The sequence below is a fragment of the Taudactylus pleione genome, unplaced genomic scaffold (assembly GCF_031769625.1).
Source record: "Taudactylus pleione unplaced genomic scaffold, aTauple2 ptg000360l, whole genome shotgun sequence".
Classification (NCBI taxonomy): domain Eukaryota; kingdom Metazoa; phylum Chordata; class Amphibia; order Anura; family Myobatrachidae; genus Taudactylus; species Taudactylus pleione.
Genome location: NW_028284761.1, coordinates 6673268 through 7202234, shown reverse-complemented (window position 1 = coordinate 7202234; position 528967 = coordinate 6673268). Strand labels below are relative to the sequence as shown.

Genomic DNA, 528967 nt, shown 5'->3' with positions numbered 1-528967 from the left:
TGAGGGAGTTGGAAGATGTATGTAGTTGAAGGCAGGGACAGGAAGGTAGTAAATGTAATTTAATTTTTTGATTCCGAAGCAAATTTATGAGGGAGGAGGGGAGAGCATGGGTGAACAATATGTCCCATGTTTTGCCCACATAATCAACTTGGTGGTTCAGAATATTTTTTTAAATTCACGGGGCATGCAGGAGATGCGGTCTGCCATAAACATTTCTGGACATTTTTGGCATTCAGCAACTGCATGTCAAAGCTTCCAGCAGCTGTAGCAGTTCAACTTCCACCATGGAAACCTTACAGTTTCACATGTCCCATTAAGGCTTCTTAGACATGATCTGAAATTTCACAAAACTTACTGAATTTCCGCCACTCAAACTTAAAAAAGCAGTGAAATTCCGATCATTAAGGCTGACGCCTTAATGGACGTGTTCCTTGCGCAATACAGATATGGTACGCCATCACACCCTGTTGTTAACTGCAGATTCAGCACTCTCACAGTGTGGGATTGCTGTCACTCACAAAATGGTGGAGCTGCTAATTCACAGAATTGTGTGCTAATTGGAATACACACAGCTGCAGGGAGCTCACATAGCAACTGAGCAGCAATCTCTGACTGTAGGTGATCCTAAGAGGAACACCGATCACAGCTTGGGTGGAGAGCGGTGCGGGCAGCCGTAGCTGCATTGAGCCCTGTGACGTCAGGTTGCGGCTCCATCACTGTGGCCGGTGCGGAAGGAGGAGGAGGATGGGAGGGATCTGTAATCTGTCGGCATTACCTCCTGAGCTCGGCAGCTGCTGAAAAAGTAGCAGTGCCCATTTCTGACACAGTTCCTGTTTCAGCAAGGATTGCAAGTGCTAAGACGCACGCAGTCTGACGATTATCATGATCAACGTATGCATCTCAGTGTGTGCGCGCGAACTAGCCAATGTGATCGGGAATGAGATCGCAGTGTGTACACAGACCCATGAGAGAGTGATTGACAGGAAGTGCCGTTTGTGGGTGGTGATGGGGAGGGGTGATTGGGTGAACGCAGGCCTGCCAGTGCGTTGGACGGCATTGCATGGGCATGCACAAATTAGCCACTGCGATACCATACGCAGCCTGTGGCCTCATAGCGTGCACTGAAGTTAGCCATTCCTGAGTGAGGTATGACCTGCCTTAACTGCGTATGGGTCCGATGTTACCGATTGTTTCGCTACGTTGCCAAAGTATACGGATGTGAGTAAGGGGAAGTGTGGGCGTCCTAATGTTAGGCTGCGATCGCAATGCAAATGCAAACATTTACATATCACCGCTGATATTAGCAACTGCATGGCGTGCTTATTAGCAGAATAGCTTGTGTCGCATGTGTCAGGGAAAGCCCGGTTGGGCGCTGTTGCATCATATGCGACCACGCAAGGCAAGGGGTTTAATTAATAACTACTGTGACGCAAATAAGAAACTTGGACATGCAATAATAGCGACAAACGAACGCAGCAATCTTGGACAAGTACGATGAATGAGCTGGAAAGGAAGCATAGACCTCAAGATAGACCTTAGATTCAACTGTCTGTGTAGAAATAGTCATACCATTATAGTGAATATTGCAATTATGTGCAGTACAGGGAAATAACCTTAATGATTGTAGAGTAAAACCATCCTGTAAATGAGAAAGTGTCTCAGAGAAACAATACCATGCTCCAGCAATTACAGAGAAGGTTTCTGCTGATGATGCCAGATTACATCGGACACATTGTTCTTGCAGCCTGTGTAGATGCTGACTAGCCTTCATAATTATACATTGCTTTGTTTTATTACCCCACCTATGGGTTGGCCTCCCATAGCAACTTTTGTTTATTATCAGTAAGTATCTTGTGCGGCCCAGTCTATGGATCTGAGTAAACAATGGAAAGTCTATATACTCAATATCCTTGACGCTGTTTGAATACCCAAGCAGCTCAGGGCCTCATACAGAGATGGACGCAGTGCAGATATATTTACACCGTTAAACGATGATTTGCTACTGCGCATGCGCGAGATGTCTCAAAAGCCCCATGCTGCGCACACGCGAACCAATGCGAGTGATGCCATTTGCAATTGCTTACAGTATTACTAACTCCTGAGAAGGGGTTTGCGATCCCTGGGCATATCAGGGTGGAGATTGGGAGGTGACCTGTAGTGATGGCAAATAGGGACCGTTTCATGGGCGTGCTATGGAAGTGTCCCTGGCATGTATGGGAACCAGGGGTGTATTTATAATGGGTGCAGGGTGTGCGGTGCACACGGGCCCTTGAGGTCCAGGGGCGCCCACACCGCACACCCTGCACCCATATTTTACTCTGGAGTCCAACGTCACCACCGCCGGTGTCAGCGCTGCATGCGCAGTAGGGAAAACACTGGGAAAATGGCTGCCAGCCATTTTCCCGGTGATCTGCACATTCGCTGTAGACTGGCACAGACTAGTGGCCAAATTCTACCACTGCAGCGCTGCACTCAGTGCACTGCCGGCTGCCCCCCGCCGGAGAGAGAGGAGGGGGCCCCGGAAGGAGACTGCACACGAGCCCCCTCCTCTCTTAAAACATCCCTGATGGGAAAGCTGATGTGTTCCTAATTCCAAAACCATTGATTCAGAGGCCATGTTCAGTTGGATTTGTGGACAGTAGCTAGGGAAGTCCCCAGGCTATTGCAAATGATGATGGTATGACCGATGTTGCATCGATGTTGGAAGGTTTACAGTCGCCATCGCCAATGCACAGACCACATAGCCTGAATTTGGGTGATCACAACGATCCAGGGGTGGATTGGGCCACCGGGAGCTCATGACAGTTCCCGCTGGGCCAGGCCCCTAGCTCCCCTCAGCTGCATGCCAGGCCCACAGCTCTTGGCTTTCCCCCGTGCCGGGCCAATTCACAGGCCCAGCAACAGGGGCATGTACAGTTTTTTTTCTTTATTGCGGTGCAACGCGTGTGACGTCACGCCACACCACTAAAAGGAGCCACAAGATGAAGAGGAGCAGTTACCATCTGGAAGACAGAATAAAATAAGTGAGTGACGTTGGGGCTGGAGAGACAAACACTGGGGCTGGAGAGACAAACACTGAGGCTGGAGAGACACTGCGGGGGATGGAGCTGGGAAGACAAATGGGAGGTGGAGAGACAGAAGGGAGATGGAGAGACACTTAGGAGCTGGTAAGACAGAAGGGGCTGGAGAGACACTCGGGCTGAAGAGACATGCTGGGGCTGGAGAGAAACATGCACTTGGGCTGGAGAGACACTGGAGGACTGGGGAGATACAAGGAGGCTGGGACTGGAGAGACAGAAGGGAGATGGAAAAAAGGGACTGGAGCTAGAGAAATACAATTAATAGTGACAGTAAAAATTATATAAACTAGTATAAATACATAATATTATATTCATCTCATAGACAAAAAGAAATAGGGGGCGCTGTTAGGTTAGTATGTAGAAAGCACAATGGTTTACTAAGAAAAATCCCGTACAACATAAACATTGATGTTGTGCACAAAGAGAAGGCTGAGATTATCATTTGCATATTCTCTCCACCGCTATTACGAGAGCCGCTGCGAACTCGACTGCATTACTAGCCATCTTTGAATTAGGCCCTCAATTCGTTCATTTGCAATTTGCTTATGTCATGGTATCTTCTTTCTTAAAATGGTCATACATGTTAAGATTATCGGTTCAACTATATTACCAGATGTTCATTCCTACCAGACAACTAGTTGGATGGTTGGACAGATAATCTCAAGGTGCATGGCCAGCTTCAGATAGCTCATTCCACATCCCGAATCACCGACTTGAATTGATCAGTTCCCCTGGTAACGGCAGCAATGTATGTTACAGCAAAGAGTCTTGCATCACACTTAAGGGGCCTTTCCATTAGCAGATAATATGGATTGAACGATATATCGTTCAATCATTCATTATAGCTGCTAATGGATAGGCCCTGAACGATGACAGATGCGCACTCCCGCGGCCGATAAATCGCATCTATCATCTCCAACATGTTGGTCAATTATCACATATAGCTGTACGATATTAGCAATACCGCGCAGTTTATATGCGGTAAACGACGAAACATATTAGCAGCAGCTACAGAGCGCTGCAGAGAAAAAAAATCCACTCCCTGAATGATGTCATACGATATCGTTCATCGTTTGCCAAAATCTGTCATGTACATGACGGATGTCGTTCAGCGCAGCCACCGGAATTTTCAAGGGATATCGTTTGTCTTTCATCGCTCGGAAATACATCTGCTAATGGATAGGCCCCTTTAGAAAGTAAACAGAGCAAAGCTTGATCATTGCACTGCCTACTCCCAGAGAGATTGTCATGGCAGCTTCCAACCAGCAATTTCTAGGACAAAGGGCCTGATTCTGAACCGGTCGCAAGCGCTGAGCGCTCGCAACCGGGTCGATGGTGGCCCACTGGGCATGCGCACGATAGAGCCGGCTCCGTCGTGCGCATGCGCGAGACCCGGATAGCGACGGGCACTCCGTCGCTCCGGGTCTCGCAACAAAGGGGGCGAGCTGTCGATAGTGAGTGACAGCTTGCCCCCTTTGGTAGGCGGGCCGGGGGCGTGGACGGCCAAACGGAGGCGTTCCCAAAGGAACGCCTACTGTTTGGGGGCGGCCCAACTGACATCACCAGTGATGTCAGTGGGAGAGCTTCCGGCTCAATTTGAGCCGAAAGTTCTCTGGGGCTTGCGGCCACGAGACCCTACCACAAGGGTCTCGTCGCAAGCCTGATGGTCGCGATGGTTTTGACCATCGCTACCATCATCATGGCCGCTCGCTATAGCTGTGGGTGGTCACCCACAGCTATGCGAGCGGCCAGGAGGCCGCTCCAAATAAGAAAAAAAAAAATGCCCTGATTCAGAGCAAGTGCTCTGTCAAAGCGTCCGGCTCTGAATCAGGGCCAAAGATCACTAGAGACGGTGAGCAGATAGTATATTAATTTTGAGAGACTGCAGCCAGATTAGCATATGTAGTGGTTCTTATCCATCTACTGGCACAAACAGTTAATCAAGTATACTAAATATAATGTGCTAACAATTTGGTTAATTTTATTTGATTTAACCAACTTGGTAGCAAATGGCCAGTTATTGTTTGCTCCCAGACATTAACAGATTTTCGTTCCAACCAGCCAATGAGTTGGCTAGTTGGAAAGATAATCTTTAGAAGTGTGGCCGGCTTACTAATAAAAGTCTGTGCCCTTTACTCTAGTATTAATAATATTGTCCCCTTTAGTCGAATAATATGTGCCCCCTTTAGTATATTATTATTATATTATTATTATTAATAATAATAATCTGTGACACTCCCCCAGAATGTCTGTCTTTGCTCCTGTTTGTATAACAACACATTACCATAGTATAACTACAGACTACCACCTAGCTAAAAATATATATTTAGAATTTTTTTTCCAGAGGATTGCCAAATTATAGAAAACTTGCCAACATTTGCAAAACCTCTCCTGGGACATATCAGAGGTGTGCGTACGTGTGGGGATGGCACCAAGAAGACACTCTCCCTCTGCTGTTCAAAGCTGCAATTCAATCCCCTGTGCTCAAGGCCGGCCTCAGGTCTCCAGGTGTCCCTCCCCCCGAACTATATCCATAATTAATACTTTTATTATTATCATTTATATTATTTAAAAAAACACATTGGCCCCTCTACAGGGAAAAAAACACACACATTGCCTACCATAGGGAAAAAACACACACATTGCCTCCCATAGGGAAAAAAAACACACACATTGGCCCCCACAGGGTAAAAAACACACACGTTAGCCCCTAGAGGGGAAAAAACACACACTGTCTCCCACAGGGAAAAAAACACACACATTGGCCCCCACAGGAAAAAAAACACATTGGCCCCCACAGGGGAAAAAACACACATTGGCCCCCACAAGGAAAAAAAAACCTCTCGCCCTGGTTTGAGAAAATAAAACACATTAGCCTTGAAAGGAAAAAAATAAAACACATTAGCCTCCAAAAGGAGAAAATAAAATACGAATGGATAAAATGTATTAACTGCGCTTGTGTAAGCTAGCAACTACTGGAATAACTAAAATCTGAACATAAGATAATAAAGATATATTGTATTTAATTTAAAATTTCAAATATATTATAAATGAAACACATGAACAATTAATAGAAATTACATCCACTTAGTATCCAAATGGCATGTCTCCATGAAAACGGAATCATGTGTGTACTATTATCATAGTATACAATGAGTATCCAGAAAATAACAAGCAAATAGAGGCCCTCATTCAGAGCCGTACGCTCTGAGCAGAGCGCACGCTCTGAATGAGGGCCGGGCTCCATTTTCATGGAGCGTCCTCCTGGACGCTCGTATAGCTGTGGGTCACCACCCACAGGCTATACGAGCGTGCTTTGTGATGGCCGCGATGGTTGAGACCATCGCGACCATCGAAATTGCGAGCCGGAGCCTGCGGTTGAGGTTTTCAACCGCAAGCTCCGGAGTGATTTTGGCTCACTAGTGATGTCAGTGGGCCGGCTTCTGACGGGAGGCGTTCCCGTGGGAACGCCCCCGTCAGGGAGGCACGCCCACCAAAGGGGGCGTGCTGTCAATCAACATTGACAGCACACCCCCTTTGATCGGACACAACGAGCGAAGGACTTTCCTTCGCTCGTCGCGTCTGGCGCATGCGCACGACGGAGCTCCCTCCGTCGTGCGCATGCTCAGTGCATAACATCGACCCACTTGCGAGCGGACAGCCGCTCGCGAGTGGGTCTGAATCAGGCCCAGAATCTCTTATTGCATCAAATGAAACAAAAAAAAACAACACACAAAATGAAATAAAATGTAGCATATGCAATAATTAACACCTAATTAACACCTATGCATTCAATAAACAAATCCTTCAATTGGTAAACATCAGAAAGGGATCGTAAAGAGCGAAAAAAACATGTTTTTGAGACCAGTTTGTGTCAGCATATGACTAAGCACCAATAAAAATGCAAAATAATGTCTCTTTATGGTGGATGTAACAACTTAAATAGAAACCATGTTACAATTGTCCAAAACGCTGTATCCGCTGGTCAGTTTCTCCGGCTGGAGCTGATAGGTCTCAGTGTATCATCGATATGCATTTGAGAGACCGAACAGTTTATGTCTTGACCCCCACAGGAAAAAAAAAAACATCGGCCCTGATAGGAAAAAAAACACATTGTCCGCGATAGGTTAAAAAAAAAACACATTGGCCACAGTAGAAAAAACAAACACATTGGCCCCCACAAGAAAAAACAATAAACACATTGGCCCCCACAAGAAAAAACAATAAACACATTGGCCAAGATAGGAAGAAATAAAACACATTGGTGCTATCATGAGGAATCAAAATGGCTACTGGAAGCCATGTTCCATTTCAGTGCTTTTATGAGTGTATCAGACATTAGATGGTATAAGGAATGTGTAAACAAGACAAGTCATATATCCCCAGGACATTGTCTTTCAGTATCTGCGCATGTACTAGATTGTTTTAGGTTTTCTTATCAATATTATACCAATTGTATAGTTGGAAACAGGTTTATAACCTAATTTGTAAGTTGTTTCCGCAGCCTGAAGGCTAGAAAGTATAAAAGTTACAACATGTCAGTACATTATATTGGGAGCCTGGCGAGGAGACTGCCTGCAGTGATGCTCCCACACCTTCATATTCCAGCTCTAGGCAGAGAATGGGGCTCCTGGAATAAACAAGCTCAGACATTTTTATGTAATCCCGAAGCTACAGTAAGTGCATTGTTTATGTTTGTTTTCTTACACTCTTTGATACTTTTTACACTAACACATAACATTAACACACAACCATGCATACATAAATACATACATACATACAGCATAAACACACATACATACATACATACATACATATAGCATACACACATAGCATTAACACACAACCATGCATACATACATACATACAGCATACACACACACATACATACATACATACATACATACATAGCATTAGCACACAACAATACATACATAAATAAATACATACAGCATACATACACACACATACATACATATAGCATACACACATAGCATTAGCACACAACCATACATACATAAATACATACACATACATACCTACATACATGTAGCATACACACATAGCATAAATACACACGCATAGCATACATACATACACACACATACGTAGCATAAACACGCATACACAGCATAAACACACACATAGCATAAATACACACATACATACATACATCATACTTGATCTACTTTCCCGGGACAGTCAGGAGCCTCCCTAAAGCCACCCGCCAGCACCCCTCCTCCATTTCCTGCTCCCCCCCCCCCCTCGCCAGTGTTCGCTCTCCCTTGTAAATGGGCGGTAGTCTTTTTCAAACACAGCCTATAAAATGACAGGTAGGAGTTGATTGGTTGGTACTTTATCTCTCTCCACTTTATATCTCTCCAAAGCTTAGTACATCTCCCCCATTTTCAGTAATGTGAGCAGCGCATTAGTTCTAAAGTAAGTTTCCTTGTCTGAGACATGTCCACGTAGTGCTGCGAGAACTCACATTTACTGTATTGTGTTGAAATAGCTGCTACAACATAATTCAGTAAAAGCATCTTACCAGCAAATACATCAATCACAGAGGAGAAATGAGAAACATGTAAATATAGTCATCTGCTTATTGTGCATGCCTTCCTGATTGCTGTAACACATTGTGGTTCTACATGCTGGCTGTATATACTCATTTCTGCCTCTCGTATATACTGTAGTTTAGTAGCAAAAAAGAAATAAAGTGATTGGAAAATAACAAGTAAAAACAGATAAAAAATAAATAAATAAAAGGAAAACAGAACCAAAATTCAGATGCCGTCAGAACTTCAGCTAGTAAAGTAAGAACGTATCTAAGGCTGTGTATGGTAAGTAGTAATCGTGTAGCAACTGCCGGTATAATACAATAAATATCCGGTATATATAGTGGCAATGTGATTATACACAAAGCAGTCAACGAGTCAGTCTAATAGTGTCCATATAACATCGATACACTTATAAACAGAAGTAAAATACAAATATCATTGTCACGATTCCGGGAAAGGTTCCCAGAACCAGGCCCTATGTCTTACCTATTGGGGCGCTGGTCAGACGCCGGCGTGCTCAGGTGGTCAGGGGGCACAAGACTCGCGCAGCAATGGTAGTCTCTGCTGTGGATTGCATGAGTGCTGTGAGCGCCGCACATGTGTGCACTGAGAAGGATTCGGGGTACAGTACTGGCATCCCTCATAGCATTGTTCTCACCGGGTAAGAAACATGGACGGCGCCATCTTGTCCTGCGTCATGTGATCAGATCCAGACCAATACTATCCCATCTGGCACTCAGCTGACTCTTACAGCCAATCCAGATCTACCCATGGGTATAAAGCTTCCAGGTCAGCAGGGCCTGGGTTGCCAGTGCCATAAGTCACACAGCTCTGCGTGTGAGCTTTGTATCTGTGCTCCCCTGTATTCCCAGATGGTTCTTGCGGATCCTGACTGATGCTCTGTATCTGTTAGCGATTCATCAGGTGTCTACTCTAACGTAGGAGTCTATTTATCAAGCAGTGGAGAAGTGGACCAGTGGAGAAGTTGCCCATAGCAACCAATCAGCTCCTACCTATCATTTTATAGACTGTACTTGATAAATGCTACTTGAAAGCTGATTGGTTGCTATGGGCAACTTCTCCACACTTTTCACTGCTTGATAAATTGACCCCTTAGTTCCCTAGCTACAGCCATCGGTGCAAGTCCGATATTCCACAGTCATTGGTGCACGTCCAATATTCCACAGTTATCGGTGCAAGTCCGATATTCCACAGTCATTGGTGCAAGTCCGATATTCCACAGTTATCGGTGCAAGTCCGATATTCCACAGTTATCGGTGCAAGTCCGAGATTCCACAGTCATTGGTGCAAGTCCGTTATTCCGCAGCCTTTAGGTGTCTGTATAGTGATAGCCCAGGTGACCCTGTCAGGGGGCCGCGACCGGCCTGTCAGGCGCAGCTGAGCTTAATTTCCCTGGTGGGTTTCCATGGTGAAGACCACCAGCGGGGTCTTTGCCAACACCTTGGTGCTAGTTTCAATACACGCCATCGTATCTTGTCATTCTCCTTTGTGTTCCAGCTGAGTGTATATTATTTGACGTGAAGGAACTACAGATGTGTTCACATACACCTTTCCTAAAATCTAGCCATATGGTCAAATTTGCCATGCCTTGAATCTGCAAATTAGCCACGCCCTGTGATTATTCTTAAAATTTGCTACTTTATTTGAATATCTTTACAGGAAAAAAAATTTGGATCCATCCTGTTGCTACTCAATGTGGAGCATCTTAGCCGTGCTGGCATCTCGTGCCAAATGAACCTGGTGTAAAAGGACACATCTGTATATTAAACCATCCAGCTTCTCACACTCCTCTAGTCCAAACCCACAGGACCCAGGCACAGGGTTGAAGACACACTCATATCAAATCCTGACAATATTCACAACAAATACCGAGTAATACCAGAATGATCTGATAATGCACTTTACCAGTGTCAGGACTGCGACTATTTCAGTACCTAAAGATAGACTACTTTTGCCAAAGTTCCATTGTGGTCGTTGGAGGAGCTATCCTGCTTGCTGGCATGCTTCTCATTCAGGGGATAGAGTGTTAAAGTGATCATCTGTTTCCCAGGTGTCGTCAGGTTGTGGGATTCCTAGATTGCTCATTATTTCAAACCTGATTCCATTTGGGTCACATGTTCTGAAACTTCCTATAGATCACAGACCTCTAATATAAAGCCTGTTACTGTGTCTCAGTGTCTGTGCAATGTTGCTTTCAGGTCTTTTCTTGGACTCCTGCCAGATCCCCGCTGTGCCTGTGGATTGCTGTGGACTTTGTTGTATTCCAGATGAACTTCTGATGTCAGTCATCTGCTGCACTACAGGGCCCAGCATTCCTATTGCCTAAGTATTGCTTATTACTCCATCACTGCAGTTTCACCATTTTGCTGCACTATTTACTTTGACTGTTGTTTTTCCATGCCTGTGGATATTGAACTCATCCTTGTTACAGTTGTCAACTGCACCGTTACAGTGTCATCTCTGCATCACGGGGCTCAACCCCGCTCCGAACCCTAGCCACACTACAGGGCCCAACCTTGTTACAATCTTCTCCAAATCACGGGGCTCAACCCCGCTACAATCTTCTCTGCATCACGGGGCTCAACCCCACTCCGAACCCTAGCCGCACCATGGGGCTCAACCCCACTCCGAGCCCTAGCTACGTTACAGGGCTCAACCCTGCTACAATCTTCTCCGCATCACGGGGCTCAACCCCCGCTCCGAACCCTAGCCGCACCACAGGGCTCAACCCTGCTATATAATCTTCTCCGCATCACAGGGCAAAAACCCGCTCTGTACTCTAGCCATGTTACAGGGCTCAACCCTGTTCTGGAATTTCATCGCCTAACAGGGTTTAACCCTGCTCAGTCTTTATTATACCACAAGGCTCAAGTTTGCTTCATATCTCACTGCACCGCAGGTCTCGGCCCTGTCCCGGAACTATATTATTCTGCAGGGCTCACTCTGCACCGGATTTCCATTACTACAGGGTTCTACCCTGGAAAGGTCCTTAATGTCATCCTGAGGCGTTAGCCTCATACTGGACTCTGGGTTCTCTACCATGTTAGTTCTTATATGTTAAAGACTGCTTATATATTTGGGGATTCTCTCCTATACGTATTATTGCATATATGAATCTCTTTGCTGTTTGAGACTTTATATGAGACCTTGCTGATTATAATTCTTTTGTGAATAAATTCTATTTTACTTTTATCCTGTGCTACTGAGTTTCATGGAAAGGTCATTTCTAAGACCACCCCAGTTTATTGTGCCTAGTAGGCCTGCCTCCCTCCAGGAGTCTCAAGTGTCGGCAGCCGTGACAACCAGTATGCAAAATATCAGAGAAACAGTTAGGAATAATCATCTAACAAATCACAAAAAGGCATGAGGCAAAAAACATAGACCAACAGATCTGAGGTCAGGGCAGGCAGCAAACAACTATTAAAAACAAAAACATGCAGAAGTGAAAACACAAGAGCAGATAAATACAACCGTATCCTGGTGCATGGAAGTGCAAATGAGGTTGATGCTGTCACTGGCAATAAGTCCTTATTGCCCTGGTAAACCACAAAAACCCAATAGGAGACTCCCCGCACAGAAATTTGTAATGGGAATCAATGTACGGCCATTGCAGCTGCAGTGAGTGCAGTACTGATAAGTGGTGGATGACTATTCACAAGTCATCACCTTCTAACAGGGTATCTGGTCGACTTGTTGACATTCTGAAGAACAGTCTTGCCCCAGAAAAATCCTTGAGCACTATGCCTGCTGCTGCTGGGAGAGGATTTTCATCCCAGAAGGGCACCAGGAACACTACTAGTAGTACTTTAAAAAAATTGACTGTTAAATATCCTTTACAAAGCTTCCACATGAAAAGCATTTCCCAACATGTACATGGACTTTAAAAAAAAACATAGTTAGTGGCCTCATTTAACCAGCACAGATATGTGGACAAGCACAAGATTTAAGATTTAAGGTCTTACGTTGTGTCTTTCTTGAGAATTCTTGAGCACCATGCCTGGTGCTGGGGGTGGATTTTCATCCCAGAAGGGATGAAGACATTGTTTCGTCTTCCCAACGTACACAGATCTGAAGAGATGTAAAGAACTGTTGATAAGCAAATTGTCAGCTCAAGTGACACGTGATGCAGCGATGGCTTCTTCTTCAGTTTCTCCAGCAAGTACATCTGGTGAGAAAAAATAAACTTTAAAAACACCCACTGGTGATGTAGTTGAGCCAACACAACCAAGTTTAGACATCTGGTCGGGTCAGGAAAAAAAGGTAATTTGGAGGCCCTTGCACAAACTTGCTTTGCTTTACTTGAACTGCCCACCCTCCAGTGTGTACTCACAAAGAGTTTTCAGCACAGCTGGGAACCTTGTCAATGATCGGCTTGAGACTACTTCCCCAAAATGTGGAACAGATGATGTCCATCAAAATCAATTATTGGTAAGCCTTGGCTTGTTGTGGCCTCTGTTAGACTTGTGCCGCCGGGTTGCGTACTTAGGATGCTGGGTTGCGGTCTGTGCCGCCGTGTTGACACAAGCAGCCGGACGCTGGAGTGCGGCCTGTGCCGCTGGGTTGACACAAGCAGCCAGAAGCTGGAGTGCGGCCTGTGCCGATGGGTTGACACAAGCAGCTGGACGCTGGAGTGCGGCCTGTACCGCCGGGTTGACACAAGCAGCCGGACGCTGGAGTGCGCACTCTGGACACTGAGTGCACTCTGTGCCACCTGGCTGACACAAACGGCAGGTAGATGTTATGCGGACCGTGCCGCTTAGATGACACAAACGGCAGATGAAACAAAGCTGACAGGAGAACTGGGTACTCGACTGGAAAACAGGAGACTAAGCCAGAACCGGAAACACGTGAAACGCTATCACCGGCATCGGAGCAGCGTTCGCACCAGCAGGAAATAGCCACAGGAGCCAATCCAGGACAGACGAAGGATGATGGACAACTGATGGGGAGGAGTTCTCAGTGCGGCGGCTTGTGACAGGTGCATATGGGGTGGTCTGATGGTACAGTATGTGAAGGGGTCTGTTGGGCTTGTGGGCAGATGAAAGGGGCATGAAAGGCGCATTTGGTTAGTTTTGAGGGACGTGATGGCTATCAGCAACTTATTTTTCCCCCAGCTCCCTCAACAGAGATCAAAGACAATTTGAACTGAGGACACAGCAGTTAGGCAAGAGCTGTGCTGAAGATTTTCATGAACATTAATGGTATGTGGAGAGGTCTGATCGCACATGAGGAGAGGTCTGTGGGACATTTGGCAGGGTCTGGTGGCAGGTGGAGACATATACCCTTTAAGAACAAATATGTTTATGTGTGTGGGGTGGGGTGCCAAACTGAGTCTTTGACCTGGTGATAAAATCCTAGCTTCGCCCCTGCCACACAGTATTTTTTAATCATGGGGAACACATACCCCACAGATGAATTATAAGCAAATGTAACAAAAGCTACAATGTAACAATTAGTCATTAAACAGTATAGCTAGGTAAAAAAACAAAAAAGTTTAGGGCCTGATTCAGACCCGCTTGTGAGCGCATATCGCTCGCAAGTGGGTTGATGGTCGGGCAGTGCGCACGCGTGACGTGCGCACTGCGCGTGCGCGAGCCCCGGAGCGAGTGAGAAATCACTCGCTCCGGGGCTCGCTACAAGACAGGGCGGCTCTCTTCAGCACTGCAACAGGATTAGTAGCTGGGGGGGGGGGGTTTCTCAAAGACAAATCAGATGAGGAAAATGAAAAATAAAATTAGCGTCAGTTTAAAAAAAACATTTATTCACAAAACATTTGCTTGGAAGCAAAGTAAATTCATGCAGGATTGCACTATCTTTCCTCTTTTAATTTATGAAAAGCTATAGTATATCAATTAATACACAAGTGTAAAGCTAAAGAATCCTGTGAATTTGTATGTATGGTATTTGTACAGAAGTTCGCATATATATATATATATATATATATATACAGAAATATTTGCATGGCTATCTTGCAAACATATCACATGCAGGTATATGCTGGTAGTTACATGAGAATAAAGGTGTTTTTAGAGCAGTGTGCAATAGGGCAAGTACAGTATGTCATCATTAATACAATAGCAGGAACACCCTCAGCTGCAGTGATGCACTGAATACATTGCAACATAAACAAAAAACATTATTTTAGTACGGGCAAAAGTCAGTGGAACAGCAGCAGCAGCAGGTCAAGCTGATGTGTGTTGTGCATTGTGCATTGTATGGGTTATTTCTGGTGGTGTTATCGACGGAGGGTCACGGCTGATAGAGGGCACTTAGGGGCCTATTCATCAACACTAAAATAAAGTTTTTAAGGACATTTTCTTTAATTAACGTAGTTTTAGTATTCATGATGACACTGATATCTCCTTGCTAAGGGGGTCATTCAGACCCGCTCGCGAGCGAAGGTCGCTCGCTAGCAGGTCGATGTTGTGCGAATGCGCATGCGCACGACGGAGGGAGCTCCGTCGTGCGCATGCGCGAGACCCGGTGAGCGACGAGAAATACGTCCCTCGGGGTCTCGCACCAAAGGGGGCGTGCTGTCGATGGTGACTGACAGCACGCCCCCTTTGGTGGGCGTGCCGGGGGTGTGGCTGCCAGACGGAGGCGGTCCCATGGGAACGCCTACCGTCTGAGTCCGGCCCCATTGACATCAGTAATGATGTCAGTGGGAGGGATTTTGGCTCTGATAGAGCCAAAATCACTCCTGGGCTTGCGGAAGCGAGACCCTACCGCAGGGTCTCGTCGCAAGCCCGATGGAGTGGTAACCCACAGCTATGCGAGTGTCCATGAGGCCGCTCCAAAAACAGGTAGGAGGGCCCTGATTCAGAGCGAGCGCTCTGGTCAGCTCTAAATCAGGCCCTAAGTCCCCATGTGTTAATTTCCACACTCCCCATACATTAGTACATTAGTATGGGGATATGGAAATTATGGTATTCATCAAATTCCAAAAATTATGTATTTTCGGAATTTGATGTAGTTACTATTCACCACTGTGAGGTGGCGAATAGCAGGTAACACTTATCTGCTTACAGCTGGACAGGTCCCCCGAACGTCTCCCCCCTGGCGCCCTGGTGCGTCCTCTGGCTCCGTCTGCTATGCGGTCATCTGTTCTACCAGCAGAACACAATAAAGTTTAGAAAAAATAAATAATATATATTTTTTTTCTAAACAGTACTGTGTGCTGTTGGGAGACCACATGACCGCATAGCAGACGGCTTCGGAGGCTGCTGCATGAGCAGGTAAGTGCTGAAAGAGGGGGGAGGTGAGCGGGGGTGGGTGGGGAGGGGATCAGGTGAGCGGAGGGGGGGACACAAACTTACTGCATCTGTAGGCAATGCTGCGCATGCGCTGGTTTTACAGATGTAACAGCACATGCGCAGCACTGCTTCCAGCTGCGGTAAGTTAGTGTAGATAGAGATAACTATCTATTTCCCGAAAAGCTGTCATTGCAAAAATGACAGCTTTTCGGAATAGATAGTTATAGGGAGGAGGAATGATGAATTCCTCCGGTAATTAGGTAGAACTCCATGCGAGTTCTAAACCTAATTACCTCCTGGGAAACTTTAGTTATAATGAATAGGCCCCTTAAGCTGGCCATACACGGGACGATTTTTAACACGATTTTGGCAGTTTCTACAGGTTGGACAGACTAATCGTCTGCAAATAGTTGTATTTTGAGTCTTCTGCGAACCCGATGCGCGTCCCCGCCGTCGTCTGAGTTGGATCGCAGATCAGATGGTTTTGCAGAGAGATCTCAACTGATCGTGTACGATGTGATACACTTCTATGCATCTTATCCTATGATCTTAATGACCAATCGTACACCATTTGACAACATCTAATGAAGAATTTAAAGGGAAATCGAACAACTGATCTTATTAACCGTGTATGGGGCCTTTAAGGCAACCATTGACTATACCACTTAAAAAAACCTCAGGTTATCAGTTTATTTTGCTGCTGTGAATAAAGCATTTCTTATATCTTAGGTAAGCTTGTCCGAAGAGGTGAGTTTTCAGAGAACGTTTGAATGTTTGGAGACTAGTGGAAAGTCTTATTGTGCATGGGAGGGCATTCCACAGGGTGGGTGCAGCCCGAAAAAAGTCCTGTAACCGTGCATGGGAACAAGTAATGTGTAAGGAGAGACGCAGATCTTGTGCAGAGCGGAGATGTCGGGTTGGAACATATTTTGAGATAAGTGAAGAGATGTATGTTGGTGTGGTTTGGTTAATAGCCTTATGCGTAAGTGTACTGTAGGGGCAGCACAGACGGTGTAATGGTTAGCATTACTGCCTCACAGCACTGAGGTATTGGGTTTGATTCCCACCCCAGCCCTACCTGTGTGGAGTTTGTATATTCTCCCTGTGCTTGCGTGGGCTTCCTCTGGGTGCTCCGGTTCCTCCCACTCCAAAAACTATACTGGTAGGTTAATTGGCTCCCAACACAAATTAACCCTAGTGTGTATGTGTGTGCGAATGTGATAGGGAATATAGATTGTAAGCTCCACTATGGCAGGGACTGATGTGAGTGGCCAAATATTCTCTGTAAAGCGCTGCGGAATATGTGTGCGCTGTATACATTTAAATAACTGATAATAAATGAATAAATAATACTGTAAGTATTTTATATTGAATACGGTAGAAGACTGGCAGCCAATGGAGGGACTGACAGAGTGGATCAGCAGACACTGTTTTTGGGAAGACCAATAAGGAGACTATTGCAATAGTCAATACGGGAAATAATAAGTGCATGCATTAGAGTTTTTGCAGTGTCTTGTGTAAGATATGGTCGAATTTTGCCTATGTTTTTTAGATGTATGTAACAGGATTTAGAGGCAGATTATATGTGGGGAACAAAAGACAGTTCAGAGTCAAGGATGACACCTAGGCAGCGAGCTTGTGGGGTGGGGTTGATTGTCGAGTTGTAATAGAGATATCAGGTTGATAACTACTATTGGCCGGTGGAAATATAATTAATTCTGTTTTGGATATATTAAGTTTGAGGTGGTGAGATGACATCCAAGATGAAATGACAGAGAGACAGTCAGTGACATGGACCAGCACAGATGGTGACATATCTGAGGAGGATGGGTAGATTTGAGTATCGTTCACATACAGATGATACTGAAAACCAAAAGAGCTGATGAGTTTCCCAAGAGAGGTGGTATAGATTGAGAATAGCAGAGGACCTAAGACAGAGCCTTCTGGCACTCCAACTGATAGAGGTAGTGAAGTAGAGGTAGAAAGCGAACAGTGAAAGGGCGATTAGATAGGTAGGATGAGAACCAAGAAGGGCTGTGTCTTGAAGACCTAGGGATTGTAGTGTTTGTATGAGAAGAGAGTGGTCAACGGTGTCAAAGGCAGCAGAAAGATCTAGAAGAATTAGGAGTGAGTAATGGCCTTTAACCTTGACAGTGACCAGATAATTTGCTACCTTAGTCAGTGCTGTCTCAGTGGAGTGTTGGGAATGAAAGCCGGACTGAAGTGGGTCCAAGAAAGTGTGTGCGGCGAGTGTAGACAAGTCTCTCCAGTAGCTTGGAGGGGCATGGGAGCTGGAATATAGAACGGTAATTTGAGAGAGTGTTAAGATCAGAATTTTGTTTTTTTCAATATTTATTTATTTATTATTGCCAGTTATTTATATAGGGCACACATATTCCGCAGTGCTTTCCAGAGAATATCTTACCATTCATATCTGTATATGGCAGTGATCACTGCATGCTTGAACAGTGATGGAAAGATACCAGTAGAGAAGGAGAGATTACAGATTTTAGTTACGTGTGGGATGAGCACAGGAGACAGAGCTTTACTGATTTGTGAGGGTATAGGATCAAGAGGAGAGGTAGTGGAGTAGGAGGATGAGAAGAGTGTAGATACTTCATCTTCATTAGTAGAGTCAAATGATGAGAACATGCCACCGGGCTCAGGCAGGGAATTGAGCAGATCACTAGCTGAGGAAGAGCATACCATTTCATTTTGGATATTATCAATCTAGTCCTTGAAATAGGAAGCAAGATCTTGTGCACTGATTTACCCCTCTGTCTGGGTGACAGAGGGGTAAGAAGTGATTTAAATGTATTAAACAGTCGCTTGGGGTTAGAGGCTTGGGCAGAGATGACAGATTGGAAATATGTTTGTTTGGCAGTATCCAGTGCATTACGATAAGAGTGGTAGATCGTCTTATATGTGAGGAAGTCACTTGGAGTACGAGATTTACGCCACTGGCATTCTACTTTACGTGAGAGTTTTTGTAGGTGTCTTGTCAATTTGGAATGCCACAGTTGACGTCTAAGGGCCGTATTCAATTCGATGCAAAAAGTCAGTTTCGGAGATACTTTTTCGCCGAAGACGTCATCTTCGCCAATTTCATTTATCCCCGTATTCAATTAGTCCGACTTTTCGCCGGTGTGAAAAGTCAATGCATCAGAGTTGGTGGAAAAGTATCACCTATGAATAGGTGGCGAGAAAAAGTGCAGAATTGGGGTTTTGGGGTGCAGACTTCCCAAAACCACCCTGCACCCCTTGGACAGTTCCCTAAAGGTAATCTGTGTCAAAAAAATTTTTAAAAGTACCTTAGGACACCCCAAAAAAGTACTTTTTCATGTTTCCCAAATTTGATGGGACTAGTTATTTTCCCCCAAAAAACACCCAAAATGCTATTCTTCACCATTTCTTTAAAAACGCTATGTATCTCCGATTGAGACCATTTGAAAACCCCAAATACCTTCAGCTGGGCTATTCGGGGGTATCTCCCCCATGTCAGAGAATCTTTTGGGGGGTGTCAGGCTGATTTCCCCAAAACTGACAGAACTTTTCGCCGATTTCAGTTTTGCCGGGTCCCATTTTCACCAATTTGAAATTGAATACGAGGATAAGCCGGGACGAGTGCGATTCTTTTTCGCACCCCAAACCAGCGATGATGGCAAAAAGTCTGGCAACGGACTTTTCGCTTCTAATTGGATACGGGCCTAAGCCTACGTGGAGTGTGATGGGTAGCTGGAGCTACTTCATCAAGGGCTAGTTCTAGGGTCTGTGTCAGGTGTGATACAGCAGTCTCAGGAGAAGTGAACTTAGAAAATGGTAAGAGTAATTGTTGCAGAGATGTGGCTAGTTGTTGATAATTAATAGCATTAGTATCTCTGCGGGTTTGAGGAGGCTTGGTTGATTTGATTGGCATTGAGGTTGACGTAATGGAAGAGAGGCCCTGATTCAGAGCCGGACGCTTTGACAGAGCGCTCGCTCTGAATCAGGGCCATCCCTCTGTTATTTTTTTGCGGCCTCCTGGCCGCTCGCATAGCTGTGGGTGACCACCCACAGCTATAGCGAGTGGCCAAAAAGATGGTCGCGATGGTCAAGACCATCACGACCATCGGGCTTGCGACGAGACCCTTGTGGTAGGATCTCGTTGACGCAAGCCCTGGAGTGCTTTCGGCTCTATCAGAGCCAAGAGCACTCCCACTGACATCACTTGTGATGTCAGTGGGGCTGGCCCCAGACGGTAGGCGTTCCCATGGGAATGCCTCTGTCTGGGCAGACACGCCCCTGGCCTGCCCACCAAAGGGGGCGTGCTGTCACTCAACATCGACAGCACGCCACCTTTGTAGCGGGACCCGGAGCGACGGCTTCCCCGTCGCTATCCGGGTCTCGCGCATGCGCATGACGGAGACGGCTCCCTCGTGCGCATGCGCACATGGCCAACATCGACCCGCTTGCGAGCACTCAGCGCTTGTGAGCGGGTCTGAATTAGGCCCAGAGTTTGCAGGTAATGAGATTTTGATCTGAGAGACGGAAAAGAGAATTAGTAAAATCAGAAACTGAACATAGGGTCTCATTCAGACCCGCTGACAAGCGCCGATGCGCTCGCAAGTGGGTCGATGTAGAGGTCCCGCGCAAGCGCAGTGGCCGCACTGCGTGTGCTTACTACAAAAGGGGTGGCTGTCGATGGTGATCGACAGCTCGCACCGTTTTGTAGGTGGGCCGGGGGGTGGCTGGCCAAATGGAGGCGTTCCCGATGGAACTCGTGATGTCAGTGGTGAGCTTCCGGCTCTAATAGAGCTGAAAGCTCACTGGGGCTTGCGGCAGATGAGACCCTACCACAAGGGTCTCGTCGCAAGCCCCGATGGTCGTGATGGACTTGACCATCGCGACCATCAACCTGGCCGCTCGCTAAAGCTGTGGGTGGTCACCCACAGCCTAGCGAGCGGCCAGGAGGCCGTCTCTTTTCAGAGATACGGCAGCCCTCATTCAGAGCTAGCGGTCGCATTTTGCGAGCGGCTATGAATGAGGTCCATAGTCTGGTAAATACAAGATCAAGGCAGTGGCCCTCCTGATGAGTAGAGGAGTCAGGACCTCGTTCAGAGTCTCTCACTAGTGCTGTGCGCTCGCAAGCGGCCCAATGGTTTGCGTACGCGCATGCACATGCTTCGTTCTGCACGTGAGCGAACTACTCTGTGTGATCGCAGGCCGCTCACTTGCCCAGCAAAGACAGCCCAGTGAAATGAGTGACAGGAGAGGCCGTTTGTGGGTGGTAACAGGGGGCAGGACACTAATAACGGGGGAGTGGAGGTGCGAACACAGGCGTGCCTGAGTGTTTCAACGCCGTTTTAGAGGCATGCATAATTAACACGCAGCGTCATAGTACATGTCACATGCCTGTTTTTTACACTGAAGTCCTCGCAGTGCTTGCGGTAGGGTAAGGCAACCACAAGCGCTGCGATCACTTCCGATTGTCCTCGATGTACCAATGTTTTAATACACTTCCTGGAGATGACGTGCGCTAGTGGGTGGCTCTGCCTGTGCGATTGGGCGTATGCTGGCCGCTCGCTAAGACATGGTGGGCGTGCTTATGCCGTGGTGAGCGATCGCTTCCCGGGCGTCACTTTGACAAAATTGCATACGCTGGGTGCGAGCGATCGCATCTAGCGAGAGACTCTAAATGAGGTCCTCAGTCCATTGGGAGAGGCCAAGAGAGGATGTTAAAGAGAGAAGTTTGGAGGCATGAGGAGATTGTGGACTGTCAATCGGGATATTGAAATCACCCATAATGATGGTGGAGATGTCAGAGGATAGGAAGTGAGGGAGCCAGGCAGAAAAATGTCCCAGAAATTGATTGGGTGGTCCAGGTGGGCGATAGCAGCAATGCGCAGAGAGAAAGGGGTGAAAGTCCTAATAGTATGTACTTCAAATGATGTAAATGTGAGTGATGGTACCTGTGTGATAACTGTGTATGTGATAGATTGGGACAGTAATATTCCTACTCCACCTCCTTTACTATTACCAGGCCTGGAGGTGTGTGAGAAGTGTAGACCACCATGTGAGAGCACTGCAGGGGAGGCAGTGTCTGATTGTGTGAGCCATGTTTCGTTTATTGCTAGAAGTTTGAGGTTATTTGAAATAAAGAGGTCATGGATGGATGTTAGATTGTTGCAGACAGAGCGTGCATTCCATAAGGCACATTTCAGTGTTTTGGAGGGTGATGGGAGACATGTGATGTGTCTGAGGTTCGCTGGATTTATATTGCGTTGTGAGTGGGGAATGTAGGTAGGGCCTGGATTTGGTGATATGTCACCAGCTAAATTAAGGAGAAGGAGAGAGATATAAATATAGTTGTGGGTTTTGTAAGAAAGATTTTTATGGCGACAGGTTGTGGATGTTATTGTCAATGTTTATAGATAAGTAAAAAGCTCATGTGTGTTCACAAGAGGGGAGCAGATTATTGAGGATGCAATGTGCATGGAGGGGTGAGCTGCAGGGAGAGTGAAGGATGTAATAGCCTTAGAGAAGATGCCATGGACTGAAATAAGAAAGAATCATTTTTGGTACATGGTAGTTTAAAATAAAAAGTGTAAATCTTAGATTATTACATAAATATATTTTTCTTTTTTAAATTACCTGCTTTTAGATGTTTTTCAATATTTGTTCAACTGTTTTTTTAACTGTTCATTTTGGATACTTTGTGAACAGGATACTTTGTGAAAGGGATACACATCTCTTTCGAGCACAGCTCTCATAGAACTGTCTAGTAAGATATACTCTGGTCAATCTTACTAGCGACTTCACACGTGAGCAATTTTGAATTTACAGAGATCGTCTCTTTTAACAGAGGTCTTATAAGATTGCCTTGTAGATGATATTAGTCATTTTTCCTCCTGACCTAAACACGAAAAGATTTAGATTTGACGTGACACGCAAAAGGGCCACGTAAAGTTGCTTATGAGAAAAACAGTTTCCACTAAGGTCAACTCCGGCCATGTTAAGTGTCTGTCCCTCTGCTGTATTTATTGTTATTCCAAAGCAGACTCTTACCGGGAATTGGACTTGTATGAAATTGAAGAATCGTTTTTTACATACTGTAAATGAAATAGGAACGGTAAAAAAAGAGGAAAAACTGAAATGGTACTAAGTAAAGTCCATCGTTGTGATATATCTAACGGTAAGCCAAGAAAGCGCTTGGATTGCTCGGGATGCTTTTAATTGGGTTTAATGTATCTACTCCATGTAGTTATAATCTTGCAAAAAAGTACAATTCTGTAACAATTAGTGGTAGGACCAGTGTACCCTTAGGAGACGTACCGACTGGTACTGTAGCTGTCAGCGAATGTTTTGTCATGAAGAAAGATCTTTAGGAGAGCCCCATTCATTTCCATGAAGATAGTTTGGAGCTCAGAGATACAAGTATCAACAGCAGTAACCCCACAAGGAGGGGAGACTGATATAATGGGAGTTTTGGATGGGTGCCAGAAACAATTAAATATTAAGATGTCTATTTATTAAGTCAAAATTATGCAGAAACAGCTGTCTCCGCATCAATGAGGCACATTTGTGCGATCTGGGATGATGGAAATAATAGTGATTTCAGCGGATAATAGTTAGATATACTGCTTGTATCTAATAGTTGTCGCTATGAGTTTCAAGGCCTGTGCCATAGAGAGACACAGGGGATTTATTTTGTGTGCTAGTAGATATAACAACTTTGGATAAAAGACACTGGTAACAAAATATTGGGTGTTATTGTGGTTCAGTCTTAAATGTAAATTGAGGCAGTTTGCAGGTTCAAAATTGTTAATTTCTTAACTGCGCCTGCACGTCTTTTTGGCGTCCGCACTTTTTTTCTTTTTTGTTGTCTCCAGCCTGACTTGGCACATGCTAAACTAGGGGGCTGAGACCTAGGCCGGAAGGGGCGAGGACTCATTGAAAGCGGGCGTCAATGTGACTGCAGTGGGCGTGCAGTCACAAGTACAGTCAGGGCATTGTGTGGTTGTGTCATCACGAACTGAGACAAACATGGCAGCTGGAACGTCTCAATCAGAGCCAGCCCTAGGCATATGCAAACTAGGCAAATGCCTAGGGGCATGCAGTCCAAGTCTAGGGCCAGCTCAGCTTGACAGCGGGCAATGGCAAGACCGGGACAGGCGGACGGCGCCTCTGCTCCTGCTGTCTGACCGCGATCAGAGCTCTCAGCTCAGCCCTGATCGGGCGTCAGTTCATACAGCCTGCCTGCAGGGAGACACACAGGGGGTGGGGGCGCCAATGCTGTTGCTGGCACAAGGCACCAAAATATCTAGTTACAGCTCTGTGGATGACGATTGCAATGGGTGAGGGGTGATGGATGTTGCTGGCTGCTGCTCTGATCTGTACTGCTGGTTGATCCTGTGCTGGGAAAGGGGTGCTGGGTCAGATATGGAACTAGCGACGTTGCTAGGGGGCACCACCTAAAATCTTGCCTAGGGCATCAAACTGGTTAGGGCCGGCTCTGGTCTCAATCTCAGTCTCCTGAAGGGGTCTGACTTGTGCTGGGACACAACCTGGTGTAGGTGTAAGAGTTGATAGTTATGACTGCGAATGTGGTTGCAACTGTGAAAACACTCACCCATTGGTTCAAATACAGGAACACAGCAGTGCTTAAAATGTCATTGTTCACTGCAGGGAACTTTGAGTTTTTTCAGAAGTAAAGACAAATATGTGTACAACTGGGGAAGAGGAATCCTGCACATATATCTGTGTTATGATCTCCTGATAATCACTCAGTAGGGTCAGTCCCAGGAGACCAGGATTAGCGACAGTGGCATAAAGTTGAGAATCCGGGATAAGATTCACCTCTGACTAAAGCAATAGTGCTGAGGATTATATGAAGCAATGGGGTCAAGTGAAAAGGAAGTCCTTGTCTGAGGTCAGGCCAAGTGGCCAAGCTGCAGCCTTGTGGGCTGATATGAACTTGGCTGGTTGCAGCCTTGTGGGCTGATATGAACTTGACTGGTTGCAGCCTTGTGGGCTGATATGAACGTACCTGGTTGCAGCCTTGTGGGCTGATATGAACTTGACTGGTTGAAGCCTTGTGGGTTGATATGAACTTGACTGGTTGCAGCCTTGTGGACTGATATGAACTTGGCTGGTTGCAGCCTAGTGGGCTGATATGAATTTGGCTGGTTGCAGCCTTGTGGGCTGATATGAACTTGAGTGGTGGCAGCCTTGTGGGCTGATATGAACTTGACTGGTTGCAGCCTTGTGGGCTGATATGAATGTACCTGGTTGCAGCCTTGTGGGCTGATATGAACTTGACTGGTTGAAGCCTTGCGGGCTGATATGAACTTGACTGGTTGCAGCCTTGTGGACTGATATGAACTTGGCTGGTTGCAGCCTAGTGGGCTGATATGAATTTGGCTGGTTGCAGCCTTGTGGGCTGATATGAACTTGAGTGGTTGCAGCCTTGTGGGCTGATATGAACTTGGCTGGTTGCAGCCTTGTGGGCTGATATGAACTTGGCTGGTTGCAGCCTTGTGGGCTGATATGAACTTGGCTGGTTGCAGCCTTGTGGGCTGATATTAACTTGGCTGGTTGCAGCCTTGTGGGCTGATATGAACTTGAATGGTTGCAGCCTTGTGGGCTGATATGAACTTGGCTGGTTGCAGCCTAGTGGGCTGAAGTGCAGCAGAGACTGCTGTGATGTTATTAACAGATAGTCCACACAGATGCTGAAATGCAGTAAAGACCGCCATGGTGTTACAAGCAGGTTGTCCACACAGGTGCTGAAATGCAGCAGAGATAGTTGACATACACGCTGGACACTAAGTGGCTGGAATACACAGGAGCATGAACTCACTCACAGGAAACCGGAAGCTACGTACTGAACGCTAAAGGCGGCACCACAGCAGCGAACCAGCAGGAGTAAATAAGAGAAGAATCCAATAGGAGCGAGGCGGAGGTGACGGAGCAGTCAGGTGGGAGATCTCACGGAGAAGCATCCCGGCGTCCTTGTCTCCTAGCAACAGATGGACGAGGACCGCTTGGAGCACAGGTGTTCAACAAGACGCTGCGGTGACTTGTAACAATGTGTAAGTGTTGAAATGAAAAAACAAAACCAAAATTAGAGCAGTTTTGATGCTCTAAGCCCATACCACCCAATATGACCCTCTCCAGTAGGGACTAAGGGCCTGATTCAGACCCGGACGCTATTTGCGGCCGCTCGCTGGCTAAAAGGTGCCGGCTATTTAAATCATGTGCTCACACTGCGTCACGTAAAGCCGCCCACTAAGCAATAGCAAGCGGCCGCACTATGCGCTCGCACCTGTATGAAGACGCCCCTTTGCCACTCGCAACACACGTCATCTCCGGCAGTTGTAGGATTAATCGGGAACATCGATAGCCATCGGAGCTGCTCGCAGTGCTTGTGGAAGCCTTTTCCCACCACAACATTGCGAGCAGTTCTGGCTAAAATACAACCCAGTCACGTGTGTAATGATGCAACTTTGGTAATTATGCACACCCATTAAACGCCGTTCTGACGGTCGGGCATGCCTGCGTTCGCACACAACCACACCCCCGTTTTCAAGCACCTTCCCCTGTTACCACCCACAAATGGCAATATCTGTCACTCAAAATAGCGGCCCGACTGCGGGCTACGGGCGAGCACTTTCCCATCACAATGACTGGTTCACGCACGTGCATTGCGACACATACGCATGCGCAGATTGCGAAAAATCTCTCAAAGCGAGCGAGTGCAGCATAGCGTCCGGGTCTGAATCAGGCCCTAAATGCTCTATTCCTGAACTTCCCAATCCCTGGTAATTTATGATTGCCGTCACCTGTGGTGAAATACCTTTCTTATAAATCACCTAGTCTAACACAGGTGATAGCAATTTATCACAAGGGGGGGCGGCTTAATGATGCAAAACATCAGGGCCCGCCCCCATCACCGCCCACCTGCTTCTCTGGTAGTTTCACTTTCAATTTTATCGCTCTCCAAAGCTTAGTACATCTGCCCCTATAGTATGATAGTGGCTAGAGACGTCCTTACTGATGTTATATGGAAATCAGCAAAAACATTGGCTATTTTAGTGGGATTAGGGAAATCCGATAATTGATAAATATGCCCCTAATGGCCCATACACACGGGACGATCAGACAATGATCAGATATCATTGTCTGATCGATATCGAACATCCAGCACATGCACCAACCACCAAACTATTATAACGATCGCGGGTCCCTATAGTAAACAGGCTAACCTGGTCGATATCGACCACGTGGCCTGCATGCACGGGCGATGGTCAATATCGATATCGACCATCCGTGCCCGCGTATCGATGGTCGTTTGGTCGTTGGAGGGGGCTAAAAATAAGGACGATAGAAACGATTAAACGATAAACTATATCGTTATTGTTTATATGGTCCTTTTTTTCTGACCATGTGTATGCACCATTAGTCACTATAACTCCTGATTTCTTGTAGATAACAGAGGCCAGTGGCACGGCCTGAACATGTCTAAGCTTGTTGGCAGCATTTTGGCAGCTTTATTGTCTCTTCTGTAGTATTTCTGCTTCATAGCAACAATATTAATGCAGTGTATTACTAAGCAAATGAAGTGGTTTAATTAGGGCCTTTGTATTAGTTTCAATTGCGAAACATCCAGCGCCGTGTATATGTGACAGTGACAGGAAGGTCTGACCACCGGTCACTCGTACTCTGACACATCAGGCAGCTTGTAGATGAAATAAATGAGGACATTTCTGCTGGTGCCCAGGACCTCATGCTGCTCACAGGTGAAATGTCACTGCTGGTCATTCATCAATCACTGTCACAAATGACCAACTGGTAACAGTGTTGTCCAGATAGATAGTCTTCATATCTGCGGTTTAAGTGATACAGAATTATTAAATATAGAAATAAATATATATATAATATATATATATATATATATATATATATATGTAACAGTAATGTTGACATTGTTGAAATCAAAATCGGACATGTCCATATTCTGTAGATACTAGAGGGTTAGAGTCAGGTTGTACAATGGAAGGGTTAGGCATTGCCAGCCTGCTTCAGGCCAGGGTGAGATCTTCGTCTGTCCACTTGGCAGGCACACACGGTAGTTACTGACCCTGCTGGCAGGTGATTCTAAAAATCCATTCCTGATTACCTTCAGGGATGGCGTTCTGGTGCGATCCACCTGAAAAATAGCCATATATATATATAATTATATATTATATATATATATATATATAATATATATACACAGTATATGTCACTGTGTATATTTTTTCTGTAAAAAAAATTCTAAAGATGGCAAGAACGATGCAGTGAATACCTAGAGCATCCCATAACCCCCTTAGCGAGGGCTAAAGGGGTTATGTATCGTTATGTATCGTTATGTATCGTTATGTATCGGGCTCTCAATCTTTCTCTATTTCCTTTTTTATGGAAAACTAATTTTTGAGAAATTCAAAAGAAACGTGCGCTGGAAAAAAATGTATATATCAATTAACAAAATGCAAAGAGAAATCTAACTCAAATATACATATATGAGTTTGTGTGCATATCTATCTATCTATCTATCTATCTATCTATCTATCTATCTATCTATCTATATATCTCATATCTATCTATCTATCTATCTATCTATCTCATATCTATCTATCTATCTATCTATCTATCTATCTATCTATCTCATATCTATCTATCTATCTCATATCTATCTATCTATCTATCTATCGTCATATCTATCTATCTATCTATCTATCTATCTATCTATCTATCTATCTATCTATCTATCTATCTCATATCTATCTATCTATCTCATATCTATCTATCTATCTATCTATCTATATATCTATCTATCTCATATCTATCTATCTCATATATATCTATCTATCTATCTATCTCATATCTATCTATCTATCTATCTATCTATCTCTCTGTCTATCTCATATCTATCTATCTATCTCATATCTATCTATCTATCTATCTATCTATCTATCTATCTATATATCTCATATCTATCTATCTATCTATCTATCTATCTATCTATCTCATATCTATCTATCTATCTATCTATCTATCTATCTCATATCTATCTATCTATCTATCTATCTATCTATCTATCTATCTCATATCTATCTATCTATCTATCTATCTATCTATCTATCTATCGTCATGTCTATCTATCTATCTATCTATCTATCTATCTATCTATCTATCTATCTATCTCATATCTATCTATCTATCTCATATCTATCTATCTATCTATCTATCTATATATCTATCTATCTCATATCTATCTATCTCATATCTATCTATCTATCTATCTATCTATCTATCTCATATCTATCTATCTATCTATCTATCTATCTATCTATCTATCTATCTCTCTGTCTATCTCATATCTATCTGTCTATCTCATATCTATCTATCTATCTATCTATCTATCTATCTCATACAGTATCTATCTATCTATCTATCTATCTATCTATCTATCTTATACAGTATCTATCTATCTATCTATCTATCCATCTATCTCATATATATCTATCCATCTCATATCTACAGTATCTATCTATCTATCTATCTATCTATCTATCTATCTATCTATCTATCTATCTATCTATCGTATGTATATACTAGCTGTTGCCTGCGGCTTCACCCAGGATGACATTGCTTCTGCCAACATTATTGTATTGTCACTGTGTGCCCTGTGCACAGACTGTTATGTAACCTCTCCTATTCATGCACCTCTTCCCCAGCCCTTACCGGCCACGCGCATGGTGCAGCACCTATCTCTTGCATTGATGATGGCAATACATTTAGTTTTTGTTATTGCTCAGCTTTATCTAGACGGATGGAGATGAAACAAAGTGCCGGTTATTTCTAGGAATTTCCACTACACAATGATGCAGTTTTCATGGAAATCAGTTCAATAGTTATTGCACCAACTTGGAACAAACAGGAATTTTTTTTTCCATTTTATTCACCTTAATGTCCCCAGTACTAATGCCCCTCTTGCAATGCCCACTGTAGTAGTGCCCCTTATGCAATGTCCCCAGTAGCAGTGCCCCTTATGCAGTGCCCCTGTAATGGTCCCCCCTATGCAGTGCCCACTGTAGTAGTCCCCCCTATGCAGTGCCCCCTGTAGTAATGCCCCTTATGCAGTGCCCCCAGTAGTGGTCCCCCTATGTAGTGCCCCTTATATAATGCCCCCAGTAGTGGTCATTATATAGTGCCCCAGACCCAGTAGTGGTCCCCCCTTATGCAGTGCCCCTAATATAATGCCCCCAGTAGTTGTGCCCCTATACAGTGCCCCCAGTAGTGCCCCTATATAGTGCCCCCAGACCCAGTAGTGGTCCCCCCCTATGCATTGCCCCCAGTAGTAGTCCCCCCTATACAGTGCCCCCAGTAGTTGTCCCCCCTATGCACTGACCCTAGCAGTGCCCCCCCAGTGCCCCCATGAAGTGGTCCCCTATACAGGGACCCATGTAGTGGCCCCCTCTATGCAGTGCCCCCTGTAGCGGCCCCCCATGCAGTGCCCCTTACAAATACACACACACAAAAAAAAATCACAACTTATCTGAATCCCCAATCCTGACGCGACTGCCGCTGTCCGCTCCGTGTCCCGGGCCCCCGACTCTTCTCCTGCACTATGGGAGAGACGTCAGCGTCATGGCGTCTCTCCCATCATCACCCGCTGCGGGGGGAGCCGGAAGGTGGAGCTCATGAGTGTGCTCCAGCCGGCTCCCTCCGTTGTGCAGGAGCCAATGAGAGTCTATCTGACTCTCATTGGCTGCTATAACAAACACACAGCTGCCGCCGGCGGCTGTGTGTTTGTCACTGTGTAGTGTGGACCACGCTCACTGCGGTCTACACTACACTAGCGGCGGGGACACTAGCGGTGGGAGCAGACAGCGGACCCCGGTGCAAGCCACCGGCTGTACCGCTGCTAGTGGGGGCCCCTCCGTGTGTAGGGGCCCAGGGACGACCACCCCTGTCGCTCCCCTTCCCCCCTTAATCCGGCCCAGTATATTCTATTAAACGTGGACTACTGTATATTAAGTCATGGACACACACTGTTAAGAATATTGAACAAACTACTATTGGTGAGCCCACCACAATAAAGCCATAAGGGATATTATCAATCTTTTTTCAGTCTTGCATAAACAATATAATGCAGCTAAATGGTAGACTAGATATTTAAAAGAAAGTGCTTTGGGGTAATATTGTAAGCTTTATGTTTTGTAACAAGTTTGGTGAAATAAGAACACACGACAAGCAAGTTCCCAGTATGCCAAGGTATTTTAATGGAAGCAGACACAGACCCTCATTCAGAGCCGTACGCTCTGAGCAGAGCGCACGCTCTGAATGAGGGCCGTCCTCCATAAATATGGAGCATCCTCCTGGACGCTCGTATAGCTGTGGGTCACCACCCACAGCCTATACGAGCGTGCAGTTTGACGACCATCGAAACTGGGAGCCGGAGCCTGCGGTTGAGGTTTTCAACCGCAAGCTCCGGAGTGATTTTGGCTCTATCAGAGCCAAAATCACTCCCACTGACATCACTAGTGATGTCAGTGGGCCGGCTTCTGACGGGAGGCGTTCCCGTGGGAACGCCCCCGTCAGGGAGGCATGCCCCCGGCACGCCCACCAAAGGGGGCGTGCTGTCAATCAACATCAACAGCACGCCCCCTTTGATCAGACACAACGAGCATGCCCCCGGCACGCCCACCAAAGGGGGCGTGCTGTCAATCAACATCAACAGCACGCCCCCTTTGATCAGACACAACGAGCTCCCTCCGTCGTGCGCATGCTCAGTGCAGAACATCGACCCACTTGCGAGCGGACAGCCGCTCGCGAGTGGGTCTGAATCAGGGCCTCTGTTCTTTAGCAAATACACACAGTAGCCTGGAATAGCAGGCCTAGAAATTAAATAAACAGGTCTACTAGAATAACCCAGCACCAAAGTCTCTAGAGTTCAGTCTTCTGCCATGGAATGCAACCACCTTCTACCATGCTTCCCAGCACAGCTATTCTGTCCGTCCCGGGCACTAATCACACTTGGGCCTACTTGCTGGCCGCTATTCGGCATCAGTGCCCAGAGTACTGAGTGAATGAAAGTTTTAAACTCTTCCTGTCTCCAGTAATGATTTGCAGCTGGGCTTGTGCAACCTTGAAAACCCAAGTTCCAAATCTCCATTGCTGCTGAAAACTGCACAGACTTTGCAGGAGCTGATCCCACCAGAATGTGGGTATTAATTCAGGTGAGAGACAACCCCTCTCACCACAGTTTATATGGGGTACTCAGCCTTGGAGAACGATCAAGTGGAGAGAGGTAAACTACCAACCAATCAGCTCCTAATTGTAATTTTTCAAACACAGCCTATAACATAACAGTTAGGAGCTGATTGGTTGGTACTTTATCTCTTTCCACTTTATTACTGTCTAAGGTTTAAGGCTTAGTACATCTCCCCAATATTATGTGTCACAATAATACACTATACCCAAATGTTCACACCCATTTTATTTGGTGTACAGCCAATGGTATTAATTCACTGAGATTATGTGCATTAATGTTTGATAACCTTGTGGTTCACGATATCAGAATCTAATATTTAAAGGGAAGACATCTCACGTCAGTGCAATAAAGCATAAAAACCTGAATGATTTGTATGAACGATAACTCATTGTGATCCAGGACTTTACGAGATCATAAAATACACTCACGATATATAGTGACCATTGATCTTAACAACATCATTATAATCACATGCTGGTACTTTTGTGAAAGTGTTCTGCTTAGAATTTTGCTGAATGTTAAACAGAGAGACAATTGTGGTGGCAATAACTATTTCATATATCCCCTTCAATTCTGGGTAAGTGCACTCGTCAATAATAAGGAACACATTTTTACCCCAGAACATAACATATTGGTCCTGATTCGGAGGCGCTCGCTCTGAATCAGGGCGGATTTTTTTTTTTCTTAAATCCACCTCCAGGCCGCTTGCATAGCTATGGATGACCACCCACAGCTTGTGCGGGCGGCCTGGCGATGGTCGCGGTTATCGCGACCATCGGGCTTGCGACGAGGTCCTTGTGGTAAGGTCTTGTCCACCGCAAGCCCCAGTGAACTTCCACACGTGTGATGTCAGTAGGGCCCGCCCACAAACGGCAGGAGTTCCTTCGGGAACGCCTCCATTTGTGCAGCCACCCTCCCCGACCCGCCTACAAAACGAGGCGAGCTGTCGATCAACATCGACAGCCGCCCCCTTTTGCTGTGAGCCCCGAGCGAGTGAAGTTCTCACTTGCTCCGGGGCTCGCTCACGCGCAGTGCGCATGCCGCGCGTGCGCACTGCCCGACCATCGACCCGCTTGCGAGCACTATGCGCTTGCGAGCGGGTCTGAATCAGGCCCGTTGTTCATTAACAACATTGTAAACATTTTAAACAGGGAGCGAGACAACAATGAAAAAGATACAATAGAATTTTTTACTCATATTTTATTTATTTTATTTTTTTCATATGATTTCTAGTTTTTAATATATCACTGGCACGGTACACAATTTTAGATGAACATAATAAAAGTAATATTTTGTAACGTTTTTTTCACAGTGCGCCAGGAAAAAAGACAATTCTTTTCCGTTTTCCCTTCTTTTCCTCAATTACATGTATTGTCTGGCAGCACCTCCCATACAAATAAGACATATTATATGTCAGAAATAACAATTTGGGGTTTAATATCAACTTTTTAAATATACCTACTAGTGCAGAGGTATTTCCCCTGCCCCCTTTCCATCATTTGTAAGATATATTTAAACCTACAGGGGGAAAGTTAGATGCATTCTGGGAAACTGATCCCTCCTGATCCCAATCAAAATAAAGAGGGAGGGGTGGCGGTCCTGGAGAGAACGCTACCAGCAACCAGCCTGACAGCGGGAAGAGCCATCAAGTGACCGTGTGACCGGTATTAGCAACAGCCGCGAGTGAAGCGCCACCTACAAGTGCTGTTGTTTTCATGGATGTGGAATAAAGTTGAATGACCTTTTTTTGTATTGCCTCTGCTTTGGGTTTTACATGTATATTTGGACATGTTTCTATGTTTTTACATTTTATTTGTTTTTTAATAACCCTAATCACTCAGTTATGGGATGTCATGCAGAGGAGAGGATGGCTGTGTTATGGTTCCAGGCGCGGGACAGAAGCCGGTTCCAGGCATTACGCCTACTATAGGCATTTATATTGGTGCATGCAATTTGGGAGCACATGCTGATGATTTTAACTCATATCTGCATTAGTCCCCGAATAACAGACATAGGGGTCTATGTACTAAGCAGTGATAAGAGACAGAGTGAAAAGTGATAAGTCTGTGATAAGGTGCCAGCCAATCAGCTCCCAACTGTCATCTCACAGGCTGTGTTTGAAAAATGACAGTTGGGAGCTGATTGGCTGGCACCTTATCACAGACTTATCACTTTTCACTCTGTCTCTTATCACTGCTTAGTAAATAGACCCCTTAGAAATTCTCGTACACGTGAACAGTTTTGAAAGAAAATGGCGGCTAGAGAATTCAGATCTCCGATGTTACGCACTTTTGTCATTACCAAGTCTTGAAGGCTAAAATGTGACACTGGAGAGTTGTTAAGAGCTAGACAAACATTTTGCAATGTGAGTATAACTTGTTTTCTTAGTGCAATGCTAAACTACAGACCCTGACGACAGGGAAATACAACAATTTAAAGAGAAGCTCTTGACACCAAAGTACAGACAATGACACAGTGATTTTTTCCAAAGTGTTTTAAGTGTTTATCAGATGAGTTGAGATAACAAACAATACTAAGGTTAGTAAAAGAGGTTGAGTATCCCATATCCAAAATGCTTGGGACCAGGGGTATTTTGGATAGGGATGTGTGCTAACAACTGAGCTGACCCCCGTGTTTTGGTTTTGGATCTGTATCTCCTTCAAGGTTTTGGATCTGGGTTTGGTTTTGCAAACCCCCCTCAAGTGTGTTGGTTTTAGTTTCGGATCTGGATTTTTAAAATACAAAATAGATAAAAAGCTTTAAAAACAGCTAAAATCATGTAATTTATGCAATCCAAAACCCGAAATTCGGATTTAAAATCCAAATACGAACCACAAAAAGATCAGAAGCACGACTTACCCAGATCTCCTCAGGAGATTAGAACCGCAACTCGGATTTACCCGGATTCATGAAATTCAGGTGGATTCGGATTTCTGGCGAACCGAACTGCACATCTGTAATTTTGGATATCGGAATATTATGTATTTTGGAATAATTGCATACCATAATGACATATCATGGGAATGGGACCCAAATCTAAACACAGAATGCATTTATGTTTTATATACACCTACACACGCCTGCAGGTTATCCGAGTCGGCTCGGGTTTTCCCGCCTGACTCGGATCTGAAAACGAGGCAAAACGTCATCATCCCGCTGTCGGATTCTCGTGGGTTTTGGATTCTATAAAGGTCCCGCGATTGCCGCCATTTTTCATTCTGGCTGTGGGGAGTGAAGAGGGAGGGAGCTGGGAGCTGTGCTGCTGTGCATAGGGGCTGGCTACAGTTGTGTTGCTTAATGTCCATAGGGGCTGGCTGGCTGTTGTTGTGACTGAGTTTGTCCTGTCCATCCATAGGGGCTGGCTGTTGTCTATAGAGGGGCTGGCTGTTGTCCATATATAGGGGCTTGCTAGCTTATCCTGTCCATAGGGGCTGGCTGGCTGTAGTGCTGTGTTGTCCAGGGGGTGCTCTGTAGTTCAGGGGTGCTTTTCACCCACCCCCAGTGTGGGAAAAAATAAAATAGTGTTAGCCACACTTGTCATCAGTGCAGGGGTGCTGTGCTGCTGTCTGTTAAGGGCCTGCTGCCTCTTTCAGGGGTTCAACCCACTGTTGAAAAAATAAAATATTTTTTTTTTTTGTGTGCGTGTTAGCCACACCTGTCATCGGCGTAGCTGCGAAGGGGTGCTGTGCTGCTGCCCAAAAAATAAATATATATATTTTTTGTATGCATGTTAGCCACACCTGAAATGGGAGGGGCCGGGCTGCACATACTAATATTAAACATGATAATAGGTGCTACCATGCTGAGACCAGTAGTTCTACAGCAAAAAGGAGAGGGGGGGGAGGAGCAGGTGCACACTATAAGCACTAAGAATACAAATGATCAAAATATCTATAATAGACTGCAATAATTAACCTTACATTTAAAACCATGTTAATTATTGCAGTCTATTATAGATATTTTGATCATTTGTATTCTTAGTGCTTATAGTGTGCACCTGCTCCTCCCCCCCTCTCCTTTTTGCTGTAGAACTACTGGTCTCAGCATGGTAGCACCTATTATCATGTTTAATATTAGGATGTGCAGCCCAGCCCCTCCCATTTCCTGTGTGTGTGTATTTAAGGTACATTCTGAAGGTGAGACCCCTTCTTTGGGCTAGCACTCTTCCTGCCTGCCCCAGGTGATTTTAACTGGTATGGGTCCTTGCATTGCAGTACACACATCTAATGGGCTCTATGATAGGTAAGTCCTAGATAAATTAATTAGTGTGTCAGTATTAGAGATGATAGGGACCCACCTGTTTAAGGTTCACCGTGACGTGGTAGGTGGGCAAATATCTTTGGCCAAACATGTACTAAGAAACCTTACATTTAAAACCATGTTAATTATTGCAGTCTATTATAGATATTTTGATCATTTGTATTCTTAGTGCTTATAGTGTGCACCTGCTCCTCCCCCCCTCTCCTTTTTGTGTTAGCCACACCTGTCATCAGCGTAGGTTCGCAGAGGTGTTGTGCTGCTTTCTATCAAGGGGCTGCTGCCTCTTTCGGGGGTTCACCCCCAGTGTGAAAAAAGCAAATAATTTTTTTCTGTGTGCGTGTTAACCATCAGTGAATAAATTTTTTTTTTTTTTAATTTTGATAAATATTTTTATTGCATTTTGTAAACAAAACCAGTAATAAAAAAATAAAAATCTTTTTTTAAAAAAAAACAAAGATGAATATTACAATGAAAACTTTTTTTTTTTAATAAGTTATTGGGTTACAAAAAGTAGGTTTTTTTAAATCTTAAACATAGCAGAAATGTTATCCTAACAGCGTATAAAGTTATATGCTCTAAAAAACTAAAGCCTATATTTACAAACCTATATAGAGTGGACATCCTAAATTCTAAAACTGTTCTGTTCAAAAACGTAAACAAAAGCAAAGATTATGTCTAGTGTGTTATAGTATGTTATTATGATGTTAGAATGTAGAAGGCCAAAAATTGGGTGGACCACACATGGCTGAATGATCAACCATGGCGACTGGATTAGTGACATAAGGAAGAGGAGGCTGCAAACTAGAGATGTGTGCTGACTTTTGTGTATTGGTTTTGGATCTGGATCTCCCCTGGGTTTGGATCTGAATCTGGTTTTGGATTTTTTTCTTTGGTGTTTTGTTTTTCAGTTTTGCTTTTTCTTCTGGAATTTTCTTAAAATATCATAAAAACAGCTAAAATCACATAAAATTGGTCTGTTTTTGTTCTAAACGTGGCCATACATGGTGAGATTCAAAAGTTGGTAAGATCAGTTGTACGATTTCCCTTCAGATACAGGACGATTTGTATTTAAAATGCAACTATTTCACATAAGACCATACGATTTGATCAATCACATCACATAATGTGTATCAATTCGTACATGATCAGTTGAGATCTCTCTGCAAAACCATCTGATCGATGATCCAACTAGACGATGGCTGGGACACGCATCGGGGACGCAGAAGACTCAAAGTACAACTATTTTCAAATGATTGGTCTGTCCAACCTGTAAAAACTACCCAAATCGTGTGATCAGTCATCCCGTGTATGGCCAGCATTACAGCATTATTAACCTCAATAACATTTATTTCCAGTCATTTCCAATCAATTTTGACTGCCTCACAATATTATTTTTTTCATCTAGTTAAGGCCAAAAGGTTGCATCCAGCTAGCTGGCTGACTAAGCTACGTGACACATTGGGCGGCACTAACATGTGGCAGTTCAGCTTCCAATTTCCAACACGAATACAGTGTGTTATACAGTGTGGGTTGGATACACCAATGGTGCATATACTGTGACAGCAGTGTCGGCAGAGCGGGGTTGCTGAAGGTGTCCTCAGTACATGGAATGGCAGTGCTGCTGTGCTGGCAGTGTCCTCAGTGAAGGATACCAGCAAAGTCGGCAGTGCCAGCTGTGTCTTCAGTGCAGGTTTTCTGGCTGTGTTGGCAGTGTGGGGTTTGCTGATGGTGTCCTTAGTACATGGGATGGCAGTACTGTGGTGCTGGCAGTGTCCTAAGTGAAGCGTACTGGCAGTGTCGGCAGTGTGTGGGTGCCAATGGTGTCTTTAGTGCAGGTTTGCTGGCTGTGTCAGTAGGGCGGGGGGTTGCTGATGGTGTCCTGAGTACATGGAATGGCAGTGCTGCGGTGCTGGCAGTGTCCTCAGTGCAGGGTACCGGTGGTGTCAACAGAGCGGGGGTGCCAGTGGTGTCTTCAGTGCAGGTTTGATGGCTGTGTCAGCAGTGTGGGGGTTGCTGACAGTGTCTTCAGTAAATGGAATGGCAGTGCTGCGGTGCTGGCAGTGTCCTCAGTGCAGGGTATCGGCGGTGTCGACAGAATGGGGGTGCCAGCGGTGTCCTCAGTGCAGGTTTGCTGACTGTGTCAGCAGTGCAGGGGTGTTCTCAATGCAGGGTGCGGCAGTGTCAGCAGCATGGAGGAGCCAGTGGTGTCAGCAGCGTGGCTGCCGGCAGTGTCAGCAGTGGGGGTGCCGACAGCTGGTGTGTCGGCAGCTATCTTCTTTTTTCCCTGCATTCAATGGGCTTAACGCTGATTGGCTGAGAGCCATGACAGATGGCTCTGTCAGCCAATCAGCGCTTTGCCCATTGAAGGCAAAGGGATTTTCAAAAATGGCCACTCGAGGCAAAACCTAGAGATCTGACAGCAGATCACAAGGTTTTGCCTCAGGAGAGGGGTCCGGGGCAGGCAGCGAGATCCGAGCTGAGCTCGGATCACCCCGGATCCCCAAAATTCGTGTGGGTTCGGTTCTCTGAGAACTGAACCCGCTCATCCCTACTGCAAACTGGGTGTTATGAGTTGGCCATATGGGGTATGTTGCTGTTAAGGGATCAGGCTGGTTATCAGTGGACACATTATTATAGTTGTTGTTATTCTGGGTTGCCATCTCCTGAAGGGTGTTTACCAACAGACAGAGACTACCTACTTATCAGCTCAGGCATAGCACTTCCTGAGGAACAGGATGGAAGCCAAATAGGTGGGAGCCCCTTTTCCAACATCTGAAGCTCTACTCTCTCCACATCATCTATTATAGATGAAAAAAAAATGTCATCGGGGACATTTAGCTCCTCTTTCTGTACCCTGCTCACCCTTTTTTGGACAGGAAGTCCAGGATGGATGGTTTGGAAGAAGAAGACCTAGCAACAGATGGGGATGGTCATTATCAAGACCTGGTCCCCCCAGTAGGTGTAGTCTTAGAGGTACTGGTTGGCATGCAGGCAGCAGAATAGCAAAGGCCTCCATGTTGTCTGTGCTCACTATTCCGTATTTCAGTTTGCGATTCAGGTAGTAATAAAGTCGGCTACAGAACACAGAATCACTGGATGTCATAGTGCATTCAGGCCAGATACAATCCATTAATTCCCAGACAGATTCCGGACAGATGAATCCTTTGCTTGTGATAATCTTTGGTAATTCCTGGCAAAGGTGGGTGTTATAGCCAGACACTTTGAAGGCTGTAACTTTGAACTGCTTTACAGAAAACATGAGAATGAACCTTTCCACACTGCAGAAAATGATGGAGAAATCCCTTGAAGTTCGGCACCTAGAGCATTTTTTTCATGTTCTCTGAGGCCTCTCCTGAACGTGAAGAAAGATTCTCCACACTGTAGTCTTCCATTGTGACTTTTAATGGTGATTTCAATGTTGTCCACTGGCTGAGATCCTTCTCATCTGAAGGTTGGGTTTTCCCCATGCAATGAGACAATTCACATCCAGAAGGTGACTCTTATGTTTAGCCGTGGTGTCAGTCTCTCTGTTGGCAGAATTTGCACAATCTTGGGTGCACCATGATGAATCAGACAGATCCTCCAGAGTAAACATCTGATCTGGTGTTGTATCTATTTCTATTAAACCTTTGTGTGTGAGTTTAGTCATCTACCACTAGTGGTGGAGCTCTTTTTCTGCTTTCTCAATGATCTCCAGACACAATGTAAAATTTAAACCTTAATCTGAAATGTTGCATTTAATGCTCTATTCTGCTTGTTCACATATCTAAGTAATATGGTTAAGTGGACAGTGGGAACAACGGCAATTTGAAGGCCACTAACTAACTGTTTTTTTTAATGTCCCTGTACAGGTTGGGAAATGCCTTTACGGAAGATAATCCAAAGGATTATTTAAATCAATTGTTTTGGAAGCACTCTTCCTGGTCCCCTTCTGGGATGAGAATCCACTCCTAGCCACAGAAGCAGGCGCAGGATTCTCAAGAAAGACACAACGTAAGGCCTTAAATCAGGGGTAGCCAACCTCGGCCCTCAAGGGCTCACGTTTTCCAGATGACCTAGCTGGTGCACAGGTGTATTCATTACTCACCAACACATTTAGAAAGATCCACAGGTGGAGTTAATTATTATAGTTGTGATTCTGTGAGGAGACTTGGAAAACATGCACTGTTGGTAGCTCTCAAGTACCAGGGTTGACTACCCTTGCCTTAAATCATAGATCTTATGCTTGAGGCCACTAACTAACTTGTTTTTTTTTTAATGTCCCTGTACAGGTTGGGAAATGCTTTTTCATTCTGGAATGAGAAAATCAACTCCCAGCAGCAGCCATGCTCAAGGATTCTTCTGTGACAAGGACTGATGTGAATGTATCACTTTGTTTTTGTAAATGCCTCCTCCCCTCCCCTTCTCCCTCGAAAATTTTCTTTGGAATCAAAAAATTAAATTAAATTTACTACCAATCAAATCAACCCTTCCTGTCCCTGCCCTGCCTTCATCTACATACATACTCCAACTCCCTCAGGCCTCTCTTGAGTAATAAAAGTGTTTCCTGATGTGTCATTTTGGAAGTTGAACTGCCACGTGTTTGTGCCGCCCACTGCTGCCACTTAGCTTAGTTAGCCAGCTAGCTTGGTGCAAATCTTGAGCCTAAACTGGATGAAAACAATATAGTGAGCTGTGAGGTGGTCAAAATTGACTGGAAACAAGTGGAAATAAATGTTATTGAGGTTAATAATACTGTAGGAACAAAAAAAAGGCTCATTTTATGTGATTTTAGCTGTTTTTATGATTTTTTTAAAGGAAAAATCTAGATCCAAAAACAAAAAACGGAGGTCAGGTTTTGGCAAAACCAATCCAGATCCAAATCCAGAGGAGATCCAGATCCAAAACCAAAACATGGGGGTCAGTGCACATCTCTAGTAATTTTATACAATATTTTCAACAATATTGTGGTTCAAACAAAGTTTGTGTACATACATGAAATTCATTTAAGTTTCATATACTGTACACCTTATACACACAGTTAGAAATGGGTTAATCCTGCGCACTGAGCTCTGTCTTGATGACCAGCTGTTAAACAATCATATAGACACCCTTACCTGAATATACATACACATAATCTGAATACAAACTGATTGTAGCGCTCAGCCTGTTCCTACAGTGGTGTGTTAATGGTAAGTGATAAATCCTTCAGGGAATAATTTTGTGTTGAAGAGGAAGAGAGGGTCTATCTGTATAACACCCCAAACGAAACTTAATAGAATGCATGCAGTACTGGAATAAAAGTAAATTTACTTATCATAAGTGAAAAATAAAAATAAACACAATGCAATACTGTTACAGTGAAAATGAGCCAACAAACTTCTTAGATTCTGGTAATGTCCACTCTATTCACACTACTGAGCTTTAAATAGGCTCATGAGTGTGCAAGGTATTTGGCAATAAGGTATGAATGGAAACTCTCAAGGTAATATGAACGATGAGAAGTCTGACCAGACCACAGCGTCCCGCTCGTCTGCTTGTGAAATGTCAAATGGGAAAAAAAGTTACCGTTGTTTAAAAAGCCTTTAAATGCTGCCCGGGGTAAACTTCTTAGGAATAAGGAGCTGGGGTACTGGTACAGTCAAGAGGGCCTCCTGGCTTGACGTCCTTCCCTTCGGATGGGACACCCGGTGATGTATCTTGTCTTGTTGTCAGACACACACTGGGTCCCGTAACTCGGAGGGGACTGGTCAGTGCCTTGGGAGGGGATGTTCCGGCTAAAGGCTTGAATGAACCGGTGACCAGGCACCCCCTCCAATATGGAGACTCACCTCTGTGCTGTAGTCCAGACATCTGCTCCTCTTCCTTGCCGGCTCGTTGTCAAAGTCCCATCCTCCATTATTCCTGCTGCTTCCGGGTTGCTTCGTCACATGACCGCGGCTCAGTGGGAGATACGAGCGTGGTTGTTTTACCTCTGAGTCAGATTACTTAAAGTGTTCTTTAAACTTGGAGGTTCGTGGTGTATTGCCCCACAGCCTGACGGTAATTTTATACAATGTTCTTAATCATTTTGTGCCTTAAACAAAGTTTGTGTACATTGAACCATCAAAAAGCAAAAGTTTCACCATCTCAGTCATGCTAAAAAAAAAATCCGTATTTTGGAATATTTCGTTTTTCCGAATATTTGGATATGGGAGACTCAATCTGTAGTGCGTATCGCTATGTTATGATGTCCTCTAGTAACTCAGGACCTCATTCAGAGTCGGTCGTTGCGGCCGCACGGTCGTACGCCACCGATGTTCGCTAAACTGCGCATGCGTAAAATTTGCAATGCGCGTGCGCAAACTAGCTGTTGCGATCAGAAATTTCTCTTTCCTTCAACTTTGTCAGGTCGTTAGTTTGAGTGACAGGATGAGGCGTTTGTGGGTGGTAACAGGGGGAGGTGCTTGTGAACGGGGGAGTGGAGATCCGAACGCAGGCGTGCCTTACTATGCAAACGGCGTTTTATTGGAGTGAATAATTAACAAAGTAGTGTCATGGCACATGTGACATGGGAGGTTTTTACACTGACTTGACCGTAGTGCTTAAGAGAGGGTATGGTCAACCTTAAACTCTACGACCAGCTCCGATGGTTTCCGATGGTCTCGATTAATCCTTATATGCCCAGAGATGACGTGTAATGCGAACGAGAAGGGGGTGTTTTTTTATTCTTACTGCCGCATCCTCCCCTTGCACGTCCAGATAACGATCCCATCTTAACGACGCAACTTGCGAGTGCATAATTTGCATATCCGGCCCCTTTTACCTTACGACCGTGCGGCCGCAACGACCGACTCTGGATGAGGTCCTCAGTGACTTCAAGTGTGTTACTGTGATAGGAAGCGTGGTACTGTGATAGGAAGCGTGGTATTGTGATAGGAAGCGTGGTATTGGGATAGGAAGCGTGGTACTGGGATAGGAAGTGTGGTACTGTGATAGGAAGCGTGGTACTGGGATAGGAAGCGTGGTACTGTGATAGGAAGCATGGTACTGGGATAGGGAGCGTGGTACTGGGATAGGAAGTGTGGTACTGTGATAGGAAGCATGGTACTGTGATAGAAAGCATGGTACTGGGATAGGATGCCACCTTTGCAATAAGACGGTTTGTGAGATTTCATCCCTGTTGCATATTCCACGGTCAATTGTAAGTGATATTATTAGAAAGTGGAAGCGTTTAGGCACAACAGCAATTCAGCCACGAAGCGGAAGTCCACGCAAAATAACAAAGTGGGGTCAACGACTGCTAAGGTTCATCGTGTGTAAAAGTCGCCAAAATGCTCTGCTGATTCCATAACTGAAAAGTTCCAAACATCCACTGGGATTAATGTAAGCACAAAAACTGTGCAGCAGGAGCTTAATGGAATGGGTTTCCATGGCCGAGCAGCTGCATGCAGGCCTCACATCACCAAGTCCAATGTCAAGCGTCGGATGGAGTGGTGTAAAGCACACTGGACTGTGGAGCAGTGGAAACGTGTTCTGTGGAGTGACCAATCACACTTCCTGTTTGGCAGTCAGATGGGTTAGTCTGGGTTTGGCAGATGCCGGGAGAACGTTACCTGCCTGACTGCATTGTGCCAACTGTGAAGTTTGGTGGAGGAGGTATAATGGTATGGGGCTGTTTTTCAGGGTTTGTCCCAGGCCCCTTATCTCCAGTGAAGGACAATCTTAATGCTTCAGCATACCAAGACATTCTGGACAATGCTATGCTTCCAACTTTATGGCAACAGTTTGGGGAAGGCCCTTTTCTATTCCAACATGACTGTGCCCCAGTGTACAAAGCAAGGACTATAAAGACATGGTTTGAGGAGTTTGGTGTGGAAGAAGAAGGTGACTGGCCCGCACAGAGCTCTGACCTCAACCCCATCGAGCACCTTTGGGATGAATGGGAACGGAGATTGTGAGCCAGGCCTTCTCATCAAACATCAGTGCCTGGCCTCATAAATTCTCATCAGAATGAATGGACACAAATTCCCACAGAAACCCTGCAACATCTTGTGGAAAGCCTTACAAGAAGAGTGGAAGCTGCTATAGCTGCAACAGGGGGACCAGCTCCATATTACAGTATTTGTATTTGAATACAATGTCATTACAGTCCCTGTTGGTATAATGGTCAGGCCTCCTAATACATTGTCCATATAGTGTGTATACAATGTTAAAAACAAAATCAGAATTGCATCTGTTTTTGCCTTTTAAGTGTTAAGTTGCCATTTTTTTCACATCCACTGGACTCCGGTATTTCCAACCTGGCCTTTTGGTACTTTGCTGCACCCGGCCAATTGGCCTGTCTGTGCCTTGCTTCACCCATCGGGTGCAGGGTCCAGCAATTCCCTCATGGTTCCCACATCTCTGGTCCACTCCAGCAGTGCCTCTCACCTCGCTGCCCCTGCAACGCCTCAGCAGGGGTTCACACCTCACTGACCCTGCAGCACCAAATCAGTGCCTCTTACCTTGCTGCCCCTGCAGCTCCTCAGGTGTGCCTCTGACCTTGCTCCTCCTGCAGCTCTTCAGCGGTGCCTCTCAACTCGCTACCCCAGCAGCATCTCTGCCATGCCTCATACCTCTCTGCCTTACAGCATTACAGTCTACATCTACAGTATGCTGATTTGTCTTGTGAATATACCTCTACGTATTCTCAGCCTCTGCAGTGTCCCTCTTCAGTCACTGAGCACTAACCCCGAGAGCCATGACCTTTGGACTCCCAGCAGCTAAGCCCATCTCAGTTCTTGGGATCTGTGATCCATTAAGGCGCCTCTGTTCTAACCTTTCTAAGAAATTACTCCTGTGTTTGGCAATGATCTTATTTTTCTGAGGATCGTCACTGGCAATTGTGGCCCCTTTCAGCTCACAGTCACTGTGATATCAGGGCAGTTGCCCTAATTTGGCTGAGATTTAGGGATCACCTTGGTAAAGCTTCTCCTCTTTCAGGGCAACTCACTCGGGCCCCTACCAATAAAATTTCCAATGTGATGATATGCTGGCAATTTTTTTAAAAAGAACAATATGTAAATACTCCCAGCACTGCAAATGTGATAAACTATAGTGCCTCCAGTTCACAAGGCACTGCACAGAGACCCCAGTTCACATAAGCCATAAATCCCCCCACCCACTGCTGATGTAGCTAAGAGTGTGGGCCCTCCAGTGTCTGGGGGGCTCTTGGTGCCTGCCCTGCCCGCCTTTTTTTTTTTTTTTAATCCGCCACAGCTCTCTTTAAAGAAAAGAAGATAGTTATTCTCCCTCCTTTAATAAATGTTGGGCACACTGTTTTTACTGTTCTTGGTGGCTTAAAGCAAAGAACCTTTTTGCCTCTTTTTTCTTAAAATGGCCCTGCAGCTAGCAATGGTAAAGATGCCGATTATTCTGCCTAAAAGGCTATGGCTAGTTTATAGCGCCAGACTTCGGGCCCCTAACGTTGTGTGCCTCTCGGATCAAGACATATCATCCCAGCCATTGTTTACATTTTTTTGATTGGTTGGGACCACACAGCATTTGAAGTATATGAATGCATCTATGTATTAATGAAGCCTAATACAAATATGGGCATTTCAGTGTATATTTTTATTTATTTTGCACTTTATGTACTAGTAAAGTCATTAGTTTTAAATAGTGAAATCAGGTAAAGGGGGTTATTGACACGCCGGAGGTATTCAATTAGTGGGGATTACCCCGTGCGCAAATCTTATGCAGCTGCGAGGTAAAATCCACAGAAAAAAACGCCAAATCAGGTTTGTGCGCGGGGGAAAAAATCCATTGATTCTGCAGTTTACATGGAATCAGTGGGTTCCCGCGCCTGAATACTGATTTTGCGGCGCCGGAAAAAGGCTATTTAATTGAATAGCTTTTCTCAATGTTGCGAGGATTTCTGCCAGCAATTAGTTGCGGCAGCTAAATGAATAACTCCCATATTGTATCCCAGGGCCCTATCTACGGTGATGCAACCAGTGCCATGGCACAGGGCACAGCAGGGCAGGGGGCGCTGTTTGGGCCTGTCACTTTTCATGTTTATTATCATTCTCACTTGTAGCTTCCTCTTCTTTTATCCCCAGCATCTCCTGGCCTCCCCTATCTCTTCCCTGGCCCTTCCCCATGAGGCCATGGCCCTCTCTCAGGTGCACTATATTATGTCCCTATTTATCCCCAGCATCTCCTGACCTCCCCTATCTCTTCCCTGGCCCTTCCCCATGAGGCCATGGCCCTCTCTCAGGTGCACTATATTATGTCCCTATTTATCCCCAGCATCTCCTGGCCTCTCCTATCTCTTCCCTGGCCCTTCCCCATGAGGCCATGGCCCTCTCTCAGGTGCACTATATTATGTCCCTATTTATCCCCAGCATCTCCTGGCCTCCCCTATCTCTTCCCTGGCCCTTCCCCATGAGGCCATGGCCCTCTCTCAGGTGCACTATATTATGTCCCTATTTTTCCCCAGCAACTCCTATCCTCCCCTATCTCTTCCCTGGCCTTTTCCCATGAGTCCATGGCCCTTTTTCAGGTGCACTATCTTATGTCCCTATTTAAAAAATGGAGGCGGGGGGGGTACCAATGCTTTCTCTGGCACAGGGCACCAAAAAGTCTAGTTACGGCTCTGTTGTATCCTTCAAAGTTTCCATTAGCTGTAGAGTACTTATGGCATAATGGACATTAAGGGTCTCATTCCAAGTTGGATGCAAATGCAAAACTGGACACATCTCCCAATTTTCGCAAACCGTGCATGCCTCAAAAACAGCAAATGCGGTCTACACATGCATTGCACAAAGTGTTCGCAGCAGCAAGGAGCTCCATAAGAGCCGGATCTCAAGTGGACTCAGAGTTCCGTGAAACGGATATTTCTGGCCGACAATTGGATGGATACCGTGCCATAGGAGTGCCGTGTAACAGCTTGTTTGAGGCATGCGGACAGAGAGGGGACGCCTGTCTCAGGCTGATCTGGGTGCAAGTGTGGGTGACGTTTGCTGGACCGTAGAGAGCCTGGTCTCTACGCCGGGTAAAGGAGGGAGCGTGGCCTAACCACGGGAGGCGTGGCCACGGCCCCTTGAAAAAAATATATCACTTTTGCAGCTGTAAGCTCCTCAGCCCGGTGCTAAGCAGGGGGGGGCGCGATCAGTGTGATTGCTCCCCCCCACAGCCATAGGAGACTGCCCTGGCTGCTGCAGCAGCTGCGGGCAGTCTCACACTGCAGCCCAGCACAAGCTGTGCGCTGAGCTGCTGTGTGCAACACCGGACCTGGGCCCCGCCGGGCCCCTCTAGCAAGCCCGGGCCTGAGTAAACTGTACCCGCTCCCCCCCCTCTCGGTGCCCATAGACGTTTGTGCAGGAGCATCACAAGAGAGGAAGGGGCCTATGTGCAGTCTCCATCCAGGGCCCCCTCCTCTCCTCCCGCACTGAGCACTAGGAGCACTAATAGACTCCAGTGCTGTGCCAGAGCTTACTGCGCATATGCAGGCCTCTGAGGAAATCGCGCGGCAGCCATTTTCCTGATACGCATGCTTCCTTTTCCCGGGGAATTGTGCAGCACTGCTGCTGCCAACGCAGGACTCCGAAGATGTAAGTACTAAAGCACCCATTATAGAAACGCCACTGCGTTTGTGGTCGGTAAAAAAAAACAAAAGCCTACTTGCTTAGTTGGACGCATAATCTCATTAGCATAAAGTAGTATATGTGGCTGCCGCTTTGTGACGATCATCGGTGGCTTTGACCAATACTTTTAAAACGGCAATGCGCATAAAAGCTAAGCCAGGCTTATTAAGCATTTATTCCTTCTGCCATTTTATAACTATTGATGAAAGTCGTCATTGGCTGCTTTCACTACCCATGTGACTGTCTTAGTAAATCTACCCCTAAGGGCCGAATTCAATTAGGTGCGAAAAGTCGCGATCGGTGAAAAGCGTTCGCTGTTGCAAAGTTTTCGCCTCATTTGCCAGTTTTGATGCGATTTTTCCACGTACTTTCTCAATGCGCGCTATCGCTTTTCGCCCTGTTCAATTGCAAAACACGAGAAAACGCATATGTGCAAAAACTGCGAATTACGAAACTAGCGAAAAGTACATTTATTGCGGTAGTGAAAAACCACCACACTTCCCGGTGCTGTTGTGAGATAATTAATATAATTAGATATCAGGTATGCAGTCGGGAAGCCGGCGGACCTAATCCCGACAGCCGGCTTCCCGACTGCTTTATCCCGGCGTGGGTTAAATGACAGGCGTCTAAATCTAGACGCCTGTCATTTTACCGACGCCGGTAGACCCGCGCCTGGTATCCCGATCGAAGTGTGATGCCGGGCGCCGAGCGCGGACTGCTGCGTGGGGGGGAGGGATGAGGGTTAGGTTTAGGGCTCCCAGGGGGGACTTAGGGTTAGGCACCCCCCCGGGAGGTTAGGGTTAGGCTAGGGGAAGGGAGGGTTAGGGTTAGGCTCCTCCGGGGGGGACTTAGGGTTAGGCGGCAGGGAAGGTGGGGTTTGGTTTAAGCACTTAGAGGGGGGATTAGGGTTAGGCATTAGGGGGAAGGTTAGGGTTAGGCACCCCTAAGGAGGGTTAGGGAAAGGAATTAGGTTAGTGAATACTTATCTTAGGGATGACCGGGATTTTCACATATGTCAGGCAGCCGCTAACGAGATTCCAACCACCGGACTTGCGTCCAGCAGTAAGTCATACCGATTCCAAATATCACCAGCTGCAAGTAAGAGGTCTAGTTAGGACCTGAGGGTGTGCATAATAACTAAGAACAAACTTTAAATACTGCGCAGTTATATAAGTAATCACAATCAAATTTATAACATATATCCGTGTTTGCTTTCTGTTGAAATACAGGAGGCTTGTGTATAATAAACAAAAAATGGTTTATTCACATAAATACCTAAACAATATAAAGTGAATACATAAAATCACAATTGATAAAATAGCATATATTATAAAAGGACAATATTGATCTTAATATGCCAATGTCCATACGGAATTGAGAGTAGATAAATAATTTAAAGTGCATGCAGAGCCGTTAAATCACCACTCCCGTGTGGAAATAATCAGTGTTCCCAGCTTATTAAATGTTAATAGTAGCAAGAGAATTTTTGTATCTTATAATTGAAAGCAAGTAGCCATACTGTTGTAATAATAAATAGTCTCAAAGAACAAGCCTGAAACATACATTCACAGCGGTGAGTGATATACTGGCGTCCCAGTTAAGAGTATAAGTACTGTTACCTCAGTCCGAATGGGCAGGTGTAATGCCACCTTTGATGTTCCAGAGCTGAGTGTCCTCCTCCGTACAGAGCAGTGGGTCTCTGTTAGTGGATGCTGTGTGCGGGGATAGACAGCCGCCGTAGTCTGTGTTCCTGCGGACCACAGGACGGCGTCAGCACAGAGACAAGTGTCCGGCCACAGCAGGGGGTCAACGCGTTTCGTCCCGCAGAATACCGGGACTTTCTCAAGACCCTCCAACCACGCCTGTTGCTCCTGACAAGCCTTACAAGCATAACCAGCTATTTACTTCCAGGAGTCCGTTTATCCGGGGCTGAGAGTTGCTGCTACAGCGGACACCATTGCCTTATCCACCGTTTTCCCCCTGCTGTGGCCGTACACTTGTCTCTGTGCGGACGCCGTCATCTGGTCCGCAGGAACACAAACAGCTGCGGCTGTCTATCCCCGCACACAGCATCCACCGCTGCTCACTAACAGAGACCCACTGCTCTGTACGGAGGAGGACACTCAGCTCTGGACAGCTCCATAAGACTGCATATATCAGTGAGCTGGAGACATTCAAAGGTGGCATTACACCTGCCCATTCGGACTGAGGTAACAGTACTTATACTCTTAACTGGGACGCCAGTATATCACTCACCGCTGTGAGTGTATGTTTCAGGTTTGTTCTTTGAGACTATTTATTATTGCAACAGTATGGCTACTTGCTTTCAATTATAAGCTACAAAAATTCTCTTGCTACTATTAACATTTAATGAGCTGGGAACACTGATTATTTCCACACAGGAACGGTGATTTAACGGCTCTGCATGCACTATAAATTATTTATCTACTCTCAATTCCATATGGCCATTAGCATATTAAGATCAATATTGTCCTTTTATGATATATGCTATTTTATCAATTGTGATTTTATTTATTGACTTTATATTGTTTAGGTATTTATGTGAATAAAACCATTTTTTGTTTATTATACACAAGCCTCCTGTATTTCAACAGAAAGCAAACACCGATATATGTTATAAATTTGATTGTGATTACTTATATCACTATGAGCAGTATTTAAAGTTTCTTCTTAGTTTTTAGCGAAAAGTACAGCATATTTTGGGGAAATCATAAAAAGCCTAACAGACACTGGAAATCAATATAGAAGTGTGCTGATAGCCCTAATAAAAGTATTTTGGGTTCTTAAATTGAGTCAAATGGGTGTTATATGCATATTGGCATAAGTGTTGAAAAATTACATAAAGCTATTTATTTTGGAAAAAATAATAGATGTAGTTAAATTGAGGGTACATTAAAATGGGGGTTAGTATATTTTAGTGGCTATAAAGTACAGTTATAAAAGTGTTTTAAAATACACCTGCTGCAGCCACCTAAAAACACCTGTCCCATCTATATAACCCCCCAAAATACCTGACTCAATACTTTAAACCCATCTTCCTACACTTTTTACCTGTTCACCCCAAAAATTCCAAGTCACTATTAGGGGAAAATAAGCTTAGTTTCCTTTTTTCCCCGCCTAATTAGTCATTAGTGGGGGTGTCCAAAGGGTTCTAAACCAAGGGCCCTATTCAGACCCGCTCGCTAAGAAGCGTTCGCTCGTAGCTGCCGATGTTTGCATTCTGCGCATGCATATGCATCGCAGAGCGCATGCACGAACCAGTCCAAGCGATCGGGAAGCGATCGCTCGCTGTGCATAGCCAGACTGGCTGAATGAGTGACAGGAGAAGCCGTTTGTGGGTGGTGATAGCGGCTGGCCTCCAGAAACGGAGGTATGGTGGTGTGAACGCAGGCGTGCCTGGGAGTCTTATCGCCGTTTCAGAGGCGTGCAGAATTAAGAGGCAGCGTCATAGTACACGTCACATGGTTGAATTATGCACTGAAGCACTCGGCGTGCTTGCGGTAGGGTATGGTCAGCCACAAGTGCTGCGTATGCATCCGATGGTACTCGATGTTACCGATGATTGCATACATGACGTGCGCAAGTGGGCTTCTTAAGACAGGCTGGTGGGCGTCTGCATACACAGAGCGTGCCAAGACATAGTGGGCGTGCTAATGCCTTGCCATGCGATCGCCTGCCTTGCCAAATTTGCATCTAGCGAGCAAACGCATCTAGCGAGCGGGTCCGAATCCGGGCCTAGGTCCCCACATTTTAAGGCAACAATAGGGATTTTGCTAATTTTTTCACCTGCCCGTGAGGTGGTAAAAACTTTTCGCGAGTTTCTGTCTATGGAGTTTTCGCACGTGCAAAAACTCCAGGAATTGGATAGTATTCGTGAAAAAGTTCGCATCGGCTTTTTGCCAAACACGACTTTTCACACTTAATTGATTTCGGCCCTAAGTCTTAACAAGAACTTTTAGAAATGGTGAATTAGCTACGAGGATTATTTGCTAAATATTAAGAGTTTCCTGTTTCAGCGATCATTGTCTTCACCGGGAGTCAGCCTGATGCTTGAAAGTTAATTGTAAGTTTCAGACAACAACATGATGGGTACTCGTCACTTGTCCATGACAATGGCACATTCCTCAGGTGACATGTAGCGGTCACAGTCTGCTAGTTGCTACGGGGAATTATACAGTATAAATACAGAGAGGGAAGTGACACATTGTCACACTTGTCAGCCTCACTAACCTCAAAGTCTGACTCCCATCAGCGGCTCACGGCCAGGTAAGTGGATTACAACACCCAATATTGTTACTATTATGGAGGCAGCAAATGAATCAATTCTGTGCGCAAAAAAAAGAATATATCAGTATTACATCATTCAGTTGTCTCCTGCATAGTGCACACAGAACTGAGGGGCTTTTACTGAGTTGGGAGCAAATCAAAAAGAGTCGGTAACTTTGGCACATGGACAAACTTAGTTGTACAGCAAAGGGGTAAACTGCAAAGACATTTTTTTTTTTTTTTTTTTAAACACAGGGCAAATGCTCCTTAATCATAGGGGGAGATGTATCAAGCCTTGGAGAGAGATAAAGTGGAGAGAGATAAAGTACCAACCAATCAGCTCCTAACTGTCATTTTTCAAACCCAGAAGCCTGTAAACTGAAAGTTATGAGCTGATTATCTCTGTCCACTTTATCTCTCTCCAAGGATTGATACACCTCCCCCTAAATCTCTCTGCACATTTCACATCTTCCCCCTCCTGCAGTGTAACTCAGTTATCCAGATACAATGTTACGTTTTATTTTGCTTTGATCCTGTCTGCTATGTTGTTAGCGCTCTGTGGTTGGAGTTTTCCTGTCGGTTTTATAGCCGACATCATTCTCAGGGCACGTTAGCACAAGACCTGTCCCTGGTTACCATGAAGAAAGTTGTAATTATCTGTACACACAACTCGGCATACAGATGTGTCCTCATACACTTTTCCTTTAATGCGTTATTTTGCGAGAGACGCCTGGCACAACCTAGATGCTCCTCCACGGGTATGGGTTCCTGGGCTTTCAGACTTTTTACTTACAGTTTTGTGCCATACGGCGACAGAGAGACCTGGTGTTACTTAGACATCCCGCCAGAGGTAGCAATTCCCGGACATTCAAACTTTTTCCTGAATCTAGTGTCTCATTCGCCGTGTAACCACATACAAAGTTGCTCGGGCACCTAGGACTAGTGTTTTTGTCCTAGAGGAATTGGTATAGAGTTGCAGATTAAGCACCACGGTGCGTGGCACGATGCGTGGCCTTATTACCCAGGTTACCATTCAAGGCGTGCAGAGCATCTGCATGCAATGCCAGCTCCAGGGTACCCATTCACTGTAGTTTTGCCACATTAGTGATGCGAATAAGATGTATGTTTCTAAAAGAGTCTGTGGCCTAGCGTTGTCTAAAAATCTGTGGCATAGCGTCATCACATAGTCTGTGGCGTAGCGCCAAAATGATTAGGCGCTCCGCGCAGCTGTAAATATGGCAGGGTGTCTGCATGTAGCATCCAAGGACAATATGGGCAGCACTGTCGCAGCGTTACTGGTTGCAAGGTGCTGTTCCAGGCACCCTGCTAGCCAGAAGAAAGGGTTGTGGGTCAGTGACAGTGATGCCCACAGAGCCCCTACACTCTGAGTGGGGGCACCGTTGGCACACTACTACTTACGGCCCTGTAACAAATATATTATATTACCACCAGTGCGCTTTGTTCCTAATTAGTTACTAGCTGAAGTACCTGGCATTGCCCAGGTTTAAATCTTCAAGTTACTAAGTTATCAATGAGTTGGATGTAAATGTCAGCATTTACTTTGAAGACTGAGGGGTCTATTCATCATCACTTACTGTATTTTTCACAAAAGCAACATTGTCACATACTTTTGTAAAAAATAAGTGTCAGGGCCATTCATCACGTTCCGAAAAAACACTTTTTACGCAACTTGATGGTGTTACAGAGCGCCATCCTGAGTTTACACGGCAGCCTGTGAATATTTACATGGCAGCCACTGCAGAGGGCTCTATTAAGATCCCTCATGCTGTGTCTGCACTGCAGAGCCCCGGACCTCTCACTGAAACATGTGACCCGGACTCACCGAGAGGTAAGCCCAGGTGAGAAGATGCGGCAACGGCGGGGGGAAAGGTGGGGGCAAGGATCGGACACGATATGGAAATAGTGTAATTCATCAAGTTCCGAAAAACTATTTTTATCGGAACTTGTGAGTGATACTGTATGCCATCCTGAGATGGCGTACAGCATCCGATAAATTGCACAAGCTGCCATTTAAATGGCAGCTTGTGCAGCAGAGGGATCTTATCAGATCCCCCCTGCTTTCTCTACTTACCTCCCGGCATATCTGGCTGTCAATGGCTCCCTACTGTGCTCTTCTGCCGGCGGGAGCTTGTGTTGCAGGGGCCCCCGGGGGAATGCTATGAGCAGAGGCGATTGTGGGGTTGGGTCGGGGGGTCGGCTACAGACACCGGTCTGGCGCTGACACTGGTGGCCGCAGGGAGAGGGGGGAGCTGCACTGACACTGGCGGCCGGGGGGGGGCGGAGGATGCACAGACATCTACACTGCACAGCCACAAGGACCCTGGGCTGACACCAGCAGCCACGGGGGTAGAGGGGGCCAGCGCTGACAGTGCTGGCCTTCGTCAGCTGCGTGGAGCCGGGACTGATACCGGCAGCCACGGGGGGAGAGGGGGCCAGCGCTGACAGTGCTGGCCTTCGTCAGCTGCGTGGAGCTGGGACTGACACCGGCAGCCATGGGGGGTGTAGGTTAATGACAGGGATGGGGTGAGCACCAGGGACACAATAGAGAGGAGCAGGCAGCGGGGGTGGGGAGGACGCTGGAGAGAGAAGTGGGGGAGACTCTGTGTGGAGAGGATGCAGGCAGAGGGGGGACACTGACAGGGGAAAAGTATCACATTTCTGAAGAGATGTCTTCGCAGAAATAGAATCTTTTTGGAAGTGATACTTTTATAACAGAGGAATGATGAATAGCATCAAATTTGACAATGAACTCGTGGCGTGATTTTTTTGATCATGATGAATAGACCCCTAAAAGACCAAAGCCAAACAACCAGGCGCTAAACCTCCTAGACAGATCTATCCAACCAATTAGGCTTAATTATCACAACTCTACTGACAGCTTGCCCTTCACAGATGGGGGAATACTGGATATCCCCCCCCCAAAAAAACAGTCATACCGAAAAAAATGTGTAAGGCGCTAGTCATTCATGGGATGTATTTTTTTATTAAATGACAATTAATAATATAATAAAAAATGAAAAATAAAAAATAAAAATGTTGAAAAAAATAAAAAATATATAATATATTATAATGAGGAAATAAAATTAAAAATTAAAAATCATGTTATATGAGTGCCAACCTGTGGAGAGGCGTGAGGACATACCTGATGCTGATGGAGGTGATTCCCTGCTTTGTCTATACAACACTGTGACCAGCGATTTATTGCTGCCGGATTAAGAGCACACATACCGGGTAACGCACGTGTTTTTCCAAGCTAAAAAGACTTGTTCTAAACTATAAGGGACACCAGCGGGGATAGAGATTTTTCTGAGACGTAAAGATGTTATCTATGCATGCTGTATAAACACTCTCCCTGCAACCCGCGCCTCGCAAAAACCACAGTTTAATCATCTCCTAACTGGAATTAGTTTTTTCATATTCACTTATTGGGACAGATGTCCAAAAGCAGCATATCAATTATATATCTCATCTGAGGACCTTTGTTACAAATATACCAAAATACTGCTATATGCACTTTTTTCAACAGAAAAGGATATAAACTCCAAAAAAATGTCTTCAAATGGAAGTACACTAGATCACTTTGCTTTAACTATCTGGTAATTCCTTTGTGTACATCAGACCCCTAAAAGACCTATTCATCATCACTTAGGGCCTGATTCAGACCCGCTCGCAAGCGGGTCCATGGTGGTCCAGTGCGCACGCGCAGTGTGCTTAACGCACGTGCGCGAGCCCCGTACTGAGTGAGACCTTCACTCGCTCCGGAGCTCGCAGCAAAACGGGCGGCTGATGATGCTGATTGACAGCTCGCCCCGTTTTGTAGGTGGGTAGGGGTGGCGGCTGAACAAACGGAGGCGTTCCTGCCGTTTGTAGGCGTGCCTACTGACATCACTCGCTCTGGAGCTCGCAGCAAAACGGGGCGGCTGACGATGCTGACTGACAGCTCGCCCCGTTTTGTAGGCGGGTAGGGGGGTGGCTGAACAAACGGAGGCGTTCCCGAAGGAACGCCTGCCGTTTGTGGGCGTGCCTACTGACATCACTCGCGATGTCAGTAGTGGACTTCCGGCTCTATTAGAGCTTGAAGTCCACTCAGCATTGCGAGTGCTGAGACCCTACCTTAGGGTCTCCTCGCAATGCCGACGGTCGCGACCATCTCCTGCCCACTCGCACCAGCTGTGGGTGGGCACCCACAGCTTAGCGAACGGGCAGGGAAAAAAAAATAAAAAAATATTCCCCGCCCTGATTCAGAGCGTGCGCTCGCAAATAGCGAGCGCCTCTGAATCAGGCACTTAATATTTAAAAAAGCAGGTGAAACTTAACATTTTCACCTGCAATTGTAAAAATTAAGTTATCAGGCCATTCATTGAAGAGGTAAAGCAGGAGATATCACAGATATCGGATATCTCCACCCCTATCCAGCTCCTTCCACCAGACATCGGGGCTCTTGTGTCACTGCTCTGAAAGGATCAAGGAAAAGATTCACTGCTCAAAAAGGAGCAGTGACAGTGTTGGGGGAGACAGGTGATTTTCAGATCAGCTGTCTCTACGCCCGCGCAATGATGAATTGCTCTGGCGCTCATGTCGAGAAGAAACGTTAATTATCGGGGTCTGTTCGGAACCCGATAATTAACATGTTAAAAAGACCCCTAAGTGTTTGATTATTTTGTAGAAAGTTTTGTTGTTAAGAATGTTTAGTGTATTTGAGAATACAACAGAAGTTACAATAACTGGAAAAAAAAATATTTGCACCCATAGAATGTCTTACCTCTCAGGAGACCCACGTTGGCGCGGGGGTCCGGCGCTGTAAAAACGACTGGAAAGTGGCCACCACATCCATTCTCCTGTCGTTTGCGCGTGCGCAGTACAGGGAAAATGGCCGCCGCAATTTTCCCGGTGATCTGTGCATACTTAATAGACTCTGGGCACACTCTAGTGCCCAGAGTCAATAACTTCGGCGCTGGCCACGCACAGCTCAGTGCGCTGCTGGCTTGCGGACAGAGAGGAGGTGGCCCGTGTCGGAGACTGCACACAGGCTCCCTCCTCTCTAGAAACGCCCCTGATTACTGTAATATATTTTGTTTTAAGATTATTATGTGATGTCGTTCAAATCCATCCAGTGGGAGGCTCAGAGCAGGCTCCCTGGGTCAAAGTTATGCCCGGTGCACCTCGCTGTGAGGTCCGACCGGGACACCAACCACTACATTAGGCATCCCAGACCAATTGCCACCCCTATGTGAAGTTTTCATCCAAATCCATCCAGTGGAATGCCCAGAACAGGCTCCTCGGGTCAAAGTTCTGCTTAGTGTACACCAACTGGAGGTCTTGACCGGGACCCTAACCCCTCTAAAACCTGGCCAGGAACCAACTGGATGACCTCGTGTTTTTTTCATCCCAATCGGTGCAGGGTTGTCCGAAAGCATAACTGGACAGACAAACAAACAGACCAATGAATTTGATATATAAGATTTCCCTTTATTTTAGAGACTAGTAATTCCCTATACAGTAGCAGCTGTTACACTAACTCTATAAGGTGCGTACACACTGGGCGATAAAGTGGACGACTGAACGATAACGATATCGTTATCGTTCAGTCGTCCACTTTATCGTCCATTTTTAAGCCCAAAAAGATGAACGATAACGACGACGCGCGTTCCCGCGGGTCGTTCGTCATCATCGTTCATCGGGCTGACATGCAGGCCAACCTGACGATCTTGTCAGGTTGCTGCATGTCAGGGAATGGGGGAGAGAGCCCGGAGCTGAACGATATCGTTAATGATATCGTTCAGCGGCTGTGCTCAGTGTCATAAACGACATTGAGCACAGCCTGCCAGGGACACACTACACGATATCGCTCAGGGAGCATATTGTGTAGTGTGTACCCACCTTTAGCCTTTATTGTTGCTGTGTGACTAAACTGCTTTGAATATAAGAACAGTTCAGTGTTCATTTAACTTGACAGAAGTGTTAACCGGAATTTTTGCTATCTAATCAACAGGATGAATAACATATAACAGTTAGCATTACTTCCTTAGAGCCCTGAGGTCATGAGTTTACTTCTTGGTCATGGTCCATCTGTGTGTAGCTTGCACGTTCTCCCCGGGTTTGCATGGGTTTACTCCGGGTGCTCCAGTTTCCTTCCACAATTGAAAAATATATACTGGTAGGTTAATTAGCTTCTGCCCCCCCCTCAAAATAGACCCTAGCCTCTATGTCTGTCCATGTGATAGGAAATATAGATTGTAAGCTCCCCTGACGTGATTGACTGAAACTGTAAAGTGCTGCAGAGTACAGTATGTGAGCACTATATAAATAACTGCTAATAAGTGAATAATTAGGGCTGCATAACTCAACTCACCTGATATCTAGTACAGTAGTTTAGTGCTATGAAATACATGCAGGGATGGAGCAAGAACAAAATAACAGGAGTGGACCCATATTTTATTGCTGCCTTATGTCTTCCTAAAAATGCTGTCCTTTGTGACTAATAAATATCTGATAAGAGTAAGTTTTTTCTTCCGCTCGTCTTTTAACCATAACCGTAAATTAATGATGAAAATATATATATATAATAATTTCAGAAGGTCTGTCCTGTCTCCTCAATGCACCTGCAGCGGAAGCCTGAACTCGCCCCCTAACAGCTCCCACTGCAAGTGACTCGGGGCAGACTTTGGAGAGGAGGACTGACTGCCGGGGTAATGTATGGGAGCGAGGGGGCGGGACAAAGCGACAGGTAATGGAACAGATGGGAAGGAGCAGATGGGACGGAGCCACGGGACAGATACAGTATATATATAAATATATATATATATATACATACATACAGGGGCATATCTATAATGGTTGCAGGGTGTGCGGGTACACGGGCCCCTGGGTCCAGGGGGGCCCCGCACCACACACCCTGCACCCATAGAATTACTTACCTCTCCAGAGTTCCACGTTGGTGTGGGGTTCTGGCGCTGTAAAAATGACTGGAAAATGCGCAGTACAGGGAAAATGACCGCGGCCATTTTCCCGGTGACCAGTGCATCGTCTATAGACTCTGGGCACACTCTAGTGCCCAGAGTCTATAACTCCGGCGCTGGCCGCGCACAGCTCAGTGCGCTGCCGGCCGCCGAACAGAGAGGAGGGGGCCCATGTCGGAGACAGCACACGGGCCCCTTCCTCTCTAGAAACGCCTCTGTATATATATATATATATATATATATATATATATATTAGGGATGTGCAGGCTCGGATAGGTTCGAGTTTGCACGTGGAGTTCAGATTTTTCCCTCCGAAAAAACGGAACTCAGAAAGAGGCAAAACGTCATCTTGCACGGACGAACATCATCATTCCTGGACTTTTGTCCAGGAATGATGATGTTCGTCCATGCAAGATGACGTTTTGCCTCTTTCTGAGTTCCATATTTTTGCAGGGAAAAATTCAAACTCCACGTGCAAACTCGAACCTATCCGAGCCTGCACATCCCTAATATATATATATATATATATTATATATATATATATGTATATATAAAGTCACTTGGCACTCAGCAATATATTGCCCTCCACACAGGTAACAAAGACTCCAAAGATAACTGGCACGCGCACGCCATAGACGCGGGCACACTAGCCACATCATCCATGAATCGCGGCATAGATTAGCATGGCTACATCTGTATATATATACTGTTTATATTTATAGAGAGAGAAAGGGGAAATCAAGTGCCTACAAGATCCTACAGCTTCAGTTGAAAATATCTTTGTACCTAAATTGAATTAAAAAAATTGGTGCATATTCTTCCGAAAAATGATGAGGGTAGGGTTCCACGCCTGAGTACACAGTTACAGACAAACTGCTACAGTCCCTCCTGTGACATCTGCATTACTCTCCGCAGAATGGACCTGAGTCTGCTGTACATGTCACTGAACTGAACGGTGAATGAGACTCTGCATTTTCTCAGCCATATAACCAGGCATTAAGGGGTCAATCCAATTAGCCTCAAAGGGGACGAGTTGCGGTGCCGTTGCCGACATTCTCACCCCGTATTCGCAGATTTTGGAATGCAGCCCTGTGGGGCTACGACAAAATCGGTGAGTCCGGAGGTAACGGAATGTGCGGCATACACCTGCACTTACTCGCGTCACAGCTAATCGGATGGACCCATAAATCATTTTAAATGTACTCATCGCCAAAATAGTAATATGTACGTTTGTTTATCTCATCTTTTAATTAAAAAAGATCCACAAATAGTTATGCATTCAACTTTACATAAGTTACCAACATCGCCACAAATTAAGCTGCTATTGTCAATATATTGATTTATTACATTTGTGTAGAAGATCAGTCGATTATCAGTTTGCTGAGTAACCATATGGTGGCACAGAATGGCCCACGGGACTAAGGGCCTGATTCAGAGCCGGACGCTCTGACAGAGCGTCCGGCTCTGAATCAGGGCGTTTTTTTATTTATTTTTGGAGCGGCCTCCAGGCCGCTCGCATAGCTGTGGGTGACCACCCACAGCTATAGCGAGCGGCCATGATGATGGTCGCGATGGTCAAGACCATCGCGACCATCGGGCTTGCGAAGACCCTTGTGGTAGGGTCTTGTTCATCGCAAGCCCCAGAGAAGTTTCGGCTCTAACAGAGCTGGAAGCTCTCCACTGACATCACTTGTGATGTCAGTGGGGCCGCCCCCAAACGGTAGGCGTTCTCATGGGAACGCCTCCATTTGGGTAGCCACCCCCCTGGCCCGCCCACCAAAAGGGGCGAGCTGTCACTCAACATCGACAGCTCGCCCCCTTTGGTGCGAGACCCGGAGCGACGGAGTACCCATTGCTAGCCGGGTCTCACGCATACGCACGACGGAGCCGGCTCCATTGTGCGCATGCGCTGTGGGCCACCATCGACCCGGTTGCGAGCGCTCAGCTCAGGCCCTAAGACATTGGGTCGCAGGCAGAGACACACGCCCCATAAATTTCTGCGACACTTCTGCATTTGGGTCGCTACCCCTCCCCCCCATTGGCGACCACAAACGGTCCCTTCCTGACGATCACTTTTGCTATTAAATCCGATCTGATGCATTGTGATTCAGACGCATGCGCAGACCACCGATAATCGCTCAACTGCGCAAGTGTCGGCATTGCGTCCGTTTCTGAATCAGGCCCATGGTGCGATGGTTCTTCTCCAATTAGTTCCTTCTTTGTACATTTCATTTAGTCTCAACATGGAGAGCTTGAATGAACGGAACTTTGGGGGAGATGTATCAAGCCATCTAAAGGGGACAGGTGGGAAGTTACCCAAAACAACCAATCAGCTTCTAGCTGTCATTTTATGGAATGTACTGGATAAATGGCAGCTAGGATCTGATTGGTTGCTATGAGTAACAACTCCATTTGTCCTCTTTTGGGGGTTTGACCCGAGTCTGGATTATGCTCACTGCCAGGTTTTGTGAATTGTGGACAAATTAAAATATATATAACAATTTATGTTGATGCCACTAGTCACTACCATACTGTATGTTGTTATTAGATAATAACTTATTGATCACATGTAAATAACAGGTCACTTTGCTAATCAGATAGAGAGATGGAGTTCTGTGCACTGCACCGATTATTTCCCACCACTAGAGGGAGTGTTTAGGAAATGTTAGTATGGCCTCAGTAATATTAATTCTGGCAACATGCAGGTAACCTCTCACATAGAGGAAAGTCCCAGGGGAGCACCTGCTGCAGCCTTGTGTCTGTCAACCATGGGAACGGGGACTTTGGGGATACTATCTGCAAGAAGAAAGCCATTGAAGATATTGTAAATGCATTTGCTGGATTACATCTGATGTTGTCAATAGATTCCTCTTATTAGAGAGAATTACGCTCAGACAATTTTCTAAAAAAAGAAAAACTGGAGCATTATATAAATAAATACAATTATTATTATTATAATTTATTTATTACCAGTCATTTATATAGTGCCCACATATTCCCGCAGCGCTTTACAGAGAATATTTGGCCATTCAGAGCAGTCGCTGGTTTCCTGATAAACAGTTTATGTTTTCTATGCAATATTGATTATCTACCTCTAATTGCTGTTTGGGGGGCAATGACTTTTAAAAGTATCCGTTATTTTGAAACTACAAAGCTGGAGAAGTGAATTCTGGATTTTTTGCATCATGAATAAAAGAACAAACAAACAAACAGCGCCGCTTGTGTGATCATTGGGAAGGAGGGAATGGAAACACAACAAAAAGAAGCGATAAATCTATTATATCTACTATAATTGTACTGTACTGATTCGTATATGCTGCTGCATAGTTTTGTTGATGCTTTAAAAACACCAAACCCCATGTTTTGGTTTTGGATCCGGATTCATCATCGTGTTTTGGTTTTGCATAACCACCCTCATGTGTTTTGGTTTTGGATTTGTATTTAAAAAAATAAATGAATTAAAAAAAAAAGCTAATATTTTGTAATTTTGATAGCATGCAATCTAAAACCTGAGTTCGGCTTTAAAATCCGATTTCAGAACCGCGGGAAGATCCGAACCAGGACTGGTTTGACCTGGTACCCCAAAGTGATTCAGAACTGAGACACGGTTCGACTCCTAACCCCTAAATTTGTTTTTTGACGGCTCTCTGGTACCTGGACCCGCACATCTCTAATACAACTACAGTAGTCTTGTGGTGGTGAAATGATATAAGATTTGCATTGTAGCTAAATATGCTAATACTGTACTTTGTTTTGGTCTGTACATTGCTCAGTTGTTATTGGGATCTGTGTATTCTGCGCATAGTCTGCGATGTGAGTACAGCAGACTAAATACTGTATATTTAGAGGTAATAAAAGCACATTTTGATAAAACCGCAAATAACGGCAATATGGCCGCCATCATCAGACAAATTATATTGCTAATATTCTACGATGAGTTGGGACGATGTGAAGAAAACATTCTATTATGTTACTACTGTATTGTACATTGCTCATAATATCTGTACACTCGCAGCTCAACAGCGATAACATGGTGCAGTAACATATGGGACAGTTTGAGCTTTAAGGGCCATAGGTGCAGCCAGATCATGTAGACACATTGTACATGTAGAACATCTGTGAAATATACAGTATATCATCAATAGTTTACTGTATTAGATGAAGGGCCTGATTGTGAATTGCACGCAATGCAGATACACGCGCAAATGGTCGATGCATTTCAACTGCTCATGCGTCTCTGTAGGTAAAAAGTCGCACAACGCATTTGTCCCAAAGTCCCATAGTCGCAGTCAAGATTGAGAAGCAAGGTATCAGAAACGTATCGGAAATGTATTGGGCGAACCTGGGCAAGGGCTATTCAGACGCAGGGAAATGTACCATCTTATGGGCGCGTTATGGGAGTGTCGCAGGGTGCTGCATAACTGGTTGTGAACTCAGCCGCTTACACTGATCGCTTACACTGTAGGCCATTCTCTGACGGAGAATCTGCACCTGGAATGGGGCAGTTGCAAGTTTCGATGGTGCGTCCGATGTTTGCGTCTTGAGAGGCACAAAGTGGGCGTCCCAGTCCTTTCACATTCAGGCGCACACTTGTACACCCGGGGAAAGGCTGTTACCAGCATTTATTTGGTCTAAGTGGACTGAGCCAACGCCGGCTTCCTAGTCCCTGGGGAACCTGTTTCAGGGCCAGTGATTTGTTGTCATATCCTGAACTATTTTATTTTTGTCATGTTTTGCTTGTTCTCCATCGTTTTACCTGTTGCCTAAAAGGGGGCTTCTAGTTTGCCGTTCTTCGTTTTCTTCTTTGGCGTCTTTGGGGCCTCATTTATCAACAGGTTTTAACATTCACAACGAGTGATAAAACTTGTTGCGTATGATAAATGGTGCTCCAGCCAATCAGATCCCAACTGTCATTTTTCAAACAGATGGCAGTTGGGAGCTGATTGGCTGGAGCACCATTATCCTACACAACGGGTTTTATCAATCGTTGTGAATGATAAAACTCGTTGATAAATGAGGCTCTTTGTTAAATGCTGACTGCTTTCCATTTCAATCCAGACCACCAGAAGATCCCTTCAATATGTTGATTTCTATCTTTTTCTTTTTCATGTAATTCCCCACTGTGTGTTATATTCCCACTAATTCTGCATGTTTCACTTCTATGGGACGCCCATCCTGCCCAATGTAACCTATGTACAGTAGTTCGCCCTAGATGGCTGCTTCACCTGGTACTTTCACAGGCAGGGTGGGCGACCCATGGATATCCAGGCAGGGAGTGTTTTGTTAATCTACTATTCATTTTAGGCCTGATTCAAGAGATTGCACATACCTGGCCGCTGCGAGAATATGCTAATGAATGCATGCGCACGGCAATCGCAACACAAGATGCAGACGCCCAGCACTACATAAAGCCAGCCCAACTTCCTTTAGTCTATGCTTGATCAGTGCGCAGGCTTGTGAAAACATCGGTAACATCGAGAACTATGAAACTCAAATGCACAACTGTGGTAGCCCTGACCTGCCCCAGGAAGGTGGCAACTTTCTGTGTACATCGAGATTTATGGCTGCTTATGCCTCCGCACGAGCTTAATTATGCACGCCCCTGTAACGCCGATCAAACACACAGTCACGCCTGCGTTCACACCACCACCCCCCCGCCACCACCCACAAACGGCACTTCCTGTCAATCAACACCAGAGGCCCCTCCGTGCTAACTGCGTATGCCGTGCGATCCTTTACTCGATCGCAATGACTGCGCATTGAGACTCACGCGCATGCACAGAGACGCAACATTGACCAACTGCGAGCGAATTCATGCTTGCGATCCTTGCTGAATCAGGCCCTCAGTACGGATTGCAAGTACGATCGCCGCTGCGATTATGCACGCAGTCTCACCGCGAAGATATGCTAATCCTCTACGATCGCTATGCCGTCGCAGCACAACATGTGGATGCCCACTTTACCTTACACATATCCGTAATACTTAGCAAGACTTTGAAACCATCGGTAACATCAAACACAATTGGAGCCTCAGGCACTCTTGCCCAAGGTCAGATCCTACTCAGATATTGCTAACCTTCCGGTACGCAGTGAGAGCTCAGGCTGCGTATTTATGCACGCCCCTATAGCCACGTTGAAACGCACTGGTATGCCTGCATTTTGCCGACCACCCCCCCGTCACCACCCCCAAATGGTACTTCTTGTCAATCACTCTGAGATGGGTCTGCATAGTCACTGCGATCGCAATACCGATCGCAGTGGAGTCTTCACGTACTGCGTTGCATACACCTGCGCAAAACGCAACAATCGGTATGTCCTATTTTCCATGCAATGCTTATTTGCACATTGTAACCGATGTAGTGCTCCCAACATGGCTGCCTCGCCTGGTGCTCTGTGTAGAATGACAGCTGCATGGGTCTGATGTACGTACATGGATATCCACAGTTCTTTTATCTCTCCCATTATGTGTCATCAGTTCCTGGCATTCCCTATCCTGCCCAGTGTAATCCTATGTAGTGCATCTAAAATGGCTGCCTCACCTGGACCCTGCCTGGGTAGGATGAATAATCCTGCAGCCGATTACCCAAAATGGCTTCCAAACCCCTTGCAGTATCACCATGCTCTCTGGATTTCATGAAGCTTTTCTGTATTTCATTGTTCCTGTACTGTATAATGTCTCATTTTATCTGTTATGTGCCTTAAGTCCTAATGGAGAAAGAGCATTATATAAATAAATACAATTATTATTATTATAATTTATTATTTATCACCAGTCATTTATATAGCGTGCACATATTCCGCAGCGCTTTACAGAGAATATTTGGCCATTCACATCAGTCCCTGCCCCAGTGGAGCTTACAGTCTAGGGGCCTGATTTAGAGATATACACAAACCGATGGTTTGCATACAACTATGATGTATATATATATATATATATATATATATATATACACACACAGTATATACACACAGACACACATAAATAGTATTTAGAAAAGAAGGCACCACTCAAAAGGAAACTTATATTACAGAAAATACATTTTGGCCCAGGACATTACGTTATAGATAATGAGAGGTTCAGGAAGGAGCTCCTGCTTGTTCCTAATGACAATACCATATAGAAATATAACAAAATACCTTGCGCTAAATTAGGCACCTGGTTTTGACTAAGGGCCTGATTCAGACCCGCTCACGAGCGGCGTGCGCAAGCCCCTTAGCGAGTGAGAATTCGCTCACTCTGGGGCTTACAACAAAACGGGGCGGGTGTCGATGCTGATCGACAGCTCACCCCGTTTTGTAGGTGGGGGGGAGTGGCTGCACAAACGGTGGCGTTCCCGAAGTAACACTTGCCGTTTGTGGGTGGCCCTACTGACATCACTCGTGATGTCAGTAGTGGACTTCCGGCTCTATTAGAGCACGAAGTCCACTTGGCATTGCGAGTGCTGAGACACTACCACAAGGGTCTCCTCGCAACGCTAATGGTTGCGATAATCCCGACCATCGCCAGGCCGCACGCACAAGCTGTGGGTGGTCACCCACAGCTCTGCGAGCGGCCTGGAGGCCAGAATTTAAAAACAAATTGACGCCCTGATTCAGAGCGAGCGCACGCAAATAGCGTGCGTCTCTGAATCAGGCCCTAAATTCAAGTATCTCTAGCAGCCAACCAGCACAAAACACGTGGAGAATGCCAATCTCCACACACAAAAAAATGGAAACAAGAAATATGTGCAGTGCTTAGTGGCGCTCAAAAATACAAGAAATACATATTTCAAAGAAAAATATTTAATATAAATAAATTCATCCACAATATAGATAACTCCCAGGAGTATATGTATAAATAAAAATTAAATGACAATAAACATATCAAAATAAAAATAAAAACATGAATATAAGAAGCAATGAAATCCTTCACAAACACAGAAGGTTGCACTGTTAGCAATAATTGTAATGATACTTTGTAAAGGAGCTCAAGATGAACAAAGTATCAAACTCACTAAAATCAGTGCAGGAACACAGATCTAAAAAGTCAGCCTTTACGCAGTGTTCCATAAGTGCTGAACACGCTTGTGAAAGACACAATGAGCCATATTCAATTAGAGGCGACGTTTTCGCCTGTCCGACTGTTCGCTCCATTCGCCTGTTTCAGAGGCGAATTTATTCCGTGCTCGTCCCCGCTTTTCGCCTAATTCAATTGCAAAACAGGCGAACAAGGAAATAGGCGAATGCGGAACAGGTGAAAAGTACTGAAAGAATTGGGGAAATCAGTCTGTACCCCAGAAAAAGATGCTCTAACATAGGGAATCAATATAGATGTGTACTAATAGCCCTAATAACATAGGGAATCAATGTAGATGTGTACTAATAGCCCTAATAACATAGGGAATCAATATAGATGTGTACTAATAGCCCTAATAACATAGGGAATCAATGTAGATGTGTACTAATAGTCCTAATAACATAGGGAATCATTGTAGATGTGTACTAATAGTCCTAATAACATAGGGAATCATTGTAGATGTGTACTAATAGCCCTAATAACATAGGGAATCACTATAGATGTGTACTAATAGCCCTAATAACATAGGGAATCACTATAGATGTGTACTAATAGCCCTAATAACATAGGGAATCACTATAGATGTGTACTAATAGCCCTAATAACATAGGGAATCACTATAGATGTGTACTAATAGCCCTAATAACATAGGGAATCACTATAGATGTGTACTAATAGCCCTAATAACATAGGGAATCACTATAGATGTGTACTAATAGCCCTAATAACATAGGGAATCACTATAGATGTGTACTAATAGCCCTAATAACATAGGGAATCACTATAGATGTGTACTAATAGCCCTAATAACATAGGGAATCACTATAGATGTGTACTAATAGCCCTAATAACATAGGGAATCACTATAGATGTGTACTAATAGCCCTAATAACATAGGGAATCACTATAGATGTGTACTAATAGCCCTAATAACATAGGGAATCACTATAGATGTGTACTAATAGCCCTAATAACATAGGGAATCACTATAGATGTGTACTAATAGCCCTAATAACATAGGGAATCACTATAGATGTGTACTAATAGCCCTAATAAAACTATTTTGGGTACTTAGGCTGTGTAAATTGCTGGCTATTAGCGTTTTTGTAAAAGTGGTGAAGAATTGCATAAAGCTGTATTTTTTGGTGAAAATAAGTAGTCCTGTCAAATTTGGGGTGCTTGAAAATGGGTGCTAGCATGTTTTTATGTCTCTAAAGTGAACTTTTAAAAAATGTGAAAAATCCACCTGCTGCATGCACCTGCAATCCCAAAAACACCTGACCCATACTTGTGGACCCCGAAGAAGTATTTTTCGCTTCTTTTAAAGTTTATCCCCCCACTTTTTAAATTTACACCCCAAAAATGACTTTTTCGAGGTGTTCTTAGGTTTTAGTTCTGTTTTTTTTGCGTATTTGTCCTTTGGGGGGGGGGGCTGTCCCAAGGGGTCTGAGTTGTTTCCCCACGTTTGCACCCCAAAATAAAGATTTTGCATTTCTTTTCACCAGCTATTGATTGGAGAATCATTTTTGGAGAATTGTTTCCACTTAGGCGAAATTGTCCTGGAATTGAATTTGGCGAATTTTTTTTTAGGCGAATTTTTCACAAAAAAACTGGCGAATATGGCTTTTCACCTCTAATTGAATTCCCCTCAATGTTGCTAGTGTTAATACACTCTATTAAGTTGCTGGACTCTTGTCCGCTTGGATTAAATGCTGAGATAATATACTCACAAGTGTGGGATAAATGGATATCCAATGTCCCTACTTGGTCACTATCCTTGGGTGCCAAGATGTGGAGTGTGTTAGCCGGCGGCGAGCAGGAGCTTCTCCAGATAACTCGTGCTGCCAGAAAAGTATCGCTGGAGAGATATGAACTCACACCCAGTAGTTTGGGCAAATGACCGTGCCACTCCAATATATTATATCCACACATATTCCGCAGCGCTTTACAGAGAATATTTGGCCATTCACATCAGTCCCTGCCCCAGTGGAGCTTACAGTCTAGGGGCCTGATTTGGTTTGCATACAACTCCGATATCTTTATATTTTATATATATATATATATATATACACATACACACACAGACACATATAAATAGTATTTAGAAAAGAAGGCACCTCTCAAAAGGAAACTTATTTTATGGAAAATACATTTTGGCCCAGGACATTACGTTATAGATAATGAGAGGTTCAGGAAGGAGTTCCTGCTTGTTCCTACTGATAATACCGTATAGTGATATATCAGTGAGCTCATTGCAAGGCTCTGTATATTTCCTTCTATTCTGCAGACAGACACATGTAAGTGGATCTCAGCTTTGTACACAGTATACATCTATATATATACATTTATCCTTACTGCTGGATCTCTGTCTGTACTGATTGTGACTGATGGCGTTGCGTCTTTCCCCTGCAGGCTGCGGTGGCCGGCGGCGTGCACTGACCGCCAACACCATGACTCTGGCTGTACTGCTGCCGCTTTTACTCACCATACACCTGACACGTAAGTTATTGTAATTAGTATTTGCTTAGAAGGCATCAAAGTGGTGATAGCCTATGGTGGTGACAAGTTTATAATATGTAACTGAAGTTAATAAATGTATAAGGCCTGTGAATTATATCTGTATAAACAGTGAGGTGTTCAAGGAGAACTTGGGCGTTACAGGTCAGGGTCTTTGCTTTTTAAATGTTTATTTGGGGGGGGGGGATTTGGTCATTATTATTCCTGATTTTTTTTCCCCCACATATAAAAACATATCAGTATGTTTAGACTTCAAATGAAATGAAATGCTCCATTTATTCTGGTATTTTTATTGTTTTAATTTTTTACAAAGCTTGTTACTAATCTAAATAAGACGTCATTTATCATCACCCTAGGAGGGGAGAGGGGAGCGTATTACAGGACAGGAGATGGTCTTAGGGGAGAGGGAAGGGTGCTAAGACAGAGGGAAGGGGTGACAAGGGAGAGTGGCAGGGGATAGGAAGAGAGGGCCTGATTCAGAGCCGCTCGTAAGCTGCCGCTCGTTCTTTCCGAGCGATGTTCGCACATCTGCGCATGCATATGGGTTGTAATGTGCATGCGCGAACCAGTCAGTGCGGTCGGAAATCGTGTGCTCGCAAAATAGCGAGTGCCTGCTAATTTGAGTGACAGGATGAGGCGTTTGTGGGTGGTAACAGGGGAAAGTGCTTGAAAAGGGTGAGTGGAGATCCAAACGCAGGCGTGCCAAACGGTCAAAACGGGCGTTTAATGGGTGTGCATAATTAACAAAACAGCGTCATTGACCACGTCACTTGGTTGTCTTTTAGCCTGAACTGCTCGCATGATTGCGGTAGGAAAATGCTACCACAAGAATAGCGAGCAGTTCATACGCCGTTTGATGTACTCGATTAATCTAATAAATAGCGGAGATGACGTATGATGCGAGCGGCCAGGGGGCGTTTTTTCAAAATAGCGAGCGCATGTTTCGTTCGCTCGTTCAGACATAGAGGCGTCAACAGACCGCAAAGAGCAAGCGCTTAATTTAAATATCGGCCCCTTTTTCAGAACGACCGTCCCCAAATAGCGTCCGGCTTTGAATCAGGCCCAGAGTTCCAATGGGAGGATGTCATGGGACAGAGAGACAAGGAGGAGTGTCAGGGGATAGGGAGAGAGTTCCAATGGGAAGCTGTCAGGGGAAAGAGAGACAAGGAGGAGTGTCAGGGGATAGGGAGAGAGTCCAGTGGGAGGATGTCATGGGACAGAGTGGCATAGGAGAGGTAGTGTCGCAATAGCGAGAGAGTTACAATGGGAGAATGTCATGGGACAGAGTGGTATAGGAGAGGGTGTGTTGGGATAGGGAGAGAGTTCCAGTGGGAGGATGTCAGGGAAAAGAGAGACAAGGAGGAGTGTCAGGGGATAGGGAGAGAGTCCAGTGGAAGGATGTCATGGGACCAGGGCTGAAACTAGGTTTTCTGTCACCTGGTGCAAGGCATCAATTTTGCGCCCCCTCCCTTCCCGTACCTGGAATTTGTCCTTTATCCTCCATAAGGCAGTGCACTAGTCAAACGCCCCTGGTATATAGACTTACATTTTTCCACACACAATAATGCCCATTACACATTATGCCACACACTGTAATGCATACCTCCCAACATGACCCTCTCCAGGAGGGACACAATGTTCTGGTCCTGGACTTCCCTGGTAATTTATGTTTGGTTGCGGCTCCAGAGGTGGGGCTGCAGTACAGTCCAAAATTAAAATAGGGGAGTCACACCAACTGCCAGTGTGTCCCAGCCAGTGATGTTTGGCAGTGTGTGAAATGACAGTTGGTGTAGCTCCCCTATTTGAATTTTGAACTGTGCTGCAGCCTCACCTCTTACCAGGGAAGTCCAGGACCAGAGCATTGTGTCCCTCCTGGAGAGGGTCATGTTGGGAGGTATGGTAATGCCTATTACCAAAGTGGCACTTACATATTTGCCCGACACCATTTTATGCCCCACAGTAAGGCTTCTAATTACTTTAGAATTACCTGCTCATTGTCAGGGGTTCCATGCTCATTGCCAGGGGGTTTCATGCTCGTTGTTATGGGGTTTATGCTCGTTGCCAGGGGTTACTTGCTCATTGCCATGGGGTTACATGCTTGTTGCCAGGGGATTACATGCTCGTTGCCAGGGGGTTCATGCTCATTCCCAGGGGGTTTCATGCTTGTTGCTATTGGGTTTATTGCTCATTGCCAGGGGATTCACAGGAGAAGATGCAGCTTTCAGCATCTTCTCCCGGCACTTGCGCTGGCCTAACAGACACTAGAGGTCCAGTAAGACCTCTAGTGTCTGTCTCCTCCTTGGCGGCGGCCATTTTTGGATGGCCGTTTTCTGAATCTGCAGCCCCCAAGTCACCGTGAGTCAGCCCTTTTTCACCCCCTGCATTCCGGCACCCGGTGCACGTGCACCTCTAGCCCCCCCTAGTTACAGCCCTGCATGGGACAGAGTGGTATAGGAGAGGGAGTGTTGGGATAGGAAGAGAGTTCCAGTGGGAGGATGTCATGGGACAGAGTGGTATAGGAGAGGGAGTGTCGAGATAGGGAGAGAGTTCCAATGGGAGGATGTCATGGGACAGAGTGGTATAGGAGAGGGTGTGTTGGGATAGGTAGAAAGTTCCAGTGGGAGGATGTCATGGGACAGAGTGGCATAGGAAAGGGAGTGTCGAGATAGGGAGAGAGTTCCAATGGGAGGATGTCAGGGGAAAGAGAGACAAGGAGGAGTGTCAGGGGATAGGGAGAGAGTTCCAGTGGGAGGATGTCATGGGACAGAGTGGCATAGGAGAGGGAAAAACAGAGGTGAGTAATGGAGGCTAATGGCCACTTATTAGAGGTTTTGAATGCTTCATGATTCACTCCAGGAGAGGTACCGTACAGCATTTGCTGGGGGAAGGTTGGAGGAACCGGCTAAGGCTCGATCAGCTCCACTTACTGTAGTAATCTGACTTACTGTAGGTAATTTCGGTTTTTAACCAGAAACTGTAGGACAGCCCTCAATGGGAGTGTGGGGCATTAAAACAAAAAAACTGGAATCTCGAATTGATAGGAATAGCGCTCATCTGCTGCAACTGTTATGGATGTTATATGTCGCTTTGAATGTTTGGTACTGTAAAAAAAACAAACCTTGACCTAATGTCTTACCTTTTATATGGTCACAGAACTATTCAATGACGTCTAATATCCCTATGGTGTAAAATAGAGGATCCATTATCGAACTCAGTTGACTTTGATGTAAAATAACGTCCTGTAAATATTATCTGCATGACAGCTCTTAACATTTATAATTAGTCACTGACCAGGCAGTGGATAATTTATGCATGCCCCTACAATGGCATTGAAATGCAATGGCACGCTTGCGTTCGCCTGACCACCCCACCTGTCACCACCCACAAACGGCACTTCCTGTCAATCACTTTGCTCTGGGTCTGCGTAGCCTCTGCAAATGCAGTTCCTATCACGATTGCTAGTTCGCGCACGCGCACTGTGATGCATACGCATGCGTATTAGCAACGACGTTCCTAGCTGATTGAGGCCCTCTGCGCACTGGGAGGATGCGTGTCTGTGTTTGGCTACAAAGTTTGCCCATTCACCTATCTCTCATGTCTGCAAGGAGCATAACTCCCTAACCGATTTATTAGTGATTCATAGCCTTCTTATATGTCACATTATATCAAACACAATTAAGATTAGGGATACTTTTTATTTATTATTTTCATTTATAATACTTACTATATGCTAATCGCCATTTAACCTTGTATGTCAACTAAGCAGACAGATAGTGCAAGCAATAGATAATTTATAAATATATATATACTCTCCCTAATCCTAATGCTTAATTGGTGTCATTTATACACCTCTGGCCATTCTTCCTCCTAGCATTAGTGAGGAGACATGGAGCTGATTGCAGCACATCATAATGCAGATTAGGAAGCCCTATATATATATATATATATATATATATACAGTCAGGTGCATAAATATTGGGACATTGACAGAATTTTCATATTTTGGCCTCTATTCACCACCACAATGACTTTGAAATGAAACAAACAAGATGTGCTTTAACTGCAGACTTTCAGATTTAATTTGAGGGTAATTACATCCAAATCAGGTGAACGGTGTAGGAATTACAACGGTTTCTATATGTGCCTCCCACTTTTTAAGGGGCCAAAAGTAATGGGACAAACTAAACAATCCTAAATCTAACTTTCACTTTTTAATACTTTGTTGCAAATCCTTTGCAGGCAATTACAGCCTGAAGTCTGGAATGCATAGACATCACCAGATGCTGGGTTTCATCCCTGGTGATGCTCTGCCAGGCCTCTACTGCAAATGTCTTCAGTTCCTGCTTGTTCTTGGGGCATTTTCCCTTCAGTTTTGTCTTCATCAAGTGAAATGCATGCTCAATCGGATTCAGGTCAGGGGATTGACTTGGCCATTGCATAACATTCCACTTTTTAGCCTTAAAAAACTATTTGGTTGCTTTTGCAGTATGCTTCGGGTCATTGTCCATCTGCACTGTGAAGCGCCATCCAATGAGTTCTGAAGCATTTGACTGAATATGAGCATATAATATTGCCCGAAACACTTCAGAATGTATTCTGCTGCTTTTGTCAGCAGTCACATCATCAATAAATACAAGGGAACCAGTTCCATTGGCAGCCATACATGCCCACGCCATAATACTACCACCACCATGCTTCACTGATGAGGTGGTATGTTTTGGATCATGAGCAGTTCCTTTCCTTCTCCATACTCTTCTCTTCCCATCACTCTGGTACAAGTTGATCTTTGTCTCATCTGTCCATAGGATGTTGTTCCAGAACTGTAATGGCTTTTTTTTTAGTTTGGCAAACTCTAATCTGGTCTTCCTGTTTTTGAGGCTCACCAATGGTTTACATCTTGTTGTGAACCCTCTATATCCACTCTTGTGAAGTCTTCTCTTGATTGTTGACTTTGACACATATACACCTACCTCCTGGAGTGTGTTCTTGATTTGGCCAACTGTTGTGAAGGGGTTTTTCTTCACCAGGGAAGTAATTCTTCTGTCATCCACCACAGTTGTTTTCCGTGGTCTTCCGGGTCTTTTGGTGTTGCTGAGCTCTCCGGTGCATTCTTTCTTTTTAAGAATGTTCCAAACAGTTGATTTGGCCACACCTAATGTTTTTGCTATCTCTCTGACGGGTTTGTTTTGATTTTTCAGCCTAATGATGGCTTGCTTCACTGATAGTGACAGCTCTTTGGATCTTATATTGAGAGTCGACAGCAACTGATTCCAAATGCAAATGTCACACCTAGAATCAACTTCAGACCTTTTACCTGCTTAATTGATAATGAAATAACGAGGGAATAGCCCACACCTGTCCATGAAATAGCTTTTAAGTTGATAGTTCCATTACTTTTGGCGCCTTAAAAAGTGGGAGGCACATATAGAAACCGTTGTAATTCCTACACCGTTCACCTGATTTGGATGTAATTACCCTCAAATTAAATCTGAAAGTCTGCAGTTAAAGCACATCTTGTTTGCTGTATTTCAAAGCCATTGTGGTGGAGAATAGAGGCCAAACTATGAAAATGCTGTCAATGTCCCAATATTTATGCACCTGACTGTATATATATATATATATATATATATATATATATATATATAAATCACAAACCCTCAATGCGCTAACAATGACACAGACACTTGTACATAAATCAATACATTAAAAGAAAAGCTGCTCCTCTTGTATGATCCTTGCCAAGAAATGGATCTATAGATAAAATATAGAGAACAGAACAAGAAGGCGCTAATAGTGTAGCATTTTTGATACCATTAGATTATCAAAATAAATAATGTGCGTACATTTAATTTAATATAGTTACACTTATCTCAATTCCACCCAGTGAAACGATGAATCAGAACACAGTATTTAGCTGGCAGAAAAAAGCTCCAAGGGCCAGATCAAATTATTCGGCACCCGGGCCTGAGGTTCCCCATCCCTGGTTTAAATCTTCAAGTTATTAAGTTTTATTATGTACTGTCACCCAAAAATCCAAATCATCCAGTGGAATGCCCACAACAGGCTCCCCGGGTCAAAGTTCTGCCCAACAGGAGGTCCAACCGGAACCTCAAACCCCTAGTATGTCTTCTGGGATCCCACTCTGTGAAGTTTTCATACAAATCCATCCAGTGAAAGGCTCAGAAGAGATTCCCCGGGTCAAAGTTCTGCCAGGATCCAACTAGACCACTTTGCTTTGGTTTCATCCCAATTGGTGCAGGGGGTGTCCGAATGCAAACAAACAGACCGCTGAATTTTAGGCTACTTGGGTTAAAGTTGTGCTCAGCGCACTCCGCTGTGAGGTCTGACCGGGTCCCCAACCACTCCATTAGGCCCAGACCAATTGCCACCCTTCTGTGAAGTTTTCTTCCAAATCCATTAAGTGGAAGGCCCAGAACAGGCTCCCCGGGTCAAAGTTCTGCCCAGCATAAACCAACGGGAGGTCCAACCGGGACCTCAACCCCCCTAGTATGTCTTCTGGGATCTAATGTTACCACTCTGTGAAGTGGTAACTGTCATTTTACAGGCTTTGCTTGAAATTGACAGTTAGGAGCTGATTGGTTGGTACTTTATCTGTCTCCACTTTATCTCTCTCCAAGCTTTGATAAATCCTCCCCCTAAGTTCCGTACATAACTCATATTTAATTTCCTACATTCATTGGTTTTGTAGGAGCATTGGGCTTGATTCAGCTTGTATCGCTATTGTGATCGCAGCTGCGATTACGCACGCAGTTCAACTGCTATAGTATGCTAATTCATTGCAATCACTATGCCATGGTAGCACTACATAAGGACGCCCACCTTACCTTACACACATCCGTAATGTTTAGCAAAACTGCAAAACCATCGGTACAATGGAGTACCATCGAAGCCTCATGCACACTTGCACAAGCTCTGACCTTACTCAGGATTTGCTAACTTCAGCGTACGCTATGGGGCCTCAGGCTGCATAGGGCATCGCAGTGTATCATTTATGCACGCCCCTGCAACGGCGTTCAAATGCACTGGCACGCCTGCGTTTCCCCGAACACCCCCACATCCGTTACCACCCGCAGTACGCAATAATCGGCTGATTGCGTGCATATTAGCAGCTGCAATCCAAGCTGGATGAAGCCCATTGTACTTCATTATAGTGTTTATTCTGCTTCTACGTTAGTAAATCACCCAGGGCATGAAATGTCCCCTAATACTTTTTGTAAAACAATACACAGGGAATTTTGTTTGCGTCTTTGCCGGATTAAGATAATTATAGACTCCTCTGTAAAGAAATGTGGTGACCTTGGATATCGCACAACCGTGACTTCCCCGCACTCCCATATACAATCTCGACGACAGTTGAAAAGACAAAGTTTAGGTTTTGGTTTCTTCAGACCATAGAGAGACATTGAAAAGAACGAGTATAACAAGTTAGGCCTGTTTTATTTCCCAAAAAGACCTTTATCGCTGTTGACTGACTCCACCGCCGCACAACGCACTAATTTCCGTCTCCCCTGTCTTACTGCAGATGGACAAGTGATCGTTTCCCAGATTATACCGACAGCGGGAAGTGTGAACGGAGCAACAAGAATCACAATCAAAGGACAAGGTGGGTGTTAGAGAAGATTTAAATATTTGAGATATATGATTTATGTGCATTTTGCATGACCTGACTTTAAGATACAGCAACTTTTCAAGTATTCCCCACACTTATTAAATAATTAAACAAATCCAAAAAATAATTGTTAACATTTTTGTAAAATGAGTTTGCTTGCATACTACTGTGTTGTGCACACAAATTAGGAAATGTCCCCCATAAATCCTTAGTGGACCCCAGAATAGGGAAATAGAATAACATATAGAAATATTGAAAAAAGTGTTCTTTCAGCATTTAATGTGAGGCTGAAGATCATCAGTATCCATACGGTGTGACTGTAATTGTACGGTATGCATAACTCCCAAGTTGGGACGGCCATAACAGGCCGCTGCCCCACTGGTTACACTATACGGGTCCACATCATATTGGGGGCATGACATGTCTACTGGTCCTTTGTAAACCCCATGCCATCCCCAGAGGTGGCCAGGCGTATGGAGCGGCGGTGTCACTCCCCCATGCCACCAGCAATTGACTTTCAGGGTGAGTTTCCCAGAGCATCCTTAGAATGTTCCGGCACACAGATCCTTTCTGTTCCTAGCGGACCTGCCCCCTCATCGGGATCGGTAATAAATATAGCTGCCGGTTCAAATCCTGACGTCGGATCCCCGAAGACTGACAACTATACCTACCTAGTATACTATACCTACCCTCCCCCCCCCCAACCCTCCCTCTGGTGCCTAACCCTAACCTCCCCCCGGTGGTGCCTAACCCTACCCGCCCTTCCCGCACCCTAAACATAACCCTCCCTGGGGGGTGCCTAACCTTTATCTCCCCATGGGGGTGCCTCCCCCCCATCCACAGGGACAGTGCGCTACTTATCCGGCTCGGTATGGTGGGGACCGGGAGATACACGTCTACATTATGGTGTGTGATACATTTAAATAATACTTATTGTGATCAGATACATTTGTATAAAGGATGCACATTTATTCTGTTGGAGGTATCATGCCAACCAGCTGGTGGTGATTTGATAGTGTTATCCTAAATTGTAATGGAAACAGGAACTGTGATTGTATTACTGGAACCAGCAGCCAATTGCTGTAACAAATTTGAACATAAACACAGTATTACCTAGATGATGTGTTATTAAGAGACAGACACTCAGGGCCTGATTCAGACCCGCTCGCAAGCACATAACACTTGCAAGCAGGTCGATGGTGGCCCAGTGTGAACGTGTAGCTTGCTCGAGCCCCGGAGCAAGCGCGAAAAGCACTCGCTCTGTGGCACACTACAAAAGGGATGGCTGTCGATGTTGATCGACAGCTCGCCCCGTTTTGTAGTCGTGGCGGGGGGGTGGCTTCACAAACGGAGGCGTTCCCAAGCGAACGCCTGCCGTTTGTGGGCGGCCCCACTGACATCACCAGTGATGTCAGTGGGAGAACTTCCGGCTCTATTAGATCAGGAAGCTCTCTGGGGCTTGCGGCCATGAGACCCTAACACAAGGGTCTCATCGCAAGCCCGATGGTTGCGATGGTCTTGACCATCGCGACCATCATCCTGGCCGCTTGCAATAGCACCCAGATTCAGAGGGAGCGCTCTTTTAGAGCGTCTGGCTCTGAATCAGGGCCTCAGGGCCTGATTCAGTGCCGGACGCTCTGACCAGAGCGCTCGCTCTGAATCAGGGCCCTCCTACCTAAAAATGGAGCGGCCTCTTGGACGCTCGAATAGCTGTGGGTTACCACCCACAGCTTATGCGAGCGTCCATGATGATGGTCGCGATGGTGAAGACCATCGCGACCATCGGGCTTGCGATGAGACCCTGCGGTAGGGTCTCGCTGCCGCAAGCCCTGGAGTGATTTTGGCTCTATCAGAGCGTCCTATGCTCGCGAGCGGGTCTGAATTAGGCCCTCAGTCATTTAAAGAATTCATATTCTTTTATTTTAATCACTTCTTTCACATTATTTGTACACAATTCTTGCTTTATTTTAACCAAGATATATCGCCTTGCTTTGTGTATTGTCCGAATATTATAAGTAAAATAATAAAGGTTACATTTTAAAATAGTGACCAGATACAGATTCCTTTCTATCTCTTTCCAGTTTGCAATTCCTTGAATCTGTGGTAGCACCCCCATTACCAATACTAACTAAGGATTATTAACATTTGGGGAATTTCTATGATATCAAATTGTGATTGATTTAACTGTGCAAGAGTTCTCTCTCTTTCTGGCATGCAACTCCTAGACATAACCTGCACTTTGTTTCATCTCCATCCGTCAAGTTAAAGATGAGCAATAACAAAAACAAAATTTATTAACATCATCAATACAAGAGATAGGTGTGGCACCATGTGTGCGGCCGTAAGGGGTGGAGGGAGAGGTGCTTTCGACCCATGGGCACTTGAATAGGATAAGCCACAGAGCAGTCTGTGCACAGGGCACACAGTGACATTGCTGATATAGGTGTGGCATCAGGCACGCGGCCGGTAAAGGGTTTAGGAGAGAAATGCATTGGGCCGACAGTCACATGAATATGATAGGCTACATAGCAGTCTGTGCACAGGGCACACAGTGACATTGGTGTGAGAGGTGGGTGAATAGGAGAGGCTACATAGCAGTCTGTGCACAGGGCACACAGTGACATTGGTGTGAGTGGTGGGTGAATAGGATAGGCTACATAGCAGTCTGTGCACAGGGCACACAGTGACATTGGTGTGAGTGGTGGGTGAATAGGAGAGGTTACATAGCAGTCTGTGCACAGGGCACACAGTGACATTGGTGTGAGTGGTGGGTGAATAGGAGAGGTTACATAGCAGTCTGTACACAGGGCACACAGTGACATTGGTGTGAGTGGTAGGTGAATAGGAGAGGCTACATAGCAGTCTGTGCACTGGGCACACAGTGACATAGGTGTGAGAGGTGGGTGAATAGGAGAGGTTACATAGCAGTCTGTGCACAGGGCACGCAGTGACATTGGTGTGAGAGGTGGGTGAATAGGAGCGGTTACATAGCAGTCTGTGCACAGGGCACACAGTGACATTGGTGTGAGTGGTGGGTGAATAGGAGAGGTTACATAGCAGTCTGCACAGGGTACACAGTGACATTGGTGTGAGTGGTGGGTGCAGGGTTGCCATCAGAAATGGTGGGGCCCGGTACTGACAAATTAGGCAGGGTCCCCCTCCCCCGTGATATGAGGCAGAGGTGGGCGGAGCTGTGGATGTGGGTGGAGCTACTTTGGGGGTGAGAGACAGGGAGGGCTGGACCTATTGGGGGCACAGATTTATCGTTCGTAAATTCTGTTATATTATTTGCTGTGCTGACATTTTTATTTGCGTGTTTTTAATTTAATATATCTAAGCACAAGGGACCTCATTCAGAGGCGGACAGAGGATGCAAGCGGTCGCTCAGAAACTGGGCGGCCACTTGCATCCTGACCGCCCGCCTCTGTTGCGGTCGTTAGGCTGTGGGTTTACACCCACAGCTCTCACGACCGCTCGGGTGATGGTCGCGATGGTAAGAGACCATCGCGACCGTCGGGGCTTACGATGAGACCCTAGGGTAGGGTCTCCCTTGTCGTAAGCCTCGGAGAGCTTCTGGCTCTGTCTGAGCCGGAAGCTCTCCACTGACATCACTAGTGATGTCAGTGGGGCCTCCCCCAAACGGTAGGCGTTCCCATGGGAACGCCTCCGTTTGGGCTGCCACTCCCCCGGCCCTCCTTCCAAACGGGGCGAGCTGTCAATCAACATCGGCAGCTCGCCCCCTTTGGATCGAGACCCGCTACGACCGGCGCTGTCGGTTGTAGTGGGTCTCAGGCATCCGCATGCTCTGTGGGGGGCCATTGACCTGGTCCGAGCGCATCGGCGCTAACGACCGGGTCTGAATGACCCCCAAGATGTATTGTATGTGTGTATGTGTGTATATATTAGGGGTGTGCACCGGCCACTTTTCGTGTTTTGTGTTTTGGTTTTGGATCTGGATCTTTCTTTGTGTTTTGGATCTGGATTGGTTTTGCCAAAACCACCCTTCCGTGTTTTGGGTTCTGGGTTTTGTGTTTTAGATCTGTATTTTTTTTGAAAAAAAGCATAAAAACAGCTAAAATCACAGAATTTGTAGGTTTTTCTGCTCCTATGCAATTATTAACCTCAATGACCTTAATTTCCACTCATTTCCAGTCTATACTGAACACCTCACACCTCACAATAGTGTTTTTATGTCCAAAAGGTTGCACCGAGGTAGCTGGATGACCATGCTAAGCGACACGAGTGGGCGGCACAAACTCGTGGCCTATCTAGGTGTGACACTGCAGTGGCAAACAGGATGGCAGTTTGAAAAACTAGGCCCCAAACAGTACATAATGCAAAGAAAAAAAAGAGGTGCAAGATGGAATTGTCCTTGGGCCCTCTCACCCACCCTTATGTTGTATAAACAGGACATGCACACTTTAACAAACCAATCATTTCAGTGCCAGGGTCTGCCACACAACTGTGGCTGAAATGATTGGTTCGATTGGGCCCCCACAAAACAAGCTGGCAATTAATCTGTTCCTGCACAAACTGGCTCTACGGAGGCAAGATGTCGTCCTCATCCTCATCCACCGATTCCTCACCCTCTTCAGTGTTGTGTACATCCTCATCCTCACAGAGTATTAATTCGTCCCCACTGGAATCCACCACCACAGGTCCCTCTGTACGTTCTGGAGGCTGGTCTCCCTGGAAGAGTTGATAATTAATTTTTATGAACATCATCTTCTCCACATTTTGTGGAAGCAACCTCCTACGCCTTTCGCTGACAAGGTTCCCGGCTGCACTAAACACTCTTTCGGAGTACACACTGGAGGGGGGGCAACTCAGGGTGTGAGAGGTAGGTGACGGCGCTGCTGCCACCAGTCTGTATAGCGCTGCTGGTCACATGGGCAACTACCGCAACAGGGGCCCTATGGGAAGCAATACAACTAGAACACCTCATATTAAAACAAATGTTGGCAGAAGTGATTTTATGGTAGACGAAGCTGTGGGCAACAACTGTTGTAATATAAGAATGATTATAGGGTACCTATAATCTTGGATAGCTAAAGATTTAGGGCAGGATGTACTATGCATCGCATTAGCGATGCAGTACATCCCCCCCTGACTTCGGGTACATACCATCTTTCTTTAGAGCTGTCTTTTGTGACGCTGCCGGGCAGGGGGACTTCCGGGTTTAACACCCAGAAATCTCTCTGGCTGCTCAGAAGGCGGCGGGCCGCGGGGGGCTCATGAGAGGGATCCGATCAGATCCCTCCCAAGGGGGAGTGTCCTGATAAGAAGCCCATAGGCTTCTATTGGGTAATGGCACCTGAAGGTGGCGTTACCCATCGAGGTGAAGCATCAGAATGCATCGCATTCCAGGCACTTAGGACCTCATTCACAAAATGGTTTTCTTTTGAAAGGTGGCCTCCTGGCCGCTCGCTAAGCTGTGGGTGACCACCCACAGCTTTAGCGAGTGACTAGATGATGGTCGAGACCATCACGACCATCGGGGATTGCGACGAGACCCTTGGGGTCGGGTCTCGTTTACCGCAAGCCCCAGGCAGCTCCCTGCTCTAACAGAGCAGGAAGCTCCCTACTGACATCACTGGTTATGTCAGTAGGGCCGCTACAAACGGCAGGCATTCCTTCAGGAACGCCTCCGTTTGTCTGGCCACCCCCCACCACGCCTACAAAACGGGGCGAGCTGTTGATCGACAGCCGCACCTTTTGTAGCGAGCCACGGAGCGAGTGAATATGTCACTCGCTCCGGAGCTAGCGCACACGCACTGCGGCCTCTGCGTGTGCGCATGGCCTCACCATCGACCCACTTGTGAGCGCATAGGCGCTTGCGAGCGGGTCTGAATTAAGTCCTTAGTACATACGGGAAATGCAGTAAAACCCCTGAAAACTGCATTTTCGGGGGTTTTACTGCATTTTTACCTTTAGTACATCCCGCCCTTATTATGAACCAACTGAAGATTATAAGTTAAGAGCTACAGTCTCTGAGCAACAGCTACACTTCTATGATATCAGGCAGAATAATATTATTGTTACATGTGATATTGGACAATAGGAAATTCAATATTACAGCTCGAGAAAACTATGCTCTGCGGCACAATACTGTGAATGATGAATTATTGGTCTATAGAAGCTCTGTATGGGAGTAATTGTCAGTGCTATCACATTACCCCCTACACTTAGGGACTACATTACGTAAGATGACAATGAGGCTTATGTACGTGATCTCTCTGTAATTATACGAATGTAAAGAGTAAATTACTCAGAATGAATACAGGGTCTCAGGTGGCCTTGGTAAGAAGTACACAAATATTCTCCCCTTGCACTTCTAGTGATCAATAGGGATCAATGATATCTACAAATCTCTCATATGTAAAGCATTGGTTGGACAGTGCACGTTATCATACATCCAGGTTATTTATTGACATTTAATTATATTTATACTACTCTTCTCACTCCGCAGGCTTTGCAGAGGCCAATCAGTTTAATTACGGAGATGGCAACACCAACCTGGGGAACAGCGTCCAGCTGGTTTCCTCCTCCCTTTCAATCCCGTGTGATGTGGAGAAAGATTCCAGCCATGCGACACAGATCACCTGCTACACAAGGTATTGACCTGATTAGAGGGGACTGCCCTCTATGAGGTTGGCATGTTTGTCCCGACTTGCAGGAAGTTAGGAGGTCAGGAAGTTAGGAGGTATGTCCATGGTGAGCGGGTACAGTGGGAACCAAAATCAGGTGTATCTGGTGTTAGGAGCAGTTCCAGGGTGTTTTTAGGGGAGGAGAGGTTGTTGAGGGTGACCTAGCACTTTGGAAGTCACACCCACTCTGATGTGGACACGCCCACTTTAATGTGGGTATGCCCCCTAATGGGGCACCACCATGCCTTTTGTCACATCAAAATCCAACCCATTACCGTTTTAGGACCTTCCCCCTATTCTCTTTTGGTCATTTATATTAACAATTTTCAGTGAACTACTAGACTACTTGTCTCATATGAGACTGGATGTAAAGGGTCCCATACATCAGGCAGCAAAATGTCTACTGTCCGCCATCAATGATAGCCAATCAATCGGGGGAATCATTGAAAAAAGTCCCTGATTTGCTGAGCTGATTATATTTTGGTCAGGATCGGCAAACCAGAGAAATCCAACATGTTGGGTTACACCGATGCTCTGACCCCGGTGTCTGGAGATTGGGGATTTGGCTCAATACATCGCAGATGTATCGGACCCTTAACTTGGGCCAGGGTGACTCAATTGCCAAGGTTTTAAGGAGGATTTTGTAATAGCCTGCGAAATATAGGCGAGTCTGCCCATTATTTTTTAATGCAGCAATAATTTAAAAGGCAAAACCAGTTTGACAAAACCACAATGTGTTGGTTCAGTGGTTGGCAGGTAAGTTTTGGTATACAGCACCTAATAGGTGTTGGGTGTCAAGCCCTGGGCAATAATATACTGTTGTCCATCGGTGACAGCTTCCTGCAGTGTTGCAAAAGAAGGTCCTTTGAAGAAGATATCGATTGATGTGGACAGTGCTCACGGAAGGATTAGAAGAGGAGCATCATAGTATGTGCCGTGACTAGGGTATTTGAAGCCTAGGGCAAGTTAAAAAATGGAGCCCTCCCAAAGTATGTGCTCACGTCAAAGGTGCAGGCTGAAATAGTGGGTGTGGCCAAATGTCGCAAGAGGCGTGGTCACTGAAAAATAGGGGCATATCAACATGACACACCACCGTTTCTCCTCACTCTGGGAACATTCCTTTCCATTCCATATGCACCTTAATGCCCCCAGTAGTAGTGCCTCTCTTTCAATGCCCACTGTAGTAGTGCCCCCTGAAGTAGTGCCCCTTATACAGTGCCCCCAGTAGTGCACCCTTATCCAGTGCCCACAGTAGTGTCAGTTATACAGTGCCCTTAATACAGTGCCCCCAGTAGTGCTCCTTATACAGTGCCCCCAGTAGTGGTCCCCCTATGCAGTACCCCCTGTAGTGCCCTTTACACAAATTCCCCAGTAGTGGTCCCCCCTATGCAGTGCCCCCAGTAGTGCCCCTTATACAGTGCCCCCAGTAGTGGTCCCCCCTATGCAGTGCCCCTTACAAAGTGTCCCCAGTAGTGCCCCTTATACAGTGCCCCCAGTAGTGGTCCCCCCTATGCAGTGCCCCCAGTAGTGGTGCCCCCCTATGCAGTGCCCCAGTAGTGGTGCCCCCCTATGCAGTGCCCCCAGTAGTGGTGCCCCCCTATGCAGTGCCCCCAGTAGTGGTCCCCCCTATGCAGTGCCCCCAGTAGTGGTGCCCCCCTATGCAGTGCCCCCACTAGTGGTCCCCTCCCTATGCAGTGCCCCAAGTAGTGGTGCCCCTCTTTCCAGTGCCCCCAGTAGTGGTCCCACCCTATGCAGTGCCCCCAGTAGTGGTGCCCCCCTATGCAGTGCCCCCAGTAGTGGTGCCCCCCTATGTATTGCCCCTTACATATATAGAGCAAAGACACACACAATAAAAAAACACAACACTTACCTGAATCCCTGCTCCTGCACCCGCCGTCGCCCGCTCCTCCGTCCTCCTGCTTGTCACTATGGGAGAGACGTCATGATGTCTCTCCTTTCACCCACTGCGGGAGTCGGAAGGCGGATTGAGCTCCAGCCCGGCTCCAGCTGTGGGTGCAGCAGCCATTAAGAGTCTGTCTGACTCTCAATGAGTGTACTACACAGTGCCGGCGGCGATGTGTTTGTTACTGTGTAGTGCGCACTACACTGACTTTAAACCACTGTCCTGGACCGCGGCCTATGGCGAACCCACCCCCCAGTGCCAGTGCCCGGTATGGTGGCGCCAGGGCATGTGCCCTGCTCGACTCCCCCTAGTTGGCAGCTACGTGTATGGGGGCAGGACAAAGCTTTGCATGCTACACTGAGTGCACAGCACAAATGACTTCCACTAGACAGAGGCAGGCATTTTGTGACCACAACCAATATTCATGAGAACAGAGGGCCTGATTCAGAGCCGGACGCTATTTGCGGATGCTCGATCTGAAAAAGGGTCCGGATATTTAAATTGAGCGCTCGCTCTTTGCGGTCTGTTGACGCCTCTATGTCTGAGCGAGCGTCCTAAACATGCGCTCGCTATTTTGTAAAGACGCCCCTTGGCCGCTCGCATCATACGTCATCTCCGCTATTTATTAGATTAATCGAGTACATCGAAAGGCGTCTGAACTGCTCGCAATTCTTGTGGTAGGATTTTCCTGCCGCAATCATGCGAGCAGTTCAGGCTAAGAAACAACCAAGTGACGTGGCCGATGACGCTGCTTTGTTAATTATGGACACCCATTAAACGCCCGTTTTGACCGTTTGGCACGCCTGCGTTCGGATCTCCACTCCCCGTTTTCAAGCACCTTCCCCTGTTAGCACCCACAAACGCCTCATTCTGTCACTCAAATTAGCAGGCCCTCGCTGTTTTACGAGCGCACGATTTCTGACCGCAATGACTGGTTGGCGCATGCGCATTACGACCCATACGCATGCGCAGATGTGCGAACATCGCTCGGAGTGAACGAGCGGCCGCTTACGAGCGGCTCTGAATCAGGCCCAGAGTCTATGAACTCACTAGGAACCATTGGAACCAAGCCTTTGTGCTACAATGATGATTTGATAGTCTATATTCTCAGGAACAATGTTCAGACCACAAAATGATTGCCCTCACTGTGTGTATCATATTTATTATGCTTTATTTATATGGCCCCACAAGAGGCCTTAAAATGTACATAAACAGGAACAGTAGGAAGACACACACACACACACACACACACACACACACACACACACACACACACAAAAACGTGCCTAACAGTACAAAACAATGCAGTGAGTTAGGACGAGAGCGTACAGTCTATAGAGGAGGGCCAGATAGATAGGGGTGACACACAGGGGTGAGACAGAGAGCCAGGAGCATGGAGCAGTGGGTTAGGATGAGAGCTGGGCAGATTTGATAAAGAAGTGGGTCTTGAAAGTCTGTTTGGAGTATAGGAAGAGGGAGAGAGTTGCAGAGGTAAGGACCAGCACAGGCAAAATCTTGTAGACTGGGTTGAGAGTAAGTAATCGGTTGGGAGGAGAGACGGTGTTACTTTGTGAAAGTGGGCGGGTGGGAGTGTGAAGAGTGAGGAGTGGGTGAGAGCTTTGTAATACCTCTTTTCCACCAAAAACCCAGGTCCGACCTGGGTTTTTGGACATGGTTCCAACCCTGGTCAGACCCAGGTCAGACCCATTTACACTGCACCTTCGATCTGGGTCACTCCCAGGTCAGCCCTGATGACACTGAACTCAGGTCTGCCCTGCTAAACCTGTGAGGTCATAAAAAGTGGGAGGTGAATGCCCCACATCCACCAATCAGCCCATTTTAGGCATGACCCAGGTCAGATAACCCGGGTTGCACCGTTTACACTGCACCATTACCCGGGTCCATCCTGGGTCCAACCCTGGTAGCTACCTGGGTTGGATTGCTGGGTCACTTGACCTGGGTTATTTTTCAGGGACCCTTTTACACTGAGCTGTGACCCGGGTAGACCCAGTAAAAACCCAGGTTTTTGCTCTGGTGTAAAAGGGGTATAAGTGAGTGTGAGGAGACTGAATTGGGTTCTGTAGGGGGAGAGGTGTGTGTAGGTGACAGATACACTGTAGTTCTAGAAGATAAATATGGGTATGGTATACTGTGGAGAAAACAGTGATGGTAACTTTCCGCCTTTGCAGGCCTATGCCAGCAGATTACTACGCGGTGCGTGTCAGCGTAGATGGAGTGCCCGTCGACACCAAAAACATTTGCAGTGGATATTTCCAGACTTGGTGGTGTATGTTCCAGGTACGCAGACATCAATTGTTTTTACTTGTTTTTTTTCCCTAAAGATTGATGATACTTTGGGTCTCATTCAGACCCGCTCGCAAGCGCTTGAGCGCTCAGAAGCAGGTCAATGTTTGGCTCTGCACATGCGCAGTGGCCGCACTGTGCGAGCGCAAGCCCCAGAGCGAGAGAGAAATTCTCTCGCTCCGGGGCTCACTACAAAAGGGGCGGCTGTCGATGTTGATCGACAGCTCGCCCCATTTTGTAGGCGTGGCGGGGGGGGGTGGTTTCACAAACGGATGCATTCCCAAGCGAACGCGAACCAGTGATGTCAGTGGGAGACCTTCGGAAGCTCTCTGGGGCTTGCAGCAGACGAGACCCTACCACAAGGGTCTCGTCGCAAGCCCCGATGGTCGTGGTGGTCTTGACCATCACAACCATCATCCTGGTCGCTCGTTAAAGCTGTGGGTGGTAACTCACAGCCTAGCGAGCGGCCAGGAGGCCGGCTCAGAAAATGGAAGCGGCCGTCCTCATTCAGGGCGGGCGATGATAGATGTCGGAAACGACCAGCGGGCGCGTGCAATGCTGGTCGTTTCCGACATAAATGTGCCTGATGCATGCACGATTTGCATGCGATTGAACGATAACGACGTCGTTATCGTTCAATCGCCTGCAAATCTCGCTTATTGGATACGCACCTTAAGATCCAGGAACTTTCCTTAGGTACGTTGGCAGCCATTTTGGAAACTAATTTAATGTTTATAAGAATGCAGGCTATCAATAGAGTAGGATCCAGGAACACCCCTTAGGTTATTAGGCAGCACCCAGCTTCACTCGCTCTCTGCACATGTTGAAGAGCTTATAACGGCTTCTGAGGCTGGCGATATCAGCACTGCCAGCCACGGAGAAAGGGTATATGGGTTTGTTTTTATTTTGTTTTTAAAATAGCTGCAGCTCATACTGTATAACGGTTATAACCCTTATATTAGCCTATCGCAGTGGTTCTCAACTCCAGTCCTCAAGTCCCCACAGCAGGTCATATATTCAGGATTTCTACCTGTGGAAACAGGTGGGATAATTACTGACCCAACAAAATAAATGAACTCACCTATGCATGATTAAGAAATCCAGAAAACATGACCTGTTTGGAGCACTTGAGGACTGATGTTGCGAGCCACTGGCCTATTGCATTGCCGATATTTCACTGTTATCGTTGCGTGCGTATAGCCTCTGGGGCGCTTGTAGTAACATCATTTTTATGTGTTAAGCAGAATGATTAATAGACTATTTTTCTTATCAATTTTCAGACAAATATATACTACACCCCAGTGATTAACAGTATAGCACCGCGAAGTGGATCTCCAGGTATTTATGGCGTGAAATTGGGTTTTAATATATTTTATTTTCATTATGTAAAGGATATGCTTTTACTATATATGTATATATATATATATATATATATATATATAATATATATATATATAATATATATATATATATATACATATACATATATGTTCAATATATCAGTAATTGCATTCTCTCTTGCTTCCTTCTTCTGTTTTATTTATGGTTTAGGACAGTGGTTCTCAAACTCGGTCCTCAGGACCCCTCACAGGTCATGTTTTCCAGGTCACCCAGCAGGTGCACAGGTGTATTCACTGACACATTTTTTTATATCCACAGGTGGAGATAATTTTTTTGCTTGTGATTCTGTGAGGAGACCTGGAAAACATGCACTGCTTGGGTTCCACAGGACCGAGTTTGAGAACCTGCGGTGTAGGGGGATTATGCATTATCACTGCGGCATGCAAAGCTTTTGTTAACTATATAATATTAATTGTATTATTTTAATGAAACGTGGTTCTAGCGACACAAATTATCAATTGCTTCCCAGTGTTACCTCAAGGCACCCCAATACAAGTGAAAAAGCTGATAGTGTTACAGATTTGTGTTACAATTTAAATGGTGTTGCAACAAAGTGATAGGTGTCACGTAATGTCACACCTGAGCGTTATAGAGTTAAATTGTTTGCTTTTAAACGCCGTAATGGCTTATGTCTCATTATACCCCTTATCCTATTAAATTTGACATAATAATGAAATAACGACAGACAACAGTGTTGGAATTAAAAGATGTCAAATATTTACTGACCAATTATAGGAGGAGGAAGGGATAAGAAGATATGGTGGCGTAAAAAGGACGGAACAACCATGGGTGTAACTACTTTAGGTACAAGAGGTGCATCTGCCTTGTCAAAGTTACATGTGTTATATATATTTTTCATCATTGGGTGGTACATAGAGGCCCTTATAAACTTTTGCTAATGGGCCTCTAAATACCTAGTTACACCCCTGGCAACAACTCAAACTCACTTCCACACCGAACCATTTGCTGATGTCCAACTCTCCCTTAACTTTAAACGTGGACTCATCCAGTAAGTGGTGTCGCCGTAGGGCGGGCAACTGAAACCATTATGACAACAAAAACACTTCATAACAGCAAATGCCGCACTTTTACGCTACCGAAGCCAAAACCAAACATCACTCTAACAAATCTCAATAACTAGGGAGGGAGGTTGGGCAATTTTTCTGGAACAAGAGACTCAATTGTAAGTAACCTCATCTGTCCTTATATAAGCATGCAAGCGACGCCCCATACCAAACTACCAACACTACTGGTCACCCATAAAGCCCCCAAAAATATCTTAAAGAAACTTAAAGGAGCCTGAAAATAAACATATAAAAGCCTCGGGGTGTAAAGGCCATTAGCCTTACAGAAACTATTCTGTTACTCTTCAGCCTCTCCAACCATACATGGGGGGGTCATTTGCAAAATGTCAAACAGCAATAGACATTGAAATACAGATGTGTTATCGTACACCTAGCATTTTTGCGCCATATGGCGAGAGACGCTTAGCGCGACTTAAACGTCCGCCATGGGTAGCGATTCCCGTCATTTGGTACTTTTTCCTGAATTATGTGATTACTCCCTCAGTATAATCTACAGTAGTCTGGGCTTTCACTGCTTCATTCCACTGGAAACAATAGCCCTAACCGTACATTATGATAAACGTTAGACTTTCATGGGGCGCTATCAGTACCCCTCAGGGTGTGTCACCACTATTTCCCAGGACAAAGCCTCAAACGCTGCAATATTTTGAGCAAGAAATCAGATTCTGGGAGGGGGGGTATATTTACTAAAGTGCAGGTTTTTAGAAGTGGAGGTGTTGCCCATAATAACCAATCAGATTATAGCTATTATCTTGTAGAAAGTGCTAGTTAAATGTTAAGTAGAATCTGATTGGTGGCTATGGGTGATACCTCCACTTCAAAAATCAGCACTTTAGTAAATATACCTATAGCTAACAATTGTGTAGCACATTCTATAAAATGATAGGTAGAATATTATTGGCTGCTCTTTAGAAGGTTTTGCTTGGACATGGTATAGGGCCTGAGGACCTCATTCAGAGTCGATCTGAATGAGGGCGGACACTTACTTTTTAAAGTGCCACTTTCTGGTCGATCGCTAGGCTGTGGGTTACCACCCAAAGCTTTAGCGACCGACCAGGGTGATGGTCGCGATGGTCATCACCATCGCGACCATCGGGGCTTACGACCAGACCCTAAGGTTGGGTCTGGGCTCTCGTAAGCCCCAGGGAACTTCCTGCTCTGTTTGAGCAGGAAGTTCCCCACTGACATCATCAATGATGTCAGTGGGGCCGCCCCCAAATGGCAAGCGTTCCGACTGGAACGCCTCCGTTTGGCCGGGCACGCCCCCGGCCCACCCAGCAAACGGGGCGAGCTGTCACTCAACATCGACGGAGTGCCCGTCGCTAGCCGGGTCTCGCGCATGCGCATGACGGAGCCGGCTCCGTCATGCGCATGCTCTGTGGGGACCATCGACCCGGTTGCGAGCGCATGGGCGCTAGCGACCGGGTCTGAATGGGACCCTGATTCCCTACGTATCACTATTGCGATCTCAGCTGCGATTACGCACACAGGTCTACTGCAAAAATGTGCTAATGACTGCAATTGCAAATCTATTATAGAGACGCCCAAAGCCAGCAAAGAGACGCCCACTACCGCTTTCACACATCCGTAATACCGTACAGTCCTGCATATACATCGGGAACATCGAGTAACATCGGTCCCTCATGCACAATTACAACAGGTCTGACCTTACTCAGATATTGCTAACCTCATAGTACGCAGTGAGTACAAAACCTGCGTATGCCCTTGCAGTGGCTAATTTACGCACGGCCATGCAACGGCGCTCAAGCTGACAGACACACCTGCGTTTCTCTGACCACCCCACCATCACCACCCCCAAACGTTGACATCCCGTCACTCTGCCTGTGATGGCTTTGTATCTGCGTGAGTGAATGCAGAGTGATCGCAATGCTAACTCGCGGACACACACTGCGATGCATACACGCATGCACAGTATGCAACAATTGGCCGTCTGCGTACGCTATTGCAACAGTGATCTATGCTGAATCAAGCCCATAGCTCCTGTCTAGTAGATGACTCGATCTTTATAGGACTCTCCAGATGTAGCTGCCTTAAACATGCTGACTTTTGGTAAGTAATGGGGGGACAGCAGTGCTGTCGGGACCCTATTGTTTGTGCCCTGCATCTTATTATGTTAGCTCGGTTTAGCTTACAATTAGTCTGTGTTTATTAAATAACCATTTTGTTTGCTTAATCCCTGCAGGATCACTGATCACCATCACAGGCAAAATCTTCACCGACGTCTATGGCAGTAACACGGCTTTAAGTTCCAATGGGAAAAATGTCCGAGTTCTAAGGCAAGACATCTTGAGCAAAGAAAAAAACTTTTCCCGTCAAATTATTTTTTTTAATAATGCACCCGGAAGCTACCTAAGGACGCCACCTAGCACACAGAGGACCTGATTCAGACCCGCTTGCTAAGGCGCGATCGCTCACTCTGAGCGATTTTCGCCCATCTGCACATGCGTATAATTCGTAGTGCGCGTGCGCAAGCCATTCGTTGCGATCTGCTTTTGGTAGCTCGGAAGCAACTATCAGGTCGCTGCTTTGAGTGACAGATAGTGCCCTTTGTGGGTGGTAACAGGGGAAGGTGCATGTGAACGGGGGAGTGGTGTTGCAAACGCAGGCGTGTCTGCCCGCCAAAACGGCGTTTAAAGGGCGTGCATAATTAGCAAAGTAGCGTCATTGTACACGTCACCTGCATGTATTTCAGCCCGCGCTGATCGCACTGCTTGCGGCGGGGAAAGGCAACCCCAAGGGCTGCGAGCAGCTCCGATGGCTCACGATGGTCCCGATTAATCATACATTTCCCGGAGATTACGTGTGTTGCGAATGGCAAGGGGGCGTCTTCATACACTTGCCAGCGCTCTTTGCCGTAGCTCGCTAACACACAGTGGGCGTCCTTACGCGACGCAGTGCAAGCGCTTAATTTACATATCCGGCCCCTCTCTGCAAGCGAGCGATCGCATCTTGCGAGCGGGTCTGAATCAGGTCCTGAGCCTAAATTATTGTCCGGTGGCTTTCCGAAATGACAGATTTTTGCCAATTTTTCCAGTTTGAGTTAAATTGCCCATTTTGTGATACTGTAGGCACAGCCCGGAGTGTTAAGTTGTGAAGTTATATATTTACCCAGTTAACAGGCCGGGTTTTGCCTTTATCCTTTTAAATATCACCCAAAAATGTGCGATTTTAAAAAGTGTCTGTTAAAAAATAATCCGTCTCATAGAGTTGACCAAAGAAAGTGTTAAGGTTTCTCTGTGTACAAACGAATGGAAATTACCTTGTTGAAATCACAGGAATTGTCATGACGGACGCAGAACAAAGTAAATTCATTGACCTACTGGGACGCTAAGATACAATATAAATAGGACTTAATTAGACAGCCAAACACAAATGTGGCGCTTTGGATAAGCTAGGTACCAAGGGCCCGATTCAGACCCGCTCGCTAGGCTGCATTCGCGCGTAGCTGCCGATGGTTCACACTGTGCGCATGCGTATGCATTGCAGCGTGCGAACTAGTCCATGCGATTGGGAAGCTTTCGCTCGCTGCACACAGATAGCTCGCTCGAGTGACAGGACAAGCCGTTTGTGGGTGGTAACAGGGGTTGGTCGATGGAAACGGGTAGTGGTGGTGCGAACGCAGGCGTGTCTGAGTGTCTTAATGCCGTTACAGAGGTGTGTATAATTATTACAGAGCGTCATAGTACACGTCACTTGGTTCTATTTCACTTGCGGTAGGGTATAGTCAACCACAAGTGCTGCGATCGCATCTGATGGTACTCGATGTTACCGATGGCTGCATACACTTCCTGGAGATGACGTGCATAAGTGGGCGTCTTAAGACAGGCCAGTGGGCGTTTAAATACACACACGATCACACGCCAAGACATAGTGGGCATGCTAATACATTGCCGTGCGATCACTTTTCTGGGTTTGCATACGCTGGGTGCGTGCGAACGGGTCTGAAACGAGCCCCAAGTACACTAAGAGCTGTATTTATAGCTTAAAACATTATTTGACATCAGAAATGATCCCTTGTTGTTGTTTTTTTTGTGTTAATCAGAGTTTTGAATATTGATTTCATTTTCTCACAGGGTTTATGCAGGAGGAATGCCGTGTAATCTGCTTGTACCTAATTCTGACACACTGTGAGTAATCCACAACAAATCAACTAAAAGCACTAAAGAGCTAAGGGCCTGATTCAGAGCAGCTTGCGAGCGCACAGCGCTTGCAAGCGGCTCAATGTTTCCCCACTGCGCATGCGCCAAGTCCGGCTTGCGCATGCGCGAGCTCCGTCCAGCGACTGAAGATCATTCGCTACGGGGCTCGCTACAAGACGGGGTGGCTGTCGATGGTGAGTGACAGCTCGCCCTGTTTTGTAGGCGGGTAGGGGGTGTGGCTGCACAAACGCAGGCGTTCCCTTAGGAACGCCTGGCGTTTGTGGGAGGCCCTACTGACTTCACAACTGATGTCAGTAGTGGACTTCCTGCTCTATTAGAGCAGGAAGTCCACTCGACCTTGCGGTAGCCGAGACCCTACCACAGGGTCTCGTCGCAAGGCCGATGGTCGCGGTTATCGCGACGGCTGCCTGGCCACTCGCACAAGCCGTGGGAGGTCTCCCACAGCTTTGCGAGCGGCCACAGGAAAAAAAAAAACAATAGGAGTGTCAGATATCGAATGTACTAATTGCCCTGCACCCCGGGGCGTAACTAGAACTTTGTGAGCCACATAGCATCATTTTGATGGGGCCTGCAATGCTTCTAGAGCAGTGGTTCTCAAACTCGGCCCCCAGGACCCCACACAGGTCACAATTTCCAGGTCTTCCTGGCAGGTGAACAGGTGTATTCATCACTCACTGACACATTTAAAAAAATCCACAGGTGGAGCCAATTATTTCACTTGTGATTCTGTGAGGAGATCTGGCAAACATGCACTGTTTGGGGTTTTGAGGAACGAGTTTGAGAATCTGTGTTCTAGAGAGACACCTTGCTACGCAGTAGTTGTTCATTTTATGCCTCATATTAGTGCCCCCAGCTCATATTAAGCCCTATTGAAGTGCCCCCAGTTCATATTAAGCCCCATTGTAGTGGGTTCACATTATACCACACAGTGCCCCGAGTTTACATTAAGCCACACAATGCCCCGAGTTCACATTATGCAACACAGTGATGCCAATGTGGGCTGGGTGCAAGGAAGGGAGGCAGGCCCTCTAAGCCTCCGGGAACCATAGCAACTGCACTATGGAACTCACTCTAGTTACACCTCTGCCTGCTTCTTATTTCCATGCGTGGTGGCATATATCCGTATGATTGTCAGCTGCAATATTGATTGCTTCGCTGTCACCAATTTAGCTTTATAGTACCAGTAGAGTTCAACTTTTTGTGAAAAAAAAAATGGCATACATCTCCACGCAAACAGGGCAGGTGCAAGTTTCAATGGAGCGATTGATGGTGACGTCTAAAGTCGCACCGAGCGGTATTTCAGTGCCTACGGGCAGTGACAGTGGGAATCACAGTCCCTGCGCATTTGGATGTCCGGATGTACAACAGGGAAGGTCTTTGTAGCAGAATTGGAATAAAGTCGCGAATGCGGAAAAAGGTGCATCTGCATCCAACTGAGCCCCGTAGTAGTTGTGTGCACGTCATTGGTGGGACTTAGCGCTTTTTAAATGCTAGTCCCGCCCACTCCACACTGGCTGGGGCAATTCTTTTTGTGCAGAAATGAATCAGTGGGTGTGAGAATACTGCACCATTATGTTACTCTGGGGATAGCGCTGCACTCTAATCTCTTAATGTTGTTGTGTAGCATCCAATTGAAAAAACAAACAAAACAATAAACAATAGTATTTACCGAACTTAAATGTTAATTTTAATGTAAAACAATGTAAGTATCACTTTCTGTGTGCAATACACTTATCATATCCTGTGTATCTATGTAGGTATGGATTGCAGCTTGACAGTGCCTTCAGTGATACAGGCTCAATGATCTGCTATACTACTGGGACGTATGTCGGTAAGATGCGCGTTACCGTGTGCGGACCTCTCCAGGGAGCCTAATAGTTTATGGGACTAACAATATTTTTTGTCTATTCTTTCCTAATAGGGCATCATAATATCAGCTTTATTCTAGACAGCTATTATGGAAGGTATGTTATACGGCACATATATTTACCATCCTTTACAAGTCAGGGGCGAGGTCAGGGCCAGGTTATCAATGAGGCGGATGGAGCTACATGTCCAGGCCTTCACGTAAAAATAGGCCCATCACCATAGCAGCATGATGGTGACCAGATGCCTAGCTGGACACACAGTCAGTCATAAACAGGGCTGGCTTGAGGGATGTTCGACCAGTGCGGTCGAACAAGGGCGCCACCCCATAGAGGGTGCACCCCTCCCAGCCATTCCCGATTTCAGCGGGACAGTCCTGTTTTTCGGGCACTGTCCCACCCGTGGCACGAAGTGTCCCGCGGGTGGTAAGGATGTTGGGCACCTCAGTGCCGCAGCTGTGCGGCGGTGCCGGCCCCTGGGAACAAGAATAGATGCTGCACGCATGTGCGCGACATCCATTCAGTGCAGGGAGAGAGCTGGGGTCAGCCCAGCTACTGACGTAGTGCTTATGTATTAAGGAAAACATTCGGGCTGATAGTGTAGGGGTGTACACGCCCACATGCCTTCTGGTCACACCCACACAGCACTGGCCACACCCACACAGCACGGGCCACACCCACACATCACTGGCCACACCCACACAGCACTGGCCACACCCACACAGCACTGGCCACACCCACACAGCAGTTTTCCGGGTGTTTTAACGCTTACCCCATATGTACTAAGCACCGGAATGGGATGCATTCTGGTGCTTTGTTCCGATGGGTAACATCTTTAGGTGGCGTTGCCCAATAGTGTTTAATTCAGCCCTGTGACGTGTATGTTGACGATGCATCTTAATTATGCACGCCCCTGAAATGGCGTTCCAACGCACAGACACGCCTGTGTTCGCACCACCAAACCCCCCTATTACCATTGACCACCTCCTGTCACCACCCACATACGGCACGTCCTGTCACTCATGCTTGCGGAGCGTCTGTATACTGGGTGCGATTGCTTCCCGACCGCAGTTACTGGATCGCGCACGTGCACTGCGTCTTGTACGCATGCGCAGTTGGCAAACATCGGCAGGCTACGTGTGAGGCCTTAAGATTGAAGATGGAAAGCAGCAATTGATCGATTGTATTGAACATCGATAGCACCCACAGCTGATACAACCTGATGATAATTGATATCAGTCATTATGGCTTAAAATAAGTAATATATTCCTATTGATGATTGATTTCCATCTATCAATCACTTTTATAGGTCTGTCGTCGATAATTGATGTTATGAAACACAGAGCTTAACACATAGAAAAGTCTATTGATAATCAAACAAAATCGATCATCGAGGGTCTGTCCTGCTATTTTCAATCATCAATGTGATTTTTTAAGACCTACAATGTTTTATTGATAAAACAATGGATGGGTTTTTAAACGATGGCTCATCGATGATGATTGATTGTATAGTCATGGTCGATGGTAGACAATTGATGTTTAGTAAGGGGACTGCTGACATGTCGGCATATTTATATATATCTGCCGACATTATGACCTGTCTGTATTTTGGATGTTGACATTTTAAACTTTCTAAGTTTTGTAATGTGTGAATGTTTTGACCATGTTGACTTTTCGACTGTCTAATATATGACCTGTCGACTTTATGTCCATGTCAACGTTTTGGTTGCCGACCTTTTGACTATCCGTTTTGACTGTCTATGCTTTGTCTGCAGGTGTTTTCACTACATCCCTGTAACTCTCAACCATTTTCCTGTTATAGGAGTTTACCAAACCTGGCCACATACTTTGTGTCTTCGCTCAATAAAATTGCCATGTACCAGACGTATGCAGGTAAGTAAGGCTATTTATATTATCCCTTCATTACTGGTGGCTTTGTATTCATACCCTGCATGTTGTGGTTATTTTGTAGTGATTACAGGAGTCTACCCCTCTGCCGGAAGCATAGAGGGAGGGACAATTATCACAATAACCGGACAGTTCTTCGATCAAACTGATGCTCCAGCCAAAGTCCTTGTAGGAGGTTAGTATATATCATTGAGGTTGGATGAGAAAGGATGCGTCTATACCTGCATTTAACGCTGTTCCAGCATACCTGCACCGCTACCCATTTGCAGCATGCACTCACCAACTGTGAGCTGTATAGAACCCTGCTCCGCTCTATTACCAGTGTACATGTAACAGTGAGTACGGCTGTAGCTACTATATAAACCAACACCACTGGTTAAGTAACTGGGCTGTTCATAGTGTGAGCTATTGCTGGTGTATGCCTATATATCTCTGCAATATCAACACCTGTACACTCATCATTTCCAACAGCCCACAGTCACATGAGGCCAACACTGGTGCTTCAAATAGGAGTGTTCTGCCAGTTAATGTAACCCCTAAGCCAGCTCCTTTAAACTTCACACTGAGAAATACTAGGGTACTAGAGGGAGATGTATTAATAAGTGTAAAGTGTGGGGAAGTGGACAAATGGAGACGTTGCGCAAATCAACCAATCAGCTTCTACCTATCATTTTATTAAACGTACTTGATAAATGCTACCTCAAAACTTATTAGTCGCTTTAAGGCAACTTCTCCACTTGTCTATTATTTGCACTACTTGATGCATCTTTTGCTGTACGCATTTATTAAATAGGGTTTATGGCATTTATGATCAAGAAAAATGGCATCTGTATTTATCACGTTCGGATGGGGCACAGTGGGGATGGGCATACGGGATGATCGACAGATGTGCAATCGCGCTTTTTAAATAGAATGTGTTTCATTTGGTTGTACACTATATAATAATATACAGTATAGTGTATAATATATAATGTATTGCGTAGGTACAAATAATCTTAGCATGAAATGACAATCTCCTATTCCTGAATGTGCATTGTACTGGGTTTTACAGGTCAGGAATGCCTTGTACTTGGATTAACAGACACAACAATAACTTGTAGGACGCCGCCAAGGCCGGACGTTCTACCTGCTCTCTTCCCAGGTATTTCATTACAGGACTTTGTTTTATGTGTCAAAGGTTTATATAATCTCCTAATGTAGTCTGTGCCAATACAGTATAGTTAGTAATAGCAAGTTGTTTTCTATTATCTATCGAACATTAAGGGCGGGATGTATCGAGCATAACGATACATCTTGCCATTTACCGCATGCATAGCGCCATTTATTATGCATGTATAATGATTAAAACCGCAAAGGATAGCTTTTCAGATAAGAGCCGTCCCTTGCGTTGTGAGGCTTTCCGGGTTTATAACCTGGGAGTCCTACGGTGAGCCGGTGATGACTCTGTGAGGGATATTATTGGATCACTTTTGGGGAATGATGCAAAAAGAAACCCACAGGCTTCTATTAGGCAAAAGAATACCGGGAGGGTGTCCTGCCATAACAACGTCACATGGAGATGGCGTTAAGCAGGGTTCCCCAGTATCACCTACTCTAACACAGCCTTCCATACCTGCTGGGAAAGCTGGGTCCCTAGTAGGCTTCGGTGATCAGCCTGCGTGTCTGAGAAAAAAAAAACACACTTACCTCCATGTAGGCGATCGTGACTCTGTCATCTGATTGGTTACCTGAGATGCTGTGAAGTCCCGGCAGCGTCCTCAGTTTACTGCAGGGATCAGAAGACCGGGGCACAGCCATCAAATCACCGGATCACAAAGGAGCTCACTGATCACCTAAACGGAGGTAAGTATAAGCTAGCTCAGCGGGGAGTGAGGTCACAGGAGGGGTGGTCGCAGGTAGGAGGTGATCACGAGGTGGGGGGGTACGTGAGAACCAGCAGCGCATGCACGGTTACACTGTCAGAGTATTTTATGGGGAAAATACCCTGAAAAGTGTATAAAGATGATTTGCAGGGTCAGAGCTTTCTAACATCCTTGTGATGTATTTAAGTATCTCATTGCAATATTGGGCAATTTTTCACATCCCACCAACATCTGAGATGCGGATTGTGATAAATAGACCCCCAACACTGCTACCCTATTAGTAGCTGTTTCATTAAATTAGTTTTCTTTGTAGGATGGGTAAAGTAACATTTAGTACCTATTGCTCAGGTTTATTCTGCTACATGGCACTAACTTCAATTTAATATTATGTGACTATGACACAGGCTAAGTTATCTATTCATCGTAACTTAATTTCTACAAAAGCAGGTGAAAATGACAATTTTCACCTGCAATTGTAGAAATTACGTTTTTGGGCCATTCATCAAGAAGGTAAAACAGGAGATATCACAGATATCTCCTACTTACCTTCCTCTCCCGGAATGTCCCGCTGTCCCCATACACTAGTATCACAGATATCTCCTACTTACCTTCCTCTCCCGGAATGTCCCGCTGTCCCCATACACTAATATCACAGATATCTCTTACTTACCTTCCCCTCCCGGAATGTCCCGCTGTCCCCATACACTAGTATCACAGATATCTCCTACTTACCTTCCTCTCCCGGAATGGCCCGCTATCCCCATACACTAGTATCACTGATATCTCCTACTTACCTTCCTCTCCCGGAATGTCCCGCTGTCCCCATACACTAGTATCACAGATATCTCTTACTTACCTTCCTCTCCCGGAATGTCCCGCTGTCCCCATACACTAGTATCACAGATATCTCTTACTTACCTTCCTCTCCCGGAATGGCCCGCTATCCCCATACACTAGTATCACTGATATCTCCTACTTACCTTCCTCTCCCGGAATGGCCCGCTGTCCCCATACACTATTATCACAGATATCTCCTACTTACCTTCCTCTCCCGGAATGGCCCGCTGTCCCCATACACTAGTATCACAGATATCTCCTACTTACCTTCCTCTCCCGGAATGGCTCGCTATCCCATACAATAGTATCACAGATATCTCCTACTTACCTTCCTCTCCCGGAATGGCTCGCTATCCCATACAATAGTATCACAGATATCTCCTACTTACCTTCCTCTCCCGGAATGGCCCGCTGTCCCCATACACTAGTATCACAGATATCTCCTACTTACCTTCCTCTCCTGGAATGGCCTGCTGTCCCCATACACTAGTATCACAGATATCTCCTACTTACCTTCCTCTCCCGGAATGGCCCTCTGTCCCCATACACTAGTATCACAGATATCTCCTACTTACCGTCCTCTCCCGGAATGGCCCGCTGTCCCCATACACTAGTATCACAGATATCTCCTACTTACCTTCCTCTCCCGGAATGGCCCGCTGTCCCCATATACTAGTATCACAGATATCTCCTACTTACCTTCCTCTCCCGAAATGGCCCGCTGTCCCCATACACTAGTATCACAAATATCTCCTGCTTACCTTCCTCTCCCGGAATGGCCCGCTGTACCCATACACTAGTATCACAGATATCTCCTGCTTACCTTCCTCTCCCGGAATGGGCCGCTGTCCCCACACACTAGTATCACAGATATCTCCTGCTTACCATCCTCTCCCGGAATGGCCCGCTGTCCCCATACACTAGTATCACAGATATCTCCTGCTTACCTTTCTCTCCCGGAATGGCCTGCTGTCCCCATACACTAGTATCACAGATATCTCCTGCTTACCTTCCTCTCCCGGAATGGCCCGCTGTCCCCATACACTAGTATCACAGATATCTCCTACTTACCTTCCTCTCCCGGAATGGCCCGCTGTCCCCATACACTAGTATATAATTGATAAATCCCTGCATCCTCAAATAATATGATTCATATTCATTAAGTCCCGCATTACCTTCCTCAGTCCACTCAAAATAACACCTTCTCCTTAATTAACTCTAATAAAGTATTAACCCCTTCACCTCATAAGAAAGCCTCTAAAAGCATACCTCCTTATACTTAATACCTTTACACAACTAAACCTATTAGCTTCCCCACCCCAATCCTCAAGCCCCTCTCTCTACACACACACTCACCTGATACTGTGACCCTGTGCTGCTGCCACTTGAGCCCAGGAAAGTGTGGAAGGTCTATGAAGCAGTTCTTCAACTCCAGTCCTGAGACATCCAAATCAGCGTTCAATTTTGCTGAAAACTGAACACACCTGAACTTTGGGGTTCAGAGTTGAACTGAGTCCAGGCTCGGGTCTCTCGCCAAGTACGGAGTTTCGATCTGAAAACTTGATCTTGCGTGTTTTGGATTGCATCTAAGCCCTTCCTTCGTGAATTCAGGTGCTGTGAGGTGGTCAAAATTGACTGAAAATGACTGTTAGTGATGTTAATAATAGCATAGTCACAAAACAGGTCAAAGTTAAATAATTTTAGCTGTTTAATAGATTTTTAAAGTTCCAAAACTGCACCAAAACACGAGGGTGGTTTTGCCGTAACCAAAACATGATGATGCTTTAGAACTAAAACCAAGCCATGAGGGTCTACGCACATCTCTATTAATAACAGGTCCCGCCACGGACTGTAAGGAGGTTGTCAGGGAGGAGGCAGGGGCCGTGCATTGTAGCACTAGGTTGCAGTTCCCTTACAACGGGAGGCATAGGGTGCTATATCTGGTCCACCTCCTCCGCTGCCTATCCGCCTGCCCGCTGCCTATCGGCCTTCCCCTCCTCTGATTAGTCAGATACAGTCTTCCCAGCAAGGAGGTCATTTTGATCACTTTCTCAAGCAATTTCTGGTGTCCTTCTCAAATATTTAGGAGGAGCGAGCTGCCCCCCTAATTCTTCCTGTTCCGATGCCTCTGGCCAGAAGTTAAAGTACTGTATTAGCAAAAGTTTTATTTAAAATATTTTCCTTTTAACTGCCTACAGGAAGCCGAGGACTAAAGATGGAGAGGTGGAATGCCACTTTCCAAATGAATAACGTAGTAAAGTTAAATGAAAACTCAACAGGCTACGCTGGTGCTTCTTGGTTTGATGGATCATCGAGATCTTGGCCATTGGAGAATAATGCTTTTAGTGCGCGTTTCAGTGGTTTCTTTGTGCCCCCAGAGACAGATTACTACACTTTCTATATCAGGGGAGATGACGAATATGCTCTGTATTTCAATGAAACCGGTGACCCAGCAGGCAAGGTAATGAGAATCTACTCATCATCATCACTATACGTTATTGCAAAAATGACTTTGTCCACACAACTAACGTCTACAGAGAAATAACTTTTGGCATTTTACATCTCAGTCTCTAGCCACACTCTTGTTACAGCGTCTAAGTCATACCAAAAAACTCTTTACGCAAGGCTGTCATTGTGGACGTATCTATCACTCTACTTAGTGTCCTCACACATGACATGCCTGCAGTGTCCTTGTACATGACGTGTCGGCCCACGATTTCCGGGAGTGGCAAGGTCAGGGGCTGCGTCCACGGACGCGGTTTACTTGCCTCGCAAGCCGGCCAGCCTGCCTAAGGTGAGGTTTACTCAGCTGGCCGGCGATGGTGATCCCAGCCTGGGACCTCGGTCACAGTGCTGGGATCGTAAATACACCTCCTGCTGCATTTGCATATTAGTAAGGATGGAATTGCGTGCAGCTTTGCAATTCTGCCCTAAACTGAATCAGCCAATTATTCTAACACAATCCTTAGTAAATTTGAGAGCTTCTTTGAAAAAAACTCACTTGTGTCTATGCGATGTCAAGGGTGTTTAATAGCCGGCCAGACACGATTCTTTGTAAATTTACCCCAAAGAGAGAGAAGTTGGAGAAAGATTATTTGGAGAAGTTACTCAAAGCCACCAATCCGTTTCTAACTGTCATTTTTAAAGACTGTGCTAGATAACTGACAGAAGCTGATTGATAGCCGGGGGCAACGTCTCGCCTTTATCTCAAAGGCTTGATACATCTCCCCCTCATTCTGCTCTATGAAGTCAAAACAAGGAAATGGCCATAGCATTGGATGGATGAGAAACCTCTACAGTAGACCAGTGGTTCTCAAACTCCGTCCTCAGGACCCCACACAGTTCACGTTTTCCAGGTCACGACCCAGTTGCACAGGTGTATTCATTACTTACTGACACATTTAAATATATCTACAGATGGAGTTAATTATTTCACTTGTGAGTCTGTGAGGAAACATGGAAAACATGCACTGTATGGGGTCTTGAGCACCGATTTTGAGAACCTGTGCTCTAGACAGTGCACTCATCAGGGTATATTTAATGAAGTGCGGGTTTTTAGAAGTGGAGATGTTGCCCATAGCATCCAATCAGATTCTAGCTATTGTCTTCTGGAAGGTGCTATATAAATATTAAGTAGAATCTGATTGGGTGCTATGGGCACAATCACTACTTCTAAAAACCTGCACTTTAGTAAGTATTCCTCATCATGTGAGCGTTGTAGGCAGAAATGAATGACACAGCTTATTAGGTCATATATGATAACATCTAATGTTTTAGTTGCGTCCTCTTGTCATATAGTTGGGTTTGGGCACATTAGGGAACATATAGGGCCTTATTTATCAACAAGTTTTATTATACGCAAAGAGTTATCATACGCAAAGAGTATGATAAATGGTGCTCCAGCCAATCAGCTCCTAACTGTCATATGTTTGAAAAATGTCAGTTGGAAGCCGAGCTGATTGGCTGGAGAACCATTTATCATACATAACCAGTTTTAGCACTTGTTACGTTTGATAAAACCCACTGATAAATGGGCCCATAGTTCCTTGGGACCACAGATAAAATACATTCTAGTTGGTAATCTGAGACCGCAGAGAAACCGCCAGAGACTGCCTCGATGATAACCCAACATTCCCACAATTATGGCTACTTCCAGTATTTAAATGAAACCCATGTATTCAAGCCTTTTGTAATCTGCGTAAAGCAGCACAATGAAATTAGAAGTGATCACCCGACAGATAAGTCATCACTAGCAGAGTTCTCATCTTACACAAACACCACAAAATACTGATCCGCTAAGCCCAGAATACAATAGGCATCCCTGTCATTAGTGCTTTTTTTCTATGAATATAGGGTTCCAGTACTCAGAATAAAGTGAGTACTCACCTAAAGCTGACTCAAGATATATATATATATATTTTTTTATTATTATTATTTTTTTTTCTTATATATATATATATATTTCTACAGTTTGAGGGGTCAGATGTCTACTTTTTTTTTATTATTTCACTGATTACTTGTTGTTTCTGGAACATTATAAGAATTATAATTGCAGACATAACTGTGCCAGTCAGTGCTGCATTCTGCTGAGTACCATCAGGAGAAAAGCCCAGCCTGTCACAGAGCGTTATACAGCAATACAGTACAGAGACAGCTATTGTTCCATCGCCTTAAACATCCCCATCCCAGCAACATTTATCTGTTTGTCTAATCTAATAAGCATGTGAATGATTTGCAGACTAATGCAGGGACCTCTGCTGGGACTGTCACTAATACTGTGTCTCTTATTATCAGGTACAAATAGCTTCTGGTTACTACACAGCTTCCTACTTCACGTATTCATCTCAGAAGTCAAAGACTTTTCTCCTCCAGAAGGGAAACCCGTAAGTGTGTGTGTGTGCTTGTGTGTGTGTGATGTGTGTGTGTGTGTGCTTGTGTGTGTGTGTGTGTGTGTGTGTGTTGACCGGACCAACAATATTTATACCCCCAGGGGCAGATGCAGCGAGAGTACACCGAAATGGAGAACACACACAGAATGGGACAAAGATGAATATATACGCCTGAGAAAGACATATTATTTGTGTTTGGTTGGGAACAGATTCTAGATAGTGATTGGCTGATTGCAAATGCCCCACTAACGCTGATGGGTGATAATATAGTTGTACGATTGTTGATTAAACTTTTGTGAGCGTGTTCCAGCTAACTGTTTTCCCATACACAAGGCGGGACGATGTTACTGCTGTACCACAGAGTTTCATTGATGTCTATTAGCAAAAGCTTGGGCGTAAGTGTCTGTGACATCTGCCTGGCGTAAACCAGGCCCGTGCACTACTGGTGCCAGCCGTCATGCATCTTAAGATAGTTGTCACTTTGCCTATATTTGCACATGTGGATTTTTTAGTGAACGCAATTCACAACTGCGACTGGGGGGCGCAATTGCGGCCATCTCTGCGTCAGGGCCTCAGGGGTCTATTTACTAAGCAGTGTTAGGAGACAGAGTGAAAAGTGATAAGGTGCCAGCCAATCAGCTCCCAACTGTCATTTTTCAAACACAGCCTGTGAGATGACAGTTGGGAGCTGATTGGCTGGTACCTTATCACTTTTCACTCTGTCTCCTAACACAGCTTAGTAAATAGACCCCTCAGTCTCTATCTGCGGCCATCTTCTTCTGTTCATACTCACTTCCCAGTGGTACCTTCCTCTTCCACAGTGCATAATAACCAACTTATTTAAAAATAATGACACACAGACATATTGGACGGGAAAGAGAGTTAGCTTTATTTATAAATTGATTTTAGTGGTAAGGGTAGAAGAAGACAGATACAAGTATGGTGGCGAAGACCCCACTAAGTAATATCGCCATCTGCTCACCAACTCCACTCAGGCCTAGAAGGAGGCCAACCGTCAGCCCATCACCACAACTCAAGGGATACAACTCCCCTCCCAATGACACACAAGAAGCCCACCGATACCGGTGGTACCACTGACCCCAGTGGGGTAAAATCAACCTAACCTCTGTATTTGCGGGGACAGCACCTCAAGACCTAAAGGCAGATAGCAACTGCTACCATTCTTTCCCAACGCAAATAAAGCCGACAACAACAACTAAAACGGATGGGAGGGTGGGAAAATCCTCAGAGGAAAGAAACCAACCCAAAGTGACCAGATAGGAATCGGTATGATTTACCGCCGGACCCATGCCCGGCGGTTGGAATCCCGACAGCGGCATCTCGGCAGAGGAGGAAATCCTGATTGTCCTAAGGTAAGTATTGACTAACCTATTTCTAACCCCTAACCCTCCCTTAGGGGTGCCTAACCCTAACCTCCCCCCCCCCCAGTGCCTAACCCTAATCCCCCTCTAAGTGCCTAAACCTAACCCCCCTTCCCCGCTTCCCCGCCGCCTAAACCTAAGTCCCCCGGGGGGTGCCTAACTCTAAGTCCCCCCCGGGGGTGCCTAACGCTAACCCCCCTTCCCCTAGCCTAAACCTAATCTCCCGGGGGGGTGCCTAACCCTAAGTCCCCCCCGGGAACCCTAAACCTAGCCCTCCCCCCCACGCAGCGATCCGCGCTCGGCGCCCGGCGTCCCTTCAATCGGGATGCCGGGCGCCGGGCTCCCGGCGTATGTCTAATGACAGGCGTCGGCATATCGACCCCTGCCTTTAGACAGTTGCTGGGATATGACAGTCGGGAAGCCGGCTGTCGGGATTAGGTCCGCCGGCTTACCGACTGCATACCGACCAGATAATATAACACTAAAATGACTTTAATAAACACACCCTACTAAACAGCCATAGGTTAACTCAGTGGTTCTCAAACTCGGTCCTCAGGACCCCACACAGTTCACGTTTTGCAGGTCACCCAGCAGGTGCACAGGTGTATTCATTACTCACTGACACATTTTAAGAGATCCACAGGTGGAGCTAATTATTTCACTTGTGATTCTGTAAGGAGACCTGGAAAACATGCACTGTTTGGGGTCCCGAGGACCGAGTTTGAGAACCTGTGGGTTAACTGATAATCTGGCCATAACTAGAACACACCTCTTAAACTAGTTGACCCTTGTAAAACCAACATTTAATCTGAACTTCCTGCCGCATGTTTTCCAGGTGTTACTTTGAGGCGTACTTCCAGAATTACTACGGGCCTGCGGGAATCGACGTTGGATTGTACAAGCAAAAGAGTTCATACACTGACCAGCAAACGCCAGACGCAGTGAATGAAGTGCAGGCCATACAGTCCCGGAGTGATGCTGTTCTAGAACGGCAGGTATGTGGCGGCACTCACTGTGCAGGTGGGAAATACTGAGCTTCCACCTGGACCCAGCAATAGTGTCACTGTACAGAGCAAGATATACACATATATAGGGCCAGAATTGTGCCTCTGCATCTCTGCTGAAACTCCACAGGGGAACAAGATAGGGATCAGTGCTCCAAAGAGCCCTCTCTTACATGTTACTGATGTCACTGTGCTTACATTGGTTATAAGAGTAAATAAATATATTGATGGGATAAATTATTGTGTGTGCTCCTCTAATGGTGGGAAAATGAACTTAATTTTTTTTTTTAAAAAAGTTAAACTAAAAAGTAAAGAAAATAAACAATAAAATAAAAGCGACACAAGAATTTAATCAAGTGCAGCCATTTGGCATTGATGTAATATTAGAATCCGGGGGAAGAATAATTTAAGTGTTATATTTGTGGGTTACCACTAACTATCTTACAAGGAGAGAGTCGCAGTGATACTCAGGGGTTAAAGCGGGCAGGAACGGGGTGGAACTGAGGGCCTGATTCAGAGCCACTTGTAAGCGGCAGCTCGTTCGCTCCGAGCGATGTTTGCCCAACTGCGCATGCGTACGGATCGTTATACGCATGCGCAAACCAGTCAGTGCGGTCAAAATTCATGTGCTCGCAAAATAGCGAATGCCTGATAATTTGAGTGACAGAAGGAGGCGTATGTGGGTGGTAACAGGGGAAGGTGCTTGAAAACGGGGTGTGGAAATCAGAACGCAGGCGTGCTTAAAGGTCAAAACGGGCGTTTTATGGGTGTGCATAATTAAAACAGCAGCGTCATTGACCACGTCACTGGGTTATTTTATAGCCAGAACTGCTCGCAAAATTGTGGTAGCAAAAACCGACCACAAGAATAGCGAGCAGTTCATACCCTGTTTGATGTACTCGATTAATCTAATAAATAGCGGACATGACGTAGAATGCGAGCGGCCAGGGGGCGTGGTTTCCCAAAAAACGACCGCAAGTTTTGTACGCTCGTTCAGACCTAGAGGCGTGAACAGACCGCAAACAGCGAACGGTTCATTTGAATATCCACCCCTATTTTCTGGACTAGCGAGCGCTAATTGCATCCGGCTCTGAATCAGGCCCTGAGTTCCGTCACCTCTAATGGTAGGTGGAACTAGGTCCACCTCCACCAAGTCCCTGCACAGAAGTCCCACAGACAGAGAGCCACTCACTGTCTGCCTAGGGATTCTCAATTTCTTCAGAGGTCCCTAATTTCAGAGAAACCAGCATATAGGTAAGGAAAGAATCAAGTGACGGCAATACATAGGGGTTGCAAAAAAACATTAGGCATCCAAGTGACATAGACTAGTTTGTGGGGACCCCATGAAAAAAAACCTCAAATGGTGATATAGAACTTTTAATTCTTTTTAAGTGATCTAACATTGTAGTCTCAGCTGATGTCAGGAGTGCTAAAAAAAACCATCTAAAATGTATTTCACACTGTCATACCCCCAAACCCCACCCCGCCATTCACTTTACCGTTTCCTATACACAATAGTGTGTGTGTAAAGAACAGTTTTCACACTTGTTTCGGCCTGTCAGACTAGCATGGTGGGGGGTGGGGTGGGGAGTAGACGGCGGGGGAGATGAGTTCCACCACCTCTCCAGGACCACTTTAAGCCCTGGTGATAATGATATAATATGGCAGCAATATTTCTCCTGGTGAAAAAATTCACTCTGTGAACATTATGGGCAGCAAGTGCTAAGCATTGCATCCCACCTCTCATCGGGTACATCCCACCTCTCATCGGGTACATCCCACCTCTCATCGGGTACATCCGCCTCTCATCGGGTACATCCGCCTCTCATCGGGTACATCCGCCACTCATCGGGTACATCTGCCTCTCATCGGGTACATCCTGCCTCTCATCCGGTACATCTGCCTCTCATCGGGTACATCCTGCGTCTCATCGGGTACATCCGCCTCTCATCGGGTACATCTGCCTCTCATCGGGTACATCTGCCTCTCATCGGGTACATCTGCCTCTCATCGGGTACATCCGCCTCTCATCGGGTACATCCTGCCTCTCATCGGGTACATTCCGCCTCTCATCGGGACCACATCCCGCCTCTCATCGGGTACATCCCGCCTCTCATCGGGTACATCCTGCCTCTCATCGGGTACATCCTGCCTCTCATCGGGTACATTCCGCCTCTCATCGGGACCACATCCCGCCTCTCATCGGGTACATCCCGTCTCTCATCGGGTACATACCGCCTCTCATCAGGTACATCCTGTCTCTGATCGGGTACATCCTGTCTCTCATCGGGTACATCCCGCCTCTCATCGGGTACATCCCACCTCTCATCGGGTACATCTGCCTCTCATCGGGACCACATCCCGCCTCTCATCGGGTACATCCCGTCTCTCATCGGGTACATACCGCCTCTCATTAGGTACATCCTGTCTCTCATCGGGTACATCCTGTCTCTCATCGGGTACATCCCGCCTCTCATCGGGTACATCCCACCTCTCATCGGGTACATCTGCCTCTCATCGGGTACATCCTGTCTCTCATCGGGTACATCCCGCCTCTCATCGGGTACATCCCGCCTCTCATCGGGTACATCCTGTCTCTCATCGGGTACATCCCGCCTCTCATCGGGTACATCCCACCTCTCATCGGGTACATCCCGCCTCTCATCGGGTACATCCTGTCTCTCATCGGGTACATCCCGCCTCTCATCGGGTACATCCCACCTCTCATCGGGTACATCTGTCTCTCATCGGGTACATCCGCGTCTCATCGGGTACATCCGCCTCTCATCGGGGACATCCTGCCTCTCATCGGGTACATCCTGCCTCTCATCGGGTACATCTGCCTCTCATCGGGTACATCCTGCCTCTCATCGGGTACATCCGCCTCTCATCGGGTCCATCTGCCTCTCATCGGGTACATCTGCCTCTCATCGGGTACATCCCACCTCTCATCGGGTACATCTGCCTCTCATCGGGTACATCCTGCCTCTCATCGGGTACATCCCACCTCTCATCGGGTACATCTGCCTCTCATCGGGTACATCCCACCTCTCATCGGGTACATCTGCCTCTCATCGGGTACATCCTGCCTCTCATCGGGTACATCCCACCTCTCATCGGGTACATCTGCCTCTCATCGGGTACATCCGCCTCTCATCGGGTACATCCCGCCTCTCATCGGGATCACATCCCGCCTCTCATCGGGACCACATCCCGCCTCTCATCGGGACCACATCCCGCCTCTCATCGGGACCACATCCCGCCTCTCATCGGGTACATCCTGCCTCTCATCGGGTACATCCGCCTCTCATCGCAAAGGACAGCTCTGCCGATAAGAGATGTGTATTTTGCGATGCCCCTGGATAGAGGGACTTCCAGGGGAGATGGTAGGGATCTGACTGGATCCCTCTCAGGGGGCGTCCCTATAAGAAGCCTATAGGCTGCTATTGGGGGATGAAGCACCGGAATGCATCGCATTTCAGGGCTTAGTATATCTTAGAAATATGGTAAAACCCCCAAAAATGGCGCTTTTGGGTTTTACCACTTTTTCACTTTAGTACATCCCGCACTATAGGAGAGTAATCAAGTGTGTTGCAACACTGCTATTCTAGTGTTATCCTTTCTCCGACATAGGGCAGTATTCAATTAGCAGCGAAAACGCAAAACGGCGATATTTTCACCAAAAAACAGGCGAAAAACGCAATTGGCGAAAGAAAACTGGAGAAAAGTTTTCTCCATTCCAGATCAGGCGATAAATAAATGCACCCAAAATTGCGCGGTCGTTTTTCGCCAAAGTGCGCAACTTACAAATTTTTTGGGGGTAGTTTGTCATTAGGGGGGGTGTCCAAAGGGTTCTCAAAAGAAATCCCCACATTTTTAGCAAAAATTAAGGATTGCATTTTTTTTCGCCTGGTCTGGGATGGAGAAAATTTATCTCCAGTTTTTTTTCACCAATTGCGTTTGCGCCTGTTTTTTGGCGAAAATATCCCTGTTTTTTTGGTCGAAAAACTGCCGTTTTCGCCTATAGCGAAAAAAACATCAGCTTTCGCCGCTAATTGAATACGGCCCATGGTATTGTTTGCTGTACAACCAGACAATGCCCCAGTGGAGCTTACAATCTAATTTCGATCTCATAACACACATCAGCGCCAATTTTGTCAAAAACCCATGAACCTTACCAGTATGTTTTTGGACCATGGCTGGAAAGAGAATATCCTCAGGAACATTTTGAGAACATATAAACTCCACACATATATTAACCTAGTCAGAATCAAAGCCAAGGCTATAGAAGCAATGCTAACCACTATGCCGCCATGATGTCTCAGTACAATTTTCTTGTTGTATATTTTAACCATGTGCTCTTTAAATAACAGATGTTAGTGGACAGTACTGTACCTATGCTATGCTAACATTAATGATTTTCTCTCTCCCCAAGATTATAACTTTACAAAACTGGAGCACAACTCAACAGGCAGTAAATGAAGTACAAACAGTTACAGTTACCAAATATTGTATTTCTCCTTGTGCACCCATGTATTATACACTGGCCTATGGGACTGAGGAAACAGGTACGGCATTAAAACAGGGGGATGTCCCTTCTCTTATCTACTGTATACAATATTATTAATGTCATGTACTTGGTTGTGTATCCACATGCTGTGCTCGCATCCATGAAGTGTATGTGCATGTGAAAAAAAATATAACTAGGGATCATGTAACCTCCAATTGTCCACAAAAACACACATTAAAAACAGTGTAGAGTAACCCAGAGGACCCCCCCATCACCACACTTTGCCAATTGAGTCTTAGGTTGATCAATGGATAATCCAACTCTAACTACACTAAATACATATCTTATTTATCTTAATATGGAAGGAAGTCAGAAGAGATTTTATATGCCTGGTGGAATTTAAACTACTAGGCTGTATCAGGATACATTTGGGAGCAAGAGGGAAAAATTTGAGAAGTGTTCCCTTTTTATGTTCTGATTTGTGTAGTCCTGTTACAGTTAAGGGGTGGAGATTTGGGGCTGAGTTGCTGGTTTATAATTACAATTTCCTCTTTGGAAGTTCCTGCCCCTTCCACACGGTTATTGTGATTGTTGGCTTTAATGTTTTGCAGGAAAGAGTGGTAACAGTGACTGACTTGCTGTAGGCCTTGAGGTGCTCTCCCTGCCAAGGATTTAGGCTGATTCTATCCTACTGGGGTCAGCAATAACACCTGCCTTTTTGTGTATCATTTGCAGGGGAGTTTGGATACCTTGAGCTGTTGGTTTTAAGCTGGCAGCTGGCCCTCATCTAGGCATTACGTTGTTGGCGATAGGCTGGCAGTTGGCCTCCCTCTAAACCTCGAGTTGCTGGTGATGGGCTGGCAGTTATCCCCTTGTCTCAGCATTGCGTTGCTGGCAATGGGCTGGCAGTTAGCACTCCATCTAAGCCTTGAGTTGTTGGCTATAGGTTGGCAGTTCACCCCCATCTTAGCCTTGAGCTGTTGATGATGGGTTGGTAGTTGGCCCCATCTAAGCATTGAGTTATTAGTAATGGACTGGCAGTTGGCCCCCATCTAAGCCTTGAGCTATTGGTGATTACCTAACAGTTGGCCCCCATCTAAGCCTTGAGCTGTTGGCGATGGGCTGGCAGTTGGCCTCCATCTAAGCCTTGAGCTGCTGGCAATGGGCTGGCAGTTGCCCCCCTACTAAGCCTTTAATTTTTGGCAATAGGTTGGCCGTTGTCCCCCCAATCTAAGCCTCCAGTTGCTGGCAATGAGCTGGCAGTTTTTGGGAACAGGCTGGCAGTTATCCCCCCATCTAAGCCTTGAGTTGCTGACGGTGGACTGGCAGCTGGCCCCATCTACACCTATCATTGGATTATTTGGGCAAGAAAGCAATATTGTGTGTAGGGCCGTTTCCTTTTTTCGTCACCATACCTTTTCCCTCCTTTCACTAAATAATTAAATAAAGCTGCCCCTCACCCCCCAATATGTCTCTGTGTCTTTATTGTAGATATAGTTTTTCACTATTCACCTGGTGTAGAATATATAGGCTGACATCAGCTGATGGGAAGAGCAAACCAATTCCAAATATTAATTTACATTTTAAAAATAACATACAGGTGACCTAAATTAATTTTTTTCCCCCATATTTAGCAAAAACATAAAACTATTGAAAACTGGGGTGCAAGCAGGGGGTAACCACACATTACAAACAACAGGTGACTTATCCCTTACATGCAACTACAGAAATTGGTTCTTCCCCCTTTTTTTTATCCCAACTAATAGGTCCGTTGTCAGCTGATGCGAGTGCTGCTGACATCCAATCAGCATTAAACCAATTATGGTCCATACAACCCGACACGGTGATCGTAAACCAGGAAACGTCAGATGCAGAAAATGCCTACAACGTAACCTTCGTTTCACAAAGAGGTACACAGACATTGAGAACATAATTTAAGGGATGAGGCTACGTACATGTTGGTCTTCAAATTCTGCATTTAAGTCCTGAGCTAAGAATATGTAAATAGAATTGAAATTAAAATCCATAGTGCTGAGTGGCCTATTTAACAATTAAAATTTGCAGGAGTTCCCCCTAAAACATCAGTTTTCGCAGACTAACTGCAAATATTAAGTATCCCCCGAATGTTTGTACAGGGGACCGCAGCAGATTTCGGAGCAACAGCAGCCCCTTCCATGGGGGCTGATTTTTTGCCAAATTTATCAAGCTCTGGAATGTGATGCATTAGTGCGCACGGATCACGAAGTAGAAGTGAATCACATTAGCGATCCCTACACTTCTTCGACAACGCTGGAATGGCCTACTTTCAGAGCCCTTATCCCTGTGGGTGATTATTAGCAGTGCCGTAGCAGGGTGGCAGTGTGCCTTGTGCTGCCCCCATCCCTTAAACCTGTGAAGTCATGACATCACGCCTAGGGGGCGGGGCTGCCAGCTCTAGGACACTCAGGACAGCTCCACAGGCTGCAGGGCATCTGCCTGGATTGTCTCTTGGACACTCTGTGCGGCTCTGCAGTATAATATGTGGAAATGTTTCATTTGTTCACTTTCTACCCGCAGGGGATTTCCAGCTTCTTACATATCGCATTCTGTCTGAAAGCAACATTACAGTGGATATTGAGGAGAAGACTCAAGGGGTCTCGGATATGAAGACCTTCACGCTAGTATGGGACAATGTCTACTCCAAACCAGTGGCAGCCAATGCGTCATCTGCAGAGGTCAGTGATGAAAAGGGATCTGCTGGGAACGGTGATCACAGTCCGGTTACGGCATGGATCACTGTACATGCGGCCAGTAGATTTGTACAGTTACAGATGTGCCCACATACACCTTTACTCAAAATGCTCCAAATAGCCCCCGTTTGGCGTGCCACGGACTTTGCGCCTTAGCCACGCCAAGCATCTTTTTCTTTAAATATGCGTCTGTTTTGTATCTCTAATGCGACAAAAGTACAATGCAAGGGTGCACCGGCTACTGAGGCTGGCAGTACATGCAGCTTCTGTGTGTGGCTATGTCACAAATCTGGGTAAAAAAAACGGCAAAAGAGAGATTTCCCATGCCTCTGTATGCTTAATCTGAGATACACTGGTGTGTGGTATATCGACTGTCATTCGGTCAACATGAGCATGTCGACATGGCCGAATTGTCAACATACAGCATGTCAACATGACGAACTGTCGACAAACCATCCCTGGTGGCCCAGTGGTCTCTTACCTTCTCGCGGCGGCTCCAGCGTCTTCTTCCGGATCAAGGCGACCATGTGACAGTCTCCTCCGGCGGGGACCTCCGATGATCGAGTGTTCTGGTGAATATTTCTCTCCTTATCCCTAACCCTCCCCCTAGTTCCTAACCCAAACCCTCCCGACGGTGCCTAGCCAACTGTCGGCATCCTCAGACTGTCGACATTTCACATGGAGATAGTTATTTTGTCTACATTGTGAACATGTTGATATTCTGAGGATGTGGATATGTTGCCTGTCGACAGTTTGACCCATGTCAACATTCTAAAGTTGACATTGTGATGTGAATGTCGACATGGTACCTGTATCCATCCTCCTGACAGGATACCGGTACACGGTGAGTGACCTCTGTATGCAGCTGCGATGCGAATTCAGGAAATTTAGGACACCATATGAATCGCTAGCCGTGGCGGCGCGCCTAAGTCACAACGAGCGTCTCGCGCCATGTGGCACAGAAACACTAGGTGAATGAGGACGCATCTGTACCACTTGTCAGTTGTTATGTGAAACACAAACCCCACCCACTTGGCTGAAATAATGGAAATAGGTGGAGTTAAACCCAATTATACTGTGCAGATTAACATAACTCAAGGCCTATGGGAGGGAGGGTTAATGGTAGGGTTAGGATATTTACCGACAGGTGTCTGTATCCTAACCCTGTCGGGATGCCGGCGTCTGGATTCTGACCGCCGATATCCCGAGCGCCGGCATTCTGTACACAACCCGGATAAACCTATGACCTATGACTTAGTTAAATTTCAGACCTGGTAATTGTACAGTGCACTGTACATACATCATCAGCTTTAGTACTTTATCTAAAAATGTAAACTGCATTTGTATGGAACATGGTATTATTGAATTGTATTTTTCTTTTTTTTTAATAAAGTTATTCACTTCTTCTAGGTACAAAGCGCTATACTAGATATGGTTGGTGCACAATGCCCGGAAGTCATAGCCAAACGAACGGAAAGTTTATCAGTCAAATACTTCAGGAATTACGAAACTGATTTCACTACGGTATGATGGTCTACAGTAATATTATATTTCTTTCATGATTGGTCATTTCATTTCATATAAATTCTGTTTATTTCACTGTTTTTTATGTTACTTTGCAGTCTAGCTACAGGGGCTTTGCAACAAATGAGGCTGAAGCATTTTGTGGACGATATTCCTTGAAAAATCCGTCTGCATTATATGATTCAACGGAAACCAAGTTATCAAGCCAGACACCGTATGGTTCTATATCGCTAACTTTGTACAGCAAGGTATGATTGTACAATTCTGCATTCAAATTAAGATTTACCTTTTTAAATGTATGGTGGCCTCACACCCTGAACACTCCATTCCATTAGTAATGAATATTATTAAGGATTTTGGCTCTTTTTCAGGCTATAAAATTAATTTAGGAAAATCTGAGATTTTACCACTGAGCGGTAACACATCTTCAAGGGTTCGGAGAAAACCCATTCAGTATGATTAAAATTGTGGACAAACAATTCAAATATTTAGGAATCTATCCCCTCAAAAATTTCTGCAATATATGACATTAACTACACCCCAATAATCAAAGAAACATCTGAAATGCTGGATAACTGGAGCAATCTGCCTCTGTCCCTTATGGGAAGAGTGACAGTTGTTAAAACAATAATATTTCCCAAAATCTCTTATGTTATGCAAATGATTCCATTAAGAATCTCCAACACAGATATCAAAAACCTTCACAAAACTTTTCAAAAATTAATTTGGAAAAACGGTAGATCCAGAATAGCACGTAATAAACTACAATTACCACGTGATAAAGGTGGATTAGGATTACCTGACCTATTGAAATACTCCCACTCAGTAATGTTCCGATACATTTTAGACTGGCTACTTGAAAGAAGTACATATACTGTATGTGATGTAGACTGTGCCCTTATGAATCCTTATTCCCCAGGAGCTCTGCTACATACTCCTCGCTCCCAAATACCGCCACACTTGTTTGTTAATGGGCTTTTTAGAGACACCTATAATACTTGGGCCCGTATTCAATTTGAAGCGTTAAGTCCGGATCCGCATTAAGTTACCGCCTATGACGTCATTATCGCCTGTTTTGGTTCCGCCTAGGCGGAAAGTCATTGCAATGTAATAGGCAGTAAAGTTGTGCCTATGAATGGGAGGTGGAAGAATGTGCAGAATTGGGGTTTTGGGGTGCAACATTTCGGAAACCCCCCTGCAGCCTTCAGACAGCCCCCCAAAGGTAATCTGTGTAAAAAAAAAACTTAAGGACACCCCAAAAATTATTTTGAAAAAGGGGGCAAAAAAAAAATGTTGGGATACAAAGTTAAAAACTAGCGAACTTGACTCTGGGGGGGTCCCCAAGTATGCCCCAAGTGTTTTTTTTATTGCAGGTGTTTGCAGCAGGTGGATTTTTCATGATTTTTCAACTTCACTTTAGCAACTTTTAAATATGCTGACCCCCATTTTCAAGTACCTCAAATTTGCTGGGATAAGTTATTTTCTGGAAAAAATACTCCTAAAAACTATTCTGCATCAGGTATAGAAAAACGCTATTTATCAGCTATTGAGCCCATTTAAAAACACCAAATACCTTCAGCAAGCCAAATCGGGGGGTACCATAGTGAACCCCCATGTCAGAGCATCATTTGGGGGGTGACAGGCTGATTTCCCCAAAAATGACAGTATTTTCCGCTTGTTGCAGTATCGCCGGGTCCCGTTTACACGTACTTTGAAATTGAATACGGGGTAAAGCGTGCATACGCGCGATACTTTAACGCCTACAAAACAGGCGAAGTCGGCGTTAAGTCCGGGCTGCGTCAAGTTAACGCAGCTCGGCTCAAATTGCATACGGGCCTTGGTGGGCTATTAACAAGAAATTCAAAAGGAATGCTAGGATGTCCAATTTCATCCCGTTTTGGGGAAACTTACTATTTACACCTGGTTTGGAAAATGCAATTTTCATACGAATGAAAAATAAAGGTATAAGAAACACTGCAGATGTGTTTGATCCAGGTGGTCTGATAAACTCTTTTCATACTTTTCAGGAACGATTTAACTTATCATCCCAATACTTTTATGCATACTTACAATTGAGAAATTATGTAATTCACTACTTGAAGCAATTTCTCCTCAAGAAGATAAACAGACTCTCTTATGTCTCTAATTTCCCTAATGAAGAAGATACCGTATAAATTAAGATACTTCTATAATGATCTACAATGTGTAGAAGAGGAAACATTTTGGTCGCATAATGTAGCCGTTTGGTGTAATGATATTCCAAAAATAACACAAAGTAATTTTTTATTCACACATTATAATACGACTCTGAGAATATTGCAGTCAAGCAATTTACAAGAAGTTCATATTAAATCCATTCACAGAGCTTACATATCACAATCACAACGAAAACATTTTGTCTCAGACGAAACAGGTCTTTGGGCCTGATTCAGACCCGCTCGCGACCGCTATGCGCTCGCAAGTGGGTCGATGGTGGCCCAGTGCGCATGCGCACGACGGAGCCGGCTCCGTCGTGCACATGCACGAGACCCCGGATAGCCACGGGCAAACCGTCGCTCCTGGTCTCGTACCAAAGGGGGCGTGCTGTCGATGTTGAGTGACAGCACGCCCCCTTTGGTGGGCGGGCCGTGGGAGTGGCTGCCCAAACGGAGGCGTTCCCATGTGAACGCCTCCGTTTGGGGGCGGCCCCACTGACATCACGAGTGACGTCAGTGGGAGAAATTTTGGCTCTGTTAGAGACTAAATCTCTCTGGGGCTTGCGGAAACGAGACCCTACCACAAGGGTCTCGTCGCAAGCCTGATGGTCGTGATGGTCTTGACCATCGCGACCATCTTCCTGGCCGCTCACTATAGCTGTGGGTGGTCACCCACAGCTATGCGAGCAGCCAGGAGGCCGTTCTAAAAAAAAAAGACCGGCCCTGATTCAGAGCGGCCCTGATTCACAATTTCTGGGATTGTAGATATATAATTTCTGGAATAAATTACTTACATATATATATGTAAACAAAATATTCTCAGTCAAATTTGTATTAGACCCTTTGGCCTTTTTGTGTGCAAACTGTATACATTGGGAAATGGAGAATGGAAAACGGCATCTATGGGCCTGATTCAGAGGCGCACACTGTTTGCGTGCGCTCGCTCTGAATCAGGGCATTTTTTTTTCCCAGGCCTCCAGGCCGCTCGCACAGCTGTGGGTGACCACCAACAGCTTGTGCGAGCAGCCTGGCGATGGTCACGATTATCGCGACCATCGGGCTTGCGGCGAGACCCTGCAATCAACATCGACAGCTGTACCGTCTTGTAGTGAGCCCCAGAGCGACGGAGCTGCCGTCGCTTGCTGGGGTTCGCTCATGCATGCGCCGGAGGCGGCGCATGCGCAGGGGCCAAACATCGACCCGCTTACGAGCGCCTTGCGCTTGCGAGCGGGTCTGAATCAGACCCTATATCCCTTCTTAGTAGTTTTGGTTACAGTGGAAAAAAAAAATCATTTTAAACCACTGGATATATCGCTCCCCTCCATCGCTCACAGAGGTCAAACAATTACTGTTGAATATAATGTATCTAGATAGACAAACTACTACTCCTGACTTGGAAAGAGGTATTGTAAAATTCTACCACAAATGGGGACCATATATTGAAACGCTAGATGAAAATACCCCAACCAATATCTTTAAAATCTTTGAGTCAACAGACTGGTTATTATTATATAGAAGATTGTCAGCATCATCATGACATTAAAAAAACTCTGAACTTAGGGGGTCATTCAGAGCCGCTCGTTAACAGCAGTACGCACGTTGCCTTCCGATGTTGAGAAAGCGCGCATGCGTCGGTATAACACTGCGCATGTGCGTATGGCATATTGCAAGCTTTTTTGTCTCGTTCGTCAAATTGCGTACAGGAAGTGACATGTCAAATGTGATTGACAGAACAGGGCGTTTTTGGGCGTTGACGGGGGTGGAGATGGAAAAACGCAGGCGTGGCGAGGCGTTTTTTGGGCGTACATACATTATCTCATGCGAACGTCAAATGTGTTCGTACCAAGTCATACGTCACTGGATGATCCTCTTTCCGTTCAAACTGCTCGCACAGCTTGGGGTCTGGATTACTCGACCACATTGGTGATGGCCTTCTCCTCCGTCCCGGCCCTCCACGATGTTTCATCGATTAATCACGGCTTGTCAGTTAAACAATCATTTGTGTATTGAAAACCAGCTTGTAATGTGTTTTGAAATCAGTTTTTTTAGTTAGCACAAAACCGTACGCAGGTGGAAATCATAGCTGCTAATTTCAGGTTTACACAATCAATTCGCGTACATTTGTTGGTGTTTTTTTAGTTTTGATATTTGGTTTTTGTGCTATTCTAACAATAATGTCATCATGTTTGTGTGTATTATTCCAATTTGAATTTGTCTGCCGAATTTGCATCCTTATGTAAATTTTAAAGTGTTCCTTAAAGTGCTTTTTTTTTTAAATTCTACTTTTAATTTTTTGCTTGCTCGTTTTTGCCTTGTGGGCCCGGATTAAATGTAAACCATTTCTAAAATAATGTCAGAATACAATGTCAAACATTTTTTGAAAAATTATTGGAAAAATAAAACAATTTCTGGCACATTTTTGGCCCAAACATTTTTGCCAGTGTTATTCCTACAAAAATTATAATTTGTGCAAACATAAAAGGTATGGAAACTGAAATAAAAAAATTAAAAACAATTCACAAGAAAGGAGAGGGAAGTTTTGGCCAGAAAGGAATATGGGGAGTGTGGGAAAAGTAGCCAGTGCTGTCAACGTTTTTTCCCCCGTTTGGCTGGGGGAGGGAGGGCGCCAGACCGGGTCCGGGATGTCATCGGGCTGGCCCGTCCAGAGGCAGATGTTGTGGCCTCTGGACTAGGCACAGGGCTAGGCACATTTGGAGGATTGGCTGATGTTGTGCCAGAGGTGGAGGATCCTGATGTTCCGGCAGGAAGGGAGGTCGGCTCCACCATGTGCTGGCGATGGAGCTGCTCCAGGGCATTGGCGATGCGGATGTTGGCCCTGGTATTTTCCGCCAGGGCCTGACCAATGGTCACGTTGGCCGCAGCATTTTGCTCCAGGGCCTCAGCCACCCGTACCAGACTGGCGTCCATCCTCTGCAGAATCTCCGTATGGAAATCCGATTTAAAATTGAGTTCTGTGAGGAGGGACACTGCCTGCGAGGGGGATTGCCCTGGACTGGCTTCTGCAGGGTCCTCAGCCGGATGTACTGGTTCCTCCCCTGCCGAGCCAGCAGAAATTCTGTGGCCAAGGCTCCCCTCTGGAGCAGACTCATCTGCCTGTGTCTCTGTTTGAAAAATGAGAAAAGACTCACATTAGAATCTACATATTGGCACAATAACATTTCAGAGTTGGTGACATCACAATATTTACCTGGGACAACATGAGGAGCCGCAAAGTCTGGCATGTCCGTATCCATGTTGGACATGCCAAACACCTCCACAGCCTGCACACACCCCTGTGCCAGCTCTTCTAAATCATTAAACTCCAATGACACAGGGGTGGGACCCCCACCTGTCTCCCTTGCATGCCTAGCCCTGTCTGCCATTTTTTGTTACAGGCGATATTTGAAGTCTTGCCATCTGTGGGTGAAAAAGGAACCATTAATCTGGGTTTTTTTTGGGTTTGGGTTTTAGGGGGGTCAAGTTTTTACTTACCGCCGTTTGACATCCCGGGCTAGACGGACATAATCATCCACCCTATTGACAGCACTGGCTATCTCCTCCCACATTTTCCACTTCTGGCTTACGCCCATATTCCTGTCTGCCTGTGGCAGGATGTCCACACACTTCTGTACCAAAACCTCCATCTCCTTTCTTGTGAATTGTGGCTGCCTTTTTTTTTTCCCTGCTTTGGCCGGAATACTGGGCCCAGCAGCCTCTTCCATGTCATCCTCCTCACCTATTTGTTTAAACGTTTAGAAATTTAAGCTTGACAACTTTCACTATATTATGTTTCTAAATAATCCTTGTTTGGAAATGCATGAAATACTTACCGGCAGACTCTTGGCCATTGTTTCCCTGGTCTGTAGCCATTTCTTATCTCCCAGCAAGAAATACACCAGAATTTTTTTTGGGGGTCGTGACGTATTTATACATGCGCCCTTATTTTTCGTCCGCATCATTAATTGTGCGTTCCAATGATCCCTCCTTAATTTGTGCGGGAAATTAAACACTATTTATGGCTTGGGGCGTCTCGAGTCGAGGTGGCGGTTGTTGGTTGTTGGAGGTTACGTTGGTCGGAGTGGATTGTTGGCGGGATTTGGATTTGGCGTTGTTTGGAGTGGTTTTTGGTTTGTCTTGTTGGAGTTTTATTTTCCGTTCGCTTTTTTTGCTGTGGTTGTTTTCTTTGTCGTGGTTTTTTTGGGTAAGTTTTTGGCTGTCTTACTTTTGTCCACTTTGTGTCTCTTTCTTTTTGTGAAGTTTGGCTCGTTAATTTTTTTTCAAATCTCCTTTGTTAGGTTTCTTTTGGCTCTGCCCCAACGACCTTTTTATCCGGTGACTTATATATCCTCTATTGGTAAGTTTATATTTTCCCTTGTTTATTAAATGGTCATGTTTTTTCTAACGTAACTTTCTTTGACCTTACACTTGTAAACTTTGGTTTTGTTTTTCCGAAATGTATGAACGAATTTCTTCATTTTTATCTGCGTATTTTTTGCCTTGTATTTGCGAATTAATTAGCGCATTTTTATCTGCGTATGTGTTGCCTTGTATTTGCGAACTAATTAGCGCATTTTTAGCTGCGTATGTGTTGCCTTGTATTTGCGAACTAATTAGCGCATTTTTAGCTGCTTATGTGTTGCCTTGTATTTGCAAACTAATTAGAGCATTTTAGCTGCTTATGTGTAGCCTTGTATTTGCAAACTAATTAGCACATTTTTAGCTGCTTATGTGTAGCCTTGTATTTGCGAACTAATTAGTGCATTTTTAGCTGCTTATTTTGTACCGTGAAATTGGTTGAGATTTCCCTTTAGCAATTTTTCAAAACATTTGGGCCCAAATTGAGGTAGTCTGCGCACTGTCGTTTTGCTCTTTGCCCAAATGTGTGTTTCTCTCCTTTTCTGTTTTGTCTTGCACCCATTTTAGATTACTAAATGCCCACCCTAAATTGTTGCATTGTTTTTTTGTTATTATTTATAGGTTGGTAAAATCATGACAATACCCCAGCATGTAAGCATCATTGGATTGTATCGTCAAGCTAAGTAATTTTTCAATTATTTTTGGGCACAAAAACCTTACATTCAATCCTTGCAATTTCAGGTTGATCTTGGTCAGATTGTTCTGGCCATGCTCCCGGAATCCGACCAACCTCAATCTCGTCCCAGGCGTAGACATCGTAGGCGTGCAAGGTCCCAGATATATCGAACACGTGTCACCCTTTTTGGAATGCCCGATGATGAGGTGTTAAGACGCTACCGTCTTCCGCCCCAAATCATCATAGACACTCTCTCATTAATAGAGAGTGATCTTGAGTGGCAAATTGACAGTCCAACAGCAATACCACCACTTACGCAATTTATGGCGGTGTTACATTTCTGTGCCTCAGGATCGTTTCAAACAACGGTGGGAATAGTGGCTGGAATCTCACAATCCTCCTTTTCCCGGATCCTGAGGGCAGTGATGGAGGCCCTTTTCAAGCACCTCCATCATTTTATTCAAATGCCTTTGGATATGGGTGCCCTTAGTGTGGCCAAGGCCAATTTTTACCAAATAGCTGGCTTCCCACACATCATAGGGGTTGTGGATGGTACTCACATACCACTTCAGCCTCCAGCATGGCTGGAGGCCATATTTCGCAACCGGAAACACTATCACTCCCTGAATGTAATGGTGGTATGTGATGCCTCCCTCCAGATCCTGTCCCTGAATGCAAAATTACCCGGAAGTGCACATGACTCATTCGTCATCCGGCAATCAGGAATATGGCACAAATTAAACAACCTACAAGCTGGTGATGCGTGGCTTCTGGGTAAGTGGAGACCTTTAGTACATAACAATGTTAAGCTTGATACACAGTGATCCTGATGTTGTCACTTCTTTTTCACAGGAGACAGTGGCTACCCTTGCACGCCCTGGTTGCTCACTCCTTATTTGGCTCCCACACCAGGACCACAAAGTAATTTTAATGCAGCACTTACAGCCACCAGGCAAGTGGTGGAGCGCTGTATCGGCCTTTTAAAAGGCCGATTCAGATGCCTCCACCGCTCTGGTGGCGAGCTCATGTATTTGCCGGATATGGTTTCGAAAATTGTGGTCCTGTGTGGGATATTTCACAACATCGCCGTAAGGAGTGGTGTCCCAATGCAGCCAGAGGATGCCTTGCCTGAGGATGGCCCCCCCGAGGTTGGTCAGAGGTCAGTATGTGGGGGGGCCATACGCAATGATGTGGTGGCCAGATATTTTAGGTAATTATTGGCAACACAAAAGTGTTTCGACACAATGTGGTAAGGATTTTTGGAGAACATCTAATTCATTTGTTTTTTGTTTCCCATCTTCTGTTTGATTTCATAATCTTTGGCACTCAAACGATGACTACTTCCTGCTACCCAAAAAAAACCTTCATGGGGACACATTGGATATATATTCTGGAACCCATATTGCAACGCAACATTTGTGGAATCATGTTGGCATGCTCCTTCGTCAACCAGTTCTTGATTTTTCATTTCTTTTTTCATATGGTGTTTGATGGGTTGTATTTTTGGGGTTCACTGTGTGTATTGTTTGTGAGTCAACACTTTGTTTTATTTAGTTCTGTTGTGAATAAATGTTTTGAGAGTGTAATTTTGGAAATTTTATTGCCCATTACAAGCAAGTGTAACCAGGTTCACCCACGTTAAAATTTATTAAGGGTTAATCCTGTAATGACGCAATTTCATCAAAATTTAAATATGCTTTCTGGGTCAAAACCAACACCCAAAGGAATCCTGTACAATCAGTAGGCTTTGTAATCTCGGCCTAAGCAGGTTGCCCCCCAAATTGGAACATGTAACATGTAGTAATATATAAATTGTCACACACAAAAAAAGGCCAAGCAGATTGTTACTGTTAGGTGTTTCATGTGCCTGTTTCCCTAAAAAATACAACACACAATCTTAGTGACATTAATTGCAAACACTTGCTGGAAGAGTCTACTTATGTCAGTGTAAACAATCTAAGATTTGGAGACAAGGAATGAGACAGAACGTTAAGTTTAAAATTTTAATGAATACAACAATTTTTGTAAAAAAAAAAAAAATTATGGACGCAGGATGACAGACATATGGTCAAGGACCACCAGCAGCCCGATGACGTAGCCCCGCATCCTTTCTACGCATCCGGCTAAGTCCGCCAAACGCCTCTGTTCCTCTGTTGGTTAGAAAAATGTGGGGCTTAATACATAATTAATGAAACCCCATGAAAAAACAAGCCAAACAAAGCTATCCAAAAATGACAAGATTGTGACCAAAAGCACATTTAACCCAAAAAATCCAAGGACCCAAAAATGGACACCCCAAAAATTGCACCAAAAAACATCAGATTCTGACAGGTGGGATATGTGTATGGGGAAATCATCAGTAAAAGCTAAATAAAAACAGAAATCTACACCAAATTCTGACAAACCAAAAAAAGTCAAAGGCACAGACAAAGGATTACATACAAACATTTTTAAAACAAAAAAAAATAAAAAAAATGCAAACATACCGTTCAATATCACGCCCGGGCCAGAAGCAACTCCCTCGTCCTCCTTGGAGGTGCCAACATTCCCCAACGAGGTGGGAGGGGTAATTTGGGATTCAGGGGAGGGGGTAGTTACGAGAGGGGTGGTTGGAGGGGAGGGGGAATTGGGATGGAGGGGAAGGAGCCCCGACACATTTTCCACAGGGTCTGTGCAGGCTGGGGAGGAGGGGGAAATAATGGAATTTTGGGGTGTGGAGGTTTGGCTGGGGGTTGGGGAGAGGGGCCGAGAGCGCCGTCTTTGACGGCGATGATGCCGTAGTCTTCGCTCTGCCCCTAAACGATGGGAAACAAATTGTGGTTATTTTCAAACCTGACCTAGTTAAACGCTAATTTTTGACAACACAAATATGTAAACATGCCCATGCAGATATGAGTACAAAGAATAAATAGGACATACATGAAAACATGCCCATGCAGATATGAGTACAAAGAATAAATAGGACATACATGAAAACATGCCCATGCAGATATGAGTACAAAGAATAAATAGGACATACATGAAAACATGCCCATGCAGATATGAGTACAAAGAATAAATAGGACATACATGAAAACATGCCCATGCAGATATGAGTACAAAGAATAAATATCGCATGCACATGCAGATAGGGCCACAAAGAAAAACAGGAAAACCACAGTCACAAAAACTTACTTTCCGCGATCTGCATGCGAAAGCATGCCAGCAAGCGGAGTGTCCGCCGTTGCAGGTCGGACCACCTGCACTCCAGCTGGCCGATCTGGCGGCGTGAGCCGAAGGAACGCAGGCGGCCACGTACCTCCGCATATGCGGAACGCTTTTCCCTATTGGTGATGGGGGGAGGCTGGCTGGTGATCCGCCTGTCCATGACCTCGGTTAACACCATCAGCTCGCGCCTGGTGAATGCCGAGGCTCTCATGATGGAAATGGTGTATTTTATAAAAATCAATTTTAATAAAGACCCGAAAAAAAATTTGATTGGCTAATGTATTTGGGAAATTAACAGGACCAATTCTATTGGTTAGTGTATGAGTCATGTGTTCGACAGGGCCACAAATCTCTTGAGAGTTATGATAGGCTTGATGCAGTGACATGTGTAAGCAAATTTAAATAAAGAAATGAACCCAGTAAAATATGCGTGGGGAAAAACACAGAAAACAAATGTTTAATTGTCTCAAACATGTATTTTGACAAATAAAAGCGAATGTTTAAGCCGTACGTATTCTGCGGGTAAACACAAACACGGACAAGAGTAAAGTTTATTGCATTGCCAAAAAAAAACAAAAAAACGAGCAATTAAGATAATTGATATATTGATTGGCATGATACGATTGAGGGAGGTAGGCAGAATAAAGGAGCAGGTAATCGGAATCTGACAGGCCCACTTCCGGTTTGTACTTGTGCGTGCGTTCCCTGCAAGCCACATTGGGGATGTACGCTCGCTATTTGGCACGCTCGTTAGTTAGAGGAGGGGTTGGTAGAGTTTGGGGAGGATGTTTAGATGCGTTCGAAATTACGAGCGACTGCTTGAATTAACATATGTCTGTACGTACGCCGAACGTACGAACGGCCACTTGTGTCCGGGTCTGAATGAGGGCCTTAATTAGTAAATGTTTATCTTATCAGATAAGTGCATAATATACTATAAATATCTTTTTGTGATATCTGCAAATTTTATTTTAACCGTATTTTATTTATCTTGCTTTTCTTTATTCTTATTCTTTAATTTAATTTAATTTAATTGATTTTTAATTTGCCTGTTATAATAATTATATATGTTATTCATATGTAATATTTTCTCTCAGAATACGCTTACTCAAATTTATGTATATTTGTTTATATTACATTTCTGTGATCTTTTCCTTCTGAAAAATCAAATAAAAATATTTAAAAGGTCCATGATAAATAAAATAATACTTTGTGACAGGGGTGTTTTAAGACTGGAGGCGGTCCGTGTGCAGATGTCCGTGGGCCCCCTCCTCCTGAAAAACAAAAATGTAGGTGGCACGTGCACATCACATCTGGTATGGCATGTGCAATAATCCAGCGTTGTCTTCGGTAATATGGTCGCGGCGCCCTATTTATGGTGATATGGGGAGTTTGCGCCATATTTCCAAATGTATCAACAGAATAATGGTGCAGGTGGCAGAAGGACGGGGCGCAGGTAGTGGATTATAGGGGTGACACTGATTTACAGGGATAAATGCAGTTCTAATGGACGCCTTAATCTTCTGCTCATCCCTATGTGCCAAAATTTGAAGTGGGTGGAAATAAAACTGCAGCACATGAGCTTATTAGAATGTTCACAGCAGCACAGAGGATACAGGAGAGGAGCGTAATGAGAAGCTGTGATCTGTAAAACTATATTTGGTCTTTAAATGCTTGTGTTCCTGTCCGATTTCAGCTCTGCTTTGCCTACAAAGGACTAGCCACAAATTCCATTGGGCTCTCTTTTCAATATGAAGACAGCAGCAGCCTTGGCAAAGTTACCAGCATAAACACCAATTTCAACTACAACTTTGTACAAGGGAACAGGTACGATTATCCCCTGTGTTTTTGATTAAGTTTGCAGCTGAATTAAATACAGCAAGGTGGAAAAGGTAAGAAGCACATGGGTTTTATATTGCACACAAAATTTTTCCCAAAGCAATGGTACCAGGGGCGCAGAGGGGGAAGAGGGTGGTCTGCTTCATAGTGCCATGCATATTATTTTTACAGTGTGTGTTTTAGGGGGCGTGGCCATGCCTCCTGCATTTGGCCACGCCCCCACTCCAGTACCGGGGCTCCAATAATCTCTCAACGGCCCTGCCTGGTACCTCTGGGAGCAATGAGGGACAAAATTGTAACGGGCCCCAGTGCATAAACTATAAATGGGACAGTGGGCCTGATTCAGAGCCGGACGCTCTGACCAGAGTGCTCGCTCTGAATCAGGGCCCTCCTACCTAACATTGGAGCGGCCTCTTGGACGCTCGCATAGCTGTGGGTTACCACCCACAGCTTATGCGAGCGTCCATGATGATGGCCGCGATGCTCAAGAGCATCGCGACCATCGGGCTTGCGACAAGACACTGCGGTAGGGTCTCGGTGACCGCAAGCCCTGGAGTGACTTTGGCTCTATCAGAGCCAAAATCACTCCCACTGACATCACTAGTGATGTCAGTGGGGCCGGACCCAGACGGTAGGCGTTCCCATGGGAACGCCTCAGTCTGGCAGCCACGCCTCCGGCATGCCCACCAAAGGGGGCGTGCTGTCACTCACCATCGACAGCACGCCCCCTTTGGTGCGAGTCCCATAACGACGGCTACCCCGTCGTTATTTTGGTCTCGCGCATGCGCACAACAGAGCTCCCTCCATTGTGCGCATGCGTGCTAGGGCACCATCGACCCGCTTGCGAGCGTACAGCGCTCACGAGCGGGTCTGAATGAGACCCAGTGATTGTTGGGCCATCACTAGAGGGGCCCATTCACCATCTAGGCCCCAGTCTTGGTACACTGACTGCGCTGTGACAAACTGCACCCTCAGCCCATTCTATGACCCTAAGCAAAGGGGGAGATGTATCAATCTAAAGTGTGGCGAAGTTGCCCATAGCAACTAATCAGCTACTATAGCTCCAGTACTGTACCTATCATTTTATAGACTGCCCTTGACAAAAGCTAGCTAGTAGCTGATTGCTTGCTTTGGACAACGCCTACACTTCCCCGCTCTTTTGCAGGGTTAATGCATTTCCCCCATAATTCCCCCCCCCCAGTACATTTAAACTGTTTCATATCACCTGGTTTTGGGTATCTGTTAATATTTAACTGTTAGACTGGTAGTACTGATACAGTCTCTGCTTTGTACATAGCTTTAGACGTTAATGAATTTAAGAACTGGGTAAAGAGGTATAATAGACTCCTAAATAATTTCCTAATGTGTCTATGCAGCCCCATAAGTCTTTGCAGCCGGGGGGGTCTGAATAATACAGACAGAGGGGTCTATTTACTAAGCACTGTTAGGAGACAGAGGGCCTGATTCAGACCCGCTCGCGAACGATATGCGCTCGCAAGCGGGTCAATGTTGGCCCAGTGCGCATGCGCACGACAGAGCCGGCTCCGTCGTGCGCATGCGCGAGATCCGGATAGCGACGGGCAAGCCGTCGCTCCGGGTCTCGCTACAAAGGGGGCGTGCTGTCGATGTTGAGTGACAGCACGTCCCCTTTGGTGGGCGGGCCGGGGGCGTTTCTGCCCAGACGGAGGCGTTCCCATGGCAACACCTACCGTCTAGGGCTGGCCCCACTGACATCACAAGTGATGTCAGTGGGAGTGCTTTCGGGCCCTGTTAGAGCCAAAAGCACTCTTGGGCTTGCGGCAACGAGACCCTACCACAAGGGTCTCGTCGCAAGCCCGATGGTTGCGATGGTCTTGACCACCGCGACTATCTTCCTGGCCACTTGCTATAGCTGTGGGTGGTCACCCACAGCTATGCGAATGACCAGGAGGCCGCTCTAAAAAAAAGAGAAGGACGGCCCTGATTCAGAGCGAGCGCTCTGTCAGAGCGTCCGGCTCTGAATCAGGGCCAGAGTGAAAAGTGATAAGGTGCCAGCCAATCAGCTCCCAACTGTCATTTTTCAAACACAGCCTGTGAGATGACAGTTGGGAGCTGATTGGCTGTCACCTTATCACTTTTCTCTCTGTCTCCTAACACTGCTTAGTAAATAGACCCCATAGATCGAGGAGTAGACCAGCAATACACAGTTCATCAGCATTAGTATATTGATCGCATTATGGAAAACCGTAGTGACTGACAATGCCAATTACTTGCTGACAGAAGCCCCAATCTGCATCCCTGAATGACCACCATAGAGGCCACGTCGGTTAATGCCCACTCCGGAAAGAGTAGCAGACACATAACACTTCGAGCACAGGTGCCTTTAGCGTGGTGGGAGGCTGAATTCTCCTCACCCTCCAAAGTCATGGGTAGGGCGGTTATCTCTGCCTGTGCTTTCAGGAAGTGTGGTTAATGCAGGGCCGGCTCGTGGCATGTTCGACCAGTGCGGTCGAACAGGGGCGCCACCCCATAGAGGGCGCACCCCTCCCAACCGTCCTGATTTTCCACCCGCGTGAGGCATCCTTTCAGTGCAGTGAGAGGGCTGGGGGCAGCCCAGCTACTGAAGGAGTGCTGGGCTCTCCCCCAGCCTGACGTTAAATGGGAGGCGTGCCGTATGGGTACAGCCCCAATTAGCATCACATAGGGGGTGCAGCCTATGGTAAGTCCCTCTCCGCACAGGGTGCGGCCACACCTGGAGCCGGCCTTGGGTTATTGAGCCCACTCTTTTCAGACAAACGCAGGGGTAGGGCTGGCCAATCAGCTGCTTCGTATTGATCTTTTTGGATTCTGTATTGATCTTTTGGATGGATACGTGACCGGTATGTCTGTATTTAATATAGAGAAGGAACATTGCAATAATAATGATATCATTTTGGGGCAAGTGCTGTTGGGGAGTTAGGAAAAGGATTGCGCACGCGCAGTAGTTACCATTGATGGCTCTGACATTGCTGGTCGATGGTTTTTCAACCATCGGAAATAAATCATCAACGGGTAAGCCATCCATAGCCTGATATTGCGCATTTGCAGACATCAACCGCACTTTCCACAGCTGGCACCAGCCTTCCAGGGGATCCTGACCAAGCTTCCCCGTTGGTGGGTCACCATTAGACCACTGATGGTTCCTAATATGCAGTAAATAAAAAGGAATAAATGTAAAGGCAACACATATTCAGTGGAAGAGATGCAGACAAAACGCTGCGATTTTAATTTCTATCTATACATCCAATGTCCACAGAATCGATCAAATAATCAAGATGCACCGGGTCATTGAAAATCGATATTATCTAAAGATCGGAGGTGGATGCCCATCCCATCGCATGAATGCTGCTCATTCTCCTATAAGACAAAGCCACTGTATTTTCTTCCTTGCATAGTTGGGGATCTCATGCTTGGCTTGGAATCTGGGCATTGCTCTCAGACTTTTCCTACAGCCCCTCTGGCCAATGCGGCAGAGCTCAGTGCCCGGCTGCTACGCAACCATGAAACTCAACTGAGGAAGAGGCAGCTCAACAGGAGCTAAACTCCAACTTCTATAGATTAGCCCCCCACGGTCATCAGTCACATATACATACCCTAACAGGATGGTTTTCTTAGTATTAGTTTAATCAATTGTATTATTTTTTTCCATAAAACAGCTGAATGTGCAATAAGAAATAATGTGTTTTTCAGCTGGACGTACACTTGTATAGATTTGCTGAGTCTTCTGAAAACCAAATACTCCGGGAGGAACTTCAATGTGCTCACGATCAGCTTAGCCTCCCTGCAAAACTACTATGTGGACGTCCTGTACATTGGACAGACTGTAACAACAAGCGACTTAAATGGTAAATCGTCCTGGTTTGGAGGGCATGTATCCTCTTATGTATTTCCTATATTCAGGAAGGCCGGGGGGACATTGCAGTCTGATTTGCTGACATATAATGGAGCCTTCTTATACACAAACCATATTTTATGTATTAAGGTAACATTATAACACAAGATTATCAGGCAAAGGAAAGGTAACATTATAACACAAGATTATCAGGCACAGGAAAGGTAACATTATAACACAAGATTATCAGGCACAGGAAAGGTAACATTATAACACAAGATTATAAGGCACAGGAAAGGTAAAATTATAACACAACATTATCAGGCACAGGAAAGGTAACATTATAACACAACATTATCAGGCACAGGAAATGTAACATTATAACACAACATTATAAGGCACAGGAAAGGTAACATTATAACACAACATTATAAGGCACAGGAATGGTAACATTATAGCACAACATTATAAGGCACAGGAAAGGTAACATTATAACACAACATTATCAGGCACAGGAAATGTAACATTATAACACAACATTATAAGGCACAGGAAAGGTAACATTATAGCACAACATTATCAGGCACAGGAAAGGTAACATTATAACACAACATTATAAGGCACAGGAAAGGTAACATTATAGCACAACATTATCAGGCACAGGAAAGGTAACATTATAGCACAACATTATAAGGCACAGGAAAGGTAACATTATAGCACAACATTATCAGGCACAGGAAAGGTAACATTATAGCACAACATTATCAGGCACAGGAAAGGTAACATTATAACACAACATTATCAGGCACAGGAAAGGTAACATTATAACACAACATTATCAGGCACAGGAAAGGTAACATAATAACACAACATTATAAGGCACAGGAAAGGTAACATTATAACACAACATTATCAGGCACAGGAAAGGTAACATTATAACACAACATTATAAGGCACAGGAAAGGTAACATTATAACACAACATTATGAGGCACAGGAAAGGTAACATTATTACACAACATTATAAGGCACAGGAAAGGTAACATTATAACACAACATTATAAGGCACATAAAAGGTAACATTATAACACAACATTATAAGGCACAGGAAAGGTAACATTATAACACAACATTATAAGGCACAGGAAATGTAACATTATAACACAACATTATAAGGCACAGGAAAGGTAACATTATAACACAACATTATAAGGCACAGGAATGGTAACATTATAGCACAACATTATAAGGCACAGGAAAGGTAACATTATAATACAACATTATCAGGCACAGGAAAGGTAACATTACACCAGCGGTAATTATACTATCTATATACTCTATATGTAGAGTTAATAGTGAGGAACAACTTTCAAATCTGCAGCTTTCATGTAAAATCCTCCATTTTGGAAATATCTAAATACTTAGAGAAAAATGAAAATATCTCTGATTTTTTTTTTTTATTGATTTACAATCCTCTAAGAGTTTGCATTATGCTGCCACTTCCATTTATACACATAGGGCCTGAGTCTGAGCTGCACGCAATTCGCACGCAATGGTGATCTTTGCATAGTTGATCGATAATTTGCAACTGCGCATGCGCAACAATTTCTGAAAACCCTCATGGTACATAAGTTGCACAGCGTGTATGTCATACTTGCCGACATTCCCACCCCCGCTACACAATGACAAGATCACTGGCATCGTAAGCAGGGGGTGGGGCCATGATGATGTGATTCAGCGTGAAACGCATCATCACCCCCTCCCCCTCCCCGCGCGCTGTAGGAGTGTGTATGGGGGGATTCGGGGGTACGTGGCTGGCTGGGAGACTTACCCACTTCTCCGGGGAGCCAGGAGCTCCATCCGATATTTGGGAGCCTCCTGGCCATTCCGGGAGCGTAGGCAAGTCTGGTGTATGTACAAAGGTACTGAGTCGTGTGGTATAAGAAATGTGGTGGCAAAGGCATGGGCGTTCCTGGGCGATGACTGGGAGGTGGTTATTGGTGCACGCAAAAATAGTTGGTCCAGTGGGCGTGTTTTGGGAGTGTTGCGGCTGAGTCAATGTGAGCGGTTGCATCCCCAGATGCACATCCGCAGGCATAGGAGGCAGTGGTCAGATGGGAAAACTTCACCTACCATAGGACTGGTGCCCGCTTCCATGGTGCGACTGATGGTGGCGTGTAAGGATGCACCAATCGGTATTACAGCGTGCACGAATACTAAAAGCAGGGCGCCTCAGTCCTTGCACATTCAACCGCACATATGTACACAAGCAAAGGAGTTTGTAGTGACATTTGCATAAAGTGGCAGACGGGTGACCACCAATAGACGCCGCTGCGTGCGTTTCTGCGTGAGACTCAGAATCAGGCCCTTAGTGCCCTATTATCTTGTTCTCCACCGCTGACTATTTCTCGTCTGTCATTTGTGTGCGGTGCAGTTGTCAGACGCCGGCCAGCTTTGTCAAACAATGGAATTGTTCTCAGCAATGTCAATGTGGACAGCACAGTGTATGGCGCGTCTGGAAGCCAGTATACCATTACCATTACCCCGTACAACTGCGGCTACAACTTCCCATTGTTTGCTGTTGGATTTGCAAAGGTACAGTATGTGCAAAGGGTTGGAAATATACAGTCAGGGTAAAGTATAAATGATTAAAAAGGAATAGCTTATAGTAATAGGTAACTGGAATAAGATCACTAGGCAAACATTCATAGTATCACAGGCCAATGACAGTGGTAACACAAAACACACTGTCATTTTGAAACAGAGTTAAGCTTATGATGAAAGTATAATGTCAATATACTTAAAAGATGCACATTGTGTTTATTCATTCTGGGCAGCAGAGTGGCACAGTGGTTTGCATGGTCAACCTGTGCTTGTGTGGGTTTCCTCTAGCTGCTACAGTTTCCTTTGACACGCCAAAAAAAACTGGTAGGTTAACTGGATAATATTGGCGCTTGTAATTAGTGGTACTATATAAACAGGACTGCCGTGACTTTAGTGGATCTTTGTGCTGAGGGCATGGCCACTGGAGGGGCGTGGCTACACCTCACTTGCTGTATACAGGGCTGCCATCAGAAATTGTGGTGCCTGGGATTGACAAAATTGGCAGGGCCCTGCTTCCCCCACTACCTGATTCCTTAAAAAAAAAATTGGCCAGAAAATATCAAGCCTGCCCTCTTTTGTGCGTCCAGCCATACCCCTCTTGTGTACATACAGCCAGCCCCCCTTATGTGTGTCCAGCCAGCCCTCCTTATCTGTCCAGCCAGCCCCCCTTATGTGTGTCCAGCCAACCCCCCTTATGTGTTCAGCCAGGGCCCCCCTTTTCTGTCCAGCCAGGATCCCCCTTATGTGTCCAGCCAGCCCCCTTATCTGTCCAGTCAGGACCCCACTTATCTGTCCAGCCAGGACCCCTTATGTGTCCAGCCAGGACCCCCCTTTATGTGTCCACCCAGTCCCCCTCTCCTCCGCTTTCACAACCACAGCACAGCACTTTTAAACTTACCGTCTGCTGCTGTGCTGTCTCCTCTGCTGAGTCCCGGCCCCCGAACTCAGACGCGCCTGCACGTGTTCCCGGGCTGTTAGAGCCGCGGCGGGTCCTAGTGCCCGCTGGCTCAACTGAATCTGACGGAGAGAGCAGCAGTGCTGCTGCTGCTCTCCGTAAAAAAAAAAAATGCTTAAAACGACAGGGGGGTGCAGCGGGCCCCCCCTTTCTGCCAGGTGCCGGGCCCGGGACTCCAGTCCCGGCAGTCCCCCCCCTGATGGCGGCCCTGGCTGTATATTCTACTATGATGTACAGCGTGCGCTACCACAAAGGGGCATTGCATGCACCGAGTGTTATGGTTACGGCATCACTGGTGGTGTGGTCACTGGTGGATTCCAAATCATCGATGGTTTATTGCCGATGTCAAGTATTTTTTACCATTGATGGCAGAGAGCCAATGGTTGTTTGCCATCGATCGAAGAGTGAAAGACGATTTTTGTATTCCTAGATGGAGCAGAGCTTATACTTGCCCCCTAGTGCTGGCTAAGCCCCACCCCTGTTTTTGATTGGCTTGCGGCCCACCATTCCCCTCTGCAGCGGGGGCCATCAAGGGGTGCAAACCATTGATGGTTTTTGTGCCGTCGATGGTTATTACCGATGGACCCCACTCTTGGGCCAATACAGTGGCCCCAGCTTGGTAATCTGTACTGCCCCCACCCCTCCCCCCTCTGCTTACCATGCTATACCATGGGTCTGCACATTTGGGTGGACAGTGTATCTCAGTGGCAAGAGTATAAATCAGTGGGCATCCTTTGGTTTTATTTGAACTTCAATTTACTGTACTTATGGAAAGTCGTGGAGAATCTGATCAAACCCAAAATGTAGGGGTCAGAGGGATATTGGTATTTAGCTCCGAAAGTGATGTATAGATCACACAGGGCTGGCACTAGGCTTTGCTGTGCCCAGCACCGTCCTGTGTTGCCACCCTTCCCTCCTCCACTCCCTCCCCCTGAGGTTACATAATCAGACTAGCGCCGGGGGGGAGGGGGGCGTTTCCTGCTTCCGTCGGATACAATGGTGCTCCGGGAGATGGACCATCTTGCCCGTGCGTGGAGCTGCCACTGGTCTCACAGTATGTAATAAAATGAAAGAGTGGCAGCTCATATACCATGACTGATAATTATAGTAATGTAGTAAATAATGAAAATAATGGCATTAAATAATAATAATCTCTTTTTGTGGTTTTATATTCTTTCCCCCTTTAAATAGAAAATGCAAAACAGCTCCGGTATGGCCATCTATGGTACATCCTCATGGACACTGGGATCCTCTATCCAAATAAATCGCACCCAGACAGCCTCTCCTCCCATTGGGGGGACATTTAGTATTCAAGCTTACGGGAAAGAAATAAAAGGTAAGGTTACGCGATTATTTTGTACCCCGACAGCCTTATTACACCCGAGCTTTATTTTGCTAAATTCTGCTCGGCCTATTTATATTATGGTGTCGTAGTTCCTTTGTCATAGTTTAAGTTTCTTACATAGCACTTTTATTGCAGAATCAGTGGCGTCATACAGTAATAACAGCCGCAATCCTCATATTGCTTGTTACATTGCAGGTCTCGCTGTCGACATATCAGCAGTTGATCTAAAATACGCCCTAGAAACCATCCCAGATATGGGACAAGTCTCTATATTATCCAGCAGCGGAAGCTGTAGGGGATACACATCGCAGATAAAGTTCCTCACAGTTACTGGATACCAGCCTCTTTTACAGGTACAAATATTTATAATTGCGCGCATTGTTGGTCGTTCACTGCATACACACTGAACGATATGAACGATATATCGCTGATTGATATCGTTATCATCCATATCATTGATAAAAATCGTCCAGTGTGTATGCGGCTTAAGAGGTGTGGGTAACACTAAGGGGCACGTTTAGCAACGAGTTTTCTCATACTTAACGAGTGATAAAACTTGTTGCGTATGATAATGGCGCTCCAGCCAATCAGCTCCCAACTGTCATCTGTTTGAAAAATGACAGTTGGTAGCTGATTGGCCTACGCACCATTTATCATACGCAAGGAGTTTTAAAACTTTTTGATAAATGGGCCCTTTAATGCATAAGTTAATAGTAGTAGTTGGTGATGGGAAAGTTTGTGTGGATACTGCGAGGCAGAAGTATTATCAGACACCAGTGACAGAGCAGCCATTGGTGGGTGGCGTTACTGTACTGAACAGCTCGTGGCGGTGCGGTACGGGTGAGATGAGAATAGACAGGTGAAGGTGGAAGCATAACTACCCTTTCCCATTTATATTAGCTGAACTTCCGTCTTCTCATGGCTCTTTTACTTATCAGATATTTATTTATTTAGTACTTGGGTGTGTGAATTGCATATGTAATGTTATGTATACCGGACGCTGCAGATTATCATTGCACCTCTTATAGTTTACCTTTTACTGTAGCATTTCCAAATGATCATCTCTAATTACTTTGCCTTAGTATAATAACATTTACACCTATACAAATTTAATTCCTCTCTGCTATAATGCCTTTTGTGCTTTGGCCCTGATTCACAGCCGGACGCTCTGACAGAGTCAGAATCACATGGGAACGCCTCCGTTTGGGCAGCCACCAAAGGGGGCCTGCTGGGGGCCAGCCGGCTCCGTCGTGTGCATGCGCTCTGGGCCACCTTCGACCCGGTTGCGAGCCCTCAGCGCTTGCGACCGGGTCTTAATCAGGCCCTTTGTGCATTCTTTTTTTAACTTATTAAAGTTTTTGTATTCCTGAGTGAGCAGCTGCATGCGGTCAATAAACCGATTACCGAGAGCATTACAATATTCTGAATACATGTTATTTATCCATCTATTGCGACCAGGTAAACGACTCCACTGTCACCGGCTTCAATGCCGCAGTATCCGCAGTGAAAATAAGCAGCGGAGGCCTGTTTCGCCAGCACCTGCTCGGGGATCTGTTGAGAACGGTGCACGATACACCGCAGGTAGAGTGAATCCGTTAAATACAGGTTAAACCATCACAATGGATTCTTTTTTACAGATTGAACAACAAATATGGAATCTCAGTCAATCAAATCAAATCAATTTATTGTCACATCCACAATAATGCGTCACAGTCAATAAATGACATAAACAATTTAAAGGTTTAAACTAATAATTACAGCAGGGAAAAAACTATTTCGTATCCTGCTAGTGCGACACTTAAGACATCTAAAACGCTTACCAGAAGGCAAAAGAGAGAACGGAGAATGACATGGGTGGCTGTGATCGGCAACAATCTTATTACCTTTGGAAGCGCACCTTTTAGTATAAAGATCTTCTAGTCTAGGTAAATCATGACCAATAATTATTTCAGCTGATTTAATCACCCTAGCCAATGATCTACGATCCAAGCACTTGGAATTCCCATACCAAATAGTGATAGAATAAGTAAAAAGGCTCTCGATTATACCGCAATAAAAATTTACCAATAATGGCCTAGATATTCCACTTGCCTTAGTAATTCAGCAGAGACGGGGGGTAATGTGATATTTGGGGGATAATGCCACTTTTTGTGTATTTAGGGTCCTGCAACATATTATTATTACCTTTATATCCTAACAATTTCCAGGATTCCCAAAACTATCCAATCAGAATATGTTATTTCTGTGTTTGAGCCTCATGTACAAGAGTGCAGCAGAAATGCATTTCTGTTGATACATTTGTGCAAAAGCAGCAACTATATGGGTAAGACCCTGGGCTTGTGGGCCAAGATAGCATCATCAATAAGGTAGTGGGGTAGGTATGTGGTTAGGGGGGCAGGCAATTCTGAACGGAAATTAGGAGTATGATTGCACCTGCTGATACACCCACACACAAAAATAAATTTGATTTTCCATTCCTAGGACTGTTCTTTTTTTTTCTAAACAAGGAGTATTTAGGGGCGTTCCCTGGTTTTCAGAAGAGCGTGCAGTATTTTCCTCTATGTCTGTTGAGGTGGCAGAGACAAACATTTTGATGTTTCCTGTTCAACTTAATATATATATATACAGTATATCTATCAAATGCTGTGTATTACTGACCTGTTTTATATACAGAATATATCTGGAATGATTATGCTTAATTGAATAACGTTACCATGTTTTCTTTATTACTCCTCTGTCCCAGGCTGCCATATTAGGAGGGAGGGGCTTCTGTAACACAGCAGACATAGGGCCTGATTCAGAGCCGCTCGTAAGCGGCCGCTCGTTCGTTCTGACCGATGTTCGCCCAACTGCGCATGCGTACGGATGTTAATATGCATGCGCGAACCAGTCATTGCGGCCGAAATTCGTGTGTTCGCTAAATAGCGAATGCCTACTATTTTGAGTGACAGATTGAGGCGTTTGTGGGTGGTAACAGGGGAAGGTGCTTGAAAACGGGGAGTCGAGATACGAACGCAGGCGTGCCAAACGGTCAAAATGGCCGTTTTATGGGTGTGCATAATTAACAAAGCAGCGTCATCGACCGCGTCACTTGGTTGTTTTATAGTCAGAACTGCTCGCATGATTGTGGTAGGAAAAACCAACCACAAGCACTGCGAGCAGTTCAGACGCCTTTCGATGTACTCGACTAATCTAATAAATAGCGGACATGACGTATGATGCGAGCGGCCAGGGGGCATTTTTTTCAAAATTTTGTTCGCATGTTTTGTTCGCACGTTCAGACATAGAGGCGTGAACAGACCGCAAAGAGCGAACGGTTCATTTAAATAGCCAGACCCTTTTTAGGAACGACCGTCTGCAAATTGCGTCCGGGTCTGAATCAGGCCCATAGAGTGACTGACAGCTAGGCAGGCTTGCATCACAGACAGAAGGCCTGATTCAGCAAGGAACGTACGCTAGCAGACGCACGCACCCAGCCGCTGCGAGAATATGCTAATCAATGCATACGCACGGAGACCGCAGCACAAGAAGCAGACGTCTAGCAAGACATAAAGCCGTTCACCTATGCCGTGATTGACAGCGCAATCATCGGGAACATCGAGTGCCATCAAAGCTGCGTGTAAGCAAAGGGTAGACCTGATCCTGCCGCAGGACTTGAGAGATTCCTGCATGCAGAGAGGCGCCCGGCTGCGTGCGGCGCCGCTGAGTTTAATTTATGCATGCCCCTGTAACGACGTGTGAACGCACAGGCACGCCTGCGTTCGGCCGACCACCCCCCTGTCACCACCCACAACCCTGTCAATCAACATCGAAGGTCTCTGCGGGCTCCCTGCGCACTCTGAGAGAGCCCTTACCGTACGCAGCAACCTGTTCGCGCACGCACAATGCGGGGCATACGCATGTGCAGATCGCAAACATCGGCTCGCACCGTGCGTTCTCTCACTTGCGATGCTTGCTGAATCAGGTCCTGAGTTCCTTGAAGATTAGTGAAACTAAGGCACGTGGCTGGGACACACAGTAGCTAAAATTACTTTGTTCTCAGATTGATGATCGCCCCATTAGGACACACCGTCGCAATGAGTTGGGAGGAGCTTCAGCTGTCTGTTTTGGAGTGGGGTAGTAATAGGTTTCTTTACGGAGCTGTAGTTGAATGTCAGGCACTAAGCAGGGTGTTTTACATTCATGGTTTTATAGTATTTGATGCTTTATTTTTATTTTGTGACTTATCATTCTATCGCACACCATCCCGCTTTCTGTATGTCGTTTACACTGTCTTAATTCTGAATAAAGCCCTCCACCACCTACGCTGAGTCATGACTTGTTTCATCCATAGGTTGAAGTCTACATAAATGGGCTCCCTTCAAACTGCTCGGGGAACTGTGGATACAGCTGGAGGGCAGAACAAACACCAGTTATTACTTCCATGAATACAGGTATTTTCTCACCTGTGCAGTGACACGGAACGTCTTTTTACACTGCACATGCACGGTACCAGAGTAATAGGTAGCTGGGTTGTAATAAGGCATTCTCGAATAGGCATAGCTGAGTGAGGAGGTGTCGACGGAATTGTGGGCTATGCAAAATTGTCCTTTCAGTAGTGATGGCCATCGATAGTTCCAAACCATCCATGGTTAACTACCGATGGTCGATGGTTTTGCCATCGATGGCAGAGATCCAGTGGTTCTCTGCCATTGTCTTCAATGGCATTGTCATCAATGGCAGACTGGGAACCGATGGAATTTTTTGGTTCCCAATGTCATGGGGCTTAGGGCCTAATTCAGACCCGCTCGCGAGCGCTGAGCGCTCGCAAGCGGGTCGATGTTGCCCAAATGCGCATGCGCAGGATGGAGGCCCCTCCGTCGTGCTCATGCGCGAGACCCGAAATAACGACGGGGTAGCCGTCGTTATGGGTCTCGCACCAAAGGGGGCGTGCTGTCGATGGTAAGTGACAGCACGCCCCCTTTGGTGGGCATGCCAGGGGCGTGGCTGCCCAGACGGAGGCGTTCCCATGGGAACGCCTACCGTCTGGGTCCGGCCCCACTGACATCACTAGTGATGTCAGTGGGAGTGATTTTCGCTCTGATAGAGCCAAAATCACTCCAGGGCTTGCAGTCAACGAGACCCTACCGCAAGGGTCTCGTCGCAAGCCCGATGGTCGCGATGGTCTTGACCATCGCAACCATCATCATGGACGCTCGCATAAGCTGTGGGTGGTAACCCACAGCTATGCGAGCGTCCAAGGGGCCGCTTCGCAAATAAAAAAAACACGCCCTGATTCAGAGCGGGCGCTCGTTCAGAGCGTCCGGCTCTGAATCAGGCCCTTAGTCCCACCCCCAGTGATGATTGGCCCTCCGTCCCTTCTGGCTAGAGATGGCCATCGCATCGACCATCGATGGTTAACAATCACAGATGGTTGATGGTTTTGCCAAGCAATTTATTCTTCTCAAGTGCCGGGATATGGAGCATAGCTCTGCCCCCAACATGACCCACAAAGCTCCACACCCACTTTCTGATTAGCCCATTACCTGGCAATTATTAAAGCAGGGATGGCCATCGGTGGATGAAACCATCGATGGTTGCCCGCTGATGGTTTCATACCATCGAGGTCAACTATCAATGGTTAAACCACCGATGGCCATCCCTACCCCTGCCAGCAGTGGCTATCAAGGGATGAAAACCATCAGTGATTCACCATAGAGGGTTTTGTGCCATTGACCGTAATCACTGACAGAAATCCCTACTTTTCAGATGCTTTGTTTGCACCAAGGAAAGAGCTGGTGCAAGCAGCGGCATATCAAGACCTACAGGGGACTCATAGCAAAATTTTCACAGGAACCCCCTCCGGGCAAGGGATGGCCATTGACCATCGATAGTTATCAAACATCAATGGTTAACTATGGTTAATGATTTTGCCATCAATGTCAGAGATCCAATGGCTCAGTTGGACCTGATGCTTTTTTTTCATCAGCTAGCAGCTTAGCCCCTCCCTCCCAGCAGCAGCGGCCATTGATTGGTACAAATCATCAGTGGTTTAGTGTCATTAATGGCAATCACCAATAGAAGCATCAATGGACAGCCCACTGATAGCCATCCCTACCCCGGGATGTTCAGTGCCCACCTTCCTGTGCCCTGTGTGTTACTGTACAATAACACATCTCCATCTCTCCCCATTGATGCAGACAGGCAGAAAGAGCATCCATAGCATCACTTATACATTATTAGCAATATTGTATTATGGCCATTTCATACCCATTAGAATAAGGGAGACTTTTGAAATTTTTTTTTTATAATAATTACTATTAATGTTAATATTACCATTCATTTAATCCTGCAAATTAGTGCAAGTATTAGATCATTTACAATCATTAAGTCTAAGCTACCAAATAATTTGCATATATTCAAATTATTTAGCAGCTTGTCCATTTTGTTTGTAAATGATCTAATATTTCCACTATCCATCTACTTAGCTGGTATGCAGTAATAAATGAATGGTGATTAGCATATGGGGCGCAATTTACAAATGAAGTATAACCCCTTTAGCGCTCGCTAAAGGGGTTATACCTTCTTGCTGTATTTAGTAAACAGCGGTAATCTAAGATTACCGCTGTTTGTACAGCATCGCTCTCGTCATCTAAAAGATGGCGAGAGCGATGCGGGCCCCATTGCTGGCAATGGAGACCCGGCGGTGCCTTTCCGGCTTCAACGAAGCCTTCCAGGCACTGCCGGGTATCCATGTCATGCACATGACACTAGAGCCCGTCGGTGGCAGCGTTAGGCTGCCAGCAACCCAGCTGAGGACCTCGCTGAGGACTTCGACTTCTCGGGACCTCGCCGGAGGGGTAAGTATTGCTAAATACCAGTGGAATTTTCGTTTGTATCACTGTGATACTAAACGAAAATTGCCGCTGGTATTTCACTTAGTTTGTAAATGGGGCCCATAGCAAATATTATAAATGAAAAAAATAAAATAAATTATACAGGATCCCTAATACTAGCTGTCTATGATATAATGTGTTATATAAGAAGGCTATGATTCGGTAATAAACCAGTCAGTCAGGAGAGATGCAGGCAGAGCTGTCTGGTAAAAATAGAAGAACTGGGGTTAATGAGATGGCAGTGTAGTTCAGTTCAGGGCCTTGTAGCGGCTGTACGCACTGTAGCTAGTACTTGATGATCAATAAAGATGGGCGTCATACTGAGCCCATACATTAGTAATCAGAAAAACATTATTCTGTGCTATTTCACGATTCCCCAATCCACCAATCTGCGCCCATACATACATAGCAGATAGTTTTCAGTGATTTGCAGATCATTTTCAGCAGATAACAGATCTGCCAATGGTGAAAGACCCATCATTTTACTAGTCGGTCGGCAACTCAGCTTAGTGTTACCGTACACTAGCAATCTGCTGCCCCGATTGGTCAGTGAAATCCAACATGTCGGACAACCTGATTTACTGATTCCGATCACTTTTTGGTTGCAGTCGGCAATCAGTGAACCCCATAGATTGCAGATATTTCTTCACAGTCTTCTGCACATTGGGGAATTGCCCCAATTGATTGCTGATGTATAGACCCCATAAGGATTAGCGGTATATGTGACCAGCTCTGTATACTGGATAATGTGCGCCAGTCTTAAGCGTATGCAAAGCACGAGGATCCGGGGCCAAGTTGTGTAAATCTCTGCATCAGGACCAAAGTTTCAGGATCAGGGGGAGATGTCTCAAATCTTCTAAAGAGGACGAAGTTGCTTAAAGCAAGCAATGAGATTCTAGATATCACTTTATAGAATGTACTAGATATATGATAGGTAGAATCTGATTGGTTGCTATAGATAACTTCTCGACTTGTCCTTTTTAAAAGGTTTGATACATCTCCCCCTCGGTCTCAACAATACAGGCGCTTGAACAAAGGTTAATGCACGGTTGTAATTTGTAGACGTTCTCATGGACAACTCTTTAATATCCAGTCCCTAAAAACAGGTTTCAATCAGCTATGCTAAAGGGCAGAATTCACTAAAGCTGCACTTAATGTCTATAATAATGTTTTTCAGATCTGAGCTGGGATAACGAGTTGCTGATAATAAACGGCACCGGCTTCTCTAACAGTACGGCCAATGACACAACCTCAGTCACCATCGGCAATATTTCCTGCACCATTCTTAGCCTCACGGGTAAGTCAGATACTGCAAAATACAAGAAATGCTAAAATGATTGCCATTTTCATTTAGCCTATTTTGAGCCTTATGCCGCAATATTATTATCTACTAAATAGTTGCCTGAGATGCCACGTTACCGATTGCAGGAGTGCTCGCTATGACCTATTACAGTAACCTGCTGCTGCCGGCATAGAGTCCAGGACAGGTTTTGGTTCCCAAATTTTGGACTTGCTGAAATTCACATAAATGTTTTCAATTTAGGAACTAGAAATATTTTGAAAAGAAAACCGGAAAAGGCATTTGGCAGCGTACACATATCCCAATATTAAAATATGGAAAACATTTTGTACCAGATGTGACTGGGATTCTGAAATTGTTTTCTTTTGTGCATAAGCTAACGATATCAGCTGCCTGGTACAGAAGGCGAGCGCAGGAATGTTCCCGGTCACAGTATACATTGCCGAGGTTGGATTTGCAGTATCCAGTGGTGTAAACCTGACCTTCACCCATCAGATCACTGTCTCTTCCATTGAGCCCTCGTCAGGAAGCCTTGCAGGTAATGACAGACCTATACATCTCTCTACAGCAGTCAACTGTCTATGGAGCGATAAGACTAAACACGGTTAATACTTTTAATCACAATATACCCAAATGTTGATCATTTCTAATCCAGCATGCTGTAAGCCTTCAATAGAATCCTAGGAAATTGTCCCTGTATTCAAATAAGTTGTTGCTGTATTTTGTCAAACATGAAATTGTTGCAGAGTAGATGGTCTCCCCATCCGGGGTGTATATCATGTGCACCCAACAAATGCTGCATGAGCATGAACACTAAAATAACTACATTATACTGACTTCTGTAGACCTGGGATCCGCCATGTACAGCTATGGACTAATATAACCAGGGGCAGAACTATATTCCCGTCTCCCAGAGACAAAATATCATATAAAGGCCCCAAATAATAACACTCATCTCCCCTGACTTCTTCTTTGCAATGTTCTTCATGATGTACAGTAGGTCCAGATGAAGCACACTTACATGAAGAATAGCTCTAGATGAAGCACACCAACATGAGCAATAGGTCCAGATGAAGCACACCAACATGAGCAATAGATCCAGATGAAGCACACCAACATGAGCAATAGGTCCAGATGAAGCACACCTACATGAGCAATAGGTCCAGATGAAGCACACCAATATGAGCAATAGGTCCAGATGAAGCACACCAACATGAGCAATAGGTCCAGATGAAGCACACCAACATGAACAATAGGTCCAGATGAAGCACACCAACATGAGCAATAGCTCCAGATGAAGCACACCAACATAAGCAATAGGTCCAGATGAAGCACACCAACATGAGCAATAGGTACAGATGAAGCACACCAACATGAGCAAAGGTCCAGATGAAGCACAGCAACATGAGCAATAGGTCCAGATGAAGCACACCAACATGAGCAATAGGTCCAGATGAAGCACACCAACATGAACAATAGGTCCAGATGAAGCACACCAACATGTACAATAGGTCCAGATAAAGCAATCCAACATGAGCAATGGGTCCAGATGAAGCACACCAACATGAACAATAGGTCCAGATGAAGCACACCAACATGTACAATAGGTCCAGATAAAGCAATCCAACATGAACAATAGGTCCAGATGAAGCACACCAACATGTACAATAGGTCCAGATAAAGCAATCCAACATGAGCAATAGGTCCAGATGAAGCACACCAACATGAGCAATATGTCCAGATGAAGCACACCAACATGTATAATAGGTCCAGATGAAGCACACCAACATGAGCAATAGGTCCAGATGAAGCACACCAACATGAGCAATAGGTCCAGATGAAGCACACCAACATGAGCAATAGGTCCAGATGAAGCACACCAACATGAGCAATATGTCCAGATGAAGCACACCAACATGAGCAATAGGTCCAGATGAAGCACACCAACATGAGCAATAGGTCCAGATGAAGCACACCAATATAAGCAATAGGTCCAGGTGAAGCACACCAACATGAACAATAGATCCAGATGAAGCACACCAACATGAACAATAGGTCCAGATGAAGCACACCAACATGAACAATAGGTCCAGGTGAAGCACACCAACATGAGCAATAGGTCCAGATGAAGCACAGCAACATGACTAATAGGTCCAGATGAAGCACACCAACATGAGCAATAGGTCAGGTGAAGCACACCAACATAAACAATAGGTCCAGGTGAGGCACACCAACATGAACAATAGGTCCAGGTGAAGCACACCAACATGAACAATAGGTCCAGATGAAGCACACCAACATGAGCAATAAGTCCAGATGAAGTACACCAACATGAGCAATAGGTCCAGATGAAGCACACCAACATGAGTAATAGGTCCAAATGAAGCACACCAACATGAGTAATAGGTCCAAATGAAGCACACCAACATAAGTAACAGGTCCAAGTGAAGCACACCAACATGAACAATAGGTCCAGATGAAGCACACCAACATGAGCAATAAGTCCAGATGAAGCACACCAACATGAACAATAGATCCAGATGAAGCACACCAACATGAGCAATAGGTCCAGATGAAGCACACCAACATGAGCAATAGGTCCAGATGAAGCACACCAACATGAGCAATAGGTCCAGATGAAGCACATCAACATGAGCAATAGGTCCAGATGAAGCACACCAACATGAGCAATAGGTCCAGTTGAAGCACACCAACATGAGCAATAGGTCAGGTGAAGCACACCAACATGAACAATAGGTCCAGGTGAGGCACACCAACATGAACAATAGGTCCAGGTGAAGCACACCAACATGAACAATAGGTCCAGATGAAGCACACCAACATGAGCAATAAGTCCAGATGAAGTACACCAACATGAGCAATAGGTCCAGATGAAGCACACCAACATGAGTAATAGGTCCAAATGAAGCACACCAACATAAGTAATAGGTCCAAGTGAAGCACACCAACATGAACAATAGGTCCAGATGAAGCACACCAACATGAGCAATAAGTCCAGATGAAGCACACCAACATGAACAATAGATCCAGATGAAGCACACCAACATGAGCAATAGGTACAGATGAAGCACACCAACATGAGCAATAGGTCCAGATGAAGCACACCAACATGAGCAATAGATCCAGATGAAGCACACCAACATGAGCAATAGGTCCAGATGAAGCACACCTACATGAGCAATAGGTCCAGATGAAGCACACCAATATGAGCAATAGGTCCAAATGAAGCACATCAACATGTACAATAGGTCCAGATGAAGCACACCAACATGTACAATAGGTCCAGATGAAGCACACTAACTTGTACAATAGGTCCACATGAAGCACACCAACATGTACAATAGGTCCAGATGAAGCACACCAACATGTACAATAGGTCCAGATGAAGCACACCAACATGAGCAATAGGTCCAGATGAAGCACACCAACATGAACAATAGGTCCAGATGAAGCACACCAACATGAGCAATAGGTCCAGATGAAGCACACCAACATAAGCAATAGGTCCAGATGAAGCACACCAACATGAGCAATAGGTACAGATGAAGCACACCAACATGAGCAATAGGTCCAGATGAAGCACAGCAACATGAGCAATAGGTCCAGATGAAGCACACCAACATGAGCAATAGGTCCAGATGAAGCACACCAACATGAACAATAGGTCCAGATGAAGCACACCAACATGTAGAATAGGTCCAGATAAAGCAATCCAACATGAGCAATAGGTCCAGATGAAGCACACCAACATGTACAATAGGTCCAGATAAAGCAATCCAACATGAGCAATAGGTCCAGATGAAGCACACCAACATGAGCAATAGGTCCAGATGAAGCACACCAACATGTACAATAGGTCCAGATGAAGCACACCAACATGAGCAATAGGTCCAGATGAAGCACACCAACATGAGCAATAGGTCCAGATGAAGCACACCAACATGAGCAATAGGTCCAGATGAAGCACACCAACATGAGCAATAGGTCCAGATGAAGCACACCAACATGAGCAATATGTCCAGGTGAAGCACACCAACATGAGCAATAGGTCCAGATGAAGCACAGCAACATGAGCAATAGGTCCAGATGAAGCACACCAACATGAGCAATAGGTCAGGTGAAGCACACCAACATGAACAATAGGTCCAGGTGAGGCACACCAACATGAACAATAGGTCCAGGTGAAGCACACCAACATGAACAATAGGTCCAGATGAAGCACACCAACATGAGCAATAAGTCCAGATGAAGTACACCAACATGAGCAATAGGTCCAGATGAAGCACACCAACATGAGTAATAGGTCCAAATGAAGCACACCAACATGAGTAATAGGTCCAAATGAAGCACACCAACATAAGTAACAGGTCCAAGTGAAGCACACCAACATGAACAATAGGTCCAGATGAAGCACACCAACATGAGCAATAAGTCCAGATGAAGCACACCAACATGAACAATAGATCCAGATGAAGCACACCAACATGAGCAATAGGTACAGATGAAGCACACCAACATGAGCAATAGGTCCAGATGAAGCACACCAACATGAGCAATAGGTCCAGATGAAGCACATCAACATGAGCAATAGGTCCAGATGAAGCACACCAACATGAGCAATAGGTCCAGTTGAAGCACACCAACATGAGCAATAGGTCCAGGTGAAGCACACCAACATGAGCAATAGTCCAGATGAAGCACACCAACATGAGCAATAGGTCCAGATGAAGCACACCAACATGAGCAATAGGTCAGGTGAAGCACACCAACATGAACAATAGGTCCAGGTGAGGCACACCAACATGAACAATAGGTCCAGGTGAAGCACACCAACATGAACAATAGGTCCAGATGAAGCACACCAACATGAGCAATAAGTCCAGATGAAGTACACCAACATGAGCAATAGGTCCAGATGAAGCACACCAACATGAGTAATAGGTCCAAATGAAGCACACCAACATAAGTAATAGGTCCAAGTGAAGCACACCAACATGAACAATAGGTCCAGATGAAGCACACCAACATGAACAATAAGTCCAGATGAAGCACACCAACATGAACAAAAATCCAGATGAAGCACACCAACATGAGCAATAGGTACAGATGAAGCACACCAACATGAGCAATAGGTCCAGATGAAGCACACCAACATGAGCAATAGGTCCAGATGAAGCACACCAACATGAGCAATAGGTCCAGATGAAGCACATCAACATGAGCAATAGGTCCAGTTGAAGCACACCAACATGAGCAATAGGTCCAGGTGAAGCACACCAACATGAGCAATAGGTCCAGGTGAAGCACACCAACATGAGCAATAGGTCCAGGTGAAGCACACCAACATGAGCAATAGGTCCAGGTGAAGCACACCAACATGAGCAATAGGTCCAGATGAAGCACACCAATATGTACAATAGGTCCAGATGAAGCACACCAACATGTACAATAGGTCCAGATGAAGCACAGCAACATGAGCAATAGGTCCAGATGAAGCACAGCAACATGAGCAATAGGTCCAGATGAAGTACACCAACATGAGCAATAGGTCCAGATGAAGCACACCAACATGAGCAATAGGTCCAGATGAAGCACACCAACATGAGCAATAGGTCCAGATGAAGCACACCAGCAGGACAGTAGATGCAGATGAAGCAAAATGTAATTATGAAGACAGAACAATGTTATAATATTTGCTGTATGACACTAGGACCCTATCTCCATCACGTAATAAAATAACAGTAGCTGGATTTGTTTTGTGCCTAAAGCTGCACTATCATCTCTCTCCAGGGGGCACATTGGTAACAATTTTTGGCATGGGATTTAGCAATGACTCAACAGTGGAGTTCGGCAGCAGTCCCTGTAATATTATATTTGTCAACCTGAGCACGATTCAGTGCCGTGCCACTGCGGTAAGTGATTCGCTTACACAGATGACAGCGGCAGGTGTACATACACTAACCATGTACTACAATAAAGTATACATCGTTATAAAGTGTTAAAGGGATAATCACATGGATAGATGATGAATACATGGTGGTTCAGGAAAACAAAAAAATATCAAAGTATTGCCTAACATCACTAGTCCCATCTCTTTCTGCCACAATACTGCGCAGCTTAGCCCTAGTTATGGCATAAATTAATCATAAAAGTAAGGATGCATTGGAAGTGATTATTATTTTATGCATGCAAAGCTTTCCACTGCATTCCTCAGGGTGTCCCGAGGAAGGAGATTCTCAACAACATGGAGTCACAGAGTATTGGTAAAAGTATAGGAAGACATAAGGACTCAGGAGCTTATTCAGAGTCGGTTGTGAGCGCTGAGCGCTCGCGACCGACTCGATGTTGCCCCACTGCGCACTCCGTCGCTAGGGGTCTCGTAGCAGACGGGGCGAGCTATCGATGTTGAGTGACAGCTCGCCCCGTTTGCTGCGCGGGCCGGGGGCGTGCCCGGCCAAATGGAGGCGTTCCAGTCATTTGGGGGCGGCCCCACTGACATCATTGCTGATGTCAGTGGGGAACTTCCTGCTCAAACAGAGCAGGAAGCTCCCTGGGGCTTACGAGTGCCCAGACCCTACCCTAGGGTCTGGTCGTAAGCCCCGATGGTTGTGATGGTCTTGACCATCGCGACCATCACCCATGTCGGTCGGTAGAGCTGTGGGTGGTAACCCACAGCTTAACAATCAACAAGGAGGCGGCCGTTCAGGATGCAAGTGGCCGCCCTAATGCAGAACGACCGCTTGCATCTAACGACCGCCTCTGAAAGAGGTCCTCAGAGCTGGCGCCATACAAAAGTTCTCTTCTAAAGTGCAAATGGCTAGGTTCCCCTCCCATCAGCAACAAATGCCCTGAAAAGGCTCCGTTCATTCACACCCTTTTATTTGATTGCAGGATAAATCCGGTTTGTACAAAGTTTGGTCAAATTCGGCACAAGGCTGCCCGTAATCCAAACTTTCCTCTCAACCCCAACTCCACCCCAAAGTCTCCTCCTGTACTATCTGTATATTGCATGGAACAGGAATTGTGGAGAGCATCAGACTTTCATTTCTGTAAAGATCCCAATGAGAATTCCAATGGTTTCAGTTTAAGCCATACAGTATTTTGTTGATTTTTACATTCAGGGATGAACTAGTCTCTCTGGTTCTCTCATGGTTTAGATATTGCCAATCATTACTGATATTAACAAATAAAAAGTATACCCACTATAAAGAGAAAGTAGAACAGCGGGTAACATAGTGTATGAAATCACAGTATTTTACACTGTCCTAATGTTTGAAACATGTACATAATGCGGATTTACACTATTTTATTTTAGGGCTCATTAGGCACTTTCGATGTTGCTGTTTCCACCAATGGACTTAATGGAGCATTGCCGAATGCTTTCAATTACACCTCTCTGTCTGCCCCGACCATAACAGCCATTAGTCCTACCAGCAGCAGTGTGTTGGGTAAGAAGCTGAATTTAGCAAACTTCTACATAACTACAATTCTTAATTGTCAAGTAGAGAATGTTTTTATCATTATTGCATAGTAAAGTAAATAAAATTAGTTCAACTTAAAAAGCTCTAAGAATTGAATATATATATTTAAAAATTTTTTTTCATCTTTCTAGGCAATACAACCCTGACCGTTTCAGGTTTTAACTTCAGCGGTCAGACAGCATCCAGCGCTGTTTTAATTGGAAATTACCCGTGCCACGTTCTTGAGTGGACCTCAACAAATATTACATGTCTGCTTCCTGTGCTCCCCCCGGGCACGTACGCCATCTTGGTAGAAGTCGAAAGCTGGGGATTTGCAATATCTAAGTATATACATAATTTTTAGCAATATATAACAAACAATTGTTTACCTGTACAATAACTTAGGTTAAAAGTATGCAATAAATACTACTACTCCTATCAGGATCACCAAGCCTTGAAGACAGTTTGCTACAGTATATATACCAGATACTATTAAATAATAAAGAACAAAGAAATAAGTTTCTGTGCCTTTACAATATTTAAGAGCCTGGTCATAAGGGGGTAGGGTATTTACCCCAGGCATGGCAAAGTCCTTGTCAGTAACTACCACTGAATGACACTAATGGGAGGGCTTCATATCTAAATGACGATGATATAGTATAAAAAGATAACTGTGAAAAGATTACTGCACGCGAGATCCCCGCGTGCAGCCTGGAGCCGGGAGCAGGGACAGCGCTGTCCTTGCTGTGGGGATAGGCTAGCGCTAGGCTGTAGCTGTCGATAACGACAGCTACAGCGGGCCGAACGGTCAGACGATCTGACCGTTCGTACATGGCCCAGGCTATCGGTGCTGCTATCTTGTAGATAGCAGCGCTGATAATGACAGGGGCGCATAGCGCCCCTGTCATGGGCTTCATACATCTCCCCCACTGTATGCAATTGTTTACCCAGCATTTGTACGCGATACTACTACTGCGCGGTGACCTACGTACATACGAGCACTGCCACATAGATTCATAAAAAGAATGCGCAATGCTGTCGCTGGAGGGCACTGCTATGTGCATGTCGTAGACGTGCCTGCCCAAAAAGGGGTACGGTCACTTGAAAAGGGGGCATGTCCTTGAGACATGCCCTCTTTTCATCACTGTAATTGGCGTGCCCATCACTCACGAAGATGTTGGTCTGCCCCCAAGCTTGCCCTGAAGTGTGAATAGATGGCACGCGCATGCCTTTTCTGACCTCTTCCCTCCCACTGGACACTGCGGACCTAGGGTGGGAACGGCTGTTTCAGCAGGGCGCCACCATACAGGCAGGGCGCATCTCAGTGATTTCAAACCGGGCAGGGCGCGGCACCCCGCTGAAACAGCCTAACGAGAACACTAGGACAAGATGAGAATTTTCCAACAGCAGCCAATGAGCTCTCAGCTATCATTTTATGGAATGGGTCAGATAAATAATAGCTAGAAGCTAATTGGATGCTATCGGAATTTAGAAGGTTTGGCACACCCCTTCCCCTTTATTTTGAAATAAATTTGTAAGATATATTACTGTCTGCTGGTTCTATTTCAGGATGGCCAATGATGCGTCCATAATATACATTCTAGAGGTGAACAGTATCTTCCCGCAGTATGGGTCCCTGTACGGAGGTTCTCAAATCACTGTGACGGGGTCTGGATTTAGTTCTGTCCCAATGGATAACGTAGTAACCATAGGTACAGTATCATTCTGCAGTATACCCTTAACTGTTATACAAGATTCTATTTACTTACAGTACACAACCGGTGTATTGTGGGGCTGACCTAACCTCTTACCAATGGTCTGGCACATACTGTATATTAAAAATAGGGTTAACAAAAGACTAGACAACACCCTATATAGTCTGTCACGGTTCCCCAAACTCAGTCTTCAAGGCACGCAACAGACCAGGTTTTAAGGATATCCATGCTTCTGCACAGATGGTATAATCAAACTGATTGAGGTACTAATTAAATCAGATGTGCTTAAATATGGATATCCTTAAAATCTGGACTGCTAGTGTGCCTTGAAGACCTAGCTTGGGAAACCCTGTAATATATTATAACTGTAATGCAGATTTGAAATTATTTTTTAAATCTATTAAATGTATTATGTTTGGTTTGATATAGACATATATCTACCACCCCAAAATACAGATCCTGATTTGTACATTAAATAGCAACATATTTTTAGAGAAGGTTAGTAAATAAAAATGTTTTATCGTTATGTACATACATAGATCAGTAACAAAATTAGCCAATGATTAGAGTATCTCTGCAGATGAGCTCAATAAATTTTTATTTTTATTTTTTAATCTTATTGCAGATCAATTAGGCTTCTTTATAGTTTCTTTTTCATTACTGTAGTAATAAAAAAAAAATAACGATGACACAAATAAATAGAAAATATAAACGAAAGACGTAGAGATAAAAGGCAGAGCAAACGGACCCGTGGGTTGTTTTGTGCTGTCAAATTCTATGTTCACAAACTATGGGTATATTTACTATTGTGAGAGTTTTTAGAAGTGGAGATGTTGCCCATAGCAACCAATCAGATTCTACTTATCATTTAACTAGCACCTTCTAGAAGATAATAGCTAGAGATCGATTGGTTGCTATGGGCAACATCTCCACTTCTAAAAAATCCAACTTTAGTAACTATACCCCCTATGTATCTTAACTTTTCCGTATATTGTTAGATGTTTATATTTTATCTATTTGCTTTAGGCATTAAAGCAATCCTACAAATACATTGCATATCTCACATATTGCATTTAGGTTCCCTCCCATGCATTGTCTCTGTGAGTTCCGACAGTGAGCTGACATGTGAAATTCAAAGACCTGGAAATGTGTTTAATGTAACAAATGATGGAAAAGATACAGGTGAGTGCTATATGCTGCTGCAAATACATAAATACATAATAAATGTTCTTTTGTTCACTAGACTGTAAGCTCTTTGGGACAGAGGTTTCCTCTTTCTGATTGTTTATAGCACTATCATTGTACTTGCAATGGTATGCAATCGGGAAGCCGACTGCCTAAATACCGGCAGCCGGCTTCCCGACTGTCATATCCCGGCAAGGGTGAAATGCTGGGTGTCTAGATGTAGATGCCCGGCATTTCCCCGATGCCGGGAGACCGGCGCCCGGCATCCCGATCGTAGTGATGCCGGGCGCCGCGAGCGGACAGCTGCGGGGGGAGAGGGTTGGTTTAGGGCTCCCGGGAGGGACTTAGGGTTAGGCACCCCCCGGGAGGGTTAGGCACCCCCCCGGGACGGTTAGGCTAGGGGGAGGGAGGGTTAGGCACCCCCGGGGGACTTAGGTTTAGGCAGCGGGGAAGGGGGTGGTTAGGGTTAGGCACTTAGAGGGGGGATTATGGTTAGGCACTTGGGGGGGAGGTTAGGGTTAGGCACCCCTAAGGAGGGTTAGGGTTAGGGGGGATAGGTTAGACAATACTTACCTATACACGATCGGGATTTCCAGCGCTGTCGGGCTTCCGCTGCTCGGAACTCTGCTGATGTCAGGCTGCCGATGCCGGGAATCGAACCGGTATTTCATACCGATTCCCTTGCAATTGCGTGTTGAAAATTATTCCCTTTTACAGTATTGTTTAAATAAAAATTGCTACTTTAAATCCTGTATCGAAAATGCTGAAAATCGTTGGTTTATAAAACCGCTGTTCATTAGATAAACCCCCATACTGTATATGTTATATTAGTATAAGGAGATTGGGTTCAGAGCTGTTTTCTCTCCCCTTTCTGTAGAAGGTAATTTAGCTTGGTTAATGGCCACAGAGCCACACAAAGCTGCTACTAATTCCCTTTTTTGTATGAGTTGTTAGAAAGTGATGTACAGTACTTGACAGACAAAAGCACCAATCTCTTATCATTGTGTCAAACAGTTACATTCTGATTTGTGTTCTGTTAATGTTTCAGTATATGGCGTGGGCTATGCTTGGTCCCCAAAACGGCTGGATATATCCACAGGAGACACGGTAGTTTGGCAATGGCAATCTCAGCCCTTCATACTGGGCATCGGATATAGAGTATTCTCAGTGTCGGGTCCGTCCAACCTCACCTACGATGGCATTTCCTTCAACAGTGGTGCCCGAACGCCCTCAGGTCTGCTCTCAGTTCATCCATAATTTATTACAGGTGGCTGGCAGGGCTGGAGACATCCAATGTTCTACACTTACTTTGTTTAAATCAATATTTATATATATATATATATATATATATATACATACAGGTTGAGTCTCCCATATCCAAAATGCTTGGGACCAGGGGTATTTTGGATATCGGAATATTCCATATTTTGGAATAATTGCATACCATAATGAATTGTTTTAGGAATAGGGCCCAAATCTAAACACAGAATACATTTATGTGTTATATACACCTTATACACACAGCCTGCAGGTAATTTTATACACTATTTTCAATAATTTTGTGGCTCAAACAAAGTTTGTGTACAGAAATGAAATTCATTTATGTTTCATATACACCTTATACACACAGCCTGAAGGTAATTTTATATTTTATTTTTAATAATTTTGTGCCTTCAACAAAGTTTGTGTACACTGAACCATCAAAAAGCAAAGGTTTCACTATCTCAGTCATGCTATTCCATATTTCGGAATATTCCGTATATCGGAATATTTGGATATGGGAGACTCAACCTGTATGTGTATATATTATATATATATGTATCTTTATAGAACAAGCATTGCAGAAAATGGTTAAATATGTGATAGGATGACAGTTTTTACTTGTGCAAAAATACAATAGTTAATATATTTATGTAGTAGTGAAATTGTAGGTTAATTGTGGTGTAACATGTCAGTATGCTTTGTTAGCGATAGCTATATACATACTGTACATATAGCCTCTGTATATATATATAGATAGATACATAGATTTGTGTGTGCCTGTGTGTGTTTATGTATGTGCACATTTAATGCATGTCATTTCAATCTGCCCTGCAGGTGTCTTTTCATATCAATTCACGTCTCCAGGGACCTATTACTACAGCAGTGGTTACGTTAATGATGGACAGACGATATTTTTGCAAGGGACAATCGACGTGTCTCCAATCAGCGATCACAATAGCGCAGTGAATGTATCAGTTGGACGGATAGAGGCCAATTACATTCCAGGTAACAACCAAACCTCTGAGAGATGCCAGGTTTCCGGATCGGGACTGAAATGTCTCCCCCCCCCCCCCCCCTGTTGGACCGCCTGTCTGCCAGAGCAGCTTTACTAGTGTAACAAAAAAGGGAGCTAAGCACAGATTGTACACACAACACAAAAGCCAAAACAGTAGCTCAAAATCATAGTCGCACTCAGACGCAAAAACTTAGTTATGCATAAACTGTGGTATCCATGGCCCCACTGATTTCATTACGTTGTCTCAGATTTTGGGCACAATAAAAATAATCGATAAAAAAGTTTATTTTCTTTCTGCCATAGCTTAAATTGGGGTAATAAGTATATTACATATGCAATAATTGTGCTTTGTCGTTTACATCATACTAAAACACTTGCTTATGTAATTTTGTGTTAAGAAATAAAAACAGCCACATTTCAGCCGTTCCCACTGATCTTATTTATCTTACAACAGAAAGAAGACAGGCTGCAAAGGGCACTTATGCATTGTACCACCAACCAATTAGATATCAGCTGTGATTTGTCTCGCTATAGTCCACTGCTAAAAACTAGTGTCTGATTGGTTGCTATGGGTTGGAGCACATCATCATACCTTGTTATTAAATAAGTCCCTAGGAGCTTTATACATCAAATAATGACATTTATGAAGAAGACTAGTAGAATAAGGTTTCAAACAAATTAATTTTTTGTTTCCTTTTATGTAAGAAATATAATTTGTTTCTACAGATCATCTTTCGCCCTCAGTCCCCGAAGGCTGCACCACACCAGACCCACCCTGTCCTCAGCTCACCAACGTATCTTCCAGTAACCATTCTTTTTCCTTTGGGTTCTCAAGTTGTTATTCGCCTTTGATTACCAGCATTACCCCAACTTCTGGAACAATACACGACTCGATAACCATCAACGGAACTGGTTTCAGTAACCTCAAGTGCTCTAACAAGGTATTCAGTCATATTCGTCAACGTAACATTACAATTTCCCCCTTTTGGATTAGTCAAGATATTAAAGGAATGGAATCTTTATAAAAAATAATGTTTAACAAAGACGGCCCAAATTAAAAGTTCTAAAGAAAATTTCTTCACTAGATTTTTGGAAATAACATATTCAAAAACATATCAATGAGCATCTTTTTCTTACACAGATTGGGTTCATCTTTACTGTATTTAACAGTTATTTATAAAGTACACATATTGCTATTGGGCCAATCCCGGGATCGGTGGGATCCCGGGATTGTGGCCTAAAGTTGCTGGGATTTAAATTCCGGAGATTGGCCTCCCTACATATTACGCATCATTTTACAGAGAATATTTTTACTCAGTCCCTGCCTCAGTGGAGCTTACAATCTATGGACCTTATTCAGAGACTCTCGCTAGCGCTGTGCGCTCGCAAGCGGTCTGATGGTTTGCGTACACGCATGCACATGCTTCATTCTGCGCGTGCGCAAACTACTCTGTGTGATAGCAGGCCGCTCGCTCGCCCAGCAAAGACAGCTCAGTGAAATGAGTGACAAGAGAGGCCATTTGTGGGTGGTAACAGGGGCAGGACACTGATAAAGGGAAGTGTGGAGGTGCGATCGCAGGCGTGCCTGAGTGTTTCAACGCCGTTTTAGAGGCGTGCATAATTAACACGCAGCGACATAGTACACATCACATGCTTGTTTTGTACACTGAAGTCCTCGCAGTGCTTGCGGTAGGGTAAGGCAACCACAAGCGCTGCGATCGCTTCCGATTGTCCTCGATGTACCAATGTTTTAATACACTTCCTGGAGATGACGTGTGCTGGTGGGCGGCTCTGCCTGTGCGATTGGGCGTACGCTGGCCGCTCGCTAAGACATGGTGGGCGTGCTTATGCCTTGGCGAGCGATCGCTTCCCGTGGCGTCACTTTGACAAATTTGCATACGCTGGGGGCGAGCGAGCGCATCTAGCGAGAGACTCTGAATGAGGTCCTATATTTCCTATTACATGAACATACATACAAAGTAGGGTTAATTTTTTGTCAGGAGCCAATTAACATACTACTATGTTTTTGCAGTGTGGAAACCTTCATTAACACAAGAGAACATACACACTCCACACAGATAGGGCCTTGGCTGGGAATTTATCTCATGGCCTCAGTGCTTGAGGCTGTAATGCTTAACACTATGGCACCACGCTCCCTTTTAGTAGGCTAGCCCAGTATTCATGAGAAAAAGCCCTAGAGACCTTTTGTAACTAATATTTGTGCCTCACTGGTTGTTAGCACTGGTTCGGTAAATGTTTGTCGCCGTGACAATGTCAACATGGTCATAGTGTCGACATGCAGCATGTTGACATTAACCATGTTTACGCTCTTCATGCCGACACCCATGAAATGTCGACAAACAAGTGTGGCCCGGTGCATCGGCTTCGCTTACCTGGTAGTGGATCTCCGGCGGCTACGGCAATGTCGTCTGGGTCTGGCAGTCAGGTGATCTAGTGCCTCACCCTCCCCTCCCGCAGCCTAACTTAAACCCTCCCCCAAGTGCCAAACTCTCCTATCTAGCAGCCTAACCATCCCCCTAGTGCTTAACCCTAACCCTCCCGCAGCCTAACACTAACCCTCCCCCCTAGTGCTTAACCCTAACCCTTCCCTCCTGCAGCCTAACCCTTATACCCCCCAGTGCCTAATCCTATCCCTCCAAAGAGTGCCTAACCCTAGCCTCCCCTCCTGCAGCCTAACCCTAACACCCCCCCAGTGCCTAACTCTCCCCTCCCGTAGACTAACCCTAACACTCCCCATAGTGCCTAACCCTTCCCTCCTGCAGCCTAACCCTTACACCCCCCAGTGCCTAATCCTATTCCTCCAAAGAGGGCCTAACCCTCCCCTCCCGCAGCCAAACCATAACCTTCCCCCTAGTGCCTAATCCTAGCCTCCCCTCCTGCAGCCTAACCCTAACACCCCCCCAGTGCCTAACTCTCCCCTCCCGTAGACTAACCCTAACACTCCCCATAGTGCCTAACCCTTCCCTCCTGCAGCCTAACCCTTACACCCCCCAGTGCCTAATCCTATCCCTCCAAAGAGTGCCTAACCCTCCCCTCCCGCAGCCTAACCCTAACACTCCCCCTAGTGCCTAACCCTCCCCTCCCGCAGCCAAACCATAACCTTCCCCCTAGTGCCTAATCCTAGCCTCCCCTCCTGCAGCCTAACCCTAACACCCCCCCAGTGCCTAACTCTCCCCTTCCGCAGACTAACCCTAACACTCCCCATAGTGCCTAACCCTTCTATCCTGCAGCCTAACCCTCCCTCTAGTTCCTAACCCTAACTTTTCTCTCCTGTAGCCTAACCCTAACCCCCCCTAGTACTTAGTCCTCACACTCCCCATAGTGCCTAACACTCCCCCTAATACTTAGCCCTAAACCTCCCCTTAGTGCCTAGCCCTAAACGTCCACTTAGGGGCCTAACACTAACCCTCCCATCCTGCAGCCTAACCCTAACCCTCCCCCCACAACCTAACTCTAACCCTCTTCATAGTGTATTCTCCTAACCCTCCCATTACGTAGCCTAACCCTCTGTTCTGTGCATTCTGAGTTACATGCCGACACTGTGAACACATCGACACCCTGCAGATGTCAATGTGTTCTATGTCGAATTTTCTACATTGTGAACATCGTAACTGTCGGCAATGTGTTGTCGTCATCATGATTCAAAAATGTCGACACAGTTACCGCATGGCCTTAGTACATTGGCGCACACTCACAAATGGCTGTCTCCAATATGTATGACAGCCACGCTGTAAGTCATAGGAATGGATACACAGTGTATTTTGTGAATGTTATATTTTTCTTTCATGCGTAGACAAGTTATATGGAAGAATATGTTTCCCTTTAACCGTGCTTTTTATTTTGTATTAGGTGTTGGTTGGACCGTATCCATGTGTAGTGTCCTCCGCTGACGAGACTTCAATAGCGTGCAAAGTAGATCCCCGGGGTTCCATGGATATTGGGGTCGCAGAAATGGTGTCTCTTAGAGTAAATAACCACGGAAATGCCATCAACGCTTTAATAAACGAGATGCAAAGACGATTCGCCCTGTTGCCTCACATTGACTACGTCACACCGGCCAATGGATCAACCACGGGATCTACACGGATCACCATACATGGGTCTGGGTTCTCCAATACAAATGGCAGCACCACCGTCACCGGTTTAGGTTGCACAATACTGTCTGTGAATTACACCGATATTATATGTGATACTCTGCCCAGTTATCCCCACAGCGTTGATGTTGAAGTTACAGTCAAGGGAATCCCCAGCCAGTGCAAAGGATCCTGCAGCTATATGTTCTCCACTGCAATGACACCTGGTGTATCAAGTGTTTACCCAGACATAATACGTAACACATTAGCCACGTTTTATGTCAGTGGCCTCGGCTTTGGAACAGATGTTAATGACGTAGCTGTTTATGTCGGAAACAATTCGCTAAACGTGATGGCTGTCAATGATACTGATATTATATGCGCTATAGATCCTGTCCCTGCTGGTAATTATCCTGTGATGGTTATTGTCCATAGCAAAGGTTTGGCGCAAGGGTCTTTCACCATCAACAGCCCCGCGGAAGCCACTGTCTTGACGGCATCTGGAAGTGTTTTAGGTGGGACTCTTCTCCGCATACAAGGGAATGGATTTCACCTTACTTATACTACAGTGAGAATTGACGGCAATCTATGCCCCATTAAGGCAGTAACTCCTGGTAGTGTTGATTGTGTTACTCCTCCTAGCGCAGCCGCCAAAACGGCCACCGTTAACATCTACATACCCGCCATCTCTTACCCGCCACTCAGCTTTCTCTATTCAGAGGATGACACCCCAAAAGTAACTTCAGTACTTCCAAATACAGGTATGGTTATAAGTTGTTGTGCATTTTACTTTTTATTTAAACTTAGATAAATATTACAAAATAGCATCACGTTTAGAAAAGACTGCCGACTATATAATTAACTTCCAGTAAGTCTTTAAATGCACTGAAATCACAAATTATTGCAAGGGTCAATATTTATAGCATTTGGGTGATAAAGGCTTCATATATTGTACGTCAGAATCTTATAAGTATTCATATGGTGGAATGATCAACCCAGTTCAGTATTGGTAATGGGTGAATTTATCTGGCATTTGTAGCGGGGTATCCTCTGCGTCCTATAGAGTTCCTTAATAAATGTTGGCTGCAGGCAACAGCCACCATTTTCCCAAAAAATTGTAGAAATTGTAGGACCATGGAAAATAAAAGAGGTGATTAGGAAGACTCGACCAGGCCAAGGATGACCATCCTGACAGTGGTCCGGTTGCACCATGAGATTTCCTGCTAAAACAATGCTATGGAAGATCCAGCAAACACCCTATGGAATATCCAGCTAGCACCCTATGGAAGATCCAGCTAGCACCCTTTTGCAGATCCAGTGAGCACCCTATGGAAGATCCAGCTAGCACCCTATGGAAGAACCAGCTAGCACCCTATGGAAGATCCAGCTAGCACCCTTTTGAAGATCCAGTGAGCACCCTATGGAAGATCCAGCTAGCACCCTATGGAAGATCCAGCTAGCACCCTTTGGAAGATCCAGCTGGCACCCTATGGAATATCCAGCTAGCACCTTATGGAATATCCAGCTAGCAGCAACTGACCAGTCTTGATAAAGAACAGAGGGATAGATTCACTTCCTTCTTGTATAGGCTAGATATTCTTAATATTTTCAGGTGATTTTTACAAATTTCTCATCCAAATTTGGTTGGGTTTTACTGTCATCGAGCAATCAAATGTCTACATAAGTCACTTTACATATATAGTTGTAAATATACAATTCTTATTGTGGATCTAGCGTCTCCGTCACGAGCAACCCAGATGCTCCATACACACAGCATACAGGACCTCATTCAGAGGTTAGATGCAAGCGGTTGCACAGAATCAGGGCGGCTGCTTGCATCCTGAACGGCCGCCTCCTTGTCGATCGTTAAGCTGTAGGTTACCACCCGCAGCTTAACGACCGACCAGGTTGATGGTCGCGATGGTGATCACCATCGCGACCATCGGGGCTTATGACCAGACCCTAGGGTAGGGTCTGGGCACTTGTAAGCCCCAGGGAGCTTTCTGCTCTGATGGAGCAGGAAGCTCCCCATTGACATCACTGATGATGTCAGTGCGGCCGCCCACAAAACGATAGGCGTTCGTAAAGGAATGCCTCCATTTTGGAAACCACCCCCCCGGTGCGCCTGCCAAACGGGGGCAGCTGTCGATAAACATCGACAGCCGCCCCTTTGGTAACGAGCTCCAGAGCGACAGAGTTTCTCTGTCGCTCCGGGGCTTGCGCACGCGCCGTGCGGCTGCTGCGCGTGCGCAGGCCAAACCATCGAGTTGGTTACGAGCGCATCGGCGCTCGCGACCGACTCTGAATGAGGTCCACAGTTCCTCTGTTATCTGACACTTGTAGGGCCCTTCCTGCTTCATTAAACAATTATACCATCATTATTGAGGTGCTTCAGTTAAACATTTTTACAAATCAATCACTTAAATATTTCCCGCAGCCTACCATTGTTCTGGTGCTTATGAAAAGCTACTGTAGCTGTCTAAAAGAGCAATGGGGAGACCATGCAGTAGACAAAAATTTGTTCAGCTGCGTCCAACATTGGCAGTGCCTCTGGCTTGGGCCCTACAAGCAAACAAAGACGCACGATTGAGAAAAGGTAGCACAGTGGTTAGAAAAAGTAGCAAAATTAAGGAAAAAGTAGCAGAATTGAGGAAAAAGTTCACGCTGTAAGGTAAAAAGGTGAAAGACGGGTTCAATAGGAGTGTCCTCCGGTATGCATCGTTACGCTTTATCTGTGACTTTTTATACCAATTCCTTTGTGACAAAAAAATTATCCGAAGTACCTAGGACCTCATTCAGAGCCGCTCGCAAAATGCGAGCGCTCGCTCTGAATGAGGGCGGCCGCTTCATTTTTAAAATCCGGCCTCCTGGCCGCTCGCTAAGCTGTGGGTGTCCACCCACAGCTTTAGCGAGTGACCAGGTGATGGTCGCGATGGTCGAGACCATCCCGACCATCGGGGCTTGCGACGAGACCCTTGAGGTCAGGTCTCGTCTCCCGCAAGCCCCAGGTAGCTTCCTGCTCTAACAGAGCAGGAAGCTTCCTACTAACATCACTGCTGATGTCAGTAGGGCCGAATACAAATGGCAGGCGTTCCTTCAGGAACGCCTCCGTTTGTCCAGCCACCCCCCTACAAAACGGGGCGAGCTGTCGATCAACATCGACAGCTGCATCTTTTGTAGCGAGCCCCGGAGCGAGTGAATTTGTCACTCGCTCCGAGGCTAGCGCACGCACACTGCGGCCGCTGTGCGTGTGCAGGGCTTCACCATCGACCCGCTTGCGAGCGCACAGGCGCTTGCGAGCGGGTCTGAATGAGGTCCCTAGTTACACTATGGGCTCGATTGAGACCCGCTCACTAGATGTGTTCGCTCGCTAGATGCGTATGCAAATTTTGCAAGGCAGGCGATCGCAAGGCATTAGCACGCCCACTATGTCTTAGCATGCCATCGCATTGTGTATGCAGACGCCCACCAGCCTGTCTTAAGACGCCCACTTGCGCACCTCATCTCCAGGAAGTGTATGAAACCATCGGTAACATCAAGTACCATCGGATGCCATCGCAGCACTTGTAGTTGACCACACCATACCGCAAGCACTGCGGGCGCCTCAGTGCAGATTTCAGCCAGGTGACGTGTACAATACCGCTGCCTCTTAATTATGCACGCCTCTGAAACAGCGTTAAGATGCTCAGGCGCGTCTGCGCTCGCACATCCACTCCCTCGTTTTTAACGGCCAGCCCCTGTCACCACCCACAAACATCTTGTCCTGTCACACTGGTTCGCATACGCATGCGCAGAATGCAAAAATCATCTGGCTGCGTGCAAACGCATCTTAGCGAGCGGGGCTGAATCAGGCCCTATATGTGAACTAGGGGCCTGATTCAGAGCCGGACGCTATTTGCGAACGGTCGTTCCAAAAAAGGGGCCAGCTATTTAAATTGAGCGCTCGCTCATTGCGGTTTGTTGACGCCTCTATGTCTGAGCGAGCGTTTTTGTAAAGACGCCCCTTTGCCGTTCGCATCATACGCCATCTCCGGTATTTATTTGATTAATCGGGTACATCGAAAGGCATCTGGACTGCTCGCAATTCTTGTGGTAGGATTTTCCTACCGCTATCACTGCGAGCAGTTCAGGCTAAAAGACAACCAAGTGACGTGGTCGATGACGCTCCTTTACTAATTATGCACTCCCATTAAACGCCATTTTTACCATTAGGCACGCCTGCGTTAGGATCTCCACTCCCCCATTTTCAAGCACCTTCCCCTGTTACCACCCACAAACGCCTCATTCTGTCACTCAAATTAGCAGCCCCTCGCTGTTTTACGAGCGCACGATTTCCGACTGCAATGACTGGTTGGCGCATGCGCATTATGACCCATACGCATGCGCAGTTGTGCGAACATCGCTCGGAGCGAACGAGCGGCTCTGAGTCAGGCCCTAAGACACAAAATGGATGAAAAGTAGAAAGATTAAGGAAAAAGTGCACAGCATGGGAATCGCACCACGTATGTGGCGCCATACGGATCAGAAAGGATATATGTTTGTTTTTGATTTTTTTTTTTACATTTTTAGTGTTTTTGAATAATTTGATAACACTAATAAAGGGACCCGGCATGTGCCAGGTCATCTCAGTCTTCCCCTCGATCTGCCCCACCCACTGCTCTTTCTGGCCCCACTCCTTCTCGCTCCTCTGTTCCCCCCCTCCTGTGCTCTGTTCCATTATCCGATTCCCCCCCCCCTCAGCGCCACATCCCCCACCCATACTGACTCCTTTCCCATCGGCCAACCAGGTCCTCTTCCTAGGTCTATCCCATCTTCCTAGCAGTGGGATAAATTGGAGTGTGCACCCCAGCTCCCACTGCGCGTGTATGCTGGAGTCAGGACAGACCTTACACAATTATTATATAGATATTTAATTGCATTGTATGCCTTTAAACCAGTTTCACATCTGATGTGTCTGTACTTTACACTGTTTCATCAGGACCGTCAGGGACTACCATTATAGTGTCTGGCTCACTGTTTGGTTTGGATGCCTCAAAAATTAAGGTGACCATTGGCAATGCCGCATGTGGCATCACGGAAGTGTCTGACAGCCAGTTGAACTGCACAGTTGGGGATAACTGGGGCGGCACATTCCCCGTCACAGTGATTAACGAGAAAGGTTTTGCAAGATCCAGTGCGGCATTTACATATGAACTTAGTATCACCAGCATCTCTCCAAATCAAGGTGAGTGGTAACTGAAAGTACACACACACTCCTTCCTACATCTAACATGACTGTTATAGGCAAAACACGTACATCTGGGTTTCTACTGTAATATAAAGTCACAGGTATTCATTTTATTAAGTCTATGGATTGTAACACGGGGTATTGTACTCCAGACAGGCAGGTACTTGGTAAAGCAGTATCTTTTTAATGGTAGCAGACACTGCACCTTAGCATACGTGAGGTCAGGCCTGGACACACACACACAGGCACATAACAGAAAATAAGCAAACAACATAAAAGTAAATGTCTCAGCACTCCTTGTGCTAATGCCTTTGGACCCTCCAGGTCCTGGCACCCTAATGCTAACCACCACCCCCAGCCTATCGCCTGGTTAGCTTATCCAGCATCAGGAGCAAGGAGCATCAGGTGTGTGAGAGTTTTAAACCCTTCCTGTGCTCTTGTGATTATTCCAGCTGGGTCTGTGTAAATGTGAAAATCTGGAATTCCACACCTCCACTGCTAATGCAGAACGCACAGGTTTCACTCCAGCCTCTCTTGGAGGGAGCTGATTCCACCAGAATGTGGGTCTTTCAGGTGAGAGACAACCCCTCTCACCACAGGAGGCAAATGTACTGTACACATGAATTTAGCCAACATTTCAAGGCTGCAAACACAAAAAGTTGACAAGAAAAATATTGAAATATAACACCTTAGAACTACAGTACTGGCGTATCTGAGACACTGAAAAGAATCAGAGAGGTTAAAAAAAAGAATACAAAAATTTGGGACTGATAATAGGGTCTATGGGTATGATGCGGGGTGGTAAATAAAATGGGCGGGCATTACACGTGAAGGAAACGTGAAGAGGAACATATTGTTTATCCGCATATATACAGATAATTCAGCATAACTTTATGTTATCTGATTGGTTTTTGGAGTCATTTATTCTTGGCCAGAGGACATAAGTAATAATGAGACAATTGGGAAGTAAACCTAAATATACTGATGGAATAAAACAAAAAACCAAACAGACACACCCTGACAATTAACGGTAAACTGAGTATCAGACGCAGTTAGGAGGTAAGGTGGAGGGTAGGGGAAATATGGCAGTGGGAAAGGGGTTATGGGTTAAATTTGTTATAGAAATGAAAATAAAATATAAATCTGGACAAGGTACACAATTATTAAAGAATAACAAAGAAAAACCATTGTGTCAAACCAGATAAACTGAATGGCCCCAATATTAATGTACTGTAATATGTGTTTTCAATGATTGAACTCTACTTGTTGTTTAGGCAGCTTTGGTGGTGGATTAGTTCTGACCATCTCTGGTTCTGGTTTTGCCGAGCAACTGTCCAAAGTGCTTGTCTGCAACTCTGCCTGCACAGTAGACAGTGTGAGATCGAACGCAAGTCTCTTATTCTGTGAAGTGCCCATGAATAATGGTAAGTGAGCTCTTTCTATAGCGAGGCGCATCAACTGTATCTCACCTACCTGAGCATGTAATATATAATCCGCAGATAACTCAGTAGGGAGAGCAGGAAACTATCACCCATGGTCTTCATACAGAGAAAATATGTTAACACTTCTTTGTAAATAGACTTTTATTTATGAATAATTACTATTTATTCAACTACATTAACAGAACATATCTCACTCAGCCATAAGGCACCAAAAATATACTGTAGCATTATTTTACTTGCATTAGAATTTGACGACATGAACAAAATCCATTATTACATTTGATGCTCTGGCCATTTAATCTGTTGTGAAAGGATATAATGGCGGAATATCAATTTGGTGGAATATCCTAGATAATGCAGACTTCATAGCAGTGTAATGAGCACCTAAGATAAAAGTCAAGTGGAATGTCCATGTTGTCTTGTAACAGATCTCTGATGATGTTAGCTGCAAATTGATTGGAACACTAAAGTTATCTGCAAGAAAAATTTAACTTTGCCATTGTACACAATTTGCTGCAATAAACTCTAGCCCACCTGTATAATGAATATTCCTAGCTGATAATGAGTAACACATTTCATTCTAGGCCATTTACTATGTGTTTTTTCACAGATACCAATACAACTTCCAAAAGCTGTAATGTCCAGGTCATGAATGGAAATTACACTGTACAGATCAATAACTCTTTTTCCTACTCTTCTGCATTAACCCCTTTTATATATGATGTCACTCCTAAAAGAGGAGGCACTGCCGGGGGAACCAGGCTTACCATTACTGGATTGCAGTTCAGGTATTCACCACATTAGGCACTTCAGATAGTGTTGTGTGTTTGTTGTGCTAGTTAACAAGGATACTAATGATTACATTTCAGGTATCATAAAAATAGTACCCCTAGCAGAGTGAAATAAAATTTGCTTATATATGTCTTACATATACATGACCAGCCTTTCCAATGATCGATGCAGGGTCTTGGAGAATATAAAAAAAAAGTTCTGTAGATTATCTATTACAACATTGTACAGGTTGAGTCTCCCATATCCAAAATGCTTGGGACCAGGGGCATTTTGGATATCGGAATATTCCTTAGTTTGGAATAATTGCATACCATAATGAAATGCCTTAGGTATAGGGCCCAAATCTAAACACAGAATGCATTTATGATTTATATACACCTTATACACACAGCCTGAAGGTAATTTTATGCAATATTTTCAATAATTTTGTGCCTCAAACAAAGTGTGTGTACATACATGAAATGCATTTATGTGTCATATCTCAGTCATGCTAAAAATATTCCGTATTTCGGAATATTCCGTATTTCGGAATATTTGGATATGGGAGACTCAACCTGTATTGTTCTAAGAACATCAGGGCTAAAGGTAGAATCACATTTGTAGATTAATCCCACTTCTGAAACCAACATAGATTATTTACAATGATTAGGATTAATCTTTTCACCTGCAACGTCCTAGTCAAGTTACTCTTACACTTTGCAAACAGAACATCCTTCTGAAATGTTGGTTTATTTAATTTCATGATGTCCATAATAGCAGTCTATTGTAAAATTGTATTGCCTAGTTTGAAGTACATTGCTAAAATAATGAGTGCAAGTTGTAAAGCTGTGTATACATTGATAAGTGCCACAGACATATTGGACTCTAGAGCATCACCTTGACTCTTATACTGGAGAAGATGTTATATCCCCTTTGATTAAAATGAATTCATAGAGTTAAAAGTAAATGTACAGAAACAAGATTCAGAAATACAGTAATGGGTAATAATAATAATACAGGTTGAGTCTCCCATATCCAAAATGCTTGGGACCAGGGGTATTTTGGATAACGGAATATTCCGTATATTGGAATATTTGCATATTATAATGAAATATCTTAGGAATGGGACCCAAATATACACTCAGAATGCAGTTATGTGTTATATACACCTTATACACTCAGCCTGCAGGTCATTTTATACAATATTTTCAATAATTTTGTGGCTCAAACAAAGTTTGTGTACAGAAATGAAATTCATTTAAGTTTCATATACACCTTATACACACAGCCTGTAGGTAATTTTATACATTATTTTTAATAATGTGTGCTTTAGACAATATTTGTGTACATTGGACCATCAAAAATCAAAGCTTTCATTTTCTCAGTCATGCCAAAATAATTCCGTATTTCGGAATATTTGGATATGGGAGACTCAACCTGTAATGATAAGTCATTCTTTTAAAATAAGATTTAGGACTTGTATGCAGATGTTCCTTAAGTGGAGCATACAGTAGAAGTACAGTTGGTTTGTTGTGACTCATTACATTTTTTTTATATTTCGCTATTCCTTTGTAGCACGAACACCTCAAGAATCACTGTCACAATTGCACAAACTATCTGTAAAATTCAGTCATCTAATAGCACACAGATCGTATGCATAACAAGTGCTCAATCACCTTCACAAAGAGCCAAGGTCAGAGTGTACATTGAAGACCAAGGAATTGCTAAATTGGTAAGAAAAGTAGAACATTTTGGTTTTGCATTTGGAATGCACTGTGACTATATCAGTTCCATCCTAGTAAACCTAAGACTATCTTGAACATTTTCTTAAACCGGACCTGGGGACCTGAAAGTTATGTATTTAAATTGTATAAATTATGCGTTATGAAGAGTAACTGAGGTGTCCACAGAATAGGCTTGATAATTAACATACTACCTTTACCATGAACAGCAGTGATAGGCAACCGGTGGCTTCGAGCACTCATCTATAGCCCCAATTCCTTCCTACTTCACTGTTACTAGATTTGTTTGTTATGTTTTGTAACACTTGTATAAAATGCCTGCTGATAGGTCTCTGTCTTTGATTAGTATTTTTTTTCATTTACGCTGAGATTAAGGGTAATATGTGCCCCTTTTAAAGATTAAAGTGATGCACAGTGCAGCCTCAGATGTGATTCAGATTGCCCGTCACTGTTGTATGGTATGTTATACTGGCCACAAAAATGTGTCACATTTATTGTTAGCCTGTTGCTGACATAGGGGCTTATTCAGCAAGGAACGCAGATGAGAATTCGCACGCAAACGGCCAATGTTTGTGCACTGCTCATGCGTATGCATCGCACTGCACTAACTAGCCAGTGCGAGCGGGTAAGGGTATGAAGGCTACACGCAGTGTGTACGCAGACCCTTCCGATTTTGATTGACAGGAAGTGCCGTTTGTGGGTGGTTACAGGGGGTGGTCGGGCGAACACAGGCGTGCCTGTGCTTTTGGGACGCCGTTATAGGGGCATGCATAATTAAGGCAGTGTGGCGGCATACGCAGCCAGACGACTTGATGCACGCAGGAAGTGGCCAAAATCCTGCACGAGATCAGGTCATCCTCTATTGTGCGTATGGTTCCGATGATTCTCGATGTTACCGATGTTTCCGCTGTGTTGCAGACTACTCAGGCTTTGAGTAAAGGCAAGTGGGCGGCATTTTGTAGTGCTGGGAGTCTGCATCTTATGCTGCGGTTGCCGTGTGTATGCTTTAATTAGCCTATATTCGCAGCGACTGCGTGCGCACACCTGCGTTCCTTGCTGAATCAGGCCCATAGTCATATAGAGTAAACATTCAGCTAGCAGCCATATGAAATTTCTGCTACAATGTAACAATGGTCTAATATTTACTATCAAGGTTTACAGGTCAATGTTGTTGAATTTTTTGCCAGAAATCTGAGTCTATTTGTTCTAAAGAGATTCATTTGTGTTTCTGTTTCAGGACAACGCTGATTTTTTCTACATTGACGTCTGGTCCTCTAAGTACACCTGGGGAGGAGAGACCCCACCGGATGAAGGGTCATTGGCAGTAATCACAAAAGGGCAAACCATATTGCTGGACCAGAGTACGCCAGTGCTGAAGATGCTGCTGATTCAAGGTAACGTCGCTATGTTCCATTTACAGGGGCTTTAGTAGACATGAGTGACATTACACAGCTGCTAAGGTCTATGACGAGGGACCAAGAAGGTCAAAGCACAGTGTACTCATTATTTCACTCATTTGTTATAATCACTAATGTATATGTGTATGGTTATCCTTAGTTTAATATAATAATAATAATAATAATAATAATAATAATAATAATAATAATAATAATATTAATAATAATAATAATAATAATACTAATAATGATAATAATAGTATCTTAAATTGGGAAGTATTTATACCAATGAGTGATTCAGTAAATTGACCTTATTCTAACCCGATAGGTGCTATCGTTTGGGCCTGAAATGGGCAAGGCTTGGTGACACCATCACTCCGAGTCCCTTCTTTTAAATGATGTAGCCCTTTTAATGTCTAGTGATCACCAGAAATCCTAGTGCAGACAGCAGATGAGGGAGGGCACATAGGGGCTGACTCTGATAATCTCTGTTCACAGATGCAAGTGATGCGTTTTTGCATACAGCGCTGATGCGAATGTGCGCATCTTTACCCATGTCCGTCCTATTCTGATTCGGACTTGAAATAGGGCGTTTTGAGGTATGAACTGGGCGGTGAGAGTGCGATCGCACGTATCCCCCCTGAGCTGTGGGAGTTTCATGGGTGTGTCGAAGGCATGTATCACAAGCAGTGCGTACCGGAAAGGGTTTGTCTGTTGCAGACGTATCTCCTGCACCTAGCATGAGGCTGGTATGGATGCGGCAGCTGGGTGGCATGGGCTTCCGCTTGCACACAAGCAAACCTCCGCGTCAGTTGAACGTATACTCAGTGGCATAGCTGGTGCTCCAGGTGCCTGCTTCCAGTGTAACTCGTGTTCCAGACGCCTGCTCCCAATGTAGCTCGTGCTCCAGGTGCCTGCTCCCCGTGTAGCTCGTGCTCCAGGTGCCTGCTCCCTGTGTACCTCGTGCTCCAGGTGCCTGCTACCGGTGTAGCTCGTGCTCCAAGTGCCTGCTCCCCATGTAGCTCGTGCTCCAGATGCCTGCTCCCGGTGTAGCTCGTGCTCCAGATGCCTGCTCCTGGTGTAGCTCATGCTGCAGGCGCCTGCTCCCGATGTAGCTCGTGTTCCAGGTGCCTGCTCTCCGTGTAGCTCGTGCTCCAGGCACCTGCTCCCGGTGTAGCTCGTGCTCCAGGCACCTGCTCCCGATGTAGCTCGTGCTGCAGGCGCCTGCTTCCGATGTAGCTCGTGTTCCATGTGTCTACTCCCGGTGTAGCTCGTGCTCTAGGCGCCTGCTCCCGATGTAGCTTGTGTTCCAGGCACCTGCTCCCCGTGTAGCTCGTGCTCCAGGCACCTGCTCCTGGTGTAGCTCGTGCTCCAGGCACCTGCTCCCGATGTAGCTCGTGCTGCAGACGCCTGCTCCCGATGTAGCTCGTGCTGCAGATGCCTGCTCCCGATGGAGCTCGTGTTCCAGGTGTCTGCTCCTGGTGTAGCTCGAGCTCCAGGCGCCTGCTCCCGGTGAAGCTCATGCTCCAGATGCCTGCTTGCGGGTTGATTCTGAGTTGCACACAACACCGGTGTTCACTTAGTTTAGCAATTTATTGCAAATGCACAATGCCTGAAAACTTCTAAAGACTTGTACAGTGCATGAGTTACATGGAGTGTGCACACAAAGACGCTGTTGCAATCGAGAACGACTGTATCAGAAATGTTGTTGAGATGATGCACCAATAAGTATAGATGCTGCTGCGTGGGCTTCTGCACGCGTCTCAGAATTAGGCCATTAGTGTGCACAATCTCCTCCATCCTGGCACTCACACACTCAGGGACACCGCTTTGTAAAGGAATGGGCCCTCTTAGCAGTTATTGGCTGGTGACCAGACAATAACACCCTATAATACAGAAAGCATTAGGAATTCCAGAGATGGGGATTCTAATGTCAATATCTCCTGCCATCAATAAAGAGAGGGGTACATTCATTTCATGCAGTAGGCTATCTGTGTTTCGAAATGTTATGAATTTTTCTGCTACCGTATTATTCTTATAAATTGTATGCAGAGGTGTAACTAGGGTTTTCGGCGCCCAGGACAAGATGAAGAACGGCGCCCCTCCGCGCACACACTTAAAAACTAAGCTATGTGCCCGAGCCGAAGGCGCACAGCAATAAATTGGAGCGGTCACATAATAGAAGGGGCGTGACCACTGAAAATGGGGCGTGCCAACATGACACGCCACCCATTTCTCGTCACTCTGGGAACATCCCTTTCCTTTCCATATGCACCTTACCTATACGGTGGTTTCTACAATGTGGAACCTCTGAAGAAAAATGTATCCTCCATGGGCATATGGCATCTTCAGTTGGTATTCACTATTCATGTAGGTCACATCGTCCGGAAGATGTCTGTTTGTATAGGAATATCAACAAATTAACAAGGTCATCATCATACAACAGCGGTTCAACCAGATTCTTGTCCCCTGTGTAACTTCCTTCTCCCTGCGTCTCTCAGTCACACCATCATCATCCCCCCCAACATCTCTCAGCCACACCATCAGCTCCCCCTGCCTTGTCTCTCAGCCACAGCATTATCTCCCCCTTGTGTCGTCTCTCAGCCACACCATCATCTCCCCCTTGTGTCGTCTCTCAGCCACACCATCATCTCCCCAGCGCAGTGGCATAAGTAGGGCAGGGCCGCCGGGGCTCGTGCTCTGGGCACCGTAGGACCAGCGGCACGGGGGGTGCCACCAGCCACGGTACAGGCCCACCCTAGTCACTCAGTGTAGTGCAGACAGCAGTGAGTGCGGTCCACACTACACAGTTCCACATGCAACGACGCCGGCGCTGGGTAGTACACTTGTACTACCCAGCGATGATGTGTTTAATTCAGCAGCCAATGAGAGTGAGACAGACTCTCATTGTCTGCTGCGTCCACTGCCAGAGCCAGGCTGGAGTTCACTCATGAGCTCCGCCTTCCGACTCCTGCAGTGGGCGATGGGAAAGACGTCATGATATTTCTCCCATAGTACCAAGTGGGACTGAGTGGGGGGACAGATGAGCAGACAGTGGCGGGCGCGGCAGGAGCGGGGATTCAGGTAAGTTAGTGAGTGTTTTGTGTCTGTCTGTCTGTTATGCACTATTGGCTGGGGGGCACTACTGAAGGCACTGTATAATGGGCACAGCATAGGGGGATCACTACTGGGGGCACTGCATAAGGGCACTACTGGGGGCCTTCGTAAGGGGGACCACTACTGGGGGCACTGTATAAGGGGCACAGCATAGGTGGGATCACTACTGGGGGCACTGTATAAAGGGCACTACTGGGGGCCTTCATAAAGTGGACCACTAATGGGGGTACTGTATAAGGGGCACTACTGGGGGCCTGCATAAGAGGGACCACTACTGGGGGCCTGCATAATGGGGACCACTACCGGGGCCACTGCATAGGGGGGGCACAGTATAAGGGTGCTCTACTGGGGGCACTGTATAAAGGGCAATACTACATGGGGCACTGCTACTGTGGACATTGCATAAGGGGCACTACTACAATGGGCATTGCAAGAGGGGCACTACAGCTTGGGGCATTAAGGTGCATATGTAATGGAAAGGAATGTTCCCAGAGTGATGAGAAAGGGGTGTGTCATGTTGACATGCCCAATGTTTTCAGTGGCCACGCCGCTTGTGGCATGTAACCATGTCCATTTTTTTGGCGCATGCACATAGGGGGGGCTAGTTTCGCCACTGCCCCTGCATCATCTCTCTGCTACACCATCATCTCCCTGCGTCATCTCTCTGCCACACCATCATCTCCCTGTGTCATCTCTCTGTCACACCATCATCTCCCTGCATCTTCTCTCTGTCACACCATCATCTCCCTGCATCACCTGTCTGCCACACCATCATCTCTCTGCGTCATCTCTCTGCCACACCATCATCTCTCTGCGTCATCTCTCTGCCACACCATCATCTCTCTGTGTTATCTCTCTGCCACACCATCATCTCCCTGTGTCATCTCTCTGCCACAGCATCATCTCTCTGCATCATCTCTCTGCCACACCATCATCTCCCTGTGTTATCTCTCTGCCACACCATCATCTCCCTGTGTCATCTCTCTGCCACACCATCATCTCCCTGCGTCATCGCTCTGCCACACCATCATCTCTCTGCGTCATCTCTCTGCCACACCATCATCTCCCTGTGTTATCTCTCTGCCACACCATCATCTCCCTGTGTCATCTCTCTGCCACACCATCATCTCCCTGCATCACCTCTCTGCCACACCATCATCTCCCTGCATCTTCTCTGCCACACCATCATCTCCCTGCATCATCTCTCTGCCACACCATCATCTCCCTGTGTCATCTCTCTGCCACACCATCATCTCTCTGCGTCATCTCTCTGCCACACCATCATCTCCCTGTGTTATCTCTCTGCCACACCATCATCTCTCTGTGTCATCTCTCTTCCACAAAATAATCTCCCTGTGTTATGTCTCTGCCACACCATCATCTCTCTGCGTCATCTCTCTGCCACACCATCATTTCCGTGCATCATCTCTCCTCCACACCATCATCTCCATGCATCTCTCTGCCACACCATCATCTCCCTGCGTCACCTCTCTTCCACACCATCATCTCTCTGCATCACCTCTCTGCCACACCATCATCTCTCTGCGTCATTTCTCTGCCACACCATCATCTCTCTGCATCATTTCTCTGCCACACCATCATCTCCCTGCATCATCTCTCTGCCACACCATCATCTCCCTGCATCATCTCTCTGCCACACCATCATCTCCCTGTGTTACCTCTATGCCACACCATCATCTCCCTGCATCACCTCTCTGCCACACCATCATTGCTCTGCATCACCTCTCTGCCACACCATCATCTTTCTGCATCTTCACTCTGTCACACCAACATCTTCCTGCGTCATCTCTCTGCCACACCATCATCTCCCTGTGTCATCTCTCTGCCACACCATCATCTCTCTGCATCACCTCTCTGCCACACCATCATCTCTCTGCATCATCTCTCTGCCAAACCATCATCTCCCTGCGTCATCTCTCTGTCACACCATCATCTCCCCGCATCATCTCTCTGCCACACCATCATCTCTTTGCGTCATCTCTCTGCCACACCATCACCATCACCTCCCTGTGTCATCTATCTGCCACACCATCATCTCCCTGTGTCATCTCTCTGCCACAACATCATCTCCCTGTGTCATCTCTCTGCCACACCATCATCTCCCTGTGTCACCTCTCTTCCACACCATCATCTCTCTGCATCACCTCTCTGCCACACCATCATCTCTCTGCGTCATTTCTCTGCCACACCATCAACTCTCTGCATCATTTCTCTGCCACACCATCATCTCCCTGCATCATCTCTCTGCCACACCATCATCTCCCTGCATCATCTCTCTGCCACACCATCATCTCCCTGTGTTACCTCTATGCCACACCATCATCTCCCTGCATCACCTCTCTGCCACACCATCATTGCTCTGCATCACCTCTCTGCCACACCATCATCTTTCTGCATCTTCACTCTGTCACACCATCATCTTCCTGCGTCATCTCTCTGCCACACCATCATCTCCCTGCGTCATCTCTCTGCCACACCATCATCTCTCTGCATCACCTCTCTGCCACACCATCATCTCTCTGCATCATCTCTCTGCCAAACCATCATCTCCCTGCGTCATCTCTCTGCCACAACATCATCTCCCTGCGTCATCTCTCTGCCACACCATCATCTCTTTGCATCATCTCTCTGCCACACCATCACCATCACCTCCCTGTGTCATCTATCTGCCACACCATCATCTCCCTGTGTCATCTCTCTGCCACAACATCATCTCCCTGTGTCATCTCTCTGCCACACCATCATCTCCCTTTGTCATCTCCCTGCCACACCATCATCTCCCTGTGTCATCTCTCTGTCACATCATCACCTCCCTGCGTCATCTATCTGCCACACCATCATCTCCCTACGTCATCTCTCTGGCACACCATCATTTCCCTGTGTCATCTCCCTGCCACACCATCATCTCCCTGTGTCATCTCTCTGTCACATCATCACCTCCCTGCATCATCTATCTGCCACACCATCATCTCCCTGTGTCATCTCTCTGCCACACTATCATCTCCCTGAGTCATGTCTCTGCCACACCATCATCTCCCTGCGTCTTCTCTCTGCCACACCATCATCTCCCTGCATCATCTATCTGCCACACCATCATCTCCCAATGTCATCTCTCTGCCACATCATCATCTCCCTGCATCTTCTCTCTGCCACACCATCATCTCTCTGCGTAATCTCTCTGCCACACCATCATCTTCCTGCATCATCTCTCTGCCACACCATCATCTCCCTGCTTCATCTCTCTGCCACACCATCATCTCTCTGCTTCACCTCTCTGCCACACCATCATCTCTCTACATCATCTCTCTGCCACACCATCATCTCCCTGTGTCATCTCTCTGCCACACCATCATCTCCCTGTGTCATCTCTCTGCCACACCATCACCTCCCTGTGTCATCTATCTGCCACACCATCATCTCACTGTGTCATCTCTCTGCCATAACATCATCTCCCTGTGTCATCTCTCAGCCACAACAACATCTCCCTGTGTCATCTCCCTGCCACACCATCATCTCCCTGTGTCATCTCTCTGTCACATCATCACCTCCCTGCGTCATCTATCTGCCACACCATCATCTCCATGCGTCATCTCTCTGCCACACCATCATCTCCCTGTGTCATCTCCCTGCCACACCATCATCTCCCTGTGTCATCTCTCTGTCACATCATCACCTCCCTGCGTCATCTATCTGCCACACCATCATCTCCCTGCATCATCTCTCTGCCACACCATCATCTCCCTGCCTCATCTCTCTGCCACACCATCATCTCCCTGTGTCATGTCTCTGCACACCATCATCTCTCTGCATCACCTCTCTGCCACACCATCATCTCTCTGCATCATCTCTCTGCCAAACCATCATCTCCCTGCGTCATCTCTCTGCCACACCATCATCTCCCTGTGTCACCTCTCTTCCACACCATCATCTCTCTGCATCACCTCTCTGCCACACCATCATCTCTCTGCGTCATTTCTCTGCCACACCATCATCTCTCTGCATCATTTCTCTGCCACACCATCATCTCCCTGCATCATCTCTCTGCCACACCATCATCTCCCTGCATCATCTCTCTGCCACACCATCATCTCCCTGTGTTACCTCTATGCCACACCATCATCTCCCTGCATCACCTCTCTGCCACACCATCATTGCTCTGCATCACCTCTCTGCCACACCATCATCTTTCTGCATCTTCACTCTGTCACACCATCATCTTCCTGCATCATCTCTCTGCCACACCATCATCTCCCTGCGTCATCTCTCTGCCACACCATCATCTCTCTGCATCACCTCTCTGCCACACCATCATCTCTCTGCATCATCTCTCTGCCAAACCATCATCTCCCTGCGTCATCTCTCTGCCACAACATCATCTCCCTGCGTCATCTCTCTGCCACACCATCATCTCTTTGCATCATCTCTCTGCCACACCATCACCATCACCTCCCTGTGTCATCTATCTGCCACACCATCATCTCCCTGTGTCATCTCTCTGCCACAACATCATCTCCCTGTGTCATCTCTCTGCCACACCATCATCTCCCTGTGTCATCTCCCTGCCACACCATCATCTCCCTGTGTCATCTCTCTGTCACATCATCACCTCCCTGCGTCATCTATCTGCCACACCATCATCTCCCTACGTCATCTCTCTGCCACACCATCATTTCCCTGTGTCATCTCCCTGCCACACCATCATCTCCCTGTGTCATCTCTCTGTCACATCATCACCTCCCTGCATCATCTATCTGCCACACCATCATCTCCCTGTGTCATCTCTCTGCCACACTATCATCTCCCTGAGTCATGTCTCTGCCACACCATCATCTCCCTGCGTCTTCTCTCTGCCACACCATCATCTCCCTGCATCATCTATCTGCCACACCATCATCTCCCAATGTCATCTCTCTGCCACATCATCATCTCCCTGCATCTTCTCTCTGCCACACCATCATCTCTCTGCGTAATCTCTCTGCCACACCATCATCTTCCTGCATCATCTCTCTGCCACACCATCATCTCCCTGCTTCATCTCTCTGCCACACCATCATCTCTCTGCTTCACCTCTCTGCCACACCATCATCTCTCTACATCATCTCTCTGCCACACCATCATCTCCCTGTGTCATCTCTCTGCCACACCATCATCTCCCTGCGTCATCTCTCTGCCACACCATCATCTCTTTGCGTCATCTCTCTGCCACACCATCACCTCCCTGTGTCATCTATCTGCCACACCATCATCTCCCTGTGTCATCTCTCTGCCATAACATCATCTCCCTGTGTCATCTCTCAGCCACAACAACATCTCCCTGTGTCATCTCCCTGCCACACCATCATCTCCCTGTGTCATCTCTCTGTCACATCATCACCTCCCTGCGTCATCTATCTGCCACACCATCATCTCCATGCGTCATCTCTCTGCCACACCATCATCTCCCTGTGTCATCTCCCTGCCACACCATCATCTCCCTGTGTCATCTCTCTGTCACATCATCACCTCCCTGCGTCATCTATCTGCCACACCATCATCTCCCTGCATCATCTCTCTGCCACACCATCATCTCCCTGCCTCATCTCTCTGCCACACCATCATCTCTCTGCATCATCTCTCTGCCACACCATCATCTCCCTGCGTCATCTCTCTGCCACACCATCATCTCCCTGCATCATCTCTCTGCCACACCATCATCTCTTTGTGTCATCTCTCTGCCACACCATCACCTCCCTCTGTGATCTATCTGCCACACCATCATCTCCCTGTGTCATCTCTCTGCCACAACATCATCTCCCTGTGTCATCTCTCTGCCACACAATCATCTCCCTGTGTCATTTCCCTGCCACACCATCATCTCCCTGTGTCATCTCTCTGTCACATCATCACCTCCCTGCGTCTTCTCTATGGCACACCATCATCTCCCTGCATCATCTCTCTGCCACACCATCATCTCCCTGCCTCATCTCTCTGTCACACTATCATCTCCCTGAGTCATCTCTCTGCCATACCATCAGCTCCCTGCGTCTTCTCTCTGCCGCACCATCATCTCCCTGCATCATCTATCTGCCACACCATCATCTCCCAATGTCATCTCTCTGCCACATCATCATCTCCCTGCATCTTCTCTCTGCCACACCATCATCTCTCTGCATCATCTCTCTGCCACACCGTCATCTCTGCATCATCTCTCTGCCACACCATCATCTCCCTGCGTCATCTCTCTACCACACCATCATCTCTCTGCATCATCTCTCTGCCACACCATCATCTCCCTGTGTCAATTCTCTGCCACACCATCATCTCCCTGCATCTTCTCTCTGTCACACCATCATCTCCCTGCGGCACCTCTCTGCCACACCATCATCTCTCTGCATCAACTCTCTGCCACACCATCATCTCTCTGCATCACCTCTCTGCCACACCATCATCTCTCTGCATCATCTCTCTGCCACACCATCATCTCCCTGCGTCATCTCTCTGCCACATTATCATCTCCCTGCATCATCTCTCTGCCACACCATCATCTCCCTGTGTTACCTCTTTGCCACACCATCATCTCCCTGCATCACCTCTCTGCCACACCATCATCGCTCTGCATCACCTCTCTGCCACACCATCATCTCTCTGCATCTTCTCTCTGTCACACCATCATCTTTCTGCGTCAACTCTCTGCCACACCATCATCTCCCTGCTTCACCTCTCTGCCACACCATCATCTCTCTGCATCACCTCCCTGCCACACCATTATCTCTCTGCATCATCTCTCTGCCACACCATCATCTCCCTGTGTCATCTCTCTGCCACACCATCATCTCCCTGCGTCATCTCTCTGCCACACCATCATCTCTTTGCATCATCTCTCTGCCACACCATCACCTCCCTGTGTCATCTATCTGCCACACCATCATCTTCCTGTGTCATCTCTCTGCCACAACATCATCTCCCTGTGTCATCTCTCTGCCACACCATCATCTCCCTGTGTCATCTCTCTGCCACACAATCAACTCCCTGTGTCATCTCCCTGCCACACCATCATCTCCCTGTGTCATCTCTCTGTCACATCATCACCTCCCTGCATCATCTATCTGCCACACCATCATCTCCCTGCGTCATCTCTCTGCCACACCATCATCTCCCTGCCTCATCTCTCTGCCACACCATCATCTCCCTGCGTCATCTCTCTGTCACATCATCACCTCCCTGCGTCATCTATCTGCCACACCATCATCTCCCTGCGTCATCTCTCTGCCACACCATCATCTCCCTGCCTCATCTCTCTGCCACTCTATCATCTCCCTGCGTCTTCTCTCTGCCACACCATCATCTCTTTGTGTCATCTCTCTGCCACACCATCACCTCCCTCTGTGATCTCTCTGCCTCACCATCATCTCCCTGTGTCATCTCTCTGCCACAACATCATCTCCCTGTGTCATTTCCCTGCCACACCATCATCTCCCTGTGTCAACTCTCTGTCACATCATCACCTCCCTGCGTCTTCTCTCTGGCACACCATCATCTCCCTGCATCATCTCTCTGCCACACCATCATCTCCCTGCCTCATCTCTCTGCCACACTATCATCTCCCTGTGTCATCTCTCTGCCATACCATCAGCTCCCTGTGTCTTCTCTCTGCCGCACCATCATCTCCCTGCATCATCTATCTGCCACACCATCATCTCCCAATGTCATCTCTCTGCCACACCATCATCTCTCTGCATCTTCTCTCTGTCACACCATCATCTTTCTGCGTCATCTCTCTGCCACACCATCATCTCCCTGCTTCACCTCTCTGCCACACCATCATCTCTCTGCATCACCTCTCTGCCACACCATCATCTCTCTGCATCATCTCTCTGCCACACCATAATCTCCCTGTGTCATCTCTCTGCCACACCATCATCTCCCTGCGTCATCTCTCTGCCACACCATCATCTCTTTGCATCATCTCTCTGCCACACCATCACCTCCCTGTGTCATCTATCTGCCACACCATCATCTCCCTGTGTCATCTCTCTGCCACACAATCATCTCCCTGTGTCATTTCCGTGCCACACCATCATCTCCCTGTGTCATCTCTCTGTCACATCATCACCTCCCTGCGTCTTCTCTCTGGCACACCATCATCTCCCTGCATCATCTCTCTGCCACACCATCATCTCCCTGCCTCATCTCTCTGTCACACTATCATCTCCCTGAGTCATCTCTCTGCCATACCATCAGCTCCCTGCGTCTTCTCTCTGCCGCACCATCATCTCCCTGTGTCATCTCTCTTCCACACCATCAACTCCCTGTGTCATCTCCCTGCCACACCATCATCTCCCTGTGTCATCTCTCTGTCACATCATCACCTCCCTGCATCATCTATCTGCCACACCATCATCTCCCTGCGTCATCTCTCTGCCACACCATCATCTCCCTGTGTCATCTCTCTGTCACATCATCACCTCCCTGCATCATCTATCTGCCACACCATCATCTCCCTGCGTCATCTCTCTGCCACACCATCATCTCCCTGCCTCATCTCTCTGCCACACCATCATCTCCCTGCCTCATCTCTCTGCCACACTATCATCTCCCAGCGTCATGTCTCTGCCACACCCTCATCTCCCTGCGTCTTCTCTCTGCCACACCATCATCTCCCTGCATCATCTATATGCCACACCATCATCTCCCAATGTCATCTCTCTGCCACACCATCATCTCCCTGCATCTTCTCTCTGCCACACCATCATCTCTCTGCGTTATCTCTCTGCCACACCATCATCTCTGCATCATCTCCCTGCCACACCATCATCTCCCTGCGTCATCTCTCTACCACACCATCATCTCCCTGCGTCCTCTCTCTGCCACACCATCATCTCCCGGTGTCATCTCTCTGCCACACGATCATCTCCCTGCATCTTCTCTCTGTCACACAATCATCTCCCTGCGGCACCTCTCTGCCACACCATCATCTCTCTGCATCACCTCTCTGCCACACCATCATCTCTCTGCATCACCTCTCTGCCACACCATCATCTCTTTGCGTCATCTCTCTGTCAAACCATCATCTCCCTGCATCATCTCTCTGCCACACCATCATCTCCCTGCGTCATCTCTCTGCCACACCATCATCTCCCTGCGTCATCTCTCTGCCACACCATCATCTCTCTGCATCACCTCTCTGCCACACCATCATCTCTCGGCGTCATTTCTCTGCCACACCATCATCTCCCTGCATCATCTCTCTGCCACACCATCATCTCCTTGTGTTACCTCTCTGCCACACCATCATCTCCCTGCATCACCTCTCTGCCACACCATCATCGCTCTGCATCACCTCTCTGCCACACCATCATCTCTCTGCACCTTCTGTCTGTAACACAATCATCTTCCTGCGTCATCTCTCTGCCACACCATCATCTCCCTGCTTCACCTCTCTGCTACACCATCATCTCTCTGCATCACCTCTCTGCCACACCATCATCACTCTCCATCATCTCTCTGCCACACCATCATCTCCCTGCCTCATCTCTCTGCCACACCATCATCTCTTTTCGTCATCTCTCTGCCACACCATCACCTCCCTGTGTCATCTATCTGCCACACCATCATCTCCCTGTGTCATCTCTCTGCCACAACATCATCTCCCTGTGTCATCTATCTGCCACACCATCATCTCCCTGTGTCATCTCTCTGCCACACCATCATCTCCCTGCATCTTCTCTCTGTCACACCATCATCTCCCTGCGGCACCTCTCTGCCACACCATCATCACTCTGCATCACCTCTCTGCCACACCATCATCTCCCTGCATCATCTCTCTGCCACACCATCATCTCCCTGCGTCATCTCTCTGCCACACCATCATCTCTCTGCGTCATCTCTCTGCCACACCATCATCTCCCTTTGTCATTTCTCTGCCACACCTTCATCTCCCTGTGTCATCTCTCTGCCACACCATCATCTCCCTGTGTCATCTCTCTGCCACGCCATCATCTCCCTGCGTCATCTCTCTGCCACACCATCACCTCCCTGCGTCATCTATCTGTCACACCATCATCTCCCTGTTTCATCTCTCTACTACACCATCATCTCCGTGTCAACTCTCTGCCACACCATCATCTCTCTGTGTCATCTCTCTGCCACACCATCATCTCCCTGTGTCATCTCTCTGCCACACCATCTTCTCCCTGTGTCATCTCTGTCACACCATCACCTCCTTGTGTCATCTATCTGCCACACCATCATGTCCCAGCGTCATCTCTCTGCCACACCATCATCTCCCTGCCTCGTCTCTCTGCCACACCATCATCTCCCTGTGTCATGTCTCTGCCACACCAACATCTCCCTGCGTCATCTCTATGCCACACCATCATCTCCCTGCATCTTCTCTCTGTCACACAATCATCTTCCTGCCTCATCTCTCTGCCACACCATCATCTCCCTGCATCACCTCTCTGCCACACCATCATCTCTCTGCATCACCTCTCTGCCACACCATCATCTCTCTGCGTCATCTCTCTGCCACACCATCATCTCTCTGTGTCATCTCTCTGCCACACCATCATCTCCCTGTGTCATCTATCTGCCACACCATCATCTCTCTGCATCACCTCTCTGCCACACCATCATCTCTCTGCGTCACCTCTCTGCCACACCATCATCTCTCTGCATCATCTCTCTGCCACACCATCATCTCCCTGCGTCATCTCTCTGCCACTCCATCATCTCCCTGCGTCATCTCTCTGCCACACCATCATCTCCCTGCGTCATCTCTCTGCCACACCATCATCTCCCTGCCTCATCTCTCTGCCACACTATCATCTCCCAGCGTCATGTCTCTGCCACACCCTCATCTCCCTGCGTCTTCTCTCTGCCACACCATCATCTCCCTGCATCATCTATATGCCACACCATCATCTCCCAATGTCATCTCTCTGCCACACCATCTTCTCCCTGTGTCATCTCTCTGTCACATCATCACCTCCCTGCGTCTTCTCTCTGGCACACCATCATCTCCCTGCATCATCTCTCTGCCACACCATCATCTCCCTGCCTCATCTCTCTGCCACACTATCATCTCCCTGTGTCATCTCTCTGCCATACCATCAGCTCCTTGCGTCTTCTCTCTGCCGCACCATCATCTCCCTGCATCATCTATCTGCCACACCATCATCTCCCAATGTCATCTCTCTGCCACATCATCATCTCCCTGCATCTTCTCTCTGCCACACCATCATCTCTCTGCGTCCTCTCTCTGCCACACCATCATCTCTGCATCATCTCTCTGCCACACCATCATCTCCCTGCGTCATCTCTCTACCACACCATCATCTCTCTGCATCATCTCTCTGCCACACCATCATCTCCCTGTGTCAATTCTCTGCCACACCATCATCACCCTGCATCTTCTCTCTGTCACACCATCATCTCCCTGTGGCACCTCTCTGCCACACCATCATCTCTCTGCATCACCTCTCTGCCACATCATCATCTATCTGCATCACCTCTCTGCTACACCATCATCTCTCTGCATCATCTCTCTGCCACACCATCATCTCCCTGCGTCATCTCTCTGCCACATTATCATCTCCCTGCATCATCTCTCTGCCAGACCATCATCTCCCTGTGTTACCTCTATGCCACACCATCATCTCCCTGCATCACCTCTCTGCCACACCATCATCGCTCTGCATCACCTCTCTGCCACACCATCATCTCTCTGCATCTTCTCTCTGTCACACCATCATCTTTCTGCGTCATCTCTCTGCCACACCATCATCTACCTGCTTCACCTCTCTGCCACACCATCATCTCTCTGCATCACCTCTCTGCCACACCATCATCTCTCTGCATCATCTCTCTGCCACACCATAATCTCCCTGTGTCATCTCTCTGCCACACCATCATCTCCCTGCGTCATCTCTCTGCCACACCATCATCTCTTTGCATCATCTCTCTGCCACACCATCACCTCCCTGTGTCATCTATCTGCCACACCATCATCTCCCTGCATCATCTATCTGCCACACCATCATCTCCCTGCGTCATCTCTCTGCCACACCATCATCTCCCTGCCTCATCTCTCTGCCACACCATCATCTCCCTGCGTCATCTTTCTGTCACATCATCACCTCCCTGTGTCATCTATCTGCCACACCATCATCTCCCTGCGTCCTCTCTCTGCCACACCATCATCTCCCGGTGTCATCTCTCTGCCACACGATCATCTCCCTGCATCTTCTCTCTGTCACACAATCATCTCCCTGCGGCACCTCTCTGCCACACCATCATCTCTCTGCATCACCTCTCTGCCACACCATCATCTCTCTGCATCACCTCTCTGCCACACCATCATCTCTTTGCGTCATCTCTCTGTCAAACCATCATCTCCCTGCATCATCTCTCTGCCACACCATCGTCTCCCTGCATCATCTCTCTGCCACACCATCATCTCCCTGCGTCATCTCTCTGCCACACCATCATCTCTCTGCATCACCTCTCTGCCACACCATCATCTCTCGGCGTCATTTCTCTGCCACACCATCATCTCCCTGCATCACCTCTCTGCCACACCATCATCGCTCTGCATCACCTCTCTGCCACACCATCATCTCTCTGCACCTTCTATCTGTCACACAATCATCTTCCTGCATCATCTCTCTGCCACACCATCATCTCCCTGCTTCACCTCTCTGCTACACCATCATCTCTCTGCATCACCTCTCTGCCACACCATCATCACTCTCCATCATCTCTCTGCCACACCATCATCTCCCTGCCTCATCTCTCTGCCACACCATCATCTCTTTTCGTCATCTCTCTGCCACACCATCACCTCCCTGTGTCATCTATCTGCCACACCATCATCTACCTGTGTCATCTCTCTGCCACAACATCATCTCCCTGTGTCATCTATCTGCCAAACCATCATCTCCCTGTGTCATCTCTCTGCCACACCATCATCTCCCTGCATCTTCTCTCTGTCACACCATCATCTCCCTGTGGCACCTCTCTGCCACACCATCATCACTCTGCATCACCTCTCTGCCACACCATCATCTCCCTGCATCATCTCTCTGCCACACCATCATCTCCCTGCGTCATCTCTCTGCCACACCATCATCTCTCTGCATCATCTCTCTGCCACACCATCATCTCCCTTTGTCATTTCTCTGCCACACCATCATCTCCCTGTGTCATCTCTCTGCCACACCATCATCTCCCTGTGTCATCTCTCTGCCACGCCATCATCTCCCTGCGTCATCTATCTGTCACACCATCATCTCCCTGTTTCATCTCTCTACTACACCATCATCTCCGTGTCAACTCTCTGCCACACCATCATCTCTCTGTGTCATTTCTCTGCCACACCATCTTCTCCCTGTGTCATCTCTGTCACACCATCACCTCCTTGTGTCATCTATCTGCCACACCATCATGTCCCAGCGTCATCTCTCTGCCACACCATCATCTCCCTGCCTCGTCTCTCTGCCACACCATCATCTCCCTGTGTCATGTCTCTGCCACACCAACATCTCCCTGTGTCATCTCTATGCCACACCATCATCTCCCTGCATCTTCTCTCTGTCACACAATCATCTTCCTGCCTCATCTCTCTGCCACACCATCATCTCCCTGCATCACCTCTCTGCCACACCATCATCTCTCTGCATCACCTCTCTGCCACACCATCATCTCTCTGCATCATCTCTCTGCCACACCATCATCTCTCTGTGTCATCTCTCTGCCACACCATCATCTCCCTGTGTCATCTATCTGCCACACCATCATCTCTCTGCATCACCTCTCTGCCACACCATCATCTCTCTGCGTCACCTCTCTGCCACACCATCATCTCTCTGCATCATCTCTCTGCCACACCATCATCTCCCTGCATCATCTCTCTGCCACTCCATCATCTCCCTGCGTCATCTCTCTGCCACACCATCATCTCCCTGCCTCATCTCTCTGCCACACTATCATCTCCCTGCGTCATCTCTCTGCCACACCATCATCTCTTTGTGTCATCTCTCTGTCACACCATCACCTCCCTCTGTGATCTCTCTGCCTCACCATCTTCTCCCTGTGTCATCTCTCTGCCACAACATCATCTCCCTGTGTCATCTCTCTGCCACACCATCTTCTCCCTGTGTCATCTCTCTGTCACATCATCACCTCCCTGCGTCTTCTCTCTGGCACACCATCATCTCCCTGCATCATCTCTCTGCCACACCATCATCTCCCTGCCTCATCTCTCTGCCACACTATCATCTCCCTGTGTCATCTCTCTGCCATACCATCAGCTCCCTGCGTCATCTCTCTGCCGCACCATCATCTCCCTGCATCATCTATCTGCCACACCATCATCTCCCAATGTCATCTCTCTGCCACATCATCATCTCCCTGCATCTTCTCTCTGCCACACCATCATCTCTCTGCATCATCTCTCTGCCACACCATCATCTCTGCATCATCTCTCTGCCACACCATCATCTCCCTGCGTCATCTCTCTACCACACCATCATTTCTCTTCATCATCTCTCTGCCACACCATCATCTCCCTGTGTCAATTCTCTGCCACACCATCATCACCCTGCATCTTCTCTCTGTCACACCATCATCTCCCTGCGGCACCTCTCTGCCACACCATCATCTCTCTGCATCACCTCTCTGCCACACCATCATCTCTCTGCATCACCTCTCTGCTACACCATCATCTCTCTGCATCATCTCTCTGCCACACCATCATCTCCCTGCGTCATCTCTCTGCCACATTATCATCTCCCTGCATCATCTCTCTGCCACACCATCATCTCCCTGTGTTACCTCTATGCCACACCATCATCTCCCTGCATCACCTCTCTGCCACACCATCATCGCTCTGCATCACCTCTCTGCCACACCATCATCTCTCTGCATCTTCTCTCTGTCACACCATCATCTTTCTGCGTCATCTCTCTGCCACACCATCATCTCCCTGCGTCATCTCTCTGCCACACCATCATCTCTTTGCATCATCTCTCTGCCACACCATCACCTCCCGGTGTCATCTATCTGCCACACCATCATCTCCCTGTGTCATCTCTCTGCCACAACATCATCTCCCTGTGTCATCTCTCTGCCACACCATCATCTCCCTGTGTCATCTCTCTGCCACACCATCAACTCCCTGTGTCATCTCCCTGCCACACCATCATCTCCCTGTGTCATCTCTCTGTCACATCATCACCTCCCTGCATCATCTATCTGCCACACCATCATCTCCCTGCGTCATCTCTCTGCCAGACCATCATCTCCCTGCCTTATCTCTCTGCCACACCATCATCTCCCTGCGTCATCTTTCTGTCACATCATCACCTCCCTGCGTCATCTATCTGCCACACCATCATCTCCCTGCGTCATCTCTCTGCCACACCATCATCTCCCTGCCTCATCTCTCTGCCACACTATCATCTCCCAGCGTCATGTCTCTGCCACACCCTCATCTCCCTGCGTCTTCTCTCTGCCACACCATCATCTCCCTGCATCATCTATATGCCAAACCATCATCTCCCAATGTCATCTCTCTGCCACACCATCATCTCCCTGCATCTTCTCTCTGCCACACCATCATCTCTCTGCGTCATCTCTCTGCCACACCATCATCTCCCTGTGTCATCTCTCTGCCATGCCATTATCTCCCTGCATCATCTCTCTGCCACACCATCACCTCGTTGCATCATCTATCTGTCACACCATCATCTCCCTGTTTCATCTCTCCACCACACCATCATCTCCCTGTGTCATCTCTCTGCCACACCATCATCTCTCTGTGTCATCTCTCTGCCACACCATCATCTCCCTGTGTCATCTATCTGCCACACCATCATCTCCCAGCGTCATCTCTCTGCCACACCATCATCTCCCTGCCTCATCTCTATGCCACACCATCGTCTCCCTGTGTCATGTCTCTGCCACACCAACATCTCCCAGTGTCATCTCTCTGCCACACCATCATCTCCCTCTATCTTCTCTCTGTCACACCATCATCTTCCTGCCTCATCTCTCTGCCACACCATCATCTCCCTGCCTCACCTCTCTGCCACACCATCATCTCTCTGCGTCACCTCTCTACCACACCATCATCTCTCTGCCACACCATCATCTCCCTGTGTCATCTCTCGGTCACACCATCACCTCCCTGTGTCATCTATCTGCCACACCATCATCTCCCAGCGTCATCTCTCTTCCACACCATCATCTCCCTGCCTCATCTCTCTGCCACACCATCATCTCCCTGTGTCATGTCTCTGCCACACCATCATCTCCCTGTGTCTTCTCTCTGCCACACAATCATCTCCCTGCATCATCTATCTGCCACATCATCATCTCCCAATGTTATCTCTCTGCACATCATCATTTCCCTGCATCTTCTCTCTGCCACACCATCATCTCCCTGTGTCACCTCTCTGCCACACCATCATCTCCCTGCATCTTCTCTCTGCCACACCATCATCTCTCTGCGTCATCGCTCTGCCACACCATCATCTCTCTGCATCACCTCTCTGCCACACTTTCATCTCTTTTCGTCATCTCTCTGCCACACCATCACCTCCCTGTGTCATCTATCTGCCACACCATCATCTCCCTGTGTCATCTCTCTGCCACAACATCATCTCCCAGTGTCATCTATCTGCCACACCATCATCTCCCTGTGTCATCTCTCTGCCACACCATCATCTCCCTGCATCTTCTCTCTGTCACACCATCATCTCCCTGCGGCACCTCTCTGCCACACCATCATCACTCTGCATCACCTCTCTGCCACACCATCATCTCTCTGCATCACCTCTCTGCCACACCATCATCTCTTTGCGTCATCTTTCTGCCACACCATCATCTCCCTGCATCATCTCTCTGCCACACCATCATCTCCCTGTGTCATCTCTCTGCCACACCATCATCTCTCTGCGTCATCTCTCTGCCACACCATCATCTCCCTTTGTCATCTCTCTGCCACACCATCATCTCCCTGTGTCATCTCTCTACCACACCATCATCTCCCTGTGTCATCTCTCTGCCACGCCATCATCTCCCTGCGTCATCTATCTGCCACACCATCACCTCCCTGCATCATCTATCTATTACACCATCATCTCCCTGTTTCATCTCTCTACTACACCATCATCTCCGTGTCATCTCTCTGCCACACCATCATCTCCCTGCATCACCTCTCTGCCACACCATCATCTCTCTGCGTCACCTCTCTGCCACACCATCATCTCTCTGCGTCATCTCTCTGCCACACCATCATCTCTCTGTGGCATCTCTCTGCCACACCATCATCTCCCTGTGTCATCTCTCGGTCACACCATCACCTCCCTGTGTCATCTATCTGCCACACCATCATCTCTCTGCATCACCTCTCTGCCACACCTTCATCTCTCTGTGTCACCTCTCTGCCACACCATCATCTCTCTGCATCATCTCTCTGCCACACCATCATCTCCCTGCGTCATCTCTCTGCCACTCCATCATCTCTCTGCATCATCTCTCTGCCACACCATCATCTCTCTGCGTCATCTCTCTGCCACACCATCATCTCCCTGTGTCATCTCTCTGCCACACCATCATCTCCCTGTGTCATCTTTCTGCCATGCCTTCATCTCCCTGCATCACCTCTCTGCCACACCATCATCTCTCTGAATCACCTCTCTGCCACACCATCATCTCTCTGCATCATTTCTCTGCCACACCATCTCCCTGCATCACCTCTCTGCCACACCATCTTCTCTCTGCATCACCTCTCTGCCACACCATCATCTCTCTGCGTCATCTCTCTGCCACACCATCATCTCCCTGCTTCATCTCTCTGCCACACCATCATCTCCCTGCGTCATCTCTCTGCCACACCATCATCTACCTTTGTCATCTCTCTGCCACACCATCATCTCCCTGTGTCAACTCTCTGCCACACCATCATCTCCCTGTGTCATCTCTCTGCCATGCCATTATCTCCCTGCATCATCTCTCTGCCACGCCATCACCTCCTTGCATCATCTATCTGTCACACCATCATCTCCCTGTTTCATCTCTCCACCACACCATCATCTCCCTGTGTCATCTCTCTGCCACACCATCATCTCTCTGTGTCATCTCTCTGCCACACCATCATCTCCCTGTGTCATTTATCTGCCACACCATCATCTCCCAGCATCATCTCTCTGCCACACCATCATCTCCCTGCCTCATCTCTATGCCACACCATCGTCTCCCTGTGTCATGTCTCTGCCACACCAACATCTCCCAGTGTCATCTCTCTGCCACACCATCATCTCCCTCTATCTTCTCTCTGTCACACCATCATCTTCCTGCCTCATCTCTCTGCCACACCATCATCTCCCTGCCTCACCTCTCTGCCACACCATCATCTCTCTGCGTCACCTCTCTGCCACGCCATCATCTCTCTGCTTCATCTCTCTGCCACACCATCATCTCTCTGCCACACCATCATCTCCCTGTATCTTCTCTCTGTCACACAATCATCTTCCTGCCTCATCTCTCTGCCACACCATCATCTCCCTGCATCACCTCTCTGCCACACCATCATCTCTCTGCATCACCTCTCTGCCACACCATCATCTCTCTGCGTCATCTCTCTGCCACACCATCATCTCTCTGTGTCATCTCTCTGCCACACCATCATCTCCGTGTGTCATCTATCTGCCACACCATCATCTCTCTGCATCACCTCTCTGCCACACCATCATCTCTCTGCGTCACCTCTCTGCCACACCATCATCTCTCTGCATCATCTCTCTGCCACACCATCATCTCCCTGCGTCATCTCTCTGCCACTCCATCATCTCCCTGCGTCATCTCTCTGCCACACCATCATCTCCCTGCCTCATCTCTCTGCCACACTATCATCTCCCTGCATCATCTCTCTGCCACACCATCATCTCTTTGTGTCATCTCTCTGTCACACCATCACCTCCCTCTGTGATCTCTCTGCCTCACCATCTTCTCCCTGTGTCATCTCTCTGCCACAACATCATCTCCCTGTGTCATCTCTCTGCCACACCATCTTCTCCCTGTGTCATCTCTCTGTCACATCATCACCTCCCTGCGTCTTCTCTCTGGCACACCATCATCTCCCTGCATCATCTCTCTGCCACACCATCATCTCCCTGCCTCATCTCTCTGCCACACTATCATCTCCCTGTGTCATCTCTCTGCCATACCATCAGCTCCCTGCGTCTTCTCTCTGCCGCACCATCATCTCCCTGCATCATCTATCTGCCACACCATCATCTCCCAATGTCATCTCTCTGCCACATCATCATCTCCCTGCATCTTCTCTCTGCCACACCATCATCTCTCTGCGTCATCTCTCTGCCACACCATCATCTCTGCATCATCTCTCTGCCACACCATCATTTCCCTGCGTCATCTCTCTACCACAGCATCATCTCTCTGCATCATCTCTCTGCCACACCATCATCTCCCTGTGTCAATTCTCTGCCACACCATCATCACCCTGCATCTTCTCTCTGTCACACCATCATCTCCCTGCGGCACCTCTCTGCCACACCATCATCTCTCTGCATCACCTCTCTGCCACACCATCATCTCTCTGCATCACCTCTCTGCTACACCATCATCTCTCTGCATCATCTCTCTGCCACACCATCATCTCCCTGCGTCATCTCTTTGCCACATTATCATCTCCCTGCATCATCTCTCTGCCACACCATCATCTCCCTGTGTTACCTCTATGCCACACCATCATCTCCCTGCATCACCTCTCTGCCACACCATCATCGCTCTGCATCACCTCTCTGCCACACCATCATCTCTCTGCATCTTCTCTCTGTCACACCATCATCTTTCTGCGTCATCTCTCTGCCACACCATCATCTACCTGCTTCACCTCTCTGCCACACCATCATCTCTCTGCATCACCTCTCTGCCACACCATCATCTCTCTGCATCATCTCTCTGCCACACCATAATCTCCCTGTGTCATCTCTCTGCCACACCATCATCTCCCTGCGTCATCTCTCTGCCACACCATCATCTCTTTGCATCATCTCTCTGCCACACCATCACCTCCCTGTGTCATCTATCTGCCACACCATCATCTCCCTGTGTCATCTCTCTGCCACAACATCATCTCCATGTGTCATCTCTCTGCCACACCATCATCTCCCTGTGTCATCTCTCTGCCACACCATCAACTCCCTGTGTCCTCTCCCTGCCACACCATCATCTCCCTGTGTCATCTCTCTGTCACATCATCACCTCCCTGCATCATCTATCTGCCACACCATCATCTCCCTGCGTCATCTCTCTGCCACACCATCATCTCCCTGCCTCATCTCTCTGCCACACCATCATCTCCCTGCCTCATCTCTCTGCCACACTATCATCTCCCAGCGTCATGTCTCTTCCACACCCTCATCTCCCTGCGTCTTCTCTCTGCCACACCATCATCTCCCTGCATCATCTCTCTGCCACACCATCATCTCCCTGCCTCATCTCTCTGCCACACTATCATCTCCCAGCGTCATGTCTCTGCCACACCCTCATCTCCCTGCGTCTTCTCTCTGCCACACCATCATCTCCCTGCATCATCTATATGCCACACCATCATCTCCCAATGTCATCTCTCTGCCACACCATCATCTCCCTGCATCTTCTCTCTGCCACACCATCATCTCTCTGCATCATCTCTCTGCCACACCATCATCTCTGCATCATCTCCCTGCCACACCATCATCTCCCTGCGTCATCTCTCTACCACACCATCATCTCCCTGCGTCCTCTCTCTGCCACACCATCATCTCCCGGTGTCATCTCTCTGCCACACGATCATCTCCCTGCATCTTCTCTCTGTCACACAATCATCTCCCTGCGGCACCTCTCTGCCACACCATCATCTCTCTGCATCACCTCTCTGCCACACCATCATCTCTCTGCATCACCTCTCTGCCACACCATCATCTCTTTGCGTCATCTCTCTGTCAAACCATCATCTCCCTGCATCATCTCTCTGCCACACCATCATCTCCCTGCGTCATCTCTCTGCCACACCATCATCTCCCTGCGTCATCTCTCTGCCACACCATCATCTCTCTGCATCACCTCTCTGCCACACCATCATCTCTCGGCGTCATTTCTCTGCCACACCATCATCTCCCTGCATCACCTCTCTGCCACACCATCATCGCTCTGCATCACCTCTCTGCCACACCGTCATCTCTCTGCACCTTCTATCTGTCACACAATCATCTTCCTGCGTCATCTCTCTGCCACACCATCATCTCCCTGCTTCACCTCTCTGCTACACCATCATCTCTCTGCATCACCTCTCTGCCACACCATCATCACTCTCCATCATCTCTCTGCCACACCATCATCTCCCTGCCTCATCTCTCTGCCACACCATCATCTCTTTTCGTCATCTCTCTGCCACACCATCACCTCCCTGTGTCATCTATCTGCCACACCATCATCTCCCTGTGTCATCTCTCTGCCACAACATCATCTCCCTGTGTCATCTATCTTCCACACCATCATCTCCCTGTGTCATCTCTCTGCCACACCATCATCTCCCTGCATCTTCTCTCTGTCACACCATCATCTCCCTGCGGCACCTCTCTGCCACACCATCATCACCCTGCATCTTCTCTCTGTCACACCATCATCTCCCTGCGGCACCTCTCTGCCACACCATCATCTCTCTGCATCACCTCTCTGCCACACCATCATCTCTCTGCATCACCTCTCTGCTACACCATCATCTCTCTGCATCATCTCTCTGCCACACCATCATCTCCCTGCGTCATCTCTTTGCCACATTATCATCTCCCTGCATCATCTCTCTGCCACACCATCATCTCCCTGTGTTACCTCTATGCCACACCATCATCTCCCTGCATCACCTCTCTGCCACACCATCATCGCTCTGCATCACCTCTCTGCCACACCATCATCTCTCTGCATCTTCTCTCTGTCACACCATCATCTTTCTGCGTCATCTCTCTGCCACACCATCATCTACCTGCTTCACCTCTCTGCCACACCATCATCTCTCTGCATCACCTCTCTGCCACACCATCATCTCTCTGCATCATCTCTCTGCCACACCATAATCTCCCTGTGTCATCTCTCTGCCACACCATCATCTCCCTGCGTCATCTCTCTGCCACACCATCATCTCTTTGCATCATCTCTCTGCCACACCATCACCTCCCTGTGTCATCTATCTGCCACACCATCATCTCCCTGTGTCATCTCTCTGCCACAACATCATCTCCATGTGTCATCTCTCTGCCACACCATCATCTCCCTGTGTCATCTCTCTGCCACACCATCAACTCCCTGTGTCCTCTCCCTGCCACACCATCATCTCCCTGTGTCATCTCTCTGTCACATCATCACCTCCCTGCATCATCTATCTGCCACACCATCATCTCCCTGCGTCATCTCTCTGCCACACCATCATCTCCCTGCCTCATCTCTCTGCCACACCATCATCTCCCTGCCTCATCTCTCTGCCACACTATCATCTCCCAGCGTCATGTCTCTTCCACACCCTCATCTCCCTGCGTCTTCTCTCTGCCACACCATCATCTCCCTGCATCATCTCTCTGCCACACCATCATCTCCCTGCCTCATCTCTCTGCCACACTATCATCTCCCAGCGTCATGTCTCTGCCACACCCTCATCTCCCTGCGTCTTCTCTCTGCCACACCATCATCTCCCTGCATCATCTATATGCCACACCATCATCTCCCAATGTCATCTCTCTGCCACACCATCATCTCCCTGCATCTTCTCTCTGCCACACCATCATCTCTCTGCATCATCTCTCTGCCACACCATCATCTCTGCATCATCTCCCTGCCACACCATCATCTCCCTGCGTCATCTCTCTACCACACCATCATCTCCCTGCGTCCTCTCTCTGCCACACCATCATCTCCCGGTGTCATCTCTCTGCCACACGATCATCTCCCTGCATCTTCTCTCTGTCACACAATCATCTCCCTGCGGCACCTCTCTGCCACACCATCATCTCTCTGCATCACCTCTCTGCCACACCATCATCTCTCTGCATCACCTCTCTGCCACACCATCATCTCTTTGCGTCATCTCTCTGTCAAACCATCATCTCCCTGCATCATCTCTCTGCCACACCATCATCTCCCTGCGTCATCTCTCTGCCACACCATCATCTCCCTGCGTCATCTCTCTGCCACACCATCATCTCTCTGCATCACCTCTCTGCCACACCATCATCTCTCGGCGTCATTTCTCTGCCACACCATCATCTCCCTGCATCACCTCTCTGCCACACCATCATCGCTCTGCATCACCTCTCTGCCACACCGTCATCTCTCTGCACCTTCTATCTGTCACACAATCATCTTCCTGCGTCATCTCTCTGCCACACCATCATCTCCCTGCTTCACCTCTCTGCTACACCATCATCTCTCTGCATCACCTCTCTGCCACACCATCATCACTCTCCATCATCTCTCTGCCACACCATCATCTCCCTGCCTCATCTCTCTGCCACACCATCATCTCTTTTCGTCATCTCTCTGCCACACCATCACCTCCCTGTGTCATCTATCTGCCACACCATCATCTCCCTGTGTCATCTCTCTGCCACAACATCATCTCCCTGTGTCATCTATCTTCCACACCATCATCTCCCTGTGTCATCTCTCTGCCACACCATCATCTCCCTGCATCTTCTCTCTGTCACACCATCATCTCCCTGCGGCACCTCTCTGCCACACCATCATCACTCTGCATCACCTCTCTGCCACACCATCATCTCCCTGCATCATCTCTCTGCCACACCATCATCTCCCTGCGTCATCTCTCTGCCACACCATCATCTCTCTGCGTCATCTCTCTGGCACACCATCATCTCCCTTTGTCATTTCTCTGCCACACCATCATCTCCCTGTGTCATCTCTCTGCCACACCATCATCTCCCTGTGTTATCTCTCTGCCACGCCATCATCTCCCTGCATCATCTCTCTGCCACACCATCACCTCCCTGTGTCATCTATCTGTCACACCATCATCTCCCTGTTTCATCTCTCTACTACACCATCATCTCCGTGTCAACTCTCTGCCACACCATCATCTCTCTGTGTCATCTCTCTGCCACACCATCATCTCCCTGTGTCATCTCTCTGCCACACCATCTTCTCCCTGTGTCATCTCTGTCACACCATCACCTCCTTGTGTCATCTATCTGCCACACCATCATGTCCCAGCGTCATCTCTCTGCCACACCATCATCTCCCTGCCTCGTCTCTCTGCCACACCATCATCTCCCTGTGTCATGTCTCTGCCACACCAACATCTCCCTGCGTCATCTCTATGCCACACCATCATCTCCCTGCATCTTCTCTCTGTCACACAATCATCTTCCTGCCTCATCTCTCTGCCACACCATCATTTCCCTGCATCACCTCTCTGCCACACCATCATCTCTCTGCATCACCTCTCTGCCACACCATCATCTCTCTGCGTCATCTCTCTGCCACACCATCATCTCTCTGTGTCATCTCTCTGCCACACCATCATCTCCCTGTGTCATCTATCTGCCACTCCATCATCTCTCTGCATCACCTCTCTGCCACACCATCATCTCTCTGCGTCACCTCTCTGCCACACCATCATCTCTCTGCATCATCTCTCTGCCACACCATCATCTCCCTGCGTCATCTCTCTGCCACTCCATCATCTCCCTGCGTCATCTCTCTGCCACACCATCATCTCCCTGTGTCATCTCTCTGCCACACCATCTTCTCCCTGTGTCATCTCTCTGTCACATCATCACCTCCCTGCGTCTTCTCTCTGGCACACCATCATCTCCCTGCATCATCTCTCTGCCACACCATCATCTCCCTGCCTCATCTCTCTGCCACACTATCATCTCCCTGTGTCATCTCTCTGCCATACCATCAGCTCCCTGCGTCTTCTCTCTGCCGCACCATCATCTCCCTGCATCATCTATCTGCCACACCATCATCTCCCAATGTCATCTCTCTGCCACATCATCATCTCCCTGCATCTTCTCTCTGCCACACCATCATCTCTCTGCGTCATCTCTCTGCCACACCATCATCTCTGCATCATCTCTCTGCCACACCATCATCTCCCTGCGTCATCTCTCTACCACACCATCATCTCTCTGCATCATCTCTCTGCCACACCATCATCTCCCTGTGTCAATTCTCTGCCACACCATCATCACCCTGCATCTTCTCTCTGTCACACCATCATCTCCCTGCGGCACCTCTCTGCCACACCATCATCTCTCTGCATCACCTCTCTGCCACACCATCATCTCTCTGCATCACCTCTCTGCTACACCATCATCTCTCTGCATCATCTCTCTGCCACACCATCATCTCCCTGCGTCATCTCTCTGCCACATTATCATCTCCCTGCATCATCTCTCTGCCACACCATCATCTCCCTGTGTTACCTCTATGCCACACCATCATCTCCCTGCATCACCTCTCTGCCACACCATCATCGCTCTGCATCACCTCTCTGCCACACCATCATCTCTCTGCATCTTCTCTCTGTCACACCATCATCTTTCTGCGTCATCTCTCTGCCACACCATCATCTCCCTGCTTCACCTCTCTGCCACACCATCATCTCTCTGCATCACCTCTCTGCCACACCATCATCTCTCTGCATCATCTCTCTGCCACACCATAATCTCCCTGTGTCATCTCTCTGCCACACCATCATCTCCCTGCGTCATCACTCTGCCACACCATCATCTCTTTGCATCATCTCTCTGCCACACCATCACCTCCCGGTGTCATCTATCTGCCACACCATCATCTCCCTGTGTCATCTCTCTGCCACAACATCATCTCCCTGTGTCATCTCTCTGCCACACCATCATCTCCCTGTGTCATCTCTCTGCCACACCATCAACTCCCTGTGTCATCTCCCTGCCACACCATCATCTCCCTGTGTCATCTCTCTGTCACATCATCACCTCCCTGCATCATCTATCTGCCACACCATCATCTCCCTGCGTCATCTCTCTGCCAGACCATCATCTCCCTGCCTCATCTCTCTGCCACACCATCATCTCCCTGCGTCATCTTTCTGTCACATCATCACCTCCCTGCGTCATCTATCTGCCACACCATCATCTCCCTGTGTCATCTCTCTGCCACACCATCATCTCCCGGCCTCATCTCTCTGCCACACTATCATCTCCCAGCGTCATGTCTCTGCCACACCCTCATCTCCCTGCGTCTTCTCTCTGCCAAACCATCATCTCCCTGCATCATCTATATGCCAAACCATCATCTGTCAATGTCATCTCTCTGCCACACCATCATCTCCCTGCATCTTCTCTCTGCCACACCATCATCTCTCTGCGTCATCTCTCTGCCACACCATCATCTCCCTGTGTCATCTCTCTGCCATGCCATTATCTCCCTGCATCATCTCTCTGCCACACCATCACCTCGTTGCATCATCTATCTGTCACACCATCATCTCCCTGTTTCATCTCTCCACCACACCATCATCTCCCTGTGTCATCTCTCTGCCACACCATCATCTCTCTGTGTCATCTCTCTGCCACACCATCATCTCCCTGTGTCATCTATCTGCCACACCATCATCTCCCAGCATCATCTCTCTGCCACACCATCATCTCCCTGCCTCATCTCTATGCCACACCATCGTCTCCCTGTGTCATGTCTCTGCCACACCAACATCTCCCAGTGTCATCTCTCTGCCACACCATCATCTCCCTCTATCTTCTCTCTGTCACACCATCATCTTCCTGCCTCATCTCTCTGCCACACCATCATCTCCCTGCCTCACCTCTCTGCCACACCATCATCTCTCTGCGTCACCTCTCTGCCACACCATCATCTCTCTGCTTCATCTCTCTGCCACACCATCATCTCTCTGCCACACCATCATCTCCCTGTGTCATCTCTCGGTCACACCATCACCTCCCTGTGTCATCTATCTGCCACACCATCATCTCCCAGCGTCATCTCTCTTCCACACCATCATCTCCCTGCCTCATCTCTCTGCCACACCATCATCTCCCTGTGTCATGTCTCTGCCACACCATCATCTCCCTGTGTCTTCTCTCTGCCACACAATCATCTCCCTGCGTCATCTATCTGCCACACCATCATCTCCCAATGTTATCTCTCTGCACATCATCATTTCCCTGCATCTTCTCTCTGCCACACCATCATCTCCCTGCGTCACCTCTCTGCCACACCATCATCTCCCTGCATCTTCTCTCTGCCACACCATCATCTCTCTGCTTCATCGCTCTGCCACACCATCATCTCTCTGCATCACCTCTCTGCCACACTTTCATCTCTTTTCGTCATCTCTCTGCCACACCATCACCTCCCTGTGTCATCTATCTGCCACACCATCATCTCCCTGTGTCATCTCTCTGCCACAACATCATCTCCCAGTGTCATCTATCTGCCACACCATCATCTCCCTGTGTCATCTCTCTGCCACACCATCATCTCCCTGCATCTTCTCTCTGTCACACCATCATCTCCCTGCGGCACCTCTCTGCCACACCATCATCACTCTGCATCACCTCTCTGCCACACCATCATCTCTCTGCATCACCTCTCTGCCACACCATCATCTCTTTGCGTCATCTTTCTGCCACACCATCATCTCCCTGCATCATCTCTCTGCCACACCATCATCTCCCTGCGTCATCTCTCTGCCACACCATCATCTCTCTGCGTCATCTCTCTGCCACACCATCATCTCCCTTTGTCATCTCTCTGCCACACCATCATCTCCCTGTGTCATCTCTCTACCACACCATCATCTCCCTGTGTCATCTCTCTGCCACGCCATCATCTCCCTGCGTCATCTATCTGCCACACCATCACCTCCCTGCGTCATCTATCTATCACACCATCATCTCCCTGTTTCATCTCTCTACTACACCATCATCTCCGTGTCATCTCTCTGCCACACCATCATCTCCCTGCATCACCTCTCTGCCACACCATCATCTCTCTGCGTCACCTCTCTGCCACACCATCATCTCTCTGCGTCATCTCTCTGCCACACCATCATCTCTCTGTGGCATCTCTCTGCCACACCATCATCTCCCTGTGTCATCTCTCGGTCACACCATCACCTCCCTGTGTCATCTATCTGCCACACCATCATCTCTCTGCATCACCTCTCTGCCACACCTTCATCTCTCTGCGTCACCTCTCTGCCACACCATCATCTCTCTGCATCATCTCTCTGCCACACCATCATCTCCCTGCGTCATCTCTCTGCCACTCCATCATCTCTCTGCATCACCTCTCTGCCACACCATCATCTCTCTGCGTCATCTCTCAGCCACACCATTATCTCCCTGTGTCATCTCTCTGCCACACCATCATCTCCCTGTGTCATCTTTCTGCCATGCCATCATCTCCCTGCATCACCTCTCTGCCACACCATCATCTCTCTGAATCACCTCTCTGCCACACCATCATCTCTCTGCATCATTTCTCTGCCACACCATCTCCCTGCATCACCTCTCTGCCACACCATCTTCTCTCTGCATCACCTCTCTGCCACACCATCATCTCTCTGCGTCATCTCTCTGCCACACCATCATCTCCCTGCTTCATCTCTCTGCCACACCATCATCTCCCTGCGTCATCTCTCTGCCACACCATCATCTACCTTTGTCATCTCTCTGCCACACCATCATCTCCCTGTGTCAACTCTCTGCCACACCATCATGTCCCTGTGTCATCTCTCTGCCATGCCATTATCTCCCTGCATCATCTCTCTGCCACGCCATCACCTCCTTGCATCATCTATCTGTCACACCATCATCTCCCTGTTTCATCTCTCCACCACACCATCATCTCCCTGTGTCATCTCTCTGCCACACCATCATCTCTCTGTGTCATCTCTCTGCCACACCATCATCTCCCTGTGTCATCTATCTGCCACACCATCATCTCCCAGCATCATCTCTCTGCCACACCATCATCTCCCTGCCTCATCTCTATGCCACACCATCGTCTCCCTGTGTCATGTCTCTGCCACACCAACATCTCCCAGTGTCATCTCTCTGCCACACCATCATCTCCCTCTATCTTCTCTCTGTCACACCATCATCTTCCTGCCACACCATCATCTCCCTGTGTCATCTCTCGGTCACACCATCACCTCCCTGTGTCATCTATCTGCCACACCATCATCTCCCAGCGTCATCTCTCTTCCACACCATCATCTCCCTGCCTCATCTCTCTGCCACACCATCATCTCCCTGTGTCATCTCTCTGCCACACCATCATCTCCCTGTGTCTTCTCTCTGCCACACCTTCATCTCCCTGCGTCATCTATCTGCCACACCATCATCTCCCAATGTTATCTCTCTGCCACATCATCATTTCCCTGCATCTTCTCTCTGCCATACCATCATCTCCCTGCGTCACCTCTCTGCCACACCATCATCTCCCTGCATCTTCTCTCTGCCACACCATCATCTCTCTGCGTCATCTCTCTGCCACACCATCATCTCTCTGCATCACCTCTCTGCCACACTTTCATCTCTCTGCATCACCTCTCTGCCACACCATCATCTCTCTGCATCATTTCTCTGCCACACCATCTCCCTGCATCACCTCTCTGCCACACCATCATCTCTCTGCATTACCTCTCTGCCACACCATCATCTCTCTGCGTCATCTCTCTGCCACACCATCATCTCCCTGTATCATCTATCTGCCACACCATCATCTCCCTGCATCATCTCTCTGCCACACCATCATCTCCCTTTGTCATCTCTCTGCCACACCATCATCTCCCTGTGTCATCTCTCTGCCACACCATCATCTACCTGTGTCATCTCTCTGCCATGGCATTATCTCCCTGCGTCATCTCTCTGCCACACCATCACCTCCTTGCATCATCTATCTGTCACACCATCATCTCCCTGTTTCATCTCTCCACCACACCATCATCTCCCTGTGTCATCTCTCTGCCACACCATCATCTCTCTGTGTCATCTTTCTACCACACCATCATCTCCCTGTGTCATTTCTCTGCCACACCATCATCTCACTGTGTCATCTCTGTCACACCATCTCCTCCTTGTGTCATCTATCTGCCACACCATCATCTCCCAGCTTCATCTCTCTGCCACACCATCATCTCCCTGCCTCATCTCTCTGCCACACCATCATCTCCCTGTGTCATGTCTCTGCCACACCAACATCTCCCTGTGTCATCTATCTGCCACACCATCATCTCCCTGCATCTTCTCTCTGTCACACCATCATCTTCCTGCCTCATCTCTCTGCCACACCATCATCTCCCTGCCTCACCTCTCTGCCACACCATCATCTCTCTGCATCACCTCTCTGCCACACCATCATCTCTCTGCATCATCTCTCTGCCACACCATCATCTCTCTGTGTCATCTCTCTGCCACACCATCATCTCCCAGCATCTTCTCTCTTCCACACCATCATCTCCCTGCCTCATCTCTCTGCCACACCATCATCTCCCCGTGTCATGTGTCTGCCACACCATCATCTCCCCGCGTCTTCTCTCTGCTACACCATCATCTCTCTGCATCACCTCTCTGCCACACCATCATCTCTCTGCATCATCTCTCTGCCACACCATCATCTCCCTGCCTCATCTCTCTCTGCCACACCATCATCTCTTTGCATCATCTCTCTGCCACACCATCACCTCCCTGTGTCATCTAATTGCCACACCATCATCTCCCTGTGTCATCTCTCTGCCACAACATCATCTCCCTGTGTCATCTCTCTGCCACACCATCATCTCCCTGTGTCATCTCTCTGCCACACCATCATCTCCCTGCATCTTCTCTCTGCCACACCATCATCTCCCTGCGTCATCTCTCTGCCACACCATCATCTCTCTGCGTCTTCTCTCTGCCACACCATCATCTCCCTTTGTCATCTCTCTGCCACACCATCATCTCCCTGTGCCATCTCTATGCCACACCATCATCTCCCTGTGTCATCTCTCTGCCACGCCATCATCACCCTGCGTCATCTCTCTGCCACACCATCACCTCCCTGCGTCATCTCTCTGTCACACCATCATCTCCCTGTTTCATCTCTCTACTACACCATCATCTCCATGTCATCTCTCTGCCACACCATCATCTCTCTGTGTCATCTTTCTCCCACACCATCATCTCCCTGTGTCAACTCTCTGCCACACCATCATCTCCCTGTGTCATCTCTGTCACACCATCACCTCCTTGTGTCATCTATCTGCCACACCATCATCTCCCAGCGTCATCTCTCTGCCACACCATCATCTCCCTGCCTCATATATCTCTGCCACACCATCATCTCCCTGTGTCATGTCTCTGCCACACCAACATCTCCCTGTGTCATCTCTCTGCCACACCATCATCTCCCTGCATCTTCTCTCTGTCACACCATCATCTCTCTGCTTCACCTCTCTGCCACACCATCATCTCTCTACATCATCTCTCTGCCACACCATCATCTCCCTGTGTCATCTCTCTGCCACACCATCATCTCCCTGCGTCATCTCTCTGCCACACCATCATCTCTTTGCATCATCTCTCTGCCACACCATCACCTCCCTGTGTCATCTATCTGCCACACCATCATCTCCCTGTGTCATCTCTCTGCCACAACATCATCTCCCTGTGTCATCTCTCTGCCACACCATCATCTCCCTGTGTCATCTCTCTGCCACACCATCATCTCCCTGCATCTTCTCTCTGCCACACCATCATCTCCCTGCGTCATCTCTCTGCCACACCATCATCTCTATGCGTCTTCTCTCTGCCACACCATCATCTCCCTTTGTCATCTCTCTGCCACACCATCATCTCCCTGTGCCATCTCTATGCCACACCATCATCTCCCTGTGTCATCTCTCTGCCACGCCATCATCTCCCTGCGTCATCTCTCTGCCACACCATCACCTCCCTGCGTCATCTCTCTGTCACACCATCATCTCCCTGTTTCATCTCTCTACTACACCATCATCTCCATGTCATCTCTCTGCCACACCATCATCTCTCTGTGTCATCTTTCTCCCACACCATCATCTCCCTGTGTCAACTCTCTGCCACACCATCATCTCCCTGTGTCATCTCTGTCACACCATCACCTCCTTGTGTCATCTATCTGCCACACCATCATCTCCCAGCGTCATCTCTCTGCCACACCATCATCTCCCTGCCTCATCTCTCTGCCACACCATCATCTCCCTGTGTCATGTCTCTGCCACACCAACATCTCCCTGTGTCATCTCTCTGCCACACCATCATCTCCCTGCATCTTCTCTCTGTCACACCATCATCTCTCTGCTTCACCTCTCTGCCACACCATCATCTCTCTACATCAACTCTCTGCCACACCATCATCTCCCTGTGTCATCTCTCTGCCACACCATCATCTCCCTGCGTCATCTCTCTGCCACACCATCATCTCTTTGCGTCATCTCTCTGCCACACCATCACCTCCCTGTGTCATCTATCTGCCACACCATCATCTCCCTGTGTCATCTCTCTGCCATAACATCATCTCCCTGCATCATCTCTCTGCCACACCATCATCTCCCTGCCTCATCTCTCTGCCACACCATCATCTCCCTGTGTCATGTCTCTGCACACCATCATCTCCCTGCATCTTCTCTCTGCCACATCATCATCTCCCTGCATCTTCTCTCTGCCACACCATCATCTCTCTGCATCATCTCTCTGCCACACCATCAACTCCCTGTGTCATCTCTCTGCCACACCATCATCTCCCTGTGTCATCTCCCTGCCACACCATAATCTTCCTGTGTCATCTCTCTGTCACATAATCACCTCCCTGCATCATCTATCTGCCACACCATCATCTCTCTGCATCATCTCTCTGCCACACCATCATCTCCCTGCGTCATCTCTCTGCCACACCGTCATCTCCCTGCGTCATCTCTCTGCCACACCATCATCTCTTTGAGTCATCTCTCTGCCACACCATCACCTCCCTCTGTGATCTATCTGCCACACCATCATCTCTCTGCGTCTTCTCTCTGGCACACCATCATCTCCCTGCATCATCTCTCTGCCACACCATCATCTCCCTGCCTCATCTCTCTGCCACACTATCATCTCCCTGCATCATCTCTCTGCAATACCATCAGCTCCCTGCGTCTTCTCTCTGCCGCACCATCATCTCCCTGCATCATCTATCTGCCACACCATCATCCGCCAATGTCATCTCTCTGCCACATCATCATCTCCCTGCATCTTCTCTCTGCCACACCATCATCACTCTGCGTCATCTCTCTGCCACACCGTCATCTCTGCATCATCTCTCTACCACACCATCATCTCTCTGCCACACCATCATCTCCCTGTGTCAATTCTCTGCCACACCATCATCTCCCTGCATCTTCTCTCTGTCACACCATCATCTCCTTGCGGCACCTCTCTGCCACACCATCATCTCCCTGCCACACCATCATCTTCCTGTGTCATCTCTCTGTCACATAATCACCTCCCTGCATCATCTATCTGCCACATCATCATCTCTCTGCATCATCTCTCTGCCACACCATCATCTCCCTGCGTCATCTCTCTGCCACACCATCATCTCCCTGCGTCATCTCTCTGCCACACCATCATCTCTTTGTGTCATCTCTCTGCCACACCATCACCTCCCTCTGTGATCTATCTGCCACACCATCATCTCCATGTGTCATCTCTCTGCCACAACATCATCTCCCTGTGTCATCTCTCTGCCACACCATCATCTCCCTGTGTCATTTCCCTGCCACACCATCATCTCCCTGTGTCATCTCTCTGTCACACCATCACCTCCCTGCGTCTTCTCTCTGGCACACCATCATCTCCCTGCATCATCTCTCTGCCACACCATCATCTCCCTGCCTCATCTCTCTGCCACACCATCATCCGCCAATGTCATCTCTCTGCCACATCATCATCTCCCTGCATCTTCTCTCTGCCACACCATCATCTCCCTGCGTCATCTCTCTACCACACCATCATCTCTCTGCATCATCTCTCTGCCACACCATCATCTCCCTGTGTCAATTCTCTGCCACACCATCATCTCCCTGCATATTCTCTCTGTCACACCATCATCTACCTGCGGCACCTCTCTGCCACACCATCATCTCTCTGCATCACCTCTCTGCCACACCATCATCTCTCTGCATCACCTCTCTGCCACACCATCATCTCTCTGCATCATCTCTCTGCCACACCATCATCTCCCTGCGTCATCTCTCTGCCACATTATCATCTCCCTGCATCATCTCTCTGCCACACCATCATCTCCCTGTGTTACCTCTATGCCACACCATCATCTCCCTGCATCACCTCTCTGCCACACCATCATCGCTCTGCATCACCTCTCTGCCACACCATCATCTCTCTGCATCTTCTCTCTGTCACACCATCATCTTTCTGCGTCATCTCTCTGCCACACCATCATCTCCCTGCTTCACCTCTCTGCCACACCATCATCTCTCTGCATCACCTCTCTGCCACACCATCATCTCTCTGCATCATCTCTCTGCCACACCATCATCTCCCTGTGTCATCTCTCTGCCACACCATCATCTCCCTGCGTCATCTCTCTGCCACACCATCATCTCTTTGCATCATCTCTCTGCCACACCATCACCTCCCTGTGTCATCTATCTGCCACACCATCATCTCCCTGTGTCATCTCTCTGCCACAACATCTTCTCCCTGTGTCATCTCTCTGCCACACCATCATCTCCCTGTGTCATCTCTCTGTCACATCATCACCTCCCTGCGTCATCTGTCTGCCACACCATCATCTCCCTGCGTCATCTCTCTGCCACACCATCATCTCCCTGCCTCATCTCTATGCCACACCATCATCTCCCTGCGTCATCTCTCTGTCACATCATCACCTCCCTGCATCTTCTCTCTGGCACACCATCATCTCCCTGCATCATCTCTCTGCCACACCATCATCTCCCTGCCTCATCTCTCTGCCACACTATCATCTCCCTGTGTCATCTCTCTGCCATACCATCAGCTCCCTGCGTCTTCTCTCTGCCGCACCATCATCTCCCTGCATCATCTATCTGCCACACCATCATCCGCCAATGTCATCTCTCTGCCACATCATCATCTCCCTGCATCTTCTCTCTGCCACACCATCATCTCTTTGCGTCATCTCTCAGCCACACCGTCATCTCTGCATCATCTCTCTACCACACCATCATCTCTCTGCATCATCTCTCTGCCACACCATCATCTCCCTGTGTCAATTCTCTGCCACACCATCATCTCCCTGCATCTTCTCTCTGTCACACCATCATCTCCCTGTGGCACCTCTCTGCCACACCATCATCTCCCTGCCACACCATCATCTTCCTGTGTCATCTCTCTGTCACATAATCACCTCCCTGCATCATCTATCTGCCACACCATCATCTCTCTGCATCATCTCTCTGCCACACCATCATCTCCCTGCGTCATCTCTCTGCCACACCATCATCTCCCTGCGTCATCTCTCTGCCACACCATCATCTCTTTGTGTCATCTCTCTGCCACACCATCACCTCCCTCTGTGATCTATCTGCCACACCATCATCTCCCTGTGTCATCTCTCTGCCACAACATCATCTCCCTGTGTCATCTCTCTGCCACACCATCATCTCCCTGTGTCATTTCCCTGCCACACCATCATCTCCCTGTGTCATCTCTCTGTCACATCATCACCTCCCTGCGTCTTCTCTCTGGCACACCATCATCTCCCTGCATCATCTCTCTGCCACACCATCATCTCCCTGCCTCATCTCTCTGCCACACTATCATCTCCCTGCGTCATCTCTCTGCCATACCATCAGCTCCCTGCGTCTTCTCTCTGCCGCACCATCATCTCCCTGCATCATCTATCTGCCACACCATCATCCACCAATGTCATCTCTCTGCCACATCATCATCTCCCTGCATCTTCTCTCTGCCACACCATCATCTCTCTGCGTCAACTCTCTGCCACACCATCATCTCTGCATCACCTCTCTGCCACACCATCATCTCCCTGCGTCATCTCTCTACCACACCATCATCTCTCTGCATCATCTCTCTGCCACACCATCATCTCCCTGTGTCAATTCTCTGCCACACCATCATCTCCCTGCATCTTCTCTCTGTCACACCATCATCTCCCTGTGGCACCTCTCTGCCACACCATCATCTCTCTGCATCACCTCTCTGCCACACCATCATCTCTCTGCATCACCTCTCTGCCACACCATCATCTCTCTGCATCATCTCTCTGCCACACCATCATCTCCCTGCGTCATCTCTCTGCCACATTATCATCTCCCTGCATCATCTCTCTGCCACACCATCATCTCCCTGTGTTACCTCTATGCCACACCATCATCTCCCTGCATCACCTCTCTGCCACACCATCATCGCTCTGCATCACCTCTCTGCCACACCATCATCTCTCTGCATCTTCTCTCTGTCACACCATCATCTTTCTGCGTCATCTCTCTGCCACACCATCATCTCCCTGCTTCACCTCTCTGCCACACCATCATCTCTCTGCATCACCTCTCTGCCACACCATCATCTCTCTGCATCATCTCTCTGCCACACCATCATCTCCCTGTGTCATCTCTCTGCCACACCATCATCTCCATGCGTCATCTCTCTGCCACACCATCATCTCTTTGCATCATCTCTCTGCCACACCATCACCTCCCTGTGTCATCTATCTGCCACACCATCATCTCCCTGTGTCATCTCTCTGCCACAACATCATCTCCCTGTGTCATCTCTCTGCCACACCATCATCTCCCTGTGTCATCTCTCTGCCACACCATCAACTCCCTGTGTCATCTCCCTGCCACACCATCATCTCCCTGTGTCATCTCTCTGTCACATCATCACCTCCCTGCGTCATCTATCTGCCACACCATCATCTCCCTGCGTCATCTCTCTGCCACCATCATCTCCCTGCCTCATCTCTATGCCACACCATCATCTCCCTGCGTCATCTCTCTGTCACATCATCACCTCCCTGCGTCATCTATCTGCCACACCATCATCTCCCTGCGTCATCTCTCTGCCACACTATCATCTCCCTGCGTCATCTCTCTGCCACACCATCATCTCTTTGTGTCATCTCTCTGCCACACCATCACCTCCCTCTGTGATCTCTCTGCCTCACCATCATCTCCCTGTGTCATCTCTCTGCCACAACATCATCTCCCTGTGTCATCTCTCTGCCACACCATCATCTCCCTGTGTCATTTCCCTGCCACACCATCATCTCCCTGTGTCATCTCTCTGTCACATCATCATCTCCCTGCGTCTTCTCTCTGGCACACCATCATCTCCCTGCATCATCTCTCTGCCACACCATCATCTCCCTGCCTCATCTCTCTGCCACACTAGCATCTCCCTGTGTCATCTCTCTGCCATACCATCAGCTCCCGGCATCTTCTCTCTGCCGCACCATCATCTCCCTGCATCATCTATCTGCCACACCATCATCTCCCAATGTCATCTCTCTGCCACATCATCATCTCCCTGCATCTTCTCTCTGCCACACCATCATCTCTCTGCGTCATCGCTCTGCCACACCGTCATCTCTGCATCATCTCTCTGCCACACCATCATCTCTCTGCATCACCTCTCTGCCACACCATCATCTCTTTGCATCATCTCTCTGTCAAACCATCATCTCCCTGCATCATCTCTCTGCCACACCATCATCTCTCTGCGTCATCTCTCTGCCACACCATCATCTCCCTGCATCATCTCTCTGCCACACCATCATCTCTCTGCATCACCTCTCTGCCACACCATCATCTCTCGGCGTCATTTCTCTGCCACACCATCATATCCCTGCATCATCTCTCTGCCACACCATCATCTCCTTGTGTTACCTCTCTGCCACACCATCATCTCCCTGCATCACCTCTCTGCCACACCATCATCGCTCTGCATCACCTCTCTGCCACACCATCATCTCTCTGCACCTTCTATCTGTCACACAATCATCTTCCTGCGTCATCTCTCTGCCACACCATCATCTCCCTGCTTCACCTCTCTGCTACACCATCATCTCTCTGCATCACCTCTGCCACACCATCATCTCTTTTCGTAATCTCTCTGCCACACCATCACCTCCCTGTGTCATCTATCTGCCACACCTTCATCTCCCTGTGTCATCTCTCTGCCACAACATCATCTCCCTGTGTCATCTATCTGCCACACCATCATCTCCCTGTGTCATCTCTCTGCCACACCATCATCTCCCTGCATCTTCTCTCTGTCACACCATCATCTCCCTGCGGCACCTCTCTGCCACACCATCATCACTCTGCATCACCTCTCTGCCACACCATCATCTCTCTGCATCACCTCTCTGCCACACCATCATCTCCTTGCATCATCTTTCTGCCACACCATCACCTCCCTGCATCATCTCTCTGCCACACCATCATCTCCCTGCGTCATCTCTCTGCCACACCATCATCTCTCTGCATCATCTCTCTGCCACACCATCATCTCCCTTTGTCATCTCTCTGCCACACCATCATCTCCCTGTGTCATCTCTCTGCCACACCATCATCTCCCTGTGTCATCTCTCTGCCACGCCATCATCTCCCTGCGTCATCTCTCTGCCACACCATCACCTCCCTGCGTCATCTATCTGTCACACCATCATCTCCCTGTTTCATCTCTCTACTACACCATCATCTCCGTGTCATCTCTCTGCCACACCATCATCTCTCTGTGTCATCTCTCTGCCACACCATGATCTCCCTGTGTCATCTCTCTGCCACACCATCTTCTCCCTGTGTCATCTCTGTCACAACATCACCTCCTTGTGTCATCTATCTGCCACACCATCATCTCCCAGCGTCATCTCTCTGCCACACCATCATCTCCCTGCCTCATCTCTCTGCCACACCATCATCTCCCTGTGTCATGTCTCTGCCACACCAACATCTCCCTGCGTCATCTCTCTGCCACACTATCATCTCCCTGCATCTTCTCTCTGTCACACAATCATCTTCCTGCCTCATCTCTCTGCCACACCATCATCTCCCTGCATCACCTCTCTGCCACACCATCATCTCTCTGCGTCACCTCTCTGCCACACCATCATCTCTCTGCGTCATCTCTCTGCCACACCATCATCTCTCTGTGTCATCTCTCTGCCACACCATCATCTCCCTGTGTCATCTCTCGGTCACACCATCACCTCCCTGTGTCATCTATCTGCCACACCATCATCTCTCTGCATCACCTCTCTGCCACACCATCATCTCTCTGCGTCACCTCTCTGCCACACCATCATCTCTCTGCATCATCTCTCTGCCACACCATCATCTCCCTGCGTCATCTCTCTGCCACTCCATCATCTCTCTGCATCATCTCTCTGCCACACCATCATCTCTCTGCGTCATCTCTCTGCCACACCATCATCTCCCTGTGTCATCTCTCTGCCACACCATCATCTCCCTGTGTCATCTTTCTGCCATGCCATCATCTCCCTGCATCACCTCTCTGCCACACCATCATCTCTCTGCATCACCTCTCTGCCACACTATCATCTCTCTGCATCACCTCTCTGCCACACCATCATCTCTCTGCATCATTTCTCTGCCACACCATCTCCCTGCATCACCTCTCTGCCACACCATCTTCTCTCTGCATCACCTCTCTGCCACACCATCATCTCTCTGCGTCATCGCTCTGCCACACCATCATCTCCCTGCGTCATCTCTCTGCCACACCATCATCTCCCTGCGTCATCTCTCTGCCACACCATCATCTACCTTTGTCATCTCTCTGCCACACCATCATCTCCCTGTGTCAACTCTCTGCCACACCATCATCTCCCTGTGTCATCTCTCTGCCATGCCATTATCTCCCTGCATCATCTCTCTGCCACACCATCACCTCCTTGCATCATCTATCTGTCACACCATCATCTCACTGTTTCATCTCTCCACCACACCATCATCTCCCAGTGTCATCTCTCTGCCACACCATCATCTCTCTGTGTCATCTCTCTGCCACACCATCATCTGCCTGTGTCATCTATCTGCCACACCATCATCTCCCAGCATCATCTCCCTGCCACACCATCATCTCCCTGCCTCATCTCTATGCCACACCATCGTCTCCCTGTGTCATGTCTCTACCACACCAACATCTCCCAGTGTCATCTCTCTGCCACACCATCATCTCTTTCTATCTTCTCTCTGTCACACCATCATCTTCCTGCCTCATCTCTCTGCCACACCATCATCTCCCTGCCTCACCTCTCTGCCACACCATCATCTCTCTGCATCACCTCTCTGCCACACCATCATCTCTCTGCTTCATCTCTCTGCCACACCATCATCTCTCTGCCACACCATCATCTCCCTGTGTCATCTCTCGGTCACACCATCACCTCCCTGTGTCATCTATCTGCCACACCATCATCTCCCAGCGTCATCTCTCTTCCACACCATCATCTCCCTGCCTCATCTCTCTGCCACACCATCATCTCCCTGTGTCATGTCTCTGCCACACCATCATCTCCCTGTGTCTTCTCTCTGCCACACCATCATCTCCCTGCATCATCTATCTGCCACACCATCATCTCCCAATGTTATCTCTCTGCCACATCATCATTTCCCTGCATCTTCTCTCTGCCACACCATCATCTCCCTGTGTCACCTTTCTGCCACATCATCATCTCCCTGCATCTTCTCTCTGCCACACCATCATCTCTCTGCATCATCTCTCTGCCACACCATCATCTCTCTGCATCACCTCTCTGCCACACTTTCATCTCTCTGCATCACCTCTCTGCCACACCATCATCTCTCTGCATCATTTCTCTGCCACACCATCTCCCTGCATCACCTCTCTGCCACACCATCATCTCTCTGCATTACCTCTCTGCCACACCATCATCTCTCTGCGTCATCTCTCTGCCACACCATCATCTCCCTGCATCATCTCTCTGCCACACCATCATCTCCCTTTGTCATCTCTCTGCCACACCATCATCTCCCTGTGTCATCTCTCTGCCACACCATCATCTACCTGTGTCATCTCTCTGCCATGGCATTATCTCCCTGCGTCATCTTTCTGCCACACCATCACCTCCTTGCATCATCTATCTGTCACACCATCATCTCCCTGTTTCATCTCTCCACCACACCATCATCTCCCTGTGTCATCTCTCTGCCACACCATCATCTCTCTGTGTCATCTCTCTACCACACCATCATCTCCCTGTGTCATTTCTCTGCCACACCATCATCTCCCTGTGTCATCTCTGTCACACCATCACCTCCTTGTGTCATCTATCTGCCACACCATCATCTCCCAGCTTCATCTCTCTGCCACACCATCATCTCCCTGCCTCATCTCTCTGCCACACCATCATCTCCCTGTGTCATGTCTCTGCCACACCAACATCTCCCTGTGTCATCTATCTGCCACACCATCATCTCCCTGCATCTTCTCTCTGTCACACCATCATCTTCCTGCCTCATCTCTCTGCCACACCATCATCTCCCTGCCTCACCTCTCTGCCACACCATCATCTCTCTGCATCACCTCTCTGCCACACCATCATCTCTCTGCATCATCTCTCTGCCACACCATCATCTCTCTGTGTCATCTCTCTGCCACACCATCATCTCCCTGTGTCATTTCTCGGTCACACCATCACCTCTCTGTGTCATCTCTCTGCCACACCATCATCTCCCAGCGTCTTCTCTCTTCCACACCATCATCTCCCTGCCTCATCTCTCTGCCACACCATCATCTCCCCGTGTCATGTCTCTGCCACACCATCATCTCCCCGCGTCTTCTCTCTGCTACACCATCATCTCTTTGCATCACCTCTCTGCCACACCATCATCTCTCTGCATCATCTCTCTGCCACACCATCATCTCCCTGCCTCTTCTCTCTCTGCCACACCATCATCTCTTTGCGTCATCTCTCTGCCACACCATCACCTCCCTGTGTCATCTATCTGCCACACCATCATCTCCCTGTGTCATCTCTCTTCCACACCATCATCTCCCTTTGTCATCTCTCTGCCACGCCATCATCTCCCTGCGTCATCTCTCTGCCACACCATCACCTCCCTGCATCATCTATCTGTCACACCATCATCTCCCTGTTTCATCTCTCTACTACACCATCATCTCCATGTCATCTCTTTGCCACACCATCATCTCTCTGTGTCATCTTTCTCCCACACCATCATCTCCCTGTTTCAACTCTCTGCCACACCATCATCTCCCTGTGTCATCTCTGTCACACTATCACCTCCTTGTGTCATCTATCTGCCACACCATCATCTCCCAGCATCATCTCTCTGCCACACCATCATCTCCCTGTCTCATCTCTCTGCCACACCATCATCTCCCTGTGTCATGTCTCTGCCACACCAACATCTCCCTGTGTCTTCTCTCTGCCACACCATCATCTCCATGCATCTTCTCTCTGCCACACCATCATCTTCCTGCCTCATCTCTCTGCCACACCATCATCTCCCTGCATCATCTATCTGCCACACCATCATCTCCCAATGTCATCTCTCTGCCACATCATCATCTCCCTGCATCTTCTCTCTGCCACACCATCATCTCTCTGCGTCATCTCTCTGCCACACCGTCATCTCTGCATCATCTCTCTGCCACACCATCATCTCCCTGTGTCATCTCTCTACCACACCATCATCTCTCTGCATCATCTCTCTGCTACACCATCATCTCCCTGTGTCAATTCTCTGCCACACCATCATCTCCCTGCATCTTCTCTCTGTCACACCATCATCTCCCTGCGGCACCTCTCTGCCAGACCATCATCTCTCTGCATCACCTCTCTGCCACACCATCATCTCTCTGCATCACCTCTCTGCCACACCATCATCTCTCTGCATCATCTCTCTGCCACACCATCATCTCCCTGCGTCATCTCTCTGCCACATTATCATCTCCCTGCATCATCTCTCTGCCACACCATGATCTCCCTGTGTTACCTCTATGCCACAACATCATCTCCCTGCATCACCTCTCTGCCACACCATCATCGCTCTGCATCACCTCTCTGCCACACCATCATCTCTCTGCATCTTCTTTCTGTCACACCATCATCTTTCTGCGTCATCTCTCTGCCACACCATCATCTCCCTGCTTCACCTCTCTGCCACACCATCAACTCTCTGCATCACCTCTCTGCCACACCTTCCTCTCTCTGCATCATCTCTCTGCCACACCATCATCTCTCTGTGTCATCTCTCTGCCACACCATCATCTCCCTGCGTCATCTCTCTGCCACACCATCATCTCTGTGCATCATTTCTCTGCCACACGATCACCTCCCTGTGTCATCTATCTGCCACACCATCATCTCCCTGTGTCATCTCTCTGCCACAACATCATCTCCCTGTGTCATCTCTCTGCCACACCATCATCTCCCTGTGTCATCTCTCTGCCACACCATCAACTCCCTGTGTCATCTCCCTGCCACACCATCATCTCCCTGTGTCATCTCTCTGTCACATCATCACTTCCCTGCATCATCTATCTGCCACACCATCATCTCCCTGCGTCATCTCTCTGCCACACCATCATCTCCCTGCCTCATCTCTCTGCCACACCATCATCTCCCTGCGTCATCTCTCTGTCACACCATCACCTCCCTGCGTCATCTATCTGCCACACCATCATCTCCCTGCGTCATCTCTCTGCCACACCATCATCTCCCTGCCTCATCTCTCTGCCACACTATCATCTCCCTGCGTCATCTCTCTGCCACACCATCATCTCTTTGTGTCATCTCTCTGCCACACCATCACCTCCCTCTGTGATCTCTCTGCCTCACCATCATCTCCCTGTGTCATCTCTCTGCCACAACATCATCTCCCTGTGTCATCTCTCTGCCACACCATCATCTCCCTGTGTCATTTCCCTGCCACACCATCATCTCCCTGTGTCATCTCTCTGTCACATCATCACCTCCCTGCGTCTTCTCTCTGGCACACCATTATCTCCCTGCATCATCTCTCTGCCACACCATCATCTCCCTGCCTCATCTCTCTGCCACACTATCATCTCCCTGTGTCATCTCTCTGCCATACCATCAGCTCCCTGCATCTTCTCTATGCCGCACCATCATCTCCCTGCATCATCTATCTGCCACACCATCATCTCCCAATGTCATCTCTCTGCCACATCATCATCTCCCTGCATCTTCTCTCTGCCACACCATCATCTCTCTGCGTCATCTCTCTGCCACACCGTCATCTCTGCATCATCTCTCTGCCACACCATCATCTCCCTGCGTCATCTCTCTACCACACCATCATCTCTCTGCATCATCTCTCTGCCACACCATCATCTCCCTGTGTCAATTCTCTGCCACACCATCATCTCCCTGCATCTTCTCTCTGTCACACCATCATCTCCCTGCGGCACCTCTCTGCCACACCATCATCTCTCTGCATCACCTCTCTGCCACACCATCATCTCTCTGCATCACCTCTCTGCTACACCATCATCTCTCTGCATCATCTCTCTGCCACACCATCATCTCCCTGCGTCATCTCTCTGCCACATTATCATCTCCCTGCATCATCTCTCTGCCACACCATCATCTCCCTGTGTTACCTCTATGCCATACCATCATCTCCCTGCATCACCTCTCTGCCACACCATCATCGCTCTGCATCACCTCTCTGCCACACCATCATCTCTCTGCATCTTCTCTCTGTCACACCATCATCTTTCTGCATCATCTCTCTGCCACACCATCATCTCCCTGCTTCACCTCTCTGCTACACCATCATCTCTCTGCATCACCTCTCTGCCACACCATCATCGCTCTGCATCATCTCTCTGCCACACCATCATCTCCCTGCCTCATCTCTCTGCCACACCATCATCTCTTTTCGTCATCTCTCTGCCACACTATCACCTCCCTGTGTCATCTATCTGCCACACCATCATCTCCCTGTGTCATCTCTCTGCCACAACATCATCTCCCTGTGTCATCTATCTCCCACACCATCATCTCCCTGTGTCATCTCTCTGCCACACCATCATCTCCCTGCATCTTCTCTCTGTCACACCATCATCTCCCTGTGGCACCTCTCTGCCACACCATCATCACTCTGCATCACCTCTCTGCCACACCATCATCTCTCTGCATCACCTCTCTGCCACACCATCATCTCTTTGCGTCATTTTTCTGCCACACCATCATCTCCCTGCATCATCTCTCTGCCACACCATCATCTCCCTGTGTCATCTCTCCGCCACACCATCATCTCCCTGTGTCATCTTTCTGCCATGCCATCATCTCCCTGCATCAGCTCTCTGCCACACCATCATCTCTCTGCATCACCTCTCTGCCACACTATCATCTCTCTGCATCACCTCTCTGCCACACCATCATCTCTCTGCATCATTTCTCTGCCACACCATCTCCCTGCATCACCTCTCTGCCACACCATCTTCTCTCTGCATCACCTCTCTGCCACACCATCATCTCTCTGCGTCATCTCTCTGCCACACCATTATCTCCCTGCGTCATCTCTCTGCCACACCATGATCTCCCTGCGTCATCTCTCTGCCACACCATCATCTACCTTTGTCATCTCTCTGCCACACCATCATCTCCCTGTGTCAACTCTCTGCCACACCGTCATCTCCCTGCATCTTCTCTCTGTCACACCATCATCTTCCTGCGTCATCTCTCTGCCACACCATCATCTCCCTGCGTCATCTCTCTGCCACACCATCATCTACCTTTGTCATCTCTCTGCCACACCATCATCTCCCTGTGTCAACTCTCTGCCACACCATCATCTCCCTGTGTCATCTCTCTGCCATGCCATTATCTCCCTGCATCATCTCTCTGCCACGCCATCACCTCCTTGCATCATCTATCTGTCACACTATCATCTCCCTGTTTCATCTCTCCACCACACCATCATCTCCCTGTGTCATCTCTCTGCCACACCATCATCTCTCTGTGTCATCTCTCTGCCACACCATCATCTCCCTGTGTCATCTATCTGCCACACCATCATCTCCCAGCGTCATCTCTCTGCCACACCATCATCTCCCTGCCTCAACTCTATGCCACACCATCGTCTCCCTGTGTCATGTCTCTGCCACACCAACATCTCCCAGTGTCATCTCTCTGCCACACCATCATCTCCCTCTATCTTCTCTCTGTCACACCATCATCTTCCTGCCTCATCTCTCTGCCACACCATCATCTCCCTGCCTCACCTCTCTGCCACACCATCATCTCTCTGTGTCACCTCTCTGCCACACCATCATCTCTCTGCTTCATCTCTCTGCCACACCATCATCTCTCTGCCACACCATCATCTCCCTGTGTCATCTCTCGGTCACACCATCATCTCCCTGTGTCATCTATCTGCCACACCATCATCTCCCAGCGTCATCTCTCTTCCACACCATCATCTCCCTGCCTCATCTCTCTGCCACACCATCATCTCCCTGTGTCATGTCTCTGCCACACCATCATCTCCCTGTGTCTTCTCTCTGCCACACCATCATCTCCCTGCGTCATCTATCTGCCACACCATCATCTCCCAATGTTATCTCTCTGCCACATCATCATTTCCCTGCATCTTCTCTCTGCCACACCATCATCTCCCTGCGTCACCTCTCTGCCACACCATCATCTCCCTGCATCTTCTCTCTGCCACACCATCATCTCTCTGCGTCATCTCTCTGCCACACTATCATCTCTCTGCATCACCTCTCTGCCACACTTTCATCTCTCTGCATCACCTCTCTGCCACACCATCATCTCTCTGCATCATTTCTCTGCCACACCATCTCCCTGCATCACCTCTCTGCCACACCTTCATCTCTCTGCATTACCTCTCTGCCACACCATCATCTCTCTGTGTCATCTCTCTGCCACACCATCATCTCCCTGCATCATCTATCTGCCACACCATCATCTCCCTGCATCATCTCTCTGCCACACCATCATCTCCCTTTGTCATCTCTCTGCCACACCATCATCTCCCTGTGTCATCTCTCTGCCACACCATCATCTACCTGTGTCATCTCTCTGCCATGGCATTATCTCCCTGCGTCATCTCTCTGCCACACCATCACCTCCTTGCATCATCTATCTGTCAAACCATCATCTCCCTGTTTCATCTCTCCACCACACCATCATCTCCCTGTGTCATCTCTCTGCCACACCATCATCTCTCTGTGTCATCTCTCTACCACACCATCATCTCCCTGTGTCATTTCTCTGCCACACCATCATCTCCCTGTGTCATCTCTGTCACACCATCACCTCCTTGTGTCATCTATCTGCCACACCATCATCTCCCAGCTTCATCTCTCTGCCACACCATCATCTCCCTGCCTCATCTCTCTGCCACACCATCATCTCCCTGTGTCATGTCTCTGCCACACCATCTCCCTGTGTCATCTATCTGCCACACCATCATCTCCCTGCATCTTCTCTCTGTCACACCATCATCTTCCTGCCTCATCTCTCTGCCACACCATCATCTCCCTGCCTCACCTCTCTGCCACACCATCATCTCTCTGCATCACCTCTCTGCCACACCATCATCTCTCTGCATCATCTCTCTGCCACACCATCATCTCTCTGTGTCATCTCTCTGCCACACCATCATCTCCCTGTGTCATTTCTCGGTCACACCATCACCTCTCTGTGTCATCTCTCTGCCACACCATCATCTCCCAGCGTCTTCTCTCTTCCACACCATCATCTCCCTGCCTCATCTCTCTGCCACACCATCATCTCCCCATGTCATGTCTCTGCCACACCATCATCTCCCCGCGTCTTCTCTCTGCTACACCATCATCTCTCTGCATCATCTCTCTGCCACACCATCATCTCTCTGCATCATCTCTCTGCCACACCATCATCTCCCTGCCTCATCTCTCTCTGCCACACCATCATCTCTTTGCGTCATCTCTCTGCCACACCATCACCTCCCTGTGTCATCTATCTGCCACACCATCATCTCCCTGTGTCATCTCTCTGCCACATCATCTCCGTGTCATCTCTCTGCCACACCATCATCTCCCTGCATCTTCTCTCTGCCACACCATCATCTCCCTGCATCATCTCTCTGCCACACCATCATCTCTCTGCATCTTCTCTCTGCCACACCATCATCTCCCTTTGTCATCTCTCTGCCACACCATCATCTCCCAGTGTTATCTCTCTGCCACATCATCCTTTCCCTACATCTTGTCTCTGCCACACCATCATCTCCCTGCGTCACCTCTCTGCCACACCATCATCTCCCTGCATCTTCTCTCTGCCACACCATCTTCTCTCTGCATCATCTCTCTGCCACACCATCATCTCCCTATGTCATCTATCTGCCACAACATCATCTCCCTGTATCTTCTTTCTGTCACACCATCATCTTCCTGCCTCATTTCTCTCTGTCACACCATCATCTCCCTGTGCCACCTCTCTGCCACACCATCATCTCTCTGCATCACCTCTCTGCCACACCATCATCTCTCTGCATCACCTCTCTGCCACACCATCATCTGTCTGCATCATCTCTCTGCCACACCATCATCTCCCTGCATCATCTCTCTGCCACTCCATCATCTCTCTGCATCATCTCTCTGCCACACCATCATCTCTCTGCGTCATCTCTCTGCCACACCATCATCTCCCTTTGTCATCTCTCTGCCACACCATCATCTCCCTGTGTCATCTCTCTGCCATGCCATCATCTCCCTGCATCACCTCTCTGCCACACCATCATCTCTCTGCATCACCTCTCTGCCACACCATCATCTCTCTGCATTACCTCTCTGCCACACTATCATCTCTCTGCATCACCTCTCTGCCACACCATCATCTCTCTGCATCATTTCTCTGCCACACCATCTCCCTGCATCACCTCTCTGCCACACCATCATCTCTCTGCGTCATCTCTCTGCCACACCATCATCTCCCTGCATCATCTCTCTGCCACACCATCATCTCCCTGCGTCATCTCTCTGCCACACCATCATCTACCTTTGTCATCTCTCTGCCACACCATCATCTACCTTTGTCATCTCTCTGTCACACCATCATCTCCCTGTGTCATCTCTCTGCCACACCATCATCTCCCTGTGTCATCTCTCTGCCATGCCATTATCTCCCTGCATCATCTCTCTGCCACACTATCACCTCCTTGCATCATCTATCTGTCACACCATCATCTCCCTGTTTCATCTCTCCACCACACCATCATCTCCCTGTGTCATCTCTCTGCCACACCATCATCTCTATGTGTCATCTCTCTGCCACACCATTATATCCGTGTGTCATCTCTCTGCCACACCATCATCTTCCTGTATCATCTCTGTCACACCATTACCTCCTTGTGTCATCTATCTGCCACACCATCATCTCCCAGTGTCATCTCTCTGCCACACCATCATCTCCCTGCATCTTCTCTCTGTCACACCATCATCTTCCTGCCGCATCTCTCTGCCACACCATCATCTCCCTGCCTCACCTCTCTGACACACCATCATCTCTCTGCGTCACCTCTCTGCCACACCATCATCTCTCTGCTTCATCTCTCTGCCACACCATCATCTCTCTGTGTCATCTCTCTGCCACACCATCATCTCCCTGTGTCATCTCTCGGTCACACCATCACCTCCCTGTGTCATCTATCTGCCACACCATCATCTCCCAGCATCATCTCTCTTCCACATCATCATCTCCCTGCCTCATCTCTCTGCCACACCATCATCTCCCTGTGTCACCTCTCTGCCACACCATCATCTCCCAGCGTCACCTCTCTGCCACACCATCATCTCCCTGCATCTTCTCTCTGCCACACCATCATCTCTCTGCATCATCTCTCTGCCACACCATCATCTCTCTGCATCACCTCTCTGCCACACTATCATCTCTCTGCATCACCTCTCTGCCACACCATCATCTCTCTGCATCATTTCTCTGCCACACCATCTCCCTGCATCACCTCTCTGCCACACCATCATCTCTCTGCATTACCTCTCTGCCACACCATCATCTCTCTGCGTCATCTCTCTGCCACACCATCATCTCCCTGCATCATCTATCTGCCACACCATCATCTCCCTGCGTCATATCTCTGACACACCATCATCTCCCTTTGTCATCTCTCTGCCACACCATCATCTCCCTGTGTCATCTCTCTGCCGTGGCATTATCTCCCTGCGTCATCTCTCTGCCACACCATCACCTCCTTGCATCATCTATCTGTCACACCATCATCTCCCTGTTTCATCTCTCCACCACACCATCATCTCCCTGTTTCATCTCTCCACCACACCATCATCTCCCTGTGTCATCTCTCTGCCACACCATCATCTCTCTGTGTCATCTCTCTACCACACCATCATCTCCCTGTGTCATCTCTCTGCCACACCATCATCTCCCTGAGTCATCTCTGTCACACCATCACCTCCTTGTGTCATTTATCTGCCACACCATCATCTCCCAGCGTCATCTCTCTGCCACACCATCATCTCCCTGCCTCATCTCTCTGGCACACCATCATCTCCCTGTGTCATGTCTCTGCCACACCAACATCTCCCTGTGTCATCTGTCTGCCACACCATCATCTCCCTGCCTCATCTCTCTGCCACACCATCATCTGCCTGCCTCACCTCTCTGCCACACCATCATCTCTCTGCATCACCTCTCTGCCACACCATCATCTCTCTGCATCATCTCTCTGCCACACCGTCATTTCTCTGTGTCATCTCTCTGCCACACCATCATCTCCCTGTGTCATCTCTCGGTCACACATCACCTCCCTGTGTCATCTATCTGCCACACCATCATCTCCCAGCATCATCTCTCTTTCACATCATCATCTCCCTGCCTCATCTCTCTGCCACACCATCATCTCCCTGTGTCATCTCTGCCACACCATCATCTCCCCGCATCTTCTCTCTGCCACACCATCATCTCCCTGCATCATCTATCTGCCACACCATCATCTCCGAATGTTATCTCTCTGCCACACCATCATCTCCCTGCGTCACCTCTCTGCCACACCATCATCTCCCTGCATCTTCTCTCTGCCACACCATCATCTCTCTGCGTCATCTCTCTGCCACACCATCATCTCTCTGCATCACCTCTCTGCCACACTATCATCTCTCTGCATCACCTCTCTGCCACACCATCATCTCTCTGCATCATTTCTCTGCCACACCATCTCCCTGCATCACCTCTCTGCCACACCATCATCTCTCTGCATTACCTCTCTGCCACACCATCATCTCTCTGCGTCATCTCTCTGCCACACCATCATCTCCCTGCATCATCTATCTGCCACACCATCATCTCCCTGTGTCATCTCTCTGACACACCATCATCTCCCTGTGTCATCTCTCTGCCACACCATCATCTCTCTGCGTCATCTCTCTGCCACACCATCATCTCCCTTTGTCATCTCTCTACCACACCATCTTCTCCCTGTGTCATCTCTGTCACACCATCACCTCCTTGTGTCATCTATCTGCCACACCATCATCTCCCAGCGTCATCTCTCTGCCACACCATCATCTCCCTGCCTCGTCTCTCTGCCACACCATCATCTCCCTGTGTCATGTCTCTGCCACACCAACATCTCTCTGCGTCATCTCTCTGCCACACCATCATCTCCCTGCATCATCTCTCTGCCACTCCATCATCTCTCTGCATCATCTCTCTGCCACACCATCATCTCTCTGCGTCATCTCTCTGCCACACCATCATCTCTCTGCATCACCTCTCTGCCACACCATCATCTCTCTGCATCATCTCTCTGCCACACCGTCATTTCTCTGTGTCATCTCTCTGCCACACCATCATCTCCCTGTGTCATCTCTCGGTCACACATCACCTCCCTGTGTCATCTATCTGCCACACCATCATCTCCCAGCATCATCTCTCTTTCACATCATCATCTCCCTGCCTCATCTCTCTGCCACACCATCATCTCCCTGTGTCATCTCTGCCACACCATCATCTCCCCGCATCTTCTCTCTGCCACACCATCATCTCCCTGCATCATCTATCTGCCACACCATCATCTCCCAATGTTATCTCTCTGCCACACCATCATCTCCCTGCGTCACCTCTCTGCCACACCATCATCTCCCTGCATCTTCTCTCTGCCACACCATCATCTCTCTGCATCATCTCTCTGCCACACCATCATCTCTCTGCATCACCTCTCTGCCACACTATCATCTCTCTGCATCACCTCTCTGCCACACCATCATCTCTCTGCATCATTTCTCTGCCACACCATCTCCCTGCATCACCTCTCTGCCACACCATCATCTCTCTGCATTACCTCTCTGCCACACCATCATCTCTCTGCGTCATCTCTCTGCCACACCATCATCTCCCTGCATCATCTATCTGCCACACCATCATCTCCCTGCGTCATCTCTCTGACACACCATCATCTCCCTGTGTCATCTCTCTGCCACACCATCATCTCTCTGCGTCATCTCTCTGCCACACCATCATCTCCCTTTGTCATCTCTCTGCCACACCATCATCTCCCTGTGTCATCTCTCTGCCAAACCATCTTCTCCCTGTGTCATCTCTCTGCCACGCCATCATCTCCCTGCGTCATCTCTCTGCCACACCATCACCTCCCTGCGTCATCTATCTGTCACACCATCATCTCCCTGTTTCATCTCTCTACTACACCATCATCTCCGTGTCATCTCTCTGCCACACCATCATCTCTCTGTGTCATCTCTCTGCCACACCATCATCTCCCTGTGTCATCTCTCTACCACACCATCTTCTCCCTGTGTCATCTCTGTCACACCATCACCTCCTTGTGTCATCTATCTGCCACACCATCATCTCCCAGCGTCATCTCTCTGCCACACCATCATCTCCCTGCCTCGTCTCTCTGCCACACCATCATCTCCCTGTGTCATGTCTCTGCCACACCAACATCTCTCTGCGTCATCTCTCTGCCACACCATCATCTCCCTGCATCATCTCTCTGCCACTCCATCATCTCTCTGCATCATCTCTCTGCCACACCATCATCTCTCTGCGTCATCTCTCTGCCACACCATCATCTCCCTGTGTCATCTCTCCGCCACACCATCATCTCCCTGTGTCATCTTTCTGCCATGCCATCATCTCCCTGCATCACCTCTCTGCCACACCATCATCTCTCTGCATCACCTCTCTGCCACACTATCATCTCTCTGCATCACCTCTCTGCCACACCATCATCTCTCTGCATCATTTCTCTGCCACACCATCTCCCTGCATCACCTCTCTGCCACACCATCTTCTCTCTGCATCACCTCTCTGCCACACCATCATCTCTCTGCGTCATCTCTCTGCCACACCATCATCTCCCTGCGTCATCTCTCTGCCACACCATGATCTCCCTGCGTCATCTCTCTGCCACACCATCATCTACCTTTGTCATCTCTCTGCCACACCATCATCTCCCTGTGTCAACTCTCTGCCACACCATCATCTCCCTGCATCTTCTCTCTGTCACACCATCATCTTCCTGCGTCATCTCTCTGCCACACCATCATCTCCCTGCGTCATCTCTCTGCCACACCATCATCTACCTTTGTCATCTCTCTGCCACACCATCATCTCCCTGTGTCAACTCTCTGCCACACCATCATCTCCCTGTGTCATCTCTCTGCCATGCCATTATCTCCCTGCATCATCTCTCTGCCACGCCATCACCTCCTTGCATCATCTATCTGTCACACCATCATCTCCCTGTTTCATCTCTCCACCACACCATCATCTCCCTGTGTCATCTCTCTGCCACACCATCATCTCTCTGTGTCATCTCTCTGCCACACCATCATCTCCCTGTGTCATCTATCTGCCACACCATCATCTCCCAGCGTCATCTCTCTGCCACACCATCATCTCCCTGCCTCATCTCTATGCCACACCATCGTCTCCCTGTGTCATGTCTCTGCCACACCAACATCTCCCAGTGTCATCTCTCTGCCACACCATCATCTCCCTCTATCTTCTCTCTGTCACACCATCATCTTCCTGCCTCATCTCTGCCACACCATCATCTCCCTGCCTCACCTCTCTGCCACACCATCATCTCTCTGTGTCACCTCTCTGCCACACCATCATCTCTCTGCTTCATCTCTCTGCCACACCATCATCTCTCTGCCACACCATCATCTCCCTGTGTCATCTCTTGGTCACACCATCATCTCCCTGTGTCATCTATCTGCCACACCATCATCTCCCAGCGTCATCTCTCTTCCACACCATCATCTCCCTGCCTCATCTCTCTGCCACACCATCATCTCCCTGTGTCATGTCTCTGCCACACCATCATCTCCCTGTGTCTTCTCTCTGCCACACCATCATCTCCCTGTGTCATCTATCTGCCACACCATCATCTCCCAATGTTATCTCTCTGCCACATCATCATTTCCCTGCATCTTCTCTCTGCCACACCATCATCTCCCTGCGTCACCTCTCTGCCACACCATCATCTCCCTGCATCTTCTCTCTGCCACACCATCATCTCTCTGCGTCATCTCTCTGCCACACTATCATCTCTCTGCATCACCTCTCTGCCACACTTTCATCTCTCTGCATCACCTCTCTGCCACACCATCATCTCTCTGCATCATTTCTCTGCCACACCATCTCCCTGCATCACCTTTCTGCCACACCATCCTCTCTGTGCATTACCTCTCTGCCACACCATCATCTCTCTGTGTCATCTCTCTGCCACACCATCATCTCCCTGCATCATCTATCTGCCACACCATCATCTCCCTGCATCATCTCTCTGCCACACCATCATCTCCCTTTGTCATCTCTCTGCCACACCATCATCTCCCTGTGTCATCTCTCTGCCACACCATCATCTACCTGTGTCATCTCTCTGCCATGGCATTATCTCCCTGCATCATCTCTCTGCCACACCATCACCTCCTTGCATCATCTATCTGTCACACCATCATCTCCCTGTTTCATCTCTCCACCACACCATCATCTCCCTGTGTCATCTCTCTGCCACACCATCATCTCTCTGTGTCATCTCTCTACCACACCATCATCTCCCTGTGTCATTTCTCTGCCACACCATCATCTCCCTGTGTCATCTCTGTCACACCATCACCTCCTTGTGTCATCTATCTGCCACACCATCATCTCCCAGCTTCATCTCTCTGCCACACCATCATCTCCCTGCCTCATCTCTCTGCCACACCATCATCTCCCTGTGTCATGTCTCTGCCACACCATCTCCCTGTGTCATCTATCTGCCACACCATCATCTCCCTGCATCTTCTCTCTGTCACACCATCATCTTCCTGCCTCATCTCTCTGCCACACCATCATCTCCCTGCCTCACCTCTCTGCCACACCATCATCTCTCTGCATCACCTCTCTGCCACACCATCATCTCTCTGCATCATCTCTCTGCCACACCATCATCTCTCTGTGTCATCTCTCTGCCACACCATCATCTCCCTGTGTCATTTCTCGGTCACACCATCACCTCTCTGTGTCATCTCTCTGCCACACCATCATCTCCCAGCATCTTCTCTCTTCCACACCATCATCTCCCTGCCTCATCTCTCTGCCACACCATCATCTCCCCGTGTCATGTCTCTGCCACACCATCATCTCCCCGCGTCTTCTCTCTGCTACACCATCATCTCTCTGCATCATCTCTCTGCCACACCATCATCTCTCTGCATCATCTCTCTGCCACACCATCATCTCCCTGCCTCATCTCTCTCTGCCACACCATCATCTCTTTGCGTCATCTCTCTGCCACACCATCACCTCCCTGTGTCATCTATCTGCCACACCATCATCTCCCTGTGTCATCTCTCTGCCACATCATCTCCGTGTCATCTCTCTGCCACACCATCATCTCCCTGCATCTTCTCTCTGCCACACCATCATCTCCCTGCGTCATCTCTCTGCCACACCATCATCTCTCTGCGTCTTCTCTCTGCCACACCATCATCTCCCTTTGTCATCTCTCTGCCACACCATCATCTCCCAGTGTTATCTCTCTGCCACATCATCCTTTCCCTACATCTTGTCTCTGCCACACCATCATCTCCCTGCGTCACCTCTCTGCCACACCATCATCTCCCTGCATCTTCTCTCTGCCACACCATCTTCTCTCTGCATCATCTCTCTGCCACACCATCATCTCCCTATGTCATCTCTCTGCCACAACATCATCTCCCTGTATCTTCTTTCTGTCACACCATCATCTTCCTGCCTCATTTCTCTCTGTCACACCATCATCTCCCTGTGCCACCTCTCTGCCACACCATCATCTCTCTGCATCACCTCTCTGCCACACCATCATCTCTCTGCGTCACCTCTCTGCCACACCATCATCTCTCTGCATCATCTCTCTGCCACACCATCATCTCCCTGCGTCATCTCTCTGCCACTCCATCATCTCTCTGCATCATCTCTCTTCCACACCATCATCTCTCTGCGTCATCTCTCTGCCACACCATCATCTCCCTTTGTCATCTCTCTGCCACACCATCATCTCCCTGTGTCATCTCTCTGCCATGCCATCATCTCCCTGCATCACCTCTCTGCCACACCATCATCTCTCTGCATCACCTCTCTGCCACACCATCATCTCTCTGCATTACCTCTCTGCCACACTATCATCTCTCTGCATCACCTCTCTGCCACACCATCATCTCTCTGCATCATTTCTCTGCCACACCATCTCCCTGCATCACCTCTCTGCCACACCATCATCTCTCTGCGTCATCTTCTGCCACACCATCATCTCCCTGCATCATCTCTCTGCCACACCATAATCTCCCTGCGTCATCTCTCTGCCACACCATCATCTACCTTTGTCATCTCTCTGCCACACCATCATCTACCTTTGTCATCTCTCTGCCACACCATCATCTCCCTGTGTCATCTCTCTGCCACACCATCATCTCCCTGTGTCATCTCTCTGCCATGCCATTATCTCCCTGCATCATCTCTCTGCCACACTATCACCTCCTTGCATCATCTATCTGTCACACCATCATCTCCCTGTTTCATCTCTCCACCACACCATCATCTCCCTGTGTCATCTCTCTGCCACACCATCATCTCTATGTGTCATCTCTCTGCCACACCATTATATCCCTGTGTCATCTCTCTGCCACACCATCATCTTCCTGTATCATCTCTGTCACACCATTACCTCCTTGTGTCATCTATCTGCCACACCATCATCTCCCAGTGTCATCTATCTGCCACACCATCATCTCCCTGCATCTTCTCTCTGTCACACCATCATCTTCCTGCCACATCTCTCTGCCACACCATCATCTCCCTGCCTCACCTCTCTGACACACCATCATCTCTCTGCCTCACCTCTCTGCCACACCATCATCTCTCTGCTTCATCTCTCTGCCACACCATCATCTCTCTGTGTCATCTCTCTGCCACACCATCATCTCCCTGTGTCATCTCTCGGTCACACCATCACCTCCCTGTGTCATCTATCTGCCACACCATCATCTCCCAGCATCATCTCTCTTCCACATCATCATCTCCCTGCCTCATCTCTCTGCCACACCATCATCTCCCTGTGTCACCTCTCTGCCACACCATCATCTCCCAGCGTCACCTCTCTGCCACACCATCATCTCCCTGCATCTTCTCTCTGCCACACCATCATCTCTCTGCATCATCTCTCTGCCACACCATCATCTCTCTGCATCACCTCTCTGCCACACTATCATCTCTCTGCATCACCTCTCTGCCACACCATCATCTCTCTGCATCATTTCTCTGCCACACCATCTCCCTGCATCACCTCTCTGCCACACCATCATCTCTCTGCATTACCTCTCTGCCACACCATCATCTCTCTGCGTCATCTCTCTGCCACACCATCATCTCCCTGCATCATCTATCTGCCACACCATCATCTCCCTACGTCATCTCTCTGACACACCATCATCTCCCTTTGTCATCTCTCTGCCACACCATCATCTCCCTGTGTCATCTCTCTGCCACACCATCATCTCCCTGTGTCATCTCTCTGCCGTGGCATTATCTCCCTGCATCATCTCTCTGCCACACCATCACCTCCTTGCATCATCTATCTGTCACACCATCATCTCCCTGTTTCATCTCTCCACCACACCATCATCTCCCTGTGTCATCTCTCTGCCACTCCATCATCTCTCTGTGTCATCTCTCTACCACACCATCATCTCCCTGTGTCATCTCTCTGCCACACCATCATCTCCCTGAGTCATCTCTGTCACACCATCACCTCCTTGTGTCATTTATCTGCCACACCATCATCTCCCAGCGTCATCTCTCTGCCACACCATCATCTCCCTGCCTCATCTCTCTGGCACACCATCATCTCCCTGTGTCATGTCTCTGCCACACCAACATCTCCCGGTGTCATCTGTCTGCCACACCATCATCTCCCTGCCTCATCTCTCTGCCACACCATCATCTCCCTGCCTCACCTCTCTGCCACACCATCATCTCTCTGCATCACCTCTCTGCCACACCATCATCTCTCTGCATCATCTCTCTGCCACACCGTCATTTCTCTGTGTCATCTCTCTGCTACACCATCATCTCCCTGTGTCATCTCTCGGTCACACATCACCTCCCTGTGTCATCTATCTGCCACACCATCATCTCCCAGCATCATCTCTCTTCCACATCATCATCTCCCTGCCTCATCTCTCTGCCACACCATCATCTCCCTGTGTCATCTCTGCCACACCATCATCTCCCCGCATCTTCTCTCTGCCACACCATCATCTCCCTGCATCATCTATCTGCCACACCATCATCTCCCAATGTTATCTCTCTGCCACACCATCATCTCCCTGCGTCACCTCTCTGCCACACCATCATCTCCCTGCATCTTCTCTCTGCCACACCATCATCTCTCTGCGTCATCTCTCTGCCACACCATCATCTCTCTGCATCACCTCTCTGCCACACTATCATCTCTCTGCATCACCTCTCTGCCACACCATCATCTCTCTGCATCATTTCTCTGCCACACCATCTCCCTGCATCACCTCTCTGCCACACCATCATCTCTCTGCATTACCTCTCTGCCACACTATCATCTCTCTGCATCACCTCTCTGCCACACCATCATCTCTCTGCATCATTTCTCTGCCACACCATCTCCCTGCATCACCTCTCTGCCACACCATCATCTGTCTGCGTCATCTCTCTGCCACACCATCATCTCCCTGCATCATCTATCTGCCACACCATCATCTCCCTGCGTCATCTCTCTGACACACCATCATCTCCCTGTGTCATCTCTCTGCCACACCATCATCTCCCTGTGTCATCTCTCTGCCACACCATCATCTCCCTGTGTCATCTCTCTGCCGTGGCATTATCTCCCTGCGTCATCTCTCTGCAACACCATCACCTCCTTGCATCATCTATCTGTCACACCATCATCTCCCTGTTTCATCTCTCCACCACACCATCATCTCCCTGTGTCATCTCTCTGCCACACCATCATCTCTCTGTGTCATCTCTCTGCCACACCATCATCTCCCTGTGTCATCTCTCTGCCACACCATCATCTCCCTGTGTCATCTCTGTCACACCATCACCTCCTTGTGTCATCTATCTGCCACACCATCATCTCCCTGCATCTTCTCTCTGTCACACCATCATCTTCCTGCCTCATCTCTGCCACACCATCATCTCCCTGCCTCACCTCTCTGCCACACCATCATCTCTCTGTGTCACCTCTCTGCCACACCATCATCTCTCTGCATCATCTCTCTGCCACACCATCATCTCTCTGTGTTATCTCTCTGCCACACCATCATCTCCCTGTGTCATCTCTCGGTCACACCATTGTCTCCCTGTGTCATGTCTCTGCCACACCAACATCTCCCTGTGTCATCTCTCTGCCACACTATCATCTCCCTGCATCTTCTCTCTGTCACACCATCATCTTCCTGCCTCATCTCTCTGCCACACCATCATCTCCCTGCCTCACCTCTCTGCCACACCATCATCTCTCTGCTTCACCTTTCTGCCACACCATCATCTCTCTGCTTCATCTCTCTTCCACACCATCATCTCCCTGCCTCATCTCTCTGCCACACCATCATCTCCCTGTGTCATCTCTCGGTCACACCATCACCTCCCTGTGTCATCTATCTGCCACACCATCATCTCCCTGCCTCATCTCTCTGCCACACCATCATCTCCCTGTGTCATGTCTCTGCCACACCATCATCTCCCTGTGTCTTCTCTCTGCCACACCATCATCTCCCTGCGTCATCTATCTGCCACACCATCATCTCCCAATGTAATCTCTCTGCCACATCATCATTTCCCTGCATCTTCTCTCTGCCACACCATCATCTCCTTGCGTCACCTCTCTGCCACACCATCATCTCCCTGCATCTTCTCTCTGCCACACCATCATCTCTCTGCGTCATCTCTCTGCCACACCATCATCTCTCTGCATCACCTCTCTGCCACACTTTCATCTCTCTGCATCACCTCTCTGCCATACCATCATCTCTCTGCATCATTTCTCTGCCACACCATCTCCCTGCATCACCTTTCTGCCACACCATCATCTCTCTGCATCATCTCTCTGCCACACCATCATCTCCCTGCATCATCTATCTGCCACACCATCATCTCCCTGCATCATCTCTCTGCCACAACATCATCTCCCTTTGTCATCTCTCTGCCACACCATCATCTCCCTGTGTCATCTCTCTGCCACACCATCATCTACCTGTGTCATCTCTCTGCCATGGCATTATCTCCCTGCTTCATCTCTCTGCCACACCATCACCTCCTTGCATCATCTATCTGTCACACCATCATCTCCCTGTGTCATCTCTCTGCCACACCATCATCTCCCTGTGTCATCTCTGTCACACCATCACCTCCTTGTGTCATCTATCTGCCACACCATCATCTCCCAGCATCATCTCTCTGCCACACCATCATCTCCCTGCCTCATCACTCTGCCACACCATCATCTCCCTGTGTCATGTCTCTGCCACACCAACATCTCCCTGTGTCATCTATCTGCCACACCATCATCTCCCTGCATCTTCTCTCTGTCACACCATCATCTTCCTGCCTCATCTCTCTGCCACACCATCATCTCCCTGCCTCACCTCTCTGCCACACCATCATCTCTCTGCATCACCTCTCTGCCACACCATCATCTCTCTGCATCATCTCTCTGCCACACCATCATCTCTCTGTGTCATCTCTCTGCCACACCATCATCTCCCTGTGTCATCTCTCGGTCACACCATCACCTCTCTGTGTCATCTTTCTGCCACACCATCATCTCCCAGCGTCTTCTCTCTTCCACACCATCATCTCCCTGCCTCATCTCTCTGCCACACCATTATCTCCCCGTGTCATGTCTCTGCCACACCATCATCTCCCCGCGTCTTCTCTCTGCTACACCATCATCTCTCTGCATCACCTCTCTGCCACACCATCATCTCTCTGCATCATCTCTCTGCCACACCATCATCTCCCTGCCTCATCTCTCTGCCACACCATCATCTCTTTGCGTCATCTCTCTGCCACACCATCACCTCCCTGTGTCATCTATCTGCCACACCATCATCTCCCTGCATCTTCTCTCTGCCACACCATCATCTCTCTGCATCACCTCTCTGCCACACCAACATCTCTCTGTGTCATCTTTCTGCCACACCATCATCTCCCTGTGTCAACTCTCTGCCACACCATCATCTCCCTGTGTCATCTCTGTCACACCATCACCTCCTTGTGTCATCTATCTGCCACACCATCATCTCCCAGCATCATCTCTCTGCCACACAATCATCTCCCTGCCTCATCTCTCTGCCACACCATCATCTCCCTGTGTCATGTCTCTGCCACACCAACATCTCCCTGTGTCATCTCTCTGCCACACCATCATCTCCCTGCATCTTCTCTCTGTCACACCATCATCTTCCTGCCTCATCTCTCTGCCACACCATCATCTCCCTGCATCTTCTCTCTGCCACACCATCATCTCTCTGCATCACCTCTCTGCCACACCATCATCTCTCTGCATCATCTCTCTGCCACACCATCATCTCTCTGTGTCATCTCTCTGCCACACCATCATCTCCCTGTGTCATCTCTTGGTCACACCTTCACCTCCCTGTGTCATCTATCTGCCACACCATCATCTCCCAGCATCATCTCTCTGCCACACCATCATCTCCCTGCATCTTGTCTCTGCCACACCATCATCTCCCTGCATCTTGTCTCTGCCACACCATCATCTCCCTGCGTCACCTCTCTGCCACACCATCATCTCCCTGCATCTTCTCTCTGCCACACCATCATCTCTCTGTGTCATCTCTCTGCCACACCATCATCTCCCTGTGTCATCTCTTGGTCACACCATCACCTCCCTGTGTCATCTATCTGCCACACCATCATCTCCCAGCGTCATCTCTCTGCCACACCATCATCTCCCTGCATCTTGTCTCTGCCACACCATCATCTCCCTCCGTCACCTCTCTGCCACACCATCATCTCCCTGCATCTTCTCTCTGCCACAACATCATCTCCCTGCATCTTCTTTCTGTCACACCATCATCTTCCTGCCTCATTTCTCTCTGTCACACCATCATCTCCCTGTGCCACCTCTCTGCCACACCATCATCTCCCTGCCTCATCTCTCTGCCACACCATCATCTCCCTGTGTCATGTCTCTGCCACACCAACATCTCCCTGTGTCATCTATCTGCCACACCATCATCTCCCTGCATCTTCTCTCTGTCACACCATCATCTTCCTGCCTCATCTCTCTGCCACACCATCATCTCCCTGCCTCACCTCTCTGCCACACCATCATCTCTCTGCATCACCTCTCTGCCACACCATCATCTCTCTGCATCATCTCTCTGCCACACCATCATCTCTCTGTGTCATCTCTCTGCCACACCATCATCTCCCTGTGTCATCTCTCGGTCACACCATCACCTCTCTGTGTCATCTCTCTGCCACACCATCATCTCCCAGCGTCATCTCTCTTCCACACCATCATCTCCCTGCCTCATCTCTCTGCCACACCATCATCTCCCCGTGTCATGTCTCTGCCACACCATCATCTCCCCGCATCTTCTCTCTGCTACACCATCATCTCTCTGCATCACCTCTCTGCCACACCATCATCTCTCTGCATCATCTCTCTGCCACACCATCATCTCCCTGTGTCATCTCTGTCACACCATCACCTCCTTGTGTCATCTATCTGCCACACCATCATCTCCCAGCATCATCTCTCTGCAACACCATCATCTCCCTGCCTCATCACTCTGCCACACCATCATCTCCCTGTGTCATGTCTCTGCCACACCAACATCTCCCTGTGTCATCTATCTGCCACACCATCATCTCCCTGCATCTTCTCTCTGTCACACCATCATCTTCCTGCCTCATCTCTCTGCCACACCATCATCTCCCTGCCTCACCTCTCTGCCACACCATCATCTCTCTGCATCACCTCTCTGCCACACCATCATCTCTCTGCATCATCTCTCTGCCACACCATCATCTCTCTGTGTCATCTCTCTGCCACACCATCATCTCCCTGTGTCATCTCTCGGTCACACCATCACCTCTCTGTGTCATCTTTCTGCCACACCATCATCTCCCAGCGTCTTCTCTCTTCCACACCATCATCTCCCTGCCTCATCTCTCTGCCACACCATTATCTCCCCGTGTCATGTCTCTGCCACACCATCATCTCCCCGCGTCTTCTCTCTGCTACACCATCATCTCTCTGCATCACCTCTCTGCCACACCATCATCTCTCTGCATCATCTCTCTGCCACACCATCATCTCCCTGCCTCATCTCTCTGCCACACCATCATCTCTTTGCGTCATCTCTCTGCCACACCATCACCTCCCTGTGTCATCTATCTGCCACACCATCATCTCCCTGTGTCATCTCTCTGCCACAACATCATCTCCCTGTGTCATCTCTCTGCCACACCATCATCTCCCTGTGTCATCTCTCTGCCACACCATCATCTCCCTGCGTCATCTCTCTGCCACGCCATCATCTCCCTGCGTCATCTCTCTGCCACGCCATCACCTCCCTGCGTCATCTATCTGTCACACCATCATCTCCCTGTTTCATCTCTCTACTACACCATCATCTCCATGTCATCTCTCTGCCACACCAACATCTCTCTGTGTCATCTTTCTGCCACACCATCATCTCCCTGTGTCAACTCTCTGCCACACCATCATCTCCCTGTGTCATCTCTGTCACACCATCACCTCCTTGTGTCATCTATCTGCCACACCATCATCTCCCAGCGTCATCTCTCTGCCACACAATCATCTCCCTGCCTCATCTCTCTGCCACACCATCATCTCCCTGTGTCATGTCTCTGCCACACCAACATCTCCCTGTGTCATCTCTCTGCCACACCATCATCTCCCTGCATCTTCTCTCTGTCACACCATCATCTTCCTGCCTCATCTCTCTGCCACACCATCATCTCCCTGCGTCACCTCTCTGCCACACCATCATCTCTCTGCATCACCTCTCTGCCACACCATCATCTCTCTGCATCATCTCTCTGCCACACCATCATCTCTCTGTGTCATCTCTCTGCCACACCATCATCTCCCTGTGTCATCTCTTGGTCACACCATCACCTCCCTGTGTCATCTATCTGCCACACCATCATCTCCCAGCGTCATCTCTCTGCCACACCATCATCTCCCTGCATCTTGTCTCTGCCACACCATCATCTCCCTGCGTCACCTCTCTGCCACACCATCATCTCCCTGCATCTTCTCTCTGCCACAACATCATCTCCCTGCATCTTCTTTCTGTCACACCATCATCTTCCTGCCTCATTTCTCTCTGTCACACCATCATCTCCCTGTGCCACCTCTCTGCCACACCATCATCTCCCTGCCTCATCTCTCTGCCACACCATCATCTCCCTGTGTCATGTCTCTGCCACACCAACATCTCCCTGTGTCATCTATCTGCCACACCATCATCTTCCTGCATCTTCTCTCTGTCACACCATCATCTTCCTGCCTCATCTCTCTGCCACACCATCATCTCCCTGCCTCACCTCTCTGCCACACCATCATCTCTCTGCATCACCTCTCTGCCACACCATCATATCTCTGCATCATCTCTCTGCCACACCATCATCTCTCTGTGTCATCTCTCTGCCACACCATTATCTCCCTGTGTCATCTCTCGGTCACACCATCACCTCTCTGTGTCATCTCTCTGCCACACCATCATCTCCCAGCGTCATCTCTCTTCCACACCATCATCTCCCTGGCTCATCTCTCTGCCACACCATCATCTCCCCGTGTCATGTCTCTGCCACACCATCATCTCCCCGCGTCTTCTCTCTGCTACACCATCATCTCTCTGCATCACCTCTCTGCCACACCATCATCTCTCTGCATCATCTCTCTGCCACACCATCATCTCCCTGCCTCATCTCTCTGCCACACCATCATCTCTTTGCATCATCTCTCTGCCACACCATCACCTCCCTGTGTCATCTATCTGCCACACCATCATCTCCCTGTGTCATCTCTCTGCCACAACATCATCTCCCTGTGTCATCTCTCTGCCACACCATCATCTCCCTGTGTCATCTCTCTGCCACACCATCATCTCCCTGCGTCATCTCTCTGCCATGCCATCATCTCCCTGCTTCATCTCTCTGCCACGCCATCACCTCCCTGCGTCATCTATCTGTCACACCATCATCTCCCTGTTTCATCTCTCTACTACACCATCATCTCCATGTCATCTCTCTGCCACACCATCATCTCTCTGTGTCATCTTTCTGCCACACCATCATCTCCCTGTGTCAACTCTCTGCCACACCATCATCTCCCTGTGTCATCTCTGTCACACCATCACCTCCTTGTGTCATCTATCTGCCACACCATCATCTCCCAGCGTCATCTCTCTGCCACACAATCATCTCCCTGCATCTTCTCTCTGTCACACCATCATCTTCCTGCCTCATCTCTCTGCCACACCATCATCTCCCTGCGTCACCTCTCTGCCACACCATCATCTCTCTGCATCACCTCTCTGCCACACCATCATCTCTCTGCATCATCTCTCTGCCACACCATCATCTCTCTGTGTCATCTCTCTGCCACACCATCATCTCCCTGTGTCATCTCTTGGTCACACCATCACCTCCCTGTGTCATCTATCTGCCACACCATCATCTCCCAGCATCATCTCTCTGCCACACCATCATCTCCCTGCATCTTGTCTCTGCCACACCATCATCTCCCTGCGTCACCTCTCTGCCACACCATCATCTCCCTGCATCTTCTCTCTGCCACACTATCATCTCCCTGTGTCATCTCTCTGTCACATCATCACCTCCCTGCATCTTCTCTCTGGCACACCATCATCTCCCTGCATCATCTCTCTGCCACACCATCATCTCCCTGCCTCATCTCTCTGCCACACTATCATCTCCCTGTGTCATCTCTCTGCCATACCATCAGCTCCCGGCGTCTTCTCTCTGCCGCACCATCATCTCCCTGCATCATCTTTCTGCCACACCATCATCTCCCAATGTCATCTCTCTGCCACATCATCATCTCCCTGCATCTTCTCTCTGCCACACCATCATCTCTCTGCATCATCTCTCTGCCACACCGTCATCTCTGCATCATCTCTCTGCCACACCATCATCTCTCTGCATCACCTCTCTGCCACACCATCATCTCTTTGCATCATCTCTCTGTCAAACCATCATCTCCCTGCATCATCTCTCTGCCACACCATCATCTCCCTGCGTCATCTCTCTGCCACACCATCATCTCTCTGCATCACCTCTCTGCCACACCATCATCTCTCGGCGTCATTTCTCTGCCACACCATCATATCCCTGCATCATCTCTCTGCCACACCATCATCTCCTTGTGTTACCTCTCTGCCACACCATCATCTCCCTGCATCACCTCTCTGCCACACCATCATTGCTCTGCATCACCTCTCTGCCACACCATCATCTCTCTGCACCTTCTATCTGTCACACAATCATCTTCCTGCGTCATCTCTCTGCCACACCATCATCTCCCTGCTTCACCTCTCTGCTACAACATCATCTCTCTGCATCACCTCTGCCACACCATCATCTCTTTTCGTAATCTCTCTGCCACACCATCACCTCCCTGTGTCATCTATCTGCCACACCTTCATCTCCCTGTGTCATCTCTCTGCCACAACATCATCTCCCTGTGTCATCTATCTGCCACACCATCATCTCCCTGCGGCACCTCTCTGCCACACCATCATCACTCTGCATCACCTCTCTGCCACACCATCATCTCTCTGCATCACCTCTCTGCCACACCATCATCTCTTTGCGTCATCTTTCTGCCACACCATCACCTCCCTGCATCATCTCTCTGCCACACCATCATCTCCCTGCGTCATCTCTCTGCCACACCATCATCTCTCTGCGTCATCTCTCTGCCACACCATCATCTCCCTTTGTCATCTCTCTGCCACACCATCATCTCCCTGTGTCATCTCTCTGCCACACCATCATCTCCCTGTGTCATCTCTCTGCCATGCCATCATCTCCCTGCGTCATCTCTCTGCCACACCATCACCTCCCTGCGTCATCTATCTGTCACACCATCATCTCCCTGTTTCATCTCTCTACTACACCATCATCTCCGTGTCATCTGTCTGCCACACCATCATCTCTCTGTGTCATCTCTCTGCCACACCATCATCTCCCTGTGTCATCTCTCTGCCACACCATCTTCTCCCTGTGTCATCTCTGTCACACCATCACCTCCTTGTGTCATCTATCTGCCACACCATCATCTCCCAGCGTCATCTCTCTGCCACACCATCATCTCCCTGCCTCGTCTCTCTGCCACACCATCATCTACTTGTGTCATGTCTCTGCCACACCAACATCTCCCTACGTCATCTCTCTGCCACACCATCATCTCCCTGCATCTTCTCTCTGTCACACAATCATCTCCCTGCGTCATCTCTCTGCCACTCCATCATCTCTCTGCATCATCTCTCTGCCACACCATCATCTCTCTGCGTCATCTCTCTGCCACACCATCATCTCCCTGTGTCATCTCTCTGCCACACCATCATCTCCCTGTGTCATCTTTCTGCTATGCCATCATCTCCCTGCATCACCTCTCTGCCACACCATCATCTCTCTGCATCACCTCTCTGCCACACTATCATCTCTCTGCATCACCTCTCTGCCACACCATCATCTCTCTGCATCATTTCTCTGCCACACCATCTCCCTGCATCACCTCTCTGCCACACCATCTTCTCTCTGCATCACCTCTTTGCCACACCATCATCTCTCTGCGTCATCTCTCTGCCACACCATCATCTCCCTGCGTCATCTCTCTGCCACACCATCATCTCCCTGCGTCATCTCTCTGCCACACCATCATCTACCTTTGTCATCTCTCTGCCACACCATCATCTCCCTGTGTCAACTCTCTGCCACACCATCATCTCCCTGTGTCATCTCTCTGCCATGCCATTATCTCCCTGCATCATCTCTCTGCCACACCATCACCTCCTTGCATCATCTATCTGTCACACCATCATCTCACTGTTTCATCTCTCCACCACACCATCATCTCCCAGTGTCATCTCTCTGCCACACCATCATCTCTCTGTGTCATCTCTCTGCCACACCATCATCTCCCTGTGTCATCTATCTGCCACACCATCATCTCCCAGCGTCATCTCCCTGCCACACCATCATCTCCCTGCCTCATCTCTATGCCACACCATCGTCTCCCTGTGTCATGTCTCTACCACACCAACATCTCCCAGTGTCATCTCTCTGCCACACCATCATCTCTTTCTATCTTCTCTCTGTCACACCATCATCTTCCTGCCTCATCTCTCTGCCACACCATCATCTCCCTGCCTCACCTCTCTGCCACACCATCATCTCTCTGCATCACCTCTCTGCCACACCATCATCTCTCTGCTTCATCTCTCTGCCACACCTTCATCTCTCTGCCACACCATCATCTCCCTGTGTCATCTCTCGGTCACACCATCACCTCCCTGTGTCATCTATCTGCCACACCATCATCTCCCAGCGTCATCTCTCTTCCACACCATCATCTCCCTGCCTCATCTCTCTGCCACACCATCATCTCCCTGTGTCATGTCTCTGCCACACCATCATCTCCCTGTGTCTTCTCTCTGCCACACCATCATCTCCCTGCATCATCTATCTGCCACACCATCATCTCCCAATGTTATCTCTCTGCCACATCATCATTTCCCTGCATCTTCTCTCTGCCACACCATCATCTCCCTGTGTCACCTTTCTGCCACACCATCATCTCCCTGCATCTTCTCTCTGCCACACCATCATCTCTCTGCATCACCTCTCTGCCACACCATCATCTCTCTGCATCATCTCTCTGCCACACCATCATCTCTCTGTGTCATCTCTCTGCCACACCATCATCTCCCTGTGTCATCTCTTGGTCACACCTTCACCTCCCTGTGTCATCTATCTGCCACACCATCATCTCCCAGCATCATCTCTCTGCCACACCATCATCTCCCTGCATCTTGTCTCTGCCACACCATCATCTCCCTGCATCTTGTCTCTGCCACACCATCATCTCCCTGCGTCACCTCTCTGCCACACCATCATCTCCCTGCATCTTCTCTCTGCCACACCATCATCTCTCTGTGTCATCTCTCTGCCACACCATCATCTCCCTGTGTCATCTCTTGGTCACACCATCACCTCCCTGTGTCATCTATCTGCCACACCATCATCTCCCAGCGTCATCTCTCTGCCACACCATCATCTCCCTGCATCTTGTCTCTGCCACACCATCATCTCCCTCCGTCACCTCTCTGCCACACCATCATCTCCCTGCATCTTCTCTCTGCCACAACATCATCTCCCTGCATCTTCTTTCTGTCACACCATCATCTTCCTGCCTCATTTCTCTCTGTCACACCATCATCTCCCTGTGCCACCTCTCTGCCACACCATCATCTCCCTGCCTCATCTCTCTGCCACACCATCATCTCCCTGTGTCATGTCTCTGCCACACCAACATCTCCCTGTGTCATCTATCTGCCACACCATCATCTCCCTGCATCTTCTCTCTGTCACACCATCATCTTCCTGCCTCATCTCTCTGCCACACCATCATCTCCCTGCCTCACCTCTCTGCCACACCATCATCTCTCTGCATCACCTCTCTGCCACACCATCATCTCTCTGCATCATCTCTCTGCCACACCATCATCTCTCTGTGTCATCTCTCTGCCACACCATCATCTCCCTGTGTCATCTCTCGGTCACACCATCACCTCTCTGTGTCATCTCTCTGCCACACCATCATCTCCCAGCGTCATCTCTCTTCCACACCATCATCTCCCTGCCTCATCTCTCTGCCACACCATCATCTCCCCGTGTCATGTCTCTGCCACACCATCATCTCCCCGCATCTTCTCTCTGCTACACCATCATCTCTCTGCATCACCTCTCTGCCACACCATCATCTCTCTGCATCATCTCTCTGCCACACCATCATCTCCCTGTGTCATCTCTGTCACACCATCACCTCCTTGTGTCATCTATCTGCCACACCATCATCTCCCAGCATCATCTCTCTGCAACACCATCATCTCCCTGCCTCATCACTCTGCCACACCATCATCTCCCTGTGTCATGTCTCTGCCACACCAACATCTCCCTGTGTCATCTATCTGCCACACCATCATCTCCCTGCATCTTCTCTCTGTCACACCATCATCTTCCTGCCTCATCTCTCTGCCACACCATCATCTCCCTGCCTCACCTCTCTGCCACACCATCATCTCTCTGCATCACCTCTCTGCCACACCATCATCTCTCTGCATCATCTCTCTGCCACACCATCATCTCTCTGTGTCATCTCTCTGCCACACCATCATCTCCCTGTGTCATCTCTCGGTCACACCATCACCTCTCTGTGTCATCTTTCTGCCACACCATCATCTCCCAGCGTCTTCTCTCTTCCACACCATCATCTCCCTGCCTCATCTCTCTGCCACACCATTATCTCCCCGTGTCATGTCTCTGCCACACCATCATCTCCCCGCGTCTTCTCTCTGCTACACCATCATCTCTCTGCATCACCTCTCTGCCACACCATCATCTCTCTGCATCATCTCTCTGCCACACCATCATCTCCCTGCCTCATCTCTCTGCCACACCATCATCTCTTTGCGTCATCTCTCTGCCACACCATCACCTCCCTGTGTCATCTATCTGCCACACCATCATCTCCCTGTGTCATCTCTCTGCCACAACATCATCTCCCTGTGTCATCTCTCTGCCACACCATCATCTCCCTGTGTCATCTCTCTGCCACACCATCATCTCCCTGCGTCATCTCTCTGCCACGCCATCATCTCCCTGCGTCATCTCTCTGCCACGCCATCACCTCCCTGCGTCATCTATCTGTCACACCATCATCTCCCTGTTTCATCTCTCTACTACACCATCATCTCCATGTCATCTCTCTGCCACACCAACATCTCTCTGTGTCATCTTTCTGCCACACCATCATCTCCCTGTGTCAACTCTCTGCCACACCATCATCTCCCTGTGTCATCTCTGTCACACCATCACCTCCTTGTGTCATCTATCTGCCACACCATCATCTCCCAGCGTCATCTCTCTGCCACACAATCATCTCCCTGCCTCATCTCTCTGCCACACCATCATCTCCCTGTGTCATGTCTCTGCCACACCAACATCTCCCTGTGTCATCTCTCTGCCACACCATCATCTCCCTGCATCTTCTCTCTGTCACACCATCATCTTCCTGCCTCATCTCTCTGCCACACCATCATCTCCCTGCGTCACCTCTCTGCCACACCATCATCTCTCTGCATCACCTCTCTGCCACACCATCATCTCTCTGCATCATCTCTCTGCCACACCATCATCTCTCTGTGTCATCTCTCTGCCACACCATCATCTCCCTGTGTCATCTCTTGGTCACACCATCACCTCCCTGTGTCATCTATCTGCCACACCATCATCTCCCAGCGTCATCTCTCTGCCACACCATCATCTCCCTGCATCTTGTCTCTGCCACACCATCATCTCCCTGCGTCACCTCTCTGCCACACCATCATCTCCCTGCATCTTCTCTCTGCCACAACATCATCTCCCTGCATCTTCTTTCTGTCACACCATCATCTTCCTGCCTCATTTCTCTCTGTCACACCATCATCTCCCTGTGCCACCTCTCTGCCACACCATCATCTCCCTGCCTCATCTCTCTGCCACACCATCATCTCCCTGTGTCATGTCTCTGCCACACCAACATCTCCCTGTGTCATCTATCTGCCACACCATCATCTTCCTGCATCTTCTCTCTGTCACACCATCATCTTCCTGCCTCATCTCTCTGCCACACCATCATCTCCCTGCCTCACCTCTCTGCCACACCATCATCTCTCTGCATCACCTCTCTGCCACACCATCATATCTCTGCATCATCTCTCTGCCACACCATCATCTCTCTGTGTCATCTCTCTGCCACACCATTATCTCCCTGTGTCATCTCTCGGTCACACCATCACCTCTCTGTGTCATCTCTCTGCCACACCATCATCTCCCAGCGTCATCTCTCTTCCACACCATCATCTCCCTGGCTCATCTCTCTGCCACACCATCATCTCCCCGTGTCATGTCTCTGCCACACCATCATCTCCCCGCGTCTTCTCTCTGCTACACCATCATCTCTCTGCATCACCTCTCTGCCACACCATCATCTCTCTGCATCATCTCTCTGCCACACCATCATCTCCCTGCCTCATCTCTCTGCCACACCATCATCTCTTTGCATCATCTCTCTGCCACACCATCACCTCCCTGTGTCATCTATCTGCCACACCATCATCTCCCTGTGTCATCTCTCTGCCACAACATCATCTCCCTGTGTCATCTCTCTGCCACACCATCATCTCCCTGTGTCATCTCTCTGCCACACCATCATCTCCCTGCGTCATCTCTCTGCCATGCCATCATCTCCCTGCTTCATCTCTCTGCCACGCCATCACCTCCCTGCGTCATCTATCTGTCACACCATCATCTCCCTGTTTCATCTCTCTACTACACCATCATCTCCATGTCATCTCTCTGCCACACCATCATCTCTCTGTGTCATCTTTCTGCCACACCATCATCTCCCTGTGTCAACTCTCTGCCACACCATCATCTCCCTGTGTCATCTCTGTCACACCATCACCTCCTTGTGTCATCTATCTGCCACACCATCATCTCCCAGCGTCATCTCTCTGCCACACAATCATCTCCCTGCATCTTCTCTCTGTCACACCATCATCTTCCTGCCTCATCTCTCTGCCACACCATCATCTCCCTGCGTCACCTCTCTGCCACACCATCATCTCTCTGCATCACCTCTCTGCCACACCATCATCTCTCTGCATCATCTCTCTGCCACACCATCATCTCTCTGTGTCATCTCTCTGCCACACCATCATCTCCCTGTGTCATCTCTTGGTCACACCATCACCTCCCTGTGTCATCTATCTGCCACACCATCATCTCCCAGCATCATCTCTCTGCCACACCATCATCTCCCTGCATCTTGTCTCTGCCACACCATCATCTCCCTGCGTCACCTCTCTGCCACACCATCATCTCCCTGCATCTTCTCTCTGCCACACTATCATCTCCCTGTGTCATCTCTCTGTCACATCATCACCTCCCTGCATCTTCTCTCTGGCACACCATCATCTCCCTGCATCATCTCTCTGCCACACCATCATCTCCCTGCCTCATCTCTCTGCCACACTATCATCTCCCTGTGTCATCTCTCTGCCATACCATCAGCTCCCGGCGTCTTCTCTCTGCCGCACCATCATCTCCCTGCATCATCTTTCTGCCACACCATCATCTCCCAATGTCATCTCTCTGCCACATCATCATCTCCCTGCATCTTCTCTCTGCCACACCATCATCTCTCTGCATCATCTCTCTGCCACACCGTCATCTCTGCATCATCTCTCTGCCACACCATCATCTCTCTGCATCACCTCTCTGCCACACCATCATCTCTTTGCATCATCTCTCTGTCAAACCATCATCTCCCTGCATCATCTCTCTGCCACACCATCATCTCCCTGCGTCATCTCTCTGCCACACCATCATCTCTCTGCATCACCTCTCTGCCACACCATCATCTCTCGGCGTCATTTCTCTGCCACACCATCATATCCCTGCATCATCTCTCTGCCACACCATCATCTCCTTGTGTTACCTCTCTGCCACACCATCATCTCCCTGCATCACCTCTCTGCCACACCATCATTGCTCTGCATCACCTCTCTGCCACACCATCATCTCTCTGCACCTTCTATCTGTCACACAATCATCTTCCTGCGTCATCTCTCTGCCACACCATCATCTCCCTGCTTCACCTCTCTGCTACAACATCATCTCTCTGCATCACCTCTGCCACACCATCATCTCTTTTCGTAATCTCTCTGCCACACCATCACCTCCCTGTGTCATCTATCTGCCACACCTTCATCTCCCTGTGTCATCTCTCTGCCACAACATCATCTCCCTGTGTCATCTATCTGCCACACCATCATCTCCCTGCGGCACCTCTCTGCCACACCATCATCACTCTGCATCACCTCTCTGCCACACCATCATCTCTCTGCATCACCTCTCTGCCACACCATCATCTCTTTGCGTCATCTTTCTGCCACACCATCACCTCCCTGCATCATCTCTCTGCCACACCATCATCTCCCTGCGTCATCTCTCTGCCACACCATCATCTCTCTGCGTCATCTCTCTGCCACACCATCATCTCCCTTTGTCATCTCTCTGCCACACCATCATCTCCCTGTGTCATCTCTCTGCCACACCATCATCTCCCTGTGTCATCTCTCTGCCATGCCATCATCTCCCTGCGTCATCTCTCTGCCACACCATCACCTCCCTGCGTCATCTATCTGTCACACCATCATCTCCCTGTTTCATCTCTCTACTACACCATCATCTCCGTGTCATCTGTCTGCCACACCATCATCTCTCTGTGTCATCTCTCTGCCACACCATCATCTCCCTGTGTCATCTCTCTGCCACACCATCTTCTCCCTGTGTCATCTCTGTCACACCATCACCTCCTTGTGTCATCTATCTGCCACACCATCATCTCCCAGCGTCATCTCTCTGCCACACCATCATCTCCCTGCCTCGTCTCTCTGCCACACCATCATCTACTTGTGTCATGTCTCTGCCACACCAACATCTCCCTACGTCATCTCTCTGCCACACCATCATCTCCCTGCATCTTCTCTCTGTCACACAATCATCTCCCTGCGTCATCTCTCTGCCACTCCATCATCTCTCTGCATCATCTCTCTGCCACACCATCATCTCTCTGCGTCATCTCTCTGCCACACCATCATCTCCCTGTGTCATCTCTCTGCCACACCATCATCTCCCTGTGTCATCTTTCTGCTATGCCATCATCTCCCTGCATCACCTCTCTGCCACACCATCATCTCTCTGCATCACCTCTCTGCCACACTATCATCTCTCTGCATCACCTCTCTGCCACACCATCATCTCTCTGCATCATTTCTCTGCCACACCATCTCCCTGCATCACCTCTCTGCCACACCATCTTCTCTCTGCATCACCTCTTTGCCACACCATCATCTCTCTGCGTCATCTCTCTGCCACACCATCATCTCCCTGCGTCATCTCTCTGCCACACCATCATCTCCCTGCGTCATCTCTCTGCCACACCATCATCTACCTTTGTCATCTCTCTGCCACACCATCATCTCCCTGTGTCAACTCTCTGCCACACCATCATCTCCCTGTGTCATCTCTCTGCCATGCCATTATCTCCCTGCATCATCTCTCTGCCACACCATCACCTCCTTGCATCATCTATCTGTCACACCATCATCTCACTGTTTCATCTCTCCACCACACCATCATCTCCCAGTGTCATCTCTCTGCCACACCATCATCTCTCTGTGTCATCTCTCTGCCACACCATCATCTCCCTGTGTCATCTATCTGCCACACCATCATCTCCCAGCGTCATCTCCCTGCCACACCATCATCTCCCTGCCTCATCTCTATGCCACACCATCGTCTCCCTGTGTCATGTCTCTACCACACCAACATCTCCCAGTGTCATCTCTCTGCCACACCATCATCTCTTTCTATCTTCTCTCTGTCACACCATCATCTTCCTGCCTCATCTCTCTGCCACACCATCATCTCCCTGCCTCACCTCTCTGCCACACCATCATCTCTCTGCATCACCTCTCTGCCACACCATCATCTCTCTGCTTCATCTCTCTGCCACACCTTCATCTCTCTGCCACACCATCATCTCCCTGTGTCATCTCTCGGTCACACCATCACCTCCCTGTGTCATCTATCTGCCACACCATCATCTCCCAGCGTCATCTCTCTTCCACACCATCATCTCCCTGCCTCATCTCTCTGCCACACCATCATCTCCCTGTGTCATGTCTCTGCCACACCATCATCTCCCTGTGTCTTCTCTCTGCCACACCATCATCTCCCTGCATCATCTATCTGCCACACCATCATCTCCCAATGTTATCTCTCTGCCACATCATCATTTCCCTGCATCTTCTCTCTGCCACACCATCATCTCCCTGTGTCACCTTTCTGCCACACCATCATCTCCCTGCATCTTCTCTCTGCCACACCATCATCTCTCTGCATCATCTCTCTGCCACACCATCATCTCTCTGCATCACCTCTCTGCCACACTTTCATCTCTCTGCATCACCTCTCTGCCACACCATCATCTCTCTGCATCATTTCTCTGCCACACCATCTCCCTGCATCACCTCTCTGCCACACCATCATCTCTCTGCATTACCTCTCTGCCACACCATCATCTCTCTGCGTCATCTCTCTGCCACACCATCATCTCCCTGCATCATCTCTCTGCCACACCATCATCTCCCTTTGTCATCTCTCTGCCACACCATCATCTCCCTGTGTCATCTCTCTGCCACACCATCATCTCCCTGTGTCATCTCTCTGCCACACCATCATCTCCCTGCGTCATCTCTCTGCCACGCCATCATCTCCCTGCTTCATCTCTCTGCCACGCCATCACCTCCCTGCGTCATCTATCTGTCACACCATCATCTCCCTGTTTCATCTCTCTACTACACCATCATCTCCATGTCATCTCTCTGCCACACCATCATCTCTCTGTGTCATCTTTCTGCCACACCATCATCTCCCTGTGTCAACTCTCTGCCACACCGTCATCTCCCTGTGTCATCTCTGTCACACCATCACCTCCTTGTGTCATCTATCTGCCACACCATCATCTCCCAGCGTCATCTCTCTGCCACACAATCATCTCCCTGCCTCATCTCTCTGCCACACCATCATCTCCCTGTGTCATGTCTCTGCCACACCAACATCTCCCTGTGTCATCTCTCTGCCACACCATCATCTCCCTGCATCTTCTCTCTGTCACACCATCATCTTCCTGCCTCATCTCTCTGCCACAAAATCATCTCCCTGCGTCACCTCTCTGCCACACCATCATCTCTCTGCATCACCTCTCTGCCACACCATCATCTCTCTGCATCATCTCTCTGCCACACCATCATCTCTCTGTGTCATCTCTCTGCCACACCATCATCTCCCTGTGTCATCTCTTGGTCACACCATCACCTCCCTGTGTCACCTATCTGCCACACCATCATCTCCCAGCGTCATCTCTCTGCCACACCATCATCTCCCTGCATCTTGTCTCTGCCACACCATCATCTCCCTGTGTCACCTCTCTGCCACACCATCATCTCCCTGCATCTTCTCTCTGCCACACCATCATCTCCCTGTGTCATCTCTCTGTCACATCATCACCTCCCTGCGTCTTCTCTCTGGCACACCATCATCTCCCTGCATCATCTCTCTGCCACACCATCATCTCCCTGCCTCATCTCTCTGCCACACTATCATCTCCCTGTGTCATCTCTCTGCCATACCATCAGCTCCCGGCGTCTTCTCTCTGCCGCACCATCATCTCCCTGCATCATCTATCTGCCACACCATCATCTCCCAATGTCATCTCTCTGCCACATCATCATCTACCTGCATCTTCTCTCTGCCACACCATCATCTCTCTGCGTCATCTCTCTGCCACACCGTCATCTCTGCATCATCCCTCTGCCACACCATCATCTCTCTGCATCACCTCTCTGCCACACCATCATCTCTTTGCATCATCTCTCTGTCAAACCATCATCTCCCTGCATCATCTCTCTGCCACACCATCATCTCTCTGCGTCATCTCTCTGCCACACCATCATCTCCCTGCGTCATCTCTCTGCCACACCATCATCTCTCTGCATCACCTCTCTGCCACACCATCATCTCTCGGCGTCATTTCTCTGCCACACCATCATATCCCTGCATCATCTCTCTGCCACACCATCATCTCCTTGTGTTACCTCTCTGCCACACCATCATCTCCCTGCATCACCTCTCTGCCACACCATCATTGCTCTGCATCACCTCTCTGCCACACCATCATCTCTCTGCACCTTCTATCTGTCACACAATCATCTTCCTGCGTCATCTCTCTGCCACACCATCATCTCCCTGCTTCACCTCTCTGCTACACCATCATCTCTCTGCATCACCTCTGCCACACCATCATCTCTTTTCGTAATCTCTCTGCCACACCATCACCTCCCTGTGTCATCTATCTGCCACACCTTCATCTCCCTGTGTCATCTCTCTGCCACAACATCATCTCCCTGTGTCATCTATCTGCCACACCATCATCTCCCTGTGTCATCTCTCTGCCACACCATCATCTCCCTGCATCTTCTCTCTGTCACACCATCATCTCCCTGCGGCACCTCTCTGCCACACCATCATCACTCTGCGTCATCTCTCTGCCACACCATCACCTCCCTGCGTCATCTATCTGTCACACCACCATCTCCCTGTGTCATCTCTCTGCCACACCATCATCTCCCTGTGTCATCTTTCTGCCATGCCATCATCTCCCTGCATCACCTCTCTGCCACACCATCATCTCTCTGCATCACCTCTCTGCCACACTATCATCTCTCTGCATCACCTCTCTGCCACACCATCATCTCTCTGCATCATTTCTCTGCCACACCATCTCCCTGCATCACCTCTCTGCCACACCATCTTCTCTCTGCATCACCTCTTTGCCACACCATCATCTCTCTGCATCATCTCTCTGCCACACCATCATCTCCCTGCGTCATCTCTCTGCCACACCATCATCTCCCTGCGTCATCTCTCTGCCACACCATCATCTACCTTTGTCATCTCTCTGCCACACCATCATCTCCCTGTGTCAACTCTCTGCCACACCATCATCTCCCTGTGTCATCTCTCTGCCATGCCATTATCTCCCTGCATCATCTCTCTGCCACACCATCACCTCCTTGCATCATCTATCTGTCACACCATCATCTCACTGTTTCATCTCTCCACCACATCATCATCTCCCATTGTCATCTCTCTGCCACACCATCATCTCTCTGTGTCATCTCTCTGCCACACCATCATCTCCCTGTGTCATCTATCTGCCACACCATCATCTCCCAGCGTCATCTCCCTGCCACACCATCATCTCCCTGCCTCATCTCTATGCCACACCATCGTCTCCCTGTGTCATGTCTCTACCACACCAACATCTCCCAGTGTCATCTCTCTGCCACACCATCATCTCTTTCTATCTTCTCTCTGTCACACCATCATCTTCCTGTCTCATCTCTCTGCCACACCATCATCTCCCTGCCTCACCTCTCTGCCACACCATCATCTCTCTGCATCACCTCTCTGCCACACCATCATCTCTCTGCTTCATCTCTCTGCCACACCATCATCTCTCGGTCACACCATCATCTCCCTGTGTCATCTCTCGGTCACACCATCAACTCCCTGTGTCATCTATCTGCCACACCATCATCTCCCAGCATCATCTCTCTTCCACACCATCATCTCCCTGCCTCATCTCTCTGCCACACCATCATCTCCCTGTGTCATGTCTCTGCCACACCATCATCTCCCTGTGTCTTCTCTCTGCCACACCATCATCTCCCTGCATCATCTATCTGCCACACCATCATCTCCCAATGTTATCTCTCTGCCACATCATCATTTCCCTGCATCTTCTCTCTGCCACACCATCATCTCCCTGTGTCACCTTTCTGCCACACCATCATCTCCCTGCATCTTCTCTCTGCCACACCATCATCTCTCTGCATCATCTCTCTGCCACACCATCATCTCTCTGCATCACCTCTCTGCCACACTTTCATCTCTCTGCATCACCTCTCTGCCACACCATCATCTCTCTGCATCATTTCTCTGCCACACCATCTCCCTGCATCACCTCTCTGCCACACCATCATCTCTCTGCATTACCTCTCTGCCACACCATCATCTCTCTGCGTCATCTCTCTGCCACACCATCATCTCCCTGCATCATCTCTCTGCCACACCATCATCTCCCTTTGTCATCTCTCTGCCACACCATCATCTCCCTGTGTCATCTCTCTGCCACACCATCATCTACCTGTGTCATCTCTCTGCCATGGCATTATCTCCCTGCGTCATCTCTCTGCCACATCATCACCTCCTTGCATCATCTATCTGTCACACCATCATCTCCCTGTTTCATCTCTCCACCACACCATCATCTCCCTGTGTCATCTCTCTGCCACACCATCATCTCTCTGTGTCATCTCTCTACCACACCATCATCTCCCTGTGTCATTTCTCTGCCACACCATCATCTCCCTGTGTCATCTCTGTCACACCATCACCTCCTTGTGTCATCGATCTGCCACACCATCATCTCCCAGCTTCATCTCTCTGCCACACCATCATCTCCCTGCCTCATCTCTCTGCCACACCATCATCTCCCTGTGTCATGTCTGCCACACCAACATCTCCCTGTGTCATCTATCTGCCACACCATCATCTCCCTGCATCTTCTCTCTGTCACACCATCATCTTCCTGCCTCATCTCTCTGCCACACCATCATCTCCCTGCCTCACCTCTCTGCCACACCATCATCTCTCTGCATCACCTCTCTGCCACACCATCATCTCTCTGCATCATCTCTCTGCCACACCATCATCTCTCTGTGTCATCTCTCTGCCACACCATCATCTCCCTGTGTCATTTCTCGGTCACACCATCACCTCTCTGTGTCATCTCTCTGCCACACCATCATCTCCCAGCGTCTTCTCTCTTCCACACCATCATCTCCCTGCCTCATCTCTCTGCCACACCATCATCTCCCCGTGTCATGTCTCTGCCACACCATCATCTCCCCGCGTCTTCTCTCTGCTACACCATCATCTCTCTGCATCACCTCTCTGCCACACCATCATCTCTCTGCATCATCTCTCTGCCACACCATCATCTCCCTGCCTCATCTCTCTCTGCCACACCATCATCTCTTTGTGTCATCTCTCTGCCACACCATCACCTCCCTGTGTCATCTATCTGCCACACCATCATCTCCCTGTGTCATCTCTCTGCCACACCATCATCTCCCTTTGTCATCTCTCTGCCACGCCATCATCTCCCTGCATCATCTCTCTGTCCACACCATCACCTCCCTGCATCATCTATCTGTCACACCATCATCTCCCTGTTTCATCTCTCTACTACACCATCATCTCCATGTCATCTCTCTGCCACACCATCATCTCTCTGTGTCATCTTTCTCCCACACCATCATCTCCCTGTTTCAACTCTCTGCCACACCATCATCTCCCTGTGTCATCTCTGTCACAATATCACCTCCTTGTGTCATCTATCTGCCACACCATCATCTCCCAGCATCATCTCTCTGCCACACCATCATCTCCCTGTCTCATCTCTCTGCCACACCATCATCTCCCTGTGTCATGTCTCTGCCACACCAACATCTCCCTGTGTCTTCTCTCTGCCACACCATCATCTCCATGCATCTTCTCTCTGCCACACCATCATCTTCCTGCCTCATCTCTCTGCCACACCATCATCTCCCTGCATCATCTATCTGCCACACCATCATCTCCCAATGTCATCTCTCTGCCACATCATCATCTCCCTGCATCTTCTCTCTGCCACACCATCATCTCTCTGCGTCATCTCTCTGCCACACCATCATCTCTGCATCATCTCTCTGCCACACCATCATCTCCCTGTGTCATCTCTCTACCACACCATCATCTCTCTGCATCATCTCTCTGCCACACCATCATCTCCCTGTGTCAATTCTCTGCCACACCATCATCTCCCTGCATCTTCTCTCTGTCACACCATCATCTCCCTGCGGCACCTCTCTGCCACACCATCATCTCTCTGCATCACCTCTCTGCCACACCATCATCTCTCTGCATCACCTCTCTGCCACACCATCATCTCTCTGCATCATCTCTCTGCCACACCATCATCTCTCTGCGTCATCTCTCTGCCACATTATCATCTCCCTGCATCATCTCTCTGCCACACCATGATCTCCCTGTGTTACCTCTATGCCACACCATCATCTCCCTGCATCACCTCTCTGCCACACCATCATCACTCTGCATCACCTCTCTGCCACACCATCATCTCTCTGCATCTTCTTTCTGTCACACCATCATCTTTCTGCGTCATCTCTCTGCCACACCATCATCTCCCTGCTTCACCTCTCTGCCACACCATCATCTCTCTGCATCACCTCTCTGCCACACCTTCATCTCTCTGCATCATCTCTCTGCCACACCATCATCTCCCTGTGTCATCTCTCTGCCACACCATCATCTCCCTGCGTCATCTCTCTGCCACACCATCATCTCTGTGCATCATCTCTCTGCCACACCATCACCTCCCTGTGTCATCTATCTGCCACACCATCATCTCCCTGTGTCATCTCTCTGCCACAACATCATCTCCCTGTGTCATCTCTCTGCCACACCATCATCTCCCTGTGTCATCTCTCTGCCACACCATCAACTCCCTGTGTCATCTCCCTGCCACACCATCATCTCCCTGTGTCATCTCTCTGTCACATCATCACCTCCCTGCGTCATCTATCTGCCACACCATCATCTCCCTGCGTCATCTCTCTGCCACACCATCATCTCCCTGCCTCATCTCTCTGCCACACCATCATCTCCCTGCGTCATCTCTCTGTCACACCATCACCTCCCTGCGTCATCTATCTGCCACACCATCATCTCCCTGCGTCATCTCTCTGCCACACCATCATCTCCCTGCCTCATCTCTCTGCCACACTATCATCTCCCTGCGTCATCTCTCTGCCACACCATCATCTCTTTGTGTCATCTTTCTGCCACACCATCACCTCCCTCTGTGATCTCTCTGCCTCACCATCATCTCCCTGTGTCATCTCTCTGCCACAACATCATCTCCCTGTGTCATCTCTCTGCCACACCATCATCTCCCTGTGTCATTTCCCTGCCACACCATCATCTCCCTGTGTCATCTCTCTGTCACATCATCACCTCCCTGCGTCTTCTCTCTGGCACACCATTATCTCCCTGCATCATCTCTCTGCCACACCATCATCTCCCTGCCTCATCTCTCTGCCACACTATCATCTCCCTGTGTCATCTCTCTGCCATACCATCAGCTCCCTGCGTCTTCTCTATGCCGCACCATCATCTCCCTGCATCATCTATCTGCCACACCATCATCTCCCAATGTCATCTCTCTGCCACATCATCATCTCCCTGCATCTTCTCTCTGCCACACCATCATCTCTCTGCGTCATCTCTCTGCCACACCGTCATCTCTGCATCAGCTCTCTGCCACACCATCATCTCCCTGCGTCATCTCTCTACCACACCATCATCTCTCTGCATCATCTCTCTGCCACACCATCATCTCCCTGTGTCAATTCTCTGCCACACCATCATCTCCCTGCATCTTCTCTCTGTCACACCATCATCTCCCTGCGGCACCTCTCTGCCACACCATCATCTCTCTGCATCACCTCTCTGCCACACCATCATCTCTCTGCATCACCTCTCTGCTACACCATCATCTCTCTGCATCATCTCTCTGCCACACCATCATCTCCCTGCGTCATCTCTCTGCCACATTATCATCTCCCTGCATCATCTCTCTGCCACACCATCATCTCCCTGTGTTACCTCTATGCCACACCATCATCTCCCTGCATCACCTCTCTGCCACACCATCATCGCTCTGCATCACCTCTCTGCCACACCATCATCTCTCTGCATCTTCTCTCTGTCACACCATCATCTTTCTGCATCATCTCTCTGCCACACCATCATCTCCCTGCTTCACCTCTCTGCTACACCATCATCTCTCTGCATCACCTCTCTGCCACACCATCATCGCTCTGCATCATCTCTCTGCCACACCATCATCTCCCTGCCTCATCTCTCTGCCACACCATCATCTCTTTTCGTCATCTCTCTGCCACACCATCACCTCCCTGTGTCATCTATCTGCCACACCATCATCTCCCTGTGTCATCTCTCTGCCACAACATCATCTCCCTGTGTCATCTATCTCCCACACCATCATCTCCCTGTGTCATCTCTCTGCCACACCATCATCTCCCTGCATCTTCTCTCTGTCACACCATCATCTCCCTGTGGCACCTCTCTGCCACACCATCATCACTCTGCATCACCTCTCTGCCACACCATCATCTCTCTGCATCACCTCTCTGCCACACCATCATCTCTTTGCATCATCTTTCTGCCACACCATCATCTCCCTGCATCATCTCTCTGCCACACCATCATCTCCCTGCGTCATCTCTCTGCCACACCATCATCTCTCTGCGTCATCTCTCTGCCACACCATCATCTCCCTTTGTCATCTCTCTGCCACACCATCATCTCCCTGTGTCATCTCTCTGCCACACCATCTTCTCCCTGTGTCATCTCTCTGCCACACCATCATCTCCCTGCATCATCTCTCTGCCACACCATCACCTCCCTGCGTCATCTATCTGTCACACCATCATCTCCCTGTTTCATCTCTCTACTACACCATCATCTCCGTGTCATCTCTCTGCCACACCATCATCTCTCTGTGTCATCTCTCTGCCACACCATCATCTCCCTGTGTCATCTCTCTACCACACCATCTTCTCCCTGTGTCATCTCTGTCACACCATCACCTCCTTGTGTCATCTATCTGCCACACCATCATCTCCCAGCGTCATCTCTCTGCCACACCATCATCTCCCTGCCTCGTCTCTCTGCCACACCATCATCTCCCTGTGTCATGTCTCTGCCACACCAACATCTCTCTGCGTCATCTCTCTGCCACACCATCATCTCCCTGCATCATCTCTCTGCCACTCCATCATCTCTCTGCATCATCTCTCTGCCACACCATCATCTCTCTGCGTCATCTCTCTGCCACACCATCATCTCCCTGTGTCATCTCTCCGCCACACCATCATCTCCCTGTGTCATCTTTCTGCCATGCCATCATCTCCCTGCATCACCTCTCTGCCACACCATCATCTCTCTGCATCACCTCTCTGCCACACTATCATCTCTCTGCATCACCTCTCTGCCACACCATCATCTCTCTGCATCATTTCTCTGCCACACCATCTCCCTGCATCACCTCTCTGCCACACCATCTTCTCTCTGCATCACCTCTCTGCCACACCATCATCTCTCTGTGTCATCTCTCTGCCACACCATCATCTCCCTGCGTCATCTCTCTGCCACACCATGATCTCCCTGCGTCATCTCTCTGCCACACCATCATCTACCTTTGTCATCTCTCTGCCACACCATCATCTCCCTGTGTCAACTCTCTGCCACACCATCATCTCCCTGCATCTTCTCTCTGTCACACCATCATCTTCCTGCGTCATCTCTCTGCCACACCATCATCTCCCTGCATCATCTCTCTGCCACACCATCATCTACCTTTGTCATCTCTCTGCCACACCATCATCTCCCTGTGTCAACTCTCTGCCACACCATCATCTCCCTGTGTCATCTCTCTGCCATGCCATTATCTCCCTGCATCATCTCTCTGCCACGCCATCACCTCCTTGCATCATCTATCTGTCACACTATCATCTCCCTGTTTCATCTCTCCACCACACCATCATCTCCCTGTGTCATCTCTCTGCCACACCATCATCTCTCTGTGTCATCTCTCTGCCACACCATCATCTCCCTGTGTCATCTATCTGCCACACCATCATGTCCCAGCGTCATCTCTCTGCCACACCATCATCCCCCTGCCTCAACTCTATGCCACACCATCATCTCTCTGCGTCATCTCTCTGCCACACCATCATCTCTGCATCATCTCTCTGCCACACCATCATCTCCCTGTGTCATCTCTCTACCACACCATCATCTCTCTGCATCATCTCTCTGCCACACCATCATCTCCCTGTGTCAATTCTCTGCCACACCATCATCTCCCTGCATCTTCTCTCTGTCACACCATCATCTCCCTGCGGCACCTCTCTGCCACACCATCATCTCTCTGCATCACCTCTCTGCCACACCATCATCTCTCTGCATCACCTCTCTGCCACACCATCATCTCTCTGCATCATCTCTCTGCCACACCATCATCTCTCTGCATCATCTCTCTGCCACATTATCATCTCCCTGCATCATCTCTCTGCCACACCATGATCTCCCTGTGTTACCTCTATGCCACACCATCATCTCCCTGCATCACCTCTCTGCCACACCATCATCACTCTGCATCACCTCTCTGCCACACCATCATCTCTCTGCATCTTCTTTCTGTCACACCATCATCTTTCTGCGTCATCTCTCTGCCACACCATCATCTCCCTGCTTCACCTCTCTGCCACACCATCATCTCTCTGCATCACCTCTCTGCCACACCTTCATCTCTCTGCATCATCTCTCTGCCACACCATCATCTCCCTGTGTCATCTCTCTGCCACACCATCATCTCCCTGCGTCATCTCTCTGCCACACCATCATCTCTGTGCATCATCTCTCTGCCACACCATCACCTCCCTGTGTCATCTATCTGCCACACCATCATCTCCCTGTGTCATCTCTCTGCCACAACATCATCTCCCTGTGTCATCTCTCTGCCACACCATCATCTCCCTGTGTCATCTCTCTGCCACACCATCAACTCCCTGTGTCATCTCCCTGCCACACCATCATCTCCCTGTGTCATCTCTCTGTCACATCATCACCTCCCTGCGTCATCTATCTGCCACACCATCATCTCCCTGCGTCATCTCTCTGCCACACCATCATCTCCCTGCCTCATCTCTCTGCCACACCATCATCTCCCTGCGTCATCTCTCTGTCACACCATCACCTCCCTGCGTCATCTATCTGCCACACCATCATGTCCCTGCGTCATCTCTCTGCCACACCATCATCTCCCTGCCTCATCTCTCTGCCACACTATCATCTCCCTGCGTCATCTCTCTGCCACACCATCATCTCTTTGTGTCATCTCTCTGCCACACCATCACCTCCCTCTGTGATCTCTCTGCCTCACCATCATCTCCCTGTGTCATCTCTCTGCCACAACATCATCTCCCTGTGTCATCTCTCTGCCACACCATCATCTCCCTGTGTCATTTCCCTGACACACCATCATCTCCCTGTGTCATCTCTCTGTCACATCATCACCTCCCTGCGTCTTCTCTCTGGCACACCATTATCTCCCTGCATCATCTCTCTGCCACACCATCATCTCCCTGCCTCATCTCTCTGCCACACTATCATCTCCCTGTGTCATCTCTCTGCCATACCATCAGCTCCCTGCGTCTTCTCTATGCCGCACCATCATCTCCCTGCATCATCTATCTGCCACACCATCATCTCCCAAAGTCATCTCTCTGCCACATCATCATCTCCCTGCATCTTCTCTCTGCCACACCATCATCTCTCTGCGTCATCTCTCTGCCACACCGTCATCTCTGCATCAGCTCTCTGCCACACCATCATCTCCCTGCGTCATCTCTCTACCACACCATCATCTCTCTGCATCATCTCTCTGCCACACCATCATCTCCCTGTGTCAATTCTCTGCCACACCATCATCTCCCTGCATCTTCTCTCTGTCACACCATCATCTCCCTGCGGCACCTCTCTGCCACACCATCATCTCTCTGCATCACCTCTCTGCCACACCATCATCTCTCTGCATCACCTCTCTGCTACACCATCATCTCTCTGCATCATCTCTCTGCCACACCATCATCTCCCTGCGTCATCTCTCTGCCACATTATCATCTCCCTGCATCATCTCTCTGCCACACCATCATCTCCCTGTGTTACCTCTATGCCACACCATCATCTCCCTGCATCACCTCTCTGCCACACCATCATCGCTCTGCATCACCTCTCTGCCACACCATCATCTCTCTGCATCTTCTCTCTGTCACACCATCATCTTTCTGCATCATCTCTCTGCCACACCATCATCTCCCTGCTTCACCTCTCTGCTACACCATCATCTCTCTGCATCACCTCTCTGCCACACCATCATCGCTCTGCATCATCTCTCTGCCACACCATCATCTCCCTGCCTCATCTCTCTGCCACACCATCATCTCTTTTCGTCATCTCTCTGCCACACCATCACCTCCCTGTGTCATCTATCTGCCACACCATCATCTCCCTGTGTCATCTCTCTGCCACAACATCATCTCCCTGTGTCATCTATCTCCCACACCATCATCTCCCTGTGTCATATCTCTGCCACACCATCATCTCCCTGCATCTTCTCTCTGTCACACCATCATCTCCCTGTGGCACCTCTCTGCCACACCATCATCACTCTGCATCACCTCTCTGCCACACCATCATCTCTCTGCATCACCTCTCTGCCACACCATCATCTCTTTGCATCATCTTTCTGCCACACCATCATCTCCCTGCATCATCTCTCTGCCACACCATCATCTCCCTGCGTCATCTCTCTGCCACACCATCATCTCTCTGCGTCATCTCTCTGCCACACCATCATCTCCCTTTGTCATCTCTCTGCCACACCATCATCTCCCTGTGTCATCTCTCTGCCACACCATCTTCTCCCTGTGTCATCTCTCTGCCACGCCATCATCTCCCTGCATCATCTCTCTGCCACACCATCACCTCCCTGCGTCATCTATCTGTCACACCATCATCTCCCTGTTTCATCTCTCTACTACACCATCATCTCCGTGTCATCTCTCTGCCACACCATCATCTCTCTGTGTCATCTCTCTGCCACACCATCATCTCCCTGTGTCATCTCTCTACCACACCATCTTCTCCCTGTGTCATCTCTGTCACACCATCACCTCCTTGTGTCATCTATCTGCCACACCATCATCTCCCAGCGTCATCTCTCTGCCACACCATCATCTCCCTGCCTCGTCTCTCTGCCACACCATCATCTCCCTGTGTCATGTCTCTGCCACACCAACATCTCTCTGCGTCATCTCTCTGCCACACCATCATCTCCCTGCATCATCTCTCTGCCACTCCATCATCTCTCTGCATCATCTCTCTGCCACACCATCATCTCTCTGTGTCATCTCTCTGCCACACCATCATCTCCCTGTGTCATCTCTCCGCCAGACCATCATCTCCCTGTGTCATCTTTCTGCCATGCCATCATCTCCCTGCATCACCTCTCTGCCACACCATCATCTCTCTGCATCACCTCTCTGCCACACTATCATCTCTCTGCATCACCTCTCTGCCACACCATCATCTCTCTGCATCATTTCTCTGCCACACCATCTCCCTGCATCACCTCTCTGCCACACCATCTTCTCTCTGCATCACCTCTCTGCCACACCATCATATCCCTGCATCATCTCTCTGCCACACCATCATCTCCTTGTGTTACCTCTCTGCCACACCATCATCTCCCTGCATCACCTCTCTGCCACACCATCATTGCTCTGCATCACCTCTCTGCCACACCATCATCTCTCTGCACCTTCTATCTGTCACACAATCATCTTCCTGCGTCATCTCTCTGCCACACCATCATCTCCCTGCTTCACCTCTCTGCTACACCATCATCTCTCTGCATCACCTCTGCCACACCATCATCTCTTTTCGTAATCTCTCTGCCACACCATCACCTCCCTGTGTCATCTATCTGCCACACCTTCATCTCCCTGTGTCATCTCTCTGCCACAACATCATCTCCCTGTGTCATCTATCTGCCACACCATCATCTCCCTGCGGCACCTCTCTGCCACACCATCATCACTCTGCATCACCTCTCTGCCACACCATCATCTCTCTGCATCACCTCTCTGCCACACCATCATCTCTTTGCGTCATCTTTCTGCCACACCATCACCTCCCTGCATCATCTCTCTGCCACACCATCATCTCCCTGCATCATCTCTCTGCCACACCATCATCTCTCTGCGTCATCTCTCTGCCACACCATCATCTCCCTTTGTCATCTCTCTGCCACACCATCATCTCCCTGTGTCATCTCTCTGCCACACCATCATCTCCCTGTGTCATCTCTCTGCCACGCCATCATCTCCCTGCGTCATCTCTCTGCCACACCATCACCTCCCTGCGTCATCTATCTGTCACACCATCATCTCCCTGTTTCATCTCTCTACTACACCATCATCTCCGTGTCATCTCTCTGCCACACCATCATCTCTCTGTGTCATCTCTCTGCCACACCATCATCTCCCTGTGTCATCTCTCTGCCACACCATCTTCTCCCTGTGTCATCTCTGTCACACCATCACCTCCTTGTGTCATCTATCTGCCACACCATCATCTCCCAGCGTCATCTCTCTGCCACACCATCATCTCCCTGCCTCGTCTCTCTGCCACACCATCATCTACTTGTGTCATGTCTCTGCCACACCAACATCTTCCTACGTCATCTCTCTGCCACACCATCATCTCCCTGCATCTTCTCTCTGTCACACAATCATCTCCCTGCGTCATCTCTCTGCCACTCCATCATCTCTCTGCATCATCTCTCTGCCACACCATCATCTCTCTGCGTCATCTCTCTGCCACACCATCATCTCCCTGTGTCATCTCTCTGCCACACCATCATCTCCCTGTGTCATCTTTCTGCCATGCCATCATCTCCCTGCATCACCTCTCTGCCACACCATCATCTCTCTGCATCACCTCTCTGCCACACTATCATCTCTCTGCATCACCTCTCTGCCACACCATCATCTCTCTGCATCATTTCTCTGCCACACCATCTCCCTGCATCACCTCTCTGCCACACCATCTTCTCTCTGCATCACCTCTTTGCCACACCATCATCTCTCTGCATCATCTCTCTGCCACACCATCATCTCCCTGCGTCATCTCTCTGCCACACCATCATCTCCCTGCGTCATCTCTCTGCCACACCATCATCTACCTTTGTCATCTCTCTGCCACACCATCATCTCCTTGCATCATCTATCTGTCACACCATCATCTCACTGTTTCATCTCTCCACCACACCATCATCTCCCAGTGTCATCTCTCTGCCACACCATCATCTCTCTGTGTCATCTCTCTGCCACACCATCATCTCCCTGTGTCATCTATCTGCCACACCATCATCTCCCAGCGTCATCTCCCTGCCACACCATCATCTCCCTGCCTCATCTCTATGCCACACCATCGTCTCCCTGTGTCATGTCTCTACCACACCAACATCTCCCAGTGTCATCTCTCTGCCACACCATCATCTCTTTCTATCTTCTCTCTGTCACACCATCATCTTCCTGCCTCATCTCTCTGCCACACCATCATCTCCCTGCCTCACCTCTCTGCCACACCATCATCTCTCTGCATCACCTCTCTGCCACACCATCATCTCTCTGCTTCATCTCTCTGCCACACCTTCATCTCTCTGCCACACCATCATCTCCCTGTGTCATCTCTCGGTCACACCATCACCTCCCTGTGTCATCTATCTGCCACACCATCATCTCCCAGCGTCATCTCTCTTCCACACCATCATCTCCCTGCCTCATCTCTCTGCCACACCATCATCTCCCTGTGTCATGTCTCTGCCACACCATCATCTCCCTGTGTCTTCTCTCTGCCACACCATCATCTCCCTGCATCATCTATCTGCCACACCATCATCTCCCAATGTTATCTCTCTGCCACATCATCATTTCCCTGCATCTTCTCTCTGCCACACCATCATCTCCCTGTGTCACCTTTCTGCCACACCATCATCTCCCTGCATCTTCTCTCTGCCACACCATCATCTCTCTGCATCATCTCTCTGCCACACCATCATCTCTCTGCATCACCTCTCTGCCACACTTTCATCTCTCTGCATCACCTCTCTGCCACACCATCATCTCTCTGCATCATTTCTCTGCCACACCATCTCCCTGCATCACCTCTCTGCCACACCATCATCTCTCTGCATTACCTCTCTGCCACACCATCATCTCTCTGCGTCATCTCTCTGCCACACCATCATCTCCCTGCATCATCTCTCTGCCACACCATCATCTCCCTTTGTCATCTCTCTGCCACACCATCATCTCCCTGTGTCATCTCTCTGCCACACCATCATCTCCCTGTGTCATCTCTCTGCCACACCATCATCTCCCTGCGTCATCTCTCTGCCACGCCATCATCTCCCTGCTTCATCTCTCTGCCACGCCATCACCTCCCTGCGTCATCTATCTGTCACACCATCATCTCCCTGTTTCATCTCTCTACTACACCATCATCTCCATGTCATCTCTCTGCCACACCATCATCTCTCTGTGTCATCTTTCTGCCACACCATCATCTCCCTGTGTCAACTCTCTGCCACACCGTCATCTCCCTGTGTCATCTCTGTCACACCATCACCTCCTTGTGTCATCTATCTGCCACACCATCATCTCCCAGCGTCATCTCTCTGCCACACAATCATCTCCCTGCCTCATCTCTCTGCCACACCATCATCTCCCTGTGTCATGTCTCTGCCACACCAACATCTCCCTGTGTCATCTCTCTGCCACACCATCATCTCCCTGCATCTTCTCTCTGTCACACCATCATCTTCCTGCCTCATCTCTCTGCCACACCATCATCTCCCTGCGTCACCTCTCTGCCACACCATCATCTCTCTGCATCACCTCTCTGCCACACCATCATCTCTCTGCATCATCTCTCTGCCACACCATCATCTCTATGTGTCATCTCTCTGCCACACCATCATCTCCCTGTGTCATCTCTTGGTCACACCATCACCTCCCTGTGTCATCTATCTGCCACACCATCATCTCCCAGCGTCATCTCTCTGCCACACCATCATCTCCCTGCATCTTGTCTCTGCCACACCATCATCTCCCTGCGTCACCTCTCTGCCACACCATCATCTCCCTGCATCTTCTCTCTGCCACACCATCATCTCCCTGTGTCATCTCTCTGTCACATCATCACCTCCCTGCGTCTTCTCTCTGGCACACCATCATCTCCCTGCATCATCTCTCTGCCACACCATCATCTCCCTGCCTCATCTCTCTGCCACACTATCATCTCCCTGTGTCATCTCTCTGCCATACTATCAGCTCCCGGCGTCTTCTCTCTGCCGCACCATCATCTCCCTGCATCATCTATCTGCCACACCATCATCTCCCAATGTCATCTCTCTGCCACATCATCATCTACCTGCATCTTCTCTCTGCCACACCATCATCTCTCTGCATCATCTCTCTGCCACACCGTCATCTCTGCATCATCCCTCTGCCACACCATCATCTCTCTGCATCACCTCTCTGCCACACCATCATCTCTTTGCATCATCTCTCTGTCAAACCATCATCTCCCTGCATCATCTCTCTGCCACACCATCATCTCTCTGCGTCATCTCTCTGCCACACCATCATCTCCCTGCGTCATCTCTCTGCCACACCATCATCTCTCTGCATCACCTCTCTGCCACACCATCATCTCTCGGCGTCATTTCTCTGCCACACCATCATATCCCTGCATCATCTCTCTGCCACACCATCATCTCCTTGTGTTACCTCTCTGCCACACCATCATCTCCCTGCATCACCTCTCTGCCACACCATCATTGCTCTGCATCACCTCTCTGCCACACCATCATCTCTCTGCACCTTCTATCTGTCACACAATCATCTTCCTGCGTCATCTCTCTGCCACACCATCATCTCCCTGCTTCACCTCTCTGCTACACCATCATCTCTCTGCATCACCTCTGCCACACCATCATCTCTTTTCGTAATCTCTCTGCCACACCATCACCTCCCTGTGTCATCTATCTGCCACACCTTCATCTCCCTGTGTCATCTCTCTGCCACAACATCATCTCCCTGTGTCATCTATCTGCCACACCATCATCTCCCTGTGTCATCTCTCTGCCACACCATCATCTCCCTGCATCTTCTCTCTGTCACACCATCATCTCCCTGCGGCACCTCTCTGCCACACCATCATCACTCTGCGTCATCTCTCTGCCACACCATCACCTCCCTGCGTCATCTATCTGTCACACCACCATCTCCCTGTTTCATCTCTCTACTACACCATCATCTCCGTGTCATCTCTCTGCCACACCATCATCTCTCTGTGTCATCTCTCTGCCACACCATCATCTCCCTGTGTCATCTCTCTGCCACACCATCTTCTCCCTGTGTCATCTCTGTCACACCATCACCTCCTTGTGTCATCTATCTGCCACACCATCATCTCCCAGCGTCATCTCTCTGCCACACCATCATCTCCCTGCCTCGTCTCTCTGCCACACCATCATCTACTTGTGTCATGTCTCTGCCACACCAACATCTCCCTGCGTCATCTCTCTGCCACACCATCATCTCCCTGCATCTTCTCTCTGTCACACAATCATCTTCCTGCATCATCTCTCTGCCACACCATCATCTCCCTGCATCACCTCTCTGCCACACCATCATCTCTCTGCATCACCTCTCTGCCACACCATCATCTCTCTGTGTCATCTCTCTGCCACACCATCATCTCTCTGTGTCATCTCTCTGCCACACCATCATCTCCCTGTGTCATCTCTCGGTCACACCATCACCTCCCTGTGTCATCTATCTACCACACCATCATCTCCCAGCGTCATCTCTCTTCCACACCATCATCTCCCTGCCTCATCTCTCTGCCACACCATCATCTCCCTGTGTCATGTCTCTGCCACACCATCATCTCCCTGTGTCTTCTCTCTGCCACACCATCATCTCCCTGCATCATCTATCTGCCACCCCATCATCTCCCATTGTTATCTCTCTGCCACATCATCATTTCCCTGCATCTTCTCTCTGCCACACCATCATCTCCCTGTGTCACCTTTCTGCCACACCATCATCTCCCTGCATCTTCTCTCTGCCACACCATCATCTCTCTGCATCATCTCTCTGCCACACCATCATCTCTCTGCATCACCTCTCTGCCACACTTTCATCTCTCTGCATCACCTCTCTGCCACACCATCATCTCTCTGCATCATTTCTCTGCCACACCATCTCCCTGCATCACCTCTCTGCCACACCATCATATCCCTGCATCATCTCTCTGCCACACCATCATCTCCTTGTGTTACCTCTCTGCCACACCATCATCTCCCTGCATCACCTCTCTGCCACACCATCATTGCTCTGCATCACCTCTCTGCCACACCATCATCTCTCTGCACCTTCTATCTGTCACACAATCATCTTCCTGCGTCATCTCTCTGCCACACCATCATCTCCCTGCTTCACCTCTCTGCTACACCATCATCTCTCTGCATCACCTCTGCCACACCATCAGCTCTTTTCGTAATCTCTCTGCCACACCATCACCTCCCTGTGTCATCTATCTGCCACACCTTCATCTCCCTGTGTCATCTCTCTGCCACAACATCATCTCCCTGTGTCATCTATCTGCCACAACATCATCTCCCTGCGGCACCTCTCTGCCACACCATCATCACTCTGCATCACCTCTCTGCCACACCATCATCTCTCTGCATCACCTCTCTGCCACACCATCATCTCTTTGCGTCATCTTTCTGCCACACCATCACCTCCCTGCATCATCTCTCTGCCACACCATCATCTCCCTGCATCATCTCTCTGCCACACCATCATCTCTCTGCGTCATCTCTCTGCCACACCATCATCTCCCTTTGTCATCTCTCTGCCACACCATCATCTCCCTGTGTCATCTCTCTGCCACACCATCATCTCCCTGTGTCATCTCTCTGCCACGCCATCATCTCCCTGCGTCATCTCTCTGCCACACCATCACCTCCCTGCGTCATCTATCTGTCACACCATCATCTCCCTGTTTCATCTCTCTACTACACCATCATCTCCGTGTCATCTCTCTGCCACACCATCATCTCTCTGTGTCATCTCTCTGCCACACCATCATCTCCCTGTGTCATCTCTCTGCCACACCATCTTCTCCCTGTGTCATCTCTGTCACACCATCACCTACTTGTGTCATCTATCTGCCACACCATCATCTCCCAGCGTCATCTCTCTGCCACACCATCATCTCCCTGCCTCGTCTCTCTGCCACACCATCATCTACTTGTGTCATGTCTCTGCCACACCAACATCTCCCTACGTCATCTCTCTGCCACACCATCATCTCCCTGCATCTTCTCTCTGTCACACAATCATCTCCCTGCGTCATCTCTCTGCCACTCCATCATCTCTCTGCATCATCTCTCTGCCACACCATCATCTCTCTGCGTCATCTCTCTGCCACACCATCATCTCCCTGTGTCATCTCTCTGCCACACCATCATCTCCCTGTGTCATCTTTCTGCCATGCCATCATCTCCCTGCATCACCTCTCTACCACACCATCATCTCTCTGCATCACCTCTCTGCCACACTATCATCTCTCTGCATCACCTCTCTGCCACACCATCATCTCTCTGCATCATTTCTCTGCCACACCATCTCCCTGCATCACCTCTCTGCCACACCATCTTCTCTCTGCATCACCTCTTTGCCACACCATCATCTCTCTGCATCATCTCTCTGCCACACCATCATCTCCCTGCGTCATCTCTCTGCCACACCATCATCTCCCTGCGTCATCTCTCTGCCACACCATCATCTACCTTTGTCATCTCTCTGCCACACCATCATCTCCCTGTGTCAACTCTCTGCCACACCATCATCTCCCTGTGTCATCTCTCTGCCTTGCCATTATCTCCCTGCATCATCTCTCTGCCACACCATCACCTCCTTGCATCATCTATCTGTCACACCATCATCTCACTGTTTCATCTCTCCACCACACCATCATCTCCCAGTGTCATCTCTCTGCCACACCATCATCTCTCTGTGTCATCTCTCTGCCACACCATCATCTCCCTGTGTCATCTATCTGCCACACCATCATCTCCCAGCGTCATCTCCCTGCCACACCATCATCTCCCTGCCTCATCTCTATGCCACACCATCGTCTCCCTGTGTCATGTCTCTACCACACCAACATCTCCCAGTGTCATCTCTCTGCCACACCATCATCTCTTTCTATCTTCTCTCTGTCACACCATCATCTTCCTGCCTCATCTCTCTGCCACACCATCATCTCCCTGCCTCACCTCTCTGCCACACCATCATCTCTCTGCATCACCTCTCTGCCACACCATCATCTCTCTGCTTCATCTCTCTGCCACACCTTCATCTCTCTGCCACACCATCATCTCCCTGTGTCATCTCTCGGTCACACCATCACCTCCCTGTGTCATCTATCTGCCACACCATCATCTCCCAGCGTCATCTCTCTTCCACACCATCATCTCCCTGCCTCATCTCTCTGCCACACCATCATCTCCCTGTGTCATGTCTCTGCCACACCATCATCTCCCTGTGTCTTCTCTCTGCCACACCATCATCTCCCTGCATCATCTATCTGCCACACCATCATCTCCCAATGTTATCTCTCTGCCACATCATCATTTCCCTGCATCTTCTCTCTGCCACACCATCATCTCCCTGTGTCACCTTTCTGCCACACCATCATCTCCCTGCATCTTCTCTCTGCCACACCATCATCTCTCTGCATCATCTCTCTGCCACACCATCATCTCTCTGCATCACCTCTCTGCCACACTTTCATCTCTCTGCATCACCTCTCTGCCACACCATCATCTCTCTGCATCATTTCTCTGCCACACCATCTCCCTGCATCACCTCTCTGCCACACCATCATCTCTCTGCATTACCTCTCTGCCACACCATCATCTCTCTGCGTCATCTCTCTGCCACACCATCATCTCCCTGCATCATCTCTCTGCCACACCATCATCTCCCTTTGTCATCTCTCTGCCACACCATCATCTCCCTGTGTCATCTCTCTGCCACACCATCATCTCCCTGTGTCATCTCTCTGCCACACCATCATCTCCCTGCGTCATCTCTCTGCCATGCCATCATCTCCCTGCTTCATCTCTCTGCCACGCCATCACCTCCCTGCGTCATCTATCTGTCACACCATCATCTCCCTGTTTCATCTCTCTACTACACCATCATCTCCATGTCATCTCTCTGCCACACCATCATCTCTCTGTGTCATCTTTCTGCCACACCATCATCTCCCTGTGTCAACTCTCTGCCACACCGTCATCTCCCTGTGTCATCTCTGTCACACCATCACCTCCTTGTGTCATCTATCTGCCACACCATCATCTCCCAGCGTCATCTCTCTGCCACACAATCATCTCCCTGCCTCATCTCTCTGCCACACCATCATCTCCCTGTGTCATGTCTCTGCCACACCAACATCTCCCTGTGTCATCTCTCTGCCACACCATCATCTCCCTGCATCTTCTCTCTGTCACACCATCATCTTCCTGCCTCATCTCTCTGCCACACCATCATCTCCCTGCGTCACCTCTCTGCCACACCATCATCTCTCTGCATCACCTCTCTGCCACACCATCATCTCTCTGCATCATCTCTCTGCCACACCATCATCTCTCTGTGTCATCTCTCTGCCACACCATCATCTCCCTGTGTCATCTCTTGGTCACAACATCACCTCCCTGTGTCATCTATCTGCCACACCATCATCTCCCAGCGTCATCTCTCTGCCACACCATCATCTCCCTGCATCTTGTCTCTGCCACACCATCATCTCCCTGCGTCACCTCTCTGCCACACCATCATCTCCCTGCATCTTCTCCCTGCCACACCATCATCTCCCTGTGTCATCTCTCTGTCACATCATCACCTCCCTGCGTCTTCTCTCTGGCACACCATCATCTCCCTGCATCATCTCTCTGCCACACCATCATCTCCCTGCCTCATCTCTCTGCCACACTATCATCTCCCTGTGTCATCTCTCTGCCATACTATCAGCTCCCGGCGTCTTCTCTCTGCCGCACCATCATCTCCCTGCATCATCTATCTGCCACACCATCATCTCCCAATGTCATCTCTCTGCCACATCATCATCTACCTGCATCTTCTCTCTGCCACACCATCATCTCTCTGCGTCATCTCTCTGCCACACAGTCATCTCTGCATCATCCCTCTGCCACACCATCATCTCTCTGCATCACCTCTCTGCCACACCATCATCTCTTTGCATCATCTCTCTGTCAAACCATCATCTCCCTGCATCATCTCTCTGCCACACCATCATCTCTCTGCGTCATCTCTCTGCCACACCATCATCTCCCTGCGTCATCTCTCTGCCACACCATCATCTCTCTGCATCACCTCTCTGCCACACCATCATCTCTCGGCGTCATTTCTCTGCCACACCATCATATCCCTGCATCATCTCTCTGCCACACCATCATCTCCTTGTGTTACCTCTCTGCCACACCATCATCTCCCTGCATCACCTCTCTGCCACACCATCATTGCTCTGCATCACCTCTCTGCCACACCATCATCTCTCTGCACCTTCTATCTGTCACACAATCATCTTCCTGCGTCATCTCTCTGCCACACCATCATCTCCCTGCTTCACCTCTCTGCTACACCATCATCTCTCTGCATCACCTCTGCCACACCATCATCTCTTTTCGTAATCTCTCTGCCACACCATCACCTCCCTGTGTCATCTATCTGCCACACCTTCATCTCCCTGTGTCATCTCTCTGCCACAACATCATCTCCCTGTGTCATCTATCTGCCACACCATCATCTCCCTGTGTCATCTCTCTGCCACACCATCATCTCCCTGCATCTTCTCTCTGTCACACCATCATCTCCCTGCGGCACCTCTCTGCCACACCATCATCACTCTGCGTCATCTCTCTGCCACACCATCACCTCCCTGCGTCATCTATCTGTCACACCACCATCTCCCTGTTTCATCTCTCTACTACACCATCATCTCCGTGTCATCTCTCTGCCACACCATCATCTCTCTGTGTCATCTCTCTGCCACACCATCATCTCCCTGTGTCATCTCTCTGCCACACCATCTTCTCCCTGTGTCATCTCTGTCACACCATCACCTCCTTGTGTCATCTATCTGCCACACCATCATCTCCCAGCGTCATCTCTCTGCCACACCATCATCTCCCTGCCTCGTCTCTCTGCCACACCATCATCTACTTGTGTCATGTCTCTGCCACACCAACATCTCCCTGCGTCATCTCTCTGCCACACCATCATCTCCCTGCATCTTCTCTCTGTCACACAATCATCTTCCTGCATCATCTCTCTGCCACACCATCATCTCCCTGCATCACCTCTCTGCCACACCATCATCTCTCTGCATCACCTCTCTGCCACACCATCATCTCTCTGTGTCATCTCTCTGCCACACCATCATCTCTCTGTGTCATCTCTCTGCCACACCATCATCTCCCTGTGTCATCTCTCGGTCACACCATCACCTCCCTGTGTCATCTATCTGCCACACCATCATCTCTCTGCATCACCTCTCTGCCACACCATCATCTCTCTGCGTCACCTCTCTGCCACACCATCATCTCTCTGCATCATCTCTCTGCCACACCATCATCTCCCTGCGTCATCTCTCTGCCACTCCATCATCTCTCTGCATCATCTCTCTGCCACACCATCATCTCTCTGCGTCATCTCTCTGCCACACCATCATCTCCCTGTGTCATCTCTCTGCCACACCATCATCTCCCTGTGTCATCTTTCTGCCATGCCATCATCTCCCTGCATCACCTCTCTGCCACACCATCATCTCTCTGCATCACCTCTCTGCCACACTATCATCTCTCTGCATCACCTCTCTGCCACACCATCATCTCTCTGCATCATTTCTCTGCCACACCATCTCCCTGCATCACCTCTCTGCCACACCATCTTCTCTCTGCATCACCTCTTTGCCACACCATCATCTCTCTGCGTCATCTCTCTGCCACACCATCATCTCCCTGCGTCATCTCTCTGCCACACCATCATCTCCCTGCGTCATCTCTCTGCCACACCATCATCTACCTTTGTCATCTCTCTGCCACACCATCATCTCCCTGTGTCAACTCTCTGCCACACCATCATCTCCCTGTGTCATCTCTCTGCCATGCCATTATCTCCCTGCATCATCTCTCTGCCACACCATCACCTCCTTGCATCATCTATCTGTCACACCATCATCTCACTGTTTCATCTCTCCACCACATCATCATCTCCCATTGTCATCTCTCTGCCACACCATCATCTCTCTGTGTCATCTCTCTGCCACACCATCATCTCCCTGTGTCATCTATCTGCCACACCATCATCTCCCAGCGTCATCTCCCTGCCACACCATCATCTCCGTGCCTCATCTCTATGCCACACCATCGTCTCCCTGTGTCATGTCTCTACCACACCAACATCTCCCAGTGTCATCTCTCTGCCACACCATCATCTCTTTCTATCTTCTCTCTGTCACACCATCATCTTCCTGTCTCATCTCTCTGCCACACCATCATCTCCCTGCCTCACCTCTCTGCCACACCATCATCTCTCTGCATCACCTCTCTGCCACACCATCATCTCTCTGCTTCATCTCTCTGCCACACCATCATCTCTCTGCCACACCATCATCTCCCTGTGTCATCTCTCGGTCACACCATCACCTCCCTGTGTCATCTATCTGCCACACCATCATCTCCCAGCGTCATCTCTCTTCCACACCATCATCTCCCTGCCTCATCTCTCTGCCACACCATCATCTCCCTGTGTCATGTCTCTGCCACACCATCATCTCCCTGTGTCTTCTCTCTGCCACACCATCATCTCCCTGCATCATCTATCTGCCACACCATCATCTCCCAATGTTATCTCTCTGCCACATCATCATTTCCCTGCATCTTCTCTCTGCCACACCATCATCTCCCTGTGTCACCTTTCTGCCACACCATCATCTCCCTGCATCTTCTCTCTGCCACACCATCATCTCTCTGCATCATCTCTCTGCCACACCATCATCTCTCTGCATCACCTCTCTGCCACACTTTCATCTCTCTGCATCACCTCTCTGCCACACCATCATCTCTCTGCATCATTTCTCTGCCACACCATCTCCCTGCATCACCTCTCTGCCACACCATCATCTCTCTGCATTACCTCTCTGCCACACCATCATCTCTCTGCGTCATCTCTCTGCCACACCATCATCTCCCTGCATCATCTCTCTGCCACACCATCATCTCCCTTTGTCATCTCTCTGCCACACCATCATCTCCCTGTGTCATCTCTCTGCCACACCATCATCTACCTGTGTCATCTCTCTGCCATGGCATTATCTCCCTGCGTCATCTCTCTGCCACATCATCACCTCCTTGCATCATCTATCTGTCACACCATCATCTCCCTGTTTCATCTCTCCACCACACCATCATCTCCCTGTGTCATCTCTCTGCCACACCATCATCTCTCTGTGTCATCTCTCTACCACACCATCATCTCCCTGTGTCATTTCTCTGCCACACCATCATCTCCCTGTGTCATCTCTGTCACACCATCACCTCCTTGTGTCATCGATCTGCCACACCATCATCTCCCAGCTTCATCTCTCTGCCACACCATCATCTCCCTGCCTCATCTCTCTGCCACACCATCATCTCCCTGTGTCATGTCTGCCACACCAACATCTCCCTGTGTCATCTATCTGCCACACCATCATCTCCCTGCATCTTCTCTCTGTCACACCATCATCTTCCTGCCTCATCTCTCTGCCACACCATCATCTCCCTGCCTCACCTCTCTGCCACACCATCATCTCTCTGCATCACCTCTCTGCCACACCATCATCTCTCTGCATCATCTCTCTGCCACACCATCATCTCTCTGTGTCATCTCTCTGCCACACCATCATCTCCCTGTGTCATTTCTCGGTCACACCATCACCTCTCTGTGTCATCTCTCTGCCACACCATCATCTCCCAGCGTCTTCTCTCTTCCACACCATCATCTCCCTGCCTCATCTCTCTGCCACACCATCATCTCCCCGTGTCATGTCTCTGCCACACCATCATCTCCCCGCGTCTTCTCTCTGCTACACCATCATCTCTCTGCATCACCTCTCTGCCACACCATCATCTCTCTGCATCATCTCTCTGCCACACCATCATCTCCCTGCCTCATCTCTCTCTGCCACACCATCATCTCTTTGTGTCATCTCTCTGCCACACCATCACCTCCCTGTGTCATCTATCTGCCACACCATCATCTCCCTGTGTCATCTCTCTGCCACACCATCATCTCCCTTTGTCATCTCTCTGCCACGCCATCATCTCCCTGCATCATCTCTCTGTCCACACCATCACCTCCCTGCATCATCTATCTGTCACACCATCATCTCCCTGTTTCATCTCTCTACTACACCATAATCTCCATGTCATCTCTCTGCCACACCATCATCTCTCTGTGTCATCTTTCTCCCACACCATCATCTCCCTGTTTCAACTCTCTGCCACACCATCATCTCCCTGTGTCATCTCTGTCACAATATCACCTCCTTGTGTCATCTATCTGCCACACCATCATCTCCCAGCATCATCTCTCTGCCACACCATCATCTCCCTGTCTCATCTCTCTGCCACACCATCATCTCCCTGTGTCATGTCTCTGCCACACCAACATCTCCCTGTGTCTTCTCTCTGCCACACCATCATCTCCATGCATCTTCTCTCTGCCACACCATCATCTTCCTGCCTCATCTCTCTGCCACACCATCATCTCCCTGCATCATCTATCTGCCACACCATCATCTCCCAATGTCATCTCTCTGCCACATCATCATCTCCCTGCATCTTCTCTCTGCCACACCATCATCTCTCTGCGTCATCTCTCTGCCACACCATCATCTCTGCATCATCTCTCTGCCACACCATCATCTCCCTGTGTCATCTCTCTACCACACCATCATCTCTCTGCATCATCTCTCTGCCACACCATCATCTCCCTGTGTCAATTCTCTGCCACACCATCATCTCCCTGCATCTTCTCTCTGTCACACCATCATCTCCCTGCGGCACCTCTCTGCCACACCATCATCTCTCTGCATCACCTCTCTGCCACACCATCATCTCTCTGCATCACCTCTCTGCCACACCATCATCTCTCTGCATCATCTCTCTGCCACACCATCATCTCTCTGCGTCATCTCTCTGCCACATTATCATCTCCCTGCATCATCTCTCTGCCACACCATGATCTCCCTGTGTTACCTCTATGCCACACCATCATCTCCCTGCATCACCTCTCTGCCACACCATCATCACTCTGCATCACCTCTCTGCCACACCATCATCTCTCTGCATCTTCTTTCTGTCACACCATCATCTTTCTGCGTCATCTCTCTGCCACACCATCATCTCCCTGCTTCACCTCTCTGCCACACCATCATCTCTCTGCATCACCTCTCTGCCACACCTTCATCTCTCTGCATCATCTCTCTGCCACACCATCATCTCCCTGTGTCATCTCTCTGCCACACCATCATCTCCCTGCGTCATCTCTCTGCCACACCATCATCTCTGTGCATCATCTCTCTGCCACACCATCACCTCCCTGTGTCATCTATCTGCCACACCATCATCTCCCTGTGTCATCTCTCTGCCACAACATCATCTCCCTGTGTCATCTCTCTGCCACACCATCATCTCCCTGTGTCATCTCTCTGCCACACCATCAACTCCCTGTGTCATCTCCCTGCCACACCATCATCTCCCTGTGTCATCTCTCTGTCACATCATCACCTCCCTGCGTCATCTATCTGCCACACCATCATCTCCCGGCGTCATCTCTCTGCCACACCATCATCTCCCTGCCTCATCTCTCTGCCACACCATCATCTACCTGCGTCATCTCTCTGTCACACCATCACCTCCCTGCGTCATCTATCTGCCACACCATCATCTCCCTGCGTCATCTCTCTGCCACACCATCATCTCCCTGCCTCATCTCTCTGCCACACTATCATCTCCCTGCGTCATCTCTCTGCCACACCATCATCTCTTTGTGTCATCTCTCTGCCACACCATCACCTCCCTCTGTGATCTCTCTGCCTCACCATCATCTCCCTGTGTCATCTCTCTGCCACAACATCATCTCCCTGTGTCATCTCTCTGCCACACCATCATCTCCCTGTGTCATTTCCCTGCCACACCATCATCTCCCTGTGTCATCTCTCTGTCACATCATCACCTCCCTGCGTCTTCTCTCTGGCACACCATTATCTCCCTGCATCATCTCTATGCCACACCATCATCTCCCTGCCTCATCTCTCTGCCACACTATCATCTCCCTGTGTCATCTCTCTGCCATACCATCAGCTCCCTGCGTCTTCTCTATGCCGCACCATCATCTCCCTGCATCATCTATCTGCCACACCATCATCTCCCAATGTCATCTCTCTGCCACATCATCATCTCCCTGCATCTTCTCTCTGCCACACCATCATCTCTCTGCGTCATCTCTCTGCCACACCATCATCTCTGCATCAGCTCTCTGCCACACCATCATCTCCCTGCGTCATCTCTCTACCACACCATCATCTCTCTGCATCATCTCTCTGCCACACCATCATCTCCCTGTGTCAATTCTCTGCCACACCATCATCTCCCTGCATCTTCTCTCTGTCACACCATCATCTCCCTGCGGCACCTCTCTGCCACACCATCATCTCTCTGCATCACCTCTCTGCCACACCATCATCTCTCTGCATCACCTCTCTGCTACACCATCATCTCTCTGCATCATCTCTCTGCCACACCATCATCTCCCTGCGTCATCTCTCTGCCACATTATCATCTCCCTGCATCATCTCTCTGCCACACCATCATCTCACTGTGTTACCTCTATGCCACACCATCATCTCCCTGCATCACCTCTCTGCCACACCATCATCGCTCTGCATCACCTCTCTGCCACACCATCATCTCTCTGCATCTTCTCTCTGTCACACCATCATCTTTCTGCATCATCTCTCTGCCACACCATCATCTCCCTGCTTCACCTCTCTGCTACACCATCATCTCTCTGCATCACCTCTCTGCCACACCATCATCGCTCTGCATCATCTCTCTGCCACACCATCATCTCCCTGCCTCATCTCTCTGCCACACCATCATCTCTTTTCGTCATCTCTCTGCCACACCATCACCTCCCTGTGTCATCTATCTGCCACACCATCATCTCCCTCTGTCATCTCTCTGCCACAACATCATCTCCCTGTGTCATCTATCTCCCACACCATCATCTCCCTGTGTCATCTCTCTGCCACACCATCATCTCCCTGCATCTTCTCTCTGTCACACCATCATCTCCCTGTGGCACCTCTCTGCCACACCATCATCACTCTGCATCACCTCTCTGCCACACCATCATCTCTCTGCATCACCTCTCTGCCACACCATCATCTCTTTGCATCATCTTTCTGCCACACCATCATCTCCCTGCATCATCTCTCTGCCACACCATCATCTCCCTGCGTCATCTCTCTGCCACACCATCATCTCTCTGCGTCATCTCTCTGCCACACCATCATCTCCCTTTGTCATCTCTCTGCCACACCATCATCTCCCTGTGTCATCTCTCTGCCACACCATCTTCTCCCTGTGTCATCTCTCTGCCACACCATCATCTCCCTGCATCATCTCTCTGCCACACCATCACCTCCCTGCGTCATCTATCTGTCACACCATCATCTCCCTGTTTCATCTCTCTACTACACCATCATCTCCGTGTCATCTCTCTGCCACACCATCATCTCTCTGTGTCATCTCTCTGCCACACCATCATCTCCCTGTGTCATCTCTCTACCACACCATCTTCTCCCTGTGTCATCTCTGTCACACCATCACCTCCTTGTGTCATCTATCTGCCACACCATCATCTCCCAGCATCATCTCTCTGCCACACCATCATCTCCCTGCCTCGTCTCTCTGCCACACCATCATCTCCCTGTGTCATGTCTCTGCCACACCAACATCTCTCTGCGTCATCTCTCTGCCACACCATCATCTCCCTGCATCATCTCTCTGCCACTCCATCATCTCTCTGCATCATCTCTCTGCCACACCATCATCTCTCTGCGTCATCTCTCTGCCACACCATCATCTCCCTGTGTCATCTCTCCGCCACACCATCATCTCCCTGTGTCATCTTTCTGCCATGCCATCATCTCCCTGCATCACCTCTCTGCCACACCATCATCTCTCTGCATCACCTCTCTGCCACACTATCATCTCTCTGCATCACCTCTCTGCCACACCATCATCTCTCTGCATCATTTCTCTGCCACACCATCTCCCTGCATCACCTCTCTGCCACACCATCTTCTCTCTGCATCACCTCTCTGCCACACCATCATCTCTCTGTGTCATCTCTCTGCCACACCATCATCTCCCTGCGTCATCTCTCTGCCACACCATGATCTCCCTGCGTCATCTCTCTGCCACACCATCATCTACCTTTGTCATCTCTCTGCCACACCATCATCTCCCTGTGTCAACTCTCTGCCACACCATCATCTCCCTGCATCTTCTCTCTGTCACACCATCATCTTCCTGCGTCATCTCTCTGCCACACCATCATCTCCCTGCATCATCTCTCTGCCACACCATCATCTACCTTTGTCATCTCTCTGCCACACCATCATCTCCCTGTGTCAACTCTCTGCCACACCATCATCTCCCTGTGTCATCTCTCTGCCATGCCATTATCTCCCTGCATCATCTCTCTGCCACGCCATCACCTCCTTGCATCATCTATCTGTCACACTATCATCTCCCTGTTTCATCTCTCCACCACACCATCATCTCCCTGTGTCATCTCTCTGCCACACCATCATCTCTCTGTGTCATCTCTCTGCCACACCATCATCTCCCTGTGTCATCTATCTGCCACACCATCATCTCCCAGCATCATCTCTCTGCCACACCATCATCCCCCTGCCTCAAATCTATGCCACACCATCATCTCTCTGCGTCATCTCTCTGCCACACCATCATCTCTGCATCATCTCTCTGCCACACCATCATCTCCCTGTGTCATCTCTCTACCACACCATCATCTCTCTGCATCATCTCTCTGCCACACCATCATCTCCCTGTGTCAATTCTCTGCCACACCATCATCTCCCTGCATCTTCTCTCTGTCACACCATCATCTCCCTGCGGCACCTCTCTGCCACACCATCATCTCTCTGCATCACCTCTCTGCCACACCATCATCTCTCTGCATCACCTCTCTGCCACACCATCATCTCTCTGCATCATCTCTCTGCCACACCATCATCTCTCTGCGTCATCTCTCTGCCACATTATCATCTCCCTGCATCATCTCTCTGCCACACCATGATCTCCCTGTGTTACCTCTATGCCACACCATCATCTCCCTGCATCACCTCTCTGCCACACCATCATCACTCTGCATCACCTCTCTGCCACACCATCATCTCTCTGCATCTTCTTTCTGTCACACCATCATCTTTCTGCGTCATCTCTCTGCCACACCATCATCTCCCTGCTTCACCTCTCTGCCACACCATCATCTCTCTGCATCACCTCTCTGCCACACCTTCATCTGTCTGCATCATCTCTCTGCCACACCATCATCTCCCTGTGTCATCTCTCTGCCACACCATCATCTCCCTGCGTCATCTCTCTGCCACACCATCATCTCTGTGCATCATCTCTCTGCCACACCATCACCTCCCTGTGTCATCTATCTGCCACACCATCATCTCCCTGTGTCATCTCTCTGCCACAACATCATCTCCCTGTGTCATCTCTCTGCCACACCATCATCTCCCTGTGTCATCTCTCTGCCACACCATCAACTCCCTGTGTCATCTCCCTGCCACACCATCATCTCCCTGTGTCATCTCTCTGTCACATCATCACCTCCCTGCGTCATCTATCTGCCACACCATCATCTCCCTGCGTCATCTCTCTGCCACACCATCATCTCCCTGCCTCATCTCTCTGCCACACCATCATCTCCCTGTGTCATCTCTCTGTCACACCATCACCTCCCTGCGTCATCTATCTGCCACACCATCATCTCCCTGCGTCATCTCTCTGCCACACCATCATCTCCCTGCCTCATCTCTCTGCCACACTATCATCTCCCTGCGTCATCTCTCTGCCACACCATCATCTCTTTGTGTCATCTCTCTGCCACACCATCACCTCCCTCTGTGATCTCTCTGCCTCACCATCATCTCCCTGTGTCATCTCTCTGCCACAACATCATCTCCCTGTGTCATCTCTCTGCCACACCATCATCTCCCTGTGTCATTTCCCTGACACACCATCATCTCCCTGTGTCATCTCTCTGTCACATCATCACCTCCCTGCGTCTTCTCTCTGGCACACCATTATCTCCCTGCATCATCTCTCTGCCACACCATCATCTCCCTGCCTCATCTCTCTGCCACACTATCATCTCCCTGTGTCATCTCTCTGCCATACCATCAGCTCCCTGCGTCTTCTCTATGCCGCACCATCATCTCCCTGCATCATCTATCTGCCACACCATCATCTCCCAATGTCATCTCTCTGCCACATCATCATCTCCCTGCATCTTCTCTCTGCCACACCATCATCTCTCTGCGTCATCTCTCTGCCACACCGTCATCTCTGCATCAGCTCTCTGCCACACCATCATCTCCCTGCGTCATCTCTCTACCACACCATCATCTCTCTGCATCATATCTCTGCCACACCATCATCTCCCTGTGTCAATTCTCTGCCACACCATCATCTCCCTGCATCTTCTCTCTGTCACACCATCATCTCCCTGCGGCACCTCTCTGCCACACCATCATCTCTCTGCATCACCTCTCTGCCACACCATCATCTCTCTGCATCACCTCTCTGCTACACCATCATCTCTCTGCATCATCTCTCTGCCACACCATCATCTCCCTGCGTCATCTCTCTGCCACATTATCATCTCCCTGCATCATCTCTCTGCCACACCATCATCTCCCTGTGTTACCTCTATGCCACACCATCATCTCCCTGCATCACCTCTCTGCCACACCATCATCGCTCTGCATCACCTCTCTGCCACACCATCATCTCTCTGCATCTTCTCTCTGTCACACCATCATCTTTCTGCATCATCTCTCTGCCACACCATCATCTCCCTGCTTCACCTCTCTGCTACACCATCATCTCTCTGCATCACCTCTCTGCCACACCATCATCGCTCTGCATCATCTCTCTGCCACACCATCATCTCCCTGCCTCATCTCTCTGCCACACCATCATCTCTTTTCGTCATCTCTCTGCCACACCATCACCTCCCTGTGTCATCTATCTGCCACACCATCATCTCCCTGTGTCATCTCTCTGCCACAACATCATCTCCCTGTGTCATCTATCTCCCACACCATCATCTCCCTGTGTCATATCTCTGCGACACCATCATCTCCCTGCATCTTCTCTCTGTCACACCATCATCTCCCTGTGGCACCTCTCTGCCACACCATCATCACTCTGCATCACCTCTCTGCCACACCATCATCTCTCTGCATCACCTCTCTGCCACACCATCATCTCTTTGCATCATCTTTCTGCCACACCATCATCTCCCTGCATCATCTCTCTGCCACACCATCATCTCCCTGCGTCATCTCTCTGCCACACCATCATCTCTCTGCGTCATCTCTCTGCCACACCATCATCTCCCTTTGTCATCTCTCTGCCACACCATCATCTCCCTGTGTCATCTCTCTGCCACACCATCTTCTCCCTGTGTCATCTCTCTGCCACGCCATCATCTCCCTGCATCATCTCTCTGCCACACCATCACCTCCCTGCGTCATCTATCTGTCACACCATCATCTCCCTGTTTCATCTCTCTACTACACCATCATCTCCGTGTCATCTCTCTGCCACACCATCATCTCTCTGTGTCATCTCTCTGCCACACCATCATCTCCCTGTGTCATCTCTCTACCACACCATCTTCTCCCTGTGTCATCTCTGTCACACCATCACCTCCTTGTGTCATCTATCTGCCACACCATCATCTCCCAGCGTCATCTCTCTGCCACACCATCATCTCCCTGCCTCGTCTCTCTGCCACACCATCATCTCCCTGTGTCATGTCTCTGCCACACCAACATCTCTCTGCGTCATCTCTCTGCCACACCATCATCTCCCTGCATCATCTCTCTGCCACTCCATCATCTCTCTGCATCATCTCTCTGCCACACCATCATCTCTCTGCGTCATCTCTCTGCCACACCATCATCTCCCTGTGTCATCTCTCCGCCACACCATCATCTCCCTGTGTCATCTTTCTGCCATGCCATCATCTCCCTGCATCACCTCTCTGCCACACCATCATCTCTCTGCATCACCTCTCTGCCACACTATCATCTCTCTGCATCACCTCTCTGCCACACCATCATCTCTCTGCATCATTTCTCTGCCACACCATCTCCCTGCATCACCTCTCTGCCACACCATCTTCTCTCTGCATCACCTCTCTGCCACACCATCATCTCTCTGTGTCATCTCTCTGCCACACCATCATCTCCCTGCGTCATCTCTCTGCCACACCATGATCTCCCTGCGTCATCTCTCTGCCACACCATCATCTACCTTTGTCATCTCTCTGCCACACCATCATCTCCCTGTGTCAACTCTCTGCCACACCATCATCTCCCTGCATCTTCTCTCTGTCACACCATCATCTTCCTGCGTCATCTCTCTGCCACACCATCATCTCCCTGCATCATCTCTCTGCCACACCATCATCTACCTTTGTCATCTCTCTGCCACACCATCATCTCCCTGTGTCAACTCTCTGCCACACCATCATCTCCCTGTGTCATCTCTCTGCCATGCCATTATCTCCCTGCATCATCTCTCTGCCACGCCATCACCTCCTTGCATCATCTATCTGTCACACTATCATCTCCCTGTTTCATCTCTCCACCACACCATCATCTCCCTGTGTCATCTCTCTGCCACACCATCATCTCTCTGTGTCATCTCTCTGCCACACCATCATCTCCCTGTGTCATCTATCTGCCACACCATCATCTCCCAGCGTCATCTCTCTGCCACACCATCATCCCCCTGCCTCAACTCTATGCCACACCATCATCTCTCTGCATCATCTCTCTGCCACACCATCATCTCTGCATCATCTCTCTGCCACACCATCATCTCCCTGTGTCATCTCTCTACCACACCATCATCTCTCTGCATCATCTCTCTGCCACACCATCATCTCCCTGTGTCAATTCTCTGCCACACCATCATCTCCCTGCATCTTCTCTCTGTCACACCATCATCTCCCTGCGGCACCTCTCTGCCACACCATCATCTCTCTGCATCACCTCTCTGCCACACCATCATCTCTCTGCATCACCTCTCTGCCACACCATCATCTCTCTGCATCATCTCTCTGCCACACCATCATCTCTCTGCGTCATCTCTCTGCCACATTATCATCTCCCTGCATCATCTCTCTGCCACACCATGATCTCCCTGTGTTACCTCTATGCCACACCATCATCTCCCTGCATCACCTCTCTGCCACACCATCATCACTCTACATCACCTCTCTGCCACACCATCATCTCTCTGCATCTTCTTTCTGTCACACCATCATCTTTCTGCGTCATCTCTCTGCCACACCATCATCTCCCTGCTTCACCTCTCTGCCACACCATCATCTCTCTGCATCACCTCTCTGCCACACCTTCATCTCTCTGCATCATCTCTCTGCCACACCATCATCTCCCTGTGTCATCTCTCTGCCACACCATCATCTCCCTGCGTCATCTCTCTGCCACACCATCATCTCTGTGCATCATCTCTCTGCCACACCATCACCTCCCTGTGTCATCTATCTGCCACACCATCATCTCCCTGTGTCATCTCTCTGCCACAACATCATCTCCCTGTGTCATCTCTCTGCCACACCATCATCTCCCTGTGTCATCTCTCTGCCACACCATCAACTCCCTGTGTCATCTCCCTGCCACACCATCATCTCCCTGTGTCATCTCTCTGTCACATCATCACCTCCCTGCGTCATCTATCTGCCACACCATCATCTCCCTGCGTCATCTCTCTGCCACACCATCATCTCCCTGCCTCATCTCTCTGCCACACCATCATCTCCCTGCGTCATCTCTCTGTCACACCATCACCTCCCTGCGTCATCTATCTGCCACACAATCATCTCCCTGCGTCATCTCTCTGCCACACCATCATCTCCCTGCCTCATCTCTCTGCCACACTATCATCTCCCTGCGTCATCTCTCTGCCACACCATCATCTCTTTGTGTCATCTCTCTGCCACACCATCACCTCCCTCTGTGATCTCTCTGCCTCACCATCATCTCCCTGTGTCATCTCTCTGCCACAACATCATCTCCCTGTGTCATCTCTCTGCCACACCATCATCTCCCTGTGTCATTTCCCTGACACACCATCATCTCCCTGTGTCATCTCTCTGTCACATCATCACCTCCCTGCGTCTTCTCTCTGGCACACCATTATCTCCCTGCATCATCTCTCTGCCACACCATCATCTCCCTGCCTCATCTCTCTGCCACACTATCATCTCCCTGTGTCATCTCTCTGCCATACCATCAGCTCCCTGCGTCTTCTCTATGCCGCACCATCATCTCCCTGCATCATCTATCTGCCACACCATCATCTCCCAATGTCATCTCTCTGCCACATCATCATCTCCCTGCATCTTCTCTCTGCCACACCATCATCTCTCTGCGTCATCTCTCTGCCACACCGTCATCTCTGCATCAGCTCTCTGCCACACCATCATCTCCCTGCGTCATCTCTCTACCACACCATCATCTCTCTGCATCATATCTCTGCCACACCATCATCTCCCTGTGTCAATTCTCTGCCACACCATCATCTCCCTGCATCTTCTCTCTGTCACACCATCATCTCCCTGCGGCACCTCTCTGCCACACCATCATCTCTCTGCATCACCTCTCTGCCACACCATCATCTCTCTGCATCACCTCTCTGCTACACCATCATCTCTCTGCATCATCTCTCTGCCACACCATCATCTCCCTGCGTCATCTCTCTGCCACATTATCATCTCCCTGCATCATCTCTCTGCCACACCATCATCTCCCTGTGTTACCTCTATGCCACACCATCATCTCCCTGCATCACCTCTCTGCCACACCATCATCGCTCTGCATCACCTCTCTGCCACACCATCATCTCTCTGCATCTTCTCTCTGTCACACCATCATCTTTCTGCATCATCTCTCTGCCACACCATCATCTCCCTGCTTCACCTCTCTGCTACACCATCATCTCTCTACATCACCTCTCTGCCACACCATCATCGCTCTGCATCATCTCTCTGCCACACCATCATCTCCCTGCCTCATCTCTCTGCCACACCATCATCTCTTTTCGTCATCTCTCTGCCACACCATCACCTCCCTGTGTCATCTATCTGCCACACCATCATCTCCCTGTGTCATCTCTCTGCCACAACATCATCTCCCTGTGTCATCTATCTCCCACACCATCATCTCCCTGTGTCATATCTCTGCGACACCATCATCTCCCTGCATCTTCTCTCTGTCACACCATCATCTCCCTGTGGCACCTCTCTGCCACACCATCATCACTCTGCATCACCTCTCTGCCACACCATCATCTCTCTGCATCACCTCTCTGCCACACCATCATCTCTTTGCATCATCTTTCTGCCACACCATCATCTCCCTGCATCATCTCTCTGCCACACCATCATCTCCCTGCGTCATCTCTCTTCCACACCATCATCTCTCTGCGTCATCTCTCTGCCACACCATCATCTCCCTTTGTCATCTCTCTGCCACACCATCATCTCCCTGTGTCATCTCTCTGCCACACCATCTTCTCCCTGTGTCATCTCTCTGCCATGCCATCATCTCCCTGCATCATCTCTCTGCCACACCATCACCTCCCTGCATCATCTATCTGTCACACCATCATCTCCCTGTTTCATCTCTCTACTACACCATCATCTCCGTGTCATCTCTCTGCCACACCATCATCTCTCTGTGTCATCTCTCTGCCACACCATCATCTCCCTGTGTCATCTCTCTACCACACCATCTTCTCCCTGTGTCATCTCTGTCACACCATCACCTCCTTGTGTCATCTATCTGCCACACCATCATCTCCCAGCGTCATCTCTCTGCCACACCATCATCTCCCTGCCTCGTCTCTCTGCCACACCATCATCTCCCTGTGTCATGTCTCTGCCACACCAACATCTCTCTGCGTCATCTCTCTGCCACACCATCATCTCCCTGCATCATCTCTCTGCCACTCCATCATCTCTCTGCATCATCTCTCTGCCACACCATCATCTCTCTGCGTCATCTCTCTGCCACACCATCATCTCCCTGTGTCATCTCTCCGCCACACCATCATCTCCCTGTGTCATCTTTCTGCCATGCCATCATCTCCCTGCATCACCTCTCTGCCACACCATCATCTCTCTGCATCACCTCTCTGCCACACTATCATCTCTCTGCATCACCTCTCTGCCACACCATCATCTCTCTGCATCATTTCTCTGCCACACCATCTCCCTGCATCACCTCTCTGCCACACCATCTTCTCTCTGCATCACCTCTCTGCCACACCATCATCTCTCTGTGTCATCTCTCTGCCACACCATCATCTCCCTGCATCATCTCTCTGCCACACCATGATCTCCCTGCGTCATCTCTCTGCCACACCATCATCTACCTTTGTCATCTCTCTGCCACACCATCATCTCCCTGTGTCAACTCTCTGCCACACCATCATCTCCCTGCATCTTCTCTCTGTCACACCATCATCTTCCTGCGTCATCTCTCTGCCACACCATCATCTCCCTGCATCATCTCTCTGCCACACCATCATCTACCTTTGTCATCTCTCTGCCACACCATCATCTCCCTGTGTCAACTCTCTGCCACACCATCATCTCCCTGTGTCATCTCTCTGCCATGCCATTATCTCCCTGCATCATCTCTCTGCCACGCCATCACCTCCTTGCATCATCTATCTGTCACACTATCATCTCCCTGTTTCATCTCTCCACCACACCATCATCTCCCTGTGTCATCTCTCTGCCACACCATCATCTCTCTGTGTCATCTCTCTGTCACACCATCATCTCCCTGTGTCATCTATCTGCCACACCATCATCTCCCAGCGTCATCTCTCTGCCACACCATCATCCCCCTGCCTCAACTCTATGCCACACCATCGTCTCCCTGTGTCATGTCTCTGCCACACCAACATCTCCCAGTGTCATCTCTCTGCCACACCATCATCTCCCTCTATCTTCTCTCTGTCACACCATCATCTTCCTGCCTCATCTCTCTGCCACACCATCATCTCCCTGCCTCACCTCTCTGCCACACCATCATCTCTCTGTGTCACCTCTCTGCCACACCATCATCTCTCTGCTTCATCTCTCTGCCACACCATCATCTCTCTGCCACACCATCATCTCCCTGTGTCATCTCTCGGTCACACCATCATCTCCCTGTGTCATCTATCTGCCACACCATCATCTCCCAGCGTCATCTCTCTTCCACACCATCATCTCCCTGCCTCATCTCTCTGCCACACCATCATCTCCCTGTGTCATGTCTCTGCCACACCATCATCTCCCTGTGTCTTCTCTCTGCCACACCATCATCTCCCTGCGTCATCTATCTGCCACACCATCATCTCCCAATGTTATCTCTCTGCCACATCATCATTTCCCTGCATCTTCTCTCTGCCACACCATCATCTCCCTGCATCACCTCTCTGCCACACCATCATCTCCCTGCATCTTCTCTCTGCCACACCATCATCTCTCTGCGTCATCTCTCTGCCACACTATCATCTCTCTGCATCACCTCTCTGCCACACTTTCATCTCTCTGCATCACCTCTCTGCCACACCATCATCTCTCTGCATCATTTCTCTGCCACACCATCTCCCTGCATCACCTCTCTGCCACACCATCATCTCTCTGCATTACCTCTCTGCCACACCATCATCTCTCTGTGTCATCTCTCTGCCACACCATCATCTCCCTGCATCATCTATCTGCCACACCATCATCTCCCTGCATCATCTCTCTGCCACACCATCATCTCCCTTTGTCATCTCTCTGCCACACCATCATCTCCCTGTGTCATCTCTCTGCCACACCATCATCTACCTGTGTCATCTCTCTGCCATGGCATTATCTCCCTGCGTCATCTCTCTGCCACACCATCACCTCCTTGCATCATCTATCTGTCACACCATCATCTCCCTGTTTCATCTCTCCACCACACCATCATCTCCCTGTGTCATCTCTCTGCCACACCATCATCTCTCTGTGTCATCTCTCTACCACACCATCATCTCCCTGTGTCATTTCTCTGCCACACCATCATCTCCCTGTGTCATCTCTGTCACACCATCACCTCCTTGTGTGATCTATCTGCCACACCATCATCTCCCAGCTTCATCTCTCTGCCACACCATCATCTCCCTGCCTCATCTCTCTGCCACACCATCATCTCCCTGTGTCATGTCTCTGCCACACCATCTCCCTGTGTCATCTATCTGCCACACCATCATCTCCCTGCATCTTCTCTCTGTCACACCATCATCTTCCTGCCTCATCTCTCTGCCACACCATCATCTCCCTGCCTCACCTCTCTGCCACACCATCATCTCTCTGCATCACCTCTCTGCCACACCATCATCTCTCTGCATCATCTCTCTGCCACACCATCATCTCTCTGTGTCATCTTTCTGCCACACCATCATCTCCCTGTGTCATTTCTCGGTCACACCATCACCTCTCTGTGTCATCTCTCTGCCACACCATCATCTCCCAGCGTCTTCTCTCTTCCACACCATCATCTCCCTGCCTCATCTCTCTGCCACACCATCATCTCCCCGTGTCATGTCTCTGCCACACCATCATCTCCCCGCGTCTTCTCTCTGCTACACCATCATCTCTCTGCATCATCTCTCTGCCACACCATCATCTCTCTGCATCATCTCTCTGCCACACCATCATCTCCCTGCCTCATCTCTCTCTGCCACACCATCATCTCTTTGCGTCATCTCTCTGCCACACCATCACCTCCCTGTGTCATCTATCTGCCACACCATCATCTCCCTGTGTCATCTCTCTGCCACATCATCTCCGTGTCATCTCTCTGCCACACCATCATCTCCCTGCATCTTCTCTCTGCCACACCATCATCTCCCTGCATCATCTCTCTGCCACAACATCATCTCTCTGCGTCTTCTCTCTGCCACACCATCATCTCCCTTTGTCATCTCTCTGCCACACCATCATCTCACAGTGTTATCTCTCTGCCACATCATCCTTTCCCTACATCTTGTCTCTGCCACACCATCATCTCCCTGCGTCACCTCTCTGCCACACCATCATCTCCCTGCATCTTCTCTCTGCCACACCATCTTCTCTCTGCATCATCTCTCTGCCACACCATCATCTCCCTATGTCATCTCTCTGCCACAACATCATCTCCCTGTATCTTCTTTCTGTCACACCATCATCTTCCTGCCTCATTTCTCTCTGTCACACCATCATCTCCCTGTGCCACCTCTCTGCCACAACATCATCTCTCTGCATCACCTCTCTGCCACACCATCATCTCTCTGCGTCACCTCTCTGCCACACCATCATCTCTCTGCATCATCTCTCTGCCACACCATCATCTCCCTGCGTCATCTCTCTGCCACTCCATCATCTCTCTGCATCATCTCTCTGCCACACCATCATCTCTCTGCGTCATCTCTCTGCCACACCATCATCTCCTTTTGTCATCTCTCTGCCACACCATCATCTCCCTATGTCATCTCTCTGCCATGCCATCATCTCCCTGCATCACCTCTCTGCCACACCATCATCTCTCTGCATCACCTCTCTGCCACACCATCATCTCTATGCATTACCTCTCTGCCACACTATCATCTCTCTGCATCACCTCTCTGCCACACCATCATCTCTCTGCATCATTTCTCTGCCACACCATCTCCCTGCATCACCTCTCTGCCACACCATCATCTCTCTGCGTCATCTCTCTGCCACACCATCATCTCCCTGCATCATCTCTCTGCCACACCATCATCTCCCTGCGTCATCTCTCTGCCACACCATCATCTACCTTTGTCATCTCTCTGCCACACCATCATCTACCTTTGTCATCTCTCTGCCACACCATCATCTCCCTGTGTCATCTCTCTGCCACACCATCATCTCCCTGTGTCATCTCTCTGCCATGCCATTATCTCCCTGCATCATCTCTCTGCCACACTATCACCTCCTTGCATCATCTATCTGTCACACCATCATCTCCCTGTTTCATCTCTCCACCACACCATCATCTCCCTGTGTCATCTCTCTGCCACACCATCATCTCTATGTGTCATCTCTCTGCCACACCATTATATCCCTGTGTCATCTCTCTGCCACACCATCATCTTCCTGTATCATCTCTGTCACACCATTACCTCCTTGTGTCATCTATCTGCCACACCATCATCTCCCAGTGTCATTTCTCTGCCACACCATCATCTCCCTGCATCTTCTCTCTGTCACACCATCATCTTCCTGCCGCATCTCTCTGCCACACCATCATCTCCCTGCCTCACCTCTCTGACACACCATCATCTCTCTGCGTCACCTCTCTGCCACACCATCATCTCTCTGCTTCATCTCTCTGCCACACCATCATCTCTCTGTGTCATATCTCTGCCACACCATCATCTCCCTGTGTCATCTCTCGGTCACACCATCACCTCCCTGTGTCATCTATCTGCCACACCATCATCTCCCAGCATCATCTCTCTTCCACATCATCATCTCCCTGCCTCATCTCTCTGCCACACCATCATCTCCCTGTGTCACCTCTCTGCCACACCATCATCTCCCAGCGTCACCTCTCTGCCACACCATCATCTCCCTGCATCTTCTCTCTGCCACACCATCATCTCTCTGCATCATCTCTCTGCCACACCATCATCTCTCTGCATCACCTCTCTGCCACACTATCATCTCTCTGCATCACCTCTCTGCCACACCATCATCTCTCTGCATCATTTCTCTGCCACACCATCTCCCTGCATCACCTCTCTGCCACACCATCATCTCTCTGCATTACCTCTCTGCCACACCATCATCTCTCTGCGTCATCTCTCTGTCACACCATCATCTCCCTGCATCATCTATCTGCCACACCATCATCTCCCTGCGTCATCTCTCTGACACACCATCATCTCCCTTTGTCATCTCTCTGCCACACCATCATCTCCCTGTGTCATCTCTCTGCCGTGGCATTATCTCCCTGCGTCATTTCTCTGCCACACCATCACCTCCTTGCATCATCTATCTGTCACACCATCATCTCCCTGTTTCATCTCTCCACCACACCATCATCTCCCTGTTTCATCTCTCCACCACACCATCATCTCCCTGTGTCATCTCTCTGCCACACCATCATCTCTCTGTGTCATCTCTCTACCACACCATCATCTCCATGTGTCATCTCTCTGCCACACCATCATCTCCCTGAGTCATCTCTGTCACACCATCACCTCCTTGTGTCATTTATCTGCCACACCATCATCTCCCAGCGTCATCTCTCTGCCACACCATCATCTCCCTGCCTCATCTCTCTGGCACACCATCATCTCCCTGTGTCATGTCTCTGCCACACCAACATCTCCCTGTGTCATCTGTCTGCCACACCATCATCTCCCTGCCTCATCTCTCTGCCACACCATCATCTCCCTGCCTCACCTCTCTGCCACACTATCATCTCTCTGCATCACCTCTCTGCCACACCATCATCTCTCTGCATCATCTCTCTGCCACACCGTCATTTCTCTGTGTCATCTCTCTGCCACACCATCATCTCCCTGTGTCATCTCTCGGTCACACATCACCTCCCTGTGTCATCTATCTGCCACACCATCATCTCCCAGCATCATCTCTCTTCCACATCATCATCTCCCTGCCTCATCTCTCTGCCACACCATCATCTCCCTGTGTCATCTCTGCCACACCATCATCTCCCCGCATCTTCTCTCTGCCACACCATCATCTCCCTGCATCTTCTCTCTGCCACACCATCATCTCTCTGCGTCATCTCTCTGCCACACCATCATCTCTCTGCATCACCTCTCTGCCACACTATCATCTCTCTGCATCACCTCTCTGCCACACCATCATCTCTCTGCATCATTTCTCTGCCACACCATCTCCCTGCATCACCTCTCTGCCACACCATCATCTCTCTGCATTACCTCTCTGCCACACCATCATCTCTCTGCATCATCTCTCTGCCACACCATCATCTCCCTGCATCATCTATCTGCCACACCATCATCTCCCTGCATCATCTCTCTGACACACCATCATCTCCCTGTGTCATCTCTCTGCCACACCATCATCTCTCTGTGTCATCTCTCTGCCACACCATCATCTCCCTTTGTCATCTCTCTGCCACACCATCATCTCCCTGTGTCATCTCTCTGCCACACCATCTTCTCCCTGTGTCATCTCTCTGCCACGCCATCATCTCCCTGCGTCATCTCTCTGCCACACCATCACCTCCCTGCGTCATCCATCTGTCACACCATCATCTCCCTGTTTCATCTCTCTACTACACCATCATCTATGTGTCATCTCTCTGCCACACCATCATCTCTCTGTGTCATCTCTCTGCCACTCCATCATCTCCCTGTGTCATCTCTCTACCACACCATCTTCTCCCTGTGTCATCTCTGTCACACCATCACCTCCTTGTGTCATCTATCTGCCACACCATCATCTCCCAGCGTCATCTCTCTGCCACACCATCATCTCCCTGCCTCGTCTCTCTGCCACACCATCATCTCCCTGTGTCATGTCTCTGCCACACCAACATCTCTCTGCGTCATCTCTCTGCCACATCATCATCTCCCTGCATCATCTCTCTGCCACTCCATCATCTCTCTGCATCATCTCTCTGCCACACCATCATCTCTCTGCGTCATCTCTCTGCCACACCATCATCTCCCTGTGTCATCTCTCCGCCACACCATCATCTCCCTGTGTCATCTTTCTGCCATGCCATCATCTCCCTGCATCACCTCTCTGCCACACCATCATCTCTCTGCATCACCTCTCTGCCACACTATCATCTCTCTGCATCACCTCTCTGCCACACCATCATCTCTCTGCATCATTTCTCTGCCACACCATCTCCCTGCATCACCTCTCTGCCACACCATCTTCTCTCTGCATCACCTCTCTGCCACACCATCATCTCTCTGCGTCATCTCTCTGCCACACCATCATCTCCCTGCATCATCTCTCTGCCACACCATGATCTCCCTGCGTCATCTCTCTGCCACACCATCATCTACCTTTGTCATCTCTCTGCCACACCATCATCTCCCTGTGTCAACTCTCTGCCACACCATCATCTCCCTGCATCTTCTCTCTGTCACACCATCATCTTCCTGCGTCATCTCTCTGCCACACCATCATCTCCCTGCGTCATCTCTCTGCCACACCATCATCTACCTTTGTCATCTCTCTGCCACACCATCATCTCCCTGTGTCAACTCTCTGCCACACCATCATCTCCCTGTGTCATCTCTCTGCCATGCCATTATCTCCCTGCATCATCTCTCTGCCACGCCATCACCTCCTTGCATCATCTATCTGTCACACCATCATCTCCCTGTTTCATCTCTCCACCACACCATCATCTCCCTGTGTCATCTCTCTGCCACACCATCATCTCTCTGTGTCATCTCTCTGCCACACCATCATCTCCCTGTGTCATCTATCTGCCACACCATCATCTCCCAGCATCACCTCTCTGCCACACCATCATCTCCCTGCCTCATCTCTATGCCACACCATCGTCTCCCTGTGTCATGTCTCTGCCACACCAACATCTCCCAGTGTCATCTCTCTGCCACACCATCATCTCCCTCTATCTTCTCTCTGTCACACCATCATCTTCCTGCCTCATCTCTGCCACACCATCATCTCCCTGCCTCACCTCTCTGCCACACCATCATCTCTCTGTGTCACCTCTCTGCCACACCATCATCTCTCTGCTTCATCTCTCTGCCACACCATCATCTCTCTGCCACACCATCATCTCCCTGTGTCATCTCTTGGTCACACCATCATCTCCCTGTGTCATCTATCTGCCACACCATCATCTCCCAGCGTCATCTCTCTTCCACACCATCATCTCCCTGCCTCATCTCTCTGCCACACCATCATCTCCCTGTGTCATGACTCTGCCACACCATCATCTCCCTGTGTCTTCTCTCTGCCACACCATCATCTCCCTGCGTCATCTATCTGCCACACCATCATCTCCCAATGTTATCTCTCTGCCACATCATGATTTCCCTGCATCTTCTCTCTGCCACACCATCATCTCCCTGCGTCACCTCTCTGCCACACCATCATCTCCCTGCATCTTCTCTCTGCCACACCATCATCTCTCTGCGTCATCTCTCTGCCACACTATCATCTCTCTGCATCACCTCTCTGCCACACTTTCATCTCTCTGCATCACCTCTCTGCCACACCATCATCTCTCTGCATCATTTCTCTGCCACACCATCTCCCTGCATCACCTCTCTGCCACACCATCATCTCTCTGCATTACCTCTCTGCCACACCATCATCTCTCTGTGTCATCTCTCTGCCACACCATCATCTCCCTGCATCATCTATCTGCCACATCATCATCTCCCTGCATCATCTCTCTGCCACACAATCATCTCCCTTGTCATCTCTCTGCCACACCATCATCTCCCTGTGTCATCTCTCTGCCACACCATCATCTACCTGTGTCATCTCTCTGCCATGGCATTATCTCCCTGCGTCATCTCTCTGCCACACCATCACCTCCTTGCATCATCTATCTGTCACACCATCATCTCCCTGTTTCATCTCTCCACCACACCATCATCTCCCTGTGTCATCTCTCTGCCACACCATCATCTCTCTGTGTCATCTCTCTACCACACCATCATCTCCCTGTGTCATTTCTCTGCCACACCATCATCTCCCTGTGTCATCTCTGTCACACCATCACCTCCTTGTGTCATCTATCTGCCACACCATCATCTCCCAGCTTCATCTCTCTGCCACACCATCATCTCCCTGCCTCATCTCTCTGCCACACCATCATCTCCCTGTGTCATGTCTCTGCCACACCATCTCCCTGTGTCATCTATCTGCCACACCATCATCTCCCTGCATCTTCTCTCTGTCACACCATCATCTTCCTGCCTCATCTCTCTGCCACACCATCATCTCCCTGCCTCACCTCTCTGCCACACCATCATCTCTCTGCATCACCTCTCTGCCACACCATCATCTCTCTGCTTCATCTCTCTGCCACACCATCATCTCTCTGTGTCATCTCTCTGCCACACCATCATCTCCCTGTGTCATTTCTCGGTCACACCATCACCTCTCTGTGTCATCTCTCTGCCACACCATCATCTCCCAGCGTCTTCTCTCTTCCACACCATCATCTCCCTGCCTCATCTCTCTGCCACACCATCATCTCCCCGTGTCATGTCTCTGCCACACCATCATCTCCCCGCGTCTTCTCTCTGCTACACCATCATCTCTCTGCATCATCTCTCTGCCACACCATCATCTCTCTGCATCATCTCTCTGCCACACCATCATCTCCCTGCCTCATCTCTCTCTGCCACACCATCATCTCTTTGCGTCATCTCTCTGCCACACCATCACCTCCCTGTGTCATCTATCTGCCACACCATCATCTCCCTGTGTCATCTCTCTGCCACATCATCTCCGTGTCATCTCTCTGCCACACCATCATCTCCCTGCATCTTCTCTCTGCCACACCATCATCTCCCTGCGTCATCTCTCTGCCACACCATCATCTCTCTGCGTCTTCTCTCTGCCACACCATCATCTCCCTTTGTCATCTCTCTGCCACACCATCATCTCCCAGTGTTATCTCTCTGCCACATCATCCTTTCCCTACATCTTGTCTCTGCCACACTATCATCTCCCTGCGTCACCTCTCTGCCACACCATCATCTCCCTGCATCTTCTCTCTGCCACACCATCTTCTCTCTGCATCATCTCTCTGCCACACCATCATCTCCCTATGTCATCTCTCTGCCACAACATCATCTCCCTGTATCTTCTTTCTGTCACACCATCATCTTCCTGCCTCATTTCTCTCTGTCACACCATCATCTCCCTGTGCCACCTCTCTGCCACACCATCATCTCTCTGCATCACCTCTCTGCCACATCATCATCTCTCTGCGTCACCTCTCTGCCACACCATCATCTCTCTGCATCATCTCTCTGCCACACCATCATCTCCCTGCGTCATCTCTCTGCCACTCCATCATCTCTCTGCATCATCTCTCTGCCACACCATCATCTCTCTGCGTCATCTCTCTGCCACACCATCATCTCCCTTTGTCATCTCTCTGCCACACCATCATCTCCCTGTGTCATCTCTCTGCCACACCATCATCTCTCTGCATCACCTCTCTGCCACACCATCATCTCTCTGCATTACCTCTCTGCCACACTATCATCTCTCTGCATCACCTCTCTGCCACACCATCATCTCTCTGCATCATTTCTCTGCCACACCATCTCCCTGCATCACCTCTCTGCCACACCATCATCTCTCTGCATCATCTCTCTGCCACACCATCATCTCCCTGCATCATCTCTCTGCCACACCATCATCTCCTTGCGTCATCTCTCTGCCACACCATCATCTACCTTTGTCATCTCTCTGCCACACCATCATCTACCTTTGTCATCTCTCTGCCACACCATCATCTCCCTGTGTCATCTCTCTGCCACACCATCATCTCCCTGTGTCATCTCTCTGCCATGCCATTATCTCCCTGCATCATCTCTCTGCCACACTATCACCTCCTTGCATCATCTATCTGTCACACCATCATCTCCCTGTTTCATCTCTCCACCACACCATCATCTCCCTGTGTCATCTCTCTGCCACACCATCATCTCTATGTGTCATCTCTCTGCCACACCATTATATCCCTGTGTCATCTCTCTGCCACACCATCATCTTCCTGTATCATCTCTGTCACACCATTACCTCCTTGTGTCATCTATCTGCTACACCATCATCTCCCAGTGTCATCTCTCTGCCACACCATCATCTCCCTGCATCTTCTCTCTGTCACACCATCATCTTCCTGCCGCATCTCTCTGCCCCACCATCATCTCCCTGCCTCACCTCTCTGCCACACCATCATCTCTCTGCTTCATCTCTCTGCCACACCATCATCTCTCTGTGTCATCTCTCTGCCACACCATCATCTCCCTGTGTCATCTCTCGGTCACACCATCACCTCCCTGTGTCATCTATCTGCCACACCATCATCTCCCAGCATCATCTCTCTTCCACATCATCATCTCCCTGCCTCATCTCTCTGCCACACCATCATCTCCCTGTGTCACCTCTCTGCCACACCATCATCTCCCAGCGTCACATCTCTGCCACACCATCATCTCCCTGCATCTTCTCTCTGCCACACCATCATCTCTCTGCGTCATCTCTCTGCCACACCATCATCTCTCTGCATCACCTCTCTGCCACACTATCATCTCTCTGCATCACCTCTCTGCCACACCATCATCTCTCTGCATCATTTCTCTGCCACACCATCTCCCTGCATCACCTCTCTGCCACACCATCATCTCTCTGCATTACCTCTCTGCCACACCATCATCTCTCTGCGTCATCTCTCTGCCACACCATCATCTCCCTGCATCATCTATCTGCCACACCATCATCTCCCTGCGTCATCTCTCTGACACACCATCATCTCCCTGTGTCATCTCTCTGCCACACCATCATCTCCCTGTGTCATCTCTCTGCCACACCATCATCTCCCTGTGTCATCTCTCTGCCGTGGCATTATCTCCCTGCGTCATCTCTCTGCAACACCATCACCTCCTTGCATCATCTATCTGTCACACCATCATCTCCCTGTTTCATCTCTCCACCACACCATCATCTCCCTGTGTCATCTCTCTGCCACACCATCATCTCTCTGTGTCATCTCTCTGCCACACCATCATCTCCCTGTGTCATCTCTCTGCCACACCATCATCTCCCTGTGTCATCTCTGTCACACCATCACCTCCTTGTGTCATCTATCTGCCACACCATCATCTCCCTGCATCTTCTCTCTGTCACACCATCATCTTCCTGCCTCATCTCTCTGCCACACCATCATCTCCCTGCCTCACCTCTCTGCCACACCATCATCTTTCTGCGTCACCTCTCTGCCACACCATCATCTCTCTGCATCATCTCTCTGCCACACCATCATCTCTCTGTGTCATCTCTCTGCCACACCATCATCTCCCTGTGTCATCTCTCGGTCACACCATTGTCTCCCTGTGTCATGTCTCTGCCACACCAACATCTCCCTGTGTCATCTCTCTGCCACACCATCATCTCCCTGCATCTTCTCTCTGTCACACCATCATCTTCCTGCCTCATCTCTCTGCCACACCATCATCTCCCTGCCTCACATCTCTGCCACACCATCATCTCTCTGCGTCACCTTTCTGCCACACCATCATCTCTCTGCTTCATCTCTCTTCCACACCATCATCTCCCTGCCTCATCTCTCTGCCACACCATCATCTCCCTGTGTCATCTCTCGGTCACACCATCACCTCCCTGTGTCATCTATCTGCCACACCATCATCTCCCTGCCTCATCTCTCTGCCACACCATCATCTCCCTGTGTCATGTCTCTGCCACACCATCATCTCCCTGTGTCTTCTCTCTGCCACACCATCATCTCCCTGCATCATCTATCTGCCACACCATCATCTCCCAATGTAATCTCTCTGCCACATCATCATTTCCCTGCATCTTCTCTCTGCCACACCATCATCTCCTTGCGTCACCTCTCTGCCACACCATCATCTCCCTGCATCTTCTCTCTGCCACACCATCATCTCTCTGCGTCATCTCTCTGCCACACTATCATCTCTCTGCATCACCTCTCTGCCACACCATTATCTCTCTGCGTCATCTCTCTGCCACACCATCATCTCCCTGCATCATCTATCTGCCACACCATCATCTCCCTGCGTCATCTCTCTGACACACCATCATCTCCCTGTGTCATCTCTCTGCCACACCATCATCTCCCTGTGTCATCTCTCTGCCACACCATCATCTCCCTGTGTCATCTCTCTGCCGTGGCATTATCTCCCTGCATCATCTCTCTGCAACACCATCACCTCCTTGCATCATCTATCTGTCACACCATCATCTCCCTGTTTCATCTCTCCACCACACCATCATCTCCCTGTGTCATCTCTCTGCCACACCATCATCTCTCTGTGTCATCTCTCTGCCACACCATCATCTCCCTGTGTCATCTCTCTGCCACACCATCATCTCCCTGTGTCATCTCTGTCACACCATCACCTCCTTGTGTCATCTATCTGCCACACCATCATCTCCCTGCATCTTCTCTCTGTCACACCATCATCTTCCTGCCTCATCTCTCTGCCACACCATCATCTCCCTGCCTCACCTCTCTGCCACACCATCATCTCTCTGCGTCACCTCTCTGCCACACCATCATCTCTCTGCATCATCTCTCTGCCACACCATCATCTCTCTGTGTCATCTCTCTGCCACACCATCATCTCCCTGTGTCATCTCTCGGTCACACCATTGTCTCCCTGTGTCATGTCTCTGCCACACCAACATCTCCCTGTGTCATCTCTCTGCCACACCATCATCTCCCTGCATCTTCTCTCTGTCACACCATCAACTTCCTGCCTCATCTCTCTGCCACACCATCATCTCTCTGCATCACCTTTCTGCCACACCATCATCTCTCTGCTTCATCTCTCTTCCACACCATCATCTCCCTGCCTCATCTCTCTGCCACACCATCATCTCCCTGTGTCATCTCTCGGTCACACCATCACCTCCCTGTGTCATCTATCTGCCACACCATCATCTCCCTGCCTCATCTCTCTGCCACACCATCATCTCCCTGTGTCATGTCTCTGCCACACCATCATCTCCCTGTGTCTTCTCTCTGCCACACCATCATCTCCCTGCATCATCTATCTGCCACACCATCATCTCCCAATGTAATCTCTCTGCCACATCATCATTTCCCTGCATCTTCTCTCTGCCACACCATCATCTCCTTACGTCACCTCTCTGCCACACCATCATCTCCCTGCATCTTCTCTCTGCCACACCATCATCTCTCTGCATCATCTCTCTGCCACACCATCATCTCTCTGCATCACCTCTCTGCCACACTTTCATCTCTCTGCATCACCTCTCTGCCACACCATCATCTCTCTGCATCATTTCTCTGCCACACCATCTCCCTGCATCACCTTTCTGCCACACCATCATCTCTCTGCATTACCTCTCTGCCACACCATCATCTCTCTGCATCATCTCTCTGCCACACCATCATCTCCCTGCATCATCTATCTGCCACACCATCATCTCCCTGCATCATCTCTCTGCCACAACATCATCTCCCTTTGTCATCTCTCTGCCACACCATCATCTCCCTGTGTCATCTCTCTGCCACACCATCATCTACCTGTGTCATCTCTCTGCCATGGCATTATCTCCCTGCTTCATCTCTCTGCCACACCATCACCTCCTTGCATCATCTATCTGTCACACCATCATCTCCCTGTGTCATCTCTCTGCCACACCATCATCTCCCTGTTTCATCTCTGTCACACCATCACCTCCTTGTGTCATCTATCTGCCACACCATCATCTCCCAGCGTCATCTCTCTGCCACACCATCATCTCCCTGCCTCATCACTCTGCCACACCATCATCTCCCTGTGTCATGTCTCTGCCACACCAACATCTCCCTGTGTCATCTATCTGCCACACCATCATCTCCCTGCATCTTCTCTCTGTCACACCATCATCTTCCTGCCTCATCTCTCTGCCACACCATCATCTCCCTGCCTCACCTCTCTGCCACACCATCATCTCTCTGCATCACCTCTCTGCCACACCATCATCTCTCTGCATCATCTCTCTGCCACACCATCATCTCTCTGTGTCATCTCTCTGCCACACCATCATCTCCCTGTGTCATCTCTCGGTCACACCATCACCTCTCTGTGTCATCTTTCTGCCACACCATCATCTCCCAGCGTCTTCTCTCTTCCACACCATCATCTCCCTGCCTCATCTCTTTGCCACACCATTATCTCCCCGTGTCATGTCTCTGCCACACCATCATCTCCCCGCGTCTTCTCTCTGCTACACCATCATCTCTCTGCATCACCTCTCTGCCACACCATCATCACTCTGCATCATCTCTCTGCCACACCATCATCTCCCTGCCTCATCTCTCTGCCACACCATCATCTCTTTGCGTCATCTCTCTGCCACACCATCACCTCCCTGTGTCATCTATCTGCCACACCATCATCTCCCTGTGTCATCTCTCTGCCACAACATCATCTCCCTGTGTCATCTCTCTGCCACACCATCATCTCCCTGTGTCATCTCTCTGCCACACCATCATCTCCCCGCGTCATCTCTCTGCCACGCCATCATCTCCCTGCGTCATCTCTCTGCCACGCCATCACCTCCCTGCGTCATCTATCTGTCACACCATCATCTCCCTGTTTCATCTCTCTACTACACCATCATCTCCATGTCATCTCTCTGCCACACCAACATCTCTCTGTGTCATCTTTCTGCCACACCATCATCTCCCTGTGTCAACTCTCTGCCACACCATCATCTCCCTGTGTCATCTCTGTCACACCATCACCTCCTTGTGTCATCTATCTGCCACACCATCATCTCCCAGCGTCATCTCTCTGCCACACAATCATCTCCCTGCCTCATCTCTCTGCCACACCATCATCTCCCTGTGTCATGTCTCTGCCACACCAACATCTCCCTGTGTCATCTCTCTGCCACACCATCATCTCCCTGCATCTTCTCTCTGTCACACCATCATCTTCCTGCCTCATCTCTCTGCCACACCATCATCTCCCTGCGTCACCTCTCTGCCACACCATCATCTCTCTGCATCACCTCTCTGCCACACCATCATCTCTTTGCATCATCTCTCTGCCACACCATCATCTCTCTGTGTCATCTCTCTGCCACACCATCATCTCCCTGTGTCATCTCTTGGTCACACCATCACCTCCCTGTGTCATCTATCTGCCACACCATCATCTCCCAGTGTCATCTCTCTGCCACACCATCATCTCCCTGCATTTTGTCTCTGCCACACCATCATCTCCCTGCGTCACCTCTCTGCCACACCATCATCTCCCTGCATCTTCTCTCTGCCACACCATCATCTCTCTGTGTCATCTCTCTGCCACACCATCATCTCCCTGTGTCATCTCTTGGTCACACCATCACCTCCCTGTGTCATCTATCTGCCACACCATCATCTCCCAGCGTCATCTCTCTGCCACACCATCATCTCCCTGCATCTTGTCTCTGCCACACCATCATCTCCCTGCGTCACCTCTCTGCCACACCATCATCTCCCTGCATCTTCTCTCTGCCACAACATCATCTCCCTGCATCTTCTTTCTGTCACACCATCATCTTCCTGCCTCATTTCTCTCTGTCACACCATCATCTCCCTGTGCCACCTCTCTGCCACACCATCATCTCCCTGCCTCATCTCTCTGCCACACCATCATCTCCCTGTGTCATGTCTCTGCCACACCAACATCTCCCTGTGTCATCTATCTGCCACACCATCATCTCCCTGCATCTTCTCTCTGTCACACCATCATCTTCCTGCCTCATCTCTGTGCCACACCATCATCTCCCTGCCTCACCTCTCTGCCACACCATCATCTCTCTGCATCACCTCTCTGCCACACCATCATCTCTCTGCATCATCTCTCTGCCACACCATCATCTCTCTGTGTCATCTCTCTGCCACACCATCATCTCCCTGTGTCATCTCTCGGTCACACCATCACCTCTCTTTGTCATCTCTCTGCCACACCATCATCTCCCAGCGTCATCTCTCTTCCACACCATCATCTCCCTGGCTCATCTCTCTGCCACACCATCATCTCCCCGTGTCATGTCTCTGCCACACCATCATCTCCCCGCGTCTTCTCTCTGCTACACCATCATCTCTCTGCATCACCTCTCTGCCACACCATCATCTCTCTGCATCATCTCTCTGCCACACCATCATCTCCCTGCCTCATCTCTCTGCCACACCATCATCTCTTTGCGTCATCTCTCTGCCACACCATCACCTCCCTGTGTCATCTATCTGCCACACCATCATCTCCCTGTGTCATCTCTCTGCCACAACATCATCTCCCTGTGTCATCTCTCTGCCACACCATCATCTCCCTGTGTCATCTCTCTGCCACACCATCATCTCCCTGCGTCATCTCTCTGCCACGCCATCATCTCCCTGCTTCATCTCTCTGCCATGCCATCACCTCCCTGCGTCATCTATCTGTCACACCATCATCTCCCTGTTTCATCTCTCTACTACACCATCATCTCCATGTCATCTCTCTGCCACACCATCATCTCTCTGTGTCATCTTTCTGCCACACCATCATCTCCCTGTGTCAACTCTCTGCCACACCATCATCTCCCTGTGTCATCTCTGTCACACCATCACCTCCTTGTGTCATCTATCTGCCACACCATCATCTCCCAGCGTCATCTCTCTGCCACACAATCATCTCCCTGCCTCATCTCTCTGCCACACCATCATCTCCCTGTGTCATGTCTCTTCCACACCAACATCTCCCTGTGTCATCTCTCTGCCACACCATCATCTCCCTGCATCTTCTCTCTGTCACACCATCATCTTCCTGCCTCATCTCTCTGCCACACCATCATCTCCCTGCGTCACCTCTCTGCCACACCATCATCTCTCTGCATCACCTCTCTGCCACACCATCATCTCTCTGCATCATCTCTCTGCCACACCATCATCTCTCTGTGTCATCTCTCTGCCACACCATCATCTCCCTGTGTCATCTCTTGGTCACACCATCACCTCCCTGTGTCATCTATCTGCCACACCATCACCTCCCTGTGTCATCTATCTGCCACACCATCATCTCCCAGCGTCATCTTTCTGCCACACCATCATCTCCCTGCATCTTGTTTCTGCCACACCATCATCTCCCTGCATCACCTCTCTGCCACACCATCATCTCTCTGCATCATCTCTCTGCCACACCATCATCTCCCTATGTCATCTCTCTGCCACAACATCATCTCCCTGCATCTTCTTTCTGTCACACCATCATCTTCCTGCCTCATTTCTCTCTGTCACACCATCATCTCCCTGTGCCACCTCTCTGCCACACCATCATCTCTCTGCATCACCTCTCTGCCACAACATCATCTCTCTGCGTCATCTCTCTGCCACACCATCATCTCCCTGTGTCATCTCTCAGCCACACCATCATCTCCCTGTGTCATCTCTCTGCCATGCCATCATCTCCCTGCATCACCTCTCTGCCACACCATCATCTCTCTGCATCACCTCTCTGCCACACCATCATCTCTCTGCATCACCTCTCTGCCACACTATCATCTCTCTGCATCACCTCTCTGCCACACCATCATATCTCTGCATCATTTCTCTGCCACACCATCTCCCTGCATCACCTCTATGCCACACCATCATCTCTCTGCCACACCATCATCTCCCTGCATCATCTCTCTGCCACACCATCATCTCCCTGCGTCATATCTCTGCCACACCATCATCTACCTTTGTCATCTCTCTGCCACACCATCATCTACCTTTGTCATCTCTCTGCCACACCATCATCTCCCTGTGTCATCTTTCTGCCACACCATCATCTCCCTGTGTCATCTCTCTGCCATGCCATTATCTCCCTTCATCATCTCTCTGCCACACTCTCCCCTCCTTGCATCATCTATCTGTCACACCATCATCTCCCTGTTTCATCTCTCCACCACACCATCATCTCCCTGTGTCATCTCTCTGCCACACCATCATCTCTATGTTTCATCTCTCTGCCACACCATTATATCCCTGTGTCATCTCTCTGCCACACCATCATCTTCCTGTGTCATCTCTGTCACACCATCACCTCCTTGTGTCATCTATCTGCCACACCATCATCTCCCAGCGTCATCTCTCTGCCACACCATCATCTCCCTGCCTCATCTCTCTGCCACACCATCATCTCCCTGTGTCATGTCTCTGCCACACCAACATCTCCCTGTGTCATCTCTCTGCCACACCATCATCTCCCTGCATCTTCTCTCTGTCACACCATCATCTTCCTGCCTCATCTCTCTGCCACACCATCATCTCCCTGCCTCACCTCTCTGCCACACCATCATCTCTTTGCGTCACCTCTCTGCCACACCATCATCTCTCTGCTTCATCTCTCTGCCACAGCGTCATCTCTCTGTGTCATCTCTCTGCCACACCATCATCTCCCTGTGTCATCTCTCGGTCACACCATCACATCCCTGTGTCATCTATCTGCCACACCATCATCTCCCAGCATCATCTCTCTTCCACATCATCATCTCCCTGCCTCATCTCTCTGCCACATCATCATCTCCCTGTGTCATCTCTGCCACACCATCATCTCCCTGCATCATCTATCTGCCACACAATCATCTCCCAATGTTATCTCTCTACCACATCATCATTTCCTTGCATCTTCTCTCTGCCACACCATCATCTCCCTGCATCTTCTCTCTGCCACACCATCATCTCTCTGCATCATCTCTCTGCCACACCATCATCTCTCTGCATCACCTCTCTGCCACACTATCATCTCTCTGCATCACCTCTCTGCCACACCATCATCTCTCTGCATCATTTCTCTGCCACACCATCTCCCTGCATCACCTCTCTGCCACACCATCATCTCTCTGCATTACCTCTCTGCCACACCATCATCTCTCTGCATCATCTCTCTGCCACACCATCATCTCCCTGCATCATCTATCTGCCACACCATCATCTCCCTGCGTCATCTCTCTGACACACCATCATCTCCCTTTGTCATCTCTTTGCCACACCATCATCTCCCTGTGTCATCTCTCTGCCACACCATCATCTCCCTGTGTCATCTCTCTGCCGTGGCATTATCTCCCTGCGTCATCTCTCTGCCACACCATTACCTCCTTGCATCATCTATCTGTCACACCATCATCTCCCTGTTTCATCTCTCCACCACACCATCATCTCCCTGTGTCATCTCTCTGCCACACCATCATCTCTCTGTGTCATCTCTCTACCACACCATCATCTCCCTGTGCCACCTCTCTGCCACACCATCATCTCTCTGCATCACCTCTCTGCCACACCATCATCTCTGTGCGTCACCTCTCTGCCACACCATCATCTCTCTGCATCATCTCTCTGCCACACCATCATCTCCCTGCGTCATCTCTCTGCCACTCCATCATCTCTCTGCATCATCTCTCTGCCACACCATCATCTCTCTGCGTCATCTCTCTGCCACACCATCATCTCCCTGTGTCATCTCTCTGCCACACCATCATCTCCCTGTGTCATCTCTCTGCCATGCCATCATCTCCCTGCATCACCTCTCTGCCACACCATCATCTCTCTGCATCACCTCTCTGCCACACCATCATCTCTCTGCATCACCTCTCTGCCACACTATCATCTCTCTGCATCACCTCTCTGCCACACCATCATCTCTCTGCATCATTTCTCTGCCACACCATCTCCCTGCATCACCTCTCTGCCACACCATCATCTCTCTGCGTCATCTCTCTGCCACACCATCATCTCCCTGCATCATCTCTCTGCCACACCATCATCTCCCTGCGTCATCTCTCTGCCACACCATCATCTACCTTTGTCATCTCTCTGCCACACCATCATCTACCTTTGTCATCTCTCTGCCAAACCATCATCTCCCTGTGTCATCTCTCTGCCACACCATCATCTCCCTGTGTCATCTCTCTACCACACCATCATCTCCCTGTGTCATCTCTCTGCCACACCATCATCCCTATGTTTCATCTCTCTGCCACACCATTATATCCCTGTGTCATCTCTCTGCCACACCATCATCTTCCTGTGTCATCTCTGTCACACCATCACCTCCTTGTGTCATCTATCTGCCACACCATTATCTCCCTGCATCATCTCTCTGCCACACTATCACCTCCTTGCATCATCAATCTGTCACACCATCATCTCCCTGTTTCATCTCTCCACCACACCATCATCTCCCTGTGTCATCTCTCTGCCACACCATCATCTCTATGTTTCATCTCTCTGCCACACCATTATATCCCTGTGTCATCTCTCTGCCACACCATCATCTTCCTGTGTCATCTCTGTCACACCATCACCTCCTTGTGTCATCTATCTGCCACACCATCATCTCCCAGCGTCATCTCTCTGCCACACCATCATCTCCCTGCGTCATCTCTCTGCCACACCATCATCTACCTTTGTCATCTCTCTGCCACACCATCATCTACCTTTGTCATCTCTCTGCCAAACCATCATCTCCCTGTGTCATCTCTCTGCCACACCATCATCTCCCTGTGTCATCTCTCTACCACACCATCATCTCCCTGTGTCATCTCTCTGCCACACCATCATCCCTATGTTTCATCTCTCTGCCACACCATTATATCCCTGTGTCATCTCTCTGCCACACCATCATCTTCCTGTGTCATCTCTGTCACACCATCACCTCCTTGTGTCATCTATCTGCCACACCATTATCTCCCTGCATCATCTCTCTGCCACATTATCACCTCCTTGCATCATCAATCTGTCACACCATCATCTCCCTGTTTCATCTCTCCACCACACCATCATCTCCCTGTGTCATCTCTCTGCCACACCATCATCTCTATGTTTCATCTCTCTGACACACCATTATATCCCTGTGTCATCTCTCTGCCACACCATCATCTTCCTGTGTCATCTCTGTCACACCATCACCTCCTTGTGTCATCTATCTGCCACACCATCATCTCCCAGCGTCATCTCTCTGCCACACCATCATCTCCCTGCCTCATCTCTCTGCCACACCATCATCTCCCTGTGTCATGTCTCTGCCACACCAACATCTCCCTGTGTCATCTCTCTGCCACACCATCATCTCCCTGCATCTTCTCTCTGTCACACCATCATCTTCCTGCCTCATCTCTCTGCCACACCATCATCTCCCTGCCTCACCTCTCTGCCACACCATCATCTCTTTGCGTCACCTCTCTGCCACACCATCATCTCTCTGCTTCATCTCTCTGCCACAGCGTCATCTCTCTGTGTCATCTCTCTGCCACACCATCATCTCCCTGTGTCATCTCTCGGTCACACCATCACATCCCTGTGTCATCTATCTGCCACACCATCATCTCCCAGCATCATCTCTCTTCCACATCATCATCTCCCTGCCTCATCTCTCTGCCACATCATCATCTCCCTGTGTCATCTCTGCCACACCATCATCTCCCTGCATCATCTATCTGCCACACAATCATCTCCCAATGTTATCTCTCTACCACATCATCATTTCCTTGCATCTTCTCTCTGCCACACCATCATCTCCCTGCATCTTCTCTCTGCCACACCATCATCTCTCTGCGTCATCTCTCTGCCACACCATCATCTCTCTGCATCACCTCTCTGCCACACTATCATCTCTCTGCATCACCTCTCTGCCACACCATCATCTCTCTGCATCATTTCTCTGCCACACCATCTCCCTGCATCACCTCTCTGCCACACCATCATCTCTCTGCATTACCTCTCTGCCACACCATCATCTCTCTGCATCATCTCTCTGCCACACCATCATCTCCCTGCATCATCTATCTGCCACACCATCATCTCCCTGCGTCATCTCTTTGACACACCATCATCTCCCTTTATCATCTCTTTGCCACACCATCATCTCCCTGTGTCATCTCTCTGCCACACCATCATCTCCCTGTGTCATCTCTCTGCCGTGGCATTATCTCCCTGCGTCATCTCTCTGCCACACCATCACCTCCTTGCATCATCTATCTGTCACACCATCATCTCCCTGTTTCATCTCTCCACCACACCATCATCTCCCTGTGTCATCTCTCTGCCACACCATCATCTCTCTGTGTCATCTCTCTACCACACCATCATCTCCCTGTGCCACCTCTCTGCCACACCATCATCTCTCTGCATCACCTCTCTGCCACACCATCATCTCTGTGCATCACCTCTCTGCCACACCATCATCTCTCTGCATCATCTCTCTGCCACACCATCATCTCCCTGCGTCATCTCTCTGCCACTCCATCATCTCTCTGCATCATCTCTCTGCCACACCATCATCTCTCTGCGTCATCTCTCTGCCACACCATCATCTCCCTGTGTCATCTCTCTGCCACACCATCATCTCCCTGTGTCATCTCTCTGCCATGCCATCATCTCCCTGCATCACCTCTCTGCCACACCATCATCTCTCTGCATCACCTCTCTGCCACACCATCATCTCTCTGCATCACCTCTCTGCCACACTATCATCTCTCTGCATCACCTCTCTGCCACACCATCATCTCTCTGCATCATTTCTCTGCCACACCATCTCCCTGCATCACCTCTCTGCCACAACATCATCTCCCTGTGTCATCTCTCTACCACACCATCATCTCCCTGTGTCATCTCTCTGCCACACCATCATCTCCCTGCGTCATCTCTCTGCCACGCCATCATCTCCCTGTTTCATCTCTCTGCCATGCCATCACCTCCCTGCGTCATCTATCTGTCACACCATCATCTCCCTGTTTCATCTCTCTACTACACCATCATCTCCATGTCATCTCTCTGCCACACCATCATCTCTCTGTGTCATCTTTCTGCCACACCATCATCTCCCTGTGTCAACTCTCTGCCACACCATCATCTCCCTGTGTCATCTCTGTCACACCATCACCTCCTTGTGTCATCTATCTGCCACACCATCATCTCCCAGCGTCATCTCTCTGCCACACCATCATCTCCCTGCCTCATCTCTCTGGCACACCATCATCTCCCTGTGTCATGTCTCTGCCACACCAACATCTCCCTGTGTCATCTGTCTGCCACACCATCATCTCCCTGCCTCATCTCTCTGCCACACCATCATCTCCCTGCCTCACCTCTCTGCCACACCATCATCTCTCTGCATCACCTCTCTGCCACACCATCATCTCTCTGCATCATCTCTCTGCCACACCGTCATTTCTCTGTGTCATCTCTCTGCTACACCATCATCTCCCTGTGTCATCTCTCGGTCACACATCACCTCCCTGTGTCATCTATCTGCCACACCATCATCTCCCAGCATCATCTCTCTTCCACATCATCATCTCCCTGCCTCATCTCTCTGCCACACCATCATCTCCCTGTGTCATCTCTGCCACACCATCATCTCCCCGCATCTTCTCTCTGCCACACCATCATCTCCCTGCATCATCTATCTGCCACACCATCATCTCCCAATGTTATCTCTCTGCCACACCATCATCTCACTGCGTCACCTCTCTGCCACACCATCATCTCCCTGCATCTTCTCTCTGCCACACCATCATCTCTCTGCGTCATCTCTCTGCCACACCATCATCTCTCTGCATCACCTCTCTGCCACACTATCATCTCTCTGCATCACCTCTCTGCCACACCATTATCTCTCTGCGTCATCTCTCTGCCACACCATCATCTCCCTGCATCATGTATCTGCCACACCATCATCTCCCTGCGTCATCTCTCTGACACACCATCATCTCCCTGTGTCATCTCTCTGCCACACCATCATCTCCCTGTGTCATCTCTCTGCCACACCATCATCTCCCTGTGTCATCTCTCTGCCGTGGCATTATCTCCCTGCGTCATCTCTCTGCAACACCATCACCTCCTTGCATCATCTATCTGTCACACCATCATCTCCCTGTTTCATCTCTCCACCACACCATCATCTCCCTGTGTCATCTCTCTGCCACACCATCATCTCTCTGTGTCATCTCTCTGCCACACCATCATCTCTCTGTGTCATCTTTCTGCCACACCATCATCTCCCTGTGTCAACTCTCTGCCACACCATCATCTCCCTGTGTCATCTCTGTCACACCATCACCTCCTTGTGTCATCTATCTGCCACACCATCATCTCCCAGCGTCATCTCTCTGCCACACAATCATCTCCCTGCATCTTCTCTCTGTCACACCATCATCTTCCTGCCTCATCTCTCTGCCACACCATCATCTCCCTGCGTCACCTCTCTGCCACACCATCATCTCTCTGCATCACCTCTCTGCCACACCATCATCTCTCTGCATCATCTCTCTGCCACACCATCATCTCTCTGTGTCATCTCTCTGCCACACCATCATCTCCCTGTGTCATCTCTTGGTCACACCATCACCTCCCTGTGTCATCTATCTGCCACACCATCATCTCCCAGCATCATCTCTCTGCCACACCATCATCTCCCTGCATCTTGTCTCTGCCACACCATCATCTCCCTGCGTCACCTCTCTGCCACACCATCATCTCCCTGCATCTTCTCTCTGCCACACTATCATCTCCCTGTGTCATCTCTCTGTCACATCATCACCTCCCTGCATCTTCTCTCTGGCACACCATCATCTCCCTGCATCATCTCTCTGCCACACCATCATCTCCCTGCCTCATCTCTCTGCCACACTATCATCTCCCTGTGTCATCTCTCTGCCATACCATCAGCTCCCGGCGTCTTCTCTCTGCCGCACCATCATCTCCCTGCATCATCTTTCTGCCACACCATCATCTCCCAATGTCATCTCTCTGCCACATCATCATCTCCCTGCATCTTCTCTCTGCCACACCATCATCTCTCTGCATCATCTCTCTGCCACACCGTCATCTCTGCATCATCTCTCTGCCACACCATCATCTCTCTGCATCACCTCTCTGCCACACCATCATCTCTTTGCATCATCTCTCTGTCAAACCATCATCTCCCTGCATCATCTCTCTGCCACACCATCATCTCCCTGCGTCATCTCTCTGCCACACCATCATCTCTCTGCATCACCTCTCTGCCACACCATCATCTCTCGGCGTCATTTCTCTGCCACACCATCATATCCCTGCATCATCTCTCTGCCACACCATCATCTCCTTGTGTTACCTCTCTGCCACACCATCATCTCCCTGCATCACCTCTCTGCCACACCATCATTGCTCTGCATCACCTCTCTGCCACACCATCATCTCTCTGCACCTTCTATCTGTCACACAATCATCTTCCTGCGTCATCTCTCTGCCACACCATCATCTCCCTGCTTCACCTCTCTGCTACAACATCATCTCTCTGCATCACCTCTGCCACACCATCATCTCTTTTCGTAATCTCTCTGCCACACCATCACCTCCCTGTGTCATCTATCTGCCACACCTTCATCTCCCTGTGTCATCTCTCTGCCACAACATCATCTCCCTGTGTCATCTATCTGCCACACCATCATCTCCCTGCGGCACCTCTCTGCCACACCATCATCACTCTGCATCACCTCTCTGCCACACCATCATCTCTCTGCATCACCTCTCTGCCACACCATCATCTCTTTGCGTCATCTTTCTGCCACACCATCACCTCCCTGCATCATCTCTCTGCCACACCATCATCTCCCTGCGTCATCTCTCTGCCACACCATCATCTCTCTGCGTCATCTCTCTGCCACACCATCATCTCCCTTTGTCATCTCTCTGCCACACCATCATCTCCCTGTGTCATCTCTCTGCCACACCATCATCTCCCTGTGTCATCTCTCTGCCATGCCATCATCTCCCTGCGTCATCTCTCTGCCACACCATCACCTCCCTGCGTCATCTATCTGTCACACCATCATCTCCCTGTTTCATCTCTCTACTACACCATCATCTCCGTGTCATCTGTCTGCCACACCATCATCTCTCTGTGTCATCTCTCTGCCACACCATCATCTCCCTGTGTCATCTCTCTGCCACACCATCTTCTCCCTGTGTCATCTCTGTCACACCATCACCTCCTTGTGTCATCTATCTGCCACACCATCATCTCCCAGCGTCATCTCTCTGCCACACCATCATCTCCCTGCCTCGTCTCTCTGCCACACCATCATCTACTTGTGTCATGTCTCTGCCACACCAACATCTCCCTACGTCATCTCTCTGCCACACCATCATCTCCCTGCATCTTCTCTCTGTCACACAATCATCTCCCTGCGTCATCTCTCTGCCACTCCATCATCTCTCTGCATCATCTCTCTGCCACACCATCATCTCTCTGCGTCATCTCTCTGCCACACCATCATCTCCCTGTGTCATCTCTCTGCCACACCATCATCTCCCTGTGTCATCTTTCTGCTATGCCATCATCTCCCTGCATCACCTCTCTGCCACACCATCATCTCTCTGCATCACCTCTCTGCCACACTATCATCTCTCTGCATCACCTCTCTGCCACACCATCATCTCTCTGCATCATTTCTCTGCCACACCATCTCCCTGCATCACCTCTCTGCCACACCATCTTCTCTCTGCATCACCTCTTTGCCACACCATCATCTCTCTGCGTCATCTCTCTGCCACACCATCATCTCCCTGCGTCATCTCTCTGCCACACCATCATCTCCCTGCGTCATCTCTCTGCCACACCATCATCTACCTTTGTCATCTCTCTGCCACACCATCATCTCCCTGTGTCAACTCTCTGCCACACCATCATCTCCCTGTGTCATCTCTCTGCCATGCCATTATCTCCCTGCATCATCTCTCTGCCACACCATCACCTCCTTGCATCATCTATCTGTCACACCATCATCTCACTGTTTCATCTCTCCACCACACCATCATCTCCCAGTGTCATCTCTCTGCCACACCATCATCTCTCTGTGTCATCTCTCTGCCACACCATCATCTCCCTGTGTCATCTATCTGCCACACCATCATCTCCCAGCGTCATCTCCCTGCCACACCATCATCTCCCTGCCTCATCTCTATGCCACACCATCGTCTCCCTGTGTCATGTCTCTACCACACCAACATCTCCCAGTGTCATCTCTCTGCCACACCATCATCTCTTTCTATCTTCTCTCTGTCACACCATCATCTTCCTGCCTCATCTCTCTGCCACACCATCATCTCCCTGCCTCACCTCTCTGCCACACCATCATCTCTCTGCATCACCTCTCTGCCACACCATCATCTCTCTGCTTCATCTCTCTGCCACACCTTCATCTCTCTGCCACACCATCATCTCCCTGTGTCATCTCTCGGTCACACCATCACCTCCCTGTGTCATCTATCTGCCACACCATCATCTCCCAGCGTCATCTCTCTTCCACACCATCATCTCCCTGCCTCATCTCTCTGCCACACCATCATCTCCCTGTGTCATGTCTCTGCCACACCATCATCTCCCTGTGTCTTCTCTCTGCCACACCATCATCTCCCTGCATCATCTATCTGCCACACCATCATCTCCCAATGTTATCTCTCTGCCACATCATCATTTCCCTGCATCTTCTCTCTGCCACACCATCATCTCCCTGTGTCACCTTTCTGCCACACCATCATCTCCCTGCATCTTCTCTCTGCCACACCATCATCTCTCTGCATCATCTCTCTGCCACACCATCATCTCTCTGCATCACCTCTCTGCCACACTTTCATCTCTCTGCATCACCTCTCTGCCACACCATCATCTCTCTGCATCATTTCTCTGCCACACCATCTCCCTGCATCACCTCTCTGCCACACCATCATCTCTCTGCATTACCTCTCTGCCACACCATCATCTCTCTGCGTCATCTCTCTGCCACACCATCATCTCCCTGCATCATCTCTCTGCCACACCATCATCTCCCTTTGTCATCTCTCTGCCACACCATCATCTCCCTGTGTCATCTCTCTGCCACACCATCATCTCCCTGTGTCATCTCTCTGCCACACCATCATCTCCCTGCGTCATCTCTCTGCCACGCCATCATCTCCCTGCTTCATCTCTCTGCCACGCCATCACCTCCCTGCGTCATCTATCTGTCACACCATCATCTCCCTGTTTCATCTCTCTACTACACCATCATCTCCATGTCATCTCTCTGCCACACCATCATCTCTCTGTGTCATCTTTCTGCCACACCATCATCTCCCTGTGTCAACTCTCTGCCACACCGTCATCTCCCTGTGTCATCTCTGTCACACCATCACCTCCTTGTGTCATCTATCTGCCACACCATCATCTCCCAGCGTCATCTCTCTGCCACACAATCATCTCCCTGCCTCATCTCTCTGCCACACCATCATCTCCCTGTGTCATGTCTCTGCCACACCAACATCTCCCTGTGTCATCTCTCTGCCACACCATCATCTCCCTGCATCTTCTCTCTGTCACACCATCATCTTCCTGCCTCATCTCTCTGCCACAAAATCATCTCCCTGCGTCACCTCTCTGCCACACCATCATCTCTCTGCATCACCTCTCTGCCACACCATCATCTCTCTGCATCATCTCTCTGCCACACCATCATCTCTCTGTGTCATCTCTCTGCCACACCATCATCTCCCTGTGTCATCTCTTGGTCACACCATCACCTCCCTGTGTCATCTATCTGCCACACCATCATCTCCCAGCGTCATCTCTCTGCCACACCATCATCTCCCTGCATCTTGTCTCTGCCACACCATCATCTCCCTGTGTCACCTCTCTGCCACACCATCATCTCCCTGCATCTTCTCTCTGCCACACCATCATCTCCCTGTGTCATCTCTCTGTCACATCATCACCTCCCTGCGTCTTCTCTCTGGCACACCATCATCTCCCTGCATCATCTCTCTGCCACACCATCATCTCCCTGCCTCATCTCTCTGCCACACTATCATCTCCCTGTGTCATCTCTCTGCCATACCATCAGCTCCCGGCGTCTTCTCTCTGCCGCACCATCATCTCCCTGCATCATCTATCTGCCACACCATCATCTCCCAATGTCATCTCTCTGCCACATCATCATCTACCTGCATCTTCTCTCTGCCACACCATCATCTCTCTGCGTCATCTCTCTGCCACACCGTCATCTCTGCATCATCCCTCTGCCACACCATCATCTCTCTGCATCACCTCTCTGCCACACCATCATCTCTTTGCATCATCTCTCTGTCAAACCATCATCTCCCTGCATCATCTCTCTGCCACACCATCATCTCTCTGCGTCATCTCTCTGCCACACCATCATCTCCCTGCGTCATCTCTCTGCCACACCATCATCTCTCTGCATCACCTCTCTGCCACACCATCATCTCTCGGCGTCATTTCTCTGCCACACCATCATATCCCTGCATCATCTCTCTGCCACACCATCATCTCCTTGTGTTACCTCTCTGCCACACCATCATCTCCCTGCATCACCTCTCTGCCACACCATCATTGCTCTGCATCACCTCTCTGCCACACCATCATCTCTCTGCACCTTCTATCTGTCACACAATCATCTTCCTGCGTCATCTCTCTGCCACACCATCATCTCCCTGCTTCACCTCTCTGCTACACCATCATCTCTCTGCATCACCTCTGCCACACCATCATCTCTTTTCGTAATCTCTCTGCCACACCATCACCTCCCTGTGTCATCTATCTGCCACACCTTCATCTCCCTGTGTCATCTCTCTGCCACAACATCATCTCCCTGTGTCATCTATCTGCCACACCATCATCTCCCTGTGTCATCTCTCTGCCACACCATCATCTCCCTGCATCTTCTCTCTGTCACACCATCATCTCCCTGCGGCACCTCTCTGCCACACCATCATCACTCTGCGTCATCTCTCTGCCACACCATCACCTCCCTGCGTCATCTATCTGTCACACCACCATCTCCCTGTGTCATCTCTCTGCCACACCATCATCTCCCTGTGTCATCTTTCTGCCATGCCATCATCTCCCTGCATCACCTCTCTGCCACACCATCATCTCTCTGCATCACCTCTCTGCCACACTATCATCTCTCTGCATCACCTCTCTGCCACACCATCATCTCTCTGCATCATTTCTCTGCCACACCATCTCCCTGCATCACCTCTCTGCCACACCATCTTCTCTCTGCATCACCTCTTTGCCACACCATCATCTCTCTGCATCATCTCTCTGCCACACCATCATCTCCCTGCGTCATCTCTCTGCCACACCATCATCTCCCTGCGTCATCTCTCTGCCACACCATCATCTACCTTTGTCATCTCTCTGCCACACCATCATCTCCCTGTGTCAACTCTCTGCCACACCATCATCTCCCTGTGTCATCTCTCTGCCATGCCATTATCTCCCTGCATCATCTCTCTGCCACACCATCACCTCCTTGCATCATCTATCTGTCACACCATCATCTCACTGTTTCATCTCTCCACCACATCATCATCTCCCATTGTCATCTCTCTGCCACACCATCATCTCTCTGTGTCATCTCTCTGCCACACCATCATCTCCCTGTGTCATCTATCTGCCACACCATCATCTCCCAGCGTCATCTCCCTGCCACACCATCATCTCCCTGCCTCATCTCTATGCCACACCATCGTCTCCCTGTGTCATGTCTCTACCACACCAACATCTCCCAGTGTCATCTCTCTGCCACACCATCATCTCTTTCTATCTTCTCTCTGTCACACCATCATCTTCCTGTCTCATCTCTCTGCCACACCATCATCTCCCTGCCTCACCTCTCTGCCACACCATCATCTCTCTGCATCACCTCTCTGCCACACCATCATCTCTCTGCTTCATCTCTCTGCCACACCATCATCTCTCGGTCACACCATCATCTCCCTGTGTCATCTCTCGGTCACACCATCAACTCCCTGTGTCATCTATCTGCCACACCATCATCTCCCAGCATCATCTCTCTTCCACACCATCATCTCCCTGCCTCATCTCTCTGCCACACCATCATCTCCCTGTGTCATGTCTCTGCCACACCATCATCTCCCTGTGTCTTCTCTCTGCCACACCATCATCTCCCTGCATCATCTATCTGCCACACCATCATCTCCCAATGTTATCTCTCTGCCACATCATCATTTCCCTGCATCTTCTCTCTGCCACACCATCATCTCCCTGTGTCACCTTTCTGCCACACCATCATCTCCCTGCATCTTCTCTCTGCCACACCATCATCTCTCTGCATCATCTCTCTGCCACACCATCATCTCTCTGCATCACCTCTCTGCCACACTTTCATCTCTCTGCATCACCTCTCTGCCACACCATCATCTCTCTGCATCATTTCTCTGCCACACCATCTCCCTGCATCACCTCTCTGCCACACCATCATCTCTCTGCATTACCTCTCTGCCACACCATCATCTCTCTGCGTCATCTCTCTGCCACACCATCATCTCCCTGCATCATCTCTCTGCCACACCATCATCTCCCTTTGTCATCTCTCTGCCACACCATCATCTCCCTGTGTCATCTCTCTGCCACACCATCATCTCCCTGTGTCATCTCTCTGCCACACCATCATCTCCCTGCGTCATCTCTCTGCCACGCCATCATCTCCCTGCTTCATCTCTCTGCCACGCCATCACCTCCCTGCGTCATCTATCTGTCACACCATCATCTCCCTGTTTCATCTCTCTACTACACCATCATCTCCATGTCATCTCTCTGCCACACCATCATCTCTCTGTGTCATCTTTCTGCCACACCATCATCTCCCTGTGTCAACTCTCTGCCACACCGTCATCTCCCTGTGTCATCTCTGTCACACCATCACCTCCTTGTGTCATCTATCTGCCACACCATCATCTCCCAGCGTCATCTCTCTGCCACACAATCATCTCCCTGCCTCATCTCTCTGCCACACCATCATCTCCCTGTGTCATGTCTCTGCCACACCAACATCTCCCTGTGTCATCTCTCTGCCACACCATCATCTCCCTGCATCTTCTCTCTGTCACACCATCATCTTCCTGCCTCATCTCTCTGCCACAAAATCATCTCCCTGCGTCACCTCTCTGCCACACCATCATCTCTCTGCATCACCTCTCTGCCACACCATCATCTCTCTGCATCATCTCTCTGCCACACCATCATCTCTCTGTGTCATCTCTCTGCCACACCATCATCTCCCTGTGTCATCTCTTGGTCACACCATCACCTCCCTGTGTCATCTATCTGCCACACCATCATCTCCCAGCGTCATCTCTCTGCCACACCATCATCTCCCTGCATCTTGTCTCTGCCACACCATCATCTCCCTGTGTCACCTCTCTGCCACACCATCATCTCCCTGCATCTTCTCTCTGCCACACCATCATCTCCCTGTGTCATCTCTCTGTCACATCATCACCTCCCTGCGTCTTCTCTCTGGCACACCATCATCTCCCTGCATCATCTCTCTGCCACACCATCATCTCCCTGCCTCATCTCTCTGCCACACTATCATCTCCCTGTGTCATCTCTCTGCCATACCATCAGCTCCCGGCGTCTTCTCTCTGCCGCACCATCATCTCCCTGCATCATCTATCTGCCACACCATCATCTCCCAATGTCATCTCTCTGCCACATCATCATCTACCTGCATCTTCTCTCTGCCACACCATCATCTCTCTGCGTCATCTCTCTGCCACACCGTCATCTCTGCATCATCCCTCTGCCACACCATCATCTCTCTGCATCACCTCTCTGCCACACCATCATCTCTTTGCATCATCTCTCTGTCAAACCATCATCTCCCTGCATCATCTCTCTGCCACACCATCATCTCTCTGCGTCATCTCTCTGCCACACCATCATCTCCCTGCGTCATCTCTCTGCCACACCATCATCTCTCTGCATCACCTCTCTGCCACACCATCATCTCTCGGCGTCATTTCTCTGCCACACCATCATATCCCTGCATCATCTCTCTGCCACACCATCATCTCCTTGTGTTACCTCTCTGCCACACCATCATCTCCCTGCATCACCTCTCTGCCACACCATCATTGCTCTGCATCACCTCTCTGCCACACCATCATCTCTCTGCACCTTCTATCTGTCACACAATCATCTTCCTGCGTCATCTCTCTGCCACACCATCATCTCCCTGCTTCACCTCTCTGCTACACCATCATCTCTCTGCATCACCTCTGCCACACCATCATCTCTTTTCGTAATCTCTCTGCCACACCATCACCTCCCTGTGTCATCTATCTGCCACACCTTCATCTCCCTGTGTCATCTCTCTGCCACAACATCATCTCCCTGTGTCATCTATCTGCCACACCATCATCTCCCTGTGTCATCTCTCTGCCACACCATCATCTCCCTGCATCTTCTCTCTGTCACACCATCATCTCCCTGCGGCACCTCTCTGCCACACCATCATCACTCTGCGTCATCTCTCTGCCACACCATCACCTCCCTGCGTCATCTATCTGTCACACCACCATCTCCCTGTGTCATCTCTCTGCCACACCATCATCTCCCTGTGTCATCTTTCTGCCATGCCATCATCTCCCTGCATCACCTCTCTGCCACACCATCATCTCTCTGCATCACCTCTCTGCCACACTATCATCTCTCTGCATCACCTCTCTGCCACACCATCATCTCTCTGCATCATTTCTCTGCCACACCATCTCCCTGCATCACCTCTCTGCCACACCATCTTCTCTCTGCATCACCTCTTTGCCACACCATCATCTCTCTGCATCATCTCTCTGCCACACCATCATCTCCCTGCGTCATCTCTCTGCCACACCATCATCTCCCTGCGTCATCTCTCTGCCACACCATCATCTACCTTTGTCATCTCTCTGCCACACCATCATCTCCCTGTGTCAACTCTCTGCCACACCATCATCTCCCTGTGTCATCTCTCTGCCATGCCATTATCTCCCTGCATCATCTCTCTGCCACACCATCACCTCCTTGCATCATCTATCTGTCACACCATCATCTCACTGTTTCATCTCTCCACCACATCATCATCTCCCATTGTCATCTCTCTGCCACACCATCATCTCTCTGTGTCATCTCTCTGCCACACCATCATCTCCCTGTGTCATCTATCTGCCACACCATCATCTCCCAGCGTCATCTCCCTGCCACACCATCATCTCCCTGCCTCATCTCTATGCCACACCATCGTCTCCCTGTGTCATGTCTCTACCACACCAACATCTCCCAGTGTCATCTCTCTGCCACACCATCATCTCTTTCTATCTTCTCTCTGTCACACCATCATCTTCCTGTCTCATCTCTCTGCCACACCATCATCTCCCTGCCTCACCTCTCTGCCACACCATCATCTCTCTGCATCACCTCTCTGCCACACCATCATCTCTCTGCTTCATCTCTCTGCCACACCATCATCTCTCGGTCACACCATCATCTCCCTGTGTCATCTCTCGGTCACACCATCAACTCCCTGTGTCATCTATCTGCCACACCATCATCTCCCAGCATCATCTCTCTTCCACACCATCATCTCCCTGCCTCATCTCTCTGCCACACCATCATCTCCCTGTGTCATGTCTCTGCCACACCATCATCTCCCTGTGTCTTCTCTCTGCCACACCATCATCTCCCTGCATCATCTATCTGCCACACCATCATCTCCCAATGTTATCTCTCTGCCACATCATCATTTCCCTGCATCTTCTCTCTGCCACACCATCATCTCCCTGTGTCACCTTTCTGCCACACCATCATCTCCCTGCATCTTCTCTCTGCCACACCATCATCTCTCTGCATCATCTCTCTGCCACACCATCATCTCTCTGCATCACCTCTCTGCCACACTTTCATCTCTCTGCATCACCTCTCTGCCACACCATCATCTCTCTGCATCATTTCTCTGCCACACCATCTCCCTGCATCACCTCTCTGCCACACCATCATCTCTCTGCATTACCTCTCTGCCACACCATCATCTCTCTGCGTCATCTCTCTGCCACACCATCATCTCCCTGCATCATCTCTCTGCCACACCATCATCTCCCTTTGTCATCTCTCTGCCACACCATCATCTCCCTGTGTCATCTCTCTGCCACACCATCATCTACCTGTGTCATCTCTCTGCCATGGCATTATCTCCCTGCGTCATCTCTCTGCCACATCATCACCTCCTTGCATCATCTATCTGTCACACCATCATCTCCCTGTTTCATCTCTCCACCACACCATCATCTCCCTGTGTCATCTCTCTGCCACACCATCATCTCTCTGTGTCATCTCTCTACCACACCATCATCTCCCTGTGTCATTTCTCTGCCACACCATCATCTCCCTGTGTCATCTCTGTCACACCATCACCTCCTTGTGTCATCGATCTGCCACACCATCATCTCCCAGCTTCATCTCTCTGCCACACCATCATCTCCCTGCCTCATCTCTCTGCCACACCATCATCTCCCTGTGTCATGTCTGCCACACCAACATCTCCCTGTGTCATCTATCTGCCACACCATCATCTCCCTGCATCTTCTCTCTGTCACACCATCATCTTCCTGCCTCATCTCTCTGCCACACCATCATCTCCCTGCCTCACCTCTCTGCCACACCATCATCTCTCTGCATCACCTCTCTGCCACACCATCATCTCTCTGCATCATCTCTCTGCCACACCATCATCTCTCTGTGTCATCTCTCTGCCACACCATCATCTCCCTGTGTCATTTCTCGGTCACACCATCACCTCTCTGTGTCATCTCTCTGCCACACCATCATCTCCCAGCGTCTTCTCTCTTCCACACCATCATCTCCCTGCCTCATCTCTCTGCCACACCATCATCTCCCCGTGTCATGTCTCTGCCACACCATCATCTCCCCGCGTCTTCTCTCTGCTACACCATCATCTCTCTGCATCACCTCTCTGCCACACCATCATCTCTCTGCATCATCTCTCTGCCACACCATCATCTCCCTGCCTCATCTCTCTCTGCCACACCATCATCTCTTTGTGTCATCTCTCTGCCACACCATCACCTCCCTGTGTCATCTATCTGCCACACCATCATCTCCCTGTGTCATCTCTCTGCCACACCATCATCTCCCTTTGTCATCTCTCTGCCACGCCATCATCTCCCTGCATCATCTCTCTGTCCACACCATCACCTCCCTGCATCATCTATCTGTCACACCATCATCTCCCTGTTTCATCTCTCTACTACACCATCATCTCCATGTCATCTCTCTGCCACACCATCATCTCTCTGTGTCATCTTTCTCCCACACCATCATCTCCCTGTTTCAACTCTCTGCCACACCATCATCTCCCTGTGTCATCTCTGTCACAATATCACCTCCTTGTGTCATCTATCTGCCACACCATCATCTCCCAGCATCATCTCTCTGCCACACCATCATCTCCCTGTCTCATCTCTCTGCCACACCATCATCTCCCTGTGTCATGTCTCTGCCACACCAACATCTCCCTGTGTCTTCTCTCTGCCACACCATCATCTCCATGCATCTTCTCTCTGCCACACCATCATCTTCCTGCCTCATCTCTCTGCCACACCATCATCTCCCTGCATCATCTATCTGCCACACCATCATCTCCCAATGTCATCTCTCTGCCACATCATCATCTCCCTGCATCTTCTCTCTGCCACACCATCATCTCTCTGCGTCATCTCTCTGCCACACCATCATCTCTGCATCATCTCTCTGCCACACCATCATCTCCCTGTGTCATCTCTCTACCACACCATCATCTCTCTGCATCATCTCTCTGCCACACCATCATCTCCCTGTGTCAATTCTCTGCCACACCATCATCTCCCTGCATCTTCTCTCTGTCACACCATCATCTCCCTGCGGCACCTCTCTGCCACACCATCATCTCTCTGCATCACCTCTCTGCCACACCATCATCTCTCTGCATCACCTCTCTGCCACACCATCATCTCTCTGCATCATCTCTCTGCCACACCATCATCTCTCTGCGTCATCTCTCTGCCACATTATCATCTCCCTGCATCATCTCTCTGCCACACCATGATCTCCCTGTGTTACCTCTATGCCACACCATCATCTCCCTGCATCACCTCTCTGCCACACCATCATCACTCTGCATCACCTCTCTGCCACACCATCATCTCTCTGCATCTTCTTTCTGTCACACCATCATCTTTCTGCGTCATCTCTCTGCCACACCATCATCTCCCTGCTTCACCTCTCTGCCACACCATCATCTCTCTGCATCACCTCTCTGCCACACCTTCATCTCTCTGCATCATCTCTCTGCCACACCATCATCTCCCTGTGTCATCTCTCTGCCACACCATCATCTCCCTGCGTCATCTCTCTGCCACACCATCATCTCTGTGCATCATCTCTCTGCCACACCATCACCTCCCTGTGTCATCTATCTGCCACACCATCATCTCCCTGTGTCATCTCTCTGCCACAACATCATCTCCCTGTGTCATCTCTCTGCCACACCATCATCTCCCTGTGTCATCTCTCTGCCACACCATCAACTCCCTGTGTCATCTCCCTGCCACACCATCATCTCCCTGTGTCATCTCTCTGTCACATCATCACCTCCCTGCGTCATCTATCTGCCACACCATCATCTCCCTGCGTCATCTCTCTGCCACACCATCATCTCCCTGCCTCATCTCTCTGCCACACCATCATCTCCCTGCGTCATCTCTCTGTCACACCATCACCTCCCTGCGTCATCTATCTGCCACACCATCATCTCCCTGCGTCATCTCTCTGCCACACCATCATCTCCCTGCCTCATCTCTCTGCCACACTATCATCTCCCTGCGTCATCTCTCTGCCACACCATCATCTCTTTGTGTCATCTTTCTGCCACACCATCACCTCCCTCTGTGATCTCTCTGCCTCACCATCATCTCCCTGTGTCATCTCTCTGCCACAACATCATCTCCCTGTGTCATCTCTCTGCCACACCATCATCTCCCTGTGTCATTTCCCTGCCACACCATCATCTCCCTGTGTCATCTCTCTGTCACATCATCACCTCCCTGCGTCTTCTCTCTGGCACACCATTATCTCCCTGCATCATCTCTCTGCCACACCATCATCTCCCTGCCTCATCTCTCTGCCACACTATCATCTCCCTGTGTCATCTCTCTGCCATACCATCAGCTCCCTGCGTCTTCTCTATGCCGCACCATCATCTCCCTGCATCATCTATCTGCCACACCATCATCTCCCAATGTCATCTCTCTGCCACATCATCATCTCCCTGCATCTTCTCTCTGCCACACCATCATCTCTCTGCGTCATCTCTCTGCCACACCGTCATCTCTGCATCAGCTCTCTGCCACACCATCATCTCCCTGCGTCATCTCTCTACCACACCATCATCTCTCTGCATCATCTCTCTGCCACACCATCATCTCCCTGTGTCAATTCTCTGCCACACCATCATCTCCCTGCATCTTCTCTCTGTCACACCATCATCTCCCTGCGGCACCTCTCTGCCACACCATCATCTCTCTGCATCACCTCTCTGCCACACCATCATCTCTCTGCATCACCTCTCTGCTACACCATCATCTCTCTGCATCATCTCTCTGCCACACCATCATCTCCCTGCGTCATCTCTCTGCCACATTATCATCTCCCTGCATCATCTCTCTGCCACACCATCATCTCCCTGTGTTACCTCTATGCCACACCATCATCTCCCTGCATCACCTCTCTGCCACACCATCATCGCTCTGCATCACCTCTCTGCCACACCATCATCTCTCTGCATCTTCTCTCTGTCACACCATCATCTTTCTGCATCATCTCTCTGCCACACCATCATCTCCCTGCTTCACCTCTCTGCTACACCATCATCTCTCTGCATCACCTCTCTGCCACACCATCATCGCTCTGCATCATCTCTCTGCCACACCATCATCTCCCTGCCTCATCTCTCTGCCACACCATCATCTCTTTTCGTCATCTCTCTGCCACACCATCACCTCCCTGTGTCATCTATCTGCCACACCATCATCTCCCTGTGTCATCTCTCTGCCACAACATCATCTCCCTGTGTCATCTATCTCCCACACCATCATCTCCCTGTGTCATCTCTCTGCCACACCATCATCTCCCTGCATCTTCTCTCTGTCACACCATCATCTCCCTGTGGCACCTCTCTGCCACACCATCATCACTCTGCATCACCTCTCTGCCACACCATCATCTCTCTGCATCACCTCTCTGCCACACCATCATCTCTTTGCATCATCTTTCTGCCACACCATCATCTCCCTGCATCATCTCTCTGCCACACCATCATCTCCCTGCGTCATCTCTCTGCCACACCATCATCTCTCTGCGTCATCTCTCTGCCACACCATCATCTCCCTTTGTCATCTCTCTGCCACACCATCATCTCCCTGTGTCATCTCTCTGCCACACCATCTTCTCCCTGTGTCATCTCTCTGCCACACCATCATCTCCCTGCATCATCTCTCTGCCACACCATCACCTCCCTGCGTCATCTATCTGTCACACCATCATCTCCCTGTTTCATCTCTCTACTACACCATCATCTCCGTGTCATCTCTCTGCCACACCATCATCTCTCTGTGTCATCTCTCTGCCACACCATCATCTCCCTGTGTCATCTCTCTACCACACCATCTTCTCCCTGTGTCATCTCTGTCACACCATCACCTCCTTGTGTCATCTATCTGCCACACCATCATCTCCCAGCGTCATCTCTCTGCCACACCATCATCTCCCTGCCTCGTCTCTCTGCCACACCATCATCTCCCTGTGTCATGTCTCTGCCACACCAACATCTCTCTGCGTCATCTCTCTGCCACACCATCATCTCCCTGCATCATCTCTCTGCCACTCCATCATCTCTCTGCATCATCTCTCTGCCACACCATCATCTCTCTGCGTCATCTCTCTGCCACACCATCATCTCCCTGTGTCATCTCTCCGCCACACCATCATCTCCCTGTGTCATCTTTCTGCCATGCCATCATCTCCCTGCATCACCTCTCTGCCACACCATCATCTCTCTGCATCACCTCTCTGCCACACTATCATCTCTCTGCATCACCTCTCTGCCACACCATCATCTCTCTGCATCATTTCTCTGCCACACCATCTCCCTGCATCACCTCTCTGCCACACCATCTTCTCTCTGCATCACCTCTCTGCCACACCATCATCTCTCTGTGTCATCTCTCTGCCACACCATCATCTCCCTGCGTCATCTCTCTGCCACACCATGATCTCCCTGCGTCATCTCTCTGCCACACCATCATCTACCTTTGTCATCTCTCTGCCACACCATCATCTCCCTGTGTCAACTCTCTGCCACACCATCATCTCCCTGCATCTTCTCTCTGTCACACCATCATCTTCCTGCGTCATCTCTCTGCCACACCATCATCTCCCTGCATCATCTCTCTGCCACACCATCATCTACCTTTGTCATCTCTCTGCCACACCATCATCTCCCTGTGTCAACTCTCTGCCACACCATCATCTCCCTGTGTCATCTCTCTGCCATGCCATTATCTCCCTGCATCATCTCTCTGCCACGCCATCACCTCCTTGCATCATCTATCTGTCACACTATCATCTCCCTGTTTCATCTCTCCACCACACCATCATCTCCCTGTGTCATCTCTCTGCCACACCATCATCTCTCTGTGTCATCTCTCTGCCACACCATCATCTCCCTGTGTCATCTATCTGCCACACCATCATGTCCCAGCGTCATCTCTCTGCCACACCATCATCCCCCTGCCTCAACTCTATGCCACACCATCATCTCTCTGCGTCATCTCTCTGCCACACCATCATCTCTGCATCATCTCTCTGCCACACCATCATCTCCCTGTGTCATCTCTCTACCACACCATCATCTCTCTGCATCATCTCTCTGCCACACCATCATCTCCCTGTGTCAATTCTCTGCCACACCATCATCTCCCTGCATCTTCTCTCTGTCACACCATCATCTCCCTGCGGCACCTCTCTGCCACACCATCATCTCTCTGCATCACCTCTCTGCCACACCATCATCTCTCTGCATCACCTCTCTGCCACACCATCATCTCTCTGCATCATCTCTCTGCCACACCATCATCTCTCTGCATCATCTCTCTGCCACATTATCATCTCCCTGCATCATCTCTCTGCCACACCATGATCTCCCTGTGTTACCTCTATGCCACACCATCATCTCCCTGCATCACCTCTCTGCCACACCATCATCACTCTGCATCACCTCTCTGCCACACCATCATCTCTCTGCATCTTCTTTCTGTCACACCATCATCTTTCTGCGTCATCTCTCTGCCACACCATCATCTCCCTGCTTCACCTCTCTGCCACACCATCATCTCTCTGCATCACCTCTCTGCCACACCTTCATCTCTCTGCATCATCTCTCTGCCACACCATCATCTCCCTGTGTCATCTCTCTGCCACACCATCATCTCCCTGCGTCATCTCTCTGCCACACCATCATCTCTGTGCATCATCTCTCTGCCACACCATCACCTCCCTGTGTCATCTATCTGCCACACCATCATCTCCCTGTGTCATCTCTCTGCCACAACATCATCTCCCTGTGTCATCTCTCTGCCACACCATCATCTCCCTGTGTCATCTCTCTGCCACACCATCAACTCCCTGTGTCATCTCCCTGCCACACCATCATCTCCCTGTGTCATCTCTCTGTCACATCATCACCTCCCTGCGTCATCTATCTGCCACACCATCATCTCCCTGCGTCATCTCTCTGCCACACCATCATCTCCCTGCCTCATCTCTCTGCCACACCATCATCTCCCTGCGTCATCTCTCTGTCACACCATCACCTCCCTGCGTCATCTATCTGCCACACCATCATGTCCCTGCGTCATCTCTCTGCCACACCATCATCTCCCTGCCTCATCTCTCTGCCACACTATCATCTCCCTGCGTCATCTCTCTGCCACACCATCATCTCTTTGTGTCATCTCTCTGCCACACCATCACCTCCCTCTGTGATCTCTCTGCCTCACCATCATCTCCCTGTGTCATCTCTCTGCCACAACATCATCTCCCTGTGTCATCTCTCTGCCACACCATCATCTCCCTGTGTCATTTCCCTGACACACCATCATCTCCCTGTGTCATCTCTCTGTCACATCATCACCTCCCTGCGTCTTCTCTCTGGCACACCATTATCTCCCTGCATCATCTCTCTGCCACACCATCATCTCCCTGCCTCATCTCTCTGCCACACTATCATCTCCCTGTGTCATCTCTCTGCCATACCATCAGCTCCCTGCGTCTTCTCTATGCCGCACCATCATCTCCCTGCATCATCTATCTGCCACACCATCATCTCCCAAAGTCATCTCTCTGCCACATCATCATCTCCCTGCATCTTCTCTCTGCCACACCATCATCTCTCTGCGTCATCTCTCTGCCACACCGTCATCTCTGCATCAGCTCTCTGCCACACCATCATCTCCCTGCGTCATCTCTCTACCACACCATCATCTCTCTGCATCATCTCTCTGCCACACCATCATCTCCCTGTGTCAATTCTCTGCCACACCATCATCTCCCTGCATCTTCTCTCTGTCACACCATCATCTCCCTGCGGCACCTCTCTGCCACACCATCATCTCTCTGCATCACCTCTCTGCCACACCATCATCTCTCTGCATCACCTCTCTGCTACACCATCATCTCTCTGCATCATCTCTCTGCCACACCATCATCTCCCTGCGTCATCTCTCTGCCACATTATCATCTCCCTGCATCATCTCTCTGCCACACCATCATCTCCCTGTGTTACCTCTATGCCACACCATCATCTCCCTGCATCACCTCTCTGCCACACCATCATCGCTCTGCATCACCTCTCTGCCACACCATCATCTCTCTGCATCTTCTCTCTGTCACACCATCATCTTTCTGCATCATCTCTCTGCCACACCATCATCTCCCTGCTTCACCTCTCTGCTACACCATCATCTCTCTGCATCACCTCTCTGCCACACCATCATCGCTCTGCATCATCTCTCTGCCACACCATCATCTCCCTGCCTCATCTCTCTGCCACACCATCATCTCTTTTCGTCATCTCTCTGCCACACCATCACCTCCCTGTGTCATCTATCTGCCACACCATCATCTCCCTGTGTCATCTCTCTGCCACAACATCATCTCCCTGTGTCATCTATCTCCCACACCATCATCTCCCTGTGTCATATCTCTGCCACACCATCATCTCCCTGCATCTTCTCTCTGTCACACCATCATCTCCCTGTGGCACCTCTCTGCCACACCATCATCACTCTGCATCACCTCTCTGCCACACCATCATCTCTCTGCATCACCTCTCTGCCACACCATCATCTCTTTGCATCATCTTTCTGCCACACCATCATCTCCCTGCATCATCTCTCTGCCACACCATCATCTCCCTGCGTCATCTCTCTGCCACACCATCATCTCTCTGCGTCATCTCTCTGCCACACCATCATCTCCCTTTGTCATCTCTCTGCCACACCATCATCTCCCTGTGTCATCTCTCTGCCACACCATCTTCTCCCTGTGTCATCTCTCTGCCACGCCATCATCTCCCTGCATCATCTCTCTGCCACACCATCACCTCCCTGCGTCATCTATCTGTCACACCATCATCTCCCTGTTTCATCTCTCTACTACACCATCATCTCCGTGTCATCTCTCTGCCACACCATCATCTCTCTGTGTCATCTCTCTGCCACACCATCATCTCCCTGTGTCATCTCTCTACCACACCATCTTCTCCCTGTGTCATCTCTGTCACACCATCACCTCCTTGTGTCATCTATCTGCCACACCATCATCTCCCAGCGTCATCTCTCTGCCACACCATCATCTCCCTGCCTCGTCTCTCTGCCACACCATCATCTCCCTGTGTCATGTCTCTGCCACACCAACATCTCTCTGCGTCATCTCTCTGCCACACCATCATCTCCCTGCATCATCTCTCTGCCACTCCATCATCTCTCTGCATCATCTCTCTGCCACACCATCATCTCTCTGTGTCATCTCTCTGCCACACCATCATCTCCCTGTGTCATCTCTCCGCCAGACCATCATCTCCCTGTGTCATCTTTCTGCCATGCCATCATCTCCCTGCATCACCTCTCTGCCACACCATCATCTCTCTGCATCACCTCTCTGCCACACTATCATCTCTCTGCATCACCTCTCTGCCACACCATCATCTCTCTGCATCATTTCTCTGCCACACCATCTCCCTGCATCACCTCTCTGCCACACCATCTTCTCTCTGCATCACCTCTCTGCCACACCATCATATCCCTGCATCATCTCTCTGCCACACCATCATCTCCTTGTGTTACCTCTCTGCCACACCATCATCTCCCTGCATCACCTCTCTGCCACACCATCATTGCTCTGCATCACCTCTCTGCCACACCATCATCTCTCTGCACCTTCTATCTGTCACACAATCATCTTCCTGCGTCATCTCTCTGCCACACCATCATCTCCCTGCTTCACCTCTCTGCTACACCATCATCTCTCTGCATCACCTCTGCCACACCATCATCTCTTTTCGTAATCTCTCTGCCACACCATCACCTCCCTGTGTCATCTATCTGCCACACCTTCATCTCCCTGTGTCATCTCTCTGCCACAACATCATCTCCCTGTGTCATCTATCTGCCACACCATCATCTCCCTGCGGCACCTCTCTGCCACACCATCATCACTCTGCATCACCTCTCTGCCACACCATCATCTCTCTGCATCACCTCTCTGCCACACCATCATCTCTTTGCGTCATCTTTCTGCCACACCATCACCTCCCTGCATCATCTCTCTGCCACACCATCATCTCCCTGCATCATCTCTCTGCCACACCATCATCTCTCTGCGTCATCTCTCTGCCACACCATCATCTCCCTTTGTCATCTCTCTGCCACACCATCATCTCCCTGTGTCATCTCTCTGCCACACCATCATCTCCCTGTGTCATCTCTCTGCCACGCCATCATCTCCCTGCGTCATCTCTCTGCCACACCATCACCTCCCTGCGTCATCTATCTGTCACACCATCATCTCCCTGTTTCATCTCTCTACTACACCATCATCTCCGTGTCATCTCTCTGCCACACCATCATCTCTCTGTGTCATCTCTCTGCCACACCATCATCTCCCTGTGTCATCTCTCTGCCACACCATCTTCTCCCTGTGTCATCTCTGTCACACCATCACCTCCTTGTGTCATCTATCTGCCACACCATCATCTCCCAGCGTCATCTCTCTGCCACACCATCATCTCCCTGCCTCGTCTCTCTGCCACACCATCATCTACTTGTGTCATGTCTCTGCCACACCAACATCTTCCTACGTCATCTCTCTGCCACACCATCATCTCCCTGCATCTTCTCTCTGTCACACAATCATCTCCCTGCGTCATCTCTCTGCCACTCCATCATCTCTCTGCATCATCTCTCTGCCACACCATCATCTCTCTGCGTCATCTCTCTGCCACACCATCATCTCCCTGTGTCATCTCTCTGCCACACCATCATCTCCCTGTGTCATCTTTCTGCCATGCCATCATCTCCCTGCATCACCTCTCTGCCACACCATCATCTCTCTGCATCACCTCTCTGCCACACTATCATCTCTCTGCATCACCTCTCTGCCACACCATCATCTCTCTGCATCATTTCTCTGCCACACCATCTCCCTGCATCACCTCTCTGCCACACCATCTTCTCTCTGCATCACCTCTTTGCCACACCATCATCTCTCTGCATCATCTCTCTGCCACACCATCATCTCCCTGCGTCATCTCTCTGCCACACCATCATCTCCCTGCGTCATCTCTCTGCCACACCATCATCTACCTTTGTCATCTCTCTGCCACACCATCATCTCCTTGCATCATCTATCTGTCACACCATCATCTCACTGTTTCATCTCTCCACCACACCATCATCTCCCAGTGTCATCTCTCTGCCACACCATCATCTCTCTGTGTCATCTCTCTGCCACACCATCATCTCCCTGTGTCATCTATCTGCCACACCATCATCTCCCAGCGTCATCTCCCTGCCACACCATCATCTCCCTGCCTCATCTCTATGCCACACCATCGTCTCCCTGTGTCATGTCTCTACCACACCAACATCTCCCAGTGTCATCTCTCTGCCACACCATCATCTCTTTCTATCTTCTCTCTGTCACACCATCATCTTCCTGCCTCATCTCTCTGCCACACCATCATCTCCCTGCCTCACCTCTCTGCCACACCATCATCTCTCTGCATCACCTCTCTGCCACACCATCATCTCTCTGCTTCATCTCTCTGCCACACCTTCATCTCTCTGCCACACCATCATCTCCCTGTGTCATCTCTCGGTCACACCATCACCTCCCTGTGTCATCTATCTGCCACACCATCATCTCCCAGCGTCATCTCTCTTCCACACCATCATCTCCCTGCCTCATCTCTCTGCCACACCATCATCTCCCTGTGTCATGTCTCTGCCACACCATCATCTCCCTGTGTCTTCTCTCTGCCACACCATCATCTCCCTGCATCATCTATCTGCCACACCATCATCTCCCAATGTTATCTCTCTGCCACATCATCATTTCCCTGCATCTTCTCTCTGCCACACCATCATCTCCCTGTGTCACCTTTCTGCCACACCATCATCTCCCTGCATCTTCTCTCTGCCACACCATCATCTCTCTGCATCATCTCTCTGCCACACCATCATCTCTCTGCATCACCTCTCTGCCACACTTTCATCTCTCTGCATCACCTCTCTGCCACACCATCATCTCTCTGCATCATTTCTCTGCCACACCATCTCCCTGCATCACCTCTCTGCCACACCATCATCTCTCTGCATTACCTCTCTGCCACACCATCATCTCTCTGCGTCATCTCTCTGCCACACCATCATCTCCCTGCATCATCTCTCTGCCACACCATCATCTCCCTTTGTCATCTCTCTGCCACACCATCATCTCCCTGTGTCATCTCTCTGCCACACCATCATCTCCCTGTGTCATCTCTCTGCCACACCATCATCTCCCTGCGTCATCTCTCTGCCACGCCATCATCTCCCTGCTTCATCTCTCTGCCACGCCATCACCTCCCTGCGTCATCTATCTGTCACACCATCATCTCCCTGTTTCATCTCTCTACTACACCATCATCTCCATGTCATCTCTCTGCCACACCATCATCTCTCTGTGTCATCTTTCTGCCACACCATCATCTCCCTGTGTCAACTCTCTGCCACACCGTCATCTCCCTGTGTCATCTCTGTCACACCATCACCTCCTTGTGTCATCTATCTGCCACACCATCATCTCCCAGCGTCATCTCTCTGCCACACAATCATCTCCCTGCCTCATCTCTCTGCCACACCATCATCTCCCTGTGTCATGTCTCTGCCACACCAACATCTCCCTGTGTCATCTCTCTGCCACACCATCATCTCCCTGCATCTTCTCTCTGTCACACCATCATCTTCCTGCCTCATCTCTCTGCCACACCATCATCTCCCTGCGTCACCTCTCTGCCACACCATCATCTCTCTGCATCACCTCTCTGCCACACCATCATCTCTCTGCATCATCTCTCTGCCACACCATCATCTCTATGTGTCATCTCTCTGCCACACCATCATCTCCCTGTGTCATCTCTTGGTCACACCATCACCTCCCTGTGTCATCTATCTGCCACACCATCATCTCCCAGCGTCATCTCTCTGCCACACCATCATCTCCCTGCATCTTGTCTCTGCCACACCATCATCTCCCTGCGTCACCTCTCTGCCACACCATCATCTCCCTGCATCTTCTCTCTGCCACACCATCATCTCCCTGTGTCATCTCTCTGTCACATCATCACCTCCCTGCGTCTTCTCTCTGGCACACCATCATCTCCCTGCATCATCTCTCTGCCACACCATCATCTCCCTGCCTCATCTCTCTGCCACACTATCATCTCCCTGTGTCATCTCTCTGCCATACTATCAGCTCCCGGCGTCTTCTCTCTGCCGCACCATCATCTCCCTGCATCATCTATCTGCCACACCATCATCTCCCAATGTCATCTCTCTGCCACATCATCATCTACCTGCATCTTCTCTCTGCCACACCATCATCTCTCTGCATCATCTCTCTGCCACACCGTCATCTCTGCATCATCCCTCTGCCACACCATCATCTCTCTGCATCACCTCTCAGCCACACCATCATCTCTTTGCATCATCTCTCTGTCAAACCATCATCTCCCTGCATCATCTCTCTGCCACACCATCATCTCTCTGCGTCATCTCTCTGCCACACCATCATCTCCCTGCGTCATCTCTCTGCCACACCATCATCTCTCTGCATCACCTCTCTGCCACACCATCATCTCTCGGCGTCATTTCTCTGCCACACCATCATATCCCTGCATCATCTCTCTGCCACACCATCATCTCCTTGTGTTACCTCTCTGCCACACCATCATCTCCCTGCATCACCTCTCTGCCACACCATCATTGCTCTGCATCACCTCTCTGCCACACCATCATCTCTCTGCACCTTCTATCTGTCACACAATCATCTTCCTGCGTCATCTCTCTGCCACACCATCATCTCCCTGCTTCACCTCTCTGCTACACCATCATCTCTCTGCATCACCTCTGCCACACCATCATCTCTTTTCGTAATCTCTCTGCCACACCATCACCTCCCTGTGTCATCTATCTGCCACACCTTCATCTCCCTGTGTCATCTCTCTGCCACAACATCATCTCCCTGTGTCATCTATCTGCCACACCATCATCTCCCTGTGTCATCTCTCTGCCACACCATCATCTCCCTGCATCTTCTCTCTGTCACACCATCATCTCCCTGCGGCACCTCTCTGCCACACCATCATCACTCTGCGTCATCTCTCTGCCACACCATCACCTCCCTGCGTCATCTATCTGTCACACCACCATCTCCCTGTTTCATCTCTCTACTACACCATCATCTCCGTGTCATCTCTCTGCCACACCATCATCTCTCTGTGTCATCTCTCTGCCACACCATCATCTCCCTGTGTCATCTCTCTGCCACACCATCTTCTCCCTGTGTCATCTCTGTCACACCATCACCTCCTTGTGTCATCTATCTGCCACACCATCATCTCCCAGCGTCATCTCTCTGCCACACCATCATCTCCCTGCCTCGTCTCTCTGCCACTCCATCATCTACTTGTGTCATGTCTCTGCCACACCAACATCTCCCTGCGTCATCTCTCTGCCACACCATCATCTCCCTGCATCTTCTCTCTGTCACACAATCATCTTCCTGCATCATCTCTCTGCCACACCATCATCTCCCTGCATCACCTCTCTGCCACACCATCATCTCTCTGCATCACCTCTCTGCCACACCATCAACTCTCTGTGTCATCTCTCTGCCACACCATCATCTCTCTGTGTCATCTCTCTGCCACACCATCATCTCCCTGTGTCATCTCTCGGTCACACCATCACCTCCCTGTGTCATCTATCTACCACACCATCATCTCCCAGCGTCATCTCTCTTCCACACCATCATCTCCCTGCCTCATCTCTCTGCCACACCATCATCTCCCTGTGTCATGTCTCTGCCACACCATCATCTCCCTGTGTCTTCTCTCTGCCACACCATCATCTCCCTGCATCATCTATCTGCCACCCCATCATCTCCCATTGTTATCTCTCTGCCACATCATCATTTCCCTGCATCTTCTCTCTGCCACACCATCATCTCCCTGTGTCACCTTTCTGCCACACCATCATCTCCCTGCATCTTCTCTCTGCCACACCATCATCTCTCTGCATCATCTCTCTGCCACACCATCATCTCTCTGCATCACCTCTCTGCCACACTTTCATCTCTCTGCATCACCTCTCTGCCACACCATCATCTCTCTGCATCATTTCTCTGCCACACCATCTCCCTGCATCACCTCTCTGCCACACCATCATATCCCTGCATCATCTCTCTGCCACACCATCATCTCCTTGTGTTACCTCTCTGCCACACCATCATCTCCCTGCATCACCTCTCTGCCACACCATCATTGCTCTGCATCACCTCTCTGCCACACCATCATCTCTCTGCACCTTCTATCTGTCACACAATCATCTTCCTGCGTCATCTCTCTGCCACACCATCATCTCCCTGCTTCACCTCTCTGCTACACCATCATCTCTCTGCATCACCTCTGCCACACCATCAGCTCTTTTCGTAATCTCTCTGCCACACCATCACCTCCCTGTGTCATCTATCTGCCACACCTTCATCTCCCTGTGTCATCTCTCTGCCACAACATCATCTCCCTGTGTCATCTATCTGCCACAACATCATCTCCCTGCGGCACCTCTCTGCCACACCATCATCACTCTGCATCACCTCTCTGCCACACCATCATCTCTCTGCATCACCTCTCTGCCACACCATCATCTCTTTGCGTCATCTTTCTGCCACACCATCACCTCCCTGCATCATCTCTCTGCCACACCATCATCTCCCTGCATCATCTCTCTGCCACACCATCATCTCTCTGCGTCATCTCTCTGCCACACCATCATCTCCCTTTGTCATCTCTCTGCCACACCATCATCTCCCTGTGTCATCTCTCTGCCACACCATCATCTCCCTGTGTCATCTCTCTGCCACGCCATCATCTCCCTGCGTCATCTCTCTGCCACACCATCACCTCCCTGCGTCATCTATCTGTCACACCATCATCTCCCTGTTTCATCTCTCTACTACACCATCATCTCCGTGTCATCTCTCTGCCACACCATCATCTCTCTGTGTCATCTCTCTGCCACACCATCATCTCCCTGTGTCATCTCTCTGCCACACCATCTTCTCCCTGTGTCATCTCTGTCACACCATCACCTACTTGTGTCATCTATCTGCCACACCATCATCTCCCAGCGTCATCTCTCTGCCACACCATCATCTCCCTGCCTCGTCTCTCTGCCACACCATCATCTACTTGTGTCATGTCTCTGCCACACCAACATCTCCCTACGTCATCTCTCTGCCACACCATCATCTCCCTGCATCTTCTCTCTGTCACACAATCATCTCCCTGCGTCATCTCTCTGCCACTCCATCATCTCTCTGCATCATCTCTCTGCCACACCATCATCTCTCTGCGTCATCTCTCTGCCACACCATCATCTCCCTGTGTCATCTCTCTGCCACACCATCATCTCCCTGTGTCATCTTTCTGCCATGCCATCATCTCCCTGCATCACCTCTCTACCACACCATCATCTCTCTGCATCACCTCTCTGCCACACTATCATCTCTCTGCATCACCTCTCTGCCACACCATCATCTCTCTGCATCATTTCTCTGCCACACCATCTCCCTGCATCACCTCTCTGCCACACCATCTTCTCTCTGCATCACCTCTTTGCCACACCATCATCTCTCTGCATCATCTCTCTGCCACACCATCATCTCCCTGCGTCATCTCTCTGCCACACCATCATCTCCCTGCGTCATCTCTCTGCCACACCATCATCTACCTTTGTCATCTCTCTGCCACACCATCATCTCCCTGTGTCAACTCTCTGCCACACCATCATCTCCCTGTGTCATCTCTCTGCCTTGCCATTATCTCCCTGCATCATCTCTCTGCCACACCATCACCTCCTTGCATCATCTATCTGTCACACCATCATCTCACTGTTTCATCTCTCCACCACACCATCATCTCCCAGTGTCATCTCTCTGCCACACCATCATCTCTCTGTGTCATCTCTCTGCCACACCATCATCTCCCTGTGTCATCTATCTGCCACACCATCATCTCCCAGCGTCATCTCCCTGCCACACCATCATCTCCCTGCCTCATCTCTATGCCACACCATCGTCTCCCTGTGTCATGTCTCTACCACACCAACATCTCCCAGTGTCATCTCTCTGCCACACCATCATCTCTTTCTATCTTCTCTCTGTCACACCATCATCTTCCTGCCTCATCTCTCTGCCACACCATCATCTCCCTGCCTCACCTCTCTGCCACACCATCATCTCTCTGCATCACCTCTCTGCCACACCATCATCTCTCTGCTTCATCTCTCTGCCACACCTTCATCTCTCTGCCACACCATCATCTCCCTGTGTCATCTCTCGGTCACACCATCACCTCCCTGTGTCATCTATCTGCCACACCATCATCTCCCAGCGTCATCTCTCTTCCACACCATCATCTCCCTGCCTCATCTCTCTGCCACACCATCATCTCCCTGTGTCATGTCTCTGCCACACCATCATCTCCCTGTGTCTTCTCTCTGCCACACCATCATCTCCCTGCATCATCTATCTGCCACACCATCATCTCCCAATGTTATCTCTCTGCCACATCATCATTTCCCTGCATCTTCTCTCTGCCACACCATCATCTCCCTGTGTCACCTTTCTGCCACACCATCATCTCCCTGCATCTTCTCTCTGCCACACCATCATCTCTCTGCATCATCTCTCTGCCACACCATCATCTCTCTGCATCACCTCTCTGCCACACTTTCATCTCTCTGCATCACCTCTCTGCCACACCATCATCTCTCTGCATCATTTCTCTGCCACACCATCTCCCTGCATCACCTCTCTGCCACACCATCATCTCTCTGCATTACCTCTCTGCCACACCATCATCTCTCTGCGTCATCTCTCTGCCACACCATCATCTCCCTGCATCATCTCTCTGCCACACCATCATCTCCCTTTGTCATCTCTCTGCCACACCATCATCTCCCTGTGTCATCTCTCTGCCACACCATCATCTCCCTGTGTCATCTCTCTGCCACACCATCATCTCCCTGCGTCATCTCTCTGCCATGCCATCATCTCCCTGCTTCATCTCTCTGCCACGCCATCACCTCCCTGCGTCATCTATCTGTCACACCATCATCTCCCTGTTTCATCTCTCTACTACACCATCATCTCCATGTCATCTCTCTGCCACACCATCATCTCTCTGTGTCATCTTTCTGCCACACCATCATCTCCCTGTGTCAACTCTCTGCCACACCGTCATCTCCCTGTGTCATCTCTGTCACACCATCACCTCCTTGTGTCATCTATCTGCCACACCATCATCTCCCAGCGTCATCTCTCTGCCACACAATCATCTCCCTGCCTCATCTCTCTGCCACACCATCATCTCCCTGTGTCATGTCTCTGCCACACCAACATCTCCCTGTGTCATCTCTCTGCCACACCATCATCTCCCTGCATCTTCTCTCTGTCACACCATCATCTTCCTGCCTCATCTCTCTGCCACACCATCATCTCCCTGCGTCACCTCTCTGCCACACCATCATCTCTCTGCATCACCTCTCTGCCACACCATCATCTCTCTGCATCATCTCTCTGCCACACCATCATCTCTCTGTGTCATCTCTCTGCCACACCATCATCTCCCTGTGTCATCTCTTGGTCACACCATCACCTCCCTGTGTCATCTATCTGCCACACCATCATCTCCCAGCGTCATCTCTCTGCCACACCATCATCTCCCTGCATCTTGTCTCTGCCACACCATCATCTCCCTGCGTCACCTCTCTGCCACACCATCATCTCCCTGCATCTTCTCCCTGCCACACCATCATCTCCCTGTGTCATCTCTCTGTCACATCATCACCTCCCTGCGTCTTCTCTCTGGCACACCATCATCTCCCTGCATCATCTCTCTGCCACACCATCATCTCCCTGCCTCATCTCTCTGCCACACTATCATCTCCCTGTGTCATCTCTCTGCCATACTATCAGCTCCCGGCGTCTTCTCTCTGCCGCACCATCATCTCCCTGCATCATCTATCTGCCACACCATCATCTCCCAATGTCATCTCTCTGCCACATCATCATCTACCTGCATCTTCTCTCTGCCACACCATCATCTCTCTGCGTCATCTCTCTGCCACACAGTCATCTCTGCATCATCCCTCTGCCACACCATCATCTCTCTGCATCACCTCTCTGCCACACCATCATCTCTTTGCATCATCTCTCTGTCAAACCATCATCTCCCTGCATCATCTCTCTGCCACACCATCATCTCTCTGCGTCATCTCTCTGCCACACCATCATCTCCCTGCGTCATCTCTCTGCCACACCATCATCTCTCTGCATCACCTCTCTGCCACACCATCATCTCTCGGCGTCATTTCTCTGCCACACCATCATATCCCTGCATCATCTCTCTGCCACACCATCATCTCCTTGTGTTACCTCTCTGCCACACCATCATCTCCCTGCATCACCTCTCTGCCACACCATCATTGCTCTGCATCACCTCTCTGCCACACCATCATCTCTCTGCACCTTCTATCTGTCACACAATCATCTTCCTGCGTCATCTCTCTGCCACACCATCATCTCCCTGCTTCACCTCTCTGCTACACCATCATCTCTCTGCATCACCTCTGCCACACCATCATCTCTTTTCGTAATCTCTCTGCCACACCATCACCTCCCTGTGTCATCTATCTGCCACACCTTCATCTCCCTGTGTCATCTCTCTGCCACAACATCATCTCCCTGTGTCATCTATCTGCCACACCATCATCTCCCTGTGTCATCTCTCTGCCACACCATCATCTCCCTGCATCTTCTCTCTGTCACACCATCATCTCCCTGCGGCACCTCTCTGCCACACCATCATCACTCTGCGTCATCTCTCTGCCACACCATCACCTCCCTGCGTCATCTATCTGTCACACCACCATCTCCCTGTTTCATCTCTCTACTACACCATCATCTCCGTGTCATCTCTCTGCCACACCATCATCTCTCTGTGTCATCTCTCTGCCACACCATCATCTCCCTGTGTCATCTCTCTGCCACACCATCTTCTCCCTGTGTCATCTCTGTCACACCATCACCTCCTTGTGTCATCTATCTGCCACACCATCATCTCCCAGCGTCATCTCTCTGCCACACCATCATCTCCCTGCCTCGTCTCTCTGCCACACCATCATCTACTTGTGTCATGTCTCTGCCACACCAACATCTCCCTGCGTCATCTCTCTGCCACACCATCATCTCCCTGCATCTTCTCTCTGTCACACAATCATCTTCCTGCATCATCTCTCTGCCACACCATCATCTCCCTGCATCACCTCTCTGCCACACCATCATCTCTCTGCATCACCTCTCTGCCACACCATCATCTCTCTGTGTCATCTCTCTGCCACACCATCATCTCTCTGTGTCATCTCTCTGCCACACCATCATCTCCCTGTGTCATCTCTCGGTCACACCATCACCTCCCTGTGTCATCTATCTGCCACACCATCATCTCTCTGCATCACCTCTCTGCCACACCATCATCTCTCTGCGTCACCTCTCTGCCACACCATCATCTCTCTGCATCATCTCTCTGCCACACCATCATCTCCCTGCGTCATCTCTCTGCCACTCCATCATCTCTCTGCATCATCTCTCTGCCACACCATCATCTCTCTGCGTCATCTCTCTGCCACACCATCATCTCCCTGTGTCATCTCTCTGCCACACCATCATCTCCCTGTGTCATCTTTCTGCCATGCCATCATCTCCCTGCATCACCTCTCTGCCACACCATCATCTCTCTGCATCACCTCTCTGCCACACTATCATCTCTCTGCATCACCTCTCTGCCACACCATCATCTCTCTGCATCATTTCTCTGCCACACCATCTCCCTGCATCACCTCTCTGCCACACCATCTTCTCTCTGCATCACCTCTTTGCCACACCATCATCTCTCTGCGTCATCTCTCTGCCACACCATCATCTCCCTGCGTCATCTCTCTGCCACACCATCATCTCCCTGCGTCATCTCTCTGCCACACCATCATCTACCTTTGTCATCTCTCTGCCACACCATCATCTCCCTGTGTCAACTCTCTGCCACACCATCATCTCCCTGTGTCATCTCTCTGCCATGCCATTATCTCCCTGCATCATCTCTCTGCCACACCATCACCTCCTTGCATCATCTATCTGTCACACCATCATCTCACTGTTTCATCTCTCCACCACATCATCATCTCCCATTGTCATCTCTCTGCCACACCATCATCTCTCTGTGTCATCTCTCTGCCACACCATCATCTCCCTGTGTCATCTATCTGCCACACCATCATCTCCCAGCGTCATCTCCCTGCCACACCATCATCTCCGTGCCTCATCTCTATGCCACACCATCGTCTCCCTGTGTCATGTCTCTACCACACCAACATCTCCCAGTGTCATCTCTCTGCCACACCATCATCTCTTTCTATCTTCTCTCTGTCACACCATCATCTTCCTGTCTCATCTCTCTGCCACACCATCATCTCCCTGCCTCACCTCTCTGCCACACCATCATCTCTCTGCATCACCTCTCTGCCACACCATCATCTCTCTGCTTCATCTCTCTGCCACACCATCATCTCTCTGCCACACCATCATCTCCCTGTGTCATCTCTCGGTCACACCATCACCTCCCTGTGTCATCTATCTGCCACACCATCATCTCCCAGCGTCATCTCTCTTCCACACCATCATCTCCCTGCCTCATCTCTCTGCCACACCATCATCTCCCTGTGTCATGTCTCTGCCACACCATCATCTCCCTGTGTCTTCTCTCTGCCACACCATCATCTCCCTGCATCATCTATCTGCCACACCATCATCTCCCAATGTTATCTCTCTGCCACATCATCATTTCCCTGCATCTTCTCTCTGCCACACCATCATCTCCCTGTGTCACCTTTCTGCCACACCATCATCTCCCTGCATCTTCTCTCTGCCACACCATCATCTCTCTGCATCATCTCTCTGCCACACCATCATCTCTCTGCATCACCTCTCTGCCACACTTTCATCTCTCTGCATCACCTCTCTGCCACACCATCATCTCTCTGCATCATTTCTCTGCCACACCATCTCCCTGCATCACCTCTCTGCCACACCATCATCTCTCTGCATTACCTCTCTGCCACACCATCATCTCTCTGCGTCATCTCTCTGCCACACCATCATCTCCCTGCATCATCTCTCTGCCACACCATCATCTCCCTTTGTCATCTCTCTGCCACACCATCATCTCCCTGTGTCATCTCTCTGCCACACCATCATCTACCTGTGTCATCTCTCTGCCATGGCATTATCTCCCTGCGTCATCTCTCTGCCACATCATCACCTCCTTGCATCATCTATCTGTCACACCATCATCTCCCTGTTTCATCTCTCCACCACACCATCATCTCCCTGTGTCATCTCTCTGCCACACCATCATCTCTCTGTGTCATCTCTCTACCACACCATCATCTCCCTGTGTCATTTCTCTGCCACACCATCATCTCCCTGTGTCATCTCTGTCACACCATCACCTCCTTGTGTCATCGATCTGCCACACCATCATCTCCCAGCTTCATCTCTCTGCCACACCATCATCTCCCTGCCTCATCTCTCTGCCACACCATCATCTCCCTGTGTCATGTCTGCCACACCAACATCTCCCTGTGTCATCTATCTGCCACACCATCATCTCCCTGCATCTTCTCTCTGTCACACCATCATCTTCCTGCCTCATCTCTCTGCCACACCATCATCTCCCTGCCTCACCTCTCTGCCACACCATCATCTCTCTGCATCACCTCTCTGCCACACCATCATCTCTCTGCATCATCTCTCTGCCACACCATCATCTCTCTGTGTCATCTCTCTGCCACACCATCATCTCCCTGTGTCATTTCTCGGTCACACCATCACCTCTCTGTGTCATCTCTCTGCCACACCATCATCTCCCAGCGTCTTCTCTCTTCCACACCATCATCTCCCTGCCTCATCTCTCTGCCACACCATCATCTCCCCGTGTCATGTCTCTGCCACACCATCATCTCCCCGCGTCTTCTCTCTGCTACACCATCATCTCTCTGCATCACCTCTCTGCCACACCATCATCTCTCTGCATCATCTCTCTGCCACACCATCATCTCCCTGCCTCATCTCTCTCTGCCACACCATCATCTCTTTGTGTCATCTCTCTGCCACACCATCACCTCCCTGTGTCATCTATCTGCCACACCATCATCTCCCTGTGTCATCTCTCTGCCACACCATCATCTCCCTTTGTCATCTCTCTGCCACGCCATCATCTCCCTGCATCATCTCTCTGTCCACACCATCACCTCCCTGCATCATCTATCTGTCACACCATCATCTCCCTGTTTCATCTCTCTACTACACCATAATCTCCATGTCATCTCTCTGCCACACCATCATCTCTCTGTGTCATCTTTCTCCCACACCATCATCTCCCTGTTTCAACTCTCTGCCACACCATCATCTCCCTGTGTCATCTCTGTCACAATATCACCTCCTTGTGTCATCTATCTGCCACACCATCATCTCCCAGCATCATCTCTCTGCCACACCATCATCTCCCTGTCTCATCTCTCTGCCACACCATCATCTCCCTGTGTCATGTCTCTGCCACACCAACATCTCCCTGTGTCTTCTCTCTGCCACACCATCATCTCCATGCATCTTCTCTCTGCCACACCATCATCTTCCTGCCTCATCTCTCTGCCACACCATCATCTCCCTGCATCATCTATCTGCCACACCATCATCTCCCAATGTCATCTCTCTGCCACATCATCATCTCCCTGCATCTTCTCTCTGCCACACCATCATCTCTCTGCGTCATCTCTCTGCCACACCATCATCTCTGCATCATCTCTCTGCCACACCATCATCTCCCTGTGTCATCTCTCTACCACACCATCATCTCTCTGCATCATCTCTCTGCCACACCATCATCTCCCTGTGTCAATTCTCTGCCACACCATCATCTCCCTGCATCTTCTCTCTGTCACACCATCATCTCCCTGCGGCACCTCTCTGCCACACCATCATCTCTCTGCATCACCTCTCTGCCACACCATCATCTCTCTGCATCACCTCTCTGCCACACCATCATCTCTCTGCATCATCTCTCTGCCACACCATCATCTCTCTGCGTCATCTCTCTGCCACATTATCATCTCCCTGCATCATCTCTCTGCCACACCATGATCTCCCTGTGTTACCTCTATGCCACACCATCATCTCCCTGCATCACCTCTCTGCCACACCATCATCACTCTGCATCACCTCTCTGCCACACCATCATCTCTCTGCATCTTCTTTCTGTCACACCATCATCTTTCTGCGTCATCTCTCTGCCACACCATCATCTCCCTGCTTCACCTCTCTGCCACACCATCATCTCTCTGCATCACCTCTCTGCCACACCTTCATCTCTCTGCATCATCTCTCTGCCACACCATCATCTCCCTGTGTCATCTCTCTGCCACACCATCATCTCCCTGCGTCATCTCTCTGCCACACCATCATCTCTGTGCATCATCTCTCTGCCACACCATCACCTCCCTGTGTCATCTATCTGCCACACCATCATCTCCCTGTGTCATCTCTCTGCCACAACATCATCTCCCTGTGTCATCTCTCTGCCACACCATCATCTCCCTGTGTCATCTCTCTGCCACACCATCAACTCCCTGTGTCATCTCCCTGCCACACCATCATCTCCCTGTGTCATCTCTCTGTCACATCATCACCTCCCTGCGTCATCTATCTGCCACACCATCATCTCCCGGCGTCATCTCTCTGCCACACCATCATCTCCCTGCCTCATCTCTCTGCCACACCATCATCTACCTGCGTCATCTCTCTGTCACACCATCACCTCCCTGCGTCATCTATCTGCCACACCATCATCTCCCTGCGTCATCTCTCTGCCACACCATCATCTCCCTGCCTCATCTCTCTGCCACACTATCATCTCCCTGCGTCATCTCTCTGCCACACCATCATCTCTTTGTGTCATCTCTCTGCCACACCATCACCTCCCTCTGTGATCTCTCTGCCTCACCATCATCTCCCTGTGTCATCTCTCTGCCACAACATCATCTCCCTGTGTCATCTCTCTGCCACACCATCATCTCCCTGTGTCATTTCCCTGCCACACCATCATCTCCCTGTGTCATCTCTCTGTCACATCATCACCTCCCTGCGTCTTCTCTCTGGCACACCATTATCTCCCTGCATCATCTCTATGCCACACCATCATCTCCCTGCCTCATCTCTCTGCCACACTATCATCTCCCTGTGTCATCTCTCTGCCATACCATCAGCTCCCTGCGTCTTCTCTATGCCGCACCATCATCTCCCTGCATCATCTATCTGCCACACCATCATCTCCCAATGTCATCTCTCTGCCACATCATCATCTCCCTGCATCTTCTCTCTGCCACACCATCATCTCTCTGCGTCATCTCTCTGCCACACCATCATCTCTGCATCAGCTCTCTGCCACACCATCATCTCCCTGCGTCATCTCTCTACCACACCATCATCTCTCTGCATCATCTCTCTGCCACACCATCATCTCCCTGTGTCAATTCTCTGCCACACCATCATCTCCCTGCATCTTCTCTCTGTCACACCATCATCTCCCTGCGGCACCTCTCTGCCACACCATCATCTCTCTGCATCACCTCTCTGCCACACCATCATCTCTCTGCATCACCTCTCTGCTACACCATCATCTCTCTGCATCATCTCTCTGCCACACCATCATCTCCCTGCGTCATCTCTCTGCCACATTATCATCTCCCTGCATCATCTCTCTGCCACACCATCATCTCACTGTGTTACCTCTATGCCACACCATCATCTCCCTGCATCACCTCTCTGCCACACCATCATCGCTCTGCATCACCTCTCTGCCACACCATCATCTCTCTGCATCTTCTCTCTGTCACACCATCATCTTTCTGCATCATCTCTCTGCCACACCATCATCTCCCTGCTTCACCTCTCTGCTACACCATCATCTCTCTGCATCACCTCTCTGCCACACCATCATCGCTCTGCATCATCTCTCTGCCACACCATCATCTCCCTGCCTCATCTCTCTGCCACACCATCATCTCTTTTCGTCATCTCTCTGCCACACCATCACCTCCCTGTGTCATCTATCTGCCACACCATCATCTCCCTCTGTCATCTCTCTGCCACAACATCATCTCCCTGTGTCATCTATCTCCCACACCATCATCTCCCTGTGTCATCTCTCTGCCACACCATCATCTCCCTGCATCTTCTCTCTGTCACACCATCATCTCCCTGTGGCACCTCTCTGCCACACCATCATCACTCTGCATCACCTCTCTGCCACACCATCATCTCTCTGCATCACCTCTCTGCCACACCATCATCTCTTTGCATCATCTTTCTGCCACACCATCATCTCCCTGCATCATCTCTCTGCCACACCATCATCTCCCTGCGTCATCTCTCTGCCACACCATCATCTCTCTGCGTCATCTCTCTGCCACACCATCATCTCCCTTTGTCATCTCTCTGCCACACCATCATCTCCCTGTGTCATCTCTCTGCCACACCATCTTCTCCCTGTGTCATCTCTCTGCCACACCATCATCTCCCTGCATCATCTCTCTGCCACACCATCACCTCCCTGCGTCATCTATCTGTCACACCATCATCTCCCTGTTTCATCTCTCTACTACACCATCATCTCCGTGTCATCTCTCTGCCACACCATCATCTCTCTGTGTCATCTCTCTGCCACACCATCATCTCCCTGTGTCATCTCTCTACCACACCATCTTCTCCCTGTGTCATCTCTGTCACACCATCACCTCCTTGTGTCATCTATCTGCCACACCATCATCTCCCAGCGTCATCTCTCTGCCACACCATCATCTCCCTGCCTCGTCTCTCTGCCACACCATCATCTCCCTGTGTCATGTCTCTGCCACACCAACATCTCTCTGCGTCATCTCTCTGCCACACCATCATCTCCCTGCATCATCTCTCTGCCACTCCATCATCTCTCTGCATCATCTCTCTGCCACACCATCATCTCTCTGCGTCATCTCTCTGCCACACCATCATCTCCCTGTGTCATCTCTCCGCCACACCATCATCTCCCTGTGTCATCTTTCTGCCATGCCATCATCTCCCTGCATCACCTCTCTGCCACACCATCATCTCTCTGCATCACCTCTCTGCCACACTATCATCTCTCTGCATCACCTCTCTGCCACACCATCATCTCTCTGCATCATTTCTCTGCCACACCATCTCCCTGCATCACCTCTCTGCCACACCATCTTCTCTCTGCATCACCTCTCTGCCACACCATCATCTCTCTGTGTCATCTCTCTGCCACACCATCATCTCCCTGCGTCATCTCTCTGCCACACCATGATCTCCCTGCGTCATCTCTCTGCCACACCATCATCTACCTTTGTCATCTCTCTGCCACACCATCATCTCCCTGTGTCAACTCTCTGCCACACCATCATCTCCCTGCATCTTCTCTCTGTCACACCATCATCTTCCTGCGTCATCTCTCTGCCACACCATCATCTCCCTGCATCATCTCTCTGCCACACCATCATCTACCTTTGTCATCTCTCTGCCACACCATCATCTCCCTGTGTCAACTCTCTGCCACACCATCATCTCCCTGTGTCATCTCTCTGCCATGCCATTATCTCCCTGCATCATCTCTCTGCCACGCCATCACCTCCTTGCATCATCTATCTGTCACACTATCATCTCCCTGTTTCATCTCTCCACCACACCATCATCTCCCTGTGTCATCTCTCTGCCACACCATCATCTCTCTGTGTCATCTCTCTGCCACACCATCATCTCCCTGTGTCATCTATCTGCCACACCATCATCTCCCAGCATCATCTCTCTGCCACACCATCATCCCCCTGCCTCAAATCTATGCCACACCATCATCTCTCTGCGTCATCTCTCTGCCACACCATCATCTCTGCATCATCTCTCTGCCACACCATCATCTCCCTGTGTCATCTCTCTACCACACCATCATCTCTCTGCATCATCTCTCTGCCACACCATCATCTCCCTGTGTCAATTCTCTGCCACACCATCATCTCCCTGCATCTTCTCTCTGTCACACCATCATCTCCCTGCGGCACCTCTCTGCCACACCATCATCTCTCTGCATCACCTCTCTGCCACACCATCATCTCTCTGCATCACCTCTCTGCCACACCATCATCTCTCTGCATCATCTCTCTGCCACACCATCATCTCTCTGCGTCATCTCTCTGCCACATTATCATCTCCCTGCATCATCTCTCTGCCACACCATGATCTCCCTGTGTTACCTCTATGCCACACCATCATCTCCCTGCATCACCTCTCTGCCACACCATCATCACTCTGCATCACCTCTCTGCCACACCATCATCTCTCTGCATCTTCTTTCTGTCACACCATCATCTTTCTGCGTCATCTCTCTGCCACACCATCATCTCCCTGCTTCACCTCTCTGCCACACCATCATCTCTCTGCATCACCTCTCTGCCACACCTTCATCTCTCTGCATCATCTCTCTGCCACACCATCATCTCCCTGTGTCATCTCTCTGCCACACCATCATCTCCCTGCGTCATCTCTCTGCCACACCATCATCTCTGTGCATCATCTCTCTGCCACACCATCACCTCCCTGTGTCATCTATCTGCCACACCATCATCTCCCTGTGTCATCTCTCTGCCACAACATCATCTCCCTGTGTCATCTCTCTGCCACACCATCATCTCCCTGTGTCATCTCTCTGCCACACCATCAACTCCCTGTGTCATCTCCCTGCCACACCATCATCTCCCTGTGTCATCTCTCTGTCACATCATCACCTCCCTGCGTCATCTATCTGCCACACCATCATCTCCCTGCGTCATCTCTCTGCCACACCATCATCTCCCTGCCTCATCTCTCTGCCACACCATCATCTCCCTGTGTCATCTCTCTGTCACACCATCACCTCCCTGCGTCATCTATCTGCCACACCATCATCTCCCTGCGTCATCTCTCTGCCACACCATCATCTCCCTGCCTCATCTCTCTGCCACACTATCATCTCCCTGCGTCATCTCTCTGCCACACCATCATCTCTTTGTGTCATCTCTCTGCCACACCATCACCTCCCTCTGTGATCTCTCTGCCTCACCATCATCTCCCTGTGTCATCTCTCTGCCACAACATCATCTCCCTGTGTCATCTCTCTGCCACACCATCATCTCCCTGTGTCATTTCCCTGACACACCATCATCTCCCTGTGTCATCTCTCTGTCACATCATCACCTCCCTGCGTCTTCTCTCTGGCACACCATTATCTCCCTGCATCATCTCTCTGCCACACCATCATCTCCCTGCCTCATCTCTCTGCCACACTATCATCTCCCTGTGTCATCTCTCTGCCATACCATCAGCTCCCTGCGTCTTCTCTATGCCGCACCATCATCTCCCTGCATCATCTATCTGCCACACCATCATCTCCCAATGTCATCTCTCTGCCACATCATCATCTCCCTGCATCTTCTCTCTGCCACACCATCATCTCTCTGCGTCATCTCTCTGCCACACCGTCATCTCTGCATCAGCTCTCTGCCACACCATCATCTCCCTGCGTCATCTCTCTACCACACCATCATCTCTCTGCATCATATCTCTGCCACACCATCATCTCCCTGTGTCAATTCTCTGCCACACCATCATCTCCCTGCATCTTCTCTCTGTCACACCATCATCTCCCTGCGGCACCTCTCTGCCACACCATCATCTCTCTGCATCACCTCTCTGCCACACCATCATCTCTCTGCATCACCTCTCTGCTACACCATCATCTCTCTGCATCATCTCTCTGCCACACCATCATCTCCCTGCGTCATCTCTCTGCCACATTATCATCTCCCTGCATCATCTCTCTGCCACACCATCATCTCCCTGTGTTACCTCTATGCCACACCATCATCTCCCTGCATCACCTCTCTGCCACACCATCATCGCTCTGCATCACCTCTCTGCCACACCATCATCTCTCTGCATCTTCTCTCTGTCACACCATCATCTTTCTGCATCATCTCTCTGCCACACCATCATCTCCCTGCTTCACCTCTCTGCTACACCATCATCTCTCTGCATCACCTCTCTGCCACACCATCATCGCTCTGCATCATCTCTCTGCCACACCATCATCTCCCTGCCTCATCTCTCTGCCACACCATCATCTCTTTTCGTCATCTCTCTGCCACACCATCACCTCCCTGTGTCATCTATCTGCCACACCATCATCTCCCTGTGTCATCTCTCTGCCACAACATCATCTCCCTGTGTCATCTATCTCCCACACCATCATCTCCCTGTGTCATATCTCTGCGACACCATCATCTCCCTGCATCTTCTCTCTGTCACACCATCATCTCCTTGTGGCACCTCTCTGCCACACCATCATCACTCTGCATCACCTCTCTGCCACACCATCATCTCTCTGCATCACCTCTCTGCCACACCATCATCTCTTTGCATCATCTTTCTGCCACACCATCATCTCCCTGCATCATCTCTCTGCCACACCATCATCTCCCTGCGTCATCTCTCTGCCACACCATCATCTCTCTGCGTCATCTCTCTGCCACACCATCATCTCCCTTTGTCATCTCTCTGCCACACCATCATCTCCCTGTGTCATCTCTCTGCCACACCATCTTCTCCCTGTGTCATCTCTCTGCCACGCCATCATCTCCCTGCATCATCTCTCTGCCACACCATCACCTCCCTGCGTCATCTATCTGTCACACCATCATCTCCCTGTTTCATCTCTCTACTACACCATCATCTCCGTGTCATCTCTCTGCCACACCATCATCTCTCTGTGTCATCTCTCTGCCACACCATCATCTCCCTGTGTCATCTCTCTACCACACCATCTTCTCCCTGTGTCATCTCTGTCACACCATCACCTCCTTGTGTCATCTATCTGCCACACCATCATCTCCCAGCGTCATCTCTCTGCCACACCATCATCTCCCTGCCTCGTCTCTCTGCCACACCATCATCTCCCTGTGTCATGTCTCTGCCACACCAACATCTCTCTGCGTCATCTCTCTGCCACACCATCATCTCCCTGCATCATCTCTCTGCCACTCCATCATCTCTCTGCATCATCTCTCTGCCACACCATCATCTCTCTGCGTCATCTCTCTGCCACACCATCATCTCCCTGTGTCATCTCTCCGCCACACCATCATCTCCCTGTGTCATCTTTCTGCCATGCCATCATCTCCCTGCATCACCTCTCTGCCACACCATCATCTCTCTGCATCACCTCTCTGCCACACTATCATCTCTCTGCATCACCTCTCTGCCACACCATCATCTCTCTGCATCATTTCTCTGCCACACCATCTCCCTGCATCACCTCTCTGCCACACCATCTTCTCTCTGCATCACCTCTCTGCCACACCATCATCTCTCTGTGTCATCTCTCTGCCACACCATCATCTCCCTGCGTCATCTCTCTGCCACACCATGATCTCCCTGCGTCATCTCTCTGCCACACCATCATCTACCTTTGTCATCTCTCTGCCACACCATCATCTCCCTGTGTCAACTCTCTGCCACACCATCATCTCCCTGCATCTTCTCTCTGTCACACCATCATCTTCCTGCGTCATCTCTCTGCCACACCATCATCTCCCTGCATCATCTCTCTGCCACACCATCATCTACCTTTGTCATCTCTCTGCCACACCATCATCTCCCTGTGTCAACTCTCTGCCACACCATCATCTCCCTGTGTCATCTCTCTGCCATGCCATTATCTCCCTGCATCATCTCTCTGCCACGCCATCACCTCCTTGCATCATCTATCTGTCACACTATCATCTCCCTGTTTCATCTCTCCACCACACCATCATCTCCCTGTGTCATCTCTCTGCCACACCATCATCTCTCTGTGTCATCTCTCTGCCACACCATCATCTCCCTGTGTCATCTATCTGCCACACCATCATCTCCCAGCGTCATCTCTCTGCCACACCATCATCCCCCTGCCTCAACTCTATGCCACACCATCATCTCTCTGCATCATCTCTCTGCCACACCATCATCTCTGCATCATCTCTCTGCCACACCATCATCTCCCTGTGTCATCTCTCTACCACACCATCATCTCTCTGCATCATCTCTCTGCCACACCATCATCTCCCTGTGTCAATTCTCTGCCACACCATCATCTCCCTGCATCTTCTCTCTGTCACACCATCATCTCCCTGCGGCACCTCTCTGCCACACCATCATCTCTCTGCATCACCTCTCTGCCACACCATCATCTCTCTGCATCACCTCTCTGCCACACCATCATCTCTCTGCATCATCTCTCTGCCACACCATCATCTCTCTGCGTCATCTCTCTGCCACATTATCATCTCCCTGCATCATCTCTCTGCCACACCATGATCTCCCTGTGTTACCTCTATGCCACACCATCATCTCCCTGCATCACCTCTCTGCCACACCATCATCACTCTACATCACCTCTCTGCCACACCATCATCTCTCTGCATCTTCTTTCTGTCACACCATCATCTTTCTGCGTCATCTCTCTGCCACACCATCATCTCCCTGCTTCACCTCTCTGCCACACCATCATCTCTCTGCATCACCTCTCTGCCACACCTTCATCTCTCTGCATCATCTCTCTGCCACACCATCATCTCCCTGTGTCATCTCTCTGCCACACCATCATCTCCCTGCGTCATCTCTCTGCCACACCATCATCTCTGTGCATCATCTCTCTGCCACACCATCACCTCCCTGTGTCATCTATCTGCCACACCATCATCTCCCTGTGTCATCTCTCTGCCACAACATCATCTCCCTGTGTCATCTCTCTGCCACACCATCATCTCCCTGTGTCATCTCTCTGCCACACCATCAACTCCCTGTGTCATCTCCCTGCCACACCATCATCTCCCTGTGTCATCTCTCTGTCACATCATCACCTCCCTGCGTCATCTATCTGCCACACCATCATCTCCCTGCGTCATCTCTCTGCCACACCATCATCTCCCTGCCTCATCTCTCTGCCACACCATCATCTCCCTGCGTCATCTCTCTGTCACACCATCACCTCCCTGCGTCATCTATCTGCCACACAATCATCTCCCTGCGTCATCTCTCTGCCACACCATCATCTCCCTGCCTCATCTCTCTGCCACACTATCATCTCCCTGCGTCATCTCTCTGCCACACCATCATCTCTTTGTGTCATCTCTCTGCCACACCATCACCTCCCTCTGTGATCTCTCTGCCTCACCATCATCTCCCTGTGTCATCTCTCTGCCACAACATCATCTCCCTGTGTCATCTCTCTGCCACACCATCATCTCCCTGTGTCATTTCCCTGACACACCATCATCTCCCTGTGTCATCTCTCTGTCACATCATCACCTCCCTGCGTCTTCTCTCTGGCACACCATTATCTCCCTGCATCATCTCTCTGCCACACCATCATCTCCCTGCCTCATCTCTCTGCCACACTATCATCTCCCTGTGTCATCTCTCTGCCATACCATCAGCTCCCTGCGTCTTCTCTATGCCGCACCATCATCTCCCTGCATCATCTATCTGCCACACCATCATCTCCCAATGTCATCTCTCTGCCACATCATCATCTCCCTGCATCTTCTCTCTGCCACACCATCATCTCTCTGCGTCATCTCTCTGCCACACCGTCATCTCTGCATCAGCTCTCTGCCACACCATCATCTCCCTGCGTCATCTCTCTACCACACCATCATCTCTCTGCATCATATCTCTGCCACACCATCATCTCCCTGTGTCAATTCTCTGCCACACCATCATCTCCCTGCATCTTCTCTCTGTCACACCATCATCTCCCTGCGGCACCTCTCTGCCACACCATCATCTCTCTGCATCACCTCTCTGCCACACCATCATCTCTCTGCATCACCTCTCTGCTACACCATCATCTCTCTGCATCATCTCTCTGCCACACCATCATCTCCCTGCGTCATCTCTCTGCCACATTATCATCTCCCTGCATCATCTCTCTGCCACACCATCATCTCCCTGTGTTACCTCTATGCCACACCATCATCTCCCTGCATCACCTCTCTGCCACACCATCATCGCTCTGCATCACCTCTCTGCCACACCATCATCTCTCTGCATCTTCTCTCTGTCACACCATCATCTTTCTGCATCATCTCTCTGCCACACCATCATCTCCCTGCTTCACCTCTCTGCTACACCATCATCTCTCTACATCACCTCTCTGCCACACCATCATCGCTCTGCATCATCTCTCTGCCACACCATCATCTCCCTGCCTCATCTCTCTGCCACACCATCATCTCTTTTCGTCATCTCTCTGCCACACCATCACCTCCCTGTGTCATCTATCTGCCACACCATCATCTCCCTGTGTCATCTCTCTGCCACAACATCATCTCCCTGTGTCATCTATCTCCCACACCATCATCTCCCTGTGTCATATCTCTGCGACACCATCATCTCCCTGCATCTTCTCTCTGTCACACCATCATCTCCCTGTGGCACCTCTCTGCCACACCATCATCACTCTGCATCACCTCTCTGCCACACCATCATCTCTCTGCATCACCTCTCTGCCACACCATCATCTCTTTGCATCATCTTTCTGCCACACCATCATCTCCCTGCATCATCTCTCTGCCACACCATCATCTCCCTGCGTCATCTCTCTTCCACACCATCATCTCTCTGCGTCATCTCTCTGCCACACCATCATCTCCCTTTGTCATCTCTCTGCCACACCATCATCTCCCTGTGTCATCTCTCTGCCACACCATCTTCTCCCTGTGTCATCTCTCTGCCATGCCATCATCTCCCTGCATCATCTCTCTGCCACACCATCACCTCCCTGCATCATCTATCTGTCACACCATCATCTCCCTGTTTCATCTCTCTACTACACCATCATCTCCGTGTCATCTCTCTGCCACACCATCATCTCTCTGTGTCATCTCTCTGCCACACCATCATCTCCCTGTGTCATCTCTCTACCACACCATCTTCTCCCTGTGTCATCTCTGTCACACCATCACCTCCTTGTGTCATCTATCTGCCACACCATCATCTCCCAGCGTCATCTCTCTGCCACACCATCATCTCCCTGCCTCGTCTCTCTGCCACACCATCATCTCCCTGTGTCATGTCTCTGCCACACCAACATCTCTCTGCGTCATCTCTCTGCCACACCATCATCTCCCTGCATCATCTCTCTGCCACTCCATCATCTCTCTGCATCATCTCTCTGCCACACCATCATCTCTCTGCGTCATCTCTCTGCCACACCATCATCTCCCTGTGTCATCTCTCCGCCACACCATCATCTCCCTGTGTCATCTTTCTGCCATGCCATCATCTCCCTGCATCACCTCTCTGCCACACCATCATCTCTCTGCATCACCTCTCTGCCACACTATCATCTCTCTGCATCACCTCTCTGCCACACCATCATCTCTCTGCATCATTTCTCTGCCACACCATCTCCCTGCATCACCTCTCTGCCACACCATCTTCTCTCTGCATCACCTCTCTGCCACACCATCATCTCTCTGTGTCATCTCTCTGCCACACCATCATCTCCCTGCATCATCTCTCTGCCACACCATGATCTCCCTGCGTCATCTCTCTGCCACACCATCATCTACCTTTGTCATCTCTCTGCCACACCATCATCTCCCTGTGTCAACTCTCTGCCACACCATCATCTCCCTGCATCTTCTCTCTGTCACACCATCATCTTCCTGCGTCATCTCTCTGCCACACCATCATCTCCCTGCATCATCTCTCTGCCACACCATCATCTACCTTTGTCATCTCTCTGCCACACCATCATCTCCCTGTGTCAACTCTCTGCCACACCATCATCTCCCTGTGTCATCTCTCTGCCATGCCATTATCTCCCTGCATCATCTCTCTGCCACGCCATCACCTCCTTGCATCATCTATCTGTCACACTATCATCTCCCTGTTTCATCTCTCCACCACACCATCATCTCCCTGTGTCATCTCTCTGCCACACCATCATCTCTCTGTGTCATCTCTCTGTCACACCATCATCTCCCTGTGTCATCTATCTGCCACACCATCATCTCCCAGCGTCATCTCTCTGCCACACCATCATCCCCCTGCCTCAACTCTATGCCACACCATCGTCTCCCTGTGTCATGTCTCTGCCACACCAACATCTCCCAGTGTCATCTCTCTGCCACACCATCATCTCCCTCTATCTTCTCTCTGTCACACCATCATCTTCCTGCCTCATCTCTCTGCCACACCATCATCTCCCTGCCTCACCTCTCTGCCACACCATCATCTCTCTGTGTCACCTCTCTGCCACACCATCATCTCTCTGCTTCATCTCTCTGCCACACCATCATCTCTCTGCCACACCATCATCTCCCTGTGTCATCTCTCGGTCACACCATCATCTCCCTGTGTCATCTATCTGCCACACCATCATCTCCCAGCGTCATCTCTCTTCCACACCATCATCTCCCTGCCTCATCTCTCTGCCACACCATCATCTCCCTGTGTCATGTCTCTGCCACACCATCATCTCCCTGTGTCTTCTCTCTGCCACACCATCATCTCCCTGCGTCATCTATCTGCCACACCATCATCTCCCAATGTTATCTCTCTGCCACATCATCATTTCCCTGCATCTTCTCTCTGCCACACCATCATCTCCCTGCATCACCTCTCTGCCACACCATCATCTCCCTGCATCTTCTCTCTGCCACACCATCATCTCTCTGCGTCATCTCTCTGCCACACTATCATCTCTCTGCATCACCTCTCTGCCACACTTTCATCTCTCTGCATCACCTCTCTGCCACACCATCATCTCTCTGCATCATTTCTCTGCCACACCATCTCCCTGCATCACCTCTCTGCCACACCATCATCTCTCTGCATTACCTCTCTGCCACACCATCATCTCTCTGTGTCATCTCTCTGCCACACCATCATCTCCCTGCATCATCTATCTGCCACACCATCATCTCCCTGCATCATCTCTCTGCCACACCATCATCTCCCTTTGTCATCTCTCTGCCACACCATCATCTCCCTGTGTCATCTCTCTGCCACACCATCATCTACCTGTGTCATCTCTCTGCCATGGCATTATCTCCCTGCGTCATCTCTCTGCCACACCATCACCTCCTTGCATCATCTATCTGTCACACCATCATCTCCCTGTTTCATCTCTCCACCACACCATCATCTCCCTGTGTCATCTCTCTGCCACACCATCATCTCTCTGTGTCATCTCTCTACCACACCATCATCTCCCTGTGTCATTTCTCTGCCACACCATCATCTCCCTGTGTCATCTCTGTCACACCATCACCTCCTTGTGTGATCTATCTGCCACACCATCATCTCCCAGCTTCATCTCTCTGCCACACCATCATCTCCCTGCCTCATCTCTCTGCCACACCATCATCTCCCTGTGTCATGTCTCTGCCACACCATCTCCCTGTGTCATCTATCTGCCACACCATCATCTCCCTGCATCTTCTCTCTGTCACACCATCATCTTCCTGCCTCATCTCTCTGCCACACCATCATCTCCCTGCCTCACCTCTCTGCCACACCATCATCTCTCTGCATCACCTCTCTGCCACACCATCATCTCTCTGCATCATCTCTCTGCCACACCATCATCTCTCTGTGTCATCTTTCTGCCACACCATCATCTCCCTGTGTCATTTCTCGGTCACACCATCACCTCTCTGTGTCATCTCTCTGCCACACCATCATCTCCCAGCGTCTTCTCTCTTCCACACCATCATCTCCCTGCCTCATCTCTCTGCCACACCATCATCTCCCCGTGTCATGTCTCTGCCACACCATCATCTCCCCGCGTCTTCTCTCTGCTACACCATCATCTCTCTGCATCATCTCTCTGCCACACCATCATCTCTCTGCATCATCTCTCTGCCACACCATCATCTCCCTGCCTCATCTCTCTCTGCCACACCATCATCTCTTTGCGTCATCTCTCTGCCACACCATCACCTCCCTGTGTCATCTATCTGCCACACCATCATCTCCCTGTGTCATCTCTCTGCCACATCATCTCCGTGTCATCTCTCTGCCACACCATCATCTCCCTGCATCTTCTCTCTGCCACACCATCATCTCCCTGCATCATCTCTCTGCCACAACATCATCTCTCTGCGTCTTCTCTCTGCCACACCATCATCTCCCTTTGTCATCTCTCTGCCACACCATCATCTCACAGTGTTATCTCTCTGCCACATCATCCTTTCCCTACATCTTGTCTCTGCCACACCATCATCTCCCTGCGTCACCTCTCTGCCACACCATCATCTCCCTGCATCTTCTCTCTGCCACACCATCTTCTCTCTGCATCATCTCTCTGCCACACCATCATCTCCCTATGTCATCTCTCTGCCACAACATCATCTCCCTGTATCTTCTTTCTGTCACACCATCATCTTCCTGCCTCATTTCTCTCTGTCACACCATCATCTCCCTGTGCCACCTCTCTGCCACAACATCATCTCTCTGCATCACCTCTCTGCCACACCATCATCTCTCTGCGTCACCTCTCTGCCACACCATCATCTCTCTGCATCATCTCTCTGCCACACCATCATCTCCCTGCGTCATCTCTCTGCCACTCCATCATCTCTCTGCATCATCTCTCTGCCACACCATCATCTCTCTGCGTCATCTCTCTGCCACACCATCATCTCCTTTTGTCATCTCTCTGCCACACCATCATCTCCCTATGTCATCTCTCTGCCATGCCATCATCTCCCTGCATCACCTCTCTGCCACACCATCATCTCTCTGCATCACCTCTCTGCCACACCATCATCTCTATGCATTACCTCTCTGCCACACTATCATCTCTCTGCATCACCTCTCTGCCACACCATCATCTCTCTGCATCATTTCTCTGCCACACCATCTCCCTGCATCACCTCTCTGCCACACCATCATCTCTCTGCGTCATCTCTCTGCCACACCATCATCTCCCTGCATCATCTCTCTGCCACACCATCATCTCCCTGCGTCATCTCTCTGCCACACCATCATCTACCTTTGTCATCTCTCTGCCACACCATCATCTACCTTTGTCATCTCTCTGCCACACCATCATCTCCCTGTGTCATCTCTCTGCCACACCATCATCTCCCTGTGTCATCTCTCTGCCATGCCATTATCTCCCTGCATCATCTCTCTGCCACACTATCACCTCCTTGCATCATCTATCTGTCACACCATCATCTCCCTGTTTCATCTCTCCACCACACCATCATCTCCCTGTGTCATCTCTCTGCCACACCATCATCTCTATGTGTCATCTCTCTGCCACACCATTATATCCCTGTGTCATCTCTCTGCCACACCATCATCTTCCTGTATCATCTCTGTCACACCATTACCTCCTTGTGTCATCTATCTGCCACACCATCATCTCCCAGTGTCATTTCTCTGCCACACCATCATCTCCCTGCATCTTCTCTCTGTCACACCATCATCTTCCTGCCGCATCTCTCTGCCACACCATCATCTCCCTGCCTCACCTCTCTGACACACCATCATCTCTCTGCGTCACCTCTCTGCCACACCATCATCTCTCTGCTTCATCTCTCTGCCACACCATCATCTCTCTGTGTCATATCTCTGCCACACCATCATCTCCCTGTGTCATCTCTCGGTCACACCATCACCTCCCTGTGTCATCTATCTGCCACACCATCATCTCCCAGCATCATCTCTCTTCCACATCATCATCTCCCTGCCTCATCTCTCTGCCACACCATCATCTCCCTGTGTCACCTCTCTGCCACACCATCATCTCCCAGCGTCACCTCTCTGCCACACCATCATCTCCCTGCATCTTCTCTCTGCCACACCATCATCTCTCTGCATCATCTCTCTGCCACACCATCATCTCTCTGCATCACCTCTCTGCCACACTATCATCTCTCTGCATCACCTCTCTGCCACACCATCATCTCTCTGCATCATTTCTCTGCCACACCATCTCCCTGCATCACCTCTCTGCCACACCATCATCTCTCTGCATTACCTCTCTGCCACACCATCATCTCTCTGCGTCATCTCTCTGTCACACCATCATCTCCCTGCATCATCTATCTGCCACACCATCATCTCCCTGCGTCATCTCTCTGACACACCATCATCTCCCTTTGTCATCTCTCTGCCACACCATCATCTCCCTGTGTCATCTCTCTGCCGTGGCATTATCTCCCTGCGTCATTTCTCTGCCACACCATCACCTCCTTGCATCATCTATCTGTCACACCATCATCTCCCTGTTTCATCTCTCCACCACACCATCATCTCCCTGTTTCATCTCTCCACCACACCATCATCTCCCTGTGTCATCTCTCTGCCACACCATCATCTCTCTGTGTCATCTCTCTACCACACCATCATCTCCATGTGTCATCTCTCTGCCACACCATCATCTCCCTGAGTCATCTCTGTCACACCATCACCTCCTTGTGTCATTTATCTGCCACACCATCATCTCCCAGCGTCATCTCTCTGCCACACCATCATCTCCCTGCCTCATCTCTCTGGCACACCATCATCTCCCTGTGTCATGTCTCTGCCACACCAACATCTCCCTGTGTCATCTGTCTGCCACACCATCATCTCCCTGCCTCATCTCTCTGCCACACCATCATCTCCCTGCCTCACCTCTCTGCCACACTATCATCTCTCTGCATCACCTCTCTGCCACACCATCATCTCTCTGCATCATCTCTCTGCCACACCGTCATTTCTCTGTGTCATCTCTCTGCCACACCATCATCTCCCTGTGTCATCTCTCGGTCACACATCACCTCCCTGTGTCATCTATCTGCCACACCATCATCTCCCAGCATCATCTCTCTTCCACATCATCATCTCCCTGCCTCATCTCTCTGCCACACCATCATCTCCCTGTGTCATCTCTGCCACACCATCATCTCCCCGCATCTTCTCTCTGCCACACCATCATCTCCCTGCATCTTCTCTCTGCCACACCATCATCTCTCTGCGTCATCTCTCTGCCACACCATCATCTCTCTGCATCACCTCTCTGCCACACTATCATCTCTCTGCATCACCTCTCTGCCACACCATCATCTCTCTGCATCATTTCTCTGCCACACCATCTCCCTGCATCACCTCTCTGCCACACCATCATCTCTCTGCATTACCTCTCTGCCACACCATCATCTCTCTGCATCATCTCTCTGCCACACCATCATCTCCCTGCATCATCTATCTGCCACACCATCATCTCCCTGCATCATCTCTCTGACACACCATCATCTCCCTGTGTCATCTCTCTGCCACACCATCATCTCTCTGTGTCATCTCTCTGCCACACCATCATCTCCCTTTGTCATCTCTCTGCCACACCATCATCTCCCTGTGTCATCTCTCTGCCACACCATCTTCTCCCTGTGTCATCTCTCTGCCACGCCATCATCTCCCTGCGTCATCTCTCTGCCACACCATCACCTCCCTGCGTCATCCATCTGTCACACCATCATCTCCCTGTTTCATCTCTCTACTACACCATCATCTATGTGTCATCTCTCTGCCACACCATCATCTCTCTGTGTCATCTCTCTGCCACTCCATCATCTCCCTGTGTCATCTCTCTACCACACCATCTTCTCCCTGTGTCATCTCTGTCACACCATCACCTCCTTGTGTCATCTATCTGCCACACCATCATCTCCCAGCGTCATCTCTCTGCCACACCATCATCTCCCTGCCTCGTCTCTCTGCCACACCATCATCTCCCTGTGTCATGTCTCTGCCACACCAACATCTCTCTGCGTCATCTCTCTGCCACATCATCATCTCCCTGCATCATCTCTCTGCCACTCCATCATCTCTCTGCATCATCTCTCTGCCACACCATCATCTCTCTGCGTCATCTCTCTGCCACACCATCATCTCCCTGTGTCATCTCTCCGCCACACCATCATCTCCCTGTGTCATCTTTCTGCCATGCCATCATCTCCCTGCATCACCTCTCTGCCACACCATCATCTCTCTGCATCACCTCTCTGCCACACTATCATCTCTCTGCATCACCTCTCTGCCACACCATCATCTCTCTGCATCATTTCTCTGCCACACCATCTCCCTGCATCACCTCTCTGCCACACCATCTTCTCTCTGCATCACCTCTCTGCCACACCATCATCTCTCTGCGTCATCTCTCTGCCACACCATCATCTCCCTGCATCATCTCTCTGCCACACCATGATCTCCCTGCGTCATCTCTCTGCCACACCATCATCTACCTTTGTCATCTCTCTGCCACACCATCATCTCCCTGTGTCAACTCTCTGCCACACCATCATCTCCCTGCATCTTCTCTCTGTCACACCATCATCTTCCTGCGTCATCTCTCTGCCACACCATCATCTCCCTGCGTCATCTCTCTGCCACACCATCATCTACCTTTGTCATCTCTCTGCCACACCATCATCTCCCTGTGTCAACTCTCTGCCACACCATCATCTCCCTGTGTCATCTCTCTGCCATGCCATTATCTCCCTGCATCATCTCTCTGCCACGCCATCACCTCCTTGCATCATCTATCTGTCACACCATCATCTCCCTGTTTCATCTCTCCACCACACCATCATCTCCCTGTGTCATCTCTCTGCCACACCATCATCTCTCTGTGTCATCTCTCTGCCACACCATCATCTCCCTGTGTCATCTATCTGCCACACCATCATCTCCCAGCATCATCTCTCTGCCACACCATCATCTCCCTGCCTCATCTCTATGCCACACCATCGTCTCCCTGTGTCATGTCTCTGCCACACCAACATCTCCCAGTGTCATCTCTCTGCCACACCATCATCTCCCTCTATCTTCTCTCTGTCACACCATCATCTTCCTGCCTCATCTCTGCCACACCATCATCTCCCTGCCTCACCTCTCTGCCACACCATCATCTCTCTGTGTCACCTCTCTGCCACACCATCATCTCTCTGCTTCATCTCTCTGCCACACCATCATCTCTCTGCCACACCATCATCTCCCTGTGTCATCTCTTGGTCACACCATCATCTCCCTGTGTCATCTATCTGCCACACCATCATCTCCCAGCGTCATCTCTCTTCCACACCATCATCTCCCTGCCTCATCTCTCTGCCACACCATCATCTCCCTGTGTCATGACTCTGCCACACCATCATCTCCCTGTGTCTTCTCTCTGCCACACCATCATCTCCCTGCGTCATCTATCTGCCACACCATCATCTCCCAATGTTATCTCTCTGCCACATCATGATTTCCCTGCATCTTCTCTCTGCCACACCATCATCTCCCTGCGTCACCTCTCTGCCACACCATCATCTCCCTGCATCTTCTCTCTGCCACACCATCATCTCTCTGCGTCATCTCTCTGCCACACTATCATCTCTCTGCATCACCTCTCTGCCACACTTTCATCTCTCTGCATCACCTCTCTGCCACACCATCATCTCTCTGCATCATTTCTCTGCCACACCATCTCCCTGCATCACCTCTCTGCCACACCATCATCTCTCTGCATTACCTCTCTGCCACACCATCATCTCTCTGTGTCATCTCTCTGCCACACCATCATCTCCCTGCATCATCTATCTGCCACATCATCATCTCCCTGCATCATCTCTCTGCCACACCATCATCTCCCTTGTCATCTCTCTGCCACACCATCATCTCCCTGTGTCATCTCTCTGCCACACCATCATCTACCTGTGTCATCTCTCTGCCATGGCATTATCTCCCTGCGTCATCTCTCTGCCACACCATCACCTCCTTGCATCATCTATCTGTCACACCATCATCTCCCTGTTTCATCTCTCCACCACACCATCATCTCCCTGTGTCATCTCTCTGCCACACCATCATCTCTCTGTGTCATCTCTCTACCACACCATCATCTCCCTGTGTCATTTCTCTGCCACACCATCATCTCCCTGTGTCATCTCTGTCACACCATCACCTCCTTGTGTCATCTATCTGCCACACCATCATCTCCCAGCTTCATCTCTCTGCCACACCATCATCTCCCTGCCTCATCTCTCTGCCACACCATCATCTCCCTGTGTCATGTCTCTGCCACACCATCTCCCTGTGTCATCTATCTGCCACACCATCATCTCCCTGCATCTTCTCTCTGTCACACCATCATCTTCCTGCCTCATCTCTCTGCCACACCATCATCTCCCTGCCTCACCTCTCTGCCACACCATCATCTCTCTGCATCACCTCTCTGCCACACCATCATCTCTCTGCTTCATCTCTCTGCCACACCATCATCTCTCTGTGTCATCTCTCTGCCACACCATCATCTCCCTGTGTCATTTCTCGGTCACACCATCACCTCTCTGTGTCATCTCTCTGCCACACCATCATCTCCCAGCGTCTTCTCTCTTCCACACCATCATCTCCCTGCCTCATCTCTCTGCCACACCATCATCTCCCCGTGTCATGTCTCTGCCACACCATCATCTCCCCGCGTCTTCTCTCTGCTACACCATCATCTCTCTGCATCATCTCTCTGCCACACCATCATCTCTCTGCATCATCTCTCTGCCACACCATCATCTCCCTGCCTCATCTCTCTCTGCCACACCATCATCTCTTTGCGTCATCTCTCTGCCACACCATCACCTCCCTGTGTCATCTATCTGCCACACCATCATCTCCCTGTGTCATCTCTCTGCCACATCATCTCCGTGTCATCTCTCTGCCACACCATCATCTCCCTGCATCTTCTCTCTGCCACACCATCATCTCCCTGCGTCATCTCTCTGCCACACCATCATCTCTCTGCGTCTTCTCTCTGCCACACCATCATCTCCCTTTGTCATCTCTCTGCCACACCATCATCTCCCAGTGTTATCTCTCTGCCACATCATCCTTTCCCTACATCTTGTCTCTGCCACACTATCATCTCCCTGCGTCACCTCTCTGCCACACCATCATCTCCCTGCATCTTCTCTCTGCCACACCATCTTCTCTCTGCATCATCTCTCTGCCACACCATCATCTCCCTATGTCATCTCTCTGCCACAACATCATCTCCCTGTATCTTCTTTCTGTCACACCATCATCTTCCTGCCTCATTTCTCTCTGTCACACCATCATCTCCCTGTGCCACCTCTCTGCCACACCATCATCTCTCTGCATCACCTCTCTGCCACATCATCATCTCTCTGCGTCACCTCTCTGCCACACCATCATCTCTCTGCATCATCTCTCTGCCACACCATCATCTCCCTGCGTCATCTCTCTGCCACTCCATCATCTCTCTGCATCATCTCTCTGCCACACCATCATCTCTCTGCGTCATCTCTCTGCCACACCATCATCTCCCTTTGTCATCTCTCTGCCACACCATCATCTCCCTGTGTCATCTCTCTGCCACACCATCATCTCTCTGCATCACCTCTCTGCCACACCATCATCTCTCTGCATTACCTCTCTGCCACACTATCATCTCTCTGCATCACCTCTCTGCCACACCATCATCTCTCTGCATCATTTCTCTGCCACACCATCTCCCTGCATCACCTCTCTGCCACACCATCATCTCTCTGCATCATCTCTCTGCCACACCATCAGCTCCCTGCATCATCTCTCTGCCACACCATCATCTCCTTGCGTCATCTCTCTGCCACACCATCATCTACCTTTGTCATCTCTCTGCCACACCATCATCTACCTTTGTCATCTCTCTGCCACACCATCATCTCCCTGTGTCATCTCTCTGCCACACCATCATCTCCCTGTGTCATCTCTCTGCCATGCCATTATCTCCCTGCATCATCTCTCTGCCACACTATCACCTCCTTGCATCATCTATCTGTCACACCATCATCTCCCTGTTTCATCTCTCCACCACACCATCATCTCCCTGTGTCATCTCTCTGCCACACCATCATCTCTATGTGTCATCTCTCTGCCACACCATTATATCCCTGTGTCATCTCTCTGCCACACCATCATCTTCCTGTATCATCTCTGTCACACCATTACCTCCTTGTGTCATCTATCTGCTACACCATCATCTCCCAGTGTCATCTCTCTGCCACACCATCATCTCCCTGCATCTTCTCTCTGTCACACCATCATCTTCCTGCCGCATCTCTCTGCCCCACCATCATCTCCCTGCCTCACCTCTCTGCCACACCATCATCTCTCTGCTTCATCTCTCTGCCACACCATCATCTCTCTGTGTCATCTCTCTGCCACACCATCATCTCCCTGTGTCATCTCTCGGTCACACCATCACCTCCCTGTGTCATCTATCTGCCACACCATCATCTCCCAGCATCATCTCTCTTCCACATCATCATCTCCCTGCCTCATCTCTCTGCCACACCATCATCTCCCTGTGTCACCTCTCTGCCACACCATCATCTCCCAGCGTCACATCTCTGCCACACCATCATCTCCCTGCATCTTCTCTCTGCCACACCATCATCTCTCTGCGTCATCTCTCTGCCACACCATCATCTCTCTGCATCACCTCTCTGCCACACTATCATCTCTCTGCATCACCTCTCTGCCACACCATCATCTCTCTGCATCATTTCTCTGCCACACCATCTCCCTGCATCACCTCTCTGCCACACCATCATCTCTCTGCATTACCTCTCTGCCACACCATCATCTCTCTGCGTCATCTCTCTGCCACACCATCATCTCCCTGCATCATCTATCTGCCACACCATCATCTCCCTGCGTCATCTCTCTGACACACCATCATCTCCCTGTGTCATCTCTCTGCCACACCATCATCTCCCTGTGTCATCTCTCTGCCACACCATCATCTCCCTGTGTCATCTCTCTGCCGTGGCATTATCTCCCTGCGTCATCTCTCTGCAACACCATCACCTCCTTGCATCATCTATCTGTCACACCATCATCTCCCTGTTTCATCTCTCCACCACACCATCATCTCCCTGTGTCATCTCTCTGCCACACCATCATCTCTCTGTGTCATCTCTCTGCCACACCATCATCTCCCTGTGTCATCTCTCTGCCACACCATCATCTCCCTGTGTCATCTCTGTCACACCATCACCTCCTTGTGTCATCTATCTGCCACACCATCATCTCCCTGCATCTTCTCTCTGTCACACCATCATCTTCCTGCCTCATCTCTCTGCCACACCATCATCTCCCTGCCTCACCTCTCTGCCACACCATCATCTTTCTGCGTCACCTCTCTGCCACACCATCATCTCTCTGCATCATCTCTCTGCCACACCATCATCTCTCTGTGTCATCTCTCTGCCACACCATCATCTCCCTGTGTCATCTCTCGGTCACACCATTGTCTCCCTGTGTCATGTCTCTGCCACACCAACATCTCCCTGTGTCATCTCTCTGCCACACCATCATCTCCCTGCATCTTCTCTCTGTCACACCATCATCTTCCTGCCTCATCTCTCTGCCACACCATCATCTCCCTGCCTCACATCTCTGCCACACCATCATCTCTCTGCGTCACCTTTCTGCCACACCATCATCTCTCTGCTTCATCTCTCTTCCACACCATCATCTCCCTGCCTCATCTCTCTGCCACACCATCATCTCCCTGTGTCATCTCTCGGTCACACCATCACCTCCCTGTGTCATCTATCTGCCACACCATCATCTCCCTGCCTCATCTCTCTGCCACACCATCATCTCCCTGTGTCATGTCTCTGCCACACCATCATCTCCCTGTGTCTTCTCTCTGCCACACCATCATCTCCCTGCATCATCTATCTGCCACACCATCATCTCCCAATGTAATCTCTCTGCCACATCATCATTTCCCTGCATCTTCTCTCTGCCACACCATCATCTCCTTGCGTCACCTCTCTGCCACACCATCATCTCCCTGCATCTTCTCTCTGCCACACCATCATCTCTCTGCGTCATCTCTCTGCCACACTATCATCTCTCTGCATCACCTCTCTGCCACACCATTATCTCTCTGCGTCATCTCTCTGCCACACCATCATCTCCCTGCATCATCTATCTGCCACACCATCATCTCCCTGCGTCATCTCTCTGACACACCATCATCTCCCTGTGTCATCTCTCTGCCACACCATCATCTCCCTGTGTCATCTCTCTGCCACACCATCATCTCCCTGTGTCATCTCTCTGCCGTGGCATTATCTCCCTGCATCATCTCTCTGCAACACCATCACCTCCTTGCATCATCTATCTGTCACACCATCATCTCCCTGTTTCATCTCTCCACCACACCATCATCTCCCTGTGTCATCTCTCTGCCACACCATCATCTCTCTGTGTCATCTCTCTGCCACACCATCATCTCCCTGTGTCATCTCTCTGCCACACCATCATCTCCCTGTGTCATCTCTGTCACACCATCACCTCCTTGTGTCATCTATCTGCCACACCATCATCTCCCTGCATCTTCTCTCTGTCACACCATCATCTTCCTGCCTCATCTCTCTGCCACACCATCATCTCCCTGCCTCACCTCTCTGCCACACCATCATCTCTCTGCGTCACCTCTCTGCCACACCATCATCTCTCTGCATCATCTCTCTGCCACACCATCATCTCTCTGTGTCATCTCTCTGCCACACCATCATCTCCCTGTGTCATCTCTCGGTCACACCATTGTCTCCCTGTGTCATGTCTCTGCCACACCAACATCTCCCTGTGTCATCTCTCTGCCACACCATCATCTCCCTGCATCTTCTCTCTGTCACACCATCAACTTCCTGCCTCATCTCTCTGCCACACCATCATCTCTCTGCATCACCTTTCTGCCACACCATCATCTCTCTGCTTCATCTCTCTTCCACACCATCATCTCCCTGCCTCATCTCTCTGCCACACCATCATCTCCCTGTGTCATCTCTCGGTCACACCATCACCTCCCTGTGTCATCTATCTGCCACACCATCATCTCCCTGCCTCATCTCTCTGCCACACCATCATCTCCCTGTGTCATGTCTCTGCCACACCATCATCTCCCTGTGTCTTCTCTCTGCCACACCATCATCTCCCTGCATCATCTATCTGCCACACCATCATCTCCCAATGTAATCTCTCTGCCACATCATCATTTCCCTGCATCTTCTCTCTGCCACACCATCATCTCCTTACGTCACCTCTCTGCCACACCATCATCTCCCTGCATCTTCTCTCTGCCACACCATCATCTCTCTGCATCATCTCTCTGCCACACCATCATCTCTCTGCATCACCTCTCTGCCACACTTTCATCTCTCTGCATCACCTCTCTGCCACACCATCATCTCTCTGCATCATTTCTCTGCCACACCATCTCCCTGCATCACCTTTCTGCCACACCATCATCTCTCTGCATTACCTCTCTGCCACACCATCATCTCTCTGCATCATCTCTCTGCCACACCATCATCTCCCTGCATCATCTATCTGCCACACCATCATCTCCCTGCATCATCTCTCTGCCACAACATCATCTCCCTTTGTCATCTCTCTGCCACACCATCATCTCCCTGTGTCATCTCTCTGCCACACCATCATCTACCTGTGTCATCTCTCTGCCATGGCATTATCTCCCTGCTTCATCTCTCTGCCACACCATCACCTCCTTGCATCATCTATCTGTCACACCATCATCTCCCTGTGTCATCTCTCTGCCACACCATCATCTCCCTGTTTCATCTCTGTCACACCATCACCTCCTTGTGTCATCTATCTGCCACACCATCATCTCCCAGCGTCATCTCTCTGCCACACCATCATCTCCCTGCCTCATCACTCTGCCACACCATCATCTCCCTGTGTCATGTCTCTGCCACACCAACATCTCCCTGTGTCATCTATCTGCCACACCATCATCTCCCTGCATCTTCTCTCTGTCACACCATCATCTTCCTGCCTCATCTCTCTGCCACACCATCATCTCCCTGCCTCACCTCTCTGCCACACCATCATCTCTCTGCATCACCTCTCTGCCACACCATCATCTCTCTGCATCATCTCTCTGCCACACCATCATCTCTCTGTGTCATCTCTCTGCCACACCATCATCTCCCTGTGTCATCTCTCGGTCACACCATCACCTCTCTGTGTCATCTTTCTGCCACACCATCATCTCCCAGCGTCTTCTCTCTTCCACACCATCATCTCCCTGCCTCATCTCTTTGCCACACCATTATCTCCCCGTGTCATGTCTCTGCCACACCATCATCTCCCCGCGTCTTCTCTCTGCTACACCATCATCTCTCTGCATCACCTCTCTGCCACACCATCATCACTCTGCATCATCTCTCTGCCACACCATCATCTCCCTGCCTCATCTCTCTGCCACACCATCATCTCTTTGCGTCATCTCTCTGCCACACCATCACCTCCCTGTGTCATCTATCTGCCACACCATCATCTCCCTGTGTCATCTCTCTGCCACAACATCATCTCCCTGTGTCATCTCTCTGCCACACCATCATCTCCCTGTGTCATCTCTCTGCCACACCATCATCTCCCCGCGTCATCTCTCTACCACGCCATCATCTCCCTGCGTCATCTCTCTGCCACGCCATCACCTCCCTGCGTCATCTATCTGTCACACCATCATCTCCCTGTTTCATCTCTCTACTACACCATCATCTCCATGTCATCTCTCTGCCACACCAACATCTCTCTGTGTCATCTTTCTGCCACACCATCATCTCCCTGTGTCAACTCTCTGCCACACCATCATCTCCCTGTGTCATCTCTGTCACACCATCACCTCCTTGTGTCATCTATCTGCCACACCATCATCTCCCAGCGTCATCTCTCTGCCACACAATCATCTCCCTGCCTCATCTCTCTGCCACACCATCATCTCCCTGTGTCATGTCTCTGCCACACCAACATCTCCCTGTGTCATCTCTCTGCCACACCATCATCTCCCTGCATCTTCTCTCTGTCACACCATCATCTTCCTGCCTCATCTCTCTGCCACACCATCATCTCCCTGCGTCACCTCTCTGCCACACCATCATCTCTCTGCATCACCTCTCTGCCACACCATCATCTCTTTGCATCATCTCTCTGCCACACCATCATCTCTCTGTGTCATCTCTCTGCCACACCATCATCTCCCTGTGTCATCTCTTGGTCACACCATCACCTCCCTGTGTCATCTATCTGCCACACCATCATCTCCCAGTGTCATCTCTCTGCCACACCATCATCTCCCTGCATCTTCTCTCTGCCACACCATCATCTCTCTGTGTCATCTCTCTGCCACACCATCATCTCCCTGTGTCATCTCTTGGTCACACCATCACCTCCCTGTGTCATCTATCTGCCACACCATCATCTCCCAGCGTCATCTCTCTGCCACACCATCATCTCCCTGCATCTTGTCTCTGCCACACCATCATCTCCCTGCGTCACCTCTCTGCCACACCATCATCTCCCTGCATCTTCTCTCTGCCACAACATCATCTCCCTGCATCTTCTTTCTGTCACACCATCATCTTCCTGCCTCATTTCTCTCTGTCACACCATCATCTCCCTGTGCCACCTCTCTGCCACACCATCATCTCCCTGCCTCATCTCTCTGCCACACCATCATCTCCCTGTGTCATGTCTCTGCCACACCAACATCTCCCTGTGTCATCTATCTGCCACACCATCATCTCCCTGCATCTTCTCTCTGTCACACCATCATCTTCCTGCCTCATCTCTGTGCCACACCATCATCTCCCTGCCTCACCTCTCTGCCACACCATCATCTCTCTGCATCACCTCTCTGCCACACCATCATCTCTCTGCATCATCTCTCTGCCACACCATCATCTCTCTGTGTCATCTCTCTGCCACACCATCATCTCCCTGTGTCATCTCTCGGTCACACCATCACCTCTCTTTGTCATCTCTCTGCCACACCATCATCTCCCAGCGTCATCTCTCTTCCACACCATCATCTCCCTGGCTCATCTCTCTGCCACACCATCATCTCCCCGTGTCATGTCTCTGCCACACCATCATCTCCCCGCGTCTTCTCTCTGCTACACCATCATCTCTCTGCATCACCTCTCTGCCACACCATCATCTCTCTGCATCATCTCTCTGCCACACCATCATCTCCCTGCCTCATCTCTCTGCCACACCATCATCTCTTTGCGTCATCTCTCTGCCACACCATCACCTCCCTGTGTCATCTATCTGCCACACCATCATCTCCCTGTGTCATCTCTCTGCCACAACATCATCTCCCTGTGTCATCTCTCTGCCACACCATCATCTCCCTGTGTCATCTCTCTGCCACACCATCATCTCCCTGCGTCATCTCTCTGCCACGCCATCATCTCCCTGCTTCATCTCTCTGCCATGCCATCACCTCCCTGCGTCATCTATCTGTCACACCATCATCTCCCTGTTTCATCTCTCTACTACACCATCATCTCCATGTCATCTCTCTGCCACACCATCATCTCTCTGTGTCATCTTTCTGCCACACCATCATCTCCCTGTGTCAACTCTCTGCCACACCATCATCTCCCTGTGTCATCTCTGTCACACCATCACCTCCTTGTGTCATCTATCTGCCACACCATCATCTCCCAGCGTCATCTCTCTGCCACACAATCATCTCCCTGCCTCATCTCTCTGCCACACCATCATCTCCCTGTGTCATGTCTCTTCCACACCAACATCTCCCTGTGTCATCTCTCTGCCACACCATCATCTCCCTGCATCTTCTCTCTGTCACACCATCATCTTCCTGCCTCATCTCTCTGCCACACCATCATCTCCCTGCGTCACCTCTCTGCCACACCATCATCTCTCTGCATCACCTCTCTGCCACACCATCATCTCTCTGCATCATCTCTCTGCCACACCATCATCTCTCTGTGTCATCTCTCTGCCACACCATCATCTCCCTGTGTCATCTCTTGGTCACACCATCACCTCCCTGTGTCATCTATCTGCCACACCATCACCTCCCTGTGTCATCTATCTGCCACACCATCATCTCCCAGCGTCATCTTTCTGCCACACCATCATCTCCCTGCATCTTGTTTCTGCCACACCATCATCTCCCTGCATCACCTCTCTGCCACACCATCATCTCTCTGCATCATCTCTCTGCCACACCATCATCTCCCTATGTCATCTCTCTGCCACAACATCATCTCCCTGCATCTTCTTTCTGTCACACCATCATCTTCCTGCCTCATTTCTCTCTGTCACACCATCATCTCCCTGTGCCACCTCTCTGCCACACCATCATCTCTCTGCATCACCTCTCTGCCACAACATCATCTCTCTGCGTCATCTCTCTGCCACACCATCATCTCCCTGTGTCATCTCTCAGCCACACCATCATCTCCCTGTGTCATCTCTCTGCCATGCCATCATCTCCCTGCATCACCTCTCTGCCACACCATCATCTCTCTGCATCACCTCTCTGCCACACCATCATCTCTCTGCATCACCTCTCTGCCACACTATCATCTCTCTGCATCACCTCTCTGCCACACCATCATATCTCTGCATCATTTCTCTGCCACACCATCTCCCTGCATCACCTCTATGCCACACCATCATCTCTCTGCCACACCATCATCTCCCTGCATCATCTCTCTGCCACACCATCATCTCCCTGCGTCATATCTCTGCCACACCATCATCTACCTTTGTCATCTCTCTGCCACACCATCATCTACCTTTGTCATCTCTCTGCCACACCATCATCTCCCTGTGTCATCTTTCTGCCACACCATCATCTCCCTGTGTCATCTCTCTGCCATGCCATTATCTCCCTTCATCATCTCTCTGCCACACTCTCCCCTCCTTGCATCATCTATCTGTCACACCATCATCTCCCTGTTTCATCTCTCCACCACACCATCATCTCCCTGTGTCATCTCTCTGCCACACCATCATCTCTATGTTTCATCTCTCTGCCACACCATTATATCCCTGTGTCATCTCTCTGCCACACCATCATCTTCCTGTGTCATCTCTGTCACACCATCACCTCCTTGTGTCATCTATCTGCCACACCATCATCTCCCAGCGTCATCTCTCTGCCACACCATCATCTCCCTGCCTCATCTCTCTGCCACACCATCATCTCCCTGTGTCATGTCTCTGCCACACCAACATCTCCCTGTGTCATCTCTCTGCCACACCATCATCTCCCTGCATCTTCTCTCTGTCACACCATCATCTTCCTGCCTCATCTCTCTGCCACACCATCATCTCCCTGCCTCACCTCTCTGCCACACCATCATCTCTTTGCGTCACCTCTCTGCCACACCATCATCTCTCTGCTTCATCTCTCTGCCACAGCGTCATCTCTCTGTGTCATCTCTCTGCCACACCATCATCTCCCTGTGTCATCTCTCGGTCACACCATCACATCCCTGTGTCATCTATCTGCCACACCATCATCTCCCAGCATCATCTCTCTTCCACATCATCATCTCCCTGCCTCATCTCTCTGCCACATCATCATCTCCCTGTGTCATCTCTGCCACACCATCATCTCCCTGCATCATCTATCTGCCACACAATCATCTCCCAATGTTATCTCTCTACCACATCATCATTTCCTTGCATCTTCTCTCTGCCACACCATCATCTCCCTGCATCTTCTCTCTGCCACACCATCATCTCTCTGCATCATCTCTCTGCCACACCATCATCTCTCTGCATCACCTCTCTGCCACACTATCATCTCTCTGCATCACCTCTCTGCCACACCATCATCTCTCTGCATCATTTCTCTGCCACACCATCTCCCTGCATCACCTCTCTGCCACACCATCATCTCTCTGCATTACCTCTCTGCCACACCATCATCTCTCTGCATCATCTCTCTGCCACACCATCATCTCCCTGCATCATCTATCTGCCACACCATCATCTCCCTGCGTCATCTCTCTGACACACCATCATCTCCCTTTGTCATCTCTTTGCCACACCATCATCTCCCTGTGTCATCTCTCTGCCACACCATCATCTCCCTGTGTCATCTCTCTGCCGTGGCATTATCTCCCTGCGTCATCTCTCTGCCACACCATTACCTCCTTGCATCATCTATCTGTCACACCATCATCTCCCTGTTTCATCTCTCCACCACACCATCATCTCCCTGTGTCATCTCTCTGCCACACCATCATCTCTCTGTGTCATCTCTCTACCACACCATCATCTCCCTGTGCCACCTCTCTGCCACACCATCATCTCTCTGCATCACCTCTCTGCCACACCATCATCTCTGTGCGTCACCTCTCTGCCACACCATCATCTCTCTGCATCATCTCTCTGCCACACCATCATCTCCCTGCGTCATCTCTCTGCCACTCCATCATCTCTCTGCATCATCTCTCTGCCACACCATCATCTCTCTGCGTCATCTCTCTGCCACACCATCATCTCCCTGTGTCATCTCTCTGCCACACCATCATCTCCCTGTGTCATCTCTCTGCCATGCCATCATCTCCCTGCATCACCTCTCTGCCACACCATCATCTCTCTGCATCACCTCTCTGCCACACCATCATCTCTCTGCATCACCTCTCTGCCACACTATCATCTCTCTGCATCACCTCTCTGCCACACCATCATCTCTCTGCATCATTTCTCTGCCACACCATCTCCCTGCATCACCTCTCTGCCACACCATCATCTCTCTGCGTCATCTCTCTGCCACACCATCATCTCCCTGCATCATCTCTCTGCCACACCATCATCTCCCTGCGTCATCTCTCTGCCACACCATCATCTACCTTTGTCATCTCTCTGCCACACCATCATCTACCTTTGTCATCTCTCTGCCAAACCATCATCTCCCTGTGTCATCTCTCTGCCACACCATCATCTCCCTGTGTCATCTCTCTACCACACCATCATCTCCCTGTGTCATCTCTCTGCCACACCATCATCCCTATGTTTCATCTCTCTGCCACACCATTATATCCCTGTGTCATCTCTCTGCCACACCATCATCTTCCTGTGTCATCTCTGTCACACCATCACCTCCTTGTGTCATCTATCTGCCACACCATTATCTCCCTGCATCATCTCTCTGCCACACTATCACCTCCTTGCATCATCAATCTGTCACACCATCATCTCCCTGTTTCATCTCTCCACCACACCATCATCTCCCTGTGTCATCTCTCTGCCACACCATCATCTCTATGTTTCATCTCTCTGCCACACCATTATATCCCTGTGTCATCTCTCTGCCACACCATCATCTTCCTGTGTCATCTCTGTCACACCATCACCTCCTTGTGTCATCTATCTGCCACACCATCATCTCCCAGCGTCATCTCTCTGCCACACCATCATCTCCCTGCGTCATCTCTCTGCCACACCATCATCTACCTTTGTCATCTCTCTGCCACACCATCATCTACCTTTGTCATCTCTCTGCCAAACCATCATCTCCCTGTGTCATCTCTCTGCCACACCATCATCTCCCTGTGTCATCTCTCTACCACACCATCATCTCCCTGTGTCATCTCTCTGCCACACCATCATCCCTATGTTTCATCTCTCTGCCACACCATTATATCCCTGTGTCATCTCTCTGCCACACCATCATCTTCCTGTGTCATCTCTGTCACACCATCACCTCCTTGTGTCATCTATCTGCCACACCATTATCTCCCTGCATCATCTCTCTGCCACATTATCACCTCCTTGCATCATCAATCTGTCACACCATCATCTCCCTGTTTCATCTCTCCACCACACCATCATCTCCCTGTGTCATCTCTCTGCCACACCATCATCTCTATGTTTCATCTCTCTGACACACCATTATATCCCTGTGTCATCTCTCTGCCACACCATCATCTTCCTGTGTCATCTCTGTCACACCATCACCTCCTTGTGTCATCTATCTGCCACACCATCATCTCCCAGCGTCATCTCTCTGCCACACCATCATCTCCCTGCCTCATCTCTCTGCCACACCATCATCTCCCTGTGTCATGTCTCTGCCACACCAACATCTCCCTGTGTCATCTCTCTGCCACACCATCATCTCCCTGCATCTTCTCTCTGTCACACCATCATCTTCCTGCCTCATCTCTCTGCCACACCATCATCTCCCTGCCTCACCTCTCTGCCACACCATCATCTCTTTGCGTCACCTCTCTGCCACACCATCATCTCTCTGCTTCATCTCTCTGCCACAGCGTCATCTCTCTGTGTCATCTCTCTGCCACACCATCATCTCCCTGTGTCATCTCTCGGTCACACCATCACATCCCTGTGTCATCTATCTGCCACACCATCATCTCCCAGCATCATCTCTCTTCCACATCATCATCTCCCTGCCTCATCTCTCTGCCACATCATCATCTCCCTGTGTCATCTCTGCCACACCATCATCTCCCTGCATCATCTATCTGCCACACAATCATCTCCCAATGTTATCTCTCTACCACATCATCATTTCCTTGCATCTTCTCTCTGCCACACCATCATCTCCCTGCATCTTCTCTCTGCCACACCATCATCTCTCTGCGTCATCTCTCTGCCACACCATCATCTCTCTGCATCACCTCTCTGCCACACTATCATCTCTCTGCATCACCTCTCTGCCACACCATCATCTCTCTGCATCATTTCTCTGCCACACCATCTCCCTGCATCACCTCTCTGCCACACCATCATCTCTCTGCATTACCTCTCTGCCACACCATCATCTCTCTGCATCATCTCTCTGCCACACCATCATCTCCCTGCATCATCTATCTGCCACACCATCATCTCCCTGCGTCATCTCTTTGACACACCATCATCTCCCTTTATCATCTCTTTGCCACACCATCATCTCCCTGTGTCATCTCTCTGCCACACCATCATCTCCCTGTGTCATCTCTCTGCCGTGGCATTATCTCCCTGCGTCATCTCTCTGCCACACCATCACCTCCTTGCATCATCTATCTGTCACACCATCATCTCCCTGTTTCATCTCTCCACCACACCATCATCTCCCTGTGTCATCTCTCTGCCACACCATCATCTCTCTGTGTCATCTCTCTACCACACCATCATCTCCCTGTGCCACCTCTCTGCCACACCATCATCTCTCTGCATCACCTCTCTGCCACACCATCATCTCTGTGCATCACCTCTCTGCCACACCATCATCTCTCTGCATCATCTCTCTGCCACACCATCATCTCCCTGCGTCATCTCTCTGCCACTCCATCATCTCTCTGCATCATCTCTCTGCCACACCATCATCTCTCTGCGTCATCTCTCTGCCACACCATCATCTCCCTGTGTCATCTCTCTGCCACACCATCATCTCCCTGTGTCATCTCTCTGCCATGCCATCATCTCCCTGCATCACCTCTCTGCCACACCATCATCTCTCTGCATCACCTCTCTGCCACACCATCATCTCTCTGCATCACCTCTCTGCCACACTATCATCTCTCTGCATCACCTCTCTGCCACACCATCATCTCTCTGCATCATTTCTCTGCCACACCATCTCCCTGCATCACCTCTCTGCCACAACATCATCTCCCTGTGTCATCTCTCTACCACACCATCATCTCCCTGTGTCATCTCTCTGCCACACCATCATCTCCCTGCGTCATCTCTCTGCCACGCCATCATCTCCCTGTTTCATCTCTCTGCCATGCCATCACCTCCCTGCGTCATCTATCTGTCACACCATCATCTCCCTGTTTCATCTCTCTACTACACCATCATCTCCATGTCATCTCTCTGCCACACCATCATCTCTCTGTGTCATCTTTCTGCCACACCATCATCTCCCTGTGTCAACTCTCTGCCACACCATCATCTCCCTGTGTCATCTCTGTCACACCATCACCTCCTTGTGTCATCTATCTGCCACACCATCATCTCCCAGCGTCATCTCTCTGCCACACCATCATCTCCCTGCCTCATCTCTCTGGCACACCATCATCTCCCTGTGTCATGTCTCTGCCACACCAACATCTCCCTGTGTCATCTGTCTGCCACACCATCATCTCCCTGCCTCATCTCTCTGCCACACCATCATCTCCCTGCCTCACCTCTCTGCCACACCATCATCTCTCTGCATCACCTCTCTGCCACACCATCATCTCTCTGCATCATCTCTCTGCCACACCGTCATTTCTCTGTGTCATCTCTCTGCTACACCATCATCTCCCTGTGTCATCTCTCGGTCACACATCACCTCCCTGTGTCATCTATCTGCCACACCATCATCTCCCAGCATCATCTCTCTTCCACATCATCATCTCCCTGCCTCATCTCTCTGCCACACCATCATCTCCCTGTGTCATCTCTGCCACACCATCATCTCCCCGCATCTTCTCTCTGCCACACCATCATCTCCCTGCATCATCTATCTGCCACACCATCATCTCCCAATGTTATCTCTCTGCCACACCATCATCTCACTGCGTCACCTCTCTGCCACACCATCATCTCCCTGCATCTTCTCTCTGCCACACCATCATCTCTCTGCGTCATCTCTCTGCCACACCATCATCTCTCTGCATCACCTCTCTGCCACACTATCATCTCTCTGCATCACCTCTCTGCCACACCATTATCTCTCTGCGTCATCTCTCTGCCACACCATCATCTCCCTGCATCATGTATCTGCCACACCATCATCTCCCTGCGTCATCTCTCTGACACACCATCATCTCCCTGTGTCATCTCTCTGCCACACCATCATCTCCCTGTGTCATCTCTCTGCCACACCATCATCTCCCTGTGTCATCTCTCTGCCGTGGCATTATCTCCCTGCGTCATCTCTCTGCAACACCATCACCTCCTTGCATCATCTATCTGTCACACCATCATCTCCCTGTTTCATCTCTCCACCACACCATCATCTCCCTGTGTCATCTCTCTGCCACACCATCATCTCTCTGTGTCATCTCTCTGCCACACCATCATCTCCCTGTGTCATCTCTCTGCCACACCATCATCTCCCTGTGTCATCTCTGTCACACCATCACCTCCTTGTGTCATCTATCTGCCACACCATCATCTCCCTGCATCTTCTCTCTGTCACACCATCATCTTCCTGCCTCATCTCTCTGCCACACCATCATCTCCCTGCCTCACCTCTCTGCCACACCATCATCTCTCTGCGTCACCTCTCTGCCACACCATCATCTCTCTGCATCATCTCTCTGCCACACCATCATCTCTCTGTGTCATCTCTCTGCCACACCATCATCTCCCTGTGTCATCTCTCGGTCACACCATTGTCTCCCTGTGTCATGTCTCTGCCACACCAACATCTCCCTGTGTCATCTCTCTGCCACACCATCATCTCCCTGCATCTTCTCTCTGTCACACCATCATCTTCCTGCCTCATCTCTCTGCCACACCATCATCTCCCTGCCTCACCTCTCTGCCACACCATCATCTCTCTGCATCACCTTTCTGCCACACCATCATCTCTCTGCTTCATCTCTCTTCCACACCATCATCTCCCTGCCTCATCTCTCTGCCACACCATCATCTCCCTGTGTCATCTCTCGGTCACACCATCACCTCCCTGTGTCATCTATCTGCCACACCATCATCTCCCTGCCTCATCTCTCTGCCACACCATCATCTCCCTGTGTTATGTCTCTGCCACACCATCATCTCCCTGTGTCTTCTCTCTGCCACACCATCATCTCCCTGCATCATCTATCTGCCACACCATCATCTCCCAATGTAATCTCTCTGCCACATCATCATTTCCCTGCATCTTCTCTCTGCCACACCATCATCTCCTTACGTCACCTCTCTGCCACACCATCATCTCCCTGCATCTTCTCTCTGCCACACCATCATCTCTCTGCATCATCTCTCTGCCACACCATCATCTCTCTGCATCACCTCTCTGCCACACTTTCATCTCTCTGCATCACCTCTCTGCCACACCATCATCTCTCTGCATCATTTCTCTGCCACACCATCTCCCTGCATCACCTTTCTGCCACACCATCATCTCTCTGCATTACCTCTCTGCCACACCATCATCTCTCTGCATCATCTCTCTGCCACACCATCATCTCCCTGCATCATCTATCTGCCACACCATCATCTCCCTGCATCATCTCTCTGCCACAACATCATCTCCCTTTGTCATCTCTCTGCCACACCATCATCTCCCTGTGTCATCTCTCTGCCACACCATCATCTACCTGTGTCATCTCTCTGCCATGGCATTATCTCCCTGCTTCATCTCTCTGCCACACCATCACCTCCTTGCATCATCTATCTGTCACACCATCATCTCCCTGTGTCATCTCTCTGCCACACCATCATCTCCCTGTGTCATCTCTGTCACACCATCACCTCCTTGTGTCATCTATCTGCCACACCATCATCTCCCAGCGTCATCTCTCTGCCACACCATCATCTCCCTGCCTCATCACTCTGCCACACCATCATCTCCCTGTGTCATGTCTCTGCCACACCAACATCTCCCTGTGTCATCTCTCTGCCACACCATCATCTCCCTGCATCTTCTCTCTGTCACAGCATCATCTTCCTGCCTCATCTCTCTGCCACACCATCATCTCCCTGCCTCACCTCTCTGCCACACCATCATCTCTCTGCATCACCTCTCTGCCACACCATCATCTCTCTGCATCATCTCTCTGCCACACCATCATCTCTCTGTGTCATCTCTCTGCCACACCATCATCTCCCTGTGTCATCTCTCGGTCACACCATCACCTCTCTGTGTCATCTTTCTGCCACACCATCATCTCCCAGCGTCTTCTCTCTTCCACACCATCATCTCCCTGCCTCATCTCTTTGCCACACCATTATCTCCCCGTGTCATGTCTCTGCCACACCATCATCTCCCCGCGTCTTCTCTCTGCTACACCATCATCTCTCTGCATCACCTCTCTGCCACACCATCATCACTCTGCATCATCTCTCTGCCACACCATCATCTCCCTGCCTCATCTCTCTGCCACACCATCATCTCTTTGCGTCATCTCTCTGCCACACCATCACCTCCCTGTGTCATCTATCTGCCACACCATCATCTCCCTGTGTCATCTCTCTGCCACAACATCATCTCCCTGTGTCATCTCTCTGCCACACCATCATCTCCCTGTGTCATCTCTCTGCCACACCATCATCTCCCTGCGTCATCTCTCTGCCACGCCATCATCTCCCTGCGTCATCTCTCTGCCACGCCATCACCTCCCTGCGTCATCTATCTGTCACACCATCATCTCCCTGTTTCATCTCTCTACTACACCATCATCTCCATGTCATCTCTCTGCCACACCAACATCTCTCTGTGTCATCTTTCTGCCACACCATCATCTCCCTGTGTCAACTCTCTGCCACACCATCATCTCCCTGTGTCATCTCTGTCACACCATCACCTCCTTGTGTCATCTATCTGCCACACCATCATCTCCCAGCGTCATCTCTCTGCCACACAATCATCTCCCTGCCTCATCTCTCTGCCACACCATCATCTCCCTGTGTCATGTCTCTGCCACACCAACATCTCCCTGTGTCATCTCTCTGCCACACCATCATCTCCCTGCATCTTCTCTCTGTCACACCATCATCTTCCTGCCTCATCTCTCTGCCACACCATCATCTCCCTGCGTCACCTCTCTGCCACACCATCATCTCTCTGCATCACCTCTCTGCCACACCATCATCTCTTTGCATCATCTCTCTGCCACACCATCATCTCTCTGTGTCATCTCTCTGCCACACCATCATCTCCCTGTGTCATCTCTTGGTCACACCATCACCTCCCTGTGTCATCTATCTGCCACACCATCATCTCCCAGTGTCATCTCTCTGCCACACCATCATCTCCCTGCATTTTGTCTCTGCCACACCATCATCTCCCTGCGTCACCTCTCTGCCACACCATCATCTCCCTGCATCTTCTCTCTGCCACACCATCATCTCTCTGTGTCATCTCTCTGCCACACCATCATCTCCCTGTGTCATCTCTTGGTCACACCATCACCTCCCTGTGTCATCTATCTGCCACACCATCATCTCCCAGCGTCATCTCTCTGCCACACCATCATCTCCCTGCATCTTGTCTCTGCCACACCATCATCTCCCTGCGTCACCTCTCTGCCACACCATCATCTCCCTGCATCTTCTCTCTGCCACAACATCATCTCCCTGCATCTTCTTTCTGTCACACCATCATCTTCCTGCCTCATTTCTCTCTGTCACACCATCATCTCCCTGTGCCACCTCTCTGCCACACCATCATCTCCCTGCCTCATCTCTCTGCCACACCATCATCTCCCTGTGTCATGTCTCTGCCACACCAACATCTCCCTGTGTCATCTATCTGCCACACCATCATCTCCCTGCATCTTCTCTCTGTCACACCATCATCTTCCTGCCTCATCTCTGTGCCACACCATCATCTCCCTGCCTCACCTCTCTGCCACACCATCATCTCTCTGCATCACCTCTCTGCCACACCATCATCTCTCTGCATCATCTCTCTGCCACACCATCATCTCTCTGTGTCATCTCTCTGCCACACCATCATCTCCCTGTGTCATCTCTCGGTCACACCATTACCTCTCTGTGTCATCTCTCTGCCACACCATCATCTCCCAGCGTCATCTCTCTTCCACACCATCATCTCCCTGGCTCATCTCTCTGCCACACCATCATCTCCCCGTGTCATGTCTCTGCCACACCATCATCTCCCCGCGTCTTCTCTCTGCTACACCATCATCTCTCTGCATCACCTCTCTGCCACACCATCATCTCTCTGCATCATCTCTCTGCCACACCATCATCTCCCTGCCTCATCTCTCTGCCACACCATCATCTCTTTGCGTCATCTCTCTGCCACACCATCACCTCCCTGTGTCATCTATCTGCCACACCATCATCTCCCTGTGTCATCTCTCTGCCACAACATCATCTCCCTGTGTCATCTCTCTGCCACACCATCATCTCCCTGTGTCATCTCTCTGCCACACCATCTTCTCCCTGCGTCATCTCTCTGCCACGCCATCATCTCCCTGCTTCATCTCTCTGCCATGCCATCACCTCCCTGCGTCATCTATCTGTCACACCATCATCTCCCTGTTTCATCTCTCTACTACACCATCATCTCCATGTCATCTCTCTGCCACACCATCATCTCTCTGTGTCATCTTTCTGCCACACCATCATCTCCCTGTGTCAACTCTCTGCCACACCATCATCTCCCTGTGTCATCTCTGTCACACCATCACCTCCTTGTGTCATCTATCTGCCACACCATCATCTCCCAGCGTCATCTCTCTGCCACACAATCATCTCCCTGCCTCATCTCTCTGCCACACCATCATCTCCCTGTGTCATGTCTCTGCCACACCAACATCTCCCTGTGTCATCTCTCTGCCACACCATCATCTCCCTGCATCTTCTCTCTGTCACACCATCATCTTCCTGCCTCATCTCTCTGCCACACCATCATCTCCCTGCGTCACCTCTCTGCCACACCATCATCTCTCTGCATCACCTCTCTGCCACACCATCATCTCTCTGCATCATCTCTCTGCCACACCATCATCTCTCTGTGTCATCTCTCTGCCACACCATCATCTCCCTGTGTCATCTCTTGGTCACACCATCACCTCCCTGTGTCATCTATCTGCCACACCATCACCTCCCTGTGTCATCTATCTGCCACACCATCATCTCCCAGCATCATCTTTCTGCCACACCATCATCTCCCTGCATCTTGTCTCTGCCACACCATCATCTCCCTGCGTCACCTCTCTGCCACACCATCATCTCTCTGCATCATCTCTCTGCCACACCATCATCTCCCTATGTCATCTCTCTGCCACAACATCATCTCCCTGCATCTTCTTTCTGTCACACCATCATCTTCCTGCCTCATTTCTCTCTGTCACACCATCATCTCCCTGTGCCACCTCTCTGCCACACCATCATCTCTCTGCATCACCTCTCTGCCACAACATCATCTCTCTGCGTCATCTCTCTGCCACACCATCATCTCCCTGTGTCATCTCTCAGCCACACCATCATCTCCCTGTGTCATCTCTCTGCCATGCCATCATCTCCCTGCATCACCTCTCTGCCACACCATCATCTCTCTGCATCACCTCTCTGCCACACCATCATCTCTCTGCATCACCTCTCTGCCACACTATCATCTCTCTGCATCACCTCTCTGCCACACCATCATATCTCTGCATCATTTCTCTGCCACACCATCTCCCTGCATCACCTCTATGCCACACCATCATCTCTCTGCCACACCATCATCTCCCTGCATCATCTCTCTGCCACACCATCATCTCCCTGCGTCATATCTCTGCCACACCATCATCTACCATTGTCATCTCTCTGCCACACCATCATCTACCTTTGTCATCTCTCTGCCACACCATCATCTCCCTGTGTCATCTTTCTGCCACACCATCATCTCCCTGTGTCATCTCTCTGCCATGCCATTATCTCCCTTCATCATCTCTCTGCCACACTCTCCCCTCCTTGCATCATCTATCTGTCACACCATCATCTCCCTGTTTCATCTCTCCACCACACCATCATCTCCCTGTGTCATCTCTCTGCCACACCATCATCTCTATGTTTCATCTCTCTGCCACACCATTATATCCCTGTGTCATCTCTCTGCCACACCATCATCTTCCTGTGTCATCTCTGTCACACCATCACCTCCTTGTGTCATCTATCTGCCACACCATCATCTCCCAGCATCATCTCTCTGCCACACCATCATCTCCCTGCCTCATCTCTCTGCCACACCATCATCTCCCTGTGTCATGTCTCTGCCACACCAACATCTCCCTGTGTCATCTCTCTGCCACACCATCATCTCCCTGCATCTTCTCTCTGTCACACCATCATCTTCCTGCCTCATCTCTCTGCCACACCATCATCTCCCTGCCTCACCTCTCTGCCACACCATCATCTCTTTGCGTCACCTCTCTGCCACACCATCATCTCTCTGCTTCATCTCTCTGCCACAGCGTCATCTCTCTGTGTCATCTCTCTGCCACACCATCATCTCCCTGTGTCATCTCTCGGTCACACCATCACATCCCTGTGTCATCTATCTGCCACACCATCATCTCCCAGCATCATCTCTCTTCCACATCATCATCTCCCTGCCTCATCTCTCTGCCACATCATCATCTCCCTGTGTCATCTCTGCCACACCATCATCTCCCTGCATCATCTATCTGCCACACAATCATCTCCCAATGTTATCTCTCTACCACATCATCATTTCCTTGCATCTTCTCTCTGCCACACCATCATCTCCCTGCATCTTCTCTCTGCCACACCATCATCTCTCTGCATCATCTCTCTGCCACACCATCATCTCTCTGCATCACCTCTCTGCCACACTATCATCTCTCTGCATCACCTCTCTGCCACACCATCATCTCTCTGCATCATTTCTCTGCCACACCATCTCCCTGCATCACCTCTCTGCCACACCATCATCTCTCTGCATTACCTCTCTGCCACACCATCATCTCTCTGCATCATCTCTCTGCCACACCATCATCTCCCTGCATCATCTATCTGCCACACCATCATCTACCTGCGTCATCTCTCTGACACACCATCATCTCCCTTTGTCATCTCTTTGCCACACCATCATCTCCCTGTGTCATCTCTCTGCCACACCATCATCTCCCTGTGTCATCTCTATGCCGTGGCATTATCTCCCTGCGTCATCTCTCTGCCACACCATTACCTCCTTGCATCATCTATCTGTCACACCATCATCTCCCTGTTTCATCTCTCCACCACACCATCATCTCCCTGTGTCATCTCTCTGCCACACCATCATCTCTCTGTGTCATCTCTCTACCACACCATCATCTCCCTGTGCCACCTCTCTGCCACACCATCATCTCTCTGCATCACCTCTCTGCCACACCATCATCTCTGTGCGTCACCTCTCTGCCACACCATCATCTCTCTGCATCATCTCTCTGCCACACCATCATCTCCCTGCGTCATCTCTCTGCCACTCCATCATCTCTCTGCATCATCTCTCTGCCACACCATCATCTCTCTGCGTCATCTCTCTGCCACACCATCATCTCCCTGTGTCATCTCTCTGCCACACCATCATCTCCCTGTGTCATCTCTCTGCCATGCCATCATCTCCCTGCATCACCTCTCTGCCACACCATCATCTCTCTGCATCACCTCTCTGCCACACCATCATCTCTCTGCATCACCTCTCTGCCACACTATCATCTCTCTGCATCACCTCTCTGCCACACCATCATCTCTCTGCATCATTTCTCTGCCACACCATCTCCCTGCATCACCTCTCTGCCACACCATCATCTCTCTGCGTCATCTCTCTGCCACACCATCATCTCCCTGCATCATCTCTCTGCCACACCATCATCTCCCTGCGTCATCTCTCTGCCACACCATCATCTACCTTTGTCATCTCTCTGCCACACCATCATCTACCTTTGTCATCTCTCTGCCAAACCATCATCTCCCTGTGTCATCTCTCTGCCACACCATCATCTCCCTGTGTCATCTCTCTACCACACCATCATCTCCCTGTGTCATCTCTCTGCCACACCATCATCCCTATGTTTCATCTCTCTGCCACACCATTATATCCCTGTGTCATCTCTCTGCCACACCATCATCTTCCTGTGTCATCTCTGTCACACCATCACCTCCTTGTGTCATCTATCTGCCACACCATTATCTCCCTGCATCATCTCTCTGCCACACTATCACCTCCTTGCATCATCAATCTGTCACACCATCATCTCCCTGTTTCATCTCTCCACCACACCATCATCTCCCTGTGTCATCTCTCTGCCACACCATCATCTCTATGTTTCATCTCTCTGCCACACCATTATATCCCTGTGTCATCTCTCTGCCACACCATCATCTTCCTGTGTCATCTCTGTCACACCATCACCTCCTTGTGTCATCTATCTGCCACACCATCATCTCCCAGCGTCATCTCTCTGCCACACCATCATCTCCCTGCGTCATCTCTCTGCCACACCATCATCTACCTTTGTCATCTCTCTGCCACAGCATCATCTACCTTTGTCATCTCTCTGCCAAACCATCATCTCCCTGTGTCATCTCTCTGCCACACCATCATCTCCCTGTGTCATCTCTCTACCACACCATCATCTCCCTGTGTCATCTCTCTGCCACACCATCATCCCTATGTTTCATCTCTCTGCCACACCATTATATCCCTGTGTCATCTCTCTGCCACACCATCATCTTCCTGTGTCATCTCTGTCACACCATCACCTCCTTGTGTCATCTATCTGCCACACCATTATCTCCCTGCATCATCTCTCTGCCACACTATCACCTCCTTGCATCATCAATCTGTCACACCATCATCTCCCTGTTTCATCTCTCCACCACACCATCATCTCCCTGTGTCATCTCTCTGCCACACCATCATCTCTATGTTTCATCTCTCTGCCACACCATTATATCCCTGTGTCATCTCTCTGCCACACCATCATCTTCCTGTGTCATCTCTGTCACACCATCACCTCCTTGTGTCATCTATCTGCCACACCATCATCTCCCAGCGTCATCTCTCTGCCACACCATCATCTCCCTGCCTCATCTCTCTGCCACACCATCATCTCCCTGTGTCATGTCTCTGCCACACCAACATCTCCAAGTGTCATCTCTCTGCCACACCATCATCTCCCTGCATCTTCTCTCTGTCACACCATCATCTTCCTGCCTCATCTCTCTGCCACACCATCATCTCCCTGCCTCACCTCTCTGCCACACCATCATCTCTTTGCGTCACCTCTCTGCCACACCATCATCTCTCTGCTTCATCTCTCTGCCACAGCGTCATCTCTCTGTGTCATCTCTCTGCCACACCATCATCTCCCTGTGTCATCTCTCGGTCACACCATCACATCCCTGTGTCATCTATCTGCCACACCATCATCTCCCAGCATCATCTCTCTTCCACATCATCATCTCCCTGCCTCATCTCTCTGCCACATCATCATCTCCCTGTGTCATCTCTGCCACACCATCATCTCCCTGCATCATCTATCTGCCACACAATCATCTCCCAATGTTATCTCTCTACCACATCATCATTTCCTTGCATCTTCTCTCTGCCACACCATCATCTCCCTGCATCTTCTCTCTGCCACACCATCATCTCTCTGCGTCATCTCTCTGCCACACCATCATCTCTCTGCATCACCTCTCTGCCACACTATCATCTCTCTGCATCACCTCTCTGCCACACCATCATCTCTCTGCATCATTTCTCTGCCACTCCATCTCCCTGCATCACCTCTCTGCCACACCATCATCTCTCTGCATTACCTCTCTGCCACACCATCATCTCTCTGCATCATCTCTCTGCCACACCATCATCTCCCTGCATCATCTATCTGCCACACCATCATCTCCCTGCGTCATCTCTCTGACACACCATCATCTCCCTTTGTCATCTCTTTGCCACACCATCATCTCCCTGTGTCATCTCTCTGCCACACCATCATCTCCCTGTGTCATCTCTCTGCCGTGGCATTATCTCCCTGCGTCATCTCTCTGCCACACCATCACCTCCTTGCATCATCTATCTGTCACACCATCATCTCCCTGTTTCATCTCTCCACCACACCATCATCTCCCTGTGTCATCTCTCTGCCACACCATCATCTCTCTGTGTCATCTCTCTACCACACCATCATCTCCCTGTGCCACCTCTCTGCCACACCATCATCTCTCTGCATCACCTCTCTGCCACACCATCATCTCTGTGCATCACCTCTCTGCCACACCATCATCTCTCTGCATCATCTCTCTGCCACACCATCATCTCCCTGCGTCATCTCTCTGCCACTCCATCATCTCTCTGCATCATCTCTCTGCCACACCATCATCTCTCTGCGTCATCTCTCTGCCACACCATCATCTCCCTGTGTCATCTCTCTGCCACACCATCATCTCCCTGTGTCATCTCTCTGCCATGCCATCATCTCCCTGCATCACCTCTCTGCCACACCATCATCTCTCTGCATCACCTCTCTGCCACACCATCATCTCTCTGCATCACCTCTCTGCCACACTATCATCTCTCTGCATCACCTCTCTGCCACACCATCATCTCTCTGCATCATTTCTCTGCCACACCATCTCCCTGCATCACCTCTCTGCCACAACATCATCTCCCTGTGTCATCTCTCTGCCACACCATCATCTCCCTGTGTCATCTCTCTGCCACACCATCATCTCCCTGCGTCATCTCTCTGCCACGCCATCATCTCCCTGCTTCATCTCTCTGCCATGCCATCACCTCCCTGCGTCATCTATCTGTCACACCATCATCTCCCTGTTTCATCTCTCTACTACACCATCATCTCCATGTCATCTCTCTGCCACACCATCATCTCTCTGTGTCATCTTTCTGCCACACCATCATCTCCCTGTGTCAACTCTCTGCCACACCATCATCTCCCTGTGTCATCTCTGTCACACCATCACCTCCTTGTGTCATCTATCTGCCACACCATCATCTCCCAGCGTCATCTCTCTGCCACACAATCATCTCCCTGCCTCATCTCTCTGCCACACCATCATCTCCCTGTGTCATGTCTCTGCCACACCAACATCTCCCTGTGTCATCTCTCTGCCACACCATCATCTCCCTGCATCTTCTCTCTGTCACACCATCATCTTCCTGCCTCATCTCTCTGCCACACCATCATCTCCCTGCGTCACCTCTCTGCCACACCATCATCTCTCTGCATCACCTCTCTGCCACACCATCATCTCTCTGCATCATCTCTCTGCCACACCATCATCTCTCTGTGTCATCTCTCTGCCACACCATCATCTCCCTGTGTCATCTCTTGGTCACACCATCACCTCCCTGTGTCATCTATCTGCCACACCATCACCTCCCTGTGTCATCTATCTGCCACACCATCATCTCCCAGCGTCATCTTTCTGCCACACCATCATCTCCCTGCATCTTGTCTCTGCCACACCATCATCTCCCTGCGTCACCTCTCTGCCACACCATCATCTCTCTGCATCATCTCTCTGCCACACCATCATCTCCCTATGTCATCTCTCTGCCACAACATCATCTCCCTGCATCTTCTTTCTGTCACACCATCATCTTCCTGCCTCATTTCTCTCTGTCACACCATCATCTCCCTGTGCCACCTCTCTGCCACACCATCATCTCTCTGCATCACCTCTCTGCCACAACATCATCTCTCTGCGTCATCTCTCTGCCACACCATCATCTCCCTGTGTCATCTCTCAGCCACACCATCATCTCCCTGTGTCATCTCTCTGCCATGCCATCATCTCCCTGCATCACCTCTCTGCCACACCATCATCTCTCTGCATCACCTCTCTGCCACACCATCATCTCTCTGCATCACCTCTCTGCCACACTATCATCTCTCTGCATCACCTCTCTGCCACACCATCATATCTCTGCATCATTTCTCTGCCACACCATCATCTCTCTGCCACACCATCATCTCCCTGCATCATCTCTCTGCCACACCATCATCTCCCTGCGTCATCTCTCTGCCACACCATCATCTACCTTTGTCATCTCTCTGCCACACCATCATCTACCTTTGTCATCTCTCTGCCACACCATCATCTCCCTGTGTCATCTTTCTGCCACACCATCATCTCCCTGTGTCATCTCTCTGCCATGCCATTATCTCCCTTCATCATCTCTCTGCCACACTCTCCCCTCCTTGCATCATCTATCTGTCACACCATCATCTCCCTGTTTCATCTCTCCACCACACCATCATCTCCCTGTGTCATCTCTCTGCCACACCATCATCTCTATGTTTCATCTCTCTGCCACACCATTATATCCCTGTGTCATCTCTCTGCCACACCATCATCTTCCTGTGTCATCTCTGTCACACCATCACCTCCTTGTGTCATCTATCTGCCACACCATCATCTCCCAGCGTCATCTCTCTGCCACACCATCATCTCCCTGCCTCATCTCTCTGCCACACCATCATCTCCCTGTGTCATGTCTCTGCCACACCAACATCTCCCTGTGTCATCTCTCTGCCACACCATCATCTCCCTGCATCTTCTCTCTGTCACACCATCATCTTCCTGCCTCATCTCTCTGCCACACCATCATCTCCCTGCCTCACCTCTCTGCCACACCATCATCTCTTTGATTCACCTCTCTGCCACACCATCATCTCTCTGCTTCATCTCTCTGCCACAGTGTCATCTCTCTGTGTCATCTCTCTGCCACACCATCATCTCCCTGTGTCATCTCTCGGTCACACCATCACATCCCTGTGTCATCTATCTGCCACACCATCATCTCCCAGCATCATCTCTCTTCCACATCATCATCTCCCTGCCTCATCTCTCTGCCACATCATCATCTCCCTGTGTCATCTCTGCCACACCATCATCTCCCTGCATCATCTATCTGCCACACAATCATCTCCCAATGTTATCTCTCTACCACATCATCATTTCCTTGCATCTTCTCTCTGCCACACCATCATCTCCCTGCATCTTCTCTCTGCCACACCATCATCTCTCTGCATCATCTCTCTGCCACACCATCATCTCTCTGCATCACCTCTCTGCCACACTATCATCTCTCTGCATCACCTCTCTGCCACACCATCATCTCTCTGCATCATTTCTCTGCCACACCATCTCCCTGCATCACCTCTCTGCCACACCATCATCTCTCTGCATTACCTCTCTGCCACACCATCATCTCTCTGCATCATCTCTCTGCCACACCATCATCTCCCTGCATCATCTATCTGCCACACCATCATCTCCCTGCGTCATCTCTCTGACACACCATCATCTCCCTTTGTCATCTCTTTGCCACACCATCATCTCCCTGTGTCATCTCTCTGCCACACCATCATCTCCCTGTGTCATCTCTCTGCCGTGGCATTATCTCCCTGCGTCATCTCTCTGCCACACCATTACCTCCTTGCATCATCTATCTGTCACACCATCATCTCCCTGTTTCATCTCTCCACCACACCATCATCTCCCTGTGTCATCTCTCTGCCACACCATCATCTCTCTGTGTCATCTCTCTACCACACCATCATCTCCCTGTGCCACCTCTCTGCCACACCATCATCTCTCTGCATCACCTCTCTGCCACACCATCATCTCTGTGCGTCACCTCTCTGCCACACCATCATCTCTCTGCATCATCTCTCTGCCACACCATCATCTCCCTGCGTCATCTCTCTGCCACTCCATCATCTCTCTGCATCATCTCTCTGCCACACCATCATCTCTCTGCGTCATCTCTCTGCCACACCATCATCTCCCTGTGTCATCTCTCTGCCACACCATCATCTCCCTGTGTCATCTCTCTGCCACTCCATCATCTCTCTGCATCATCTCTCTGCCACACCATCATCTCTCTGCATCATCTCTCTGCCACACCATCATCTCCCTGCATCACCTCTCTGCCACACCATCATCTCTCTGCATCACCTCTCTGCCACACTATCATCTCTCTGCATCACCTCTCTGCCACACCATCATCTCTCTGCATCATTTCTCTGCCATACCATCTCCCTGCATCACCTCTCTGCCACACCATCATCTCTCTGCGTCATCTCTCTGCCACACCATCATCTCCCTGCATCATCTCTCTGCCACACCATCATCTCCCTGCGTCATCTCTCTGCCACACCATCATCTACCTTTGTCATCTCTCTGCCACACCATCATCTACCTTTGTCATCTCTCTGCCAAACCATCATCTCCCTGTGTCATCTCTCTGCCACACCATCATCTCCCTGTGTCATCTCTCTACCACACCATCATCTCCCTGTGTCATCTCTCTGCCACACCATCATCCCTATGTTTCATCTCTCTGCCACACCATTATATCACTGTGTCATCTCTCTGCCACACCATCATCTTCCTGTGTCATCTCTGTCACACCATCACCATCTTGTGTCATCTATCTGCCACACCATTATCTCCCTGCATCATCTCTCTGCCACACTATCACCTCCTTGCATCATCAATCTGTCACACCATCATCTCCCTGTTTCATCTCTCCACCACACCATCATCTCCCTATGTCATCTCTCTGCCACACCATCATCTCTATGTTTCATCTCTCTGCCACACCATTATATCCCTGTGTCATCTCTCTGCCACACCATCATCTTCCTGTGTCATCTCTGTCACACCATCATCTCCTTGTGTCATCTATCTGCCACACCATCATCTCCCAGCGTCATCTCTCTGCCACACCATCATCTCCCTGCGTCATATCTCTGCCACACCATCATCTACCTTTGTCATCTCTCTGCCACACCATCATCTACCTTTGTCATCTCTCTGCCAAACCATCATCTCCCTGTGTCATCTCTCTGCCACACCATCATCTCCCTGTGTCATCTCTCTACCACACCATCATCTCCCTGTGTCATCTCTCTGCCACACCATCATCCCTATGTTTCATCTCTCTGCCACACCATTATATCCCTGTGTCATCTCTCTGCCACACCATCATCTTCCTGTGTCATCTCTGTCACACCATCACCTCCTTGTGTCATCTATCTGCCACACCATTATCTCCCTGCATCATCTCTCTGCCACACTATCACCTCCTTGCATCATCAATCTGTCACACCATCATCTCCCTGTTTCATCTCTCCACCACACCATCATCTCCCTGTGTCATCTCTCTGCCACACCATCATCTCTATGTTTCATCTCTCTGCCACACCATTATATCCCTGTGTCATCTCTCTGCCACACCATCATCTTCCTGTGTCATCTCTGTCACACCATCACCTCCTTGTGTCATCTATCTGCCACACCATCATCTCCCAGCGTCATCTCTCTGCCACACCATCATCTCCCTGCCTCATCTCTCTGCCACACCATCATCTCCCTGTGTCATGTCTCTGCCACACCAACATCTCCCTGTGTCATCTCTCTGCCACACCATCATCTCCCTGCATCTTCTCTCTGTCACACCATCATCTTCCTGCCTCATCTCTCTGCCACACCATCATCTCCCTGCCTCACCTCTCTGCCACACCATCATCTCTTTGCGTCACCTCTCTGCCACACCATCATCTCTCTGCTTCATCTCTCTGCCACAGCGTCATCTCTCTGTGTCATCTCTCTGCCACACCATCATCTCCCTGTGTCATCTCTCGGTCACACCATCACATCCCTGTGTCATCTATCTGCCACACCATCATCTCCCAGCATCATCTCTCTTCCACATCATCATCTCCCTGCCTCATCTCTCTGCCACATCATCATCTCCCTGTGTCATCTCTGCCACACCATCATCTCCCTGCATCATCTATCTGCCACACATTCATCTCCCAATGTTATCTCTCTACCACATCATCATTTCCTTGCATCTTCTCTCTGCCACACCATCATCTCCCTGCATCTTCTCTCTGCCACACCATCATCTCTCTGCGTCATCTCTCTGCCACACCATCATCTCTCTGCATCACCTCTCTGCCACACTATCATCTCTCTGCATCACCTCTCTGCCACACCATCATCTCTCTGCATCATTTCTCTGCCACACCATCTCCCTGCATCACCTCTCTGCCACACCATCATCTCTCTGCATTACCTCTCTGCCACACCATCATCTCTCTGCATCATCTCTCTGCCACACCATCATCTCCCTGCATCATCTATCTGCCACACCATCATCTCCCTGCGTCATCTCTCTGACACACCATCATCTCCCTTTGTCATCTCTTTGCCACACCATCATCTCCCTGTGTCATCTCTCTGCCACACCATCATCTCCCTGTGTCATCTCTCTGCCGTGGCATTATCTCCCTGCGTCATCTCTCTGCCACACCATCACCTCCTTGCATCATCTATCTGTCACACCATCATCTCCCTGTTTCATCTCTCCACCACACCATCATCTCCCTGTGTCATCTCTCTGCCACACCATCATCTCTCTGTGTCATCTCTCTACCACACCATCATCTCCCTGTGCCACCTCTCTGCCACACCATCATCTCTCTGCATCACCTCTCTGCCACACCATCATCTCTGTGCGTCACCTCTCTGCCACACCATCATCTCTCTGCATCATCTCTCTGCCACACCATCATCTCCCTGCGTCATCTCTCTGCCACTCCATCATCTCTCTGCATCATCTCTCTGCCACACCATCATCTCTCTGCGTCATCTCTCTGCCACACCATCATCTCCCTGTGTCATCTCTCTGCCACACCATCATCTCCCTGTGTCATCTCTCTGCCATGCCATCATCTCCCTGCATCACCTCTCTGCCACACCATCATCTCTCTGCATCACCTCTCTGCCACACCATCATCTCTCTGCATCACCTCTCTGCCACACTATCATCTCTCTGCATCACCTCTCTGCCACACCATCATCTCTCTGCATCATTTCTCTGCCACACCATCTCCCTGCATCACCTCTCTGCCACACCATCATCTCTCTGCGTCATCTCTCTGCCACACCATCATCTCCCTGCATCATCTCTCTGCCACACCATCATCTCCCTGCGTCATCTCTCTGCCACACCATCATCTACCTTTGTCATCTCTCTGCCACACCATCATCTACCTTTGTCATCTCTCTGCCAAACCATCATCTCCCTGTGTCATCTCTCTGCCACACCATCATCTCCCTGTGTCATCTCTCTACCACACCATCATCTCCCTGTGTCATCTCTCTGCCACACCATCATCCCTATGTTTCATCTCTCTGCCACACCATTATATCCCTGTGTCATCTCTCTGCCACACCATCATCTTCCTGTGTCATCTCTGTCACACCATCACCTCCTTGTGTCATCTATCTGCCACACCATTATCTCCCTGCATCATCTCTCTGCCACACTATCACCTCCTTGCATCATCAATCTGTCACACCATCATCTCCCTGTTTCATCTCTCCACCACACCATCATCTCCCTGTGTCATCTCTCTGCCACACCATCATCTCTATGTTTCATCTCTCTGCCACACCATTATATCCCTGTGTCATCTCTCTGCCACACCATCATCTTCCTGTGTCATCTCTGTCACACCATCACCTCCTTGTGTCATCTATCTGCCACACCATCATCTCCCAGCGTCATCTCTCTGCCACACCATCATCTCCCTGCCTCATCTCTCTGCCACACCATCGTCTCCCTGTGTCATGTCTCTGCCACACCAACATCTCCCTGTGTCATCTCTCTGCCACACCATCATCTCCCTGCGTCTTCTCTCTGTCACACCATCATCTTCCTGCCTCATCTCTCTGCCACACCATCATCTCCCTGCCTCACCTCTCTGCCACACCATCATCTCTCTGCGTCACCTCTCTGCCACACCATCATCTCTCTGCTTCATCTCTCTGCCACAGCATCATCTCTCTGTGTCATCTCTCTGCCACACCATCATCTCCCTGTGTCATCTCTCGGTCACACCATCACCTCCCTGTGTCATCTATCTGCCACACCATCATCTCCCAGCATCATCTCTCTTCCACATCTTCATCTCCCTGCCTCATCTCTCTGCCACACCATCATCTCCCTGTGTCATCTCTGCCACACCATCATCTCCCCACGTCTTCTCTCTGCCACACCATCATCTCCCTGCATCATCTATCTGCCACACAATCATCTCCCAATGTTATCTCTCTGCCACATCATCATTTCCTTGCATCTTCTCTCTGCCACACCATCATCTCCCTGCATCACCTCTCTGCCACAATATCATCTCCCTGCATCTTCTCTCTGCCACACCATCATCTCTCTGCGTCATCTCTCTGCCACACCATCATCTCTCTGCATCACCTCTCTGCCACACTATCATCTCTCTGCATCACCTCTCTGCCACACCATCATCTCTCTGCATCATTTCTCTGCCACACCATCTCCCTGCATCACCTCTCAGCCACACCATCATCTCTCTGCATTACCTCTCTGCCACACCATCATCTCTCTGCGTCATCTCTCTGCCACACCATCATCTCCCTGCATCATCTATCTGCCACACCATCATCTCCCTGCGTCATCTCTCTGACACACCATCATCTCCCTTTGTCATCTCTTTGCCACACCATCATCTCCCTGTGTCATCTCTCTGCCACACCACAATCTCCCTGTGTCATTTCTCTGCTGTGGCATTATCTCCCTGCGTCATCTCTCTGCCACACCATCACCTCCTTGCATCATCTATCTGTCACACCATCATCTCCCTGTTTCATCTCTCCACCACACCATCATCTCCCTGTGTCATCTCTCTGCCACACCATCATCTCTCTGTGTCATCTCTCTGCCACACCATCATCTCCCTGTGTCATCTCTCTGCCACACCATCATCTCCCTGTGTCATCTCTGTCACACCATCACCTCCTTGTGTCATCTATCTGCCACACCATCATCTCCCTGCATCTTCTCTCTGTCACACCATCATCTTCCTGCCTCATCTCTCTGCCACACCATCATCTCCCTGCCTCACCTCTCTGCCACACCATCATCTCTCTGCGTCACCTCTCTGCCACACCATCATCTCTCTGCATCATCTCTCTGCCACACCATCATCTCTCTGTGTCATCTCTCTGCCACACCATCATCTCCCTGTGTCATCTCTCGGTCACACCATCACCTCCCTGTGTCATCTATCTGCCACACCATCATCTCCCAGTGTCATCTCTCTTCCACACCATCATCTCCCTGCCTCATCTCTGCCACACCATCATCTCCCTGTGTCATGTCTCTGCCACACCATCATCTCCCCGCGTCTTCTCTCTGCCACACCATCATCTCCCTGCATCATCTATCTGCCACACCATCATCTCCCAATGTTATCTCTCTGCCACATCATCATTTCCCTGCATCTTCTCTCTGTCACACCATCATCTCCCTGCGTCACCTCTCTGCCACACCATCATCTCCCTGCATCTTCTCTCTGCCACACCATCATCTCTCTGCGTCATCTCTCTGCCACACAATCATCTCCCTATGTCATCTCTCTGCCACAACATCATCTCCCTGAATCTTCTCTCTGTCACACCATCATCTTCCTGCCTCATCTCTCTGCCACACCATCATCTCCCTGTGTCACCTCTCTGCCACACCATCATCTCTCTGCATCACCTCTCTGCCACACCATCATCTCTCTGCATCACCTCTCTGCCACACCATCATCTCTCTGCATCATCTCTCTGCCACACCATCATCTCCCTGCGTCATCTCTCTGCCACACCATCATCTCTCTGCATCATCTCTCTGCCACACCATCATCTCTCTGCGTCATCTCTCTGCCACACCATCATCTCCCTGTGTCATCTCTCTGCCACACCATCATCTCCCTCTGTCATCTCACTGCCATGCCATCATCTCCCTGCATCATCTCTCTGCCACACCATCATCTCCCTGTCTCATCTCTCTGCCACACCATCATCTCCCTGTGTCATGTCTCTGCCACACCAACATCTCCCTGTGTCATCTCTCTGTCACATCATCATCTCCCTGTGTCATCTCTCTGCCACACCATCATCTCCCAGTGTCATCTCTCTGCCACACCATCATCTCCCTGCAACTTCTCTCTGTCACACCATCATCTTCCTGCCTCATCTCTCTGCCACACCATCATCTCCCTGTGTCATCTCTCTGCCACACCGTCATCTCCCTGTGTCATCTCTCTGCCACACCATCATCTCCCTGTGTCATCTCTCTGCCATGCCATCATCTCCCTGTGTCATCTCTCTGCCACGCCATCACCTCCCTGTGTCATCTATCTGCCACACCATCATCTCCCTGTGTCATCTCTCTACCACACCATCATCTCCCTGTGTCTTCTCTCTGCCACACCATCATCTCCCTGCAACTTCTCTCTGTCACACCATCATCTTCCTGCCTCATCTCTCTGCCACACCATTATCTCCCTGCATCTCCTCTCTGCCACACCATCATCTCCCTGCCTCACCTCTCTGCCACACCATCATCTCTCTGCATCACCTCTCTGCCACACCATCATCTCTCTGCGTCATCTCTCTGCCACACCATCATCTCCCTGCGTCACCTCTCTGCCACACCATCATCTCTCTGCATTACCTCTCTGCCACACCATCATCTCTCTGCGTCATCTCTCTACCACACCTTCATCTCCCTGCATCATCTCTCTGCCACACCATCATCTCCCTGCGTCATCTCTCTGCCACACCATCATCTCCCTGTGTCATATCTCTGCCACACCATTTTCTCCCTGTGTCATCTCTCTGCCACACCATCATCTCCCTGTGTCATCTCTCTTCCACACCATCATCTCCCTGCGTCATCTCTCTGCCACGCCATCATCTCCCTGCGTCATCTCTCTGCCACGCCATCACCTCCCTGTGTCATCTATCTGCCACGCCATCACCTCCCTGTGTCATCTCTCTACCACACCAATGTCATCTCTCTACCACACCATCATCTCCCAGTGTCATCTCTCTGCCACACCATCATCTCCCTGTGTCATCTCTCTGCCAGACCATCATCTCCCTGTGTCATCTCTCTGCCACACCATCATCTCCCTGTGTCATCTCTCTGCCACACCATCATCTCCCTGTGTCATCTCTCTGACACACCATCATCTCCCTGTGTCATCTCTCTGTCACACCATCACCTCCCTGTGTCATCTATCTGCCACACCATCATCTCCCAGCGTCATCTCTCTGCCACACCATCTTCTCCCTGCCTCATCTCTCTGCCACACCATCATCTCCCTGTGTCATGTCTCTGCCACACCATCATCTCCCCGCGTCTTCTCTCTGCCACACCATCATCTCCCTGCATCATCTATCTGCCACACCATCATCTCCCAGTGTTATCTCTCTGCCACATCATCATTTCCCTGCATCTTCTCTCTGCCACACCATCATCTCTCTGCGTCATCTCTCTGCCACACCATCATCTCTCTGCGTCATCTCTCTGCCACACCATCATCTCCCTGTGTCATCTCTCTGCCACACCATCATCTCTCTGCGTCATCTCTCTGCCTCACCATAATCTCTCTGCGTCATCTCTCTGCCACACCATCATCTCCCTGTGTCATCTCTCTGCCACACCATCATCTCCCCTGCGTCTCTCAGCCACAGCAGCCGCGTGGATGTCTGTTATTGCTCAGCGGAACTAAACAGACAAACAAAACTTCTGAAACATTTTTTATTTTTAATTTTTTGTACAGACACAACCATTACAACTTTATTATAAGTATAGATTTAGTTACAGTAAAGAGGTAGTGCTACATTCTAATATTTTAGTACGCAGCAGTGGGGACGAGACAATAGGAACCATTATTCCCATACTGAATGCGTTTTCAGGCAGTAGTTAATGGAGGTAAAGAGCAGTAACAGCAGATAGTTGTGAACAAGCCCTGAATACACTTTACATAAGTACATACTGTATTGCTGCTGACACCAGTGAAGGAAGCCATTTTGTTGGAGACAGAACGAATATGCTTCAGTGATGTCATTGGTCTATTCCTTATAAATTGATCATCTGTATTCGTATGAATATTGGCTAAGGCCCTCATTCAGAGCCGTTCGCTATTTGCGGTCGTTCGTTTAAAAACAAGGGGTGGCTATTCAAATGATCCGTACGCACATTGTAGTCTGTTCACACCTCTAAGTCTGAACGAGCGAGCAAAACATACGCTCGTTTATTTGTTAAAAACGCCCCCTGGCCGCTCGCATCCTACGTCATGTCCGCTATTTATTAGATTAATCGAGTACATCGACCAGCGTATGAACTGTTCGCTAGTCTTGTGGTTGGTGATTGCTACCACAAATTTGCGAGCAGTTCTGGCTATAAAATAACCCAGTGACGTGAACAATGACGCTGCTGTTTTAAATATACACACCCATAAAACGCCCGTTTTGACCTTTAAGCACGCCTGCGTTCGGATCTCCACTCCCAATTTTCAAGCACCTTCCCCTGTTACCACCCACATACGCCTCATTCTGTCATTCAAAATAGCAGGCACTCGCTATTTTGCGTACCAACGATTTTTGGCCGCACTGACTGGTTCGCGCCTGCGTACTAAAAACCGTACGCATGCGCAGATGTGCAAACATCGCTCGGAACGAGCGTACTGCCGCTAACGAGCGGCTCTGAATGAGGGCCTAAGCCCACAAGATGCCTGTCTCCCCTTTGTGTAGCCAATGGGTGAATTGTAACAACTGATGATATTGAAATCTTAGCTGTGTCCTAATTAAAGAAAGAATTAAACAGTGATTTACAAAAACTTTTTTTTTTTTGGTACAACAGGAGGAACTCTGATCTTTGATGAGGCGGATATTGAATTGCAGTCTGAGAATATCCTTATTACCGATGGAGGCTCGCTTCAGGTAACTATAAAATCCCCCTGTATTTGTTGCACCTTACTGACACAACCATGTTACAGTGTGTAATATATTTATTTTAATGTAAACATTTTGGTTATATCCAGATTGGAACAGAGACGGCCCCATTCCAACACAAAGCAATTATTACCCTGCATGGTAATTTACGCTCTCCGGAGTTACCCCTTTATGGGGCAAAAACATTAGCTGTGAGGCATGGAACATTGGACCTACATGGTAAATATAAGCACAGTCCTATATTGACAATAGGTCTCAGAAATGTTATATTTTAAAGTTTATTAAACTCTACTCACATGACAAGCTTAGTACATAATAGTCACATGGTTATGGATCTTTTTATATCATGATGGTGAGATATTTATGCTGGGTGAGTGAAGGGATCCCGTGAGAGGTCGCTTCTCTACGCTATGACGACAAAGCCGGTGCCACCATGTACACAGAGAAAATAACACTCTGCAAGTCTATGCTGGGGCTTATTCTGTGTTCTAGGTATCCCAATACCTGTGACCTGGACCCGGCTGGCTCAGACTGCGGAGTCAGGAAGCTCTACACTGATTCTAGAGAAGAGTGTCACCTGGAAAGCTGGAGATGAAATCGTCATAGCATCAACAGGACACAGGTAACATAGGGTTCTCTAGCGAGCCAGGTAGAACATAAACCTACCACTGGTGGTTATACAGGATTACTTGATGCAAGATTAATAAATATTAAATATACAGTACATGATTTGCTAATATTAATTAATCACAGCTTCTACTCCACGGCCAAACTTTCCATTTTAGGACACAGACACATTACAGAGCGTTTGGCTCGCTGTTATCAGCTAAAAATAATCACAAATTAAAGCTCACCAACTCCTACGTGAAGTGAGACACATTTATTGCACTTGATATTAATGCCGGTACACCACTAAAGCTGCATACACACACAATGATTTTGTTACCAACGATTTTATGAATGATTTTCTGTCAGATTATCTGTCAGATTTTTTAAAGTGTAATGAACGATTTTTTTGAACTACAAACGATTTTTGCATATTCCCTTAATGAAAATCAATCAGTTCACAAGTCTGACTGAGCTACAAATTACAAACGTGAACGCGCATAAACGATAATCATTCATCATTTGACTCAGAAAGTGAACGATTTTTCCAAACGATATCGTTTAACGATAATAGTTAAATAAATCTTTGTGTGTGTATGCAGCTAAAGATATACAACATACTTATCTACTGAAATAAAACTAATTAAGTTTCCTTCATTTTATTTATTTAACAAAAGCAGTTACAACCTGCAACACGGATACAATGTTGCAATATCTATCACCGATACCTCCCCCGACCCAATCCTTCCCCGGGGTGCATGATCTCAACTCACCTATAGATAAGGAGACGGCCCGAGCCTTGCAATCGATGCAGTGACCAGTACCCATTTATCTGAATGATATATCGGCTGTGCTGCAGGGCCGACCTGATATGTCTGGGAACACACCTGCTGGCCCTAACGATATATAGTCTGTCGTCTGGACGAATTATATAGATCGACAAATGTGTACCCAGCTTTACTGCTGATCTCACGCCAGGCTAGCCAGTACCAGGGGGAGGAATCTCCAGCCTTGAATTACTTCTAAGGGCTGCAGATTATGCAGTCCCTAGAAGCTGCTTCGGTGCTGCTTCGCACATGCGAAAATTAATTAGCAGGCGCATACGGGTGGCGGCCATTCAACGTCAGTGTGGATAACACTCGTCAATCATTTACATCGAACTCCCAAGCAGTGGCGTAACTAGGGTATTTGGAGCCCATGACAAATTTGAAAATGGAGCGCCCCTCCCCCCTATGTGCCGAAAAATGGGCGTGGCCACTGAAAAATGGGGCGTGTCAACATTTCTTGTCACTGGGAACATTTCTTTCCATTTGCACCTTAATGCAGTGCCCCTTATACAGTCCCCCCTATGCAGTGCCCCTTATACAGTCCCCCCCTTTGCAGTGCCCCTAGTAGTGGTCCCCCTTATGCAGGCCCCCAGTAGTGCCGCTTATACTTTACCCCCAGTAGTGGTCCCCCTTATGCAGCCCCCAATTAGTTCCCCCTTATACAGGCACCCAGTAGTGGTCCCCCATATGCAGTACCCCTTACACAGTGCCCCCTGTAGTGGTCCCCCTTATGCAGCCCCCCATTAGTTCCCCTTATATACAGTGCCCCTAGTAGTGATCCCCCATATGCAGGCCCCTGGTAGTGATCACCCATATACAGTGCCCCTTATACAGTGCCCCCAGTAGTTGTCCCCCCTATGCAGTGCCCCCTGTAGTGGTTGTCCCTTTTCAGTGCCTCCTGTAGTGGCTCCCCCTGTGCAGTGCCCCCAGTAGTGAGCCCTTATATAGTGCCCCCAGTAGTAGTCCCTCCTATACAGTGCCCTTTATATAGCTCCCCCAGTTGGAGTCCCCCTTGATGCAGTGCCCCCTGTAGTAGTCCCCAGTAGTGGTCCCCCACAATGCAGTGCCCACAGTAGTATCCCCCCCCAAGTGGTAGTCCCCAGTAGTGGTCCCCCACGATGCAGTGCCCACAGTAGTATCCCGCCCCAGTAGTAGTCCCCCATGATGCAGTGCCCCCAGTAATATCCCCCCCAGTAGTATCCCCCCCTGAAACAGTGCCCCCAGTAGTATCCCCCCAGTAGTGGTCCCCCCCAGTAGTATCCCCCCAGTAGTGTCCCCCCCCTGAAGCAGTGCCCCAGTAGTATCCCCACCCCCAGTAGTTGTCCCCAGGAGTGGTCCCCCATGATGCAGTGCCCACAGTAGTATCCCCCCAGTAGTAGTCCCCCATGATGCAGTGCCCACAGTAGTATCCCCCCCAGTAGTATCCCCCCTAGTAGTGGTCCCCCCTGAAACAATGCCCCAGTAGTACCCCCCCCAGTAGTGGTCCCCCCAGTAGTGTCCCCTCCCTGAAGCAGTGCCCCAGTAGTATCCCCACCCCCAGTAGTTGTCCCCAGTAGTGGTCCCCCATGATGCAGTGCCCACAGTAGTATCCCCCCCAGTAATATCCCCCCTAGTAGTGGTCCCCCCCTGAAACAGTGCCCCAGTAGTATCCCCCCCAGTAGTATCCCCCCTAGTAGTGGTCCCCCCTGAAACAGTGCCCCAGTAGTACCCCCCCCAGTAGTGGTCCCCCCCAGTAGTGGTCCCCCCCTGAAGAAGTGCCCCAGTAGTATGCCCCCCCCAAGTAGTTGTCCCCAGTAAGGGTCCCCACGATGCAGTGCCCACAGTAGTATCCCCCCCCCAGTAGTAGTCCCCAGTAGTGGCTCCCCCCCGAAGCAGTGCCCCCAGTAGTAGTCCCCTCCTTTGTAATAGAGCGCGCCCCCCCCCCCGAAATACACACTGAAATGAAACAAAAGAAAAATACTCACCTGTATCCACGCTCCTCCCGCCGCTGTCCGCACGTCCATCCTCCCAGGCCGGGCCGCTCTGCATTATGGGAGAGACGTCATGATGTCATAACGTTTCTCCCATTACCCACTGCAGGAGACCGACGGAAGCCCGGCTCTTGCAGTGGGCGCGCAGCAGTCAATGAGAGTCTATCTGACTCTCATCGGCTGCTGATTCACACACACATCGCCACCAGTGCTGGCGGCGATGTGTGTGTTATGCACAGTCTGAGCCCGCCTGCCACCCTCCTCCTGGTGCTATTGGGCAAGCGCTCAGGGGGAGGGAAGGGGCTCAGCTGTGCAGCACAGGACCGACGTTGGAAGCCTAGCGCTGGCCCTGTGTAAATGTGTAGCGCTGACCGCACTCACTGCGGTTGGCACTACACTGGCTAACTAGGGCGGGCCGGAACCATGGCCGGCGGAGCCCCCTCCGTGCTGCCGGTCCCACGGCGCCCAGGGCACGTACCCCGCTCGCCCTGCCCTACTTTTGCCACTGCACCCAAGGTATGTACAAAACCCCAGAAAAATGGCCACTGCAGACATTTTTCCGGTGTTTTGCGCATGCGCAGAGTCTACTAATGCTTCGGTGGCTGGCCAGCCACATCAGTCGGCTGCCGGCCACCGGGAAGAGAGGAGGGGGGCCCGGACGGGGAATGGACACGGGCCCCCTCCTCTCTAAAGATGCCCCTCAGGGGGTGGCTAGGCAGATGCGGGCACAACCACTCACACATTACGCCATACTCAGACAGAGACACTGCACCTGCGTCTGAGTATGGCGTACAGTCTCAGCAACTGACACTGAGCTTTATCTTTCCAACACAATGCGGAGGATTTATCAGATCCTGCATATTATATGTGGATGGGATATGACGATATTGATTAAATTTACAACTGTAAAATTTAAATTTTCATACTAATTGATAAAGATGAGCGGTTCGGTTTTACACGGTTATGTTCGGATCTCAAAAATGGCATCATATTGGCTATTTGGCACTTACGTGTTTTGGATAACCGATGAGATGAATCCAAACTTGCGCTAATTTGGGGGAAAAAAAATAAAAACAAAACTGAACCGCTCACCTCTACTAATTTAGGAAGAATCTGCTTCTGGGTTTGGCGTCTGTGCACTTACTGCGCATATGCGGCAAGCACATTGTCTAGTGGGGGGTGCCAGATAGAGATCCAGAAAACTTGCAGTGCAATAGCCTGCACAGGCTACTATTGGATAGCGGCATATTCAGAATGGCATTAGAGGCCAAGCTTCAGAATACTTCGCATTCTGGGGCGTGGCAAATCCGCCATCCTAGCTGCCCCCCTTGGAGGCACTGCGGCAGATATTGGAGATATTTGATACTGGATATTGGACTTGATATTTAAGAGTAACCCCGAAAACTGCCATTTTCAGGGGATATTCCGCAAATATCCTTTAGTAAATAAATATAAATCTATAGGAGAGTTAAATATAAATTTCAGTTGCCAGCAAGTGGAAATATACACGTACTAGGTTTAATTTTTTTTGTTGGGAACCATTTAATATGACAGTATGTTTTTGGAGGAAACTGGCACACTCAGGGGAAACCACACAGGTATGGGGGGGACATGCAAACTCCACACAGATTAGGCCATGATGGGAATCAAACCCAAGACCTCAGTGCTGTGAGGCAGTGATGCTAACCACTACGGCACTTTTTTTGCCCAATTAATAATTGTTTTTCTTTTTCTTTTTCTACAGACATAGTCAAAAAGAGACTGAGAAGCGAACTATTGACTCCGTGTCTCCAGATGGCAAAAATGTGACTTTAATGACGCCATTAGTGTACAAGCACTTGGGCATATCAGTCACTCTGCCTGATAAAACCGTGTTTGAGGCAAGAGCAGAAGTCGGCCTACTTACCAGAAACATCCTCGTCCGAGGGTCTGCCAATGTGGAATGGAGCGATACGATACCGGCGTGTCCAGCTGGGTTTGATACTGGTAAATATTTGGTTAAACCACTAATGGAGAAATAATAAAAATGATAATGGATCAAGAGGCAGCCTTATAACTGTTCTCCAAAGTATTATACTCTGCAGAGAATACCTACAGTCGTGTCGTCCAGATAAACCTGGTTACGGAAATTCAAAGGGAACGCCAAACTATATTTTTTTAAAATTCATATGCCTATATGTGAGAATATAGAAAGAGATAGCTCACACTACTGTGCCGCAGTATTAACGCAATTGTTCTCACCAAAATAATATGTGGTCTATTTACTAAGCAGTGTTAGGAAACAGAGGGCCTAATTAAGACCTGCTCGCGAGCGCTGAGCGCTCGCAAGCGGGTCGATGTTGGCCAAGTGCGCATGTGCACGACGGAGGCAGCTCCGTCGTGCGCATGCGCGAGACCCGAATAACGACGGCCAAGCCGTCGCTATGGGTCTCGCACCAAAGGGGGCGTGCTGTCGATGGTGAGTGACAGCATGCCCCCTTTGGTGGGCGTGCCGGGGGCGTGGCTGCCCAGACGGAGGCGTTCCCATGGGAACGCCTACCGCCTGGGGCCGGCCCCACTGACATCACAAGTGATGTCAGTGGGAGTGCTTTTGGCTCTGATAGAGCCAAAAGCACTCCAGGACTTGTGGCAACGAGACCCGACCGCAAGGGTCTCGTCGCAAGCCCAATGGTCGCGATGGTCTTGACCATCGCGACCATCTTTTTGGCCGCTCGCTATAGCTGTGGGTGGTCACCCACAGCTATGTGAGCAGCCAGGAGGCCGCTCTAAAAACTAAGAGGGATGGCCCTGATTCAGAGCGAGCGCTCTGTCAGAGCGTCTGGCTCTGAATCAGGGCCAGAGGCTGCTCTGACAGAGCGCTCGCTCTGAATTAGGGCCGTTCTTCTTTTTTTTTTGAACGGCCTCCTGGCCGCTCGCATAGCTGTGGGTCACTACCCACAGCTATAGCGAACAGCCAAAAAGATGGTCGCAATGGTCAAGACCATCACGACCATCGGTCTTGCGGTAGGGTCTCGTTGCCGCAAGCCCCGTAGTGCTTTTGGCTCTAACAGAGCCGAAAGCACTCCCACTGACATCACTTGGGAACGCCTCCGTCTGGGTAGACACGCCCCTGGCCTGCCCACCAAAGTGGGTGTGCTGTCACTCAACATCGACAGCATGCCCACTTTGGTATGAGACCTGGAGCGACGGTTTGCCCTTCGCTATCCGGGTCTCGCGCATGCGCATGATGGAGCCGGCTCCGTTGTGCACATGCGCACTAGGCCACCATCGACCCACTTGTGAGCGCATAGCGCCCGCGAGCGGGTCTGAATCAGGCCCAGAGTGAAAAGTGATAAGGTGCCAGCCAATCAGCTCCCAACTGTCATCTCACAGCCTGTGTTTAAAAAATGACAGTTGGGAGCTGATTGGCTGGCACCTTATCACTTTCTTATCACTTTTCACTCTATCTCCTAACACTGCTTAGTAAATAGACCCCTATGTAACATACAATAAATAAAAGTGATATTACATTGCGCTCAGGTTCATATCACGGATGTATCTTCTTGTCATGAATCCTTCTGGGATTAAATTCACTGAAGACTCAGACAAGAAACATACAACTAACATAGGGCCTGATTCAGCAAGGATGGCAACTGCGATTACGCACGCAGTCGGCTACGCACGCTGTCGGCTGATTGTTGCGTACTGTGCATGCCACTGCGATCGGGACTGTGATCGCAATGACTACGCAGACCTATTGCAGAGTGAATGACAGGAAGTGACTCTTTGTGGCTGGTGATGGGGGAGGTGGTCGGATAAAAGCAGGCGTGCCAGTGCGTTTGAACGCCGTTACGGGGGCGTGCATAAATTAGGCACTGCGATGCCCTACGTAGCCTGGGCTCTCACTGCATACCGGAAGGTTGGCAATTTCTCAGTAAGGTCTGACCTTGTGCAAGTGTGCGTGGGGCTGCGATGGTACTCGGTTACCGATATTTTCGCAGTCTTGCTAAGTATTACGGATGTGTGTAAGGCAAGGTGGGCGTCTTTATGTTGTGCTGTGACGGCATAGCGATCGCAGAGGATTAGCATATGATTGCAATGAGACCGTGCGGAATCGCTATTGCAATCGCAGTTGCGATCTGTACTGAATCTGGCACATTGTGTACTCTGATTAAATAATTGAAACACCCTATAGTGCAGATAGTGCAGATAGAGGATGAGATGGTGAGGTCCAAATCCAACATAGTAGCCAAATGGCTCCAGGAATCCACTAGGAACTACCAGTCAGAGCTTAGGGGGCCAGGAACTTAAGACAGGGGACCTCCTGTATTTAAAATAAAGAGCATAGCTCCGTCATTCAATAATATAAACATTTAGTGAGGTCATCTAGAATCTTTCGTACAAAGTACAGCAACTGTCAGGCATTTGGGGGAAATGAACCAAACCACGGAGAGGGATAAAGTGGAGAAATTATGCAAAGCAACCAATCACGTCCTAAATGTCATATAGTTAGAACAAGTCTTTGAAATGACAGTTAGTCGCTGGCTGGTTGCTTTGGGCAACTACTCTCCACTTCGCCTCTCTCCAAGGGGTAAATTTACTAAGATGGGAGTTCTATTAAGAAGTGATGTTGCCCATAGCAACCAATCAGATTCCAGGTATTATCTTCTAAAAGGTGCTAGATAAATGGGAAGTAGAATTTGATTGGTTGCTATGGGCACTTCTTAATAGAATCCCCATCTTAGTATATTTACCCCTTAGGCTTGGTACATCTCCCCTCAGGGGTTTATAACTTGCCACACTGTCCGGCAGCCATTCACATGAAACTACCACAGCACTGTACTTCCTTTGCATATCTGCATAGCCTGGGTTGCAAAGACAAATATTATGGGGTCTATTTACTAAGCAGTGTTAGGAGACAGAGTGAAAAGTGATAAGAAAGTGATAAGGTGCCAGCCAATCAGCTCCCAACTGTCATCTCACAGACTGTGTTAGTAAATAGACCCCTAAGCCCCGTAGTTTCTATGTAGCATCTCTGGAGGGGGCGTGGCTACACCTCCCTGACATCTACAACGCACAACCCCTTCTCTATGAAGTGGCTCCTGAGTCCTGCTGTAGGTTTAAACAGGGGAATGTGCCCAGTTATATTTTTTAATGCAAAGAGCTTGATTGGATGCTTCAAATTTGGAAACCCTTTGATAATTTGTCCCATATAGTTCTTTGGTGGGGTCTCCTCTTATGGTACAGCCACTATATTATCTGTACTATGGCTCCCAATAATTTTTTTAATTTTTTAATATCTGTAAACAAGTCTCTTACATAAACATGACGTGCTCCTATCCAGCATTCATAGCCCGCCATCTCTTGCTTCAGGTGAATTTGCAACACAAACATGTTTCCAGGGAAGGTTTGGCGAAGAAATAGGAAGCGACCAGTTTGGAGGATGTATAATGTTCCATGCTCCTCAGCCAGGTCAACTTCTGTCCACTGGGAGAATAGAATACGTGGAGGTATGTGCCTACAGCCTGAGACGTAATGGCTCGATAACATAATATTAATATAATATTATATACATAAAAGTTACAACTATGCTTTGTTCAGTTTATGTGTCTGGAACTAAGGGCTCGATTCAGACCCGCTCGCTAGATGCGTTCGCACGCAGCGAAGGTATGCAAATCCGCAATCGCGCGGCAAGGCATTAGCGCGCCCACTATGTCTTGGCGTGCGATCGCGTTTTGTATGCAGATGCCCACTAGCCTGTCCTAAGACGCCCACTTATGCACATCATCTCCAGGATGTATATGCAACCATCGGTAACATCGGAAGCGAGCGCAGCACTTGTGGCTGACCATACCCTACCGCAAGCACTGCTAGTGCTTTAGTGTGTAAAACAACCATGTGACGTGTATTATGACGCTGCGTCTTAATTATGCATGCCTCTCAAACGCCGTTAAGACGCTCAGGCACGCCTGCGTTCACACCACCACTCCCCCGTTTCCAGCGACCAACCCCTGTCACCACCCACAAACGGCTTCTCCTGTCACTCATTATAGCGATGGTGGCTATGCGCAGCGAGCGAGCGCTTTGCGATCGCATGGACTGGTTCGCGCACACTGTGATGCATGCGCAGACATTGATAGGCAGCGTGCGAATGCTTCCTAGCGAGCGGGTCTGAATCGGGCCCTAAATACCACAACATTATTTTTCCCATACAACTCATTTATAATTCTGGCAATGCAAATGGCCCCATGTTGCAGAGTATGAGGCCCAAAAATGACTGGACCACGTAATAATCCCATCAAAGTAATGGAGATTAGTATTGGCATGTATTGGAAAATGTGGTTATAGAATAACGTTACTGCTCTGCGTGAGGACTAATTAATCCCAGTTAGGTCAAATATAGGACGGGTAGGTGGCCGCTGTTTATTTGTCTAAAACTTGGAAAACTAACTACAGTAAAATTCCTTATTATGTTTTAGTATCAAATTAATACATGAATAGTGTAAAACCATTTGCAAAGATCTTTACAGTAAATTAACTTAAATTGAAATTAAATCCCAAATGATAGGGCACACTTAGAATTGAAGATGGCTGGGGTGATGATAAATTGTTCCTATTAATGGAGCTAAAAAACCTAAAATGAAAGTTCTCCAAAAATCAAAAAATTTCAGTTGATAAGACGAGAATGTTTTTGAGATAGGGGGAGATGTACCAAGCCTTGGAGAGAGTTAAAGTACCAACCAATCGGCTTCTAACTGTCATTCTGCTAGCACAGCCTCCAAAATGATAGTTAAAAGCTGATTGCTTGGTACTTTGGCCCTCATTCAGAGCCGCTCGCTATTTGAGGTCGTTCGTTCTAAAACAAGGGGTGGCTATTCAAATGAACCGTTCGCTCATTGCGGTCTGTTCACGCCTCTAAGTCTGAACGAGCGAGCAAAACTTGCGGTTGTTATTTTGAAAAATACGCCCCCTGGCCGCTCGCACCATACGTCATGTCCGCTATTTAATAGATTAATCGAGTACATCGAACAGCGTATGAAGTGCTCGCTATTCTTGTGGTTGGTTTTTTCAACCGCTATTTTGCGAGCAGTTCAGAGTAAAAAAAAACCCAAGTGACGTGGTCAATGACGCTGCTGTATTAATTATGCACTCCCTTAAAACGCCCGTTTTGACCTTTAAGCACGCCTGCGTACTGAATTCCACTCCCCATTTTCAAACACCTTCCCCTGTTACCACCCACATACGCCTCCTCCTGTCACTCAAAATAGCAGGCATTCGCTATATAGCGAACAAACGATTTTCGGCCGCACTAACTGGTTCGCGCATGCGTATTACAATCCGTACGCATGCGCAGTTGTGCGAACATAGCTCGGAACGAACGAGCGGCCGCTTACGAGCGGCTCTGAATGAGGGCCTTTATTTCTAGCCAAGGCTTGATACATCTCCCCCATAATGGTAGATGTACTAAGTGGCGAGTTTGAATTCCTGACCATTTTGCGATGGTATACTGAAAATTTACTAAACTTAAGCCCACCACAAAATCCCAGAGAAACCATACTTTAGAATAGAACGTTGGAAACCAGATTTACTAAGCGACTGGTTTAGAACCTGCTGAAATCCAGCCAAAATAAACGACTGTCGGGTTTGTAAGCACTGCGCAGATCCCGAATATCCTTACAGGCTTGTAAAAAATGCGCGGGGATTCCCTCTATATCATAAACAGCCCTGGATTATTTTGCCTAGGATGATAGCGAAATAACAGAGGGAAAAAATGTAATCCCCCCCCAAAAAAAAAAAAAAAAAAAACCTGCTGGGGCTTTGGGTGCAGAGGTAATTAGTCATTAATATTAATAATAGTATTGTTATTTGCAGGTGGACTACTGGTCCCTACAAGGCTACCATGGCAATATTTAAGTATATATTTTTTGTTACAGGTGGACTACAGGTGCCTGGGCATGCTGGTAGTTGTTGTTCTATAAGTGCCATCATGCCCTGGCAGGCTTGCTGGGGCCAGTAGGGCTGGTTGACATTATGGCAGGGGAACCCCACAAGCAATTTTTCCCCCCGTACTTCATTACCTGCCTAGGCTAAATAACCCAGATCTGGTCATGAAATAGAAAACGGGATCCCCATAATTTTTATTTTTGTTAAATTAGATTATTTTATATATATATATTTATATATATATATATATATATATATATATATATATAATACTATACAAGCCTGAGTAGATCTTAGGGATCTGTGCAGGCTTGCAAACCTCGACGGGATCTCAGTGGGATCGGGGTTTAGAAACTGCCTAGGGATCGAAGGCGGGTTCTATTTAGAAAGTCAAAATTACTTTTAGTAAATACTGTCTTTTTGGAATAGAACCTGAGGTGGATTCTGAAAGATTCGAAATTACAGCAAACCCGCTGTTTAATAAATGTACCCAATGGTTTTTACCGATGGGGAAGTTAGTTTATTATTCCCAGTATTTTTACTGCCAGTACTGAAATACACTGTAACCAGCCTCTTTTAGCCTTCTTCTACAGAAAATAGCTGATAACAGAGAATAATATATTGTACACAGCTACAGAGCAAATGTATAATACCATTTGTGAATATTGATCTAAACTTTTCATACAAGGCAACTTGTATTATTATAGCCTCGTGGTCCTTTAGCGTGAAAACTGGGTAAACTGAAAGTGTCAGAGATAGGCAAACTAATGTAATACAGCTTGATTTTAATTGAATATTGCATTCTTGTGGTCACGCTGTATTCTGTAAAGCAAACTTATTCAACAAGAATACAAACTATAACACAACACAAACTGTCTTCTAGGTTTTCCATGCCGGGCAAGCTTTCCGATTAGGCCGCTATCCCATACACTGGCATTTAATGGGCGATGTCCAGTATAAGTCCTACGTACGAGGTTGTGGAATCCACCAGACCTACAACAGGGCAGTGACCATCCATAACACTCACCACCTGCTTGTTGAAAACAACGTCATCTTCGACATCATGGGAGGGGCCTTCTTCATTGAAGATGGCATCGAGCACGGAAATATACTCCAGTACAACTTAGCCTTATTTGTCAAGCAAAGCACCAGTCTACTCAATGACGATGTTACTCCAGCGGCCTTCTGGGTCACCAATCCCAATAACACAATTAGGCACAATGCAGCGGCTGGTGGCACGCACTTTGGCTTTTGGTACAGGATGCATGATCACCCAGATGGACCTTCCTATGACCCAAACGTTTGCCAGAAGCGAGTGCCGCTTGGTGAATTCTACAATAACACCGTTCACTCTCAGGGGTGGTTTGGCATTTGGATCTTTGAAGAATACTTCCCCATGGCAGGTGGATCCTGCTCTTCTTCTACGCCATCCCCAGCCATTTTCAAGTCTCTGACCACTTGGAATTGCCAGAAAGGGGCAGAGTGGGTGAATGGCGGCGCCCTCCAATTCCATAACTTCACTATGGTCAATAATGAGGATTCCGGCATAGAAACCAAAAGGGTCATTTCAAGTTATGTCAGTGGATGGGGAGAGGCCGGTGGTGCTGTCCTTAAAAACGCTGTCATAGTTGGTCATCTGGATGAACTAGGACTTGGCTCCAGTTACTGCACCGCCAGGGGCATCACGCTCCCCTTCGATGAAGGACTCACCGTTTCCTCTGTAAAGTTCATGAATTTTGACCGATCAAACTGCGCAGCGATTGCAGTCACATCAGTTATTGGGCTCTGCGCGGACAGATGTGGAGGCTGGAGTGCAAAGTTTGACGGGATACAATACTTTAATTCATCTAACAAGGCAGGATTCAGATGGGAGCATGAAGTGGTTTTAATTGATACAGATGGAACCCTAACAGGTAAAACAATCTATATAGTAAGCAAGAAAGCGTGTCTGTCTGTCCGTCTGTCTGTTTGTCTTTTATGCACGGCCAGAGTTTTGCACCTAGCTCCACCAACCTTAGCAGAGTGGTGTACTTTGACCAGGGTTAGGTTTTTGCCTAGGTTTGAACTTCTTCAGGGCCACACGCTGTCACACAATCCCTAAAAATGGGGACACTCTTAAAATACACAGGTTCAAGGGCTGGCTCAAGTGGAAATTGACAGTCTGTAAAAACTCTGTGTGAAAGCTACAAAAGTATCCTTTTAACCTCACAGTCTGAGCAAGTGTCAAACTTTATGACTCATGCAAGTTCATATTAAATCCAGAGTTAGCCCATTCATATTATGCCACAAGAGCCCATTCAGGTTATGCCACACAGAAGTACTCCTTATACACATTATGCCACACAGTAGTAGTGTCCATTATACATTTTGCCACACAGTAATGCCCCTTACTCTACACAGTAATGCCCCTTCACATTATAACACAGAGTAATACCCTTTACAGATTATGCCACATAGTAGTAGTGCCCCATATAACACATTATTCCACACAATCGTAGTGCCCCTTACACATTATGCCCCCCCAGCAACTCACCTCCCCATCTCCCACCGGCAGCCTCTCTCCTCCCCCTGTGTGCCATCAGCAGCCAGTGGGTGTGGATTTGGGGCCAGGCCGCTAGCTGCAGGTAGTGGCAGACATGGACAGACAGTGCCGATGCAATTTGAATCTGGGGCCGGTCATGAGCCAATCGGAGCTCGCGGTCAAGATAGCCAATCAGGAACCGCCACTGCTGATTGGCTGGCTGTCCGTGAGCTCTGATTGCCTCGCCGCTGTCTATCCATGTCTGCCTGCTGGTGCACCAGCTCGAGAATCATAGCAGCCACACCCCTCGCACCCACGGTAGTTACGCCACTGTTTTCATGCATATTGGCAAACAGTGGGGTCTTTTTCAGGATCAATGGAATAGTGTTATTGGTGAGGACAATGTAAACAAATAAATGCTGCAGGTGTACTTCAGGGTCCAGTCTTCAACCCGGAATTGGAATCAGGTGTATGTTGCTCCAGAGCTGTAGGCATAGGACAAATGGGTATATTCGCTAGTAGGCACTTGCGGTGCAAACACCCCTTATGTGAACACTTTACTACTATGTTTAGACATTACTACACTTTACTACTAGTCATTATTACCTCTATATACTTGCACCCAAAGTGTAAAATATACATCTCCATTACGTCCTGGTCTGTGCAGCCTACATTTCTGTCAGCACGCACCCTCTGAGCTCAGGGCCGGATTGATGGCCACATGGGCCTGGAGCTGAAAATGACCAAGGCCTATTATGAGAAGCAGAGGAGGTGTGACTAGTGCTGTGTGGGTGTGGCCAGTGCCATGTGGGCGTGTACACCGCTATACTCTCGGCCCCAATGTCTCCCTAAATATGTAAAAAGGAAAGAAATCCTTAATTTTGTGAGGTAAATAGAAATACAATTTTACTACATATGATTTATGGCTGACCGTGTGGAGAGCTGATGGCCAGTCAACATCATGTTGTCATGACAATGGGCCTATTTCTTATGTGGAGGCCTGGAGCTGTAGCTCCATCCGCCCCATTGTTAATCTGGCCCTGTCTGAGCTGTGTGTGTGTGAGAACGCCCCATTACAGCCCAGTTATACCTCTTAAGTCATACAGGTGTGTCCTTAAACATCTTTGCTGCAGTAAAAACTCTCCTATTGGCGCGCCAGTTCCCATGAGTCTCTGCGAGTGCCGGGTGTCTTTTTTTCTACACATACTGTGCACTGTGATGCGACTAGGATGCACCAGCAGACTGCGCTGATTCATTTGATATGTGACACTTGTATATCTGTGCGCAACTGAGTCGCTGAGTCTGTATACGAAGTGCTACAATGTAGCAGCAGCAGATTTTTTCATTCCAAGTTCCGTTGTGCTTCATGTAGAGACTCAGGTGCACTCAGCAGTTTGGTGGTGTGTCCAAGTCGCATCGCATTGTCGGCAAAAAAGAAGACGCCCAACGCTACCAGAGTTACATGGGACCTGGCGGCTCACGCACACCAGGCAAGTCGCGCTATGTGGCGTATTGCGGCTAGATGTATGAGGACACATTTGTAAGTGTAGTTGTCATCCAATAGCATATGGCTCTCTATCGCCCGTAGTTGTGAGCCTACGTTACCGGGTAGGTATACATCTCCACCGTGTCACCTATCAGCCAACAATAAGGAGATGATGTCAGCAAGCGCCATTCTGTTATGGTATTATGAATATTTTATTGCTGATATGCAGTTGCTGTCTGCATAATGTTTGTTTTGTTTCCATAATACTTCTTGTTACATATGAGTTACATAAGTTGAGTCACCCTTGTCATTTGAATACTCAATCTGAAGCCATTTCTTCATGTTTGTTCTTAGACGTTGTATTCGTATTTGTGAATAAAGGGCCTGATTCACAAAGGAACGCAGATGCTTATACGCACGCAATCGGCCGATTGTCGTGTACTGCGCATGCATCACTGTGCGCATGTGCCACCCAGTCATGGTGATCAGGACCCATGGCAGAGCGAGTGACCGGAAGTGCCGTTTGTGGGTGGTGACTGGGAGGTGGCAGACCAAACGCAGGCGTGCCAGTGCGTTTCAACGCTGTTGCAGGGGCGCGCATAAATTATCCACTGCGATGCCATACGCAGCCTGAGGCCTCATAGCGTGCGCCGATGTAAGCAAGTCCTGAGTGAGGTCTGACCTGCCTTAACTGTGCGTATGGGTCCGATGGTACTCGATTGTACCAATGTCTTCGCAGTCTTGCTAACCATTACGGATGTGCGTGTAAAGTAAAGTGGGCGTCCTTATGTAGTGATGCGGCGGCATTGCGATCACTATGGATTAGCGTACTATCGCACTGAACTGCGTGTGTAAACTATATTGCGATTCTTAGTGAATCAGGTCCGATGTTCAGTAAATAATAGTAGCGCTCGCAAGCAGGTCGATGGTCGGCCAGTGCGCACACGCTCCGGGGCTCACTACAAAATGGGGCGGCTGTCGATGTTGATCGACAGCTCGCCCCGTTTTGTAGGCGGGGAGGAGGAGTGACTGGACAAACAGGCATTCCCGTTTGTGGGCGGCCCTACTGACATCATTCGTGATGTCAGTAGTGAACTTCCTGCTCTATTAGAGCAGGAAGTACACCCGGAGTTGCGGGAGCCGAGACCCTACCACAAGGGTCTTGTCGCAAGCCCGATGGTCGCGATAATCACGACCATCGCAAGGCCACTCGCAAAAACTGTGGGTGGTCACCCACAGCTATGCGAGCGGCCTGGAGGGGGATTTTTTCTTTAAAAAATCTGCCCTGATTCAGAGCGAGCGGCTCACAAATAGCGAGGGCCTCTGAATCAGGCCCTTAGTTTGCTCATTATTGTGTATGTTGCTTTTTTTTTATTACTAGGTGAAAGGTTTTCAATAACAACCAATTAGCAAACTTTAGTTTCTCAGTTGAATTATTTGAACTCATAGACGCTCAGCTGTAAAATAAAATGTGTTTTTTTTTTCATTGTCTCACAGGGGTGACAGGTGCTAAAGTGGTACCGAAAAGTGGGCTACTCGACCCCTCACAGTGTAGCCAAGGCAACGACTGGAGCGCTGGTTTCCCTGGGTATGTCTGTAATTCCAGCGTCAGCTTCCACCGACTGGGCTTTAATAACCCAACCCCATCGTCTCTCAATGGGAAAAACGCCATCATTTCAAATTCTTTCGGTAGGTAAAACATTTTACTCCTTTTTTTTATCGTGGTGTAAACAGGTCACTGATGATAAGTCTGGTACCCAAAGCTTTTGTCCTGTTAGGCTTTGTACAAATTGGTGTTTATTACTTGCGTTGCCATTAGCAGTCCAGAACAAAAATGAAGCCAATGGAACTGTGCACATGTAGGACCCATTCAGACCCGGACGCTGTCCCGTTTCTGGGGCGCGCCGAAGCCAGTGATTGCATCTTATGACTTATATATTCACTAGCATCAGCAGTTTAGTTGCAGTGCTTCGTCTTAGGGGTGCTTAAATGTCCGATGGCCGGCACGATGGGCGCGATGTTTGGCTGATGCTGCATCTTTAGACGCAGACAGCGGATCAGAGAAGCCAGCAGTGGGCGTCTTTTTACAAAACATTTCCATACATACGCAGCACCGGCCCGGACTGCGTCCACCTCACAAATAATTTGTTTATCAACAATGTTAAAAGAGCAGTATGCTACTGAGCAAATGCTATCTTCCTGTCCCTCAAAGGAGGTTTCATTCTCTGTACCAAGATGGTTGCCTTGGTTAGTACTGCACATGTGCAGCGCCATGTTGCCACTGTGTGGAGTGACATGATGGGAGACTGACGTCTCCTACTTAGCTCATGAGAGACCCACTACAGTGTTTCCCAACCTCGGTCCTCAAGGCACACTAACAGTCCAGGTTTTAGTGATATCCATGCTTGAGCACAGGTGGTTAAATCAAAATAACTGCAGAACTAATTAACACACTTGTGCTCAAGTATGGCTATCCTTAAAACTTGGACTGTTAAGCTGGGCATACACGGCCAGATAAATTGTCTGTTAGACCGACAGACATTTTATCTGGCTGCCAGTCGCAGATGTCCGCGGCATATACTGTGAGATTTCTCTCACAGTGTATTAGTCGATATCTGCGCTCCGCCCCCGGGGGAGGAGACATTTCCCTGTTCCTTCCATGGGAAGGAACACAGGAAATATCTGTCTGTCGGCCACGGCTGGGCATACACTGCCCGATGCTGCCGACAGTTTACCGGTAAATATCGCATCGGACGGGCATGCTGGACAATACGGCATGCCCGACCGAGCAATATTTAACCCTCGGTTGCCCCCACACATGCTACAATTATTGGGGCGATCCGCGGATATCAGTCATATCGCCCCGATAATTGTAGTGTGTATGGCCAGCTTTAGTGTGTGCCTTTGAGGACCGTGGTTGGAAACCCCTGTCCTACTACTCCCTGCATAAAAGGCTATTCCAGTAGACTGTACCCGCAAGTGTCAGACACTCACTGGCTGGTGAGCTGTATTAAAGCCACTCCTGTACTAGTGTGTATGTAACAGTGAGTACGGCTGTACCTGCTATTTATTAATAAATCAACACCAATGGTTGAATAACTGGGCTGTTTATGGTTTGAGTCATACGTTGGTGTATGCCTAAGTAACTTCAATAGCAACACCTGTACACACATCATTTCCACATTTCTTCTTTGTTTCAGCAATTATGCTGATCAATTCATGAGATAAATTGCGATAAAATATGCTATACAAGCACTTGTGCCACTTCATAGACCGATTTTTGTCATAATTGTAGTATTTATGCATAAAAAATGGAGCGTGGATCTAGACTGCCCTGAAGATGTGTGTTTTTCAAGCCAAATATTCCTGCAGCTGCTACCGAAATGCTTGCAGAAAGGCTCATTTTTTTAAGACATTACAGTACTGTATGATGACTCAATCACCCATCGCAGTAATGGGCACACTATGAAGGACCCACCCCTACTGCTGAAGGTGAATCCTACTTTCCCCTTACTGACACTAACAATGCCATTTTTATTTTAGGCGTCAGCGTTGTACCCTACTTACAAAAACGCTTGACTCACAAGCCTGGATGGATGGCTCTGCTGCCCAACTCCAATTCTTTCAACTGGTATTTCGAAAATGTTGCTTTCATCACAAACATCACGTACGCGTCTACCTTCTACGGATTCAAGGTAAAGTGATAGCACACAACGATTTTTTGAACGATTATCGCTAACGATATCGTTTATCGTTCAGTCGTTGAAAAAATTATTCACTTTCTAAGTTAAAACGATTATCGTTCATGCGCGTTCACGTTTGTAGTTTGTAGTTCAGTCAGACTGGCCAACTCAACGGTTTTCATTAAGTTAATATGCAAAAATCGTTTGTAGTTCAAAAAACTTAAAAAAATCTGACAGATAATCGTTCAGAAAATCGTTCAGAAAATCGTTGGTAACAAAATCGTGTGTGTATATGGAGCATACACACGGTGAGATTTGTCAGATCTGTCAGATGAACGATTTGAACGATTTTACCAAAGATTTGAACGATTTGAACGATTGAACGATTTTTGACTGCATTAAAATGAATGGAATCGTCCAAGTCTGACTGCAAACACATCAGATGTCAGATATCGTTATCTGACCATCGGGAACGCGCATCGTTCATCATTCAGGCATGTCAGATATGTCAGATTTTCCTTCAGATATGAACGATTGAACGATTTTTTTAATCGTTATCGTTCAGATTTGAAGAAAAATCTGACCGTGTGTATGCACCATTTAATAAGTCAGCGGATAATCTGGATTTGTTTTGAAATTCTTTATTGAACCTGTACCTTGTGCAGGTAAAGACCCCATCCAAAAAAAATAACTCGATGTGTTAGTACATTGAGGGGCTGATGCATAATGGAATGTAAACCAATCTGTGGGGCGTACCTTGCATAATTTGCGATGATGTGCTATTAAAATGTGCTCATGCAAGCAGTACAGTTACAGGGCTGCATTCCGTCCTGTGTCAGCCCCGCCTCATATCCATCATGACGTCATGCATAGGGGCGGAGCCAAAGACACTTGGAGGTGCAGCTCTGCCCGCAGCGTCCTAAGGATGCTCTGAACAGCTGTAAAGACGGCAGGGTGCATGCTCGGAGTGTCTGGGTGGCAGTGCCGCAGCAATACTGGCTGCACCCTACCAGCCAGAAGCGCAAGAGCCATGGGGCAGCGGTCCTGCGCATTTTGATCACATCTACACTTATAATCGAAGAGGTGAAACTGAAAGGTGATTGGGCGTTCCTAAACAGGCAAGGTCCAGTGCCAGCTATGTTGAGCTTAGCGCAAGCGAAGATACGCAAGTACTCACTGATGATGGCAACTATTCGTAAACCAGGTGCGCAAGCAGATGGGTACATATAAGCACTTTTCCATGTACGTTTCTTTTGAACATCTCTGCGTCGGCCTCTGTAGAATGAATTAATAAGGCAGCACATTTACTTGTAGTCTGTCTGTGTCAGCGTTGGGGAATATACAGAGGAGAATCCACATAAAATGTAAAGTGCTTAAGAATACTGTAACGTTTCTTTGTCCATTTGCATCTGTGATTCGCGTTAACGCAGACGTGTAAATGTCATTTTTGTGCAGAGTGAGGACTACGTGTTAGTATCCCACAACCTTACTCAGCGGCCGGACATGTTTCAGATAATCGACGTGCGCAATGGATCCAGCCAGCCACTGAGCTGGGGCAATAACAGCAACGGAGACTGGTACTTTAACGACAACACAACTACACTGACCTACCTAGGTAGGCACCCTTGGGTGATGTTCTAGGCAAACATTATTAATTATGAAGTTTGTATAGGGCAAAAGATGGCAACTTGTCCCGGTTTCCGCTGTGTGAGTCCTGGGCACCCCCTGTTGCCCCCTCCTTAGACCTTGCCCTGTTCCTCTCTGCTTCATACAGTATCTACGGGTCTATGTACTAAGCCTTGGAGAGAGATAAAGTGGATGGAGGTAAAGTACCAACCAATCAGCTCCTAACTGTCACTTTACAGGCTGTGTTTGAAATATGAGATTTAGGAGCTAATTGGTTGGTAATTTATCTCCATCCACTTTATCTCTCTCTAAGGCTTAGGGCTTAGTACATAGACTCCCATTTTTGGCAATTAACCTGGATTCCATTACGGTGAGGACATTTTCACCATAACCACTGAATTTTGTTATATCGTTGTAGTGTCTGGAAAACGCAAACTCCGGAGACGGGCCGTGGCGGGGAAGCTGGACACAGCGATGTCAAACACCAACGTGAACCTGGTGGTCTACCAGTGCTACTTCCTGCACTGCATCCCCCCTCCTCCTCCAACTGCAGCGACAGTAAACCCATCGGTGCATGAGTAGGTGTCACAGTAACCGTCACCTGCAAACTAAACTACTCACTAGCTAGAATATTATATATACACCGGCGACCCGCCCAGGCTTCATACGGGAGCAATTTTTTATTTACGGCGATAGTCTTATTAGATTGCCTTATAGACGATATTAGTAATTTTTCCTCCTGACCTCAACACAAAAAGATTTAGGAGCCGATTCAGACCCGGACGCTAAGCCGCCATCGTTCGCATCCAAAAGGGGCCGGGTATGCAAATTCCGCGATCACACTGTCTGGCTTAAGGACGCCCTCTCTGTCTTAGAGTGAACGCACACTGGTATAAAGCCGCCCACTTTTCTTTCTTAAAACACGTAATCTCCAGGAAGTGTATGATTAATCAGAACCATCGAGAGCCATCGGAGCTGCACGCAGCGCTTGAGGTAGACCCTACCCCGCCGCAAGCACTGCGATCACTGCAGGCTGAAATACAACCAAGTGACGAGTACAATGACGCCTCCATGCTAATTCTGGACGCCCATTAAACGTCGTTTTGACCCCCAGACACGCCTGCATTTGAAACACCACTCCCCCGTTCACAAGCACCTTCCCCTGTGACCACCCACAAACGGCGCTGTCACTCAAAGTAGCGCTCATTCTGTGTACAACGAGCGCACAATTCCAGATCGCAATGACTGGCTTGCGCACACGCGCACTGCGATGCATACGCATGCGCAGATGGGCGACAATCGCCCATAGCGAGCGTTCGCGACTTAGCGTCCTGGTCTGAATCGGCCCCTTAGTTTTGACGTGACGCGCAAAAGGGCCAAGTAAAGCTGTCCATGAGAAAAACAGTCTCCCCTCAGGTCAACTCCAGCCACGTTATGTCTCTGTACCTGCGCTTTATTTATTGTCATGCCGAACCAGACTCTTACCGGGAATTGGACTTTGAAATGAAAGAATCGGTTTTCATATGAATTAAATAGGAACTGTCAAAAGAGGGAAAAACTGAAATTCTGTATCAGTAATCAGGCTTACCTCAATGTTTCTGGAGAAACTGCATAATACATATCAGTCTCTACATGGTATAAAATAAAGTCCATCATTGTGATTTATCTTTAACGGTTTAGGCAGCATAAGCCAAGGAAGCGCTCGGACATCCATTATTACATTGACTTGCTTCACTAAAATCATCACTGCTCGGCTCCCTTTTGTCATACATTAATGTCACACCTAAACCTTCACTGACAAATGCGCTATACATTAGTGACAACTGAACCCTAGGCGCTGCTCAGAGTCACTAACAAGTGTAATGCTGGAGAAAACAAATTCAACAAAAAAAATCAATTAAGAACACTGACATGTTAGTACACAGGATTAATGAATATTAAAGTCACAAAACAGCGGTTGCAGATCCTTTTATTACATATCCATTCTCTCATATTACATATTGAACTCACATGTCATGTGATGGCAGAGTTGGGAGGAGTGGGAGTGTTTTACTGTACAGGCTCAGAGGTGTTCCAAAGTCATGTGCCATGTGACAGTGGTTGCCATGGTAGTCACTGTGCAGAACGATTGATCATTAATACTGCAGCAGCCTGAGGAAACTAACAAAGGAAAACGTTTATTAGCAAGCTTCTCCTTCTGACCGAGTACTTTATCTTAATACACATAGGCCCTCATTCAGACCCACTCGCGAGCGGCTGTCCGCTCGCAAGTGGGTCGATGGTCCCCACTGCGCATGCGCATGACGGAGGGAGCTCCGTCGTGCGCATGCGCGAGACCGGACGAGCGAAGGACTTTCCTTCGCTCGGAGTGTCTCATCAAAGGGGGCGTGCTGTCGATGGTGACTGACAGCACGCCCCCTTTGGTGGGCGTGCCTGCCAGACGTAGGCGTTCCCAAGGGAACGCCTACCGTCTGAAGCCGGCCTCACTGATATCACTAGTGATGTCAGTGGGAGTGATTTTGGCTCTGATAGAGCCAAAATCACTCCTGGCCTTGCGGTTGAAAAACCCAACCGCAGGCTTTTGCTCGCAGTTTCGATGGTCACGATGGTCTTGACCATCATCCTGCACGCTCGTATATGCTGTGGGTGGTGACCCACAGCTATACGAGCGTCCAGGACGCTCCATATTAATGGTGGTGGGCCCTGAATCAGGGCCATAATTTCTTTCACGGGATTGCTGCTTTCATTTGCACATTTAGATATCGTCTGGTACATGTTCAATGATAAACAGGATGTCATTTGTAAGGCTGACCATTACAGGTTATACAATCTAATGCTTGTAGCCACTAAAAATATCCTTTTCTTTTCTCTAGTCTGTGGTCTAATAAATCTTTCTGGCAATCATCAGCAGAAAACAATAACACTGTCCCAAAAGCAGGATCTAATGTCATAATCCCGGCAGGTAACGCATTTTATATTTACGTTTTAGCCAACTCTTTGATATGATACTTTTCTAATGGTGAACAATACAAATAATATTAGTGAATGATGCTTTAGCCCCAGGTTACCAGCCTGACACTTAGGACGGAATTCAATTGTTTTCCAGCCCCCATCGTGCCCGACGGAGCTATTCAATTGTTGCTCCCGTCGGGCGAGATCAGCTGCCAGCGCTCCATTTCAGCTTGCAGCCCTTTTCGGCGAAAGTGACCTGTTTGGGGCGCCCAAACGGCACGTTTCGCGATCGCGCCCAGCACTTTGGTCGGGGTTAGACGATTTACGCGGCTAGACCCTACCACTTTGGGCGCCATCAGCGCAAAAAGCTGGAACAACTGAATAACGTCACTTTAGACGGGAGATCCGGGCCGCGAGAACAATTGAATTCCGCTCTTAGGCCCTGATTCAGAGCCGGACGCTCTGACCAGAGCGCTCGCTCTGAATCAGGGCCCACCTCCATTATTATGGAGCGTCCTCCTGGACGCTCGTATAGCTGTGGGTCACCACCCACAGCATATACGAGCGTGCAAAATGATGGTCGCGATGGTCTTGACCATCGCGACCATCGAAATTGCGAGCCGGAGCCTGCGGTTGAGGTTTTCAACCACAAGCTCCGGAGTGATTTTGGCTCTATCAGAGCCAAAATCACTCCCACTGACATCACTAGTGATGTCAGTGGGCCGGCTTCTGACGGGAGGCGTTCCCGTGGGAACGCCCCCGTCAGGGAGGCACGCCCCCGCCACGCCCACCAAAGGGGGCGTGCTGTCAATCAACATTGACAGCACGCCCCCTTTGATCGGACACAACGAGCGAAGGACTTTCCTTCGCTCGTCGCGTCTGGCGCATGCGCACGACGGAGCTCCCTCCGTCGTGCGCATGCTCAGTCCATAACATCGACCCACTTGCGAGCGGACAGCCGCTCGCGAGTGGGTCTGAATCAGGCCCTTAGTATACAGGCTGTGCTAGGAACTAATTCTCTCTTCTATTCCACAAGTTCGCTGTCTGGGTGTCATCTTGGGCTCTGCCCTCTCCTCCTCCCTCTCACATCCAGTCCCCTCTCACAGTCCTGTCGCTTTCACCTCCTCAATCTATCCAGTATCTCTCAATAATACCCTCATCATTTCTCACCTAGACTACTGTAATCGTCACCTCTCTGGTCTTCTGATTTCTTGTTACTCATCCTTATGTCCTTATCTATGTTGCCCACATCATCTTCTACTCTCAATGCTCTACCTCTGCTGCCCCTGTCTGCCAGTCACTCCGCTGGCTCCCTATGCAATCTCAAAATCAATTTCAAACTCCATTCTCTCATCTATTCCGGGGCACAGTGCACCCGGCCTCTGCTAACGATTGGCGCCTCTCCTCCTCCCTGATCACCAGTCCCACTCTCGCATTCAGACTTCCATCTCAGACTGCTCCCAAGCACTGGAATGCCCTGCCACAATTAGGGCCTCATTTATCAACGAGTTGTATCATACGCAACGAGTTTCAAAACTTGTTGTGTATGATAAACAGTGCTCCGGCCAATCAGCTCCCAACTGTCGTTTTTCAAACAGATGACAGTTGGGAGCTGATTGGCTGGAGCACCATTTATCATACGCAATGAGTTTTAAAACTTGTTGCCTATGATAAAACTCGTTGATAAATGGGCCCCTTACTCTTCCATCCAGCCTCCAAACATGCCTTTTAAATATTTTTTTTTCATTCTAGCTTACTACCCCTTCTCCTAACTCTCCCCTCTCCTACTCTGCCCTCTTGTCCATTTTCTGTACACCCCTATGGATTGTAAACTCTTGCAAGCAGACCCCTCTCCCCAGAATATTATGTAAATTTGTGGAAATGTCTGTAACCGTTAGTACGTATGGAATGCATTGCTTTATCCCCTTTGTACCAAGCTATAATGGAACCTTTGTGGTGCCCTATAAATAAGAGATAATAATTATCATCACAGAGTCCAGGCAGCTATTCCGTATCCATGAGGCCTAGTTCTGTTAGAAAAGGATACGTACATAGCATGAGCAGAGGACAATGTTATGATGTTGAAGAAGAAATAAATGCGCTAATGGTTGATACTGAAATGATTAATCACCTTTAAAATTAAATAAATGTAAGAAAACGTATCTTATAAAATAACACACGCAACAACAGGAGCTGGATACAAATTAGATAACATTTTATTTTATATTATTTAAAATTATCTCTGTTTATTAAAGTTAGCATGGCGACATAGAACAAGAAACAGTCAAGCCTATAAAACTCAATCTTTGGTGTACAACTTTCCAATATGAGACACACCCAGACGGACAGTGTCCAATGCCCTGACGGCACGTAATCCTATAAATCATTGGAGAAGGAGGGAGACCCCCACTAAGCAAATAACCAACAGCTCATCTAAAAGCCGTTCACACCACCAACCACAACAAGGACAAAAACTCAGAACAAAATGGGAGGGTGGGACCTGTTTCCAGAAAGGCAAGAGACTTAAAACTACTAATATAAATCTAGAAACCACACCCTAATTAACTGTGATAGGCTGCTGCCAATAAACAACCTCATTACTCAATTAGCATATAAAAGGGAAACAACCCAACATTCTAAAGAGGCCCAGCACTAACAACCTTGTGGTTTAATGTTGGTCTGTCCTATTCAGCCCTGTGCATCAATGGAGTATAAACTAGGAGGAAGGGAGGACACCTGATAACGGATTGAAATGGTAAAAGACTTATTAGAACTGAGATGGGGGGCTTATATTACCAGCAGAAGCAGAGCCCATAACTCTGGAACGTAAAGTGAAAGGGTTGCTAGATGTGAACATGACAAACTGCTTACTGGTGATAATGATATTGAAATCACTTTTAGACCCGAGTCCCCATATCGCTCTTCCTTTACACATTGTCCTGGTTTGATACAACTGTATGGAGAAATTCATTGAGTAACTCTCAAAATATAGTGCAGCAGCAACTAAGTGGGTTCTGTTGCAGTCAACTGCCTTGTTGTTTATAGGTGTATATAGTAACCATATTCTCTCTCTTGTCCTATTCCAGGCAAGTGGGTTGTAGCTGATGTAGAAATCCCTTCTCTGCAAAAACTGATCATTTACGGCGTCTTGGAGTTGAGGAACCTCACAGTCAACTCAACTGCTCAATCCGCTACCACCTTCAACACTACCGTCCTCAATGCTACGTACATCTCCATACAAGTGAGGATCACAACAGTAATACTACAGCTGCCGTTTCATTTATGCAAACCTAATAAAAGATAAATGATGCAACTATAATCTTTTTTGCTACTTACTTTCCTTGTGTAACCACTATTTTGTTTCATTATTTTATATATGTAAATATTCCCAAGTTGTATCTGCCTCAGTTCTAAATCTTCTTGTGTTATTGGCTCTGTGTAGGGTGGAAGATTAATAGGAGGCACGGAGAGTGACCCATTCCAGGGGGAATTACATATTATATTAAGAGGAAATCATTCAACCCCCGAATTCCCATTGCCAAATGGACCAAATCAGGGATCAAAGGTTATAGGTGAGTACAGTAATAAAGGGCTTTAAAAAATGTATTACGAGTTCTAAAGCTTGTAATGAAGAGAAATTTGGACAACAGGTACTATAGAGGATGCCCTGGCCATTTATTTGAAAACATATAAGTTACAAACCTTGCTATTGCAATACAAATCACTTAAAAAACATTACAATTGTTCAGTGTGTCCTCCTTTGTGGTCAACTACAGTTTCCATTGGAAAAACAGCATTCCCTATGGCAGACTGTAACGTGTCAGGTGGAAGAGGCAGCAGATGAAGTCAATTTCGTGCAATAGAGTGTTTTTTAGTATTTTAATGCTGTAAGTGTTATGTAATGCTGGGAAGAAAAAAGGTCTAAGAAGTTACTTTATATTGATTTTTCATATATAGGCGTCTTTGGGGAACTTGACCTGCACGGACTTCCTCGCTCAGTATATAAAACCAAACTGGCAGAAACGGCACCGGCAGGAGCACAATATATTAATCTGGCGGAGCCCGTAGACTGGAAGGTGAGAAATTGTGCTGCCTGCTAAGGTTGTAAATGACTCCATATTGTTAGGTGGGGCAGCATTACTTCAGTGTAAGGTCTCTAACTTCACGCAGTATTCTTAAGCTGGGTACACACTAGACGATGTTCGTCCCGATTTCCCTTGGACCCCAAAACAAACGATACAGTGAGAACACAGTGTGCAATCTATTTAAAAACGACATATCTTGCATCATTTGGTCGTTAGATCGTTAACTATATAACATTAACACATCGCCTGGTCGTCCAGTTGGCCGTACACTCTAGACAATTTGCACAAAATTGTTAACCATATCTTTAGATCTGTCTGCACGACTGGCAGATCTTAAGATTCGATGAATGACGCATGTGATGTACACACTGGACGATGTAGACTATTTGCCTTTCGGATTCGGCTCAAAACAACAAATCGTCCAATACTTTGTCTAGAGTGTACCCATCTTTAGTGTTTAAACCACTAATAGCCGGCTCCAGAGTACCGACCGCTGGCATCCTGGAGGTAAGTATCGGGGTTAGGGTGTGGGGAGGGGGAGGTTAGGTTCAGGCACTGGGGGGGGGGTCAGGGTTAGGCACCAAAAAGGGAGGGTAAGGGTAGGGAGAGGAGGAGGGTTGGCATACAACCAAAAAGTGTCGGTATGTTAACCCTTTCGGGATCCCGGCGTCGGGATTCTGACCGCCGAGATCCCGACTGCCAGCATCACATACCGAACCCTTAGGGATATCCTGAAAACATGACATGTTACCCAAATGAGGAAAACAGATTTATGTTACGAACAATCGCACATCTTTATTTATAAGGTGGGAGAGGACGTGCTGATCACCACCACCAGCTATAGCGCTTGGCAGACAGAAGCCAGGAGAATTACCGCTGTTTCAGTTGACCAGAGAAGCCTGACTTTAAATGTATCCCTCAACTTCACCCACTCTGGTAAGTGCTGGGGTCACCTGTGCAGTGCCAATGTGAGAAAAGACCCATACGCTGCCAGTTTCAATACAGTTTAAGCAGAGCTGAAAGGTGGATTGTTAATAAGCATCGGTCACCCGATCCCATGATGTGTATTTATTATGTAGCTTCCTCTGGGTTACTTTATTATTTTTATCTCTCTCCAAAGAGGAGATGCAATCTTGGATTGATATAAAGTGGAGAAGTTGCTCATAGCAACCAATTCACTTCTAACTGTCCTTTCTCTAGCACAACCTGTAAAACTGACTGCTACTTTATCGCTCTCCAAGATTTGATAAATCTCCACCTAAGGCTTGAAATATCTCCCCCACTGACAGATCTTTAATCTGTCTTTTTGTGCCATAAAGAATAAACTCCACTCATATAACATCCCTAGATGTAAAAATATCCCCTGTATCCCATATCCCCTGTATCCCATGTATACCATATCCTCTGTATCCCATATCCCCTGTATCCCATATCCTCTGTATCCCATGTCCCCTGTATCCCATGTCCCTGTATCCAATATCCCTTGTATCCCAGATCCCCTGTATTCCATATCCCCTGTATCCCATATCCACTGTACCCTATACCTCCTGTATCCCATATCCCCTGTATCCCATGTATCCCGTATCCCATATCCCCTGTATCCCATATCCCCTGTACCCAATATCCCCTGTATCCCAAATCCCCTGTATCCCATATCCCATATCTCCTGTATCCCATATCCCCTGTATCCCATATCTCCTGTATCCCATATCCCCTGTATCCCATATCCCCTGCATTCCATATCCCCTGCATCCCATATCCCCTGCATCCCATATCCCCTGCATCCCATATCCCCTGCATCCCATATCCCCTGCATCCCATATCCCCTGCATCCCATATCCCCTGCATCCCATATCCCCTGCATTCCATATCCCCTGTATCCCATATGCTCTGTATCCCATATCCCCTGTATCCCATATCCCCTGTATCCCATATCCCCTGTATTCTATATCCCCTGCATTCCATATCCCCTGCATTCCATATCCCCTGTATCCCATAAACAGTTGAGTTACTAGGTAAAAACTTGCAAATATGGGGAGTTGTATCCTATAGTTTCCTTATTTTATTATGAAAATAGCACTCCCCCAGCGTGACGATGTACTGTACAAGAGCTTCTATAATAAGTACAGCAGTTAGTAGTGAAACTGAAGCCTCCTTATGTGAAACTAGTTTTGCTATATGTGTGTGTGTATATATATATATATATATATATATATATATATATATATATATAATATATATACTATATTTTATACTCCATCTTCAATTAACAATCTTTTGTTGCACCAGAAATAATTGCTCTTCAGACTTTGATTGTGTTTCCATAGCACAAAAAGATATTATTCACCAAAAAGCATATAGTTACACGCTGTGATCTAAATACAATTAGCGCAAACAAATTATACAATCACAAGGTACAGTCAATACATACGCATGCGCTCTGAGGGCCTGATTCAGAGCTGAACGCTCTGACCAGAGCGCTCGCTCTGAATCAGGGCCCTCCTACCTGTTTTAGGAGCATCCTCATGGACGCTCGCATAGCCGTGGGTTACCACCCACAGCTTATGCGAGCGTCCATGATGATGGTCGCGATGGTCAAGACCATCACGACCATCTGGCTTGCGATGGAGACCCTGCGGTAGGGTCTCGCTGCCGCAAGCCCTGGAGTGATTCTGGCTCTATCAGAGCCAAAATCACTCCCACTGACATCACTAGTGATGTCAGTGGGGCCGGCTTCAGACGGTAGGCGTTCCCATGGGACCGCCTCCGTCTGGCCGCCACGCCCCCGGCACGCCCACCAAAGGGGGTGTGCTGTCAGTCACCATTGACAGCACGCCCCCTTTGGGGCGAGACCCGGAGCAACAGCTTGGCTGTCGCAGTCCGGGTCTCGCGCATGCGCACGACGGAGCTCCCTCCGTCGTGCGTATGCGCAGTGGGCAACATCGACCCGTTTGCAAGTGTCCTTTGCTCGCGAACGGGTCTGAATGACCCCCTGAATCCAGATTCCCAGCATCAACTATGAAACCTCCGTCAACAGCAAAGAAAAGATGACTGACTAACAGATTCAGGGTGCTTGCATATAAACCCTTACAGAGATAGGCAATACAATATAACAAGTTGGCATAATCCCATTGCAGGTTCTTCCTGGTTCTCCTGTTACGATGCAGTTCATAGGTCAGTTTGTATTGTAATAGCCTCCAACAGCTTCTTTGTGTCCGTTTTCCCGCCGAAAAACAAGTCTAAACTGGCTGCATTACAGAGTACATTTTAATGCCTAACTCTCTATGATCCATAATTCCCAGACACATGTTGCAATTTCTTTGCCGATGGAACCGGAAGTCTGCAAATAAACAGAGGTTTAGAATATCACCAAACACGGTCTGTTTATCATGTACTAAACCTGAGATCTTAAATACAGTCGCTTTATTACATACTTAATAATAAATAAAACCTTCAATATAAACCTTTATGTTAGGGAACCTTTTTATGTAAGTGTACAGAGTGTAAGTGTAAGGGTTTTAAGAAAATATGCTAGTTAGCGTTGTGCGACTACGTATTTGTGGAGTACACCGTGGTACGTGTTTTGCAGGGTTGGTCATATTATATGTTTCAGTAAATGTATGTATTTGTATAATGAGGACTTTTAACATTGTTCTATTGCGTGGGAATCGCATGACGTTAAATAATGGCATCACCGTATGTACTTATAATGTGTGAGATTCGTTAAAATGGCGCTGAGCGGCCTTTCGCAAAATGGCGTCTTGTTGCCATTCGCAAAATGGCGTTGTGCAGATTTTAATTTCAACAGATTCTGTCTCAGCCAATTATCCAGCTTCGACATTATACATCAGTAAAATCAGCCACAGCACAGCCAGCATAGAGACGCCCACTACTGCTATCTCACATCTGTAATACCTCACAGTCCTGTATATACATCTGTAACATCAGCCACAGCTCAGCCAGCATAGAGACACGCACGACTGCTTTCTCACATCTGTAATACCTCACAGTCCTGTGTATACATCTGTAACATCAGCCACGGCTCAGCCAGCATATAGACACCCAATGCTGCATTTTCACATCTGTAATACCTCACAGTCCTGTGTATACATCAGTAACATCAGCCACAGCTCAGCCAGCATAGAGACACCCACTACTGCTATCTCACATCTGTAATACCTCATAGTCCTGTGTATACACCTGTAACATCGGCCACAGCTCAGCCAGCATAGAGACGCCCACTACTGCTATCTCACATCTGTAATACCTCACAGTCCTGTGTATACATCTGTAACATCGGCCACAGCTCAGCCAGCATAGAGACGCCCACTACTGCTATCTCACATCTGTAATACCTCACAGTCCTGTGTATACATCTGTAACATCAGCCACAGCTCAGCCAGCATAGAGACGACCACTACTGCTATCTCACATCTGTAATACCTCATAGTCCTGGGTATACATCTGTAACATCATCCACAGCTCAGCCAGCATAGAGACGCCCACTACTGCTATCTCACATCTGTAATACCTCACAGTCCTGTGTATACATCTGTAACATCAGCCACAGCTCAGCCAGCATAGAGACACCCACTACTGCTATCTCACATCTGTAATACCTCACAGTCCTGTGTATACACCTGTAACATCAGCCACAGCACAGCCAGCATAGAGACGCCCACTGCTGCTATCTCACATCTGTAATACCTCACAGTCCTGGGTATACATCAGTAACATCCGCCACAGCTCAGCCAGCATAGAGACACCCACTACTGCTATCTCACATCTATAATACCTCACAGTCCTGTGTATACATCTGTAACATCAGCCACAGCTCAGCCAGCATAGAGACACCACTACTGCTTTCTCACATCTGTAATACCTCACAGTCCTGTGTATACATCTGTAACATCAGCCGCAGCTCAGCCAGCATAGAGACACCCACTACTGCTATCTCACATCTGTAATACCTCACAGTCCTGTGTATACACTATACACCTGTAACATCAGCCACAGCTCAGCCAGCATATAGACGCCCAATGCTGCATTTTCACATCTGTAATACCTCACAGTCCTGTGTATACATCTGTAACATCAGCCACGGCTCAGCCAGCATATAGACACCCAATGCTGCATTTTCACATCCGTAATACCTCACAGTCCTGTGTATACATCTGTAACATCAGCCACAGCTCAGCCTGCATAGAGACACCCACTACTGCTATCTCACATCTGTAATACCTCATAGTCCTGTGTATACACCTGTAACATCAGCCACAGCTCAGCCAGCATAGAGACACCCACTACTGCTATCTCACATCTGTAATACCTCACAGTCCTGTGTATACATCTGTAACATCAGCCACAGCTCAGCCAGCATAGAGACGCCCGCTACTGCTATCTCACATCTGTAATACCTCACAGTCCTGTGTATACATCTGTAACATCAGCCACAGCTCAGCCAGCATAGAGACGCCCACTACTGCTATCTCACATCTGTAATACCTCACAGTCCTGGGTATACATCTGTAACATCATCCACAGCTCAGCCAGCATAGAGACGCCCACTACTGCTATCTCACATCTGTAATACCTCACAGTCCTGTGTATACATCTGTAACATCAGCCACAGCACAGCCAGCATAGAGACGCCCACTACTGCTCTCTCACATCTGTAATACCTCACAGTCCTGTGTATACATATGTAACATCAGCCACAGCTCAGCCAGCATAGAGACACCCACTACTGCTATCTCACATCTGTAATACCTCACAGTCCTGTGTATACACCTGTAACATCAGCCACAGCTCAGCCAGCACAGAGACGCCCACTACTGCTATCTCACATCTGTAATACCTCACAGTCCTGGATATACATCAGTAACATCAGCCACAGCTCAGCCAGCATAGAGACACCCACTACTGCTATCTCACATCTATAATACCTCACAGTTCTGTGTATACATCTGTAACATCAGCCACAGCTCAGCCAGCATAGAGACACCACTACTGCTTTCTCACATCTGTAATACCTCACAGTCCTGTGTATACATCTGTAACATCAGCCACAGCTCAGCCAGCATAGAGACACCCACTACTGCTATCTCACATCTGTAATACCTCACAGTCCTGTGTATACACTATACACCTGTAACATCAGCCACAGCTCAGCCAGCATATAGACGCCCAATGCTGCATTTTCACATCTATAATACCTCACAGTCCTGTGTATACATCTGTAACATCAGCCACAGCTCAGCCAGCATAGAGACACGCACTACTGCTTTCTCACATCTGTAATACCTCACAGTCCTGTGTATACATCTGTAACATCAGCCACGGCTCAGCCAGCATATAGACACCCAATGCTGCATTTTCACATCCGTAATACCTCACAGTCCTGTGTATACATCTGTAACATCAGCCACAGCTCAGCCTGCATAGAGACACCCACTACTGCTATCTCACATCTGTAATACCTCACAGTCCTGTGTATACATCTGTAACATCAGCCACAGCTCAGCCAGCATAGAGACACCCACTACTGCTATCTCACGTCTGTAATACCTCACAGTCCTGTGTATACATCTGTAACATCAGCCACAGCTCAGCCAGCATAGAGACGCCCACTACTGCTATCTCACATCTGTAATACCTCACAGTCCTGTGTATACATCTGTAACATCATCCACAGCTCAGCCAGCATAGAGACGCCCACTACTGCTATCTCACATCTGTAATACCTCAGTCCTGTGTATACATCTGTAACATCAGCCACAGCACAGCCAGCATAGAGACGCCCACTACTGCTCTCTCACATCTGTAATACCTCACAGTCCTGTGTATACATATGTAACATCAGCCACAGCTCAGCCAGCATAGAGACACCCACTACTGCTATCTCACATCTGTAATACCTCACAGTCCTGTGTATACACCTGTAACATCAGCCACAGCACAGCCAGCATAGAGACGCCCACTACTGCTATCTCACATCTGTAATACCTCACAGTCCTGGGTATACATCAGTAACATCAGCCACAGCTCAGCCAGCATAGAGACACCCACTACTGCTATCTCACATCTATAATACCTCACAGTCCTGTGTATACATCAGTAACATCAGCCACAGCACAGCCACCATAGAGACACCCACTACTGCTATCTCACATCTGTAATACCTCACAGTCCTGTGTATACACTATACACCTGTAACATCAGCCACAGCTCAGCCAGCATATAGACGCCCAATGCTGCATTTTCACATCCGTAATACCTGGCATTCCTGCGTATACATCGGTAACACCGGAGCACATCGGCCCATTGCGTACAAATACAGCAGGTCTGACCAGTCACAGAATCTCTTGTCTCACGCAGAGGGCTGTCAAGCTGTGCATGCTATCGCAGTGGCTAATTTATGCACGCCTGCGTTTCCCCAATCACTCCCCCGCCACCACCACCAAACGCTAACAGCCTGTCACTCACACTCGGATTGATTCCTGCGTGCGTGTGCATTCGCAGTGCGATCGCAGCGCAAGGGCAATGCGGTGCATAGATATGCACAGTACGCAACAATCGGCTGATCTGCATACGCGGTTGTAATTGCGATCCGTGCTGAAACAGACCCAATGTAATTTTACAAAATCTAGAATTATACATTTATTTTATTATTTCTCTCCTGCCTGTCTCATGATGTTATTTTTCCTTCCAGCTCACACCTATCAAATACCAAACACCACCCTGAATTACAGTCTGGCAGCTGATGTCGCTCTGCTCAGCAGAAACATTAAGATCATTGGCCAGGACTACCCTGGGTGGTACAGTGAGTCATTTGGCGCCCGTGTCCTTGTCAGCACCTTTTCCGCAAATAATATGGAATATAAAGGTATGGTAATATACAGTACATAATGTGTTCCTCTATATATGCCCTTCTGTATACATGAAAACTCGCTAGCAATCTCTACTTAAAAGGCAACTCCACTCAAAAATAATTGTGCCCCTTTAAAATCGCTTGCTATTACCTTCGAATTAAAACAGTACTTTATCCTGACATTACCTACTGAAAACTGAGGATTACACTATTGCTGCCGATAGTATTTCCTGGCAACATCGGTACAGTAGGTGTTAATATTTTTCAAGGTGCAATTCAGGCGTTATTTCAGTAAGTCGTAGGATCCCTATAAATATTTTAAATAGACAAAATAATTTTGAGTGAAGGTATTTATTGCTTGCAAACATGAAAGCCACATTGTACGCTGAATTACTGTTCATTTATGTTAATAATGTTAATGAGTAGGCATCAATTCCCTCGGAACTAAATCAAGTTTATCTTTCTATAATGAGTAATATGGATGAAAAAATCAACAGAAGACCACAATCGATCAGACATTATTGATATGGTATTTCGACACTATTGCTGTCAACAGTCACAATGTTGACAGCATCATGCCGACCCGAGCAACGCTGTAACTAGGGATCTGAGCACGCTGTACTGGCCCCGCCCCTTTTCCGTGTGACGTCATGACGATGCGCATCAGAGGGCGAGGACACCGGCACTTGAAGCTGCAGCACTGCCCGATGTGTCTTCAAGACGCTCAGGGCAGCTGTAACTATGGCATGGTGCCTGTCTGCAGCGTCCAAAAGGACGCTACAGATAACACTTCCACAGCGGTGCTGGCTGCAGGGTGCCATTCCAGAAGCAGGGACTGCGGGGTTGCGACGATACCGCCCACAGAGCCCTGCGCTCTGTGTGGTCGCAGTGGCCACACACCCCTAGCGGTAGTAATGTTACTTACAGCATTGTAACCGTGTTGGAACTTGGAACTGTAACTTTAAACATGATGGTAAAGCATCATGTCTAAAGTTATAATGCCGACACAGTTACAGTGTTCCTACCGCGCAGGAAAAAGAAATTGCAGGTGCGCACTCTAAGCACTAAGAATACTGATAGCCAAAATAATTTAGATAAGCTCTACAACTAACATTGAGTTCTATAAATGAGGCTCTTAGCACTTGTTTGGCCAAAAATGCATCCCCCCCTACCACATCAAGGTGAACCCCATCAGATGGATACCTAACATCCCTAATACTAACACATTATATTAATTTATTAAGGACTTGCCATAATAGTGCCGGCCGTAATCAATTGCCGGCGAATAGCCGAGATCAGCGAAAAGTTTCCGCCGATGACGTCATTTCGCCAGGCGGAAACTTGTCCCCGTATTCAATTGCACAGACTTTTCACCAGTGCGAAAAGTCTGCGCCTTGTAACCAGCGGAAAAGATTTGCCTGTGAATGGAGACGGAAAAAAGTGCAGAATTGGGTGTTTGGGGTGTTACCGCACACCTGCAGCCTTGGGACCGTCCCCCAAATGTACACTCCATCAAAAAAAGTAAAAAAAAAAACATTAGCACACCCAAAAAAAGTACTTTCGTTTTGGGGGCGAAAAAAAGCAAAGTTGGGGGACAAACTTAAAAACTAGTGAAATAGACTCCAGGGGGTCACAGAAGTATACCCCAGGTGGTTTTTTGTTTGCAGGTGTTTGCTGATGGGGCGTTTTTTAAGTTTTTTAAGAACGCACTTTAGCGATTTTTAACCATGCTAGCACCCATTTTCATTGTACCCCAAATTTGCTGGGACTACTTATTTTTGACAAAAAAACTGCTAAATGCTATTCTTCACCACTTGTGCAAAGACGCCAATTAGCAGCACTGAGAGCATTTCAGCACCCCAAATACCTTCAGTAGGGATATTCGGGGGTATCCATAGTGATCCCCCATGTCAGTGCATCTTTTGGGGGGTGTCAGATTGATTTCCCCAAATCTGACAGCACTTTTCGCCTGTTTGAGTTTCGCCGGGACGCGTTCTCACGTCCTTTGCAATTGAATAGGGCAAATAGCTGGGACGAGCGCGATACTTTCCCGAAGGCAAAACTAGCGATGATGGCGGAAAGTCCGGCAGGCGAAAAGTCTGGGGCTTTCCGCCAGCAATTGAATACAGGCTTAAGGCAGCAATGCAGGAACCTGTGTTGATTAAAAAGAGCAAATGCAAGGGCGTTTTAAGCGAGAAGGGTGCCCGTGTGCAGACTCAGTGCAGGCCCCCTCCCCTGTCCAGCGGTCCCACGGTGCAGCTCTGGCAGTAGATTCTTGTTTAGTGCCAGAATCTACTGCGCATGCGTGGGTACCAGGGTAAATGGCGCCCGCACCATTTTCCCGGAGACAGCAGTACTGCACATGTGTGAGTCTCCTGGAAAATGGCCGCCGCCATTTTCCTAGTGACTTTTGCTGCTCTGCAGCGCCGACTCATTTCGGACAGGTAAGTATAAGACAATATAAATGCAGGGTGTGCGGTGTGGGTCCCCAGGGGCCCGTGTGCACCGCACACCCTGCACCCATTATAGATAAGCCCCTGGGCAGATGGGAGGGGTGCTAATTCCAGGTAGGAGTCTCTACTTTCAAGTATACATTATATACACAAAGATAGAGGAAGGGGTTAGGGGGTTAGACTGCACACCCTAATTTTAAATATAGCAAGAGGTGCTGCCATGCTCAGAGTTGTAGCACCATGCAAGAAAAATAAAATGAAGGTACACACTATAAGCACTAAGAATATACTCCGTTAACATTGAGTATACATGGGGTTAGTAGCGAATATTTGGCCAAAAATGAGTGCCCATCTACCAAGTCAGGCTCCCTCCCCCTTTTTCTATATTAATATTACTATCGTGTCAGCATTCTTGGGTCTACATGATGCTGTCGAAATTTTGACTATCGCCCAGCATTAGTGTCGACTAATTAACTTCCTCCCTGATTGAATCATTTTGTCTTTGAAGGCAGTGCAAGAATTGAGAATGTTGAATTCTACCACACCGGACAGGAAGGTTACAGAGATCCCACAGACCCACGTTATTCGTTGGCATTCCTCAACCTTGGAGAGGTATGTCTTATTTACCCAGTCTGTAGACAATGTCTGGAATACTGGAAGGAAGTCAACATGATATTTTATAGGGGACTTGTTTGTTGGTTGTTTCTAAAGGAAGCATGGGCAACCATTGCAACTGCTTGGTGTAATTTGAGCAATATTTGTTTACATTAAAAATAACAATAGTCACAGCCCCAGCAGAGGGTTAGTTCATGGTTGGCTTGTAGTAATTCATCATTCAGTCATATATTTACCTTGGTGCAAAGGTTGTTTCAGTTCACCCCTAAGGCTTGAGTTAACATAATAATGAAGAATTTGACCTACAGGAGAACCATTCCCCAGGTCAAGGAAGACACATCATTAGTGATATATTCCATGTGGTCCAAATTCAAAATTATTGAAAAAGGTGATGTCCTGATGTACCTGGATTATTAGGATCAGTGAAAATAGACACCAATAGTTTTTTCACTATACTTTGTAGCCAACTGGTAGGAAGTTGTGACTAAGATCAATAATCCATTATGTCACATAATAACCCTAATGTTATCAATTTAACAAATACTCGTATGTCTTAAGGTATCTTCAAACGAATCGTACGTTAAGGGCTGTGCCTTCCACAATGGGTTTTCTCCAGCAATTGGTGTTTTTTACACAAATGGAATTGACATTGATGACAATATTATCCACTTCACCGTGGGAGAAGGTAAACCATGTGCAATGTCTCCAAATGTTTTATCAAGTTTGTCCAGTCACCTTTTGGGCAAACTCTTTTGTGGGTTCTGCCTCATACAGGAGTAGAACTCAAGATGTGAAGAGTAGAGTTGTGTAGGTTGGTTCCATAATGACTGAATGTTGAAGGCACTTATGGAACCTTGATAATGTACAAACCATTTCCACCGATTTCACAGGCTATGTCCATGAGGATTCAAAATATGGCTCTTGGAGCTATTTATCCGGTCTCATTTGCCAGACCATGTGTCATTCCCAAACCAAAGCTGGCCAGTAACACACACCGACTGGCATTCCTGTGCAGTTTCCAATGGTGTGGTACAGGGTGGAATGAGGAGAGCCAAGGGAAGGTGGTAACGGAATGGGATTGAAATACCGGTGGCTGTTTAGCCGCTGGTTCAAATCCCGACAGCGGATGCCCGACAGGATGAAGATCCCGACTGGGGCAGGCAAGTACCCTAACCCTCCCCTGTCCCACCCGAACCCTCCCTCAGTGGTGCCTAACCCTAACCTCTACCCCTAGTGCCTAACCCTAACCTCCCCCCGGGGGTGCCTAACCCTAAACCCCTCTTAACACTCCCTAAACTTAATCCTCCCGGGGGGGTGCCTAACGTTAATCTCTCCCTGGGGGTGCCTAACCCTAACCCTCCCCCACAGGGGTGCCTAACCCTAATCTCCCCCCCTCCCAAACCTAACCCTAACCCCACTAGACTCCCTAATCCTAACCCTCCCCCCCCCTGCGGCTAACGCTAATGGCGCCCTGGACTTACCTTTGTTCGGGCTGGCGTCTTAGCCGTTTAGGCATCGGGATTACGATAGATGTCGGTCTCATAACTACATCCCGGTGGGAACACCTTAATACAGTGAGCTGCTGGTAGCCATAATGGTCTGTTACATCTCAACAATCTATTATGCTAACAAATGGCCACACTACACCCTTACACAGCATCTATTCAGTATAAACAGATTATATAAAACCTCAAATACCTGCCCTTAAATAGCTGAGGACTCAGTGTAGGCAATAGTCTAAAGCTGGCCACACACATAGAGATATTTTACACGATTTGGCCGATTTCGACGAATCGTGATGACAAATCGTGTAAAATAGGCCAAAATCGTGAGGAAATCGTGAGTCCCCACTCACGATCACGAAGCGATGCGTGTCCCCGCTGGTCGCACATCGCATCGTCAGATCTGCCGTGCTGTAGGGCAGATCTGACGATCTGAGAAAGCAATGCACTGTGAAAGTCTGACTGCAGGAGAGATCGTATGAAGATTGGACACCAAATAGTGTGCAGATCGTGTGGCGATCGTGTTCAGAGCTGCCGGGGAGAGTTTCAAGGGAAATCGTACACATCGGCTGATCGCGTGCACATCGCTATGTGTGTGGGCACCTTAACAAATAATTGTAAAGCAGCAACAGCACAATTAATTGTTTTTATTAAACAATTTCCCCTACAGCATACCTTACTAACGTGTTATTGTGCAGGCACATAACCTGATACAAGTCAGCATCATGGGTTCAATGCAGGATACTACATTTGACAGATTGAGTAGGCAAGCCCACGGCTTAGGTCCAAATTATACACTCAAGTCTGAGATATATATATATATATATATAATGCTTTGTCATTTATTAATTGCTAATTTGTGACAATATTGAAAAAGTTAATAATATTTTATTGTTAGGAATCAGAATATGGGGAGAACGTGTAAACGTGAGAGGGAATCTTGTCGCTCTCGCCGTTTGGCCTGGTAACTACCAAAACAGACAGGAAGCAAATAACATCCTGTGGCACGCTGGCATAGAGGTTTGTACTCCCTATAATTAGCTGGAAATGTGTTCCTCAGGGGAACAAACGTGACAAGCCGAGCCATGCATCGCAGACAAGTTCATACCGTTTTACTACTTGTATCTCCAGATCAACGAAGGCACCGACATCGTGCTGCAGGATAATGTGGTTGCTGGGTTTGAAAGAGTTGGATATCGCATCGACGGGGAACCTTGTCCAGGTGGGAAATGGGTCAATGGAGAAACTAAATTTACCATTTGTTGTGTTAGAATAAAATGATAGAACACAGTGATTTTGTTTTGGTCAATGAAAATGTTTTATACATATTAAATGGGAAGTAAATCTAGTTTTAATACAAAAAAAAATAAATTGTTTCCATAGTATCTAGTAGCTCTGGTGGGATTATTACAACAGTATTTTAATTTAGTTTCAAAACTTATTGCAAACTGGTCCCAGCAGCAGCAGCAGCAGCAGAACTTTGAATATTTAGATTTTTCCTTTTGTTTAATTGTATTATTTTGTTTATTATTTATATGCAACATCCATGAGGCTCATTGTCACAAAAACAGCTAAAATGCATGAGAGCTAACATGTGTTGTAGTAATGGAATTTTATAAAATTTTCCATGCTTTTTATTAGGGATGTGCAGGCTCGGATAGGTTCGAATTTGCATGCAGAATTCGGATTTTTCCCTCCAAAAAACGGGACTCAGAAAGAGGCAAAACGTCTTCTTGCATGGACAAACATCATCATTCCTGGAATGATGATGTTTGTCCATGCAAGATGACCAAGTTATTTTAGAAAATATTATGGCACTTGATCCATTGCATGCTAATCATACCAGTGACTTCATACATACTAGATAAGGGTTGTAGTCATAATGTCAGTATTTACATGTCGGCACATTCAGAATGCTGCTGTGAAATGTTGACACGTGAAAAGCCGACGTTCTGCAGGGACCGCCAGCGGAGGGTTAGGCTATGGGAGAGGAGGGGCTGTAACTAGCTATGGGTCACTGGTACCGAGTGCAGAGGCTCTGTGGGTGGCACCACATCCCCCCCCCCCCCCACCGATCCTTGCTCCTGCAGCCAGGATTATGTCAGCGCTGCTTTACCGGAGCTGCCAGTCATGTCCCCTTCTGCGCGAAATCATGATGTTGCACGCTCAGTGGGCAGGGCCGGCACAGGGCGTAACTGTGCCAAATTACAGCACTGGTTAGGGTTAGGCACTAGGGGGATGGTTAGAGGTCAGTGTTACTGATACTTATAGCCAGAAATCATCCTGGAATCACCGCCAGACCTGGAAGACACCGCTGGATCCGCTGTACCAGATAAATCACCTTTAGACCACCAGGAATGTTTTGTTAATGTTCAGTGTCAACATGTTTGGCATGGCGCCATTACGACCATGTCGACATTCTCACATCGTCATAATGAATGTCGACATGATGAATGTTGACAAAATATACCACACCCTTAGTGGCTCGTTTATGTGAACTGTAATTCGGGTTTGCGCTGTAACAACATATAGCAGGTATATAAGTGACAATGGATTATTTCGGTGTTACAGATGTCCCTAATACCAACAAGCAATGGTTCAACAATGAGGCGCATGGTGGGTTATACGGGGTCTATATGAACCAAGATGGGCTTGAAGGCTGCTCCCTTGTAAGAAGATTTAAAGTATGGAAATGCTGGGATTACGGCATTTACATCCAGGTAACCTATGACATTACATTACTAGGCGGACGGAGCCTCTCTGTCGTGGTTTTACACTGTAGCGTTTAATCTCTGGTGCGTTTTGATTTGCAGGTCGTCCCCTCGGTGCGGATCTCAGAGGTGTTACTGGCAGAGAATGGGATGGGGGTGCTGCCTATTATATACACCCCTGCCGCCACCTCCCACCAATTCTCCAACAAAACCGTTCACATCTCGGTAAGAAAGTGAAGAATTACTAATCGGCGATTGTTCTGCATTTATTTCTCTGGATGAAAATGTTATTATATGGTACAAACTTTCATTTTAAATACCCAGAAGGTTGTAATCTGCTGACGTCGTCTCCCTTGTTTGTATAGTTGCAAGTATTTACCTGAACTATTTTGTTCATGCATAATGCGGTTGTGTGCCTTTAGGGGGAGATTTAATAAAGCTTTGGGGAGAGATAAAATTGTGAGTGATAAACCACCAGCCAATCACCTCCTAACTCTCATTTTTTCAAACACAGGGCCTGATTCAGAGCTGAACGCTCTGACCAGAGCGCTCGCTCTGAATCAGGGCCCTCCTACCTGTTTTAGGAGCGTACTCATGGATGCTCGCATAGCTGTGGGTTACCACCCACAGCTTATGCGAGCGTCCATGATGATGGTCGCGTTGGTCAAGACCATCGCGACCATCGGGCATGCGACGGAGACCCTGCGGTAGGGTCTCGCTGCCGCAAGCCCTGGAGTGATTTTGGCTCTATCAGAGCCAAAATCACTCCCACTGACATCACTAGTGATGTCAGTGGGGCCGGCTTCAGACGGTAGGCGTTCCCATGGGAACACCTCCGTCTGGCCGCCACGCCCCCGGCACGCCCACCAAAGGGGGCGTGCTGTCAATCATCATCGACAGCACGCCCCCTTTGGTGCGAGACCTGGAGCGACAGCTTGGCTGTCGCAGTCCGGGTCTCGCACATGCGCACGACGGAGCTCCCTCCGTCGTGCGCATACGCTGTGGGGCAACATCGACCCGTTTGCAAGCGTCCTTTGCTCGTGAACGGGTCTGAATGACCCCCACAGCCTGTAACATGACAGATTGGAGCTGATTGGTGGGTACTTTATTTCTCACAATTTTATTTCTCTCCAAGCTTTAGTAAATCTCCCCTTTATTTAGTCGCTGTCAGCGACATGCCCGTGACACTCCCACTTCTGATAAGCCCCCCCCGTTTACCTCCCCACAATGACCACTAAAATCCACACTCCCAGATTTGTTCTGAATCTCTGTACAGCAACAATTGAGATACATGCGCTGTACTTAAAATATCGGTCAATCGCGCTTTTATCGACTCTCAATCAGGCTCCTTACGGTTATTTTATACTGAGATGTTCCTCCTCTTTTCAGAACTCCTTGTTCGTTGGAAGTAGCCCAGATTTTGATTGTAGCGACGTCTTGACAGTCAGCGATCCTAATATCCGACTTTCTATCATCGATCGCAGCTCCAGACCACTGACAGGTAATACCGGGGGTTTCTAAAAGTGCACGAAAAGAGGGAAGGGCTTATTTTCCTTTTCGTAGTCCTCTATTAAAAATCTATTTCAAACTTCTGCAAATCATAGAGGTTTAGTAGGGACAACTTCTCTCACCTCCATCATTAGCTTGAAGACTATCCCTGCCAAGCGCAGCTCCTCTCCAATCTAGCACGCTTCCCATCCCGAGCCACAACTAGACCCTTTATTTACTGACACATATTACCATATTACACATATTACCTACACAAGTTCTGGCTGACTGGGGTAAGACTTTATTTTACCAGGTTTCAGTTATCCACGGAGCCTCCACAACTGACACAGGTCAGGAACTAGAAGGAGGAGTTTGCCCTATATCTGTCTCAGACGAAAAAATTTGAGCATTAATACAAAGTTTCATATTGGCCTAGTCTCCCATTCCCTATGGCCTCCCTTCAGAGCGGGTAACCCTCCCACATTCCTAGTGAAATGGGTTAGAAAGGGGGGTAATATACCAATTCTCAGCTAACCGCATTACCATGCCCCTGTATCTTCTGCGTGACTCCACAATATGCTTTATTGTGCCCTGGGGATGAGGCCCCCTCACCCCCCCATAATGGCTATCTGCACCTCACCCTGGATTTTATTGGACTGTCCAGCTATCCCGTGATAGGAAGGAATTTTTGTCCCAATTTGTGTGGTTGAGAGGTTGGGTGGTCGGGAAGTTGGGTGGTTGGGAGGTCGGGAGGTTGGGTAGTTGGGAGGCTTCGTGGTTGATAGTTTTGGTGGTTGGGAGGTTGGGTGGTTGGGAGGTATAATTCTGCTGCACACCTTTGGGGCAGGTGTCTCCACAGCATGGAGCTTAAAAAACAACTTTCTTTTGTGGGGAAAAAATGATCACCAGGGGATGTGACCAGGCCACCAGTTTACCACAGCCACACCACAACCCTGATTTTGCAACCTCCCAAATGTTGGTATACCATACAGGAAAGTGTATGGGGGAGATGTATCAAAGCTTTGAGAGAGATAAAATGGAGACGTTGCCTATAGCAACCAATCAGCGTCTGTCAATTCATAGACTTTGCTACATAAATTGCAAGTACAAGCCGACTGGTTGCTTTAAAAAACTTCTCCACTTTATCTCTCTCCAAGGCTCGATACATCTCCCCCTATAGTATGAAGTCATGCGTATAATAGTATAGATAAAAGTTTTATATCACTTAATATTTATTTTGTCTCCCAGGCGGTAGAAGTGGCATCTGCTGGCCAGCCTTTGTCTCTGGCCATAACATGGCTCCAGGACACCCACATGCAGGAATAATGAGCTATAATGCAATCAGCGGCCTAATGACCGTGGAAGGTAAACCCTCTCTATCTACCTAATAAGTCTTACATCCAACCACACGTCACGTAATACAGTGTTGTAATTGTTGTTTCATTTCAAGATACAACGTTTGTGGGATACCAGAATGTGTGTTCTGGAGAGGCCAATGTGATGTTTATGACAAATCCAGAAAATGAAGACCTGCAGCACCCAATAGAGGTCTCCAGAATAGGAATGTTCAACAGTTCTGCAGACCAGAAAGTGTTTATCCACCGACCCGATGTGGCGTAAGTTGCTCTCCAGAAAAATGGCTTCTTGTAGTAAATTAATATCTTGAAAATCATGAAGGTCCACTTACACACTGTAAAAATTGCAGACCCCCAATTCTACATGCGCGTACTTGTCTGCAAGTGTATTTCAAGGTGTGCATCCATTTATAACATGTCAAATGAATCTCATCCTGTTTTTGCGGGTTGGTGGAGGCTACTGAAAATGTGAAGAGTAGAAGCAATAAATTCATCTCAGTCCTGTCTCACCTACTTCCGTTCCTCTTCAGAAACCCCCTCCTCATTAATTCAAACTTTACAGTCAGTCTCCTAAAATACAGCTCAGTTTAACCCCTCGTGTGGCTTACATTGATCTTGGTGTCATGGGACATATTACACGCGTCACTTCTATGTGTTTGAATCTTTGGTACAACATTGGTGAAAGGGCACCTAGAAACGCGTTTTGCCATGGAAATGCCAGCGGAAGGTAATTCATCACATTGTATATGGATGAGATCCAGGGGTATATTTACTAAGCGGCAGGTTTTGAAATCTGCCGATTGTCAGTTAAATGCCTGCTGGAATTAATACAGCAATAATTATAATTGCAACACCGGGTGTGTTTTGCATTTAATATTATTGCTGTTTTAAATCCGGCAGGCAAAGCCGCCAGTAATCGGCATCTATCAAAACTGTCAACATTCAGAATGTCGACATGGTAAATGTCGACAGCGAACATGTCAACATGGACTTAAAATAGACATGGTCGTTATGTCGACAGTCACAATGTCGGCAGTACATGTTTAGAATTAGGTTTAGGCTGTAGTTCGGGTTCTAACAGTACAAAAACACTATGTCAACTGCTGACATGCACAATGGCATTATGGCTGTGTCGACATGTTGACATAACTGCAGTGTCTACATTCAGACTGTGTGGACATAACATTCCACATCCTCACTTATGTATCATTTTATAACTATGCTAATGAGAGGCTAGATGGGATTGGCCTATAGACCGTAAACACATAATACAATAGCTGATTCTGCCAATCCATAACTATGCAAAAAGCAAATCTTTCTAACTACGCAAAGCTCCATAAACATGAACTAAGACGTGATTCTGTCTGCGTAATCTTTACCGTAAATACAGACTCTTCTATATCTAATAATGGAGTAGGTGGAAGTGAGTGTTTATTCCTAATACATAAAGGCCGTCATTCAGAGGCGCTCGCAAAATGCGAGCGGTCGCTCTCAATGTGGGCGGACGCTTGTGTTTTGAAGTGCGGCCTCCTGGATACCACCCACAGCTTTAGCGACCGACCAGGTTAATGGTCGCGTCCATCGGGGCTTGCGACGAGACCCTAAGGTTGGGTCTCGGCAACCGAAAGCCCCAAGGAGCTTCCTGCTCGGATCGAGCAGGAAGCTCCCCAATGACATCACTGCTGATGTCAGTGCGGCCACCCTCAAAACGGCATGCATTCCATAAGGAACGCCTGCGTTTGTGAAACCACCCCCCCTCCCCGCCTACTAAACAGGGCGAGCTGTCGATCAACATCGACAGCCGCTCCGTTGGTAGCGAGCCCCGGAGCGAGAGAATTTCTCTCTCGCTCCGGGGCTTGCGCACGTGCAGTGCGGCCGCTGCGTGTGCGCAGGGCCTAAACATCGACCCGCTAGCGAGCGCTCAGCACTTGCGAGCGGGTCTGAATAAGGTCCAAAGTGTATTTCTAATTATTAGAATTCTGACCATGTTCTAGGTATCACAAACTTTACATTTTTTGGTTTTCTTCTAACCCCAGCAAAGCCAACCCGTCTGACTGCGTAGATATGGACTGTGACGCTAAAAAGAAGTCACTGCTGAAAGATCTGGATGCTTCGTTCCTGGGGGCAGTTGGGGCTGTGGTGCCACAGTCAGAGTACCAGTGGAACGGAGACCCGAGTGACGGCCTCGGAGACTATCGCATTCCAAAAGTGATGCTGACCAGCCTGAATGGCAGCCGCATCCCGGTGTCAGAGGTGGCTCCAAACAAAGGTAAGACCCCCGACGATTCCAGATATTCTACCAAACAGTCACAGTCGTTTGGAATTGTAATAGCTATCGGCCGTCTGCCAGAGCATGCTGGAACTTGCAGTGTCACAACACTTGGAGAGACACAGGCTTGGAGTAGGTCAATGTTCCCATTAATCTTAACTATCATGTCTGCAAGAAGCAGCTTCACTGGCAAATGCTTTTATCATCCAAATTTTTCAAATACCAGCACGTCAGCACAGTGGTTAGCATGGCTGCCTCACAGCACTGGGTTTATAAGTTCAGTTCCTATCCAGGGCCCTATGGATATGTGTGTAGTTTGTACGTTCATCTTGTGGATATCTTCTGGTTACTCTTGTTTCTTTAAACATTCCAAAAACATACTGGTAGCTTAACTGACTGCTGACTAAGGGCCTGATTCAGAGCCGCTCGCTAGCGGCAGTACGCTCGTTCCGAGCGATGTTCGCACATCTGCGCATGCGTACGGTTTTTAGTACGCATGCGCGAACCAGTCAGTGCGGCCGAAAATCGTTTGTTCGCTAAATAGTGAATGCCTGCTATTTTGAGTGACAGAATGAGGCGTATGTGGGTGGTAACAGGGGAAGGAGCTTGAAAACCGGGGAGTGGAATTCGAACGCAGGCGTGCTTAAAGGTCAAAATGGGCGTTTTATGGGAGTGCATAATTAATACAGCAACGTCATTGACCACGTCACTGGGTTTTTTTTAACTCAGAACTGCTCGCAAAATAGCGGTTGAAAAAACCAACCACAAGAATAGCGAGCAGTTCATACGCTGTACGATGTACTCGATTAATCTAATAAATAGCGGACATGATGTATGGTGCGAGTGGCCAAGGGGCGTTTTTATCAAATAAACGAGCATATGTTTTGCGCGCTCGTTCAGACTTAGAGGTGGGAACAGACTGCAATTTGCGAAGGGATCATTTGAATAGCTACCCCTTGTTTTTGAACGAACGACCGCAAATAGCGAACGGCTCTGAATCAGGCCCTAAATATGTACTCTAACTTACTAATGTGGATTTTAACGCATCCACTAGTGGTAAGGAGAAGCAGATAACCATTCCGCAGTCCAGGTTTTCACAGTAACATCCAGTCCTTACCTCTGACTCCTTCTTTACTACAAACCTAGGGCCGTATTCAATTTGAGGCGAAAAGTCGTTTTCTCGTGTTTTTGGCGGAAACTTTTCGCGGATGACGTCAGTTTCGCCTGTTTTGATTTCACTCCGTATTCAATTTGAAAGACTTTCGGCCTAGGCGGAAAGTCAATGCAATGTAATAGGTGGAAAAGTTTCGCCTATGAGTAGCAGGCGGAAAAAAGTGCAGAATTGGGGTTTTGGGGTGCAACGTTACGGAAACCCCCGTGCAGCCTTCATACAGTCCCCAAAGGTAATCTGTGTCTAATTTAAAAAAAAAAAGACTTAAGAACACCCCAAAAAAATCACTTTGAATTTGGGGGAAAAAAAAAATGTTGGGGGACAAAGTTAAAAACTAGCGAACTTGACTCTGGGGGGTCCCCAAGTATGCCCCAAGTGTTTTTTTCATTGCAGGTGCTTGCGGCAGGTGGATTTTTTACGATTTTTTTAAACAACTTTAGCAACTTTAAAATATGCTGACCCCCATTTTCAAGTACCCCAAATTTACTGGCATAAGTTATTTTCTGCAAAAAACACTCCTGAATACTATTCTGCACCACTTATACAAAAACGTTATTTAGCACCTATTTAGCCCGTTTAAAAACAACAAATACCTTCAGCAAGCCAAATCGGGGGGTATCATAGCTAACCCCCAGGTCAGAGCATCTTTTTGGGGGTGTCAGGCTGATTTCCCCAAATCTGACAGTATTTTCTGCTTGTCCAAGTTTCGCCGGGTCCCGTTTTCGCCTACTTTCAACTTGAATACGGCGATACGCGTGCGATACTTTTCCGCCTGCAAAACACGCGATGTAGGCGAAAAGTCCGGGGAGGCGAAAAAGTATCGCGGATCCGCTGTAATTGAATACGGCTCCTAGTAGGTAAAAACACTAATCTGCTTTCTGCTTCTCTTCTACAAAGGGATCATTAGGGATAACACCTGTGTCTACATGTCAGCCTGGGAGAGCTACAAATGCAGCGGGCTGAACTACGAGATGCTCGTTATAGAGAGTCTAGACCCTGACACCGAGACCAGACGACTTTCCCCAGTGGCCGTGCTCGGGGATGGATATGTGGATCTTATTAATGGTATGTGCAGGCTTGAATATTTCAGCTTTTTGTCTTCGTTTGTTCATCCCTTGTGTGTGTGCATTCTGAGTGCTCTCACACTAGATCATCTCCATTTTTATTAATAATTTAGGGCCCCAGGACCATGGTTGGTGCTCCGGCTACACCTGTCAGAAGAGAGTCTCCTTGTTCCACTCAATCGTGGCAACAAACAACTCATTTGACATCTATTTCACCAGCACCAGTCCCCAGAATCTCCGTCTTATGCTACTGAACGTCAACAATACAAAAGTAAGAGATTGAGAAAACAAGAGGGTTTTGTATCAACTTAGGGCAATTCCTTTATTTAACTGAAAACTACAAAAGCTATATAATATAGGCCCTCATTCAGAGCCGGACGCTCTGAATGAGGGCCGCCCTCCATAAAAATGGAGCGTCCTCCTGGACGCTCGTATAGCTGTGGGTCACCACCCACAGCCTATACGAGCGTGCAGTTTGTTGGCCGCAATGGTCGTGACCATCGCGACCATCGAAACTGCGAGCCGGAGCCTGCGGTTGAGGTTTTCAACGCAAGCCCCGGAGTGATTTTGGCTCTATCAGAGCCAAAATCACTCCCACTGACATCACTAGTGATGTCAGTGGGGCCGGCTTCAGACGGGAGGCATTCCCGTGGGAACGCCCCCGTCAGGGTGGCACGCCCCCGGCACGCCCACCAAAGGGGGCGTGCTGTCAATCAACATCGACAGCACGCCCTCTTTGATCAGACACAACGAGCGAAGGAAAGTCCTTCGCTCGTCGCGTCTGGCGCATGCGCACGACGGAGCTCCCGCCGTCGTGCGCATGCGCAGAGCACAACATCGACCCACTTGCGAGCGGACAGCCGCTTGCGAGTGGGTCTGAATCAGGCCCATAGTTGTTATAGCACAACACTATTTTGCATTCCCCTTTTTGGTTTTGCATTCCAACAATGGTCCAACATTCTGACACTGAACTTATTCTTTTTCCAGGTTGTCCGAGTTGGGATTTTTTTCTCAAATCCCCAGCGCCTGGATGTCTATGTTAACGGTGTCTATAAAAACCCAACTAATATACAATGGAAGGGATCCGATTTCACCTTGCAGGCCCCAACTTATGATGGTAAGTTAATGCAATGACCTTTTAGGTTTACAATAGTCTGTGACCTCCTTTTCTGAAAATGAATGCATAAAAGCCACTTACACAGGCTATACTAAAGAATAAACGTCCCATATAGAATAGGAATCTGTCAGTAGAATATCTCATACAAAGACAGAATACAGTAATAATGGCCACATTCAGCTTGTCGACACCAGAATGTCAGCAGTCGATATTAGGGTTAGATTAGGGTTATGGTTAGAGTTAGGGTTCGATGACACGCAATGCAAAAGCTCATTGGCGACATGACGGCAGTAGGCATTCTGGTAATGTCGAAATAATAGTGTAATGTCGGCATTCTGCCCATGTCAACATTCTGAACATGTGGACATTCTGAATGTTGACTTAGAGCGGTATTCAATTAGTTTCGCACCCGCGATAAAGTTTTGCATGCCATACTTTTCGCCTACATCGCGTCTTTTAGCCGCGGAAACTTATCGTGCGCGTATCCGCTATTCGCCCTATTCAATTCCAAAAGATGCGAAAACGGCAACATGTGAAGTCAGAACAGGCGGAAAGTGGTGATAGAATCGGGAAATCAGCTTGAACCCCCCCAAAAAGATGCAGACACATTGGGGACCAATGTAGTAGTGCCCGATTAGTTTTTTTTGGGTGAAAATAAGTAGTCCTGTGAAATTTGGGGTACCTGAAATGGGTGGAAACATCTTTTAATGTCTCTAAAGAGAAGTTTTAATAAAAGAGAAATTCCTCCCTCATAAAAGCACCTGCAATCCCAAAAACACTTGACCCCTTCTTAGAGCACCCCCAGAACCTTATTTCGCTAGTTTGCTAACTTGTCCCCCCACTTTGTGCTTTTTTGCCCCCAAATTCAAAGTACTTTTTTGGGGTGTTCTTAAGTTTTTTTTCCTGGAACTTTTTGACGCAGTTGCCCTTTGGGGGGGGGCTGTCCCAAGGTTCTGAGAGGTTTCCCCACCTTTGTGTTGACTTTCCGCGTACGCGAAAAGCGTATGGAATTGAAAACGGAGATAAGTTTCCGACAGGTGAAAAGTCGCAATCGGCGATACTTTTTCGCAGATCTCGGCCCTTAATATTCCACATCCAGACAGATTATCAGGGTGTAAATTATTTGACACTTCATATAAGGACAAGTGGAGACGTTGCCCATACCAAAAAGATTCTAGCTATGATTTATCTAATACATTCTAGATAATGCACTAGGGGCCTGATTCAGCAAGGAACGCAATTGCTAATGCGCATGCAATCGGCTGATTGTTGCGTACTGTCCGTGCGTATGCATCGCAGTGCGCAAACCGGCCACTGCGATCGGGACTGTGATCGTGGTGACCACGCAGACCCATCACAGAGTGATTCACAGGAGGTGCTATTTGTGGGTGGTGATGGGGGGGCGGGTCGGCGAAACGCAGGCGTGTCAGTGCGCTTCAATGCCGTTGCAGGGGCATGCATAAATTATCCACTGCAATGCCATACGCAGCCTGAGGCCTGACAGCGTGGCTGTTAGCAATTTCTGAGTAAGGTCAGATCTTGTGTAAGTGTGCGTGAGGCTGCGATGGTACGTGATTGTACCGATGGTTTCGCAGTCTTGCTAAACATTACGGATGTGTGTAAGGTAAGGTGGGCGTCCTTATGTAGTGCTGCGGCAGCATAGCGATCGCCATGGATTAGCGTACTATCGCAGTTGAACTACGTGCGTAATCGCTATTGCATTCACAGTTGCGTTCTGTAGTGAATCAGGCCACAGGTTATCAACCAGCCCCAACATTAAATCATAGTATTCACATGTAATAAACTACTAGTCTATTTCCCCCGAGCATCCCCCAGTTGAGATCAGTAGCGCCTATGTTATCATGCAGGCCCCTCCCCCTGAGCTACCCTGACATGAATATAATTTACATATAATTAATAAGCCTTCTTCCTCCAGCTAGCCTGCCTTTAAATGAATACTGTAGGAAACACATTTAATGAATAGGCTTTGTTTCCCCCGATCAGTCCTGACATTAAATTAATAGCAATCACTTTTATTAAATAGGCCTATTTTTACATCTAACAACTACAATATTAAGCTAATAACATTTCAATTCTACCCAGTGAGTCTAGACATTAATTATTAGCACCAACACTGAATACAGAGAAAGTATATTGTAATAATAGCCCCTCTAACATAATATAGCCCCCTCCATCCTCATGTTGCCATAATAGTTCCCTTCGTTTAATAAGGATACCCAAAAATGGCATAATACCATCTAGCACATAGCTTAATACTTCCACTAGTCCCTATGTAAGAATGTTAATATGCCAACAGCCCCTACATAACATTAATAGACCCCCCCCCCCCCCCCCAAACAGCCTTCTACACAACAGTCATACCCCCAACACACTTACATGAACTCTGCAATGCTGTGGGAACTCCTCTATCTGCCTCAGGTGCTGTCTCTGCACCAATCCTAATAGTAAAGGAAGGGAAACAAGGAAGGGAAGGGAAGGGGGATGGTAAAGGAGGACAGAGGAAGAGAGGGGAGGAGTGAAGAGGAATGACACCTGTCTCTACTCTCAGATGCATGCAATAAGGTCCTGTGCACAGGAGCCAGACAAAAGTATGTACATAAGATAGGGGCCTGTCCCGGGAAGCCTGGGTTATACAGTTTGGGGTGTTGCAGCCTAATGTGTTTTGTTTTTTATGTGATTCTTCTTATGCAAATCAAAAAACAGAGATAAATAAGTTTAAAGAAATGATTGAAACCTTTCTGTGATGTCATGCGAACCACTGGTCTACTGGGAAAAGTGCCGATGAGGCCTATGACCAATCCAAGACTTCTCTTTATATAATTTATGAAAAATTATAAAACCGGTGTAATGACTGCTCCTCTGCCTCCACATAATTATACAAAGTGCTGCACTGGTTACCTAAAATTCACAAAACGTGTAACAAAACACAAGCTGCCATGTACTGACGTTACCTAAACACCAAAAATGTGAATGAATTTCAACCTCGTTACTCATAGGTTACAGTCACATTTTGGCCCTCAGTTATCAACAAGTGATATTAGAGCTCCAGCCAATCAGCTCCCAGCTGTCATCTGTTTGAAAAATGACAGTTGGGAGCTGATTGGCTGGAGCACCATTTATCATACGCAACGAGTTTTATCACTCTTTGTGAATGATAAAACTCGTTGATGAGGCCATGTGGACTATAAAGATTAGTGATTTATAGGATAACATTCCATATCAATAACACAATGGTATAAGTTCATGTTATAAGATCATAAAGGTTAGCATCAATCCTTATGCTGGGTACACATTTAACGATGTGTACCAAGCCGGTCTATCGTGCAGTGGGTCCCGGCATCGGCAAGTGCGTACACACTTGCCGTTGTCAGGAGCGACAGCGGTGGGCCATGCTGCATTTGGCATAGCAACCACTCAGATTCTAGGTACTATCTTCTAGAAGGTGTTGGATAAATGTTAAGTAAAATCTGACTGGTTGCTATGGGCAACATCTCCACTTCTAAAAATCCCGCAGTTTAGTAAATATACCCCTAGAATCCTATGCTAACATGTGCTATGATATATATATATATATATATATATATATATATATATATATCAAGTACTATTTGCATATAAGGCATACAGGTATGCATTATTTATTTTGATACATATTTTGTCTGGTAATTGAGCAATAGTATGGAAGCATTGATTTATTATACAACTGTCAAATATGCCCTGTTGATTAAGTACTCTATTCTTTGTCATTGTTATAAAAGGACAATATATGCCTCAGCTCAACTCCTCTGTTCTGGGAGAAAACTACTTTGACAGTGCATATAACATGCTGTACATCTTGGTCAGAGGACCCAGCCCCGTGGAAATACACACATCTCCTCTGATTGTTGTGTCATTTAACCTACCGGCAATGACGCTGGATCAGTTTTACGGTGCCAACCTCGTCACGAACCTTGCACTCTTCCTGAAGATCCCAGCGAACAAGATTCGCATTACGAAGATAATCCAGGAGGGTTCCAGGCGCAGGAAGAGGGCCGCAGGAGGACTCACCGTTTCAGTGGAGATTTCAGATCCTCCCGCAGAACAGATGAACTCTACCAGTACCAACTCCACAGGCAAGTACAGGAAATGCCATGGGGGTGTGGAGCTTTAATGGGAACCTCTTGAAGGTTTCCTATTTTTTTTGTGTTCTACAGGTGCTACGAAAATCCAATTTCATAGTATCAATACCAGTTTTTGTGCAATTGCAGCTGGTGGATCTGTGCACTATGGGCCTGATTCAGATCCAGTCGCTATTTGCGGCCGCTCGCTGGCGAAAAGGGGCCGGATATGTAAATAATGCGCTCGCACTGCATCGCGTAAAGCCGCCCACTAAGTGATAGCGAATGGCCGCACTATGCGCTCGCACCTGCATATAGACGCCCCTTTGCCACTCGCAACACACGTCATCTCCGGCAGTTGTAGGAATTAATCGGGAACATCGAGAGCCATCGGAGCTGCTCGCAGCGCTTGTGGTAGCCTTTTCCCACCACAACAATTCAGGCTAAAATACATCCCAGTCACGTGTGTAATGACGCTACTTCGCTAATTATGCACACCCACTAAACTCCGTTCTGACGGTCAGGCACGCCTGCATTTGCACATCCACACCCCCGTTCACAAGCACCTTCCCCTGTTACCACCCACAAACGGCACAATCTGTCACTTAAAATAATGGCCCGACTGCAGACTACTCGCGAGCACTTTGCTATCGCACTGACTGGTTCGCGCACGCGCATTGTGAATTATACACAAGCGCAGATTGCGAAAAATCACTCAATGCGAGCGAGCGCAGCATAGCGTCTGTGTCTGAATCAGGCCCTATGAGTTATGCCTTCAAGAAGAGCATTACAGCCCCAAGACATTACCACCATTAAATATGATAATTATATCATTTTATATCTTGCCAAATATTCTTTTCATGTGACAGGAACATACAAAGTAAGTCTCCAATATTGAGTATTGGTCCTGTCTAGCTGATCAGATATTTGAGAGTAAGGGGAGAAAACTTACATGTGTAACGGTTACAACACTCCCTCAAGTTAGGTCTTAGTGGTAAATTTACTAAGCTCCGTGTTTGCTCGAGATTGTAATCATGGGAGTATTTTGCCATTTTTTACAAGTCGGGAATTTACTAAAGGCAAACTCGGGTGAGATTTTATAAAACTCTTAAAAACTCAGGTGAAAACACAAATAGAAATGAATACACCATCGTCTGAACGCAGCAGTACTTTTCATAGCCAGGAATACAACTCGGGAATTTACCAAGAATCGTGATTATAATCACGGGTGTAATTTAAGTAAACACGGTGTAAAAATAGAGGTTCCCCTTATTTTTAAAACCAGCACCGGACTCAAACTAGCCGGGGTGTACTTCCACAGTCAGGGGACTCTTTCACCAGGTTACCCCAGCCAAAGCATTAACACCCCAAGCTAGTCAGTTTAACCCAGGGATCTCAGGATCTCCCGAGCACCCCAGGCTTAGGCTGAAGCCCTGCACACTTCGCCAGTGGGTGTAGGGGCGGAATCGGTATGAAATACCGCTGGCCGCATGGCCGGCAGTTCGATTCCCGACAGTGACAGCCCGACAAATGCAGAGATCCCGGCAGCGGAAGCCCGACAGCGCTGGAAATCCCGATCATCCCTAAGGTAAGTATATTCTTCTAACCTAACCTAACCCCCTAACCCTCCTTAGGGGTGCCTAACCCTAACCCCCCCCCAAGTGCCTAACCCTAATCCCCCCTTCCCCGCTGCCTAGACCTGTCCCCTGGGGGGGTGCCTAACCCTAACCCTCCCTCCACCTAGCCTAACCCTCCCAAGGGGGTGCCTAACTAAGTCCCCCCCGGGTGCCCTAAACCTAACCCTCCCCCCCCCTCGCGGCTGTCCGCTCGCAGCACTCGGCATCCCTTCGATCGGGATGCCGGGCGCCGGTCTCCCGGCGTCGGGAAAATGACAGGCGTCTAGATATAGACGCCGGTCATTTATCCCACGCTGGGATACAGCGGTCGGGAAGCCGGCTGACGTAATCCCGACTGCATACCGTAGGGGCTATAGTGGGATTAATATATGTGCCTATTGTTTTTTCCAGTGGGACTACAGGTGCAAGCGTGCCTGCCCATTGGCAATTGTGGAACTACAAGTGCCAGCAGGCGGCCGGCACTCGTACCACCACTGTAAAAACAAAAAGTAAAACAATGACAGTACTCACACACCGTAGAAAGTAAAGTTTTATTACATACTAAACACACACATACTTACCTTCTCCCAGGTGATTGGTCCACTTGTCCAGTAGAATTCCCACGGTTTCCCTTAAAAAAAAAATTTAATACTTGCCTATCTCCTGGTGTAGCTTGGTCCTGTTGTCCTGCAGAGCAATATAACAAAACTAATAGCCCGGACCATAAATCTCTACCCTGGTAAATGACTGAAGCCGAGTGGTTTCTGTAATTTGCCGGGCCGCCAGCCAATCAGAGGCCGCTCTAGAGTAAGCCAATCAACAGCCACGCGTTGAACAGTCAATCAGCGGCCTCTGAATGGGTTTTCTGAATGCGGACTGCAGCTACAATATACACTTTTTATTTCAATGCAATCTATTTTTATCGAGAGAAGAGCAGGTTACAATCGGAGATGTACAGTTCGGTTCTCCAAATCCAAATCCACACGAATTTCTTAAATCCAGACAGATCCAAGTCGTGGTTCTGATCTCCTGAAGAGATCCGTACAGATCCGAGCCGCAGTTCTGATCTTCCTGCTGTTCGGAATTCGGATTTTAAATGGAAATTTCAGATTTTTGGATTGCACAAATTAAATTTTAGCTTTTTTTTTTTTTTTTTTTAAACTTTACGTTTTTATAAATTTTCTTTTTTGTTTTAAAAAACCCAGATGCAAACCCCAAAACATGTCTAGTTACAATTAATCGCTGGCAGGACCATTTAAGGAGCATCAAATAACTAAATACATTCTAAGCAGCATAACTAAAAAAACAGTACAACTATATGAGCCGTATTCAATCTGAGCCGAGCCGCGATACTTTTTTGCGGCCCGGACTTTTTGCCTACTTCGCCTGTTTTGCAGGCGGAAAAGTATCGCGCGCGTGCCCGCGTATCGCCGTATTCAATTTGACAGTACGCGAAAACGAGACCCGGCGAAACTTGAACAGGCAAAAAGTACTGTCAGAAATGGTGAAATCAGCCTGACACCCCTCAAAAGATGCTCTGACATGGGGGTTAGCTATGGTACCCCCCGATTTGGCTTGCTGAAGGTATTTTGTGTTTTTAAACGGGCTCAATAGCTGCTAAATAGCATTTTTCTATACGTGGTGCAGAATAGTATTCAGGAGTATTTTTTCAAGAAAATAACTTATCCCAGCAAATTTGGGGTACTTGAAAATGGGGGTCAGCATATTTAAAAGTTGCTTAAGTGAAGTTGAAAAAATCATGAAAAATCCACCTGCAATCAAAAAATCCACCTGGGGCATACTTGGGGACCCCCCAGAGTCAAGTTCGCTAGTTTTTAACTTTGTACCCCAACTTTTTTTTTTTCGCCCCCCCTTTTTCAAAGTAATTTTTTGGGGTGTCCTGAAGTGTTTTTTTTTATTTTTTTTGACACAGTTTATCTTTGGGGGACTGTCTGAAGGCTGAACGGGGGTTCCCGCAACACTGCACCCCAAAACCCCAATTCTGCACTTTTTTTCGCCTGCTATTCCTAGGCGAAACTTTTTTTCCTGGTACATTGCATTGACTTTCTGCCTAGGCGAAAATCTTTCAAATTGAATACAGGGTAAAAGCAAAACAGGCGAAAATGACGTCACCGGCGAAAAAGTATCACGGGTCCGGACTTTTCGCCTCAGATTGAATATGGGCCTAAGTCTTTAGTAGAAAACATAGTTAACAGGGAAAACGATGTGGAAACTGCAGTCAGTAGCAGTTTTAAAGTACTAGACAATAGGTGCCCCCCCCCCGCAAAGACAATGAGAGGGGATGACAAGGTGGGCAGGAAATCGATATAGGAGGTAGGAGAATCCACTTTCACTTCTAACCATTGGGCATCTGATAACAGTTCTAGAAGAGAGAGTCAAGCTGGGAGAGCACGTCTACAAGCAGGTGGGGGATTACGGAGACTCTTCTTGTGGGAACACAATGTTCACAATCTATAGAGAGGGGAGAGCTAATCAGAACCCCCTAATAGTAAGGGATGAGACGGAGTGCCCAAATGTTCCCAAAGTCATATATGACTTATACAGTAGGTGAAAAAAGAAACAAATGTAGCGCTTGTAGAACAAAAATTACAAACAATTTAATGACAACATTTCAATCAATAAAAACAATAAATATGTAGCAATATAAGAGTACACTGCAATTCCTGGATAAGGAGGTGGGTTGGAGACAAATATCTCTCTATTAGATGAATGAATAGTAGTCAATGTCACTCAAATAATCCAATATGAACTGATGTGTAAAAATGATGAGTGAATACACCAAACGACAGGCTAGTGGAATAAATCTCCAAAAAGGCTAATGGAGTAAGAGCCGTGAAATAAAATAGATGAGCGGCTCACCTAAGCCTGAGAATGTGTCCAACCTTCGGTAGATACACGCAAGCCGTGTACATATGCCCCGGTACCTGCACGGGAATCGGTCTGTAACGTGAGGACATCCGCTGTAAGCACTCGGTCCGTACACGCTGACCGCGGCTGCTGTGAATGGAGCTAGAAGTCACAGCCGCTGACAGTGCATGCGGGGGCCCAGCTCGAAAGGTGATTGAAGCAATCAACACTGTAGGTGCTCAAACAGTGAGCGGAAGGTACGTCCGGCCGTCGATAGAGCTTGTATGAAGGCAACTGCTGTTGTTAAAGCTTAGCCTTAAGGCTTTTTGGGCTGTACACTGCCGCTTATACACCAGCCTATTTGATGTCCATTCCTGATTTAGAGAGCCCCAGCCGAGAGGAGACTTGTTTGACACCACATCGGCACTAAGCTTTAACAACAGCAGTTGCCTTCATACAAGCTTTATCGACGGCCGGACGTACCTTCCGCTCACTGTTTGAGCACCTACAGTGTTGATTGCTTCAATCACCTTTCGAGCTGGGCCCCCGCATGCACTGTCAGCGGACGTGACTTCTAGCTCCATTCACAGCAGCCGCGGTCAGCGTGTACGGACCGAGTGCTTACAGCGGATGTCCTCACGTTACAGACCCATTCCCGTGCAGGTACCGGGGCATATGTACACGGCTTGCGTGTATCTACCGAAGGTTGGACACATTCTCAGGCTTAGGTGAGCCGCTCATCTATTTTATTTCACGGCTCTTACTCCATTAGCCTTTTTGGAGATTTATTCCACTAGCCTGTCCTTTGGTGTATTCACTCATCATTTTTACACATCAGTTCATATTGGATTATTTGAGTGACATTGACTACTATTCATTCATCTAATAGAGAGATATTTATCTCCAACCCACCTCCTTATCCAGGAATTGCAGTGTACTCTTATATTGCTACATATTTATTGTTTTTATTGATTGAAATTTTGTCATTAAATTGTTTGTAATTTTTGTTCTACAAGCGCTACATTTGTTTCTTTTTTCTTCTATGTTGATTTTGGGTGGGTTGCAGGTCCCACACATTGTAGCAGCTATTTGTAGAACAAATTGTTCTTAGGTTGAGCATAATTGCGCACCACTCCTTTCCTTCCTTTATACAGTAGGTTTCAGATTCAGTGATCCATAACAAGGTCTATTCTTTGAAACTACTGATAAATCGGTTTAAATTCTCTTCCACGTGTCCCATATTGACCAGGAGCCCCCTTTAAATTACTGCAATCCATTTTTACCTCTATCATTCCCACCGTATTCCCCCTTGTGTCTTGTCCTAGTGTCTGTCCCTGTATGGTTACAGTAAGGACGAGCGGCTGACCAGTCTCCCCTCTTATTTAGGTGGATTATCATACTCAGATTTCAAGACTATGAGTCAGAATTTGGCCTCTTCTTCGATTAGTGGAAGTCTCAGCACTTTCCTGAATGTCACCGTCTCATCGCTGTCCATTACTGACCCTGTTCCATCTGTCAATGACCCTGGCTGGAGTCAGGTAATTACTACACCCCCTGATGCCCAACCGGATGCCATTACTTTAATAAAATCGGTTCCATATACAAGAAATTATGTGAGATGTGTTATGCTGACAGCTGTGACTACTATAGCAAATTAACATGAATATAGGTTTACGTAGAAATGGTGCTACAGTTCTAGTCACACTTCAACCTATATATGTCCTACATACACAGAATACTGCTATACTATGCCTCCTAGGGACACAGAATATTGTACCCTATACCATTATATCTTCTAGAGAAAAATAATACTACTGTACCAGTATACCTCCCAGAAACACAGAATACCACTGTACAGTTATACCTCCTGAAGACACAAAACACCACTGTACCAGTATACCTCTTAGAGACACAGAATACCACTGTACCAGTATACCTTCTATAGACACATAATACCACTATACCGGTATACCTTCTAGAGACACAGAATATTGCTGTACCAGTATACCTCCTAGAGACACAGAATACTGCTGTACAAGTATACCATCTAGAGACACAGAATACCACTGTACCAGTATGCCTTCTAGAGACACAGAACACCACTATACCAGTATACCTCCTAGAGACACAGAACACCACTGTACCTCCTAGAGACAAAGAATACCACTGTACCAATATACCTCCTAGAGACACAGAAGACCACTGTACCAGTATACCACCTAGAGACACAGAATACCACTGTACCAGTATACCTCCTAGAGACACAGAATACCACTGTACCAGTATGCCTCCTAGAGACACAGAACACCACTGTACCAGTATACCTCCTAGAGACACAGAAGACCACTGTACCAATATACCTCCTAGAGCAGTGGTCAGGGAACAGGGATAAATTACCCCACATGGGGTAAAAATGAAATTCCTGGGGGTAATGGACGGACAGCCGGGCATGCATATGAATCAATATAGAATGATTTATATGCATGCCGGCTGTGCCGCAGGGAGGCTCTAAGCCGAACGCCCGCTGAGATGTTATTACCAGCGGGCGCCCGGCTCCTTCCCTTCAGCGCCACGATAGCCGGAGGCTTTAGTTCTCTGCTGAACTCCAGCTTCCGCCTCTCTCCATGCGCACTATGGGAGAGACTTCATGACATCTCTTCCATAGTTCCGAGGAGCAGCCGGGCGGACAGGACGGCGGCGGATGCAGGAGCGGGGATTATGGTGAGTGTTTTGGGGGGGTTTTATTTGTACAAGCGGCACTACAGGGGCATTATATGGGGGCACTACTACAGGGGCATTATATGGGGGAACTACTACAGGGGCACTATATGGGGGCACTACTACAGGGGCACTATATGGGGGCACTACTACAGGGGCACTATATGGGGGCACTACTACAGGGGCACTATATGGGGGTACTACTATATGATTTCCTTCCTTTCAAATCAAGGGAGCAATGTCGGCGTATCTAAATATATTTTGGGGTAAAAGGTAAAAATGTTCCCTGACCCCTGTCCTAGAGACACAGAACACCACTATACCAGTATACCTCCTAGAGACACAGAACACCACTGTACCAGTATACCTCCTAGATACACAGATTACCACTGTACCAGTATACCTCCTAGAGACACAGAAGACCACTGTACCAGTATACCTCCTAGAGACACAGAACACCACTGTACCAGTATACCTTCTAGAGACACAGAAGACCACTGTACCAGTATACCTCCTAGAGACACAGAAGACCACTGTACCAGTATACCTCCTAGAGACACAGAACACCACTGTACCAGTATACCTCCTAGAGACACAGAAGACCACTGTACCAGTGTACCTCCTAGATACACAGATTACCACTGTACCAGTGTACCTCCTAGAGACACAGAAGACCACTGTACCAGTGTACCTCCTAGATACACAGATTACCACTGTACCAGTATACCACCTAGAGACACAGAACACCACTGTACCAGTATACCTCCTAGAGACACAGAAGACCACTGTACCAGTATACCTCCTAGAGACACATTTACTTCACTATTCCAGTAGCAGTGACAGAGAAATGTGATGTATTTTAGGTGGCAGCGCAGCCAGTCAACAGAACTCAGTCACCGAGTGGAAGTTACTTGGCTACTGTATCTGCACTGAGGGTCATCAATCAGCCGGTGGCAGGACTGCCCGGGGAGATGCTATCCCAGCAGCCGTGTATAATGGCTGTGGATTCCAATGTAAGTACCATGTATATAAGATCAGCTATAGCATGCCACAGAAAATGTAAAAAATAATCTTTAATTCCATTATAATTGCTTTCATGGATTTCTCGTCACGTTGTTTCATGTGCAGGGGAATTGCGTCTCTGTGAGCGCTAGTTCATTGTCACTGACGGCGAAGCTTAAAGACTCGAACAGCAGCTACGTCAGCAATGGACTTGGTGGGAACACTACAATTCTGTTTGATGGCTGCTACGCCAACTACACCGACCTTGTCCTGAATCCAGCAGGTACAAAGTACACTACACTGTATTCTCTGTGTCAGAACATAATGTTGCAGAAAAATAACAGTATTCTTCCCGTCGCCCCTTTATTGATCGTACATCTGTATTACAGGTAAAGGATACACCATTGAATTTGCGCTAAACAATGTCTACGCACTGACTAGATCGTTTGATGCTAAGGGCAATTCAGCCACCACCGCCGCACCCACTCCTGGTAGCGGGGACTCCGGTGTTGCCGTCTACAGTCCTTTCCAAATATTGTTGGCGCTGGCCTGCGCCCTCATTACCATAAATCTCTTTTTGGACACCCTTTAAGAAAATTTGTCTAAAAGGTGAGTTATATTATTTATTTTAAGTGACTGCGGGCCGGAATACAAACATTGTGTTGTGCGTATGGTATTGTAATTAGTCCAATTTCAGCTTTGGAGAAGATGAGAATCAACCTAGGAAGCCCCTATTAGCTTCTGACCCCCTTCTCTTTCCTGTCTACTCTAAAATATTGGACCTCATTTAGAGTCTCTCGCTAGATGCGATCGCTCGCCCCCAGTGTATGCAAATTTGTCAAAGTGACGCCACAGGAAGCGATCGGTCACCAAGGCATAAGCATGCCCACCATGTCTTAGCGAGCGGCCAGCGTACGCCCAATCGCACAGGCAGAGCCGCACACCAGCACTCGTCATCTCCAGGAAATGTATTAAAACATTGGTACATCGAGGACAATCGGAAGCGATCGCAGCGCTTGTAGTTCCCTTACCCTACCGCAAGCACTGCGAGGACTTCATTGTAAAAAACAGGCATGTGACGTGTACTATAACGCTGCGTGTTAATTATGCACGCCTCTAAAACGGCGTTGAAACACCCTGGCACGCCTGCGTTTGCACCTCCACTCCCAATTAGTGTCCTGCCCCTGTTACCACCCACAAACGGCCTCTCCTGTCACTCATTTCACTGGGCTGTCTTTGCTGGGCGAGCGAGCGGCCTGCTATCACACAGAGTAGATCGCACACACGCAGAACGAAGCGTGCGCATGCCTGTACGCAAACCATCAGACCACTTGCGAGCACACAGCGCTAGCGAGAGACTCTGAATGAGATCCTTTGTCCCGTCTGCAAAGAGGAGGCAAATGTCCATTATTTTCTGGGTGGATTTTTCCTAGTGAGTGTGGCCCGAAATGTCAACCTGGCGGTTATATCGACATACGACATGTCAACACGCAAATTGTTGACATTGGGCCTGATTCAGCAAGGATCGCTATTGCGATTACGCATGCAGTTCAACTGCGAAGATATGCTAATGTTTGCAACCTAAATACCACACGCAGCCTGACATAAGGACGCCCACTTTACCGTACACACATCCGTAATACTTAGCAAGACTGCGAAACCATCGGTACCATCGCAGCCTCACACACACTTGCACAAGGTCAGACCTTACTCAGGAATTGCTGACCTCATCGCACGCAATGAAAGCCCTATCTGCGTATGGCATCGCAATGGATAATGTATGCACGCCCAGTGGCTGGTTCTCGCACACACGCACTGCGATGCATACGCATGCTCAGAACGCAACATTCAGCCAATTACGTGCGTAATCGCAATAGCGATCTTTGCAGAATCAGGCTCATTGTGCGTGTTGACCTAGCATTATTACAGCATTTAAACCCTAATGTGCAAGGACTGAGACACCCACTCTCAGCGTCTGTAGATGTTGAAATAGCGATTTCCGATGCACCATCGAAACTTGTACCAGTATTGTGGCAGGTGCAGTTTCTCAGCCCGGGTATGGCGTCCTATATGAGCAGGGCGGCGTTTTTGTACAGAAACACTTTTACCAACATGCCTCCGACACTCTCTTAAGGCGCAACATCTCCGTGCATCTTTTTAGTCACCACACTGCTACCTCCCAGTCACCGTCCAGGAACGCCCCTCACATTTTTACTACCGTGCATCCAAATATGATCTGCGACTCTGTACGTACAAAATTGGGACACATTCGCATGCGCCGACAAAAAACATTGCACCACTGCGTCCAACATCGCCGCTGCGTCCGACTCAGAATCAGTGGGGTATCTACAATGGGTACATACGGGCCCCTCAGTCCTGCACCCATTTAGTATATTTACCTCTCCGGAGTCTCGCCTGTCGGCACTGAGCGAATCACCAGGAAAATGGTGACCAGAGGATTGTATGCATGCGCAGTACAGAAATCACCGGGAACATGGCGAAGACACCATGTTCCTGGAGAACAGCGCATGCGCAGTAGTGTCTGCCACAGCCTTTCCTCCGCCCGCACGGAGACTGCATATGAGCCCCCTCCTCTCTTAATGTGACCCTTTTATATGCTGCAATATAAAGCCAGCTGCCCAATAGCACTACGGATAGAGCAATGTATATGACCAGTCACCTCTACTTAAAATTGCCACTGGCAGAAAGAGCCGTTATAAATAGCTGTACATTCCATAGCCCCAGTGGCGTATCTATAATGGGTGCAGTGTGTGCGGGGCACAAGGGCACCCGGGTCCAGGGGGGTCCCGCACCGCACACCCTGCACCCATATTATTTTAAACTTACCTGTCCGTTGTCCCGCGGCGGGTGTCAGCGCTGCTTAGAACACCGGAAAATGGCCGCCGCCGCAGAATGGGTCCTGAGATTACGCTCAGACTACCCCAAGCCACAGCATGAGTGACATACTGTTGTGTGTGGGGGCGGAGAGGGGGCATGATTGGTCACCGTTCCTGGAAACATGTTGCCCCCATTTTCTGGGGAGGACGAGGCCAGGGTCTGCATCTTACGTAACCAGCACCTGGTCAGGGTGCAGGAAGCTTTAGCTCCCGCAGCCTAACCAAAGGCGCAACCATCGCGACCGTCAGTGGTGATGGTTGGAATGGTGATCCCAGTCTGTGTTGTCGGTCGCAGTGCTGGGATCGCAAATGCAGCATGGTGGTGTCTGACGCCTCCTTTTCCATGTGCATCTGAGATGGACGGATTTGCACAGCTGCTTGGTGCATGGTTCTTGGAAATGTACAGTGCAAGTTTTAGAGTCGCAACCAATGCTGGCGTTAAATACGCATTTATCTGTATTTGGGGTCTATGGGTGCTGCCAGTGGACGTCTCAGTCCTTGTACAGTCAGACACAGAGATCTGCACTGGGGGGGGGGGGCTTTGTAGCGGCATTTGCGTAAAGTCACTGACAGGTGATCGCCAAGAGATGCAGGGACAGACGCAGCGGCGTCTGGCAGAAGCAGCCCCATTAACTGGTGTCAGGTGCATAAAAGTTAAAAAAAAACTTAGCTTACACCTGCTCGTGCTGTAGCTATCACCAAATTCTTCATGTGTTTTGCTTGTTAAGCTGTTTATTATTTTATTATTAAATATGTATTTTGTATGTTTTCTACACAACAGACAGCCAATCAGCAATACTCTGTAGCTCTATGGAAGGCAACATTGTTTCAAAAGTTTGACTGAAGAATATCACTGTGTATCCCGTATGCTGTGAACCCAATCAATACAAATATCCGAAATGTCTTTAAAAAAAAAAAGAAGAAAACTAATGAATATGGAAAGGAGAATCTGTGAACAGTTTGCCCTCGGGATTTCCCGTAGCGGAGTCATGGACGTCGGTGGGATACGACTTCTTCGTGTACATTTTTGTATTTCACTTTGGAAGCGATCAAAATAAAGTATTTTTAAATTCACGTCCTGCTGAAATTTCTTTTGCACTAAACCAGAGGTTCTCAGCTGTACCTAGGAGTCCGGGCGGCCCTGGCAATGTGATGCCCCCCTTCCCCACCACACCACACATACAGTATAATCATTTGAGCTTATACCTTGGTCATCCGTGCTGTATAGGGACCCTGGGGTGTATTTGCTAAATTGCAGGTTTTTAGAAGTGGAGATGTTGCTCATAGCAACCAATCAGATTCTAGCTATTATCTTCTAGAAGGTGCTAGATAGTGTTAAGTAGAATCTGATTGGTTGCTATGGGCAACATCTCCACTTCTAAAAACTCTCACTTTACTAAATATACTCCCCTGTCTGTAAAAACTTAAAGTGTAGAAGCAGGTGTAAAGATACATGAGCGGGACGCAGGTGTAAAGATACATGAGCGGGAGGCAGGTGTAAAGATACATGAGCGGGAGGCAGGTGTAAAGATACATGAGCGGGAGGCAGGTGTAAAGATACATGAGCGGGAGGCAGGTGTAAAGATACATGTGCGGGAGGCAGGTGAAAAGATACATGTGCGGGAGGCAGGTGAAAAGATACATGAGCGGGACGCAGGTGTAAAGATACATGAGCGGGAGGCAGGTGTAAAGATACATGAGCGGGAGGCAGGTGTAAAGATACATGAGCGGGAGGCAGGTGTAAAGATACATGAGTGGGAGGCAGGTGTAAAGATACATGAGCGGGAGGCAGGTGTAAAGATACATGAGCGGGAGGCAGGTGTAAAGATACATGAGCGGGAGGCAGGTGTAAAGATACATGAGCGGGAGACAGGTGTAAAGATACATGAGCGGGAGGCAGGTGTAAAGATACATGTGCGGGAGGCAGGTGTAAAGATACATGAGCGGGAGGTAAGACAATGGACTTGGTGGTTCTTAGGGGTAACTGAAGAGGATGAGACTGTGCAGTAATAGTGGCAGAAGGTCGGGGTTATTGGGCAGGAAAGATTGGAAAGAGGGGGGGTCAGGAAAGGTGTAGTAGGATAGGGTTGAAGAGGGGAGTGGACTGATGTGAGACCATGTAGGATATATGCAACTATGGGACAAAATATAGAGAATGCAAGGAGGGCATGTAAAGAGGGGGAGCAGAGAGGAGGCATGACCTGAGTTACAGTGTACAGTGGGGATCATGACCTGAGTTACAGTGTACAGTGGGCATCATGACCTGAGTTAGGGTGCCCACAAACATGGCAATATTTTACCCGATCTGGCCGATTCCGATGCATTGGAACGACAGATCGTGTAAAATATGCCAAAATCGTGAGTCCCCACTCACGATCACGATGCGATGCGCGTCCCCGCTGGTCGCACATCGCATCGTCAGATCTGCCATGCTGTAGGGCAGATCTGACAATCTAGGATACAATACACAGTGAAAAGTCTGACTGCAGGAGAGATCGTATGAAGATTGGACACCAAATTGTGTGCAGATCGTGTGGAGATCGTGTGCAGAGCTGTCCGGGAGAGTTTCAAGGGAAATTGTACATAAACCGTACACATCAGCTGATCGTGTGCACATCGGTATGTGTATGGGCACCCTTAGAGTGCAGAGAGGAGGCATGACCTGAGTTATAGTGTACAGTGGGGATCATGACCTGAGTTACAGTGCTGAGTGGGGGGCATGACCTGAGTTACAGTGCTGAGCGGGGGGCATGACCTGAGTTACAGTGCTGAGTGGGGGGCATGACCTGAGTTATAGTGTAGAGAGGACTGCATGATCTGAGTTAGAGTGTAGAGAGGGGGGCATGACTGAGTTAGAGTATAGAGAGGAGGGCATGACCTGAGTTACAGTGTAGAGAGGGGGGCATGACTGAGTTAGAGTATAGAGAGGAGGGCATGACCTGAGTTAGTGTGTAGAAAGGGGGGCATGACTGAGTTAGAGTGTAGAGAGGAGGGCATGACTGAGTTAGTGTAGAGAGGAGGGAATGACTGAGTTAGAGTGTAGAGAAGGGGGCATGACTTGAGTTAGAGTGTAGAGAAGGGGGCATGACTTGAGTTAGAGTGTAGAGAGGAGGGCATGACTTGAGTAATAGTGTAGAGAGGGAGGCATGACTTGAGTTAGAGTGTAGAGAGGAGGGCATGACAGAGTTAGATTGTAGAGAGGGGGACATGACCTGAGTTAGAGTATAGAAAGGGGTGCATGCCTGAGTTAGTGTAGAGAGGGGGGCATGACTGAGTTAGTGTAGAGAGGGGGGCATGACTGAGTTAGTGTAGAGAGGGGGGCATGACTGAGTTAGTGTAGAGAGGAGGGCATTACTGAGTTAGAGAGTAGAGAGGGAGGCATGACCTGAGTTCTAGTGTAGAGAGGGGGCATGAGCTATCAAATTCTAGAGAGACAGGGGACCGTTCAAAATGTTGCTATGGGGCCCACAAAGTTCTGGCTAAGCTCCTGTCTGTTACTGTAGATTGTGGGGTAAAACATACTTTTATGTTAAATAATGTTGAAAATTGTATCTATACAACGTAGCATCATTTCTGCACAAGGTAATGGGCATTCAATAACCACAATACATTACAGACACGCAGTGTGTTCACTTTTGCACAAACGCACCTATTTCTCATCCTAAGCCATAATAAGGTGCCCATGCATATTCGGCTTTTAGGAACTACCTATGTGCAGTGGGAATGTCACATGGGTTAGGAGTGCACATGAAAATGCACATCGGTAGCGTAAGCGTAATTTCAAAGACCAGCCTACTACCGCTTGCAGACTTAATTAATCTTAAATAATAACAGTCTTAGATAATCATGAGAGTGCATTGCATCTGCCCTGAGTGCATGTGTGAAAACCTGTCCCGTTCAAACTATATGATGATTCCAAAATACTGTATCATTACTTTCTGGGCACACGGGCCAGGGAAGAGAAGCCTGGCTTATGCAAACATTTTATAGATAGATACCACTGTGTTGTCATGGAGATCCAGGAACTTCCTGTGTAAGTAGAATAAAGTTGCAAAAAACACGTCACATTACAAAATGGCATATTCTGACCATCCAGCTCTCTATCCTGGCTCGAGGCGGTTGTTAATTACAAGGCCGGTATTAGTTTCTGGCTCAGAGAAGTTTTGTGAATATTCTAGTGTAAAGACTGTTTAGATTTGTTTTTAGAAGCTTAGGTTTAAGTACATGATACGGGATACGTTCAGTATCCTGACGGATGGGGTGCCGGCGCTCAGAATACAGGCGCCAGAATCCCAACACCTGTCAGATTCCCCGCCGCCGGTACCGAGACCACCGGTATCTCGAAGGTAAGTAGCGAGCTTAGGAGGAGGGTTAGTGGTTAGGCACTAGGGCAAGGGTTAGAGTTAGGCACTAAGGGGGGGAGGGTTAGGTCAGGGGCATGTCTTCCATCGGGCTTTAAGGGCAGTTGCCCAAGGGCCCGAAGCTTCAAGGGGCCCTCCAGCCCCCTGCAGCTGTGGCCAGTGAGTAAATGTTTTTTGTTTTTTTTAAAGCACTGTCCGCCAGCCAAAGTGACGAGCGACCCGACCTGGTACGCAGCCGAGTAGGGCGCCACATAGTGGAGGGCACCGCCGCCTTGGCTGCGACCATGCAGGCCGCGGGCAGTCTGTGTCTCTGTGACACAGGCTGCTCCATGCATGTAATGTTGACCGGACGGAGTTCGGTCAGCTCTACACAGTGACAAACACACAGCCGCCAGCGCCGACAGCAGTGTATTTGTTTTAATAAGCAACCAGACTCTAATTGACTGCTGCGCCCACTGCCGGAGCCGGGCTGGAGCTCACTCATGAGCTCCATCTTCCGGCTCCGGCAGTGGATAATGGGAGAGACGTCATGACATCTCTCCCATAATGCAGAGCGTCCCGGCCTGGGAGGACAGACGGAGGAGTGGATGGCGGCGGCGGGAGCAGGAGCACGGATTCAGGTAAATGTTTTATTTTTTATTATTATTACGTGTGTGTCTACTGGGGGGCACTACTGGGGGCACTACAGGGGGGGACCACTACTAGGGGCACTACTACTAGGGGTATTACAAGGGGAGGGGACTACTACAGGGGCACTGCATGGGGGGGACTACCACTGGGGGCACTTCATCGGGGGACCACTATTGGAGGCTCTATATAAAGGGCAATACTGGGGGTACTGCAAAGGTGGGGACTACAACTGGGGACACTATTTAAAGGGCACTGCATAAGGGGTACCACTATTGGGGGCACTGCACAGGAAGGACCACTACTGGGGGCACTATATAAGGGGCACTGCATAGGGGATACAACTACTGGTGGCACTGCATAGGGGGTCCTCTACTGGGGGCACTATATAAGGGGCTTACTACTGGGGGCACAAGGGGCACTGCACAGGAAGGACCACTACTGTATAAGGGGCACTGCATTTTTTCCCCGTGAATGGATGCATAGGGGCCACAGTGCATTGCTTTGCCCAGGGCCCACACTGCTGTTAAGACAGCCCTGGGTTAGGTTTAGGTACCAGGGAGGAGGAGGGTTAGGTTTAGGCACTAGGGTAGGAGGTTAGGGTTAGGCACCAGGGAGGGAGGGTTAGGGTTTAGTTTAGGATCCCCACGTCTGGATTGTAACTTGGTGAGGATGCCGGTGTTGGGATTCTCATTGCCGGGATCCCGAGCACGAGAATCCCGTATCCCATCCCCATGATACAATTTTGTTTGGTTTCTGGAAACTTTAGGCAATAGAATATATGTACAGTGGCCTGATCCCTTCAAAGTGCTATAAAATGTGTTAAAGCACAAGCTCAAAGCACTTAATAACCTGATCCTAATATTACATGTCGTAATATAATTTGGAGGTTTAATATTCATTTTGGATGGACTCATTTTAATTTGAAGCATATATATTCAATGAAAAGTTTGGCATACTTCCTGATTTTGCTGCCCCTTTTGGAGGGGACAGACAGCTCGGTACAGAGGGGGCGTGGCATGCGGACAGGTGGGCTGTGCAGAGGGCGTGGTGGCATAATCGCGTCATTCTGGCCCCGCTCCCCACTATACAGTGCCGAGAAACAGGCATTGTATAGCGGGGCTACAATGACGCAAATCAGCGCAAGTCACGTCATCGGCCCCTGGACTGCCCACTTGTGCTCTGTAAGTGGGCCGCCATGGATGGGGGAGGTGGTGAAGTGAGCAGGTGGGGGGATACAGGCGGCTAGAGGGGGGGTGAGTGGGGTTGCAGGCAGCTGGGAGGTCGCTGGGAGTCTAACAATTTTCGGGAGCTTCCCGGCCGTTCCGGGAAAGTAGGCAAGTGTGATATTTGGATGGATGATGAATCTAAAAATGTGAACACTAGTAGCACACAAAGAGTGAAAAAAATTCTCATACACTATAAAAGCAGTGAAATAAAAACATAACCTAGTGTATGAACCGCACATTTTACTCTTTCTACACATACTGTATACTGTGGTGACCTGATTTCAGGAGATATCCGCAAATTTACAGTATCCCTTGAACCATACTTGCCTACTCTCCAGGAACGGCCAGGAGGCTCCAAAATCTTGTGTGCTGCTCCTGGCCGCTCGGAAGAGGATTCAAGTCTCCCGGTCCTGCCGAATAAAGCGGGCGGTTCCGGGAGGCCGATGACACGCGCTGAATCGTGTCATCGCACCCACACCCTCTCCTTTACAATGCCGGTAATCTCACCATCACTCCTCCTGAACCACCCACCTATGCCTCGCCATGTCCCCCACATGTCTCGCCACGCCCCCCACCTGCCAACCTCGGTTCCTGCTCCCGGATGGCGCAGCCAGTAATATCAGCAAGTTTGTCTTGAATAAGTAGGGAGAGACCACAGCAGATATTGGAGATATCCGCTGCTGCTGCGATACTGTATCTGCTGTCCCCAGTTTTCTGGGGGCTATTTTTTTGCCTCTATTACTAAGCTCCAGATAGTGATGCATTCCAGAGGTTGACCCCGGTAGTGTTAGACCCTTTAGCTTATGGGCTACAGATCACAAGAGTTACCAGGAGAAGAGTCCTTACCCGTCACTCTCCACGCGTGCATGCATGACCTGGTCAACAGACCGCGTATGCGCAGTAGCGTTGAAGACCTGGAATGATCGCATTAGTGATCACTTTACTTCTACAGCACTGCAGTAATGGACTCCATTCAGTGCCACAAACTCTCGGACGGATTGTGGATGCTACCCGTATTCAGGGATTTGGCTAGACCTATTCCTGAGGCGCAGAGTCTAATGTGACGGTGGTTTTCACCAGGGACCCTCGCAAGAAGGTATGGACTTGGCTGCGTCCGACACACAGGTCGCGGCCCTCAGGTTAGGTTTCCCTATACAGGTGCTGGCGAACTTGGTTGGAATGCAGGAGACTTTAGCATAGTCGACAAGCCGGATCAGAACCAAACAGACGAGACGGTACAGGTCACAGGTCATAGCCGAGGTCAGAACCAGATATCAACGCATGAACCAGGGGTCAAGCAGAATCAGAGTCACAAACAAGCCAAGGCCAGAACCAATAGTCAGGATATGCACAGGAACGCTGGAGTATGGTAATGGAGCCTATACTCTGGGACTGGAGTGCTCCTAGGAACTTCCTTTATAGGTCACAGTTCAAACCCAGCCCCAATCAATATTCCCTATTCTTGCGCCTGCCCCTTTAAATCTTATGCAGAGCAGCGCGCGCGCTCCTATGGAAGCTGCAGCCGCCTGCACACAGCCGCCGGGGGAGGAGGAGAACAGCTGACAGCGGGCACCAGGGATCTCCCGCCCGCTGTCCCACGCCAGCCCGGACCCCAGTGTCACCGAACCAGGTAAGAGAGACCTGGATTCGGCGGCACTGTGACAGCCCCAATCCCTGCTTGTGTTGTTAAAGACATCCAGGCGATCATTAATTCATTTTTTTTCGTGACAAGCAGCGATAAAAATTTATATTTATCGGGTCTATGACCTGATAATAAATAAGCCCAAAAGTCACAATGCTGCAGATTTTGAGTTGTGAGCAAAGTAAAGAAAGCAAGTAACTTTGCACCTTGAACAAATCATACCACCCAAACGTCCCAATTTCAGCGGGACAGTCACGTTTTTCACAGGAAGCAGTCGACTGTCTAATCCTGGCAAGGTACTAATGACAGGCGCCGAAATGCCGACACCTGTCATTAGACCTACGTCTGGAGCCCGACAATTAGGTTAGCGATACTTACCAGAAAGAACGATCGGGATTTTCACCTCTGCTGGGCTGCCGCTGTCGGGGTTAGAACGGTAAATCATATTGATTCCATTTTTCGCAAAGGGTGCAAATACATTTATTATTTTTGCCTGAAGGTAAGTACTGGCTGTTTTTGCATATAGCCCACATATGCTGGGCAGCTTTATTGTTAGGGTTTGAGGGGAGGTTTCACACAGGATAGGGAAGCATCCACGTTCTCTATGCAATATGGTAATAAAATGCCAACAGTACGACTGATTTTGAGAGTATTAGTTTAAGAGAAATGTTTTGTGTTGGCAGTGCACCCCATGGTTTTAGTAGGCAGCTTTATTATTGCACAGCAATTTAGATCTGAGTTTGAAATCGCCCCTGCCCAATCTAAATCTCTGCACATCTTACATCTGCCCCACCTGCATTAGGAATGGACAACGGTAGGTTCACAATCGATGGTATCATTGGTGGATAACCTCAATGGTATAAAACCATTGAGAACCATAGATGGTTTTGCCCAGCCATGGTCATACCTGCTCTCTAACTCAAGGGGCAGGGGACCAATCACAGTAAGGGGGTGGGGCTTCATGGGGCACGTCATGGATGGAGCTATCTTCCGTGTCCTAGCCCCGGGGAGATGGGAAAAAAAACATAACTAGTGCCATTGATGAGGGAGAACCATGGGTTAGCCACCATTCTTAGCAACACTATCAGTGGTTAATCATCAATGGTTGTTAACCAGCAATGGTTGCTAACCAGCAATGGTCGATGGCCATCCCTAACCTGCAGTGCAGCACTTTTTTGCCAAAGTGCAAACTTACTAGCTTACTTAGCTTTAAACCCATCTCTTTATCGGACCCAATATTATTATTATTATTATCATTTATTTATATGGCGCCACAAATGTTCAGCAGCGTCTTACAAAGTACATAAACAAGTTGTAGACAAGCGACTTACAGAACAATACACTACAGGACAGGGACATGGATAATATATATTGCTACATTAGCGACCATAACACCCAGATAAGCAACAGAGCATAAGCCACCAAGTGTTAGGTGCCTTAGTGGTGAGTAAGAAGTAAATGAAACTAAAGTAGGGAGAAGCACAAGAGGGTAGAGGGCCCTGCTCGTAAGAGCTTACATTCTAAAAGGGAGAGGAAGACAAACAGGGGCGACACAGATGGGGTAGGTGGGGAGGAAGGAGCATGTAGCAGGGAGTTAGAATGATAGCTGGAAGGCTTTGATGAAGTAGTGGGTCTTAAGAGCCCGTTTGAAGGATTGCAAAGAGGTGGAGAGTCTGATGGGGAGTGGGAGAGAGTTCCAGAGGTGGGGAGCAGTGCGGGCAAAATCTTAGAGGCGGAAGTGGGAGGAAGTAATCAGCTGGCATGAAAGGCGGCGTGCATTAGTTGAACGAAGAGAGCGGAGAGGAGTGTGAAGGGAGATGAGATCAGAGATGTATATGGGAGAAGATTGGGTAAGTGAGCGTGAGAACCTTAAATTGGGTTCTAAAAGGGAAGGGGAGCCAGTGGAGGGCTTGTAGGAGAGGGGAGGCAGATGTAGAGCGTTTGGAGAGGAAGATGAGCCGTGCAGCAGCATTGAGGATAGACTAGAGAGGAGAGAGATGGAATTTGGGGAGGCCAGATAGGAGGAGGTTACAGTAGTCCAATCTGGAGATGGCCAGTGAGTGTATGAAGGTTTTAGTAGCATCCTGGGTGAGATAGGGCCTGATCTTAGAAATATTTTTGACTGTGAAAGGTTCTGGATATGTGGTTTGAAGGAGAGGGAAGAGTCCAGGATAGCTCCAAGACAGCGCACCCTGGGACTAGATGAGATAGTTATTCCATCAAATGATAAAGAAATAGTGGGAAGTGAGGTTATGTGGGAGGGTGGGAAGACGATCAGCTGTGTAATTACAGTTCTGGTCAAAATCATAATATCCCCCCATAATCCTCAAATTTATGCTATAGTAATGTCAGTAATATGGGATCTTATCGCCACATTTGGTTGGCATTGCCCTATAATGTGCCAATTTTGGACTAATACGTTAAACCCCATTGATGATGATGCCCAGATCCTGTGAGATTCTTAAGTGATTTTTCAGGAATGGATCAGTGACATCTCTTAATAAATCACTGGACAGGCTCAGTATCCATATATGTAATGGAGATAAGGGCCCGATTCAGCACGGATCGATCGCGGTAGCAATTGCGCACGCAGTTCTGCTGTGAAAGTATGCTGATAATTGCAATCGCAAAGCACTCGCACGGACAACATGCAGACGCCCACTTCCCCTCTCGTACATCCGTAATACCTTGCAATCCATCCGAAACATCGATAACATCGAAGCACATCGGAGCCTCTCGCACAATTACGGCAGGTCAGACCTCACTTATAAATTACTAACTTTCCTGTGCGCAGTGAGAGCTCAGGCTGCTTATGCCGTCTCAGTGGCTAATTTATTGACGCCCCTGTAATGGCGTTCAAACGCAATGGCACGCCTGCGTTTCCCCAACCACCACCCCCATATGGTACTTCCTGTGAACCACTCTGGGATGGATCTGCTCAGTCCCGATCACAGTGGGGCATACGTGCACTACAATGCATTCACATGCGCAGTACGCCACATTCGCCCGTCTGAGTACGCTTTGGCAGTTGCGATCCTTGCTGAATCAGGGCCTAAATTTTAATTAGTAGCAAAAATGAAAGACTTCAACTTCAGCTAGGAAGGTACTATTACACCGAATCTGGTATGCTTCATCGATGGAATATATTGTGTATCTGGCACAGAAACTGGGGATGCTGCTTATAACTTATAATACAATAACTCTCCTATCACATGGATTTGCCCTAAGCTACGTCTGAGCATGGAAGCTGCATCCTATCGGTACTCTAACCCTGTTTCCTCCGTGCTCCCTAACTCTACCTATCCTTTATTCCCCTACCCCATCCCTCACAAAAATACTTGAAAACTTAGGGACTGATTCAGACCTGCTCGCAAGCGGGTCGATGGTGGTCCAGTGCGCATGCGCTGTGTGCGCACTGCTCGAGCCCCGGAGTGAGCGCAAAAAGCACTCGCTCCCTGGCTCACTACAAAAGGGGCGGCTGTCGATGTTGAGTGACAGCTCGCCCCGTTTGGTAGGCGTGGCCAGGGGGTGGCTTCACAAACGGAGGCGTTCCAAAGCGAACGGCCCCACTGACATCACCAGTCAGTGGGGGAATCACAGACGGGGCTTAGCGCATACACATTTCGATGCATGCACAGTTCACCAACAATCGTTCAACTGCGTGAAAATCGGAAGCGCGTACATCTCTGAATCAGGCCCTAAACTGCTTACTGCTTCCCCGTAGCTTGCTATGGTGAAATAAAAAAATAAAGGCCATCAGCCTCCAATGCTTAGCGGCCATCAATGTTTTCTCTTCTGATGGTTGAAGCTTTGCCACCAATGGCTGAGGTCCGATATATTTCTCCGCCGTCGTTGGTTAAGTCCCCATGGTGATGTGGCAACGTTTTCCCCTCGTCGCATGCCGCTCAGCCCCGCTCTCCAGTTGTCCGCACTTCGATCGCCCACCGCTATCCACACTGCTGCCACCGAATCTGACCATCAAGGTTTTTATACCATCGATGGAAGTTACCAATGGCGCCATGGCGAACATTAATGGTGAACCATTCCATGTCCATCCCTAGGTCAAATACCCTCCGGTCCGAGAATTACACCGGAGCCCTTTTCCGGTATTCCGGTAGCGCCGGGCTGCTGGTGATGGGAGAAAACCTCTGCTTAGGAGCGAGGATTTGGTTGGAGGTCGCAAGAGGACTCAAAAGTAGTCGCATATGGTTTAATGGTAGCAATATGGAGTGTTCATTTATTTGGGGGAGGAAGGGAATCACCAATTTTCTGAAACCTAAACAGACCCCAGGTAATGTGTGTGTGAGTGGTGACTGTCACATGAGACCCATGATGAATACATATGGCAGCATTTGCCATAGTCACACAGGAGAGTCAGGCCCTTGCCTGCTGTTGTGAAACTGCAAGCCCCAGCATGCCCGGCCAACAAAATACTACACTTCCCCCTTCACACTCTGCTGGAGGATCACGGGAAATGTAGTTCCGCTCTCCCTTCTCCCAGGATGCCGCGCAACTCTTTACTCCTGGCACGCACGCACGCACGTTTCCCCGCCCTCCTACTGGCTGGTGACGTGGGCGCGCTGGCGTCAGGAACGTGCGTCCCAGCTTCCCAGCCAGCGGCCAGCAGCGAGTGAGCGACTCCTCGTCTCCCGGCCGGGGCTGCAGCTGCTGGAGGCAGAGACCGGTCCTGAGCCGCTGCCCGCCCTGACCCTGCCAACCCAATGGGCACACGCTGAGCCGGACTTCGCCCATGCCGGTGCCCTCTGGGTAATGGCTGCTATTGTAAGCCCTGGCTGTGGTTATTATTATTATAATGATTATTGCTGCTGCTATTATTAGTGTTATTATTAGTGTTACTGTTATTATTGTGGTTTTGGCTATTATTGTTGTTGTTAAGTTTTCTTGTTATTATTATCATCACCCCAGTGCTGCTGGGTCCATGTGACATTTTTTGCACTGCCCACAGGCTGCTGTTTAGCAAATGGTAATATCATCTAGGGGCCTGATTCACCAAGGAAACTCCGGGGGCTTATACGCACGCAATCGGCCGACTGTTGCATATTGCGCGAACTTGCCGCGGCGATAGGGATCGCAGTGATCACGCGGAGTGATTTACAGGAAGTGCCGTTTGTGGTTGGGTGGGGGGGGGGGGGAGAGAAGTGTGGTCGGGTGTACGCAGGCGTGCCAGTGCATTTCAACGCTGTGCACTACGATGCCCTACGCGGCCTGATAGCGTGCGATGAAGTTAGCAATTCCGGAGTAAGGTCAGAGCTTGTGCAAGTGTGCGTGGGGCTGCGATGGTACCCGATGGTTTCGCAGTCTTGCTAAACATTACGGAAGTGTGTAAGGTAAAGTGGGCGTCCTTGTGTTGTGCTGCGGTAGCATAACGACCACAATGGATTAGCAGTTGCGTTCTGGAGTGAATCGGACACTATATCCCAAAACCCATCTGATCTCATGTCATGTGGTGATGAGGTAATCAAGTATATATGTGTGTGTGTGTATATATATATATATATATATTTATTTATTCCAATGCGGCCCGCACTCACTGCAGCAATAGTTATCCGTGAGGGGTGCAACTTAAATGAAACCACACATATCCAGGGTCCATCCATTCCCAATGGCTTGAACATTACATGGCAATTTGCAAACCGTAACAAAGGTCTCACATGGTGATCGAAACGTTGGACTTTGCCTAGTATAGGACACTGGTGGTATGTAAATAAAAGGACTTATTTACCTTTTCTGCAAATGGTGAGTGTCCTCATAATTTTTGCTATATATATATTCTATTCCTTGCATCCATCCAATTGGTTAAAATGCCAGGTGCCAGCCAGAGGAGATGTACAAATCAGGTGAGAGTAGTGCCGTAAAAATGGTTATGTTTCCTTTAAACTAAAATATACTTATTAAATATATATGCACAATGTTTTCGGCCACTCCACTGCCCTTTGTCACTTGAGAAAGCTTAGTGGAGATGCCCACAATGTTTTCCTGTGGCAGTCATCTTCGTTTGATCATTGGCTGGTATGGCGTGCCCACCTTCAACAAAGATACAGGTTGAGTCTCCCATATCCAAATATTCTGAAATACGGAATAATTTTGGCATGACTCAGATAATGACACCTTTGATTTTTGATCGTTCAATGTACACAAACTTTGTCTAAGGCACAAATTATTAATAATATTGTATAAAATTACTTTCAGGCTGTGTGTATAAGGTGTATGTGAGACATAAATTAATTTCATTTCTGTACACAAACTTTGCTTGAGCCAAAAGATTATTGAAAATATTGTATAAAATGACCTGCAGGCTGTGTGTATAAGGTGTATATAACACATAAATGTATTCTGTGTGTATATTGGGTTCCCATTCCCAAGGTATTTCATTATGATATGCAAATATTCCAAAATACGGAATATTCCGTTATCCAAAATGCTCCTGGTCCCAAGCATTTTGGATATGGGAGACTCAACCTGTACAGATTGAGTATCCCATATCCAAATATGCCGAAATACGGAATATTCCGAAATACGGAATATTTTTAGCATGACTGAGATAGTGAAAACTTTGATTTTTGATGGTTCAATGTACACAAACTTTGTTTAAGGCACAAAATTATTGAAAATATTGTATAAAATTACCTGCAGGCTGTGTGTATAAGGTGTATATAACACATAAATGCATTCTGTGTTTAGATTTGGGCCCTATACCTTAGACATTTTAATATAATATGCAATTATTCCAAAATACGGAATATTCCGATATACAAAATGCCCCTGGTCCCAAGCATTTTGGATATGGGAGACTCAACCTGCATATCTATCTCATAAAGCACCTGCAAGGTGGGCAAGCTGGGGCACAGGGTAAGCCCCGGGATAACCCATGGGCACGCTCTTTAAACGAACCCACTTTTCTATAAAACTCCCTCGTATAGCGAGTGTCCCATTAGGAGAACCGATGTGTGACCATCCCGAGATTTTATCCACACTAGTTGCAGATTGGTCAAAGGGGGAGATGTATCAAACCTTGGAGAGAGAGCAAGTACCAACCAATCAGCTCCTGTCATTGTTCAAACACAGCCTGTAAAGTGACGGGAGCTGATTGGTTGGGACTTTATCTCCATACACTTTATCTCTCTCTCCAAGGTCTGATGCACTTGCCTCAGTGGTGGAAATGGCAGATAGCGACACGGATGTGAAACGGTCATATAGTGCAGGTGCAGGGAAGGTGTCTGGACGTGTGGCAGCGTAGCCAGGAGCAAAGGTTATAAGGCTGCCAAAGTCTTTCGTTTAATGCATCCTCGAAAAAAGAATCATATTCTCATCAGTAATAATCATTTATTACCAGCGCACGCATATTCCGCAGCGCTTTACAGAGAGCATTTCAGGCATTCGCACCAGTCCCTGTACCGTTGGAGCTTACAATCTATATTCCCTATCACACACACTAGGTTTATTTTTTTTTGTCGGAAGCCACTTAACCTAACAGTGTGTTTTTTGGAATGTGGCAGGAAGCCGGAGCACCGCGAGGGCACCACGCAAACACATGGGGCTTGATTCAATTCAACGCGAATTGAATAACACCGGGAATGAGCTCCAGGAGCTATTCAATTCTGTGCGCTGTTAGGTCGGGGAATGCCCGTTCTCACGCCCCTCGCGTCTTAGGGTGTTTAGCCGCGAGAACGGGCACTCTCCGACTGAACTTGCCGGCGCGATGCTGTTTCCACCACGCTAAGGGCAGAAAGCAGCATCACGCCTGTACTTTTGGATTTCTGCTCGCACCCCAGGAGGGATGCGAGAAGAAATCCTTAGTCTGCTTAGCAGCGCTCTGAATTGAATAGCTCCGGGAGCTCATTCCCGGCACTATTCAGTTCGCATTGAATTGAATTGAGCCCATGGAGGACGTACAAACTCCACACAGATAGAGCCTTGGTCAGAAATGTTAACCACTACTCCCATAATAGTCATTATTGTAAAAACTTTAGACTCTATAGGTTGCATTCAAAGGTGTCAATGAAATTTAATGTTGCTTAATATAGGGATGCTTATAATAGCTGTGTTATGCTGACACACATTCAGGACCTCATTCATAGGCGGTCGCTCGGGAGCGATCGGTCGCACCCAAAGTGACCGAGAATATGCAAAACGAGCGCTCAGTCGCAAAGCACTTCGTAAGCGCGGAAACACCCACAACAATGAAAGCACACCTATCTCTATGGCCTAATTCAGAGCCGGTCGCAGGCGGCAACCTATGTCAGCACGATTAACACCTGTTACATTGTTAATTGCCTACAGACATCGGTTGAGGCAGTAACCATCGCCAGCACTCGCAATGCTTAAGGTAGACCCTGGGCTACTCTTAGCTCTGCCAGCAATAGCGTCGTTATTGCAACGAGATGACGTGTGTGATAACTCGCTCAGTAATATATGCACGCCCTTAAAACGCCCTTTTTGAGGTCAACCACGCCTGCGTGCGCACCACCACACCCCTGTTCACAAGCACCTTCCCCTGTAACCACCCACAAACGGCACAAAATGTCAATCACAGCTACGACCTCGTAGTGACTAGCGAGCAAGAGGATTGCGGTCGGGAAGACAGGCTTGTGCACGCGCACTGCCAGGTACACGCATGCGCAGTTGAAAAAAACATCGCTCGCTACGTCCAATCGCTCCGTGCGACCGCCTCTGAATGAGGTCCTCAGTGCTATACTTGCCGATAGGCACCAAGCAGGTTCTAGGTGACGGTTTTCTAATGCAATTTAGAGAAAGGAAGTCAATTGTTGGTGGTAACTTTACATCTGACCAGACTACACATTAATAAATATATACATCATATATATATATATATATATATATATATATATATATATCTATCTCTCTATCTCAATCTCACATTTTAGATGCGTATTACTGAGCAGTGGTGTATAATATCCCATATGTGAATAGGTAGCAAACATCAGGCAAGAATTTCCTAATCAGTTCATTGATATGTAAACGGGGAAGTTTGTCAAAGAGAACTCTATTCTGTTACAATAGTATCTGATAATGTTCCTCTGTTTCCAGTGACGGCAGGAAACTTGCTGAAGATCAGAGCTGTGAATGAAGCTGAAAGGACTCGCTGACCGTAGGTACATCCGACTATTACACCCCCAATGCATGGTTGACGGAACGCACCTTTATCACATAAAGGACATAAATCGAATCTTTCCAAAATTGTCCCGGCTGCCCTGAGGGCACAGATACACCTCACTGCTTTCAGAACAATGGTTCGTTCTGTGTTTGGGGGTTGGGTTGCACATGAATAATGCTAATGGATGCTTCGAAGCACAATAAACTCTTAAAATATTGCGTTACATAGAAATTTGAATGTAGTCTCCTGTGAGCCGTCCTGCAAAATTTGATGATCATCGTTCGGTAGCTGTAGCCACATAAAACAATAGGCGTACACTTGTTTGTTCCCTCCGCATTTTCTTACATTACCGGTAGTATTCCATTGGTGCCAAACGTTATTACGCAGCCTTCTGCACAAAAGGATTGACTCCCTTTTGGGTTTTAGAACCCCTGTTGTTGCAATGTATGTGACATATTTATATACAGTGAAGTATAATTGTGCAATCAGGCTTTTGTTTTGCTGCTTTTAGTCCCAGAGAACAGACCAGGTCTGTAAAAATGGATTGGAGGCAACCCGGCTTGTATATAGTGCATCCGGAAAGTATTCACAACGCTTCACTTTTTCCACATTTTGTTATGTTACAGCCTTATTCCAAAATGGAATAAATTAATTTCTGTCCTCGAAATTCTACACACAATACCCCATAATGACAATGTGTAAAAAGTTTTTGTTGAGATTTTTGCAAATTTAATTAAAAAAAAAACCCTAAGAAATCGTATGTACATAAGTATTCACAGCCTTTGCTCAATACTTTGTGTATGCACCTTTGGCAGCAATTACAGGCTCAAGTCTTTTTGAATATGATGCCACAAGCTTGGCACACCTATCTTTGGGCAGTTTCGCCCATTCCTCTTTGCAGCACCTCTCAAGCTCCATCAGGTTGGATGGGAAGAGTCGGTGCACAGTCATTGTCAGATCTCTCCAAAGATGTTCAATCGGATTCGAGTCTGGGCTCTGGCTGGGCCACTCAAGGACATTTACAGAGTTTTCCTGAAGCCACTCCTTTGATATCTTGGTTGTGTGCTTAGGGTCGTTGTCCTGCTGAAAGATGAACTGTCGCCCCAGTCTGAGGTCAAGGGTGCTCTGGAGCAGGTTTTCATCCTGGATGTCTCTGTACATTGCTGCATTCATCTTTCCCTCTATCCTGACTAGTCTCCCAGTTCCTGCTGCTGAAATACATCCCCACAGCATGATGCTGCCACCACCATGCTTCACTGTAGGGATGGTCTTGGCCTGGTGATGAGCGGTGCCTGGTTTCCTCCAAACATAATGCCTGGCATTCACGCCAAAGCGTTCACCCAAATGCACCTGCGCTCAATTTTGAGCTTCATGGCAAAGGCCGTGAATACTTCTGTACATGCGATTTCTTAGGGTTTTTTTTAATAAAATTAGCAAAAATCTCAAACTTTTACACGTTGTCATTATGGGGTATTGGGGGAGATGTACGAAGCCCAGAAACGGTATCAGCGCACGTTATCGGTACCGCTTCTCCCGATGTATGATCGGGGGTCTGGGCGGTAAATGACAGGGGCGCTTTGCGCCCCTGTCATTATCGGCGCTGCTATCTACAGGATAGCTGCGTCGACGGCAGGGCTATGTACGAACGGTCATAACGCATGACCGTTCGGCCAGCTGTAGCTGTCGTTATCCCCTTTGGTGGGCGTGGCCGGCCCCACTGACCTCACTAGTGATGTCAGTCGGAGTGCTTTTGGCTCTGATAGAGCCAAAAGCACTCCAGGGCTTGCGGCAGCGAGACCCTACCGCAAGGGTCTCATCGCAAGCCCGATGGTCGCGATGGTCTTGACCATCATTTTGGCCGCTCGTATAAGCTATGGGTGGTCACCCACAGCTATGCGAGCGGCCAGGAGGCCGCTCCATTTTTAGGTAGGAGGGCCCTGATTCAGAGCGAGTGCTCTGGTCAGAGCGTCCGGCTCTGAATCAGGCCCAGTATTCAAAGCAAATACAGAAATAGCTGAGTTAGGCATTTTTGAAGCACTTCCACGTGCAGTGACTGGGAATCCCAGATAAACTGGTGATGTCGCCATGGATTCCCTGTGCACGGGATGGGAGCCCCAATACCAGTGTAAGGGAGATTCAGATCCATCTACTGAGATGCAGTGTTACCTGGATCTAATATCAGCTTGCACCCTGTGTTTGAGACCTGACAGCACCAGATGTAATCCTGTAAGTTTCTCCACAATACACAGGAAGCACCTCCCTCCCTGCCAGGCAGTATGTGTGACATACATTGTGTATATATATCATTTACCTGCACTGCTTTGTGTCTGTTTTACCCAGTGACTGTCATTTCTGAGATTATTATTGATTACTTATGTAGCACAAACCATTACACATAGGATAGGTGATTAATTAGCATGAGACTCATCGCCTCACTGGAGCTTCCATACCGCTGACATGCCTAAGCTATGGTCCCATTTTCCCAGAACCATTAACCAGATAATGTTTTTGTAGTATGGGAAGAAATCCACGCAGACATGGGGAAAACATACAAACCCCACACACAGTGCCCTAGCTGGAATCAAACTCATGACCTGACTGCTGTGAGGCAGGAACGCTGATAATTCTGTCCCTTTGCTGCCCAACATTTGTCATCTTAACGCTGACCCCCATCCCCCTTTCCTCCTTGCACATAAGTATGTTGTACCGGCGTCCGGATGCAGCCTATCGGTAGACATATAACACAGTCTGGCATTGCTCTGGAGTGCTAGGCTGTTACCTTGTGGTTACACTGTTCCGTATTGCACTAATTGGGTAATGGTAATTATGGGAAGAGTCATAGAGTAATATAATCTATAAACTTTTCCAACATTTTACCAATAGAAATGCTGTTTTATCCTGAAAAGTACAAGAAATGTGCAGAGTGGACAATCCTCCCTGAGGCTGCTCTCTTTATGGTGCCAAATATTAGGATTTGGAGGTTACAGGAAATTGAACGGACAAGATGTATAGTTGATCCAATGGAGACAGTAACATGCTTTCTGTCCTGTAGGTAAATACCCCTCAGGATGGCTGTCACACAGTTCCGTCTCTTCAAGATTTGCACGTGTCTCGCATCCATCCTCTCCTTCTTCAAGAGATTAATATGCAGGTATCGCTCATCTGGCCTCTCCAGCACGATTATTTTTGTATTTTGTTTTTTACATTTCTAAAATTTGTTTTCCATTTTTACTTGGAGGATACAATAAAAAGGGATACGACAGGATACTGACCCGTGAAACCAGCTAACCCAAATAGCATTTAGGATTATGGCCCTCATTCAGAGGCGGTCGCAAGAAGCGAGCGCTCGCTCTGAATGAGGGCGGCCGCTTGACTTTTGAAGTGCGGCCTCCTGGTCGCTAGCTAAGCTGTGGGTTACCACCCACAGCTTTAGCGACCGACCAGGTTGATGGTCGCGATGGTCAAGACCATCGCGACCATCGGGGCTTGCAACGAGACCCGAAGGTTGGGTATCGGTAACCGCAAGCCCCAGGGAGCTTCCTGCTCTGATCGAGCAGGAAACTCCCCACTGACATCACTGCTGATGTCAGTGCGGCCGCCCACAAAACTGCCTCCGTTTGTGAAACCACCCCCCGTCCCGCCTACAAAACGGGTCGAGCTGTCGATCAACATCGACATCCTCCCCTTTTGTAGTGAGCTCCGGAGCGAGAGAATTTCTCTCTCGCTTCGGGGCAGGCGCACGCGCAGTGCGGCCGCTGTGCGTGCGCAGGACCTAAACATCGACCCGGTTACGAGCGCTCAGCGCTTGCGACCGGGTCTGAATGAGGTCCTATGTTTGTTAGTTTGGGATTATTCCCGTTTTATGAGGGTTATATTTTGTATGTGTATTTTTGTCAAGTGAAACAGGTGTTTTGTCTAGTACAATATACAGCTCTGTTAGTATGTTGCATGGCCGTAACTAGAGGGTGTGTAAGCGATGCCCTCACGCAGGGACCTGTGGACGGTACAGTGGCTGCACCGTGGCACCTGCATTTGGGTAGCAGGGTGCCTGGAACGCACCGGGCAGGCAGCCTGGAGGGTGCTTAGAACGCTTCTGGCAGTGCCCCACTTACTAGAGCCGGCGGTGGCACCCCTGAGCTTGACGTAATGACGCCACTGGTTTAGGGGGCGAAGATGGCTTATAGCCCACGGTCACCATGTTACTGTGCTGGTATGTTGTAACATAGCAACCAGTCAGACCTTTAAGTTTATTGTCTAACCTGCATTTTTGTAGATAGAGAGCAAAGCTTTGTCTGCTTGGGTTGACTAACCCCCCCTACCCTCATTTGTCCCACCATCCTTTAAATATTTTATAACGCTGTGTTTAATCCCCACCTTCTCCTTGATAAGTCCTCCTAGATCCAATATTTATGTGACGTCTCCTAAATCCTTTCATTTTTGTAACCTTCGTTTTCTCTTAATATTATGAGGTCAGGCGGTGGTAGTAATATCCATGAACGGGATAGGAAAATCTTTACCAAAGTTGGAAATGATAACCTACGTCCATACATGTGAATATTTAGGCTAAATGATTCTCCAATCTCTACCCTTTAAGGTCTGGGCGCGGCAGGAAGCTAAGTGGCGATCAGATAACTTTGCCAACTGCAGTAGACTATTCCTCTGTTCCTAAGCAGGTAAGCTGAGGCCTTCTGCCAACCATAGCTCCCATTGTGTCTTCTACTTGTCTCATGTGATTGACCGACAGATGGGAATTGTTCAGCAGGTCTGTGAGTGAGCGCGTAAAAGGCATCTATGATCCATACATGACCCTATCACATCTGTTCCTACTATTTTCTCCCATGTGTGTTCAACCCATGTCCCACTTTCACTGCTTCTCCCTCTCTGGCCTAAGCATGCCGTGAAATAAAAATCAGAGCTAAGCACACTGCAAAAGTTTGGGGACGCTGGAAGTTGTTATGGCCTCCATGGCGTATATCAAGGAAATTAACAGTAATATTCTATTTTAGAGGAAAGCCCCTGTGCACAAGGTACAACAAACAGTGAGCACTCAGTACTTCTGTCACTTACATCAAAACACTTAGGGGCCTATTCATGATGATAAAATTATCAGTAGTAATACCGTAGTTTTGAACTCGCCGCACGTTCATTATTAAATTCAGACCTATTCATCATTCCTCCATTACTCAAGTAACGCCTCCAAAAAGCTGCTATTTCTGTGGAGAGATGTTTTCGGAGGTTAAATACTTCTCCCCTGCAGCGTTGTCTCCCCAGAATCGCTGTTGGCTTTATTCTATCTGCGCATTGCGCCTTTAAAGCTGGGTACACGCTGGAGCGATGGGCATTCGTTCCAACATCGGAACGAATGCCCTTGAACAGGGATTGCCTGTCCACACTTGAACGAGTTAACTGCAATGATCACTGTTCTGTCCTTCATTAACTTACTACAGGTCGCTAGCGATAGGTGTGATCTGCAGCACATCAAACCTAGCAACTGTCACTAGCGACCTCGGGAATGCCCAATCGCCGGTACACACTGATCAATGCAGGCAATTTGTCGTTACGAAACTGTAAATTGGCTAGTCAGTGTGCAGCGTTCGTATTTATAATCCTTCTAACGCTATTACTCTAGCTGCTTATACGAGTGTGTGTGTATATGTGTATATATATATATATATTTCTACTTCAGGGTCCATAGGGGTCCACAGGGTGACCTTGGGGTATAGCTGGATCCTGGATCCTCGGGCACCACGGAGTTAAAGCTTTTAGCTGCTCCCAGGATGCACTTGGGTCCAACCTCCCCTATACCCCGCCCCCGAGCCACAGGCACCTCAGTTTTAGATGGTGCCCGGCCGGAGTCGGGTCACCCTGCGGGGGGGGGGGGCTGCAGGAGCAGCCCCCTGAAGCTTTTTATTTAACTAGGTTAAATTTTATTTTTACATTAGTTTTTTTTTTTTCTCCAGAGCGGCAGCGCTGGGCTGTCTGTAAGACGCCCACGCTGCCGCTCCTTCTCCCTGCTGGCGCCGCGACGCCAGCACTGAACTGGGGATCGCGGCAGGGGAAGCCAGAGTCTGTACTAGCCGGACTCTGGCTTCCCCCGGGACTGCTGCCGGAAGACGCCGGGGAGATCAGGTAAGCCGCGCACCGCTGATTAGCGGCGGTGCGCAGGTAATGCCTTTCATATGCAGTCCCATGCCCCCGGTCTAGGGGACAGACCGGGGGCGCTAGCGGTGGCGGCGGGCCCCCCCTCCATCGGAGGCATACCCCGCCAGACCACTAGACCACCAGGGTAATTAAGCGGCAAGCGGGATGCCGCAACCTTGGGGGTTAAATATGCTAGCCAGGGGAGGAAGCCTTCCCTGTCAGCGGCTCCTCCCCTCAGCTCAGCGCGCCTTTCAGCTCGGAGTCTGGCGTCGCTGAGCTGCAGCTACTCGGCCACTCCTCCTCTGAGGTCTCCAGCGGCCATTTTCTTACTGGCAGCGTGGATACTCTCAGGGAGCACGCGGACCGGTCCCCCTGTGTACCTCTCCCCCGACAAGGACAGTGTACACAGCACTATAGCCCTCCCAGACACTGAATCTGGGAGGTTGATTGTAGTGGAAAGGTGCAGTGAGTATATCTTCCTGCATGGTATGTGACTTTTGCTAGTGCTGCCTGTCTGTGTCTTTTTTCTACTTACTGTCAGCCTGTACCTATCCCTTTCCTTCTCCTACAAGCCCTACAGGTGTGCGGGGGAAGGGTGTTTCTACTGACCTCACCTATATAGATCACGTATTTGTGAGGTCCGTCACATACAGTTGTGTGCTACACGGTGCCATATTGTGGGCTGTTGTTCAGCACACTGGTGAGTGCGCACGTTTTCTTCCTAAGTCATGTCTGAGGAGGAGATTGAGCACTCCGGGGCTCCAGCATTGTTCTCCTGCAGGCGCTGTTCTGCAGGAGTGGATAGGGAGGATTTGTCACAGGACGGCCTGTGCGGACGGTGCCAGGCGGTCCCTGGTATGTCTAAACCTCCCATTTCGCAGGAGCCACCATGGGCGATGTTTTCCCAGGTGCTGGTGTCCATCGCGGACCGTCTGTCGGTCCCGACTGCCGCCCCTACTAGGGCGTTGCCCCAGCCTGCCATCCCCCATTCCCCGGGTGTCCCACAATTATTGCAGACTCCCCCGGGGTCTCAGCCTGTTGGTCCCTATGCGGGGTTGCCAATGTATATTCAGTCCACCCCTGTGGCACAGCCGGCTGTGGTGCCGTTTCAGGCTCCTGTGACAGCTCCTCCACCCTGGGTGGATGCGCTTTCCCACACTGTCCAAGATTTGGCGGCAGCATCTTCGGCTTTTCAGTCGATGTTGCGCAGTGACGTGCCCTCCAGGGCGTCTAAACGCTCAGTCATGGCACAGGCTGCGCATCTTTGGGATTCTGAGGGGTTCTCGGATGATGGTGAGGTACAGGATGACTCAGCCTCAGATGCCTCAGTCCAGGAGGTAGACACTAAGTCTTCCATCAATGTGCGGGCTCTGGTTAAGGCGGTGCGGGCTATTCTTCTGATTGAGGATGAGGCACCCGCTCCCAAGTCAAGGTATCCTAGTTTTAAAAAAGCTAAGGTTACTTCTACAGCGTTCCCCTTGTCTGATCAGTTGACTGATCACATGGCGGTGGCCTGGCAGACGCCCAGTAAGCGTTTCCTGCCACAGAAACGCTTGGCGTCCAATTATCCATTCCCGGAAGCGCATTGTAAGAAATGGGAAACTCCGCCTGCAGTCGATTCCCATGTAACACGCCTCATCAGGAGTGCTACTTTGCCATTGCCGTCTATATCCTCGCTGAAGGATCCTACGGACAGGAAGGTGGAGACTTGTCTAAAGTCTATTTATTCTCTCTCAGGGGCTGTAGCCCGGCCGTCCATGGCCATCTCCTGGGTGGCCAAGGCCATTGAGGGGTGGGCCAACGCCTTGGAGGACACGTTTACGGATGAATCTCCGGACGTCCAGAGGGCGTTGTTAGGACAGATGAGAGATGCCGCCTCCTACATTGGAGAAGCATCTTTGGATGCTAGCCTGTTGACCTCTAAGGTTTCGGCGGCAGCAGTGTCTGCTCGTAGATCCTTGTGGTTGCGGTCTTGGAGAGCAGACGCGGATTCAAAGAAAGGCTTGGAGGCCTTACCTTTTAATGGGGAATTACTATTTGGTCCGGACCTGGACAAAATAGTAGATACCCTGGCAAAATCCAAGTCAGCCTTCCTCCCTTCAGCTACTACACCTGCTAAGGTCCGGAGCTCGGCGTTTCGTTCCTTTCGGGTTCAGGGCAAGGCAAAGGGTCAGTCCTTCCCGAGGCAGTCCGCACCCAAGACCGCCTCAAAGCCAAAGAAGCAAGCCTGGAGTGCTAGGCGCCCTTCTTCCAAGCCAGAAGATAAGCCTTCTGCGTGATGGGACGGGCCTCCCTCTGGGGGACCCCAGAGTGGGAGGCCGACTTCTTCAATTCGCCCAGTGCTGGCACAATACAACCACGGATGCCTGGGTGCGAGAAGTGGTCTCCCAGGGGTACGCCCTGTGTTTTCGGCACAGGCCGCCTTGCCAGTTTTTTTTGCACAAGTCCTTCTCAGGACAAAACCAAGGCCTTGCAGGTTCAGGAAGCCATAGAGGCCTTGCTGACGGCGGGGGTCATTATACCCGTACCACAGTCTCAACGTGGGATGGGGTATTACTCTACGCTGTTTCTGGTGCAGAAACCCAATGGCTCTCATCGCCCCATCCTCAATTTGAAGTCCCTGAACAGGTTTCTCAGGGTTCCCAAATTCAGGATGGAAACTTTGCGTTCCATCATACTGGCGATGGAACCGGGGGATTATATGGTCTCCCTGGATATCCAGGACGCCTACCTCCATGTGCCTATAGCAACATCGCACCAACGGTTTCTGCGGTTTGCTATTCTCCACAACCACTACCAATTCAGGGCTCTACCCTTTGGTCTCTCCACGGCACCAAGGGTATTTACCAAGGTGATGGCGGTCATGGCGGCTCACCTTCGGAGCCAGGGGATACGGTTGCTACCGTATCTAGACGACCTCCTCTTGCTGGCAAGCTCCCCGGAGGTACTGATCCAGCATCTCCACCTGACGGTCGCTTGTCTACAGGCGCACGGCTGGTTGATCAACTGGAAGAAATCCTCCCTCATCCCATCACAACGGATGGTTCATTTGGGGGCCCTGCTGGACTCTCGTCAGCAACGGATTTTTCTGACTCCGGAGAAGGTCTCCTCCTTACAGCTGCGGATTCACAGTTGTCTGAGCAGTGGCAGAGTGTCGGTGCACTCAGCGATGAGAGTTTTGGGGTCCATGGTGTCGGCATTCGACATGGTGGAGTTTGCCCAGTTCCATTCCAGGCCCCTGCAGGGGCTGATTCTTTCAGAATGGAACGGATTGCCACACAGGATCCGCTCTCAGATGCTGGTGTTGTCCTCGGAGGTGCGTCTGTCCCTAGCCTGGTGGCTGCAGACAGCGCATCTCCTGGAGGGGCGCCCCTTTTGGATCCCGGAATGGGTTCTGCTCACGACAGATGCCAGTCTCTGGGGTTGGGGGGCGGTGACGGGCTCCTTGTCACTTCAGGGTCGTTGGTCGGCGGAGGAAGCGATTCTTCCCATCAACATCCTGGAACTGCGGGCAGTATACAGAGCCCTGCAGTTGTCCGGCACCGCTCTTCACGGAAGGGCCGTTCAGGTGCAGTCAGACAACGCCACCACGGTGGCGTACATCAATCACCAGGGAGGGACTCGCAGTCGAGCTGCGATGTCGGAGGTGTCCCGCGTCCTGGCTTGGGCGGAGCGCTATCTTCCAGCTCTCTCGGCAGTTTTCATCCCAGGAGTCCTCAATTGGGAGGCAGACTTCCTCAGCCGTTACGATGTGCATCCCGGGGAATGGTCGATTCATCCAGAGGTATTCCAACTACTCGTGGACAAGTGGGGGCTGCCAGAGCTGGACCTGATGGCGTCCCGTCACAATCACAAGCTGCCTGTGTACGGGTCAAGGACAAGGGACGCAGGCGCAAGTCTGATAGACGCGCTGTCGGTGAAATGGCTGTTTCAACTGGCTTACTTGTTCCCTCCGATATCTCTGCTGCCTCGGGTCCTGCGCAAGTTCAAACAGGACGGAGGCACACTGATCCTGGTGGCTCCAGCGTGGCCCAGAAGGCCGTGGTACTCCGATCTGCGGAGCCTGTCCATCGACGCTCCGTACCTCCTACCTCAACGGCGGGACCTGTTGTCTCACCCGGATCTGGGTCGACTATCTTTGACGGCGTGGCTCTTGAGACAGCCGTCCTGAGGTCTCGGGGCTTTTCTAGCTCCGTTATTACCACCATGCTGAGGGCGCGCAAGCCTGCTTCCGCGAGGATCTATCACAGAGTGTGGCACACTTACTTTCAGTGGTGCGAGGCCAGAAACTATGATCCCCAGGTGTTCCGAGTTTCGCGTATTCTGGCTTTCCTTCAGTCCGGTTTGGACTTAGGATTACGTCTTTCTTCACTGAAGGTACACGTGTCTGGTCTGTCGGTGTGGTTCCAGCGCAGGATCGCTGCTATGCCGGACGTACACACCCTGGAAAAAGGTGTTTTGAGAATCCAGCCTCCCTTTGTGCCACCTGTGGCCCCGTGGGATTTGGCGGTGGTTCTTAGGGCCTTACAGGGTCCTCCTTTTGAGCCCTTGGAGTCAGTGGAGCTCAAGTGGCTAACTTTTAAAACTGTTTTCCTCTTGGCAATTGCTTCTGCCAGGAGGGTTTCAGATTTGGGGGCGCTTTCTTGTCGTCCCCCTTTTCTGATTTTTCATCAGGACAGAGCGGTGCTTCGCACTCGTCCTGATTTCCTGCCTAAGGTGGTTTCCAGGTTCCACATTAATCAGGAAATTGTTGTACCAGCCTTTCAGTCACCTGATCTTTCGGCTGGGGAGACTTCCTTAGACGTTGTAAGGGCACTCCAGGTTTATGTGGACCGGACTAGTTCTGTGAGGAAGTCGGATTCTTTGTTTATCCTCTTTGGTTTTCACAAGAGGGGTTGGCCTGCCAACAAACAGACTCTAGCCCGTTGGCTTCGTTCTGTTATTATTGAGGCTTATATGCAGGAGGGTTTACCTGTTCCAGCCTCTGTTAAGGCTCATTCCACTCGGTCCGTGGGCCCTTCTTGGGCTGCTAGCCGTGGCGCCTCTGCTGTTCAGCTCTGTAAGGCGGCCACCTGGTCTTCCATTCAGACCTTTTTGAGGTTCTATGCGTTTGACACCTTTGCCTCTCAGGATGCATCCTTTGGGCGCCGGGTTCTCCTATCAGCACAGGAGCGTCCCCGCCCTTAGTTGGACTGCTTTGGGACATCCCCAAGGTCACCCTGTGGACCACTATGGACCATGAAGTAGAAAACAAGAGATATGGTAAGAACTTACCTTTGTTATCTCTGTTTCTACGAAGTCCATAGGGTCCACAGGGCACCCGCCCTGACGCACCTGGCTTCATATGGGCTCTGTGACTGGTCACCGGTTTTCCGTCTCCCATTTCTGTGAGTATGGTTCTTGTGTGTTCCAGTCTTCCTTCTCTCTGTTTCGTCTCCTCCTCCGGCCTGGGCTGCTTACCAACTGAGGTGCCTGTGGCTCGGGGGCGGGGTATAGGGGAGGTTGGACCCAAGTGCATCCTGGGAGCAGCTAAAAGCTTTAACTCCGTGGTTCCCGAGGATCCAGGATCCAGCTATACCCCAAGGTCACCCTGTGGACCCTATGGACTTCGTAGAAACAGAGATAACAAAGGTAAGTTCTTACCATATCTCTTGTTTTATATATATATATATATTATACACACACACTACTGCTCATTCATTTCAATACACCATCCAAATAGTTGATTTTTCGAAACGTAATGAACAAAAGAAGCTAGTTTTGTAATGAATACTTATTTTCTCTCAAAGTATCCACTTTATCGGCGATCACAGCAGTGCAAACGAAGGGCATTATGTCGGTTACTTGTCTAAAGTTTCAGCTCCGATTGCAGCTCACTTGTAGCAATTCCCAAGGGTGATTTTTGGCTCGTTACTTGCACATCTCAAACTCCTGTCCAGATGATCCCGAAGGTGTTCAATTGGATTGCAATAAGGACGATGGTTTGGCCACACCATATTCTTCAGCACCTGTTGTCATTGTTTTGACTAGAACATACTTTTTGAAAAGACTGTTGGTCTGTAGTGTGAAACCACGACCAATAAGGCGTGTGCCGGGAAGGGATGGCATGGCGCACCAGGTTGTTGTAGTATTTTGAGTCCATGATTCCATCGGTTTTTATGAAGTCACCAACTGCACCACCTCCGAAACATCCCCAGACCGTAATGGAGCCTCCTCCATTCTTGACTGTGGGCTGAATGCACACCTGTCGCACGAACTTGCACCTTTTGGACCGAAACACCTCAAACTTCGATTCGTCTGTGAAAAGAATATTATTCTACTGTCTATTGGTCCAGCTCCTGTGCTTTTTTTTTTGCACGCAATGGCTTCTTTTTATTATGGACCTAAGCAATGTTTTTTGAAGGGCTGCAACACATCCCTTCAAGCCATTGGTCTTCAAGGTGGCGTTTGACACTCTTCTCTTCCTTGTTTCCGTTAGAGCAGCACGGAACTGACCGGTTGTTTGGAACACACTCCTGATAAATTTGTCCTCCTGTTTTGTGGTCACTCGAGGTCGTCCAGGTCGTGGCGATCACGTACAGTGTTTACGGCCGATCTCTTGAGGGTATACTGTACGCCACCAAGAGAAACCTTCTGCAGGCAAGCAGTTTCACACAAACTGTGTCCTGCATTTCTCAAAGCAACGACTCTGTTTCAAAACACCATTGGGCAAGTATCTGAAATCACTACGAGAACCTCGTAACCTTGCGGGCGTAAATTGTTTATTTTCAGGGATCCGACATTAGCCGGCTGTTAGCATACCTCCAAACTTCTTTACCTCCAGTAAGAGGGACCTTGGCGCATGGCCGAAATTAGGGGGCATGGCTTGGTGTGGAATGCTGTACCCATGAGTCACAGCAGGTGGGACAAAGGCAGGGAGGGATCTGCATTGATTGCACTGCTGCAGTTACACAAATGGTAGGTTGGGAAGTATTTGGGTGCTGTATGTCCATTTAGGATGACGTACAGTTTCACTGTCCTGTTCAAAATTTGTTTCTTTTCGGAACTTGATGATTGGCATACTAAAGTATGGGGACTGTGGAAATTAGCGGGGCAGCTGTGTAATCAGGAGATATGAGCAATATCTGCTATGTTACAGGAATGATGAATGGCTCTGACACTTCATTTATACAATAGTAGGTGAAAATGTTATTTTTCACCTGCTTTTGGATGAATGAAGTGATGATGAATAGACCCCTTAGTATAAATCACTGTTTTCAGTAATAAAACAAAATGTAAGTTTTTTGTTTTGTTATTGTATAGAATATATTTTGCCCCTAGTTAGTTAATAAGTTTCGCCTCTGCTGTAACATCCTTCCTATAGCTCCCTCACCCTTGTATTTGTCATCAAGGCGGAGGAATGGAGCTCGTGGGACGAAGACGCCCCTACAAGTGTGAAGATTGAAGGTGGAAATGGGACGTTAGCTACACAGGAGCAAGATGAACCCGACTACTTCAAGGACATGACCCCAACCATCAGGAAAACGCAGAAGGTGAGCGAGTTTTGTAGATTTGCCCATTTCATGACCTGAGTTATTTTATTTTAGAACTTTCTGTAACTAAGTCACAATTTTTTTTATTTAAAACAAACAAAAAAAATTAAAATAAATAATATATATATATATATATATATATATATATATATATATATATATATATATATAATGCTATAAATAAATATATATATATATATATATATAGAATGCTTTTCTATGACATCACTTGTTCTTGCCCCTGTGTAAATCTGGCTACACACTTGAAAGAAATATCTGCATATGATTGTTCATACACCCTGAACAACCATCACTGCCGTCTGCCCGGGAGATGCGTCGCGCCTCACTTCTCAGGAGGCCTGTGCAGCAAGTGTACGAGTGGTCAGACGATGTTTCTGCCATCAGCTGCACAGCCGATGCAATATGTCTGTGAGCGACGTCGTTCAGACATATCATCTGTTCACACTCGCCGACACATACACCATAAATCGGCCGATCAGTTGAACGCCCGATATGTCGACCAGTGTGTACCCAGCATAAGATACAACCAATCCGCACACTGTATTTTTGCAGAGCAACTCTGTCAGTCACTGCTTGCCTGCTGCGGAGGAATGACGGACAAGCATGCAGATATTGGCTGATGATGGCAAAGTCTCCCTCTTTCCTAGAACCGATAGAACATCAGTCATTTACTTGCAAATAGTAGTAAAGTGATGATACTAATTGCGCTGTTCCTTTTAGAGGATGATTTCGTAAAAATTACCATTTGTCTTAAAATAAAGAATTAAAGTGCATTTATTTAAGATAAAAAAACCCTTTGAATACATAAAGCTAACAAGTGACAGTGTATCATTTTATTCAAGGTATAGAAAGTGCATGAAATAATGAGTGCAAAAAATACATGTCATTGTACTATGGCTGTATATACAATGACTATATACAAACAAAAGGTTCTGTGCCCCTGGTTCATACCATATGGCAATGGTGGCGTGAGGCACAACGCATTTCGGATTAAACCTTTATCAAGTGTATCTTGCCTGTGGAACCCTGGACTTCCAAGAACCCTGCCAAATCTTTGGGCTAAGCTGGGTGGTGTGTTGACGAGCAGCCTGACTCTGGACCTTTTATGTCCCCATATACGCTCTCCCCACCATTATGGTATGAACCAGGAGTACATAACTTTTTGTTTGTATATAGTCATTGGATATACAGCCGTAGTACGATGACATGTATTTCATGCACTTTCTATACCTTTAATGTTTACATACGTATTCAGTTTTTTTTTTTTTTTTTTTTTTAATCTTAAATGCACTTTAATTCTTTATTTTAAGACAAATGGTCTAATTTTTACAAATTCATCCTCCTAAGGAACAGCGCAATTAGTATCATCACTTTATTACTATAAGAAATTTTTTTTACGTTGGATTTGTAAAACGGGAAATCGCTGCTGGTACCATAATTTTTAGCTCTCTGGTAATTGTTTTGGAAAGGGAAGTGCAATACTGCTTTTATTTTTCTTACGTAGTTATGGACCCCTGTAGCGTTTCCACACACTGAGTGTTTTACGGATTCCGAGATGTACGCTAATGCAATCGCAATGGCATTCTCTTACGGATCACAGTTGCTATATTTCTAATGCCTTCCAAAGCACGGCCGAGCATAGGGACACCCCCTGCTGCCTTCTCGTATCCGTACGACGACGTGCAACAGCGTAAACATCGGTACTATCGACGCACATTGGCCAGTCACACAGCATGTAAGGCGAGTCTGACCAGCCGCAAACATTGCGGCTCTGCTGACACGCAGAGAGCTCTCATGAGATAGCAATGGCTAATTTATGCACGCCCATGAAACGTTCAGACACGCCTGCGTTTTTCTTACCACACCCCCTAAACGTGATTACCTTGTCACTCACTTTGCGAATGGTGTCTCTGTATGGGCGTAATCGCAATGCAATCGCTGCCAGTGCGCAGCGGCAAACAATCGCTCGATCTGCGTAAAGGCTTGGAGAAAAGCTCCGAATCAGGCCTTTTGTCCACAGGATCTAGATGATTGTAGTCGGTAATAGACGGACTTGCAAATGTAAACTGTGAGCAAGTAATTTCAGGGGGATAGCTGTGTTTTCTGCCAGCAGGTGGCACTGCGTACAGTGGGTTTAATAACATAATCGCGACTACAATGTGTTGACCTTGCTTCTCCTCCATGCTGTTACTTGCAGATTATTATTAAGAAGAGGGAGCCAATAAATTTCACTGTCCCAGATGGGGCCCTCGGATTTTCCAGCAGACTGGCAGCTACGCAGGATATTCCATTTGTTCATCAATCTGTGAGTAGATGTGTACATGGTATTTTTTTTTTTTTTTCTCCTGTTATATCGTTCTAGATCAGTCCAGTCTCTTTAATCTGCTAGGTTGAGGCACGTTGTGTCACCAGTTCCTGGTGAATTGATTGTATTAGTATTGGTTTAATCTGCCATACGGATTCCCCAACTGTGTGTAGGTGGTGAGCTCACTCTTTTTATAGCGCGTTTGTAGTTCTTTTGTAAACTGAACCAGTGTTGCTGAGCACACCACCTATAAATTCTTATAACTTCACGAGGAAGCCTTGGTGGAATTACTACGGCATCACTGGCTGGATCTTGGTGATTTGAGGGAACAAGTGAGGCGATGGCACTGATGGACCATGAATGGAATATGGCGTACGGCACCGGGAGAGAAATGGGCTTAGAATGTGGCTAGCGACAGATGTAACGTGTGAGCTTGTATCTGTGTGTGCTTGTATACGGGCAGGAAGTTACTCCTTTGTAGAACATCTACTGTCTGTCAGGCTAAACTGTTTCTACTTCTCCCCTGTGATGATGTAATGGCGTCACTCTGCGGAGTTCTGTCTCTGTCATGTGTCATTCAGATCTCTTGTCCTACAGAGCGCAGTGGTGGAAAGACACAGCTCCTACTGTCAGATATAAAGGAGTATATTTACTAAACTCCATGGTTTTTAGAAGTGGAGATGTTGCCCATAGCAACCAATCGCATTCTATTATCTTCTATAAGGTGCTAGATAAATGTTAAGTAGAATCTGATTGGTTGCTATAGGCAATAGCTCCACTTCTAAAACACCACACTTTAGTAAATATACCCCCAAAGCGTGTAACATTTGATCACCATGTGTTTCTAGGCAGAATTGGGGGATTTGGAAACATGGCAAGAAAACGCTAACGCTTGGGAAGAAGAGGAAGACGCTGGCTGGCAGGCTGAGGAGGTTCTAAGGTAAGGGCCCAGGCAGGCGGGTTCTGTGGTGCGGCTTCTGTTCTGGTCTATATTTTGTCACGTTTTTTTCCCAAATCTTTACCGGTTTAAGGTGCAATTGATGCCAACATTCATCGAAAAAGTGCTGTCATTTTTGGGGCTCTGACATGGGGGTTCACTATGGGTACCCCCGAATAGCCAACTGAAGGTATTTGTGGTGTTTAAACGGTCTCAAAAGGTGCAGTTTAGCATCTTTGCAAAACGGGTGAGGAATATCATTTTGCAAGTTTAAAAAAAAAAAAAAAAAAAATTGCTAGTCCCATCTTATTTGGGGTACCTGAAAATGGGTGCAAGCATATTTTTAAGTGGCTAAAGTTAACTTTAAAAAAAACATGAAAAATCCACCTGCCGCAATCAAAAAAACACCTGGGGCATACTTGGGCAACCCCCCGCCTCCCCCAAGGTCTAGTTCGCTGGTTTTAAAGTTTGTCCCTCAACTTTTTTTTTTTTTTTACACAGTTACGCTTTGGGGGGGTCTGTCCAAGGGGTTCTAGGGGGTTCCTGCAACGTTGCACCCCAAAACGCCAATTCTACCTCTCTGTATCGCCACCTATTCATAGGTGATACTTTTTCGCAGAGTTCTATTCATTGACTTTCCGCACCGGTGAAAAGTCAGATGAATTGAATACGGGGATAAATCCAGATTGGCTAAAATCACGTCGTCGGCGAAAAAGTATCGCCGATAACGGCTTTTCGCCAGCAATTGAATATGGCCCTATGAGGCTGATTCCAATGTCCACGGAAGTTGCCGAAACAGGTCCCAGCGGCTTCCACTCATTAACTAAAGAATTCTGCTTGCAGCCTATGGAGGTGCGAGCAGATCCCAAGGACCGTAATAGGCAGAAAATTGCGCAACATGGCTAATTGAAACTGCCCCTTTTATGGCTATCATTAGACGTAGAATTATTAGTTTTAACTTTGCAAGATGACGTTTCTTTTACGTTATCCTTTAGCTGTTTATCCCCCAAATTAGGGCTTATTTTCAATAACTCTACAATCTGGCCACAGATTATTCTGGGTCACACCCTCTCATTGGGTAACCTTTTCTGTAGATATTCCGTCCAACTGTTTGAACGCCTAAGAAAGACTGAATTATCACAGGAACGGGCTGCTGGTATAGCGATTACCTCAAAGGGGCCTGCCTTTGTCTCCAAGCTGATTCCTGCTGGTAGGCTACTGAGTTGCGAGCAGACCCCAGACTACCGTAATTGCTTTTGTGCTCAGCGCGAACTGCCGTCGGCAGCAGACGTCTAATTGAAGCTGCCTAAATGTATGTTTTGGTTCCAGTCGGAATGTCGACATGTTTAGAACGTCGAAAGATTTACATACTGGAAACCCCAATGTTGACACTTTTAAAAAAAAATATATCTACAAATGCAGTTCGGGTTGGGCTACGGTTAGGGTTAGTTTTAGGACAAAATATCAGTGTCGACATTGATTGTCGACATGTCATCTGTCCTAATAAAGGTCGACATTGATTTGGTCTCTGCTGCCTTTTCTGAAGCTGTGGCCCATTTAACATTTTTGAATGCGAGAAACGTTTAAGTAAATATGAATAGAATCACTCCGGCTTAGGCCCGTATTCAATTGAGGCGAAATGTCAGTTTTCGCGTGTTTTTGGCGGAAACTTTTCGCCAATGACTTAATTTTCGCTTGTTTTCACTTTACTCCGTATTCAATTTGAAAGACCCCCAAAGGTAAACTGTGTCAAAATGTTTTTAAAAAAGACTTAAGAACACCCCAAAAAAAGTCACTTTGAATTTGGGGACAGGAAAAAAAATGTTGGGGGACAAAGGTAAAAACTAGCGAACTTTACGCTGGGGGGGTCCCCAAGTATGCCCCAGGTGTTGTTTTTACACGATTTATTTCAACTTAACTTTAGCAATTTGAAAATATGCTGGCCCCCATTTTCAAGTACCCCAAATTTGCTGGGATAAATTATTTTCTGCAAAAAAACCTCCTGAATACTATTCTGCACCACTTATACAAAAACGCTATTTAGCAGCTATTGAGCCCGTTTAAAAACACCAAATACCTTCAGCAAGCCAAATCGAGGGGTAACATAGGGAACCCCCATGTCAGAGCATCTTTTGGGGGGTGTCAGGCTGATTTCCCCAAATCTGACAGTACTTTCCGCCTGTTCAAGTTTTGCCGGGTGCCGTTTTCGCCTACTTTCAAATTAAATACGGCGATAGGCGGGCATGTGTGCGATGCTTTTCCGCCTGCAAAACACGCGAAGTAATCAAAGTCCGGGAGGCGAAAAAGTATTGCGGGTCCGCTCCAATTGAATACGGCTCTGTCTGTGACTGTCGTCTCATGGTAGAGTAATGAGGGATCTGTATTGGATATAGACATACGTACACTCCATTTATACTGGTTGCAAGTGAAAATGGGTTTTACCAGCCTTGTATATACTACTTTGTACTGGAGATAGATGGTTACTGGTTGTCTGTTAAATGTTTATTGAAATTTGAACTCCCGTGATACAGATACGTCCTCATACCCCATTCGACTCTACTTGAGCCATGCGTTTTTTTGCCCGTAAATGCCTTGGTCACAACGTGATGCAGCTAGGATGCGCCAGCAGACTGCACTTCATTTGAAATGCGACACTTGTGTATCTGTGTATAACTGCGTCCGTATACGAAGCACAACGGAACTTGGGACCTCATTCAGAGCCGCTCGCATCCAGCGTATGCATATTTTTCAAAGTGACGCCATGGGAAGCGATCGCTCGCCAAGGAATAGCACACCCACTTAGGCTAATGGGTGTCTGCATACACAGAGCGTTCGCTTGCACAGCCAATGTAGAGACACCCACTAGCGCACGTAATCTCCAGAAAGTGTATTAAGACATTGGCACATCGAGCACCATCGGTAGCGATCGCAGCGTTTGTGGTTGCCTTACCGCAAGCACTGCGAGGACTTCAGTGTAAAAAACAAGCATGTGACGTGTACTATGACGCTGCCTGTTAATTATGCACGCCTTAAAAACGGAGTTAAAACACTCAGGCACGCCTGCGTTCGCACCTCCACTCCCCCGTTACTACTGCCATGCCCCTGTTACCACCCACAAACTGCCTCTCCTGTCACTCATTACCCTGGGCTGCCTTTACAGGACGAGCAAGTGGGTGGCGATCGCACAGAGTTGTTTGCGATTGCGCAGAACGAAGCGTGCACGTTCGCAAACCATCGGGCCGCTTGCGAGCAGCTCTGAATGAGATCCTTGGCGTGGAAGAAAGCCGGGGCATAAGTAGTATCGCACGGTACCTTGTGGCTCCCTCGCGCAAGGGCGTCTTGCGCCGCGTGACGTATTGAGGCTAGATGTATGAGGACACATCTGTACATCCCGCTTTAATCAGGAATTGTTTCTGTCCTACAGGAAAACTTTCTCCTCGTTAGGATGAGCAAGTGGTTAATGAGTATCACTGATTAATGTATAGAACATCAAATATCACATTGTGCAAAGCGCCATTTCTCTGCCCCCTAGAGGTGATCTGTGGTACATGGGACATGTCTAATGCTGGCCATACACTCTGCAATTATCGGGACGATCCGCCCGATATCGGCGGATCGCCGCGATAATTGCAGCGTGTATGCGGGCGACCGAGGGTTAAATATTGCTCGGTCGGGCATGCTGGATTGTCCAGCATGCCCGTCCGATGCGATATTTACCCGGGAAACTGTCGGCCGCATCGGGCAGTGTATGCCCAGCGCGGCCGACAGACAGACATTTCCTGTGTTCCTTCCTACGGAACGAACAGGGAAATGTCTCCTCCCCCGGGGGCGGAGCGCGGATGTCGGGCTATACACTGTGAGATTTCTCTCACAGTGTATGCCGGCGACTTCTGCGGCTGGCAGGCAGCCAGATAAAATGTCTGGTCTGACAGACATTTTATCTGGCAGTGTATGCCCAGCATAAGATTAGCAGCAGACATTGTGATATTACACCAGAGCCTCTGGAGGTGAATGTTCGTACATTTGATCACTGGACTTCACTTTGTCTGTGGTAAAATTGTAATAAGTTGAAACTTTTGTCCATGGAGGTACAATATTAACAGTATGAAAGGGCTCTCAGAGCTGCCTTGTTGCTGTGTAGCGTTGAGATCGAAATAATGCAATATCGTGCAGTTTATATGCGGTGAAAGATATTAGCAGCAGCTACAGAGCCGTGCAGAGAAAAAAAAATCCACTCCCTGAATGATGTCATACGATATCGTTCATCGTTTGCCAAAATCTGTCAATCTGTCATGTACATGACTGATGTCGTTCAGCACAGCCACCGGAATTTTCAAGGGATATATTTTGTGTTTCATCGCTCAGAAATACATCTGCTAATAGATAGGCCCCTTAATTCTATAATGGTTAGCACAGAATATAATGTCTCTTTTTACTTCACTCAGAGGAGGGCGAATTGTTTTGCGCACCCCCCCCACTGGGCGTTTATGGAATAGGCGTCTGACAGAGCGATTTCAGTTGTTTCTCATTTCGGGCACCCATTAGAAGTTAACGCGCTTTAAAAACACCGGATTTAGCCAGGCAAAGCGACAAACTTTGCACACAGTTTCTTCTCGCATTTCATGAGGCTGTGAGAAGACATGTCCCCACTGCGGCGTTAGGCGTCTGAACAATCGAATCGCTCCATCGGGCGCCTATTCATATAGATGCCCAGCAGGGGGTGCACTATCCAATGTATCATTATGGCTGGTTATGCATTACTGTAACTGAAATAAAAAGCTTTTGTTTTATTTTATTTTTTTAAATACAATTGATCACGCAGGCAGCAGAAAATAGCTGAATGAGAAAAGAGAACCGCGGAGCAGCAAAGGAAGAAGATGGAGAAGGATGCACAGCGCCACATGAAGAAAGACCAGAACAAAATTGGAGTGAAATTATCCTAACGTTTGACTGGAGATGTGGACGCAGCGGGCGCAGCTGGTTCATACAAACATTTCTACGCGTTTTACAATGTTTTCATGCTAAGACTCTGAACCTGGATAATGGGAACATTCGCAGCAAGTGGTGGCTGGGATTTAAGGAAACTGAGAACCCGATTTTATTACCTTTGGTTTTTTTTTAAGACTTTGTAATCTTACACCGGATCAGGATTGCCGCCTCAGACTAGCGCATGGGACTTTTTAAGATGTAAAGTTAAAGGAAAATAAAAATGGGTGTAAATAATCGATTGCTCCATTATGCTGTATGAAAATATGTAATTACTGAATAAATAATTTTAAAGAGATTGCTATGATGTAACAATTTCATTATAGTGTATGTAAGTTTGTCACGGTTTTTAGAGCCAGATCTATAACGATAAATTCTCTGCCACTGCGATGTTCTTTATCACCTAGGAACAATAGGCAGAGGCAAAATGCGTGATATTTATATTGACCATTAGATGGCGTGTGGGAGCTGCAGTGCTTTTTAGGCTTTCTCCATACAATTCTCTTGTTTATGTCTGAATGTGATCTAACAAACAGCGCCTACTATTTTATCCTGGTCAAAGGAATCTTGAAAATCCCAAGAGGATCTAAGCAGGTTCATCTGCAACTTGTGCTGCCTGTGTAGAGTCCCTCATAAGCCCCCTGGACGGTGTGGTCCCACCACTGTGGGAGAGTTCCAGCAGGATGAAAGGGGATTTCTTTCCTATTCATTTATCTACTGGTCTCCACGGTTTCAAATGTGCCCTCTAAAACTGCTTCATTCATGGCCTCCTAGACCCTCTGCCTTTCTATCCTCTCTACTCCCCACTGTCCTACAGTACTTCCTGCGAGCGCTGCTCATCACTGAGGCTTACGGTCTTCTCAATAGCTGGATCTGCAATTCTATCTTCTGCTTATACAGATGTGTCCACATACATCTATCCTCATGTGCTACAAGTTGCACCACACAACCTGGGAGCTCCGTGTGACTCTGTAGTGCCCAGCGTGTTTTCGTGTGACTTTTTACCTTCAAATGCGAATATTTAGCACAGGCAGCTTCTGCTGATTAAAATGATATGCAGCATGCCTATGCTCTGAGTGTGACAGAGTGTATCTGCATGTGAAATGCTACGTCTGACACTGTAACGTAGTGTTTCACATGCAGATATACCCGCAGTCACTCACAGAACATAGGCATGCTGCATATCATTTTAATCAGCAGAAGCTGCCTGTGCTAACATTTCGCATCACTGTGCGAATAAGACTCTTTTGAAGTCGAAAAATTGCACGAAAAGACACTCTGCGCAAACCAAGTCACGCCATGGCATGGCGCGACTAGAAGGGCTGTTTAACGCGCAAGGAGGCTAGATGGATGAGGACACATCTGTACATCTGGCCTCCTTGCGCGTTGAACAGCGATTCTAGCCGCTCCGTGGCGTGACTCTGTAGCGCAGATCGTCTTTTTGTGCAAATTTTTACATTCAGATGCATTCAGCGATGCGAATGTAACGTACAAGCAGCTTCTGCTGACTAAAATGATGAGCGGCATTCCTATATTCTGTGTACAACTGCGGGTGTACCTGCATGCGAAACACAGCAGCTGGCACTATAATGTAGCATTTTACATGCCCTTCTGCTCCACGGGAGGTTTCTGTCCTCCCTGAGCTCGCCTTAGGACACCTGCGTTACGCTTTGACACTTTTATCGCCCCCGGCATGCCGCATAACATTTTAATCAGCAGAAGCTGCTTTGTGCGTTCTGTTCTCACCACTGTGTGGATAAGACACATGTGAAGGTAAAATGTCGCACAAAGAGACACTCAGCGCTACAGAGTCACGCGGCACTCCCCCGTTGTGTGGCGAGACTTGTAGCGCACTTAGGATAGACATATGTGGACACATCTGTACTCTGTCAATGTGTTGTGCAGTGGTTATAGGTAGAATTGTATACTGTGTAAGTATATATTTGTTTTGCCTGCACATTGTTTAATATTATTAGATGTGTTCACACCTTATGTGATACCCTCGTTGTCCGCCTAACATAAAAAGCAGGAGGACCCTGGTCAGAGAGGTGTATGGAAAAATGAATGTGCTCTATTTTCGGAGCTCAGCACTTCTCTCCATTACTAGTAGTGGCCTGGCGACGGGGATACTAGGGGCACACCTGTGCCAGGCCCCGAGACTTTGAAGGGGTCAGGCCACTTGGGAGTTCAGAGTCCTGCCCTGTACCTGACTGCTGACCCCTGATTTGCCTGCTTGTCATAGCTGGATTAGGGGGGGTGCGCACTCAATATCATTGAATGTTTTTTTTTTTCTAATTTAAAAATGAACGATATTGAACGATTTCATCAACTATCATGAATGATGAACGATATCGGACAGTATTTAAATGATGATCTAGACCAAGTTGGCCTGCATGTATGGTCGACCTCCGATATCGTTATCGTCCATACGGCCAAGCGCATCGTTGGTCGTTCAATGCAAAAAAAAAAAGTAAACGATATCATCATCGTTCATATCGTCCTGCGAAGTTGGACCGTGTGTATGCACCATATGACGTGGTAGACAAATACAGTTATTCTGGAGGAAAGGACCTTTTCAAAGACATCTGTGTGTGTTTTGCACTTGGAACATCTCTTTTGAGGCACCAGCAATAGTCCACAAGCATATTCACATCCCAGTGGCCCTGGTGCCTCTCTTTCATCATTCGAATGTCTTGATGAAAGCATTCTCCTTGCTCCTCGCTGAGATCACTGCAGTTTTCAGGAAAGTAGTCTAAATGCGAGCTGAGGATATGCCTCTTCACGGACATACATGCACCAAGAGCCTCAAAGCTCCGCCGTAGTTCTTCGACAACATGTTCGTACTCTGGGCGTTTTCTCCAGTCTGCCGCCATCTTGTGAACAATAATCTTAAATTTGTCTTATTCTTTGCTGCCAGGTTTCATGCAGACATTGTGGATCATTTATACAGATCCCGACAAAGCCAAGGCTCATTTTTTTTACATGGTTGCTCCCTACCACGGTCACCTAACCATCCTTTAGATCCATGATTTTCAGATATCCAACTCACCACCTCTCCTGTTCAGTTTTATATTGATATTTGATATACAAGTCATACCTCTCAAATGTCTTTCTATTCTAGGAATGTCCCACTTGCGGGTCGCGGTGGTGGGGAGCACAACACGCTTCTCTGCAGTGCATGCGCACGCCATCTACAATGTGGGGAAAGTCTCTGGGGGCTCTCCAGCATCTTCGGGAGTATTGGCCATGGCCCCAGAGTAAAAAGAAAAAAAAAAAAAAATGAGGGGTGCCATGAGGCCATGACCTCTTCGTTCTCCATATTGATAGTTGTAGGTTTGTTGTTTTGTAGGAAATATGACAGTGTTGTATTCTGAAGCATTCGTTAAAGCTTTTTCTCTATTTGTAAATTTTTATTATATTGTTCTTTTAATGTTCTAGCGTTCATTATTCCACTACATTCTGTTTTATTTTAGCATTATTTATTTAGCGAAGACCAAAATATAATACATATGCCAAAGCTGTCACACAGAATTCCAACTGTTAAAATAGAAAATCATTGTGATGAAAATACAAAATAAGGTCACATTTTATAACAAAACCTAAATAAATCGAACAGAAAATTACCGTGAGTACTAAAGGCAGTATAGTAGGAAGAGAGCAAGAAAGAAAAGGAAAAGAGGAAACTAAGAAAAGGGAAAGAAAAAGGGAGCCTCATTACCAGGTAACAAAACTATATACCAGACCAACTACGGCGAGAGACCAGCGGGATATCTTCCAAAATCTGCCGCTTCTATCCTTAACCATGACAGAGCGTCTTATAATTCTCAGAATCTTTGTAAAGCAACCATGGATACCAGATCACTCTGAAGTTTTGGCCATTATCTGAATGGGGTAAAATTAGATCATCCATAGACATATAATGATTAAGACATGTACACCATTCAGTCATGAATTAGTTTTCCAATGGACAGGGATGACAGCCTTGGAAGCACTTAATATAGGACGAAGTAAAGTCTTTTTAAAGTGAGCATGAGGTTTCCATATGAGATTCAATAGTCAGAAACTAGGGCAGGAAGGCAGATCTTCCTGGAGACTAAGACTAGCCGTCTCAATTACCTTTTCCCAAAAAGGTCTAAGGGTAGAGCATTCCCACCAAAATATGTAATGAGGTTCCCACTGCTATCCCACATCTCCAACAAGTGCTAGGGACTCCTGGATACATTTTAGCTAGCTGGCTGGGACAGCGATACCAGTGAGAAAGAACTTTGTAATGTGTCTTCATTACTAACATATTCGATGAGGTGGAGAAAGTATTTCTGAAAATTTCTGGCCAGTCATCTTCTCCTACTAATCCATGTAGATCGGTTTCCCAATCACAAATACATTTTATGTCTAACAGAAAAGAGCCGTTCAATCAGCATTGTATAAATAGAGGACAAAGGGTGTGACTGAGACTCTTGAGACATACACATTTTCAAACAGGGTAGTCCCCCGCCTATTTAGGGGAGCCCAAGCTTGAGAGAAAGTGTTTTAATTGAAGATATTTCCAAATCTCACTATTAGGCAAACCTCACTTAGCTTGAATAGAGGGGAAACTCATAACCCCTGATCCATCAAACAAATGGTTAACCTTAAGAATCCCCTGTGTCTGCCACAGTTGAAATGAGTTATTCGGAATCCCGGGAGGAAATCCCAGGCTACCAAATAAAGGGGTTAAAGGAGAAGGGATAGGGGAAAGGAGAGGTTAAGAACGGAAATGCCCCCAGCAAAGAGACACTTGGGCCTAATAAAGGATGTGTATTCCGGGGAAGAACCGGAAGCCAAGGAAAACCTGAGTCAACTGAAGGAAGAGATGCTGCTTCGATATCAGCCTACTGCTTTCTATTAGGTAGTTTACTCCATGCCAAGACCCTAGTGAGTAGGACTGCACAATAATAAGAGAGGAAATGTGGCAGTTGTAGACCCCCTTCATGCTTCCTCCTATAAAGGACCTCATGCTTGAAGCAAGGTTTACGCCCCGCCCAAACAAAGTCACGAACAATACGATGAAGCACGGTAAACCAGGAACAGGGTATTTTAATGGGGAGAGTTTTTGCAGGAGATAAAGGACCCTAGGAAGCACATTCATTTTAATAACTCCTACCTGTCCACGAGATCCTCTTGGAATGCCAGGTAAAGAGATCTGTTCGAAGCTTAGCAAGCAGAGGGAGAAAATTAGAAAAGAACACTTGAGAGAGGTCTTTGTGAAGTATTACGCCAAGATATTTTATATCCGTAGGGTGGCAGAAAGATTGTATGTCATTCATGCATATCTGATCTACTGTGAAATTAAGCGCAATTGATTTGGACAAATTCCAAGATGTTGGGGATTGAAGTCCATGGGTTAGTAAGTACGGCCAAAAGGTCGTCTGCAAAGAGGGCTAGTTTGTATTCCCTCTTTCCAACATACAACCCAGTTATATTAACTTTTAGCCGAATGGCCATCGCCAGGGCCTCCATGCATAAAACAAATACAAGTGGAGATAAAGGGCAGCCCTGACGAGTGCCACTGGAGATCAAAACTGGTTCAGACAGGTCTGCATTAATCCTCACACAGGCGGAAGGTGCCCAATAAAGAGCTCGGATTCTCTGAATCCCCGCCTGACCCAAACCCAGATGCTCCAATACTCCCATCAAAACGTCCCATTCTACCCTGTCAAACGCCTTTTCTGCATCTGTAGACAAAAGTTTTGCTGGGATCTTCTGGGAAACTGCCCACATGGATCAGGTCTAGTACCTTTCTGGTATTGTCCCTGGCCTCGGGACCAGGGACAATCCCACCTGATATGAATGGATCAGATTGGGGAGAAACAGTTTGAGGCGGTTAGACAGCTTGGCAAAGAGCTTCAAATCGATGTTTAACAGGGAGATGGGTCTGTAACTGGAGCAAAGGGCGGGGTCTTTCCATTCTTTGGGTATGACTGAGATATGGGCAAGCAGAGAGTGAGAGGAGAAACAGGAAAGATTTGAAACCTCATTGAAGGCACGGAGCATCAGGGGGGACAAAACTTCTCCTAACATTTTATAATAAGCAATAGAAAACCCATCAGGGCCTGGACTTTTACCATTAGGGGTTGATTTAATAACTGTGTCTAGTTCCTCTAAAGTAAATGGCTCCTCAAACGACCCTAGCTCTGTATCAGCCAAGGTGGGAAAACCAATCTCTTCCAGGTAAGCCTCGATGGAGGCCTACTGTGACAGCATATCTGCCCCCGCCCTGGCATCTTTTAGATTGTACAATTGTGAATAGTAAGACTGAAATGCTGCAGCAATATCTTTTGTGGAGTCACATAGAGAGCCAGAGTGTGACTTTACATGGGCAATAAATGTGGCTGCACGTTGATCACGTAGCGCCTTAGCCAGAAGCCTACCTGGTTTGTTCCCCCAGAGAAAGTATCGACTACGACATTTACAGACATCTGATTTCATTTGATCTAACATAAGCATGTTAAGTTCATGGCAGGCATCCAAGAGGGCTTGGAAAATCTCAGAAGAAAGGGAGGATTTGTGCGAAAGTTCTAAGACCTGAACCTTCTGGACCAGGGCATCTCTTGCCGCTAGACGTTGTTTTTTTAAATATGTCCCCAACTGAATTAGCTTCCCCTGTAAGACACATTTATGCGCCTCCCAGACTGTAATCTTGGATATACCAGGGAGATCATTAGTGGCTATATACTCCTCCAAAGCCGACCAAATCTGTTGTTGGCAATAAGAATCTTGGAGCAGCAATTCGTTCAACCTCCAAGAAAAACCTGTTTGGTGAGAAGATAGAAGTGTAAGTCTCAGTGACATGGGAGCATGATCAGACCAGGAGATATGACCAATCTTTGTGTCCTTCATCAGTTGAAGAAATCTATGCGAGATAAAGAGATAATCTAGTCTGGTGTACATCTTATGGGGATGAGAAAAAAAAGGAATAGTCTCATGTATTGGAATGTTGAATATGCCACATATCTGTTCACCCTACGGTGAAACTTGTCAGAGTACCTGGGTGATTGATTAGATGAGTCGAGATGGGAGTCTAAGGACCAATTTAAGTCCCCTCCAAAAACCAACACACTTTCAACATGTGCCTGGACAAGGTTCAAGGACCTTTCAAAAAAAGGCCGGTTGGGTCTTGTTCAGTGTGTATACATTAACAAAAGTAAAGACCTGTGTAAACACTTTAAACTTTTATCAATAAAACCTGGCCTGCAATCATTGGTAAACAAATGATAATCGGTAATGAGAGTATGAGTAGCAAATAAAATTGCAACTCCCAGGGATTTGCCTTCAGGATTATTGGAAAAGTATCCACATGGAAAGTCTCTATTCCCGAGAGGCGGTGCAGCACCTTCTTTAAAGTGCGTTTCTTGGAGAAACGCAACATCAGCCTTTCCAGGCTTCAATTCTCACAATGCGCGTGACCACCTCTCAGGAACTTTAAGACCCCTCACATTAATAGAGACCATATTTAATTTAGTCATTACAGGTGATAAAAGTATTCACTATACAGGGTGTAATGGCGAGACGATCTTTAGCTGCGGCATGAGTAGAAAACACAAGAACAATAGGTCAGGCATAGGAGGCATAAGGGAAAGAAAAAGAGGACAAGAAATAGAAGAAGAGAACAACAAACAGTGGTAGAGAAAACATAAATCATGTATAAGAGAGAGTAGGAGACAAATAACACTGCTCATGGGCAGCATAGTGGCAAAATCCAGTTTCACCACTAGGAGCAGGATCAACCTATGCGGTGTAAGGAGGTAACGGGACGGACAGGAAAGACAACCAATACAACCCATAAAGAGTTCATGAACAGATGAATCTATGAAAATGATTAGAACCAGCTGTAGAAAACTAAGGAAAGCTATCAAAAAATACCTCAGCAACATTCTCAATAAGTAACCAGAATGGGCATGGATAAAAACAAACAGGCATAGGATCAAAGAGCAAACATATCTAACCATTAAGGTGCATACACACGGAACGATCTGTGCCTCCAACGACTTGAAAGATATCTTTCATAGTTATAGTTCATAGATCGTTCAAAGATATCTTTCAGTGAGTCATCCTGCCACATCTCTGAACAGGCAAAGTTGACGATATCGTCCAGATTGACCTGCATGTACGGACGATCATAGATATCGTTATCGTTCATGCGGGAACGCGCATCGTTGATCGTTCACTGCATAAAAAATGAACGATATATCGTTGAATGATATCGTTATCGTTCATATCGTAACGATATATCGGTCCGTGTGTACGCACCTTAAGAGTACCAAAATCTGATGGACTATATAGGACATTTTGGGGAGTAAGAAAGGGGGGGTAAAATCTATAATAAGTCCCGTAATAAATGACAAATCCACATAGGGGAAAAAAAAAATAATAATAATCTAGTCAAGCCATGGACTTAATCAAGCAACACTTTTTACTCATGTGACCTGGTTCAGGTGGTTTTAGGGGCAGCCAACAGACCCCAAACAACAGACCCCCAAACAAGAACTAGCACAATATTATACTTCTCAGAACAACACAGGCTAATCACAGCTCATGTAGGAAAGTCCCAAAGTGCATGGTCAGTTGAGCCAAGTTAAATTGAAGCAGAAGACCAAAAAAGTAATGTTCCAGCAGCCTGGGATGTCACAGAGGCAGGCGAAGTAGGTTGAAGTCTTCTCCAAGAACTAGGGGGGGATCCTACAATCTGAAAAGGGGCCAGAGGTGAAATGAGACGTTCCCGAGGAGATGTCCAGAGCAGAGCAAAAGAGGCCAATATCATCAGAGAGACGTAAGGTGATTGTCTTCCCTCCATTAGTAGCTGTGAGACTAAAAGGATAGCCCCATCTGTATTTAATATTGCGGGAACGTAGAACATCAGTTAAGGGTTTGAGTTGACGTCTCAGTTGCAGGGTATGCAAAGAGAGGTCCTGGACTGGATGACCATCAAACTTCAAACTGTCCAAATCACAAAGTTTCCGTAAGATTTAGTCTTTCTGCGTGACATAATGCAGGCGGCAGATCACATCCCTCAGCCGCTCGGATTGTAAACCTCTAGGATGTAGGGCTCTATGAGCTCTATCAAAGACAATGGAATCATTGGGTTCATGTCCTAAGATTTCATTGAAAATTTTTGTTAATACATCCTGCAGGCCATGATGAGAAATCTCCTCCGGGATACCTCGAACACTCAGGTTATTTCAATGCCCCCAGTTGTTAAGGTTATCTAAATGGGCTTTTAAATTTTGTATTTCAACAGCTTGCGTTTTCACAGTGTCAACAAGGGCATGTTGGAAATCATCCACAACCTCTCCCCATTCCTCCAATGCCACTATACGAGACCCCAGATGTGACAACTCAGTTTTAAGTGAGGCAACCTCCGAGTTCACCACCTCCCGCAGCTTGTTTTCCAAAGATGCAAAATCTGCTTTAGAAGGGATATCCGTTTTAGTGGGCAGGGTTTTAAAGGAGTTGCAAAACCCTCTGGAAATCTTGACGTTCATCTTGACCAGGAGTAATTGAGAGATCATCAATCCCAGACGGGGTAACAGAATTCGCAGAGTTGGCCGGTGAGGAAGGACATGGGGAGGCGCTCATGATGGGGTCTTTTTGAGAGTGGAGGAAGCGACGGAGATCAGCACTGGAGGAGTCCTTAGAAGACTTGGACGCACCGATCTCTCCGTCGACTCATGAAAGGACTTCTCAAGTACCAGAGTGTAGGTATGTAGAGTATAAGCTATAGCTGTTCCCTTGTGAAGGAGGCCCAGGAGGATCAAATAAGCATGCCAGATGACCAGAGGGGCAGGTCATTCACAGAGGGAGAAAGAATCCAAGGTATCTGTAGCTGAATAAGTATTTAGAGACGGCGAGTTATTACAGTTGATGATGTGTATGATAGGGTTCATAAAAGAGATTGCTGAGACATCTTTGAACAGGTGCAGAAGTTATCCCCAGCCGTCAGTCCCCATAGAGGCACTAGGGAACCAAAGGGACCAACATCTCCGCAAGAACTTATATGGCAAAGTAAATACTTAAAACTTGCATTGGCAGCATCTGACCACAAGATGGAGGTAATCAGTCACAAATTAATTCAGATAATGCTCAAAAACAGTCTCATAGTAAAAAAAAAAAAAGGTAATGTTGAGATGAGGTAATAGGGTTAGGACCAAAAGAATTACTATCTGTGGTGGCCAAGGGGGCACCAGGTCATTGGGCAACTCAGCTCCATAGCTGGGCTAGTGGGAGCATGTAATACAGGCAGTTATTTAGTACATCCTGCAGCCAAGGGAAGCATATAGGAACAGCCCCAGGGAGATACACCACCACCTCACAGGATATAATAGGAGGGGGGACTGACACTGGTAGCCGGCTGCTGCAGAGGAGGTACAGGTGACGATGGAGGTGTCCAGGCATCCGAAGGGTGAGTGTGGAGACATGCCGGTTATGAGCCACAGGGCAGCAGGAGAAGGGACAGGTAGCACTTCCGCCACGGGTGTAATCCCCAGCACGAGCATCAGGGCCACGGCAGAAATTGAGTCCCCGGCTTCTGCGGGTTTAGGCCTGCCACCACCGCACAAAGGTAGGTGACCTCCACCAGCCCCGTGATCGCCACCACCCGGGACACAGCTGGTGTTTGGACCCCGGGGGGACACTTTGTGTAGTCAGAAAGAAAGACGGGTTGCTAAATGGGGATATTGGTGCCCCAGGCACGAAGCCCCAGAACAGCACGTCTGTTCTCGTTGGCTGCCAAGCCATGCCCCCTAAACTACATTTTGCACTGTGTGAACCCCCCTCTCATTTAGGTTTTCCTATGAGCTGGGGCGGGGAAATAAGTCATTTTTAAAATGGATTACTCCCATAGGGGAATAGTTGATACTATACATGTTATCACAGTCATCTAATTTTACTGCCCATAATCTCTGCTTTAATTTAGTCTTATGAAGTGTGGGGGCCCTAAATCACCTATAGAGGAGGAGAGTCACTTTGGAGCCCATAAAGTATTTTTGCAGGAGACTCACCGTATAGGTGGGGACGACTCTTGAGATACTTTCTTCACCTCCAGGACCATGAGATACCTCAGAGGCTGAGGGAGAGTCCTCTCCTCTGGAACACACGCCAGGTATGGCACACACTGTGATATGAAATATGGTTGAATGCACATAACACCCTTTTTTTCCCAAACCCCAGAATTCCAACATGGCTTAGCCACAAATCCTTTCCTGCTGTGTTCGGAGAAGAGGATACGCTCTGTTGGCTGCCTGGTGAATATAACTCTTTGGACATTGGCTGCTTGGTGGATAGAACTCTCTGGAGACTCCTCACCTTCCTTCAAGCAATGGCAAAATATGATTTTCTGTCCCCTGATCCCTTTTGCTTATCAAACCCAACAATATATAGGCCAAAATAGTCGTGATTTTTCCAACCAGGATTGGGACAACCCTTTAGATACACTTTTGTCCCACCTACACGTAAGGCGATTTCCCACCATTAATCCTTTTTACATGTCTAAGTAGACTATAGTCACATGTTGCCTATGTGGTTGCACTGCTTTCCAGCTCTGACAATTGACATATTACTTAAAATCTTACTTGTGCACCTCATTCCCACTAGCTCCTATAGCAGTGTTGGCTAACCTCGACACTCCAGCTGTTGTGGAACTATATATCCCAGCATGCCCTGCCACAGTTTTAGCATGCCCTAATAGCAAAACTGTAGCAGTGCATGCTGGGTTATGTAGTTCCATAACAGCTGGAGTGCCAACACTGTCCTATAGGGAGCTATTCTTGAATGTATACAGTAATAGGACATATTAGCTGACACCGTAGTTTTTTGATGGGTTCTTCTACCTCTCACATACAGGGCAGGGCCGTACTGGCCATCTGGCACTTCTGGCAACTGCCTAATGGGCCGGGCCGATCCAGTGTTGAACCCTGGCTAAGCAGCTCCACCTCTCAGCGCTTTGCTCGGCCATGATACTGATAGATGGGGGGAGTGCTGCAAGGCCAGGCCCCCATGAGATGTAAATCATGCCCCTTTTGTGGTGAGGCCACGCCCCGGCACGCACACAGGGGGACTGCCTGTGCTGATATGGAGCCCCAGTCCGTACCTGTCC

General features: G+C 48.6%; 3 protein-coding genes across 3 annotated transcripts; all 3 read left to right on the top strand.

Annotated features, from left to right (window-relative positions):
- Nucleotides 1-52309: 52309 nt before the first annotated feature.
- On the top strand, nucleotides 52310-478994 carry PKHD1L1 (PKHD1 like 1). The gene is made up of 80 exons (XM_088444365.1): nucleotides 52310-52344; nucleotides 69793-69879; nucleotides 77441-77521; nucleotides 83997-84141; nucleotides 88267-88375; nucleotides 89662-89719; nucleotides 93071-93164; nucleotides 94962-95015; nucleotides 96806-96879; nucleotides 96970-97012; nucleotides 98736-98806; nucleotides 98886-98996; nucleotides 99873-99962; nucleotides 100565-100663; nucleotides 103719-103981; nucleotides 106315-106403; nucleotides 108627-108786; nucleotides 113231-113363; nucleotides 115072-115215; nucleotides 115862-116019; nucleotides 117445-117558; nucleotides 117657-117806; nucleotides 129689-129819; nucleotides 133540-133694; nucleotides 136115-136275; nucleotides 138431-138575; nucleotides 138780-138937; nucleotides 140043-140165; nucleotides 142918-143017; nucleotides 146637-146756; nucleotides 147136-147297; nucleotides 152571-152692; nucleotides 154096-154228; nucleotides 154393-154585; nucleotides 155810-155952; nucleotides 157033-157137; nucleotides 158189-158374; nucleotides 159238-159408; nucleotides 160145-160359; nucleotides 163289-164273; nucleotides 168491-168736; nucleotides 170014-170163; nucleotides 170792-170969; nucleotides 172528-172684; nucleotides 173932-174088; nucleotides 411316-411395; nucleotides 411497-411626; nucleotides 411900-412029; nucleotides 416555-416796; nucleotides 420163-420299; nucleotides 423617-424646; nucleotides 428238-428429; nucleotides 430284-430435; nucleotides 431879-432038; nucleotides 432468-432627; nucleotides 434923-435011; nucleotides 438088-438242; nucleotides 438444-438573; nucleotides 438959-439077; nucleotides 439893-440022; nucleotides 446798-446971; nucleotides 449918-450021; nucleotides 450583-450709; nucleotides 452425-452546; nucleotides 452658-452748; nucleotides 454098-454246; nucleotides 454340-454462; nucleotides 455627-455738; nucleotides 456974-457090; nucleotides 457176-457341; nucleotides 459117-459349; nucleotides 461418-461585; nucleotides 461698-461855; nucleotides 462572-462701; nucleotides 466481-466834; nucleotides 472690-472841; nucleotides 474885-475034; nucleotides 475150-475306; nucleotides 475413-475632; nucleotides 478702-478994. Exons 2-79 carry the CDS (start codon nucleotides 69831-69833, stop codon nucleotides 475613-475615), a joined length of 12711 nt encoding a protein of 4236 aa, XP_088300491.1. The 5' UTR covers nucleotides 52310-52344; nucleotides 69793-69830; the 3' UTR covers nucleotides 475616-475632; nucleotides 478702-478994.
- LOC148508556 (uncharacterized) lies at nucleotides 118123-119732 on the top strand. Its single transcript, XM_088444370.1, has 2 exons — nucleotides 118123-118595; nucleotides 119426-119732. The coding sequence occupies exons 1-2, from the start codon at nucleotides 118123-118125 to the stop codon at nucleotides 119730-119732; spliced, it is 780 nt and encodes a 259-aa protein (XP_088300496.1).
- An 11339-nt stretch (nucleotides 478995-490333) lies between the features above and the next one.
- EBAG9 (estrogen receptor binding site associated antigen 9) lies at nucleotides 490334-517135 on the top strand. The gene is made up of 8 exons (XM_088444382.1): nucleotides 490334-490561; nucleotides 494849-494913; nucleotides 497968-498066; nucleotides 499510-499588; nucleotides 508448-508588; nucleotides 510807-510914; nucleotides 511763-511854; nucleotides 516674-517135. The coding sequence occupies exons 3-8, from the start codon at nucleotides 497984-497986 to the stop codon at nucleotides 516693-516695; spliced, it is 525 nt and encodes a 174-aa protein (XP_088300508.1). The 5' UTR covers nucleotides 490334-490561; nucleotides 494849-494913; nucleotides 497968-497983; the 3' UTR covers nucleotides 516696-517135.
- Nucleotides 517136-528967: the final 11832 nt, after the last annotated feature.

What these genes read in the sequence shown, in the direction of transcription:
- LOC148508556 (XM_088444370.1), top strand. Translation starts at nt 118,123, where the DNA reads ATGCTGGATAACTGGAGCAATCTGCCTCTGTCCCTTATGGGAAGAGTG. An exon ending in GAAGCGTTAAGTCCGGATCC is followed by an intron (nt 118,596 to 119,425) that starts GCATTAAGTTAC and finishes GAAATTCAAAAG; the next exon opens with GAATGCTAGGATGTCCAATT.
- EBAG9 (XM_088444382.1), top strand. Translation starts at nt 497,984, where the DNA reads ATGGCTGTCACACAGTTCCGTCTCTTCAAGATTTGCACGTGTCTCGCA. An exon ending in ATTCCTCTGTTCCTAAGCAG is followed by an intron (nt 499,589 to 508,447) that starts GTAAGCTGAGGC and finishes TTTGTCATCAAG; the next exon opens with GCGGAGGAATGGAGCTCGTG. An exon ending in CAGGCTGAGGAGGTTCTAAG is followed by an intron (nt 511,855 to 516,673) that starts GTAAGGGCCCAG and finishes TTGATCACGCAG; the next exon opens with GCAGCAGAAAATAGCTGAAT.
- PKHD1L1 (XM_088444365.1), top strand. Translation starts at nt 69,831, where the DNA reads ATGACTCTGGCTGTACTGCTGCCGCTTTTACTCACCATACACCTGACA. An exon ending in TTCAGTGCCGTGCCACTGCG is followed by an intron (nt 152,693 to 154,095) that starts GTAAGTGATTCG and finishes ATTTTATTTTAG; the next exon opens with GGCTCATTAGGCACTTTCGA. An exon ending in CAGCTCCAGACCACTGACAG is followed by an intron (nt 455,739 to 456,973) that starts GTAATACCGGGG and finishes TTTGTCTCCCAG; the next exon opens with GCGGTAGAAGTGGCATCTGC.